Source organism: Saccoglossus kowalevskii, chromosome 10, assembly GCF_978046115.1.
Source record: "Saccoglossus kowalevskii chromosome 10, keSacKowa6.1, whole genome shotgun sequence".
Classification (NCBI taxonomy): Eukaryota; Metazoa; Hemichordata; class Enteropneusta; family Harrimaniidae; genus Saccoglossus; species Saccoglossus kowalevskii.
This window is the reverse complement of record NC_140650.1, coordinates 12,961,687-13,528,172: the sequence shown is the minus strand read 5'-3', so window position 1 is coordinate 13,528,172 and position 566,486 is coordinate 12,961,687. Positions and strand designations below refer to the sequence as shown.

The 566,486-nt window shown below is 34.9% G+C and overlaps 25 protein-coding genes, 4 long non-coding RNA genes and 1 pseudogene across 32 annotated transcripts; 14 read left to right on the top strand and 16 right to left on the bottom strand.

Moving 5' to 3' along the window:
- Positions 1 to 3,625: 3,625 nt before the first annotated feature.
- LOC102801556 (monocarboxylate transporter 13-like) lies at positions 3,626 to 11,771 on the bottom strand. The gene is made up of 4 exons (XM_078009173.2): positions 11,528 to 11,771; positions 9,280 to 9,423; positions 7,135 to 8,010; positions 3,626 to 3,846 (listed from the first exon to the last, which is right to left on the bottom strand). The coding sequence occupies exons 1-4, from the start codon at positions 11,769 to 11,771 to the stop codon at positions 3,626 to 3,628; spliced, it is 1,485 nt and encodes a 494-aa protein (XP_077865299.2).
- Positions 11,772 to 11,846: 75 nt separating this feature from the next.
- Positions 11,847 to 19,604, top strand: LOC100370014 (ryncolin-1-like). The gene is made up of 5 exons (XM_085504582.1): positions 11,847 to 11,955; positions 13,309 to 13,374; positions 15,116 to 15,237; positions 15,404 to 15,668; positions 19,345 to 19,604. Exons 1-5 carry the CDS (start codon positions 11,847 to 11,849, stop codon positions 19,596 to 19,598), a joined length of 816 nt encoding a protein of 271 aa, XP_085360708.1. The 3' UTR covers positions 19,599 to 19,604.
- Positions 19,605 to 20,648: 1,044 nt separating this feature from the next.
- Positions 20,649 to 21,915, top strand: LOC146737878 (uncharacterized). The gene is made up of 2 exons (XR_014930769.1): positions 20,649 to 20,974; positions 21,469 to 21,915. It is a non-coding gene; the product is annotated as an uncharacterized LOC146737878 (long non-coding RNA).
- A 2,800-nt stretch (positions 21,916 to 24,715) lies between these two features.
- On the top strand, positions 24,716 to 30,940 carry LOC144351917 (fibrinogen C domain-containing protein 1-B-like). The gene is made up of 4 exons (XM_078009175.1): positions 24,716 to 24,761; positions 28,317 to 28,456; positions 28,602 to 28,866; positions 30,519 to 30,940. Exons 1-4 carry the CDS (start codon positions 24,716 to 24,718, stop codon positions 30,767 to 30,769), a joined length of 702 nt encoding a protein of 233 aa, XP_077865301.1. The 3' UTR covers positions 30,770 to 30,940.
- Positions 30,941 to 58,349: 27,409 nt separating this feature from the next.
- Positions 58,350 to 67,780, bottom strand: LOC144351921 (uncharacterized). The gene is made up of 4 exons (XM_078009178.2): positions 67,515 to 67,780; positions 65,083 to 65,394; positions 62,625 to 62,675; positions 58,350 to 58,504 (listed from the first exon to the last, which is right to left on the bottom strand). Exons 1-4 carry the CDS (start codon positions 67,623 to 67,625, stop codon positions 58,478 to 58,480), a joined length of 501 nt encoding a protein of 166 aa, XP_077865304.2. The 5' UTR covers positions 67,626 to 67,780; the 3' UTR covers positions 58,350 to 58,477.
- Positions 67,781 to 68,867: 1,087 nt separating this feature from the next.
- LOC102801783 (uncharacterized) lies at positions 68,868 to 92,586 on the top strand. The gene is made up of 4 exons (XM_006816366.3): positions 68,868 to 69,047; positions 70,812 to 70,919; positions 89,786 to 89,844; positions 92,478 to 92,586. Exons 1-4 carry the CDS (start codon positions 68,976 to 68,978, stop codon positions 92,584 to 92,586), a joined length of 348 nt encoding a protein of 115 aa, XP_006816429.2. The 5' UTR covers positions 68,868 to 68,975.
- A 358-nt stretch (positions 92,587 to 92,944) lies between these two features.
- On the top strand, positions 92,945 to 95,171 carry LOC146737877 (uncharacterized; annotated as a pseudogene). Its single transcript, XR_014930768.1, has 2 exons — positions 92,945 to 94,342; positions 94,713 to 95,171. The product of XR_014930768.1 is annotated as an uncharacterized LOC146737877 (transcript).
- A 3,562-nt stretch (positions 95,172 to 98,733) lies between these two features.
- Positions 98,734 to 104,773, bottom strand: LOC100370308 (failed axon connections homolog). The gene is made up of 6 exons (XM_078009179.2): positions 104,649 to 104,773; positions 103,456 to 103,588; positions 102,577 to 102,773; positions 101,813 to 102,024; positions 100,318 to 100,434; positions 98,734 to 100,187 (listed from the first exon to the last, which is right to left on the bottom strand). The coding sequence occupies exons 1-6, from the start codon at positions 104,771 to 104,773 to the stop codon at positions 100,039 to 100,041; spliced, it is 933 nt and encodes a 310-aa protein (XP_077865305.1). The 3' UTR covers positions 98,734 to 100,038.
- A 1,729-nt stretch (positions 104,774 to 106,502) lies between these two features.
- Positions 106,503 to 114,498, bottom strand: LOC102802013 (monocarboxylate transporter 12-like). Its single transcript, XM_085504717.1, has 5 exons — positions 114,394 to 114,498; positions 110,934 to 111,220; positions 109,551 to 109,694; positions 108,181 to 109,122; positions 106,503 to 107,150 (listed from the first exon to the last, which is right to left on the bottom strand). The coding sequence occupies exons 2-5, from the start codon at positions 111,190 to 111,192 to the stop codon at positions 106,945 to 106,947; spliced, it is 1,551 nt and encodes a 516-aa protein (XP_085360843.1). The 5' UTR covers positions 111,193 to 111,220; positions 114,394 to 114,498; the 3' UTR covers positions 106,503 to 106,944.
- Positions 114,499 to 130,963: 16,465 nt separating this feature from the next.
- Positions 130,964 to 142,946, bottom strand: LOC100370458 (uncharacterized). 2 transcript variants are annotated; one of them, XM_002734642.3, is made up of 7 exons: positions 142,739 to 142,946; positions 137,821 to 137,964; positions 136,734 to 136,864; positions 135,100 to 135,201; positions 134,707 to 134,829; positions 134,390 to 134,485; positions 130,964 to 131,230 (listed from the first exon to the last, which is right to left on the bottom strand). In XM_002734642.3, the coding sequence occupies exons 1-7, from the start codon at positions 142,842 to 142,844 to the stop codon at positions 131,021 to 131,023; spliced, it is 912 nt and encodes a 303-aa protein (XP_002734688.1). In that variant the 5' UTR covers positions 142,845 to 142,946; the 3' UTR covers positions 130,964 to 131,020. The 2 variants fall into 2 exon arrangements, with proteins under 2 accessions (XP_002734688.1, XP_006816412.1); XM_006816349.3 differs by having other exon boundaries at positions 137,821 to 137,961.
- A 208-nt stretch (positions 142,947 to 143,154) lies between these two features.
- LOC100370605 (uncharacterized) lies at positions 143,155 to 208,018 on the top strand. The gene is made up of 20 exons (XM_085504268.1): positions 143,155 to 143,434; positions 144,382 to 145,595; positions 153,092 to 153,820; positions 180,512 to 180,662; positions 185,195 to 185,237; positions 189,370 to 189,483; positions 192,380 to 192,541; positions 196,529 to 196,603; positions 197,049 to 197,142; positions 197,676 to 197,771; positions 199,274 to 199,417; positions 199,749 to 199,821; positions 200,436 to 200,585; positions 201,541 to 201,621; positions 202,178 to 202,256; positions 202,902 to 203,020; positions 203,248 to 203,320; positions 203,848 to 203,976; positions 204,686 to 204,832; positions 204,992 to 208,018. Exons 1-20 carry the CDS (start codon positions 143,370 to 143,372, stop codon positions 205,097 to 205,099), a joined length of 3,846 nt encoding a protein of 1,281 aa, XP_085360394.1. The 5' UTR covers positions 143,155 to 143,369; the 3' UTR covers positions 205,100 to 208,018.
- LOC102802269 (WD repeat domain 54-like) lies at positions 208,014 to 222,665 on the bottom strand. The gene is made up of 8 exons (XM_085504269.1): positions 222,337 to 222,665; positions 221,717 to 221,779; positions 221,200 to 221,266; positions 220,033 to 220,089; positions 218,480 to 218,687; positions 217,702 to 217,864; positions 214,897 to 214,968; positions 208,014 to 208,961 (listed from the first exon to the last, which is right to left on the bottom strand). The coding sequence occupies exons 1-8, from the start codon at positions 222,559 to 222,561 to the stop codon at positions 208,827 to 208,829; spliced, it is 990 nt and encodes a 329-aa protein (XP_085360395.1). The 5' UTR covers positions 222,562 to 222,665; the 3' UTR covers positions 208,014 to 208,826.
- On the top strand, positions 209,713 to 210,521 carry LOC144351915 (uncharacterized). Its single transcript, XR_013420483.2, has 2 exons — positions 209,713 to 209,911; positions 210,393 to 210,521. It is a non-coding gene; the product is annotated as an uncharacterized LOC144351915 (long non-coding RNA).
- Positions 222,666 to 224,714: 2,049 nt separating the features above from the next.
- Positions 224,715 to 227,269, top strand: LOC100370758 (E3 ubiquitin-protein ligase TRIM71-like). The gene has a single exon (XM_002734644.3). The coding sequence runs from the start codon at positions 224,715 to 224,717 to the stop codon at positions 226,881 to 226,883; it is 2,169 nt and encodes a 722-aa protein (XP_002734690.2). The 3' UTR covers positions 226,884 to 227,269.
- A 1,941-nt stretch (positions 227,270 to 229,210) lies between these two features.
- On the bottom strand, positions 229,211 to 270,027 carry LOC100370903 (protein SFI1 homolog). The gene is made up of 29 exons (XM_085504267.1): positions 269,674 to 270,027; positions 269,221 to 269,430; positions 268,234 to 268,305; positions 267,162 to 267,272; positions 266,865 to 266,959; positions 265,891 to 266,111; positions 265,299 to 265,458; positions 264,478 to 264,639; positions 261,110 to 261,180; positions 260,904 to 260,996; positions 260,226 to 260,323; positions 259,572 to 259,638; positions 259,153 to 259,283; positions 258,338 to 258,419; positions 255,424 to 255,516; positions 254,762 to 254,847; positions 253,887 to 253,962; positions 253,609 to 253,704; positions 240,963 to 241,039; positions 240,145 to 240,247; positions 239,698 to 239,794; positions 236,580 to 236,740; positions 235,777 to 235,851; positions 235,358 to 235,609; positions 234,768 to 234,979; positions 234,540 to 234,644; positions 233,353 to 234,000; positions 232,044 to 232,161; positions 229,211 to 229,773 (listed from the first exon to the last, which is right to left on the bottom strand). Exons 1-29 carry the CDS (start codon positions 269,943 to 269,945, stop codon positions 229,669 to 229,671), a joined length of 4,149 nt encoding a protein of 1,382 aa, XP_085360393.1. The 5' UTR covers positions 269,946 to 270,027; the 3' UTR covers positions 229,211 to 229,668.
- LOC146737876 (uncharacterized) lies at positions 246,266 to 247,039 on the top strand. The gene is made up of 2 exons (XR_014930767.1): positions 246,266 to 246,515; positions 246,794 to 247,039. It is a non-coding gene; the product is annotated as an uncharacterized LOC146737876 (long non-coding RNA).
- Positions 270,028 to 270,281: 254 nt separating the features above from the next.
- Positions 270,282 to 285,223, top strand: LOC100371058 (sperm flagella and cilia-associated protein 1-like). The gene is made up of 7 exons (XM_006816350.3): positions 270,282 to 270,649; positions 272,139 to 272,250; positions 273,264 to 273,450; positions 274,574 to 274,667; positions 275,312 to 275,429; positions 282,130 to 282,247; positions 283,414 to 285,223. The coding sequence occupies exons 1-7, from the start codon at positions 270,463 to 270,465 to the stop codon at positions 283,525 to 283,527; spliced, it is 930 nt and encodes a 309-aa protein (XP_006816413.1). The 5' UTR covers positions 270,282 to 270,462; the 3' UTR covers positions 283,528 to 285,223.
- Positions 285,224 to 286,730: 1,507 nt separating this feature from the next.
- Positions 286,731 to 293,051, bottom strand: LOC100371209 (LRP2-binding protein-like). The gene is made up of 7 exons (XM_006816351.3): positions 292,907 to 293,051; positions 292,122 to 292,366; positions 290,674 to 290,787; positions 290,212 to 290,460; positions 289,492 to 289,715; positions 288,877 to 289,042; positions 286,731 to 287,974 (listed from the first exon to the last, which is right to left on the bottom strand). Exons 2-7 carry the CDS (start codon positions 292,347 to 292,349, stop codon positions 287,909 to 287,911), a joined length of 1,047 nt encoding a protein of 348 aa, XP_006816414.2. The 5' UTR covers positions 292,350 to 292,366; positions 292,907 to 293,051; the 3' UTR covers positions 286,731 to 287,908.
- Positions 293,052 to 296,063: 3,012 nt separating this feature from the next.
- On the top strand, positions 296,064 to 316,778 carry LOC100371362 (transmembrane anterior posterior transformation protein 1 homolog). Its single transcript, XM_006816353.3, has 13 exons — positions 296,064 to 296,255; positions 297,349 to 297,479; positions 299,322 to 299,443; positions 299,702 to 299,861; positions 300,838 to 300,973; positions 302,322 to 302,419; positions 302,631 to 302,700; positions 303,220 to 303,300; positions 304,163 to 304,272; positions 310,728 to 310,787; positions 311,905 to 311,973; positions 312,465 to 312,544; positions 314,297 to 316,778. Exons 1-13 carry the CDS (start codon positions 296,096 to 296,098, stop codon positions 314,661 to 314,663), a joined length of 1,644 nt encoding a protein of 547 aa, XP_006816416.3. The 5' UTR covers positions 296,064 to 296,095; the 3' UTR covers positions 314,664 to 316,778.
- Positions 316,779 to 330,508: 13,730 nt separating this feature from the next.
- LOC100328986 (fork-head box I transcription factor) lies at positions 330,509 to 332,352 on the top strand. Its single transcript, XM_002734648.3, has one exon. The coding sequence runs from the start codon at positions 330,520 to 330,522 to the stop codon at positions 331,459 to 331,461; it is 942 nt and encodes a 313-aa protein (XP_002734694.3). The 5' UTR covers positions 330,509 to 330,519; the 3' UTR covers positions 331,462 to 332,352.
- Positions 332,353 to 343,396: 11,044 nt separating this feature from the next.
- Positions 343,397 to 370,525, bottom strand: LOC100371671 (putative ATP-dependent RNA helicase DDX41). Its single transcript, XM_085504265.1, has 15 exons — positions 370,216 to 370,525; positions 365,231 to 365,317; positions 364,234 to 364,396; positions 363,249 to 363,384; positions 362,856 to 362,973; positions 362,340 to 362,431; positions 359,617 to 359,770; positions 354,091 to 354,227; positions 353,136 to 353,298; positions 347,522 to 347,725; positions 345,870 to 345,966; positions 345,328 to 345,477; positions 345,144 to 345,215; positions 344,461 to 344,571; positions 343,397 to 343,997 (listed from the first exon to the last, which is right to left on the bottom strand). The coding sequence occupies exons 1-15, from the start codon at positions 370,270 to 370,272 to the stop codon at positions 343,861 to 343,863; spliced, it is 1,878 nt and encodes a 625-aa protein (XP_085360391.1). The 5' UTR covers positions 370,273 to 370,525; the 3' UTR covers positions 343,397 to 343,860.
- LOC144351919 (uncharacterized) lies at positions 370,501 to 389,035 on the top strand. Its single transcript, XM_085504266.1, has 3 exons — positions 370,501 to 370,684; positions 372,175 to 372,598; positions 384,749 to 389,035. Exons 1-3 carry the CDS (start codon positions 370,628 to 370,630, stop codon positions 385,891 to 385,893), a joined length of 1,626 nt encoding a protein of 541 aa, XP_085360392.1. The 5' UTR covers positions 370,501 to 370,627; the 3' UTR covers positions 385,894 to 389,035.
- Positions 389,036 to 389,085: 50 nt separating this feature from the next.
- Positions 389,086 to 405,931, bottom strand: LOC102807168 (coiled-coil domain-containing protein 172-like). The gene is made up of 8 exons (XM_085504581.1): positions 405,674 to 405,931; positions 404,037 to 404,122; positions 401,822 to 401,938; positions 401,514 to 401,679; positions 399,547 to 399,654; positions 397,250 to 397,352; positions 392,421 to 392,595; positions 389,086 to 389,839 (listed from the first exon to the last, which is right to left on the bottom strand). Exons 1-8 carry the CDS (start codon positions 405,750 to 405,752, stop codon positions 389,804 to 389,806), a joined length of 870 nt encoding a protein of 289 aa, XP_085360707.1. The 5' UTR covers positions 405,753 to 405,931; the 3' UTR covers positions 389,086 to 389,803.
- A 92-nt stretch (positions 405,932 to 406,023) lies between these two features.
- On the top strand, positions 406,024 to 415,904 carry LOC102807305 (uncharacterized). 2 transcript variants are annotated; one of them, XM_085504264.1, is made up of 3 exons: positions 406,024 to 406,294; positions 412,183 to 413,499; positions 414,773 to 415,904. In XM_085504264.1, the coding sequence occupies exon 2, from the start codon at positions 412,214 to 412,216 to the stop codon at positions 413,495 to 413,497; it is 1,284 nt and encodes a 427-aa protein (XP_085360390.1). In that variant the 5' UTR covers positions 406,024 to 406,294; positions 412,183 to 412,213; the 3' UTR covers positions 413,498 to 413,499; positions 414,773 to 415,904. The 2 variants fall into 2 exon arrangements, with proteins under 2 accessions (XP_085360390.1, XP_077861917.1); XM_078005791.2 differs by having other exon boundaries at positions 412,183 to 415,904.
- Positions 415,905 to 423,321: 7,417 nt separating this feature from the next.
- LOC146737875 (uncharacterized) lies at positions 423,322 to 426,006 on the bottom strand. Its single transcript, XR_014930766.1, has 3 exons — positions 424,302 to 426,006; positions 424,009 to 424,166; positions 423,322 to 423,863 (listed from the first exon to the last, which is right to left on the bottom strand). It is a non-coding gene; the product is annotated as an uncharacterized LOC146737875 (long non-coding RNA).
- Positions 425,866 to 441,599, bottom strand: LOC100378676 (tripartite motif-containing protein 3-like). Its single transcript, XM_085504851.1, has 2 exons — positions 441,491 to 441,599; positions 425,866 to 428,114 (listed from the first exon to the last, which is right to left on the bottom strand). Exon 2 carries the CDS (start codon positions 428,098 to 428,100, stop codon positions 425,866 to 425,868), a length of 2,235 nt encoding a protein of 744 aa, XP_085360977.1. The 5' UTR covers positions 428,101 to 428,114; positions 441,491 to 441,599.
- An 8,752-nt stretch (positions 441,600 to 450,351) lies between these two features.
- On the bottom strand, positions 450,352 to 452,592 carry LOC146737874 (E3 ubiquitin-protein ligase TRIM71-like). Its single transcript, XM_085504850.1, has one exon. It carries the CDS (start codon positions 452,578 to 452,580, stop codon positions 450,352 to 450,354), a length of 2,229 nt encoding a protein of 742 aa, XP_085360976.1. The 5' UTR covers positions 452,581 to 452,592.
- Positions 452,593 to 482,751: 30,159 nt separating this feature from the next.
- On the bottom strand, positions 482,752 to 484,734 carry LOC146737873 (E3 ubiquitin-protein ligase TRIM71-like). The gene has a single exon (XM_085504849.1). It carries the CDS (start codon positions 484,732 to 484,734, stop codon positions 482,752 to 482,754), a length of 1,983 nt encoding a protein of 660 aa, XP_085360975.1.
- Positions 484,735 to 507,557: 22,823 nt separating this feature from the next.
- On the bottom strand, positions 507,558 to 509,540 carry LOC146737872 (E3 ubiquitin-protein ligase TRIM71-like). Its single transcript, XM_085504848.1, has one exon. It carries the CDS (start codon positions 509,538 to 509,540, stop codon positions 507,558 to 507,560), a length of 1,983 nt encoding a protein of 660 aa, XP_085360974.1.
- A 19,635-nt stretch (positions 509,541 to 529,175) lies between these two features.
- LOC146737871 (E3 ubiquitin-protein ligase TRIM71-like) lies at positions 529,176 to 542,615 on the bottom strand. Its single transcript, XM_085504716.1, has 2 exons — positions 542,507 to 542,615; positions 529,176 to 531,746 (listed from the first exon to the last, which is right to left on the bottom strand). Exon 2 carries the CDS (start codon positions 531,730 to 531,732, stop codon positions 529,495 to 529,497), a length of 2,238 nt encoding a protein of 745 aa, XP_085360842.1. The 5' UTR covers positions 531,733 to 531,746; positions 542,507 to 542,615; the 3' UTR covers positions 529,176 to 529,494.
- Between the last annotated feature and the right edge of the window lie 23,871 nt (positions 542,616 to 566,486).

Below are 566,486 nucleotides of genomic sequence, written 5' to 3'. Positions count from 1 at the left end.
AACGCACATTTTCAAATACAGTTAATGTATCGAATTTCTAATCTTGATCAGTGTCACGGTGCAGACAAAACAATGACATCTTCGATCAATATTCAGGGTCGGCAAGGGGTATTTTCGTAAGATGTAATCAATTGTTTTTACTTTCGTAATAATGTATTTTAAATAAATAAAAAACGTAAATTCGTAGAAATGGGCAAGGTGTAAAATGTAATCTGTTATTGTATTCGTCCATAATTTGTACAAAGTTTTTTTTTGTAAGCGTATTTTCTATTTTCCACATTAAATGTTGTAATTCGTATGTAATTTCCAATTGTTATTCTTAAACACAAACAGATCGAATAAATATCAAAAAAATGTAATTAGGAATTTGCTTTATCTGTAAAGTGAAAAGCTTTTTTTTTTTACTGTAAATGAGCTTTCATTTTAATTCCTGTAACCTGTTATCCGCCCTTGGTCCTTCCCAATATTGCTGATATCAAGCAGAACATCATAATTTACCCAGATTTCCGACTTCAAGCTTGATAACCATTTGTATAGATTTTCACTAACATCGAGTAAGTTGTTTCTTATAATAGTTATGCCAGTAATTACAGGTTAACCAGAGTTGATTTAAATCGTTAAAAATAACTGCCGACAAGAATTTAACGTACAATAACCAAACGCGCAGACGTATTTAGTATTTAGTTTGATAATAATAACAGCAAATGATTATAACGTCATTTCAACCACAGAAATATTGTTCGCCGCCTATTTTAATCGTATTGGTTGCATATTCATACATTGGAAGCTTGGTGGTTGTGTAGATTATGTCTGAGTACGAGGTTATGAGAACAAATGTGTTTCTTTTTCTATTTTGGTAGGCGTGTGTGCACCGGGTGCTTTCGACAGAAAGTTTGCCGTGAAAATAAATATCGGTGTGGTTTTATGATTGTTTCAAAATAAAGCCATCGCTGGTAGTAGCTAGGCTTTATGACACACCCGAGAAGGAGATTAAGTAAAGCTACACTCTCAAAATATTTGCCCACAACGAAAATGGTTTATATGTATTGTGCTTCAGAAAAACAAACAAATAATATTTCATAAACAGCCGAATAATTTGTAGACCTTCAATCATTGGCTGATGGCCAAATAATAATGATATTTATAGAATAAATTCCCTGGGGACCTTCATTGCGTAATGTAAACACAAGTTTTTAATTATCTTTAGTTATAGGTGAATTCACGAAGCATATTGCTTGGGAAAGTGTCACAATATTTATTTAGATGGAACAATCAGAACTACCCCATGCCCGTACAAGTATTTATGTAATAATACATTACAAAGACAGAGTCGTACCATTGGTCTATGCTCCCATGAACGCCCATCTGGTTAATAATTATTGCCACGTATTTGAAGCTCCCGAATGAATGGCGCATAATCTACCAAACATGTTCACTTTCTGACGTATCACACAACGTGACTAAAAAAAATAATCATCCGTTGCTCCATGTTAGCGATTGTGCGCATGCGTTTATGTTAAAAGTCAAACGAGCTTCGCGACGACCACCGCTGTTTGGGGAGGTGCTGAATTGTTCGAATTACGAAGACCGAGTTACGAAAATACTGAGTTACAGAAACGACCACGCCCATATTCTGCCTCAGAATTCCCAGACAGACATTTTCGTTACAAACAATGAAAAATGTTACTGTTCTATAGTGTACAATGCAGGTCACCCACGAGATCATCGTGTATACGAAGCGTAGGAAGATAACTGACTGGCTAAATTGTTGATTTCGAAATGAAAAGCCTGACAGTGAAAATAGGATTTTTATTTTCGGTGTTCATTTCAAAATCCTAGTTTCGAAAGGGCGATGTTGCCACTACAAGCATAACATTGAAAACTACAGCTAAACTTCAAATAGTTATTTCTTGCCGCCAATCCATCAATTGAAATTACACCAAAAACCAAAATGTTAGATTCCAGAAAATATTAGAAATTTACTTGGCCGTCATTAGCCAAGGACCACATTGCCGTAACTCGAACTTCGGTTAACTGTTAATTAAATTTGGAGTTACTAATTCGAAGTTTGAATAACTGTTATTTAAAGTTCGAATTACAAAATTTGAAAGTTAAACAGAACAAAAAATATATGTTGCCCGTAACTCGATGTTTGATTAACTGTTATTCAAGGTTCAACAAAAACCTGACCTGAACATCGAGTTACAATTTGGGCGCGGTTTTAAAAACATGGGCGTGGTCATTTCTGTAACTCGATGTCCATAACTCGAACAATTCAACATTTCCCGTCAAGTCATGGAAATATTTAGTGGTTGTCAAAAAATATCGCGACGAACGCGAAAACAGTGTCCTTTCGTACTACGCGTGCACCATACGTGTACGTCGTTTGATACGCGATTACGTGAACTACACCAGATTTGTGGACTCATACGTTTAAAGACACATTTGATATAGGACATATAAAACAATGTCCAACGATATTTTATTTGATATGGGACATAAAACAGTGTCCAACAATTTATTATTTGATATGGGACATATAAAACATTGTCTAACGATTTATTATTTGATATGGGACATAAAACATTGTCTAACGATTTATTATTTGATATGGGACATAAAACATTGTTCAATGATTTATTATTTGATATGGGACATATAAAACATTGTTCAACGATTTATTATTTGATATGGGACATAAAACATTGTCTAACGATTTATTATTTGATATGGGACATAAAACATTGTTCAATGATTTATTATTTGATATGGGACATAAAACATTGTCCAACGATTTATTATTTGATATGGGATATATAAAACATTGTCCAACGATTTATTATTTGATATGGGACATATAAAACATTGTCCAACGATTTATTATTTGATATGGGACATATAAAACATTGTCCAACGATTTATTATTTGATATGGGACATATAAAACATTGTCCAACGATTTATTATTTGATATGGGATATATAAAACATTGTTCAATGATTTATTATTTGATTTGGGATATATAAAACATTGTCCAACGATTTATTATTTGATTTGGGATATATAAAACATTGTCCAACGATTTATTATTTGATTTGGGATATATAAAACATTGTCCAACGATTTATTATTTGATTTGGGATATATAAAACATTGTCCAACGATTTATTATTTGATTTGGGATATATAAAACATTGTCCAACGATTTATTATTTGATTTGGGATATATAAAACATTGTCCAACGATTTATTATCTGATATGGAACACATATAAAAAAAATCAACGATTTATTATTCGATATGTGACATATGAAACATTTTCAACGATTTATTATTCGATATGTGACATATGAAACATTTTCAACGATTTATTATTTGATATGGGATATATAAGACATTGTCCAGCGATTTATTATTTGATATGGAACATATATAAAAGATTTTCAACGATTTATTATTCGATATGTGACATATGAAATACTGTCCAATGATTAATCGGTCTGCCACATGTACAATATTTTCTAAAGATTTCTTATTCAATATGAGACATATAAAAGATAATATTTCAACATGACTGTAGCACTTTGTTGATATGGTTATTTTATAGTTTTCTAACTCAGAAATGGTCAAATTCTTCTATTTCCTGGTCCTATCGCTATGTCAGTTGCATATTTGTCAGATGTTTGTGTTGTTGTTTCTACCATATGTTGTTTGCAATCAGGGATGAGCCCATGGAATCTCTGAAGATATATAGGACCGACAAGTTCCAAAACACCAGCAGCGCACAATGAGCAGCCAGCAAATAGAAACGAGTTGTAATAGTTACCAGTAATATCGTATATGGATCCTAAAATCAAGGAAAGTTCATTGTATAACAATATAATTATACGGTCATATGTGTTGGAAGTCAAAATACAACACATGTATATTATATTATATTAAAAGCACATGCAGTAATACTCCTGCGACCTTTCAAATATAGTTATTGAAAACTATTTTTCAAATAGCACAAATACAGTATGTCAAAAATTTAATAGTTAATAATTTGCAGTACATGTTTTATTTTTTCCCTATTTATTCATATGGCAACAAAAGAACATTTATGTATTTTAGGTCTAATTGCCATTATCGTAACATCATTACAGTCAAAGTCACATGGTTTACCACCAAATATACACATGGGCAGTATGGCGATCATATTGAGCTATGTTTAGTCTAATAGAAGTTTTGATACTATCAGAACAACAAACCAGTTCCCATTCAAACTGAAACAAAACTATTAATAGAATGAATTACATTGGAACTATATTAAAAGATGTCCGCTCATTGGTTGTCTGTTTGCACTTAGTGAAACAATTGATTAGCTGGTCAACTGCATTCCCACCAACATGCCCACCAGGAAATCTGGCAGGACATCAGTGCTAGAGTGGTATATTGTCTGTCATAACAGAACCCACACAGACTAACTATTTATGATTGTTTATTCATGAACTCTAACTCTTAGAACGACTGAGCATCACTTGCATCTTCTAAATAAAAATGAACATCTAGACATTGTCTTTTATACAGCCATATTACAGTCACTTCTATGCTTCTATTTGTAACTGACTTGCCAACAATAATTACACTGAGCAGTTATTCTAGATGTTGGCTATTAAAGTTTGGAACAATTAGTAATGGGGAAGAAATTTCTTCAGAAGGTCATTGTTTTCTACCACTTTGTTTAACATGACGGCCTCAAGGTGTTACTGAGAAGTGCTGCTCCTTAAACTCAAACTCACAAACGTCTGGGATCACTGGTAGGGTGAGGAGAAACTTATAACCTAACCAAAGGATGTAATAAGTACCAGTTAAGAGGTTGTACATTAAACTAATAACAGCATGCGGGACAATATTTACATGACATGCAGATGGTGTTTAAGATTTCTGTCACCACTATCAGCAAATCTGGGTCAATACTCTCCTTACGTTGTACTCCTCGAATGTACACAGACTGTAAAAGCGTAGCCACTGGACTGCCAGGCGTTTCAGTTCATTTTGTACAATGACAATAGTTGCCATGTTATCAAACTTGAGGAAACATTTGCTCAACTCCATAAGTCAAGTATCAGGTAAACCTGATAAAGAAACTTCAGGTCAGTCTGTACAGAGAGAGGGCTTCATGGTTTGAAAAGCACCTGTGGATGCTCTTAGTAATAGTGTCCATGATCTGGTTATGAGCAATTGTCTCATAGGCAATGCTGGCATTTAGGAAAACCTGATCAATTGCCAATTCACCAGCCACCACCTTCTCCTTTTTAGTCCGTTTTTATAGAAGCATTTCTTCAACATCCGGGTTACATTCCCCTTCAGTCAGTTTTGCATTTGCAAACTGAACAAAACCATCAGTAGCTTGATTCCCTGTTTAGTGATGCTTCAGTCGTATGTAAGTATTTGAGAGAGGTGTGGTAACTTGAAAAATCCAAAGTATAAGCTGAGCATTAAGCACATTCCCATACCTCATCAAAGACTCCAAGTACCCTTCTGCTTTGACGCGCACTGATGTTTTCAGGTTTTCCGTCCCTTCAGTGTTCCAGTGTTCTGAGGACATCAATGTGGACACATTGTTCTAAGCAAGGCAACATCCTTAGCCCACCAACGCTTCTCTCCTATAATGGGGAGCCGCCTACGCTGGGTGTACTGGTTTTCCAGCTCCCACACATTCATCCTTTAATAAGACTCACAAAAGAAGACAGTCATTCATCAATAAAGAGGGTTCTACTTGTTATGGACACTACAGTTGTGTCAACCGCCCCCGTGAAGTGCTCATATATAAATTAGAAATAAGTTAGAACAGCCTACATCATTTCACCGCTGTAATACATTGTGTAACTCCTGTTTGAGATTATAAATATTTAGGGTCCCAGCCTTCCAGGCGTTGCAGCCCTATTATTATCCTTCAAAACACTTTTTCGTCATACCGCTGAACAGTATAGTTTCAACTTTTCTGTAATGATCTGTCTTAATGTAAACTGATGCACGTATTTTTTTGATTAGTCAACTGGATTTGCAACCATATTGGCTTAAACTCGAAGTGATCATTTTCAATCCTATCTGAATTTAGGCATTATATATCATGAATAGCAGTAATTCCCAAAACTTGGCAAGAAAAAATCTCCAGAACTGCTGATCATATTCACATGAAATTGGATTTTTAGCATTTTTGTATGAAGGACATTTTGATGATTGGGAACATGCTTTTTTTAGCATCTATGATTTCTTCTAAACAAGTATTTTTTACTAGTGCCACACTTATCCTTTTTCTTTGAAATTTGCCATGTTGCATCTCTCTTCTGAACTAGCTTGGGTCAGTCATGTGACATGTTTCGCTGACATCTTTTTACCTGATATTTAGGCGTTCTCATGGATATTTCAACCAAGTTTATATTTCACATAACTTTTTACAAAATATAATTTAGATCAGTTATCTTGGATTGATTGCAATTTGGGCCATTAGTTTCTCATGAGTGCTTTATTCAATCTGATTCGATTTTGCATATAACATTAATCACACAGTTTTGCCGCCATCTTGGATTTCTGGCAAAAATTGCTACAATATGGGACATTTGTTTCACATTGTTTTCAGCAACAATGTTCAAACATTAGACATTCGTTTCTCATGCATACTTTAATCAAACATTTCACGAGAAAAATAAAATAATGATAATTAGTTACGTGAAAAAATACCAAGTGTATAGAGTCTACCTAAATGTAATAACTTCACTATAGTTGCATGCAGTGGTGGCTCACGAATGGAACTGTGCAACAAAACAACCTGTCACTTGACTTCAAATTTGCTAATATTCACATAAACATAATCAGGCCACACAATAAGCTGCTTCCATTTGGACCCCACTGATGCCGATTGCGGCTGTAATTGTGTTTATGACAAGTTTATATTGTACAATTATATTTAGAGAATTGGCCAAAAGCATTTCTACAGACGCCTCCATTTCACGCTGCGCCCGCTAATTTGCTGGTGGCATTGAACTGCCATTGAAAATTATAAATATTTATATAAATAAAAAAATGTCAACGTCTCTGTTATGTTGACAATATCATCATTAAAATCTTACAATAACAAATTAATACCTACCAGCAACAGGTGGTCCAATCAAAGCGGAGATACCGAGACACATATTACAAAATCCCAATGCTTTTTGAAACTTCAGTATGCCAACAAACTCTTTGACTGTGGCCACAGTAAGGGGGTGCCATACACCATTAGCAAAACCAAAGATGCTGTACAAAAATACTAAGCTTAAAAAAGTTGTTGCTGGAAAGCTGAAAATATTAACTAGTCCACAAACGATAAGCATCAGACCCGCTGCTTGCCATGCTGTAAGAATTTTACAATCTATGATCACACCATGAGTGGCTCTTCCTATTACACTTGTCACTCCCCATGCAGTCATCACAACAGTTGGCCATGGATAAGGTATTCCATAGGAAACTGCACGTGGCACTGAAAGCAGAATGGTTGGATAAAATCCGACTCCTATGAGGAAAAAGACCATCATTTGTAGAAAGAACAGTGGATCACGAAAAAGCTTAGGATTAAATATGCCAGTCATAAATTGGCAACATCTGTTGCTGTTTTTGATTGACGTATCATTTATTTTATGTTGGATTTTTTCGGTATTTCTTGCATGTTCCAGTAAGGGATCGGTCGTGTGAAGCTGAACATCACTGTCACTGTCCATCAGACTGTTCTTTGATACAGAGACTATTCTCATTGGAGGCGGGCGAAGCACACATGCACAAACACAAATATTTAACGTCACTGCAGCCAAAATCAGTATGGATCCTCTCCATCCAAATACTTGTATTCCTGTTTGATAAAGTGGTGGTAACGCAATCCATCCTATTCCTACTCCAGTAAATACAATCCCATTAGCAAGGGCATAATATCTCTTGAAATAGCTTGCGGTAATCGCCATGGTCGGTGTCAGAGCCAATCCATATCCTATGCCTGGAAAATATAAATATAAATATAAGTGATTTACTTTCATCGTCATTAATGTGAAGATACAACTACAAATTGTCAGAGCACAATACTGCTGGTAAATATAGCTCAGAGGGCTGGGTGACTCAGTTATCATGCAATAATGGGCCGCACATCAGACAATCTGGTCACATGATACCTTTCCAAAATATTTCCATATGTCAAGTAAAGACGAATTAACTGGTATACTGAATTAGTTATGCAGGACTTGACCACATTTTTACTCACCTGAAATAATTCCATATGTCAAATACAGATGAATTAACTGGTATACTGCATTAGTTATGCAGGCCCTGGCCACATTTTACTTACCTGAAATAATTCCATATGTCAAATACAGATGAATTAACTGGTATACTGTATTAGTTATGCAGGTCCTGGTCACATTTTACTTACCTGAAATAATTCCATATGTCAAATACAGATGAATTAACTGGTATACTGCATTAGTTATGCAGGCCCTGGCCACATTTTACTTACCTGAAATAATTCCATATGTCAAATACAGATGAATTAACTGGTATACTGCATTAGTTATGCAGGATCTGGCCACATTTTACTTACCTGAAATAATTCCATGTGTCAAATACAGATGAATGAACTGGTATACTGCATTAGTTATGCAGGCCCTGGCCACATTTTACTTACCTGAAATAATTCCATATGTCAAATACAGATGAATGAACTGGTATACTGCATTAGTTATGCAGGCCCTGGCCACATTTTACTTACCTGAAATAATTCCATATGTCAAATACAGATGAATTAACTGGTATACTGCATTAGTTATGCAGGATCTGGTCACATTTTACTTACCTGAAATAATTCCATATGTCAAATACAGATGAATTAACTGGTATACTGCATTAGTTATGCAGGATCTGGTCACATTTTACTTACCTGAAATAATTCCATATGTCAAATACAGATGAATTAACTGGCATACTGCATTAGTTATGCAGGACTCGGTCACATTTAACTTACCTGAAATAATTCCATATGTCAAATACAGATGAATTAACTGGTATACTGTATTAGTTATGCAGGTCCTGGTCACATTTAACTTACCTGAAATAATTCCATATGTCAAATACAGATGAATTAACTGGTATACTGCATTAGTTATGCAGGCCTCGGTCACATTTAACTTACCTGAAATAATTCCATATGTCAAATACAGATGAATTAACTGGTATACTGTATTAGTTATGCAGGTCCTGGTCACATTTAACTTACCTGAAATAATTCCATATGTCAAATACAGATGAATAGTTGTTGTTGCCAGGAAGCTGAGGATTAATCCAATAGATGCGACCAAGCCACCAATAAATACAACAAGACGACAACCTATTTTATTGTTGAGGGCACTAGCTATCGGTCCTGCAGATAAAGGTAAAATGCCATGATGTTAACATTTTGAGAACATATTTCGTATATTATATCTCAATAATTATATTCAGTGACTTCAGAAATAGAAGTCACACATTTGAGTTATCAAATCTATGCAAATTCATCGGTTGTCTGCACAGGGTCAAAGTGAATCAGACTTTTCACAATAACTAAAGGAAAATATGATTATGCTAAAATTGTTACTGTATGAGAAATGTTCATTGGGTTTAATCTCAGATAAGAATAATTTACTGTTATCTTAGGTTTAGATTTTAGCGGATTTGCAGTTGCAGGGATATTTGTAAAAGAAACAATATTGTTAAATTTGAATATGCACTAGGTTTCAATCTAGCACAATTAGCAAAGCGGAAATAAAAGTCAGCTAATAGTTCCACTCTCTCATAAAACTTGAGAGGGTGTATATCCCTGAACACAAATTACAGACGTGTCAGATTTAAAAATCTAAAAAAAATGCTTATTCAGGGTAATTTTAAACAGAAATGTGCCTTATTCGCCATAAAAACAGTGTTTTTTTTCCGTTTTGTATTACCTTATACTAAAATATATTCGGATATTTAAAGTAGTAACACATTCTCATTTCCGATCCGGGTAGACTTAAAAAAATACTTTGTTACTAAGGTACATAAAGTACGTTCAAGGTTACTTTTTTCATTGCATAAAAATGGTTTTCATCCTCGCTTATTATGACATTCTCAAAGTAATTTTCATTCCAGTCAGAGGTAAACAATGGTTTAATCTCCTACTTTACGCTACGACCCGGAACAATTTCTTAATCTTCACGTCTTTATTTGCATTTAATTACGTTTTGATAGCCGTCACTGAAATCTTGCCTATAACGTTTTGGTTTGAATTTACGTAGCTATCGCTGAAACAAGCTTTCATTGTTGTGTCAACTAACAAGCCGGAAATCAAATAGGCATAACATTGCGTTTGACGATTGTCGCCATCTTTATTTTTCCTCGACCCTTTTCCCATACCACATACAACTACAACATTTAAATCTTTGTTGGGAAATTCACTTGCATTACATTACGTTTTTAAGTCACGTTCCATGAATTGCGTTTTTACAGTTTCTCAAGGTTGTTTCAAAGACTGTAGTCACACCAGAGATAACCAGGATATTGAAACGTTCGTCGAAACGTTCTTTTTTCTTTTTTTGAGTCCCTCAAATTTGTTTATTCCCTCAACAGAGTTAATTTACGTACGAAATGTTGGTTCTCTGGGCGTCCCTAAATAAAAATATTCTATCTAACCGCTGGGACGATTGGGCGAAATTCGCGGAAGATCCTATAAACTTGTTCTAATTGGTGGTGGGAATTGCCAAGCCAGTTTATAAAATTGTGAACAGATAACACTGATCGTGAAATGCACCCATCATTGTCGCTGATGGAATATTTAATAATGCAATTTCTTAATTTTATTCTGTTATATTGTAACATATTAGTGATATAAATCAGTGCTGAGAAGTAATTATACATATGTTTCAAACTTTATTTTTTTTTATCTATATTGGAAAATTGTTTGGGGGATAGTATGTTACTAAGCAGTATGACAAGAATGCGTGATGTAAAGTCCATTCTATAAATGATCACATATTTCTCGGTCGAAGTAAAAAAAACGGGGGGCAATATCAAAGCATGGGTTTTATTTAGGAACTCCTGACAAAGCAACTGCACAAATTATAAGAACAAATTAGCAGCTCCCAGCGATAGTATTCGCAGAATAGCACCAGTCCAGTTAATGACACAATAAACATTAATTCTCAACTCTGATGAAAGGATCAATTACTGCGACAAAGCCCTTCCCCGTTTTATTGTGATTTCGTGAGTGTTTAATGATGTCAAGCCATGACCTAGTTTCAACCACAAGGAAATGTTGCAACAAAGTGCGTGACACTTGACGTGACCCCACTGACTATATGATCGTTCTGTGAGCTAGGATTTATTACCGTTATTATCATTATATTGTCACGTGATTTGTTCCACCTTATTGGTAATGTATCTTTATTGTAATTCGTCTTCTTGAATTATGCCTATTTGTTTTAGTACCCCCTCCAACAATTAAGTGTTCTTACCAATAGCATACGTGACAAATATAGCCGTTCCGCTTATACCTGCAACTGAACTAGCAGTATCGTCAAAGTAGTCTTTAAGTTTGTTGATAAAAGGTCCAAATGCCGTGACGCTTCCAAGGCTGAGTATAAGTGACACATGTGCTGCAGCAACCACAACCAATCCCCATCCGCCATCAGGAGGTACATTGATAGCTGAGAATTTTAGCTTACGTTCGTTCTCCGGTTGTGGTTTCCCAACAGCCATTTTGTTCAGTTGAGGTCACGAGTTGATACCAGATAAAAAGGCAATAAATTATTAGCCTATGCACTATAGATTAAAATGGACGTCATTGCGCTGCGACGATCACCACCGTTTAAACAGCACGCTTATGTAGTCCGTGGAGTCAAGGTCACGCACGTTGTTGCAACATGGCTGTGGTTGAAACTAGGTCATGGAGTGACACGCGAGGAAGCCATTATTTTGACAACCCGAATCATGAGCCGATTTGTGTTTATATTCCCCAAACAATAGACAAATTACAGGCCCATTTATACCTCCTCCCAATCACCAATCACCAAGATTTAAAGGGGGTAATCACCAATCACCAGGAATTCCAATTACCAGGAATTGAATATAAAAGCACACCAAGTAGTTAGACAGACATTTCTTAACTGATCTTTCTGTTGGAAACTATCTATCTCCTCCGTGTCCTCCTCAACATCTGACCCATCTGACAAATCACGTCTCTCTCTCTATGCAATTTTTCACTAATTGGTATCTCCTTCTCGTACAGATTCAGTGGCAATGTACCTGCCTTACAATTTGTGTTTTCTTGTCGGATTGATCTTTGTCTAACAACTTTCTTATTGTCAACAGCCCAATTTCTCATTTTCTCTTGGTCCTCTTTTCTCATGCGTACGACTGGTAATGGTTGGAGCTTTGGAATGTCTCAAAATGAAACTTGGTTTGTGGCTGGTGGATAAAACGATGAGGGATTGGTGAAGTAATAGACTGACCAATTACATGATCTTTTCAAATTTTCTTCAATAAAATTATTGTGTTCCAAAATGATCTGGCATACTGATACAAAATAAACAACTAAATTAAGTAAAGATGACGAAAAGATTTGTCAAATAAATATAATATCAAAGAAAGCTTAGAAAGAACTCTCGTGTTCTTAGTAATGGAGACACATTACAAATTAATGCAAATTTACTTGTACTTGAGATATTGATGGAAAAGCTTAAAACTAATTATGCAAATCAGATTATTAATATGAACAGATTTTAGTGTAAAACTAATAAGGTCTGTGAATGTAGCAGACCATCCATGTAACAAGTGTCATTTAAATGAGATTAGAACCCAAAAAATATACTATATTATGCTAATCAGGGAATTAATATCAACAGATTTTAACCTAAAACTAATCAGGTTTGTACATTGCATATATAGCCAAATAATGATTTTAACTCGTGATCTAGAAACGAATAGAAATCAGTAAATATGAGGGGAAGAGGGTTCATAAGTATGGAAATAATTTGCACAATAAAAATTGTTCTCAAAGGAATAATTCAAAATTAATTTTAACAATATACGTTACCGTAAAACAGAAGAAAAACGCTTTGACATTTTTTTCCTTATCTACTATACATTATTAAAAGTGGTGAACTCTTTAATATTCCATTTGAAAACTATGACGTAATAAGGAATCAATAAACAATAGGACAATTTAGAAGAAAACATCATTCAATAAAGCGTGTTAGCATTAAAAGACGTACATGAAACCTCAAGTGTTTCCTAGACACACCAACAAACCACAGACGCTCGGAACGTTTCTTGGATAATAAAAAAAATGACCTAAAAAAGGGTCGGAATAGTTAGTCAGTCGCCGGTACATTTGCCTACCACTCATATAATAACAAGACGACGCCAGGGAAATTCTAAAGCCAACTGTATAGTCAAAACCCAAGCAGTTAGCCAATTCGCTAGCGAATTTTCAAATTGGCTGCTCCAGTACTTCGGAGACTTGCTGTAATCATCATTATAAAACAGTAGATTTGATTGGTAAAAGATCACCATACACTTCAAAGAATTGACCAATGGGAAGAACTCTTTCATACTACAAGTACACGAGTGTATAAAAAACACTCAGGTGTACCGATTTTAAACTATTGGTGGTGGCGCAATTCATCGTACAATACAGACAACTGGAAATAAAATCAAAGACCGCATAACGCGACATTAAAAGTTACGAAAACGTATCACCGGGAATTCATTACACCCTATAACGTAGAACGAGAAATTAGCTGAGAACAAATCACCATGAATTGAAGAATCCTGAGAACGCATCACCAGGAATTAAAAACCCCTCATAACGGAAAACGAAAAAAGTATAAAGGGGCCTGAAAATAATCTTATCGTCGTTAACAATGATGATTATATCTACCATTAACGTCAACATAATGTTTGTTGCTTTAGAGGTTGGATAAGTGGTCAGCAGGAAAGGCTTATCAAACAAACGAAACGAAACGAAACGGGATAACACACATAATGAAAATTAAACTGTAATGGGTTTTATATGCACAATATTTAAAAAAATATTTGCCGAAAATAGCAATATTTAATACGTATATGGTTCGTTTCACTAATTACAGATAATTAAAACATCTATAATCAGCGAAACATGGGTCTTACACGTACAATATTCACAGCTGTCGAACAAACTTGATCAGTATATCCCCCTTTCAGTCGTATATAACGACATAAGAAATTTGCCGAAAATAACAATATTTAATCAGTTAATGGTTCGTTTCGCTAATTACAGATAATCAAACATCTATAATCAGCAAACCAAGGGTCTTACACGTACACTATTTACAACTCTCGGTCGAAACTTTACCAGTATATTCACCTTTCAGTAGTGTACATAATGATATACTCAATTATGCTCATCTAAACTTAGTAGTATGTCTATGTTGTATGATATAAGTCGAAACGTTTCTTGAGCGTGAACGTCTGTTTCAACTTAAAGACATTCCTTGTCGTATGGTACTATTCTGGCAATTTTAATATGTGTACTCAGTATAGGTCAAGTGGGTGCAATTGTACTTGTACTGGTAAATCATGTTCAACTGATTCTGACGACGTTACATTGCATAATACACTTATGAATATTTACACTCACATTTTGAACATAACAAGGCTCGAAAGCTAACCATTGACATTGAAATCGTGGTAGATCAAAGACATGCTTTAGAGTTGCGAGTTCGAGCCTAAGAATGTTGGTGTTTTCAGCATATATATAAAAGTCACAAGTCAGCCACAGTAAAATAAATGGATACAAGGTATTGTCCTGGGAATTCCCAGCACGGAGACAGTCGGTCAATAAATGCTCGTGGGAACAGAGATTTGTATTACATGTAGTGTTTTAATTAATAGCGTTTCCTTGTTTTAAGTTGATCAAATGCTAATTTGATAGTATATAGTTGGATTGTTCACCCACCAACAGGGAACGTGAGCTGGCTTAGACCGTCGTGAGACAGGTTAGTTTTACCCTACTAATTTGAAAAAGTTTAATACTGATATTCCAGTTAATGGCAACCCAAAAGACTTCTATGATATTCAGCAAAATGGTTACAGTTTAAGTGGTGTATACAGTTTGCGCCCTGACGATGATGGAGTTAGATTTAGAGTTTACTGTGATATGGATACAGATGGCGGAGGATGGACAGTAAGGCAAATGACAAGTATTTTTCATGCTGCGTGTCTGGATCGGAATAATTTATCACCTATGTGTATTTCACGATGAGTAGACTCGTGTGTAGTTACCAGTATGTGCATGGATGTGCATTTATTTGATTTAAACACAGATTCTGAAAATATTCAATTGGTTACAGGTAATTCAAAGAAGAGAGAATTGTAGACTAGATTTCTATCAAGATTGGCAAGATTATAAAGATGGCTTTGGAATTCCTGGATCGGAGCACTGGTTAGGTAATGATAAGATTTACAGACTGACAAATCAAGGACCTCAATACGAACTGAGATTTGATTTAGAAGACTTTGAAGGAGAGACTAGATACGCTAAATACGACAACTTTGCCATTAGCGACGAATTCACCAAATATAGACTGACCGTGGGAGCATACAGTGGTACTGCAGGTAAGTACAAATATAAACTTATGAAGGGAAGTCACCAAGTATATTATAATCAATACAAATGCATCGGCATACTAAATAATAGCAAACTAATTTATTAAAACGACAGATATTGTTGCCTAAGTCATCTAAGTCGTCTGTCTCTTTCATTCTCTGTATTTTAAAGATTTATAGCATCATTTTATTGATTTACAGCAAAGAATAAACATTTTTATTCATTATATTAAAATGACTAATAAATTATCATGCCTAGGTATTTCTTCTTAACATTATGTTAAGTTAAATAGCTCCCTGTTTATGTTAAGCCATTGCTCTGGATTTAAATTTCAAATCCTCGTAAATTGTACGTTTAGCAAGCTTTTAATAAATATACATATGAGTCTTACACACTACCGTTATGTAGTTTTAAAAGTGTATCATGCGATGCGATTTTCCAGATAGCGGCGTAATTTTCAAGTAGCCGACCGATTTTTGTTTCAAGTAGCAGACCGATTTTCAAGTAACCGACCGATTTCTATTGTTTAAGTAGAGGAACGATTTTCATGTAGCGGAGCGATTTTCAAGTAGCGGAGCAATTGTATATATGGGCCACAGTAGCTTAGTGTTGATTTTTTTATAAGTAATCTCACGAGAGCTGACTTAAATATTGAAGGAAAGTGAAAGGTGACATTAATCAGTGTTGTTATTATACATGGCTAGAATATATCTAAACATTCAATTAGCAAGGTAGTTGGTATGAGTTTTTCTCCAGGTGTCCCCATTTTACTGTCAAAGTGTTATATCAAGGCATAAATGGTCATAGCTGGCGTTCCACTGTTATACTTACAACCCGAGGGGAGGGGATAGCGTGGTTACCCGTTTATAATGTTTGTGGTTGGTCGTGTACAACCCCGTAAATGTCTGAGCATGCTCAGATAAGCATTGAGTTTAGTGCAATCAGTACTTGTGAAATTGTGCAACGTTCAAATGTATTATATAAAATTAGTTCTGTTCTGTTGAATACAATTTCTGATGAACTGTACAGTACGTGATTTTCTACAGATTATATACTACATTATTGCTCTTATTGTGATGTACTCTTATGCGGGAATATAAGTCACGTGTATATTTATTTTGCTCCAAGATAACACATCCCCAGCCAAGATACGGGTACTAGTTTTCTTATTATTCAGTCATTTACTAACTTCTAATTATCATTTTTTTATTTAATTTCAAAAATGTATATGTATAAAATGATGAGAAGCGATGCCCCTGTACTGTTCCGTCAATAAGAAAATACACTTAAATGTTTACGATGCATCAAAACGGTAACACACTTAAACATGTTTACAACTGTATCAATAAGAAAACCCACTTCAAAATGTTTATGAGTGCGTCACTAAGGAAATGCACTTCAACAATTTACGAGTGGTAACTATGCGTTTTTTTTATTGCAACAACAATGTATACGTACAGTATAAAGTACCAAGTTTGTCTCAACATTAATTGACGTGCCACATAACTGGACACGGTTGCTCGAATTGGACATGTTTTAAGTGTAGGTTCACAGCCAGTAATTTAAATAAAAACACAAGTTCAGTAACATATTTAGTTTGTCATGAATATTTTCTTTCTTTTAATTTATGAACTAGGATAAACACAACAAAAAGGTGGACTTGATGAGAAATAAAAAAAAACATGCGTGAGCCATTTCAATTCAAATGGCGATTACTTTCAAGACTTTTTTTAATTTGCGGCTTAAAAGATAATTCAACGCAATTTACAGCTTTTTGTCAAGCGTGGTAACAGTGTACCCCATTGGGTCAACAAACTTCAATACACATGGTCAAACATTAGCAAGCAATCACAAATTGGTCGGGATATGTAATACTTCAGTCAAATAGTTCCACGACTAGATACAAACTAGGTTGTCCACAATCCTGTACGTGACACTGAAACCTATGTATACGTGTACGTGTGCGTATTGTACGGTGAGCTGTAAGTTCGATTCGTGGTCAAGAAAAAAAGGGAAACTTGATGCAATATTGTTGTAGTTCTTATTGTCATATACTTCCTATTATTTCATTGAGTATTCACATTTCTACGTTGGCATAGGACGTTCACTACAGTTACAATACTATTCAACATAACTACACACTTAATTTAAAGATTGATGATGGTAAAATCAAAAAAATCTAATAAGACCAATCAACACGTTAGGTCTGATTAGTGTATGCTCCAATAAGTAATCCTCGCAATATTAATCCACTTTGGATGTTAAATACGGTTGCTAAGAGAAACTGTATGTTTAGGTACTATACGTAACGTTCATTTTGGTATGGCTATGAATGGTATTCATTACTTAGAATAACTGTTCAGTTGTTCGTTAACTAAAATTATCAAAGATGTTAAAATGTTAGTGACAATAGCTCACAGTACCGCAATACTTTATTATTATTTAGCTTGTGATTACAGCAGGCTCAAAAACGACGTATATGTTGATGATATTATTCGGGATAGTTATTACAAAGCTAGGTACAATGCAGTGGTACATAAAGTCGTGCACAGAATTATTTAGAAATTGAAGTTCTGAGCCACGTCATCATGTTTACATTATCTAATAGTAATATAGCGGAAACATGTTCACGTGTTCACTGTGTGCGTTGTGATTGGATTACCAATTAACTAATTTCAGCATGGTTTGTTTATATTCTAACAGTTCGTTCAAGTGGATTGAAACTAGTGAACAAAGTGAACTTATAGATGTTTGTCTAATTTCATAGCTGAACCAATTTGTTTATTTTAATTAATTTCCTTAATTAATTGTTAATAGAAAGTTCTTTGTATATTTTTTGCAAAATGTTTATTCAAACTTTTTGAACCTTTTGTACTTGACTGCTACTTTTATAGACAAATATATATGCATATTATTTATTACTTAGTTGCCTCAACTAAGTCTGTCTGAGCTACTTGCCAATAAGGCGGTGTTACTTTAATATGTAAGCCTCCTCAATCTTTAAATTCTATTCAAAATTTTAAAAGTATTTATCAAACAAAATAGTTCTTTATAAATCACGACCTGTCATCCTTTGTAGGTGGTCTCCGATATCCAATTACATATACATTTTGAAAACGAAATGTTAAATTGTAATTAATTGCCGCCAATTCAAATAAAAAGACAGAAGAAAAGGCCAATGAAATCTGACTTTAATCCCAACCCATATGATGCTTTACTAAAAAGCGATTTTATTGCTTGGTTTACTTGTTTCTAATGAGTGGAAAACCAACTATTTACATTCACGTCTCGATGACTATTGTTGTCATAGTTTTCTATGAAATCGGTGCAAATATATTTTCCCACTACTGCAGATAAAAAGATGATTTTTCGTTAGGCTACATGACTACTGAATCATTTTTTCATTTTTTACAACAAAAAAGATTATGTGTTGTTTTCTAGTATACGTGGTACTCTGTTCCCGAATTTTGAACTAAGTCACTACAAATTTTCAGGAAAAGACCTCTGACACAATTTGGCCTCTAAGATCTCGTTGATAGTTAGAATGCCACGAGATTTATTTTACTCCTCAAATACTGTTCCATTTTCTTGTCATTGTTCCAAATACCAGTATTGCATTGATCAAAGTGTGTGTGTGTGTAAGAAAAGTAATTGCATCATATTATTAATTTTGTTTACTTTTAGGTGATTCCGTCTCTGAACATGCTGGGTTATATTTCTCAACTAGAGACCGGGACAATGATGTAGCAACTGCTGGAAATTGTGCTGTGATTTACAAAGGCGCTTGGTGGTATGGAGCATGTCACAGTTCCAACCTTAATGGTCTGTATCATGGTGGACAAACTGACCAGTATGCAACAGGCGTTGTTTGGAATCCGTGGAGGGGTTATAATTATTCGCTCAAACATGTAGAGATGAAAATAAGACCAATCATTTAAATTGTGTCATTTTATCTAGTTTATGTTTGTAATATTCAGATATCGTCTACACCACCAGACAAATGTGGGTTTTTTGGCCAATAATCCTAATCTACCAGGTTATGAATTTCCGTAGGGAGTAAACTAAAAGTAGCCAGCACCTGGCAAATCTACCCAGCGAAATCAGTCTATTCTTTCTCCATAGAACGCAGCCGTGTATAATCTAATATTATACCATCTGTCACAGTGGCGGCGGCACAGGGCTCGCTGGTTCCCGGCGTTCCTTGCGAATGGCAAGTAGAACGCAGGTGACTAGTAATCGCCCTATTGTTCCACTGGGCCGGGATTACGGCCCAAAGTCACGTGAATAAGGGACGTAATTTGAAAACATTCTAATATTCGTTTTCTGTGAACAAGTCTTCATTACGCCATGCCCATACATTTCTCGCTTTTTCTGTGCAAATTTATAACAAAAGAAACAGTTTTATAGTCGCTCAACTTTCGAGAGTGAAAGGAAACCCCTGCTCTAGGGTCACGGACGTAAGCGCTGACCAAGGGAATTATAACAAGGAACGAGAAAGTAATGTACCAATCAGAATGCCGGAACCGTTACTACTTACCGGCCTCTTGTGGCTTGGTACCCCACAAGGATTCGCCATGACACTTGAGGCGGGAACCAGCCAATGTTTGGGGCATCGGCAGGATGAGACTCCTATACTACTGTATTCGCTGTTATGTTTATGTGTCTTTTATGTGTTATGTCGTTGCTGGCAAACTTTTTTTTCCTATTGCAAATTAATTAAGTACACCGAACAATTCTGACGTTGTTTACATGCTTCAGCTGTTACCACATCTTTTGTTTTCGGCACCCATTTAACTCAGTATTGCAACCCTGGCCGAGTATTGTTGCTTGGCAGTCTTCGTCTCCTGTACCATTGTAGTGCATGTCTTATCTGTTTATCCATGTGTTGGTGTCATTTGCTGCGAAGTGCTGTTTGAGTTGCAATGTCTTTACAGTACATGCACGGTGATTGTGAGTTAACATTAACCCAATCTGATTAAAATCTGATGTAGTGTACGGGCTTTAATTATTTTGGCTATAAACTTATTTTAATTTTATGTTTTATTACTTTTGTTATTAATGCCTTTTTATTTTATTATTTTACTTTGATTTTGATTTTGTGATTTTTTTAAAATTCCGCCCTACATACATCTGAGCCGATTCCTATGTAACGAGATTTCAACGAGACCCACTGTCGACGATTTTAGTCAACGAATCACAAACCTTCTTCTATAGCGCACATGATGACGTCAGGGGCAGAGTCAGGTGGCAAACACACTCAAATAAAATGGCGGATTATACCGACGTTAGCGACCGAGAAGAACACGGCTTTTCGGTAAGTTTATCTTTGTCAAATGCAACGAAAGTCATTTTTTTATGTTTATATTGTGGCTCGAATGGTTCGAGTTTAGATCGTTATTTTGCGTAGTTATTCTGGGAGTGACGATTTTGTTTCCACCGGTTCGACCGAACACCAGTGTCTTTTTCCAGTCGCTTGCCCTGGAGACGGGTGATGTTTTGTTGACGATCGGGTCAAAACCGTCTACGGTATTGAAGCCGTAGCTGTAAATATTCATCAAAATGTATCAACATTTTGTACATTATACAATAACTCTTTATTAAAGTAATTGAGCTGATTTGGACTGGAATAAAATATTTTTTTATTTGGAACACATCGCAATTGATCAGGAAATATTTTTTTGCTCCAATTTTCTGCGTCGATGCCGTGGGCCGGTTACCGTTATACAATTTAAAATTTGCATTGTTTACTATAGCTGTTTACAGTGTTCTAATCATTACGATTTACTTATTTTTTTGCTTCCATTCTAGATAATTATGCTCAGTGTTTGATGTACAATTGAAGCGATGACTGAATAAACGAACCTTGGCTGGCGAAGATGTATCAGGAAGTGTACACATTTGTTGGAAGTGAACAAAATATTCAATGTAATGACAAACATTGTAAAATGCTGTGGAATTTCTTTTGTAAATAAAAATATACTAGCAATTTTCTATTAATGGTTTATTCAAGTGGGCAAAATATAATGTACAGAAAGATTGCCCGTAGAGTATCGCTACACTGAAAAGTAAGCAACCGACAGCCTGTATAAAAGGGGGCCTGTGATTGGCTGTTACTTACGCGAGAGTTGAACGGGACTTGCGTAGGCGTCGGATCAGATGTAGGTAGGGCGGAATTAAAAAAAATCAAAATCAAAGTAAAATAATAAAATAAAAAGGCATTAATAACAAAAGTAATAAAAAATAAAATTAAAATAAGTTTATAGCCAAAATAGTTAAAGCCCGTACACTACATCAGATTTTAATCAGATTGACATTAATCTTTTATGTCTGGATGTGTATATTCTAGTATTTTACATATCTGTCATATAGAGTATCTTAGCTGAGACGTACTCTATATCAGTCATAGAGCTTATTTTAATGCTTTACTTTGTACTGTCATAACCCGGACCGAGAATCATTGCTTGGCCATCTTTGTCTCCTGTATCATTGTAGCTCATTTTGTGTGGTTTCCACTTGTTCTAAATTAACGTACTTGACAGTAGTATATTCCCACTGTGGGTGGGAAACTAAATTTAGAATCTGTTTATTCGTGTATTGGTGTCATTTGCTGTGAAATGCTGTTTGAGTTTCAATGTCGTTACAGTACATGTATGGTGATTGTTAACCTTGTAAGTTTTTCTAGCACTCTAGAATTCTCTGTAATCAGCAGCCTAGGGTTAGTTCATATGTTCACACCTCATGGGGTGAGTACTGGATCTACCTTCACATGCTCGCACATGGACAGACAATCATTTCTAAAATGGTTAGTCCAGGAATTAATATTGCAGTATAGTTATTTTTTATGCAACTACCTTCATGTATGCTCCATAACTAGACAATATCTAAATAATACAAATTAGTGGTAGTAATTGGCAAACAATGACAAAAACTAGAAGGAAAAAATGTGAAAATCACAAATGTTATTGTTATTGGCAAATATTTACACCCATCTAGCACAGGCAACTCTTAAGACCATTACCGCTGTTTGCCTCGATCCGGGAAAAGGAGCAAACTGATTACGTAAGGAAGGCCTTCCATGACCCGACAAAAATACATTACCTGGTAGACAAGGATTAGTGACACACAAACCTATATCTGCCTAGTTTAGACAATAATAATAGAAAGTAATTTGCAGCAACTAATAAATAATAACCCTTGTATTTTTAAAATTTTTCTAATTATCGTATACTTTTTATCGTTAATATTCATGAATATTTGTAACCACTGTATACTGGATGATTACATTTTAGAAGAAGCATAATAGAATGACTGTGTTGTTTATAATATTATTAGTAATATCGATTATCACGTTCGCTTCTTCATTAGCATTTTGACTTAAATGAAATACACAACAAAAAGCTGACAAATAACATTCAAGTATAAATATAAAACAAATTTAGTGAATATAATAGTTGACAATACTTTTTCTGAAACATGAAACAGTTGACTAATGTTCATATATAAATTATTGGCTCCTTTTATCCACAATTATAGAGGGCGAGCAAGTTGAATGCAAATGAGATGTCTTCAGTTCTAGCAATGTGCACACACTAGCGAATTCCAGTTGTAAAGACTGTGCCCCTCTGAATACAACTATAGATTTTGTGTATATTCAGGTGTCATGTGACGGGAGTGTAGAGTGTAGGGCAATGTGCAGCGGGCTTAGTGAACAACGTTTATTTGAATCAACCCATTGCAGTTAAAACAAAACAAAAAGTAGACAGGGCGGGGTGGAACAGAAATGTATAATAACGGGAAAATGGACATTGTAACATACATGGAGTGAGGTCAGATGTGAGCACATCCATATATAGCACCCGTCATCTTTCTGAATCATAATCAAGTGGTTACTGTTTTCAACTTGAAGTCTACATCAGACAAGTGATATTGATGCTATTTGAGATTATTGTGTTACAGTATTTGACCACAAGCTCATTATATCTGCCAACAAGCTTTCTATATTTAAGGCCAGTCATTTTCTATAAAATCGTTGGCTTAATAGTTTTGACGAATGAAGACAATGTAATTTTAAAAAGTCTTCATTATGTACTAAACGTCTTGACAAAGAAAATGCGGTGGTAAATCCTGTACTTAATCTGAGCATAAAAGTATAAATTATTCATCTGTGGTATTTAGTGTATGCAAATATATATATACGTCTTCAGATTATTATGAAAGACGTTATTGAATAGACGGAAGTGTGTTGCTATTATTCTCCATATATACCAATGACGGTCGAACACAAATGCATGTCAAATTGTCTGATTAGTCAAATGTTTTAATCATTTTTTTAGGTTATAATCAATGTACATGTCTATTAAATATATATTCCTACTGAATGGCGTTTACAATGTTTATGTGGGGACATCATATGCATACGTATTGTTATTTAGTTATTGTTCATAGTGTATCAGCAGCTAATATAAGAAAACAATAATATAACAAATCAAAACACAGTCACTAATAATATGTGTGACAGGAGTGGGCTAAAAGTTAAATTCACTCAATAATAAAATCACAACAGCCGCTCAATAAATGTGCGTGAGCGCCCTCTGAGTTGAACTGGATGAGTGAATGTATGTGAATGACAAAGGGCGCTGTTCTATCGATATTTTCATTGCTGTATCACTAATACTCGGCAATACACAATGTTAAGCAAAATTCAGTATGATTTGTATCATTGAATATTGATTTTTCTAAAACTATTTACTTGCTCACCATTATGAACCATATTATGTTCTTGGGGATGTTGCATTGATTCTGCCGACTTTGTATACTCAAGTGGACAGCTGAAAAACTTGACAATGATATGGAAAACTCTCAATAAAATGAGTTATATCAGTAACAAAACAGCGACCGTTATCCGGTTTTTATGTCGATGTTCCAAATAAGTTATTTTGAAGTTGTTAGGCTAAACAAATGTGCTAAAATATGACATAATCTCCCCTAAAGTGAGAATTCACAATTGTCTTGTTTTCTCGGTGTTTCCGGAGCACATCGATGTGAACGATCGAAAATGACGTCGTTCCGGCCATCGCCACTAAGTTGTGGTTTGGGTGCGAGTAAGGTTCATTTCCGTATTTTAATTTTGACTGAATCATGTTACACTTTTTCACTGTTGTTGCGCATAGTTCGCAAAATCGCAAAATGTTGGAAATATGAATCGTTTGAAAAATAAAACGAACAAAGGGAAACAATAGAAATACAGAATCGAATTCCATGACCACCTCTCCACGACAACGTGACTTTCGGGATCACTAGCATCATAGTGGAGCCGCCATTTTTCAATTTTATTTATGTTACAAATTGATCAGTCTTATTGATTTTGGAGGTCATGTGTCCATAAAACAAACACAGAGGTACATGCATAACTTATATGTATATGCATACATTCTGTAAGCAAAATTCTGTTTTCAGTTGATATTGTAATCTTATATATGAACAAAACAATCACTACAATTTATTTAAAGAATAGCATTGCATCACCCCCTCAGGGGAGGTATACAGTAGGAGATATTAGGTAATCGTTGTGCTTAGTAACAATGCATAATCGGTGAACGTTTTGCCTATAATCGGTCGTATCAGCTTTTACAAGATTATTGCCCTCGGAGGTGACCGAATTGAGTTACTCTTGCATGGAAGGCCTGTGAATAAAAGAGGCGATGTTCTTAAGTGGACAGATTCATCTGGTGTTGGAAAAAAACAGTCAAACCTGTCTATAAAGGACAGTCAGTGGACTGAGTCAAACTGTCAGGTAGACAGGTGTCTTTATATGGAGGTGGCCTAAATTATTCATTCAACCATGAATATTAATTCGGGCGGGGATTTTAAGGGAGATCGTAAGCTAAACAATCATGTCCATCAAACCTACACATGTATAATAAATAGAAACAATGAAGTTTATTTACATTATTACAAATTAATTTTAATACATTGTGTACTAACATGTAGGTAATTTTTAGTGAAAAAGTCACTAATTTGGATAATCACACAGCTTTACGTTTTTACAACAAATTATATCATGTCAATTTGTAGTGCCAATTGTACACTGTGAAAATGCACAGGCAAAGTCGCCTTAAAAATGGAGAAGGATTGGTGACAAATTTTACCAAACTCATAGCCACTGCTTCAACTCTCGGTGTTGAATCAGAAAGTCGAACGAACCACGATGGTACACACAGTTTTCAAGCACGACGTTTCAAAATTGTCCAAAAGAAACGACTTTTCTCGTTCTGATTATGTGGTGAATTATTGATATCACCTTTTATTTAGAAAGAGGATCAAAACAGAAAAAAATCTTTCGTTAAGAATGAAATCGAAAGAAACCTTCAGTAACAATACGTTTTACCCCTGTGCGAGCTGTGTTTGCATAATTTTGACAATCAACAACAAACAACAAGGCAGCCAAAATTGATCGGATTTCGCAATCCCTCGATAAAAACGGAATAAACGAAAAAATGTTTCATTATTTTGTTAGGATATTTCATGTCGACATGTAAATAAAACATATCTCATTCAATAAAACTGTTTATTTTTTGTTTGTTTACGAGACGACGTGAATTTGCACTTCATGTGCGCGACAGTCTGGTGAAGTTCCCAATGCCGCTGGGGATTGATATTATAGTACCGATTGTAAACAAACTAGTTTTTCACTTGAAACTTTGCATAAAACTAGTACTGTTATCTTGCTCTTAAAATGTATATGACATTTTTCCAGTGTCCGGATTGTAACATTCAGATGATATTCATCGTGACTTTTTGTAACTTCACAACGCAAGTTGCGATGGACACCCCCCCCCCCACTTAGCCCAAAAAAATTCCCACTCGGCAATCTGAACGTTACATTTGGCCACTTTCCGGCTAGCGATTCGCAAGTAGCTATTGTCTTTTTTGCAGCGACCGTCAAATTCATTGTATATTCACTTGCATATAGGCCAGTGACAATAGTTGCATATTGCATGTAAATGAGGAAATACATCCTTCCTAAAATTTTAATATATTTATTTAATATATATATTAAATCTCGACAAAATATTTTTATTTACAGACAACTACGTATCAAAACAATAGATAGACGGCCTGACTATATAGTAGAGTAAACTTATACGAATTGTATATCCAAATAGAGTTTGGTGTAAAATCACAATAGCTGAATTCGTCAATAAGTATATGTTATGGAGGGTTTGCTGGTGGTATAGATTCCAAAAATGAGTATGATAAACACAAAAACTGGATTCTTTAGGAACTTTGAATACAATATACGGTGTTACAGTACTCAAATCCGGGTCAAGACTGTTAAACTAAATAGTGTTAAGGGCGATTTGGTGACGAGTGTCGTTCATAAACCGTTTATCGGCTTTTAGTCGGCTAACCAGGCGTTCATAAAATAGTTTCTTTCTTCTAGATTTGACCTATTTTCCGTCATTCCATTTCCTCCTTGTAGAATGGGTTGTCTTATCAATGATCTACATCAAGTGTGTAAGCAGTTTTACGAGGTAATCATTGTTCACATTGACGTAAACAACGTAAGGAGTCATGTATCAAAATGTTATAAATACTCTCATAAACGCCTACCAAGCCTTACAAGTCTCGAGACTTCTCGTCAGTTGGTACAATGTCTACCTATACTGCACTCGTTTTGATTTGTTGCTTCATTGTCTGCTTTGGGAACTTGAACGAGGTAGGAAACGAAATCGAACCTCAGGCGAATTATGGTAGGTTTTATGTTATTTTTTAAATGTTGTTATTTAATAGAAACTGAGATTTTATCCCCATACAACGACCCAGTACTAAAATACCTGTAATGAGTTTTCCAGCCGCAGCGGATTGCTGTTAGCCAATTGTACGATTATTATTTCAACGTTTAATTCTGGTGAATTATTTAAATGGCGTTCTGTCATTGCTATTACTAATATATTCTCTTTTGGCGTTTTAAATTGCGGTTGCGAAAACGACAGTTTGATTTTTCGTGATTACGCTGCAATTCAAAGAGACAATATTGTTCATGAGATTAATCTCAAAGTGAATATACTGACTGGATTACTATTGTATATACAATAAAATAAATGTATACCCAAGGACGAAAAATATCGGTCAAAATAAAAATAGTAGTCGATGATACGATATTATACGATTTAGAGACTACAGAAAACATTGTAGGGTCGAGAAGTACTTCTAAACTAGCTGTCATTCACGACGCTGATTAACCATTACAACTTTCTTCTGTTGACTGTCGGTTTGTAACGACCAATAAATATCCTTTTCTCACCTCAGTTTTTTGGACGGTTTTCCATCTCATGTTTCGAATTTTTTAAAGCAGCTCATTTCAAATGTATTGTGATATTCATCATCACCTTGATCTTTCCATGACTGATTTCCATTCTGTATCTCCGTGCAGTGCTTTCTAGTCTTAAAGTTCGATTTTCTTTTATTGATCCATCAACTTAGTCAATTTCACCTGCAAAGCGCAGGTTTGTAATGTTTCGACCTCCAAAAGACACAGTTCCCTTGAATGTTTCAGACATAACTTGCCGTACTCCAAGTGAACCACTGAAAAATACTGGAATTTATCATACAATAACATAATAATTACATACATTGTGATGATAATATTACAGTGAATGGGTATCCAAAAGACTGCTATGAAATTCAGCAAAAAGGTTACAGTTTGAGTGGTATATATACTATACGCCCCAGCGATAATGGTGATCGATTCAAAGTTTACTGTGATATGGATACAGATGGCGGAGGATGGACAGTAAGACCTTTTTAAATTGTTTTATTGTTCATCATGCGGGTAATAGTGGGAATATTTCTTTAAATATGTATAAATTCATCATGGAATAAATGTGTATGCGTGCGATAGAATTGGTCTAAACATATATTTTGAACATTGGTTGTAGGTAATTCAGAGAAGAGAGAATGGTAGATTAGATTTCTACCGCGGTTGGCGAGATTATAAATATGGTTTTGGACTTCCCGGATCGGAGCACTGGTTAGGTAATGATAATATTTACAGACTGACCAATCAAGGACCTCAATACGAACTGAGATTTGATTTAGAAGACTTTGATGGAATGACTAGATACGCCAAGTACAGTAACTTTGCCATTAGTGACGAATTCACCAAATATAGACTGAGTTTGGGATCATACAGTGGTACTGCTGGTAAGTACAAACTCAAAAAAATGCTGTTTTGGGACGCTGTCATTAGAGGTCTAAGTTTATTAATGCCTAATGTGTGGTATTGCTCGAAGCAGTGTCGATATTGTTTCAAGCATATAAATTAAAACAGATCTTAAACTTATGAATATTAGGTTGAAATGTTTGTAAATTATTGTGTGAATTTGGATAAGTAGGCATTAAAACAAACAGTAACGACTGCATGGCGTCCAGAAGAAAAATATTTTAAAATCTCGGTCTCTTTCCCTTTCCTTTCGGCAACTGGATATTTGCGATGTTATAGGCGTTCCTAAGTGACATCTTTGGTAATAATAACGTATCCAGAGGCAGAAAAAAGATAACAGCCAAACGAACAAAGACATTCGATCTTGCGAAACCCAACCAGCGATATTGATGGTTGTAATTTAACGATTTGTAAGGTGGTGTCAATATTGATGCTTTGTTATACTAATAGCGAACAATGGAATTGGTTACACAGTTTTGATTGTTTTGAAAATGGAAAATAACACAATTTTATTATTATTTTATTTGGTTTGTTTGAAATTGGTTCTCAAAATGCAAGGTCACTAACTCTTACATACCCGAATTTGTACCAAACATTTTCTAATGTTTTAGAAATACATACTATTTCTACAGAAGGAAGAGTTAACGAGTTGAAATCGTCATTAGGCATCTGAAAATTAAAGTATAATGAATAATTCTAAAACTTTGCGTCTGTAATTAATTAAGTAATGTAGAACTCCTTATACGGAGGTCGGGAGTACGCCAATATAATTGTTTAATACACCCCGGAGCTGAACTGATGTACGGATATCATGGCTGTTAGCATATTAGGATTGCCTATAAAAATCATGACATCAAAAATGCCGGGCCGTTGTGCCATTGCAAGAAACAGTTTTTACTATTAAGTGCGGATAGACATAAACCATGATTTCAGCATTAAAGAAAATTATATTAAACCGGATTAATATTTCAATTATCAATATTATTTTCACCAGTGCATTGATAACGGTAGTCTTACAATTGCAGTAACTGTTTTATATCACAAGATGCCAGATTGATTTAATAACTTTTTTTTCAGAATTGAAGTTACGTTTTATTTGGGTCGATTGAGTCATTGACCGCTTGCAATGTGTACGTCATATGCTGGTAGTTAGTCTTAACTTTGGCTCCCGAATCTTAGTTTGTAGGATATGTAGTGTAAGATCGGTTGAGTGTGCGTGTAATCAAAGTTTTCGCAATTATAATAAACAATTGTCAAGTTGAGATAAATGCATATTTTAGTTTAGTTTAATTTAGTGAGCACACCCAAGTAGCTTAGACTGAGTATAAAAACATCCTGTGCCAGGCAGCATATGACCTTCAAATATAATATTATACATGATGAACACATCGCCGTAACCATGGCCTGTTTACATCACAGTGTAAGCTTCGAAGAGGAAATAAGCTCTGGTTGCGAGAAGGAATGTAAAGTAATCAAGTCTAATGGCGATCCCCAATATGTTATCCATGCACAGATAGGTCGTTATTCTCAATGTATGTTACGAACATGATATATGTTACCTGACAATATTTCTAATTCCGTACTAAAATATAAACATGCACACTCATTGAACGATTTCCTCTTGGTTTGTTAGGAGATTCTTTCTCTGTTCACGCCGGGTCATATTTCTCAACCAGAGACCGGGATAATGATGCATACGGCAGTCGTTGTGCAACTTTATACACAGGCGCATGGTGGTATGAGTCGTGTCATTCTTCCAACCTGAATGGCCAGTATCTTGGTGGACATACTAACCTGTATGCAAAAGGTGTGGTTTGGTACCATTGGAAAACACATTATTATTCACTTAAACGTACAGAAATGAAAATAAGACCAATCAATTGAATTTTGTTAGTAATAAATCATATTAACTATTTTATACAGATGGTCACAACTTGTAGTTTAAATCCTACTTATACGCTTCAAAATACAATAACATTCAAATGTCCGTGTTAAATATCTGAAAACATAATTATAAGAAATACAGTCATTTTATGACAATATGAGTAATATTATTACAAATATAAATATGGCTGATTATAAATGTTATGATTAAATAACCTTTTGCAAATAAAATAATTTTTGCTATCAATGTCTGCAATATACTTCCTAATAAGAAGATAACGCCCTGTCTAACAAATATACAGTGATTATTTGTATATTTTTCACATGCTTTTCTCAAGTTCAGAGAGCCTCAGTTGAAGAATGACAGACAATTGGCTAACGAAGTAATAGATACAACTGTGTACTGCAAATTACTTTATTTTCGCTTGGAATTATTTTTTGTTAATTTAACTGAAGGAGTGATTCAATGAAAATAAAATCCAGCGAATTTACCTTTTTTCCTATAATTTACATTCACCTCGTCAGGAATCAGTGGAAATAAATTCCATTTAAAAACACCCAACAAATTAATTCCAACAAAAATAAATTATTTTACAGTACTTTGACAGAACAGCTGGAGTCTATGAATAAAAGTGTTGTCGAATTCAAAACACTGGAGATGCAGGTGGATATGTTGCTGCCCCTACAAACAAAACTTCGATCATTATTTGAAAATTGTATATTTGATGACAATGACAGATTTCCATTTAAATAATTCACCAGAATGAAAAGTTGAAATAATAATCGTACAATTGGACGAACTGTAAATATTAATAATTATAATTATATTATTAACAGTACATGACTTTTCACAAAAAAACGTTTAAAAAACACAAGTCGTACAAACCTTCCTAGCACAAAAGAAATGGATGACTTACCTAAATATAACCATCATACAAAGCTATATTTATTGCTGGATCATGTAAAACTCAAAAGTTGACCTTTAATTTTTACGCTCTGCTGTATTATTGTCGTTACATGTTGTCCAACGATCAGCGAATTTGTTTGGCTGGAGTACCTAGCTGGAGAAGTTCTGTGCACTGGCTCTAGTGACTCTGCAAGTTATAACAAATACAACCAACATTAAATTGTTAACCAGTGTAAACATTGGTAAAATGACCTGAATTTTTGGCTTTACACCCTAAGTAGGTGGCTACCTTCTGAACATACTGCAGTTTATTTACCTTAGTGTGTTTTTTTTTTGGCTTTATGAAACACGTTTCTTTGATTGGTCACCCTTTTTCACACAGCATATCTTTTATACGATGTTGGTGTTATGCAGCCATAACCGTAAGACTCATATATAATATATGAGGCAAATGAATGTATTATCATCAATTTTTTACAGCGATATCCAACTCTCTGCTATTTGGTTATTTATTTTAATGTCTCTTGATATCAGGGCAGTGTTATTTTCCCTCTTAACATGTCACCGATATTAGCTATTAGCAACGAAGAGAAAATCCTGCATTCGATTAGCTAATCGAAAAATGCTGTACGATATTTTTTAGCTCAAATAATTATTTGATGATAAATGTAAATATTATTGAGTATTCATCATATCATACATAAGTACATGTACATGCATTTCATGATCCACTGGATAGCTAAATGGCGGCTACTTTAGTGTTACATCATCACAAAATCAAGCAATCCGCCATTCTGAAACAGGATCTCAGTTGTACATGAGCATAATAGGTTCTTAATGCACAATGACACAAAATAGCTGACTGGTGGCCCTTTTGTTTTTAACGAATGCTGTTTGGCTATGTTACTAATGTGCTGGACTGATCAGGTAAATCTTTACACATTTTTATGTAACACATTTGCACATGAATCTATTTCCGAATCTGATCACCATTTCCGTGTAGAAAAGCATTATGAATGTCGCTTGCATTTTTAAATTTTTTATTGTTTTGGTACGGTAATTGATGAAACATGAATTGAAATAAATTTCAACTTACTAAAATATAACAGATGATATTGGATGTCGTTTGTGAAACTTTGTACTTTAACTGCTCTGTATCTGGATGTATTTCAACCTAAAAACTAAAACTTAAACATCATTTATAATGAAATAATATTTTTATTGCTACAGCTTTTCTAATCCTGACAGTCTATCTCTATGACAGTTCCATCTTAAGCGTAACTTCTTGTAATGTAAACAACGCAATCTATTATATTATATTATTATACATCTGTCACCGTAACGCCATAAGTTACAGCGTGCCGTAATTTTGCGGTATTTTATGGGGTATTTTCATCCTACCATATTAGGAAATGCGAATTCCAAATATTATATTCAGTTAGACTCGCAGTGCCCTGAGGGTTCTACGGCGTGGTTACCCCTTTAGAGTATGCTTGGTAAATCGTGGAAATCCCCTTACACGTTTATTCTGAAGTTTTAGAATGGTTAAATAAATATTCAGCTACAATTCGGTGCAGATAAAACAAATTGGAAAAGGTGGTTAATTAATGCAAATTGACAACATATTGCATGAAGCACAATAAGGTGTGAAAATGCCAGGGCGGAAGCCAGCTTGGTCAATGCATGTCATAATTGACAATACCACAAATTTCAATTGTATTCATAATCATATGATATGATAAATAAAACAAATGCTAAAATACATATCTATTATATTTGAAATTAAAATAGGGCATGTTATAGTGTGTGTGCGGAAGTTGTTATAGCTGTCATGATTATTAGCGAATTGCTGTGTTATGTCTGTCATCGTTAAGCAGGCGAGGTCCTGGACGGAACTTGGCTCAGTGATTTGGAACTAATTACGAGATAACCGTCGTTATTCTGACTACGATTTCTGACAGTTGGTATCCGTAGTTATTAATGTAGTGAACGATTAATCAAAAGATATGACGTATTCAGTACTTAGTGTGATTGGCTTTATGATTTAAGGTTACGCCCTGGAGTCTTTTTACCGTTTTGTAATTGGTTAGAGTTTTGAAAATGAATAAAGTAGTTTTAGTTGGTCTTGGCGAGTACAACACGACAGACGCAGTCGAGAGTCCAGTCCTGGAGAGTCTTGGGCGAGTCTTGGGTCAGCCTTGCGATAGTCTTGGGGATCTTTCCCCAGGGCGCTGTGTCTTATAGAGTGCTCGACTGATCGACTAAGACGAGAGTTGAAAAGTATTTCGTTGTGTGTGTCTTATTTGACTGTAAAGCTTAAGTGACTTTCCCGATCCCGTACCTCAAGGGGGCGCGATAGAGAGAGAGACGAGACGAGATTCCCCCTGACAATTGTGGAGAACCCCCAGGGAGAAGAATTCCCCCCTGATATAGCTCTCACAAACGCATGCTAGACAAACCCAGTCACAAACACAAGTAAAAACGATATACAATAATTATGTTATGTTTATAGAAATGCAAAAATTCTGTTACAGTTTTGTTCGTACTTTGTATTTTATAATTGTAATTACCATTAAAATCAGGTGATGTGCTGTATCAAATCACCAAAGCAAACATTGTAATTGTAATTGTTATAATATCTCAAGAACACTTTATTTTAGGATATTCTACTGAATTCGAATCCAGGGTTCTGTTGAATAAAATTGCTCATGAATTGTGCTAAATCAAAAGCCCTTATACATGCAGGAATCAGTACGTGATTTTCTACAGATTATATTCTACATTGCGGGAATGATAACAATATTTGCTTATTCAAATCCCATACTCGCAGACTAATTACATTAGTATATGGCCATTTACATTTATTTAATTTGAAAAATGGATATTTATATACAGATAAGAAGTGATCCAAACTAGTGCATCAATAAGGAAACGCACTTAACATGCTGATGATCGTGTCAATAAGGAAACATGATTAAACACGTTTATGACTACGTCAATAAAAAAACCACTTCAAAATGTTTACAACTGCATCAATAAAAAACGCACTTCAACATATTTACGAGTGGTAACTATAGGTTTTGTTAATGCAACAACAACGGACACATACATATAAAAAGTACCAGCGTTGTCTATCCATATTGATAAAGCGGTAAAACTCAGAGTAACACTAATACAGTGCCTAGTGTATGGCGAAGTGTCACATTACTGGTCGAATTGCACAGTATTTTAATGATTTACAACCACTGAAATAAATACACACACAATGGTAAATTTAACATATTCAGTTTGTCAAAAATATTTTCTCTAATTGATGAACAAGGATGAGCATAACAAAAAGGTGGACTTGAAGGGAAGTTAAAAAAACATGTCTAAGCTACCTCATTGCAGTCAAGTCATATAGGTGTTAAATGAATACAAGTGGTAATTACTTTCAAGGCTGTTTCTCAATTTGCTTCTCGAAAGATAATTCAACGCAATGTATTGTTTATGCTTGGCAACAGTGTACAACATTAGGTCAACAAACTTGATGCTTTTTCAAGACACAAGGTCACAAATTAGCAAGCAATTACAAATCGGGGATGAGTAATACGTCAGTCAAATATTTTCTTAATTTGTTCCCACTGTTAATTCCACTTAAACCCAGCAGACTCAAAAACGACGTATGTGGGAATTGTTTACTGTTGATGGTGTTACTCGGGATAGTTATTACAATATTAGGTACAATACAGTGATACATAAAGTCATGCAAAGAATTATTTAGAAATTGAAGTTCTTAGCCACGTCATCATCTGATATTGATATAACATGCTCACATGTGCGTTGTGATTAGATTAATTCATTTCAGCATGGTGTATTTATATCCCAACAGTGGATTGAAACTAGTGAACAAAGTGAACATATAGATGTCAGTCGGATTTCATAGCTGAACCAATCTGTGTATTTTATTTAAAATATTTCGCATAATTAATTGTTATTAGCAAGTTCTTTGTATATCTTTGCAAAAAGTTTATTCAAACAGTTTGTTTACTTGGATAGACAAATATATACTGGGGGTTATACAAGTTGTCACAGTGTAAGGCCTGCTTAATGTTATTGAGAGGGGCAAACACAGAACTCACACAGGACTGCTAGAATGGGGTAGACAAGACAATGGTACTGGAAATGAAATACACATACACCAAAAAATATCAAGTAAAAATCCTGGCTGTAATACCTCTTAAAATAATTACACGAAACAAAGCACAGAAAATTACAAAGAAATAAATTCATTGAAATAGGGGATTGCCTAGGGAATCGTGCATTGGTGATACCTCATAGTTCCAGGATGTAAAGATGGATGACAGTCAATGGCTTCTGCAACACGACGACGAGGAAATACAGGAGTCTTGCTTGCAGAGGAACTCTGTTATTCTGGAGGGCATCGCTGAAAGCAGGAGATCGCAGAGCAGTTTATACAAGTCTCACAGAATGATACTTGAAGCCTGTATCACTTGTCTCACAATATCGTAACAGCAACACACGTAGTACTCAGTTGAAATGATGGATCCCAACTGTCCTCTGTCTAGCCTATTCATAGGCATAAATGATCTAAATCCAGGGACACCACCTGGGTTTCCACATGAGCAGATCAAAACGTGGTCTCACGTAGATCGTAAACATCACAACCACACCTGGTAGATTCCAATTGCCCTTCCAGAGTGGTAAACAAATATGACCTGTCAATCACCTTTATGACAGTTATCATACGGCAATGCACACCGTTTCTTCCCATTATTCCATGCACACTTCTATTTTCAGGGTTGAGGTAATGTGACAACACGTAGAATAAAGGATGCTGACATTGCCCCCTCATCAAGACTGAACATGGCACATTTTCAGTCCAATAATCAGCATCAACTACTAATAAATTTACATTTCTAAAAATTGGTAAAAAAAATATTGTTACAGTAATTCTAAGTATTCTCAATTCTACTTAACTTGCTGTTTACTTCTCGTGCCTTGTTTAAATAAATTTATGGCTGGTGATCAGTTTCCAAAATAAATTCTTTACCATATAAATATTGGTCATAAATAATTCACTGCCAAACACTCTTTTTCAATTACAGAATAAGATTTCTCTCTGGCTAGTAATTTACGACTGCTGTATGCCACTTGAAATTTTCCTTCCTCATAAGACTGTACCAGGCCCAACTTTTAACGCATCACATCTCAAAATAAAATTCTTAGTAAAATCAGGCAATCTTAAAATTGGTTGCTTACTCAATACAACTTTTAAGTGATTAAAGGCATTTTCTTGGGGATCTTCCAAGACTACCTTTTTTGCCTGACGTTTTCTGGTTAAATGAGGGGAGCTACTATTGTAGCAAAATTTGGTACACATTTGCGATAGTATCCATGCCTAAAATGATCTTACTTGCTTTACTGTTTCAGGTCTGGCTGCATGCTGTATGGTCTCTATTTTATCTGGCAATACTTGCAAAATACCGTCACCTACCTGCATGGTGACCAATAAACTCTATATTAGTGAAACCCAAGAAACACTTTAACCTCACAGTTGATCCTGCCTTCCTTAAACGAGCCAAAAACATCCTGTACAATCTGTACATGATGCTCCCATGCTTTTGAATAAATTAAAATATCACCAATTATATTCTCAACTCGACCCATCAAGACCTACCAACAAAATACACATCATACTGGAAAATGAGGCTAGTTCATCGAACACTGTAATGCGATTGAGTTTGTGAAAATCAATGCAAAACCTAACACGCCCTCTTTTCCTATTTACGAAAACAATAGGTGAGGCATAAAGTGAATTTGATGGTTGAATTACTCCTATCTCTAACATGCTCTTGACCTCTGACCTCACTTTATCTGTTATAGCAAATGGAAATGGGTATGGTTTTGACCTAATTGGTTCAGATGTTACCAGTTTAATATCATGCTCGCTAATTGTAGTCTTTCCAGAAAAATCAGTGAAATTCTCTCATAACCAATCTCTCTATGTTGGTCGACATTCAACTCATGACCGACATAGCAATCAACAATTGTTTCCTTAAACTGAATTGACACAGACTCCAATTCACCACTATCACACAGTATTGTGTCACTGTCAGCAGTATCATATTCAACAACTGCAATGCACACATCACACCCGTAAGCACTTTTTTTCATTCAGTTTGTCCTTTCCATAATATGCTTTCAGCAAGTTAGCATGATAAATTTTCACCTTGCCTTTAACATTCATTCTGTAATCCACCATACCCACTCTCTTCATAATTACATACAATTGCATCAACGGCTTATTGTCAGTGGGAAGTAACGCTACACTTTGTCACCAGGTTGGAACTTCCTATCTCTGGCCTATCATAATACTTTTTGTACCTAGCCTTTGCCTTACCTAACTCAGCTTTAGACAATTTACATGTCTATTCAAGGCTATTTCGCAAATCCAGGACATATTGGTACGTAGTTTTACCTCTGGTGTAGTGGACTCCTTTGGTTACGATTCTTTCAAAATCATCATTGGGCCCTTCACTGTTCTACCATAAATAAGATCGAAGGGTGAAAACCCTAAACTCTCCTGAGAAGCTTCACCATAGGCAAACAGTACTGGGTCAAGATACCTATCCAAATCTATGGGCCATTCTTGACACATGCGTTCCAACATACTTTTCAAGGTAGCATTAAACCGCTCAACCAAACCATTACATGCTGGAGTAGTAACTAACTTTTTAATAGACACACCCGACTCACATCCTTCAAATTATGTGTTACAAACTGTGTCCCTAAATCAGTTAAAATGTGTTTGGGTACACCAGCCCTACTAAATATACTGACTAAAACATCAGCAACCACCTCAGAAGTAATTTTTTCAACGCTACAGCTTCAGGGTACCGTACCTATGACCTCTCTCAGTTGCTGCACTGATCGGACCAATCAGATCCATAGCTATCATTTGAAATGGAATTTCAATCAAGGGCATATCGCCTAATGGTACCTTGCTAACTCGACCCTTAGGAGTGGTCCTCTGACATATATCACATTACCTGCAATACCCAATAAAATCATCCTGCTTTCCTGGCCAATAAAACTGACTTGCTATTCTATCTGTAGTCTTCTTAGCACCCAGATGACCTGCTATAACTGACTCATGAGCAAGCGCAAGTACTTGATCACGTTAACACAATAGTACAACTAATTGGGAACACACACGTTTTCTATCAACATGAAGTGACTGAAACTCCCTATACATCAGCCCCTTGTTCATTAAAAACCTCGCCCGATTGCTACGATCTGTGGTCAACCCCTCACCTGTACTCACTATCTTCCAAGCACGCTATAATGCCCAGGAACTATAAGCCTATGTAATGTATTTTTCTCAGCTAACAGCCCTCGTCTGTTCCGTCTGTACAACATCAACACTATCATCCTGACTGGAATCAATGGAAGGTTCACAACTACTAACTGAAGGCTCTCTTACCTCAACACCCAGAAAAGAACCTTCATCCATATAGGGCATACTAGCCTAACTACTAGTAGATGTTCAACCTTCATTACCTAAAAGAACACTAGTCTCCATACCTGAAGGACAACAAGCTTCACCACCAGAGGGCATACTAGTCCCATCACTCGAAGGAGTACTATGTTCACCACCTGAGGGCGAACTAACCTCGCCATGCCTTACCTCATGAGCTAAACTTAGTTTCCAATCAAAATCATGGTCTTTGGGCTCACTAGCTTCACTAATATTACAAATAATGAGATCATACACTGTCTCGACCTCACCAACATAAAAGGGTGTATTTGTATATTGTCTAGCACCTGGGGCTTCCCGACATGTACCATCCATCATCACACATGTACGACTTTCCTCAGTCAATTGACTATCTTCCATCAACTCTATACATACTACAACCGATCTACACCCACTATCACGAAGGACCTCTACCTCATTACTACCAAAAAGCCTTGACCAACAGGCATACCACTCACTATACTATTAGCTGGTGCAACACTGGCAATACTACTAATTGGCAGCTGATAGGCCACATTTCAACTCAACTCTATCTCGTTCCTGTAAACATGGATGTCTACTTGCATCTGTGATCTCATGAACTACACAAGTAGCACTGACTTCCTTTGAATCATTATTTCTATTCTGATCACATAGTAGCTGACTTAACCTGAGGCTAGGAATTTTTATAATGCTTAGGACAACTAACACCAGAGTGATTTGGATCACCACAAATATAACAGCTTGACTTTGGCTTAGACTGGCCTTTACCTTTATGACCTGTGACCCAGAACTGACTTTTCCGATTACCACTTTGAAACTGGCTAGATTTCAGATTTTTACCACCTGGCTATCTACGTGCATCTCTAAACGTATCCGCCAAGTCATCCATTTATTTAACTAACTTAGATGACCTTTCACCTATAAAAATGGAAAACTCGTTAACAAACGTAGTACTCAACAACTGATCTCTCATAGTGATAGTCCTTAGCTCCTTCAAAACTCTTACAAACTTCAGACAGCTCTACTCATCGGTCAAAATAACTACTTAATCTAGATGCAAATTGCGAAATGCTCTCTCCACCTTCTGCCCTACTAGATCGAAATCTTTTTCGAGAAACCTTCTTCATTCATATCATAATACTTAAACAAAGCTGCCTTTAAAACATTGTAATCGATGGACTCTGCTGCAGACAATACAAAGCATACAAAGCCAAACATGCACTAAGATTTACAACCCAACTGTCGTGCGGCAATTTCTGAGTTACAGCAACTCGCTCAAACCTTAAAATAAATGCATCCATCTCGTCCCTAGTTTCATGAAACAATGGTAGCTTTGGATCCTTAGAACTAACAGTGAACTGAGCCAACTGTTCAACCTCAACAAGTTCGTACTGTCTTACTTTCTCTTCTCTCTTCGTTCTCTCTCTCTCTCTTCTTGTTCTCTCTCTCCTCTCGTTGTCCCTCTCTCCCTCTATATTGTCTCACGTCCTCTGTCTTTTGCCTCACGTTCATTTTTTAAACTTTCAGCTTCACGTTTGGCTGCTCTCTCATTCCTCTTCCCATGCTCACTCTTTTCACGCTCTGTACTCATAAATTGAGTCAGAATAAAGCTTATAACATTCTGTACATATTATTCAACTATATGCATACAAATTAACCTTTTCCATACATGCTATGTAGATAAATCGGTGAATACCAGTCTATTATAGTCTACAGTTAAATTTACATACTAATTACCTGTAACTTTTATCAGGTTTTGTTCTGTATCTTATCAATACAAGAAAAAAGAGATTCATAATATCAGTTAACATCACTGAAAATTGTTTTATTGGGAGTTATAGTTCTGCTAAATTAATTTGCATAGTTACCAATTAATAAACACACAGGAACACTTTCAGTTCAGACAAATTTATGATTGGAAGGTGGCCCTGGAAAAATTCAACCTAACTGTAGTAACATTCTGATTTTCAATGCTTCAAACTATGTTTTGAAATTTTTTTCACAAACTCATGCAATTTTGCAATCCCATCTTTGATATTTCGCTAAGAAACAACTGAAAGATGTGATCGAATGTCCTAGGATCCGTTACTGAGTTTCTTTAGAATTCCATATGTCAGACCAATAAGGGTAATCTTCATTACGGGTCATCTTCTTCATGAAGACTTGTTCCAACAACTAATTTCCATCACATGCCATATACTGTTAGGTAAATCTTTTTGCGCTGCTTGTCAAGATGGTGTTAATCTAATATGTAAGCCTCCCCAATCTTTAAAATCTCTTCAAATGTAACATTTTTGTTACAAGCAAATCTATAACTTTACACAGATACTAGTATTATACATACAGTTTATGGCATGTGAACATTTAAGGAACCCAATACCAGCATTTACTACGAACTTTGTAATCAATTTTAAGAACTTTAAACTTTGTAACCAGTGTGTTTATCATTTTACTCTTTGATAGTGATATAATCTGCTAATTATAAAGGAATTTTCCAACACATTTTTCTATATTTTTAACTGGGGGGTCGATTTAATCAATATTATATATACATATTAGCAAACCACCAACTTTTCAAATGGCTTTCATATCTTCTTAGGTTGTTCTATAAACTTTAAAAAAAACTAAATAATCAGCACGACTTTCTACAATAAATGGGTTACATCACAATAATAAAAATACACACAAACATGCTTAATGTCTTTTATATGTTTGTGACGATAGCACAATAAAATTACCAGCTGGTTTGGTCAGGTAGTCTCCCATGCAAATACTAGCCGCGCTCGATTCATCTTAAATTTTGTGATGAGTCGATGACCTGACCACTGGTCTATGATGATCATTTGGTTTTTATTAGAATTGGCGGCCATTTAATGTTTGAAAATGTTTCAATATTACATTCGTTTGCACTTGGGTTTTTCGTGTGTTGATCTATGACTTCTACGTGCTTCATCACTGAGTACGATAATAAACGGCCATTCACGACATATTTATTCACTTTTTCATACTTTTATCGATGGTTCTCAATATTATAACAACATAGGTCACATTTCCATGTAAATTTGCCAACTTTACACTCACTTTTAACAACGTTGTCATCGGTTTGTTTATCATTTTACGATATCATAGTGGTATAATCTGCTAACATAGGGGGCTTGTCTAACACAGTTGCTAATTATTTCAATATTTCTAACTACAGGGTCGTTATAACACTGACTTAGGTTAAATCTATTAGCGAACCCGCCAACCTTTCCAATGCTTTTTATATCTTTTAGGCTGTTTTAGAACATATCCCGGTCAGCCCAATGGCACTCTGCTAATATACTGGACATTCCCTTTCATTTATTCACTTTTCCTACTTTGTAACTTCACGGTTAGATATGATAACAAATTAGTTCAAATATACTCGCAAATCCGCCAACTTTAATGGCTTACACCCATTATGTGCCGAACGCAAAAATGAGTTGTACATTGTAAAAGCGTGCAAATGTTAAAACATTCTATAAACCAAAAAAAAAAAATCAGCACAACTTTCTACTATCAATGGGTGACACCACAATAATAAAAATACACAAAAATTGCTTAATATCTTTTCTATGTTTGTGACAAAAGCACAAAAACAAAAATTTACCAGCTGGTTTGGTCAGGTAGTCTCCCATGCAAATACTAGCCACGCTCGATCAATCTTAAATTTTGTAATGAGTAGATCACCTGACCACTGGTCTATGAGAATCATTTGTTTTTTATTCGAATTGGCGGCTATTTAGTGTTTGAAAATGTTTCAAAATTGCATTCGTTTGCACTTGGGTTTTTCGTGAGTTGACATATGACCTCTACGTGCTTCATCACTGACTACAATAATAAACGGCCATTTAGGACATATTTATTATTCACTTTTTCATACTATTAACGATGGTTCTCGAAATATAACAACATAAATCACCTTTCCATGTAAATTTGCCAACTTTGCAATCGCTTTTAACAACTTTTTAAGCAGTTTGTTCATTATTTTATGAGTGGTATAATCTGCTAACATACTGGACACTTCCTTCCATTTTATTCACTTTTTTAAACTTTTGACGATGGTTCTCGATAATATAACAACATAAATCACATTTCCATGTACATTTGCCAACTTTGCAATCGCTCTTAACAACTTTGTAAGCAGTTAGTTTATCATTTTTCGATTTGATAGTAATATAATCTGCTAACATAGGGGGCTTTTTTAACACATTTGCTAATTATTTCGGTATAACAATGACTTAGGTCAAATCTGCTTGCAAACCCGCCTACTTTTCAAATTCTTTTCATATTTTTTAGGCTGTTTTAGAACATAAGGGGCTTTCTTTTCTAACAAATTTGCTAATTGTTTCTATACTTTCAACTGCGGGGTCGTAAATACTAGAGCATAGGTACAATAGGGTAATTATTAGTTTCTTGCCAATATTTGTGGTTAGTGTAAAATTAGCATATTATTTTCTCAAGTCTGTGTAGCTTGATATAATATGCAGACATAGTTAGATTTTAATCAGGGCATATTAAATAGCTAATTTTGCTGATAATTTTCCTATACCAGGCTTTGTATTAAACAATATTTCAAAAGAATGAACTTTGTTAATCTATGCGTAAAAATTGTTATAAAGTAAGGTAAAATTTGTCGCTGTTAGTGCTGCACGTTAATTTTGATTGCAAAATACAAATTAGTGGTAGTAATTGGCAAGCAATGACATCAACTAGAGAAACAAATAGTGTTGTTTGCAACTAGTTTCTGGCAAGTACTTATACCCATCCATCTACCCAAGAAAACTATCAAGACCATCAGCAATATTTGCCTCGATTCAGGAAAAAAAAGACCTCTCAGATTGTTCAGCGATGCTTGCCATTCCAGTAGGCTCCTATAAAAAATGATCACCCGTGGGAGTAGGATTTGTGACACATAAACCTATATATCCGGTTTAGACAATAATACAAATTAGTGTAACGATGATCTTTTGTAATAACTGTATACGGGTGATTAGTTTAGAAGAAGCACAATAGCGATAGAATGTGTTGTTCATAATGATGTTAGTTACAATCTTTACTGTGCTAGTATCTTTATTAGCATTTTAACTTCAATGCATTTGGAAAAAGGCTTACAAATAACATATTTTTGAGTGAAATGTTTCATCAGGAAAATAATGACAAAGAGCGAATATAAAGTGTGAGTACCGAAATTTAAATTTGTTTCCAATGAAACAATGTATTAGTATATGGTTTCTCCCATATCAATAAATCGTACTGTGACATCCATCCGGCGATTCATAATTCAGGAACAAGTCACTGACAAGTTCAGGTGCACAAAATGTTCAGATTATCAATAATAACTAAAATGTAATTATTAAGCACAATTTCAGTTAATTCCTATGTGAATGTGTAATTTCTTTGGTCTATTTTTTATTACCGTGTCTCCAATGTGTGGTGTAACAGGGCAGATCGAAAATTCAAAATGTCACAAACAAACAGAGCCTCAATACAATGAATACACGGAGTTCGACTGCTAGAACACATTAATAAAAACAAAATTCGTATAAAAGTCGCATGTAGTGATTTATTCGGTGGTATATCAAACATTTCCACGTACAGGACTCCCATTTCACTTTCCTGAAGCGAACTCTTTTATCAAATCTCGCCTATGGCTCGGACTGACGCAAAATCTGGCATAATTACTAATGTGTATTTAATCATTATTTATTCAATAGCTACAGTAACTGTGATATGTGGAGAATTATTTACAAGAGACTTTTTTTTCAAATGCACATTTTTAAATTGTGATCGTTGCTAACAGATGTATTTCTTTATTCATAGAAACATTTTAAAAAAATAGTTAAAAACGAAAGATAAAAAAAGTCAAATGTACTTTCTATCAACAATTAGATAATTATAATCAAATAATATATGCAACGGAAGACTACATAAACTTTTCGACTCTAAAGGCCAGTTTTCTGTCAAACTTTATAACGATGGAATTTAATATTACTATCATTAAATTTCCACACATTCATAGAAATATCTACTATGGGGTATAGATTTCCCAAATCATTCGCTATGCCCGTGTCTCTTGTACATATGCAGATTGGTTGCTTGTGTAGTTGTATATTTGTAGACGTTTCCGGGTAATGAAGACACCTTTGTTGTTTGATGCGTCTTTCGTGTGTTTGGAAGGCAGAACAGATTGTATTGTAATTTACACTGGTGAGCTGTCTCCTAGCAACGAACTCACAGCCTTTCTGATGCAAGTCACACTGACCGTCGTACCGTCAAACCATCGCTTCGTTGTCAAATGCAGACTTGTCTTGGCTCGTCAACATACAAATGTTTTCTTTTTAGCAAATATAATAAAATTGTTGGTAAATATAATAGCACATTGTTGTACAAATGATCTCAGATGACTTTAATATCACTTTCTGGTGCAGACCTCGGGTTTTTACAGACGCAGGTTCCGAAACGGTAGATCACGTAGTTTTTGATTCACAGTTTTTTGCAAGAAAAAGAAGAAGAAAACGAACAATGAGTTCCAAAGAATGAAAACAAAGGCAAATCTCTCGTTTTAATTTTAACTGTGAATTTTATAAATATATTGTGCTGAGAGTAATTAATTACTATGTATATAGTAACATCACAGTATCTGTATAATTAAATGTACAATAAACAAAATTCACTCTTACAAGTTAATACTCGTCGGAACCTAATTTTTCAGGCAAAAATATTATCATTCAGCATTCGGCCCCTCGGCACTGAACTATCTGGCAGCTACACTATTCAATCACATAAAACGGTAACCTGCAAGACTTAGTTTGGAATATGTGAACACTTAGACCATAGTTAAATTACAATACTATATATGTATACTTCAATGATACATGTTTTATAAATATAAAAGTTAAAGCTATAAAATAATTATTCGAATGTGGATTTGAGAAAATTTGCAAAAATGAGGCACCTAACCACAAGGGACACCTGGAACCAGCGATTATGCAAAGTAGACATGCCGCGTAAAAACTACCATCTAAAAATATTTTCGAATTCCTAGTATCCAATTCAATAATCAGAAAATCCCGTGCAGGTGAAATTCGTATATTTGATTGCGCCCTCATCCCTATTCTGCATTTCGACTGTTTTGGTCGCTGGTGGCGTTCTATGAGAAAAAAAAAAACTACGACTGTCCCTTCTTTTCCAACACGGTACAATGCCTGGTATGTATGTAATTAGCATAAATTACCAAAATATCAATAAAAATAGTTTTAGAAAAATGTATGTTTTTCATTGCTCCCTTATTTGGTCGAACATTTTTAGTACATACCAAAAATAAAAACACAATTGTGAGTGAATCCAAATATTACTGAGCGTGGGAGCTTCAAGAGTGGTGTGTAGCACAGCTTGTGTTCATTTTGTTGTTTATAGTGGTTCTTTTCACGTGAGATTTATGACTTTTCATCATGTTTACTAGTTACCTACGTCTTACTTGCCATTCGCAAAGGACGCCAGGAACCAGCGAATATAACACAGAATTGCGCCCTTACATACATGTGGAACAATACAGTAATAAACAGTATGTATGCAGACATTTGACGAACAAATGTCCCCTGCCAGTACACTTACAGATATCAGTTTTTTGAATAGTTAATCCGTATATAATCCGTAGTTTGTAGTTTTTATATTACTCAAACTTTTCTTTGATTCAAGTTTAAATGAATGGTTTTCGTACAGTCAAAGCTTATATAGCCGACAAAATCCAAAAAATCGTGTAAACATGATGAAAAGTCATAATGACACTTGAGGCGGGAACCAGCCAATGTGTTATAAACCATTAGTTTCCGCGCATGCGCACTTCGTTCGTTTTCCGCCATATTTGTTTACCAAAAGATTTTACCAACTTTATTGCAAGATTATATCCGCTGTAATCTGATTGTCATCTTTGCCATCCAGCCGTATTATTGTTTTGTATTAAGTTTATTTGTCATTTTATTAGTGTTTTTGAAGATGTTTTAACTTTTGTATACATTTTTGTATTTCGTGTATTGAGCAGACGACTGTATTTATGATCACAAAATTCTTTGTTCGGTATTTTGTGCGTTACTGCTTACAAAAAATTGAGTCGATTGCTCATGACACCCTGTCATAGTGATTCTGTGTGTGATATTTTCGTAACATTTTGCAAATTCTAAAAAGGTATTTTCACGTATTTCATTTTATGCACTGTTTATCTGTAAAAGTCGTATTTATCTGCACTTAAGTTTGCAATTCACTAAGATTCTTACACTACTGCTTTATCACTAAACAGGTGTTAAGATCTGATATGTTCTGATATTTTGAAGCTAGAAATTGTGAATTGAGAACAGAAATTGTCTTTGTTGCGTCCTGTCGGGGTGAGTGATATACATTTATAGTACATGAGCCTGTAAAATAGTGTTTAAATTGCCTGATTTATTATATAATACAACAAATCTTTGCAAATGTTTCTTCATACTGTAGTGTATATAAACATTTTGTTTATGCATTATTTCAGTATTTTATCTCTCTGATATGACATTGTATTGATTTTGTATATTTTGACAATAATAATGTGCAGTTTGGGTTGCTTTAGTGTATTTAACTGTTAACTCGAAATGTTTCAGTTATTAATAGAAATGTATTTTGTATCCCACGCATGATGTCATCATTTTAAGGCCAACTCATATTATTTATTTTTAACAGTGTTGTCTATACTTCTGTGTATGCAGAAATTGTCTTTGTCGCGTCCTGTCGGGGTTTCTGTAGTATATCTTTGTTATATACACACAGAATTAGGAAATAAAAAGAACCGGATATGTGATTGGACTCTATACCGTTGTCTATGTGTCATATCCCAGCGTTACATGTATAATCGAGAATAAAATCTACGTTGTGTGGCGTCTCATATTGTACTAAACTATTGCCTGAAATTCAGCCATTCAGAGTACAACCAAGAATTATTCCAATATATTCGACCGCATATGTACAACAACAAAACATGAACTCTCTGTCAAGGTTACAGTGAGCGCTTTCTGGTCACAGCAAGGGCGGTAGACAAAAGTGTAAGATAAGCCAGGATTAATGAAAATTTTTAAATGTTGACGATTTATTTAAATAATGACAATAAAATACATTTACTTTGAATAACTATGTCTAAATGTACCTTATATATGTATACAATTCTGGCTGTACCCTTCGCTTATATTATTTAATTCCGCATTCGATTTGAAACGCATTGTTTCCTTCGAGCCGTAAGTTATGAATTAGCGGTGATTAGCGGCATAAGAAGTATAGAACAGCGCCACCACCGGCCATTTTTTCGTTTTGGCAAATATGCAAAAGACCCTCGCTCACGTGCACAATTTCTCGTTTCCTTAGTTTAGGAGAAATCAGGGGGGAGTTGCATGACACGATTGGTGAAATACTCGTCTCATTTGCATAAATTAATATTCATGAGCAATGAAAAACTCGTCTTTTCAGTAAAATTGGGCCAAAATGCTTTCCGATAGCATACATGTTAGTTCTAAATTGATTGATTCTATTGTTACGAGCTGAAAAAATAATCGGAAAAATGATGTAAAGGTAATTTTTGAGACACATTTTCGATCAGACTCCAGCTAACTATTGAAAGTAAACACAGGTTTTCTCTTTACCATGATCATAGCAAGTTATGAAATTCATGGAGAATGCAGAGGCACGTTTATATTTCACTCTAGTACTATTGCTCAAAATTGCTCAAAATGTTTTCGGTGACTTTTATCAGTGACAAGTTACCTAATTAGTATGCATTTCAACGAACCACAGTGTGTGTGCATGCGCAGTTTGAAATGGAACAGATTTGAACGCAATAAAATCACGCGTAGAACTTGGGCTCCAGCAAGAAATTGCATCTTGAATTTTCAAGGTGAATGTTCCGGCGAAGCACTCCACTATCACCTTGAAGTATTTCATTAGGAATATGTGTATGTGACAATGCCCTCACAGTTTAGAATCAGTTTACCAACAGCCAATCATATTGCTTCTTTCATCAACGCGCTTGACCAAGCTATCAACATTGTCGGGGCAGAGCTAAGTCACAAGACGCTATTAAAGACGCGCACCACTCTGCCATGTATTCCTATATGGGCTCTGCGCGAGCTGCTGTGGAACGCCGGTCGAAAAGCCGTTGAAAATAGCTAAAATCGAAAAAACAGCACAAACTTAACTTTAAAGGAATCCTAAACAACCAAATTTAAATATGTTGCATGTGCAGGGTAATCTTGTTACACGGTTCAGGGGGTGTCAACAACCATCCCAAAGTACCGTTTTCTGAGAGTTGTTGGCCTTTGTTTTCACCATGATGGTTGCCAGATAGTGAAAATGCTCGCACAGTGGAAGCTGTATTGGCTTGGATGTCGAGGCAATACACTATTCGGACAAAAGCCGTTCAGGGTACTTAGTTCCGAGTCTGATGTGTTCGTTTTTAGTCGCACTGGAAATGGTAAATCATTATGTTATTATGCTTTACCAGCCTGTTGAGTATTATAGAAGAGTAGGTGTTATACCTCAAAGCTCATGGTGTCACTGCAACATATTATTGGCAGAAATGAAGCCGAAGATGAAGACATCAGAAATGCAAAGCCCCAAACGCTTTTTGGTAGTCATTGTAACAAAGCTTTCTATTGGTCGGTAAACTTTCTATCGCGCAACCACGTGACATACACGGTTATGAATAGAATTACCGCACGGTGTTGTGGAGGGAGGAATGTTCGAACGGAGCAACACCGTGCAGGCGGACGATGAGAAATTGTGGCGTCGAACTGGTTGTTGGTTGAATGGTTTTGAAATAGACATAATTTTGGAGCCTGTATTTGTCTATGAAATGTTTCTAAGTTTTGTTGAGGATTATTCTGTAAAGGAATGGCTGAAATTATTTTATCTGTTCGTAAACAGGACGTTGTTGCTTGACGATGGGCTACGGACGACTGACGTCGAAACGTTCCATTCAGATTGGATGGCGCCCTCTCGTGCCAATCCCCCCCCCCCCTTGGCAAAACTATAATATAGGATATAGAACATTTATTATGAAAAGCGAGGTGAAAGTGTCCCACATTCGAACGTTTTCAAAAAGCGCGCGGCCATGTCTTGTACGCGCTAGACGTACGTTTTCTAAAACTCAAAACATGTCACCACTGACGGTAATGCTCGTAGTACTGTTTTATCATTTCTAGAATGTTACTAATAACTTATTTTATCCAAGAAGGAAAATAATCATGCATTATCTCTAGTATTGTATTAACCCAGGCACTTTTGCCCTTTTGCTTACCGCCTTTGATCGCAGGAGGACGCGATGAATTTCACGCGCATGTATTCGTCGACTTGTTCAAAAGCCGGAACGTGCATGTTCCATGTTCTTAACGAAATTCACATTTGTTCACTATAGCAGACCAGTGTATCGGTGTGCTGTCTGCCGTGTTTTGTGAAACGAAGAACTTTACAATCTTAGACAACGGTATTATTTATGAGGTAAGAATTTAACAGAGAAAAGCGACAAACTCACTTCGACTCGGAACAATTACCGGAATGTGAACGAGTAGCCACGGAAATCTGACGACATATTCTGCAAATTACAGCTTTGGAGCATTCCCTTGAGATAAAATTACTTAGAAACCGTGCCGCTTTAGTAACTAAAGTTTTGACAATAGTGCTAAAACTACTGTTCGAAATGTCTCCAGGATGTTTCCGTCACAAATTTACATCACAAGCATTTCGATTGTTTTCCACAAAAAAAACCAAATCATAACTTTTCATCTCTGGACTAATCATAGACGAACGTTGAGTTGAAGTTCAAATACGATGAGACATTTGTCTTGGTACAAAAATGGTAATTTTAGGATAAGTGAGAAAATGACAGTAACATCGGGAGGGGACGTGAACGCATTCCCGGCTGTGTGATGCAACGTTTTTGTTTTCCCAATGAAATTTTGCTCAAATTTACTTTTTGCAGTTTCATGAAAACCTTGGATTTTTTTTAAATATTTTGCGAATGATTTTCTTGATGCTATTCATATGATACAATATAATGTATTATTTCACGCTGTCTTCATGGCTTACTTCAATATTTTGCAGTTACTCACATTTTGGGTCTAACAAAAAACGACCAAGATGCTGAACACAAAACACAATGCGATGGGATGATGTCAGCATCTCATTGATCTACAAGTAAAACTTTACCCATTCAATTAGAAAATTTTGATTTTTTGAAAGTGAAGATCTGGAATCTGGATTTTAAAAATGATAATAAAGGGCTACGGACCTTTTGAAAATACAATAGTTTAAGTAGTTTGTCCAATGCTAATTAATGTATTGGCAACATAACTTATTTCCTTGTGAAAACTCCTGCGCGCCACCTCATACCCACCTACGTTCGGGAAACTATTGATCAACTTATGACCATTGACAGTTTTAGATATTGATACTAAGGGGGCAGCAACATACTATTTGGGAGGGCCATTACTTCTATTCTCAAATAGAAGTTCTCCATCACTATGGATAAAAGGTACCTTTGCTAGATGTGTGTGGAATTGAAAGTCGTCGTATTTCCTTGAAAGCTGATACACAAGATTGAAATTAAAATGCAAAGTGTAATTTAAACTGAGTTAATTTTCTGCCACTATTTAAATTCATTGAGTTTCTGATTTCAACTTTAAATCTTAATACCACAGTCATGACTGTGAGAATTCAATGAATTGAAATGATGCCAGTTGTGCATTCGCAAACCATGTCCTACAATTGCCCAAAACCAATGTGAATAACCTTTTTAAAATGTGTTCCTATCCTTTCTGAACTCCGGAAAAGATCTGAGCACATATATACTTAGGTAGTTATTTATTTCGTTCATTAGTTAGTTTTTGTTTAATGTTTTATTTTTTTATTGTATTTTTCCTTAAAGTTCTTGAATGCATATTAACACAGTTACCGGTGGGTCCATAGGGGTTCAGGAATTAATTTCTTGAAAAACTCCACTGAGTTTATACTAAGATATTTCAATTTCAAGTTCGTTTTTCAACCATTTGAAAACAGCTTATGTAATAGACAATGGTCATAATTTGCATGGTATCATACCAAATGTCCAAATCTGCCCTGCCAAATATAATAAATATATAGTATACATATTCAGTCTTACTTATTCTTTATCTGCCTTTCTATTTAATTTACTTGGTATTCAATAATGATTTGATTGATACAGTCCCACTTTCATCTGAACACAATTACTCAATGTAATTTGACTATAATTTACTTGATAATCAATTATGATTTGATTGATATAATTCCACCTTGATTTGCTCAATATAATTTAAATAAAATTACTCAATATAATTTGATTATGATTTACTCAATATCCAATTATGATTTGATTGATACAGTTTCACTTTGATCTGAACATAATTACTCAATATGATTTGACTATGATTTACTTAATAGTTATGATTTGATTGATATAATTCTACATTGATTTGTTCTATATAATTTAAATATAATTACTCAATATGATTATGATATCCAATTATGATATAATTCCACCTTGAGTTGATGTAATTAAAATTCAATATGATTTGATTATAATTTACTAGATATTACATGATTTGATTGATATAATTCCACCAGTATTCAATTACTCAGTATGATTTGACTATGATTTACTTATTACATTTGATTGAAATTATTCCATCTTGATTCAATTACTAAATATGATTTGACTATGATTTACTTGATATAACATGATTTGATTGATATAATTTCACCTGTATTCAATTACTCAGTATGATTTGACTATGATTTACTTGATATTACATGATTTGATTGATATAATTCCACCAGTATTCAATTACTCAGTATGATTTGACTATGATTTACTTATTACATTTGATTGAAATTATTCCATCTTGATTCAATTACTAAATATGATTTGACTATGATTTACTTGATATTACATGATTTGATTGATATAATTTCACCTGTATTCAATTACTCAGTATGATTTGACTATGATTTAATTATTACATGATTTGATTGATATAATTCCACCAGTATTCAATTACTCAGTATGATTTGACTGTGATTTACTTATTACATTTGATTGAAATTATTCCATCTTGATTCAATTACTAAATATGATTTGACTATGATTTACTTGATATAACATGATTTGATTGATATAATTTCACCTGTATTCAATTACTCAGTATGATTTGACTATGATTTACTTGATATTACATGATTTGATTGATATAATTCCACCAGTATTCAATTACTCAGTATGATTTGACTATGATTTACTTATTACATTTGATTGAAATTATTCCATCTTGATTCAATTACTAAATATGATTTGACTATGATTTACTTGATATTACATGATTTGATTGATATAATTTCACCTGTATTCAATTACTCAGTATGATTTGACTATGATTTACTTGATATTACATGATTTGATTGATATAATTCCACCAGTATTCAATTACTCAGTATGATTTGACTATGATTTACTTATTACATTTGATTGAAATTATTCCATCTTGATTCAATTACTAAATATGATTTGACTATGATTTACTTGATATTACATGATTTGATTGATATAATTTCACCTGTATTCAATTACTCAGTATGATTTGACTATGATTTACTTGATATTACATGATTTGATTGATATAATTTCACCTGTATTCAATTACTCAGTATGATTTGACTATGATTCACTTATTACATGATTTGATTGATATAATTTCACCTGTACTCAATTACTCAGTATGATTTGACTATGAATTACTTATTACCTGATTTGATTGACATCATTCCATCTTGATTCAATTACTAAATATGATTTGATTAACATAATTCCACCTGTATTCAATTACTCAGTACGATTTGATTATGATTTAATTATTACATGATTTGATTGATATAATTCAACTTTGATTTATTCAATATGATTTGACTAGTGTTCACTTGATATAAACATAATAACAATTATTATTCCCTGCCGATAACTGTTAATTCTATTATAAAATGTTACTATATTTCTGTTAGTTAGTTAGTTATATTATTTACTTGCAATGTATTTACCTGATTATAAAACTGTTAATGTTTAAAAATACCAACTCTGAGCAAAGGGTGAGGTATTTGGGGGTGGGTTCTGTTAATTTATGTATCCATGCATATTATGGCCATCTCAAAGGTACCTTTATCCAAGCCCTTGTCTGGGAAAGAAAATCTTATGGTCGGCTGCCACAGCACATGGCGGGGTCGGAGCCATGTGTTGTCAATATCTTTTACAAAATTGACATTTACAAAGTCTAGATCGCTTGCTGACATAATTATTTTCCCATTTATTTTGGCTATCTGTGTTTCAGCAGATGATTTGTTAAAAAAAAAGTTGTCCATTACCCGAGATCTGTATTTATTATTCTTATTTTGATTTTTTTTCTAACAGATTGCAAAAGATACATCGTACACAGCTGAAGATTGATTTTTATTACACATCTTACCATATTATAACTTAATCCATGTGTATTCACAGTTATTTGTGATTTACATGTATAATGCATTACTCATTTATTAAATTGAATTATCAAATTACTCTGATCCTCTGTTTCTTTACTTACTGATTATGAATCATGATTTCTGATGGTTGCATGAGTGGACGTGGCAGTTCTAGCATTTTTAATAATATCGTCAGATTTTGTCAATATCATTGGTAAATTCAGTAAAAAAATATGCAACACTGCCACCATATCTATCTACATGTGAAGAGTCTTTGCTCTCTCACAATGCACATTAATTTAGCATTTATGCTATTCATAATGTGACCTACTGCCTCTGACGGAAAATCATAATTCTTGTTAATTTGCTCTGGTCACATGACACAGTTGAAGACAGGGGGGCATGGATTTTGTTCCATCTATCTGTACGTCTGTGTCAAATCATAATTCTGAAATGTATAATTTTATTTGAACAAATTGATTGGACAAATTGTTTAGTGTAATATGCAGCTGCTCAGCAAGTTTCTTAATGCACATTTAGAGGTATTTTAAGGTAGAAAAGTTAATTTTTAGTTTGTAAAAGACTAAATGGCAATGCATTCAGTCTGCACAATACGTTACACATGTTGATTGACACAATTGCACAAAGTGTTTTAAGGTTGTAATTTTTGGTCAAATAGACTAATGTGAAAAGGATGTTTTTTTAATTCAAGCTTTACATATTTCATTTATACTCAATATTATGAGACAGTTTCAATGGACGTAATTTAGTAGTTCAAGCACATCTCCGGATACCCATGTATTTTGGGCTAACAAATGGTCATTTTCAGTCACAAAAAATAGCACTGATACAATTTGTTTTCAATTTCAATGTTTATACTTTGCATTGACCAATTTCATTGACACTTAGAATATATAAAAGTATTATGAGACACATCTTCCAGGGACATAGTTTTGTGATAAAAGGAAATTTCAGGGGTATTCAGGCTAGTTGATTCAAATACTATTTTGTCTTGAATGAAGGCTATGACATGCTTCTCAATATAACAAGACAATTCGGACAAAGACGCCATGTTAAAGCATCTTTTCATAAAAAAAAATAATAGGAATCATCATTGAGATATTACCGAAGTTCCCTGGTTGCTTAGTTACCATGCATGTAAATTGTGGGTATGGGGGGGTGGGGGGGTGAATCACTGTGGATTTACGTATGGTCAGCAGATATACAGTTTTTAATAGACAGTTATTGTGAAATCTACTCCCTTTCTGTTGCAAGCTTGTTTAGGTGTACAGACCTTAATACAGCTCTATGAATGATCTAAATGCACCTTTAATGTGTGTTCTGTCTTTGTACAAACTTGTATGAAAATGCATCAATTAACCTCTTATAATTTATACCCGGTATAATTCACCATCCAGGAAGCTTGGGACAAGGTATAAAATGGTGCTTGGAAATGACTAAAAATGCATAATCTTCAACTTGACACGTATCAATCAAGTCTTCTCTTTGTCCAATATGATACATGTGTGAAGTTTGAATATGATTTGTAAAGGCATGTCATTATTTTGAATTTATTCCAAAAAATTAAATCACGTGCATCAAAGGTCCTGTTATGTTCAATGTATGTACCAAGTTTTAACAAAATCTGTCCACACACGACTAAGATCCAGTTTTGGAATGGTGTACTTGTGAATTTTAAAGCATTTTTGGCCTTAGAATGCATGTCATTCAGTTATCTTAAATCAGATCATAAAACAATTGCCTGTGTATATTTTTGATATGATGTATGTGCAAAGTATAAACATGATTGGTCCTGGTATGTCAGATATATGAATTCTGAACTGCATTCTTCGAAACAAAATGGCCATCAGTCTGATATTTTGAACTCCATTGAAAATAATTTGCTTAAAGATAACATTTTGTTCAATGTGTAACATCAAGTTTAAATCAAGTTCTGGAATGGAGAAAATGTGTGATTTTGATGCATTTTGAGACTTAAAATAACTGTCATTCCAGCAATCTTAAACTAAATCAGAAATCAAATGCATGTGCATCTCTGATATGTGCGTGAAGTTTGAACTTGACCTATCAAGGCATGTGTGAGTTATGGCTGGATACCATCGCACACTAATAAGTTCTAGTCAACCATCTTTTTGGCAATTTTTTTTTTAGGAATTGTGCATTTTTTGACTGATTTTCAATTCAAAATTGCTACAAGGATGGTGAAATCCCAAAGTCATTGTTTTCCTGGTGACAAGTTCACACAATAGCAAATGTTTACGCATTACTGGTAATAGCTGACAATTTTTAGAGTTCTGCTAGAAGCCAGTTTAGCATTTCCTCCACGCTCAGTTTAATATAGTTACAATCATTCGCAGTATTTATATTAAAAACCACATGCAACATGTAGTGCGTATGATGTCGTCACAGCCAACCAGAGAACAATAGCAGCGTAGAATAATAGAAGAGTAAAATACGCACAGTTCTGGCGACAACATTTTGTTTTTGGGCCACATTTATGTATAGGGAATAAGCAGCCAAAAAAATTCATACTAGATATAGATATAATAGCTGTTTGTTTATTTGGTTTGTGGATGACAGGAAAATATTAAATTACACAAAAATATGTATTTCATAAAATGAATAAAACTATTGAAATTTGTTATAATTTAAAATGATACAAATAGTAAAATTGACAATAACCTGAGGGCAGTTGGGTGAAGGGTAAATCAGCACTCTTTATATTGTCAGCAAAAAATGGAAAGCCCTTTCAATTTTGAGTAAAATCAAGTCCAAGAGATTCACCAGTTACACTGATCGAAACCTGGTGTACTGCATGATTTATCAACTAACATATTTATTGTCTTCACTACTATAAATGTTGTTTTGCAATACTGTTAGAATACTGATTTGATTGCACACAAAACACAACTAACCTAGGAAGTATGTAATGTATAATGTTCACTTGAATGCAGTGGTAACAAGGCTAAAATAATTGTCCTATAAATTGAAATGGTGATACATGAAACTCTCAAACTAATCTTAATGGAAAATGCTCCACACTGAATATTAATTTTGTAATATAGTCCATCCTCAATCGTCAAACACAGAATCCTGCATGTGTTTCAATGACCTGACACCCTAAGATGCTGAATATTTTAAATTCAAAGTAAAAATATTCTACGGTAACAAACATAAAAATTATAAAACACAAAATCTGGCTTTGCTAAGAGTATGATTTGTAGCACATTACAATACTTTGATAAACACAGTTACAAATGTCACCTGCCTCAAATAACAATAAAAACAGCAGAGGATATGGTTGAAATTAGATCCATGATTTGAAATAAAAATGATCAGAAATGTATTTGTTAATTTTAGAGCAAATGGGCATTGCCTACTGATATTGATCAACATTTTTGATAATATCGTATGTAAAATAATATGTAATGATCCGATTTAATTTGTGCAGGTGACAATACTTGACTATGTTCAAAGGGTTAACAAGGTGAAATCCAACATTTTAGTAAATGTACTCTTGGTTTTTCAAAAACAGCTAATGCATAGCCCATTATAACAATTGTTTTGCATAAACTATAAAACACTGAAAAAAAAATACAAAATTATATGCATAGTTATTCTTGATGCAAGAATATGTCCTCACTCACTTTACTTCATTCAATGAGATGGAAGAGTTGAAAATAATCCTATGGTAGACACATCACTGTAGTATATGAGTTATGTGACCCTGCAAAATGAATAGAGTTAAACAAGGGTAAGCTCTCTGTGTGGCGGACGATGCTAGAAGACAAAGATTATTGAAAAAAATGTATCGATGATAAAAAACCTAAACATAAATAAAGTAAAGGCAACATTTGTTCACATACATACCATGTACATACAAAGTATAAACAAGCAGTCTGTCGGCTGAGATAGCTCCGCTGTCAGCAATGCACATTAGAATTAAAGAACTGAAGATATCATTAGAAAATGAACAATATGTATATAAAGGGCAATGGGACAAATCTGAAAGAGGTCTACATGTAGTACCTATATATGTAATATAAAAGCTATCGGACTTGCGGTTTTTAACAAGAAGTCGAAAAAATCACTTTTTACCAAGAATGACAAAAATATTCACCAAAATTAGAGAATTGAAGATATCAGCACGAAATTAACAAATCTGAAAGAGGTCCACATGTAGTACCTATATATGTATTATAAAAGCAATCGGACTTGAGGTTTTTAACAAGAAGTTGAAAATATCACTTTTTACCAAAAATGACAAAAATATTCGCCAAACTTAGAGAATTGAAGATATCATCATGAAATGAACAAATCTAAGAGAGGTCTACCCAAGGTACATATACACCAAGTATCAAAGCATTCAGTAAAAAAAGTCGAAAAAGTAAACATTGACACGGACGACAACGACGGACAATCACTCATATGATAAGCTCCACTCGACAAAGTCAACAGCAGAGCTAAATCAAAGAAAGCTTAGAAAGAACTCCCTTGTGCTGAGAGTATTGGAGACACATTAAATATAATTCGAAATTACTTAGCTGAAAACTAATTATGCAAATCAGAAAATTAATATGACCAGATTTGAGTGTAAAACTAATGAGGTCTGCGCAATGTAACAGAAAATCTATGTCTCCAAGTTTAATTGAAATGTGATTAGAACCAAAAAATTATGAATTATTATGCTTATTAGGGAATTAATATAAACAGATTTTTACCCCAAACTAATTAGGTTTGTACATTGTCCTAGAGCATCTTTGTACTAAGTTTCATTGAAATGGAATAATTAGCACCGTGAAAACTCCAAAATTTCGACCCCTCTAAAAATTCGACCGGTTATTTATTTGCCGGGTTTCGGTGTTTTATTTACCTCCAAATTTTCGACTCCACTAAAAAATGCCGACTCATTCTTATTCGAAAATTGCGACCAGTTTTAGTTTTCCCCCAAACGAAAAAAAAAACGATGTGAGCGTTCAAACGGGACCTTCCTCGAAGGCATGAATCCGGGTTTCTGATTGACTGAGAGATTTTTATTTTATTGGTAACGAAAATATATTCTAAATAAACGAAGTTTCAAATAAAAACGAACACAAAAATCTCGGCATGCTGCGTTTCTGAATTGTTGATTATTACTGTACTCAGTAGTGATTATAATAATGTACACAAAATAAATTTGTTGAATGGCTATGAAATACAAATAAAAGTCAACTTAGTTTCATCGTAAGCGAACGATTCCGGTCTCGTATAAACGTTGGATATCCACCATGTTCTCTTAGGTCAAATAGGTCAAATCGCTAATTAACCAATCAAAAAGCTGGATGATGCCAACGTGTTCAAATTACCATAGCTTATTTAAATATGTTAATGTTATTGAACGCAATGCGGAAGAGATTGATGTTGTAGTACGATATTTTGGCTTGGATTTTGATGCGAAAACGGCATGATTTTTTTTAAATAAAAAAATTAGTTGTTTTTAAAAAATAAACTGGTCATCTGAAGAATAATTTAACATTGTTCACAGTGATAACAGCTCATTCTCGAAAGGAAGCTTACCCGCTCACGCTAGTCACGATAAAAATCATACACGTGTACTCTTGAATAGACAGACGTCAATGACTACGGTAAAACTTAGACTCTATTTTAGCCGGCAGGATTGATTGAAATGTCCGAAAAATGACGACAAAATACACCTTAAAAGTCCCATTTTATTTTCTTAAATCCCATTTTACTTTTTAATCCAAGGGCGAATTTACGGCAGAATTTGGTCCCTCAAATAAGGGACACGTGAGCTTTGATTCTAACACTGCACTGGGTCGGGGAGATCGTTTGCTAAACTTCCATGTATCTTTTGTCCAATGGGTACCTGTACTTCGAACATTCGCAAGTTTTCCTAGGTAGTGCGAGACAGCTTTGTCTTTTGACCTATTAGTTTTGTGCTGACCTCTTCTCCGCATCTTGATGTTTTGTTTTGCTTGTCATAATACTCACTGATTGATGACTTTGTTTAGATTTTGAGTTACAACTCGGCCACGACCTTTGCTTTTACCTTGAAACATGAGGAAGTTTACGTCAATTGACCGACATTGCATTTTTTAAAAACTAATGAAGCACACTGTCTATCATCCCCATTTTTTTTTGCTGATTTCTACTCTGAAAAATTCGACCGTCCAAAAATGCACCTTAATTTTGACTCTAAAAACACGTCACATTTCTAACACCAATTATTTAAAACCGGTCGAAATTTTGGAGTTTTTACGGTACTTTAGATATCAGTGTGAAAGCTTAAAATTGGTTAATTATGCAAATTAGGTAATTAATATGTACAGATTTTAACCCACAATTATTCAGGTCTGTCTATTGTCCTACAGCATCCATGTACATTCATTGATATGTGATGTATAGTACCTGAGATATCAGTGTGAAAGTTGGTTAATTATGCAAATTAGGTGATTAATATGCACAAATATTTACCGGAAACTATTTGGGTCTGCATAATTCTAGATTCATTGAAATGTGATGATTAGTACTTTAGATATCAGTAGAAAAGCTGAAAATTAATTATGCAAATTAGGTAATTAATATGCACAATTATTTACCCTAAAACTAATCAGGTCTCTGCATAGTCCTAAAGGATATATGTACCAAGTTTCATTGAAATGCGATGATTAGTACTTGAGATACCCGTGGAAAAGCTGAAAATTAACTAATTATGCAAATTAGGTGATTAATATGCACAAATATTTATCGAAAACAATCAATCTCTGCATAGTCCTTGAGTATGTAAGTACCAAGTTTCATTGAAATGTAATGCTAACTACTTATATCAAATGCTGAAAATTAATTAATTATGCAAATTAGGTAATTAATATGTACTGATATTACAATAAAAACTATCAGGTCTGTGCAGTGTCGTATGACATCTATGTACCAAGTTTCATTGAAATGTGATGATTAGTACTTGAGATATCAGTGGAAAAACCGAAAATTGACTAATCATTATGCAAATTAGGTAATTAGTATCCACGGATTATTACCAAAAACTAATCAAAACCTAGCATTAGTTCAGAGCATCTATGTACCAAGTTTCATCAAAATCCAATGAGTGGTTGTTTAGATATCAGTGGAACAGTCATGGAACCACTAAAAAATAGCTAATTATCATGCAAATTAGGTAATTAATATGCACGGATTTTTACCAAAAATTAATCAAATCTGCGCATATGTTCAGAGCATCTATGTACCAAGTTTCATCAAAATCCAATGAGTGGTTCTTTAGATATCAGTGGAACAGTCATAGAACAGCTAAAAATTAGCTAATTATCATGCAAATTAGGTAATTAACGAGCATGGATTTTTACCAAAACCTAATCAAATCTGCGCATTGGCCCAGAGCATCTATGCACCAAGTTTCATAAAAAACCGATGTATGGTTCTTGAGATAGCAGTGGAACAGTCGGACACACATACACACACACATACATACACACATACACACATACACACATACACACATACACACATACAGACACACTAACTGCAAAGACTCCCATTTTGTGCTTCGCACATGGGAGTCAAAAACAGATACCGGTATATTTTTTATAATTGTGTGTACTCTGATGATTTTCTGTTGGATGTATTTTTTGTTTACCTGCTTCATTAAATGTAGAACATACAAAGACAATAGGCTTTCCCTTGTATATTTATGTAAATTCATCATCAGCATCACTTGCTCACCAAAACAAAGGTAATACACCGTATGTAAATTGCTCTACTACTACTACTATTACTACCGGTACCATGTAAGGCAGGTTATTTAGACACTATGTAACTATTACTATACTTACAGGTTCACCTGCCATGCATCTGATGCACATCCTTCGTTTAACAGGAACGATCTGAAAAATAATACAAAACCATTATTTAATAATAATTTAATAGCATTAAACCTGGTTAAAAAGTTAGTGATTAGATTGTTTGGTTGGTTCCTGAAGGAGAGAATTTTCTAGCAATCAAGTGAAAATCAATGATACCACTTACAAACTGAGCACATAACTGAACCAACCAACGGTTTTGCAGTTTAGTTGAAGAATATATACAAGGCAGAATTTGATGAGTCAAACAACTGTCAACAAACAAGCTGCTCTCTGATTGGTCTAACTGTTAGGTGTTATGGTTGGGTAGCCAATCAGACACAATCTTGTAAGTCGCTTCACATTGACAGTTTTGCATCTGCCTATGAGTGAACACCATTCCCCAAACTAGAAATGCTGCTGTCCAGACAACATTGACTGACACGGAACAGAATATTTTACCTCCCAGGTGCTGGGAAGATATGTTATTTTACAAACACTAACTACACATTAAGGTAGATGCCTACTCCTGATTTCAAAAACCCAGAATTTATTCATTTTTTAATAAATTGTACTTCCGGGCAATATAAGAATATTGACTTTAAAAAATGGGGGTCACCAGGTTAACTTTTAAGTATTTTAGTGGATAGCGGCCATTTTGGCAGTATTATAGTGCTTTTACCATAGGTTCCTATGGCATATATATTATGCCATATCTCAAATTGTAGGCTGGTGACATAGTCTGAAAAAATAATATATTGTTAATGATGGGATACTTTTTGTTTTCCTGAATTTTTTCAAAAATCTGGGTTTTAAAAAGTGTTGAAAAATGCAATTTTTGCTTGACATTGCGCTCTACTAAACTGTTCTAAAAAATTGTTTTGAAAAAACATCACTGTAACACACAATAGAATGCTATTTTATGGTGCAATGGGACAATAGCTCCATGATTTTACATAATAAACCAATGAACACTGTCATGTGATTTTTGACCAAATTTCTAAAAAAAATATGAGTAGGCTTCTACCTTAAGTCACAATGTGTTTTCTTTTCTATACTTGGACCTACAGATCTACAGCTAAACAAGCAGCCTATCGGCTGAGATAGCTCCGCTGTTAGCAATGCACATTTCAATTAAAGAACTGAAGACATCATTAGAAAATGAACAATATGAATAGTATCAAAGCAATCGGACTTACAGTTTTCAACAAGAAGTCGAAAATATCACTTTTTACCAAAAATGACAAAAATATTCACCAAAATTAGAGAATTGAAGATATCATCACGAAATAAACAAATCTGAGAGAGGTCCACATGTAGTACCTATATATGTAGTATCAAAGCAATTGGACTTGCGGTTTTTAACAAGAAGTCGAAAATATCACTTTTCACCAAAAATTGACAAAAATATTCACCAAAAATAGAGAATTAAAGATATCATTACAAAATGAACAAATCTGAGAGAGGTCCACATGTAGTACCTATATATGTAATATCAAAGCATTTGCACTTGCGGTTTTTTTACAAGAAGTCGAAAATATCAGTTTTTACCAAAAATGACAAAAATATTCACCAAAATTAGAGAATTAAAGATATCATTACAAAATGAACAAATCTGAGAGAGGTCCACATGTAGTACCTATATATGTAATATCAAAGCAATTGCACTTGTGGTTTTTAACAAGAAGTCGAAAATATCAGTTTTTACCAAAAATGACAAAAATATTCACCAAAATTAGAGAATTGAAGATATCATCACGAAATGAACAAATCTGAGAGAGGTCCACATGTAGTACCTATATATGTAATATCAAAGCAATTGCACTTGCGGTTTTTAACAAGAAGTCGAAAATATCAGTTTTTACCAAAAATGACAAAAATATTCACCAAAATTAGAGAATTAAAGATATCATTACAAAATGAACAAATCTGAGAGAGGTCCACATGTAGTACCTATATATGTAATGTCAAAGCAATTGCACTTGCGGTTTTTAACAAGAAGTCGAAAATATCAGTTTTTACCAAAAATGACAAAAATATTCACCAAAATTAGAGAATTGAAGATATCATCACGAAATGAACAAATCTGAGAGAGGTCCACATGTAGTACCTATATATGTAATATCAAAGCAATTGCACTTGCGGTTTTTAACAAGAAGTCGAAAATATCAGTTTTTACCAAAAATGACAAAAATATTCACCAAAATTAGAGAATTAAAGATATCAACATGAAATGAACAAACCTAAGAGAGGTCTACCCAAGGTACATATACACCAAGTATCAAAGCATTTAGGCTTGTAGTTTTCAAGAAGAAGTCGAAAAAGTAAAACATTGACACGGACGACGACGACGACGGACAATCACTCATATGATAAGCTCCGCTCGACAAAGTCGACAGCGGAGCTAAAAAGCGTAACAGTGTAGTAATATAATACATACTGTAGTACTTACATGAGAGACAGGAGGTGTATTAGTTTCCATTTCACTGTCAGCTGATTCATCAATATTACAGTTGTTATTGAAATTAACTAGTATACCATCCGGTATGGTACACACAGGTTGTGATGTAAATTTTTCCGCGTCGACCTCACATGCAGCAGGCGAGGGTGACTGACAGTCCATATATTCCCTTAATTTCATTCCATTCTGTAATCCATGAATTCGATGTTCTGTTTCAAAACCTGAGTATGCTGTACCTAAAAAACCATTGGATTGTACAAAGTTCTTTGGCAGTGATGAAACACCATTATTGCAACTTCTTTTCTGCAAGAATAACAAATATTCAGCAATATCAGTCAATTGAACAAGTTACATTGCACCATACATGCATATAAATGCCCAATCCTCAATGCAAAGAACTGCATCATTGAAGTAGTGTTCGCACACAGTTCCTTAGTATGTGCTAAAACATGGGCCCATACTAAGAAAACATGCATGCTTAGTACAGACTAAGTAATGGCTAGGCCAAGCTAGATCTGATACATTTTTAAGACCCAGTGAGGATATTAAAACAGACTAACTAAATGTGTGTGAACTCGTAGCTCAGATTAAGCACCCTCTTGGATTATTTTCAGCAACAAAATACTAATGTTTTATACGTCCAGGTGGTCCAACTCAGCTATAAATTCTGTAAAGGCACATTGAAATAGCTACATGCCATTTTAGCAAATTTGACTCAATACATGAATTAACAAAATCTTAATTTAGCTAAAATGCCAACAATCTCATAAAAATAAAAAGGCTAGCTAAAAAGACTTGTTTTATAGTTGTTGCTCTCCAGTGAGGCCCTGTAACTCACAGCAAAATTGTGGGAACACACTGCGAAATTTCCGGATCAGATTTGATATGCATTTTTCATAATCGAGTCCATTGAAATGTGTTTCGATAATCAAAAGATCTATTCTTCTGATTTCTACGCAGGTTTGTTTTTTTGTCCCTAAATTATTTCATACTTGCACCTTTAACAGATTATTATTTTGTGACAAAGCATTTTCTTTAAAAACCCAGGGGTATATTACACCATCATTATCTTGCGAACCGTAAGTGTGCGAGTTTGAATGTTCTAGTCCGAACGCACTTGATTTGATGTCGGTCCCAATAAGCCGTACTGAATCAAAACTTAAACTCAAGAAAAACTGCAGATTTGCTGCATTATTTTAAACATACACTAAGAAAGGCCAAAATTATGGTATCCACTGATATCATAGAACTCATTAAGCGTGTCAGATAACGAATAATTTCAAGCGTGAGTGTGAACATTGAAGAATACAGTTGGCGTGTCCCGTACTGCTGGAGAGTTTGGGAGACATGGTTACCGTTGTTATGTAAACGCACAACAAGGGATAATCCTCTGACAACATTACTGTACCACTGTACACACTGATTGCTTACAAACAAGCTACCAGTAATCCTTCAAAGTATCTCTGATAATAGATCTAATAAAACTACTAGTATTAAAGAAACAAGTGCGACCATAGCTAGGCGCTATAGAAATCACAGGAAAACAGAACGTTTTTTTAGTCACTGCTTATGAATTATTGGTGAAAAAAATACAAGTTGCTGGGCAAGTATCGCTCAGTTCTCATGGATAGCAGAACAATTACCAAGTTCGTTACGCAAAATTATTATGAAGATTACTGTTTTTGACCATGCTATATCGATATTGCATTTTTTCTTCGTCATTAGCAAGTATAATTTGTTACAACTACGTTCATTCCTTTAAAATAAACAAAGCGTGTAACAGGCCAAACTTTATCTAGGCAATCAATTTGGTTTTACTAATATTATTTTGTAAAAAACAAATCGTTAACCTGTGTGAATGGATTGAAACCACTGCTGAAGATAGAAAACTAAAACAGCACTGAGTTGCAGCTTTTTCTTTGCCTTGTCTGTCATCGGCGTCTTCACTTGCTGTCTTTTCCTCATCATTGCGTTAGTAAAATGGTGCGAGAAAAATAGAATATTGACTTGGAGAATAAAACGATTTAAAAGTTACGCAAAGTTATGACCATGTTTCTCCGAGTCTTGATTGACAATAATACTGTGTATGAACATCATAAAGACGCCTATAGTTGTCTGGAGGGGCATATACAAATGAATGGAGGCCTTGGGGTGAGGGTTAGAGTTAAGAGTAGGGGTGGGGTACAAAAGGAACTCTTCTCAGAAAAAGCACACACTTTTCTTACTTGTCTCAAAAAGACAAACCGTCAGATGTAGGGTAGTGGTATTCGCCACGGTTACTAGTATTTAAAGAAAGAATGAAATGGCACTAGCTAAAGTATTGCTACAGGAAGCAATATAGCTATATCATAAGCTAACATAAGTGCCGCTTCATTCATTCTTGCGGTCACAATAATACTTCCATGGTTGTAAAATGTACTTACCGGACGCCTTGTTTGGTCACATGGACCCGGTGTGTGTTGATCAACAACAATGGCGGTTTCAAAGCAAAACTGCTCTAACATATTTTCTCGCCGCCTCTTGCCGCAGAACATGCCGTTATTAATCTCTTTTTTTTTTTTTTTTGCGAACACTCTGGTAAGTACAGCTGCATGTATGTCAAACTGTCTCACGGTGATAATAATGTCGTTAAACTAAACCTCTCGTGCCAAGCTTGTTTCGATCACTGATATTCTCCACTCAAAAATCATGCAGCATTTCAGACCCTGGGAAAGTAATATGGTATATTCGTACAGTGGTCAAATAAAATTATACAGCCATGAATCATGCAATGTTTTTTCGGCTCTGGACGGATGATCTGAACATTTACTTTTAAATAAAATATAATAGTGCATCATGATTTTTGTCACCAACCACAATATCTCTATCACCCATAGAGGGACTGTACAAAATTACAAAATGGCTGGCTGGCGGTCATCTTGTGCAAACGAATGCAGTTGCATATTCATCTGATCACGGTTATTAACCGAATCTGATTCATACACTATGCCTGGGCCAATCTTAGACTTGCTTGCAGTCTGTTGCGATTCCGATGAAAAATTCTAGAAAAATAAATATACATTACATAAGCGAGTTGTGAACGCAAAATATGCGGTTACGGGACTTTCGCGTTCACCCCTCGTTACGCAGTTTATATTTATTTTTCAAGAATTTTTCATCGGAATCGCAACAGACTGCAAGCAAGTCTAGGCCAGTCCATCGCATCTGGTCATACATGTATATTCTGGAAATTGATTTTAGTTACTCATTATTTGATTTTGTTTCCTGATTGAATATGTAATCCCCTAACTGGCCACCAAAATTGTTAATAAAATGCTGCTCAATAACAGTAATTCTGACATGTCTTTCCTGTGCACATTATTCCTGTAACACAAAGACTGGGAAAAGACTCTTTTTTACTGTTATTTTTTCTTTTTCTGTTATACTTTTATTTTTTTATGTTTTAAATATATAATTTGTGTATCATTTAATCTTTATTGTATGTTAGTCCAGATCTCAATGGAGATAGGTTGACAAAGTTATTATTGTTATTACAAACATGAACTATGTCTTCGATTTTTTTGATGATGTGTTTAGATTTCCTTAAATTTATTTATCAATGTACTAAAATTTTATATATTTTTTTTAGTTTCTAATTGTGGCTCGTGGTGCCGGTTTCTTCCTTTCCGGTAAAGTTTGTACTTCGCTTTGCTGACTATACTACATCAACCATATTAACTATACAGGCACTGTATTGGTACGCTTGCGCAGTTTGCTGGGTGGTGACCTTTCACTTCTTTGTTTGGGGTCAGATTACTGACTACATTCGCGAGGGACTGCACGGTCTTGATCGTCTCACTGTTCTCGATTGTTAGTGTTTCCGTTATTCTGGTTACTAAAACAAAATGAGTAGAATACCTACGACGCCGCAAGGTGACGACTACATCAAAAGGCATGGATTGGACGGTCTTTTTAACGTGAGTATAATACCCACGTTGCAGATTCACTCGCCATTGCTCCGTGTTTAGCAGCTAATTTTAGTGGCTATTTCGGTTGACCAAGTTATCCATAATCTACGATAGTTTAAAGAAGTTAGACTTATATGTGCTTTTCTATCCATTTCTTAACTTAATATACCGATTTAGAAACGGTTTATCGGACGAGTATTGTGCGTACCTGTGCTGCTATTTAACGATATTTAGCAGATACGACTAGCTAGACAGCTATAAATGGCGCTATTTCAACAAAAGACTGCTGCTGCTGTGATGACGTCGTAAACATCGCAAGTGGTGGGATACGACAGGGTGCGTGCACCATGTGGCGGTTTCAGTATTTACCGGTAAATGGGGCCTAGTTGGAAATTCGCTTAAAAACTTAGTTAGTCGATACAAACAAATATTACTACAAAGTTCTCCACTCTCTGAATTTTGTTCGATTTAGTAAATAATACAAAATATAGCTTTATATCAATTAATATTTAAATTTACTGTCGACACAACAAACCTATTCGGAGTATTCCAGTCATTTTTTTTAAATAAAACTTGTACAAATTTCAATAACTCTTGAATCCAACCTACCAATCATTGAGTGCAGTGTATAATGATGTCATTCAAAAATGTTCCAATGTTATTTTGTCAGCCAATAGAACCCTCTCACTTCATTTTTTTGTAAATCAAGTAAATTTGATCTATTTTTTCTGGACTGGAGTTTTAGAATATTTACCCAGTTGGCCAATGGGTAAAAAAAAATTTCTTTTCAATGAATAATTTAATATCAATATTCTTTTGTATATTTTTTTGTAATTCTCACACACCGTCTTGTATCCGGAAATATGTAGAAAAAAAATGACAAATTTTGTGAGTACTATCAATTTCAGTACTAGACATTGACGGTATATTCCACCATATTTATTTGAAATACAGCCATCTAAAACATACTATACTAGACCATACTTGTATGAAAATATATGGGTTGTTTAGTAAAATAACTCTTTTGATGAGATACCTTTACAGAGACTCATCTATCTTGACAGCTTTGCAGACACTTATTTTCTGGTCTCCGCAAAAATAATTAAAAAATATTCCTATGGATATTTTATATTCTTTCTATCAGTGTAACCATGAAGGTGGAAATAATGAGTGAATAATTACGGAAATTAATTCACAATTGTTGTCACTTTATTTTTTGCATAGTGTACTTTATATCAGTACTTACTTGATGACATAATAAAGCTGTTCATATAGGTGATCGTTTGTTGTCTGTCCGTTCGTCATCTCATCTGTCTGTCAATAATTACATGCTACCTGCTCAATTACTTTGATACTTGGTATGTAGGTACCTTGGATGATTTGTTCATTTTGTGACAATAGTTTAGCAAATACTTTTGTCATCTTTGATAAAAAGTGATATTTTTGTCTTCATCTTTAAAACAGGTCATCCAGTTGCTTTATTTTTGTCGTCTAAGGTTTGTTCAGATTGTTTGTGAGATGTGAATTGCTAACAGCAGAGCTATCTCATTCGAGGGGCTGTTTATAAGTAACCCTATGTCCTAATTAAGACACTGAATTCATTTATACATGTATTTACTAATTCAGGACATGAATGTACCGGTAGTATAATTTTTTTTTTTTTCTACTAAAAATGTTGGATTGTAGCATGATTACTGATTATTAGGATTCCTATTTCGATGACTTACATTTGTTCTTCATGCTTTTATGCTTGGTGTATTTATGATTCTGTAGGACTTGATGAATCGTTTACTGCAAGACAGACCAATGGAACCCATTTCATATCTTATTAAAACACTCACTGATATCACAGAAAAATGCAAAAATCCTATGCCTGTTGTGGTAAGTGACCATTTTTTTTGCTCTAGAATGAGAAATATTCTCTGCAGATTTGATGTTGCATGGATATCCAATACAATGTACATGTAGGTCTTAACACTGGATTATAGAAGAAGACAATACATTGTAATAACATAGGGTCAAGCAGCTATCCAATCAAAGACGTGAATTAACACATCAGGTCACTCATAGCATTTCAACATGGTGCTGACAGTGGTACTGAAGTCATTTAAGCTGTTGAAACACAAGAATCATGAAATTACCATGGAAAAATATAGCCCAAGCTGGATTGTAAAAATTAAATTATATAAAAAAGAAACTGTATATGTGATCATAAAATCCAAGTTTAAATCCAGTTTATTTAAAATGTTGTCTGAATATCATATTGCGATAACTTTTTTTTTTTGGTGCTTTTAGTTTTATTTCCTGTTTACCTGTATATCGGTCATAAATAGTGTGTGTGAAATGAGAGCATGCCATGTTCTAAGAGATGCGTTTAGTTATTGTACGGTATCTGGTAATAGCCCTTTGTGGCCACTTAGTGGGTATGGAACCCTGTTTAAAGAATTTTTGAGAATTCATTCAACATAATTAGATTCACAATTATTTAATTTACCGACTGTATCTTGTGTTTTATCAATTTAATAAATGATTATAATACAGGTATTTTATTTCAATCCTGTTCTATAAAAAGTTTAGTAAAAATCAGCAAATATAATATTAGCTTTACCTGTAGTACACTTTGGCCTCTTTGCTAAACTGCTGATTTAGCTTTTATGCTCTTCACTGTGAGCATAATGCTAGATTATTTGCAGTCTCTGGTTCATACATGTATTTTTCTGGTATTTTCAAAAATGACATGGTTAACAAGCATTGATTAATTTTTGAATAATTAATCTTGTTTATCAAAAATATTGCTTTATTTGTTAGTGTTAAAAAAATTTGTAATATATTAAGTCAAGTGTTTGCAGCAACTTTCTATCAATAATTATTATGTAGAATTTTAATTAGTATGATACATTGTGGCAAAATTGTGGTGATTAATTCATTCATGGTGATTCTACCTGGTGCTAATTTCCTGAAATCGTTACCAGTACTATAAATTGTTTAAACTTTGCTACTAGAAATTGTGTGATTCACTGTCTGTGTAAAGTTACCCAGTAATGTTTTGTGGTAAAACTCAAAAATACACAAAAAAATTGCAGGTCCTTTGTGGTTTTAGTTTAAGTCCTCTCAACCCATCTATGACAAAAATAGGAACTAAGTTTTGTCATACATGTGTGTGGAAGTATACAATTAAATGGTTTATGTGATTAGGTCTTTGCCGATTTGGACGTATTGATATTGATGTATTCTGTCATAGTTGCTTTCAACAAAACTTTTCTTGTCAAGTAATCGTCTCAAATCAATTCCAGTATTGTTATTGCTTTATCAAATAATTGTAGAACAATTTTTATTTCTTGATGATTACAGTTTACTTCTACTGTAGTGGGTTCCCATATGTTCCTAGTATGCTCTGATTTCAGCTATAGCGCCCTCTACATGTACATGTATCTGTTGCTGATGGCAAAATAACATGAATATTACAGACTTTTCATTATTTGTACATAATATTTGTTTATTTAGAGGATACCGTAAATTAAGCACAGAGAGATACAGTGAGAGTATAAACGGACGTGTAAAAGTTGATGCAACCATGTACTGTCTCATTTATTATAATGAATCTTCCTATACATCTGATCAACGTATGAAGCCCAGAACTGGGCATGTCATAAAAATTGGTGGAGCTTGCTATAAACTTTGTTTTGAAACATGCCTGCCATTTTGGAAACATTGCATTATTTTTCTGTTTTTTTTTTTTTTACGATTACAGTGATTAACCTTTTCACCACCAGACTTTCTCACCCAAGTTCATTGGCCCTTTTTTTCTAAAATTCTTCACTATTTCTGGAAATGAATCCTAATTTTGGAGCTAACAGACAAAATTTGAGTCAATTTTTAGTTTTTACTCACATTTTAGTCTAAAGTGCAGACGATAAATGGGACTGTTTTGTGAATTTGTGCTGAAAAGAGGGAACTGGTGGTGAAAAGGTTAATGTATATTATCTACAGGAAAAACTGTTTAAGTAACACACAGTAATTTCTCTCATTGATTTGCCCTTCCAACGTGAAGTAAATTGCTTTTCTATGTAAAGCCTAATACACCAAATATTTTATTTAAAAATTCCTGAACATGTTAACGCAATATTTATGCATCTTAGTACTGCTGCATCGTGTATGAAAATGTGTCTTTGTTGTACATCGTTGATGTAATTTCCATTTAATCTATGGATCAATCAATCAATGTCATCGTAATTATACATACATCGACAGTTGAATGCATGTAATTTTTGCATTAAAAACCATGGATTCAAACGATCACTTCATGTTTCAACTTGCTTGCTTTTATTTTGAGACAAAACCAATGCAGACTTAACATTAAAAATTAAATTTCAGTAAAGGTGCATAATTGTGGTGTGTCAGGTGGTGCTTTAAAACCCATTTTTGAATTCACTGTGACTTTATTTGTCATCTCTGGTACATTACAAAATGTATATGATTGCTTTGGATTATTGTGATGGATGTTTTTTTCTTTGCTAAATGTATCGGGACACATGATGTACATCCATGTGTTTTTTACTCCGTAGTCAACTCCACTATAATAAATTACAAACAACTATCCACTGAACTCTTCCCAGTCAATTTGTAAATCATATCTTACCAAAATCTTGTTTTCTAACACTGGCTAAAAAGAGTTTTACAAGTACACTGAATGCATGAAAAATAAACTTGTGAAAAAAAAGTTGTATTATGTGTACATTTTGTGTTATCTTCATATCGTGACTGTTGTGGGGGCTCTGTTGTTTTTTGGCATTGTTAGAATCAATGTTTCCTGTCAGTACCACAAATCTATCTTGGTGTGAGTACATGTATGTTGTTTCTGATTTTACATACCGATACAAGTCCCTTCCCCTTCTATTGAATGAGTACAACAAATATTTTGACTTGGTGTGATCCCAGGGTGTGAGCATGCCGATTCTGATTTTACTGAAATACATACATCACCATGATCTGCATATTCAACTACCTTTGGAACCTGTCTTTTCTACAGCACATGGCGGATTGTGCTACACCCTACAATGGAGATCAGGATTTCACATCAAATGTCAAGACTGAAGGCGTTATTGTTATTGAACCGCAACACAACAACATGGAGGAAATGCCTCGCTCTGCCGTGTCACCTGAAGTCATCCGAAATGTACTGTCTACGTACGCCACGGGTATCGGTGTTCCAATACAGTTCATCTTTTACCCGCTGTTAACTGCAGTGGCTGCAATGATGCGAAGTCATACCCAGTTGCGCCTAGCACCCCTCTGGACGGAGCCGGCAATACTGTGGACAATAGTGACTACGGGTAGGGGGGAGAAGAAGACAGCGGCTATGAAGATTATCGCTGATGCTGTGAAGGAGGTGGAGGAGCATATACGGCAGGAACAGAACAACGTACATGTTGTATACACTGACGGCAATGAGAGCCACCATCCATCGTTACACATGACCAATATGCAATTTACATACAGTAGTTTTCGTAAACAGATGGGTGAAAACTACAACCAATGCTTGCTTCTGCATGATGATATTTCAAGTCTATACGAACAACTGGAACATAAAACAGACTCCCAGCAATGTGATCGTAAAAAACTATACAGTCTGTACGGAGGTGAGCCATGGCTTACAGACGAGAATAAGCGGTCATCGACACCGAATACACATTTCAATTATACAGGTAAGACCAAATCACTATTGTATGCTTTACAACTTTATTTTTTCTGTCAAAACAAATGTCATATGACAAATTTTATTTTCGGCCAAGTTTGAATGAACGGTTTGTATCATACACATTATTTGGCAGTCAGTCTTTCGAAGTTGTCGATTATCAATAAAGAAATCACATCAGTCTCATCAGTAAATACATTTTGTACAATGACTACTGGTACATGTATATATTTTATAAGGCAATGTGCTACCCATCACAGTAGATGTTGCATATTTGATTTTAATGCATGCTTGTATGTGCTTACTCGCTTACAGAGGTATGTTTATGGTCAAAATAAGTTATATTTTGATAATTTAGTTTATTGTATACGCAACTATTTGCATACATTAGATTCTATTGAAGATGCGCTACTATTGAAGCTAATACTGTAACAGGGAATAAAATATGTCTTGCACTCATCATGGATTTTAAGCAGAGCTGGGGTTGAATTTGTTATTGGATCTCAGTTATGACTAACACAGTAAAAGTGTTACACACACAACGTAGATAATTATTAATTATTTTCTTTTTTCAGGATTTCTTCATCCAAACAAAGCCAAAAGTCTTCTCAAAATGGAGAATTCAGAGGGGTTCAGTGACTGCCACGCTGCCATCATATTCCCACAGCCAATCAAATTCTACTTCAACCACTTACAAGTCCAATCGGAGACGTTGATGACCCTGGGTCAAGTCTTGGTCAGTATCTATAATGTACATAACGAAGAGAGAGAATACTATCTCAGTGATGGGGCCAAACAAGGGTTTGCCGATTTCTATGATAGGCTAGAGGATTTGAAAGAACAGGTAAGCAAAGTATTACTATAGCTGTCTTATTATAACTGTATACGCCCATCCCTCGTGTGTGTTGGTGCCCCTCCCTATGTATTATGCTGACATCTCTACCCCAATTCAGTTTGCATTCACCTACAAGCTAGTTTTGTATTACTGGATCTGAAGTTTATATAACACGGCCTTTCTTCACAAAGTCACAGTAATATCAATTACCACTGTCCTATCACCAACATTTTTTTCCTTATCTGCTGGATTCTAAAAAAATCCCTCAAAATGTTATCACTTCTCAAGAGTTCAAATAAGTGTTTCATTTGATTAAATTTTAATCGACAATCTGTTGCTCGTAGCATGTTTGGTCATATCCAGAAAACAACGGCAGATAAAAAAAAAAACAATACTTCACTAACTGAGTGAAAAATTCAATAGCGGAATAGTCAAAAAAGCACAATATCAAAATTTACCATCAGGTAATCCCTTAAACAAACATTGGTATGGCGTATGGATTTCCGTATTTGTCTATATCTAAGCTTTCAGAAGATGTATAGGTTGTTTTACTTTTAGAGAATGTCTGAATCACGGATCAATTTGTTAACATCTTTTACGTTTGTTACTATCTTAAATTGCCACTAACATTTTGGTATTTTACAAGGAGAGAAATTCTCAAAAATCTTCTCTGTTACAATATTTCACGAGTTTCCAAGTCTTGGTGTCTTTAATGTTGTTTGCATTACCCCCCCTCCCCAAGATAGCACAGGAAATAAGATTATCGCCACTGCCAAAATAGCCATTTTAAATACAAATAGTGAACCCCAATATTGAAGTATATTATTGTGAAATATATGCATACCAAATTAAATACAAATGTGACATCAAGATCAGTCTATCATAACAATGTTTGATGTGGTGTCAATCGTAACTGTGAGAAATACTGTATTGTACTGTACACCTCCTCAAATAATATACGCTGCTTTCGAGCAGTTTATTTATTCCTCGCTATGTAAACATTGAATTTTAAAACAACTTTTTTCAGCTATGATCAAAGATATTGTCGTTTGCAGCTCAAGTATACGATGAACATTTATTTTTGTCAGACAAATCACAAAAATTTTGTTGTGTTTGAACGTTTCATTGGGATCTTTAAGTGAATTTGAGATGAATTCAAATTTTGCATTACTGAGCGTGTTACTGAGCACATGTGCAATGCATTATGGGAAAAATACTTATTTAAAACAATGGGGAAAATATCACTCTAGAAATGCAACAAGGTTAAGATTCATATCAATCCTCGGGGGCGGAGCTACGTCACAGACGTTCTATGTTGCTAAGACGCGCACCACTGTACCACGTATTTCTATGGGCTTTGTGCACGCTGCTGTGGAACGCCGATGGAGCTGGTGAAAACTCAAGAAAACAACACAAACTCAACTTTGAAGTAATCCTGAACAACCAAATTCATATATGTTACACACGTAGGGCTAATCTTGTTACACTGTTCAGGGAACTTTCAACAACCATTGCAAAGTACCGTTTTCTGCAAGTTTTTGGTCTTTGTTTTCACCGCGAGGGTTGCCAGGCAGTCGAAAATGCCCGGATGTCCGCCCCCGAGGATAACAGTATATAATTTTTTTATCTCAAAATTTTGAAACATAAAGAAAATGAAACCATGCAAATATTTTTTGTGGTATGAATGGAGTATGGAGAAAATAACTATTCTATTCGTCTCAAACTTCTTTTAGACAGCGAGTCACAGTGATTTTGTATCAGTAAACATTCATTCATTCATACATTCTCAGTAACTTTGAACCTAATTGATAATGTCAAATAATTGAACAATTTTTTCACAGTATTCTAATCATTTTCATATAACCATGACAACATGCACGTAGTTTTCTTTAAAAAACCTCATGGAATTGTATTTATTTTATTTTTTCCAGACGATCGGCAATGAAGAGTGTCAGTGTGTGCTCACGAAAGCACAAGGTCAGTTGGCCAGAGTTGCAATGGTCATTCACTGCCTTTACACATCCATAGAATCTCTCAGTATTGGCCTTGTGACATGCGATATCCCACTGCAGATCCCTGTACACACTATGCAGTATGCAGTACACATCATGGAGCATTGTCTGCATGAAAAGTTTTCGGTCATGCCACAATGCGAGCTGCTGGCATCACATTTCGAAGTGCCGATGGTGACAGAGACGACAGTGCATTACAAAGAACCATCGCCACCAGCACCTTCGCCTCCCGATGTTGATATGAGACTATCGAACATCAGTGACGATCCATACAACTACACTGATGTCATCAAGCGGTACCCGTACAATGTCAAGAGTTTGTTGGAATATGGTCGGGATGATTTAGCGCCATCATTTGTAGCCCAGCGCAAGCTCATGCCCTCAGTCAAGAAACCCTTATTACCTACTCCTCCGGGGAAAACTCACAACAGATATCCAACAGAAGCGGCTCGTCATTACTTACATAGGCTTTCAAATCTTGGCCTCGGAACCATTGACATGCCCGAGCCTGACAGGAGGCCTACACTATTCACATTCCGCAAAAGGAAATATGAAGACTTGAGTCCACGTGCAAAACGCATCCTAACTGAGTTGAAAGTTACTGAGGAAAGTTATAAAAGGCAACGTGTATGCGAAGAAGTGCGGCGTCCAAATGTGAACATTTGTACCTAACTGTCATCATCTACCGGTATTTCTCATTGTGTATTAGTCATAGTAGAAATGATTTGTAGTCATTTCCGAAGACATGATGTCAACCAGCTGATCGTCCAAACACTGCATCATATTGTATTCTCCTTAATTATTTAAAATGTATATAATTATTTGATAGCAAGGGAAACTCTATTTTAGTTACATAAGAACTAGCACTGTGTGTATACCAAACTTTCTTTTTATGGTATATTGTAGGTACAATGTCAGTCAAACATAGAAAATACTGATTCAACACCTCGCCTGCCGTTTCCTGTTGATTTTAATATTTCCGCGGTGGCTTTTAGCAGGCAATGTGATACTTGAGTATACATTACTTGAGTATACATGTAGGTCTATGGTACACATAAGAGATTTTCTATTTTGGTAAATAGTAATTTTGGTACCGGTAGTAGTGTTTGTAAGTCCCTGTTTGGACACAGTCCGAAAACAAGGACTTGTGAATTGACCTCTGTGCATTCGTCCGTCTGGACCTACTGGGTATATCTTGGACATGCCTGGACCGATTATATACAAACTTCACACATGCATCATACATAATAGTATACATATGCACATCAATTTGTTTCATGATCTGATTCAATATGGTCGAATGGCAGCCTTTTATGTACTGAAAAATCATCATAATTTATTTATAATTTATAATAATCTTCATTTCTCGGCTGTTAACAGATGCATTTTGTTCAAACTTGGTACATACATTGAACATTATGGGACCTTAATGCATTTTGTTTGTCTGATCAAATTCAAAGTGGCCAACTGGCGACCATTTTGTTTTAATGAATGTGGTTCTCATGCCATGACATGCTTTGACTATTTATGTTCAGATTTTAAATATTCATTCTATATCATCTCATTGATGTACATATATATTGGTTTGAATATTCGATTTAAAATAGCCGAATGGTGGCCATTTTTGTGCTAAAAATCATCAAAAATCATGCATTTTGGGAATTCCGGGTATTCCGGAACTGAATCGTGATCATTTATGGATGGATTTTGTTCAATCTTGATACATACATTAGACATTATGGGTCTCTGATGCACATTATTTTGTTTTTCGGATCGGATTCAAAATGGCCGACCGGTGATAATTTTGTTTTAATTAACGCTGTTCAAGAGCAATTTCTCTCAATATGGAAAAATACTTGTACTATATTGATATAAACAAAAATATATAACTTAGATTTGATAACTGACATGGACTTTTCTATGTAGGGCTTGTTTTTTTTGTGTAACTGCCATTGTAATTTTACTCTAGGCTGAACTATTATGGGTTCTGTGCAAGCGTGCATTGGTCAATACCATTATCTCAAATGTTATGGACAAATTTGGGAGTCATAAAATATGTATCTTTTGATTTTTCAGAAAAGTTATATACTGTAAAATCTGTATTAGAAACTGTGGCTTCTATTAAAATGGTAGAATGCAACAGAGGGGATGCAGCTTCTATTAGAGCATCTACACATATGAGAATCAATGACTTTTTTGGTCTCAATTGTTCAAAAAGAATGGGTGCGACTTATGTTATGGACGTGGCTTCTAATACAGATTTTACGGTATATTCTGATTTTTAGAATTCAAATCTATACTAAAATGGTTTCATGTTCTGAGAACTATATACTGTTAGTTATAATAATTCAATCAAATTAATTTAAACTCATAAAAGTTAGATGAATTTTGAAATTAGGTGAATTCAAAACAGTTGTCAAATGAATAATGGCTGCCAGTTGTAAAAAAAATAATGTATTTTGACTCCAAGAAAAAGAAGCTTTGTTTTCATTTACTAATCACGAAACAAAATGTTGTATGACAAAATGGTTAGACAACAGTTGTCGCAGTATTCATAGTTTTCAACGTATCGCTGTTTGTTGTTTTTTCAGCCAAATGAGGGCAAAATACTATGAGGGTATTACGAGGATACAGCAAAATATGCACGTAGAGAGTCGGTTATTGTATCGACTGATTCGTAGCAGAGGTTGATGCGTTACCATACTGCTTATTGCCGTCACACACTTTGACAAAAGATTGACAAAACCATATGTTTTGAGGTCATAGTTCACAACTTTTTGTGATAATAAAAAGTACCATCAGCAGGGTTATATTCAGAAAATAAAAGGTGCCTGTCTTTAAACTTTATCAAATTAAAATATAGCAGTCCCTAGTCTATAAACACAGACTTAAAATTTTGTTGATTATTTATGGATGTTTTGTAATTTACTGGTACCGGTAATTTTTATTTAAAATTGTATTGGTTTGTAGAACCTGTCAAATAAAACAGATGACAGATGGTTGGCTAAAAGCCTGATTTACAACTATGAGTTATCGCCATTACCGGTACTGCATTATTACCTGGTATGTGTGAATGTACCGTATGTATGTACTGCATACAAGTAGAGTAGAATGTGCCATTCTTTTCATGTCGACCTGAAATATTTTGTTTTTTCCTCTATTCCCATCTCAAAAAAAAAAGAGAACTAACAATTTTAAAACTGTTTACAATATTCATTGTACAATGTAAATGTCGCTTTGTTTTCTCTCATTTTTTTTTTCTGTCACTGTTACACTCATTCAATGTATAAGGAGTTATCATTTTTTTATTGTATTACAAATTCTTTTTATGTAAAGAATTTTTACCTCAAACATTCTTCTGTTTTCTTCTTTCCCTATGGGAATAAAAAATTGTGTTTAATAAAAGGTATTTTTTTTTTTAACAAACACATGTTGGGAGCCTTTTAATTTTCCCTTGTGTGTCTGCTGTCTGTTTGTCATGTTCCCTGATATCACAGAATTTTAATGTTCAATGAATGTGGTACATTTGCAGACTGGATTACTTTTTGGCGCATATTCAAGCTTATTTTCCCCATTCAAACAAAGTTCAAAACAAGGAATAAAATTCAGTTTCTGTCTGTCTGTCTTAGGTCATATTTCAGAACTATCTGGAGTGAATCTGTTCATTCATTCCCTGTGCCTATGGTAATATGCATAAAATTTAATTCTAAGCAATCTGTCATACATATAGTCGGTTAATGGATATTGACATTGATGATGGTTGCTAGGGGTGAGTCCCTATAGTAGCAACCATAAGCACACCCTCGGCAAACGTTTAAAGCATGATTTATCCTTATAACTCCACTGTTACCTGAAAATTGTTTCACTCTACATGGGGGATGACCTCATTATGCACTAATGTGATTCAAAGCAAACTGTCATTCATGTAGTTGTACATGTACTGTAAAATGAATATTGACAGATATAGGCTATCAGGGACATCGTTCCATTGATGACACATAAGCTCCAAGGGACATCGTTCCTTTGATGACACATAAGCTCCCAGGGACAATGTTCCTTTGATGACACATAGGCTCCCATGGACATCGTTCCTTTGATGACACATAAGCTCCCAGGGACAATGTTCCTTTGATGACACATAGGCTCCCATGGACATCGTTCCTTTGATGACACATAAGCTCCCAGGGACAATGTTCCTTTGATGACGCATAGGCTCCCAGGGACATTGTTCCTTTGATGACACATAGGCTCCCATGGACATCGTTCCTTTGATGACACATAGGCTCCAAGGGACATCGTTCCTTTAATGTCACATAGGCTCCCAGGAACATCGTTCCTTTGATGACACATAGGCTCCCAGGGACATCGTTCCTTTGATGACACATAGGGTCTCAGGGACGTCGTTACTTTGATGACACATAGGCTCCCAGGGACATCGTTCCTTTGATTACACATAGGCTCCCAGGGACATTGTTCCTTGGATGTCACATAGGCTCCCAGGGACATCGTTCCTTTGATGACACATAAGTTCCAAGGGACATCGTTCCTTTGATGACACATAGACTCCCAGGGACATTGTTCCTTGGATGTCACATAGGCTCATAGGGACACCGTTCCTTTGATGTCACATAGGCTCCCAGGAACATCGTTACTTTGATGACACATAGACTCCCAGGTACATCGTTCCATCGATGACATATAAGCTCCAAGGGACATCATTCCTTTGATGTCACATAGGGTCCCATGGACATCGTTCCTTTGATGTCACATAGGCTCCCATGGACATCGTTCCTTTGATGTCACATAGGCTCCCGGGACATCGTTCCTTTGATGACACATAAGATCCAAGGGACATCGTTCCTTTGATGACACATAAGATCCAAGGGACATCGTTCCTTTGATGTCACATAGTGTCCCATGGACATTGTTCCTTTGATGACACATAGGTTCCCATGGACATCGTTCCTTTGATGACACATAGGCTCCCAGGGACATTGTTCCTTTGATGTCACATAGGGTCCCATGGACATCGTTCCTTTGATGTCACATAGGCTCCCGGGACATCGTTCCTTTGATGACACATAAGATCCAAGGGACATCGTTCCTTTGATGACACATAAGATCCAAGGGACATCGTTCCTTTGATGTCACATAGTGTCCCATGGACATTGTTCCTTTGATGACACATAGGTTCCCATGGACATCGTTCCTTTGATGACACATAGGCTCCCAGGGACATCGTTCCTTTGATTACACATAGGCTCCCATGGACATCGTTCCTTTGATGTCACATAGACTCCCAGGGACATCGTTCCTTTGATGTCACATAGACTCCCAGGGACATCGTTCCTTTGATGACACATAAGCTCCCAGGGACATCGTTCCTTTGATGTCACATAGACTCCCAGGGACATCGTTCCTTTGATGACACACAGCCTCCCAGGGACATTCTTCCTTTGATGACACATAGACTCCCAGGGACATCGTTCCTTTGATGACACATAAGCTCCCAGGGACATCGTTTCTTTGATGTCACATAGACTCCCAGGGACATTGTTCCTTTGATGTCACATAGACTCCCAGGGACATCGTTCCTTTGATGTCACATAGACTCCCAGGGACATCGTTCCTTTGATGTCACATAGGCTCCCAGGAACATCGTTACTTTGATGACACATAGACTCCCAGGGACATCGTTCCATCAATGCTCAAATATAATTTAAATTATTTCTACAAACCAATCACCAACAAATTTTCAAACTTTAATCTACTCAGTATGTACAATGTACATGTCACATGCTAAATTTCATTTGTTATTAATATTAATTATAGCGCAAAACATTGGTGATGTGTACCTTACCAAAATTCATTACACAAGGTGTATATTTTTTGTCAACTTCTGAATAAATTTGTACATTTTATGTATAATTTTTTGTATACAAGAAGTACCTTATGTATTTGTATTTATCTATACTCCGGTACTTACATTTAGAATGACTATAGTATATTCATTTACATCCTACCGGTATAATGTATCTGTTTGACATATACGGTATCTCAGTCAACGATTTGCAACAAACTGATTGTGGTGATAACTGATTTATTTCATTGTATTTTGCTCAACTGAAAATGCCAAAACTAGATATATAATGGGAAATAAAATTTTAATTTAGTTAAATTGATCAAGAAAAAGTTCATGAAAATTGGTACAGTCTTCTCATAATGACTGAATTCTTTCAGTAAACTGTGGTAAAAATATAATTTTATTGCTATCCAAAAATATAGTTTAGTATTCCTGTAATTAATCTATTGAAAATGTTTTTATACTCTCTTATGAATTTAATTGAATATTAAATTCCATATTTTTGTACAGTTTATGTATACATATATTGTAATATTGGGCATAGTTAAATTTATTCAGATTCTAAGTCCAATTTTTGTACATTCTATGTATACATAAATAGTACTAATATTTGTCAAGATGTCAAGTCAATAATTTGTACAATTAATGTGTACATAAATTATACTTCATTCTGACATGATTCTAACATACCCGGTAAACTGTTTTGGTTACTCTTTGATTCTTACCAGTAGTAATGATATTGTACATTTTATGTATATGTAAATTATACAATATTTAGGCGTTGAATCCTATGCAAAAAATCTGTACATTTCTAGTATACAATATACATTAATGAATTTGTATAAAGTGTGTATACAAATAATGTACTGCTGTTTTCTTGTATGTATGAATTTTGTATACATACAATGTACACAATTTAAAAAAGATATACTTTTTGTACAGAATATGTATACAATTATTATACTATTGGGGCGTACAATTTGGTGATGTGTTATACTTTTTATTTGTGATATTGGTGAGTATATGTGAGTATATATCACTGATGCTACAACAACAAATTTTGACCACTTTCAGTTTTGCTTTAAACTAATATGGCCACCAAACCATGTTATCAATCACAATTTTGAATGTCAGGTGCAGCGTTTCATAGTATTCCATTCAGTGTTATATTCAGTGATTCTCTCATACAAGAGAAAAAAAAACAGAATAATCAGAGCACTAACAAAAGACCTCTGATAATAGCATCAAATTTTAGTTTGCTTTCAGAAATTTGACTTTCACTGTATTTGCACTTTTTTTTTTTATTTCATCATTGTGTAATTCAAGTTCAGACAAGCTCAGGATTACTAATATTGCGTTGTAATTCATGACAACGAGATGAACTTGCTCATACATTCAAGTTGTGGAGCATATGGCTTGAAGTCAATCAGTTGAACATCATCAGCACAACTGGTACATCACAGACTGAGGTTGGAGACATACACAAATTCTTGGAATCATATTTATATTGTATCTATTTCAAACTGTGTTATTGATTACGTGCCAGATTGTAAACAATGGCGACCTTGGAAGCGGAGCACAAGTTTTTGGGAGAGCTTCGATGGAAAGCCGAAAACAACAAATCAACCTATAATCCCCTTATAACTGGAGAGAAATATACAAAGTTGATACAAAGCATGAAATCAGCCACTCTACGGGAATCAAAAACAATGCATGATAGATATATATTAAGAAAGTATGATGTCATTCAACTTGGTGGGGTTGAAAGGCTTGTCAAGAGACAGTCCACTGGAGATGCAAAAAAGAAAATCTATTTACCAATTGAAGACATGTATCAAGTTATCATGGCAAGTCATATTGATGAAGGACATGGAGGAATTGATAAGGTCAGTAAGGAGCTACTGAAGAAGTTTGCAAATATTAGCAGAGAAACAATCGCCTTGTGTCTGATGCACTGTAACAAATGTGCTGGAGAAAAAACGCAGTCTAAAAATTTGACTAAATCGAAGGATGAACTTCTAAGTAATATACAACCATCTCCGAAGTCGTACCAAATTGATTTGGTAGATATGGAAGTTTCCCCTGATGCTGATTACAAGTACATTCTCTGTTGCCAGAATCTATTCAATAATGTATGCACTTTGTACCCGCTGAAAACCAAGACCCCAAGCGAAGTGGCTTTCAATTTACTGCCATTATTCAAACAGCAGCGTTATTGTTCTATACTGAGCGGGAAGGGGAATGTCTTTGTTACTAGTGTTGTTGCGGAACTGACAAAACAGAGGCATGACCTTGTAATTACATCCCATGCTCATGTTCAAGATCTAGATAATATTACTGTCGGTATTAAAGATGTTGTCTTTGCTTGGATGGTGAAAAACAAAACAACTCGCTGGTCAGAATGCCTAAGCCTGATACAAAAGAAAAGGAATCAACCAAGATCCCAGTTGCTGTGTCCCATTAGTGGTTTGAAAAATACCATTGCTCATCTGATGAATTCTGAAAAGTGCCAATCACTGAACATACCAAGAAATAACCCAGGTGCACATCTACTAGATCCGAGAATGAACCAAACACATCACTTGGTTTCTAGCGTGTCTACAAATGATTGTTATGAAAACTCAAGAAAGGCCCAATCGCAGCATATGATTACCAGTGTGTCTACAATAGATTGTTATGAAAATGTAAATACACATCTGGTAGATTCAAGACAGGACCAATCGCAGCTCTTGGTTTCCAAGATGCCTACACTAGATGGTTATGAAAATGCAAGTGTCAATCTGATAAACCCAGGAAGTGACCAATCACAGCACCTTGTGTCCAGTATGTCTGCAACTGATCATTATGTAAACACAGGTGTACATCTGATAAACCCAAAAAGTGACCAATCACAGAATTTTGTTTCCAGCATGTCGGCAAGTGATTGTTATGAAAATTCAAGTGTAGATCTGGTAAACCCAAGAAGTGACCAACCACAGCACCTTGTGTCCAGTATGTCTGCAACTGATCATTATGTAAACACAGGTGTACATCTGATAAACCCAAAAAGTGACCAATCACAGAATTTTGTTTCCAGCATGTCGGCAAGTGATTGTTATGAAAATTCAAGTGTAGATCTGGTAAACCCAAGAAGTGACCAACCACAGCACCTTGTGTCAAGCATATCTGCAACTGATTGTTATGAAAACACAAGTGTACATCTGATAAACCCAAAAAGTGACCAATCACAGAACTTTGTTTCCAGCATGTCGGCAAGTGATTGTTATGAAAATTCAAATGTACATCTGGTAAACCCAAGAAGTGACCAACCACAGCACCTTGTGTCAAGCATGTCTGCAACTGATTGTTATGAAAACACAAGTGTACATCTGGTAAACCCAAAAATTTACCAATCACAGAACTTTGTTTCCAGCATGTCGGCAAGTGATTGTTACGAAAATTCAAGTGTACATCTGGTAAACCCAAAAAGTAACCAATCACAGAACTTTGTTAACCAATCACATCAGTCTTCTTTGGACAGTGCTAAAAATGTCATTACCCATTTGCTGGAACCCAGAAACAACCAATCACAGTCTTTGACTTCCAGAAACCTGAATGTAACTTGCATGGATCAAGAAAATCATATTTTAGATGCAACACACACTGACTTGGGAAGAAGTTATCAGTTCAATTGCAGTTTATCTGAAAGAAATGATCCAAGTATACGAGTACCTCCCAGTTTATTGATGGTATGCATTACATCTTACTTTGCTGTATCTTTTCAGCCTAGTTCAGCTTGCAATAGAAAAAGATAGAAGTTTTTTTAGTACTTTAAATATACTTGTATTTGCATTCATACATGTATGTTCCAAGATACCCTACCTTGTATTCTTTTTGTGTAGGATCGTTTATTGGTATTTTAAAGAGGTAAAGTTCTAGAAGTGGTAGTCTGTGTGCTTTTCACCTTTTCATCTCGTAAGACCCTCTCTCCACAAGGGTCAAGAAATGCTGCTTAAAGGCCCAATTCAGTTGCCCTGGGCTAGTGTTTATTGGATTTGTGGCTATGCTAATGAGTCCTGTTAATCAGTTACATAGCTTATGTTTATAGAAATTCGTAGTTTATTTACAAGTTGATAGCACTAATACCCATAAGCAACAAAGTATACCGGTATATTGGGCCAGTTAGACTTGCTTCCATAGAACACAGACCTGAGCTGCATAGACTATCGACAATGATAAGCTAATATGAAACGTGTTACAAAGTGATGTGACATTGATCATTTCTTTGAATTACGTTTATTTCAACAATAGCGTTCATCTGAAATGCAGAATGGCATATCATATTCATTTGCCACTCTCATATTGTTGAACTATGATTCCACGGCGATGACCAGGATGCACGTATGTTTAGGATGCCGTCAAACTCGCTATGGTCAACAATAAAAAAATAGTCACTGCAAGGCGTTCACACTTTCACTCGCATAAATGCTGTTACTGATACGTGGCAATAGTAAAGATAATAAATTTGAGACGATGCATCACTGCGTACGAAGACCTGATGACCGACCACAGTTACTTGAAACACAAAATAAAACTGATAGATTCTGATACATTTCCTAATGTGCACGAGGCCGGTTAGACAAGGAAAGTCGGAACTTGTATTATCTAAAATAAATATTTTTAGTCATTTGTTCTCATACTGTTAGCGTGACTGTAAAGGCTAGATTCAGTAATCACGTTAAAATATTTAATTTTAGAGAAAACAAAAATTGTCACGATTCAGCTATGAGCTGGCGCATGGGCACGCAGTTACTGCATGGATTTGCCATTTTCTTAAACAACTGTAAAAAAAAGCCATGAAGAAGCCAGTAAATTAATTCGTACTGAGTCACATGTAACATTATTAGTGCGTCATCGGAAACTCTGAAGATCGTCTGGTCCGAGTGTCATTCCTGTTCTATTTACCATAATATGCTGCGCTACTTCCAGAATACGCATTCATATCATTAAAACAACTTGGGGTAATTCTGGCTCGTACTCTCTGTGGCAACTTTTTAAATTTGCGAACACGATTTTCATTGTCTTCGTTGAATCCGCTATGTGATAATGAGAAAAGCATTAGGAACTGTGTAAATGTTTTTGGAGATTGGACTCCAACCTAGGTGACATTGATTGACAGCAGTTAATTATTCAAGCTTAGTAGCATGTCTCTTTCCAGTTTGTGTTTTTGACATTTATCTGACAAAATCTGAACTCACACACTATTTATTTTCATATATATAATCACTGCCGTGATATTCATAGACACATACACCCACTTTGGCACGCCATAATTGACCTGTAAGTTTGAGAAAACACGTCTTTACCGGAGAATAACTTTCTAGGAAATGCACATGTAATCCCCATTGTTTAGAAGCATATTTATAGTATACCTGGGTCTTTAAATGGAGAATGTTTTTCTACATGTGCAATTGGTTGATCATGCTGCCAATCTGAATATGCTAATTTTTCAAACAATGGATGACAGTTTTAGATTTTCCCCACACATCAGCTGAGAAATGCCACGTCACATTCATACATGTGTGTATTCCGAATACCAGTGTCAGCATTGTTCATATTCATTTAATATTATGTCTAATATTTTATTTATAATCATTAATTTTACTTTTTAATGTTATATATATTCTCTATATCTATTCACTAATTCTTTTGTCCTGTTCAAAAATGTGACTTTCTGCGAGTGAACGATACACCTGATAAAATATTTTGAAAAGTTTTTTATCAATATGTTCTTTTGCTTGAAATTTTGCATTAGTAAAATAATAATTTGTTATTCTGTATTTGTGATGCAAACTCAGTTAAAATTATGACTTTTTCTGAAACAATTGCTTATAGTTGCACACTGATCACTTGTATCATAAAAAGACATAAAGTACAAAACTATTGAAGTGACAACATATATAAACAATGAAAACAGCGAGTGTAATCACACATTGTTGAGGTAATTCTGTGCAATTTTTAGTTTTGTTCAGGATAATTGTATTCATGTTCTTTCTCTGATTGTACTCATCATGCGTATTTGTAAAATGTAAATGTAAGTAACAATGATTATTAAATAGGATTTCAAAACAAGTTCAAGTTTGCAAGCTGTAGCTTGAGTTGGCCTTGAATATTAAGTTGATTGATGGTTTTACACTGCACAAATAAATGAAATAATTGACAGGTTCACTAAATGCTAAAGACAAATTATAATGAGTGAGTTTATAGCAAGTTTGTGCATGTATTTTTTTTTTTTTTTTTGCTTTTTTTTTTTAAATTCATTGCTCTATTCATTGACCTGTTTTATTCGTTTTTTGTTCACAGCAAGATGTCTTTAGTATGCAAGAGGGAACTAGTGGGTCCACAAAGGAGTATGATACAGGGTGAGTGTTATTATCAAGAAAATAATATAAATCACTTTAGTTAGTTTCCTGTCAAATGAATGGGATTTGTGTGCATCTCTGATAACTGGGACTTATGGGTTGACTCCTGTGAATCTGTTTGTGCATCTCTGATAACTAACTAAACTCACTAACTCGGACTTATAGGTTGACTTCCGAGGGTCCATCTGTCTGTTTGTTTGTGCATCTCTGATAACTGGGACTTATGGGTTGACTTCCGAGGGTCCATCTGTCTGTTTGTTTGTGCATCTCTGATAACTAACTAACTAACTCACTAACTAGGACTTATGGGTTGACTTCCGAGGGTCCATCTGTCTGTCTGTTTGTGCATCTCTGATAACTGAGACTTATTGGTTGACTTTCGTGGGTCCATCTGTCTGTTTGTTTGTGCATCTCTGATAACTGGGACTTATGGGTTGACTTTCGTGGGTCCATCTGTCTGTTTGTTTGTGCATCTCTGATAACTGGGACTTATGGGTTGACTTCTGTGGATCTGTCTGTTTGTGCATCTCTGATAACTGGAACTTATGGGTTGACTTTCGTGGGTCCATCTGTCTGTTTGTGCATCTATGTTAACTGGGACTTATGGGTTGACTTGTGTGAATCTGTCTGTGCATTTCTGATAAACTGGGACTTATAGGTTGACTTGTGTGAATCTGTCTGTGCATTTCTGATAAACTGGGACTTATGGGTTGACCTCCATGGATCTGTCTGTTTGTGCATTTCTGTTAACTAGGACTTATGGGTTGACCTCCATAGATCTGTCTGTTTGCATTTCGTGGCTCAAGAAATATATTTATGACTTGAAATTTCAATCGTCAATTTAGTAAGAGGGCGCCATTCAAGAGTATCAGGACCCTGTTCCCCAGTTTAGAAAAACCCCTGATGATAAAATAAACTTGAACTTTACATATATTTCATAGCAAACAAAAACAAATATTTTTTGTATTAATTCATGACTAAATAATAAGTGACATTTAGAATCTTAGAAAAGTAAATTATTATTAGTGTGTATGTATATGGTAGTGAATATTTTTATTCTTCCAGTGTCTCTGTGACGCCACCAGTGTTCGAAATTAACTGAAAATCATAAAAGGCCCGAATGACCTATGTCAAATTAAAACTGTAGGTTCTTCTAGCTAACTGTAGGCCCTGATATTTAACAAACAAAGACTAAACAGATAATACAAGCTTGCAATTGCAAAACCTTTATTTACTAATTAATCAGATATATTATCTGCAGGCTCAAAGAGGTCATCATCATTTCTTTCATCGTCACTAAACTCATCAAAATCTTCAGAAAAAACACGATCACTGGCCGACTCTGAATCTGACATGTAGCTGACCGTAGGATCCTCGACAAGGCCGGCAATACATCACCTTGTTGTTGTTATCAAAAAGTAACCAGTCTTTGAACTCCGCCTGCCAGCTAACTTGGAATGTTCGTATTCTTGCTGTTTGTCACACCTTTCTTGTGTAGTTTCCACGCGTTTAGCAGCAGGCTCCTGGCAGTTTAAATATCGCCACATACTTCGATGTAGACGTAACTCTGCAACTGTTGATACCAGCGTGTTCGATTCTGAACATAAAATGTAAGCGCGAATTCTATTGGTTTGAATCGGAGGCTTGATCGGCCTACAACCAATCAGAACGTTTGTTACAGTTCCCACGTTCGCCGCATTTCGCGATCATTCGGCGAGCTTGAATTATGACTCGTATGCCCAGGTCGATGAGTGATGCCATTTGTTGTTCAAACGTGCAAGAAAACGCAATTTTGAAACAATTCTGGAGTTACTATCGATATTTATTATATATTTGGTCTTACAATCATACTAAATAATGCAACGTTTTTTTTAAATTTATGGTCGGTCACAAGGACTGATGGTTTTTGACAGCTCTAGGCCCTTTAAACCCACTGTCGGCGTGAGGCCGACGGACCGACGTTAATTTCGAACACTAGACGCCACTCACCACAAATTCAACAGTATTTGTTTCTATTAATTAAAGGCTAAATTAAAGTTGAACTATTGGTCCAAAAAAAAAATATTAGGTTGATGAAATTTTGAAGAACTAAAAACAGCACATGCTGTGATTGTTCAAAAATTTTAGAGTAGGTATGTTTCCACGGTATTTGATGAATTTGGTTCATGATGTTTTTAAGTCACTGGCTCATGTCAAACCAAAGTTACAATTACTGTAAAACATGTCTTTTTCGCGAGCACGTCTTTTTAGCGAATTTAGCGAGAGAACTGATTCGCTAATTCAAGATGTCGCTAATGACTTTATTATAAATTCAAAATGGCCAAGGCTTGGGGATTTGTATACAGTTATCCGTAATACATAAAAATCTGGGGTGCTTCCTAATTACACTTGACAGTTTTTCTTTGTTTTTATGGAAGTGATAACTGCCCATTTGTTTTGGAACACGACAGAAAAATATAGTGAAAACAGGAAATCAACAATGACAAGAGAGATTCGCTGAATCAACATTTTGCTATTACATTTGTACGTCAGTTTACCATAATTCGCTAAAATTGCATGTCACTTTTTCAACATGTTTTACAACTATGTATCATGATTCATTTTCATAATTTAGTCAACATATCTTGTTCTAGGTCTGGTATATCCTCAAGATCAGCATCCCACCAGTCTGTTGCCATGCCAGCCAATTACTCTTTCACAAATGATGTAGGAACTAAAAGAATGAGAACTGAAACTGAGTGAGTATATTCTGGTTGATTTTATTTCAGCTACATTTTCTGATTGAAACTGTCACATTTAAGTGTCAATCTGACATGGTTTTATTCCTTTAGTAAATTTCAATTATCAGTTCAACAAATTATGCAAAAATGTATATCTGTGATAATACTAACTTGACTTGCACTAGACTTACAGGCTCAATACAAATGGTCCAAATAGATTAAGGTTTTATTTGATTATACAATGTATCTTGCTTCTCAGTTTTAACAAGAACAGAGGAAAATCCCTAACGCCTTTTGTTATGAATTTTGTTTCACAGATCGCCGTCCTTGAAAGCAACTACTTCGAAACGCATTTCTTACTATACAAAACTTGCGCAGGCATGGAACATTCAATTAGATTGGGCCCAGCTTAGAATACCAAAGTTAATGAACTTTATACAGATCTATTCCAATATGTTTGGTTGTCCAGATGAGTACTTTCTAATCCCGTTGTTGTCAATTGTCGCTTCATTGATGGGAAATAACGCTGAATGCAAAGTGACGCAGGTGTGGAAAGAGCCATGCGTCCTATGGATGGCAGTCGCTGCGAGAAAGGGTGAAGAGAGCTCATTAATTTATAGGAAGTTTCTTGAGGAATTAAAAATCACTGAACATAAAATCCAGCCACATCCGCAACAGAAGCTTTTGGACTTTCATCGTTTTGATACCAGGAAACTTTACTCGCCTATAAATTCACTGTCGCATGTATATCATCATTTGTCTACAAATCATAACCAACTGTTAGCAGTCTCGGAGGAGCTTGGTTTCCTTTATGATTTCCTCGCTGCTAAGAATCCCCAAGAGAAGAAGATGTTTACCAGTTTGTTTCACGGAGATAACAGCTGTGTGGTTGCCATGGAGAATCAGGAAACCCCTGAAAGCAAAACATCTCTGAACTTGATGGGATTCATGGAGCCGCAGGTTTTAGTGAAGCAGCTTAGTGTCAACAGTATTGATGACTTATCTGCTAGTCTTCTCATCTCCTGCCCACCGGAAAGAGATATTCTACTTGAGGACTTGAATCATGCCACGCCTGATTTATCATTTCATGAGGTTTTCTGGCTGATTCACAAGGTGCATTCCAAGGAACACATCATGTACGAGTTCAATGAGGACAGTATGACTATTGCAAGATCCTACCTTAATTCGCTAACGATTCGCAAACGAGAAGTGAACTTTGATGAGAATAGGCGGCTGATTCTCTGTAAGGCACGAAGCCAGTTTGTTCGGCTCTGTATGGTGCTACAGTGTGTAAACAATGCCGTGGGTGCCGCTTACAACATGAAGCATGTGCTGCAGTTAACGTCACTGTGCGATACAGATGATCAAAGTTGGCATTCATCAACAATAAGTTCTGATGTCGCGACAGCCGCTGCGTACCTTTCAGAGTGTTTCCTACTACAGAAGTTAGCGTTAATGCCAGAAGAAATGAAGCTCAACATTAATCTACAGCAGGTAACAGACAACACCCCACAACCTCGTGTCCCCACACTGAAACAAGATGTCACAGATGAAAATGACGTGTCCTTGTCATATTGTCGAAGCCGCTCCAATTATGCATCGCTTGATCCAGATGAGCTTGAAGAATACTACGAAAGCCAGTACCCCAAATTTCCAGAAAACTGTGAGAACAACATCCGAAGTTTTTTAGCGTTTGACGGTGAATTCGTACACTCCAGTAAAGTGATGCAAGTTCATCTGATGCCTCCATTCCATACACCAGGTCCTGGTAAGAATAGGTAAGCTAAGAAAATTTTAAAAATAAGTTGAAAACTATATTTCTTTGACAATTTATTATTCTGGCAATTGTCACCTGTATATTTTTACATATTACATTAAAATTGCACTTTCAGATGATCGCATTAGAATTGGGGTTTTGGGACTATTATGTATGATATAATTGGTACTTTCTGAGGGTACAAATTCAATAACAGAGAGAGTTTCTCAATAATTTTCCCTAAATGTGTACTGAACCATCAAAATACTAGTAGTTTCACCTTAGATGCACTGTAGACACGTGAGCACATGGGCTATATTATTAGAGCAAAAATGTAACGGTGCATGGAGTTTTTCTGATATAGTCTGGAATATTACGTTTTCTTTGTTAAGGTATGCGGCACCAGCAGCCAAGTTCTTCATGCGCAAGATGGCCAATCTTGGAGTTGGTAAACTGTTCAGAAAGGGTAACAAAGGAGGATTGATATTCATGAAGACGAAATGGGAAGATTTGGATGAGAACGCTAGAGGTCTTGTGGAACGATGCGGTGTCAGCGAGTTGGAGTATAAAGTTGGGAAACGATCTAGAGTTTCCAATGCTGGGAACGGAGACCTGATGGCAGCGTCATTGACAGTTGTTGTTGATGATGATTCTTTGCCACCAGTTAACTTGTTAGAACAACACAATGAAGGTGTTTCAATGGCAGACAACCAAGAATATAGACTTGTTCAGTAAAATAACAACTTATGTGTTTCAGTTAACTGAATGTTAGCTGATTACCGTTATGTTAACATAACAGTAAACAGCTAACATTCAGTTAACATATCAGTAAACAGCTAACATTCAGTTAACATGACAGTAATCAGCTAACATTCAGTTAACATAACATTAATCAGCTAACATTCAGTTAACATAACAGTAAACAGCTAACATTCAGTTAACATAACAGTCATCAGCTAACATTCAGTTAACATAACAGTAATCAGCTAACATTCAGTTAACATAACAGTAATCAGCTAACATTCAGTTAACATAACAGTAAACAGCTAACATTCAGTTAACATAACAGTCATCAGCTAACATTCAGTTAACATAACAGTAATCAGCTAACATTCAGTTAACATAACAGTTAACAGCTAACATTCAGTTAACATAACAGTAATCAGCTAACATTCAGTTAACATAACAGTAAACAGCTAACATTCAGTTAACATAACAGTAATCAGCTAACATTCAGTTAACATAACAGTAATCAGCTAACATTCAGTTAACATAACAGTAATCAGCTAACATTCAGTTAACATAACAGTAAACAGCTAACATTCAGTTAACATAACAGTAATCAGCTAACATTCAGTTAACATAACAGTAATCAGCTAACATTTAGTTAACATAACAGTAATCAGCTAACATTCAGTTAACATAACAGTAATCAGCTAACATTCAGTTAACATAACAGTAAACAGCTAACATTCAGTTAACATTACAGTAATCAGCTAACATTCAGTTAACATAACAGTTAACAGCTAACATTCAGTTAACATAACAGTAATCAGCTAACATTCAGTTAACATAACAGTAAACAGCTAACATTCAGTTAACATAACAGTAATCAGCTAACATTTAGTTAATATAACAGTAATCAGCTAACATTCAGTTAACATAACAGTAATCAGCTAACATTCAGTTAACATAACAGTAAACAGCTAACATTCAGTTAACATAACAGTAATCAGCTAACATTCAGTTAACATAACAGTAATCAGCTAACATTCAGTTAACATAACAGTAATCAGCTAACATTCAGTTAACATGACAGTAAACAGCTAACATTCAGTTAACATGACAGTAAACAGCTAACATTCAGTTAACATGACAGTAAACAGCTAACATTCAGTTAACATAACAGTAATCAGCTAACATTCAGTTAACATAACAGTAATCAGCTAACATTCAGTTAACATAACAGTAACATTCAGGTCAAATATCAGCAAATGGTTAACATTCAGGTCACATAGCAGCAAATAGCAAACATTTAGTTAACATAACAGTAAACAGCTAACATTCAGTTAACATAATGGTAAACAGCTAACATTCAGTTAACATAATGGTAAACAGCTAACATTCAGTTAACATAATGGTAAACAGCTAACATTCAGTTAACATAACAGTAAACAGCTAACATAACAGTAAACAGCTAACATTCAGTTAACATAACAGTAAACTGCTAACATTCAGTTAACATAACAGTAAACTGCTAACATTCAGTTAACATAACAGTAAACTGCTAACATTCAGTTAACATAACAGTAAACAGCTAACATTCAGTTAACATAACAGTAAACAGCTAACATTCAGTTAACATAACAGTAAACAGCTAACATTCAGTTAACAGTAACATTCAGGTCATATAACAGCAAATAGCTAACATTCAGGTCAATGTTTCAGGATGAATATTAATTAGTGATCTGCACCAAAATCAGGTTGGGCAGAACCCTGATATGAATAGTATCAATTTGTTAGTTCCAGAAAGTTGTACGAGATTATTGTGCAAATTCAATGATACACATGTTTTCTCCAATTTAATAACATTCTACTAAATGAATAGACACTAGCATGATGACAATACCATATTATTTGTGAATACCTTCCAGTGCATATTGGGTTTACCTGTTTGGGAATTAGGATAGATATAAAAGAAGATAATGTCATGTACCACTTGGGATGTACATGTACTGTTATATCTTAACTTGTACCATATTTACTCTATTAGTAGCACATACACTAATACATAAATGACAGTGGTGTGTATATTGCTTGTCAAAACAAGTAATATTTGTATGATCTAAGAATACAAATAATTGCTGGTTTGAATGCGTTTCTATTAGAGATGCGATCTAAATAGTGAAAATATGGTAGAGCTGTTTAACACTATACTTGTCACTGCAAATATTAGTAATACCAATGATGCTGTATCTTCAACGTGAGTTTGTTCATTCTGTTTCTTTTTTTTCTTAAACTTGCTTTTGCTAGTTTTTCTATGAAAAGAAACTCAAGTTAAATTTATTTATTATTTTCCCATTGTTTATTGCTATTCATTTATAATCATCAGTTGTATAATATTCTAATTGTGGATTTACTGTACATAATGAAGTATATTAAATTGTTTTATTAGAAACATTTGTTGTTGTTTGTTAGGCATTCAGGGAACGTCACACTTCAACATGTTGAGTTCAAGGGTCATAATGATTATTATATAATGCATCGCCTGAATTAAATACTTAAACTGGACCAACTTATTTTCAACATATATTCAATTTTTGAAATTATATCAGTTTATTCTTGTATTTCAAAAACAATTCTAACATTTTTCCTTCTTTTTGAGAATTATTGTCTTCAAGGATTTAGTTATCAATGAATTTTCCCCCTTTTAACTTAGAAATGCACAAGATTAAGATGTTTAAGGACAATATTCAAAGTTCTAAAATATATAAACAGATATATTTTCTGAAAGCTTGGATGTGTGAGAATACATCATATTTTACATCTGCTTGACAAAATTGTCTTCAGTGCCTCCATTTTGTGAATAGAATCAAGTGCCCTGACTTTAGTCGTATGTTTTATTCGCTAACTGTGTTAACCTTGACATGGCCAAGCTTTCAGAAAATATATTTTATATGTCTTATTTCCTTGACTCGGAACAATGTTTTCTATAGTTCTTTTAATAAAAATTTTGTTTTCAACAAATCATATCTCTTCCCCTATGTTTGTCATCATTGTACATTTTTACTTAGGGTAATACATTTCATGTTGGTTATGATGATACCTACCGGTACTACTAGTATGTTACCACCATACCATCATTTGGTGATATTGACTGGAGTATCTGTAGCCCATACCTTATTAGGAAATGTGACTTCCAAATAGGGAACGTTGCATAATATTTCCAAGATAGTGGGTGTGTTTCAGAATTTAGTCGATAGTTCTTCTGATTGTCGCCACCCTGCTTTGTTCTTAGCTCCACATACACCAGGAGAAGGGAAAGATATATAATAATAATAATAATAATAATACTAATAATAATAATAATAAGCTTGTTATGAACTCTAAATGCTATATGCATTAGTCATTCGTTGACTGGAAAAAGTAACAGTTATAACTGGTACACAGATGTGTTACTACTGTAAACTCTGTATTAGAAGCTGCATCCCTAATAGAAGTCGCACCCATTCTTTTTGAAAATTCTGAACCAAAAATTCATTTCTCATGTGTAGATGCTCTAATAGAAGCCGCATTCCCTCTGTTGCATTGTATCATTTCAATAGAAGTCGCGGCTTCTAATACAGATTTTACAGTACTCAATCTAAGTTGGCCAACTAGCAGTCAATTTGGTTTACTAATATAGGCAGTCAATTTCTGCACATTACTTGCATCTCAAATGCACACACTTTATTTCCAAACTTAATACACAGATAGTTATGTTGATATTGTTTGCTGTACATTTTTTATATTATGAACAATCCACTTAAAACTTGGCACATGAATATTTCACGCATAATAATGCGTTTATTTTGTGACGTAATTACACACGTTATGCTACTTTTCGTGCTTTTTATAAACAAATATAGTCCCCATCAACTTAATGTTCATTAAGATATAAAGTACGGTGAGAGCGCTGCTTGGAATTTTCGTATATCTCAATGTAAGCACATTTATTTTGTTTGTTATGTATTATTTGTGTTGCAGTATAAGTGGGTTTTAAAATGAGTATACAGACATGAGAATGAGTCACAGAAATTATTTCCACATGAATGTTTTACAAATAATAATGCATGTTAAGATGTCTTGCAATCCAAGACAAACTTTCACAGATAGATTTTGTACAAAAAGGAGTGTGACTGTAAACATCACAAAAAAGAAAACAATTCAACAACACAACTACAGTTCACTCAAACACATTTTTTTTTCTTTTAGAAAAGATGAATACCATAATAATAGACATTTTATATTAAAATATTGTTCAAAGATTCCTTTAATGGAACTTTTTTCAACTATTGAAAGTGAAAGTGTCCTTCAACATGCTTTGTATTGCTTAATAGCCTTAACAAAATGATTAGCGAAATAACACACTGACATACTGTTGTGTTGGTTACAAGTGTTAGACTATTGGGGGGGAGGGGGGGTTTATATCTGTTCAAAATTTGTGGATAAATTGTAAATACAAATTGTTACAGGAAGCTAAAAGTATTCCTTTATTTTATGATTATTTTAATTGCTCATATTTTACTACATTTCGTGAAAACTTCATCAAAGAAATCTGGAAGTGCCTCTTACTTTGCATGGAAAAAAAACAAGATAGCACCAACCACAGTCCTTCTAGCGGGACTGCACCAACAATGGAAACAGAGAGAGATGGCGCAAAACTTAAATCTGGGTAGTCATCACCTTCGCATGCGTCAGATGGCCATAGCGTGTCATTATTTACAAACAAGCGTCTACCCATGAGCCTTTGCGTTATCAGCGTGTGTTATTGTCGCCTGTGACTAAATTCCCGCGTTAAAGTTGTGTACTGATAATGATCAAATCTTTCAGCATACACAATTGCCACCCCCGTCTTACAGGCTGGTAACAAATAATATCCGCTGCAATCCTTCAAAAATGTGAGTCTTAAACGTAAAGAAACTAGTTGACTGCCAATTTGGGTCATCATCATTGTCCTTATCCTCTTAACAGTGTTGGGTCAGTCATCGGGTACGATACAAACTCAAACCAGGCAGATTTCTGATCTCCCATAATGCACTGCTCCCAATCTGGCCAGAACCTCTCTTTCATTCTGTAACAATATTCTTCTAAATTCTTGCAATCACCTAAAAATAATTAATAATGGAATAAAAGTCCATTCTAGTAAAAATGCATACTCGATTCCTTCGTTATCGTTTGTAAAGCGCAATCCCATGACAACGTTACGTGACGTCATGACACAACTTATACTTGTACCTTTAATAAATGTCTCTATATTTGTGCCCGGTAAGTTCCATGTAAACTGTGCTAATACAGCGAATATTGAACAGTCTTCTTCACTCGGCTTATTCCCAAACATGTATGCTTTATTTCCTTAAAATAAATTAATAAACACATTGAAAATCTAGAAATGTAATTATTGGAATGTTAACAATAACATCATACTACCATGGAGCTATACAATCAATGTTTAGCCTCAGGGTAGTACTTGCAGCAGACAACAGCTGATCAGGAAAACCGCCAGGTCAATCACCCTTGCAACATTACTTTATTACATTATTACAATGTACTGGAATAATAATACACTGGTATTTATTGGAGCATTGCAAGCAATGTTTGTATAGACTTCGGTAGTTTGCTTCAATAGTTCGGTAAATCCCCAACAAGCTGGGATTAATCCAAATGGGATTAATGGATTTCAATTCAAAATGAAGTCACATTTCAAGCGAAAGAATTACATTATTTTTTTTATCAGTATATTTTGGCACCAGATGTAAATGTGCTATCACGATGGTGCGACTAAACTGGCACATTCGGGATTTTGTAATTTTGTTCGCGATTACAGAGGCTTCATGATTAGCTAAAACATTGAAAATAACTCATTTTTTTCCACCAAAAAACAAACAAAAATTTTCGAATGTGCCAGTCTACGAATAAGAGTCGCATCCGTGAGCAAACCAAATTTTACACTGGGACATGTTTTCAGAGAGCTGCTAAAAATCAGATAATCATTTACGTAAATACACAACAATCATTTGGGTAAACAATGACAAGAAAAACGAATTATGTGGAACTTGATCATAGTGCAGGGTTTTTGTGATGATAAGTTGCTATAGTTACGACGGTGAACCAGGTTTGATATTTACTGTCATATTGCAATTGAATGTTTTGTGCACGATGTTACGGTTATATAAAACTAAGTTCAAAACAATTCACCACAGGTGAGACTAAATATCACCTCATGGTAGTTTTCCTCGTGTCCCGTCAATGATTAGTGTTGTTTAGGACTGTCGTACCTTTGCTGAGTGAATTGCGCCCCCTACGGTAGCTGAGAATCAACGCTGACTTCACCATTCTCCGAAAAAAAACTTTACTGAACAAATGAAGCAACTAAAAAAAATGCACAAATAAAACTGAAACAAAATAAATAATACCAGAACATCTCGTACATAAATATACAAAATAAATTTAAAAACAATAAATTCAAGATCGATGTTCAAAATTGTTTTGTGTGTAGATTTGGGTCGACAAGTTCAAAGCAGTGAACCGGAATTCGATGAGTGAAAAAGCTTATTAAAGCGCGGTGGTCGTCGCGCAGCGAATGTTCGAATTTCATGTAAATAAGCAATGTATTTTACACGCGTTGTATACGTCGTTATGAGTCCCATATCGAAGACGACGCGGCACGACGACTGCCGCCCTTTAAACTGAATTATGTCAACCAACTATAATCGCCTCAATGTGTGCTCACCTAAAAACGCCGATAAAGCTAAGAAATCTTTTTCCACTCTACTGAATACTTCTTGCCTGGTATGCCTGCCGATTCCTTGCAAATATAACGTTTTCTTCATGACGGGTTCGATTGCCTTTCTCATCAACCATATCACGACAGTACGCTGTGGATATATGGTTGTCAGAAGATTGGAAGGGGTTTTGTCCAACCATTTTATATATGCCAGTGTCCTGAAAGGTGGTCAATAAACGGTGTTTGCGTTACAAACTGATATCATGAAGTGTGTGTTATAGCACGTACGTGTGATTGTGCACGTTCTATCGTTATTCTCTCGGCTCGCTAAAAGAGTCGATGGTCACAGGGTTGTTGCTCCCACTACCTAAGCTAATGATGCCAATGGGCGTATTTTTGTCATGGCCACCACGTCCTAAGGGCAGGTGCAGTCAACGATCCACTTGAATTACCTGACCTATACGTAGTCACGATCTTGAATTCGATATATGATTGTATGTATGAATTACGTGAATTTACGTGGAAAATATGACACATTCATTCATTCATTCATTCATTCATTCATTTTGTTCGTTCATCCGTCCGTCATCTGTCCATTCATTCATTTATTTTGTTCGTTCGTTCATCCGTCCGCCCGTCCATCCATTTATCCATTCATTCATTCATTCATGCATTCATGCATTCATGCATTCATTCATTCATTCATTCATTGTATTTCTGTGCACCACTTTTTTGTCGGAATAATCGGCGCTATAATCCGACTTACTTACCAACATAAATTTTCTTCTACCATTTCCCGAAACGCTCTCGCGATCGCCTTTTCCGTTGCATCTAGATGTGAATTCAGATTCACCTTTAATCTCTCGTTTAGGAATTCAATGATGAATCCCGAATCACTGACCACTTCGCCATTGTATTCTATCCACGGTGTGCGGTGGGAACGAGATAACCTTAAACTGTGCACTGACTGTAAAGTCAAGATACGTCATATTATAGATAGAGAACTGTGACGGCTGTAACGCCTTCCATACAATATATATGGTCATTGACCTCATTGTGCTAGTTACCTTGTCACTTTTCATGTCAAAATAATCCAGTCAATTCCCGACATACAAAAAGTATCCGCCATTTAAACGAGAATGTCATTTTGAATCGCTTCCAAAAATTACATGTTGAGTATGAAATTAACATATGCATCATTTCCAGTGAGGATTGGGTAGGGGGGTGATAACCCCGTTGATAACACACGATGTTAAAATTGCATTCATACTTTAAACATCTGCAAGTAAACCATCAGTGCAAAGTGTGAATGCAACTATAAATGTGGTGAGTTAAAATAAGTGATACCAGTGAATAACTAATTAAATATTGAATTTATAGTACGTACCAGCAATGTCATCAAACGGCTTTGTACGCGACAGTTTTAGTTTGCGATAATAATGCTGTAGTGTTTGTTATGTCTATATTACATAGTAATGTATAGAGGGGATCGTACACACTGGTGAGTGTTATGGTTAAACAAATCTCCATGGCTTTAATGCGCCAATAGTCGTCAGGCAGAGAATTCGAATTCCATGTCACATATCAAGTGTGACGTGTTGGCGTCACGTGATGCTTGAGTTCAATAACATATGTCATATTATACTTACCACGTACTTTATCGAAGCCATTCGTAAGTACGTTTCTAATTTCAGTGGAAATGGTGACATACTTGGGACAAATCGGCCCCGGCCAACTTGGTGTAAAATAACGGTATCTTTAGGGTATTTCGATCGTCGGTACCTAAATAGAATATATTTAAAAAACAACAATGTGAATAACCTTAGACCCCAAGGTCTAATGAACAACTTTTTTTTTTCGAATGTATACATGTTTTTAATCTCTTGTTGACCGACCTCTTATGTCCCATTGACTTGTCCATTTATTTTGCATCAGATTAGACTAAATTGTTTATACGAATAATGTTAAAGTTTTCCACAAAATGTTCGTATTTTACATAGAGTGATCATCTGAATATATTTAAAGTATCAATATGTTTTAAATGTAAAATTCTTGTTAAAATACTGATGTCATATCCAATGAAAAAGTATTGATATTATCGCAATACATCTAACCGTTGTCAGTGTGACAGAGATGCTTATGGGTCGACCATTTAAAACCATGGGGGGGTGACTGGAAGATTTGTTGAAAAAAATATTGCAAGCTGGATATCGAGAGAAAAAACCATGCATGCCAGGTATTGCAGGAACAAATTCAACATTCGAGAAAAAATAAAAAATGTTCAGACCAGATACTGCCAAAAAATGCAATGACCACATCCTTCCAAGCCCCCTCCTATGATTTCATTTGTTTGAACCTTGAACGATGGTATGATCGTTAACTCGTGTGATAACGCACTCGAATGCTATCGCATATGCCTGCCCTCGGACGTAGCCGGTATTGGATATATAACACACTTTATCATCTTTCATTGTGATCGTAATTACTGATTATCCTCAGATTTAATTATTTGTCGGGACATTCTCTGAATATAGGTCAAAGTGTATCACGTGACAGTCGATGTCACCTGATCGCATACACAAGCTGCATCTCGTTGATATGAAAGGCACTCCCGGGACCCCAGGGCCGGGACCCCGGGAGTCTCCGCGGGGCCTCTATATCGTACTGAATATACAGTGTTAGTAAATAGGAAATATAAATAATAAAAACCATGAAGGCAGTCTCCGACTCTGATGACGGATTTACAAGTAATAATCCGAGAAATTCGGGATGATGTCTGATCTCTTCTCCAGTTCGAATTCTTCCTGCAAACACTGGCAGTGGAAGCCACAATTGTACTTACCTGTCTCTCAGATGTTTGTATACAATGACCGAGATAGTGGCAGCTGCAGCTACCCCGCCGATAGCAAGGCTGGTGTTGTGATGAGATCTGTCCCAAGTATCCCAAGCCCAGCTGACAATCGCCATCTTGGATATTACAATTAAGTGTTCCGAGCACTCATAAATAATTACACATTTTATCGAGATTATATTCCATTGGACAGGTTGTTCTCAGATGCGTAATATTTAATCGGCGGCGTAATTACACACGTTATGCCACTTTCCGCGTTTTTTATAAAAAAAAATATAATACCCATCAATTAACTGCTCATTAAGATATAATGAATATATAATTTTCGTATAAATGTTATTTCAATGTAAGTACATTTTTTGACAATATTTTCTTCTTCAATTTTATTTATTTATTTATTTATTTATTTATTTATTTATTTATTCATTTATTCATTCATTCATTCATTCATTCATTCATTCATTCATTCATATTTATTCATTTATTTATTTATTTATTTCGCGAGAGACCAATTTTTGTCAATTCCAAGAGTTGGTGGAAATAGCGAAATTTCCCCCCTTCTATATACATTTCGTACCTCTGAAACCGTCTCGTAAGAAAAAATACATCTGGCTGTGAAATGCCCACCAACACATTTCCTGTTTTGGATTTGTGTTCCACTGATAGACAGTTACTGATTTTGTTGTTGAAAATAATTACTCGTATCCGAGTTACTAAATTTGAGGTACTAGTATTTCTCGTGCTGTAGCTACGCCCACCTATCCTGAACCAGTCGACTGATTCCGACTTTCCGACTAAAGTCGAAGTAAAAGTGCGCCACTAAAAGCCAAAATATGAGAGGAAGCCATACTCTTGCGCTATACTTTTATAATACTATTAACTATATATATTTTCGGTCGGCGTTTTTTGTTGTTGAAACGTTTTATTTTTGGTGGATGCAGCAATGCGTATGGTAAGTGTTGGAATTTACTACGCGTTTCCAAAGGATCCGAATTCGTGACATCAGTCAGACGAACGACGTAAAATCAATGAGAAAAACTTGAGAAGGACATTCTCTCTATACCATCGTACCGCAGATTCGCCGAAAAATTGTCTCCATTTAAATTCGGCCGGTGGTAGAACTCATTCTCGCTCGCCAGAGTATGTTTTCCGCCCCATTCAGTTGCCGAAAGAGGGCGTGGTTTGGAGGCAACCATCAGTTGCCGAAAGAGGGCGTGGGTGCGACGATGGTAGAACTCGGCCAGCGGTCGAACTTAGCCAGGTTATACGTTAATGGGTCTGTGAATGGGCCCGGTGTTAATGGGTGAAGGTGTTGTCGATTCCAGTGACGCAGCAAGCACTTTGTCATTTTCTATCAAAGTGCAGAGCGTTGTTGATTTCTAACAAGTACTGACTCGGCTGACTGCCCCAGTCATATCATGTTGTTTTTTTTTGTAAACTTGCTTCACTGATTTCGAAAACAGTTCGATTTATTGAAATCAACAACATGTCAGGGAAGCGGTAATGTTGCTGGGCAGATAATTTCTTTTTCTGGTAAACTTGTGTCGCTGAATTCGATAACAAAACACTCCTGTTTGCAAATGAGAAGCTAATGAGGAGCCTTGTTTTAACAAAAATAAAGTTGCAGTAGACTGAGTTTTGAACCCATTCCATGCTTAGAAAACATAAAAATTAATAATAATGAAGTACCAATACTAGTATATGATTTTAGGCGAGAAAGTAGCAGGCATTTCATAGGTACTTTAATTTTATCAATCTATTTTTTGTTCTTTCCCCTCGTTTTGAGCTACTTTTTTAAAAGAAATTTTGGTTGTAATGATTGTAGTGTTTAAGTCTATAAACATGTTATTTTGAACAGTATTCTGTATTTATTTTTTCACTTTAAATAACTTTGGTTTACAATACGCAGTACTTATACAATTAATTTAATAAATACAACAAAAAACGAAGTAGTTATAATTACTCTATATACGTAATAAATACTAGTATACAAAAGATCTCAAATGAACCTTCAAGCAGTTGTTTTCTTGAAAAAAATACACTTGCAAACATCAAAGTCATCTGGGCAGATTTAGGGGATACAGGGACATTATTGCGCCCCTTGCCACTGTTACTCATACACACATGTCCCACAATTCAATGCGTCAATGACGTCATTGCAAATATACATCCGCCCGTTGTCATTATATGTGAGCGTGGTCTACCATTATATGCAGAGAATGGAATAAAGAGTCACGTGACGCGAGACCACAACCGCTATCAAAATTCCATCGTCATGGCAACTAGGTCAGACAACGGTAACAAGCTGTAATACTGGTGTGCTGTCCGAGTCCGTTGCATATTCCGGAGTCTGCTCAGTCAGTTTAATCTCACGTGCGCTCCGCCTTCGAATGAGAATTGGTCCAGAAAACAGCAATAATGCCGACAGGCATAAAATTAAACCACTGAAGCAATAACAGTAACGATAGTCTTGACTATTGTCGAATATCCATCCTGAAAACAATGTATAAATACATGTACAATAGGGTTAAGTATGACAATAAATGCAATCGAGGGAGATGTTTGACCATTTTCATTTTCATTATTCAACCAATGTGTCATTTAATCGCTGATCTACTAGTATTCACCTATGCACCCTCTATTTTAAATAAGGAACTGCCTTTTCATCGTTAGTACATGTACATGTGCAGCCCACATGCGCGAGGCATCACGTGAGTGTCAGACGACATTTGAGTGAAGTGTACTAATATTGAACTTTGGATGGGTAATAAGAATATAATGGTATTAATCATTTGATGAGGTGTGTGAACAAAAACAATCACAGTAACTCTAATCAAAGGTCAGCGTAGCACAATTGTACTGCACGTATTTATATTCCCCTACTAACACCACCAAGAGGTCATGAGGTGAAAGGTTTAATTTGGAAAGAAGTACGCTCATCTGAGCAATGTGTGATACACGTTGCGGCACTGTCAATCAACCGATATCATCCTGACCTCAATTGAACTATATGATTCTTAATAATAGATTATGACTTAATTCGTATAAGCCATTAATGTCCATACGCCACGAGCCAAGCCAGTGACGCAACAGTTGATTGGCAAATCGCTAGTAGTCGGAACAATAACACGGTCGTGCGAGTTGCAACACACTCGGTTGAATTGATCTGGATATCGAATAATGTTTCATTTTTATTATTCTGTGGACCAGGGTTGGATCGTGACTCGCGAGGGAGTGTTATTGAATTGCCGTAGGCATTTATAGTGAACTTACACAATCGCCAAAATCTGATATTTAGCCTTGCCATGTTTACAAACTGTCTGTCATGCATCTGTGAAATATGTCCATAACAGGGTTTATATAAGAACCGTTGTCTTACAATGCGCGTTCGAATTTTTATGTAAATAAATGTTTTTAAACGCGTTGCATACGTCGCATGGGACTCACGTCGAACACGACGTGGCGCGGACACGACGTGGCGCGACGAGCTTGGCGCTTCAAATAACGATGAAATAAGTCATACCTGTGATCGGCGGTCCAATAAGTGCGCCTAGTCCATGGCAAAGATTGCAGAATCCAAGAGCAGAAGGGAGCTTCGCCACGCCCACAAAGTCCTTCAACGTGACAGCTAGAAGAGGGTGATACACGCCGTTTGCAAGTCCGAATACTCCATACAGAATAGCAAGCCCGGTGTATTTTTCACAAAAATAACTTAAAATGTTGATGAATCCACAAATGAATATACTTATTGCTAGCGCCCTCGCCGATGACAGTAGACCAGAGTCAATAACAACACCATGTCCAGCACGGCCTATTAGGCTTACGGCTCCTGTGATTGTCATTAAAGTCGTTGGTAACGGATAGGGTATTCCGAACGACTCGGCACGAGGCACTAGGAACAGCACCGTCGGGTAAAACCCAACTGCAATGACGAAGTACGCTACTGCCATGAGAATAAATAAGGGGTTGCAGAATAAAGCAAAATCGATGAAATTAGATAAGAATTTGCAGCATTGTGTGTCTTTAAAATTCACACATGAACAACAGTGGACGTTTCTTATTTCTTCTACAACTATCTCAGTAGGGACGGTGACGTTATTTTGTAATTGAGCGTCAAATGCAGGATTGAGCGTCACGTTGACGTCATTCCACGTCAGCGCCGCGTCAGGACCACGCTCTTCATCGGTGTCGCTATCCAGTATATGTTCACCACCAGTTATTATTCGTTGGGGTGGCGGACGAAACAAGGCCCCGCAAATACATATATGTGCGTCCATCGCACCCACACACATTAGGGCATTTCTCCACCCGAATTGGTTGATAAGCAGCTGATAAACTTGGGGAAGCGCGATCCAACCAATGGCGAATCCAGAAAATACGATTCCATTGGCTAAGGCGTATTTTCTCTTGAAATATCGCGCGATGAATGCGACACTTGGCGTCGACACAAGGCCGTATCCAAATCCTACAAAAAAAAAAACAACAACATGTAATCAGTATTATAGAAGGAAATCGAGATATTTCTACAATTCGTTGGAATTTGTTATTATTCGCGTGATTTTTCTCGTCGTTGTCGTGTTGCTGTAAATGTATGAAATCAAATCGAAAGCAACGTTTCGTGGAATTCAGCAACTATCGACAATTAACAGTAATACTCCCGGATTGTCTCCATTTTTTTGTATCCGTGCGCGCACGCCACCACCTGGATGTAAAAAGTAAATAATAGCTGAATGCAGCTATTGTATCAGTCCGCGTATCTAGGCAATGTGGTGCCCGTCCCGGTCTTGTATATGTTTACTTTAATGAACATGCTTGTATGTAGTGACGTCACGTTATGATCATTGGTATTAAAACGAGGAAATGAATAATAAATGTGCTTATTTCGTGTATTACCTGTTACTATTCCATAAGACACGTAAAGATGAGAGACATCAATAGCGAGCGAACTTATAAATATCCCGATGGTAGATATGATACCGCCTGCCATTACAACAACACGGCAACCAAACCAGCAATTTAGTGCACTAGCAACCGGTCCTAAAATATAAAGAACATGCCGGTAACAATTTTGCGGGACGTTGAAGATCCTTATTGGTCCATCCGTGGCGGGAGGGAGAATTGTACAGACAAGAACCAAAACTTAAGTACATGAATTACGCAACAATAATGTTTCTGTACTGCATACGTAAAGCCAAAAAATGAAAGTAGCAAAGAATTGTAGTTACTGTAGAATATGGTTAACGTGGAGCACTTTTGAGTAGTCTTTTTTTCAGTAGTGCATCTTGTTAAAATCTTGGAGCTCGATTTATCATAAAATAAAACCATTCTTTTGTCAACGAACATTAGTTTAACGAAATACTAAAAGAATTTCAGAATTTTATCGAATCTATGTTTGTTTCCAAAATATCAAACTAAATTATTAACTAAATGTTGTAGAATACTCAAGTTACCCACATTGCATATTTAATTTAATTAACCAAACATTTATTGTTAATTGTACAATATAATTGTAAAGTATACAAACTTATGATAGGTTGTATAATCTTAGATCCTCCATGGTCTATGGTCTGATATATAGCGTATATGTTATTATTTATGAAACCTCATATCTTTAATGAAAAGTCACTATTGTCTATAAAGTCTATTGTATAAACTAGTCGTAGAACAATGTTGTTGTTTTTTTAAATTTTATAGCTATTCTATATATTTAGTTGTGTTTTTTGTGTGTTTTTTTTGCAATTAATTAAATGTCAATAAATAACGTTAAGCACACTCAAAATGTGAATTTGGTTAAGCGGACAATTTTACGAGAAACAAAATTATTTAAAAAAATGATATTTAATTGTTCTGTACCTCCAGCGTGATACTATTTCGACATCCCATAATGCATTGCGTTTAAACTCGATAACATGCCTCGTGGTGTACTTGAATTCGACTTGAGTCGATGAGAGATCCAATGCTATATAAAACACGACTTGGCCTTGAGCGCTATAAATAGCCTCAAAGAGATTACGCTATCTTTGGTGAATCTGAGTTCACTATGGCTGTGATCGATAAAAATAAATCGTAATACGCACGTACGCACGTGTACACTGCGTCCGTCAGGTTTTGGGCCACTACTACTAGTATATCTGGCGATCAGTTAACACATACTGAATCGGCTGGTGTCCGTGTTATATTAGGATATCCGCATTATGGTGACGGAAATCAATATTTGCCACTTGAGTACTCTAACAGCTGACGTTTTGAAATACGTTGAATGAACACATGCATTACCTGTAGCCAAGGTGACGAAAAGAGCCGTGCCGCTAACACCGGCAATCTCACTAGCACCGCAACCAAAGTGTAGCTGTAGATTTACTATGAATGGACCGAATCCGGTCAAACTGCCCTGTGATAGAAGTAGTGCAAAATGGGCTGCCATGACAACCACCCAGCCCCATCCTCCATCAGGTGGATCGTCTTCATATAATATTGTCGGTGTAGATAATGTTGTCTTGGTTACCGTCTTTTTCTTTATTCTCATAATCGTCATGTTATGTTTCTTTATTGCCACTAGACTTCTACAAAAATAGAGAACAGACTAACATGAGGTTATCAGATACCAGTATTTCACAATCAGGTTTCGAAATTAGCGGAACACGAGCTTTATTCTTGAAACATTGTTTCAGTATCCCGAGTACCAACGCATCGAATGGTCCAGCGTCTACTGAATGGTTCAAACTGTACATATTATTAATTAATATATTACGGATAAACATAATTATAGTTACATATGAGCTAAAATATAAAAAAAAAAAAAACTGCCGACCTAGACTTCTTATATATGCTCCGCGTTCAGCTAGTCACTATATGACGTGTGTGTGCATACTATACCGGTATAATACGTACACATCACGCAGGGGCCATTGCAACGTGGTACTTGGCACGTAAAAGGCAGGGCACACATCTCGCTACCCACCACTTTGACGCATTCTCCCCAAAATACCAGCATTATCATTATTTTCAAACTAATTTCATTAGAGTGGATTTTAAACTAATTTGTAATTAAGCAAAGCCTGACAGTTTAGATAAAATCCAACTTTCACGCGAAAAAAAAATGTGTTAGTTCTAGAAAAAGTTAGTTCTGAGGTCGCATAAATTTCACGTGGAAAAGTAAGAGCAAAATAAATAGAGAGGAGGATGACAACTACATTTATGTCGTCTGCGCGCTACGTGCCAACGCACGACAACTAAAATAAGACCCGTAGACCAAACTAAATTGTACGACAAAACTAAAGTAATTAACATAAATAAAACTCCATATTAAATCGTGGAACGGAGAGAATAAAGTTCGAAACATCCTTTAAATGTAAAAAAAACAATTACCTCTTTACGGTATCGAAGGCTATCGTCGTTTCGTTGTCAGCAACTTTTGTAGAATGCGCAAGAAACGACATTTCAGAAGGTGTTTAACGTACGATGTAGATTCTGCGCATGCGTTATTGCTGTCCGAAAACAAATACCGTCAATTTCAAAGTAGGTACTGCGTTCATAGTCGCGATTGTTCGCAAAAGCGGCTGAGTGCTAAAATATGTTAATGGAAACAACCAAGCCCAAATCCATAGTATTACCAAGGTAACTGATCAGTTCAATTAAAACGCACAATTAAACTGTTGCCAAATCTGTGTAAAGTTGCGCTCAATGAGGAATAGAGAGCCAAACAGTCAGACTCCCTCCCCACTCCCTCCTACCACGCCTTCACTTACTTGATACGCGTATAATCGATTTAAATCAGAACTACACGTATTCTTTGGTAATATGATGGTTCGCAGTTGAGATACCAAACCTTTGTGTAAATCGTCATCAAGATTTTTTACAATAACTTACATTATGGGAACGATGGAACTAACCAAAATTTCACAACAACTTGATTTATGTAATTCACAACAGAAAACCGGCGCTGTTTAATAGGACATTTGCTAGAGCATTCGAGCCACAAATATTGAAGCTCTAGTCGATGGTGATCGCCTCCAGACTTCTACAAAAACAAGCTTCTGAATTTATGGAACTTTATCATTATATTTCTGAAGACCTTTTTTTTCATTGAAACATTATTTGAGCGTCCATGGAATGGTTACGAAATAATTAAAAATCTGTCTATTATCAATTAGTAGATACAAATAATTATTGTGACAGATGAGCTAAAGTACAATAAACTGCCGACCTAGTTCCCAGTCGAACCTCGACACTTCCTGTTCTGCGTTCAGCTATAGTTACTATATGATATGTGGACACCGTACTAGTATAATACGTACACATCACGCAGGGGCCATTGCAACATGGTACTTGGCACGTAGAACGCAGGGTACACATTTCGCTACCTACTACCTTTATGTATTCTCTCCAAAATACCAACATTTCATTATTTTCGACTATTATATTATAGTGGAACTAATTCGCAATTAAAAAAAGCCTGGCGGCTTAGTTAAAATCAGACGCAAAAAAAATAGCATGTGCATCACGATACGGTGGAAGAAAAAGTGAGCTATGAGGTTTAATAAATTTTCACGTGGAAAAAGTAAAAGCAAGATAAATAGAGAACGGATTAAAACTACATTTATGTCGTCTGGGCGCTACGTGCCAACGCACGACAACTAAAAATGGACTCCAAACTGCAATTGTACGACAAAACTAAAGTAATTATTAATATACGTCGCGGAATAGAAAGAATGAATTCCAGAGCATCCTTCAAATGTAAAAAAAATACCTCTTTACGTCATCGAAGACTATCGTCGTTTCTTTGATACAAACGTGTGTACAATGTGCAAGAAACCTCAGTTCAAGCGGGCTTATCGACACGGCACGATGTAGGCTATGCGCATGTGTTACTGGTGTGGTGGAAACAAATACCGGCAATTTCGAAATAGACACCGTGTATAGTAATTGTTCGCGAAAGCATTCAAGCGCTAAACACGTTAATAAAAACAACCAAGCCTAATTTCATACTATCACCGAAGCAAATGATCAGTTCAACTAAAACATAAATAAAACTGTTGCCATTTTTTTTGTAAGGCTGCGATCAACTTGCGGGAATAGAGTCACCAGTCATAGCCTCCATCTCCTCCACATTCTTCCTCCTACTACATCACCACTCCTTATTTGAAACTTACATAAGTCATTGTCGATTTCATACAGACGGAAATATGGTTATGTATTCGATAGTGATACGGTGGGTTGCGATTGAGAAACACCAATCCTACGTGTGAATACGTTACTTGGTCAAGATTTTCGACATAAACACACGATATTATGGGATGGAAACGGTAGAGCTGACTCAACGGTCACAATTTGCTCTTTGGATGGTAGTAATGACGTTGAGGTTCGCAAAAAAAAAAAAAAAAACTGTGGCACTGTTATGATGTTTAGTCGAAAATCCGGGCCAAAATCACCGATAGTTGTATTATTTACCATTCAGATTGCAGTGCCAATTATATATTTTTGATCCAATTTTTAAAAATTGTTATAATACCAATAAAACTGGATTAGGCACATCACTCGCAAATAAAATATACGCGTAAATCAAAGTTACCGGCATTCACGTGTAAAATGCCGTAAGGTTATGGCCTTGGGGAACACTTGAGCCGGCACGCTAAGCCGGTACATAGACTGCGAAAAAAAATTAACTGAAAAATGATATAATTTCATTGACGAATATGAAGGAATCAACTACATATTAAAGTGTAAAGTTGCTTACTTGTGACGAGAATTTGTGGAGCTCAAAGGGCGACCATTTCAAAGTATAAAGCTGCCAAAGTAGTATATTGGCTTTGCTGTTGGTGTTCAAACACCACCTGACAATCAAGTCACGTGATTGGAAAAATTTGTCAATGACACTTGCGGGGGCAGGCTTACGTGCGAAACAGCACGACTGTACCATGGGAAGACACACGTGTGAAAACACCAACGTAAGTCAGTGCGTCATCGATTTTTTTTACTAATCTTATTGATGTTGGATTTATTGCGTCCTGGAAGTCAGTTCCGCGTCATTATAATGTCTCGGTACCGGTACCAACGTCTGGGATAAAGATTTCCTACCGAAAGTATAATTGAACTTGAATTTGATATTTTATTTCAGGGAAGATTCTTAGCGTGTCACCAGGCTTTTATAGTTCATCGTGTTTTGAAAAAAAAAAATATTTCGGTGATGATTTTAATTTGACCCTGTCGGCTTTGATTATTTTTGATTTATTTTGGGGAAAGTTTGACTCGGACTATATTATGTGGCAGCAACTGTAGTAGTACGATGGAAGCTGTGATAATACAGTGCAAGAAATATAAGCCATTGTCTATGTCACGCCCGGTATTAAATACGTATGAATCGGGCACACAGTAATATAGTGCGTTTTCTGTTATCGAGACCCATTCTTTGGAAGAATCACGGTAACCTGGATAGCGGTCCAGATAAGAGAATGTCCCACGTTTCAAGAAGTCGGAAAATGTACATACTTTCAGCAACTTATGATCGCGAAGTATGGTTCAATGTGTCGAGCACGTGAATAAAATGTGAACATGTTTTGAGGAATGTTCATGTTATATGATTCAGTCAATTTAACAATCAATAGAGTAGAGCGAGACATAACAAATATTAGTCTCAACTTCGCTGTCGACAATCTAGGTCACATGCCATGTGGATAACCTCGGCAATGCTTAAAGTTGGTTTTAAAATGTGATCTGTACTTTTTTTTTATCGCTATCGTTTTTGTAATCCCTTTGTATGGATAGAGGTGACAGTTTCATCTATCTACAGCATATCTTAACCATTCTACAGCAAAGTTGACAGTCAAAAAACATACGCTGGCAAAATATGAATATAAAATTATGTTGACACTCGGTCTCCCCTTCTACTAAACCCGTCCGTCTTTTCACCCCGTAATTGAAGGGTGCGTACTTAAAGCGCGGTGGTCGTCGCGCAGCGCGTGTTCGAATTTCATGTAAAATAAACAATGTATTTTTCACGAGTTGTATACGTCGCTATGAGTCCCATATTGAACATGACGCGGCCCGACGACTGCCGCCCTTTAAAGAGGAAACTTCCAAGCCCAGGGATTGCACCAAAGAATTATGGGACACTATTGTTTATGTTGTTTACAAAGTTAATCTATCTTTTGTTATCCATTGTAATTTTAATCCAGAAAGTAAATTTGTTGTGAAATTAGGCTTAATTGGAATTGCCGGAAACTTTCATCACCTCACACACTCCACGCACAACAATGTATCAGTATTACGTCACGTTTTAATCACGTGACACGCATTAGGTCACGAGGGGCTGGCAGGCTGGACCGAGGAGTACGTGTGACGCTACACGTCCTCCTACCAAATACTGCCGCATGTAACGCATGCTGGATAGCGTACTTTTAGTAACGAATACACCCGATGACGTCGTCAGCTGGTATTCGCCAGGCTTATACACGTGACCGATAATGATGCGACCTGAATAATCGAGAACAATCAATGTTTACTACACCGCTACATCACCATGTTGAGGGACAGTGGCAACATATATCCCACAGTCCACTTGTCATTGGAGACAAATCCGGTGACTAAATGCAGTCTATCATCGTGAGATTTTGAACAATCGTTGAATATGGTGTACTCGGAATCGCTGAATTCCAGACTAATTCATGTTCATATCTAATTAATAAAACGGTTACTAGTTTACATGAATTTAGGACTTACTAAGCGTTGATGCTGCCCACACCAAATATTCACGTCACTTTCATCATTTGATCTATTACATGCAAGATAGATGACTGGTATACATTATACATGTACTTGTACCGGCATCTCTAGCCAAATCTAGCGCATACGTATTGACCGATTTCACTGAAATATACCATATGCATATACACATACGTCTGTTATTTTGTTTTGCGTTTTGAGGCAATATGCATTTCTGCGAGTCAAGGTGTAACCAATTGTCAATGACACTGAAAAGCGAAATGTATTAAACAACGCTTGCTTTGAATTACTATAATTTACATCTGGTGCGTACTCAATGCACACCGTGGGATGACACGTCTTATATATGGTCGTATTAGCGTATATTGAAAAATGAACCGACTTTACTACACTTGTTCATTGGATCATATTTATAGAGTATATACTAACAATATGGACTAGTACATAAAAATGTTGCTGTGGGTCAAAACGTGATATTGTTTATTCAACGGAGATGTATTTAATCAAATACCCGGGATCAAATAGTAATATTGTTCTATTGTGTATGGCCAATGAGCTGTATGACCTATGGGTCGTATGACTTATGGGTCGTATGGAAAATGTACTGTAATACCAATGGGCCACATGACCAATGGGCTGTATGAAAATGGGTCGCACGACCAATGAGTTGTTTGACCAATGGGCTGTATGAAAATGGGTCGCACGACCAATGGGTTGTTTGATGGGCATTTTTAATAATTTGTGATGGAAAGTTCATTTGGGAAAGTAAGTCTTGGCGTAAAATTTTGTATTTAGAACTTTCCATCAGAAAATGTATTTCAACTTCTACAAGGTTACTATCACACTGCTTACAAATTGTGTATCATGTTTGAATGTGTATGCCTGACTCTTTTAATCATGGTTGCTGGTTCTAAGTTTGACCATACTAATGTTTTATATTACTAATATATACGTATGGTTCATAGCAGTAATCGTTTTTAAATGTTTAATTTCCGTAGTTTGCTATCATATTTTCCTTTTGTTATTTTCAGGTAGTTTTGATCAATTTAATTTTTACAGTGTTAATAATTTTTTGTGAAAATTCATGATAAATTGGTTTCTGGTTCAAGTGGAAAATTAAGATTAATATTTATTATGTTATATATCACCGAAGACTTGCACATATATATTATATATAAATGCTATATAACCTAATTGGTTTGATGTTATATACTAGGTTTTGTTGAGTGCAAATCGTCGTTGTTGCTTTCTTCTGCTAAGTCTTCTAGCTCATGGGATATTCCCTGATAACGTCATCAAGATACCTAGATATGTGTAGTTAGATACACAACTGATTGTTTGTTTGTTATATATCAATTTTTGTTGTTGATGATTTTAGTGATCTTTTGGAAAAAAATTATGGCTTTAGTTTAAAGCGGGGGAGTCGTCACCTACGCATGCGTCAGATGGCCATAGCGTGTCATTGATTACAAACAAGCGTCTACCCATAAGCCTTTGTGTTTTTACCGTGTGTTGTTATCGTCGCTTGCGCAGGTGACGACCTTCCGCTTTAAGATAAATTAATCGCCAGATTCCTCTGTATGTTGATTTCTTTCTGCAAGCCAGCTGATGTTCGTGACATTGATACTAATTTATCTTTGTATAGCAGTGATGTAATCATTCAAAGTGACTGGATCTAATGGTACCATACTATTATCAAATCTAAAAAGTTAAATAGGATACGCATCCTTGTTTAATTTTAATCTTGAATATCTCTGTTTTTATTATTAACTGTAATTGCTGCGTTGTTGACACTGTAGACGTGTTTAATTATATTATACATTTTAATATTAATTCCTGCTTTAAACATTGTATAAAACAGACCTGCTCTCTAAACGCTGTCAACAGATTTTCCAAAGTCCACGAAGCAGAAATAAAATTTATTACTTTGTTTAAGTTATATAAGAAGATAAATTTAATTTGTTGTTTCACAGTTTTTGCCCAAACTTGCCTGGTTTATATTTATCGTTTGCCTTTCTTCTAACTAGTGTTTTAATCTGTTATATGACAAATGGGTTGTATGACCAATGGGTTGCATGATTAATGGGTTGCATGACTAATGGGTTGTATGAATAATGGGTTGTATGATTAATGGGTTGTATGACCAATGGGTTGCATGATTAATGGGTTGCATGACTAATGGGTTGTATGACTAATGGGTTGTATGATTAATGGGTTGTATGACCAATGGGTTGCATGATTAATGGGTTGTATGACCAATGGGTTGCATGACCAATGAGTTGCAAGACCAATGGGTTGCATGATTAATGGGTTGTATGACTAATGGGTTGCATGACTAATGGGTTGTATGATTAATGGGTTGTATGACCAATGGGTTGCATGATTAATGGGTTGTATCACCAATGGGTTGCATGACTGATGGGTTGTATGACTAATGGGTTGTACGATTAATGGGTTGTATGACCAATGGGTTGCATGACCAATGGGTTGCATGATTAATGGGTTGCATGACTAATGGGTTGTATGGTTAATGGGTTGTATGACCAATGGGTTGCATGACTAATGGGTTGTATGACCAATGGGTTGCATGATTAATGGGTAGCATGACTAATGAGTTGCATGACCAATGGGTTGCATGATTAATGGGTTGTATGACTAATGGGTTTTATGACCAATGGGTTGCATGATTAATGGGTTGTATGACCAACGGGTTGCATGATTAATGGGTTGTATGACCAATGGGTTGCATGTTTAATGGGTTGCATAATTAATGGGTTGTATGACTAATGGGTTGTATGACTAACGGGTTGTATGACCAATGGGTTGCATGATTAATGGGTTGTATGACCAATGGGTTGCATGATCAATGGGTTGTATGAAAAATAGGTTGCATGTTTAATGGGTTGTATGGCCAATGGGTTGCATGTTTAATGGGTTGTATGGCCAATGGGTTGCATGTTTAATGGGTTGCATGACCAATATGTTGCATGATTAATGGGTTGCATGGCCAATGGTTGCATTATTAATGGGTTACATGACCAATGGGTTGTATGGCCAATGGGTTGCCTGACTAATGGGTTGTATAACCAAAAGGTTGCATGATTAATGTGTTGCATCATTGCATTGCATGACTAATGGGTTGCCTGATTAGTGGGTTGCATGGCCAATAAGTTGCATGATTAATGGGTTGTATGACCAATGGGTTGCATGACTAATGGGTTGTATGACCAATGGGTTGCATGATTAATGGGTTGCATGACCAAAAGGTTGCATGATTAATGGGTAGTATGGCCAATGGGTTGCATGGCCAATGGGTTGCATGATTAATGGGTTGTATGACCAATAGGTTGCATGATTAATGGTTGTATGACCAATGGGTTGCATGACTAATGGGTTGCATGGCCAATGGGTTGTATGATTAATGGGTTGTATGACCAATAGGCTGTATGATTAATGGGTTGTATGACCAATAGGTTGCATGACCAATGGGTTGCATGGCCAATGGATTGCATGATTAATGGGTTGTATGACCAATGGGTTGCATGATTAATGGGCTGTATGACCAATGGGTTGCATGATTAATGGGTTGTATGACCAATGGGTTGCATGACAAATGGGTTGCATGGCCAATGGGTTGTATGATTAATGGGTTGTATGACCAATATGTTGTATGATTAATGGGTTGTATGACCAATAGGTTGCATGATTAATGGGTTGTATGGCCAATGGGTTGCATGACCAATGGGTTGCATGTTTAATGGGTTGTATGACCAATATGTTGCATGATTAATGGGTTGCATGACCAATGGGTTGCACGATTTACGGGTTGCATGATTAATGGGTTGCATGTTTAATGGGTTACATCATTGCATTGCATGACTAATGGGTTGCCTTATTAGTGGGTTGCATAGCCAATAGGTTGCATAACTAATGGGTTGCATGATTAATGGGTTAAATGATTACTGGGTTGTATGACCAATGGGTTGCATGATTAATGGGTTGTATGACCAATGTGTTGCATGATTAATGGGTTGTATGACCAATGAGTTGCATGATTAATGGGTTGTATGACCAATGGGTTGCATGACTAATGGGTTGCATGGCCAATGGGTTGTATGATTAATGGGTTGTATGACCAATAGGTTGTATGATTAATGGGTTGTATGACCAATGGGTTGCATGATTAATGGGTTGTATGACCAATAGGTTGCATGATTTTTGGGTTGCATGACCAATAGGTTGCATAATTAATGGGTTGTATGACCAATGGGTTGCATGATTAATGGGTTGTATGACCAATGGGTTACATGATTAATGGGTGCATGACCGATAGGTTGCATGATTAATGGGTTGTATGACCAATGGGTTGCATGATTAATGAGTTGCATGACCAATAGGTTGCATGATTAATGGGTTGCATGTTTAATGGGTTACATGACCAATGGGTTGTATGGCCAATGGGTTGCCTGACTAATGGGTTGTATAATCAAAAGGTTGCATGATTAATGTGTTGCATCATTGCATTGCATGACGAATGGGTTGCCTGATTAGTGGGTTGCATGGCCAATAGGTTGCATAACTAATGGGTTGCATGATTAATGGGTTAAATGATTACTGGGTTGCATGGCCAATAGGTTGCATAATTGATGGGTTGCATGAACAATGGGTTGCATGATGTATGGGTTGTATGACTAATGGGTTGTATGACCAATGGGTTGCATGATTAATGGGGTGTATGACCAATGGGTTGCATGATTAATGCGTTGTATGACCAATAGCTTGCATGTTTAATGGGTTGTATGGCCAATGGGTTGCATGTTTAATGGGTTGTATGGCCAATGGGTTGCATGACCAATATCTTGCATGATTAATGGGTTGCATGGCCAATGGTTGCATTATTAATGGGTTGCATGTTTAATGGGTTACATGACCAATGGGTTGTATGGCCAATGGGTTGCCTGACTAATGGGTTGTATAACCAAAAGTTTGCATGATTAATGTGTTGCATCATTGCATTGCATGACTAATGGGTTGCCTGATTAGTGGGTTGCCTGGCCAATAGGTTGCATGATTAATGGGTTGTATGACCAATGGGTTGCATGACTAATGGGTTGTATGACCAATGGTTTGCATGATTAATGGGTTGTATGACCAATAGGTTGCATGATTAATGGGTTGTATGGCCAATGGGTTGCATGGCCAATGGGTTGCATGATTAATGGGTTGTATGACCAATATGTTGCATGATTAATGGGTTGTATGACCAATGGGTTGCATGACTAACGGGTTGCATGGCCAATGGGTTGTATGATTAATGGGTTGTATGACCAATAGGTTGTATGATTAATGGGTTGTATGACCAATAGGTTGCATGACCAATGGGTTGCATGATTAATGGGTTGCATGACCAATGGTTTACATGATTAATGGGTTGTATGACCAATGGGTTGCATGATTAATGGGTTGCATGATTAATGGGTTGTATGACCAATGGGTTGCATGATTAATGGGTTGTATGACCAATGGGTTGCATGACTAATGGGTTGTATGACCAATGGGTTGTATGACCAATGGGTTGCATGACTAATGGGTTGCATGGCCTATGGGTTGTATGACCAATAGGTTGTATGATTAATGGGTTGTATGACCAATAGGTTGCATGATTAATGGGTTGTATGGCCAATGGGTTGCATGACCAATATCTTGCATGACCAATGGGTTGCATGACCAATGGGTTGCACGATTTATGGGTTGCATGACCAATGGGTTCCATTATTAATGGGTTGCATGACCGATAGGTTGCATGATTAATGGGTTGTATGACCAATAGGTTGCATGTTTAATGGGTTGTATGACCAATATGTTGCATGGTTAATGGGTTGCATGACCAATGGGTTGCACGATTTAAGGGTTGCATGATTAATGGGTTGCATGACCGATAGGTTGCATGATTAATGGGTTGCATGACCAATGGGTTGCATGATTAATGGGTTGCATGACCAATAGGTTGCATGATTAATGGGTTGCATGTTTAATGGGTTACATGACCAATGGGTTGTATGGCCAATGGGTTGCCTGACTAATGGGTTGTATAACCAAAAGGTTGCATGATTAATGTGTTGCATCATTGCATTGCATGACTAATGGGTTGCCTGATTAGTGGGTTGCATGGCCAATAGGTTTCATAACTAATGAATGCATGATTAATGGGTTAAATGATTACTGGGTTGTATGACCAATGGGTTGCATGATTAATGGGTTGTATGACCAATGGGTTGCATTATTAATGGGTTGTATGACGAATGGGTTGCATGGCCAATGGGTTGTATGATTAATGGTTGTATGACCAATAGGTTGTATGATTAATGGGTTGTATGACCAATGGGTTGCATGATTAATGGGTTGTATGGCCAATAGGTTGCATGGTTAATGGGTTGCGTGACCAATAGGTTGCATAATTAATGGGTTGTATGACCAATGGGTTGCATGTTTAATGGGTTGTATGGCCAATGGGTTGCATGACCAATATCTTGCATGATTAATGGGTTGCATGGCCAATGGTTGCATTATTAATGGGTTGCATGTTTAATGGGTTACATGACCAATGGGTTGTATGGCCAATGGGTTGCCTGACTAATGGGTTGTATAACCAAAAGGTTGCATGATTAATGTGTTGCATCTTTGCATTGCATGACTAATGGGTTGCCTGATTAGTGGGTTGCATGGCCAATAGGTTGCATAACTAATGGGTTGCATGATTAATGGGTTAAATGATTACTGGGTTGCATGACCAATGGGTTCCATGATTAATGGGTTGCATGACCGATAGGTTGCATGATTAATGGGTTGTATGACCAATAGGTTGCATGTTTAATGGGTTGTATGACCAATATGTTGCATGGTTAATGGGTAGCATGACCAATGGGTTGCACGATTTATGGGTTGCATGATTAATGGGTTGCATGACCGATAGGTTGCATGATTAATGGGTTGCATGACCAATGGGTTGCATGATTAATGGGTTGCATGACCAATAGGTTGCATGATTAATGGGTTGCATGTTTAATGGGTTACATGACCAATGGGTTGTATGGCCAATGGGTTGCCTGACTAATGGGTTGTATAACCAAAAGGTTGCATGATTAATGTGTTGCATCATTGCATTGCATGACTAATGGGTTGCCTGATTAGTGGGTTGCATGGCCAATAGGTTTCATAACTAATGGTTGCATGATTAATGGGTTAAATGATTACTGGGTTGTATAACCAATGGGTTGCATGATTAATGGGTTGTATGACCAATGGGTTGCATGGCCAATGGGTTGTATGATTAATGGTTGTATGACCAATAGGTTGTATGATTAATGGGTTGTATGACCAATGGGTTGCATGATTAATGGGTTGTATGGCCAATAGGTTACATGGTTAATGGGTTGCGTGACCAATAGGTTGCATAATTAATGGGTTGTATGACCAATGTGTTGCATGATTAATGGGTTGTATGACCAATGGGTTGCATGATTAATGGGTTGCATGACCGATAGGTTGCATGATTAATGGGTTGTATGACCAATGGGTTGCATGATTAGTGGGTTGCATGACCAATAGGTTGCATTATTAATGGGTTGCATGTTTAATGGGTTACATGACCAATGGGTTGTATGACCAATGGGTTGCCTGACTAATGGGTTGTATAACCAAAAGGTTGCATGATTAATGTGTTGCATCATTGCATTGCATGACTAATGGGTTGCCTGATTAGTGGGTTGCATGGCCAATAGGTTGCATGATTGATGGGTTGCATGACCAATAGGTTGCATGATTAATGGGTTGTATGACCAAAAGGTTGCATGATTAATGGGTTGCATGACCAATAGGTTACATGATTAATGGGTTGCATGACCAATAGGTTACATGATTAATGGGTTGCATGACCAATAGGTTGCATGACCAATAGGTTACATGATTAATGGGTTGCATGGCCAATAGGTTGCATGATTAATGGGTTGCATGACCAATAGGTTGCATGATTAATGGGTTGCATGACCAATGGGTTGTATGGCCAATGGGTTGCATGACTAATGGATTGTATGACCAATGGGTTGCATGATTAATGGGTTGCATGACCGATAGGTTGCATGATTAATGGGTTGTATGACCAATGGGTTGCATGATTAATGGGTTGCATGACCAATAGGTTACATGATTAATGGGTTGCATGTTTAATGGGTTACATGACCAATGGGTTGCCTGACTAATGGGTTGTATAACCAAAAGGTTGCATGATTAATGTGTTGCATCATTGCATTGCATGACTAATGGGTTGCCTGATTAGTAGGTTGCATGGCCAATAGGTTGCATAACTAATGGGTTGCATGATTAATGGGTTAAATGATTACTGGGTTGCATGGCCAATAGGTTGCATGATCGATGGGTTGCATGACCAATAGGTTGCATGATTAATGGGTTGTATGACCAAAAGGTTGCATGATTAATGGGTTGCATGACCAATAGGTTACATGATTAATGGGTTGCATGACCAATAGGTTACATGATTAATGGGTTGCATGGCCAATAGGTTGCATGATTAATGGGTTGCATGACCAATAGGTTGCATGACCAGTAGGTTACATGATTAATGGGTTGCATGGCCAATAGGTTGCATGATTAATGGGTTGCATGACCAATAGGTTGCATGATTAATGGGTTGCATGACCAATGGGTTGTATGGCCAATGGGTTGCATGACTAATGGATTGTATGACCAATGGGTTGCATGATTAATGGGTTGCATGACCAATAGGTTGCATGATTAATGGGTTTCATGACCAATGGTTGCATGATTAATGGGTTACATGACCAATGGGTTGTATAGCCAATATGTTGCATGATTAATGGGTTACATGACCAATGGGTTGTATAGCCAATGGGTTGCATGACTAATGGGTTGTATGACCAAAAGGTTGCATGATTAATGGGTTGCATCATTGCATTGCATGACTAATGGGTTGCCTGATTAGTGGGTTGCATGGCCAATAGGTTGCATAACTAATGGTTGCATGAATAATGGGTTGCATGATTAATTGGTTGCATGACCAATGGTTTGTAAGACTAATATGTCTTTGACCTCGTGGGTCTCCACGGCATGGACGATCGGAGTAAAATACAGCACCGTAAAAAGCTGCAACATTACCCGATTTACCCGAACTTCGACACAATGTATGCAGATGACTTGGCACTAAGCGATTATACAGTCGATGGCTTTTTTTTTGGAAAAGTGGGAACGCAACTTTAATATCGCGACGTGACGATTGTGGCAGTGGCCACTATATCCCACGTACCTGATAAACGATTTCCTACAATTTAGTGTAATTTACTATTAAAGGTTGAAATATGTTTTTTACAAATATGTATATATGGCCTAAACGCATCTGCACTATTATATTTGCGTATAATACCGTGTTTCGTATTTTAATGAGTTTTGTCTGCGAGTTCATAGCATGTGTGACTATATCCGTACTTTTGACGCACTTTGACAGAAGCCGGCCTATCCCATATCACGTATCTATCACGTGAACAAACCTTGCCATGCATGAGGCAAACATGAAGCCGCCAATCGCTTATCACGCGCTGTATGCGTTGATACGTGTGGAGTAAATACATAAATTAGCAACATTAAAATCTTTACCTGGATACGGATACCATAATAATTACTACTACTAACCCCGGTGTGATGTATGTCCGTGATTAAAACATGATGCAACACGAACAAATAAAGCTCTGTATGCGAGGTGACGAAATTTGTAGTTTTAGACTTTGGACATTTCCGGAAAAGTTCGATGTTAATTTTGTGCTTGTGCGTGATTCTCGGTACAAACCAAGTCTCAGTTTGATTTTCAGCACCCGGATTACTACGTGCAAGTATGCTACCAAAAGCGGACGGGATAGATGGGGCAGTTGCACTCACTATACAGGAAAATGATTTGCTTACTGAAAAGTGATCATGGCATATATATTCGTATTTATTTACAAATATCAAAGCAACTATCCGCTTGCAGGAAGACAATAACTGTTACCTTACTAAAATACATACCTCAAATATTAACGCAACCGGACCGGTAGTTTCCAAGAAGAAGCCACTGACAGCGCCCCCAATATAAAGTCAAAACGAAATACACAAATAGAACAAACCCCAACTCAGAATACGGATATAAACCATTATGGTAAAATGAAGGTGTTACACAAACAATATAACGAACGCGATGCGGTGGGCAGCCGAAGAGCGTACACGCTCTGTCACAGTTTTGCCAGCCTCCGAAGTAGAACTCAAATATTGATATAAGTGGCGTTCATGATCCGGAACTCGGCACGTGCTGAGTGGAGAAGTGTCGGCTCGAAATCACGCCATCGGTGGTTAATTCAAGAGAACATATACTAGTACTGATTTATACCAGTCATGACGAAAATTTCATATTATTATTATTATTATTATTAAGTATTATTATTATTATTAAGGGAAGTGCAGGTAGATATGGTCGGATGCTGTAGTAATGAATGAAATGCATGCAGAACGTTGGCGGCGAAGCATATTTATGTGCTGTTGCAACCGGTTTCATCTTACAATGCCACATAGACGTGAACAGATGTCAGTTCTTCTTTGCCGTTCTTGTGAACAATGGCTCATAATAAATACCATAACAACAAATGAATATGATTTCACTAAAACAATTATTATTATCATCCAATGCGTATCGTCTGCCATGTTTGGTTATTGTTATTATTATTAATTATTAATATTATTATATTATTACTATTAATTTTATTCATTATTATTTATTTTAATATTTGCTTTTACAATAAATTTGGCGTATCGGGGCTTTCATAAACAAACCAATTCTTGCAGCAAAATAATTGTAACGTCAAATAATAATTTGAATAAATTATAATTACATGTATATAAAAAAATATTTAAAAAAAATAAGCCAACCAGGATCTTATTTTAATCATAATCGCTCTGCAATCACGAATAAATACAAATTTCGGCACGTACCGAGATCCCGTAACGCGAACGTAGCAATAGTGTTCCACAAAACTATTTCGGTGCATAAAGGTATGGAAAACATTCCATGGAAGCCAAACTGACAAGAACTACAGTATTCTATAAATTTTTATATTTTGATTTGTACTAACTACAGTCCCTAGTAAAGGTTAGTATTGGTTTCTTGGTTTGAGGGGAGGGAGCAGCAGCCACAGACAATATCCCGGGCAATATAGTGAACACTCTTGGTTTGAGGGGAGGGAGCAGCAGCCACAGACAATATCCCGGGCAATATAGTGAACACTGTTGGTTTGAGGGGAGGGAGCAGCAGCCACAGACAATATCCCGGGCAATATAGTGAACACTCTTGGTTTGAGGGGAGGGAGCAGCAGCCACAGACAATATCCCGGGCAATATAGTGAACACTCTTGGTTTGAGGGGAGGGAGCAGCAGTCACAGACAATATCCCGGGCAATATAGTGAACACTCTTGGTTTGAGGGGAGGGAGCAGCAGCCACAGACAATATCCCGGGCAATATAGTGAGCACTCTTGGTTTGAGGGGAGGGAGCAGCAGCCACAGACAATATCCCGGGCAATATAGTGAACACTGTTGACCGGGACGACTGACCCAGTGAGGTGTTCTTTAAACTAGGCAGACAGCCACAAGTTTGTCCTGAAACGTTGTAAATATTTTTACATTTTGTAGGGAACAGTAACAATTAATCCGGGGGGGGGGGAATACATAGAACTTGCCTAATGGGGACGTGCCCCTGAAATGGGTCTCGTTTTTTGGTTTTTAAGTATAAGTATCGGTCTTATTTCTGGTCAAAAAGGTATGAATAATGTTAATAATATACTCTTATGTAAGTGAAAGAGGTGTTTTTATGGTCAAAATACACATTTTAATAAATCAATATACAATGCAACTGTTAGCTTACATGTGCTTCTATTGGAGATGCTCTTCTGATAGAGCAAATACGTTAACTGTTTTATTTGAAATAAACAGTGATGACAGAAATGGTACTTTGGTATAAATGTTGGTATAGATTTTTCCACTACCCATGTATTAAAATGGTCACACTTTTGAGCACTCAGGGGCACCTAGCACTCTCTGTCCAGCTATATATCAACTGCGGCCCCGGCAATTAATATGTGGGAAATACTTCAAATGGAATAGTCGCCTGCGTTTATTATGATAAGTTGGATATTCGATGAACAGGTTATTGGATAATTGTTTACGACTGTAAATAATGAGTGACGTCAGAGTTACTGGTGACGTCATGGATTACGGTACAAGTCGTTTATCATTCTTTTGTGAAGAAACAAAAAACCTGCCTAAACCGGTGCTTGAATCTACATTAGATCACGCCAGGATGAGTCACCCTACGATCAAATCTGTTCACCGATTGACCTGTTGGCTCAAGAACAATGAATTGTGGACCGTTGGGTGCGGCATTTCAGTCATTTGAAAGTCAGGTGTCCAGTTAAGAGCTACCCGGTGTGAGAAGCCGGACAAGGGTGGAACGGCGTCCGAATCCACCCATTTGCCAATTTTGAACATGTTAGCTGTTTCGGGAGTTGTTTGGTAATTTTGGTAACCCGGAATTAATAAATAAGTTTTCAGCACAAAAGAATGTGTAGTAATTTCTATAAACGAGAGCACGCGCAGTCAGAGTTGACCATATTTTTTTGGCACGCCACCTATTTTTTCGAGTCAATGACCTCAAGTAACCCGACATCTGCAGTCCAGTGGTTTTTTGTGAAATACGTATGTTAGACTGGCAAAGTCGGTTTTTTTTGTTTGTTTTACAATAAAATATAATTAATTGTCAATTTAGCCTTTTTAACGTGATGGCAAAAACTAGCGTGACAGCGAAAGAATTTCTTTAGCGGTCAGCTTAGTTTTCGCGCTCACGCTAAAAAGACTAACTTTGCCAGTCTATACGTATATGTACGCGTCGCCCCTTTTCGCATCGTGTCACTTAGTCTTCTGGCCTGAAAGTGAAAGGGTGTGTTTACGAGGACCAAATTAACACTCGTGGTCTCAAATAGGGTTTATTTTCACCAATATCACTGTTTACAAATACACTCACTATGCCAGTTTTTATACACTTTTTTGACATAAACTACTTTTTTGTTAATCACTAAACGGTTAGATAACCTGACTGAACTGGTTTTTATATGGCTCACATTTATGATCGGTTTGGAAATAATACCGGTAGTTGCATTATAATTTGCCGGATATATAATTCCACAATTTGACCGTCGAACAGTCCATTTTTTCGGACGGAGTGCGTACACTTACCAGAATGTTTAGTAATTGAATTCCCTTACATTGCTGCAGTATCTTTAGTAAGTTATCGAGATAATCCAAAGGCAAAGAGAAACGAACATTTGTATATTTAAAAGTTGCGGAATGAAATGTTTTTCTCCAGTACCATATCTCGTAAAACCGGTCATGAACGTTGAAATGTTGGTTTGATGCGTGACGTGGTCATACGTCAATCCAGCATTACACTATTCCACACATGTTGTTATTTTGATTATGGTCATCTGAAGGGCAATCAAATAAGCTTTTGAAATATTATTTATGACCTCAAACGCTAGCACCTTTTCAACTCCGTAGTAAGAGTTTTGTCTGAATACATCGGAGATGCAGTTTTTGGCAACATAACTATTTCAATACCGTTCATTATTGTCAACACGTTTTCTGAATACCTTAGTCGTTACCTTCTCTAAGTTGTTGAATCAAAAAGTATTTTCGCAAAAACAAGAACAAACCGACGGAAAAAGTCGGTCTTCAACTCATGTGAATAAAACATCATAAACTCCCGTAAACAGCGCCATCCTCGGCTAAACTCATGAAAATGAAAGAGGCTGATAATAGTAAAAGAGCGGTAGTCGTCGCTCAGCGCGTGTTCGAATATAATGTAAATAAACAATGTACATGTGTATTTTACATTCGTTGTATACTATGAGTTCCATATCGAACACGGCGTGGCAAGACGACCACAGTGAATGCCTCTCAAATGCACTTTGTACACTATGATCAGGAGTTGCATAAATTGAGAGGGCTGTGTTAAACCATCACAAACGCCATTAGTAGAATTACGTGAATAGTGCAGAAACATGACTAAATTTCAGCAGAAAACAAAGATTATGCTTAGTAGAGGCCCATCAATCTGTAGTTGACTTTATATTGTGTTACACGGGCCATGAAAACTCTGAAAATTATTACAAGGATATATTGATGCCATAAATATGGATAAAAACAAAATAGATTTATCTCTGGTCAATGGCACACAAGTCAGTTTGAAAGGTACACATTTTAACTTTATTTTTGTTTTTTCCAAAATGCATTTACCAACTAACTCAGTGATAGAAATATAATGCTTTAAACTAATGATTTTCCTGATGTACTCAATCTCAGAAAGTTTCATTCAAATCTCAATGAAAAAAAGTAGGTTTATACTCTCAATGGTAGACATAACAAAACAAAACCTAATGTACATACATTCATAAAACAAAAATGGAAAAAACAAACTCATAGAGACTCAGATTTACTTTATTCACGTGTAATTTCACTATCAAAAAAAAAGACAAATTATGATGCAACCTCAATGTTTGACTGCAAATTAATCAACATATTACTATGATCTGCCAATTCACTGATTGAAACTCTGCCCCTCTGTTTGATGAACTTTGCTACTGATTGCATCTCTTCTTCTGATATATAAATAAATTTCCCCCTGTCATCCATTACACCACTCAGACTGCCGTCAGCTTGCAGATCTTGAACACGATTAATGGCCTCCTGTAAATGACATGTAATTAATTATCTTGTAAAACTGAACAAAAAGTTTTTGATCATCATATAATATTTCTACTCTTCAATATTGGTTCACAATTATTTTCCCAGGACACTTTCAATTCACACACTGAATCAACATTTTGTATAATTTTAACAACATTCAAAATGTTTTAGATTCTGATCAACATTGTTTTAGATTCTGATCAACATTGTTTGAATTCTGATCAACATTGTTTTAAATTCTGATAAACATTATTTTAGATTCTGATCAACATTATTTTAGATTCTGATCAACATTGTTTGAATTCTGATCAACATTGTTTGAATTCTGATCAACATTGTTTGAATTCTGATCAACATTGTTTTACATTCTGATAAACATTGTTTTAGATTCTGATAAGCATTGTTTTAGATTCTGATAAGCATTGTTTTAGATTCTGATCAACATTGTTTGAATTCTGATCAACATTGTTTGAATTCTGATAAACATTGTTTTAGATTCTGATAAACATTGTTTTAGATTCTGATGAACATTGTTTTAGATTCTGATGAACATTGTTTTAGATTCTGATGAACATTGTTTTAGATTCTGATGAACATTGTTTTAGATTCTGATGAACATTGTTTTAGATTCTGATGAACATTGTTTTAGATTCTGATGAACATTGTTTTAGATTCTGATGAACATTGTTTTAGATTCTGATGAACATTGTTTTAGATTCTGATGAACATTGTTTTAGATTCTGATAAACATTGTTTTAGATTCTGATAAACATTGTTTTAGATTCTGATAAACATTGTTTTAGATTCTGATAAACATTGTTTTAGATTCTGATAAACATTGTTTTAGATTCTGATCAACATTGTTTTAGATTCTGATCAACATTGTTTTAGATTCTGATCAACATTGTTTTAGATTCTGATCAGCATTGTTTTAGATTCTGATCAACATTGTTTGAATTCTGATCAACATTGTTTCAGATTCTGATCAACATTGTTTCAGATTCTGATCAACATTGTTTCAGATTCTGATCAACATTGTTTCAGATTCTGATCAACATTGTTTCAGATTCTGATCAACATTGTTTCAGATTCTGATCAACATTGTTTCAGATTCTGATCAACATTGTTTCAGATTCTGATCAACATTGTTTCAGATTCTGATCAACATTGTTTGAATTCTGATCAACATTGTTTGAATTCTGATCAACATTGTTTGAATTCTGATCAACATTGTTTTAGATTCTGATCAACATTGTTTTAGATTCTGATCAACATTGTTTTAGATTCTGATCAACATTGTTTTAGATTCTGATCAATATTGTTTTAGATTCTGATCAATATTGTTTTAGATTCTGATCCACGTTGTTTTAGATTCTGATCAACGTTGTTTGAATTCTGATCAATGTTGTTTGAATTCTGATCAACATTGTTTTAAATTCTGCTCAACATTGTTTTAGATTCTGATCAACATTGTTTTAAATTCTGCTCAACATTGTTTTAGATTCTGATCAACATTGTTTTAAATTCTGCTCAACATTGCTTTAGATTCTGATCAACATTGTTTTAGATTTTGATCAACATTGTTTTAGATTCTGATGAACCTTGTTTGAATTCTGATCAACATTGTTTTAGATTCTGATCAACATTGGTTTAGATTCTGATCAACATTGTTTTAGATTCTGATCAATATTGTTTTAGATTCTGATCAATATTGTTTTAGATTCTGATCAACATTGTTTTAGATTCTGATCAACATTGTTTTAGATTCTGATCAACATTGTTTTAGATTCTGATCAACATTGTTTGAGATTCTGATCAACATTGTTTTAGATTCTGATCAACATTGTTTTAGATTCTGATCAACATTGTTTTAGATTCTGATCAACGTTGTTTTAGATTCTGATCAACATTGTTTGAGATTTTGATCAACATTGTTTTAGATTCTGATCAACATTGTTTTAGATTCTGATTAACCTTGTTTGAATTCTGATCAACATTGTTTTAGATTCTGATCAACATTGTTTTAGATTCTAATCAACGTTGTTTTAGATTCTGATCAACATTGTTTGAATTCTGATCAACATTGTTTTAGATTCTGATCAACATTGTTTTACATTCTGATTAACCTTGTTTGAATTCTGATCAACATTGTTTTAGATTCTGATCAACATTGTTTTACATTCTGATTAACCTTGTTTGAATTCTGATCAACATTGTTTTAGATTCTGATCAATATTGTTTTAGATTCTGATCCACATTGTTTTAGATTCTGATCAACATTGTTTTAGATTCTGATTAACCTTGTTTGAATTCTGATCAACATTGTTTGAGATTCTGATCAACATTGTTTTAGATTCTGATCAACGTTGTTTTAGATTCTGATCAACATTGTTTGAATTCTGATCAACATTGTTTTAGATTCTGATCAACATTGTTTTAGATTCTGATCAACATTGTTTTAGATTCTGATCAACATTGTTTTAGATTCTGATCAACATTGTTTTAGATTCTGATCAACATTGTTTTAGATTCTGATCAACATTGTTTTAGATTCTGATTAACCTTGTTTGAATTCTGATCAACGTTGTTTTAGATTCTGATCAACATTGTTTTAGATTCTGATCCACATTGTTTTAGATGCTGATCAACATTGTTTGAATTTTATTTATGATTTTTGCTGTGAGAAGGACCATAGGCAGCTTGGCATATTTCACAGTAAACCACCTGCTTACCCAGTCCGTAATTAGCCATACAAATTCTGATTTCCACGATGCCACAATTGTTTATTTCTTTTGGTCTTATGTACATTATTAACTTCCTCCCTTCCATTGCTGGCTCAATCCCGAGAAAATGCGAAACGCAGTTGAAATTTTCTTTTCTAAGATGTCACCTGATCATGTAAACTAAAATTCTTTGCAGTCATATATATAGGTGCATAGAGACTTGAACAAAAGCATCCCCATAACGAGGCTCTGCTCTAATTTTATCGTAATGTGCTCCGAAATGTTTTTATCAATGAACGAATGTCATGTCTTCTTGACATAATTGAAGGAAGGCAAAGATACAAAAAATAATAAGGATGCAGCAATATTTGTAAGTAGTACAGTCTATATTGAGTATATATGTTACTAATAGAACAAATATTGTAAAAGTCATTACCTGTGTTCTAAGGTTAAATTGTGCACCTAGTTCTTCTAATATTACAACTTTTTTATTCTTGATGTAATCAATGAACTCTTTCAGCAGAGACTGGGACTGAAATAAAAAAAATCCCACTTAGAAAATGAAATCATTCTAAATAAAAAGCACAAAGAAGCTCTACTGGTAATAAATTCAAAGTCAAAGCTGAAATAACTTAGATCAGCAGCAAATATTGACCCGTCTGACAAGTGGCTATCCAACCACTAACATTTTAAACATGAGACTTTGAAATCAAAATGTGTGATTCCGAGAATCATTTTTTTTTTCAAAATTACCTCAGACTCTGTAAGTACGTGTTCATGTCCCTCATCTTCAACTGTAAACATCTCTTTCATTTTCAAATACTCCTCGTGTTCCCGTCTCTCTTGCTCCTCTTTTCGTAATCTCTCTTCTTCTTCCTAAAAAAATGAAACAACAAATTCAAGTATTAGAAATCAATATTCTTTTATTAAAAAATGACCCATAGTCGGCAATTTATTATTCAAATCACAGAATTATTTGACTTGTATAAACCATCATAATATATGAAAAATCTCAGATGAATTCACACAACTGACATGAATAGTATTTGGTAATGTCTGAACGAAAATTAAAAGCATAGTACAATTGGTGTGAAATCAAACAAGTGCCTTCCTTATACATAACTGAACAATTCAGAAACATCCTACCAATCTCTTTTCTTCCTGTTCTCGTTTTTCTTCTTCTCTTTTGCGTAGCTCTTCTAACATCGCTTGTCGTTCCTTTCTTTCTTCTCGTTCTTGCAATTCATGCTAAGGCAGAAGTTAAATAATTTCATAACTCATAACATAAAATAAATAAATAAATAAAAGCAAGACATATTTAATACTTGTATATTCTTAATAGATAACACATAAATACGTGTGAACAGTGTGACACTAGGTAACATCTACTTGCCCCAGTGTATTATTTTGACAATCAAATCAGTAAATTAAATAAGTTGAAAGAATATGAACTCATAATTATATTTTATTATATTATTAGTTTATTATTTCTTTTACATTTCATTAAGTACATTTGAGCCACAGCTTATCTTTAACAAATTAAATGTCATCTGTTTTCACATGGTATTACACAAAATTGAAATGCTCTGTATTAAACAATGATACTATTAAAACCGATTCCTGTTTTACTAAACTGGCATTTTTCATCTTTCAAATTTATCTCAATTTTTATATTGACTTTATGAATGGTGGCAATATACATTACTGTAGGATATGTCTTCTATTATTGAAAGAGATATAAATTCAGCCAGTGTTTGTATTTAAGACAAACACTAAACATGAAACCAAATACTGTAAAACACTTTGAAATAGCTACATGCCATTTTAGCAAATTCGACTCCATGCATGAATTAACTGAATCTTAATTTCGATACCTGAAGTGTCAACAATCTTACTGTGATAATATAACTTTATTAGCGACATCTTAATTTAGCAAAATTGCGGATTAGCTAATTTAGCTAAAATAACTTGCCAGTATATTCTAAGATTTTCTGTATTTACACAGTATCCGCTGCAGCAGGATTTTGAAATTAGAAACACACTGAACCAAGACATGGTATGCAGTTCTATATCTTCTTCTACAGCTCTCATAGTCACAGCAAAGATCACAGGGATATACACAATACCTTCATAAAAAATTTATAAAAAATCTACTACAACTTCTGATTCTCGGACTCTCAAGGTACAAGAATTATTGCATCTACTCAAAAACAGTTTGTTAATTTAGTAAAAATCAGAGTTATTGCAAGTTTAACTTGACACTATGGTTTTGTGCAATAGACAATGTAGTAAACTTGTCACATCTTTAGGTGCATGATGTTCATCAATCAGCCAGTCAGAATCTAGGAATACCAGGTATTGTATTTCTGTGGGCAGTCCTCTGGTCAACATCTCAAGATTTGTTCAGCAAGACCATGAATGAGTTGGTTATCAAGTTCTTCACATTTTCCCCGACAGCACAGCTGCTCCATGAGTTTCTTCTAAAACCATATCATTGTCAACAGTCATTCTGTTTTTCGAACATTCCAGCAATGCCAGTTTCTTCAAGTTCACATTTTTACGTTGAGCTGACATCTTGCAACATGTTATCTCGAGCAAAACTTGTGTGTGAGACGATCGCATTAATGATATTCCATTTTTTATTTAGTGCATCCGACTACACTGCTATGAACATCTGTGATATTACATTCAAAACAACACTGACAGAAACATGTTATACTAATGTAACAACATTATTGTTCAAAAGACCTTCGAAATGATGGTATATATCTGTATCTAACCTCTCTCATTTCACGCTTCTGAGCTTTTTTCTCCAACTTCTCCATTTTTTTCTTGCCTATTTTGCCACTCTGTTGATCTACAAGTTCCTGTAATATAGGATCTTCTGTCTCTTCTTCATCATAATCTTCATCTGTGTGAATTAAACCATAGCAACAATTTAAAATATTGATTCTTTTTACCAGACTAAATATTACATCAAAACTTTGGTGACATTTTTTTTTTCTTCTTGGATCCTGCAGAATTGTAATTTTCCAACTTGCTCACAGATACAAAGTATTAGTATAGGATGTTGGAAATTTGTTTCTACCTGCCGCAGACATGTGGGTTTGTTAATTTTCTGGTATTGTGCAATAAAATCTAACCCTTTGCTGCTAGCCTAATATCAGAGTATATTTTATTGGTGAGATAGACATAAGAAGTAAGAGTAAACAAATAATAAATAAACAAACATGGTAGGAGTTACTAAAGGCCTCCCCAGTACCAGGATGTGTGAAGGGGTCATGGATATGACATATTCCTTAAGATAATCCTTTAAATACTAGTGTATTTACCTATATCTAAGTCAGATGATGTATACTGTAGAATATTTTATTTTAGCTGAAATTAATTTTTGCTGAAAAGACTTTTTAGGCGTTTTTTAACAAAAAGTCTAAAATATTCATCAAAATTAGAGAATTGAAGATATCATCACGAAATGAACAAATCTAAAAGAGATCCACCTGAGGTATATATATGTTTAGTATTTAACAATCAGCTTTTAACAAAAAGTCTAAAATATTAATCAAAATTAGAGAATTGAAGATATCATCAGGAAATGAACAAATCTAAGTGTGGTCTACCCAAAATACAAATACACAACATATCAAAGCAATCAGGCTTGTAGTTTTCAAGAAGTCGAAAAAGTACCGGTAAATATTTAACATGGACAATGGATGACAAACAATCACTCGTATAAGTTCTGCTAAACAAAGTCATCAGCGGAGCTAAGAAGAATGTTTCACTACATGGTAGTATGTATCCGTATAAAAGTCTGTTCAAGGTATTTTAGGGGCATTTAGAAGAAGATCCTATTATACTATCACTTACATTCATCATCCTCACCCTCTTCTTGCATGGCTCGTCTTCTTATCCTATCCATTGCCGTTCTCCGTCTGTTTCTAGCACGCACAGGACCAGCATCCTGAACTCGTGCAGGTTTCTCTTTTGGTCTTTTCTTGGCTTTCTTTTCTGCTGCAAAAATAAGAAATACTAAAAATTACAGCAGTCATCACAGAAATGCTGAAACATTGAATTTCTCATCATAGTTTATTGTCCATAAACTGGAATTCCAATCACGATGATGCATAGTACTGATGTATTGTACCGCTTAATTTTCACCACTAGGAAATATGTACAGTAAAATACTTTTTTTTTACTTCAAAGTCATTCTTGCTGAAGGGATGACTCAGTGAAACTAAAATCCTGTAAAAATAATTTTTCCTATACTTTACATTCTACTCATCAAAAAACAGAGAAAATAAACTTCATGAGAAAAAGCTAAAAAGTCTTGTCAGCAAAAATTAATTCCAGCTAAAATGAAGTATTTTATAGTAACTGCTGTGTTTCTTGCAAAAGATAATTGTGGTAATGAAATCACCAAAAACTGTGGTCACAAGGAAGTGTATTGCCTGAACAAAGGCCTTGCTAAATTATTTCAATGCCACAACAGTTACATGTCTATCACTGTTTTTGTACACTTATTCATTAGTTTGAATTAAACGTCTTCATGAATAATCACATAACATAATACTTAGTGCTGTCATCTGACTTCATGAATAATTAATCAAATGATGTAATGCTTAATGATGTCATCTGAATCCATGAATAATAAATCACATGATGTAATGCTTAGTGATGTCATCTGACTCCATGAATAATTAATCACATGATGTAATGCTTAGTGATGTCATCTGACTTCATGAATAATTAATCAAATGATGTAATGCTTAGTGATGTCATCTGAATCCATGAATAATAAATCACATGATATAATGCTTAGTGATGTCATCTGACTTTATGAATAATTAATCAAATGATGTAATGCTTAGTGATGTCATCTGACTTTATGAATAATTAATCACATGATATAATGCTCAGTGATGTCATCTAATTTCATGAATAATTAATCACATGATGTAATGCTTAGTGATGTCATCTGACTTCATGAATAATTAATCAATTGATGTAATGCTTAGTGATGTTATCTGACTTCATGAATAATTAATCACATGATGTAATGCTTAGTGATGTTATCTGACTTCATGAATAATTAATCACATGATGTAATGCTTAGTGATGTCATATTACATTAGAAATACACATTTCTTTCATTTTATAGCAATAGGAATATTAATGAATAGTTAGTAAGAAGAATTTAAACAAGCAATGCACATTTCAATTAAAGAACTGAAGACATCATTAGAAAATGAACAATATGTATAGTATCAAAGCAATCGGAAATATCACTTTTTACCAAAAATGACAAAAATATTCACCAAAATTAGAGAATTAAAGATATCATTACAAAATGAACAAGTCTGAGAGAGATCCACATGTAGTACCCATATGTGTAATATCAAAGCAATTGCACTTGCGGTTTTTAACAAGAAGTCGAAAATATCACTTTTTACCAAAAATGACAAAAATATTCAACAAAATTAGAGAATTGAAGATATCAACATGAAATGAACAAATCTAAGAGAGGTCTACCCAAGGTACATATACACCAAGTATCAAAGCATTCAGGCTTGTAGTTTTCAAGAAGAAGTTGAAAAAGTAAAACATTGACACAGACGACGACGGACAATCACTCATATGATAAGCTCCGCTCGACAAAGTCGACAGCGGAGCTAAAAAGTAAATAAAATATAATAAGTTAAAATCAAGTGTTTGTTGTGTGTTGTTGGAATGCTATGAAGATGAATTGCATAAAGTGTTGTTATTACTTTTAATTTCTTTTTGAAGTATTATATGCGAGAACAACTGTTTTCATAATCTCATGTATTTTCTAATGTTGTTTAAAGTGCCTGTGAAATGGCTGCTATTTTCACGCCTAAAATTATCCATTCATACATAAATTTTATTAATTTTTATGTTTCTAAGCATAAATTATTTTTTTAAGTGAAAAAATGCGTTTTAAACTCAGTCTACGGCAACTTTATTTTTGTGTATTTTAAAACGAGGCTCCTCATTAGCTTCTCATTTGCATACAGAAATTCGCCTTGTGACATCAGAAGGGGAAGTTGCTGGGTAGCTTGCATTGCCGATACATATAAATAAGGCGAATTTCTTGTGCTGTTTTCTCATCTTTGATTAAATTGCCACTTATGTACTTGTTCGTCGTGGAAGAATGGACCATAATGAACACATTAGTATCAATGATATAAAGTACGGCCCAGAGGTATGGCTTCCTCTCATATTTTAGCATTTGGTGGCGCACTTTCGGCGAGAGTCATGAATACTCTTTTCTATTGAACAGCTTTCGTGATTTAAAAATCTTTAATACAGTCTTGTGTAGTGGTTGTGGTTTACAGTGGCTATCTTTTCACTGTGAATCAAGACATTTTTCAACCTTCATATTTGGTTTAAAAATGGTAATTTACCAAAAAAATTGGTCATTAAAGTGCCTGTGCAATGCCCACCCTCACGTTTCCCATTTTAGATCTGTGTCCCACTGAAATGGGCAGTTATTGATTTTTTTGCTGAAAATGATTACTCGTATCCAAGTAAATTTGGGATATTTCTCGTGTTGTAGCCACGCCCACCTATCCTGAAACGGTCGACTGTTTCCGGATTTCCGACTCTCGCCGAAAGTGCGCCACCAAATGCCAAAATGTGAGAGGAAGTCATACCCCTGAGCCGTAATAACACTGATCATTCAGTATACTTTTAAACGATATACATTTTTCGGTCGGTGTTTTTTTCTTATGTTTTGTCTATTTTTTTTTTTTTTTGAGAGAGAGTTTTTAGATGTTGTGTTATGGGCAGTTGCAGTGAAACGTATAGTCATAGTGTAAGTATTCACACGTTTCTAATCGATCCGAAAGTGCGACATCAGTGGACGAAAGCCACTTAACCACAGCTTCTTTTTTTTTGGAAAAACTGTCCTCGTCCATGAAAAAAACAACTAGGTTTAAAGAGAAACGCCGACAACATAAACCTGGCGCAACACTTTTGAAAGAAAGAGATTCCGGACCATGATCACCAAGGCGAATTTCAGAAGAGAGAGAGAGACGGCAAGTGTTTCAAATGAGTTGACTTTTTTTGCGATCTTGATTATCGTTTTATAGAGACCATTTAGTCCCTGTTATGTAAAGAGTAGCAATAATTTTGACAGTGACACGAAAACGAAGCGTCAGACAAACAGGAAATTACACAGCCCTTACACACTGCTAATTGTTTTCATTTTCGAAGGCTAAAAGTTTCTGAATTGTTTGGTGATTGGTGTTGAATGTCGAATTCACACCTGTTTTTTTTTTTACCTCCATGCATGCAGCTTGATCTGTGTAATAATTTATAAAATATTAGAATCCAGGCTTGGTCAATGTGTTTCCACTAAATAAAGTTTTAATATGATGTTATAATTATGACAATCTCGCCATGGATCACGCTAACTCGAATCCACTCTGAATTCATCTGTAAGTGTGTCGATCTCGATTATTTTTGTTATCCAATTAAACGCCGCTTTTAACGCACTTGCCCTCGTCGTAACCCGGCGCGTTCACCTATTTCAACAAAATTTCAATTTATTTCCACGAGGCTGTCATTTATTTAGTAACTGTGCTTTGTCATTTTTTTAATTATTTTATAGTGATCACTATAGTCTAATGTTTAGAATGTCAAAATATGTCCTCTTTTATTTTAATTTTGAAAGTTTTACTCAGACGATCGATGAAATAAAACAGTGTAGTGATGTGATGTGCCTAGTAACCTATTTTGTCCAGCGACAGTGTACAAACGTGCGCCGGTGACGATCACGGTGACCAGCTACACCGGAACGGACATATTTCGCATCTAACTCAACCCCATGAAAAAAAAATTGATACTATGTGTTCATTATGGTCCATTCCTCCTCGACGAACAAGTACATTAATGAAAATTTAGTCAAAGACGAGAAAACTGCACAAGAAATTTGCCTTATTTACACGTATCGGCAATGCAAGCTGCCATGCGACTTCCCCTTCTGACATCACAAGGGGAATTTCAGTATGCAAATAAGCAGCAAAAGAGGAGCCTCGTTTTAAAATACACAAAAATAAAGTTGCCGTAGATTGAGTTTAAAACACATTTTTTCACTTAAAAAAATAATTCATGCTTAGAAACATAAAAATTAATAATATTTATGTAACAATGGATAATTTTAGGCATAAAAATAGCAGCCATTTCACAGGCACTTTAAATAAATTTCTATTTGACATATTCTGGATTTCAAACACAATGTTATTGTTTTATTCCAAACACACTTCAGAAGCAAATCATAGGTGACAAAGCAAACACCATAATCAGATTAATCTGATATACAAGTTCCTCATCATTTACAAAGCAAATATGGTGAACAATGACATTAACAAAAAATGAAAGGAAGCTGTTCATCCTGATGTTTGTAGGTTCATGATGATTTCAAGGTGAGAGAAAGATTTAGTGGCGTGTAAATTTTAGAACTTGTGTTTTAGTGTGTAGCGGTGAAAATCGGTGTGTGTGTGTGTGTGTGTGTGTGTGTGTGTGTGTGTGTGTGTGTGTGATAGCAACTGACAGTGGATAATGGTACCACAGTGGATAATGGTACCACAGGTACTTAGACCGATGAACGATAGGTTACCGGGTTTTTAAAAATTCTCCGGTTATTATCAGTATGTTGATAAAAATGTTCTCAGATTTTATCTAAATGAAATTACAATATTAAAACGCATCCATACGGATCTCACTTTATTAATATTTACGGTAAGAATGAATGTACTGTACTTACTGTCGTCTTCATCTCGACTAGTAGACTGGCTCACATACACTAATATAACAGTGATGAATATCGCTGCACCAACGAGAGTCCACACCAAAATATCCACATCCGACATAGCAAACGTTGTATGTTGTTGTGTGCCGAGGGGTATGAAAAAAAACTGTCTTACGAAATGCCGACTCAAATACGAATCAGCTTCATGTTAATAACAGATTCGATTTCGAATTCTTGCATTTAGAAGATCAAACAGTTTATAAATCTTGTTCAGACTCAATCTTTTGTGTCACTACTTATCTTATCATGTCAAAATCAACCTTCCCACATATCTGTTTCATAATAGACTACCTGGAAAAGAATTGAAACACAATAAAAATAATGCATTGTGAATCCTAGTTGTGAATGTGAAATTAATTATTTTTACGAGTGTGTGTGTTTGCGTGGTCTTCCTCTACAGCTGTTCTGAAATATGTCCGTCGACCAACGAAGAATTTCGTTAAAGGATAATGAAAGCTAGCATTCAAGTTAAATTTTGTGAATTAATTGTGCCGTGATCGGTTCAACTAATCTGCCAACTCTAGGTGTATGACTCAGTCATCCTCCTTGATGAGCAGTTAAATAACCCCGGCAACTAACGCGCGTAATGGCGGCCCGGAATGACGGATGGTCGCCGATCGCGAGGACGAAGAAAGCAGTCACAACAAAAGGGTCAGTTGTTTTAATCAAGTATTTGTCTCCACAATTCATGGAAATTGTCTTTCTGATGATATGTTGAATTGATACGAAGCAGCATTTGGTGTAGCTATTTCTTGCAGCAAGATGTACAGATATATACAAAATGTAGTCAAGAGCTTATTGTAATCGACGAAACGAAACGAAACGGGATAACATACATAATGAAAATTAAACTGTAATCATGGGTTTATACGCACAATGTTTACAAAATATTTATATTCACCTTTCAGTCGTGTATAAACATAAAACATTTGCCGAAAACAACGGGATTATTTTAATTAGTAAATGGTTCGTTTTGCTAATTATAGATAACCAGTAATCTGTAATCAGCGAAACAAGGGTCTTTACACGTACAATATTTACAACTGTCGGTCGAAACTTGACCAGTATATTCACCTTTCAGTGTGATAGTTCTTCGGTTAATATCCATGCATACGAATTACCTGAATTGCATAATAATTCATAATTTTTTTGTTCTAATCACATTTCAATGAAACTTGATACGTAGATGGTCTGTGACATTGTGCAGACTTTATTAATTTTACAAATCCGTGCATATAAATTATCTGATTTGCATAATTAGGCAGTTTTCAGCTTTTTCCATAAATACCTCAAGTACAAGTAATTTTGAATTAATAATAAATGTGTCTCCAATACTCTCAGCACTCAGGAGTTCTTTCTAAACTTTCTTTGATTTTCCTTTGTGCAAACGTGTTATATACACCATTGTTTGTCCTGAAAAGACAGTAATGTCACTATATTAACAGCTTTGCTTAATACATTAATACTTATTAACTTAATGGGCAGGAATTCATATTAGTTATCATATTTCATGACAGACTGGTGGAGTCCCAGGGACTGTGAAGCTATGGTTTAAAAATAAATAAATAATGATTTGTTTTCTGTTTATATTTTTTCAGAGACCAATGTATCTCCAATTTTTTTAGGAATAATTCTCATGATGAAGAAAACCATTGTGATGAAACAGAAAGTTGGCAAAGTACCCCTCCTAAGCTACCCTATGTACATATGGAAGATAGATCTCCCAAAGGAAAATCTCCAAGGACTAAAGCGCCAGGTTATACCATGCCAAAATCACCAGGATTGGTCAGAAATATTGCTGAAGCTATAAAGGCTAGTCCCCCCAAAAAAGCCTCTCACAATACTGATAGTCCACTTGGTAGAAGGAAAAGTAGCGAGAGTCTGAAATATAAGTCTGTATGTGGAAATGATATGAAACATCTTGATGTTATTGATGGGAAGCAAACGGGAGTGGAACAAAGTGCATCATTCTCAGTGATTGACAATGCATTTTCACCTCATCTGGTTGTCTCATCGGATGTAAAGGTGAAAAAGCCAATTCCTGTTCTGATGACCAGAAAAACTTTACTTGAAAGTGATAACCTCAAAAGAGACAAGATTTTGTTGTCTCCATCAGCTTCGATCAGATTGGAAGAGACTGAACTTTATAGTAAAAATCCAGCTGAAACGCAGTCTGTGGCTGTAAATCTGAAAACCAAAGACATTCAACAACATAAAATGCCAAATGATTCTTTGATTTCTAACCAAACCACCAGCAATTCTTCAACAAGTTTAACTCCTGTTGATTTAAAGCACAAAGCTATGTCTGGAAGGAGAACTTCACTGCAATATTCGGAAGACAGAACAAAGGAGTTCCAAGGAAGCACCAGTGCTTTTCAACCTGCGTGTGTACCAAGTTCACACTCAAAACATCAGAAACATACAGACACTGCCAAAAAAACGAGGCCCTTTTACAAGAAGCAGCCAAGCTACAGCGATATTTTGGAGTTAGCGGCGCAAAATGTAGATTGCTTGCAAACTGAATCACTTATTTGCTTAATCTCTGATAATGAGGAAGTCGATGAAGGAGGCAGTGTTAAGGAGAAATTTGGCTCGTATATTATCGAGCAACCCAATTTGATGTTGCAGAAATCGGTCACAACGATCTCTGGTAAAAGCAGCCCATTACCAGTAGTTGCACTCAATAAAGTTTCTAACAAGTCTCCTGTGAGAGTGACTCCAGAATTTCTGCAACAATGTGAGAGGTCTCTTAAGAAGGCGAAGAAGATGCCTGCCAAAGATAAACAAAAAAGGCTGGCTTATAATGAAAAAGGTAAGAATTATAAAAAATTTGATTTGATTTTTTTTTCTTTCTTGAAAACGGACGTTACATTGTATCTGAACTATTTTTGGTACATGGTTTGTTTTACCCATTGAGCATCATCATTTTACTTACATTTCCACAAGAAACACAGGATGATCTCCAGAAATTTAATTTCGTGATGACTTCAAAAGATGATGTAATAATAAAAAAGATTGGCAACTATATTCATAACTCATTTCAATCAAGGAATGAAAATGCCATTTGTTATGTGACACTTGCTTTATCCCATTAACAATTACATGTAACTTTCTTTTTGTAGTAGTAGTTATCACAACTAATCTTTATTGCTATTAACTGATAGAAATATTGTATTTCTAAGGATGCAATAAAGTTATTATTATTACACATTTTGTTACAGCATTTTGCCTATTTCCAACTCCATCTTGCCCGTAATAACAATGAAATAGTATAGGTATAGTTGTTATATTGTCTGTTTGTTGTCATCTTCATCTTCATTGTTAACACTTCTTTGACCAACTTAACTAATAATAAGTAATTTTTATTCATCTTCATAAAGTTTGGAATATTATTAACTAATGTACATGAATAATCTCAGTACAGTTCATGTTTGGGATAACTGGCTCATATATTTATGGTGATATTGTATAAACCCTCTAAATATATTTTTTCCCAAAATTGCTGGAGTAATTTTACACTATGAGATCAATACTGTACATTTAATATCAGCTGAGAGGCAAGAAAATTCATTAATTTTATAAATAATTGCTTTTGAAAAATGCTGACAGATTTACACTTACATGTATACTTGTATTCATTGACAAGTCTGGCTCAATCATGTTCAAATTTCACACATACATCACACATCTTGCCACATGTATGTACATTCATTTGATGATCCAATTCAATATGATTCAATGGTGACCATTTTTAATTAATTTGGATGTTAATTAATCCGTCTATACATGCGCCCTGAGCCATTTCTCAAACATGCCTTGACTGATCACATTCAAACTTAACACACAGAACCACGTCTGATGACTACATACATGTATTCACATCAATTTTCATTACCATTTTGGTCATCAAAATTGCTAAATTCTGATACTTAAACATGTCCGAGACCATTCAGAGATAAACTGAGCAATTGTGTCATGATCATGCATATAGGTTTATATTGTTTTTTGAGATTTAAACAAAGAACAGTTTGATTTCAATCCAGCTTTATAAAATTGTTTTTTGAGATTTAAACAAAGAACAGTTTGATTTCAATCCAGCTTTATAGCATGCATTTTGGGTTGCAGCTGCATGTCATATTTGGATAGAATGAAATTTGACATTAAGGTAGCGAGACTATTATTTGTGTTGAAAATTACGATTTTCACATTTATTTATTAATTGATGAAATGCACCATAAACTTTCATATGATAAAGTCAATATAACATAGAATGTCATGTAAGTTGGTTAAAATGTAGATTTTCTGAAGGGAAGCAAGGCAGCCTCAGTAGTGTTTTCCAAAATCAACAACACAGGTTTAATCTGTGTGCCTATAAGTTTCAAAGATATACTCAAGACAAAGCAATGTTAGGATGTGTTATCAGTAGCTATCTGACACACAATTACTACGTTCACGTTACGGGATCTCGGCACGTGCCGAAATTTTTAATCAGTTGTGTTTGCAGAGGGATTACAGCAGTTGTGTTCACGTTATTCAGGACCCACTTAGGACCGACTGGGCTCGTGCCGAAATCACGCTCTCATTCGTCGATCTGTTGGCCCAAACGATACGCATATGACGATAATAATAATTGTTATAGTGAAATTATATCCATTTGTTGCAATGGTGTTTATTACGAGCCATCGTGCACATGAACGGCAAAGAAGATTCGAAACATAATTATTTTTTCACATCAATGTAAAATGTGCAAGAAAATAGAGGTTGTAGCAGCACATAAATATGCGTCGCTGATGACGGCTTGCATTCATTACTACAGCATCCGACCATCTACTAGTATATCCGAATTTCCTGTCATCGTAATTTCATGCTAGTATCAATCAACTTATGTTTTTCTTAAATTTACCACCGAGGGCGTGATTTCGGCTCATGCCGAGCGTTCAGGCAGCAAATCTCGGCATGTGCCGAGTTTGGTTCCCAAGCATCCATCGGGACCGAGATCGAGTTCTTTTCGGCACGTGCCGACTCGGTCCCGACCGTTCACACACAATTTTCGGCATGTGCCGACTCGGTCCCGAGTCTCAGCACGTGCCGAGATCTCTAACGTGAACGCCACTAATGAGTGTTTCCAAACATTTGAGTGGTTTGTCTTCGCCCCTGTTTGTTTCACAGATTAGTCATTTGCATATGAATGTGTCAGACACAAGGTCACACAGCCACTGAAAAAAATCATTGATTTTGGTGTTTTCATATGCCGATTTTATCCAATTATAGCTATCCCATTCCTTTATTTTTTTGGTTTCCAATAGCCTTACACATTTGGATGCCCCTACACATGTTAAAACAGACCTTGATGGGAAAACAAATTGATTGTGCCGATAAACAAGCTTGAAAATCTTTGCTGTTACTTCATGGACGTTTTCTAGGAGTTTATGTTTTTCAAAATACAAGGTCTTTAACAAAAAATAACGCATACTTATTGTCGTCGGATTAACACCAAATTTTCACAGCTTTAAGGTGACAATGAGAGGAACTTGAATGTGTCCAGACAAACTATTTCATCGATTATTTACCAACGAGTTGTGGTTTGAGTTGGGGGCAATGCGTCTAAAACAGTAATTGAAATTCAGGACACTATTTTTTAAAACGCGTTGCTTGAATAAAACTAACCAGACACATTCAATTTACCAGACTATTGAACAACTAGGAAAAGTGAAAAAAATACTTCTTATCACCAGCATAAATGCGTAATTTTTTTTTCACAGAAAAAGTAATTTTTCACCTTTGATTGAGTAACGCGTCGTAGAATGCAGATACGGGCATGCAAAATACACTTGTGAAAAGCTTGAAGTCTGGCGATTCTAAAAATATATACTTGCCCGGGTCTATTTGTAGTCATTTAGTCACAATTAGAAGATGAAAACAAGTATGCAAATAATAGTCCCGCTACCTTAAATATAGAACAGGAACATGTATTGTCTATGCTTGTATTTTTGAAAATTATTAACCTCCATCCTCAATTTTGTTTTGCGTTGACAGCATATTCAAGTATCATTTCCCCCTAAATCAATTCACCACAATGCATCATGTTTCAGGGTAAACTAAAGACATTACAGTTTAGTTTATAAGGGGCTATACTAAATCATAACTTGTCTACAGTGGGGTGTAATTTTAGACCTTTGGCCCACACATCTCTACTAAACTTAAAGTCCAGTAAATCCCCACACCCTGCTTCCAATATTTTTGATAAATTAACAGTTATTTATAACCATTATGACATAAATTTCATGGTCCTTCCCTTCAGGTTATGCACAGCTCCATACGTATTGAAACAGGTGGTGCTGCTGCTGCCCTGGGCATTGGTACACATCAACCCGTACTTAGTACACAGGATTTACTTCACCTAATAAATCAAGTGAAGGCCCATCCCCAACCAACACAGCGGTTGGTGTTTCTGGACACGGAGTTCGACATGGAGGCGGGCTTGGTACGGCCATAGCAGGCTTGTTGCTTAGCACTAAGTGACCTAGCCGAACGCCTAGTCAGCGTTCTCTATGTGCCCCCCCCCCCCCGAGAACTGATACGTATCATCGGAATGATGACATCGGTTCGCAGGGTAGTTTCCCAAGCCGCGTTACGCTGCTGCCCAGTATAGCGCACCTTGTTGCAGCACCGGGCTCACTTACTAGAACTAGAAAGGTGAGTAATTCTCTCGGACCAAATGAGGGATGCCTTGCCATGGTGGACGACTATTGCCAACCTCAGGCAGGGGTCCCTCTGGACCCACTCACCACGGCTATGACTCTAGTAACAGATGCCTCCCTCACAGGTTGGGGAGTGCACTTATTGGACTAACAAGCCCAAGGAATATGACCCCTGCCTAAGTTTACAAGTAAGCTAAGTATGTGCATGAATACAAATTTTTGATTCAGAAATTTCTAGATTTTTTCCAGTGGTTATTTGAGAAAAAAATAAACTAGTTTTTGAATTATGAATCTTAGTTGTGTGTCTTTTAGCCTCTATTCAAATCAAAATGGTTGCCTGAATATTGCTTATTGAATGCTATTTTGGAAATTGCCACGTCAAATAAGTTTGGGTATTTTATTTTCACATGTTTCATTTAATCATCTTCTCATCAACATATCAATAATTCTAAGATGATGACCCGGAAGTTGATGTTGCTGCTATCTCAATAACATATTATGAATTTTAATAGCCAGTGAAATGAGTAAACCAGTATTATTATTTTTAATTATCAGTATTAATTATAATTGATTGTTTAGATAAGCAAAATATGTGATGTATTCCTTTGTTTTTTTCAAATTAATCTCATCTTTGGTTTTTAAAAAAAGTGCAGTTGTTCTCCCACTTCACATGAGCTTATATTGAAACAAACTTATCCCTACTTTTGCGTCCATCTTAGATTAGAAAATTTCCTGTTCAGGTACCCATAAGTTTCTAGTATTTTTTTTTTTTTAATTTGAAACAGCCAATCATAAAAAAAAAAAGATGTAATGTTATAACATTAGGATTACATAACAATACCCAAATAAATTGTCAAGGAAAGTGTTACTATTTAAAACTTTGAATAACAAATTTGCGCTATTCTGATTGTAACAACAATGTACTTTAAATAGTTGAAATTCAATGTGGTGATTTACCCCCTCTATAGTTCACTATATCAGTAATTTCAGAATTATATTTCTACAAAATTGTGGATTACAGTACAATACTGAAGTATTGTTTTCTATTTAATATAATTCAAATGTCGTTATACTATATTATTGATCATTGTGATTCCTATTGTGACTGGCTCCTGTACAATTTTGCATACTGTTTTAGCACTGATCTTGCCTATTTCTCTTGCCACTGGTTTATTAATTAAACCGGGGTTAGATACTATGTAACTGGTGAATGTACTCAAATCATAGCAAATCATAGTTCAAAAAAAAAACAGTGGAAAAGAGAATATATGGTCACCATACACCTTACTGTGTGATCTTTGATTTAAATAGAGGTTATATTATTAATGACTCTACAAACTAACATCAGATTTAATAAACGAGCATTGTAATTTTCATGTGAGCATCTGGGCTTAAACTTCATTATTGGGCACCCATGTTAAAAATGTCCCATTGAAACTGGGTAGTGAAAATTTTAGGGCTCCAAGACAGTCAGGTATTGTAATTTCTATTGTGACCTCCATGAATTTTGAGACCTGAAATATTACATTCATGTTGATTTTATTGTGATGATAACTACAGTAGTATATTCCATGCTTACACCACCACAGTCGATGCTTTGCACTGTACCTGTGTTTGATAAAGTTCCCAAGTGATATATATACTCTTTACAAACAAATCTTGTTTGATAACTGTATATGTCTCTGTATTCCTCACATTGAGTATACTTTAAAGAGACAATAAAACGTTATAGGTTCGCTTTTCCATATGTTAAATTTGTATTATGCTAAATAATTTTTATATGATATGTAATAAAATGAGCCATGGCATCAGCAATTATGGCATCCATGTGTTATGTGTGTCAAAATCTAACAGATTTATTTTTTATCTGGACAACCTAAAATCCCAGCATTCAAAGCTGTATCAAATCCTGTTTTAAAACACACTCATCACAAATATCGAAACCTAGTATTTATAGAGTGTTCCATATTCAACATTCAGTTGGATACAATCGCAATAGATGTTTGAGTTCTCATATAATTTGTACAAGTTTGGTGGGAATTTTTCTTAATATCTTGTGAGCTAATTGTCCGAATGAGACCAAACTTGGTATAGACTTACTTGATCTGTCAATATAAGATGTGTGCTATGCAATATTGACTTTCAACTTAAATATTTAATTAATATTGAATTTTTGTCAATATCTTGTGAACTAATAGTTCATGTATTTGCTATTTAATATTGACTCAATTGAATTTCCATATTCAATTGATTGTGAATTTTTGTTAAAATTGATGCAAATTTTACCAAATTTAATAGAGATGTCCTGGCTGTTAACTTTGTGTAACATACTTTTGATTTTCAACTTAATCTTCCTACCCGATTTTATACATATAAATTTAAACTTTAGAATTCATAGCCAACTATAATCACATCTTACAAGTTGGGGCTGTGTCATCTTCAGATGACTTGTTTTCTTTCAAACTTTCAACAAAATGATGGTATAGCGTAAAGTAGTTTATTTACCATTTCCGGTGTTCATGACCCACTTCCATTGTTTTTCGCAATTTATAGTTCAACAAATTTTTACAAAATAAACAAGTCTAGTAATTATAAATAAATAACATTGTTTAATCTTTTCACCACCAGTTGTAGAAAATAGTCACACTTATAGTCTGCACTGTCCTTCAGAAGATTGGAACAAAAGTAGCCAAATTTTTTGAGTACAAACTAAAAATTGACTCAAATTTCAACTGTTGGCTACAAAATTAGGGTTGATTTTCTGAAATATTGAAGAAATTTAGAAAAAAAAGTGAAGAAAAATTTGTGTGAGACGTTCTGGTGATGAAAATGTTAACATCAATACACTTTATATACTTTAACCTTAGCAGTTTTATAATAAATTTTAGAAATATCAAATGAAATATCAATGCAAAATCACTTTAATTTTCACAGTTGTCATCCTGACTGTTCACAATTTACAGTAAACTTTATTATCCCAACTTTTGGGAGTTAGGGAGATCTCTGTGCACCGTGAGAATTTTAGTGTGGGGATGCCAAACAAGTCTGAGTTTTGACTGAAGTGTTGCACTATTATTTTTATTTATTTATTTATTTATTTATTTATTTATTTATTTATTTATTTATTTATTTATTTATTTATTTATTTATTTATTTATTTATTTATTTATTTATTTATTTATTTATTTATTTATTTATTTATTTATTTATTTATTTATTTATTTATTTATTTATTTATTTATTTATTTATTTATTTATTTATTTATTTATTTATTTATTTATTAAATAATACTCAAAGACTGATGAAAAAACTTTTGATAGACAAAAAGAAACTAAGTTACATGAACTAAAATAACAAAATATAACAACAACAAAAACATCTAAAAGTTGAAAAAATAAGAAAACTAATATATCAATGTATGAATGTTGTAACAATCAGTGCAGTTTGTTTACATACACTAGTAAACAACAGATTCAGATTGCGTAAATATCAACATATGGGACAATTTAATTGTTCGTTGTGTCTTTGTTGTAAAGCAATCTGCGAGGTCACTGTGTCATATTAGACACATTTTTAATAAATAAATGTCTTTATATTCCTCTGCAGATAGTGCTCAACATTTGGCAACAAAACGCCGCTGGGGAGATATCAGCTTGAAAATAACCTCTCACAGAAAGGACGAATTCAAAGCAAAACTACAGACATCACCTGAAGCCAGAAAGAGAATAAACAGCCGGAGAAACATGCATGCTTCTGACAAGTCAAATCAACAAGGAACAAACAAACACATCTCAGAGAGCAATTTAACGATCAGTGAGAGAAACAGGAGAAAGTTTCAAGATAATTTGCAAGGGAAAGCAGCTCGGCTAAAGATGGAGAACGAAAACATCCATTCAGAACGAAATGCCAAAAAGAGCTGTCAAGATGAACTGACACCATCAACATCAGTTTTTGGTCTTTTCCAGAAAATTGGAACTCTTGTAAATACTTCAACCAATGAGAGTTCCCCTAGCAACGACAACTTTGAAAAAACGGACAAGAAAAAAAGCAACATCTCAGCTGCACAAATAGATATAGCCAAGTTAAAAGAAATGCTGGGTCCCCGAAAAGTAGTTGATGAAGATGTAACTGTTAAAGAAGACATACTGGAGGAAAACAACAGCGATGCTGCTTTCAATGATGACTGTTATGATGATGATCCAGAAGTTGGGGATCTTTCAGAGCAAATAAATGATGCCAAATCACACCACGAATACGAGATAAACGATGAAGGATCTGATGGCAGTGGTGGTTCATTGTGCAAAACAGAAGAAGAATCTCCAGATCAAATAGAAGGTAGGTGTTCAACAATCTATCTCAGTTTGTAGCTGTCATGCCTTATTATATTTTATTAGATGACTATTTGTTCCTTTATTTTTCTGATATATTTATATTTTTTGTTTAATAAAGACATTAAATAGTAGTCCTTACACAATTCAGTGTAATAAAGCAGTGCAAACATTTTTCAATACTCCATACTGTGTAATTAACAATCCTGGCAATGTGACTGGTCAATGCGAGCAAATTGAACTTTTGACAACATGACAGGAATCACATCATACACCATTGAATATCTTGAGATATTGGTGGAATTGTTATAGAAATTATGCTTCAAATAGAGCTCTACAGTATACATAATTAAAGTACTGTAGAATACTTTTCGCTTAGAATTTATTTTCGCTATTTTCGCTGAACAAATGATTTAGTGACAATAAAATTCAGCGAATATGCCGTTGTTCCTATATTCTACATTCAACTAGTCAGAAATCAGTGAAAATAAATTCCATACAAAACACCCAATATCGGCGAAAATTAATTCCAGCTAAAATAAAGTATTTTACAGTATTAATACAGCTGTGTTGCAAGCTTCTCACGATGCCAGTGTATATCATAATGGAACATAAGGAAGAGCTTTTTTTTTTATTATTATTTGTGCATTATGGCAGGCTTGTCATTTTAATTAAAGCTGATCACAAATCCTAAAGCTGTGGTTTTTATTTGGAAAAGCAGTCAGCTTGTTTGTATTAGTGCATATTATTTGTTATGAATCTACAGACGGTTAAAGAGTTGATTGCGAGCTGGGTCTGTAATTTGAGAAAGTTGTTGGCTAAAATTAAAAAAGTTATAAATGTTTATTTTATTTTATTACATTTTACTAGTAGCTTCGCGGTGAGTGGCATTTGCAGTTAGTGGCATTCGCTGTTAGGGGTGATCTCATATTCAAACATGCGGGTCAAACCTACGAAAACCCAAACCGCCCTAAACCGCCCGAACAAAACCCAGTTTTGCGGTTTGGAAGTTTAAACAATAGACAGTGCGGTTCAGGACAACCGCACGAATTTGCATAAAAACTGCGGTTCGAACCGATCTCATTCACACCTCATTCAAGCTGTTGTTTATTTTTAGGATTGGCAAAGTTTACATTGCTAGATAGTTGTCTCTAAAATGTGTCGATTTATTGGTGTACAGTAGTCATTTTACCGTGTGCCTACCTAAAAAAACACTCTTTTATATATCGGTGAACAGCGTGCCGAATAAATTGTTTTGTTTTGATAAACTGTTATGCTCGAGTCGCAAATTGAGCAGAGGACATGAATCAGACTTTTCATTGGGCTGGACAATTGATATTTGTCTCTGACAGCTAATAAGTATCAAAAGACGAACATTTGTTGATACAAAGTTGCACTTGAGACTTACGCTATTGTTGCGCGTTCAATTTTCAAACAGTTCTTCCAGGAGTGCGGCATCGCAAAATCCGGAAAAACAAATGCAGCGTACGCCATGAAAATTTATTTCGATTTGCTGCACATCGGTTATTTGCAGTTTTTCTTATTCAATTTCCAGTGACACGAAGTATCAAAACAGAAAATTAAATTAAATGGACTCGCGCTGATTATTTACGGCTATTCAGACGAGACTGCTTATAAAAAACGAACCCTGACCTCTGAAAATACCTTATTCATAGAGTGCCTTGTACCTAAGACCGTCGCCGAAGGCGACACAGTGCACGTTGCGACATTGCAATCGATGCATGCTGGGTGACAAGGGGAAATTCTGATTGAGGTAACCAAGATGGCTGCGTTGAGTGCATGATTTTCTGCGGTGTTTAAAACAACACCTCGCTGCCTACTTTGCCCACAGTCCTTCAAGGCACTGTGCTTCGATGTATTTTCTAAAATAATCGTTTATTTTTAGTTAACCGGGGGTTCGAAATGTGTGCATTTTGTCACAGAAAAGTAAGATATCGGCAGCGGTAAATACCCGTAATTTCCACGCAATGCCGTCAGCTGACAATGTTACGGTGGTCGTAGCACCGGAGTCGTAGCATTAGCCCCGACTTTAGTTTTGACACAGTGATAGAGGGACTGTGGTTTTCAGATGTTGCCATTATCGATTTAATACTTACATCATATTTTGATAACTCGCAGTCTCACAGACTTTACAAACTTAACCAAAAAATGTGTTCTATGAATTTATGAACTGACATGGACACAAAACTGACCGTACTTATTGCGGACAAAATGTACCAGTTCGCTATGGATAAACATATTTTACTGACAATGCCAAATATATATATAACGTAAGTAATTTATCCTAAGAAGCTGCTCATTAAAATTCTAGTGCATCTTTTCCCTGTTTTGTTTCAAACATTATTTACCATATATATCTCAATAGAGAGGGTTTATGGTATCACTTGATTCACATTTAATGACAAAATATAACAAACCATCACGTCTGTAATTAATTCCAGACAAATTGAATAACAATAATAATTGTATTGACTTGTACCAAAATGTAAGTTGTGGGAAACTGATTATTATTACCAATCACAGAAATAAATGAATATAATTTTCATCACACTTATAAATAACATGATGAAAATAGATTTGTGAAACAAAGGCAAGTTTGTTTTTATTAGCATTTACATGTACAAGACTTGCAAAGAAAAAAAAAATCGCTGCTGTAATTCTTAACACTTCAAAATATAACACTCAGTATGAACATGGAGCTGCATAGTATACATCTTTTTTTTTTTTTCCTACTGAAACCAGGCTGAAACAGTATTGTAAGAAAAACCTAGGTTTCCCTAGGTCTGTCTTCTTTGTTCTCTGTTGTTTGTTTTCAGTGGGGGCGTTAATGGGCAGTTAATCCAGAGGTTAGGTTTAAACCTACTACTAATTTGCATATTGTAGGTCTAGTAGGTCTGAATAGGGCAGGTCGGGTTTACCCAGGTTAACCCAGGTTTGACCCAGGTGTTTGAATATGAGATCACCCCTTAGTAATTATATCTCAAAAGTGAATATTCGTGGTGTATTTTAAATCTAACCGGAGCGGAAGTGGGATTTTGTTACTACTCTAATATATCCAAGCATATTTTACTATAAGGTAGTAATTACTAAAGTTAGTGCAGTTAAAGGCCCAATTCACTTGCCCCGGGCAAGTGTGAATTGGAGGTGTGGCTATTCTAATGCATGGTGTTAATCACTTGCATAGCCTATGACGCATCCTGTTTCAGCGGTCCAACATCACGTGACTTTGATTGACAGTAGTAATTATTCAAGATTTGTCGCGCATCTCTTTCCCCGGTTCATGTTTTTTACTTTTATTCGCCAAAATCTCAGCTCGTACACAATTTATTGTCATAAATATTACACACAGTCACTGCTGTGATATTCATAGTCACATGCATCCACTTTGGCACGACATAATCGACGTGTAAGTTCGAGAAAACACGTTTTTACCGGAGCTTGGCTGGAGTTGTTTACTACAGCGTGACAAGCAAGGAAATAATCCCTATTGTTTAGGAGCGTATTTATAGTATACCTGGGCCTTTAACTGACTGTGAAAAGATACAGGCCCGATCTAGCTGTCATGTTAAACATTTAATCTGTTTATAACCTTTTCACCACCCTTTTTTCATCACTAATTCACAAAATAGTCACGTTTTTATAGTCTGCACTTTTCTACAGAAAATTGGGTCAAAAAGAGTCAATAAACTAAAAATTGACTCAAATTTTGTCTGTTGGCTCTAGAATTAGGGTTCATTTCCAAGGGATGAAAATTTTCCTGCGTATTTCCGAGACCCAGGGATCGATTATCTGAAACGTCTAAATCCGAAGAGAAAATTTTAGGGGTGGGAGGGGTTTAAATACAAATCTTGTTCATTCACCAAAAGTAAACATGCTGGCAGGTCTTTGATGTCGGCTGCAAGAGGCCTGTATCAGTGTATGGTCAAAGGGAGACAACTCGTGGTGTCTTCAATGCGGAATGTTCGCGACTCTTTTCATCAGTGCAATCGTAAAATCCGAAGTGGTTTTGAAGTGTTCGAAGTAATATGTAACGATTAGCATGATTGGCTGGGTTTGCTCTGACGGGCCAATCAGTGAAGAGCTTTCATTATTTTTTTTCACCAACGGCGCTATTTTATCGTTTTAATTGTTAGCTGTGCGGGATTGTTGTTTACAAGTTTCATGCAGCGATATTGGTGAAATTGGTTACAAAAGACAACAAGTCAGCTGTGCAAGAGATCGATAAAGACATTAGAAACAAATTTCGTTGGGCATGGCTTGACAAGAAAGTGACTTTGACCGTGAGAATCGGAAAGAAAGATGAAGTGGTAACTGAAAAATTTAGTGAGTTCATCGACAAGTGCGAGGTCCTGGGAAAGGCGCAGTGTCTGTATTGTAACGATTTGAGCAACTTACAGTTCTTGGACCCCGGCTACTTTACTTTCAGGTGAAAATTTAAATTCTCATTCTCATCCCTGATTTCCAGAAATATTAAAGAATACAAGAAAAAAGTGCTTAAAAAAGTTGGGCAAGAAAGTCTGGTGGTGAGACTAGGTTTCATGTGTTCACATGATGTTACAAGTTACAGAAAGTTTTTATAGCAGAGTTGGGTAATTATGGCTAAAGATGCACAACTTGGGAGTGACAAGCATTTTAGAGGGGGTGGTTATTTACCCTATTATTGACTGATTTATGATGATTATCGACTCTATTGATTATGAAGTTCTGAAGATGGCCACAGCTGTAGAAATCATTTGATATATTGATTCGAAAATAAAATAAAAGTTTCAGCTACATCTTGTAAAATCTGTACTGAAATGTACTGTTGTTTTAAAACATGGCTTTGTTTTTTACCTTGCCTTGCTAGGTATAAGTGTTACAATGCCTGTAGTTGTCATCGGCGGTGTTGTTAACAATTCTTGAGGCCACTGGTAGCATAGTGGTTGTCGCATCAAACTCATGATCGGTAGACCCAAGTTCAAATCTTACTTTAGGCTGAACATCAAAAGGGTTGACCCCTACCCTGGGTGAGTGTGCCACAGACTCAATGGGAAGGCCAATTCCACTGGCTGAGATTCATTCACTAACGAATGCAATATTGGGGGAACCTTGGTTAAGGTCCGCAGGTGCTTGTGTTCGACCGAACCTGGTTTACGCCAGGATAGCGCATTAAAATTTGATAGGGAGATGGCGGTATATAATAATAATTTATTACACTACAAATCATAAAAAATACAGTAGCTAAACTTTATGATAAAATTAAAATTAAAAGATGTTAAAAGCTTAATTGGAAAAAAAAATTTAATGATTCTCCCAATGTAGAGGTGATAGCTATCATATACCTGATTTCTGTTTTGCTTTATTTATTTTCGGTCTTTCAATTTCTAAATTATGATCACTAAGCCTAAATTTACTCACAATTCTCCGTAGGCTGAAGTTTGTTATTTCGCTTAGGTATAAAGTTTCTATTTTCTAAAACGATTTAAACAATTTATATGTTCTCATTTTATTGCCATCTTTACCATTTTTACTGTGAGGAGATTTTAAGCTTTCTTTTCATAATTTTTCATAATCTTTTGTGAGTTTTATTTTAACAACATTTGAGATTTGATCAATGTTCACTTTATGTTTTATTGACTCCCATGTGCGAAGCACAAAATGGGAGTCTTTGCAGTTAGTGTGTCTGTATGTGTGTATGTGTGTATGTGTGTATGTGTGTATGTGTGTATGTGTGTGTGTATGTGTGTATGTGTGTCCGACTGTTCCACTGCTATCTCAAGAACCATACATCGGTTTTTGATGAAACTTGGTGCATAGATGCTCTGGGCCAATGCGCAGATTTGATTAGGTTTTGGTAAAAATCCATGCTCGTTAATTACCTAATTTGCATGATAATTAGCTAATTTTTAGCTGTTCTATGACTGTTCCACTGATATCTAAAGAACCACTCATTGGATTTTGATGAAACTTGGTACATAGATGCTCTGAACATATGCGCAGATTTGATTAATTTTTGGTAAAAATCCGTGCATATTAATTACCTAATTTACATGATAATTAGCTATTTTTTAGTGGTTCCATGACTGTTCCACTGATATCTAAACAACCACTCATTGGATTTTGATGAAACTTGGTACATAGATGCTCTGAACTAATGCTAGGTTTTGATTAGTTTTTGGTAATAATCCGTGGATACTAATTACCTAATTTGCATAATGATTAGTCAATTTTCGGTTTTTCCACTGATATCTCAAGTACTAATCATCACATTTCAAATGAAACTTGGTACATAGATGTCATACGACACTGCACAGACCTGATAGTTTTTATGGTAATATCAGTACATATTAATTACCTAATTTGCATAATTAATTAATTTTCAGCATTTGATATAAGTAGTTAGCATTACATTTCAATGAAACTTGGTACTTACATACTCAAGGACTATGCAGAGATTGATTGTTTTCGATAAATATTTGTGCATATTAATCACCTAATTTGCTTAATTAGTTAATTTTCAGCTTTTCCATGGGTATCTCAAGTACTAATCATCGCATTTCAATGAAACTTGGTACATAGATCCTTTAGGACTATGCAGAGACCTGATTAGTTTTAGGGTAAATAATTGTGCATATTAATTACCTAATTTGCATAATTAATTTTCAGCTTTTCTACTGATATCTAAAGTACTAATCATTTACATTTCAATGAATCTAGAATTATGCAGACCCAATTAGTTTCCGGTAAATATTTGTGCATATTAATCACCTAATTTGCATAATTAACCAACTTTCACACTGATATCTCAGGTACTATACATCACATATCAATGAATGTACATGGATGCTGTAGGACAATAGACAGACCTGAATAATTGTGGGTTATTAATTAACCAATTTTAAGCTTTCACACTGATATCTAAAGTACCGTAAAAACTCCAAAATTTCGACCGGTTTTAAATAATTGGCGTTAGAAATGTGACATGTTTTTAGAGTCGTGGCCGAGTTGTAACTCAAAATCTAAACAAAGTCATCAATCAGTGAGTATTATGACAAGCAAAACAAAACATCAAGACGCGCAGAAGAGGTCAGCACAAAACTAATAGGTCAAAAGACAAAGCTGTCTCGCACTACCTAGGAAAACTTGCGAATGTTCGAAGTACAGGTACCCAAGTACAGGTACCCATTGGACAAAAGATACATGGAAGTTTAGCAAACTATCTCCCCGACCCAGTGCAATGTATCCGGTTAGAATCAAAGCTCACGTGTCCCTTATTTGAGGGACCAAATTCTGCCGTAAATTCGCCCTTGGATTAAAAAATAAAATGGGATTTAAGAAAATAAAATGGGACTTTTAAGGTGTATTTTGGCGTCATTTTTCGGACATTTCAATCAATCCTGCCGGCTAAAATAGAGTCTAAGTTTTACCGTAGTCATTGACGTCTGTCTATTCAAGAGTACACGTGTATGATTTTTATCGTGACTAGCGTGAGCGGGTAAGCTTCCTTTCGAGAATGAGCTGTTATCACTGTGAACAATGTTAAATTATTCTTCAGATGACCAGTTTATTTTTTAAAAACAACTAATTTTTTTATTTAAAAAAAAATCATGCCGTTTTCGCATCAAAATCCAAGCCAAAATATCGTACTACAACATCAATCTCTTCGCATTGCGTTCAATAACATTAACATATTTAAATAAGCTATGGTAATTTGAACACGTTGGCATCATCCAGCTTTTTGATTGGTTAATTAGCGATTTGACCTATTTGACCTAAGAGAACATGGCGGATATCCTACAGCATCAAACGTTTATACGAGACCGGAATCATTCGCTTACGATGAAACTTAGTTGACTTTTATTTGTATTTCATAACCATTCAACAAATTTATTTTGTGTACATTATTATAATCACTACTGAGTACAGTAATAATCAACAATTCAGAAACGCAGCATGCCGAGATTTTTGTGTTCGTATTTATTTGAAACTTCGTTTATTTAGAATATATTTTCGTTACCAATAAAATAAAAATCTCTCAGTCAATCAGAAACCCGGATTCATGCCTTTGAGGAAGGTCCCGTTTGAACGCTCACATCGTTTTTTTTTTTCGTTTGGGGGAAAACTAAAACTGGTCGCAATTTTCGAATAAGAATGAGTCGGCAATTTTTAGTGGAGTCGAAAATTTGGAGGTAAATAAAACACCGAAACCCGGCAAATAAATAGCCAATCGAATTTTTAGAGGGGTCGAAATTTTGGAGTTTTCACGGTACTAATTATTCCATTTCAATGAAACTTAGTACAAAGATGCTCTAGGACAATGTACAAACCTAATTAGTTTGGGGTAAAAATCTGTTCATATTAATTCCCTAATAAGCATAATAATTCATAATTTTTTGGTTCTAATCACATTTCAATTAAACTTGGAGACATAGATTTTCTGTTACATTGCGCAGACCTCATTAGTTTTACACTCAAATCTGGTCATATTAATTTTCTGATTTGCATAATTAGTTTTCAGCTAAGTAATTTCGAATTATATTTAATGTGTCTCCAATACTCTCAGCACATGGGAGTTCTTTCTAAGCTTTCTTTGATTTTATTGTTTCAAAGTCATTGTGGCCCATTATATTTTCTATATGTTTTATCCAGCTAGAATTATTCTTAACTGCATCTCCGAGAGCACATTTAAGGTAGAGATGCAGTTTATTTGTGAATTTCAATCAAAAATAGTTTTTTTCGTTTTTTATATAGATTTTTATATATAGATTCTGTGAAAATTTGACCAATGAATTCTTATTGGAACACCGTTAAAATTGCTGTTTATTTTCTGGTTAAAAATAAAAAAACACTCACACGTGGCAATGTTTATGTCCAATTGCCTAATTTGCATGAGTAACCAAATAACCGGACCTTTGATTAACAATATGCAAATCGAGATTGTACGGGTCATAGTTCATTCAATTCACGCGCATGTGCAATTATTCTCAAATCAGTTCTCGCTCGCTAGCAAAACAAACATTATATTTCCTCAGCGTTTTTTCCTAATTTTTATCATTACATTATGCGTGGTGTGAAAAGAAAGATAGGTAGAAAGAAGATTCAGATGATTTCTATGTCGGAAGAGGCAAAAGCTACACTGAAGGCATCAGCCCACCGAACGAAAAACAAAATCGATGTGAGCGTCCAAAAATGACTTTGCGAGTTTCTGATTGACTGAGAGATTTTATTTTTAAAAAATTGTTCTCAAAAAATAAACTGAGCATGTGAAGAATAATTTAACATTGTTTACAGTGATAACAGCTCATTGTCGAAACGAAGCTTACCCATTCACGCTAGTCACAATAAACATCATACTCTTGAATAAGCGTCAATGACTACGGTAAAACTTAGACTCTATTTTAGGCATCTGGAATGATTGAAATGTCCGAAAATGATGCCAAAATACACCTTAAAAGTCCCATTTTAAGGCATAATCTGGTCCCTCAAATAAGGGACACGTGAGCTTTGATTCTAACCGGATATATTGCACTGGGTCGGGGAGATACAAACTTTTGTGTATCTTTTGTCCAATGGGTACCTGTACTTCGATCATTCGCAAGTTTTGCTAGGTGGTGCGAGACAGCTTTGTTTGCAACCGGACGAACTCCGTTTAATTCAATGAAGCAAACAACTGACAATGCTAAAATAAATTGCAGAGGTACGCTAAAATTAATTGAAAACAACCAAATAATTTCAATGAAAAATAAATCACAGAGAGAGGTAACTTGATACATTACGGTAACAACTCTTTTGATGCGCTGACCGCTTCTTCGCGTCTGATGTTTTGTTTTCCTTGTCATAATACTTACTGATTGATGATTTTGTTATGATTTTTGAGTTTTTTAGCCTGCAACTCGGCTACAACCTTTGCTTTTTCCGTGAAAAATGCGGAAGTTTACGTCAATTTGACGGACATTACATTTTTTTTAAACTAACGAAGCACACTGTTTAGCACTCCTATTTTTTTCATTTGCCGATTTCTATTCAGAAAATTCGACCGCTCGAAATGCACTTTAATTTTGCACTCTTAAAACATGTCAGATTTCCAACACTAATTATTTAAAACCGGTTAAAACCGGTTAAAACTTTTACGTTAGGAGCTGGAGCTCTCTTCTTGCAGGCGACCGTCGCCGGTAGTACAACACCATGTTTTGTACGTACATGCGTGCGCTGATTGTCTGTGACTGTCTTAGAAAATCCCTGATAAGGCGTTGCCAAAATCGGAAAAAATAAGAAAATGCCTCCTTAAAAAACGAACAGAATTCAAATATTTCTTTTAACAAATATGTTGCAGTGGGAAAAATGGGATTGGAAACGATGAACAAAACTTCTGTGCCTCGCGTTTTGATTCTAGGATTACGCGATTATTCATTATTGTGGGTTCGCTTCCTGGAGTTGGTTCTCAATACTACATAAAAATCATCAAGGATAAATAATTTAATATCCCACTTTGTACTCTTCACGGTAAACCATAGGCTCTGAAATACTCGTAGATTTTTTATTGAAAATACACCGAAGAGAAGCCATGATGCTTTGATCGTGATAAAAGGTCACCTTCCTAGGACCGCCCCCTGTTTAATAATTCATGAGATGACGTCATATTTACTGGGCATTGCCACGTGTTTTTACCGACCCCATCAAAACACTGGTATGAATGACGTGTTTCTGATTTATATATTCAAGAGCAGTTGTTCTGGTCCAACGATTTTACATAAAATGTCTATGTCTATACGTTAACTTTCAATTTCAATAGTCTAGAAAGTATGACAAAGCAGTAATTCCTGGTTTAACGCGCAAATATGCAAATTAGCCTTTTTCTCGTCTTCTATTTTTGGTGAATTCTTGGGTTTTAAATTAAAATAGCTGATAGACGCTTTGACCATTTGCCTCGAAATTTTCACACATTATTGACAAGGTGTTCCCCCTTCAAAATGCGTCCGGACAGTTTATTACGGCGAGTGGAACAAAAATAACAAGTCCGCAATTAACATGGATATATAAATTATGCAAAAATAGAAAAGAGTGAACTTTGAGGTCATGCTGTGCGACTTTGAAAGCTGTTAGAGAGATGAGTGGACGCATTTGAATTAGTAGTATACCAAGGTATCCAGTGATGTAATTTTACCCACAAACGGACTTGAAGTTTTTAAGCTAATTTTTTTTATACCACTTTTGTCCAAAAAAGCATATTTTTGACCCAAAATCAAAAACCCATTCTGGATATTTAAAATAAAGACAAGTTTTACAAAGTTTGTATAATAAGCTTTCAGAAAATATATAACATGTTGGATATATAATACCATCTTCATTGTCTAATTACTCAATTAAAAAGCAAGCCAGGGTATCAGGCAGGGTATTTAGCCTGAACCAATATTTAGTTGCCAATGTTGATGCCTATATTCTTATTGGCGTTCTGCCAAGTTCTCCTTTAATACCGATTACAGATGTAGTTTTACTTACACCAAGTATGAAACGATAAAATTGATTACAAGTTTGTTCAAGGTTAATGTCATCTTTTACTAAATCACAAACCCAGATTTCTGCCTCATACATTAAAATTGGTGAAATTAGTTGGTCAAATAACTTTAAACACAGTGAAGGGGACACCATTTTGTGATTTAATATGGTTTGTCGTATAGATATAAAAGCTTTCATTGCTTTGTTTTTTACATATAAATGTACCAAAATGAGCCAAGTACGGGTAGGGAGTACATTTAGACAAAAGTGTTACAGCAAGTCTCAGAAGTATTGGGGCAGCCAATTTGCAAACTCATGAGCGAATTGGTTAACTGCTTGGTTTTTGGCTAAACAGATGGCTTTCGAATCTCGCTGGCGGCGTCTTGTGATCACGCCAACTTACGGCGAATCTATATAACAGTAGGGAACGATCGTCATACTTGAGGAGCTAATCAGCGACGATTTTACAGTTGGGTGTCGATTTCGCTTTCAAATATACTAGGGAAAGTGTTCTACTTCTTTCGTATCCACGTAAAAATGACGAATGACTTTTTTAGCAGTCGGCTTAATTTTACCTCAACAAATCTTTTGTATTGTGAAAGTTTGTTATTTTCTCCCTGATTTGTAGGAAAATATTTCTCAACTTAACTATTTACATTTTGTTGTTTCAAGCAGTGTTCAAGATGGCTATCCCCATATAATATCGGTGAAATAATCGCATTTATCATATTATCACTTGTACGCCAGCTGACTGTGGTTATTTTCAGGCTCACCGACTCAAATTACTCATAGGGGAATCCAGACATGTACCAGGCTGCGTAAAAAGCATTCTATGTCGCCTACTGCAATATAGACTCACCCAGAGTGGACGCGATCACAAGTCGACGCCAGCGAGATTCGAAAGCCAACTGTTTAGTCAAAACCCAAGCAGTTAGCCAATTCGCGAGCATGTTTGCAAATTGGCTGCCCCAATACTTCTGAGACTTGCTGTATTACGAACACTGTTGAGTCACTCTCGTCAGGCCAAGGGGAATTATTGTAGTTCAATGATTAGACTTGTCTGGTCAGTTACGGGGCACTTTTGTTTACGAGGCGTCCATTTTGCTACGTTATAGGGGTCAAACTGCATTAATATATAATTAATTAAACATGGCTCCTTCACGTCCACATTTAGTTTTTGTAAGATGGAACTAGTTTTAATTCGTTAGATTTTAATAACTAGTTCCAGTTCGTACCTCTGATATTTTCTTTCTCAATGAAGTGTTTTGCTGCACCCGTAATTGTTGTAAAAATCCCGTACATTTTACTCCGCAATACCCTCACCCTGTACTCGCGATATTTTACCACCCCCCATACTCGCTACATTTTATCACTCGTACTTGCTAAATTACCTCCATGTACTCGCTAAATTACCACCCGTACTCACTATAAATATCACCCGTACTCGCTACAAATATCACCCATACTTGCTACAAATATCACATGTACTCGCTATTTTCTGAAAAGTACTTTTCACTCGTACTTGGCTCATTTTGGTACATTTATATATATATATATATGGGAGATGGCCACACAGCCCTGTCATGTAGTCCCAAACAGGAAATGACTTCTGTGGCAAAATGCACTAGGTGTCAGCACTAGCACTTGCAATTTGCACTTACAAAAAAGAAAAAAAGCCAGGAGAGATAACAGTGACATTCAATGTCTCAAGAATCGTATGTTGGTTTTTAATGAAACTTGGTGTATAGATGCTCTGGGCTAATGCGCAGTTTGATTAGATTTTGGTTGAAACCCATACATATTAATTACCTGATTTGCATGATAATTAGCTAATTTTAGCTGTGCCTAGACTGTTCCACTGATATCTAAAGAGCCATTCATTAGATGTTGATGAAACTTGGTACATAGATGCTCTGGACTAATGCACAATTGTGATTAGTTTTGGGTAAAAATCCATGCATATAATCAACCTAATTTGCATAATGATTAGTCAATTATCGGCTTTTCCACTGATATCACATTTCAATGATACATAGGATGATAACCTAATTACCTAATTTGCATAATTAATCAATTTCAGCTTTTGCTATTTCAAGTACTATTCATTACTTTTCAATGATACTTGGTACATAGATGCTCTGATTAATTTTAAGTAAAAATGTGTGCATACTAATCAACTAATTTGCATAATTAGTTAACTTTTGACTTTTACTGCAAATACTAATTATCCCATTTTAATAAATCTTGGTACATAGATGTTCTAGGACAATGTACAGACCTGATTAGTTTTGGGTTAAAATCAGTGCATATTAATTGCCTAATTTCCATAATTAGCCAATTTTCAGCTTTTACACTGATATCACATGTACTAATTATTCCATTTCAATGAAATTTGGTACATTGATGCTCCAGAACAATGCACTCAGTTTTGGGTTAAAATCAGTTCATATTAATTACCTAATTTGCATAATAAATCATAAGTTTTACCTATAATCACATTTCAATGAAACTTCATACATAGATGGTTTGTGGCAGTAACTATCTTAATTCAATGAATTTTGGTGCATATATACTCTAACACAATGTGATGATCAAATTAGTTTTAGGTTTATATACATCTATAATAATTACCTAATTTGCATAATAATTTACTTTTCAGCTTTCCACTAATAATTATATTTTTACCTCTTACAAATCAACTATTGTAATGTATAATTTGGGGTGTTTTTTTTTTTTTATTAATACTCAACTTCTTTTGAAGTTGCATAGAAGAATACTTCGATATTAAAATGTGGATGTGAATGTATTGTCAACATAATGCATAGTAGCACGTGTTTTCACAATGCATTAAATGTCATTTTTGTGTTGACTGACAGATGATGGGTCTTACTGACAAGCAAACAGTGTCCTAATACATTTCTATGCAGTGTATGAATCTAAATATTTTACTGTAATTTAACTGATGGTTAACTTTTGTTATTATTCTCATTAAATATCATAAACATGTCAAAACACTTGTCAAAATTTGACAGCAATTGAGTTTGTGCATGTTGAAAAAAAATAATTGATTGCTGAATATTTGTGGTAGCTTTATTATTTACAGTTTAATTACAAAGGCATCTCCAGGATGAAAAAAACTATTAGGCAAACTGGTCATCAAAAAAAAGCAAGTTATTACCGGTATATTTAGCTTCGCTATTGACTTTTTGAGTGGAGCTTATCATATGAGTGATTTTAATACTTCTTGAAAATTACAAGCCTGATTGCTTTAATACCTGGTGTCTATGTACCTTGGGTTGACCTCTCTTAGATTTCCAGATAATATCTTTAATTTTCTAATTTATGTGAACATTTTTGATAAAAGGGAATATTTTTGACTTCTTGTTGAAAACAGCAAATCCCATTGCTTTGATACTGTACATTTAGGCACCTCAAGTAGACCTCTCTCAGATTTGTTCATTTTGTGATGATATCTTCAATTCTCTAATTTTGATGATTATTTTTGTCATTTTTTGTAGAAAGTGATATTTTCTACTTCATGTTAAAAACCACAAGTCCGATTGCTTTGATATTACATATATAGGTACTACATGTGGACTTCTCTCAGATTTGTTTATTTCATGATGATATCTTCAATTTTCTAATTTTGATGAATATTTTAGTGAAAAGTGATATTTTCGACTTCTTGTTAAAAACAGCAAGTCCGATTGCTTTGATACTATACATATTGTTCATTTTCTAATGATATCTTCAGTTCTTAATTGAAATGTGCATTGTTCACGTCCATACTGATTCCTTGCTAAATATATTGCCTGATTCAGTTGAAAGTTTGCACATATACCTATAAGTAATATTGTAGGCTGTGTTATTTTGTGATTCAATCAAATTTGTCAAATTAATGGCCATTTTGATTAAAATCTATAAATGTGTCCGAAACTTTTTTTTTGTAGATGAACAGGGCAATTTCATCCATCTTTCTATCAGGATCATGCATATTCAAAGTCCAGTTATTCCCCAGCTCCTGAGAGCAATGGTTCTTTGTAGTTATGTTGGTGATCATCTCTGTGTCTGTGGAATTGCATGATGGGAGTGATAAGTTTTTAATATAATTTTAGAAAAGTAAAAACTAGAGTGACTGTGATATGAAGACTGTTTTTAAATATTTAATATCATGAAATCTGGAGGAAATAATGAAAGGAAATTGAACTGGTATGGAAGGGCAGTAAATGTCATGGCGGCTGCAAAGTGCCAACAACTATGGATGTGGTTATAGCCTTGATTTGCAGTTTGCGTGAATGGCTGTGGGAAAAAAATACATGCAAAATTCTGTGCTTCAGTACCAGTATTTGCTGCTTTTTTGTGTTTGAAGGGTTTTATCATAATAATTAAAAAGAGAACTTTCAGATAAAACTCTATGGTATTATGGTATCCCAGAATAAATCATCAAAAATTCAATACAGTGATACATCTTCATCATCCCAATTCTACATGCATTTAATCATAGATCAGATAAAAATAAATTTCACAAAATATTGAAATAATCTATTTTCTGCAGCAATAAATACTTCTATTGATAAATGTAGACAAATGATTTACTTCTACTTGCATCCTGCTGGTAGTTGTACAAGCTATCTGGGACCAAGTAAATGTTTTATGCTTCACGTGTTTATTTGCCTTCAATTACGTTTTGGTGGGCATCACTGTCGTCCCTGGGATATTGCCGATAACATTTTAGGCCCACTTTACGTAGCTATCGCCAAGAAAATTTCAAGCATAACAATGTTTTGTCCTTTGTCGCCATTTTTAATTGTCCTTGACTCTTCCCACTTCAGAGTGAATTACATCATCTAGAATTGTTCCCTGGGAGTCTGTCTAAAAATGAATTCATATCCTTCATAATAATTCACAACGGTTTGTGTCGTTTTGGTCCTGGTCACCACGTTTCCCAAAATCTTGCCAATATCGGTTGGGTTGCAATTACCGTAGCTATCGCCGAGGTAAATAATCTCTCATTACACAGGCACTGTGGTTATTATCACTGACTTTTTGTCGCCGGAGTGATTTACATCCAAAATTTTGGTTCTCCAGGCGCCTCGAATAAATACCCTATCCCGGCCAAAGGGATAAGACTCAAATTGCCAAGCCAGTTTATAAAATTGTGAACAAATATTTTCGTAAATAACATCAACTGCGAAATATGCCCCCGAGAAGTGTCACTGATAGAACATTTTATATTATAATTTCTTTCAATTTTAATTTAATAGTTGGATTGCAATACATTAGTAATAATTAAAATAAATCTACATTTCTTTATTCCATTGCTGAGAATGAGTTATACATTTGTTTCGTACTATAATTTCTTATCTATATTAAAAAACTGTTCTGGGGATCATTAATGTCAATAAACAATATTTCGACTGTCCTTCTGCAACACCAATAAGATCAATACTTACAGTATGTCATGAAGCAGTATAAAAAGAATACATGATGTAAAGCATCATGCAGTTACTGCGACAAAGCCCTACTCCCCGTCGAAAACTACCCGCCAAGAAATCCCCTTACCATGAAAGCCACTCATCGTGAAGCTACTAGAAAAATGAATAAAATAAAATGTTTGCAGTAGATTTAAAAAAAGAAACACGGAACACAAATATACTCATGTTGCAAGATCAACAAAAAATGACAGCTGTTCTAGGAGTCAACATATGCTGAGGTTGAAATTTCTAAGGCTAATTCCTATAAACTGTCCCAAAATCTGTTGTGCATACAATTTAATACCAAGAAACTGTTGTTAGTTTCCAGTTTTAATCATGTAAGTGGCATCATAGAATTTAAATGTGTGTCCCTCATGCATCCATCCTCATTTGTTACTCAGACATGCCTGACCATTTATGTTCAGACTTGACACCATGTGACATCATATGATACATACATATATTGGGTATGTGTATTCACATGCTTTTGTCTTGTGATTAGATACAATATCGCCGACTGGCAGCCATTTCAATGCTAGTAATTGATCAAAAATATACATTTCATTACCAGATCTAGGTCATATATTGATTTTGGTATGTACTGTAGAACACTTTATTTTCGCTTGGAATTTATTTTCGCTATTTTCGCTGAAAGGATGATTCCGTGAAAATAAAATCCAGCGAATATACTTTTTTTCCTATATTTCACATTAAACTCATCAAAAAACAGTGAAAACAAATTCCATACAAACTGCCCAAAAAGCCTTTTCAGCGAAAATTAATTCCAGCGAAAATTAAGTATTCCACAGTATATTACATGTATATCGATTTGGTATGTATATTCGACATTATGGGACTGTCACAGGGTTCGTCAGAAAATCTATCACAATTGGTCTGTTCTGTTTATCTATACATGTCCAGCCTCTAGACAGTGTGTTTAATACAGCCAGGTAGGAAGATTTTTGTGCATACGTACACTTTGCGGTCAGGACGTCACGATGCCACCTAGTCATGCTCCTGGCAGAACATTGTAGTTTATAGACGCGTGTTTATGGAAAACAGCGTATTTGCAAAAACGTGAGAATTACTAGAACAGTATCACTGACTTGGCTGAAGGACATTGTGAATCATGGCCAAATTGTATAGGAAACTAACTTGACTGAATTACTGCCAGATTGGAGACATGAGGTCACTGACCTGACTCTTGGAACAAATAGATAGAAATAACCTTTGTCCCCACTCCTGCACTTCTCCTGGAGAAACCCCAGTGGAATTGGAAGCACATGTAGAAGCAGTCTTCCCTTGGTGACAGCAGGTTGTGGTCATGGTCTCTCCCTGCAAGTTGTGAAGAGATTCGGGCCATGCTGTATGAAGACTGACCAAAGAGCTCTACTAGGCCGATAATGGAAGCCACTAATAGTGATGAGAACATACCAAGCCACTGAATATCATGCTGACTGAAGACAAGGGAATCATAGATTTGATACCACCACGGATTGACTACAAAGACCATGGCATTTGTTACCGGTAACCCATACACACACACAGGCTGTAGTATTGATTGTTATTATTATTATTATTATTGATTGTATTGTTTGGAGACAATTATTTATTGTACGTGCTATTGCATAAGTGTATTAAATCTATTAATTTTACCAATATTGTGTTTTCATTACATAAGAGTGACGTTATACCCTGCATTTACTATCTTACGATTCCAATCTGGTTATTTATCGAGAGGTCCCATGTGGCCCTGTTTGTTATGGGTAAAATAAAAGAACCCACAATCATGGGTGTTGGGTGGTATCCTTCACGGACAGGATTGTTTGTGCCGAATATCATTCAACCTTGTGACAGGGACCTTGACGCACTTTAATCATAAATGGCCAACTGGTGTCCACTAGCTTTAATGAATGCTCTTGTGCAGCCATATTTTTACATTTCTGGACAGATTATGTTCAAACTTAACACACCCATACATCATGTCACATTTATATACTATAAAATACTTTATTTTAGCTGGAATTTTGCTGAAAAGACTTTTTGGGTGTTTTGTATGGAATTTATTTCCACTGAAAGTTGAATGAAAAATATAGAAAAAAAGACATATTTGCTGGTGTTTAATTTTTGAATCGTTCCTTCAACAAAAAAAGTGACAATTAATTCCAAGTGGAAATAAAGTATTTTACATGCAGTACATGATTTTGTTTTGTTTATGTTTTGTTTATGATGACTAAATTATGTCATTATCAGTCAGGTTCTGAATCATAATCACTGAATGGTTTCTTGTTTGTCAAATTGAGATAACTATGTGATAGTAATTGGTTGAAGAAATCACCAAAAGAAAAACTATTTCACCCTTTATAGTGAATGTCCAGAACAAAACTTGTAGCTGCCTACTTTGAATAAAATACCAACTTTTTAGCTCCGCTGTCGACTTTGTTGAGCGGAGCTTATCATATGAGTGATTGTCAGTCGTCGTTCGTGTCGATGTTTTACTTTTTCGACTTCTTCTTGAAAACTACAAAGCCTGAATGCTTTGATACTTGGGTAGACCTCTCTCAGATTTGTTCATTTCATGATCATATCTTCAATTCTCTAATTTTGGTGAATATTTTTGTCATTTTTGGTAAAAACTGATATTTTCGACTTCTTGTTAAAAACCGCAAGTCCAATTGCTTTGATATTACATATATAGGTACTACAGGTGGACCTTTCTCAGATTTGTTCATTTTGTGATGATATCTTCAATTCTCTAATTTTGGTGAATATTTTTGTCATTTTTGGTAAAAAATGATATTTTCGACTTCTTGTTAAAAACCACAATCATTTATGGTGAAAAATGATATTTTCGACTTCTTGTTAAAAACCACAATCATTTATGGTGAAAAATGATATTTTTGAATTCTTGTTGAAAACAGCAAGTCCCATAGCATTGATACTATGCATATTTTTCATTTTCTGATGATATCTTCTGTTCTTTAATTGGAATGTGCATTGCTAACAGCGGAGCTATCTCAGCCGAGAGGCTGCTTGTTTTTAATTAAAATTAATTTTCAAGGAGGGAGAGGTTTCAGTTTTGTTAGGGCACCTCTTACTTTAAAACAAATCTATATCACTGAAAGCCCTGGGTTGCCATCTTGTTTTTTGATGATGTATTAAAAAAAAATTTAATTTCACAAGAGTCAAACATTCACTAGTAAATATCAGTCATGTTTCTTCAATATAAGGCCTTTGCAAAGTTTCATTCTTGATTGATAAAAATTCATGGCGACAAAATTTAATTGGTAGAAATCATGCACATACACTATAATATCCTGTCTATGTGGGACATTTCAACAAAATGGCTGTTAATTTCATTTTCAAATTTATTACTTTAAAAGAGCCTTTTAATTAAATGTGACTGATCTCGTGTATTATTGAATTATTCATGTATTGCGTCAGCTCAGTGTGGGTGACATGAGAGATAGTTTAAATCATAAGAACAAATCAAATGGGGTTCTATCATGTATTGCGTCAGCTCAGTGTGGGTGACATGAGAGATAGTTTAAATCATAAGAACAAATCAAATGGGTTCTATCATGTATTGCATCAGCTTAGTGTGGGTGACATGAGAGATGGTTTCAATCATAAGAACAAACCAAATGGGGTTCTATCATGTATTGCATCAGCTTAGTGTGGGTGACATGAGAGATGGTTTCAATCATAAGAACAAACCAAATGGGTTCTATCATGTATTGCATCAGCTTAGTGTGGGTGACATGAGAGATGGTTTCAATCATAAGAACAAACCAAATGGGTTCTATCATGTATTGCATCAGCTTAGTGTGGGTGACATGAGAGATGGTTTCAATCATAAGAACAAATCAAATGGGTTCTATCATGTATTGCATCAGCTTAGTGTGGGTGACATGAGAGATGGTTTCAATCATAAGAACAAACCAAATGGGTTCTATCATGTATTGCATCAGCTTAGTGTGGGTGACATGAGAGATGGTTTCAATCATAAGAACAAATCAAATGGGTTCTATCATGTATTGCATCAGCTTAGTGTGGGTGACATGAGAGATGGTTTCAATCATAAGAACAAACCAAATGGGTTCTATCATGTATTGCGTCAGCTTAGTGTGGGTGACATGAGAGATGGTTTCAATCATAAGAACAAACCAAATGGGTTCTATCATGTATTGCATCAGCTTAGTGTGGGTGACATGAGAGATGGTTTCAATCATAAGAACAAATCAAATGGGTTCTATCATGTATTGCATCAGCTTAGTGTGGGTGACATGAGAGATGGTTTCAATCATAAGAACAAACCAAATGGGTTCTATCATGTATTGCATCAGCTTAGTGTGGGTGACATGAGAGATGGTTTCAATCATAAGAACAAACCAAATGGGGTTCTATCATGTATTGCATCAGCTTAGTGTGGGTGACATGAGAGATGGTTTCAATCATAAGAACAAACCAAATGGGTTCTATCATGTATTGCATCAGCTTAGTGTGGGTGACATGAGAGATGGTTTCAATCATAAGAACAAACCAAATGGGGTTCTATCATGTATTGCATCAGCTTAGTGTGGGTGACATGAGAGATGGTTTCAATCATAAGAACAAACCAAATGGGTTCTATCATGTATTGCATCAGCTTAGTGTGGGTGACATGAGAGATGGTTTCAATCATAAGAACAAACCAAATGGGTTCTATCATGTATTGCATCAGCTTAGTGTGGGTGACATGAGAGATGGTTTCAATCATAAGAACAAACCAAATGGGTTCTATCATGTATTGCATCAGCTTAGTGTGGGTGACATGAGAGATGGTTTCAATCATAAGAACAAATCAAATGGGTTCTATCATGTATTGCATCAGCTTAGTGTGGGTGACATGAGAGATGGTTTCAATCATAAGAACAAACCAAATGGGTTCTATCATGTATTGCATCAGCTTAGTGTGGGTGACATGAGAGATGGTTTCAATCATAAGAACAAATCAAATGGGTTCTATCATGTATTGCATCAGCTTAGTGTGGGTGACATGAGAGATAGTTTCAATCATAAGAACAAACCAAATGGGTTCTATCATGTATTGCATCAGCTTAGTGTGGGTGACATGAGAGATGGTTTCAATCATAAGAACAAACCAAATGGGTTCTATCATGTATTGCATCAGCTTAGTGTGGGTGACATGAGAGACAGTTTCAATCATAAGAACAAACCAAATGGGTTCTATCATGTATTGCATCAGCTTAGTGTGGGTGACATGAGAGATGGTTTCAATCATAAGAACAAACCAAATGGGTTCTATCATGTATTGCATCAGCTTAGTGTGGGTGACATGAGAGACAGTTTCAATCATAAGAACAAACCAAATGGGTTCTATCATGTATTGCATCAGCTTAGTGTGGGTGACATGAGAGATGGTTTCAATCATAAGAACAAACCAAATGGGGTTCTATCATGTATTGCATCAGCTTAGTGTGGGTGACATGAGAGATGGTTTCAATCATAAGAACAAATCAAATGGGTTCTATCATGTATTGCATCAGCTTAGTGTGGGTGACATGAGAGATGGTTTCAATCATAAGAACAAACCAAATGGGTTCTATCATGTATTGCATCAGCTTAGTGTGGGTGACATGAGAGATGGTTTCAATCATAAGAACAAACCAAATGGGTTCTATCATGTATTGCATCAGCTTAGTGTGGGTGACATGAGAGATGGTTTCAATCATAAGAACAAATTAAATTGGAATGCTTGGGAATTGAATTTGAATTGAATTGAAAATAATTGATCATAATGAAGGAGATAATGCAAAAAAATTGCTATAATATATATATTATAATTTATTATATGGTTCCTTTGAAATCTTTCAACCTGCTTTTATATCCACCTAGTATCATCGGTTTTATTAACATTTAAAAAAAAAGTAAAATGATTCAATTTTCTGTTAAAAATGCATGATACGTATGTTTACCAGACTTCTAATATCAAATTTCACAAATATCAATTAAAAACAACAGGTGTCAAAAAGTATATAAAAAGATGAAACATTCACAACTGGCCTGCAGTTCAACTTATCGGGTATTATTATAACCTCAGGTCTCCTAAAAAACCTGTTCATCAATTATCTACCATGTTGTGTCACATCGTTGGCCAGGGAACCAGCATATATAAATGTTTTGAATTAACATAATCATTAAAGGCCATGTAACCAGCATAGGTAAAATGTAGTATTAACTAGCAGTGTCAGCAGAAAATAATCTATTTAGTAGAAAATTGAATGTTTCAGTGTGTGCTCAGCAGTTTTACTCGAGGCTTCAGTCGCAAACAGGTATTTTTATGATTTTAAATTCAAACCTGAAAATGGAATTTATTTTCTCGTGTAATGATCGTCATAGGTTTTATTACTGAATCGAGTTTGAAGCAGTAATAAATATTGACCTATATATACAGTGTATATACGATGCGTATGTACCATATTGTATCAATTTTATTTTTTACATTCTAACCATGCTTTGGAGCTATCAGAAATATTTTTTTACCGCTGTTGATAGCATTCAATATTCAATGTCTCACTGTTTGTCCAGTTTATTTATTATACTATTACTTTTTCTGCAGTAAATAGCTTCAATTGTACCCAGAAAAATTCTAAAATATTATTTTTAAATAATATTCTACGACATATTTTAAGAAATCAGCAGTATTCAGATGATTTATTTTTACATATTTCAAAACCAAATATTTTAGTGGAAGCTTTAACTTTACTATTTATGAAAATTGATATAATTGGTATATTAATTTAGGACCCAATATATATCAGGGAATATAAATCAACTTGAATATTGGTGATTTTTTTAATATTTTAGAATAACCAAGGAGAGGTAATGATGGTTAGAACATGATTGTATCGTCATGGATGTGTAATTTTAGCATTATTATAATCTAATCAATGTGTTGAAAAATCAAACAGATGCTGTATTTTCATTTGCAAAACTTAAGATTAAAAAAATTTAAATTTCATTCACACATGATGTAATGTGTGACTTTGTCTGTTAAATCACATGCTAGCACTTAATCGTATTTTCTACCTTTTTCATTCAATGTCAGTATTCTGTGAAATCAGTAAGGAAAACCAAGAAGACTGTTTCTTACCAGCCTCTGATAAATCGTATCACTTTCAAATAATAGATTACCATATGTACGATAGCAAGCGCAATCTTCTGCACTGAATCGTTTACTGAGAACATAATAGTAAAATGAGAGTTGTAGCATTTCAATCGAACCATCTAGTCAAATTGAAGAGGTTCAACTTATCTGTGTCAGCTTTCAAGTGTTTTTATTTCTCTCATATGCAGTCCTTTTTTCAACTGATATCAAAAATTAAACGAATCGTTCATTGATTTTGTTGTTGTATCGTATTCCGAAATCATCTGTGTCGGTCAGTCACACATGTTTATTCATTCGGCCTTTACATACCTTCAATGAATCATTTTTAGCTCCGCTGTCGACTTTGTCGAGCGGAGCTTATCATATGAGTGATTGTCCGTCGTCGTCGTCCGTCGTCGTCGTCCGTGTCAATGTTTTACTTTTTCGACTTCTTCTTGAAAACTACAAGCCTAAATGCTTTGATACTTGGTGTATATGTACCTTGGGTAGACCTCTCTTAGGTTTGTTCATTTCATGTTGATATCTTCAATTCTCTAATTTTGGTGAATATTTTTGTCATTTTTGGTAAAAACTGATATTTTCGACTTCTTGTTAAAAACCGCAAGTGCAATTGCTTTGATATTACATTTATAGGTACTACATGTGGACCTCTCTCAGATTTGTTAATTTTGTAATGATATCTTTAATTCTTTAATTTTGGTGAATATTTTTGTCATTTTTGGTAAAAACTGATATTTTCGACTTCTTGTTAAAAACTGCAAGTCCAATTGCTTTGATACTACATATATAGGTACTACATGTGGACCTCTCTCAGATTTGTTCATTTCGTGATGATATCTTCAATTCTCTAATTTTGGTGAATATTTTTGTCATTTTTGGTAAAAACTGATATTTTCGACTTCTTGTTAAAAACCGCAAGTGCAATTGCTTTGATATTACATATATAGGTACTACATGTGGACCTCTCTCAGATTTGTTCATTTCGTGATGATATCTTCAATTCTCTAATTTTGGTGAATATTTTTGTCATTTTTGGTAAAAACTGATATTTTCGACTTCTTGTTAAAAACCGCAAGTGCAATTGCTTTGATATTACATATATAGGTACTACATGTGGACCTCTCTCAGTTTTGTTCATTTTGTAATGATATCTTTAATTCTCTAATTTTGGTGAATATTTTTGTCATTTTTGGTAAAAACTGATATTTTCGACTTCTTGTTAAAAACCGCAAGTGCAATTGCTTTGATATTACATATATAGGTACTACATGTGGACCTCTCTCAGATTTGTTCATTTTGTAATGATATCTTTAATTCTCTAATTTTGGTGAATATTTTTGTCATTTTTGGTAAAAACTGATATTTTCGACTTCTTGTTAAAAACCGCAAGTGCAAATGCTTTGATATTACATATATAGGTACTACATGTGGACCTCTCTCAGATTTGTTCAGTTTGTGATGATATCTTCAATTCTCTAATTTTGGTGAATATTTTTGTCATTTTTGGTAAAAAGTGATATTTTCGACTTCTTGTTGAAAACTGTAAGTCCGATTGCTTTGATATTACATATATAGGTACTACATGTGGACCTCTCTCAGATTTGTTCGTTTTGTGATGATATCTTCAATTCTCTAATTAATTTATTTTGGTGAATATTTTTGTAATTTTTGGTAAAAAGTGATATTTTCGACTTCTTGTTAAAAACTGTAAGTCCGATTGCTTTGATACTATTCATATTGTTCATTTTCTAATGATGTCTTCAGTTCTTTAATTGAAATGTGCATTGCTAACAGCGGAGCTATCTCAGCCGATAGGTTGCTTGTTTGTCTCATCTGATTTAAATTTAGCATCAACAAAGTTTACCGGTAGTACAGTCCATATGGACTTAATTTTGTTTTTCCTATCTCAAAGATGATCTGACAGGCCATTATGTTTATAAAAATGAATTATTGTATCTAATGGCATTCGCTGGCCTTTGTGAAAAATTGCACATAGATGAGACATTATAGAGTACGGATACTGTATATATATTACATAATTTTGTCACTTTTCTTACCTTGCACACAAAAAATCTACATAGTTTTTTTAGTTCCTGTTCGGACAAAGCCCAGAAAGATGTCATGTACTTTGAATGGATTTGTTAGAATTCGGTAATACTTTAAGTATTGTGGGACCTTGACGCCCATCATTTTTCAGATCAGATTCAAAATGGTCAAATGGAAAGCATTTTATTTTAATGATTGTTGTGCCGGAAACATTTCTTTGACATGCTATGTTGTTTAAATTTCTGTTGAAAACATGGAGATATGGATGATAATTATATCGCTTAATTTAGTATGACTCGGTACATATCTAAGTGTTGAGACAGTAATAATTGTCAATGTCAATATTTTCCACTACAAGTAGTGGTAGATTTGCATATTAATTTATATTTTGATCAAAATGAATAAGATCACACATCCACCATGTTTGCACTTTTTTTGTGTGTGTTTTATTGTGTCCAAAACAGGAAAGCAGTATATCACAGTCCTGCTAACTTCTGGTGTTGTTTTCTAGATGAGAGTGAAATAAGATTTGATCATGACACCACATTGGATGAACTGAACTTCAGCTTGGATTCTGGTTCAGAGAATAGTGATGATGATAGATTTGATGAGATGCTCATGTGTGCACCCACTGCTTTACAAGAAAATCTACAAGAATTAAGGTGAGTGTATATTTTTATTTTTGTATGAAGTAATCCGTTTTTGAGTGAAAACAAGAATTTACACAGTAGTTTTATACTCCCCCCTGAGTTCATAATAGTCAACCCTCATGCAATGTAATGTATGCCCAGTATTTGCGAGTTATTGAAGAAGCCTCTAAACCATAACAAATACTTGGGGAACAAAGGCGGAATGGAAAGCAAATATTTGCAGAGGAAATAAATCATGCTGAACAAATTGCACGGATCATCAACAAAAAATAAATATATATACCGGTATAAATCTAAAAAAAAAAATATGTAAAATAAAATATTTTCAGTTTTTCTGCCAGTGTAGTTTCTAATTGTCTACTCCTATATCAATGACATTGAGCTAAACTTACATTCACTACTCCTTTAAGTTTGCATATGTATTTTCTCTTGAAAATCATGTCATTACCTGTTGTGCAAATACAAATAAATATCAAAATACAATAGTTGATTACTATTACCTGCCTTAGATTTGTTCATTTTGTGATGATGATATCTTTAGTTCTCTAATTTTGATGAATATTTTTTGGTAAAAAGTGATATTTTCATTACTCGTTGTACTAATACAAACAAGTATCAAAATACAATAGTTGATTACTATTACCTCCATCAGATTTGTTCATTTGTTCAAGAAATTGTGATTTTTTTGGTTCTCAATTGTTCCAAAAAAAATGGGATGCGGCTTATTATACAGATTTTACAGTACTACAGGTGAACCTCTCTCAGATTTCTTCAATTCTTTAATAATTGAATTGTGCATTGCTAAGAGCGGAGCTATCTCAGCCAAGAGGCTGCTTGTTTAAAATTTAATCATAATATTATAATAAAACTTGGTACTTAGGAGCCCAGGGCAATGCACAGAGAGTTTAAGGTTGAAATGCATGCAAATTTGCATACTAATTAACCAATTTTTCACTTATATCTCAAAAACCAATTATTGCAATTCAATAAGACTTTATAGTGCCTGATCAAAATGCTAAAGACCTGATTTTTTGGGGTTTAAAATTTGAGCATACTGACGGATACATGGATAGATGCTCCGGGGTAATCCGTGATTAGTTTCATGTTGAAAACTTTGCATATTGATTAACTATTTTTTATTAGACAATTTAAATTGAACTTGTGGTATAGGTGCTCTGGAATAAACCAGATATACAATCATATTTATTCTCTGTATTATAAACTACTGTATATCACATTATTTTCAGGTTGTCGTCTCAAATAAATAGCAGACTAATATTAGTCGCCAAACTTCTTGTTTGAAAGGATAATTTTGAATTAGTTTTATATATGCCTCCAATACTTTCTCAGCTTACTTTGATTGGCTTGCATGATTTTGTTGAAACTCGATGATTCAACGTACTGGATTTTGGTTGCACATGACATTTTTCATTCAACCAAATATGCTCGGCCTATTACAATACATTGCCAGCAACAACAAATTCCTTTACAGTGCTATTTAGGCCAATGTATACCCACACTCGATCCTGGATCACTTCTAGTGACGAAATTCACACAGAAGGGGGGACTGAACAATTGTCAGTGCTTGTTTTGAGTGCTTTGCTTGCTGTTTTATGTGACTTTTTCTGCTGTTACATATCTATGATATGTGTCACTTTACTCTTATTTGTTTAATGTTTTAAATTGCTTAGTGGGAAGTCAGTGAATGAGCATGAGAATAAGCAGTGATTGAGGGCTCAGAAATGAACGAATAATACAGTATTTGTTTGTTCATCATGCTGGATAAAATTACAGTCCTGTGTATGATGTTATTTTAGTCAAAGTGCACAACATGTATAAATAAAAGAATATCACATCTGTTGCAATTGTAAGCTTAATATAACATGTTCAGTTGGGATGGAGTGGTGAAGATTTCTGTGTCGGGGATGTTCTAACTATATGTATAGTCTTTTTAGTAAAGGTCAATTTTCACAACCCTAAATCTGATTGATTTGGTATTATACATATAAGTACTACATGTGGACCTCAGAGATTTGTTCATTTCATGATGATATCTTAAATTGAATTTCAGCAATTGTTGCCATACCAACTAATTTTTGATTGGGATACATTAATCAGGCATTCAAAGAAATAGGAATGAAATTTTTTTTTTCAAAAATGTCTAATAATTTATGATTAGTGCATGTCAAGACACTAAATATATTTTTGGGAAAAAAACAAGGGCAATTTTTCAAACAACTTTCATAGGGATCCATGTTAATTTTATAAAGTTTAATTTTATAAAAATAAAAAGTATTCATCGAAATTTTCTAACAGTTCTTAACAATAATTAGTACTTCTCTTGGTGTATATGTATCTGGGTGGACCTCTCTTAGTTTTGTTCATTTTGTGCTAATATCTTTAATAATTTAGATAAATATTTTTGGTAAAAAGTGATATTGACTTCTTGTTGAAAACCACAAATCTGATTGATTTGATATTATACAACGGTACATGTGGACCTCTCTCAGATTTGTTCATTTTGTGATGATATTTTTAATTGAATTTCAGAATTGTTGCCATACCAACTGATTTTTGATTGGGATACATTAACCATAGGTGTTCTACAAACCCAAAAGATTGTTCGCAGACATTCAAAGAAGTAGGAATGAAAACTTGAAAGTACAAAAAATGTTAAAGCTTTATTTTATAAAAAAATAAATAATACCGTAAAATCTGCATTAGAAGCCGCATCCCTCATAGAAGTCTCTTTTTGAATAATTGAGATAATTGATGTGTGTAGATGCTCTAATAGAAGCCGCATCCCCTCTGTTGCATTGTACCATTTTAATAGAAGTCGCTGATTCTAACACATTTTACAGTTATTAGTATTCATCAGAATTTTCTAACAGTTGCTAACAACGCTTAGTACTTCTTGTCAACTCTAGACGTTGCACCTTTACTAAAGCTGGTCAGTCCTAGCCGACGAAGTCCGAAAACGGGGACTTATAATTCGGTCTGCGTCCGTTCGGAGTCATATCTCAGATTCCCTTGGACCGATTCTGTTCATTCTTTGCAAGTGCCTAGTACTTTATGTGGGACATATGCACATGCAGTGGTTTAGCGATTCGATTCAAAATGGCCGACTGGCAGCCATCTTGTTTTTTGAAAATGTAGTATTCTGGACATGCTTTGTCAGTTTTCATTCAAATTTAGTACATAGATCATACATGTTAGGATACATGTCCCCGACCGTCCGTGAGTTCCTGAGTCTGTCCGTTCGTCCGTCCGTCCGTCCGTTCGTGTGTCCATCCATCCGTGTTTCCGTCCGTCCGTGTGTCAGTCTGTCCAGAGTCATATTTCAGAATCCTGTGGACCGATTCCGTTCATTCTTTGCATGTGCCTAGTACCTTATGTGGGACATATGCACATGCAGTGGTTTAGCGATTCAATTCAAAATGGCCGACTTGCAGCCATCTTGTTCTTTGAAAATTTTGTATTTTGGACATGCTTTGTCAGTTTTCATTCAAACTTGGTACATAGATTATACATGTTAGGATACATGTCCATGACGATTTATTTCGCAATTGGATCAAAGATGGTCGACTGGCAGGCATCTTGTTTTTTATTTTTTATGTGGTATCTTGGATGTGCTGTCAGTTTTCATTCAAATTTGGCACATACATGTACTTTATACATGTTAGGATGCATGTCCATGACAATTTGTTTCAAAATCTGGTCAAGGATGGCCGATTGACAGCCATCTGACTTTTTGGCCTTACTACTATATTTCCACAATTAATGTACCATTTTCATTTGTATTTGACACATACATCATACATATCAGTGTGTTTCATAATCAGATCAAAGATGGCCGAATAATGGCTGTTCTTATTTTTGGTCATATTACTACTACACGGAACATGTGTTTTGATGTAAATAAACAATCTGTTGAATACGCCACTTGGAACTCAAGTTTCAAGGACACGCTTGCGACAACCCCTCCGCTTTAATATGACGAGCACAAAGAGAACTTTCAAAAATTTAACGGGGACTGTGTCATTTTCAATGACTTGTTACAAATGTATATTTCCTGCATATGAATAGCTTTACTTGGGACAAGACTGTTGTATTTTCGCTATGTTATTAATTATTGTACCCAACATCTGTTAACCCGTATTAAAAACTGTACTGTGGCCGTAGTTGTTCTTACTATAATATTGTGCACAGGGGATTATTATAACCCTAAATTATGCAGATGCAGCAAGTAGGAAGCTGTATGATTTACTTTTGTTTATTTGTCAGATTTATAATTAAAAAAAATCAATTTCTCAGCCCCCGAATTTTCTTTAGAATAAATCTCTAAACAGTGCAAGTCTGCTAAATAATAATCAATTTTACAATGGTTTTGGTTTATTGTAATCTGTTAATCTGTGAACAGAAGGGGTGGATTAAGATTAGATTTTCAGGCTTGGTACAAGTGGAATGGTTTATTTGTTGTGGATGTTGTCACTATCATACTACGCCTTTTTCTATAATCAAACGTACATGTTTTTTTTTTTCAGTTCTCGCAAGCCACCAGGTACACCAACATTACCAGAAGAAGAGGTATGTGTGATTATACTGCTCCCATTGTTATCAGTGCATATAAATTTCCTGCAGTTTTTTCAATATATGAAACATCACATCTAATAACAGTATAGTATTTGTCAGAAGTACATCTCCTATAGATGTCTCTATAAACCAAAAAAATGTTGTAAAATGAATCATTAAATATGTGACTTATTTTAACCATAGAAACACCTCTGTAAGTACATTTGAATAGATTGAATACGACTGGCATTGAAAGCCCAGTAGGTTTGGTATCTGAGAGTTGGGTCAGTTTTTTGGTGTGTGTGTGTGTGTGTGTGTGTGTGTGTGCGCGCGTTGGTGAGAACAGGTTTTGGATATTTTATTTCTGGGTATATTAAAAAAAATATTCTGTTCATGGTTGGTTGGTTTCACCATGGAAATACTAGTTCCATTGTTTCACTCATATTTTATTGGTGTACACACTTGCTGCTGTTTTAGTGTTTTTTAACGAACTGTCATTATATCGTTGGATTTAAAGCCACAAATTGAGCTAATTGACAATTTCTAGTCTTTTTTTCCCCTGAAATATGATCTGTACAGAAAGTGTAGACATGTAAACTAGGGATTACAATAATATTTTGGTTGCCTGGCACATAATCTCATTTCTATTAATGTATTGCGTTTCAAAATTTACATTTGGTTTTAGTGCTGTAATTTTTCAGTGAAAACATGTGTACACTAAATGCTGCCAAAATAAGTGCAGCTGACATGACCTGCTTAGTGCGGACCTCTACAGATCATTCTGGTACCACATGTCAACCCACCAATGATTTCCTAGTACATGTACTTTTCAGTGCGAATCATGTGGTATTTTGCTTTTCAAATCTATTTTAATATCATACCTCAGCAAGAACATCAGTTGCTATAACTTGTGTAAACAAAAGAGATGTCTCTGTGATCAAAATTTGATGATCAAGTATACTGTGATTGTAATATTATTGTTTTTTTGACTCCCATGTGCGAAGCACAAAATGGGAGTCTTTGCAGTTAGTGTGTCTGTATGTGTGTATGTGTGTGTATGTGTATGTGTGTGTGTGTGTGTGTGTGTGTGTGTGTATGTGTGTCCGACTGTTCCACTGCTATCTCAAGAACCATACATCGGTTTTCGATGAAACTTCGTGCATAGATGCTCTGGGCCAATGCGCAGATTTGATTAGGTTTTGGTAAAAATCCATGCTCGTTAATTACCTAATTTGCATGATAATTAGCTAATTTTTAGCTGTTCTATGACTGTTCCACTGATATCTAAAGAACCACTCATTGGATTTTGATGAAACTTGGTACATAGATGCTCTGAACATATGCGCAGATTTGATTAATTTTTGGTAAAAATCCGTGCATATTAATTACCTAATCTGCATGATAATTAGCTATTTTTTAGTGGTTCCATGACTGTTCCACTGATATCTAAACAACCACTCATTGGATTTTGATGAAACTTGGTACATAGATGCTCTGAACTAATGCTAGGTTTTGATTAGTTTTTGGTAATAATCCGTGGATACTAATTACCTAATTTGCATAATGATTAGTCAATTTTCGGTTTTTCCACTGATATCTCAAGTACTAATCATCACATTTCAATGAAACTTGGTACATAGATGTCATAGGACACTGCACAGACCTGATAGTTTTTATGGTAATATCAGTACATATTAATTACCTAATTTGCATAATTAATTAATTTTCAGCATTTGATATAAGTAGTTAGCATTACATTTCAATGAAACTTGGTACTTACATACTCAAGGACTATGCAGAGATTGATTGTTTTCGATAAATATTTGTGCTTATTAATCACCTAATTTGCATAATTAGTTAATTTCCAGCTTTTCCACGGGTATCTCAAGTACTAATCATCGCATTTCAATGAAACTTGGTACATAGATCCTTTAGGACTATGCAGAGACCTGATTAGTTTCAGGGTAAATAATTGTGCATATTAATTACCTAATTTGCATAATTAATTTTCAGCTTTTCTACTGATATCTAAAGTACTAATCATCACATTTCAATGAATCTAGAATTATGCAGACCCAATTAGTTTCCGGTAAATATTTGTGCATATTAATCACCTAATTTGCATAATTAACCAACTTTCACACTGATATCTCAGGTACTATACATCACATATCAATGAATGTACATGGATGCTGTAGGACACTAGACAGACCTGAATAATTGTGGGTTAAAATCTGTACATATTAATTACCTAATTTGCATAATTAACCAATTTTAAGCTTTCACACTGATATCTAAAGTACCGTAAAAACTCCAAAATTTCGACCAGTTTTGAATAATTGGTGTTAGAAATTTGACGTGTTTTTAGAGTCAAAATTAAGGTGCATTTTCGGACGGTCGAATTTTTCAGAATAGAAATCAGCAAAAAAAAATGGGGATGATAGACAGTGTGCTTCATTAGTTTTTAAAAAATGCAATGTCCGTCAATTGACGTAAACTTCCTCATGTTTCACGGTAAAAGCAAAGGTCGTGGCCGAGTTGTAACTCAAAATCTAAACAAAGTCATCAATCAGTGAGTATTATGACAAGCAAAACAAAACATCAAGACGCGGAGAAGAGGTCAGCACAAAACTAATAGGTCAAAAGACAAAGCTGTCTCGCACTACCTAGAAAAACTTGCGAATGTTCGAAGTACAGGTACCCATTGGACAAAAGATACATGGAAGTTTAGCAAACGATCTCCCCGACCCAGTGCAATGTATCCGGTTAGAATCAAAGCTCACGTGTCCCTTATTTGAGGGACCAAATTCTGCCGTAAATTCGCCCTTGGATTAAAAAATAAAATGGGATTTAAGAAAATAAAATGGGACTTTTAAGGTGTATTTTGGCGTCATTTTTCGAACATTTCAATCAATCCTGCCGGCTAAAATAGAGTCTAAGTTTTACCGTAGTCATTGACATCTGTCTATTCAAGAGTACACGTGTATGATTTTTATCGTGACTAGCGTGAGCGGGTAAGCTTCCTTTCGAGAATGAGCTGTTATCACTGTGAACAATGTTAAATTATTCTTCAGATGACCAGTTTATTTTTTAAAAACAACTAATTTTTTTATTTAAAAAAAATCATGCCGTTTTCGCATCAAAATCCAAGCCAAAATATCGTACTACAACATCAATCTCTTCCGCATTGCGTTCAATAACATTAACAGCTTTTTGATTGGTCAATTAGCGATTTGACCTATTTGACCTAAGAGAACATCGCGGATATCCTACAGCATCAAACGTTTATACGAGACCGGAATCATTCGCTTACGATGAAACTAAGTTGACTTTTATTTGTATTTCATAACCATTCAACAAATTTATTTTGTGTACATTATTATAATCACTACTGAGTACAGTAATAATCAACAATTCAGAAACGCAGCATGCCGAGATTTTTGTGTTCGTTTTTATTTGAAACTTCGTTTATTTAGAATATATTTTCGTTACCAATAAAATAAAAATCTCTCAGTCAATCAGAAACCCGGATTCATGCCTTTGAGGAAGGTCCCGTTTGAACGCTCACATCGGTTTTTTTTTCGTTTGGGGGAAAACTAAAACTGGTCGCAATTTTCAAATAAGAATGAGTCGGCAATTTTTAGTGGAGTCGAAAATTTGGAGGTAAATAAAACACCGAAACCCGGCAAATAAATAGGCGGCCGAATTTTTAGAGGGTCGAAATTTTGGAGTTTTCACGGTACTAATTATTCCATTTCAATGAAACTTAGTACAAAGATGCTCTAGGACAATGTACAAACCTAATTAGTTTGGGATAAAAATCTGTTCATATTAATTCCCTAATAAGCATAATAATTCATAATTTTTTGGTTCTAATCACATTTCAATTAAACTTGGAGACATAGATTTTCTGTTACATTGCGCAGACCTCATTAGTTTTACACTCAAATCTGGTCATATTAATTTTCTGATTTGCATAATTAGTTTTCAGCTAAGTAATTTCGAATTATATTTAATGTGTCTCCAATACTCTCAGCACATGGGAGTTCTTTCTAAGCTTTCTTTGATTTTATTATTGTTTGTCAGAAAGATGCACTTCTGTTAGAGCAAATACATACATGTGTATGATACAGTTTTTCTTTTCAAGGAGGAGGTGACAGACCATTGCACTCAACCAAGTACATCTGACTTTGTATCAGCTGGTGAGAGATTTGAATTCAAACACACACTGGACACTATTCTTGCTGAGAAACATATCAGAGTAAGTAAACACAATCCCACTTTGAGATCGTTATACCTTGATGAACATTGCTGTGATCAGAGGGTATTTACATGTATATCTGATTTTCAGTTTGGGGTTAAAATTTTAATTACCTATTTTGCATAATAATTGATATATTTTCATCTATCTCAAATGCAAATCATATTTAAATGAATCTTGGTACTTAGATGGTCTGTGACATTGAGCAGACCTGATCAGTTTTTACCTTGCCCGTACCATCAAAGATGGAAGGGAAAGGTATATTAAGGGACAAATTTTGTCCGGCATTGTTGTCGTTGTCGTTGTCGTTGTCGTTGTCGTCGTCGTCGTCGTCGTCGTCATCGTTAATAATTGTTATTGTGTGCATAATAACTTTACTAATTCTATTCCAAACTTCATCAAACTTGGTCACCTTATTCATCAGTATAAAGTCTTCCCTGAGTTTGAACAACAGATGTCCTGTATAAAAATATCATGCAAAAATTGAGAAAATCTGATAAAATATTTTGACTGTTTCTACTTGACTGATCACTGGTGATACACATCAAAGGTCACTGATGTCAGTGGAAATATGCATTGTTGTATGTGTTCAATGTTCAATGAAGCAAATCTCAGAATCCCATACTGGGTTTCAAAACCAACTCATACACATTTGCAAACCTACCAATAAAATCTTTACAGAAAACAAGATGTCAGAAAATCAATATAAGCACTCCACTCCTATGAACTGGATGCCAAACTTTGATCAAGATCTGAAGCTAATAGAAAATCTGTTTAGTTCAAAGTTATCAAATCAAAAACAATACATAAAAAATACATAAAAAGCAAAACATTTCATCCACATTTTAAAAAGAAAATTGTTCTAAAATATGTATTCTGTATTTGACAAACAGTTCATTCGACAAATGAAAACTCACAGGAATATGTTTCAGCTATTGGAACAGAATGATAGTTTTTATAATACTGGTTTAAAAACGCACTTCAAAGATTGCAGTGTTTGAAGATGTAGATTGTCAGGAGGCAACAGTACTGTTGACTTCTCCCTCCACTGGACACCAACTAACTATTTAAGTTGATTTGCATACAAAGCAGAGCTTGCAACATGATAGCTATTCATAAAGGGTGTTTTTTTTTTACTTTCATATAATACAGTAGTCACACAATGAGGCAGTTCATATTTGTCTCAGTAAAGCATTAATTTTTGACAGACACCTGTACAAAATATTTGGACAAAAGCCACTTAAGATTTTCTGTTATCTTGCATGTTTTGTGAATCTATTCACGTCTAAATGCAGCACTTTTTTTTTGCGATGAGGCATTTGTTTTCATACTAAAATATCTGAATTACTTTGAATAAAGCTGGAAATCATGTCCCTTAAAATAATTAAACAAATAAGGCACCAATGTTTTGTAAAATATTTACATCTTTAAATGACATTCGGTAGACTGATTCCCCACTGTTGGTTGGTTCATTATGACAATGCATATTTATATTGAAACAAACTATGATAAAGGGAATTATATTATATAACAAAGGGCAAGGTCACCAGAGTTCAACTGTTTAAAATTTGTACATATTAATTATGTGGTTTGCATATATTAATAATTGGTCATTTTCCACCTTTCCCATAAATATCTCAAGTACTAATCATTTTATTTCAATTAATCTTGATACATAAATACAACCTAATTAGTTTTTGGTTTAAATACATAATAATTACCTAATTTGCATAATAAATAACAAATTTTCTACCTAAATCTCAAAAACCAACTACATGTATTACATTTCAATGAAACTTGATATAAGAGCCTGGGGACAATGCTAAAGATCTGATTAGTTTTAGATTGAAATTTGAGTATACTAATTGTCTAATTTGCATAATATGCATAATCATCACATTTTATTGAAATTTGGTTCCTAGATGCTTAGGGGTAATCTACAGATGTGATTATCTAAATATTATTAGCCAGTTTAGATATCTCAAAAAATCAGGTGATCTGGAATAAATCAGACTGCAAACCACAGATGTACAACAATTTATTTTGAGTAAGTATATAAAATTTGATAATGTGGATCACATTTATTATGTTGTGCATAGCAACAAGAAAAATAGCAAGCTTCTTGTTGCTTCATGAAAGGCTAATCTTAAATTTTGAATTAATTTTTAATATGCCTCCAATAGTGTTTCAGCGCATGGGAATGCTTTCTAAGCTTTCTTTGATCTAAAGAATGATGCTTCCAAACATTTTAGTTCTATTGCAGGCTTTATTAAGTGTATATGAATGTAGATATATAAATTATTTCATTTTTAGCTCCGTTGTCGACTTTGTCGAGCGGAGCTTATCATATAAGTGATTGTCCGTCGTTCGTGTCAATGTTTTACTTTTTCGACTTCTTCTTGAAAACTACAAGCCCGAATGCTTTGATACTTGGTGTATATGTACCTTGGGTAGACCTCTCTCAGATTTGTTCATTTCATGATCATATCTTCAATTCTCTTCAATATTTTTGTCATTTTTGGTAAAATGTGATATTTTCGACTTCTTGTTAAAAACTGCAAGTCCAATTGCTTTGATATTACATATATAGGTACTACAGGTAGACCTCTCTCAGATTTGTTCATTTTGTAATGATATCTTTAATTCTCTAATTTTGCTGAATATTTTTGTCATTTTTGGTAAAAAGTGATATTTTTGACTTCTTGTTGAAAAGTGCAAGTGTGATTGCTTTGATATTATACATATTGTTTATTTTCTAATGTAATCTTCTGTTCTACAATTGAAATGTGCATTGCTAACAGTAGAGAATTCTCAGCCGACAGGCTGCTTGTATGAAAAACTAAGACAAACAGTTTTACATGACTTGATGATAGGTCATATCACTGTTTCTTTCTAGGAGCAAACAGACTGTGAACTGGAAGCAATGCAGGCCTCATTGAAGCAAAGAATAAATGAGGGTGGTTTCGCTAAATTAGTTGACAGTGATGGAGAAAATGAAGAAGACAGAAATGATGTTAATAAAGATCTCTTACCAGAACATAAAGAAAATCTTGAAAAGGTAATTTCTTTCATTACTTAATTCATCCCCTACTTACTCCCATAACGCACTTTGATACTCCCATTACTCAAACAACAACCACCCACCTACCCACCCACCCACTCACTCACCTCACCTCCATTACCCTCTTACTCCCATTACCCACCCTCTCACTCCCACCAACTTATTTTCATTACCCACTCTCATCTTGAGATCCCACTCACTCCTGTCTCCCATTCACTCCTATTACCAACTTCCATCACTCACTCGCTTCCGTTATCTACTTACTCTCATTACTTCTGTTATCCACTCACTCCCGTTAACCACTCATCCCATTACCCACTTACTCTGATCACCCATTCCTCACCCACTCTATTCAATTCCATTACCCGCTTACCGTTAAAGTCCTATTATAAACCGCGGTTTATATTACAATGTATCAATTTAAAAATTGGGATCAAAAGCTCAAGTTCGGGGTGCGGTTTCTATTACGTACATACTGCAATCACTAAATGGGCATGGTCATTTTTTGTCCACAACACATGCACAAAACAAACAATACACCATACAATCTCTTGAATAGGCGTCGGGGAAGAGTGAAAGGCCTTATTTTGGTTCTAAAATAGGCGTTACGAAATGTTGAAAAATTAGTCAATCAAAAAAAAAATTTACATGATACAAAAAATACTCAGTATTTTTAATGTAATATGCATTTATTTTTTTAATTTTCTTGGTAACGAAAAGTATATTCTAACAGAAGTTTTAAATAAAAACACGAATGCACTGCTTAGTAGCAAATGATCACATAACGGTAGCTCGATCCGGCCATGCTGCTGGTCACAAGTGAATAACTTACTTGTTTTCGAAGTGTTGATATTGGTGATTATTATTTAGTAGTGATTACAATAACGCACGAAAAATAAATTCGTTGAATTGTTATAAAATGCAAGTAAAATTCAACTTAGTTTCCCCGTAAGCGAATGATTTCAGTCACATGTAAACAGCCGATACGATATCCGCCATGCTTTTGAATGCTCACGTGACGTATTATTGACCAGATAGGTCAAGTCGCTAATTAACCAATCAAAATGCTGGATGGTGCCCACGTGTCTAAATTACATAGCTCATTTAAATATGTTAATGACAGTTCAGCGACCTCATGGTGAACGTAACACGGAAGAGATTTACCGATAATGTAGTGCGATCTTTTGCCTTTGATTTCCATGGGAAAACGGCATGATTTTTTTTTTTATAAATCAAGAAATTATTTGTTTTCGAAAGATAAATTATTCTTCAATGCTCAGTTTAACACTTTTACGGTGATAAAAGCTCATTGTCTAAAACTCACGAAACACAGACGTATTCAGAAAGAGTATTGACAGAGGTCGCCGCCAGAACAAAAGCAGTTTCATTGCCTGTCTGACATCTTATCACCGCTGAACAATAAATAGGTGTGAATATTTTTAGGCATGTTGTCGAAACAAATGAATAGGATTAGGAACAATGCCGTTTTGGAACAGCTGGTTGAAACAATGAAGTCAGTCACGGTCTTGTTGAATTGGGGGTGCGGTTAGTAATAGGTACTTTTCAAGTTTTCAATTTTTGTTAAGAACTCTTTAACCCCGAAGCTGGAATTGGGGGTGCGGTTACTATTATGTATGCGGTTTATATTAGGACTTTAACGGTACTCCCATCACCCATTCTTCACCCACTCTATTCAATTCCATTACCCACATACTCTGATCACCCATTCCTCACCCACTCTATTCAATTCCATTACCCACTTACTCTGATCACCCATTCCTCACCCACTCTATTCAATTTCATTCCATTACCCACTTACTCTGATCACCCATTCCTCACCCACTCTATTCAATTCCATTACCCACTTACTCTGATCACCCATTCCTCACCCACTCTATTCAATTCCATAACCCGCTTACTCCCATCACCCATTCCTCACCCACTCTATTCAATTCCATTACCCACTTACTCTGATCACCCATTCCTCACCCACTCTATTCAATTCCATTACCCACTTACTCCCATCACCCATTCCTCACCCACTCTATTCAATTCCATTACCCACTTACTCTGATCACCCATTCCTCACCCACTCTATTCAATTCCATAACCTGCTTACTCCCATCACCCATTCCTCACCCACTCTATTCAATTCCATTACCCACTTACTCTGATCACCCATTCCTCACCCACTCTATTCAATTCCATTACCGGCTTACTCCCATCACCCATTCCTCACCCACTCTATTCAATTCCATTACCCACTTTGATCACCCATTCCTCACCCACTCTATTCAATTCCATTACCCACTTACTCTGATCACCCATTCCTCACCCACTCTATTCAATTCCATTACCGGCTTACTCCCATCACCCATTCCTCACCCACTCTATTCAATTCCATTACCCACTTTGATCACCCATTCCTCACCCACTCTATTCAATTCCATTACCCACTTACTCTGATCACCCATTCCTCACCCACTCTATTCAATTCCATTACCCACTTACTCTGATCACCCATTCCTCACCCACTCTATTCAATTCCATTACCCACTTACTCCCATCACCCATTCCTCACCCACTCTATTCAATTCCATTACCCACATACTCTGATCACCCATTCCTCACCCACTCTATTCAATTCCATTACCGGCTTACTCCCATCACCCATTCCTCACCCACTCTATTCAATTCCATTACCCGCTTACTCCCATCACCCATTCCTCACCCACTCTATTCAATTCCATTACCCACTTTGATCACCCATTCCTCACCCACTCTATTCAATTCCATTACCCACTTACTCTGATCACCCATTCCTCACCCACTCTATTCAATTCCATAACCTGCTTACTCCCATCACCCATTCCTCACCCACTCTATTCAATTCCATTACCCACTTACTCTGATCACCCATTCCTCACCCACTCTATTCAATTCCATTACCCACTTACTCCCATCACCCATTCCTCACCCACTCTATTCAATTCCATTACCCACATACTCTGATCACCCATTCCTCACCCACTCTATTCAATTCCATTACCCGCTTACTCCCATCACCCATTCCTCACCCACTCTATTCAATTCCATTACCCACTTTGATCACCCATTCCTCACCCACTCTATTCAATTCCATTACCCACTTTGATCACCCATTCCTCACCCACTCTATTCAATTCCATTACCCACTTACTCTGATCACCCATTCCTCACCCACTCTATTCAATTCCATTACCCTCTTACTCTGATCACCCATTCCTCACCCACTCTACCCACTTACTCTGATCACCCATTTCTCACCCACTCTATTCAATTCCATTACCCACATACTCTGATCACCCATTCCTCACCCACTCTATTCAATTCTATTACCCTCTTACTCTGATCACCCATTCCTCACCCACTCTATTCAATTCCATTACCCACTTACTCTGATCACCTATTTCTCACCCACTCTATTTAATTCCGTTACCCACTTACACTGATCACCCATTCCTAACCCACTCTATTCAATTCTGTTACCCTCTTATTCTCATTACTCATTTACTCCTATTACCCACTTTCTGTCATGGCTCCCCATCAGTCTCATCAATTTACATCCACAACCAGCTTTTCTCACTTCTACTACAGTGTCACCACACAGTTGGTTCATCTTAACTCCCACTTACACCTATTCCCACCTGTGGGACCCACATACATATATTTTCATAATCTACCTGCTTCCTTTACTAATCCACCCACCCACTCACTCTATTAAATCTATATGTAACAAAACTCTACAACAAAAGTTCTGTTGTAAAACAGTAAAATTGTCAAATAGTGTAAAAAGATGTTCTTACACACAAAAATCAATTGATATTTTGCTTAAAGTTTGTTGCCCTCTGTATTTACTGACTCACATATGCACAAACCTGATTGGCTGTCATGGATATGAGATATAATCATATCAATACTCACTTTGTTCTTGTCTTCCTTTAGTTTTCTCTGCACAGAGATCCTATTGCAGATGTGCACCCGGGAGAAACTGTGTTTGAAAATCAACTAATTGGACAGGTAATTTATGTACTGTGTATGGTACCTACATTCAATATTTCCATTGTTGGAATTTAGATTAGCGTTTATAGGTGGTTTTTTAATTTAGACTGCATCCTGACTTATACCTTTGGGTTTATGAGTGTGAGCGAACAGAATAGAGTGCAAAGCCTAGTGTTTGCAGAATGATGTCTTTTGGTGAGAATAGTGTTAGATATCATCTGGCTTGTGTGATCAATGTACATCTGTAAATTTGATGTGTTTTTATTTAAAACTGAATTCAATCAATTTACATTTTAATGTCTGTCATGTTACAAAACGTAACGGTATTTGCATATAATTTGCATAATTATTTGTACCTTGTAACTCATAATTACATAAACCTATGATATCAGAAATTGGTTCAGGGGTATTGTGTTTGCCATTTACTGCAATTAATTAATTTACTGTTTTTTGTTTTTCCTAGATTTTTAGTTTTCCTGATAACCTGACCTTACAAGATTGTGGTTTCACCGTCAGTCAGAATACTCTAGAAAAACTTCTGTCCTCTGCATCACCTGGTGGGTGTAGTTTTTTTGTATTCACTTCTCATATCTGTATTTCCCTTGTACATGTACACCATACTCTGTTCATTAGAGGGCAGTGGATAATCTCTTCATGTAACATTTAAACTTTGTTCCTACCTACCCTCACTTTGCTAGTGTTAAAACTGGGACTAACATTAAAAACCAAAGTGATTATTATGCTCAGTGATTAAGATCAGCCCCCAAACTACCCCTTAACAAAGAGATTTGTTATACGTACATATTTTTTAATTACCTAATGTCGTTATTGACTGTCAACCAAACTGATATTGTGTTGCATTATGGAAATAATTAATTTCTGGTGAAATTCATACCATTTTAGTATTTTCTGGTGAAATTTATACTACATGTATTTTGGTACTTTCTGATCTAACTACTGCACAGGTAGAAGTTGGCATGTACCTGGATCCATCCCTGTTTACTGCCATTTACTACCATGTACAGCTGTTGTACAATTTGTTACTCTTTCTGACATTATAACATGATTTATTTTCTATTTATTTTTATAGGTGATCAGCTTGAGATAGTCCTTGGGGGCACTCTAGAGGCTGTGTACTGTTATAAACCTTGTCCTGATTCCATATTACTCTGGTTATTTGATCTTAGTAAGTTATCATCATTACATCTAATATGTATACCGCAGTGTTCTCCACAAGGGGTTTTAGGCCCATCAAGTTTTACGGCCGCCTAGTAACTCTCAACACCCACCCACCAACGTACATCCAGCTGAAATTATTTGTAAAAAGCTTGCATTGTTCTTCCCAAGCCTAAACAAAAGAGTAGTTGCCCAACCCTTTATTTTGCTATTGTTTCAAGAGTCCAGACATAAACAATGACCACTGGAAGTCTGCAAGCAGTTATCAAGTGTATTCATGGCAATGTGTCAATCGCCTGAATTCATTGTCGCCTGACATTGTTGCCACTTATTGCTCACAAGAATACGCAACTACAGTGGTTTCAATTTACAGCTGTATTTTTAATAATTGTCTTCCGATCACGAAAGAAAGAAGTAAATACGAACGAAATGTATATGCACAGAAAATAAACGAATATATTAGCATATTGCATGTAAACTCGAACAAAAATTAAAATTCTAGCCGTATTTACAACGTTCGCTCGATTTTCATCGTGAAAACAGCATGGAGAAGGCAAACTGGTGACCTTTTGGCCTACCCCATTCAACGACCGTCGGCCACCCACAGCTGTTGGCGCTGTAACGATTTAGTATCTACCGTAAGTTGCATAGGGGAACAGCGCATTTTGGGTGTTCGTGTACTGAATTCGGAAAGCAGTAATAAACATCAAACATGGCTGCCGGATTAGCTTACCGCGAGTATTTGTAATTGATTAATATTTTAGTTATCTTTTCCACGTACTTTTTTCAATTTATCCATTTTTTATGTCTAATCTTTTGAGAACATAGCAGATTCTTTTATTTTGCCGATTGCTAGCATTTTTTCTTGAATTCCAAAACAACGTGTGAAAACGCAACGCAACGTATCGTGACCGTACATGCGTAAATGCATCTTACCGTCCGTCGGCACGGGTGAGTACTGATGCCACAAATAAAAATGTTATGGGTTTTGTTTTGACAAATCGTCCGTTTTGGCTTTGGGGACATTTTTTACATTATAACTCAATTATGTTTTGTACTTGCTCTTTGTTACTCTAATTGCATTTCATGAACGCAGAATAATTTGCGAACGTATAAATCACCGATTTCAAACTTTTTGCATTTCATAAATATTGATATTGACCAATCTGTTTGTATTTCAAAAAATTGTAACATGTTTCAATTAAATTAAAAAGAGAATAGTAAATAACTTAGTGTGTATTGCAGGTTCATGACATAAATGCTAGAATGCTGTATGTAAATGATATGCAAATTAATATTCAAATTTATGCTAATTAGGCCGCCCACCAGCTAATTTGGATTGTGGAGAACACTGATACCGGTACTCCCGTTTTTTAGTAATTTAGTAACAGGTTTCAGTACAACTTTAAACTGCGATTCTATTAACACACTGGAGACAACACAAACTCCATACTTTATGGGCAAACATTATATTCACATACTAATTTGCATATACTTTTCTTTATTATACAGTGTCTATTCATCCATCTCAACAAATATCCGATCGCATTTTTCAAATCATGTGGTCATTGTACATCAATATGTCAAATAGACTCAATATCACCCAATTGTGGATTCCAAAAATGAAGGATATTCTGAGGGTAATGTGTAACTATGGTAGGTACAGTTTGTTTGTTTATTTATTTGTTTGTTTGTTTGTTTCAATTCCAAGAGTTGGTGAAAATAGCGAAATCTTGTAGCACTGCTAAGTGAACAAATTTCTTTGGGATTTTAAGACATGTTTTGTTTCGGAAATTTTTTCTTCACCAATGCTGTAAAATCCTGAAAACAGGAAACTTTGTAGCAGTGAAAATTACTGTATAAGGTTTCAGTATCAAGTGTTCTCATGTTGTAATATTTCTAACTTTTAAAATGTCAACACAGCTCAGGTAACACTGCCCTCTGGTGATACGCATAGGTTTCTCATTTGTTTTCCCATCCATTTCAGGAACTTCTGTGAATACCTTGTTTTCTGCTCAGTTTGTGCAAGCCTGTGTTAAAATAACTGATGATGATATAAGGTAGGCAAGATGTTTATTGTGTGGTGAAAGCAAAAGTACTTGTGTTTGGAGTAATTTTGCATTTCAGAATTTTATATGTATTTAGTATGTATTTCTGGTTTATTTTTTTCTGATGTTAGTTGTGCCCTTTTAGTAAAAAATGTGTACTGTGCAATTATGACTGTCACCAGTCACCATCGTTTTTCATTTGATTAAACCCTAACTTGATGTAATCGGAAATCATCATTATCATGTGTAAAGATGACTGTAAAGATGACTGTAAAGATGACTGAATTCCTAAATAGACGAGTGATTAGACTAATACATAATTTCTATGCTTCTGTGTGTTTTCGGGAAGTGTCTGGAAAAGACAAATCATAATGCAATTTCCAATTTACGTGAGACTCTCTTTGAATTTAATTCTGGTACATTGCCTCTATTACATTTGATCAGATGGTTATCCAGAATATGTCAACCAATTATAGTGTGCCTTATAAGAAAGCTGCTGATGCAATGGAGCCGTAACCTTAGGTGATTTCTATAACAGCTGTATGGACAGTCTGAGTGGGATTGTTTGGTAATTGTGAATATCTCACATCACAGAGCTTTCATCTCAAACCATGTTCTGTTTCTAGGTTCAGTAATGACAAAGAGAATGAAAATAGTCAGAGCCAGGAGAGACAATCACCCCACATTTGTAAAATGAGTTTATTTCCATCACGGAACCTCATCAATGTCATAAAAATGTTAACGCATGCAGTTGCTACTAAAATGCTGAAGAGAAAGTAAGTTGGTTTCTTTGTATTTGCTTTTACAGGATTTCAATCTGGATATTTATCACATAGCAACATAAATACATGTGCTGTTGATGGAGAAAATACAGAATATACAGGCTACTACAACCATCGCTAACTCCTAAAATATATCACCACAGTAAGATTTAATTTTGCAAATCATAAACAACAACTTATTTCATTCAATCATGTTTGCAAATCAATGAAATTAGTGTTTACCACACAAACACTCAAGTTAGAGTTTAAAATATTTTATTGGCATAAGGGACGCTCACCGTGTCCCACCTAAGCTGCACTACACTAGAAAAAGAAAAAATCAAACATAACAATAGGCGATACACACTGCATGGTGACACGGTGAGCACCCAGACATGAAAACAGTAGAATAAACACAAAGAGAAATAAATAACTGAAATAAAAGCATGTAAAACGACATAGTTCAAAAAACTATACTAGCCCTCAAATGATATTGTTAGAATTAGTAAATGTAGGTAGAAGCAGTGTGACTGCAGCTACAAAGAAATCAGTTAGCTATGAGGTAGAAACAGCGAGCACTGTAACTACAATGATATGAACAATGAGATATGAACCAGTATTGAGGATTACTATGTTTATCTTGGGGGGAAATTGTCCACCTAAAAGCAAAGCCCTCAAATTAGTGTTTACGAGGGTCCTTATGATATGAAGTCACAGTGACTTTTATGAAATTTCGTCTGCTGGAATGCCCAATTATAAGTCATCATGATATAAAATATTGTAGTGGCAAAAATGTACTGTTTTACAGCATATCTTTCTTATGCAGTAAAATTGTCTTCAATCTTCTGTTGTATATTGCTCTGGGAAACGTACCATCTGTGACTTGTACCATGATATTTTCTGAATTATGGTTGTCATAAATGATATCGTTTTATCAGATATAAATTTTAATTTTATGTTTTATTTGTAGACTGCCAGGTTACACTGATCAAGAGATTGTCACATTAGTGTGTTTGATCTCTAAAGTTGCCTTGGAAACACAACTAAGATAGTAAGTATCTCACATATAACACAGTTGTTGATTGGTCAATTCTTGATCACATGATTGTCAATAAATGCAATATTTTTATTAATTTTGGACCAAATGAATTTAATTTCCTTATTGGCTTCAGGCTTTGATCCACATTTTTGAATAAAGGTACAAATCCAGGCCCAGAAAAAGAGAAAAACAAAACGTTTTGTATCTGGGCTTTGCACACACAATTTTTTTTTTTTTTTTTTTTAGCTTTTTTGAAAAAATAAAAGAAATATTCAATATTTCATTAAATATCAAATTTAAAGCACAATTTTAATGACAGAAGTTTTTTTTAGAAGCATAATAATCTTTAGCATTGGTGTACCATGTTGTAGTCATTTTCTGATGACATTCTACTTCTATGGGTATTGTAACAACAATAAAAACAACAATTGTCATCTCCAGAAGACAATTGTCATATGTCCTTATTAGTGGAAATAAACTTGTCAATCCGGGACAGTAATTTGTAGTATTAACCTCAGCTGAGGCCAGTATAAAGTTGACTTTATTTTAACCATATTGTTTATTTCAGTTTGGCTGTACAAGTAGATTTTCAGATGTGTATAGCAGTGTTACTGGAATGTTTTAGACCTGAAGATTGGACAGATAAGGTCAGTGGTGACAGTTTAAATAGGCATTTTACAGTTAGGCAGGTTATTTCACCTGACAGGCATTTTACAGTTAGGCAGGTTATTTCACCTGACAGGTATTTTACAGTTAGGCAAATTATTTCACATGGCATTTTACAGTTAGGCAAGTTATTTCACCTGACCGACATTTTACAGTTAGGCAAGTTATTTCACCTGACAGGCATTTTACAGTTAGGCAGGTTATTTCACCTGACAGGCATTTTACAATTAGGCAAGTTATTTCACCTGGCATTTTACAGTTAGGCAGGTTATTTCACCTGACAGGCATTTTACAGTTAGGCAGGTTATTTCACCTGACAGGCATTGCAAAGTTAGGCAGGTTATTTCACCTGATAGGCATTTCACAGTTAGGTAAGGCATTTCACAGTTACGCAGGTTATTTTATCTACAGAGCATGGAGTTCATCAGGTAGTTAGACATTTATCTTGTATTACTTTTCGTAGTTAGGTATGTTATAATACCTCAAAGTTAGGCATATTGTACAACTTTACAGTTAGTGTCTCATTTAGGCATGTTATCACACCTCACAGTTGCGTTTATCATTGCATCTCGCACAGAATTGATCATTTATTTTCACTAATGTTTGCTGCTTGTTTCCTGACTCAGACATTTGAAATCTGTCAGTGTTTGCCACTGATAACTAATCACCATCATAATATGGTGTATATAGTACAAATACTACCAACGAATACACAGCGGGGGAGGTACCTCAAACGACGGTTAAGGTGAGTTTTGTGACCCCATATACTTATGGTTCCCATCATGCATTTCTTGAAATGATTCTCATAATGCTAAAAAAGCACCTCCATCTAAGCCTAACGAGTAAAAATCGCAATGAAAAACAAAAGACAGATTATTTGTTAGTATAAATAATGTTTTATGATTCAAGTTCAAAACATATCTTGCATTTGAGTAATGTTATTTTTTTCTTATAATGCATTATTTTTTACAGTTATTCTATGTTGAGTAAATTACTGTCAAGTAATAATAACATAAACCAAATTTCTGTCAAAACCAGTCTGAAGGTAAGATTTGTTTTATATGTACCCTTTATCACTTACACATACACGTCTTACCGTCATTGTAACGACACACTTTGGATTAACTTTTAATATAGTTGCGGTATGAACTCGATTACAACGTGTTCCTATATAAAGTTGCGTTTAATTGGTGTTTTAATCAAATTCTATTACAATGCAATACAACAAAGAATTGCGTTTTAAATAAAAGTTGAATATCCTGTGACTGAAAATAGAAATGTTTGCGAAGGGGGAAGGTTTTAATGTTTTACAGATTTGCCAGTAAAACACACCATTTATTTTTCCTATAAATTTATTTAATAAACAAGTTCATTGGGATTTCACACATTCAAAGTTGCAGAATAAACAACTTAATTCATTCAATTTGGAAGTTTGTTTTCACTCTGGTGGTTAGCATACATGTACATGCTTTTCATCTGTCCAATGCATGTCTTATTGTTTTATGTGTCATATACTTGCATCACATTCATCATTGTGTTCTAATCAGTTTTTCTACTATGCATATTTTACAGGTGAATGACCTGTTACAGATTTTACAGATATGTAAACCCACCAATGATGCCGACTACTATGAGCTTAATAGTATTGTAATGTTGGTTGATATGTGTATTGGCAATGAGCCGCTTAGATCCACGGAAAAGGTAAACTGCGGGTAGATACTGTAAAATATTTTATTTTCGTTCAGAATTAATTTTCACTATTTTTGCTTCAGGAATGGTTCAGTGAGAATAAAATCCAGCGAATATACCTTTTTTTCTATATTTTACATTCAATTTGTCAAAAATAAGTGAAAATAAATTCCATACAAAACACCTAAAAAGTCTTTTCAGTGAAAATTATTTCCAGCTAAAATAAAGTATTCTACAGTATATGCTAATTCATAGTGAGAAATAAAATAGAAATATGAGAACTTTGTCCCATCATCAGTTGATTTATACCATTTTCTCCCAAACATATTTGGTATCACCAGCCTTGTTTGCATACAGGTCTAGCTATTATTATATGCAACCATTTAACAAAATTAGTGCTGTTTTAAATAACACAATTGGGTTACAAATCTTTCATTTCCTGATCTAAAATGCAGTTGCTAGAATCTGTAAATCTAAACTCTGTTAGATTCAGGAAATTTTTGTTGTGATTTTGTGAATTGGTCCATCCCTCGTTGTTTTCTCTCCCATTACTTACATTCCAGCTCAGTACATACTTCCTGTAATTCACCCAAATTCAGATCGTCATCAATACTTCACATGATTGTCACAAGATCCTTAGGAATTAATGCAATTTTAATAACCAACAATGACACATGATGAATCTCCTGCTAATAAATTTATTATTATTATTATATTGCAGGAGGATTTGGAAAGGGTGGCCCAGAAATTGCGTTCCTTATCTGGTGATATCAGAGAAACTGTCAGGTGTCTGTATCGAAGTAAAGTCAAAGATTTACTTGTGAGAACAGCGAGTAAACTCACATTCATGTATCAGGGCATGACACAGGTAAAATGAAATTCTCAAGTCTCCAGTCATTATTCTGAATATCACTGCAATGGTGGTTGTCACCCGTCATTCTACTTACTTTAAACATGCTTGTTATTGTCCAAGACGATGTATTTACACTAAAAAAGTTTTAAAATTTAAATTTCTTTCTTTTCACAGCGTACCTTGTTTAGCTTCATGAATAAAGATGTTGATTTGCCAGGAGATGGTCCATCCAGCAGTCACCATGACAACCAAGAGGAAAGAAATGAAAAACAAACAGAATAGTCAACGCATGGGGATTTGACATTTTCTATAGCTTTACTTCCATGACATATAATCCAAATTGAAACATACACACAGCAAATGTATTCTCCTCAATTAACATTCCACTGCCCTTTCTCCCTTCCCCTTTTATAAACGAAAATTTGCAATGAGAATATATGGAAACAAGATTTTATTTAAACTTTGGTACATTTTATAGACACATACATGTCTACATCCTATGTGGATATGAATGCGTTGTGGTAATTTTTAAATTTTTCAAAATAAGCAGTTCTATAATGTGTAATTTGGTGAATTACTGCACACAGTATTTGAAATCTGTTGATGCCCACCTCTAACCTTACAAAAGAATTAATACGATTATGGTGCTTGTTCCACTGTGGTGCTTGGCATTGCTTCAACTTACACATGTATTTACCGGGTAATAGTATTCACCATATAACATATTTTACTCAATGTTTTTTTTCTTTTGTCTTGGTTCACAGTATTTGTGTTGATTTTTGCAGATGATTTTTCAGTTATATTTTTTTGTGTACAAATTGTGCCAATTTTGAAGAAGAGAAGAGAAAAGTTCCCAACACACTGCCAATTTGTTTTATGAAATTAACTGCTGTATATTTTGAGGTGAGCACCACTGCCTAATATGTTGACTTCCAGATAGCACACATGAAACTTTGCTAATTATTCCTCGTCATTGGCCATTTGGCAGTTCAAAGAAAAACCTTGCAATAGTAATTATGGAATTATGAACCTCAATTTTATGTACAATATATGCTGATGGATTTTTAATTCAAAATGATCATCAGAGTAGGGCTTGACGCTATGGGGGGGGGGCAGTCATTGTGTCCATGGAAACAAGATTGGGTACATCTACTTTTTTTTTTGCTCTTTGTTATTTATTTATTACTCTGCAAAATTTCAACAATTTGTAGTACTTTTAGATTTACCATATTTTAATCTGCATACATCTTTAAGATTCTCCTTATTGGCAGTTTTCAGCTTGCCTAATGCTACAACAAAATGTGTATATTACATACAGAGAGTGTGAAAAAAAAAAAAAGTTATTGTTTTGACTCAAGTTTTACAAGATATACATGTAGCTAGAGTGCAGTGAAAAACACTCTGATTCTAACAGATTTAGATTTAAAATGAAGTCAGATTTTGTGCGAAAAAATTGTAATTAATTAACTTAAAAATTTCACTTTATATTTGAGCATTTCTGTGAAACATACTTGATCTTAAGTATGACTATTCTGAAAGATGAAGATGGTGGTTTTCCCGATCAGTTTATTGATCGAGCTGGCTCGGTATCTTTTACATGTAGCTTTAAATTATATTTACACTTCACAATCTGAAAACAATTTCTGAAACCTAATTGTATATTATACGTTTTGGACGTTTCAGTCTCCCTGTTGCATTCCTTCTGTGTAATATCACCACCAAGTAAAGACTGCAGTGTACCGTTAAAGTCCTATTATAAACCGCGGTTTATATTACAATGTATCAATTTAAAAATTGGGATCAAAAGCTCAAGTTCGGGGTGCGGTTTCTATTACGTACATACTGCAATCACTAAATGGGCGTGGTCATTTTTTGTCCACAACACATGCACAAAACAAACAATACACCGTACAATCTCTTGAATAGGCGTCGGGGAAGAGTGAAAGGCCTTATTTTGGTTCTAAAATAGGCGTTACGAAATGTTGAAAAATTACAGTCAATCAAAAAAAAATTCTACATGATACAAAAAATACTCAGTATTTTTAATGTAATATGCATTTATTTTTTTTATTTTCTTGGTAACGAAAAGTATATTCTAACAGAAGTTTCAAATAAAAACACGAATGCACTGCTTAGTAGCAAATGATCACATAACGGTAGCTCGATCCGGCCATGCTGCTGGTCACAAGTGAATAACTTACTTGTTTTCGAAGTGTTGATATTGGTGATTATTATTTAGTAGTGATTACAATAACGCACGAAAAATAAATTCGTTGAATTGTTATAAAATGCAAGTAAAATTCAACTTAGTTTCCCCGTAAGCGAATGATTTCAGTCACATGTAAACAGCCGATACGATATCCGCCATGCTTTTGAATGCTCACGTGACGTATTATTGACCGAATAGGTCAAGTCGCTAATTAACCAATCAAAATGCTGGATGGTGCCCACGTGTCTAAATTACATAGCTCATTTAAATATGTTAATGACAGTTCAGCGACCTCATGGTGAACGCAACACGGAAGAGATTTACCGATAATGTAGTGCGATCTTTTGCCTTTGATTTCCATGGGAAAACGGCATGATTTTTTTTTTAAATCAAGAAATTATTTGTTTTCGAAAGATAAATTATTCTTCAATGCTCAGTTTAACACTTTTACGGTGATAAAAGCTCATTGTTTAAAACTTACGAAACACAGACGTATTCAGAAAGAGTATTGACAGAGGTCGCCGCCAGAACAAAAGCAGTTTCATTGCCTGTCTGACATCTTATCACCGCTGAACAATAAATAGGTGTGAATATTTTTAGGCATGTTGTCGAAACAAATGAATAGGATTAGGAACAATGCCGTTTTGGAACAGCTGGTTGAAACAATGAAGTCAGTCACGGTCTTGTTGAATTGGGGGTGCGGTTAGTAATAGGTACTTTTCAAGTTTTCAATTTTTGTTAAGAACTCTTTAACCCCGAAGCCGGAATTGGGGGTGCGGTTACTATTACGTATGCGGTTTATATTAGGACTTTAACGGTAGCCTAAATAATTGATGATTTAACCCTCGTTTCGAATTTAAGCGGGCCACAGTTATTCAGACCAGAAGCAAATTTCTATGAATCCATTGGATCATGAGTGTTCAAATTTTAATGTTTCATATATTCTTCAAATGTATATTTATGTAAATAAAAAGCTGCATTCTTGAATTGTATTTGATATCACTTTACTTTATTTTGGTATTTGACCATATCCATCAAATGCCACAAAACATGATACTGAGAACAAGTAAATAAATAATCTCCCAAAAGTCAGAATTAAGGTTCACACTTTTGGACTGTGTGAAGTACATGGTTGACTTTTCAGAAACAATGGTACAAACCCACCAGGGATTGACTGGATTCAAAACTATTGGCAATATTTGCATTGCACTTTATAATTGACAAAAATTGCAGCTGAAACACTACATGTATAAATGTACAGAATACCCTCTTATAAAACGGTCAGTCCCTATGAAACCTTAACACAAGCTTAAAGTTGTCCAACGGAGAAAAGGAGAGACAGTATTGAACAATTCTCTAGACACACTATTTTGTCCTTGGTTGTATTAAAAAACAGCATTGTAGACTGAACAAACAAAATAGGGTAACTACTCGGTTGGTACCACTGGTAGTAAAGTTTAGCAGTATTAACAAATACTTCTGTCATTTCATAAAAACTCTAACATTGAAGTGTAGCAATGTTGAGGGAAATTGCACATAAAAAGCATTGAGTAAAATTACTTTAACGGTTCACATATACAAATTGATGGTCACAAGTGTTATTTTATAGGGACTTCATTTATGAGTGGTCATTTGCTAAACATACAATGTGGTTCAAGCAGTCTGATCATTAATACTATCCAGTACAGCTTGAGCCTACATGTATGGAGACATTGTGACAATGAAGAAATACAAATTTACGCCACTAGAGAAATGCACATAGGTGGTCCCCGTTCAAGGTTCTTGTAGTCGTGAGTGTAGTCAAGCCTTTTGAGAGTAGCAAACAACTTCATTGTGGTCGTAGCCCGTAAGCCCAAATGATCTACCATTCTTGTTGGTGAACTTGGCACCGCAGAGCTGAACGTCTGTTATACAGTCTGAGAATTTCATTTCCACCTGGAACAAAACATTGTCCATTGGGAATCCAGATGAATTATCAAATGGATGGATGAATGGATACGCATGGCTCAGTCCCCGTTAGTTATCAAATTTAAGATATATAGTAATATAGCTGGAATATAACCATGTCAGGAATATGATTTTTTTAACATTAAAATGATTGACATTTGTATCTGATCGTCGAACAAGTACTTGTCCATATTGAGATATTGCTCTATATATATATGTAACATGATGTATAACGAATATGTAAAATTTGAATATAATCAGTCAAAGCATTTAAGAGATATGGCTCTCGAAGCCCAATCATTAAAACAAAATGGCCGCCAGTCAGCCATTTTGAATCCAATCTGAAAAATAAAATGACGTGCATCAGGAACCTGTAATGTCTAATGTACGTTATAAGTTTGAACAAAATCCATCCATAAATGCAAGAAATGCTTGATATTTGAGAATTTTTTTAGCACAAAAATAGCCACCATTTGGCCACTTTGAAAAGGATCGTCAAACCAATATATCTGTCTATCTATGACATGATGTATAATGAATATTAAAAATTTGAACATAATCAGTAAAAACAAGTAAGACATATGGGTCTGCAATCTGATTAAAATCTGATGTAGTGTACAGGCTTTAATTATTTTGGCTATAAACTTATTTTATCTTTATTTTTTATTACTTTTGTTATTAATGCCTTTTAATTTTATTATTTTACTTTGATTTTGATTTTGTGATTTTTTTTAAATTCCGCCCTACCTACATCTGACCCGATGCCTATGTAACGAGATTTCAATGAGACCCACTATCGACGATTTTAGTCAACGAATCACAGACCTCCTTCTATAGCGCACATGATGACGTCACTGGGCAGAGTGAGGTGGCAAACACACTCAAATAAAATGGCGGATTATACCGACGTTAGCGACCGAGAAAAACACTGCTTTTCGGTAAGTTTATCATTGTCAAATGCAACGAAAGTCATTTTTATGTTTATATTGTGGCTCGAATGGTTCGAGTTTAGATCGTTATTTTGCGTAGTTATTCTGGGAGTGACGATTCGATCGATCATCGGTGTCTTTTTCCAGTCGCTTGCCCTGGAGACGGGTGATGTTTTTTTGACGATCGGGCCAAAATCATTTACGGTATTGAAGCCGTAGTTGTAAATATTCATCAAAATGTATCAACATTTTGTACATTATACAATAACTCTTTATTAAAGTAATTGAGCTGATTTGGACTGGAATAAAATATTTTTTATTTGGAACACATCGTAATTGATCAGAAAATATTTTTTTGCTCCAATTTTCTGCGTCGATGCCGTGGGCCGGTGACCGTTATACAATTTAAAATCAGTTTGCATTGTTTACTATAGCTGTTTACAGTGTTCTAATCATTACGATTTACTTATTTTTTTTGCTTCCATTCTAGATAATTATGCTCAGTGTTTGATGTAAAATTGAAGCGATGACAGAATAAACGAACCTTGGCTGGCGAAAATGTATCTGGAAGAGTACACATTTGTTGGAAGTGAAAAAATATTCAATGTAATGACAAAAATTGTAAAATGCTTTAGAACTTCTTTTGTAAATAAAAATATACTAGCAATTTTTGACTCCCATGTGCGAAGCACAAAATGGGAGTCTTTGCAGTTAGTGTGTCTGTATGTGTGTATTTGTGTATGTGTGTATGTGTGTCCGACTGTTCCACTGCTATCTCAAGAACCATACATCGGTTTTTGATGAAACTTGGTGCATAGATGCTCTGGGCCAATGATGCGCAGATTTGATTAGGTTTTGGGAAAAATCCCATGCTCGTTAATTACCTAATTTGCATGATAATTAGCTAATGTTTAGCTGTTCTATGACTGTTCCACTGATATCTAAAGAACCACTCATTGGATTTTGATGAAACTTGGTACATAGATGCTCTGAACATATGCGCAGATTTGATTAATTTTTGGTAAAAATCCGTGCATATTAATTACCTAATTTGCATGATAATTAGCTATTTTTTAGTGGTTCATGACTGTTCCACTGATATCTAAACAACCACTCATTGGATTTTGATGAAACTTGGTACATAGATGCTCTGAACTAATGCTAGGTTTTGATTAGTTTTTGGTAATAATCCGTGGATACTAATTACCTAATTTGCATAATGATTAGTCAATTTTCGGTTTTTCCACTTGATATCTCAAGTACTAATCATCACATTTCAATGAAACTTGGTACATAGATGTCATACGACACTGCACAGACCTGATAGTTTTTATGGTAATATCAGTACATATTAATTACCTAATTTGCGTAATTAATTAATTTTCAGCATTTGATATAAGTAGTTAGCATTACATTTCAATGAAACTTGGTACTTACATACTCAAGGACTATGCAAAGATTGATTGTTTTAGGGTAAATAATTGTGCATATTAATTACCTAATTTGCATAATTAATTTTCAGCTTTTCTACTGATATCTAAAGTACTAATCATCACATTTTAATGAATCTAGAATTATGCAGACCCAATTAGTTTCCGGTAAACATTTGTGCATATTAATCACCTAATTTTCATAATTAACCAACTTTCACACTGATATCTCAGGTACTATACATCACATATCAATGAATGTACATGGATGCTGTAGGACAATAGACAGACCTGAATAATTGTGGGTTAAAATCTGTACATATTACCTAATTTGCATAATTAACCAATTTTAAGCTTTCACACTGATATCTAAAGTACCGTAAAAACTCCAAAATTTCGACCGGTTTTAAATAATTGGTGTTAGAAATGTGACGAGTTTTTAGAGTCAAAATTAAGGTGCATTTTCGGACGGTCGAATTTTTCAGAATAGAAATCAGCAAATGAAAAAATGGGGATGATAGACAGTGTGCTTCATTAGTTTTTAAAAAATGCAATGTCCGTCAATTGACGTAAACTTCCTCATGTTTCACGGTAAAAGCAAAGGTCGTGGCCGAGTTGTAACTCAAAATCTAAACAAAGTCATCAATCAGTATTATGACAAGCAAAACAAAACATCAAGACGTGGAGAAGAGGTCAGCACAAAACTAATAGGTCAAAAGACAAAGCTGTCTCGCACTACCTAGGAAAACTTGCGAATGTTCGAAGTACAGGTACCCATTGGACAAAAGATACATGGAAGTTTAGCAAACTATCTCCCCGACCCAGTGCAATGTATCCAGTTAGAATCAAAGCTCACGTGTCCCTTATTTGAGGGACCAAATTCTGCCGTAAATTCGCCCTTGGATAAATAAAATGGGATTTAAGAAAATAAAATGGGACTTTTAAGGTGTATTTTGGCGTCATTTTTCGGACATTTCAATCAATCCTGCCGGCTAAAATAGAGTCTAAGTTTTACCGTAGTCATTGACGTCTGTCTATTTAAGAGTACACGTGTATGATTTTTATCGTGACTAGCGTGAGCGGGTAAGCTTCCTTTCGAGAATGAGCTGTTATCACTGTGAACAATGTTAAATTATTCTTCAGATGACCAGTTTATTTTTTAAAAACAACTAATTTTTTTATTTAAAAAAAATCATGCCGTTTTCGCATCAAAATCCAGCCAAAATATCGTACTACAACATCAATCTCTTCTGCATTGCGTTCAATAACATTAACATATTTAAATAAGCTATGGTAATTTGAACACGTTGGCATCATCCAGCTTTTTGATTGGTTAATTAGCGATTTGACCTATTTGACCTAAGAGAACATGGCGGATATCCTACAGCATCAAACGTTTATACGAGACCGGAATCATTCGCTTACGATGAAACTAAGTTGACTTTTATTTGTATTTCATAACCATTCAACAAATTTATTTTGTGTACATTATTATAATCACTACTGAGTACAGTAATAATCAACAATTCAGAAACGCAGCATACCGAGATTTTTGTGTTCGTTTTTATTTGAAACTTCGTTTATTTAGAATATATTTTCGTTACCAATAAAATAAAAATCTCTCAGTCATTCAAAAACCCGGATTCATGCCTTCGAGGAAGGTCCCGTTTGAACGCTCACATCGTTTTTTTTTTCGTTCGGGGGAAAACTAAAACTGGTCGAAATTTTCGAATAAGAATGAGTCGGCAATTTTTAGTGGAGTCGAAAATTTGGAGGTAAATAAAACACCGAAACCCGGCAAATAAATAGGCGGTCGAATTTTTAGAGGGGTCGAAATTTTGGAGTTTTCACGGTACTAATTATTCCATTTCAATGAAACTTAGTACAAAGATGCTCTAGGACAATGTACAAACCTAATTAGTTTGGGGTAAAAATCTGTTCATATTAATTCCCTAATAAGCATAATAATTCATAATTTTTTGGTTCTAATCACATTTCAATTAAACTTGGAGACATAGATTTTCTGTTACATTGCGCAGACCTCATTAGTTTTACACTCAAATCTGGTCATATTAATTTTCTGATTTGCATAATTAGTTTTCAGCTAAGTAATTTCGAATTATATTTAATGTGTCTCCAATACTCTCAGCACATGGGAGTTCTTTCTAAGCTTTCTTTGATTTATTTATGGTTTATTCAAGTGGGCAAAATATAATGTACAGAAAGATTGCCCGTATACACTGAAAAGTAAACAACCAACAGCCTGTATTAATGGGGGGCTGTGATTGGCTGTTACTTACGCGAGATTTGAACGGGACTTGCATAGGTGTCGGATCAGATGTATGTAGGACGGAATTAAAAAAAAATCACAAAATAAAAATCAAAGTAAAATAATAAAATAAAAACGCATTAATAACAAAAGTAATCAAAAATAAAATTAAAATAAGTTCATAGCCAAAATAATTAAAGCCTGTATACTACATCAGATTTTAATCAGATTGATGGGTCTAGAAACCCATTCATTAAAACAAAATGGCCGCCAGACAGCCATTTTGAATATGATCTGAAAAATATAATGATGTGAATCAGGAACCAGTAATGTCTAATATATGTACCAAGTTTGAACGAAATCCATCCATAAATGTCAGAAACGCTTGATATTTGATGATTTTTTAGCACAAAAATGACCCCCATTCGGCCATTTTGAATAGGATCGTCAAACCAATATATCTGTCTATCTATGACATGATGTATAATGAATATTTAAAATTTGAACATAGTTAGTGAAAGCAAGTCAGACATAAAGATTGAATCTAATCTGAAAAACAAAATTATTTCCATCAAGGTCCCGTAATGTCTAATGTATATACCAAGTTTGAACAAAATCCATCTATAAACAGCCGAGAAATGCCTGATTTTTATGATTTTTTAGCACAAAATAATAGAATCGTCAAACCAATATATTTGTATATCTATGACATGATCTACAGGTATAATGAATATTTAAAATTTGAACATAATCAGTCAAAGCAAGTCAGAGATATGGCACAAGAACCATATTTATTAAAACAAAATGGCCGCCAGTCGGCTATTTTGAATCTTATCTGAAAAACAAATTGTTGTGCATCAAGGTCCTATAATGTCTAACGTATATACCAATTTTGAACAAAAGTCCATCTGTAAACAGCTGAAAAATGCTTGATTTTGATGATTTTTAGAACGAAATGGCCGCCATTCTGCCATCTTGAATCAGATCGTGAAACAAATTGACGTGCATATGTATAATATCATGTATGATGTATGTGTGAAGTTTGATTGGGATAGGTCCAGGCATTTCTAAAATACAGGTCCGCACGCATACACGCACAGAGATCAAAACATAAGTCCCCGTTTTCGGACTGTGTCCGAACGGGGACTAACAATGCAATAATATATCTGAATATATTGTCGAAAAATACTGGCTGAAAAGTAAAAAATGGACAAGAACAATGAAGTGTTGATGTCAAACTAATAATGTTTTTTAAAGGGGTGAAAAAAGACAACATGCTCAAAGAGACTGCATACCTTTGGATAAGATTCAGAGTCTTTCTTCACCTCCCAAACCCTGACAAAAGAATCTTCACTCGCAGACACCAGCTATTGGAGTAAAAATGTCAATAAATGAAGAAATGTGCAACAAGCCAATTGGCTTCAATGTAATTTCAGTCGTCAATCTGAGGCACAGTTCTTCATATTTACAGGTATCATATTTAAAGTTACACTCGTTAGCAATAGACTCAAACTCACAATTTTTAAAAATATGTCATTCAACATGAAAGAAAGAAATGATATAAAAATACATCAGAACAGTGTTTTTTTTAATCACAATCCTGAGCTTGCACATGGATATCTTTTCTATAAATTGTGGTAAGTGTCGATAATAGATATTATACACTTACCAAGCCTGTAGCGGGTGCTACATCCATTGTATTTATAAATTGTGGTAAGTGTCTATAATAGATAGTATACACTTACCAAGCCTGTAGCGGGTGCTACATCCATTGTATTTATAAATTGTGGTAAGTGTCTATAATAGATATTATACACTTACCAAGACTGTAGCGGGTGCTACATCCATTGTATTTATAAATTGTGGTAAGTGTCTATAATAGATATTATACACTTACCAACCCTGTAGTGGGTGCTACATCCATTGCATTTATAAATTGTGGTAAGTGTCTATAATAGATATTATACACTTACCAAGCCTGTAGCGGGTGCTACATTCATTGCATTTATAAATTGTGGTAAGTGTCTATAATAGATATTATACACTTACCAAGCCTGTAGCGGGTGCTACATCCATTGTATTTATAAATTGTGGTAAGTGTCTATAATAGATATTATACACTTACCAAGCCTGTAGCGGGTGCTACATTCATTGCATTTATAAATTGTGGTAAGTGTCTATAATAGATATTATACACTTACCAACCCTGTAGCGGGTGCTACATCCATTGCATTTATAAATTATGGTAAGTGTCAATAATAGATATTATACACTTATCAAGCCTGTAGCGGGTGCTACATCCATTCTATTTATAAATTGTGGTAAGTGTCTATAATGAATATTATACACTTACCAAGCCTGTAGCGGGTGCTACATCCATTGTATTTATAAATTGTGGTAAGTGTCTATAATAGATATTATACACTTATCAAGCCTGTAGTGGGTGCTACATCCATTGTATTTATAAATTGTGGTAAGTGTCTATAATAGATACTATATACTTACCAAGCCTGTAGCGGGTGCTACATCCATTGCATTTATACATTGTGGTAAGTGTCTATAATAGATATTATACACTTACCAAGCCTGTAGCGGGTGCTACATTCATTGCATTTATAAATTGTGGTAAGTGTCTATAATAGATATTATACACTTACCAACCCTGTAGCGGGTGCTACATCCATTGCATTTATAAATTGTGGTAAGTGTCAATAATAGATATTATACACTTATCAAGCCTGTAGTGGGTGCTACATCCATTGTATTTATAAATTGTGGTAAGTGTCTATAATAGATACTATACACTTACCAAGCCTGTAGCGGGTGCTACATCCATTGCATTTATACATTGTGGTAAGTGTCTATAATAGATATTATACACTTATCAAGCCTGTAGCGGGTGCTACATTCATTGCATTTATAAATTGTGGTAAGTGTCTATAATAGATATTATACACTTACCAACCCTGTAGCGGGTGCTACATCCATTGCATTTATAAATTGTGGTAAGTGTCAATAATAGATATTATACACTTATCAAGCCTGTAGCGGATGCTACATCCATTGTATTTATAAATTGTGGTAAGTGTCTATAATAGATACTATACACTTACCAAGCCTGTAGCGGGTGCTACATCCATTGCATTTATACATTGTGGTAAGTGTATAAAATAATATTATACACTTACCAAGCCTGTAGCGGGTGCTACATCCATTGCATTTATAAATTGTGGTAAGTGTCTATAATAGATATTATACACTTACCAAGCATGTAGCGGGTGCTACATCCATTGCATTTATAAATTGTGTTAAGTGTCTATAATAGATATTATACACTTACCAAGCCTGTAGCAGGTGCTACATCCATTGTATTTATAAATTGTGGTAAGTGTCTATAATAGATATTATACACTTACCAAGCCTGTAGCGGGTGCTACATCCATTGCATTTATAAATTGTGGTAAGTGTCTATAATAGATTTAATACACTTACCAAGCCTGTAGCGGGTGCTACATCCATTGCATTTATAAATTGTGGTAAGTGTCTATAATAAATATTATACACTTACCAAGCCTGTAGCGGGTGCTACATCCATTGCATTTATAAATTGTGCTAAGTGTCTATAATGAATATTATACACTTACCAAGCCTGTAGCGGGTGCTACATCCATTGCAATTATAAATTGTGGTAAGTGTTTATAATAGATATTATACACTTACCAAGCCTGTAGCGGGTGGTACATCCATTGCATTTATAAATTGTGGTAAGTGTCTATAATATATATTATACACTTACCAAGCCTGTAGCGGGTGCTACATCCATTGCATTTATAAATTGTGGTAAGTGTCTATAATGAATATTATACACTTACCAAGCCTGTAGCGGGTGCTACATCCATTGCATTTATAAATTGTGCTAAGTGTCTATAATGAATATTATACACTTACCAAGCCTGTAGCGGGTGCTACATCCATTGCAATTATAAATTGTGGTAAGTGTTTATAATAGATATTATACACTTACCAAGCCTGTAGCGGGTGCTACATCCATTGCATTTATAAATTGTGGTAAGTGTCTATAATGAATATTATACACTTACCAAGCCTGTAGCGGGTGCTACATCCATTGCATTTATAAATTTGGCATGGGCACATATCTCAACTAGCAGACTCCCTCTACTGGAATCAAAGATTCTAATATGTCCAGAGCCGTACGCTGCCGCTACAAAACCACTAAATAGACACACGGATGTACAGCTGGACCTGAAATACAAAATTCAATGGATTGCTCAAACACATGAACCTACCAGGCTGGTATCTATATCAAATGTTATTGTATACATCCAGCTACTTGTGTGTTCTGGACATATTTTAAGTGAACATAACATACTTATTTTGGTCTTTCATGCTATACATTTAACAGCATCTCTTCTTCAAAACCCACTATTAAATGATGTTAATCTGTTAAAGCAACAGTAGCTGTACAACTATCGATCTTTTTTCCTTTCTTTTTATTTTTAATAAAACATTTCCTGTGTCAATTTGTAATAACCATCGCCAAAATGTGGACACTGAAAGCAGTGCGAATATACGCTTTATACCGACTTTGTACATTGAATCAAGTGAAAAAAGATGGCCGCTGGTCTGTATCCAGGTCTCCTGAGGGCGCCATTTATGGAAATCTAGTTTTGTCAAGCAAACCTAAGATATTACCGGGGGCCTTGGGCGACATCATGTCAAATATGTCGTCATCTTGAGAGGCTAAGCCTCTTTTCGATGGCTTCTAACTGATGATTTTATGTGCCATTTCCAATAATAGCATGACATGCGTCATAATTTCCTACAGTCCCAATCCCAATCACTGAAATTACTACTAACCCGGATCCAGCTATTTTTGATAGTCGACTGAACGGATTACCAGCTTTCCACACTATAATACAACCACTGTCATCAGCACTAGCCATTATGTTATCTTGGTTCTGCAAATCAGTCACAGCATAGGAATGTCCAGTCAAAGTCTCAGACATTGTAATGTTTGGTCCTTTAGGTGGGATGTTAAATATAAGTAATGTCCCCTTGGCTGTGCCTGCAAAATGAGTTGTCTGGTTAAAAAATTAATTTGTTGATCAGATTACTCTTGCATGCAACCTTGATTAAATATATATAGCAAGACTAGGTAGTTCTAAGATGTCCTCTGGATTATATCAAATCCAATCTAAAAGTACAATTACATTTTTCAAAAAAAATAAGAATAAATTAATATATATACTACCATTCTCATGGCAGAATATGGAACTATGAACTTGAGTATGAAAGTGATTTATGGCATAAATTGTGAAATCAACAAAAGCTTATTAAGAACTCTCATGTGCTGAGGATATTGGAAGCATGAAACACATATAAGGAATACTGTATTTAATATATTAGATGCACATCTTGAATAAAACTGCAACCAGAGATGATGGTGGTTACAAGTGTCATGTGGGCGATCTTTTGATGCCGCAAAAACAAATAAAAGATACAAATCAGCATTGGCAGTTTTAGGGAGAATTTCACACACAACTACAGTGTTGGTCGTGGGAGCTTTGTAGAAAGTATGCAATTCTTCTAAAAAATAACGATGGACATTCAAAACACTAGATACTCTTGTTTTCTCCAAAAAAATATATCATACAAGTTCGTCTAGACTAGTGTAGACCAATCAAAAACTCAAAATTATATAACAGAAAGCTTTACTGATCTGAGAGCTTGTACACATGATCAAGCAACTATCCAAGCAAAGATGTGAATTAATGATACATTTCACTCATAGTTTTAACTTTCAACATAGTGTCGAAGTGATTGAATCCGTCACAGCAATTCTTTCTAATTCTATCTGTGTTGTCTGAAGATATGTTCTGAATTAAGTGCATTGCTTTTAAAGCATTTTTTTTTGCCACATTACTGTAGTTATATTTATTTTTGTGAGTAAAACAAGATTGCTGTTACAATGTGATCTCTGGTATGTAGGGATAAGTAAGGTGACGCATACATCCAGGATGTCACATTTTACAACATGTTGTTTTTTCTTAAATCGTTTGACAATAATGATTTCTGTGCTATGTTTTGCATAAAAAGTACAAATTAAAAGGATAGAAATTAAAATCTTTTTTGAACATAGCGAACAGAATATTTCTTTTAGAAATTTAATCAGATGCAGAATTAATCAGGGAATTTTGGAGTTCAAACTTCTGTATGAGAAAGCTAATCTGCGTTGAGAAAATGTTGAGAAAAATTCACTATAGCATTGGTCACTATCTGCAGCAGTGCTTAGTACCTATAAATTATTTTAGGACAAAAAAAGCACTAATCCATACTATACAATAGTTGGAGCCCGTATAGCTCCCTAAAGTATTCCTGCATGCAATACTGCACCCAAAGTTATTACTTACCAACAGCCATATGACTATCACCGCAACTTGTGACACCACGGGCAAATATTTCACCAGCTGAAAAAGAAACAAACGTCAGAAACATATATGTGATGCTAATCTACAACAATTTAGATGGACTTCAAAGTTAATTTGAGACAAAAGTGAAATCTGACAATGAACTGATGTATTGATTTGGATTTGGATTTGAATTTGGATCAAACCAGAAAGTTAGAAAGTCTACTTGTCAACTCTGTCAAATGCAACACAAGATTTAAAAAGATGAATGGATTATTTCGCACAAATTTACATTTCCAGATATTTGCACTTTATTTAAATCCAAATGAAAAGCTTTCATTTCTATGGAATATATTTGGTAATGCCCACTAGCCAATTGACCATTTTCTGTTCACTGCGAGAATCACGCGTTGTGTGTGAAATAGAACGTAAAAACATGACAAACAAAGGTCATATCGTCGTAGTGGCGTCAAACATCACGTGGGATTCGACAAACGCGAAAATATTTTGGGGGCATTTCCATGCTTAATTATGTGCTGTACACATTTGATGATAGACAATTTTGATTAAGTAAGGGTATTCGGAAGCAATATTCCTCTGTCGAAGACCGGCCGGTCGATGTGAGCTACGAAATAAAGAAATTCAAGTTCAAAATCCATTGCTATGGAATATATTTGGTAACGCCCACTAGCCAATTAAATTCAGTGTCTTGCAAGCAAAGCTGATTTATTACTATATTCTAAGTGTAAGATAGATCCATTGCTATGGAATATATTTGGTAACGCCCACTAGCCAATTAAATTCAGTGTCTTGCAAGCAGAGCTGATTTATTACTATATTCTATGTGTAAGATATATCTATTGCTATGGAATATATTTGGTAACGCCCACTAGCTAATTAAATTCAGTGTCTTGCAAGCAGAGCTGATTTATTACTATATTCTATGTGTAAGATATATCCATTGCTATGGAATATATTTGGTAATGCCCACTAGCCAATTAAATTCAGTGTCTTGCAAGCAGAGCTGATTTATTACTATATTCTATGTGTAAGATATATCTATTGCTATGGAATATATTTGGTAACGCCCACTAGCCAATTAAATTCAGTGTCTTGCAAGCAAAGCTGATGATAGACAAATCTTTTTCAAAATAATGAAAGACATATTACCTAATCCACAGTCAGCACTCCCAAATGCATGCCAGAATAGCATAACAGAACCATCAGGTTCAAAAATCTGGTTGGAAACAATGAAAAAATACATTTAATGAAATTGTTATAGATTATACTAATTTTAATTTAACTTTAACTAATTTAAATTTAAAAGTTCATTTAATTTTTTTTGGTATGGTTTTAAGACTATTTTATCTGATATTCTGGAATTAGATGTGTATGTAGATGTGTACATGTATACCAATGTCATGTGTAATTGATCCAATTCTTCATGAAAAAAAAATCTGTAGATATCCAAAGAATGAGCTAAACAAATGTACCTGGGGTGACCTATTGATTCAGTATTTTGAGAAAATTTAACAATGATACAGGTTAAATATTCCAAGATAGTTCAGTGACAATACATTCACCATTTCAGTGAACATGCTAAAGTCTGTGCACTCAGTTCTACCTTGTGATATTGATCACATAATTCCAATACTACCATCTTCTATTCCACTACAATTATACTTGCCTGTATACCTCGCTGTGATAATATGACTAACATACTTCTTGACGGGAACTCGCAAAATTTGGCCTGAAATGAATATTAATTTCATACATAAATTACTGCAAAGCATATACTGTAAATGCACTCATTTCAGAATATGGTTAATGGATTAATAAATTTAAAAAAAATTTAGAAACTCAAAATGAAAACTGTTTGACAAATGTTACATAATTGGAGTGGATGAACAAAATTTAAAAATGACCTGTGTTTTTTTCCAATCAGCAACCAGTTTCATTCATACATCAATAAACATCAGTACATACAAGCCAAACCAGCCATCATTGCCTTATCACAGTTTTTTCAAATATAAGCCTCTGGTCACATACAAGTATATTCAATATGACAGTACTAAGATTGGTTTATTACTTTTTTAATTCATTTTATTTCTGATTTAACAAAATAGTGAAACTGGTGGTGATAGGAATGATGACGAGACTGGGGCCGACGTTGCCCATAGCAACGAATTCCTCATTATAATAATAATGCAGACAACTAACTGTCTGTACGCTCATCATTTCTCAAATAACGTTTGTTTTTTTCCCATATATTTTTTTAAATTGCTGGCGTTTAGGGTCAATACATACCTGTAAAATCATTGAGTTACCGGACGGTGTACCCATTTCCTTACAGCTTACTTGCCGATGCTGTATATTCATGGCATCGCCGCTGCAATTTGCGATATTAACAACTGTCTTGTGCACCGTCGCATAACACGTAACGTTCTTGTCAGGCATGGACAGAATACTGAGATTGTTGTACAGACACGACGCACTTCCCTTGATTTGCACTGATTTGTCCCTGTTATACATGGTTTGTGTATGAGTTCAAGCACTGACCGTAGAATGATCGCTTTCTTTCAGAAAAGCCGCTCTCTTTTTTTCTGTCAGGTATGTCCCCGGTTCTCTAAACCGGAAGTTTAGATGATCGACAATGCGCATGCTCACGGCGAAGATTTTTTTTCAAACGAGCAGTAGTCGTATCAGTTTGTTTTTATATGTTAAAATTAATCGGAAATTTATAAGCGAAAATATTTTAAATCAAATATCAGTGCAAGAAGTTTGTTTTATTTCAATAAGTCAAAGCCAGTAGCCCGTGGTTGAACATGAAAAGAACAAAACCTCAGAATAAATCTGCAAACTAAAACTACAGTACATGTGCTGTAAAAAAGAAATAACTTGATTTTCTTTAATAATAAAAGTATTTAGATTGGTAAATGTTGCTGTTTAATTACATGCTCATTATTTTAATACTGAGAAAAAAGGGGTATGACATATTTTTTCATGTACTTGTTTCCTGTCTTGAATGAATATTTGTTTTCATTTATTGAAAACACGAATTATCTCATCAGCAGTTATTGTCCACCAAACTAAATATCAACACTGGAATAACAGTATACGTATAGTTGCTCTCGTATGTCAGTGATCTATAAAACATATACTAGAATAATAGAATTATTTTAAAAAACGGGTATATCTAAACCCAATGAGACATTATAAATAATAATATTATAAATGGCAAGAGGCAAGTTATGATAAAAATCTCATCGTCGTTACCACGCCCGCTTGTGGCGGCTTCCAACTGCGTCGTCCTCTTGGTTCACGGAAAAAAATATACTCTGGCTCACGAGAATTGAAAATATAACAAATAAAAAATCAGTCGTGGTTTCTGGTAATAAGAGTTTGAGAGTTAGGATGCAGCATGGATAATGGCCCACTGATCTTTGTTATTTTGTCGATTTCTAAGGGGAACATGCATAAACAAAACTGGTATTCTCAATGTATTCTCAAAGTGCAACCATAAACCCTGGTCAACTGGAGGGTCTATGGTGCAACCTCTAGTTTTTAAATTATCGAGCCTTTGTTGTAAAATAAGTACAGAAAATAAATAAGTATGGAAAATAGTGAAATATTTAAAAAATACATTTAGATCAGGTACAATCTAATCAAACACTAACGCCCATATACCAGTGAAGTGATCATCTACCTGCACCAGATTGCACCCGGCTACTATAGTTGATTGAATGTTTACTAATTGCCAGATAAAATAAACACTGATACAAGAATACCTAATACCGACCTTGAGTAAGTATCTTAAAATCGGAGGATGCAACATTTCGGCGTATACTAAATGTATTACCACACACTATTATATCGCAAGCATCAAAATAATAAATACAAAAATTACTAATATACTTAATTTGTAATAGTAATAATATTATTATCTGTATTGCAATCGAATCCACTTTGTGATATTGATGCGAATGAACAACTTATAAAGTTTAAAAACATGGAAATAACAAGAAACAAAATAAAAACATGTGATGTATATATTTAAAAAAATATATGCTAGCCGCTGGTGATAATTTATAATCCATATTTTAATATACTGTCATTATGAGACGTTAAAATAATAGCTAATAATCAGCATTTCATTTTTGTTGAGTTCCGTATCAAAGAAATAGGTGGGGGTTATCGATGGTCATCGCTTAACAAAATGTGCCGGTTGACTTCATACACTACACTACCCACAGCTGCCCATTCAACCAAAATGTTAATGCTTCTATGCTATCGATAAAGAGCCATTGCTCGAAACGTCTAGCTATTTTTAATAGTTATTTAGGACTACGATTACCAAATATTATCTTCAATATATCAACCAAAATGTTGCCTGGATCAGATGTAAATTCTAAATTTCCTTAAGTACCGACGCTTTGAAATAAATTGGAGTAGGTTGAGGATTCAGCTGCTACATCGCAGTTATATTTCTAATGTAAAAAGTCAGATCTGTATTATGGAAATACATATAACACTATGATTGAACAGAAGAAGGTGTAAGCATTACGTTCTGAACACATATGTACGGGAAACCCCACCCCACAAGCACCACCACCAAAGGACCTATTGTGAATCTTCACTTCCTTAGGGAGCTCACAGAATACTGTATTATTTCAAACTTCCGCAAGATGGCTGCATCCAAGAAGTCCCTCGCAGAAGAAATTAGTGAGGATTTCCTCAGTTGTGCCATCTGTTTGGAGAACTACAAAAATCCTACTCTTCTACCGTGTCTTCATACATTCTGTCAGCAATGTTTGGTAACTTTTAAGGCTAAATCTGGGGGTGTTTTGAAGTGTGCAACATGTAGAATACAATGCGACACTCCCATCCAGGAACTAAAGTCGAATTTCTTTTTAACAAGCCTACTGGACGCATTCCAGAGACAGAGGCAGCCTAAAACTGACCATCCACCAATGTGCGAGTTATGCCAGGAGAAGACCGCAACACACAGATGTGTAGACTGTCCTCAGTTTTGCTGTGATGCATGTGCTACTATCCATGAACGCATTCTGGCTACGCGTTCTCATGAAGTGCTTACAATCGACAAGTACAGAGAGATACAATCTAGGGGTCATCTTGAGGTACAGTCCAAAGTTCTCTGCAGTGATCATAAAGACAGCCAGCTGAAATTCTACTGTGACACATGTCAGGTGCCTGTATGTGTTGAATGCACCATAGTTAAACACAGAGTTCCTGAACACGTACATAGAGACTTACAAGAGGTAGCAGATGAGTATAAAACACAAGTGAGGGAAATGTTAGAACAGTTGAAAGTGAAAGAGAATCAAGTGAAGGACGAAAAGGTGGCAGCTGAAACTACAAGAGAAAAAATCCAAAACCAGTGTGAGGTAGAGAAAATGAAAGTTAAGAAAAGAGCAAAGGAATTAATAAAGAGGGTAAAGAGAGAAGAGAAGATGCTGATAGATGCCTTGGATAAAAGTGCCACGATGGGATTAAAAGATGCAGCAATGAACATTGATGAGATAGAATTCCAACATGGCAACATTGCCAGCACACATCATTATCTGGAAAAACTAGTGCATCATGGGAATGCTGTTCACCTACTATCCACCAGGCTTGAAACAATGAAGCCTATAAAAGAGATGGTTGCTAGGGAAACAAAGCCACAACTCAGTTATGATTTTATTGAATTCCAGCCAAAAAGTGACCTTTCACATACACTGATAGGAGTCGTGAAATCTGATGTTTGTCCATCTAAATGCACAGTTGAAAACATCCCAGAACAACTTGTGAAAGGTGAATCAGTCAACCTGCTCATCACAGCCAGAGATTCTAGAGATAAACAAATCATTCCCCGTCAAGATGTCAAGGTGAAGATGAGGAATCCTGATGCATCATGGGAAGACATTGACATGTCAGACAATAACGATGGGACTTATCATGTTATATTGACAGGAAAGATAGAAGGAAAACAGCAAGTTGCCATAACAACTGGTAAAGTACATATACCAGGATCACCATTCCATATTCCTGTTACCGGAGGATTGGTACAGACAGTAGGAAACACAGGACAAGGACAGCTCAGCTTTCCTTGGGGACTAAGCATCAACAAACATGGTGACTTTGTCACAGCTGATAGGGGGAATAACAGAGTGACCATACATGACAGAGATGGAAATTACAAACAATCATTTGAATTTACTGATCAGTTTGCAAAGCCATTCAAACCATGTGATGTAGCAATATCAGATGATAATGAATACTTTATGTTAGATTGTAATAACAAACAAGTTGTTGTGAGTGATGAAAAACGAAAGGTAATTAGAAAGTTTGGATGCTCTGATAAAACAATTGGAATAGCAATTAATCCTGTTACAAAGAATGTATATGTGAGTGACTATATTACACATTGTATCACTAAGTATACGCAGGGAGGTGTCTATATTAATTCATTTGGGAGAAAGGGAGATGAACAAGAAGAGTTCAATGTACCTGGTTTTCTAGCTATTAACAGTGAAGGAATGGTGTATGTGCCAGATAGCAACAACCACCTTATCCAGGTATTTAATTCTGATGACCAGTTTATGTTTGAATTCTCTTCCACTGGTGACAGTACAATGAGTTATCCCAAGGGAGTGGCCATAGATAAGAATAATTATGTCTATGTGAATAGTGAGAATAAAGTCACTAAGTATGACAGCGATGGTCAGTTTATTTGTAGGATTGATAGGGATAAAGATGGACTGAGTAGACCACATGGTGTAGCAGTGTGTAATGATGGTAAAATAGCTGTATCTGATAATAATAATAACTGTATCAAAGTGTTTGTAGAGTAAAACTAACAAGTTACTGACAGTAACTTGGAATCGCTATCACACACAAAGAAGATTCATACAAAATTTATTCTTGAATATCAAGGGTAGATAAATCTAAGGGCAGGTAACATTCCTGGAAATCACATTAAAATTATGTTTGATGTGATATGTTATGAGAATCACCTTCTTAATAATCAAATTAGCAAACATTAAGTTAAATGGTATAATTTGTAATCTTACATTGGAATATTGTATCAGGATTGGGAGACAGAGCCTAAAAAATAATTCAATCAAATTTGCTAATTGTATGTATCCTCTGTAACTATAAACAGTGATCTCTAAGAAAGCTTAGTTTTAAAACTGATGTATTGTCTGTAATAAAAGATTATTCATACTTTCACAACAAACTTGTGTACTTCTATTTGCATGATGGAAAATGAGCTGAAAAGCAATATTTAGTTTCTAATTCACACAGAAGAGAAATGTTGGTGTCAATTAATAAAACACATTGCCAATAATAATATCAAAATATATTTTCTTATTGACATTAAATAAGTATAAATTATCAGAAAGTGAATTTTCCCCTTGTTCTGGTTCTCTTCAAAACATTTCTAAAAGGCATTTTGTCAATTATTTCCATTGCTTGACATGAACTGAATCAGGTGATTTATTAGTGATAAATCAGCAAGGAGTCGACCGTTTTTGTTAACATATCTAAAACCTGTAACCCAATATGCATAATTCTCATATAAAATTTGAATGTACTTCTCATCTTCAAGACACTTAAGTATCAGAATTTAGCAAATTTGAATACTGAAATGAACTACAAATGTTCATGAAACTGGTCAAGGCATGCCCCAGAAACTGTTAATGACATGTGCAAATGTTGATTTTTGGGACAATTAATGGCTGTCAGTTAAAGCTCAACAAAATAAAACAAAGCGATATTGACATGTATCTTGACTTGTACCAACTTTAAAACAAAACATTGAACCCATTAACTTGCCTTTGTACAAAACTTGACCCAAATCTGTACAATCATTCTGTAAAATGAGCAGGACACTCGTAAAAAAACAAAATGGCCACTCGTCCTACATTTTGAATTGAATCACGAAAAAAAATTACGTGCATCAATATTTTGTATGAAATCGGTGAAGGCATGTCCATTTTGTTTCTTAAGAAATGGCCGCCATAAGGCTAAATTTCGATAAAAACGAAAAATAACTGAAAACAACATTTAACCAATTATAACTTGCCTTTGTACAAAATTTAACCCAAATCTGTACAATCATCTCTGTAAAATGAGCAGAACACTCGTAATGAACAAAATGGCCACCAGTTCGCCATTTTTGAATCGAATCACGAAAAAAATGACGTACATCAGTAACCCACCATTACTGATGTCAATGCCAAGTTTGAATAAAATCGATCAAGGCATGTCGACATGTCCAAAGGTTGATTTTTTTTTTTTTTTGCAACAAAAATGGTCAATCAAAAGTCAACCAAATCAAAATTAAATCAATGTGCACATGTCTGCCATATTGACTCGTCTTTGAAGAAAATCTGTCTATGTGTCCCTGAGAAATGAAGACTGACAAACACACAGGCGGATGGACACAAAACATAAGTCCCCGTTTCTCACTACGTCCGACGGGGAATACTTGTAACAAATGAAACAAACTTGAGGTTTTCTAAAAAAAAGAAATTTAAGAAATTGGGATAGCCATTTTAATAAGAAGTCGAAAATATCACTCTTTACCAAAAATATTCATTAAAATTAGAGAATTGAAGATATCTGCACGAAATGAACAAATCTGAGAGAAATCCACCGAAAGTACACATTATACCAAGTTTCAATTCAATTGGACTTGCACTTTTCATTAAGAAGTTGACATGGACTAGCCACGCTTGACGAAGTAAAACAGTGGGGTTAAAAAATTGACATGGAGCACAACTAATTTATTTGTATAAAAGGCTACATACTGGTACTTACTATTTAGATAATTGCCAAATTAGTACCATGCCAGGCTAATGAAATGGTGGTGACCATTGTGCAGTGCATATTTCAATTTCATGTAAACAAACTTTTTCCACACTTTGTGTATATGTTGCTATGAGACCTATATCAAACATGAGCCAAAGTGACAAGCATCATTTTTTAAAGTAACTGGTCCTGCAATTGGGTTGTGCTTGGTCTTGCTCACTTCAATATATCATAGCTGATATAACCATGGCAACAGTAATGATACAAAGAAAACAAGAACATCCAACTTTGTCAGATTTTACTCATACAGCTGTAGTCTCTGCCATGGAGCATTGACAATAATAAAAACATTCAAAAATGATCATTTATTTGTAATGTGTTTAATATTTATGACAAATCCAAAGATATCAACAAAAAAACAAGCAAAGAATCATACTTTCCCCAAGATTAATGGCCATGATTAAGATTCAATTCAACAAATATTTTCTTGTTTCCATTTCAGATAAACAAAGTAATAGGATAATTCAACACTAGAGGGCAATATATACATTTTTTTTTTAATTCAACAGAACATCACCTACTATATATATTATATGTGGCACATGATGTCCTTCCACTTGATATGTACATACATGTATCATGTGAAATTTTTATTGTACATAAATATTTCTAACAAACATTTATGTTTTGTTAAGTACCGGGGTATCAATGTACAACACATAATTTATTGGTTATATTCATGTATAATGGTAAAATATTAATTATTACAATTTGTTTCCATTCTTCTTCATTTATTTATTTATTTATTATACTTTCAATACTTCACTGCAATTGAGCCACCAAAGAATTTGCTTTGTCGGCAAGTGACCTCACGTTGTCTTTATTTTCCGCAATCTTACGAGATAATTCATTGATCTCCAGCTGCATCTGAATAATAATAATAATAATTTTTAAGTGCAGATTTAAACTAGCTATCCCATAATGCATTGTTACCGTTAAGGTCTCATGCGACTAATCAACCAATCAATCAATTTAAATGCCTTGTAAGAACCAATGACATTTTTGGCAATCCGCTCCGCTAGGATTGCCCTTATAATCACTTTTGTCGTTTTGTGTGTGTGTCTGTGTGTGTACATTTCCAGTGTTTTCACGTATGATTTCTTCTGTGATTTTTTTGGCTTGGCCGATTTCGTTCAAACTTGGTAGGTAGGTCACACCTTCACCCTAGTTATTAGGAAAAATCAGCAAAAAATTTTGGCCCACCGTTGCCATAGCAACAGCAAAAAAACTGATTTTTGGATAGCTTCGCGCCAAATGTATCTCCTCCTACAAATTTGGGATAAAACACTTCAGACATAGCTCATTCTACTCAGCTTGAGTGTGGGCACAAAGTTACCATTTGAATTTTTGATATCTGTTTTCATTACCGAGAAATTTGACCCTAAAGTTGGGGTAACTTTTCACCAGCAACGGCTTTTAACTCCTCTGTGATTGTTTCGGCTCGGCCGGTTTTGTTCATACTTCACAGGTAGGTCGTGCCGTCACTAATTGGAAAACAATCCTGGCCCACCATTGCCATTGCAACATCCAAAAACTGATTTTTGAATACTTTCGCCCCAAATGTATTACCTCCTACCAGTTTTATCGGTGTCGCTGGGTGTATATGATAAAGGGAAGTTGTGCAACCAAATTTGCCGAGTTCGAAGTTTTTCGAAAATAAAAAAAAAACTAAGGCAACAACTCACGGTTTTTCAGCATTTTTGTAATAAAGACATTATTCTCCATCAATAATCCGCCCAAAACAGGAACATTTCTACTAATTCTTGTGTTTTTTCGACGTTTTTCGAAAAACCTGCAATTAGGCTGTGAAAGTAGAACATTCCGGAGTAAAAATAGAACGCGTATTTTGACTTCTATGCGGTCGTCGCCAAAGAGCCCCGCGTCCATCGTCCATCGTCCAGTTGCGTTTTTTTGGCTAAAATTTGGGCAGTACTGTCAGTCACGAAAATTGATGAATAAATTAATACACATAAAATATGAATCACGGGCTAATTCAATGGTCACCGAACACTCCACTGTGGCAAGATAGTAGCGTACTGTATATTTGACCCAGATTTGACAAGCGTGGTACAGTTTTTTGCGCGTGTCCGTAATAACGCGCACAAAGGATTGTGGGACAGAGTCCTTTATTTGCTGGCATTCTTGACTTTTGACTGCAGTTCTTTTTTATATTTTAGAGTAAATGCTTTTGATATGCTCTTAGGTTTCTTAATATCTGTCTGAAATTCTGGACTGTGGTCATATTTTTCGATTAGGAGTCGTATATTTAAATAACTCACCGTGACTAATGTTTTGCATTATGAAGTATATTTTTATGAAGGTCAACACACTGTACTTTAGGTAAATATTTACCATCTCGTTATTTCATTATTTCGCTTTCCAGCATTTACAGGAAACGCTTCATTCTAGAAAATGCTATCGCAAAACTGTTGGAAATAATAAATGTAACAGCAGAATACGTCCTAGCACAGTCACTCGACTAGGAGAGTGATTGTGGTCCTAGTAATAAACTAAGTAACTTCCAAAAACTGAATGGTGTTTGCGAACTTCGTATTAGTTATAAACTGACGTTAGCTTCACGTTTATGTCACACCATGGAAACAGCCAAAAACATGGTGCTTGTTTTTGAGTGGAGCGGATCGCCAACCAGCCTACCGGCTTGTTTACATATTTTTTCTCTCAGGTGCTCCCTGTTTGAGGGCGTAATCACCTGGGTCAAAGGTGAGACCAACATGTGGTCTTTTGTTTACTACTTAGCGGCTGTGTACCTGTGGGTTTATTCTGTGTGTATTTGGATGTTCTAATCTTGGTGTTTTTCCAGTGATTTCTCTAGGTGCAATCCAAATACAGTAGGTGTGTCTTGTTTACCTGAGATTTGTAAGAGTTTGAGCTGGCCAACATGTTAGTTTTTTTCATATGGTTGATTACTGGCATGTTAATTTCCCATTTTTGAGCCATGTTTTCAACTTTCTTCATCATTTTCATATACATGTACTAGTAGCAATCTCGTCATATGTTAACATTGTCGTCTATGGAAATTCAATTAGTGCTATGAGCCCTGATGTTATGCCTCTTTCACCTTGGATATGTCAGTATGCAGATTCAATTTAGCTATTCCACATAACACTGCAACCTACCATGTTGACTTCCTCTTTCACTTGGGATACATCAGTTTGCAAATTTAAACTCATATTAACACCGGACAGTTGATCTTCCAGCCAATCAGAGAGCTGCTTCTTCTGTTTCTGCAAATCTCTGAACAAAAAATAAGCAAACAAAAAGTCATATTTAGAAAATAATTCTTTGAATACAGATATCCAATAAGAAATATTTTGTAACTTTTTAGTTTTTCTCTCCAAACACTATTAAAGTCTAAACCAAACACCAGTACAGTGAAACCTGTTTAAGCCGAACACCAGAACAGTGAAACCTGTTTAAGCCGAACACCAGAACAGTGAAACCTGTTTAAGCCGAACACCAGAACCGTGAAACCTGTTTAAGCTGAACACCAGTACAGTGAAACCTGTTTAAGCCAAACACCAGAACAGTGAAACCTGTTTAAGCCAAACACCAGTACAGTGAAACCTGTTTAAGCCGAACACCAGAACAGTGAAACCTGTTTAAGCCAAACACCAGAACCGTGAAACCTGTTTAAGCTGAACACCAGTACAGTGAAACCTGTTTAAGCCAAACACCAGAACAGTGAGACCTGTTTAAGCCAAACACCAGAACGGTGAAACCTGTTTAAGCCTAACACCAGAACAGTGAAATCTGTTTAAGCCGAACACCAGAACCGTGAAACCTGTTTAAGCTGAACACCAGTACAGTGAAATCTGTTTAAGCTGAACACCAGTACAGTGAAACCTGTTTAAGCCGAACACCAGAACAGTGAAACCTGTTTAAGCCAAACAGGAGTACAGTGAAACCTGTTTAAGCCAAACATGAGTACAGTGAAACCTGTTTAAGCCAAACACCAGAACAGTGAAACCTGTTTAAGCTGAACACCAGAACAGTGAAACCTGTTTAAGCTGAACACGAGTACAGTGAAACCTGTTTAAGCCAAACACCAGAACAGTGAAACCTGTTTAAGCTGAACACCAGAACAGTGAAACCTGTTTAAGCCAAACACCAGAACAGTGAAACCTGTTTAAGCTGAACACCAGAACAGTGAAACCTGTTTAAGCTGAACACGAGTACAGTGAAACCTGTTTAAGCTGAACACGAGTACAGTGAAACCTGTTTAAGCCAAACACCAGAACAGTGAAACCTGTTTAAGCTGAATACCAGAACAGTGAAACCTGTTTAAGCCGAACACGAGTACAGTGAAACCTGTTTAAGCCAAACACGAGTACAGTGAAACCTGTTTAAGCTGAACATTAGCACATAAAAACCTCTCTAAGGCAAATGCCAATCTATCAAAACTCTGAATTAAAATGGTTTATTTACTTTATTTTTTCAGTGTTGTTCTTGTGTTCCTCTAACTGTACTTTGATGTCCATTATCTCTTTTAGAATGCTCTCTCTGCTTCTAATCATCTCCTTTGAAATTTCCGGAACTTGTCTGAGTGGCTGATGGATGTCTGTATCATGTTGTAAAGGGATAGTGAAAGCTGATGGTGGAAGCAAAATGGGCTTCTCCTTTGGACTAGCGGACATCTTCTTGTTTGCATCAGTCACTCTTTTTGGTGGTGTTATATTGATAGCAGTGATTGGAATTATGGGATATTGTGTTTCCATGGCACCTGTACTCGGCGTTTCTGTTAATACTGCAGGCTGAATTTTATCATGTACATTCACAATAACCTGTGGTTCTTCAGATGGAATTGTTTCTACATCATCTCTGAAGCTGTCAACCTTTGGAGGAATCTCCAATCTTTGTGGTGACGATGCATCATTTATCGTTGAAACGTCATTCTCCATCGCATCCGACGTCTCACTGCCCGATACTGAGCTGATATCATGATACAATTTTCCCATGGTGCTAGTAAATGGTTTTGGTTCAAATCTAGGATGGCTTTCATCGCTAAACTTTGGTTGTCTGTGATCAATTTTAATTTCCCCAGTTTGTAAATCCACATGGGCACCAGCATTACCACTGCAAAAAAAATAATGAAATAATTAAATTACCATAGTGATAGATTTGAATTTAATATGCTATAACCATCAATACCAGGTCTATCCTATAAGGTCCATTCAATTAGCAATAGCAATTGTCAGCTTCATCATAGTCTTATTAAAATCCAATGTATGAATCCGAATCCGAATCCGAATGTAAAGGCTCCAGTTGTGTTCATATCTTTCAAAATCAGCAACCAATCAGAATTCATGTTACAGACTACTTGCTAGTAAGGGACTCAGTGGAAGGCTGTCTGAATGAATGCAATTTGCATATAATCTGTTCTTATTCTGGTTGAAAAGGAATAAAATCTTCACCCACAGAGATGATTACCAACATTGTCTACACTGTATGTAAACATACTCCAACATGGGCTAAGAAAGCAATGGCTGAATGAAAAAACTTTGGTTGGCAATCTTACCAATCAGACTGCTACATTACTTCTACACTCGTTATTAATATGAAAAATGAATGTAATTTAATCCAGCAACACAACTGTGAATGTGAACGTTACTCACTCATCAAAACTGATATCCCCAACAAGCCCTTCTTTTTGTAAAGACTCCAAAAGAAAGTCTGGTTTTCTTGGTTTAGGTCTACTTTTAAGATTTGTAGTCATAACCCTGTAACAGAATAAAAATAGACTAAAATTAGGACAATTTGGGTCATTTTTAAGTAAATGAGTGAATGCAGAGAAAAACGAGTGCAACTATAATCAATGATGTAAATATCATTAGTTGACATACTTCTGAGCAATATGCACGGCAGGTGGCGGTTGCCGAACTGAAGATCTGATTGGTGATTCTGACGTCATGATTGTTGGTATATAATCAGCCACCTTTCTCCGTGGTAACAGTATTCCTTTGCGTTCTCCACCTCTTTGTTGCTGTCTTTGCTTTGTCCATTCTTTCCAGTGATTTGCGCAACGATACACGACTTGCATTGTACTGTACGCAATCTATCAATAAGGGACAAGAACATATGAAACATGTTGCGAAACAAAACCATACAAACAATATACAAGAGAAACAGATTTTAAGTTTGGTGACAATAAGCTTGCTTCATTAAACATCTTTCAAAAAGCGTAAAATGTTCCAATGACTAAATTATTAACATTAAATTTGTTTAATTAATGCTTTGTATGAGAACGCAGCGATGAGAACGCAGCGATGAAAATACAAGAATGATCATCAGTAGATGTTAATTTTGCTATTATTAATCGCAACCATACCGGCCATTCAACCTTTTTTGAAATGTATAAACGCAGGTCTGGGTTACCAAAAATAATAAATTAACAGAAAAAATGGAAAAAGTAAAATGAGAATGCTAAACTTACCTTGGCTTGTTCTGATGCGGCATACGTTGCTCTATTTGCCGATATATCAGTGGCTACCTTTAACCACTGTGACACACCCTTTCTCAGGAATCTCTGCCTTCGTTGATCCATTGCTTGGGCAATACGCTCCGCTTTATGCTTCTTTTCCAATGTATACGAAAACCATGCTAGTAGACATCTACGTTCTACAGAATACGCCCATTGCCAGAGTGCCATGGTGTTCTTTGTGTTGGTTTCTTGGGCTTCATGATACTATCAACAAAAATATACCCATGAACACAAATGAAAATCACTGTTCTGCCAGTGAGGACAGTGCAATAATGCAACCACATGAAAATTAGATTAAGAATCAGGAAAAAAGAATTTACAAATTTGTGATGTAACAGAGAAATGCCGTTTATGATTTCTTGAATAGTTACCTGCTGTCGCCACTTTATGAAAAAAGTCGCAGTAATCCTAGTGTTATGTAACCACATACACTGTTTACGCAGCAACTGGAATGATATCAAGAAAATCAAAAGGATGTTATATTCCAAAAATGTGAAATATGGAAGCATTTTAAAGCTGATATTGGATCGCATTGCAAAAATGAGCAATATAGCGAAAATGTGTAAATGTACAACTGTTCAGAAGTTTGAAGCAAAAATATAAAATGTGGAAATAAAAAAGGACAATAAACTGAAGTGTCTAAAAGTCAAAAATATAACAAGCCATGCATGGCACAGTCCCCGTTAGTTATCAAATTTAAGATATATAGTTTTGTTTATAGTAATATAGCATGGAGTATAACCATGTCAGGAATATGAATATTGTGATTGTTTAACATTAAAACGATTGACATTTATATCTGATCGTCTAACCGGGTACCGGGTACTTGTCCACATTGAGAGATATTGCTCTGGAACAGCATTAATTAAAACAAAATTAGCCATTTTGAATACATATATATATATGTATAACATGATGTATAATGAATATATAAAATTTGAACATAAACTCGAAATATCTAATATATGTTATAAGTTTGAAATGCCAGAAATGCCAGAAATGCTTGATATTTGATAATTTTTTTAGCACAAAAATGAACACCATTCGGCAAATTACGATTGTCAAAGCAATATATCTGTATATAAACTTCTTTTATCAATAATTATTATCAGTATACGAAAAATATACTGCTAAAAATTAAGCCTTGAAATTAAATTGAGAGTTATTCACATACATGTTTCCTGATAGCATATTTCCTATACAACATCCATGCTGTGAAGGACTTCTGACAGAGTTTATTATCCCAGTGTCTGTCAGCTCTCTCTTGTAATTCCCTGTTCCTTATAGAAGTCTTGTGAGTGTTTATCCAGGCATAGAACACTCTCTTGACTTTCACTGCAAGCATGAAATGTACATTATTGGTTGTTAGGGGTTGACCATTAGAATTTCTGGGAGGGGGATGCTAGACAAAAATTGTATAGAATAAAATTTACCATCACTTACATTTTTTTTAACTACACAGATTGTATTACAGTATGACGATGCTTAAACATTTTTGTTTTGTGTTTTTTTTTTTAAATTGATCCTTCTAGTTTTAAGGGCCCACCTCTTAAAGGGGAGCAGAGGTCTGGCTTTCGACACTCTGTACATGAAATTTGAGATCTATGAATAAATTCTGTCGATAAAAACAACTTGCATGTGCTGCGAAATGCTCTAAATATCGGGTATAAAACGGGCTGTGAAGCAGACGACAAACGTTCGCTTTGCCTGGCGTAATTTCGCCTCTAGAGGGCCAGTTCAATGATGTCATCAGTGAACACTGATAATTGAACCCATTCATTCTAGTACGTCAATCTCATAGAAATGCTACTATAGAAGACCTTGTTAACTGACAATTTAAAAGTTGAAACATTGTGAGGTGTTGTGCGTATGAATGCCATAACGATTCATGTTAAAATCGAAATCAAAATGAAAAATCGCGTTGTTGGTGTCGAGAAATCAGCAAGAAGAATTAACCTGAAAGTGAAGACACGTACAGCGTTCTAGCTATAGTGAACAGTGAGGGAATTAATATTGTACGTGTTAAAACTCAATTAGAAATATGCTAACGACACTTGAACTACAGTACTCATTTCCCCCAGCTTCCCACTATTTAATCGATCGCATAATTCCCGACCGCACGGTTTTTTCCGACCGGAAAACGACCACATTTGTATCGTTCGCGAACGCAACTTCATCTGCGTCAAAAATATTAGAGCTGGTACATCATTGTAAACAAATGCCAAATACATTTAGTTTTTAACTATCTATAATTATATGCACTCAATTTGACCCTTTGACCTAGATTTGATTGGGATGGAATAATTTCTTTTAAACAATATTCTGAGGTTACTTACTGTCCCCAAAATGTTTCAACGCAATTGCGGTATGCTTGTCCGATTTACAAAGTACATCGGCGTAATTTCTGGGCTCCCTTTTCTAATTGTTGATTCTTCACGATGTGTTTGTTTAATTATGTTTGTAGTCTCGGTCTTACGATAATAATTTTGATTGTTTGGAATGCATATCGACTGTTTCCCGGTAATAATTTGTTTGGAATGTTGATCGTAGCTTGTTTCTCCATGCTGAGTTTAGAATGCGTCATTGCCGACGTCTGTCATTCAAGCCGAGATAGAACAAACATTGACCATAATTCATGGGGCTCATGTTCAGTAATTTGACAGCTGAAAACCCAAATAATTAAACAAATACTATTACTATTCATTATATATATTAGTTATTTTTTATCGCCAAACTATAAAAGAACTAGAGGTGTCCCGGTAAACAGTCAATTCCAACTATCCAGTTTTTACCTTGAAATGAAAAAAAAATAAAAATTCGAAGAGCATCGAGTAATATATTAATAACCATTCTCACCAATCGCTAGCTTATGGGGAGAGTAGGAAATCAAACGGCCACAGGTCGCCCGCCTTTTATGCATAGATTTCATGACGCCGTCTGACCGCGGTCGTGTATGGTTAGGCTCGCACATCAATTCACACTTATTGTCAAGACCATGAATGAACAGAAAGGACTGAGAAATTAAAAGGATTATATTGCCACAAAGTTCAAAAACAAATATATAAATTTGGCTGCACCAAAAGCTTGGAAACTAGTGTATATAAATAGTTGACAGAAGACTGAGTGAACAACGACATAATTTTGGGGCGCAATTGAACTTCAAGTACTTCTTTGCGTAACTTACTGCGCTGCTTTTCTAATTACGCAAATGTGTTTATAATATTGTACCGGCTCTAAAAATTTCAACATTGTAATATATCGCTTTCATAATAATTACGCAAACTCAGTTATTTAATATTGGACACAGAACGTTACAAAGTGGTATAAATTTGAAGAGTAGTTCGGAATTTAAAAATAGTTAGTACTCGTTGTATCCCCAAACTGTACCACTCCTGTGCCAGTGACCATTGTTTGAGTGACCGGTCAGTGTTTTCAATGAGCCAGTGAGAGGAACGATAACGATAAAAATGCGGTCGTTTTCGTCAGGAAATACTGTGCGGTCGGAAATTAAACGATAAGCGGTCGATTGAAAAGTGGGAAGTTGGGGAAATGAGTAGTGTAGTTCAAGTGACGTTAGCGTATTTCTAATTCAGTTTTAACTTGTACAATGTTTATTCACTCACTGTTCACTATAGCTAGAACGCTGTCCGTGTCTTCATTTTCAGGTTAGTTTTTCTGCCGATTTTTCAAAACCAACGTGATTTTTTATTTGGGATTTCGAGAAACTTAACATGAATTGATATGGTATTCATACGCACAACAGCTCACAATGTTTCAACTTTTAAATTGTCAGTTTTATACCCGATATTGAGGTCATTTCGCAGCACGTGCAAGTTGTTTTTATCGACAGAATTTATTCATAGATCTCAAATTTCATGTACAGAGTGTCAAAGGCCAGACCTCTGCTCCCCCTTTAATGAAATAATTGAGGTTTAATGTTAAGATTACATATCTTATACAGACATAAACAGAAACAATAAAATATACAATGTACAAACTGACTTGTTGACGCTGACAATATGCCTTTGTATATGTATAATCTCTAATAAACATGCTAATACTGTTAACAGTGATTTGAAAAACAGCTCAGTTTTTGCGATAGTCATATGCTGATTTTTTGCTGTTTAATTTCAGAATAGCTATACTTTTGTAGAAACTTAATAAATGTACTTTTATTTACATGACAAACAAGTATTATAAAGAGTGTCAACACAATTTACAAGGAATCTGACTTGACTATTTCTCTCAGTTTTAGAAATGGCAGGAAAAAAACAGTCAAACTAAATTTTTACCTTTGTCTAGAGTTTCCCTTGCCTCTGTAACTTCTTGCTGTTTAGAGTGTTTGTTACAGATATGTGACATGGTGTAATTACGCCATGCAGAGAATATCTAGAAGAACATAACATTTATAGGTTACCACTTCATATCTAACATTTTTCTAAACCATAGGAAAGTTGTAATTCATCATTCTGTTCAATTTGGCGCTGTTTGTGTGACTTTTGAACTTCTGGAGGTTGACAGATTTGAGTTCTTGAATGTGAAATGTGTTTTGTTTTGCAAGAATGGATTGGAAAAATGAAGGGAAAAAAATAATCAGTTGCAATACAAGCAGGTTTATATTCTTAACCCTATGAAATATGGCAGAAATTACATTTTTAATGTATAAACCACACAGTTTGCTTTAAACATGAGAACATATTGAATTAGAAAACTAGAAAATAAATCGTTGTATGCCTAACCTTTGCTTTGTGGGAGATCTGCCAGTGATTGATTGCTTTGTTTTCGGAGGCTTTATCTTCTATCTGAACTTTGACATTTTCGTACCACTGCCACAATGCCCACCTGAAATCAACATGATTGTACAGTGAAACTAACAACAAATATTACAAGTGGTGATGAACTTTCAACCTTTCAACAACATGGCAACAACATCATTCAAGCTAAGAAAAGGATTTATTCTATAATTCTAATTGCTGTGTCTGAGGAAACGTTACTATAATAACACTATAATTGTTCTTGACACATGCCTGTAGTTACGTTTAAGTTCAAGTTTTGTCGAAATCATTACTGATATGATGTACTTGGAAAACAACAGTGAACCTAATTTAATGAATATGACACCTACATCAAGAGGTGTTAAGTTGCAAGACATTTTTTTCAAATAAATTGATATTATTGATTTGCATGCTTTGTTATGCACAAAAAGTTAGCTTGAACTATGAGCATACATTTAATGATTACTTTTTTTAAAAATGAACTGGAATAAATAAAGACCATACATTTTTACAGTAGATTGTGTAGATTGATGCAAAAACTGTTGCCTTGCTGGAATGGTCAGAGATTTGGGACTAGATCAATTTATAAAGATTTGTGTAAGATATGTACGGATGACACTAAAGTGGATATCATTCTAAATGTCTACACACGACTTGACCATTGCTTACATCAATAAAGCCAAGCATAATAATATAACGAACATATATGATTGTCATACATGTATGCTTGTATCTGAGTCTTGCATAATGAGAGAGTTCAGATAGGTAGCAGTAAATCTTACCTTGACAGTTGCATATTATAGTTTTCTAGTTTCTGTTCTACAACCTGTTTAGTATTTGTAGACTGTTTTGTATAAACCTGCAAATACAAGAAAAGAGTTGAACAAATACGTATATGATATTATAGTTATACATTACAACAGATTTATCAGTTCTTTAGACTTATATTCAAGCACTGCAGAGTATTTCCAAGTCACAATGTTATGAGTTGGGGTTTAAATGATAATTCAAAGGTGATGAAGTAATTAACAATTTCTCCAAATTACAAAAATGGCTTATTGCGTAAACCACATTTGTGACATCACAACTACATGTATTGTCCCTAGTGGTGTTTAGTTGATATAATTACTTCTGCTGCAGTGGTGGTTCTGCAAGAAGCACCAGGTGGTTCTGCAAGAAGCACCAGGTGATTCTGCAAAAAGCACCAGGTGATTGTGCAAAAAGCACCAGGCAATTCTGCGATAACCACCAGGCAATTCTGTGAGAAGTACCAGGCAATTCTGCGAGAACCACTAGGCAATTCTGTGAGAAGCACCAGACAATTCTGTGAGAAGCACTAAGGCCATTCTGTGAGAAGCACCAGGCAATCCTGCGAGAACCACTAGGCAATTCTGTGAGAAGCACCAGACAATTCTGCAAGAACCACTAGGCAATTCTGTGAGAAGCACCAGACAATTCTGTGAGAAGCACTAAGGCCATTCTGTGAGAAGCACCAGGCAATCCTGCGAGAACCACTAGGCAATTCTGTGAGAAGCACCAGACAATTCTGCAAGAACCACTAGGCAATTCTGTGAGAAGCACCAGACAATTCTGTGAGAAGCACTAAGGCCATTCTGTGAGAAGCACCAGACAATTCTGTGACAAGCGCCAGACAATTCTGTGAGAAGTGCCAGGCAATTCTGCAAGAACCACCAGGCAATTCTGTGAGAAGCACCAGACAATTCTGTGATAAGCACTAAGGCCATTCTGTGAGAAGCACTAAGGCCATTCTGTGAGAAGCACCAGACAATTCTGTGAGAAACACCAGACAATTCTGTGAGTAGCACCAGACAATTCTGTGAGAAGCACCAGACAATTCTGTGAGTAGCACCAGACAATTCTGTGAGAAGCACCAGACAATTATGTGAGAAGCACCAGACAATTCTGTGAGAAACACCAGAAATTTCTGTGAGAAGCACCAGACATTTCTGTGAGAAGCACTGAGGCCATTCTGTTAGAAGCACCAGACAATTCTGTGAGAAGCACCAGACAATTCTGTGAGAAGCACTAAAGCCATTCTGTAAGAAGCACCAGACAATTCTGTGAGAAGCACTAAGGCCATTCTGTGAGAAGCACCAGACAATTCTGTGAGAAGCACCAGACAATTCTGTGAGAAGCACCAGACAATTCTGTGAGAAGCACCAGACAATTCTGTGAGAACCACTTAGGTCATTCTGATAGAACTTCAAACAGCGTCCGGATTACTTTCGGAAATTCCGTCGCGTTTCGGAAAGTTTTAATTTTCAAAACTTTTGAATATTTATTTGTGCTTTTAGGTTAGTGAGAAGGTTATAATAATTCTTCATTTCACTTTAACACTGTTTTTACACCCCTCAGACCCCTTTAAAAAGTCACTTCTGGCCATTATAATGGCCACTATTTTCTTAATGGCCAGAGTATTGACCAGAATTTTTTAAGTGGCCAAAATATTTACCAGTGTTTTTAAAATGGTGGTTTTAATGACCCATGTTTTTTATACTGGTCAGAATAATTACAATTGCTTTTTGAATGATGGAGTTGATGAACATTTTTTTTTTATGGGCAGTATAATGGTCATTTTATTTTTCATTACATACATAAAATGACCAGTATTTTTGTTCATGTCTCTAAATATAATGGCCCAGAAAACAGCCTGCTACCTCGTGTGAGCTCAATATACGTGTGGGAATTTATTTTTCCCAAGTTTCACTGGCGCTTCCAAGTACACTTAAATGAAATTTCGCGAATATTGCCTCGATCCCCAGTGAAATTTCATAGTAACGCTGATGCCAGTGACTGCTGGTAGACTACATAACCTGCAGAGTATTTAGATGGTGTTGAATCATAGGACGATTGCAGTACTGCAACTGGCACATCCATCAAGGTATGAATTTGTAATTATTTTACCATTTTACAATGACTTCAATACAATATTAGATACTTTTGTTGTTGTTTATGTAGCAGGATAGTCTTTTGGGGCTTTCGTTTTTGTTCAGTCATGGCACACTGTGTAAGTAATGCTTCATTATTATTCATAATTGTCAAACAACAAGCTCAAGTAGGTGTTAATGAGGATTAGCTCCTATGTTTGTTAATACAAGAAAAGTATAAACAAAGGTTATTTCCAACTCCTGAAATCTGCAAAAAAACATCAACGTAAATTTGTTTCCATTCATGGCAATGTTTTCAAATTATTTTAATAAAATAATTTAATTGACTGCAAAGTGTTTGTTTTTTTAAATTTTCGAAGACTGTATATTGTTTTTTTTTTTCTCTTCAGACAATACCAGCAATAGTGTACTGTACACTGGGAAATCTAATTTAGTAATCATGTATTAACTATACATGTATATATTATGCCCATAACATCAAATACCATACAGAATCCCTTTTTCCTGTAAACTAGTATAGATGATATATGCCTACAGTGTGCAACAGTTCATTTTTCTTTGCGCACAAAAGAAAAAAGTAAAACTCATACTCAAAATAACTTTTAATTTAACATGGATTTAAACTAAATTTCAATTGAATCTAATATTCTTTGCTCATCTTTGAGCCCAATTTGATTTGAATGAGTTGTAGAGATCAATATAAAGGGGAAGTGAACCTTAATGTATGCGCCTAAGGTAGGAATAAACAGAAGACACTTATTCGTAGCATTCACGTAGAGCTCTTTAGCAAAGGCTAAGAGGTCCAATACGTTACCCTGTGCTAAAAAAATGTGCATGAATACAGGCTAAGAAATACTAGGTACAGAGTAAAATCTGGTCAGTCCAAAGCCTTAGCACAGGCAAAACAAAACATGCATGAACGCTTAGCTCAGCTAAAAAAAAACATTGTATTTAATGTTCATTTAGGAGATTTACTACTATATTCATAACTTTTTATTTTGGTGTGCCATTTCCTGCATGACAATCAACGCTAACACATATAGAGAGATTGACTCAAGAAAAAATGTACTGATGATGAGACTCTGTGCTACTTCCTGTTATTCTGCAATTTGCACTTTCTGAATTTGCTTTGGTATTGTTTTATAACTGTAGAACTAACCTTCCTAGTTACTCTTACCATGGAACTATAAACCCCAGGAAGAACAACGAAACTAAGAGGATTAAAAAAACCTTTGTCTTAGTTTATCTTACAGTGCTTTCGCTTTTGTTTCCACGACATTAGTCATACTCCATGTTAGTTGCCGCCGATATGCCCGTTTCAACCGCTTTGCTGGAAACGGAAAACTTGAAAAAAAAATTTCATATCTGCGCAGTAAAATATTTCGTTCACTACGCATGCGCAAACAAGTCGGTCTGCAGGGTGACCTTCAGTGTACCGGAAATCATGCAACGGGTCGGAGTTTTAGCGAGTTTTCATAATTTTTAATGTCGTTTTTAGATTACTTCTTGTTTTTTTCAACCCTCGAAAAAATAAGGTTGCGAAACATGGGGTTTGGTGAGCTGTTTGTTGTTGAGATATCCCGACTAATTCCGTGTTTCCCTTCGATCGCCAGAAGTGGCAATGTGTTTTTTTTTCCCGTTGAATGTCGATCATTTATCAGTGTTTTTGTCTTGGCGCCATTGTTTTTTTATGCTATAACCGGAACAACTCGGTCACGTGATCTCCCGGAGTCGTCCGATTGACTCCGAAAATGACCGATAGTCGGAGATAAACGTTCATTTGCGTAAATCGGCTTATTTTTTAATGCGACAAAATAAACAGTCAAAATAAACATTCGACATCGCGGCAACTATCATAGTTCAAAGGAAACGAAGTGGTTGTTCTTCCTGGGGTTTATAGTTCCATGCTCTTACTGAGCACTCATAGTTAAAATTCCTGCAGCTTTTGCCTATTCTTAATAAGTTTGGGCGTTCCTTACCCCATGCTAACCATCGTTTCCTTCTGTGCATGAACTCAAACATATGAGATTAGCTTAAATCTTAGCCCGTAATTTGTGTAGCGTGAACAGTAATAACTACTATTGAAGATACAGGGGGCAAATGGGCAAGACATAAACAAAATATAATGAAAGTGTAATATGCAGTCAGTAAATGTCCTGGGCGTTTCTAGGTCAGCCAAATTGACCATGGGTACTCTGGCTCAACTTGGACAAAAAAATATTTAATCTATACATGTATAACATTACTTAAATCATAGACCTTAGAGAACAGGTACATGCGACTGTGGCTACCCCTTTCATGTAACCTTAGTTATAATCCTCTACCCAAATTAACACCTTAGAGAAACTGATAATAAATCTATGTCAACACCACTGTTACATCTTTTTCTATTTCATAAGCCAAACATGGCTGCCAGGGTGTAGCTACACAAAATGAGACAATTTTGTGGTTGGAATATAATCAGAAAAAACTTGAATAGCCAAGTCCATTCTATTGATGCGAGTGAAACTAAAAATTAACAATTTGTATTCAACTATGAAATCAGGAAAGGGAAACAAAAATGGTACGTTTTCTCTGCAAGGAAACAAAACTGCCTAAAAGTAAACAATGACCTGTCAAAATTTGTGTCATTATAACAAGTGGATTTTTCATCATATTTAGAACAGATATAGCATAGTGCACTTGTTATACACTGACTAATGGGAATACTAGTAAAAACTGTTTCAGATGTATAAATCTTCTAGGTACATGTATATGTATTAATGAGATTATACAGGAGATTATAACCCACATTGCACATAGGAAACTGGATTTCTTTTGTCTCAGACAGAAGTTGCATGACCCTGTTTTCTAAGGTCATGCTTAAATCATAACCATCTGAATACCATTATTTCACTTTTCAAACTAAACTGTTTTTATATTTTTAATATCATTTTTTTGATTTTGAAAAAAAATATAGGAACAATATTACACTTAACATAATTACTCTATTAGCAGCACATGCGCTTAGGTAAATTACAGGGATCTTCAATGGTCGAAATAAGTAATATTTTCATGATTTAGTATCCACAAATGTAATTTTAGAGCAAATATGGTATTGTATTGGATCATAATTATAATACAATTATTTATTTTGTGAAAGTACCTGGGGATCGATGAAGTTGTACATGCATGGTGGCATTCCCATTGTGGAGGGACTCTATAATTTTGTATGTACACAACTTCCTATTTTGAAAGATAAAATCATGCAGCTGCATTGTTACATAACATTCTTTTGTCTCTTGTAGGAAGTTAAATCCCCCTATTGTTCTCAGAAATTAGGTTCCCAAGTACAGCAATGTACTGTCCACAGAGGGACTGTGTACTGTCCTAGTCTCTCAAGAGATGAACTGTGTGTATATATGGCACAACCCCTTAATATATTCGGTTAGGAAACAATTTGATGTTATTCTGTTTTATTCAATATTTATATTTTTTCAATCAGAATGTACCGGGTATCATCTTTTTGGAAGTATATCTGAGTTGCATAGGGGAAAAATTGACATATCACAAGATGTCATTTTATCCACATTGTTATTTGTGAGGACAGAAATATGCCAGAATACACAGACACCACAAATTTTTGTTTCCAAAATTGATTACAAAGTGTCTTAATTAAAAACTGGTCATTGTAAGCTAATAGCAATCTGAATTATTTTTTGCAGATAATGACAATTTAAAAAAAGGAAATACTATATAAATGGAACGTAAGAAGTTGAAGAACCAGAATTTATGGACGTTAAGGGGACAAAAAAGTTTAACCAGTATTGATGGATGCAATGGTTTAGCATTTGCATGTTTATCAGTTTTACATTTGCACACAGATTTTGCAAGTTCCAAGTGTGTAGAGTTACTGTACATTCCTTTTTTTATGTTTTCCCTGAAATAAAAGTGACATCTTTCAACTGGTATTTCATGATTTTCAGCTATCTTATATAGTTCTTCTTGCTGACCCTTTTGTACACACCCACACTCACTCCACAATCTTTCATCTTCTTAATAATAATTAACAGGAAAATATTATTGAAAAAATCCTGTAGAGATCAAAAACATGAACAAATTTGACACACCTACATCTTTTGAGAAAAAATATTTTACACTAGAAAAAGAATAGCACAAAAACAAAGAGGAGAAAAAACATTTTGCACAGCCCCCTCCTTAAGCTAATCGCCTCTCAAGAAAACTTGATGAATATCTGGAGGAGTATGACATTGCAACCTAAAATATTATTATCCACTAAAACAGTCTGTATGGCTGTGCACTACATCATGATTTTTCAAAAACAAAACATGGCATACTTTTAATATTGCTTACATATTCTTGTTTTGTCTAATGTTTTCATTAATTATCCAATTTCTGTACTTTATGTGTTTGTACACTGAGCTGAATAATTAAGATGATGTTTTGAAGCACAGTGATAGAGGGACTGTGTTTGAAGCAATGTTTTAACCCCCCTCCCCCCATATGACTTTTTTACTTAGCAAAGCTGTACCTCCCAGATCTTTAGTTGTTTATGCATAGATGGTCTTTGGTTATAAATTATTTACTTTCCAGTCATTTTTGAAGGGTAAACTTTTGTCATACTTTCTGCTGTGTTGACTTCCTGTCACTATGCTTTTGTTTCCCTTTGGTTAGCTAAACATATGAACGCTTGTTGAAAATCACACTTGGAAGTAAGAGTTTCTAATGGAATAGCAAGCAATCTAATCTATTCCTGAAAGTGTTAAATTATATATAGTGTTATTTGGAAATGTCAAAATAAACTTCTAGGAATCTGTTATTCAGTTCAAAAAATAAACTGGTTGCATGCAGAATCTCAGAGAAACAATTGCATGTACATGCAAGAATGGACGGATGTTGCAGCAGCAGAAGTTTGGGCCTGGACATTTCAGTCTCATTTTTAAAATGATTTTAAATAGTTGTGTTCACGTTACACGAAGTACGGGCTAAGATTTAAGCTGATTTAGGCTTATCTAGCATATTTGCATTTCGGCTAGACCCAATTGCGTCCACGCACAGGGAGGGCCAGTCGTTAGCACGGGCTAAGGGGTGCCATTAGTCGGTGACCTTTGGTAAGCCGCTATTTACGAACGAAAAATGGATGACACGCGCAAGGTTCTATTTCTGCTGCTGGCATGTTTCGTTCTAATTTTGAAGCGACGTGCACAGGAACGCGAGAGAAGACGGACCACTTATTTGGATGCACATAAACAGCATACAACGGGCGTAACAGAATACAGAGTTTTATTAATGCATGTCGTAGACAGCGAACCAAATTTATTTTGTCTACGATTGGAGCTGCTGTACGCTCTACTACAGTGACCCGATTAGTGTGGAAGTGAGCGCGGAGTAATGACTGGTGGAATAGTGTCGTTATACGAACATGGGACAATTTCCACACCCAAAGGTCGCCGCAGAGGGCGCTTAGCCCTGGGCTAAGCGTTCGCGCATACTTCGTTAGCCCGTGCTAAGGTCTAGACCGCGTCTTAAATTCGGATCAGATTTAACCCGTACTTAGCATTCCTTAGCCCGTGCTAAGCGTTCACGCACGTTTTCTTAGCACGGGCTAAGGAATTTGACCTCTTAGCCCGTGCTAAGGAGCTGTGCGTGAACGCAACTAATAATGTACGTATTCTTAACAAACTGTTACATGAGCATGAAATAATATTTTAGTTTTGGAAACTATGCAAAGATGTGTGTTCAGTAATTCAATACCTTTGATGAGCCATTATTAAATTAGCACACTAAGGGTTAGATTTGAATAGATTCCTAGTAAGATTGGTGCATTCTTAATTCAAAAAAACTTAAAAAGTTTTAATACTACTAAATTATACATATGTTTGATATAATTTATTGTAAAACATTAATGTTGTTGTGAAAATAGTTTCATACAAAACGGTGAAAATTTGCCAAAATCCTTATATGTGTTGCCAGTGATATGCTAGTTTCCATTGTTATTTAAATGTACTCATCAGTGAGGTAATCCATTACAAAACATCACTAATCCACAGTAGTCTGGTTTCAGGCTACACCAAGTTACAGTCCTTAGTCTCACAGTCCTTAGAGGGACTTTGACCAAGTGCAGGCTAAGATTTAAGCTAATCCCAAATGTTTGCATATCAGCTAAACTCAATTGTGTTCACTCACAGGAGGGCCCAACAGTTATAGCACAGGCCACAGTGTTGAGGGTCTCTGCACTGGCTAAGAACACCCAAACTTGTTTCCCAAGGGAAGCAGCAATTATGAACAAACAATTAAACAGCAATGATACAGTGCCATAACTACACTGTTAACCGAAATAAACCAACCACAAATTATTGAAACAACCACCATATATTTTTCTCCCTTAATATTTTTTTTTTCATTCCTTTTCCATGTTTTATTGATTTATAATGCTTATTTTGTTTTATTAATATCATCACCAGTTTTTTCAATTGTTTTTTTTAAACCATTGTGGTGCTTCCGACACTAGTTTGCTGATAGTTGTTAGAAGGGAATTTTTGTGATGCTGATTGGTACACTCAAAAGCAATATCACATGTGCAATTTACGTTACACCCCAAAACGGCATGCGTGCGCATGCGAAACACCATATCTTCGACTTCTGGGGAAGTCGTCTACTAGTATCCCACCAGTCATTAATTACTCCGTACACGCTTCCACACTGATTGGGTCGCTGTAGTAGAGCATACAACAACGCCAATTTGGTTCGCTGTCTACGACATGCACTAATAAAACTCTGCATTCTGTAACGCCGTTATATACTGTTCCTGTGCATTAAAATAAGTCGGTCCGTCTTCGCTTGCGTTCCAGTGCACTTCGCTTCATAAATTAGAATGAAACATGTCAGCAGCAGAAATTTTGCGTTCGTAAACAGCGCCCCTTAGCCCGTGCTAAGGACTGGCCCTCCCAATGCGTGGATGCAATTGGGTCTAGTCAAAATGCAAACATCAGCTAAAATCTTAGCCAGTACTTCATGTAGCATGAACACTATTATTGTCCAGCATTATAATACCGTGAACAAACAAACATGCCATTCACTGCTAAGTCAGCTAGCTACACATAAAACAAAAGAGGGTTTAACTGAGAGCTTTAAATCAACAGTTGGAGTCAGACAAGGGTGCAATCTTAGCCCTACTCTTTTTAACATTTTCTTAAATGATCTACCTGACTGTTTCAACTCTGAAAACTGTGACTCCTCGGTTCTTGATAATTTAAAAGTAAGTTGTCTCCTATATGCAGATGATGTTGTCATTTTATCTAAATCTGCTAGGGGGCTACAAAACTGTAGACAACTTAAAAATATATACGTCAAAATGGCGCCTGGCTGTTAATACAGAGAAAACAAAGGTTATTGTATTCAATAAATCAAACAGAGCCCTGAGCAATAATATATTCTTCTTCGCTGAAAAAGAAATTGCCATAGTTAAGCAAATTAATTACCTGGGTATAACTATAAGTGCTAATGGCAAACATAAAGAGGGTATCAATAATTTAAAAAATAAAGGGATGAAAGCTCTTTTTGCTTTGAAATGCAAACTCCGTTATGACAACTCACTAAACATACCCCTCCAACTATCTTTATTTGACAAACTGATAAGACCAATTATTGTATATGGTAGTGATGTTTGGGGTGATGAAAGCACAACTAAGTCTGCAATTGAGGATGTCCATCTTTCATTTTGTCGGTTCATTCTTGGTCTCTCAAAATTCACACCAAAAATGGCTGTTTATGGTGAGCTAGGAAGGTACCCCATTGACTGTTTTATCAAGAAACAACAACTTAAATATTTCAAACGGGTAACAAACTCTGATAACACATTACTAAGAGAAGCCTACTTAGTAAATAAGAATGTAAAAAGTAAATGGTTTACAAGTGTAGAAACCCTCATGCAAGATTTAGATGTTGTCACCATTGTAAACTCAAGTGAAAAAATAATTAAGAAAAACTTAGACTTTATTCATAAAAAAATAAACAAATCATTTGAGAACCAATGGATCTTAGACATGCATAATGATAATAGAAAACAAACCTTGGCTAAAAACAAACTAAGAACATACAGACTTTTCAAACAAGATTTAAAAATTGAAAATTACCTAATTAATATGCAGAACCATGGTCTTAGAAGGTTAATTGCAAAATTCAGGACAAGCAACCATGACCTTAAAATTGAGAAAGGCAGACATAATAATGTGCCGCTGGATAAAAGATTATGTGATATGTGCAGCCAAAATATAGTTGAGGATGAGCAACATTTTGTAATGAAATGTCCAGCTTACAGTCACCATAGGGACAAATTATTCCTGACTGCACAAAATAAAATTCCAAATTTTGATAAAGAAAATAGTCAGAATAAATTCATTTTGATTATGGCAAACCATACTCTAGCACCAGCCTTAGCTGTCTTCTTAAAAAACAGCTATGGAACAAAACAGCAACAACTATCAGTGTATTAGGCCACATTCTGTGTTCATTCTATATTCTGTATTCACCATTGGCTGCAAATTGTCTTTTTTTGTTTTTGACTTGTTTTATTTTTTTTTTAGAAAAGTTTTTATTTTTTGTTTTCTTTTTTAGATTGTAGTTTTTTTTTTTTAATTTCTTTCTGTAAGACCCTTTTTATCCTTTCCTAAGGATTTTATGCGTCTAATAAAAAAAATAAAAAAAAAAATACTGAACCACCCAACACTGTTTCGTACACATGCAGTAGTTGTGGAATATTTTCACAGATAATTTTCATATCACATTAAACCATTCATAATAGAGAAAATAGCAAAATATAAAAATAAAGCAGAGCATCATGGGTATTTTTTAGTTGACTGTGTCGTAGCCACTTTAAAATCACCTTCCATCAACCCTTCAACATAAACTTCTACAGTTTATAACACATGTTATGAAAAAATACTGGTTAAGTATTCCAATGTAAAATGTTATAGTTTGGGTGTATTTGAAGACTAAACTTTAGTTTTTTGTCAATATTAAAATGGGAATTTTGTTTATGTTTGAGCTTAACCCCACTCATAAAGACAGGCTCTTTTTTCGGATTAATAACTCGCTGTTTATGTGACTTTTTGGAGTAACTCCCTGTGACTTTTTGAAGTAACCAGCTGTTTATATGACTTTTTTTGGTGGAAAGTCAGTTGCTGAGTATTTTTGGGGTTGCACACTTTTCAAAGGTTCAGTAGTGAATGTCTTGTTTGTTTGTTCAAGGTATTAAAATGCTGGATATTGCCTTTATAAGAACAGGATGTAGTACAGAGTCTCATTGTCAGTCCATTTTTATCTCAAGAATAATGTCACAGAATGTGCTTGTATTGATTGTCAAGTTTAGTATAGTTATGAATAAGAATAGTTATGAATATAATAGTTAAATTTTCAAATGGACATCAAGTACAATGATATTTTGGGTGATTAGCCTGGGCTCAATGTTTGCACACACTTCGTTAGCGCCCGTGATAAGGGTCTAGGCCGAATTTTGAAAACTGGTCATCTTCTATGTTCAATAACCTATTGCATTATACTATATATTATTAAGTCAACAGTATCAAGTGCATGATTTTTTGTGATTTTAAAAACAAATTAACCCAAAACGTCATATTTTTTCAAGATATATAATTCCATATTTTTCAAAATCTTGTATTTTACGTTTACCTACAATTGTACTGGCTTAAAATTGAAGCAAACTGAAGCGAGTGAGGAAAAAGAGGAGAGCTGTCAATCCCCATGTGCCATTACCGGGTATATCTGTGACATGAAAAAAAAATGACCATTTTATTTATGTAATGAAAAATAAAATGATCATTATAATACCCATTAACAAAATAGATTGTCACCCACTCCATCATTAAATAAAAAATTACTATTATTCTGACCAGTGTAAAAATAGTGGTCATTATAACTACCAGTTTGAAAATACTGGCCAATATTTTGACCATTAAAAAATTTCTGGTTGGTATTCTGGCCATTAAAAAAATAGTGGCCATTACAATGGCCAGAAGTGACTTTTCAAAGGGGTCTGAGGGGTGAAAAAAACAGAGTTAAAGTGAAATGAAAAATTATTATAACCTCCTCACTAGCCTAAAAGTATAAATAAATATTCAAAAAATGTGAAAATTAAATCTTTCCGAAACGCGACGGAATTTCCGAAAGTTATCCGGACGCTGTTTTCATTTAAACAATCATTATTTATCCATGGAGGTTCTAGAAAATATGCACACTATCATTGTTCAACAGATGCTTCTATAATGAATGTTAGAGTGCATCTTCCTACTCAATTTTAAGACTTCTAGTTACAAGACCTGCAAGACAAACCCTGATTCTTGGATACGCCAAGTCTTGGAGTCGTCACTCTACAGATATAGATAAGCAGGTGATTTGTTAGGGTATGCAACATGGAGTTGGCGATTACCTACCACTTATACTGGTTGGTGACACATGTCAAACTCTAATTTTACACATATTACAAATAATAACTGCTTACCTTCCATGCTGTAAGAACCCTCATCAACAGTTTCTGGTTATTGTGATTATTAGCAGTCAGTACTTTCAAGTATTTCTGTTTACGATACGCCACATACTGTTCAATAAACATAGATCAAGTTAGACAGTGATCAACAAATACAAATATATAAATACATTGTTTACTTTCAAAACCAAATTTCAAAAACTCCTTGATCATAAACGGACATGTTTTAATAATAGAAATCTAGTTTAAAATTGAAAACGAAATATATGAATTTTAATATATTCCAAACATACCTGTTGCCATGCCAACCAGCATCTCGACACCTTCTTAACATAGTCATGTTTGACGGCACACTTCTCATGATCGTAGCTATTATATTGATACAATAATATAAGTATTACTGACATGGAAGTAATGCTAGAAGGGTTTCAACTTTAGTTGGATTGCACTGTCGTTAGTCATTCAGAATATAGAAAGATTTGTGAATGACAGACAAGTACACAGCCAAACAACAATTATGCTATGAAACTGTCTTCCTGTACCAATCTAAGTAAGAGCAGTGATTTAACACTAGTATAAGGACATAGACTTTCTTTGTAAATATAAAGCTCTTTCAGGATACTGTAAAATACTTTATTTTCGCTTGGAATTAATTTTCACTATTTTCGCTGAAGGAATGATTCAGTGAAAATAAAATCCAGCGAATATAACTTTTTCCCTATATTTTACATTCAACTTGTCAAAAATCAGTGAAAATAAATTCCATACAAAACAACCAAAATGTCTTTTCAGCGATAATTAATTCTAGCTAAAATAAAGTATTTTACAGTATATGTTATTGGCAGCATGTTACAGAAAAGTTCGCAGGGTTTTATTTTATGTTGATTTTGTCAAGTGATGTACAAGCTGATTCCAAACCTTATGATTTATGAAATCATGAGAAGCATAGAAGTTATTGCTATAGTAACAAAACTACCTGAATAATATGTACGAATAGAGAAATTTGAATTTGGTAAAGATCATAAGAATAAATAAGACACCCCATTAGAGCAGCTTAAGAAATAAATGATGATGTAAAGTTGGTGTGTCAGGTTAGAACACAACTTTAATTTGAGATGCATATCTAAGTAATTGAGCAATGTAATATTATTCAGGATGAGGATTCTACCTTTTCTTGAGTTCTTTATTATACAGAATCCAGTCTTTTAATGATTTCATACAAAGATGTTTTTGATAATGATGTTGTGCAATTTCCTGAAACATCAAAATATCATTATTATTATTATTATATTACTTGTGAGATGTTTCAAATAAAAACAGTCTGACATGGAGACATTAGATCTCCAGTTTCCTCTCCAATCTCACGTAATGTTACTGGAGGTTTAGTAAGAGTAATTTATTAATAAAGATGAGTTGGATTTACAATTTGGTCTTGAGACGATTTGAAATTCTGTCTTGTGACAAGTTACAATTCGGCCTTGCAACGATTCAAGATTATCTCTAAAACAGAGTAGTTTACCTGGGGTATAATTGTAAAACACACAAAAACTGACAAAAAATTCAAAATTTTAAGTAAAACAACTTGTCTCACTCACTATGGGTAAAATGTTTCATAAGAGCGATTTTCAAATTCAAATGGAATACAATCATAGCAGTTTATTTTCTCAATATTGATTAGGTCTTTGTCTAACATTCAATGTGAACAGGTCACATAAGGAGTGGTATAACTGCTATATGACGAATCCAGATTCGATCTAAACACTGGGGGCGTATCGAAGTAATACAATTATTATACATGTAGTTTTCATAATACTGATGAGCAAAACACACCTCTTGTTTCATTTCATGAAGCTTTTCATTTGTTCTTTCTTTCCACTTCATAAACTTTCTCTTCAGTAATTCACTGTCATAGTGCAAGATAGCCTGGAAAGAAGTTAGATAAATTTGTTGAAACTATAATTGATGTTATCTTCACAGCGAGCGCAAGATATTTACATACACCTAACTCCCGCACCCGGTAGGTAATTACCAAGGGACTTTGCAACATCGCCAGACACTTCCCTAGACACTCCAATGACCGTTGTGGACGCAATGAAGTTAGATATCCACTCACTTGACAGTTAATCAAAACACCGGACGCAGAATGCCTTTGATCATGTGATGTTTGGCCACGAGGAACGAGAGGTAGTTGGACTATTCCATTGCTTTGTACAAACAAAAATCATTGCTGTGTAACACTTGAGAGAAATATAATACGAACATAAAACTGGGAATGAATATTAACAAGAAATGATAAATATAAATTCTTTTGATTTGTAGTTTGTTGAGATGTTGTCAATGGATTTATAGTAATAATATTAGCGTTGTGAGTGTCCCTTTCAATTTCTCGCATAATGGCTGGTCCCATTGCCAGTTTACCAGAACACTCATCGCCCAGTCAATCTTTCCCTGGAATCTTCTACTTTGTTTCACCTACACACCGTCACCATATACCAGTTTCAAATATCCTTCAGATCGCAGACAAAATTCGATAAACTTAACAATTTCTTATGTAACATTCAGTCAACGACCGCCGCTCACTGACTCCTTTCAAAACTTATCCAACCACCGTCCCTCAACACCGGTGTTGAGGGACGGTGATCCAATCGATGCGACAGAAATGCGGTACAATCCTTTGAACCGTTGCCGTCGCTAGTCCAACTTCCTTCGCCGTCGTTCATTCGCGAGAGGCGAATAATCTCCATCTCAGTGTCTTTGTCTAAACGTTTTGACATAATCAAAATCAGAAACTGTATTCAAAACTAAACTTTATTCAAAACAAGGAAAATTTAGGTAATTTCATTATATGTTAGGGGCGTTTTTAAATATTTGTATCAACTAGGTTTATTATATTCGTGAAACGTTCAAAATAGAATGTATTAAATGAACGAGCATATGTATGTATGAAATAATAAAGTGTCTGATATCAACAATGAGTAGAACATGATTGTTTGATGAATGTTTGTTGACCATCTGAAGCCCTGGTCCGTTGTTATGATAAATTGTCACGTAGGCGTGTATGTAAATTTATTGCGTCTACAACGGTCGTTGGAGCGTTTAGCAAAGTGTCTGGAGATGTTGCAAAGTCCCTCGGTAATTACCTGCCGGGTGCGAGAGTTAGGTGTATGCAAATATCTTGCGCTCGCTGTAACAGTGTTGGCATTAGTAGTTTGCTCTATTGGTACATCTGTGGTTATGTATTTAAATGGCAGAGGTACGTCTCTGGTCAAAATACTTGACAAGCCAGCACACAATAAATGTAGTTAATTGCATTTATGATATAGACACGTGATTTTTGAAGAGTTAAATGTAAAATACAGAGAAAAAGGTATATTAGCTGGATTTTATTTTCACTGAACTTCCCTTCAGCGAAAATTAATTCCCAGCAAATTGTACAGTAACGTATTATGGTATCACCAGCTATGAAATTATTCTACTGAACAATACACTAATGAGGTATTTCAGCTGAAACACATATCAGTATTATATTAGTTGCCAAAATTATTTCAAAAATGGTTACATGAATTGTAGATAATGTTATGTGAACTCGCTGTATAACTTGTACCAGGGTATCATTCTCTAATCCTAACTAGTGTGGTACCGGATTCTGCCGTAAATTCGCCCAGGGCCGTTAAACGGCAGTTTGGGTTTAAAATAAAATAAAATTGGACCAAGAAACTGCCCATGGCGATTGGTGTTATTTTAATCTTTTCTGAGACCTAAAAGTTTCGTGTAGTCATTGACGCATATTCAAGAGTATTGATGTTTATGGCGACTAGCGTGAATGGGTTAGCTTCGTTTCTACAATGAGCTGTTATCGCTATAAATAATGTTAAATTATTCTTCAAATGCTCAGTTTATCTTTTGAAAACAACTAATTTTTTTATTTAAAAACAAATTATGCCGCTTTCCCATCAAAATTCAAGCCAAAAGACCAGACAACAACATCAGCAAATCTCTTCCGTACTGAGTTCAATAACATTAACATATTTAAATGTGCTATGGTAATTTGAACACGTTGGCATTATCCATCAATTTTATTGGTTAATTATCGATTTGACCTGACAGGTCAAAGAACACAGTCTCAGGTCAAACATGGTGGATAGTCATTTCTACATCAAGTGCTGAGAATGCGATCGGAATCATTCGCTTACAACGAAATAATTTGAAATTTATTTGCATTTTATAACAATTCAACGAATTTATTTTTTGCATGTTATTATAATCATTACTAGGTAATAATCAACAATTGTAAAACGCAGCATGACCGGATTGCGCTACCACGATCATTTGCTACTAAGCAATGCAGTTGTGTTCGTTGTTATTTGAAACTTCTTTTAGAATATACTTTCGTTAGTAATAAAATGAAACAAAATAATTGTATTTGGCGCACAAGATTTGTTAATATTATTTTTTGGGAGAAAGATGCACGGTCTACTTTTTAATCCAGCAAGAATAAAATTTAATAAATTCAACTTGAATAGCGTCTTTCGTTTTGGGTGGTCCAAATGCCACGTTCACAATCGGCGTAGGTGGATTTTTCAATGAAAATATAGCCCCATGAAAATATTTTATGACAATTTTTTTGAAAATTTGAACCCCAAATAAGGGCCCACCATCCGTGAAACTGCCCAGGGCGATTTTACGGATGGGCGAATTTACGGCAGAATGTGGTAGTTACCCAACCAACCATAGAAATACTCACCATTCTTTCTATCATTCTGTAATCCTGACTAGTGTGGTAGTTACCCAACCAACCATAGAAATACTTTGCATGAAGAATGGACCTATAAGACAAAGCAAAGAAAAGGTAGCTTAGGTGCACTCTTACAAGGATACAGTAGATCATATTATAAGGTTATATCAAGAATACTGAAAAGTATGTACAAAGGATATACAACAAGTGTATACTATGTGGCATTTTCATGGTATCTTTATTATTACCGTATTTGATCACCAACTGTTACACATCGCTAATGGAGACAAACATAAACTAAAAATTGAATTTACTGTACACTGTATCATAAAAATATGATTTATTTTAACTTTAGACATACGTCTTATGTAAGTACATGTGTTACTACCAGTAATAGAGCAAATAAATATCAAAATCCAGAAAAAAACATTTCATGAGATTCATGCCTCTGCGATCGTTTTCGTTCAGTGACGGTAATCTATTTCAATCATGTACTACATTGTGACGACATCTGTTGTAAACTCAGAAAATGTGACACACATTTTTCAAACAAGACATCTGTAATGTGAAATTTTCAAAGATGGCTTAATTCTATTATTTTCACTCTGGATTATGGTTGATACCGTAAAATCTGTATTAGAAGTCACATTCGTAATAAAAGTCGCACCCATTTTTATTGAACAATTGTATACCAAAAATTCATCATTTCTCATATGTGTAGATGCTCTAATAGAAGCCGCATGTCCTGTTGCATTGTACCATTTCTAAAACAGATTTTACAGTAGTTTGAATGTTTAGATGGGTTGTACTTGTAAGATTGATACCTTCTATACTTGATGGCTTTCTCATCTTGTTCGTGTTCTTCTTTCATTAGCTGAACATACACTCTCCAGTTGAAGATACACCTTGGTAAGGTTTTACCAATGTAATGAGAATCGGCAATGCTGTACTGTGTCTGAAAATAAATAGCATATTCATGTATCACATGTAATAATAAGAATAATAATCTTTATTGCATAATCGTATTCTTATTTAGATATTGACTCAGAAAAAGAAAATTACAATAAAGATGAAAAACTGAGGAAGTAACAAAATGTATATGTACAATGAAAAACACAAAACATGCATATATCTCAGTTTAAATGGTGATGGATTACACTGATTGTGAGCTGAGCATAGAGAATGGTTCACCATATTATTTGTATGTATTGATAGAATGTTTACAATAAAACCAATTCCATACCTGTCTATGTCTTCTCCATCGCACATATTGCCACCATTGTTGTATGCAACCTTGCAGAATTTTGGACCTGAAGATGAATTGTGCATATTGATTAAGAGATACTCATGATTGCAAATTTGAGTACTGTAAAATACTTCATTTTCGCTGCAGGAATGATTCAGTCAGAAATCAGAGAAAATAAATTCCATACAAAACACCCAAAAATTATTTTCAGCGAAAATTAATTCCAGCTAAAATAAAGTATTTCACAGTATATATTAAAGTGAGGTCAAAAACCATTTACTTATAATGTATCAAATTATATCATTCAATTGCAATACGTAAACAAATGGTCACCAATATCTCGTTGAGAGTGAAAGAGCCACAATACTTGTTTACGCCCTTGAAATAGTGTTTGATTCTAATCATTCTGTCTACTGATCCAATTACCATGATTACATAGATCAGGAGAACAGTGGGCGTGATGACGACATAAGGATGAAACACTATTTAAGGAGAAAAATCAGTCACATGACTCCCTCGCTCTAAACAAGATCTCTGCATTGGATTGCGTTCAAGATCTCTGCACTGTGTAATCAATGTATTTTATGCCCATGTTGAACAAGACATGTTGCGATGACTGTGACACTTATCATAAACTCATATGTTTGTCACCTGTAGTAATTCCTGGCTTTCCGAGACTGTGGTACTAATCTTAATTCCTCGTTATGTTCACATCTGCTCAGCCAAACATTCCACGCTCTTCTTTGTTGCTAGAAAAAATCATGCATTGAGAAATATAATTTAAAAAAATGAACACGCTTGGAATGACCTGAAAAAAATACCATATTAAGGGCAGTTGCATGCTGAAAGTGGGTTAAATTAAACTATATATTCTGTCACAACAATTTTTCTATTAGAAATTCATGTGCAAATATGAAAACACTAAACTCAAATTTGGTACATTTCTAACGCAAGAATTATTTCACTTACATGCACAACTTTGATGATTAGGTAAAATAATGACTAGAAAGGTAGACTAAAGTTTTCCAAATAGTAAAGGTGTCAGTAATATATTTCTACATATCTCTTTGCATTATAACATAAAGGCCATTGCTTAGATACCATGATTGAATGATTTAACGCCATTCAGTTGGATATTTTTTTCACAGTGTCAATCAGGCTCTTGCATTTTAAGAAGTTTAGGTCTTGAAATTGTGTGTCCTCAGAAAACCCATGTTCGAAACCTGGGTTTTCATAAATTGCTGAAATCTATTGTTAACACTGCCAGATTTAAAATAATGGATCAGATATTCTTAGTTATTGATGCTCAGTAAATAGTAAGGTACATACCAGTTTGTGATTCAACTGCAGTGAAATAGCTTTCCTCATTGCTTTCAACTTTCTCTGAATCTTGAAAAGCTGGATTGCTGTGAAACACATTTTCTGAAAATACAAAAATATGCGCAATAAAATACACTTCAAAGCCAAATATCAGACCATTTAGAAATGGTCAGTAACACAACACACCTTTCTCAGCTAAATGAAATGTTTCTTACCAATAAACGTTTTCTGCAATGATTGTCAGCCATTTCATGTTTTTCTTTTTTTTCTTTGCATAATTGAACATCTTACTCAGGTTAAGAATTTTCACATGATACAGTACGAAAATAAATTCTAAATGTTTCCGTGGAAACCACAGACACTAACCATTAGGTATTTCTATGATGACTAACGTAAACAATTTTTACCAATCACGAGTTACAAGTTGATGCCTAGAATCAACTAACTAATCTCACTTAGAAGCTACCAATTTATACCAGCCACAATCAATACCAACATATCACTGATTCCAAAGACAATGTACCAACCTAAGTTAATTTAAGCAAACATAGCATTGATAACAACTATACTCTACCAATCTAAGCCAACAAATCATTGGTACCAACTACAATCTTACCAATTGAAGCTACACTGCAACAAACAATTAAGGTGGCTCATTACAGTTTCACAAAAGTCTGTTGATTGTTTTTTTATATTTTGCACATAGATTGCTTATTGCCATACAACGTGAATACAAAATTAGAATATGGACCTATTATTTTTCTCATAAAAATGATTTTACTGTATGTGAATTTCAGAATTAATATGCTGGGATACTTTGAAGAAAAAGGAAAACATGATCCATTCAATTAGAGGAAAAAAAAGCTATTTGTGAAGATACAGCATTTTGAGAAATTTGCCCTATGCTAACACATGGGTGATAGAACATACATTTGTATTTTCATGAGAAAGTACCTTCACATGCACTTCAAACCACGTTTGGAAAACTGTATTGAACAACCTAACCTGCTGATTAATACCAACATATAAGATAACATTTCTATGGCGATCAGTTACCATATTTAAGCATCACAGTACATTTACTTTGATTTGAGCTTTATTTTCTGTGTCAACAACTACTATGAGTTTACAATTATTCCTCTATACCAGCACAACTTTAGAACCAATCACTAGCTACTAATCTATAGCAGCACAACTTTAGTACCAATCACTAGCTACTAATCTATACCAGCACAACTTTAGAACCAATCACTAGCTACTAATTTATAGCAGCACAACTTTAGTACCAATCACTAGCTACTAATCTATACCAGCACAACTTTAGAACCAATCACTAGCTACTAATCTATACCAGCACAACTTTAGAACCAATCACTAGCTACTAATCTATACCAGCACAACTTTAGAACCAATCACTAGCTACTAATCTATAGCAGCACAAATTTAGTACCAATCACTAGCTACTAATCTATAGCAGCACAACTTTAGAACCAATCACTAGCTACTAATCTATACCAGCACAACTTTAGAACCAATCACTAGCTACTAATCTATAGCAGCACAAATTTAGTACCAATCACTAGCTACTAATCTATAGCAGCACAACTTTAGAACCAATCACTAGCTACTAATCTATACCAGCACAACTTTAGAACCAATCACTAGCTACTAATCTATAGCAGCACAAATTTAGTACCAATCGCTAGCTACTAATCTATACCAGCACAACTTTAGAACCAATCACTAGCTACTAATCTATACCAGCACAACTTTAGAACCAATCACTAGCTACTAATTTATAGCAGCACAACTTTAGAACCAATCACTAGCTACTAATCTATAGCAGCACAAATTTAGTACCAATCACTAGCTACTAATCTATAGCAGCACAACTTTAGAACCAATCACTAGCTACTAATCTATACCAGCACAACTTTAGAACCAATCACTAGCTACTAATCTATAGCAGCACAAATTTAGTACCAATCACTAGCTACTAATCTATAGCAGCACAACTTTAGAACCAATCACTAGCTACTAATCTATACCAGCACAACTTTAGAACCAATCACTAGCTACTAATCTATAGCAGCACAAATTTAGTACCAATCACTAGCTACTAATCTATAGCAGCACAACTTTAGAACCAATCACTAGCTACTAATCTATACCAGCACAACTTTAGAACCAATCACTAGCTACTAATCTATAGCAGCACAAATTTAGTACCAATCGCTAGCTACTAATCTATACCAGCACAACTTTAGAACCAATCACTAGCTACTAATCTATACCAGCACAACTTTAGAACCAATCACTAGCTACTAATTTATAGCAGCACAAATTTAGTACCAACCACTAGCTACTAATCTATACCAGCACAGCTTTAGAACCAATCACTAGCTACTAATCTATAGCAGCACAACTTTAATACAAATCACTAGCTACTAATCTATAACAGCACAACTTTAGTACCAATCACTAACTACTAATCTATACCAGCACAACTTTAGTACCAATCACTAGCTACTAATCTATACAAGCACAACTTTAGTACCAATCACTAGCTACTAATCTATACCAGCACAACTTTAATACAAATCACTAGCTACTAATCTATACTAGCACAACTTTAATACAAATCACTAGCTACTAATCTATAACAGCACAACTTTAGTATCAATCACTAGCTACTAATCTATACCAGCACAACTTTAGTACCAATCACTAGCTACTAATCTATACCAGCACAACTTTAGTACCAATCACTAGCTACTAATCTATACCAGCACAACTTTAGTATCAATCACTAGCTACTAATCTATACCAGCACAACTTTAATACAAATCACTAGCTATTAATCTATAACAGCACAACTTTAGTATCAATCACTAGCTACTAATCTATACCAGCACAACTTTAGTACCAATCACTAGCTACTAATCTATACCAGCACAACTTTAGTATCAATCACTAGCTACTAATCTATACCAGCACAACTTTAATACAAATCACTAGCTACTAATCTATACTAGCACAACTTTAATACAAATCACTAGCTACTAATCTATAACAGCACAACTTTAGTATCAATCACTAGCTACTAATCTATACCAGCACAACTTTAGTACCAATCACTAGCTACTAATCTATACCAGCACAACTTTAGTACCAATCACTAGCTACTAATCTATACCAGCACAACTTTAGTATCAATCACTAGCTACTAATCTATACCAGCACAACTTTAATACAAATCACTAGCTATTAATCTATAACAGCACAACTTTAGTATCAATCACTAGCTACTAATCTATACCAGCACAACTTTAGTACCAATCACTAGCTACTAATCTATACCAGCACAACTTTAGTATCAATCACTAGCTACTAATCTATACCAGCACAACTTTAGTACCAATCACTAGCTACTAATCTATAACAGCATATCATTAGTACTGAATGTTAGTTACTAATTACTAACAAATCATTGGTACTAATCACAAGCTATAAAATTAAAATCATTTATTTGTTTTCACTGTTTTTAGAGAAAGCAAGAATGTGTTATATAATTTAAGGATACATTGAATCCATCTGATCCACATCTTTCTTGCTAGTATTTTCTTGGCAACTTCTTCAATCATTTCACCTCTTTCAGTTAGCAGTTTTTGTCTGTACCATCGATTGAACCAGTGACTAAGACAGTGGGCCAGTAACTTATCATGGTAGAACTTATCAGCAAATGCTGTGAAAAGATAGTAAGCAAGTGTAAGTAAACAAAATATATAATAATAATTATCTTTATTGCGTTTGTATTCCTATTAGGATTTTGAATAAAATGCAATACAGATGTGAATAAAGACAAAACAATTAAAGTGAGAATCAAAATACACACAAGAAAATAAAAAAAAAAAATGACAAGCAAACAAAAGTAGAGAAAAAAATAATTGCAAAGAAATTAGATTGTTTTCCATTTTTGTGTTGATGAATGTAGCTGACTATATTGTTTTCAGTTGTTCCTCTCTTGTTCTCTATGTATATTGCTACCGGTATATATATATGTACCGGTACATGTCATAAAGACTATCCAGCGCATGTTACCAGTCATCATACCTCTCCCCAATCTGATTAAAATTTGATCTAATTGGCCTATATTATTTTTTATTTATTTTAAATATTGTTTTTTGTCTCACAAACAAGATCTTCTATAGAAGTTGTTCAGAAAATTTGGCTTTTGCAATTAGAAATTCAAAAAAACAATAATTCAAAAAATTAATAAATAGAAATATGACAAAAAAAAAAATAGTAAAAAAAAGTTTATATCTAGCCACACTAGTTCAGAAGCCCATCTAGTGAAATAATATACATTTGTCAAAAACTCTGCTGACAGTTCAATAAACTCACCTCTTTCATTGTGTTCAATTCTTCTCTGTACAATGTATTCAATCCAACCTTTATAAAAACATCTTGACACCAATGACCCATTATAAAACTCAACTGCCTTTATCTCTTTCTGTTTATCTTTGTATCGAAGATTAAATTTCTCTCTCCATATTTTCCAGGACTAAAAACAGACACACAAACAGAATTGATTTGGAATTTTTTGATTTATGTGTAACATTTTAATATATTTTGAAAATGATCAGATTATTTTCTTTAAAATTGATATACTGTATTTCTAGCAGTAGCGCATACGCTTGCATAAATTAAAGGTGTTTCTATAGTAAATAATTCAGTATACCCGGTACAGCCAATGCAATTTTTGGATTATATGTTCTTCTATTGAGAGGCGTTTCTTTGAATCGCATGCTCATACATTGCTATGTGTAGTATGGGACCCACATTGAATGCATAACAACCACTGCTCTCAACCAATCATCACAAGCCAGTGAAATATTTTTAGATCCAGTTTTCTCACCACTTCCTTACTTCCTGTCACTGTATATATTTTAGAATAAAACTAGAGGTGTACCAACTGTCAAACTAAATCCCTCACCTTGAGTACCATGGCAGTAGCCCAGTGTTGTAATGCATAGTTATCCACATCATACTGCATGTATTTCTTATTCAACTGATACCTCCACTCTAGCCAAGTAGATTTTGTCAATGCGTTGGATGCTTTGTTTCGAGCAATGGCGTACAAATCATTCTTCTTTCGTCTTGTGAAGACGTAAGTCCTCCAACTTTCAATTACTCTACCAAGAACCTTCTTATCAGCTGTGGGAAAAAAAACAACAGCTGCATTAATATTAAATGTAAATAAACAAATAAAAGCATATAAAATTATAAGATATATATGCTACGTTTACACGACAGCGTTTTATCACCCAGCGGCTCAAGCCAGCAAAAATTGATGTGTATATATGTTCAGCTCAAGTGGGCTCAAGCCAAGTTCAGCTCTAATAAACCCAATAGACATGGCTCTGATCGTGTATATGCATCAGGCCGAACAATCAGAGCCGAAATCATGCCCTCAATCATCTACTTCAAGTAGCTTCTCATTTTAATTATGGTGGAGACAACGGTGTTTGTAATTTCACGTAATTTCAGGTTTGACGAAGAGGTACACGCCCTAATATCTATTGAGCAGAGTAAAGAAATTCTATTCTAGCTGCCATGTATCCTGTTTATTCAAGATACGTAAATCATAACACCAGTAAATTGTCTCAGACTCATGACTTTCTTTTTTTCTCCAGGCTCAACAGCATCTTGACATGTGAAGAAACAACAACATAAGCATGACACAAAAGTATTTATACTAAGTATTTGAGGGCACTATTCCTTTTAGCGCTGATTAACTGAATTGAACTCGACTCTCATTTGGCCCCCGACCGTGTAAACGCTTTGGAGATAATCGGTGTTAATCGGTGGGAGAAGCAGTAGTTCGGCTCCAATAGAACGCTGCAGTGTAGCAATAGTGAATTTTTAATCCATGGCCATAACTGTATATTTCAGAATCAAAGATCTCACCGTGCTGGGTTGCAATGTCCTTTTTAGCATTTTTAATCCTCTGGATAATGACAAAGTGTTTCCATGCCAACCAAACTTTTCTCCATGTTGAATACCTGAATGGATTGTAATAAAATAAAGTAGTTCATTCAATTCAAAATAATTGTGTGTTATGTAATTCAATTATTGTATCTAAACGACCAACACTAGTATTTATAACTGTATGCAAGATAATGGCATCATCCCAAACTTAAAGTACACCAGCTGGGCATACTGGATAAGAAAAGCTAATCATATGATGTGACATATTAATAGTACCTGTCATGATATTCTGCTCGAACCATTAGTCTCCATTCTTTTCTTTCAGTCCAATACACACTATACCAACCATGGAATGTCTTCTGTAGTAAGGCACGACTGTAATGATTCCTGCCAGCAGAAATATGGGAACTGTTGTGTAATGTTGACCAAAAATGGAAAGTAAAAATGTCCTACTAAATACCCACAGGGACCTTGATGACCCCGTGCCAAATCCAATAAGAATGCTTGGACAAGACCCTATGATTTTCGATATGGGTCAAATGACATGATGTGCATGTCACATGCGAAAAAAAACACATTGATTTTTTGACAGTTGATTAATGCTCATAGTTCTTTCAACTCTAATAAATATGGGCCCTCATAGTTTGTTTTTTCTCAACAGCATGACATCATAATTTCTGACAGGATTTCTCTGTATTGATTATATGTTAACAATATTGTAATAAATTGTGCATATCCTTTTGTAATCATTTGTTTTTTATTGTGTCGTGAATGAAAATTACACCCAACTTGCTTTGTGAAATAATTTTGTATTGCCCCTCCTATTTCAAGACAAGAAATATGCCCCCAAACATGTCACATACATGTAGTGAGCAAAAATTGACATTTAGACCATTTTTGAGGGTGTGCTCAAGCGCCCACCCCTAAAGAAATCATGATTTTTTAATTGAAAACACAAACACGGCAAGTGAGGTAATTCAAACGACACTGCATGACTGTTGTACACAACTGTTATTAAGGGGAATGTGGAACCAAAACAAGACCAGGCTTAACGTATTGTCTGCTAAAGCTGATTTTTCCCTTCATTTTGTTTATCTATGGAGGCTTTCAGCACAGCAAGCAATGTGTTCAATTTCTTTCTCACCTTTATTTCACCATTTTTTATAGGTAAGAGACATCACCCTTATCAAGTGCACAAAACTCAGAGAGACCATGATGAATAATTCCTTGTTGCTTCATCTGAATGCCTTGATGCCCTTAAACACAGGCAGATATTTCCATCACAAATTCATTCTTAAAAGTTTTTGCCTTGAAAATTGGTTGCCTTTAGTGAAATGATGTTGCTTACCTCACGACTGAAGGTCTAACTCTACCATATGCATTTCTCATCCAAATGTAGAAATATTTTCTGGCAAGGTTCCTGTGAAAATAATGTCAATACAATAGAATCACACAATACATGCAAGCAATGTGGAAGTCTCCATAATTTTGATCAACAGCTGAGAGGAATATAAAATAAAATTTTGAAATGCACTTTGTAGACTATCATCAAAAAAGAAAATGCTCAGTTATCACTTTTGGTTTTATTTGTAATCAAATAATAGTTAAACACTTGAATTCAAACGAATACCTGATAAACTCATGAAAGCATGACAATTTTATGGAAATTCATAAAATATTTATAAAACATTTGGTTTAATCATTTGCTGATTTTGTGCAATGCTCACAGCAGATGTTCTACACAGGCAGTATGCTTCTGCTAAAGTGCTGTAATTGATTAAGCTGTTTTTGAACGTCTTTTGAAATTTATAAACCATTTATATATAATTTATATTAAAAAATATTCATGCCTTCATCACACTGAAGGGCATAAAGCCGGGATTGTTATAAATGTTTTTATAAATATACGTTTTAAAAAAATTAAAATGGATCTTAGAATTCAAATTGACTAATTCAAAAATGCCATTGTGACGTCATCATTAGTTCTAATTAATATTAATGAGTTAGTTTAAAATTGTTCAATTGGCAAGCACTTCATTTTGATGGCATAATGGCTGTAGACAATATTGAGCTCTTAGCCAATCACTATTAAATATTTGAATTTGAATGAAACCTTTTGATCGGAATTTAAAATTTTTTAAAATTATGTTATTTATTAGCTTTCCTTTACTGTTCCAATTATCCAGCGAATATACCTTTCTATTATTCACTGCGTCAATTTCTCATCTCATTTGCAATTTCACCTATTATTTTACCAGTAAAACAAAACTTCTCAAAAACACCAGAATTGTTTTATCATAGGTCTGTTACCTATACATCATAGCAACACACTTACCTAATTCTTAGTTCTTTCAGCCTCCCACCTCTATTCCATTCATAGCCTGGGCGATATGTTGCAGGGCGCTGTTGGCGTCTCCGCTCCCTTGCCAAATGTTTAACACCGGTTGGTTTGGATTGGGGTACATGTGCTGGCTGTTTGAGGCGAAGAACTGGTATTCTTGAGGGTGGGGAGGTGATAGTAATCACCCTGTCTGACCTCATCTCACTTTCTGGGCTGAAAATATTAATTAATTAACTAGTGTTGTTAATTGGTAATAACAACATATTTTCACAGCAATTCCGGATCACAAAGGAAGTGTGTGTCGACTTCTAACAATGACACGTGTTTGAACAGGTTCGATAATGTATAGGTTATTCACATGTATCATGATAACAAAGTTCGAAAAAGTTTACAAGTTAGTTTATGATAAATTAACACAATTCTCACCCTGAGGAAGAAATTAAAAACCGATGATCACTCAGACCTACGCCCCCTGTTTGGCCGTCATCGTGCACCACACCTTCATCCAAACCAGTCTTTGTTTTCAATTTGATTTTTTCGGCCTTCACACGTAATTGCTCATTTAGTTCCTGTAGTATCGCCTGTTTGGTCTTTGCCCGAAGTTCCCGGTCATCTTTCGCGGCAAATTTATCCGCTTTTGCAGTGGCCTCAACTGCAGATGTATATGGAAGACCGGACTTGAAAATGTTTCTACTCATCGCATTGTCCACAACGTTCATGGGTGATAATTAACGAAATGGGTGACGAAAATATCTTAAGAAACCTGGTGAAACTTGTTCAAAACAAGTTCAGACTGCCGCCATTTTGTTTATTTTGGCACCTTCTATCTTCGTAAAATATCTTAGGATGGCTGCTTTTACAGTACACTTCCAATAATTCAGCACTGATTTTTCAAGTGAATAAATTTAAAAATGTATTTTAAACTGTGATAGTTTTTCTTAACAAGTGAAGATTTGTTTGTTTCTGTTATATTTTTGCGAAAAAATAACGCAAGTATTTTATTACATGACGTCATTAGTAATTGGTAGCCCTTACGTTGTTGTCACAACAACAATAAAAATGGCCGATCGTCAGTGAAGACTGTTGATGAAGCGAGCTCAACAGATTAGGCACGTGTTGGTGTATCTTGGTGAACTTGTCTTTTCAATATATCTCTGGGTAAAAATAGAATAACCAGTCCCCGTACCAGTAGGTCACTTGGATTTAGTTAGCGCTGTATATAAGCGAAACGTCTCCATGAAGCCAGGGGTCACAACGCAGAACGCCGAACCCGAGTCTGTCGCACCTGGTACCAATGCAACCGGAGAGGATGAAAATATGACTGAATTGGACGAAGAATCACTGCAGGAACTTTATGCGTGGATCGACGAAATACCGCTTTCGAGGCCGAAACGAAACATTACACGCGATTTCGCCGATGGAGGTCAGTTTTCTTGTTGTTATACGTGTTGGAAATTTTGTTACAACGATCCGTTCTTGGATTATTGATTTTTTTTATTACAATAGATTGATGAAGCTAACAGGATTAAATAGGTTTATTATTAATAAATCACACTGGGGTGTTAGGACGTTCACGCCTATGGTAGTTGTAAAAATATTATTTTTAATAACTGTGTTTACATGGTGTAATAATAATAATCATCTTTATTGTTATCGTATCCTCTATGGGACTTTGATTGAAGAATACAATAAAGGTATAGCAATGAAAAAAAAAAAAATTAAATGAGATTAATAGAGTATAAAACAAAGGTATTAATAAAATATAATAAATGAAAGTAAATGTTTTTTTATTCATTTTGAGGCAGCTGGTAGTACTTTTTTCAGGTTGTACTCCCTGATTTTAAAACAATCATCTATGTACTTAGCAATTTGAGGAGCTAATTTTTTACTACCATTGTTTAGTATTGCAACTATTTTTTCTTTGTCAGGAAGTTTTGGAGGTAGCATCAAATTTTTGAGAAGCTCATTTCTTTCTTTTTTAAAGAGACCGAATTTAAGAAGGAAGTGCTCTTCATTTTCTATTTCGTTTAATTGACAAAACTGACATTTTCTTTTTGAAATGTCAATGTTTTTATGTTTTTATGGTGTAATAATATACATTTTATTGCAATCCAATCCACTTTGGCATATTGACTTGAAAGAACAGTAAAGTAATAAATATATACAAAATACAAATGTAAAATGTGTGTAGTACTCCTGTAAAATAAATCATTTTGTAGCACCGTGGTTAAATGTAAAACAATATTTAATACTATGTTCCAAATATTTATTTTATCTAGTCAAGTCTAGTCTACTAGTCAACTCATTCTATCATGTTTATTTGGTGCCTTTCTTTTACAACAGGAGTTCACTATCATCCCAATTTAAAGTTGCACTCTGAGAGCATTTAGGACTATTATGTTAAATATGTGATGGGCTGAGTTTGCACAAATTGGTAGAAATGATAATATCACTTTTCATTGTGTTCAAATGCTGACAATTGTCTTGTCTTAATTGTGTGTTTAAATTTCTGAGTTAACACTATTGAATAGTGTTACAACGCACATGGTTTCACAAAAATTTGTTTCTGATCTGATCAACCGCTGGCCACAGTAATTTGTATCCTGTTGAATCTTTGTTTGTTTTTCTAGAATCCGCTCAAATTTAGACTATCAAACATGTCACATAATAGCTGTGGGCTCATACTAGTAGCTGGTTTAGTCTTTGTGATGATATATTTAGTTATTTCTGGTACATTTGGTGTCTTTGAAGTTTTATTTTCAGATATTAGTATTTACTGACATAGAAGGGCTATGGTCCACAACTAACATATTATCGGTCATGATAGTTTTGATGGTGAGAGAAAATAGTGATCTTTTATTGATTTTTAGTTTATGAATCTTTTACACTGATGTTATTTTTTTTGCTCATAGTGATGGCAGCAGAAATAGTTAAACATTTCATTCCGAAGATCGTAGAGATCCACAATTACACACCTGCTAATTCTATGCAGCAGAAGATAAGTAATTGGGGAACTCTCAACAGGTAAGTTTAAAATGTCATCACTCATCAACCTCTGAAGTGATATATATAAATTTTTTGGTAAAATTATATTTTAGGCTAGGAGGCAATTAATTTGAGTACACACTTTACCAAACTAGGTTTCTAATGTCTCCAACAGACTCAAAAGTGATAGATGTATTTTTTTTTTTAATTTGTCACTTTGTTTAGTGAAATTCATACAAGGTGGTGATAAAGTTAATACACTTTATCTAACTTTGCTTTGAATGTCACACCGAAGTAGGCTATTTAATGTGACAGTTCGTTTCACAGGCTCATCTCACCTTTGTATGTGTCCACAAGAAGTTTTATATTCTGGTTTTCATTCCATTGTCACTTTCACATCAAATAACCTCTTTTGATGAATTGGTTGCACTTGGTAATAAAAGGCTATGAATGTATGAGTTATGTATGTACTTTACCTTGGTGCTACCATACCTTTGTCTGTTGTCATACAATGCATGTAATTTGACAAGTCAGTAGGGTCATTCAAATATTGACACTTCTTTAGTAGGGACGCATCGCTATTGTATTCATTTTTAGTGGTCTTTGTATAGATTTCTATTCTATTCTACTTAGAGCATAGCCTGAAAAGTTGACGTAGGTGGCGCCCTGGACTGCTGCGATCCCCACCCACGGGATCGTAGCAATCCAGGGTGTCACCTATGCCAACTTGTCAAGCTACTGAGAGCATTGTACGGTTGACAGGGATGTTGAACTGAATTTAAAAAAAACAAACAGATTTACATACAAGCATACATGTTACATTGCTGGTTGCCATGTTTGGTGTTAATTTCAAGAAATTATGAGTGTCTTGTGGTGTCAATAGTGCGTGTAAATTCATTGTTTCTTTGTTTGTTTACATAAAATTCAACTATCTCAAATTATCAGTTTTATATTACATGTATAACCATTTCTTATTCAAACATTGTTTATTCGTATGATTTTTTAATCCAGTGACATGACTGATTATTGATTTTCTATTCTTTCATCCACAGGAAAGTTTTTTCCAAACTTTCGTACAATATACCTGAACAGGTAGTGCGTGGCATTTCAGCTTGTAAACCGGGAGTTGTTGAAGTGGTTTTAGATCAACTCCGAAAGAAGGTTGATATGTATTTATTAACAAAAAAGAAACCAATTGCTGGTGGTCATCATTTTGGAGTATCCAGACCACTGCCTCAGGTATGAAATTGTTCTATTCAACTATAGTTCATACACTGTTGAAATGTAACTTTTCTATTCTTTAGTTTAGATTCCACAGCAGGATTATAGATGTGCATCCCCTTTGCCATCACTTTATACATGCAGATATTCTCGGATCAACTCTCGGATTGGTATATACATAACAAACAGTGTTTTTAATTAGGAAATAAATGATGATGAACTGTCTATAATTGCGTGTTATAAATCACCACTATCAGAATTAGAAGTTTTATGACATCATGGCTTTACTTTATCATATGATAATGTAAACATCTATATTCGCTAGTGAATATAAAAAGACTTTAAATTGAACTAAATTTGTTTTATTTCGTGTCTCACCCATTATTGTGCACATCCCCATCCCCATCCCCATCCCCATGTTATTTAAACATTAATGAATCCCTAACATCGTCATATTGGATTCAGAGAAAATTTTAGACGTGATAGTGTGCTCGGCTTTGTCTCACACAATACTTTGACATATACCCTTCTTCTTATCCAATATGGCACGGTGGGGGACTCATTATGTTTAAATAACATGGGGATGTTCACAATAATGGGTGCGACACAGTTGATCAAGCTTATTATTTCAGCGAACATCCTTCATTTGAGCTCAGTTATCAAGCAATATGGGCAGTCTACTATTTCATTTATAAATTCCATGGACCAATATAAAAATTAATATACTTGCAGTGGTTTATTGATAATAAAGAAATCAACTTTTAGGTTTTACATGTTGTAGAGATTTCTGTGTTAGTTATGCAGTTAGTTAGTTATTTAATTTTCCAGATAAAAATGACCAGGATGTGAAATATGAAATGGCTTGTTGTTTACCCAATTCATACATTTTTCCATTCATGTGGTGCATAACTCCTCATTTCTGTATTTTCTAAACAACTGCTTATACTTTTCAATTCGTAATGTGCGAAATCTATGGTAATGTTGTATTATTTTGTAACAGCGCCATCTATAGCTACACCTCTGAAGTTAAATTTGCTGTACTGTCTATAGTGATTATGACTTCATAATTTTGTTGGAGTTCCAGGAATTTCTTCATGGAGACAAAACGTGAATTAGAATATTTATACTCTTATATTTCTAGATTTCACCCGATGGTTACATGAATGGTCAAGAGGTCGGTAGTTACAGACCAGGAAATGACACGGATAGGTCAGATAGATCAGACAGATTTAAAGGTAACTCTTCCACTTATTTCATTTGTAATGAATATTTATTTGCATATTGCATCAACTTTTCTGAAATGTCTTTGTTGGTAACTAAATCAACGTAGTCATCACACATCGAGTTTTCTGTAAACAAACATGTATTGTACATGCTTTGTATACATTGTATGGGACTCATTAAAAAACAAATAATGCGATACAATGTATCATGGGTCTTTAATATCAACTTAGATCACGTTTGTATCATATGTCAATTAATCTCTGGAAGTATATTTTCCATTTTAACCCTTTGTCACCTTTCATTAAATCTGATCTAATTTCCATCTCCACTGTCGACTTTGTTGACAGAGCGGAGCTGTTTATATTACTGATTGACCACCAATGTTCGTCGTCACAACTTTACATTTTTGACTTATTCTTGAGAACGTCAAGTTTGCCTGTTTTGATACTAGGTTTATATCTATCTCCCATGGGTGGACAATGTCTATATTGAATGAGTACGGTACTACTCAACTTGTCGGGGTGTGACTATCAACGTACATTCCGTTTTACTGGCATTTGTATACATTTGATTAGCATTAACCCAGTTGAAAATATACATAACTGTAGCCAGTGCCGGATATCTGATATTTCAATTATGGTGTCATTGTTTGTAGGTGCAGGTAGACCGCCCAGACACCATGGTGGTGGTGGTGGTGGTGGTAATACAAGCCACAGGGGTGTGCCAGTGAACCCTTCTTACAGCAATGCTGACAATACAGGATACAATACTGGGTAAGTCAGTGTACGATCGAAGCGCTGCAGTAATATTGAATTCTATTTGACAATTGTATTCTTGCAATATATGTCAATTTTTTTTTCAAACTTTAAATATTTCGCTACTGTTGAAGTCCAATGATTGGGAATTGCATGTTTTTGTGTGTATATGTGGTTTATTTTTTTCAATTTCATGTTTTATGCTTCACTTTCTACAGAGCAAGGACTTATGCAAGGTAATAATAGAGCAACACAGTGTAAATGTTATTAACTCATCCTGTATAAGGCATGCATGGTTTTGGGTATTAATCTTAAACATTGATAACATTAGATTTAATACTGCTCTTTGTTTAAAGTAAACATTGAAATCGTTAGGCTGACGTGGTGCTCCAAACCCAACACGCACCTGACAGAACGAGTAGTTTTTCACTTCTACGACGATTGTCGATACCAATCAAATTGCAGGAACGTCAGATAGTGACAGCCATCAAAGAGTAACCATTCACGGCAGAGTTTATTTGTTTGTTCGTGCGATAAGGTGCTGGCAAATTTCTGCCCAATGTTTATCATCTTATTGAAAACAGTCTGTGAATTTAAACCTACCGCTGTGTCTGGCAGCAAAGCAGATATACAGGAGAAAATCGCACATTGATTACTTGGTTTGGCGAGGTGTACTTCACAAACAGTACATGATCTCTGATTGATCGAGAGTTCCAATGTTGTTTTCATGGGGGTAGTTTTGCTGCTCACGGACTGCAAAAACGGCATGTTTATCAGCACAGTGACTCTTTCTCGTTGCTGTCACGTGTCGTCCACATCTGTAAACACACATTGTTTACTTTCGATATCTAATCCGCTCTCAAGATTTAAATGGTATTTACTTATCAAGTACCCTAATTTCGTGATTGACAGTGTTACCATGACCACCAAAATGAATATTCATTGAAACTCATTGCAAGAAGGCGTGAACTTTGCGAATTCTCAGTATAGATCTTGCCAACGAGACATACATTATTCTGTCAGGTGTTAGTAGGGTCTGATGCTGTTCGACCAACGAGGGCGCCACTCACACCTACATGTCAGTCTATAAAATCATCGGGAAACAACCAGTCATGGAGTCCACTGTGTACTGAGTGACCGCAGTGGATAACTGTCTAATCTTATCACATATGTAAACGTGTGAACTATCTTAAAATGTCATTAGTAGTGTTCATGCTATAAGAAGTATGGGCTAAGATTTAAGCTAATCTCATATGTTTGCATTTTAAGCTAATCTCATATGTTTGCATATCGGCTTGAGACAATTACGTTCACACACTGAAAGAAAACAACAGTTAGTACAGGTTGAGGAACACCGAAACCTGTTAAGAATACATAAATCTTCCGTCCTTTTAACTATGATTACTCAGTACAATAGCTAGGAAGGTATACATGTTAGTTCTACAGTTATTAAAAAATACCAAAGCAAACTCAGAAAGTGCAGATTGCAGAAAAACAGAAAGAGTGTCACCGTCAGTTCATTTTTTATCAAGAACAATGTTCCTAAATGTACTCACGTTGATTGTCATGTTGTAAATTGATAGTTATGAATATAATAGTAAATCTTCAAAATGGACATTGAATATAATGTCATTTTGAGTGCTTAGCCCAGGCACGATTACTAGAAAATGGTTAGGAAACTAGATATGCTAATTATCCATTGACTTCACTTTGATGTGTTTCTAACCACTATAATGTCATCCCTTATATTCATGTGTGTAAGCCGAAAAATTGACATAGAAGCATCACCAACTTCTCTGCGAATGTTGTCAAGGTTTCGTTGTTCTCGAAAAAATGTAAATACAGATAGTTTGTTTTGTTGACAGATTTGCCATCTGAGAAATTGACCATGGCATTTTGTACCCCAAAAACTCTACGAATGATCTAAAATGATAGTATTCTTTACTACGTTAATGTTTGGGTATTTTAATGTGGAACTGCAATTATCATAACTAATTTCAATCGTAACTTTAGAAAATAACACTTTTTTTTGTTGAGGTTAGTGACGTCAGCCATTTTGTCTGCATTTGTCATAATAATCTGAAGGAATTATATGTTAGTACAATGCATTGTTAAATTAGGATTTATAGTTTACATCGTTTTTTGTAAGTTATTATAGAAAATTTTCATCGTTTCAGTAGGGCGATCATAAGTCTGCGTCTGCTGATGTACAACATGGCGACAAGATTTTGTACCCTGAAAATGCATCTCGGAATGTGATAACAATGCTGTAGAAATCAGGAAACTTTTTTAGGAAAAAAAACGGAAAACCCAAATCTATAGAATCATCTTTGACAAATACGTAATTTTATGCAAATTATGATTGTTGCAACGTCGGCAATATGTTAATTCTCTTTGTTTTAAATGTTTACCGAGACACGCATTCTAACAAAAGAACCGAGAGAGTTTCTTAACCTAGTAACTGTGGCAGTAACTCAGACAACCAACCCAAGAGACTGGCAATGCAGCGTTTTCTATTGAAATCATATTTAGTAAACGTTGCGGAGTAATGAGATTATCATTAAATCTCAGAACATAACGCGAAATCTATTCATATTCCAACCAACTATCGCGAGATATCGTGAGACATAAACACGGCAAGTGACACACACGACACTAGTGGTCAGTGAACCACAGCAAACTTTGTTATAGGAAAATGCTATTTATGGAAGAATTTGGCGAATCTGAGGATGATAGTTATGACTGGAAAGCTATTTTAGGAGAACATTTTGACGAAGAAAATGTTGCGTACTATGTTTACCGCTAACCAGATTACCCTGGTACGCTGAGAAATATCATGTATATGACACCAGCTATTCCATGTTTCAGTACCCCTGAACACAAAAATAAAACTGACCGAAATGCAGCTATATGCCCTTCTCAAAACAATATTGGAAACTTTCCGCAACAGTGAGAAATATCATTTCAAAGTTGCTCGTTATATATTCAAAATTTGTTTGAGGTATGTACTAAGACATTCAGTTACTTGTAACTCACCTAAATGTTGGTCAATTCTTAAAATTCGTACACAGCTGCAAGAGTCAAAATGTCTTGAACGCATCTCCCGTTGTTTTAAAAATGCCTGGATCTGTTTTACAAAGAAATACTCAATTTCTGAAGAAGCACGAATTTTGCAGAATATCCAGTATTTGGTAAACTTCAATGTTGTCTCTGCCAATACAACTGAGCGAGGCACACATGAGTACTGTTCGTACGATACAGATTTAAGCTGATTTAGGCTTATCTCACATGCAATTTGACTATAGACCCAATTACGTCCACTCATTGGGAGGGCCAGTCCTTAGCACGGGCTAAGGGGCGCCATCAGTCGGTGTTCTTTGTTAAGCCGCTGTTTACGAATGCCAAATTTCTGCTGCTGACATGTTTCGTTCTAATTTTGAAGCGACGTGCACAGGAACGCGAGAGAAGATGGATCCAATATATTTGGATGCACATAAACAGTATACAACAGTGTAACAGGATGCAGAGTTTTTAGCTCCGCTGTCGACTTTGTCGAGCGGAGCTTATCATATGAGTGATTGTTCGTCGTCCGTCGTCGTCGTCGTCGTCCGACATATATAGGTACTACATGTGGACCTCTCTCAGATTTGTTCATTTTGTAATGATATCTTTAATTCTCTAATTTTGGTGAATATTTTTGTCATTTTTGGTAAAAAGTGATATTTTCGACTTCTTGTTAAAAACCGCAAGTCCAATTGCTTTGATACTACATATATAGGTACTACATGTGGACCTCTCTCAGATTTGTTCATTTCGTGATGATATCTTCAATTCTCTAATTTTGGTGAATATTTTTGTCATTTTTGGTAAAAAGTGATATTTTCGACTTCTTGTTAAAAACCGCAAGTCCGATTGCTTTGATATTACATACTAGTATATAGGTACTACATGTTGACCTCTCTCAGATTTGTTTATTTTGTGATGATATCTTCAATTCTCTAATTTTGGTGAATATTTTTGTAATTTTTGGTAAAAAGTGATATTTTCGACTTCTTGTTAAAAACCAATAGTTCAATTGCTTTGATATTACATATATAGATACTACATATAGACCTTTCTCAGATTTGTTCATTTTGTGATGATATCTTCAGTTCTCTAATTTTGGTGAATATTTTTGTCATTTTTGGTAAAAAGTGATATTTTCGACTTCTTGTTGAAAACTGTAAGTCCGATTGCTTTGATATTACATATATAGGTACTACATGTGGACCTCTCAGATTTGTTCGTTTTGTGATGATATCTTCAATTCTCTAATTAATTTATTTTGGTGAATATTTTTGTAATTTTTTGGTAAAAAGTGATATTTTCGACTTCTTGTTAAAAACTGTAAGTCCGATTGCTTTGATACTATTCATATTGTTCATTTTCTAATGATGTCTTCAGTTCTTTAATTGAAATGTGCATTGCTAACAGCGGAGCTATCTCAGCCGATAGGCTGCTTGTTTTAATGTGTGTCATAGACAGCAAACCAAATTTGTCTAAGATTGAGCTGCTGTACGCTCTACTACAGCGATCCAATCAGTGTGAAAGCGTGTGCGAAGTAATGACTGGTGGGATAGACGAATTTCTTGAAAATCAAAGATGCGCGCATGTCGTTTTGGTGTGTAACATAAATTTGCACGCGTGATATTGTACTTCTGAGTGTGCCAATCAACGTCACAAAAATAAAATTCCCTTCTATCGACTATCAGCCCGACAAAGCAGTATTTTTGTACCCCAGTCTTTCTACTTCCGGGAAAGTTGTCTATAGAGTCGTTATACGAACATGGGACAAAGCAACATTCCTCTTAAACTTCAGATTAGATTAACTAATTAACTTTTCGTCTCTTAGATTTGAACATTTTTTTTCTCCAAATCATGCGTCTTCTAGGTTGTTACGTCTGAGCTGGGTTGCCATTTGGAAATGAGAAAGTTGCATATATTTGATCTCGTGCATAATATTCACACTCAAAGGTCGCCACACTTTGTTAGCTCGTGCTAAGGGTCTGGTCTGCGTCTTAAAATCCGATCAGATTTTACCCATACTTAGCATTCCTTAGCCCATTGTAAGGAACTGTGCTAGACTGTCGACAGTCCCTCTGGCCTTACGTGTGTGTGTTTTTTTTATTAATATTAATATTAATCAAACGCCGTAGGCGTTTGCGAAATGCCGAAGGCATTTCAAGCGAGGGCCGTAAGGCCCGAGAGACTGTTATAGCCTGCTGCGCCACCACTCGCCACTGTAGAGAAATTCTCCTGTAGCGTACCATCATGATTGACAGGCAGAGTGATGTCATAAAAATGCTAACCAATCACAAGTCACGCAGTCCCAGGTCAACAGGAAGTAAAAAAAATTGAGCCACCAGACGACGCAATAGTTTATAAACTTCGTTAATACTTGGCAGATAACGAACTATACTCGGCGAGACGATCAAAGTCATGCGTGACATAAAAAAAACCCGCGATTTGACCTTTGCATAACAGTTTAACTCCGCCCATATGCAAATTATTACTACGTCATCGAGATGCATGCATAATTAATAGCAAGGCCAGTCCTGCAGGCTATAACAGTCTCTCGGGCCTTACGGCCCTCGCTTGAAATGCCTTCGGCATTTCGCAAACACCTACGGCGTTTGATTAATATTAATAATAAAAAAAAAACACACACACACGTAAGGCCAGAGGGACTGTCGACAGTCTAGGACTGTGCATGACTATAGCATATAGAATTAAACCGATTAACACTGCAATCTGTTTGGGTTTGTTTGTCCATAGAAGGTATTAACGTTAGTACCTTCCATGGTTTGTCTGAGCTGAAATCAACCAGTCATGGAAGTGAACACAGTGGATATTAAACTTTCTAATCTTATCACATATGGAACCATGTAATATTAATATGTCAAATTTGTGTAGCTAATTTTGCCTGTTATTATAACAATTAAATCTAAACATGCTTGCTCAAACTTGTTAACATTAATTCTTAAATAATTACCTAATTTTACAGCCAGCTTCAACCAGCAAAAATGACAACATAAACTGATTCATCTTGATCCTAGTTTGGCTCCAATAAACCATGGAGGTCTAAACCCCCCAATAAAGGGTGCTGTTCCAGCTCAGCTCTAACAATAACAATAACTTTCATTTGTAATGCTACTTAAATACAAAGGTGTCGGAATGAATGTAAAATGTTTTAATAAACCTTATTGGTATTTTCAAATAACTAGGAAAAGAGACTTGCATGTCAGATTCAATTGGTAAGAACCTTGAAAACAAATTTCTTGGAATTCTCTCTACTGGTATCGGTACTATCGGTGCTTTATCCAGAAAAAAAATGGCCAGGCTAAAAAAAGTTCTTGTTATGCATTTTAAAGCCTCATGGTTTTGATTATTGTGTGTGCTTATATGATCTTTCACATGAGAAACAAGAATTTAGTCATGGTCAGATTGGCAATGGTTATTGGGTTCTGTATCTTAATGGTGATCTTTTATCTGGGAGTAATTAGGTTGTGGTGAGAACTGGATGATAACTCAACTCATCTGTCATAGTCTGCATGGTGTACTAATCGCAGTGTGATTACAGCTGTGTTACCGCTCTTGTGTCTCAACCATGGTGCCATGCTTGATAAATTTTCAAACATTCAACTATCTCAGTTTTGGCATATATTTGTGTATATTTCAGGCAAATACCAAGGACAAGGTCACTTCCACATGTCAACGAATCACAATTAAGTCCTGAAATAAGACTTCTATTAGAAGAAAAAGAACAAGCATTATTAGCCTCACAGGAAACAGTACAGGTAGGAGCTGACTTTAAATGTTTATTGTTTTGTCAGTATATTATAGTGTGCACTGTTATGTGGTCATGTGGGGTTGTCTTGTCTTTTGAACAACCAATCACTGACTAGTTTTGAACAACAAATTACTGACTAGTTTTGAACAACCAATTACTGACTAGTTTTGAAAAACCAATCACTGACTAGTTTTGAACAACCAATCACTGACTAGTTTTGAGCAAACAACCAATCAATGACATGTGATGAACAACCAATCATTTTAGAGAGGAACTTATCTATTTGATTTCAGATTCTGTTGGATAAGATTTCTCATGAAGGGGTCAATGAGAGGTTTTTCTACAGATGATACAAAATGGGAATTCAACTTTAATTTGTATTCAATTTGTTGCATATTCGTAATTGTCGGTACTTTGATTTCATATACTATGCGCAATCTTCCAAGCAGAATTCTATTTTTACGAATATCTCTCTTCCATCACACGATCTAATGCTCACCACTGATTGGTTGATGCATCACCCTGCAGGTGATTTTCAAACCCGGCGAAAGTACATGCATTGTTTGTAGATTCTGGCTGTTTTGAAAGAGAGAAGCTCATTTTTTACTTTCCGTAACGGTGTAGCAGTAGAACGATTTAGTCATCAATACTACTAAGTGCTTTCGTTTGTTTATATTTCTTTGTCTGGCAATCAATAGGACCGTAAGCTTAATGAACCTAGTAACACTTTAGTAACCATTATTCCACAATGAAATTATTTTCTTTTGTAAATTATAACTATTTCAACATTTTCAGTGCGTTTAATAAAAAATTATTATCAGCTATCAATAACATACTTTAAAACTTGTTTACTAGTAAAAAGAAATCAACACTAAACCCCGATAATAACAAAAACATGTCAAGAATACGCGTAGTATTAAAAGTCTTGTGGCGTTTCACCACAAAATGGCGGTGTATGGTGGCAGAGATAATTTTGGTGTTCTGGCCACAAAGATCTCTGTGAAGGAGAATAATATCATGCCATAATTAAATCATGGCATATAACCATGGACATTCTCGATTGCCCATTGACCAATTCAAGACAGCCATGGTTACAAATCTGAATAAAAATAACACATATTTGGCGGCATAATCAATATTAAATAATTTTGAATACATTGTTTTGCCTTGTAGATTCTCCAGGCAAAGGTTAGAAGACTTGAACATTTGCTGCATTTAAAAGACATTAGAATAGAAGATATATCTAAGAAACTATATCAACGAGATGGGCACGGATATGTCTCGTAATTAGGAGACAAAGGATCAAATTCAACCTGCCCACCCTATAAACAAGAAACAATGGTATCATCTGATATAAAGTAGTACAAGTTAGGACAAGACCATGTAAAAATGTAGGGGTGGATGGATTGAAATTGTCATCAATGACAATATATTTATTGTTGAATAAGAAAGCATTACCTGAATATGTATTTCTGGATTTTTTTTGTATTTTTTTCTTCTAAAAAGCTCTTTCACTGCTGCATAGCGCTCTCTGAAATTTATTATATTTATGTAAATCTTTCACAAGTTTATTCCACTTGGACCTTACATCATGTATTTGATGAGGCAGAAAATAACTGAAAACTGTTGTCATTTCGTGAACAATAAATTATTCTCACAAATTTCATGAATCAAAAATTTTTGAATATTGTACATTTCACTGTGGTCCTCGCTTACAACTTTGAATCATCAAAATCAAGGAAATGTTCAGCATGAAAATGTACACGATCTGCAGACATTAACCCCCTGAATGCCATAATTTTTTCCCGCCAAAATTTGGGTGCCACATTTTTCTGTATTTTTATTTGATTTTTGTTTATTTTAGACCACATAGGCAGAATTTTTCTTTGCCTACTGATAATGGACAAACTTTAAAAAAAAAATATAGAAAAATTAATGCAAATTTATTTTGTGTTGGTGGTATTGAAATGGATGTTTCAAATCATCAAAGGTCAAAGATCTCTACAAACTTTTCAAATCTCATCGCTTGCTTTGCTGATATAATCTGTTGATTTCAAATTTGGTGTTGTATAATGGACTCTCTTTGCAATCATTTTCTAAAATACAGCAACTAAAACATTTGATTTCACAAGTACGGTTGTTTTGTTTCTGAGTTATGCATATAGGGAAATTTATATATATATATATATCTGAGTTTGTTTTGTTTGGGAAGGAGATATTATGGAATATATTTTCACAAAATTTATATACAATACAAAGTGTATTCTCATATTTTCATGTGTGCTAATTTTGTTGTTATCTTCTTTGGACTATATATTCAGAAATTTTAATACATACAATTGACATTTTATTTTCAATAATTGTACATGACATTTGCATTTGTAAATTATTTGCTGTAAATATCAATACTCACAGTGGTCTTGAACCAAGGAGATTAAAAATTAGTATTACCCTTCTGCTGAAAGTGTTAGGGCGCCCTCATAGGGTTATAAATGTAAATACCTTTGTTTCTTAGAATATCGTTACTCATCAGTAGTAACTATTCCTCGGTGGATGGGACACCATGACAGAATCAGGGACTCCTAAAGTAATTTTAACTTTTGACAATATTTGACCCATGACTTCCTTCCCTATAGCATAAATGATACATGACACAAAATAGTCACCAGTGCAGTATGTAAATATTCAAGGTCATTATTTGCTGTAATTCAACCCACTGCTTCTCAACCTTTGGTGTAATTATATCCTTCATAGGTGGACCAACATATAATCTTGCCAAGTGCATGGCTCAGTTCCCTCCATGATAAGTGTCACTTGCAATCCAATTAACCTATGGGAAATGTACACACTAAAAAAAAGTTACAAACTTAAAGAAGGTGATTAATGTTACAATTGACCTTTAACCCTAATGGTGACCTTTGTTTATATTTACCATTCCGTCCTAGTTTGCTGTATGATTGTGAAATAAACACATTTATTAAAATATATTAATGTTTTATTTGTATTTTGTTTTTATAATGGAATACTATTCTCACTTTGATATATTTTCACAGCACAAAAAAAACAGGGAAAACAGTCAATGCACCATGACTTACAATACTGTTCCTGATTGGCTACCCAACCTTAATACTCAACAGTTAAACCAATCAGAGAGCAGCTTGTTTGTTGACAGTATTTTTTCATCATAGCAAATTCTGCCCTGCTTCGACTAACTAAGAAAACCCCAGCACATCAAGAACAATACCCGTGAATTGGCATACAATTCCTAGACCACCAAATTGAGATTTTCAAATCTCAACTTTGCTGTACTGCAGTGTTCGAGATTGATGCAATTTGTGTATATACTTATGTTTATAGAATTACGTTCATACAGGTTACCGGGTATATATCAATTCTCGACACGGACACCCATGCATTTTCACCTCTTGGCAATCGTCACGGTGAAAACAAAGGCCGAAAACTATCAGAAAATGGTACTTTGGAATAGTTGTTGAGATTCCTCTGAACAGTATAACAAGATTCCCCCTGCGTGTGTAACATATATAAATTTGGTTGTTCAGGATTACTTCTAGGCTCTTCCACAGCAGCTCGCACAGAGCCCATAGAAATACATGGTACAGTGGAGCATGTCTTAACATGAACAACTTGTGACGTAGCTCCGCCCGAGGATATATGCTCAAGTCGGCCATCATAGATTATATAATCTGCAGTATCAATCAAGCGCATATTGTATAACTCAGCTGCCTCTGTCTGTTTCTACCATGGCAGCTGCATGGGGTAGTTGTTTTTATGATATAATTATTTGATTTAGCTTGTTTATACATATGTTCTAGATGACCAATTAATATGATTGCTTGATTCATCTGTCCACATGTTTTGGGGGGATCGATATGATGGATGCTTTTATATAAGTGACTGAACACGTACTGCTAAGATAGAACATAAACCTAGATTATACATTGTGTATAATCCAGTATTTTGTAAGCATTATCTCATTCATTAGTTGCTAGGCAACCAGACTCATTCCCAACAAGTCACCCCACAATGGCATTAGTGATTTCAGTAACCAATTGTACCTACATATTCAACAATTCAAGAAACTTTGTGATCGGTAATAAATAATTATTTGCTTCGACTAAATAAATAATCAGTAGGAATAATGGCTTGAATAATGCAGATGTTTAATTATAAGGATAGTATAGTGTATTTGGTGATCGGGAAATCATGGTTGCTATGACAACACTTTTTTCAATAACTTATGAGATATGGCCACAATTATTTCAATATTTGGTGGAACATGTGCATGTTTATACTATCTATGCAGTATAAGACTAGTCAGAATGTACAGTGAACATGATAAAATAGGCGCTTGGCATGTTGTTGCCTTGTTATTGTAGGTCTCATTGGAACTTCACTCAAACCACTGAACTGTCTAGGTTCTGGTTACTTCATAACCAGACTGAAAACAAAACTCATAAATCACACTTGGCTGTAGATATGTAATCAATGTATCAATCATTTATAAAAAAAAAAAAAATACAATCATTTCTGTCAGAGTTCTCCAAACACTTATAAAACACCTGCATCCTCAATAAAATTGCATTATTAATCAGTCTCCATATGCTGAACTGCTCCATTTTTATTAGGGGGGGGGTCAAATCTTTACTCAACCACAAAAACACTATGTATATAACTACACTGTAAAATAACAGCTATAAAAGTTTTCCTTGGGGTATTATAGAGTAGAGGTCCCTAATTTTAGCTAAACAATAATACCAAGTTATCAGAATACAACATAGGTAATTATCATCTTATATTGTTGTTCAAATTAAGAAATTACTCTATGGTATCAGCTGGGGACAACGCTGGCTTTAACCGTGTGTCAAATAGAAATCAATCACATGAGCTTTTATGCAACGATCAAAAGATTGTGGGTATGCAAAGATGCCCACAGACATATTTACTATCACCATGGATTTTATTTAGCACCCAAAGGCTATAAATGTTTTATTGCTTCCAGACAGAGTACTACTGCTGCTCTAATGTGAGAAAAAGGAGATAAAAGTTTGTTGGAGTAAAAATTTTTTAATGTGAATGTCCTCTACTATGAGAAGTTTCTGATAGTATTATTAATATTGATATAATAATGAAAAAAACTGTTATTGTTTACAAGTAACAACAATCAACCTTGTTTTAAAGTAACAGATTATAAAGTTTAGTATTCACTACAGAGAGTTAGTTTGCAGAATAGTTACAAAGATTTTTGATATCTGATGAAATGATGATGAGAATAAATGACACCTGGTAGCAGTCCTTTACTAGTAACAGCAATGACACTAACTACTGACTAGAATTGTAATGGTTTTATAGAAATAACAACAAACTGAAGACATGTATAAAAGTTTGTTTTCTCTGAAACTACAAATTATATACAAATAATACATGTTCACTTCATGTGTTGTCAGAAAACGAGTAAAATCATACTTTTTACATTAAATAATTTCATTTTGTAAAATCTATTCATATTACCCCTAACAGCTAAAAACTCAATCAAATCTTCACTTTTGATACAGATAATATGTCATGGATAATTACAGTAATTCATGTAAAAGTATGTCACAGTCTTTGGTTTTGTTTATATTTTCCACTGCTATGTCCAATATACAGTCTATATTTTACCAAGTGTCACTAAGTTCTGTAACCACTGAGTTGTAGCTGGGTCAAATTCATACGCCTGGAAAGTAAAACAGAATTGTACAGTAGTATTAAAAATATATGTTTGTGAAACAAATTGCCCACAGATCTAAACTTGACTCATAATTTTAAAACTCTATTACGGGGACAATGAATGAGTGAATGACCTGAACAAACAAATTTATAAGAAAGTGCATATTCACTATGTGCATAGAGTTTATAGCACCAGTCGTGAGGGTCCCCATGAGAAATTTACAAAATAATAGTACCAGTAAAACACATTTATTTCTTCAATTTTAAATGTGTGCTAATAATGCAACAACAAGGTTAATTATATGAACAGTGCAGTATGCACTAGAAACCACACCCATTCAACTTCTTCTGCCACCACATTCTTTTCCAACCAAAATGTTGGTAAAGATGTACATTAAATACTAGTATAACATTAATTTGGGACCAAACGAATATAACTTGATACATGTATAGCTTTTTAGGTTCTAATCACAAGTTAGGATTTTGGTTCAAAAACATCTTTGCCAGCTCAGGTTCGTAGAGCTGGCTGATGTTGCTATCGTGCTTTTAGATCAATGATTGATGCTAGGAAGCAAACCATTATGAATTAACTTTACAACCCAGAGATTACACCAATAATTAAACTGTTAAAACTCAATCATATCAAATACAAAAAACAACACAATATAATGGCCGTGATCAAACAAATTTGACTCCTACACCAAAAACTCAACTTGTATTAACATTTTAGTGTCTGTAACAGATATGGGGTATCCGTAATGAGTGTGTGAACACCAGCAAACTATTCATAACATTACCTGTTATTTCCACAACAAAATTAACACTGGCTTCCCAGTACCGTAACATACTAGTACTGTAACTAGAAAACTTAAAACTTTCATATACCAGTATATAAATTCCTGTACTCACTTTGGAATAGAACTTTTGAGCTTCCACTTTGTTTTTGACAACACCTAAACCTTGATGTAGACATCTAGCATAAAAAAAACATCCCAATGCAATTCCCTTGGCAATAAATATCGGTAGACAATCAGTTTCTTTAGCTACCTTTGCAACATCATTCAGTAAGGACACTCTGTTCGTGAAAATTAGAAAACAAACATGGGGTTCAGTATAATTTCATCACCATGCTTTTTACAGTCCAGTCCTATAGTGGTCGCACTAATGTCAATGGTGTGTTCTCAGAAAGTGGCCTTAATTAAATTCAGAAGAGAGTATAATTTGAAAACTCAAGCTGTGATAAATACAATACAGGCTTTTCAATGCACTGAGTGATCCCCCCCCCCATTCTTGCTGGTGTCAGTTTCTTTTAACATTGAGTAATTGAAAACGAAGCAGAATAATTACTTGTTCTGGTAATACTAGTCAAGACATGTTTTTTTTAGTTAGAATATATCTTATGTAATATACCATGTGTATGTGTGAATATATTGTAACAATACTGTAAGTTACACTGCGTTAACAAGTAGAACTCAATTTGAAATCAGATACCATTATTACTAGTATTTATACTCAAAATATTACCTGGCTGCTGTCTCTGCTGCTTTAGTATACAGTTTCCTTCTATAATAATGCGACACCAGGTTACCCATGGCATAGACGTTACCTCGCTCTGAGGCTTCTTTCAAGCACTGAAAAGCAGAGTCTGAGTCCTGTATACATCCCTGTCCTGTTTCATACATGACCCCTAGTGCTCCTTGTGATTCCAAGCTGCCATTGCCTGTCGCTTCAGAGTGCCAGAAAAATGCCTGTACATTGATACAAACAGTTTATGGTTAGGCGTTGACAGTCCAATATAGCCATTGAGAAACATAAATGTATTCTATCTTCAAGTACACACAGAAAATCGTTGCAGGTTTTACTGCGGCACTAGTTCAAAGAAAAATAGAATAGAATAGAATAGAATAGAATAGAATAGAATAGAATAGAATAGAATAGAATAGAATAGAATAGAATAGAATGCACCGCTAATACAATATTTCAAACAAAGAACAGAAATAGTGAATGTTGTGCTTATCTAAGTTAATTAATTTTTTTTGCTGCATCTTTGTAAACCCCTATTTGAAAGTCATGTTAAATTGAACAGATACCATAATAGAGATATTGAATGCTTTTTTTGCTGATGCTTCAAATACACAAAATTAATCCTTGTAAACATGTAAAATCACAGTAATAGTGAAATTAAATATACCAGTAAAAATTAATGCTTTTACAGTATATTTTTTTGATAAATTTGTTACTTACTTTTTTTAAATCTTTAGTTTCATCTCTGGAATAGAACATGCCAAGCGAAGTTTGTGCTTTGAGACTGGCCTGTGGATTGCCGTCATCAGCTGCTAACAACCACCATTTCTCTGCTTCCTCGTATGACTGTTTAACACCGAATCCTTCCATACATGCCCTGCCAACATTGTACTGGGCCGCATGCCGTAGATGTTTGGCTCGTTTGCTCTGAGAAGTAGCAATGTTTTTCATATACTCAACTCCAAGTTTCTGAAACAGTAATAACCAATTATAAGCAAGAGTTCAGTTTCAGATTCAAGTTTTGAAAAGAAAGTTAAAACGATCAATCAAAATTTAAAACCAATGATTTGTGCTATATTATAGATGAATTATTTTTTTTACACAATATATGTGTAAACCAAATTGAAATGAATCCAAAATAATTTTATCCTTTATTTTCTTACCACCTTGTTGATGACTTACATAGTTTTCTGTTGTTCCTAGTCCATCATAGTACATAACACCAAGCTGGTACAAGGCCTGGAAATCTTCATCTTTAATTCTATCAAACTGTTTTAAAGAAGCACTGTAATTCTCCTAATAAGAAATACAAGAATATTAAATTGCTTGAATTAAGCAGAAGCATGAATTTTGTCATATACTGTAAAATACTTTATTTTCCCTTGGAATTAATTTTCGTTATTTTCGCTGAAGGAATGAGTGAAAATAAAATCCAGCGAATACACTTTTTTTCCTATATTTTACATTCAACTTGTCAAAAATCAGTGAAAATAAAATCCATACAAAACACCCAAAAAGTCTTTTCAGCGAAAATTAATTCCAGCTAAAATAAAGTATTTCACAGTACCATTTCCTCATCATTGTCAACTACTAGTATTGTAGCCATCCACAAAATAGTTACATGTCCTGTCTGTGCATAATAATTAGGTACTTTGCATATCATAATCCCATTCACTGCCATTGTCAACTTTCATTTTCAACAAAGTAGTTCTGTTCTGTATGTTCAGAATAGACAATTTGCAAATCTTAACCCTTCAACCATGATTGTAAATAGTCCTATTCCTTTCAGTTTTACATAAAAATGTTGACCAAATTTTTAAGCAATATCATTCCAAAAATACTGAGAGATATTACTTCTGACCTATTTCCATAAATAGGATTTTACTTACATCACATGAATAATTAATGAAACATGTCTGGCTGATCAGATGTCATGAAGTTCTTACTAATGTGTGACTAATTGGTAGCAAGAAATGAATAAACCACTCAACAGAAATTTATAATAGATACATAACCCAGGTATATAAATTTGTGTGTATTAATTCATAAAATACATATCCAAGTCTGTGTTGTGATTACACAGTACAGAATCTTAGAAACAAATATAACATGAGATAACAATGCTGTCAACTCTGCAATCAATGTCTGTGAACCAGTCTTAAATTTCTCAACTTCCAATGGTAAGTGGAGAACTCTGGAAACATAAGGATATGGTAACTATGCTGTTGACTCTGAAAACTGTCTACCCCATCTGTTTTGTCACAGTCTAAACTGTAAGGTTTGCAAATAGCCTGCAGCTGGTGTGTCAAGCAATGACAGGAACTATGCTAAGGGTCCATGACAATAACAGTACCAATGTAACGAGCCAATGAGGCAGGTTAATGGCTAGACAAAGTTCACTAACAACTGCAGTGAAAACCTTAGTAGCAATATATTGCTCTCTCCCTTAATCTAAAACCACTTTTAGGCTAGTTCAATATGCGCACATTTTCAAACCTGCAAAATTGATAATACATGTATGAATAAAAATTGAAATTCATAATAATAGAGATTCATACCAATATACAAAACTTGTAAGCATTTATTTAGCAAATGCATGTCTACACACATATAAGGTTATTGCATTTTACCTGCTCAAAAAAATATTGTCCCAACTGAAAAATAGCTAGTTTGTCACCTCCCCGAATCCTCTCAAGCAGAAGAGTCTCAATTTTCTCATTGAATTCTTCAGTTGTGTAACCTTCTTCGTTGTCTATATGCAAACTATTCTCATGGCTTATTAGACTCGTGACACTGGCAGTGACCGACGGTAGAGGCTCTGAAGTAAGCTTAGGTCTTTCTTGTAATTTGTGTTCCATTGTTAGATTGTTACGGCCTGCAATGAGATATAGATATAAATTGAAATAAAACAAATAAAATGAACAAATAAAACTCAATAAAAAATGAATGCCACTGTCACTATTCTCAACGCAAGTGCATGTCCTTTTTGTAAAAATAAAAAAATAATAAATTCAAAATCTCTTCAACTTTAGTATCTTTCACTCATTTGAATTCAGGAGTGTGTGGCTAATTTAAAACAAGGCTAGGCCGGTCTTTGCAGCCTGTTACTGCGTGTACACACTGAACAGCAGAGCTCGCAGCAGAGTCAAGTTCGTAACGCAGTTCACATGGTCCAAACAGAGCAATTGAAACGGTCAATGGGCGTGTGCCGAGATAACAACTGAAGCTTGGTGTGAATAGATCGATGTTTGTAAATCCTTTATAATAATTGATATAATTGTATTGCGGACATTGACGTGTTAGTGATTGTTGTTTTGATTCTCGAGCACGGTTTGAGTTCGAGCTATTGAATTACTGAGCTGATCCGAAATGCAGACACTTCAAAAAGATAAGGATAAACGTAATAAACACTTACACTTTCTTCGTCGCACGAAACACTAGTAACACATTTTGGTGACAACTGAAACTATAGAGGTAAAATATCAGTAATTTCAGCATGGAAACAGCATAGTGACTGTAGCGACTGAATGAAGCAAATGTTCATAGACACACTCTGTACGCATGCGTAAGGCAAGCGAAAGAGTCGCCATGGTGAGTGTAACTCCCTAAGCTTGCGAATACATTCCCAGGATGAAGAACTGTTTATTTACTGCTTTCAGACAGTGGGCGGGGTAGGTCATCTGGATTACATGTAATATGAGTGACTGTGGGTACAGTTGATACCAGACGCATGTTTTTTCGAGTAAACGTGTTTCTACGAGGAAGGACGACACTGGGAAAAAAAGTTGCTACAAAAAATACGTACATGGACCAAAAGAATCTTGCCAAAACTCAAAAAATAACAAGCAAACGTAGGCAATCAAAATCGGGGGGCCACTGCTTCAGAAACAGCTAGTGAATAGTTATGTAAATTCCATTTAACTTTTTTTTGTCCTTTGACAAAAATATATAAAATATTTACTATCAAGATATATTTTTCTACTCGAGGTTGTATGTAATTGTTTAGTATGATCAGAAAATAATCTGCGGAATAGGAAATAGGATTAATAGTAATAGTGATAGTGATAGTAATAGTAATAGTACTTTCCGTCCCCAAGTGCAATATTCACGCTGATATTTTCGTAACTAATTAAAAAGTATAAATTTGTCATTCATCGAAAGGGTCTTGAAATTGGTAAAATTTTGTCATGCAAATTTCATATAGTGATTACAGTCGTGGTTTTGAAAACGTCCCACCCAGTGGAATCTTTAGTGCACCGACAGTTACTGCGCCCTCATCGACAGACCCAGTGGCTAAAAGAGATCTGCCATTGAGCTAAAATACTATTTTCAGCTCTATGGCCAGACTAACTATTACGTTGAATAGGTGCGATAAGTGGTGAGCAATATTTGGTAATCAAAATTTGGGACAGCAAAAGTTTGTGAGTCACGGAAAATATTATCTACGTTTTGCAGACATGTAGATGATTTACTGATTATTATCTGTGAAATCGAATTTTACGAAACACAGCTTGAAATTGTTGAAAAACATTACCATGAAAGGGGCAAGAGGGGTAGCTGGTACAGGTTATAGGATATAAAACAAGGCATTTTACGTTTTTACAGGAAATAAAATGAAAGTTATATTTACAGTAAAAATAGTTTTTTACACTTTACAAATAAAGCAAATTCCTAATTACATTTTACATTTTTATAATATATTTGATAATTTGTGTTTATGAATCAAAATACTTTATACGCTTACAAAAAATAAGATGTTTTTACAAATTACGGACGTATAAAATAGCTGATCACATGCTTATTTATTTAAATTACATTATTACGAAAATAAAAACATTTGTTTACAGCTTACGAAAATACCCCTTGCCGACCCTCTAGGAAGAACTGATTCAACAGTTGTATCTGAAATATGTATCTGAAATAATAGGCGAGCAATAGGCACTATAATATTTTTAATATTTACTTAGGACAACGATTACCAAATATTATCTACTATGTATCATACTATACCATGTAATTCTATGGGTTCTGTGCAAGCTGCTGTGAAATGCTGGTCGAACAGCCAGTGAAAACAGCTAACGTTGCAGAAACAGCACAAACTCAATTTTGATTTAATCCCGGGCAACTAAATTTATGTATGCTGCACAACCACTATTCCAAAATACAGTTTTCTGAGAGTTTTCAGCCTTTTTTTCAAGTTCACCGTCATGGTTGCCAGGCGGTGAAAATTCCAGGATGTCTGCTCAAGCATGCAGACACAAACGGCAGAAAAATGAACTTGCCAAATGTGATGTCATTGAGAATGAGATACATATCACAACTAAGTGTCAACTATACATGAATGAACGGAATCAATTATACTCGATATTCTTACATGATAGTGAATTCCAGACGATCATTGATACTGGCAAATTCAGGTGCATCATGGGTAGTAATAATAAACAACTAATAAGTACACATATAGGGCGTATTCAAAATAAAAGATGAACATTATCCAGAGTAATTCAATACACACTGGGACTTCTTATTATTTCCTTATTGTTTTTCATTTATAATTAGTATTCTTGTGGACCTCTCTGTTTTGAAGCGAAATTGTGCTTATCACCTGGTGAGCACCGACGGATTTTGCTGACTTGCATAATTTTGTTAAAGGGCGGGTGTCGTCGCGCCACGCATGCGCGAGATATGGGTCTCATACTAGTATAAAGAAAGATGGTGGCTTTGACTGTTGCGCAACAAATATAAACTTAGAGGTTTCCAAGCTTTAATCAGTTCATTTTGTTATGTGATTTGAAGGTATCGAATTAGTCATCGGCGATAATTAGTGCAAGTCGCGCCCAGGTCAAAACTCGTACTCATGAATTCATTGGAAGAGCGCATTGGATTGTGGGAAAATCAATGTTTATCAACACAAATGTCGCACATGCTCACAAAAGGTTTCTAACCGTGAATACTATATATATACAGGTACACAATCCTGTTTTAGCAGTAAACATTTCAGCCATGTTTTGTTACCGTTTTAGTTCTTAGTTCTTAAGACAATCGTTACTATTGCTATTTCTATTTCTATTACTATTTCTATTACTATTTCTATTACTATTTATATTACTATTACTATTTATATTACTATTTATATTACTATTACTATTTATATTACTATTTATATTACTATTTATATTACTATTTATATTACTATTACTATTTATATTACTATTTATATTACTATTTCTTTTATTATTTCACTGGTGTTAGTCAACAATGAAAAATATATATCGTTATGAATTTATACGCCGTAAGTATTTAAAGATACCAACATCAATTACAGAATAATAAACGCAAAAATAAATTCAAATCCTACCAATAAATAAGTAGTGACGTTAATGATAAGTAGTGTTATGTAGTAGACACTTATCATTTGAAAAACTAACAATTATGCAAAACTTCGCTATTTTGAGGACAGTTTTCATAAAACATAATCAGGGCGTTATTATCCTGCAAACAAGCCAAACAACACGGATCTTTGTCACAGTAAAGTTTGACCTCAAGTGACCGCAAAACCAGCTGTACTATGGTGACCCCCTAACTTGGTGTTTATTTTAACATCATGGCGGATGACGTGTTTGAAGGAAATAAATGTGTTCATCGAAAACAAACAACAAATTTCCAGATGGAGCAGCTGCAGGCGAATATTCCGAGTGCAGACGGGCCAGAGGAAGTACCCGAGCCTGGAAAGACGGAAGAGAGCTCAAACAAAAATAATCCAAGTGAGTAAACTTTGTTCGCGGCGGACCACTTCACAGCACAGCATTGCACAAGCACATATACACATGTACACACCCCATGAAGAAGGTCTGTATACATAATGTGTATGTTTGCATACAGTTATTTAAGTGGTGAAAAGCTAACTAAGTCGACTTGTACTAATCATTATTAATTTTAGAAATAACGATAACAAATTTGTAAAAATTAATAATAAATAATACCATTTATTTGGGTTTCCAGTCAGCACGTGACAGCGATAACAATATTAGTACCGATATGCACGTTATTGCAGACAGATGGATTCATAATCCCCCGTCCAGGAAATCTAAAAACATGGCCAGGTGTTCGAATATGGATTCAACCATGGAACTACAAACGGTTGGTAGTTCCATGATCCAACACAGAATTGTCAGACTGGGTGGTACATTTGTATTGTAATACATTTGGTTGTCGGCTGCTCACTCAAACACCACCATAAATCCTGCTATAGTAAAATAGGATGGACGTCTAAAAAAGAATTCACTCAATACATATGCATACATCAGCAATAACCTATTTTTCATACCCCATGCATGAGAATTTAATTTAAATTAAGTTTTAACAGGTATAATTAAAGTTTCTGGTCATTTTTAATTTGTATCTGGTTCATCTGTTTGGTCCAAAGCAGTGTTATCTCTTTTGCTGCGGATCCACCTGATTTTACTGTACAGGATCCAAGGCAATGTTTGAGTGCACAGTCGACAATCACTCGCTCTGACATGGATGCATGACTAAAGGCCAAATGCACTGTCTCAAATTCATACACTAACAGATGCAACTTTGGGCATACCATACAGAAGTTTTGCATTTGCATTGCTGGTTTTTGTGGCAAATTGCACTTAACGTCATACTCAACAGACAATAGTGACATTTGATGTCTAGAGTTGTCTCCTGTCAAATACATTTTTTTTAAATAATAAACAGTTACTGGTAATGCCATCATGATTAATGCAAAGATTGCTTACTTTGGCTTTTATATGTTTTCCTTGAAAAATGTTGGGTAGCCATTATTTTATCTGTTGTATACTTCACTGCATATTATTGTACATCTTTCAGGTCTACCACTTTTCAAGTATATATCAGCTGAACTGACCAGAGGTTACTTTCTTGAACATGACGAAGCAAAGTATGCCCAAAAACGAGAAAGACTTTATGCATTTTTAAACATCCCCAAGGAAATGGAAAAGGTTTGTAATCATCAAACGACATGGTGTTAGATATTTGTCGATATCATATTACATAAACCATATTTAAGCATGTGCATACCTAAATTTCAAAGGAGTTCTATAGTTAAAATAAATAATATTTTAATTATTAAATGCTTTTGTGGTGTCAACGTTGTGACAATATTCATTTAACTTTACACCTACCAAATGATGACCCTCACTTATTTCATAATTTATATTAATATTTAAATGTCAAGTTTGCGAAGCTTAGGTTTAGTAGAGGGGGAAGGTATGGTATACAAGTCACAGGATATTCAACTTTTATTTAATTAAACTTGAATTAAAATGCAATTGTATTTTGAATTGCATTGTAATTGAGTTTAATTAATTAAACTCCAATTAAACGCAACCCTATATAGTGCTGTGTTTTAATCCAAACATAATGCATAATTATATTAAATGTTAATCTAATGTGTGTCATTACAACGATGGTAAGATGTGTATGCATGTGTTCCACTGATATTTCAAGAACCATATGTTGGTTTTTAATAAAACTTCGTGCATAAATGCTGTGGGACAATGTGCAGACCTGATTAGTTTGCATGATCATTTTTAGCTGCTCCATGACTGTTCCACTGATATCTGAAGAACCACTCATTGGATTTTGATGAAACTTGGTACATAGATGTTCTGGGACAATATTTCATAATTTTTCGGTCTTTTCATTGATATCACAAGTTTTAATCACATTTCAATGAAACTTGGTACATATATGGTCTGTGGCATTGCACAGACCTTATTAGTTTTACATTAATATATGTGCATATTAACTACCTGATTTGCATAATAATAAGTCTGTTTTCAGCTTTCCGTATTTCAATGAATCTCAGTACATAAATACTCTAAGACGATGCAATGATCTAATTAGTTTTGGGTTTGAATACATCCTCAATAATAACCAAATTTGCATAATAATTTACTTTTCGGATTTCGTGCTTTATTTTAGGAATTAATCACATTATAATGAAACTTGGTACATATGTGCCTTAGAACAATACACAGACCTAATTAGTCTTGGGTTATAATGTATGCACAATATTTTTTTAATTTGCATAATAATTACCCAATTTTCTATCTAAATCACAAAAGCTAATTATTGCATTTACATAAGACTATACAAGTGCCTGGGAACAATACTAAAGACCTGAATACTGTAAAATGACTAATTTTCACTGGGTTTAAATTTCACTGATTTACCATTTCAGGCATATTCAGTGGGTTTTAAATTCACGGTTTCGTCATTTAGATAATGTGTTTTATGCTAAATTTTACATATTCACTGTGTTTTAATTTAGCGCATTTTTCCAGTCAGCGAAATAAGCTAAATTAAAACCCAGTGAATAATTACCCCTTTTACAGTAGTTTTGGATTGAAATTTGAGCATATTAATTTTTATAATCTGCATTGTGCATCTCAAGTAGCAGACAAAAATTAGTTGCCAAGTTTCTTGTTTGAAATGAGAATCTTAAATTTTGAATTCATATTTTATAGGCCTCCTCACAAAGAAGTTCATTCTAAGCTATCTTTGATTCGTTTGGTTTTGCTCAACTTCAATTTTGCACTTATCATTATTATGAAAACATACGAAAATACACAGCATGAACATTTTAGTGAAATATACTTTGGTTAAATTCAACAATGTAGCAAAAGCTACAAGGTCTCGCATCAAATATGTGAAACACGACTGAGAGTGATCACACACACGTAAAAATCACAAAAAACCATTTGCATAATTTTGTTTGGGGGAGGAAGACCATTCCTAATTTACTTGTAGTATTAGACAATGCATCTCTTTTCTTTCAGTTGATGATATATGGATTCTTTCTTTGTATGGATGCCTTTCTTTTTGTATTTACATTCTTGCCACTGAGGGTGCTGTTAGCTTTGTTCGGTTTACTTACAAGACCATGTCAAGCTCGAAGCGGGTAAGACGTTTTAATAAACCACACCACGTGGCTATATACGTCAATGTCTGGATATAATATTTTGTGTATTTCTTTTAAAAATAATTATTGTAAGACTTTAAAAACAATGTTAAATTTGTTAATTAATTAATTTAATTTTTTTATTTTAGGATAGGATATAAAATTGATTCTGATACTTTGGTTTTGTCACATTTCATAAATCGTTTTTATAATATTAAATTGTACAAGTGTGATTTCTTTTCTGTCTTTCAACACTAGAGGGCGTATATTAGAACCTTCCCAGATCTGTGACATATTAAAGATGTTTATAATGGTAGTATGTAGTTATCTAATGTGTTTATTAGATTTTTCTATGTTATATCATATCGTGAGAGGACAAGCAGTTATCAAATTATATATCATATACAATATGCTAGAGGTGAGTATCGTGGATTACAATATATTTTTTAACTTTTTCTCACCCAAATTTCTCTGCGCTTTTTTTACATTCAAAAATATTTCTGGAAATGAACCCTAATTATGCAGCTAGCAGACAACATTTGAGTCAATTTTCAGTTTTCACTGAACACATTTGGCTATTTTTGTCCCAATTTTCTTTAGGAAAGTGTTGACTGTAAACGGGACTATTTCGTGAAATTGTGATGAAAAGAAAGAACTGGTGGTGAAAAGGGTAAATGGCGGTTGTTGTTGCTGCTCTGCATTATGATTTCTATGGGACCCATAGCAATGTATACAACGTGTGTGAATTTGAACATTCACTGTGGGACCACCACTGCCTCTTTAAGCTTGAAATTATTTTTGCTAATTTACCCCTTAAGTGAGAATAAACTTCAGGTGAAAATAAAGGTGACAATACCATGTATGTTATAAATTATTTATAATGTAAATCTCAGTATTGGAACTCAAACGGCAATTACACATTGTAAGAAACGCATATTTAATTGATGCGTGAGTACACATCAGCAGAATGGAGGGAGAAGCCTACCTCGACAATCCAGTGTCTTATTTGGATTTGAATGAAACTTCATTTATTAAAGGTATATAAAACCCCATGTAATATAACAAGGTTTTGTTGAATTATTTTGTTATTTTATTATCACACAGATACAGGTATGGTACATCCTAGGTTAACGATTTGAGCACAATAGTAAACCCTTGTCAATACTTGTAAAATAATATCAAAAATTTTTTTCATAATTTTGATTAAGATCTTTAGCCAATAGGAAATTATGTCCATTTGGCCCAAAATACACATTTTTGCTGTAGGAACATAGTGTTCAAAAGGTTAGCAAAGAGTAATTTTTATGAAAGTCGCTGTAACTCCCTTTTTCACGTACCGTACTTCAGTAAACTTATGACCTCCTGACTCATAGAGTTAATTTTTATTTCTTCAGGTTGCGGATAGATTATTTTCTTCATTTGGTCAAGATATTTTAGATTCCTTATTTTGGACTGCCACAGAGCCAAGACATAAAAAAAGACATCATTTTGGTCTTGTTCCACATCTTCTGCTCGCCATCATTTATGTATGTATCCTTTTTAACTTTCTCACAGCGATCGACATGCCTTGGTAACGACTGGCGACCATTTTGTATCTCTAACATGATTTTACTGATTACATTCAACTGACCATGTAAATTATACATGTACACAACCTAATTCAAGATGGCCGACTGAGAGCCATTGTTGTGTTTAAATGATCTTGGGCCTCCATGGACAGATTTTATTCAAACCTTGTACATTACCAAAGATTTGTCTGAGATTGAACTGCCTCATTTTTTTAATAAGTCCGAAAACGGGGACTTATAATTCGGTCTCCGTCCGGCGGTCTGTGCGTCCATCCGGAGTCATATCTCAGAATCCCTTGGACCGATTCCGTTCATTCTTTGCATGTGCCTAGTACTTTATGTGAAACATATGCACATACAGTGGTTTAGTGATTCGATTCAAAATGGCTGACTGGCAGCCATCTTGTTTTTTGAAACATGCTTTGTCAGTATTCATTCAAACTTGGTACATATATTATACTTGTTATGATACATGACCATTTCTTTCTCAATTGGATCAAAGATGGCCGACTTGCAGGCATCTTGTTTTGTTTTTTATATGCGGTATCTTGGACGTGCTCTGTCAGTTTTCATTCAAATTTGGCACATACTTTATACATGTTAGGATACATGACAATTTGTTTCAAAATCTGATAAATGGCCGATTGACAGCCATCTGACTTTTTGGCCTTACTACTATATTTCCACAATTTATGTACCATTTTCATTCGTATTTGGCACATACATCATACATGTCAGTTTGTTTCATAATCAGATCAAAGATGGCAGAATAACGGCTGTTTTTATTTTTGACCATATTACTACTACACGGAACACGTGTTTTGATGTAAATAAACAATTTGTTATATACGCCACCTGGGACTCAGATTTCATGGATACACTTGCGACAACCCCTCCGCTTTAATATGACGAGCACAAAGAGAACTTTAAAAAATTTAACTGGGACTGTATCATTTTCAATATTTTAATGTTTTAAATATTTTTGTGCCAGGTGACATTTCCGAATTTTGAATTCAAAGCTGTCTCTCCTGAGTTTCTTGTCTTAGATTCTATTTGCAAGTGCATGTGGGAACCAGTCACAGGAACCTAATACTGTACTCAGATTTATACTACTGTGTGAACAGTTGATTTCCTTGTGCATTGTGGGCATGCTAGCCAATGTACCATTTCATTTACTTCTTAGTAAATATCTATCATAAGACGTATGTGTGCTTTCACTCCAAGATAACCTTACAATAAAAATGTATGGGGACTGCATAATATCATGACTTGTTTTCTATACTTGGTTATATTCTTAACTATATTTTCAGTTTTTCATGCCATTCTAGTTTTATTTCAAGCTACTACGCTAAATGTAGCATTTAATTCTCACAATAAAGCTCTATTAACCATCATGATGTCAAACAATGTAAGTAGAATTTATATTTTTAATTCTTACCGTAATCTCTTTTAGCAAACCCATTTAGGACGCCCTCTAGTGACATTACAAAGAGATTATTGTGCACTTTTATGATTATGACGATTATGAATAATAATAACTAAATATTTATTCATTTATAAATATTAGCTACCATTTTACTGATTCAAATAAAGAGTTACTTTTTCTTCTGGTTTTCTAGTTTGTTGAATTAAAAGGTAGTGTTTTTAAAAAGTTTGGAAAGAATAATTTGTACCAGATGTCTTGCAGCGGTAAGTATGTCATGACGATAAGATAGTCTTGTGTTTTGATACAATGTATATGTGTATTTTCACAAAATTTTGAAGTTATACCTTGCTCTATATGTAGATGAAGGGAAAGACGGCTTACCTGCTGGAAAATGATCGTAATTGTATCCATTATACGCTTTTATGTGGGTTTAGCTCAACTTTTGTTCATTTTCCCTCATGTAGAAGTTGACCCCTAAAAAGTTGCACATCCTGGTACTTTCTAGGAGTACAAATTATAAATCACAAATGGCAATTTTGTCATTAAATTCAAATAATGCAAGCAGTTGTCGATGAAATGTACCTTTTTATCTATTTTCAATGCATGAACCCCCATGCACATTTCACAAGGCCCCTCATGATCCCTGATAAGTTTTTAGTTGGATCCTGACTTTGCGGGGGACCACTGTATTAAATTCAGTGAACCTTTCACATTTAAAAATGTTATTGTGTTATTTTTTGTAACCAAATTTAATTTGTAATTTTTTAAAAAATTGTTTGTAGATGTGAGAGAAAGATACCATTACTGTGTGCTATTATTTATTGTTACATTAAGAAATATGACTGAATTCAATTGGAATTTTGGTGAGTCTTCAGTATTTCTCTGTATTTTCAAAAAATATGTATCTATTAAACACATTGTCACCTTGTTATATATCAGACTTAATTCACTTTAGATCTTCACATCGCGAACTTCGTCCAACAAATAAGTAACTCTTACATGAACCAAGATATAAATCAGAATCATTCGGCAAACGTTCTTTCTCACTTGAACTACGCAAGTCACCAACATTGAACAGTTTCAAGACTCAACTTAAGACGCAACTTTTTAGGAAAGCCTTTAACAACTACCGGTAGTCATCTATGTACAGCTATTGAACATCACCTTGTTTTAGATACTGGCGCTTTATAAATTACGTATTATTATTTTTATTGTCTTCATGGATGAGGACACAGACTACCCTTGATTGATCATTCTTAATTTTCACACATTGAATTATGAACACGAGATCAATTTTACAATCGGAGTGAGCAATTTAGTTTCATGTGGTTGTGATTTTTACAGTGTTTCAAATAACTTCTCATCGTCGCGTGTCTCAAATGGAAAACAGCACCTCACACATTTTTTTGGAAATTCTGTGTATCGATAAAGTGTGCCACATTTGGTTGAATGGGAGAAATATTTTTTGTTTTGTTTCATAGGATGTTTTGTATGTGCATAAAGCAATATTTAAGATATGTTAAATGTTGTCATGTATTAAATACTAATTTAAACCACTGCATCATTTTAAAATTTTTCTTGGAAAGAAGAAAGGAAACAACATTTTTTTGGCTAATTGGCTCAGGAGCAATATTTTTCATTTAAATGCTTAATGATATTTTGAGTCATACATTACCTGGCTAAACTCATGAGGGTGGTGCAATCCAATTACATGTTTGATTGTAGATCATTTATGGGAACTGATGCCTGATGTCCTGACTGTACTAGTGGCTGAAGTCTGTGTAGATTGGGTGAAACATGCATTCATCACAAAGTTTAATGAAATACCTGCTGATGTAAGTTAACATTTTTATTACATAGGTTTTTTGTTTACATAAGTATATTTTGTTGCACCTGTTACATTGGCATTTCCATTGTTGATATGCAAATCGGCTAAAATACATAATATTTTAGGATTTTAAAATTGCATCACAGAACTATGGGAAATGCAACAAAATGGTTTTAGTCGCGAGTTTGTTATTGATGACACGGCCAAATGACACAACAAAATGTTTAGGTTATTGATGAGAAGATTCTTGGAACTTGAGTGTTATGACACCTGATTTAATTTGTTTTATACTTATTTTCATTTCATCAAATTATATATTCCATAAGATGTTTTTGATAAAATGTGCTTTTAAAATATAATTTCAAGGTGAATTCACTGAATCTACAAATAACTAGATTTTTAAGATGTATGCTAACAGCATGGTCAGGTTTTGTTTATGTGGAGCTATAGAGATGGTCACAAAATTAAATGTAATGTGGTACATGAAAGGGGGTTCCACAGTCTTCTTTGTTAAAATGGTTTGGGCTAATGAGTGTTATACCAGAGAACGGGATGGGTCTAGAGTACGATGCAGAACAGACGGAAAGTTTTCTTACTTTTGGTAAGGAAGAAGTCAGACTGGAAGATTGTATGACTAGAAATTTAACTCAAAAAATAATTGAAAACCAGTTTATCAACCCTTGATTTGAAATTTACTTTATGCACCAATTTAATATCGACATAGACTGTTGGGAATCTTTTTACAGACTACCACTGATAGCAACTATAGATACAAAGCTAAGAGAATTTCAGTTTAAGATCCGACATAACGTTATAACCACAATGTAAAATTATTCAAAATGAAACCATCAGGAGTGGAGAGTGCACAATGTACATTCTGTGAATCAGAAGAGGAACCAATGATATACCTGTTTTACAAATGTCACGTGTAGAGATGTTTTGGGGAAGTCTTTTAATGCTGTGGGGAGGGAAAATAGATTTACTGCACAGACTCAAAGACTGGCAGATTATATTTGGAGATGAATCACTCTCATGTCTCACAATTTTCTTGTACTGCTAGGAAAATGACATATACCGGTATTATATCTCGGTGTGAAAAAATCAAACCAGATTTTCATGTTTTTAAAACAGTATGTGAAAACAATACAAAAAACAGAATTGTACATGCTAAGAGAAAAAACAAAACCAGATCCCCCAACAAAAAATGAAGAAAATATGTAGATAACTTTCAAGATACAATTTAATGGACATGAACACTAACTTATAGGAACATTTAAATGAAAATACACTTGTTGGAATTCAAACGAAAAGAAAAACCCAGGTTAACAAACATAGAGACAAGAATCTATCTGTAATTATACTTTTTTTAGAAGAAATTGTTATGTAAGTTAAGCATCCAAGAAATGCAACTTTTAAAAGAAAACTCCAATTAAAAGTGATAAAAGATGTTTTTGAAATTCTCTGTTTACAAGTTGTACAATTTTTTATTGGGTCACCAGGGAATGAGCATAACTAGGTACATTACTGAAAATCTTTGCATCCGTGATGCGTCATATCAAGATACAAAGGTTACGCTAGATGTGACCCAGATATCTCGCATCCAGTATACATCACATGTAGTATAGAAGATCATACTTTGTCAAGTCAGTCTTGGGTAGTCAATCTACAAATGTAAAAACAAAAACTATCTTTGTATGGAATATTAAAAAATTTTTATTTAACAGTTTTTGAATATTTATACTGAAAATATTTAACACGGAATACTTGTAATCCTATGTCACTTACGTGTTCCACTATTTTTTCAATTGCATATTGAGAACAAGTATAAAGTTTGGATGGTGTTTGTTTTCTAGTGATTGTTGCTTTCATAAATTTATTGCATACTTTCCACTGGCATGGTATCTCTCCTGTTAACGTCTTTGTGTGTTCTTTTAAACTGCTTTGGTAGTGAAAACTCATGTTACATATCTTGCATTGATACACGTTAATATTGTCACCAGAATTCAGATGTTTTTTCATCATGTGATATTTTAGGTTGGATTTGCGAGTGAAACTTTTCTCACATTTATTGCATTTGTGTTGCTCATTTGAATGAGCTCTGGTGTGCATGGACAGCGTGCTCTGCTGTGCGAAACATTTACCACATATGTTACATTGATATGGCCTTTCACCAGTGTGTATTCTCTTGTGCTGGGACAGGCCGCTTGTTGCTGTGAAACGCATACTGCATATTTTGCATTCATACGGTTTCTCGCCTGTGTGTATTCTTACGTGTTCTCGTAAAAAGCATCTTCTGGAAAAATATTCACTGCATACCTCACACTGATATAGTTTCTCTCCACTGTGCGTGTTCTCGTGTCTGTTCAGGTCATATAGGGCGTTAAATGTTTTATCACAGACTGGACAAGTGTATGAACTCTGGCGACAATGTATTCTCGCATGCTGTGTTAGATAGTGTTTGGCAGTAAAACATTTATCACATTTATTGCATTTGAGACCGTCTTCTTTCACTTGAATTTTCGGAGTTGCTGAATTCAATCCACTCAGAGCAGAGTAGTTCTCTATTGTGTGGACTCTCATGTGTTCTTTTAGGTTTTTTGAAAAAGGAAAACGCAGATCACATATTTTACATTGGTGTTGTTTCTTGTTTTCATGCGTTTCCATATGTTGATCCAGGGTTGCAGTCTCGGTGAAACACTTGCCGCATATGTCACACATATAGTAGTCAGTATCCATGTTGTAGTCGGTGTAAATTACTCTGCCACTTCCGAGTCCTATTCTCACTGTTTTCGTCGTGTTTACCTACGTGAATCTCCTCCAGTCTTTACATTCTGGCATCTCATTGACTCACTACTATGCTATACTTTGGCAGTGACAGTGAGGTTGTACAGTTCAAGGTTGTTGTGAGTTAATATCGTCAGAATTTCCTCATATTGTACTAACCTTCAGATTAGTTCTATGCACTTACAGTAGCCATTTTGTTTAGTGCCCCCTAGCTTGCTCGCAAAAGAAACCGCTGACTGTATAGTGCCATTCAGTTATATCATGGAGGTAATTTCTACCTCCATGGTTATATATATTTTATTTTATATATTTATTTTATTGTTTTTTATGTTTTTGTTACGTACTTGTGATTCGGTATTTTTTTAACTATCGCCACATACTTCTGAACCAATGCCTATGTAACGAGATTTCAACGAGACCTTCTCTGGCTAGCTAACTGATGACGTCACCGGTCAGAGTCAGGTCATAAACACATTCAAATAAAATGGCGGATTATACCGATGCTGGCGATGAACGATCGGGAAAACACGGCTTTTCGGTAAGTTTATCCATGGTTTATTATTGTCAAATGCAGCGAAAATCATATATGAGTTTTATGATTATATTGTGGCTTAAATCATAATGGTTCCAATTTAGGTCGTTATTTTGCATGGTCTTTCCGGAAGTGACAATTTGTTTTTATATCGGTTCGGTTAATATATCCATGGAACTATAAACCCTAGTTCCATGATATATCCAACTTTTTCCGGTCGCTTGCCATGGAGACGGGTGATGTTTTGTTGACAATCGGACCAAAAGCGTCCACGGTATTAAAGCCGTAGCTGTAAATATTAATCAAAATATATCAACATAATGTACAATAACTCTTTATTGAAGTAATTGAGCTGAAATAAAATATTTCTTTATATTTGGAACACATCACAGTTGATCAGGAGATATTTTTTTTGCTCCAATGTTCAGCTCCAATTTAAAATCAGTTTGGGATCTAATTGTTGTATTGTTTACTGTAGCTGTTTTAATACATTGTTCTAATCTACTTCTTTTTTGTTTCCATTTTAGTTAATTTTGCTCAGTGTTTGGTGTAAAGTTGAAGCGATGACTGAATAAACGAACCTTGGCTGGTGATGATGCAGCAGGAAGTGTGTACATTTGTTGGAAATGAAAAAAAACATTCATTATATATATATATAATTCAATATATGTATTTATATATTCAATATTATATATTTTTACTTACTTTTTCAACTTGATTGATGTCCATAATATTTTCTTTACGGTATCAATAACGTAGTATTCTATTCTATTCAATGTAATGACAAGAATTGTAAAATGCTGTGGAATCTTTTTTGTGAATAATAAATATACTACTAATTTTCTATTAATTTATAGTTGTACATGATTTGGTGGGCAAAATATAATGTACAGGAAAATTGCTCATAGAGTATTGCTACACTAAAAAGTATGAATTGCAAAAAAATTTATACTAGAGCGAGAAACTGACACTTTCTCGCAGCTCATCTACACTTGATATCCTCTCCAATAACTGATATTTTTTGACGTGGTGGTGAATAAAAACTGTTTAATGGCGAGAATCCAAGTTCCAACTGATAAGTGGTGAAAATTATCAAAGGCCAACAAAAATTTGCGACAAAATGTATCTACCTACATGGCAGAACAAATTATCACCAATACCGCTGAGAACTGCCAAACTGCGAAAAGTGTGTGCTTCTCACACTTTACCAATTTGAGGTGCGAGTGACAGTAATAATAATGCAGTCACACTAAATGTTACTGCAAATAAAGTACACAATAGGTCCATTCAAATACATTTGTAAATTCTTTATGTCAAAGAAATTTAAAATATGCAGTTGTATTTTTCTGTACTATTGACAAAAAATGTGTCAATCGTAATAGCCAAATAATTCCTGCTGGATAGGGCTTCGGCAATCAACCACACATTTAGATCACCAGAACAATGACAATCTAGATGTTACATGTCCATGGCCATGTTTTGTGCAACTCTCAATAAAATATGTTTAAGATTCTAACAACATTTTCCCTGGCCAACTTTTGATTGAGATGATTGTCTTCAAAATGAAACTCATGCCATGCAACACGATCTTTTTCTTGTTAATTATTTCCTCCAATGAGAACGCTTTTGGCCAATATAAAAAAAACTAGCTGTGATTTGAACGGGATTTATATGGGCATGTAACGGTTTTCCCCAAAATGACAAGAATATTCACTAAAATTAAAAAATATAACTTATCGTCACAAAATGAACAAATCTGTCAAGGTTTCTACATATAAAATATCAAAGCTAGTAGGGTAGCCATTTTCAAGAAGTCAAAAATAGCATTTTTCAAAAATTCGATAAAATTCGAAAATTGAAGGTATTGTCAAAAATGAACAAATTTTACTAAGGTTCTTTGAAAATGAACAATATTGACTAAGGTCTACATGTTAAATATTAAAGCAATTGTTTACAAGAAAATATGGTACTATTTATGAAAAAATTACAAAAATATTCATGAAAATTAGAGTTTTGAAAATATTATCACAAAATGAACAAATCTGAGAAATCCATCTGCCAGGGGTAATTCTGTTTTTTGAGAAAAACTCAAATATTATGCTTAGAATAGCAATTTTTTTAAAAGTGGTTGCCATACTAGACCACAATAAAAACGTATTTCATCATTAAAAACCCACTAAAATTAATGTCATTTTTACCATGGCTGTATCATCATAGATGAAGGTTGATGTATACCAATATGAGGATAATATATTAACCAGTTATTTTTTGTACGCGTTTTATTTATATTTTTTACAATATTGGTTAAATTTTACCTAAAATTGTCTTCTTTTGTAGTTACAATAACACAAACAATTTTAATCTGATCATCTTCAAATTTGGAAATCTTATTATTCACTAAAAAATTTCAACCAAGTTCAATTTTGGTGTAACTAGCAAGTGCAATATCATGGGGTGAAATTTGACTGAAATAAGACAAAAATTAGACATAGAAATAAGTGGAGAGAATAAAGACATTTGTACTGCCGATAATGAGAACCAGATGTAATATTCTCTCCAAGATCCGTTAATTAGATAAAGGTAAATCAATTTTTGTTAGTATAAATCAAAAAAGTGAAAAGTTTCAGTGTTTTCCCACCTTTTTGAAAACTGGTGAGTATTTTTTTGGCTTTATATATATTGGGTACTGCACTATTATTTGAGAACCTTTATACAATTATTTTACAAGGAACGTTGAGATTAATACAACACCGAACATGCTAAGAATCTTTTGATGCGCTCACAAAGTTTATTATTCCGATGTATTTATGATGACAAAAAAGCTGTGAAACAACTACATGAGATAAATAGGGTCTTGAAGTTGTGACTGTGTGATATCAGATTCTTTAAATGAGTCGATTCATATGTTTTTCGTCAAAGACTTGGAACATTATTAAAATCACTAAACTTTAATAAATCTGATATCACATGGTCACTCATGAAATATCCACTAATTATTCAGCATATGGTGAATGCAATTTTGGTTGACGTACACTTTCTATTGGAGATTGTGTGAAATATTATTTAATCATTTAAACAGAATTATTTTTATAAAATGTTTGCCTGCAATTGATATCTTCTTATTTACTTTTTTGAACTCACTTTAGGTTTATCAGGAATATCGAGTGAGTCTCGCACGGGATATGATCAGTAGTCGGCAGATAAATGTGAGTATATGGTAACATTAGATTAATAAAATAGTATTTTGTTCTTATTAGATTTTACCATAAACAACCATACTGTATGAGTTTTTATTAGTCCCCGTTCGGACGTAGTCCGAAAACGGGGACTTATGTTTTGCCCTGTGTGCGTCCGTGCGTCCGTCCGTCCGTGATCACCTGTATCTCGAACATGCATGGACCGATTAAGTTCAAACTTCACTCATACATCGCACATTATATGGGACATATGCACATGCATTTTCTTCATGATCCGATTAACGATAGCCGAATAGCGGCCATTTTAAGGCCGAAAATGCATCAAAATCGCACATTTTCACCATTCCGGACCCGGATCTCAGTTATGCATGGACGGATTTTGTTCAAATTTGGTGCATACATTAAACATAATAGGACCTTGATGCACGTCATTTTTTTTTTTTGGATCGGGTTCGAAATGGCCGACTGGCGGCCATTTTGTTTTAAAGAATTCAGTTCTGGATCCGTATCTGAGACATGCTTGGATTGATCGAGTTCAAACTTCACACACACAAGGTACATCATGTCACAAATATGTATGTGCATTTGTTTCATGATCTGCTTAACAATAGTGGAATGATGGCCATTTTAAGGCCGAAAATGCATCAAAATCACGTATTTTCACAATTCCAGAACCGGATCTCAGTCATGCATGGATGGATTTTGTTCAGATTTAGCACAATGTGTTGTACATATGCAGGTGCATTTCGGTCATGATCTGCTTTGAATGTATATGTCACTCAAATATGAACGGAACGGGGACGTGTCATTGACAATGACTTGTTTCACTAGATTTTAGTTTTGCTTATTACACTGATGGCCACCAATGATTCTGTTAAATTAAAACCCAGTGAATATTTGTATTTAATAATAGTTTGTATTTGAATTTAAAATGCAGCAAATATCCCTGTAATATCAAATCCACTGAAATTTAACCCAGTGAATATTTCGCTCTTGTACAGTATGTGTAAAATGTGATGTTTACTGTAATATGCAAATAATATGCTTTTTTTTAAAATGAACTACATTTCAAATCATATTTGATAGCATAATGTATTTTTTTAAATGTTATTTCTTGTTTTTTCAGGCGTTTTCAGATCATTCAGATCTTGTAGCTCGACGTATGGGATTTATTCCACTTCCACTTGGTTGTCTAGTACGTTAATTTAATATATTCTTTACACCAGTTACCATAGATGAAAACAATCATAAAATTTAACCTGCATCATTTTAGCGAATAGTAGACCTCTGACTTTATATTTGGTAATAAAATCACTTATTCGAAATATAAAAAAACGCTGCAAAATGTTACACAAAAATGTTGCTGTGAAAATTATGGCATCTGATGGTTTAAGCATTGGACATCATGCATTTGAATCAGCAGCGGATCCAGGGATTGAAACTGAGTACTGCCCAGGACTGAAATATTTGTTATGGCATTCAATTTCTGCAGAATTCTTGCTGTTTTTCGTATTTTCTGGTGAATCTACCAGACTACCACACGGACATGAGTGGCCGTATGCCTGAATCCGTCCCTCTGAATATTATGTTAACAAACAATGTATGATATCTTACGATAGGTAGTGTGTACCCATACAAAAAACAGATAAACAGATGCAGTATGATGACTGATTTTTTTTACAACAGGTATATCGTACTGTGAGTCAATCAATGAAGCTACCACCAAATATACTTGGTGTTGTGATTTTGGTGTTGTCCTATTTATGGTGAGTTTTTACTCAAACTTTTAATGTTTCAAATGACATCACTAAGCATTACATCATGTGGTTAATTATTCATGAAGTCAGATGACATCACTAAGCATTACATCATGTGATTAATTATTCATGAAGTCAGATGACATCACTAAGCATTACATCATGTGATTAATTATTCATGAAGTCTGATGACCTCACTAAGCATTACATCATGTGATTAATTATTCATGAAGTCAGATGACATGACTAAGCATTACATCATGTGATTAATTATTCATGAAGTCAGATGACATCACTAAGCATTACATCATGTGATTAATTATTCATGAAATTAGATGACATCACTGAGCATTATATCATGTGATTAATTATTCATAAAGTCAGATGACATCACTAAGCATTACATCATTTGATTAATTATTCATGAAGTCAGATGACATTACTAAGCATTACATCATGTGATTAATTATTCATAAAGTCAGATGACATTACTAAGCATTATATGTGATTAATTATTCATGAAATTAGATGACATCACTAAGCATTACATCATGTGATTAATTATTCATGAAATTAGATGACATCACTGAGCATTATATGTGATTAATTATTCATGAAATTAGATGACATCACTAAGCATTACATCATGTGATTAATTATTCATGAAATTAGATGACATCACTGAGCATTATATCATGTGATTAATTATTCATAAAGTCAGATGACATCACTAAGCATTACATCATAAGATTAATTATTCATGGAGTCAGATGACATCACTAAGCATTACATCATGTGATTAATTATTCATGAAGTCAGATGACATCACTAAGCATTACATCATGTGATTAATTATTCATGAAGTCAGATGACATCACTAAGCATTACATCATGTGATTAATTATTCATGAAGTCTGATGACCTCACTAAGCATTACATCATGTGATTAATTATTCATGAAGTCAGATGACATCACTAAGCATTACACCATGTGATTAATTATTCATGAAGTCAGATGACATCACTAAGCATTACATCATGTGATTAATTATTCATGAAGTCAGATGACATCACTAAGCATTACACCATGTGATTATTCATGAAGTCAGATGACCTCACTAAGCATTACATCATGTGATTAATTATTCATGAAGTCAGATGACATCACTAAGCATTACATCATGTGATTAATTATTCAAAAAGATGTTTGAGGCAGGCAAACAAATGAGTGAACAATAACTAAAATAGCAGCAGATGCGTTAACAACTGTTGTGGATTTGAGGCAATCAAGTTTCTCTCTGGGATTCCCAACAAAAAGTTGTTGAGTAACGCATTTGGGGATGTGATCAGTTTCAGACACTTGCCAAGTTTATGACAAATGTTGTTTTGTGAGATACAAATTTTACCTCATTTAACAACTCAGTGATTATTGTAGCAGGTTCTTTAAACACTTTGAACAAGTTTTTTTTATAATTATTTTTCGTTGATTTCTGACCAAATTAACACCATTTTTCATTGCGAACTGTTTTGATCAAAATTGATAGAAATTAATGAAAAGTTAACATTTCTGGTGATGAAAATACAATTTATGTTCAGTATTACAATTAATAGTCAACTAATATAGAGATAATTGTTTTGACCATTAATCTATTGCACAGCTTTTCATAAAAAATGCTTTTTTTTACTGGTCTTTCGATCAAAAATTTTGTTTTTGCAGAAATTGATATGATAAAAATAATATATTGTTGTTAATTTTTACAGTCTGACGACTTTCAAAGTAATGAACAGTATTGTACTGTTTGGTAAAGCATGTGACTATGTTGATGAAGTAAAAAGATCTGAACCTGAACCCGAGAAAAAGAAACCTGAACACGGACGAAGTAAAAGTTTTAGCGGCACTCCCACGCAGCAGTCTTTGTCGACAGAGATACGTGCGGTAGAGTCACTATACTGCAAAGAATCAATGCAGTCCAATAGTTCAATTAGCTTACAGAGTTTTGGACGAGAAGAATTACCGTCGATACCATCTCTCAATACGTTACCAGAGCAACAGAAAGACGAGGACAAAACAAAAGATTCACTATCTGATATAGACAGGTACACTTTGTGCAGCAATCGAATTGTCTGAACTTAATAATTTAGAAAAGTATTTATTTTATTTGGGGTCAAACAGATCAACAGACTTTTTCTAAGCTAGCAACAGACCGACGTTTTTCAAGTGAATATTTTGAAAAATAAGAACAACTATGTTACTATGATAATACTTCTCTGTATTTGGGGAATATAGCAACACAAGTTGCCATACCCATTCAATTCACCAGCAAGCTTTCCACTATTATACTGGTACATGCAGTCAGTATTGCAGCTGTTGTACAACTAAGAATGTCTTCAACATGTAACCCTTCATAAAAATTTTTGTCAACAAATTATATTTTTTTCCAATCACTTTAACCTGTTGAACACTTTAATTTCTCTTTCTTTTCCTCTATATAATATCTGTGAATTCTTTGTTAATTTTTGACCAAATGTTTTGTTTGAAACTTTTGAAAAATGTGTAAAGTGCTTAAAGAGAACTTTCTCAGTTCCTTTACTGTTCAGGTTTTACTATATTATTCTTGTTTCAATTATGTTTCCCTTTTGAGTGCCAGATATTTTTCCTGCCGAAAATTCAATGGAAATATTTTCACATTTTGCCAAAATTTTCACTAACTTTTTTCACCAATTTGGACCACACAGACTGTTTCAGATATTTCAGTTTTTGACCAAAAGGTTTGTCAATTTTTATCAACATTTCATGAACAGAGGAGCAGACTATAAAATCATTCTGTTGATGGTGGGATAACCATTATAGGCCATACAGACTGTTTCAGATATTGCTTTTAGTTTTTGATCAAAAGGTTTGTCAAAAACAGACTGTATAAAGTAATTTTTAGATGATGGCAATGGTGCGCAAAGGCTTAATGTCCCACAATAATACAGGTAGTTAAGTGTGAGGGATTAATCGTAGATGGTTATACTTTTTATTGAGAGTATGTATGCCAGTATTACTTTACTGTTGGAGCAAATTAAAAACTTTCAGAATTTATGTGTATATATTTTTCGTTCTGTATTTTCAATCACACCAATTGAATAATATATTAGAATTGTAATTGTTTTTGTCTGCTTTATTTATTATATTACTTGGTAGAAAAACAGATTTTTAGATGAGTTATGAATGACTGGTTTATATAGTCATTTGAAAATTGTCAATATGGTGAAAATTTCACGAAATTGTGTCAAAAAATGTGCAGTATTATAAAAATAATAATTACAAATATTTATATTTGCAGATATGTTTGTGTTGATACATTTTTATTTTCGCACTTGAACGACTTTGTTTCATTATAATTACAAAATCTATTGTTTGACCCATTAAATATCTAAGTAAACTTTTGCCAACTTTACCAGAATAAATTTGCATAATTTTTTAAAAATTTGATACAGACCTGCAAGTTTTAGAACATTATCTGAATTTGGTCAAAAATTAACTACACATAAGCAATGCCGAGCCAAATTTTTGTGTTCGAAGTATTATTCGTTGGCAGTGTTCTTGTGATATTCTTGTTGTATGTCTTGTAGATAAAGTGTCTTACTGTACATGTATGAAATGCGACTTATTCTCATTTCTGCCGCTGAGGGTGTAAACAGTCCAAACTAATTGGTCAACTCACATTTTCGAATAGCACACATAAAACATAGGATCTGGTATTATACACAAACGTACTTAACATTAACGGTAGCTGCAGGTGTACAAAATATTGAAAAAGTTGTTACCGTATCTGTGTGTGATATATGAAAGCAATTAGGTTGTTCAAACAAAGTACCAACAAAATAACTTAAAAGATTCACCAGTTTGCTTACATTCATCTGCACCTGTATTTCTGACATGACTGTATCAAACATGTTAATGCTTTACATTTATACGTCTTGGAATATACATTTATTTTACCTCAAGATGCATGAATGGCGGCCATTTTTAGTGCTAAAAATACACCACAATTTATCACTCAACCTTATGTACTTTTACATTGACTTCACCAAACAAGGAGAAATCTATTATGAGTTTATGTTTTACTATTACACAATGGGAACTGTGTCAATTACCTGTTAATTATTCTAATTAGTTGTCATGCTCAGAGCGAATATTTCAAAACATGTTTTGTAGGAGTTAGTCTCGCTATTAAATTAATGATGTTGTGGTCGATATCTTAATGTTGTATGTGATGAACCGGTAAATGCGGTTTTAATGCAACTTCTACACAACTCTCAATATCTATGCATGGAGATGTGCGATCTCATTCCTCAAAGGCCACAACAACTGGACATATTTGACCAATGGAAATTGATTTACAGAACAGAATGGGCTCTTGGAAAACTCTGAACTTGGTATGCTACAAAGTGAAGTAGACAACTCTGTGACATACATGGTGTTACAGTATTTACTGTAATAATCTCTAAAGTTTGTTTAATGCAGTGTTTAGTAACAATGTGGCACATCCTTTGATGCAAATGAGATAGTATACGTTTAACATAAACTAAGTTCAAAATTGTTTTTTCGATAATAAAATAAGGAAATCTTTATTGTACGTGGATGTATGTGTGTGGTGACACTGTTGTGTATGGAAGTAAGAATACAAGTAATGAATGCCTGATGACGTAGTGTTTTGAATAACAGAAATATTGTTGTTCAAAGCATTGCCATGTGACAAGGTTTCATTTGTCACCAAAAACAAACATTGCGTTTGTGTAATAAATTTCCAGTGTCTTGAGCCAGCCATTTTCATGGTTTCGAAGAAACGAATCATGTTCATTTTATGCTATTTTTTTTTTTATTCTTGGTCAGATTATTTAGACTGCAAAATATCTAACACGGTATTCTTGTAATCCTGTGTATCTTGTGTATTCTGTTCTCTTTTCAAATGCATAGCATGAGAAAGTACAAGGTGTTTCATTTGTGCGTATTTGTTGTTTTTTAGCATTTGTATGTTTCAAAAATTTATTGCATACTTCCCACTGGCAGGGTATCTCTCCAGTTAGCGCCTCTGTGTGTTTTCTGAAACTGCTTAGGAAGTGAAAACTCATATTACAGATTGTACATCGATATATATTGTCATCAGAATTCAGATGTTTTTGTGTCGCATGATATAGTAGGTTAGATTTGAGACTAAAAGTTTTCTTGCATTTATTACGTTGTGCAGTGTGTTATTTGAGTGAATTTGTCTTGTGTGCCTCAACATGGCACAGTGCGCCCTGAAACATCTACCACATGTATGACATTCATATGGCTTTTCATCAGTGTGTATTCTCTTGTGTTCAGACAGGAGATAATTTTTTGAAAAACGTTTGCCGCAGATTTGGCACTTGTGTGGTTTCTCCCCGGTGTGAATCGTAGCATGTCTCTGTAGATGGGATAATTGTGGAAAATATTTGTTGCAAACATCGCACTGATATTTCTCCGCGGCGGCACGGTGTATTCTTGCGTGTTTTATCAAGTAGCGTTCTGCAGTAAAGCACTTATCACATTCATTACACTGAAAAACGTTTTTTCTTGCTCTCGTATCCTTTTCTGAATTCAGTCGACTCGGAGGGGAATATATTTCCATTGCGTGGACTTTTATGTGCTCTTTCAAGTAGCTTGGAAAGGGAAAACACATATTTGGCATTGGTGCGTCATCTTGGTTTCATGCGTTCCCGTATCTTGGTTTTATGCGTTCCCGTATCTTGGTCGAAGGAAGCTTTTTACTGCATAAACAACATTGTCGATGGTCGCTGCATTCAATAATTTCATTTCATTATGTCTGTGACAAATATGCCAATTTCCACCAGTGACAACACTGTAACCGTGGTTACAGTGATCGGTCTCGTCCAATAGATCTTACAGCAGTGTTACAGACAGTAAAGCTTAATAAATCATAACATTCTTGCATCTCACTAACTCGATACAATATCATAATATTTGGCGGTGACAGTCAGATTGTATAGTTCAAGGCTGCTGTGACGTCATCATGCAGTGCCCTCACTCCTATAGAAGTTTCACACACTTTCGGTAGCCATTTTGTTTAGTGTCCCCTAACCTGCTGGCGAAATACTCTTACCAGTAGATACTTTTTCCGAAATATATTACAGGGTGAAATGTGATAAAAAAGCAAGCAATGTTGCAATAAAGCTAATTGTTTTCAAACAAAATAGAAATATCGACACCAGCGGTTTGTAATGATAGATTGTGTATACTCGCTTGCGAAAAAAGTGCACCCGTATCCAACTAGCATTAGAATCCCGATAAAACCAAGTCACAAAATGGTGTGTTTTCACGAACGTTGATGCTACATTCGGGCCCGTTTTCTGGTAACACCAATTTATAATATTGCTGTAGTTTATGATACACATTTAAGACTTTAACCAACCATGTTTACACCGAGGGAAACAGTCAATTAATGAGGTGGGCATACAGCATACTAGGAACATGCTACTGAAAACAGTATTAAAAATATTCGGCAAGAAAAAGACTATTCTCAGACTTATTTCATAATACTCCCGCATATATTGTAACTTCAAAAGTAGTTTTAGTTAAATCATGTCTGTTGTAGGCAGCTAACGAGTCATTTTCTTTACCATCGAACTTTCTTATTTTTTTATTTCTGCAGCAACTATAACAATGTCAGGTTCGCGTGTTTATAGGCTGTTTGCGCCAACAACAATGAGAAAGTCTTGGTATATAAGAAAACGACTCGTTTGCGTTGTAAAATATGTGTGATTCAACTCGAATATATTTTAATACTTACGCCCTCTTCATCGAATGTGTGAAGAATATCTTACGGACGTGTATGAAGCAATAAAACAATGTCTGAAAGCACAAGTCATTCATTTATGTATTTTGGTTGGTTGGTTTATTTCCAAAAATGTTTATTGATGAAAATGAGAAAATCTAAGGGTGAAGTGAAGAGGCCAGACTTTTATCATGTTCTACCCCGCCTCCTCTTTGTGGAATTGAAGAAAACGATGACATATGAATCAACTAACTCCTGTGTTTTAGGTGTGCTATTTGAAAATGTGAGTTGACCGATTGGACTGTTTACACCCTCAGCGGCAGAAATGAAAATAAGTCGCATTTCATATATGTACGCAAAGACACTTTACCAACGTGGCTAATTAAACATGCAAAGGTATGGACGAGCCATGTAGCCTAAAGGGGAACCTTTCAGGCCCAGTGATTGCACCAAAGAATCGTGGGACACTATTGTTTATGTGGTTTACAATGTTAATTTATCTTTTAATTTTGTTATCCATTGTAATTTTAATCCAGAAAGTAAATTTGTTGTGAGATTAGGCTTAACTGGAAGTGCCTCTTTAAGCATTTCAAAGTATTCTCGACAAATATTAATAGATCAAATAACTATATATTACTCACACCAAAAGGCAAAAAACACAAATTGTCAAGTTTTTACGAGAGCTGAGTTTGTTGCTGAACTGGGTTGAGAGACGGACTGAAAGAAGAGATTTACAACGAATCGCTACTCTTTGATGAGTACACTGTGTATTGAACGCAGGGACAGCACACATCTCAGATTAAATGGGATTATTTTGCAAATAAAGTTTGTTTCTTACTAGTATTTACTTATTTTTATTTCTAGATTTTATTTTAATTTTACTATGTCTTTCATTATTTTGAAATTAGTTGTTGCATCAGAAATTGTTAGTTAGCTTGTTAGGTAAAGTTGAAATTAGTATTTGGTATATCCATAATTCTATATGTGTTAAATATGACTGAGCATAATATTGATGTTTTGAAGAAAATGAACATTTTTTGTGTGGGTTGGTCCTGATAGGTTTGCCAGGACAGCAATCGGTGGTATTAAAAAAGAGGTTTAAATGTCTTAATGAGAGAGAGAGAGTACATGCCTGGGAAACTATCTACAAATTACTATACAAAATAACAATAGACACTTTAATAATGACAAATGTAAAACTAAATACAATTTTGCTTAGATGTTCTTGTCTAAAATGTGTACCGTTTCTGTAAAGGGGGAACGGAAACTACTAAGCACCTTATGCTAGGCTGTCCTTTTGTTCAGTAGTTTTGGTAGAACATTTCTGAGTGATGGGGAAAACATATAGGGTTGAGAAATACTCTATCTGATGAAACAATTCTGTCTGGAGATCCACATAAGCCATTGTCATTATTAGTAGCTAAGCGTTTTATTTTTATCTGAAAATGTATCGGAACAATTCCATGTTTCTAACGTCTTGAACCTTTTGTTTTATAATATTCTCACAGAAGAATGAATATGTAATTTCCAACAAGAAATGGAAATTGAATGCACCTACAAAGACAGAGGGTCAATGTCTGACTATTTTGACTATGTAAAAATATTTCATATGATTGTTCAAGTAAAACTGAAATGTATGTTTTAAGAGACTCAATAATAAAAAAAATATTTAAATATAAAAGAGAGACACATGAAACAAATTAAATTCTCGACGAAGCAATATGCTGGAGATGGACATATAGATAAATTGAAACCTTAAGCCAAGTTATATAGGACATTCTGGATAATCTCCGCAAGTCGAAATGTGATTGACTCAGAGGAAATCTATAAAAGTAGTCAGAAACCTCACAAACAAAAATTGAGAAACATGAAACAGTCTTTGTTTGGCTACGTCACATGCAATATTTGTTGGCAACCACAGCCATTGGCCAATTATAGTTTCTTTAACAATATCAACACGGAATTCTACCTCCATAATTGCTTCCAGTGTTATTTTTCCAAACATTTTGTCCAAGATCTGTAGTCAACGGGGAACTATGTCCATTTAGTCCCAAAATAACGAATAAATTTGATAAAAATACACAAAACTATTACTAGGCAAAACGCCGACCATTTCACAATTATTATTAGATTGTGGTAATTGTACATAAAAACAAACATGTCAATTAATTACCACCGCGCTAACCCCAGCGTGTTGCCAACAAATGTAACTTCAGATATTATTTGTATAAGTAGATGTGTGCACGCTAGACCGCATTATCGTTTTCATGTTACGTAATGTCGACTGGTCATTACCGATATACTTTCACAAACAATTGTGGCGTTATGAACGTGTACCTATATACTCGGCATAACTAGTATGGAAACTCGGTACTTTCACGATAGTACGTAGTATGCAGTAGCCGAAATTGGATTATCAACATTCCAACAGCGGCTAAACAGTTTACAATAATTAGCAACCTAGGTGGTGTAATGACTGTTTAACAAAGTAATTATATATACAATTTGATACGATCTACGCGGTTGGGTTGAAATCGAGTATAGATGCCCAGATTGGTGGAGCCGAGAGTGGAGTGTCGGCACAGTGGGTTGTGTCTGAAATGTCACCTTCTATCCGTGTCGAAATACGCATCTCCCCGATATGAAACCGCTGCGTGGCAAATTACTCCTCAATTATATGCAAAGATTTGTTTTATTCATTTTCGAGCATAGACCATTTTCGACTTTTAAGTCATTTGTCGAAGCGTGTGAATAGCCGCTAAACTACACCCACAAAATCAAGATGTCATCATGGAAATGTTTTTTACCCTGGTCGATAACATACAGATTCCCTGAACTTTTTGGACACATTGTTAATATTAAAGCGGAGTGGTCGTCGCGCTACGCATGTGCGACATTTGGGTTGATTAACATTGATTTTTCCACAATCCAATGCGCTCTTCAAATAGAAATCACAAGTATGAGGTTTGACTGGCCTGGGCGCAACTTGCACTGAATACCGCCAGTGACTCTTTCGATACCTGCCAATCACCTAAAAATTACCTAATTAAAGCTTGGAAACGTCTCAGTTTGTACTCGTTGTCTGCATAACAGTCAAAGTCCGAGTCACCATCTTTGTTTATATGAGACCCATATATCTCGCGCATGCGTAGCGCGACGAGTACCGCACTTTAAGCAAAAGTGTTATCATTTTGTCACCAATTATATATTTAATATTTAATTCAATCTGATACACTAATACACAGGTCCGGAAATCTTTAATGCAAAGTAAATATTCCCTGGATTTAATTTTAACAGCCCGGCGACTCGATGTTGCATAGATAATTAATTCGGTTTGAAATATGCTGGTTTGTGAAAGAAACAATTCTATTCTATTGAATATTCACTCAGGGTTTAAAACTAACATCCATCTTTATAATTATAACTCTAGGGGGTGTGCGCTTATACATCCGGGGTCTTAATGAAAATGTGAGTATCCAAGACAGATTTCAACATTTGAACACACGTCGACGTATTTCTCTGGAAGATGTCGTCATCGAAACAGGCGCTCTCAGATGTGGTCAAAATTTGGAATGATACGCGATGTATACCAGTTAGTAATGTCAAAATATTCGTCTGGCACATTTATTTCAAGTTAAAACTCCTAGCCAAAGAATCAGGTGTCAACTTGCAGACTATTGCAGTGGTTGCACGTGCACTGGTACATTTGTTTTGAAGCACGCATACATATATACGACTGGCGAAAAAGTGGTCAATATTGAATATACGATGGGGAATACAGCCAGGACAGCAGCACACAAACCGTGACACAGGAGCGAAAGCCACAGCGTGAAAATAGGGTTTACATTTTATCAATTTAATCGACGCGATGAACGTCGATACCAAATTCCGTATGTTACACAATTGCATATGATCACGTGATTATTGCGAGATTAAGCGTTAACTTGTGAACCCAAGCAATTAAACTTTAAACTTTGGGGGAAATACTTTACATATTACTAATAAAACCCAGTGTCAATAACAGACGATTACGACATCGTTATTCAAAATAAGTTTATTACTGAACTATTATAAATCGCGAATTTCGCTCGGTAAGTTTGATATATTTAGATACACCGCGTCATTTTTAATGATATTATGATTAAGCATGGTCACACACCCCGTGAAATAAACCGTTCTGATTTTGATTTAAACTTGAGAATTATATACTTTAGCATCACACATTTTTGGGGGAAATGTTGTTTGAGGCAGTCCCTTAAGTGTATCCCCAAAACAAAACTTATAAATAAATAATGTTAGATACACTGTTATCGCTCCGTAATATTTAGTAAACAGACATATTATAATATCGATGTCAGAATTCCGCTCACGGTGATTAAAATTGAAACACTCCTTCACTCGAGACGTTTTTCCTACCGATTACACGGATACACTGTGTATCGGGTTTCAAAAGAAAGGTTTCCCAGTTATCGAACACGCCGAGTGCAGTCAGACCGTCTTCAACTACGGCGCGCCTACCGTCTTGTTGTCTGCACATTAACATTTTAATTGATGGAATATCTGACATGATCTGGGTGCTCTTATCACGATGGGTCATCAATAATCGACTTGGTTTACCCAATTAATTGCATTATCGAAAGAAATAACTTCAAATCCACTTTTTGAGTATTGACAAATACACCACTAAAGAGAATCACCCCAGAAAAAATAAATCTAAGACACTCGTATTGTAAGTCAATGTCATTTTTGTTATATTAGTTAGTGTAGATATTATTGTGTTTATTTATTTGTTTTTTTATCGGTAGATAAGTGACTTTCTGATTTATAAACACGTTGCGAGAAGTGTACACAAACTTCACAACATTGCGTATTTAAAATATACGAGCATCGGCAAAAAATCGTATACTAGTAATTCAAGTGCAATGTTAACAAATACAAACATTTATGTTGAACTTGGAAGAAAATGTGCATTTCAATGATTGGCATATTTGAACGAACCCTGAGGTTATGTAGTCTGGAAATGTTCTCGATCTACAAGCATTAAGGAGACAGCCGATTGCGCATGCCCCTGCGGGCATCTCCTTGTTGTTCAAAACTGTGCGGGTTGTCTGATTATTTTGAAAGATATCAGAAATTGGGGTTTCCTCGCACTAATCAATTTACTAAATAGAGCAATTTGTTTTGTCAGTTTGAATGTATTTTGGTTTGGATAAGATCAGTTTGTGTGGGTATGTGTAGTTATCTCAGATGTAATGTGCTAGCTACAAGTCCACTGCCTGTCGACTCCAGTCCAGCGGAACCGGATGGGTGTGTTGGCAGCGAGAGCGGTTAACCGAGTGGTGGGCGAATATGGGTTTGGGACATGGAGATGATTTAATCGACCATTAAAAGCTTTGATAATATTTTTGGCCTGAGTAACTAAGACGGAACAGGTAATCGTTAATGATAATGTTAACAAAAACTTGTTAATGATGATCGGCCGGACTTACTGTCATGGAGGTCCATCGCTACTGTACTCTATCAGTACAAAGCATTCATATCCCACACATCATTTGCATTTAGCGCTTCCAAAATCAGTTATGATAGTACTAATAACAAATAAATAATCATAGCAACACATTGATAATTGATACAGATGGTATAGTTTATTGCCGCATACATTGATCACGGAAACGGGCCGGGGAATATACGTATACACACATATATTATATATATTATTTCTTTTTTATTGAACTAGGATGTTTTTAACGTGTGTTGGATAGATACCAGAGCCGCTGTTGATGTGTCTTTGCCTGTGTATGTTATGGTGAAATAGCCTTCCTAACTATATTAGAAATATTTTCAATCGCAATACTTCCAGGCAAACATTGAAAGCACATATAGCCAACTCACATAGTTAGTTTGCTATTTACATACCTGTGGTGAAAAACAACTACCATCAAAAAATGTATTGTCAACCGAGTTTATTGCATTTATATTGATTGTTATTTCTATTAGATTGTATAAATGTAATTGTATTTCTTAACAAAACGGCCCGCCAAAATGATTATTTAGCTTCGGGAGCAGACTAAGCTATTTTCTGCTGCCCAACCATTACTGCTCATCTTATATAATTATATACTTTAATTTAATGTGGATTTCCTCATGATTTAATGTGAATTAGTCTTGATTTTATTAGCTATGTATCCTCTAGCATAAGGGTGAATAAAAGCGATATAAAAACTTGAAATGTTGTTAAAATCAAAACCTCAACTGACGTTGTATCCTTTTCGAAATGTTTTATCCTGGGTATGACGTCACTACATATGTGTGGACCGTTTTCGTGACACAACTATACTTGATACGATTGTTACGAAAACACTTTTATACTAGTACGATCCGAAAATTTCACCCATCTTCGTATTTTGGAGGGTATAATTTCATTAACAATGAGAGTTTTTAATTAACCTTTTCAGAAAAAAATTAACATTATGATAGGAAATATTAGGGTTTAATATTTTAAATCACTGCTGTTATAGGCCAATAATATCTCCGTTAAGTGCCAGGATGTGTGACCTTTAGGGGTCATGCACTTATACGACATATTGGATCCATTTTGATAACCCTGTCGGTCCAATTTTCTTAGTCTATATCCTGATAACTGTTGTAAATCGTATTAAAACTACATTTATATGGTTATTGTGAATCGTAATTAATCTCATATACATAATAATTGCAATTGTATAATTAAAACAAAACTTGACGAACTATGTATATTTACTGACAGACAGTTGTACCTAATCGTTCGTATAGCGTTTAGACATAATGAGACGCGTAAATACAGCACATGTCAAACTAATACACGCTATAAACAGAAATAACACCGAATACGTTGTGTTAGCAACAGCTATGTATTCACGATACGTATTTTTTTTTCGAAATACAAACTGTGAGTTCAGTGGAATAAAACGCAACCTTAAACTATATCAACGACACTACAGTAAATGTGATCCCCGGTTTCACCCCATTTTGATTACTATTTTGACATCAACATTTACTGAACAATGAATTATTTATTTTTGGACACCGCAAAGGTTCGCAATATTGTGGTACAACTCATCAAAGGAAATGCCGAATTTAAATATATAATGCAAAAAACAGGCATTTGGCACCTTCTTAAACTACCCGACAGTCAAAAAATACGAGAACACTTTTAAATCCGGGACAACAACAGCAAGAGTTGAATCGGGAAGAAACTGTTTTTTTTTTTAGTTTTCGGAAGTTGTTTACACCTTTAATCTCACAGTTGTCATGGCAACAAGAAACTGGAGATGGTTTGGGGAGTGATTGTATGCATGGAAGTAATTTAACCCAGTCACCAAGGTAGTGTTTTTTAAATAAGGGCTCACCTGATGTCTGCAATGGAGAAACGGAGAATTCCACGGCTGACTAGTCAGCGGTCACCACTCTCAAGTAAAGATGGCGATAAACAGCGTTACTATATGTCAACACAACTCGTACAGAGTATGGATCTATTGAATTTGTCGCTTATGGACGAGACGCATTACAAGACTGGTCGGGGTAATAGAAAAACTGTCAGTACTTTTCCCCCGTTCCGGTTCGATTCTAGCGATGCCAATATGGAGTTTGGAACAAACCTGCCGAGTATACGGGTGTTCCCGGCACCGACGTGCAACAGACCCGGAAAAAGAGACCCAAACTCGAAGCGAGAACTCATCACAACTCACGTGGACCCTAAAGATGCTAAAGAAATGCTCGGGAGAGCATCGGCTCATGCACCGCTTTCAGCCAGTCATGGTGATCGGTTGAACGCTACCTGGATACCAGAAACTCCAACTGACTTGAAATATGCCGACAAATTGGACAGAGAATTTCACAACAAGAGCCTTCTCGCCAGAAAAGTGAGAGTGGCCCCGTTAACGGAGACGTACTTAAAAACCCAGCGCGACGAAGACACTCCGGCCAATCGGACACAAAGAATTGTACATTGGTTAAAAAACGTCACACCAATGCGCCGACCAAGGGAACCCCATATTAGACACAGCTCCGATAAAAATACCAAAGACGATGTCGACAGACTACCGACAATTTCATTTTAAAAATAGAATTTGTTATCAAATTTTACATTTATTATGATAAACGAGTCACAATTGTGATGAGTTGGGGATTACAATATCAGTTACATTCACGACAGGACGGTCTTGTTGACGGAAACATCGTTTTGCGACCTTTGAGGACATAAGTGAAACTTCATCCGTTCCCATGGGTTCATGCCTCTCTCAAGCTACAAGGGCGTGTAACTGTCGATGACCAAAGAAATTGAAAATATTTTAATTTAATTTAAATTATATTATTGTAATAGAAATGTAAACGTTACTGAATGTTTTAGCACAAGAGTACCGTGCATGTAAAGTCACCGCTCATTGAAAAATGCAAAGCGGGAATTCGGCATATATGGTAGGAAGACGACATATTCCTATTGATAAGCTATTATAGCGGTTGTTAAGCTTCCAGTTATTGATTCAGTAAATGACAAAACAAAACAAAATGTTTCACGCTACTCATGTTGAAGTGCTGAGCTGAATCGATTTCCGCTGTTTTATACCAAACAAAAAAAAATTTTAAAACATTTTAAAGTTTGAAGTTTGTGAGTTGTTTTATTAAATGTTTTGCACCCTCCTGCTAAATTCATTATTATTGAAAATAATGATCTCCGTCCACGGCAATTTTTGCGATATTACACTTATCAAACGTCTTAACATATCTTTTACATATAATTTCAAATAACTGCTTGAGTGGTCATTTGCTATTTGTCAATGAATGGTAATTATCTAATTGATATTACACTGTCGATGCGTATACGGTTTACCGGAGTGTTTCTCACGCACATCCACCGACTGTATTTATTGTGTGATCAGGAGAAAGAAACTTTTTTTAAGTTTAATAACATAGATATGTATTTTTGTTTCATGTTGTTGATTTCATAGCTTTGTAAATACAGATTATATTTTTAAAAAAACTGGAGCGTTGTTTATATTTTAAATGTGACTAGTTTCGACAAGTGTATATAAAGTTTGGCCTATTTAGTGCGAGCACGAGTGAATACAAGCACAGTATTGTATACAGAGAGATGGAGTTGTTCCACTTCACCAAACCATTGTTTCGGTCTTTGTTTGTAGTCGCTGTGGCGAGAGAAACATAATCAGGTGCGATTGTGATCGCCTATTGGTTTCGTTGTCAAAACATTCTTAAGTTACCCCTATATTGAGATTATTGCGATTCTGTTGGAGTTCATTGTGGAAAATCTACTAGAATGTCTATCCGATATAGTCAACCGAGATTGTTGCCATACCAAATGGTAAGAGAAGCCGATGTGAAGTTTCCTTTCCGAGGATTGGTTTTCCTGCCTGCCAAACTTACAATGCATAAAACGAGGTCGTCTTTGTTCGCTCTCGCTACATCTCACTAATCACAGGTGAAGCCGTGCCGTGTGATATTGATCCAATCGTTTTCATGATACGTACCCCGCAAAGCTGTCAAACTGTGATTTCCAGTGGTCACGAAACGCCGTGATTTGACCATACCCACCTATCCCCGGCTGTCACAACAACAACAGGAAGAAATGATTCAAATCATACGTAATGATCTGACTGTTAGTGATAATAATATGATACGGTATTTTATTTGTTTGTCCCCCCGTTTACTGTATACTTTATATGTACAGAGTAGTTCTTTCGTAGCTGATACCTGTTACCCATGTCACGGTTCGCTGCTTCCGGCTCGGCCGCTCTTCGGTAATCGGGGCGATCTCGATAAAGCGGCTTCAAAGATCTACTGCCACACATTTTATACGTTTGAATAAAATATGCCTATTGTGGTAATTGTTTTATGTAATTTTGCGATTGTGCATCCGTATTTACGGAAGAAGTGTAGAACCCACGCTAACCATTGGCGAGGTATATACTAGTATACGACTTGACCCATGATAATCACAACACATTGGACATCCGCTCATGGACTGAATAACAATCAAAGTTGATTCCCCAAAAAACAACAACCTAATGTAAATCGTAAATACGATAGCTGATTTGAGCCAAAATACGTTAAAGTGTTTACCATCGTACTTCTTTGTTTTTGTTTTTATGAGCGGGAATTATGAGAAAGTTGAAGGACTAACCAAAAGTCGCGGACAGTATTTCTAACGCTAGTCGCTGAAATAGCACACATATTATTACTGGTTGTTATACAAGAAATCCGTTATTAGCTCACCCACGCATGACCGATGCATCAATTTATGTTCATTGGGCGAGAAACAATAAGTTCTAACATGCATACGTAAATATTAATTTTAAAATTGGTGAAAGCTTCTAGAATCGATAAATAAAATATATAGATATTGGTGGTTTCGGACGAAATATCTTTTCGCAATGATAGATTTGAATGATGATAAATATCCCCGAAACGTTTGGTTAGGGGTATATTGAATAATGACCAAAGATTACGATTACGTACATAAATATACGTTTGCTGATTGGTAAACACACCGGCTTTATTTTTATAATACTATCTAGCGTGGATGTTGTGGATACACCTATACACATGGCCTTGAACGATCGACTTATCAAGTACCAATTAACATATCTCTCCCAAATGAAATATAACTATGTCGCTGCGCGTGAACGATTCTTTATTATCCTGGTACGAAAATGTCGTAGCGTAACGGAGCTAGCAACATATATTCCCCGGCTTATCTCAATGATATACTATTACAAGCAGAAATAGGGATATGCAAGACAGTACGAGCGCGCCAGATATTCTACACTCAGTCCAAAGCCAATTGAAGTACGCCGACTTGTTTGCAAACTCCCGTTGAAACGCGTTCCGCAACTCGAATGCGAATCTAACACGGCGTGGATGTGGAACGGAAATTATCCGGTAAGTGGAAACAAGGGAACTGCTTCGCGATGTAACATGCAATTGCTAATTTAATAGACTTGAAACACGACTCTTGTGTCAATTTGCGACTTCTAGACGCGAAAATTTGACGAGTTAAGGGGCCTTGATATTACGAGGGCGTTTATGAATGAGCCACAATGCGTGTGCCGTGATTGGCCAACGGAGATGACGTCGTTGAAAGTTAACTTATATCAACGAAGTTAGCCGTGAATGGTAGTACATATGTTCACTTCTATGAATGATCCGTGGAAAAGACCGATTGCCAACATGTATCACCAACATAGCGTACAGAGATCGCCTCCAAGCTATCTAAGTAATCCGGCGTTGGATTATACAACTAATCCGGCTTATCCGGCATCAATGTGGTTTAATGCGTCCGCTATGAGTGCCGCTAATCCTTTTAATACTGGGTACGTTCCACCGAGTTATTCAACGCCGCCGCCACCACCAATGCTAACACCGAACCATCAAAGACAATACTTCCCGTGTTCGGCGAGTCTCAGCGCCACTGATTTCGGCTGGCTGTCGATACCGACGCAACAAGAACTCTTTAAGCTTGTACGTCCACCGTATTCGTACTCCGCGCTGATTGCGATGGCTATTCAGTCCGCCGGGGAGAAGAAAATAACACTGAGCGGTATCTACAAGTATGTCTCAGACAACTTCCCATTCTACAAGAAGAGTAAAGCTGGCTGGCAGAATTCCATCCGCCACAATCTCTCACTAAACGACTGTTTCAAGAAGGTGCCTAGGAGTGAGGACGACCCAGGGAAGGGTAATTACTGGATGCTGGACCCTAACTGCGAAAAAATGTTCGATAACGGCAACTTCCGAAGGAAACGTAAACGACGCGGTGATAGCAGTACCACCGCAGCGAACAGCGGTGTCCAAGGCAGCAGTCTGAATTCCTCATCGTCCACTGCCAGCACGACCAGAGAAACAGCTAAGTCTCAAACAAGTCACGCAGATACAGTCAAATCCACGAACAATGATACGACAATACTGACGGCGGCGACAACACCATCGCAAACACCAATCACGGACGCTCTGCTGAGCGGTGCTTACCATCAATCGATGGCATCACATGTGACTCCAAGCACAAACCAGTGTAACTTCAGCGTGAGTAGTCTCTTACAAAATCACTGTAGTTCTGGTCATATTTAGTAAAGCATTGCGTATTGTGCGGACATATCTATACGCCTACTAAAGAGACAACCCATGACAAGAAAAAACATTTATTTCCATTACCTTCGTCGAGTATTTTCCGATTTACGAAAGTATGGAAAGATGGTATATATTATAAAAGTTGTGTATATATTCTTTAAAACTTCAGAAATACATGATAGATTATATTAATTTGTTCGACAGACACACATCATCGCGTAGTTGTTAGCAAATCGTCTGACGAATATGCCGTTAGATTTAACCCATTCATGTTGATGTGTCGTGTGTATGGCCAATTACGAATATGCCAGCCACCATATATTTTAAAGCTACAAATCGACAAATCGGATTTTGTGAAACTTTCTATCTTCATTTAATCGAGTAAGATCATGAGATTATTTTATTATTGTTTGAGAATTTGAAATATGTCTTGACATTATGTGATTACTTTAGAACCTCGATCTTAATACAAGTAATATTCCGAGTCCAAAAAACGAATCTTTTAGTTGCATCTTCTTTAGGCGGATAACGCCGAGTGAATGGCAGTTATGGCCTGACATTATTGTAATAAGACTTCTTTGCGTCAGTTTCATAGTTGTTAATTTTGAATGACGATCGATTGGGGTGAATACTCGGAATTAATATTATCAATTACAATAATTCTATTCAATCGATTGAGGTATTAGAAATTATGAATAATAGCAAGACGACCATTGGCTTGATCACCGGACATGGGAAATTGCCGCGACATTTAACGTTAGTAATATACATATACTGTTTTTGTTTATTGTAAATATATTATATTTTGTGAAAATGTTATTAGAATTGACAGTATATATCAGTAAAACAATTCTCCATGATGAATAAAATAGTTGGCTGTTTCTGCATTTATTCCGTATTCTAGTAATTTGTCAGATAGAATAGTTTATCGAAAGATGTTCGGAAAATGGGAAAAGTAAATCTTAAAATAATAATAACTATTATTTGTTATTAGTTATAAGAAAATGCACAGCATGTTTAAACAGATGAAAAATCAAACGATACACACAACCCATGTGATTGGTGTGATCACACTACAAATGTGGTTTATCGACTGTTTGAATGAATGTTTGTTTTTTGGGGGGCATGTACGTAAATCGAACGAAAAGTCCACCCTGAAAATACATCTCGTATATAATTTATATTTTGTAGCTTCTGCCTTAGTTATTGTAAAATGGTGTGCATCCTTAATTCATATATGCAGAATAACTCTACTTGTAATCTTGCACTATGGGTCGTACGTGGTGGGGTGTACGCAACCATCACGGCAACACACGATCCTTCAAGTTTATATGGGAGAAGGTAGAATACATGGCTGTGGAGCCACAACACCGATCACGGCCAAACCATTCATTCATAGTAAATCTCGCCCAGTTACGGATGATGTTTACATGGTCAATAATGTACAAGTATTTGTTGACAAGATCAACTAAACTATCTGATGGAATGCCCGTTACTACGCAGAAATGAACAACGACGAAGTGTTACATTGTCCTGTATACAACGGCAAACGCCCAGCTAACACTTTTACGATGGGGGAAGAGGCGAGGCGGCGGGGAAACTATCAACAGCAAAGGTTGCGGGGGAAGGCAGGGGACCCGGAAGGAAAAAAATATAAAATTGTCGACACTAAAGCGATTTTAATAACTGTTTGTACGTTTGTTTAGTCCAGTGAGTACCATATACAAATCGATTATTAAAATCCCACACACAAATAGGTATTCCACTCTTAATAAAAATGTCGGCACTACTTTGAATTTCAAGAACCGGCTTGCGAACAACCAAGAAACCAATTGGGGATGTTGATTCGGCGGTGTCCCGGCCTTCATTATTCCAATTTATGTTGTAGGCAATTTAGATCATTTAAAGACAGGAACAGGCTGGCATAATCTAGACAATTGATTGTTCAACGTGTTTTCGCAATACAATAACTTTATATGTCCGATTTAATTCCATGTGAGTACCTTTAAATGATTGGACCTCGACATTAAACGAACAATACGGTTCTTCATGGTGCTTTACCGTAAATTTGGCACGACACATCACAGGTCCTCAAGTGGACTATTTTACGACTATCGATAGGTATTTAAAAGTTATCCCTAATACATTTTAAAGAAATCAGCAACAACTATTTAACGTCTCTCTTCTCTCACTCTGTGTCGGCACTTTCAAACACCCTCAGTGAAACGGGTCGCATGCACGTGCCATTTCCCGACAGTTGAAATATGGGACGTTGTTATATTAAAGTAACCACATTTAAAATTGTATTTATTGACGTACTATTGTTTTTTATTTTCTATAAACGGATTGCTCGTGTAAGCAGCGCATTCGTACATCGCGAAATACATCTCGTATAAGTGGGCCGTATAAAGCCACAGTATGTATCGGGCTGTACGGTAAATTATGTGCGTTCATTGTCGGAACAAACGTCTTGATTATTTTATCATAAAACCGTACGCTTAGCTGTGTATAATATTTGTACTTCCGGTCCACTTTCAGTGTTGACCGCTCCTGATGTTTTATGATACACGGAAAGCATTGAGATGGCGACTAAGTAGATTTCGTGTCACGGGGGGGGGGGGGGGTTGTTGGTTACACAATACTGAAATCACAACATCTTTACAAGTCGTTGTCTCTGTTGTGGAAGAATTTCCCATAACACACGTGTGTAAAACGTTCACTGCCGTAATGATTTCCTCCACAGCGACTCACAACAGATGTATTGCGAACGGACCGCCACTGTGACAATAAACGCTTTGTAACTTCACGTCAGTCGTAAAACTTTAAATAGGGCTTCGCGGTCTCGTGCCAACCAGACATGAAACGGAAAAATGTGTACATAAAATAGAGACCCCATGAAATCACATAATTTCAACAAACGTGAATAAACACCGTGAAATGGACCGAGCACTCCCCGCGAAGTCATCAAATTATTGAGTACTATAGTTGTGTGTTTTTCCAAGTCGATTCTTATCGACTTCTGCTGTAATTCCCATGCAGGGTTCGGTGTCTTTGCAAGCGGGTTCATAAATTGCGATGTGACGTTAACGAGTTGCGTACTCACAGAGCGTCATTACGAGTCAGTCTTAGCTTTTCTGACTAGGTAATATGAATACTGGAGCTCAATATTTTCTTTTATATTTTCAATATTTTAAAATAATTTGAACGAAATGCAGCCTCCTATCGAACTGGTACTTACATAGGAAAGGTGTATGTATATGAGTGGGAGCCGGCAAATGAGATCCATTTTTGAGTCACGGAGAAGGATTTACTTTTTTTCTGTCTTCAGTCAAAACAAAAATGGTTTAAATTCAGCACCTGCCGGTGAAAATAGTTCATAAATGTGAGAAAATATCCAGGCAGCGTAGCTTTACAACTTGTTTGTGTTATTTATATATGGTGGTCAACCACAGGCTGAAGACACCGTGAATTTCCTACAACCTTTCAAAAATTACCAACTATGAAAATGAAATATTTCGCCGAAATGTCGCAGTTAATCACGAGCAATACAACTAACAGTAACTTTACAAACTTATAACAGTAAGGAACTCTCGTTCTCTTCAATTCTTTTCAATTCAATGTTATAAACTACGAGTGACCATGGTCATGACCTGATTTTCAGGAAGGACTAGAAACATGACAACGAACAACTGATATATACAATTCATAATTCTTGTTTCCAGCTGAACAACATATTGTTTATTGCATTTGTTTCAAAACAGAGATTTGATCTTTGTTTGGAGTCCGAGTTTTTCATTTTTTGCTCTAAGTGGTGACTTTTTTATTCAGATGATTGCAGCAATATCGCAATCAACTATAATAATTCCTATTAGTGGAATTTATGTGTGGATACAATTTTCAAAAGAATCACCTAGGCAAACCGGGACATGATTTGAAAATGTGTCTACCGAAGAAAAGCGGGTTTAACTATGACAATCATTTAACCATTACAAATTTCAAAAAGTCTGTTTTTCAATAGAAACATTAAAAACAAACAAACAAACATTAGCGGATTCACTGTCTGTTTAGATTAGTTGATTTAGATTTGGGATTAACGCCTAAGAAAACACCAATATGTTTCGGAGAGTCATATTGAGGCGGTGTTACTTCGTGAGATCGGTACGAACAGTAAGGTCAGGAAGTTTAACGTTGTTGATTTTTTTCCACAAATGTCAGAAAGGTTTCTTCATTTGTTCAATTCCAGCAAAAAATGGTTAACAACAAATTCATACAAGTCTCATTACGTAATCTACAAATAATTAATTAAATTGTGGTTTTTCAATCTTTTGTTTTTCGGATGTAGCGTAAATTGCCGTACATAATCTCACTACGAAAAAAAATCGACGAACTGGAAGAAAAATTACCGGAATAAAACATGCAGCCTTTTCATAAATTGGAAATTGCGAAACAATAAACAAGCACAGTTCATATGGTTCTAATAGTTTTAAAATTGGCAAGAAAACGTCAGATAAATAAATAAAACAATATTTAAAGATTTATACTATCCGAATTTCACCAAGCTGCTATATTCAAATTAAGATATCCTAATCGATAATCAAGTTCAGCGATTGATAACATATTTCCCCCGAAGCAAGTAATCAATTTTTCCATCCAAACTGTTCACGGAATTAAAGAAAGATGCAAGCATCACGAAATCCCGTGGGCCAAGCAGAGTTTCCTCCCCTTCAAATTAAAGAGGACGTAAAACGACTGACGGCGGGACTGCGCTGGGCTTCAATGAAAATACTCAGTTTACACACAGAGTGGGAAGGTGAATTGTTTATGTATGCGACTGTATGTAAATGACACGGTATTGCTCCGATACACAGAGCGGCATGCTATGGGCCATTGCACTAAATTGCCAACTGCAGAGCTTTTGCCTACCAATTAGAACCCGAGTCCGGGGTCTTATAGCCGCAACAATGAGATCAAATCACACACCCTGCTTACAATAAACACGGCACAATAAGTCATAATTGTGGTTTGATTACCGCGCCGCGGACGGCTTGCAGATAAGTTTCTATCTAAACAGTCCCGCGATGGCCGCAGCACGCCCCGTGTCGGTGTCACAAGAGTTTGAGAAGGCCGGTGGAAAAACATACATTAATTTACGATGTAGCATAAAGCACCATGTCCGTTCCATGTCGACAATCGACCTCGGAGCATTGTTCAACTGCGAGGTCTAGTATTACAGGAGTCCATTTTTGTTGAGAAATACCGAGCCGATTTGCATTTACTATGTATGGGAGCCAGAACCGCATAGTACCCCCGACGTTTGAGCCAATGGTGGTAGAACACATTGGACATTATTGAATCTCTCTTAAATTTGTAATGAATTCCATTTTAGCTGGGATGATGTAATAATAAGAATAAGAAAGTTGAAACATTTTATTTTTAGCAGAGTTTCTAGCTGACTGGATATAATTAAAAAAATATTGTCTAAATATTAAACATAGACTTCATAATACCTGGTATTGGTATTGTTTAATTCAATTGTATTACTTTGAAATGATTACACACCTCGTATTGTTTTGTTGCAAAATTCAAGATATTTCCTTGGTTAAGGAATGCTTTAGTTTTTTCTTCAGATTGATCGATCATTTATCCCATACCCAGACAAAAGTAACTTCCAACCATCACTGAAACAAATCCGACACTCCTAAAATCGTGGTTTCATAGAATTGTGAAAATGTGTTTAAACTGTAAAATTAAACTATGTCCTATCATAATCTTATTGTAAAGGCTAACAAAAAAAATATAAAATAAATAAATAAATAACACAATACAGGTGCTCAACAAGCGCAACACAGTGAAAAATCGAACCATGGTTATTATACTCGAAAATATTGTTTGTTTCAAATCATCCGTTCTGTGTCATATACTACTAGTAGGTAGAAAAAGTGTAATACATGTATTCAACTTTCACCTAATAAATGAGTCTAACGCTGTCCGCAAATAAATGTGAAACTACCAATACACTGTGTTATATTATATCTAAATATGAACAACGTTATAAACACCGAGTTGTCGACGATATAGTTTTACCGTTTTTTCTGAATTCATTCATGTGACCAGCCTGAGAAATAAAGGTCATTCCTCTCAAAAAGCTAGCTCGTGGCCCCTCACAGAGTTATGAATGTATCCAGTCGCGATATATCTATTTTATTACCCAATCTACAAAGCCATACTAGTATTTATGCATATACATCTCGTAGATTACTCCTAGATGTCGATTTACTCTATACGCAAAAATATTTCTAGGGAATTGTGCATGGAAAGGTCCATCTATAAATATGTTGTTGTCTTGGGTTTAGTAAAATACAATGTGACTCAGGAAATACTGTTTCTGCTTTATACTTTTGGCACCTGTAGCTAAAAACACACATTTAAAATCAACAAAAAACTTTATCTTAGCTATTTATGATTGGAAAATCAACTAAGATCGATAAGTTTTTTTGTGGGGAAGCGGATTGTAACGTACACATAATAAAAGAGTTTGTGAAGGATTCACTAGAGAGTATACATTTTTCGCATAATTTTGTGAAAAATGGTATCCGTTTTAACTGCGACCATCGAACTGGAGGTACTGGTGGCGTATCTGTTCCAACCACCGCCGCAGTAACCAGTCGGGCTCCGTGACGACGAACTTTTCAGTGACGTCTACATTAATCTGTAACCATTTAACATCATATCAATGTGTTATGCAGTCAACAAATGTCGCCATTTATCTTATCTGCTCACTAATTCTGTCATACTATTGGCATCCTTGACGAACCGTTGTAGTGAATATATTTGACTTGTAAACATATTCTGACGGACGCGAACAAGGAACCCATTTGCAAATATAGCCATTATCATCGCGGCCCGTTATAAATATTTGCCCTTTCGGATTGCTCCATGGGTTTGTAAACAATAATGTTGATACAGACAATGCAAACAAAAATGCCCCAAGCTGTAAAACTGTTAACGCGATGCAATAAATAAGAGTATTTGTCGTACAACAGAACGCTGATACACCCACCCATCCATCCACGCGTGCGTACAACGTTCGGATGTTTGCAGAGAAGACGAGTCGAGCGAGGGGGAACGTGTCAACAATGGTGACACCGTAACGACACATCCACAAACTTACCAGTTTACATTTAGTTTAGAAAACACGAGCGTTTCAGATGACACGGACGTCGTGAAACACACTTCTAAAAATGGAAACCGGAATAGCGCTAAATTCGTCGATAACGGTATCACAATTTCTTGTGTAATGAAATAAATCATTCCTGATAAATATTGGTTTAGTAACCTGCCATTTTTTTAAGGAGCGACAGTCGTCGTGCCGCGTCCTGCAGTGTTCGATATGAGACTCATAGCGACGTATACAACGCGTGTAAAATACATTGTTTATTTACCTGAAATTCGAACACGCGCTGCGCGACTACCACCGCGCTTTAATTTTTTATAATTCAAAATACCCATCAAATACAGACAATGTAGAGAAAAACAATGTTTACACATTCCCCGCATGTTCAACTATAGGCAGCACAATTTATGTCAGAAACCCATCAGTCGTCACATGGAGGACAGAACGAACAATAAATTATATGGGACACTCGATGCGTTTGGAATGAAACAGGCATTTCGACAGCCCACCTTGGTTGCAGAATCCTAAAATACAATAAAGCCATGCAAGGCGAGATGGCTAGCATACCGTGGGCAGTAGTGGATAACGTAGGATGTAGGATAGAGTTGCTTCATCGAATCTTTGGTATGACTAAATTTGCATATGTTTTGGGTGGTATTTTCATTAAAAAAACTAAATTGTATCGACCAGATTATCATATTCTCTGCACAAGAAACCCATTTCGATCTTTATAAATATTAAAAATTAAAACTGAAACAAAAGGTTTTTATTGGCTGATGGAATAACATCGGAACATTTTCAGCATGACGTCAATGCGCAGTGCGCTTGTTGATTCGCTGGTTGGATTCAGCTGTTATTGAAATATTTATAAAAATGAAGGAAATGAGTTTGTTGTGCTGAGAGAACATCTGCAAGAAAGGCGGAATGATGGCAAGTGGCATAAAACACAACGTCTCGGTCGTAAAACGGAAATCTGCCCTGCCATTGGTATAATTGGTTTCTCTAAGTGTGATTTAAAGTAATATTTATAAGGTGAAGAAGCAATATAGACGAAAACATATTTTGTTAATATTGTTTTTAGATACTACATATTGTAGACCAAGTCGGATTTTGATTCACCGTACACATTTACCATGTTGCGTCTGTACGACACACGTCAGTATACGGTAAACGGAAAAACAAACAGAAACAACACACCAATACGCATGTGCAGTATTTGTGTATTAAGCATGTGTATTAGATAATTGCATTGTTTCATGGAACGAATACTTATGTGTGTGCTACAAGAACAACCTGTTCAGTTCCTGATAAATCATAGTCCAATGTATTTACCAATATGCAGTATGAAAAAATACAAACAAAAACAATTATTATTTTCACATCCATATTGAATCTTTAATCAAAGAAAACTGATCAAGGGAACTCATGCGTCAAAGAGATTAACATTATGAATAAGATTAGCATATTTAAAAAATAAATTAGTTTTTGCTGTCGTCTGCACAAGTATTATAAATGAACACATTATGTTAATTGAAATTTACTCCTGCATGTTTTTTTCAACATATACCTTATTAGTTCTATTACGTGTGTATCTCCAAGAAGCGCATGTAATCATTAATTGTATACATATTCGTTTGGCCATTGACGCACTGCTTCAATTTGCTCAAGAAAATTACCAAACATGGTATGCCATTTTCATAGAACAAAACTTACAACGGTTCTTTGAGATACAACTGCAACAAAAAATGTCTATAATGTCCCTGTAATTATGCAGATTAACCATATCCCACAAAAACACCACCTTGACGTTGCCACAAGTATAAAAAGTGATTTAAAATGTATTCCAGATATTGGTGGGAAAAAAATAGAAATGGCCAAAATATTATACAAATTGGGAAATTAATATGCACAGATTTCAACAAATAAAATAATCAGGACAAAAATAATTTCAATGAGTAGTTCTTGAAAATATTAATTAGAACAATCTCAACAAGTTGAACAGATGGCAAATTATCATGCAAACGAGATAGTTAATATGCACAAACTTCAACAAAAAACTAATATAATTTACAACCAACTCATTTACAGGAATTGGGGTGCGCTACTTATTGCAACAGTGATATGACTTTGTATGTGCACCGAGGACAGGAACATCATACTAGTCTGGTGGATCCATGAGATTTCATTTGGGAATTTCAATTTTTTTTGCGGGCTGAGGGGGGGGGGGGGGGGCTAAACCCGTGTGTGGCTGTACATGCCATCTAATAGGATGCAATTTTCAAAACATCCAATGCTTTGAGCCTGGCAATTTGTGTGTGTGTGTAGTATGGGAATGAAGAACACAAACACATCATGAGAGTCGGCAAGAGGTATTTTCGTAAGCTGTCATCAATTGTTTTTAAATAATTTAAGTAATTTAAATAAAAAAGAAAATATAAATTCGTAGACATGGGCAAGGTGTAAATTGTAATCAGATATTTTATTCGTCCGTAATTTGTACAAAGATCTTATTTTTTGTAAGCGTATAAAGCATTTTCCACATTAAATGTCGTAATTCGTATGCAATTTCCAATTTTGATTCTTAAGCACAAATTATCAAATGTAAAATGGAATTCGTGATTTTCTTTATATTTAAAGTGTAAAAAACCTATGGAACTTTTATTTCATTTCCTGTAAAACGTAAAATACCGTTTTTATTTCCTGTAACCTGTACCAGCTAAACCCCCCCCCCCCCCATCATGGATCAAGTCACAATGGTTTGGTTTCATAGAACAGGAAGTTAGAGTAAAAACAGCCTCCTTGTCAAGAACTAAGTGAAACTTTGCATCTCACCTCTAATCACCCGGACATACAAACTAAAAAAATTGCAACGCTTACTTACCCTTTACTTTCAAGTAGTTGTCATTAATGGCCTCTTGATGGCGCTATACAGGAGCATAGGCCTATCAACTGCCCTCACAGGCAATCTTCACTGAACATGTTTTATTAAAATATGATAATCACCACCACCACTCGCTGGATTTCATTTGTCAAAACATGCGTTTAATGTTAAAAGTTTGGTCATAGAAACAGCTGGAGTATCGACCATCACGCAGCAGAGGTCGATGCGCAGCGTACTGTCTGAGTGCATACTATGAGGTATTCTCGTAATAGCCTTATTATTTATTATACATCTTTTCCTTCTAAGGATACATCATGGAAATGCTGAAATCAAAAAAAGTTTAGAACAGAATCAGCGAACTTCTTTGTGTAGAGTCCGGTCCAACCCTGATGGCAGCCATTGCTTGTTTTTTATTATTAAAAGACCCTTACGCGCATAATCATTCCATATTTGGAATTCACATTTCCTTATATGGTAGGATGAAAATACCCTGTAAAATACTGCAAAATTACGGCACGCTGTAACTTATGGCGTTACAGTGACAGATGTATAATAACAGTTTTTATGATTTAGTATTATATGCTACAAACTGCATCTGGCATTCTTTGATATCCGGTAGTGGTCAATAAGTTATGTAACGACAGTAATTTTTAATGCATACCTCAGCCGAACCCCAATCAAGCACAAAGTACAGACATGATATACTGCGTATATCCATAAATGATATGTCACACCTTTGACGCCTGTGTGCGAAACACACAATGTGAGTCTTTTCAGTTAGTGCGCCTGTGTGTCAGTTATTATCAGATTTTAATGAAACTTGGTAAATTGATGCTCTGGGATAATGCTCAGACCCGATTAGTTTTTTTGTTGGAATCTGTGCATATTATTTAGCTAATTTTACGCATTTTCACTTGTTCCTCATGTGCTATTCAACAGATTTCAATGAAACTTGGTGCACAGATGCCCTGGGATATGGTGCAGACCTGATTAATTTTTGGTCGAAATCATGTGCATATTAATGACCTTATTTGCATATTAATTAGCTCATTTTAAGTCTTTCCACTTTTTTTCTCAAGTACCATTTAACAGATTTTAATGAAACTTGGTACACAGAAGCCCTGGGATAGTGTGCAGTTTTGGGTTGAAATTATGCATATTAATGAACTAATTTGCATATTATTCAGCCAATATTTAGTTTTTCTCAACCACTCATAATATTCAATGAAACTTGGTATGCAGATACATGTTCAGTTCAGAGTTAAATTGTTTGCTTCCTGATTACCTAATTTGCATAAATCAACCAATTTATAGGGGCTCCATAGATACCAATCATCAAATTGTCATGAAACTGGGTACATAGTTGAAGTAAATATTAATTACCAACTTTAATCGTATAAATAGTTTCATTTTTCCTTCTTAATATGCACAACTGTAATGTACTTAGCACTGCTGTAGACATGTAACAAGTGATATAAGGCATCTGACAATTTTTCAGATGACTATATCTGGTCATGTGACCTCAATAATATGCGTAACTGTAATATCTGTTGCAGATAGGGACATGCAGCTGGTGCTATAATTTTGTTCTCTGGCAAGATAAATCATAGCTACTTGGAACTACACTGATCGCTTATATATTTTAAAATGCTGTATTTTCTCTATTAGAAGCATGTGTGCTAACTGTAAATATATGTGATATATTTTAATGAATTTTTGCTTTGTGTTTTGAAGATGTGCTTCTAATATAGTAAATACAGTATTCCTTATTTGTACTTCATGCATGCCTCTAATACCAAAAGCACACAGGAGTTCTTTCAAAGCTTTCTTTGATTTTTGTCAATACAGTGTCTATTCAGGAATTCAAGAACACAAGCATATAAAAAATCTGGTTTATTTAAAAGAGAAGCTTGTAAAGGAATCTTGTACAGTAATCTGTCAATCACATATTTTTAACATCACAACAGCGCCCTCAATGCCCATGTTTTGGTCTATGTCCATTTCCAACTTAACAGCGCTCTCAAGGTCCATGATTTGGTCTATGTCCACTTTCAAGATTATAACAGTGCCTTCAAGGTCCATAATTTGGTCTATGTCCATATAAATTTCACAGATATAGTCACGCGACACAGTATCAGCTATCGGGAATCGCTTTAAGTTAGAGTGACCAGTGATGAAAAACACAATAGTAAAAGTGAAATGTCCCCTTGCTGTAGCGTTCTGTATTATCAGTCTTATCGATTGCTACCAATCATCGCAGGACTGCTAGCGAGTGCAGCATCACATATTATCAACTACAGAAGCTTGTTACCACACTACTAGTATGTAGATATCATATCAGTTGTTACCAATCAGCAGCACTGTTGGCGAGGTAATCTTTTCGTCCAATATTACTTGCTTGTTTACTCTGCATTGCTTCCAATCGTGGACATTCAGTGATACGATGACCAAGACCACCACAAAATGAACAGCCTCTTTCCTCTGCACAGAGATAACAAATTATCAATTATGGTACTCAATAGTAAATACTGTAAAATACTTTAATTTCGCTTGGAATTAATTTTCACTATTTTCGCTGAAGGAATGATTCAGAGAAAATAAAATACTTTTTTTTCCCTATATTTTACATTCAACTTGTTAAAAATCAGTGAAAATAAATATCAAACAAAACACACAAAAACTCTTTTCAGAGAAAATTTATTCCAGCTAAAATAATGTATTTTACTGTAATTCAAATGATATGTGGTTTCATGGCCAGGCAAAAAAGTTCAATTTTCAAGTATAAAAAAACATCTTGTGAATAAAAATGAATTGATGCACATATGATCATGACATTTTATTTGTAATTGTTACTGATAACACTTGATGACCTGTGGCCATGATATGAAAAGACCCCCTAACAATGTTATTATAAAATTTATATTCATGACCAATTGACTCTTACCTCCCATATTAAGATAGTCTTCGTTATCTCTCTGTAACACCATTAACACATTGGGTACATTCTGTTTGGCTTCTAACAATAAATGCTTCAAGTCTAGTAACACAGACTCATCTACAGGAACAATACATATAAAATCAATATACTACTTTTCCAACTATTAGAATGCCATCAGTACAAAATACAGGAAATAAAATAAAATAAAATAAAATAAAATAATGTTACAGTAAACAGTAAATGTAATTTTTGGTTCATTTAAGCTTCTACATCTATTACAACAAATATAGTATTTCTCCAAAACTTATTTAACCTAATCTTAGGTGTAAATTCTTATTTTGTATCAATTATTGTAAAGCAAATTACAATTGCCATCACCATGGTGATAAACCAAGTCAATTAATGTAAAGCAAATTACAATTGTCATCACCATGGTGATAAACCAAGTCAATTAATGCAAAACAAATTACAATTGTCATCACCATGGTGATAAACCAAGTCAATTAATGCAAAACAAATTACAATTGTCATCACCATGGTGATGTGAAAATTCATATTCTGTTGTTGAGGAAGTAATGGGCATGAAGGAATGGACAGGTGTATCAACATTCTCATTTCTGCACTGTAATCTTTCAATGGTTGAGTTGTTGACATATTTACACACCAAATACTGTAATTTATATACTGACCACATGCTTTGTTGATGAACGTTGTAGCAATACCTGTTTTACCACATCGACCAGTACGTCCAATTCGATGAACTGCAAAACACAGATCACTGGTTAGATAAATATTTAAAAATACCAAATTCTTGAGATCATTAACATCCTGTGAAAAAATGTAAACAAATTGGGTGAATTGAATATAACTTACCGTAATTTTCTATGTCCTCGGGCATGTCGTAATTTATGACATGTTGAATATCTGGGAAATCTAAACCTTTTGATGCAACATCAGTAGCTACTAAGACATCTTTTATAGCTTTCCTGAACTGATCTATCGCTCTTGTACGTTCTTCTTGATCTGCAAGTATTGGATGGATACAAAGTTACACAACTATAGTAGAATAGAATAGAATAGAATAGAATAGAATAGAATAGAATAGAATAGAATAGAATAGAATAGAATAGAATAGAATAGAATAGGAGAGGATAGAATAGAATTACCATGGTTACGTTGGAATAGTATCGGTAATCGGTGACGATGAAAGAGAATGTAACATTGTATGAAGGTTAAAAACAAATCTTATGGCTTTCTCTCACAAAATCACTGTGGGTTGATAAACAAAACTTTTCACTGTTACAAAATTTTGACATACTCAAATGCATGAAAATGAATTCTTCGCAAAAAGCATTTTACACTGGTTAATTAGAGGGTAGCCCCTCCCCCTTCCTTAATCCATAGCACGTGTATACCTTTGCCTCCATGTATTGCGACAGCTTCCACTCCTTTTAACAACAAATACTCATGAATGTCATCAACATCAGATTTCTTTTCTGCAAATATCAGCACCTGAAATCCAATCAAATTTGAAGTTATTACAACATATTTTAAAAAATGCAGAAATTATAAAATAATTAATATATTTGCAGGTTTACACAGGATAATATTGACCTCAGAGATGGAATTGTGACAAGCTCAAATTTTGGACCACCAAAATCATTGATGTCATGCGATTATTAGAAAAACCTCATTAAAAGAAGCCATTTTCTAATCATTTTAAATCTTATTAAAACATTCTCAAGTTGTTGAATTTCAACCCATACCAAGACGTTATTAAATTATTTCAATTTGTTACTGTTACTTTTAATATCGTCATAACACCACAACTCGCATAATAATAAAATAGGATGGAGGGTGAGATATATGAGAAAAATAGATGTTTATTTCTTCTTCAGTCGATAATGTGAGAATCTTGTGCCAGTTATTCCAAAGACTATTCAAATAGTTGAATACAAAGTCATAACACAAATACCACAAAGTATGCACAAAGGCTATCAACAGTTTTATGACTTTTTATTGGATAATCTTATACACACAGTAACAATGTTTACATTCCAGAGTTTTATAAGAGTTACTTTTCTATATATTTGTTTTCAATTTGCTTTTCTCCAAATTATCTTATAAATGGTATTGGTGGGTTTCATTTTTTTTAGGTTTTGTTGTTTGTTTTGGCAATAAAGCTTTCACATTGGTATACTCTCTTTACATATGGTAGTAAACACTTAAAGTTGGGTTTCATGTCATTCATTTTATAATGATAAATATGTTTTCGTGTTAGTAGACCAATAAAATTTACTATCAGTGATTCATCTGAATCTGGGAGTATCATACATATTCTACTTGGTGGATTTATCAATTTAAACAACAGATCTCTTCAGAGGGCAACTGTATATTCACATTTATAGAAAAGATGTTCAATGCTTTCAGGGTTTTCATGACAAGAGTAGCAAGTTTGATATGAATATGAACTTCTTATTTGAATATTCCACCTTCTAAAAAAAGGTAGAATACAAATACCCCAATACAGGGCACATTACTGTAAAAATATTGCATACTGACAGTTACTGCATCAGTGTTCTAATGTATTTTTGAGCACAAGAAATTATTATGCTAATGAAGCTATTGTTTAAAATTAGTCTATTATTATGTAAATTAGACATACTGTCATACAAATGATAGCTATGTGAAAATAGCCAGTGAAAATACTTTTTTTCATATATTGTGAAATACTTTATTTTAGCTGGAATTTATTTTCGCTGAAAAGACTTATTGGGTGTTTTGTATGGAATTTATTTGTACTTATGCCTAACGAGTTGAACGTAAAAAGGGTAAATTCGCTGGATTGCATTTTCACTGAATCATTCCTTCAGCGAAAATAGGGAAAATTAATTTCAAGCGAAAATAAAGTATTTCACAGTGTTTTACTTTCAACTCATCTCAAATCAGTGAAAATAAACTTCATTCAAAAAACAGCCAAAATACCTTTTCAGCAAAAATTTATTCCAGCTAAAATAAAGTATTTCACAATACCTACGAAGAACACCGAAAATATGTAATAACTTACAGGTGGTTGAGTTTTCTGTAAACATTCCAAGAGATAAACCATCTTGGCTTCTTGCTTTACATACTCCACTTCTTGCAGTACGTCCAAACTAGCAGCACCTGCCCGTCCAACGTTCACTGTGATGGGCTTGACTAAGGCACTCCTTGCAAAGTTCTGTATCTTCTTAGGCATAGTAGCACTGAATAATAGAGTTTGACGCTGACCCTAGAAATTAGAATAGTTAAAATATTCTTATTGTGAACACATGTGCCACCCATTTTTTAATTGCAGATATAACAGAATGTAGTAAAAAGATGGAGAAAATGAATGAATATTGGATGGCAAACAGTGAGAAGGAACAAGCTAATGAAATTAAGGAAATGAAAGAATACATGGAATATAACGAAATTAACCATACTAAACAGATTAAAGAAATGATAGATGCTAACTCTCTACTGATGAAAGAGAACATTGACTTGACAGCAAACAATAAAATGCTGGCTAGTCAAGTTAAGAAATTAGAGGAGAAGTATGATAACTTGGAAACAATAGTACAAGGAATGGATACTGGCTTTCAACCTGTTAAGAAGACTTCTACAGCAAGTCAATGTGATCCACATAAGCCAAGTGTAAAGAATCAAGTTGGTGAAAAACATAATACACATACTACAGAATCAGCTACCAGAGATTTGGACACCAAAGGAAGAAGAAATGTTAAAAATGACATACAAATAAAGCCAAGTAACAGTGGTAAAAAAGATGAATCTGCTAAACAGTCCAATAAAATAGTACTGATTGGCGACTCATTATTAAAACATATTAATGAAGAACAATTATCTAGAAATCGAGTAGAGAAAGTACGCTCATCAACCTTAGCTGATGCAACTAACCACATCAATGCAATGTCATTAAAAGATGTTGATAAAATAATACTCCATGTTGGTAGCAATGACATTGCTAACAATAGAAAAAGTGAGGATGTTGCTGAAGATATTATGAACTTGGCTCAACAAACTAAGTCTAACATGAAACCAGCCAATAAAGTCATCATATCAGGTATACTACCTAGAGGTAATACTGACATGAATAAGAAGATAAAAGAAGTTAACCTCAAAGTTAAGTCATATGTAGACAACCAAGATGGTATAGTGTTTGTTGACCACAAGAAACTATATGGTGCTAAGAAATATTACCATGTGGACAATGTACACCTCAATGATATTGGCACTAAAGTACTTGCATCTAATATAATAAATGCAATGAGAAATAAACCAAGAGCAGAAAACAGACTCTCAAGTGATAGACAACAAAGATATAATACAAAGAGACAAATAACTCAAAACTGTAGTACCGGTAGTACTAGCCACCATAACAACAACAAAAGACAAACAACCAGAAATACATCTGATAACAGCAATAAGGACAATAAAGAAATGGAAATTACCACTACCAGTCCTAATACAAACAGCAACATAGCTGAAAACCATGAGTACACTCCAATGTACCACATGCCTACACCTGACTGGTATCAACATGGGATTCACTTGTCATCGCAACAACCACCACTACCTATGCCTATGATACCAAAGTATTTTCCTTCTGCACCATACTCGTATCCTCCTTGGGGATATAGTGGATAAGTAATGAACAGATTCAAGCAACAACTGAAAGTTGCTTCTTGGAATGTACACGGTTTGAAATCTTGTATTAATGATAATCTTTTTATTGATTTTGTTAGAAACCATGATATTATATGTTTATTAGAAACATGGTTAGACAGTAGTGTTAAGATTAGCGTACCAGATAATTATTTGTATTTTAGATTAGACAGGCAGAAGAATAAAAATGCTAGGAAATCCTCTGGAGGTATAGTAATTCTATTTAAATCTACATTTAAGGAAGGTTTAAGTAAAATTACAAGCAAATGTAAGGAGTCCCTTTGGATTAAATTGCATAAAGAATTCTTTGGTTTAGATAAAGATTTATACTTATGTAGTGTATATATCCCACCATTGGGATCATCATATTATCTCAACAAAAATATTTCTGGTGAAGATATATTCGATATCATCACGGATGAAACTTTGCAGTTTTCAAATTATGGAAATGTGTGCATTCTGGGCGACTTGAATTCCAGAACAGCAGGACAAAAAGATACTATGCAAGAAGAAAAAGATGCAGCTATACCATACATAGAACTCAATAATGACATTAGACAAACTATGGACAAGGTGAATAATAAATATGGCCAGTATTTATGTAGTCACTGTATAACAACAGATATGATAATTGGCAATGGTAGAATAGTAGGAGATTTATCTGGTAAAGTTACATGTTACCAGTACAATGGTGTAAGCCAGGTAGACTATTTTATTGTTCAAAAGATCTTCTTATCACAGATTAGATATTTTAGAGTTAACCAGTTAAACCACCTATCAGATCATTGTTCAATAACAGTTTCAATTAATGCCAATTATGTTACTAACAAGGACATTGACATCTCATTGTTTCCTTACAAAAAATATATCTGGAACAATTCTTCAAAATCAAGCTTCATTTCGCAACTAAATTCCCAAGAAACTACTAGTAAAATTAAACATTTTCTGGGAACTAACTTTGAACACAAAGACAGTGATAGCTTGGTATTAGAGTTCAATGACATAATTCATTCTGCTGCAGACAAATCTATGAAATTTGTCAAAATTAAGAATTCTAATAAAAATACAAAAAGAAATACTAAGCATAAATGGTTTGACAGTGACTTGGAAACTATCCGAAAGAACCTGAAAAACATTTCAAAGAAAGTTGACAAATTCCCATTTGATGTAACACTGAGAATGGAAAGACAAAAACTGAACAAGCTTTATAGAAAGCAAATCAAATTCAAAAAATGTAAATTCAAACAAAAACTGTTGAACAATTTATTAAGTATGGAGAAATATAATCCGGCACATTTTTGGCAAACCATTAAACAAATTAAAGAATTTAACAACTGTGATGGTAAACAAAGTTCACCTTCAGTTTCTGCAGCAGAATGGATTAATCATTTCTCTTCCCTCTATAACGTAAAGTCTGGAACTTCTGACAAAGCTACTGAGTTAGAAGTACAGACAGCACTAGAGGAGAGCATCACTAAACTAAGTGGTAACCCTGATCTTGATAAAAAGATTACCATTAAAGAGATTAATGGTGCTATTCACAAACTAAAAACTGGAAAGTCATCTGGTCCTGATGCTATAACCAACGAGATGTTCAAATACTCCACGCCATCACTTATACTTTGTATTAACAAACTTTTCAATCAAATCTTATCAAGTGGAAGATTTCCAACTGAGTGGAACACTAGTTATCTAGTACCACTGCATAAAGCTGGGGATATTACAGATGTTAACAACTATAGAGGAATTGCCTTATCAAATTCCATTTCAAAACTTTTTAATATTATTCTTAACAATAGGCTACAATTGTATTTGGACAACCAAAACTATATTCAAAATGAGCAATTCGGTTTTCGAAAGAACCATCGTACAACTGACAGTATTTTCATATTAAAATCACTCATTAATAAATATATCAATAAGGGGAATAAAGCCTATCTATATGCTTGTTTTGTTGACCTGCGAAAGGCTTTTGACAGTGTTTGGCGGGAAGGCATGTTGTTTAAATTACTGAAAGCAGGAGTCGGGGGTAAATTTTTCCACTTGATAAGATCAATGTACTCTACCACAAAATATGCAATCAAAACAACACATGGTTGCACTGATAGATTTCTATCATCAACTGGTGTAAAACAGGGGTGCAATCTAAGCCCACTCCTGTTTAACATTTTTATTAATGATCTTTCTAAAAATATTTATTCAAATCCTGTGAATCTGGAAGGTGTATCAATCAATTCATTACTCTTTGCTGATGATGTTGTGATACTCTCAGATACAAGTGCAGGAATGCAAAATAGTCTTGATAAACTTGAACAGTACTGCAAAAAGTGGAAACTTCAAGTCAATATCAATAAGACAAAAATTATTGTATTTAATAAATTAGGTAGGCTAATTGAAATGGATTTCTACCTAAATGATAACAAAATCCAAGTAGTTACATCATATAACTATCTTGGAATCATTTTTCAAAGTAATGGTAATTTTAAACTTGCCATTGAAAATCTGGTGATGAAAGCACAACGTGCATTAGGTATTCTTAGGCAAACTATCACTTTACATAACCAAACTCTTTCTATTAGTAATGCTTTACAGCTTTTTAAAAGTACAGTCTTACCGATCCTAATGTATGGCTCAGAAATTTGGGGGGCTTTTACCTTCAAGATTTACAAATCTAAACAGGATGATCAAATTGATACAAAAAGATTTGTTAATAATCTCTTTAATGACAGATCACAATTTGAGCAACTTCACATTAAGTTCTGTAAGAGTGTATTAGGAGTGCACAGGCGTTCAAGTAATATTGCTTCTAGAGCTGAACTTGGAAGTTATCCTGTTATTACTGAAATATGTGCACAATTATTTAAATACAAGAAAAGAATTGAAAACAACACCAGCAATTGCAGTCACTTAGTACATTGTGCTTACATCTCAGAAACCAAAATCAAAGGTAATACATGGGCAACATTTGTAAATAAATTACAGGAGATAACTAAAACTGGTGATGCTGATGACAATACTCTGCTTAAGTCAAAATTAAAAGAAATCTATGTTGAAAAAGTTTGGCTACCAACAGTCCAGACAACCCAAAACAATAAATTACGTACATACACTCAGTTCAAACCTACATATAAATTTGAACCATATTTGAATCAAGTAAAAAATGCACAACATAGAACCAGCTTCACCAAATTTAGGATATCTGCACATACCCTACCAATTGAAAAACTTAGATATCAAGGGATACCTCCAGAGGAAAGAAAGTGCCAACTTTGTAACAATGGGGCTATTGGCAATGAAATCCATGCACTTTTAGACTGCAACCATACTGGAATAACAAATGCTCGTACTCAATTTCTGAATGTAGTTAGCATTTATAATGAAAGTATCCTTAAACTATCAAAACAACAAATGTTTACAAAAATTTTAAGTTCGAGAGATGGGTTCATTGCCAATAGTGCTAGCAAATTTATTGACAGCATACTATTTTACTAGAAGTAATTTTACTTAGACTTTAGTTATTTATGTATTTTCTTTGTCTCGTGTGTGTACTTGTGTTTTATTATATTTAATGTCTTTTGACCACAGATAATGTAACAAAATATATTATTTAGTGTCAAATAAAATATACTATACTATACTATACTATACTATACTATACTATACTATAACATTTTCTTGTGTGAAAAGGCAAGCATAATTTATTGTTAAAATCGTTGACTGTGATAAATTTGTTATTCTATTTATTAGGTTTTATGCCTGTGAATAACATGAAGGTAAGATATAGATGGAACAGCAATACACTAATATGTAAATTATATTGAATAGCAATGTGTTCGCAACTCTGATTGCTTGAGCAGAGATGCATGATACATGTATGTAAATCAGATGCTAATAATTCAGTTTTCCATGACTATGATTGGCAAAACAGCATCACATGACATGTAAACAGAACCTCATTGGACAATTCATATATTAACCTTAAAGTAAGTGAGAATAGTCCTAATGTCTTCTTCAAAGCCCATATCAATCATTCTATCTGCTTCATCTAGGCACATGAAGCGACAAACATCTAACGAAAAACATTTTTTATTCAACATATCCATTAATCTTCCCGGCGTAGCAACAACGATATGAACTCCCCTGAAATAAACAAATATTAAAATTGCTTTTAAAATTTTGCAACATAATGTGACAACCTTGTTTCATACACTTTCTATGAGCGAGTTTGGTTTTAGAATTAAAAGATCATGAAATCTAATTCACATATAGAAAATGTGTTGAGTGCTCGAACATGTCAGAGTTTCTAGATATTCAAATGTTACTTTTTCTGGCCGATCTATACACTTCCTGCTTTCAAACTTGGCTGATTATTTTATGTTATAAAAGTTGTGATTTATTGTTTTACAATATGTCCTGCACCGTCAGATATGTCCGTTTGCTGTCTCAAGCTCCATCCCCAGGAATGTTTCATGTTATTTCTGTCATGTTAAAATAGGGATTGTGGATAAATAAATGTGTGCAACAAATGTAATCTTTTTGTTTAGAGGAGGGAGACAAAGGTGATTTCATAGACTTTGTGCAAAGGTCCACACAGAGTTGTTTTTAATGTTTGTTCCCAGTTTTTTGCAACTTTCTTGTATAGAGAGGTGAGAATGAGGCTATATTATAAAGATTATATTTGCTGGATGTACCGGATTCGGCTGATACCCTGCCCATGGGCGGTGTTTCAAATAATCTGGTACAATTCAATTAGCAATGGCTCCTTAGAACAGCTAGCCAGACATTGTCACACATTTGTAGTTAATTGAATTCCTTTGACTAGGTGTTCCTTGAGATGTTATCTGAAAACCCAGTCATGTACGTACAAATTCACAAGAACTAACTATGCATTGAGTTGAGTTAGTGGCAAAGCTGATACATTAAGTTGATTACCTTTTCATGCATTCCACTTGTTCTTTGACAGACACCCCGCCTATACATAACATAGTTCTTAACTCAGGCTGACCCTCAGCTTGTACGCATCTTGAAAAATGTAGGATTACTTCATGTGTTTGTCGCGCCAACTCTCTCTGTAAAATCAACAACAATATGTGTTTCTGGGTTACTTTCGGTATTCCAAATAGAACTTTCCAATGTACTCTCACTTCTAATCTTAACTTCAACCTCAGACTAGTCTGAGCTTCAACTCAATCCCTATGCTCTATTGCCCACTCAAATTAATTGTATATGCCCCACTTGAGGACAACTACTGTTATCTAGGGGCATATGCAACTGAATTTCCCCACAGATAAGTGCAACTTCAAGTTGACCTAATACAACATGAGGTTGTGGTAAGGTGACCTAATACAACACGAGGTTGTGGCAAGGTGACCTAATACAACACGAGGTTGTGGCAAGGTGACCTAATACAACACAAGGCTGTGGTAAGGTGACCTAATACAACATGAGGTTGTGGCAAGGTGACCTAATACAACACAAGGATGTGGCAAGGTGACCTAATACAACACGAGGTTGTGGCAAGGTGACCTAATACAACACCAGGTTGTGGCAAGGTGACCTAATACAACACGAGGTTGTGGCAAGGTGACCTAATACAACACAAGGTTGTGGCAAGGTGACCTAATACAACACAGGGTTGTGGTAAGGTGACCTAATACAACATGAGGTTGTGGCAAGGTGACCTAATACAACATGAGGTTGTGGCAAGGTGACCTAATACAACACGAGGTTGTGGCAAGGTGACCTAATACAACACGAGGTTGTGGCAAGGTGACCTAATACAACACGAGGTTGTGGTAAGGTGACCTAATACAACACGAGGTTGTGGTAAGGTGACCTAATACAACACAAGGTTGTGGTAAGGTGACCTAATACAACACGAGGTTGTGGCAAGGTGACCTAATACAACACGAGGTTGTGGCAAGGTGACCTAATACAACACGAGGTTGTGGCAAGGTGACCTAATACAACACAAGGTTGTGGCAAGGTGACCTAATACAACACGAGGTTGTGGCAAGGTGACCTAATACAACACGAGGTTGTGGCAAGGTGACCTAATACAACACGAGGTTGTGGTAAGGTGACCTAATACAACACGAGGTTGTGGTAAGGTGACCTAATACAACACAAGGTTGTGGTAAGGTGACCTAATACAACACAAGGTTGTGGTAAGGTGATCTAATACAACACAGGGTTGTGGTAAGGTAACCTAATACAACATGGGGTTGTGGTAAGGTGACCTAATACAACATGGGGTTGTGGTAAGGTGACCTAATACAATACGGGGTTGTGGTAAGGTGACGTAATACAACATGGGGTTGTGGTAATCTGTGGTAAGGTGACGTAATACAACACTGGGTTGTGGTAAGGTGACCTAATACAACATGGGGTTGTGGTAAGGTGACCTAATACAACATGGTGTTGTGGTAAGGTGACCTAATACAACATGGGGTTGTGGTAAGGAGACCTAATACAACACAGGGTTGTGGTAAGGTGACCTAATACAACACAGGGTTGTGGTAAGGTGACCTAATACAACACAGGGTTGTGGTAAGGTGCCCTAATACAACATTGGTGTTGTGGTAAGGTGACCTAATACAACACGGGGTTGGGGTAAGGTGATCTAATACAACACGGGGTTGAGGTAAGGAGACCTAATACAAAATGCGGTTGTGGTAAGGTGACGTAATACAACATGGGGTTGTGGTAAGGTGACCTAATACAACACGAGGTTGTGGCAAGGTGACCTAATACAACACGAGGTTGTGGCAAGGTGATCTAATACAACACGAGGTTGTGGTAAGGTGACCTAATACAACACGAGGTTGTGGTAAGGTGACCTAATACAACACGAGGTTGTGGTAAGGTGACCTAATACAACACGAGGTTGTGGTAAGGTGACCTAATACAACACGAGGTTGTGGTAAGGTGACCTAATACAACACGAGGTTGTGGCAAGGTGACCTAATACAACACGAGGTTGTGGTAAGGTGACCTAATACAACACGAGGTTGTGGTAAGGTGACCTAATACAACACAAGGTTGTGGTAAGGTGACCTAATACAACATGAGGTTGTGGTAAGGTGACCTAATACAACACGAGGTTGTGGTAAGGTGACCTAATACAACGTGGGGTTGTGGTAATCTGTTGAAGGTGACCTAATACAACATGGGGTTGTGGCAAGGTGACCTAATACAACACGAGGTTGTGGCAAGGTGACCTAATACAACACGAGGTTGTGGCAAGGTGACCTAATACAACACGAGGTTGTGGCAAGGTGACCTAATACAACACGAGGTTGTGGCAAGGTGACCTAATACAACACGAGGTTGTGGCAAGGTGACCTAATACAACACGAGGTTGTGGTAAGGTGACCTAATACAACACGAGGTTGTGGTAAGGTGACCTAATACAACACGAGGTTGTGGTAAGGTGACCTAATACAACACGGGGTTGTGGTAAGGTGACCTAATACAACACGGGGTTGTGGTAAGGTGACCTAATACAACATGGGGTTGTGGTAAGGTGACCAAATACAACACAGGGTTGTGGTAAGGTGACCAAATACAACACAGGGTTGTGGTAAGGTGACCAAATACAACACAGGGTTGTGGTAAGGAGACCAAATACAACATGGGGTTGCGGTAAGGTGACCTAATACAACATGGTGTTGTGGTAAAGAGACCAAATACAACATGGGGTTGTGGTAAGGTGACCTAATACAACACAGGGTTGTGGTAAGGTGACCTAATACAACACGGGGTTGAGGTAAGGTGACCTAATACAACACAATGTTGTGGTAAGGTGACCTAATACAACATGGGGTTGTGGTAAGGTGACCTAATACAACATGGGGTTGTGGTAAGGTGACCTAATACAACACAGGGTTGTGGTAAGGTGACCAAATACAACACAGGCTTGTGGTAAGGTGACCTAATACAACATGGGGTTGTGGTAAGGTGACCAAATACAACACAGGGTTGGGGTAAGGTGACCTAATACAACACAGGGTTGAGGTAAGGAGACCTAATACAACATGCGGTTGTGGTAAGGTGACCTAATACAACATGGGGTTGTGGTAAGGAGACGTAAAACAACATATGGTTGTGGTAAGGTGACCTAATACAACATGGGGTTGTGGTAAGGTGACCTAATACAACATGGGGTTGTGGTAAGGTGACCTAATACAACACAGGGTTGTGGTAAGGTGACCTAATACAACATGGGGTTGTGGTAAGGAGACCTAATACAACACAGGGTTGTGGTAAGGTGGTCTAATACAACATGGGGTTGTGGTAAGGTGACCTAATACAACATGGGATTGTGGTAAGGTGACCTAATACAACACAGGGTTGTGGTAAGGTGACCTAATACAACATGGGGTTGTGGTAAGGAGACCTAATACAACACAGGGTTGTGGTAAGGTGACCTAATACAACATGGGGTTGTGGTAAGGAGACCTAATACAACACAGGGTTGTGGTAAGGTGACCTAATACAACATGGGGTTGTGGTAAGGTGCCCTAATACAACATGGGGTTGTGGTAAGGTGACCTAATACAACACGGGGTTGGGGTAAGGTGACCTAATACAACACAGGGTTGAGGTAAGGAGACCTAATACAAAATGCGGTTGTGGTAAGGTGACGTAATACAACACGAGGTTGTGGCAAGGTGACCTAATACAACACGAGGTTGTGGCAAGGTGACCTAATACAACACGAGGTTGTGGTAAGGTGACCTAATACAACACGAGGTTGTGGTAAGGTGACCTAATACAACACGAGGTTGTGGTAAGGTGACCTAATACAACACGAGGTTGTGGTAAGGTGACCTAATACAACACGAGGTTGTGGTAAGGTGACCTAATACAACACGAGGTTGTGGTAAGGTGACCTAATACAACGTGGGGTTGTGGTAAGGTGACCTAATACAACACAGGGTTGTGGTAAGGTGACCAAATACAACACAGGGTTGTGGTAAGGAGACCAAATACAACACGGGGTTGTGGTAAGGTGACCTAATACAACACGAGGTTGTGGTAAGGTGACCTAATACAACATGGGGTTGTGGTAAGGTGACCTAATACAACACAGGGTTGTGGTAAGGTGACCAAATACAACACAGGGTTGTGGTAAGGTGACCAAATACAACACAGGGTTGTGGTAAGGAGACCAAATACAACATGGGGTTGCGGTAAGGTGACCTAATACAACATGGTGTTGTGGTAAAGAGACCAAATACAACATGGGGTTGTGGTAAGGTGACCTAATACAACACAGGGTTGTGGTAAGGTGACCTAATACAACACGGGGTTGAGGTAAGGTGACCTAATACAACACAATGTTGTGGTAAGGTGACCTAATACAACATGGGGTTGTGGTAAGGTGACCTAATACAACACAGGGTTGTGGTAAGGTGACCAAATACAACACAGGGTTGTGGTAAGGTGACCTAATACAACACAGGGTTGTGGTAAGGTGACCAAATACAACAGGGTTGTGGTAAGGTGACCTAATACAACATGGGGTTGTGGTAAGGTGACCAAATACAACACAGGGTTGGGGTAAGGTGACCTAATACAACACAGGGTTGAGGTAAGGAGACCTAATACAACATGCGGTTGTGGTAAGGTGACCTAATACAACATGGGGTTGTGGTAAGGAGACGTAAAACAACATATGGTTGTGGTAAGGTGACCTAATACAACATGGGGTTGTGGTAAGGTGACCTAATACAACATGGGGTTGTGGTAAGGTGACCTAATACAACACAGGGTTGTGGTAAGGTGACCTAATACAACATGGGGTTGTGGTAAGGAGACCTAATACAACACAGGGTTGTGGTAAGGTGGTCTAATACAACATGGGGTTGTGGTAAGGTGACCTAATACAACATGGGATTGTGGTAAGGTGACCTAATACAACACAGGGTTGTGGTAAGGTGACCTAATACAACATGGGGTTGTGGTAAGGAGACCTAATACAACACAGGGTTGTGGTAAGGTGACCTAATACAACATGGGGTTGTGGTAAGGTGCCCTAATACAACATGGGGTTGTGGTAAGGTGACCTAATACAACACGGGGTTGGGGTAAGGTGACCTAATACAACACAGGGTTGAGGTAAGGAGACCTAATACAAAATGCGGTTGTGGTAAGGTGACGTAATACAACATGGGGTTGTGGTAAGGTGACCTAATACAACACAAGGTTGTGGTAAGGTGACCAAATACAACACAGGGTTGTGGTAAGGTGACCTAATACAACACGGCGTTGTGGTAAGGTGACCTAATACAACATAATAGCATGATAGTACTTTGTTAAATATGACCCACACTGTCCTCAGATGACATAATAGAGTTAAGATGAGTTGCATTAATAGTATTGATTAACATTAATTTTGAATTTTTAAAATCAACAACAACAACAACAACAACAACAAAAATGTATATAACTTACTGATGGTCCAATTATCAATCCATATGGGCCTTCATTTTTAATAAATGGCATTCTTTTTTCTTGTTCCATACAAAACATAATTAACGGCAGTACAAATACCATGGTTTTACCAGATCCAGTAAATGCTATACCAATCATATCACGGCCAGTAAGACTAAGTAAGAGAAGAAGTTACTAAATAAACTTGTAGATTGCAAACTTCTGTTACAACATTTTTCAACATTCAAAGAGTTGACCCAGAAAAAGTTTGAATATTAGTGATACATCTCTTAAACCTTTCATACCATGAAATATAGGATTTCATTTGAGTGTAACAATTTTGTAGCAAAGTATTTCAAATTTAATTTCAATATTAATCAAATTTAGAAAGAGATCAGCTTTTTTGATTTTTGGTTAAAAAACTATATCACAGATATATTTAAGCATATTTTTTCTTTTTTCAGCTGGTGATATTCTATTCATACTCGCTCTGTAACTCTTTACCCTTTTATATCCTAACCTCACCCAATTGCTAGATAGGGTAGAGAATCACATTGAGGCCCAGGGTTCTCCCCAAGGCTTTTTAGCGCCGAGGTCCGCGGCGCTATACCTGTGAATCTCGGCGCTTCACTTGTGACCTCGGCGCTATGTGTTCCCACCTCGGCGCTTGATTTCATATTTGACATGCCAATATCAGATGTGAAAAAGCTTTGTTCGCCACGCCGGTCGGCCCCGACCGTCACTCAAAATTAGTGACCACCACGGAAATGCTTCCGACGAGGACTATTGTCTGATTGTTGGTATAATTACGTACCGACCGACACGCATCCTGCCAGTCGTGGATTATAATTTATAAACAATAGACCTAGTCGCACGATACGTAGCGGCTAGTCAAATTTGTGGAATTAGCACCTCTTTGTTTGTAAGTAAATACTTTCTGCGATAGACACAGTCTTTAGATTGAAAGCTAAAATTATTTCAAAATCAATTCCACCTCGATATAACATGGTCAAATCAGAGTTCACGATCAGTTCACGCTACTCAAGAAAAAAACAACGTGTTTATTGCGTGATTTGGTAAAATACATTTGAACTGTTATCATTGCGAATCATGTAAAAACTCTTCTTTCAAGACCTAATTTACCTTTTAAAAATTGCAAATCACCTCTTTCGAAAGCTGTCATGCAGTTCTCAATTGAAATGGATGCCAATACATCGTGCTACGACATCGCTTTACTTCCGCAATGTAATTTTTATGATCACTACCATTCGGAAAACTTCGGGTTCTACCGGCATTACCATGCGGCATTTTGATTGGTTAATGGAATTCTTGACCCATCGGGTCAAAGGACACATGCTAATGTTTCACAAACATCATGGCGGGTCTGTTTTTTTTTTACCGAAGCGATCAAGTGATCAAAAATAATCGCTCCCGAAAAAATAAGTCGGATTTTACTTACATTTCATATCAAAAAAAAAAAAAGAAGTAAAATTTGTTGAGGAATTATTGCTATAACTGGTGTATAACATGGCCAAGTAAGTTATGTCACGTCGTAACTTTGATGATCGTTTTGAAGCTTTATTTGTTCGCTCATTACTGTAATTGTAAACGTTTTAGAAGTTGATGGTACGAATAATAAATTACAACAATACGTCAATTAATTACGTGATCTATTTTTTGAAGGAGAATGTTTTTGGAGTGAATAAAATTATGAGATTCGTGAACATAAATCTGGCTTAACGTTTTGAATGTGTTTCCTTCAACGTTTTACTAAACAATTAAATTGCAACAATAATGTATTTGTGTTTGTTTTTAGTCTGTAGCATTTGTATTTCGAGAATGTTTCAAACTCTTCTAAATTGTGAAACATAATGTGTTGATTCCATTAAAAAAAATATTTGCCCTGTGACTGAGCTCACTAATATTCATAATTGTAAATAAGTTCTGTTAATCAATGAAGGAAAGATATGTAAATGATATGCAAATTATTATGCAAATTAGCCCCGGCGCTATGCATTTTTTCTGGGGAGAACCCTGATTATTGAGGCTGTCAGGAATTCAGGAATTAAGGAATGATTTACAATGACTTGCTACCTAGGACTATCATAAACTAACTTTTAGAAATAAAATTTATATGTGATAGATTATCTTGAGGATATACCTTGCAATTTAGTATATTATGGGCTATGGCATTTGATTGGTAAATAAACACTGCATTATAATAATCTGAATTTTTTTGAAAAGTCCGTAATACCATCTTAAATCGATACGTATAACACAATCATTTTAAATAATGAATACATACAATGAATCATAATTATGTAAACATGAAATGTTAACATTATGCTTGACATATAACTCATCACACATTCATGACACATGCTAGGAGTGGATCAATCATTTTCATGATAGATTACTGTAAAATTCTTTATTTTAGCTAGAATTAATTTTTGCTGAAAAGACATTTTGGGCGTTTTGTATGGAATTTATTTTCACTGATTTTTGATGAGTTGAATGTAAAATATAGGAAGAAAGGTATATTCACTGGAATTTATTTTCACTGAATCATTCCTTCAGCAAAAATAGTGAAAATTAATTCCAAGTGAAAATAAAGTATTTTACAGTACGATAATTAAATGATACAGTAATTGAAATTGGACGATAGTTCCTATTTCAGCAAACTGATTACCATTATAGGGGGAAGTAGATTAAAATAATTATTGAATGTACACATCGTTACTCACACAGCAGGGATGCCCTGGATTTGTATGGGTGTCGGGTGTGTGATACCTTTTTTTTTCAAACCACTCAAAACACCTCGAGGAAATTTCATTTCCTGAAAAAAAAAACATACTATTAAGTTAAAAGTTAGTATCTACTGTAGCTGATAGTACTATGGGAGAGGAAATCAAGTTTTGCATCTACTGAACATGTTGCTGCCTATATGCAATGCATTATGGGAGAGGAAATCAAGTTTTGCATCTACTGAACATGTTGCTGCCTATATGCAATGCATTATGGGAGAGGAAATCAAGTTTTGCATCTACTGAACATGTTGCTGCATCTTATGCAATGGGATATGGAAGAGCAAATCAAGTTTTGCATCTACTGAACACATTGCTACTTATATGCAATGCATTGTGGGAACAGAATACTGAGCTTATACGCAATGCATTATGGGAGAGGACATCAAGTTTTGTATGGACTAATCATGGTATCTGCAACTTTGCAGATGGTTTCAATGTAAATTTCTGACTCACTTTAAAAGTTTTGATTGGAGGTGGTGGATTATCACCTTCCGTCATGATATGCCATCTTTTACGAACCCTTTCATGGCGTGCTTCAGACATTTCACAAATGTATCTCGGTGGTTTCCATCTGAAAGTAAAAATTCTCTGATGAATACAAAATTGTAATACTGTATAATGTTGTCACTATGAAACTTAATATCCTTGCCATGAAATTTTACTTTTTTTAAAGAAAGTTAGGGAGTATTTCTACCTAAATAATAATGCAAAATTCTTTTAGTGTTTTTTTCGAAGGTTCATTTTATATCAAATCAATAAAGTTTCCCTCTTATACGTCTTGCCTGAAATTATGCAGATATTGTTTTAAGGAAGTGAATATTGATGTTGAAATTAATGTCTGCTTACCCGGTTACCAAGGCTTCAGTGTAAGTTATACCTTTAGCTAATTCTTTTACTGTCATTAAAGCTTTTTGTTCTTGTATACTTTGTAAAATCTTCTCTTCTTCTTCCAGTTGTTTATCTAACTTAGTTTCTTTGCTGACTACAATGCAAGGAGACAAAAGGTAGAAGAGTACAGCAAACCGCACACTGTTGCCATAGTGTTTGTTATGATTTGAAGATATTACTAAAAATAGACCCAATGTAATCATAGAACGTTGTACAGTGTGTGAAAAAGATCAAATGAGAACAATGTGTGCAGACAATAATATTCTTAGTCAAGTGACAACTTTATATAAATACTACCTGCCAATAGTGATCACCTCCTGGCTAGTGCAATGTAATTTACATGTAAAGTTACCTGTATATAACAACCACCTGTCGATTGTGACCCTATTTGGCAATGGTTTGGTGAAATGAACCTGTATACAAAGGCCAAAATGAAGGCAGATAATTGCATGTTTAGGGTTTCACACTTTCAAATTTTTTCTTTAAATCAAAACAAACAAGTACATTTTTATTTTATTCTCCCATTTTCAAGTTTCTGTTGACAAATTGTCCCTTGAACTGAGAAATGATTGAATGCGACATATTCTTATTCACAGATTAATTAATCAACCACCATGTAAAAATTATCGGGTGATCAGTACTGGTCAATAATGGAGAGCCTTAGTACTAGACCAGAATCCTTGTACAACAATACTGGAATGGAAGGCTGTGGGTGAGCTTTAAGTGCACGTCAGTCTGTGCATGCGAGTTCACATGGTAATGTTGTGAAGTCTTGGAGGCAGCCAATCAGTGGTGACACAGAATTCTGTACCATCTACGTATTTACATATCCATTCACCAGACTATTCTTGAGTGCTCTGGGAAGGGCACTCGGAATGGCTAGATTCCAGGCTAGGACCTAAGTGACACGTTTGATATTATATACATGTAAATCTTATTATACCTTCTGCTTTCTTTTTCAACTCAGAATGTTGATCTAATAGACTGACGTTAGCAAGTGGTCCTGTGTAGACTTCATCTTCAACATCTTCCTCCTCTCGCTCACTGTCTTTATTTTCCTTCTGCTGTAATAGTTTCCTTTTTAGTACCTTCTGTGCTTTTTCATACTGTGCAATATAGCCAAATGTAGACCACAATTTTTTTATTTAAAATTTATTTATGCCTGATTCACAATTATATTTTAAAATTCTAATTCGCTTATGTAACACTGTCAAATAATGTATCATTTAAGGGAAATCAAAATCGTAGATGGTTGGCTCTAATGTTGTTCTTGGAATATACTGTAAAACATGTCTTTTTATCTAGCATGTTATTTTAGCTAATTTAGCTAATCTTTAATTTTGATAATTCAAGATGCAGCTAATTTAACAGAAAGTATATTTTCACAGGGAGATAGTCGACACTTTAGCTAAATTAAGATTCTGTTAATTCATGCCTATTTCAACGTATTCTACAGTATATAGTAATACACCGAATCAGTCTCTGTCACCAAAGAATTTAAATATATGAACATTCTTGTATCTTAAAGTGTGCATTCATTTGATCATCTCTAGTGGTATTCAAAAAAACAGAAGAAAGACAAAAACATCATTATGACATGCCTCAAACAGACCTTATTTTGCTCTTTATTTTTTGCACTTGATAAGTTCAACAGAAAGTCTTTGCTAATCACATTCACGCATTTCATACACTGAACGTTCAAAAGAAAGAACTGGGATGGTTTCTTCACTTGCAATCATGCTCAGAAGTGGACCTTACTTTTGGCAACATTTCTGGGGATATCTATCAAATTAGCTAAATTTTTACTTCATATCACATTTTTATATAAATAAATGAAATACAAAACTACGACTTATATACATGTAGTGTAATTGAAAAATGCATAATCCCATGAATTGAGGTGTAAAATGTTGCCTGTAACAGAGACTGATTTTACAAACCTTTTCTTTCTTCCTTTCTTTCAATGGTACATATGGAACATATTCCTCCTCAGAATCACTTGATTCATCCTCATTATGTCTAGTATACTAAACAATAACAAAAAGATGAAAATTATACTTAAAAAACAGTTGGTTGGGTCAGAAGGTAGAGTGAAATTTTAAAGCTCTCTAAATAGAAATAACTCTTAAAGATGCAATATGTGAAAATTGTTCTTTGATACCTAGTACCTCATACTGTTAGAGCAAATGTGATTTTGATTTATAATAAACTGAAAATGATGCTTTTGCAGGACACAAAACAGTATTTCAAACGCACTAAGATGCATGTGCGTAAGTACAAAAGCAAAAATTACAAGATCTCGTCCATATTGCATCTTAAAACAGTAGAACATGTATCTGAATACATGAATAACTCATAGGGTCAGGTTAGTGTTGTCACTTGTCTATTAAATTTGTCTATGGTGTACATGATTGGCTAATGCATTGCATAGACTGATTTCTTTAGACGACTGTGCAGTCATACCCGACTCATCCATGTTCCCAATGAGGTAGGAGTCGGCAGAAAAGCCTGTAGGAATTCACCCTATAAATTTAAAATCATGTTCGGGGATGTCATCAAGTCATTGCATGAAAAAGTCAAAAGGTGGTGGGATAAAAAGTGTTGGGGATGTCTAGGGAACAGAGTCACAAACTGGGTAGTCATCAGAAACTTGGGGGACCAAACCTTATACAAGTGGCAACAATATGCTGTTATTTGTAATCAGGAAAGTCAGGATTGCTAACGCAAAACAATGTTGATTTAGAGATTCCAGATCACTTCTGGCCAAAAACTTGCAGACGCCGAAAGTCACACTATTGTCTGAAATCCCCATAACTCCTACCACCGTTGAACCCATATAAAGATGCCATGATCTTCATAGGCACACTTCCTAGAATCACAATAGTTTTCAATGAAGTTAACTGGTAGCGAGTCCAGACTGTACCCTTTATTTAATTTGTCTCAGATTGTTGAATAGTCTTTTCCCCCGTATACATTAAATATTACAATTGTAATGAAATTAAATTAATTATACATTCCTATTTGAGTATTACATGTATTACTATTACATCTGAAAGCACTTCTCAATAACAAAAAGTCTGAAACTGTCCAAGCAATTGCCAAGTTTATCAGCAACTGTTTCACTAAAAGAGAGAACTTCATGAAAAGCAATTTACCAGCTGCCTCAAAATAACACCAAATTATTTATATAATATTTTATTGTTATTGTTAACAGTAACTTAGGTTATATATATCAAAAGACTAAGTATAGAGGTGCAAGTTCGCACAAACTGGACAGACATTGTTTACATAATTACCACGTGACATCAAAAATGGCGAACCTTGTAAAAATGACTAAGTACGCGATTGCGAGAGCACACTGCGGAATTTCCTGGTGAAATTTAAGTTATGCATTGTCCGTAATCAAGTCCATTGAAATGCGTCTCCGATAATCAAAAGACCTATTATTCCGATTTCTATGCAGGTTTGTTTTTTTGTCCCCAAATTATTTCATACTTGACACCTTTAACAGACTATTATTCTGTGACAAAGCATTTTCTTTAAAAACCCAGACATATTTCGCACCATCATTATCTTTTGAACGATAACTGCAAGTTTGAATGTCCTAGTCCGAACGCACTTGATTTGACGGCGGTCCCAATGAGTCGTTCTCGATCAAAACTTCAACTCGAGAAAAACGCGAAAAACAGTTTTGGTTAATAAAACACTGTAGATTTGCTGCATTATTATAAATATAAACTAAAAATGGCCAAACATATTAACCACTGATATCATAGAACTCATAAAGAGTGTCAGATAATGAATAATTTCAAGCTCGAGCGCGAAAAATGAAGAAAACTGCTGGCATTTGAGTCCGTACTCCAGGAACGTTCGGGTTTTCCATTGTTATGCAAACGAACAACGAGGGATAATCCTCTGACAAACATTACTGTCCTGTACACACTGACAGTTTACAAACAAGCTAATCCTTCAAGTGTATCAGATAAGACATCTAATAAAACGGTTTTCATGGTGAAACAAAATGGCCGATGTTTGAAAAAAAATTGCTGTGTCAGAGTGCGACACTGAGTGGCAGATTTTTCTTTGCCTCGTCTGTCAACGCTTTCTTTCTTTTCTTCGCCATTGCGTTAGAAAAAAATGTATTAGTAAAATAGAATATTGACTTGGAAAATAAAACGATTTAAAAGAAAGTTGTGCAAAGTTACAGTACTCCTTTCGCACAACCTCCCGCCCGCTTCCGCTTTCCAATCACCTTTTTCTCTCGCTTTTGCGACCGCTTGTTGAATTCAACCGGACAATTTCCGCTTTATTTTCGACCGCGCAAACCCCGAAATATCACCGCCCATCTGCTCGCTCGCGCGCATTTAAAATTCGGACTAACAGAATAATTTCCGAGGTTCACATTGTCTTATAATTGTCTTTCTGGTTTTTATAGATGTTGAACAGCTGACAAAAGTTCAAATACTTTTTGTTTTAACTATATACAATTACATGCACGCAACCTGACCCTTTGACCTCGATTTGGCTTGGACTGAATATTTTATTTTAAACAATATTCTGATGTGAAATACAAAATGTATTTTAACACAAGTACGACAGGGTTGTCTGGGGTTTCTTTCCTGATTGTTGAGTCTTCGCAATGTGTTTTGTATAATTATTGTTGTTTTCCCCCGATGCTGAAGGACCGTAAAGCTAAATGGCAGTTACATGCATGGGCTGAGTGAAAGAAAATATTTCTAAGCCTAAAATAAAACCTAATATTACACCTCTTTGTGTATTTGTTAATTTTACATATGTTTGTCATGACAGTATGTTTGTAAATATCTAGAAAAATCTCGTCTTTCGTTGATAATTTCGATTGTTTGTTTGGAATGTCGATCCCCGTTGGTTTCTCCATACTGAGTTTAGGAAGGGCGTCGATCAACACCGTGACTATCAGCCGAGAGAAGACAAACATTGACCGTAATTCATGGAGATCATGTCCGTAATTTGTGGGCTGAAACCCCAAATATATAATCAAGTATTATTATTTTAATATATATTTTATTTTACATCGCAAAATTAAACCATGCCCAAAACAGAGCTAGAGTTGTTCGCGGTGAAACAACCGCATTGAAGACGATGCAACTTCAGCTAGCCATTTCTTACCTTGAAATAAAAAAAATAAAAATTCGAAGAGCATCGGGGAAAATATTAATAATCATCCTTATCAATTGCTTGCTTTATTTCATTTGAATCCATGAAATTCACGATTTTTTTTACATTTGTTGGCAACTTCCGCGCTAAAAATGATTGAAAATGTAGGTGTGGTTAATTTGCAAAGTCCTGTTGATAATACGGACAAATATGGTTCTGTGACCCAGTTCGTGCTCCGATCAGGTGACTCTCAGCCAATCAATGATGTTGTAACAAAGCATATTTGACGCTAATTGAAGGGTCGTCGTACAATCCAATCACCTGCGTCGATTCACATAGTTGTTTGTGCTGTGACAGGCTTCAAAATTATTCGCTGAAAAACATATATTTTGACAAACTGATGGAATTTGACCTTAGTTCAAAAAGAAAATACTAGGCTAAGATACATTAGAGCTCACGCGAATCAGTTTTCTCTGCAAGTTGTGAAATAAAGTAAACCAGAGTAGCGTCGATGATTTTCAACCCTGAAGGACTTTGAATTGTTCATCGAATGGCCACCAAATAGTTATGGCTATAACTAAATTTGACACGTTTTTCATTTAAGCCCAATAAATTATTCATACATGTCAAGCTCTGTTCGATTTTTTCAGGGCATGTGGCCGTTTTTAGTCGAAAATATTTTTTGTGGGAAAACTTTTGCGGTACGTATACGGTATAGACCGAGCTCATTCAATGATCGTGACTTAATTTTAAAAATTGAATGTCAAATTTTACCAGACGTGGACCGATGTGGATTCGATATCGTTATTTTTGGAATTAATCACTAACATTTCCTCGTTTCTCTGCTCTGTCAAAAGGAGTTGCCTAGGCTTTTTTTCACGTAACTGTCTCATTAAAATAAAAATATTACATCTAGAACAAGCACCCAAAACACGTAACAAGAAGTCCCAGTTCAGTTGCTTTCACGATACAAGTGTAATACAGCTATTAGATTTGAAGTGTCATTCAGAATGTAATAATAGTTAATACTAGATGTATGTTCACACTTTACTATCAAAACCACCATTTCGACCACCCATGTGCCAGTTTTCAGTGTTTAGGCGAGCGGTCAATGTTTTCAATGAGCGAGCGAGCGAAAAAAAAACGCGATTAAAATGCGGTCGGTTTCCGGTCGGACAAGACCGCGTGGTCGGAAATTAATAAGCGATAAGCTGTCGATGTAAAAGCGGAAGGTTGGGCGAAATGAGTACTGTATGACCATGTTTCTCCGACGAAGTCTCGACTGACTATAATGCTGACAATGGACGTTAGATAAACACGCATTGTTTGCAACTGGAAGCTTATCACCCGTTATATCAGAATCGTCAACAACAGAGTATACAGATAAGATGTTATCATTTAATTCCTTCCAAAGATAAACACTATGCAAATATCCACGAAACGGCAGTTGTAGTCTTTTCTGCTAGTGTTTTAAAACACTAATTTGAGCAACGTTATTTCGCAATTTCGATCTTTTGTAAACCTGGGGTGATGTATCAAGGTCTAAAGTAACCGTTTTATCAATTTTTGAAAAATCAAGAAAAAAGTGGAAATTTCCCTTCTCGCTACCTTAATATATCTTTATTGTATTCTAATCTAGATCCCAGAGGGGATACAATATCAATAAAGGTTGTTATTATTATTACATGTATAGGAAGTTGCAACAAAAGCGTTCTATTTTATTTCTAACACGATAAATTATTTGAGTTTCATTTGAAAATAAACATTTCCAATTAAATTTGGCACTTACCTTTGAAGGCTTGTCACGTCCGGATTCTACGGATCGTTTTTTAGAATCATAGCTCATGACAAAAACAGTACAGCCCGCCAATCGTCTGTGCAACTGAGATTCAGCTGTTGTGAACAGTGAAGTGAACACTAAAATCAACCTGATATCGACTGATTCTACAATCTAGAATAATAAATTGATCACATAAGCCAAATATCATTACTTCGCTTTCTTCGTAAACACAACGTTTTGCCGACGGTGACCTCCGGTCGTGTGTCGAAGTTCAAGCAAGTCTCGCAGCCAGTCCAATCATCGCGAGAGTGTGACGCGACTCAAACTTTGAACACGGAAGTAGAAGTAACAAATTAAGTTTGCGGAACGGATGGTTGTTGCCGACTCCGATGTTAGGCACAAACAAATCTGCTAAATTGCCATGGCTGACGAAGTTTTGCAATCTGGTTATCTCCACAAATTTCAGCAGAAGATCATGGTAAGCTACATATTAGTATTGAGTTCTATGTAACATATCCTATAACTTCCTCATAAAGGCCTATTTTAGTACTTATCGCAAAAATACTTCCGGGTGTGCGTATTGGACCATTGAGACAGCTTCTAGAATGGTTATAATCAAGGACATAGTACAGTATTGTACGGGGAGGGGCGGCGCTAGTTTTTCAGTTTTCAAAACTAGTCTATGAAAGTGAATATAAATTTAAAAATCAAAAATCAGTTTTGAGTTAACACAGTCTGCGCATATTAGAAGAAAGTATTACCCTGGTAGTCCCGTATAACTATAAATAACCATAGTGCAAAGGAAACAGACGGAAGGAACTTTGAGCTTGTAAACCAACTATGGGCTAGGTTATGTTCTACAATTCATGCTAATATGTGTATGAAAGTGTCTAAAGAAAACCTCCCTATACTAGATCTAGTAAATAAACCAAAATAAATCGTTTCAGATTACCAGTGGATGGTTTATGAGTAATTAATACATTTTCCACAAAATATTTAACTCAAAAAGACAGTTAAGAACCTTCTTTATCAATCATAATGACTGTATATTTATTGACATTAGTCAAAAGACAATATAACATCAAATGTTAATTACATAACCAATGAAACAAGTACATACAGAATGTAGAATAAATGGACAGATAAAACTTAAGTTTTGTAAAACATAAAGATATTATTCACTGACTTAATAGCTAGGCTATTTATAATGTAGCTATCACTTGAAAGTTTTCTTATTTTCAAATGTTTGTACCTTTATTGCATTCTTAGAAATAACATTTGTTTTAGTAATCTCAGAATTCATATAGTGTCATATAGTGAAATTATGCGATAGAACATAGAACATGTATCTGACATGCCTTGATGGTTATATTCTAGTAATACATGTACTTCATTAGCACCAATATTACAATTATACGCCTGGTATCTGGAGGTATTCCTACTTGTTTTTCAATCAGTATAATATGTTCTAGCTGATATCTTGAACTTTGTGATACTGATTCATATTCTTGACATGTGTGTGGCTCAATTCTCCAGTTGTGTTTCAGGAAAGTATGTCATAATTGATATCTGCTGTCATTAAACGACCAAATTATATGTGATTTTGGTTTGTGTAAAAACATTTGTTTGAATAAAATAGCCAGCTTAGTGAAAATTTTTTCACATTAGGGCAATACCATATTTGTTCTATTAGTAGTGCATAAACTTATGTAATGACTTATGTGTGTCTATGGTCATAATGATCCATATACAAAGTATATTTGCTCTTTTAGTAGTGCATAGATGTAACAGTAAATGACAGAGTTGTGTTTTATGGTCATAATAAGTTGTATTTGAATGATCCAGTATAGTATAATAAAAGCTATTGTTTGTTTACATGTGCTTTTATTAGTGATGCACTTCCCCATTCAATTAGAGCAAATTTTGTAGTTATTTTATTGAAGTGACCTTTCCATTTACTACGTACAGAGATCTTGGCAAAAAAAATGGTGTGTATTGTCGCTCTCCCAGCAAGACGATGGTAAACCAGCATTTCATATTTATGACAGCAAAGAACAAGTTGGTAAAGAAAACACAAAAAGGAAGACCGTATATCTGGATCGTAGCACGTGTGTCGGAATAGTCAAGAACAAACATAAAGAGTACTATTTCGAGATCATCACCAATGATGCCAGTACACAAGGGTTCGCTGCAGATAGCCGAGAAGATCTGGATAAATGGGTGCTTGCAATGAATAATGCTGCAAGTGGCGTCACGGGCACTGCAAGGAATATAGTGATACTTAGTAAAGAGTCGACATCAGTGAGTGATGCTCCTGTTAGTGCTGCTGAATCGTCCCCATCCCCATCAGTGTATATAAGTGAAGAAAATATGGCATACTCGTCAATAGAAAGTAAGTATTCAGTTTGAATTTATTAGATTATTTCTTCAAAGATAATGGGATCTAAGTTTAACCCTATGAATTTTCCTATAATGTTAATTTTGAATCAAATCATGGACATATTTGACTTAGTCGTTCTAAAGGTTAAATTTTGCGAACCCATTGCGAATGGCTGAATTATCACGATTGGATGGTATTTCTGTAAACAAAATTTTGCAAAAGTCGCTAAAACCCTGCATTGTTTGATCTCAGAAAGTTTTTCACTGCTACAAAATTTTACAATTTTCGCTTACTTGATGAAAATTTGTTTCCTCACTAAATTAAAGATGTTTACAGTACATTTCGATAATTTCGGAATCAATATATAATGAAAAAAAATACTTAAATATAATTGTTTTTTTAACAATATGGTGTGATCTGATGAAATAATGCCATGGCATTTAAGACGAAGTTTTTTGAAAGTCATTTCATTTTTGATGTTATTGATGATGACACTTTTTCTCTAATGAAATTTGTCTCACGTGAAGTAATTTTTTTTGTTAAAACCCTAATTTTGTCTTTTGTCACTTAGAATAGAATTTTATTCCAGACATAATTGCTTGCCATGGTCAAATGTGTGAAAAAGTACATAACAATAATTTGAAAAAAAATGTTAAAACCAAGCTTAACTCATTGGCTGAGTAAGGTACTGTAAAATACTTTATTTTAGCCGGAATTAATAATTTATTACTTTTTGGGTGTCTTGTATGGAATTTTTTTTCACTGATTTTTGATAAGTTGAATGAGAAATATAGGCAAAAAGGTATATTCAATGCATTTTATTTTCACTGAATTATGCCTTAAGCGAAAATTAATTCCAAGCGAAAATAAAGTATTTTACAGTAGTTGTTAATGAACTTGTCATTGCTAGTCGTAACATCATATTTTAAAAAACTAGCCAAAGCAGATTTATTTTTCTGAACTAGTAAATTATCACTACATGTATGCATTGAAGCTATAATACATTGAGTTATAGGTATAGTTTTAAGTACCAGTTGCGATTTGAGTGGTTCCCTCATACATTAGGTATGGTGTTCCATATACAGAGTTAAAACTGGAAGTGTTGTGGTCATCACTGTGACAGGCTCCACCAAGACAAATCCTACTTAAAGTTGAACAAAAAAAAAAGTACCTATACCTACCCTGCTTTAATGAACAGGCCACAGATGGAGATATAAAAACTATTGGTCGTTATTTTTCATCCACTAACATGTGTCTTTGGGTGAACATTGTTGTGGCAGTTCAAGCCAAATTTTGAACTACTGAGTAATAATAATAATAATAATAACTTTATTGCCTCCGTGTAAAAAGATTTACATAGGATTTACAGCAAAAAATAGTTTTAAAATAATAACAAGATATATGTAAAAATATTGTAAAAAAACAAAACAAAAGAACATACTAGTATTTAAATGTTAAATGAATCTTTGTGTTGTGTAAATATAATTGGCAAGTTCTATAATTATGCCAGGATCTTTGCTTGAGCGTATATATGTGAACTGTATATTTTTATTTTTGGATGAAAGTAGTGTCATAATATTTTGGATGAACTTTTCCCTGTGTGTGTTATATTTTGGGCAATTCAATAGAAAATGTTCTTCATCTTCAATTGAATTTGTGTCACAATGCGTGTGGCTACATATATATATACAATGCATTATGGAAAAGAATTTCTCATTGTATATACGGTAATAGAAAATTATACTATTATAAAATTCCATGTCAAAATTGTATTAGGATTTGTATGAATAAAAATATATGACTTTTTCATCGTTGACCACTTAGTAAAATTTTGAGATATGAAGAAATAATGTCACCACAGAAACCAGTGTACAATTTTGGTCAGTGTCCAGTGACCCTGATTTTTGTTGTTGTCATTTTCAATATTTTCTGCATAAACCTACTATAATAATGAAAGTAGGATGAACATGATATAGTAGCCTTTGACTCAAACATCATTCATGTTTAATTGAAACTGGTTGATGTTGAGATAGTACATACTGTAGACTACTTTCTTTTTTAGCTGGAATTAATTTTTGCTGGAAAGACTTTTTGAGTGTTTTCTATGGAGTTAATTTTCACAAGTTGAATGTAAAATATAGGAAAAATACATATTCACTGGATTTTATTTTCACTGAAAATTTCCTTCTGCGAAAATAGAGAAAATTAATTTCAAGTGCAAAATAAATTATTTCACAGTAGTTGTCATTGTGATAGAAAATTGGTCACTAATCCCTGTTATGTATGTAGTCCCAAAACACTGAATATGTTTTTTGTGTTAAAATGGACTGCATCTGACTGACTTCATCTGTCTCCGTAAATAGATCTGCATAATTTTTGTGATATTTAAAAAATTGGATCAAGACCTGGACATAATGGAAAATAATATGATTATAATTATAAAAAATACATAAAAAAATGCATTTTGGTGGAAAAAATTATGTGATTAAAAGGGGAAACTATGTCTTTGAGAATTGTATTCATTTTCTAAAAAAAAACTTAGATGTAGCTAATTTAATAAAAATGGTTAGGACAAAGGTCTATATTTTGAAACTGTCTTTTGTTTACCGTAGCTATAATAATAAGCGTATGTATGTGATATGAAAACAGTAGTACATGTTTCTATTTGGCATCGAGGCACACGTTCGTACAAAATTAAATGTTTCTTCCTCATTGATGATCCAACTTATTTTCTGTGACAAACAAATAAACCAGATTAATTAAAAGTGAGATGTGCAATTTTTTATCACTGAAATAAAACTACAATGTATCATAAGATCTGTACATTCTACTATTCTATTGTTCTCTGATGAGTCTGACATTATACACTACGGTATACACGGCTCTAATTAAAAATATTGTGGAATCATAACTATCTCATACTTTATTATCACAAAAATTCTTTAATCCTCTGAACGCCACATCTTTTTCCCACTCAAAATGGGGATAAATTTGTTCTCAATATTTTCGGTAATTTTCACTGAATTTAAACCTAATTTTTGACTAAACAGACAAAATATGGCACTCCTTCTAGTTTTTGATGAAAATGAAAAGAAATTTTCATCAATATTTTCTGTGAAAAAGAAATTATTTTGTGGATAGTGCCCAAAATTTGACTTTGGCACTCAACATGTTAGTACTGATGTTCAGTACATGACATAAATAAACATAGTATTTTAGCAGAACTCTAAAACTGTCAGCTATCATTATGTAAACAGTTGTTGTCATGTTAGCCCTCTATATGTACAGACATTTCTGCTTTATAGCATTCCTTATATTTGTTTTGTTCTTGTTACATATTATTATTATTATTAATCCTTTATTTCAGGCCAAAAAGTCCCATATTAAATACATAACAAACACGAACACTAATAAATACAACGTCTAAGATTAGTCCAAAATTTGGATAAGAAAAAACTGTCAGAGTTGACACAAGTACGAATTAAAGCATTATCACTCATAAGTAGGTGCTGACTGAAGTTATATAATGCCTTGCGCTGAAGAGATTCAAAGTTGAAAATATTTCTATTCGTTATATTACATACTGAAACATCTACAAGTGATAACACTTGGATGTCTGTCATGAATAAATTTGTATTAATATGGTATATTGAAAAAAAAAATGCATATTATGTCAACAAACTATTGCTTAAAACAATGCTGCATGAAGAGAAATAAGTCATGGTAAATGAGACTTTGTTTCATCCACTGTTAATTTGTTTCTATGACATAATTTGGAACAAATACTATTTTTGAGTCTTTGCGCTTATATTGGTATAGTTAATTTGAAATTTTTTATCTTTGAATAGACTCAGCCAATGTGAGTGATATGTGAGGGTCACTTTAATCTATACTTCCTCCTTAGGGGTTGCACGTTACATTGTGATTTATTCAAGTTTAGACATGTACTGTGTATATATGGTGTCATCAATAATGCCATTATTTTTCTTCTGACATTTTGATGAAACATACTTGCAAGTTTTAATGTATTTTGTATAATTTCATTTCAGTCTTGGAGCAAATATACATCAATTTTTATTGTCTTTTTGACTTCAAAAACAAATTTTGAATAGTCTGGAAAGTTTATACAAGTTTATTTTGAAAGAGCTGACAAAAGTTGATATTGGTGTTAAGTATTTGTGACTTATTTAATAATAATTTTTATTCAACCGTTGTATCAGCACCATGAAAACAGTAATACATATCTTTAAATTATTTTTATATATTGCCATAACAATAAACAGGATAAATCAGTCAGGCTTCAACAATCTGAATGATAAACAATGAATCCATATCTTTTATTGAATAGACTTTTTGAGTGTTTTGTATGGAATTTATTTTTACTGATTTTTGACAAGTGGAATGTAAAATATATTCACTGGATTTTATTTTATTTTACTGAATCTTTCCTTCAGCAAAATTAGTGAAAATTAATTCCAAGCGAAAATAAAGTATTCTACATTGCTTCAAGATCAATTTATTCTACAAACAACCAAACAACTTACTGAACTAAACAACAGCATGTTATATGTTCAACAATATTTTACATTGAAAAAATATATGCAATACAGTATTCAAAAAGTAAAAAAAAATATAATGTTTTTCTCATCATTGTGTGTGTGAGTTTGAAACCTGCACCTCATTCATTTTTAGCTCTGTTGCGACTTTGATGAACACAGCTAATCATATTACTGATTGTCTGTCTGTCCGCTGTCATCCACTCAACTTTCTACTTTTTTCAACTGATTGATTTGATGATTGGTGCATATGAAACTTGGGGTTATGAGGCCTGGGATATTTTTTCAGAGACATCAAAATCGCTGAGACTGACCGCGTCGCTCGTTTTTTCGCGTACCGAGACGTCGAGTAGGTGGCGGTGGTTTACCCGATTTTACTGGCTACAGCGAGGCTGTGCCCCTGGAGGTCTTTCCTCCTATGTGGCCCGTTGCGGGTCCCTTTGTAGATCCTTCCTCACACGGCGCCGGGTTTGCCTCCGAGATGAGGGCTTTGGTCGGGGCAAACTGCGTCCCTGGCAGGCCAGGTAGATCAGACGCAGTTGGAGCGAGCAGTCTCCACTGCAGCCCCTCGGTGGGCAAGCAGGAAGAAACACGAAAGCATCGCTTGCATTCAAACACGTCTCTTCTGGGGAACCCCCCATTCCCAGCCACGGCTCCCCTGCTGATTTGGGTGAGGCCGAGGCTCAGGCTAGTTGCACCGGGTCTCCTCTGGGGCCTCGGGCACCGAATGCCAATGGGGATGCTGGCAGCCAAGCCTCCGATTTCGGGGCACGGCTTTCGGGTCAGGGCACACGTTGAACCTCCCCCCTGCTTTCAGCCAGCCAGGGTTCGTCGCACGGTAATGGTACAATGGTAACGATTTTACCTTTGTGTCCGGTCTCCGCTGTGGGTTTTGACTCCCTTCTTTTCGACCCACGAGACACACATGAGACGCACAGTCGAACATGCTCTCTTTCACATATTTAACTTGAAGGGAGACAGTTCGCTCGCGTCGGATACAGCCAGTATCTCGGGCGGTCCCTCAGAGTCCTTCATTCGTAACGACTCTGTGAGCACACCAGTAGGGTGGATGCGGAGTATCATCGATCCTAGTGATACGATGTAAATACCCCCACCCTTGATCCTAAGGCGACCACTTACGGTTACTTCAACGTGCATCGGGATCCAAAGCAACCCCGTCGGCACGCCTCTCCCTGTCCGGCTGAGTGTGGAGTGGGACGTAGAGCGTGCAAACGGTGTTGATGGGCGGACGTTGGTCAGCCGCGGAGGAGGTAATGCTTAAGGCCCCTGAGGGGGGTTAAAATCTTACGCAACACTTTCCGCTGGACCGCACACCACCTTCCAGGGGTGAGGAACAGTCTGGCAGATGCCCTTTCAGGGCGGCTCCTTCTCCAGAACACAGAGTGGCTGATACCCCAGTGGGTAGCTGTGGGACGGTTCAAAGATAGACTGGTTGGCCACACCCTGGAACGCCAAGCTCCCGACATACATAACACTCCTGCCGACTCCAGGAGCCTGGACCAACCAGGGTCGCTTTGCTAACCCCGTGGACCCACCTAGTTGTGTACGTCTTTCCTCCCCATCCCACTAGTTCACCGGGCACCGGAGAAAACTTTGACAGGTGCACACCTGCATATTGCCATTGGTCGCACCCAGTGGGCCAACCAAGGCCTAGTTTCCACTTCTGTTGGAAATGCTAGTCGAAACACCAGTAGTGCTTCCGGACTTACCGGACCGGCTGTCCCAACCGGACGGCACACTACCAACTGTAGCAGCGGGTTCCACTTACACGCATAGAGGCTCTCAGTAGACCCGCCCATATGAAAGCTTTATCTGATCGTTGGCTACAGGTCGGCCTTGTCCCCCAACGTTGAGAACGTTTCGGGAACAAGACTAGCCGATTGTCCTATTATTAGGAGACTATTTACTGCTGTCCAGACGCTGAGACCCCGTACAAGGGAACCGCCCAACTGGGATTTGTCGGTTGTGTTATCCGCTAAGCAGACTGCCCTTTGAGCCTCTCCGATCAGCACCACTCAAATTTTTGACGTGAAAAATACTGGCCCTCGCCTGAGGTAGATGCCGGCCAGAGCTGGGGGCACTGTCCCCCTCGGACGATGTACCGCCGTTATGGACAATCAAGTTGTGCTAAAGACATGAATCGGGTTTCTCGCCAAAGAACCAAATCCCAGGACACGATCCTCACCCGATCGTCATCCCCCGGCTGTCAAATTTTGTCGCCCAGGAAGGTCAGGAGGAATTGCTTCTCTGCCTGGTTCGAGCACGGAGTTGCTACCAAAACCGTACCTTAAGGATTCAGGGCGGGGTGCCAGGCACATGTCTTCATGTTACGGCCCAGGCAGGCAGGATAGGCTGGCCTCCCCGCTTCCATCACCAGGTGTACTGTATTACTGTATTGTATTAGAGGTCTATAATACTTTAACTTCCTGGACACAGAGCTTGCAGAGACACCAAGTATGAGCGCATGTGGTCTGTGCGATTGCTAACTCACTTGTGCTAGCGTCAGGCGCCCCCTCCTCGAGCACACACTGTGGGCAGGCTTCTGGAGAACGCAGAACGTCTTTATCAACTACTACCTACTACCTAAGAGACACCAAATCCATTTAGGTTGGGTCCCGTCGTAGTGGGTCAGAATTGGTTTGCTGACCCAGCCCGAACGACCACATAGGTCCCTGCGCATAGACGGTAAGTCAGTCTCGGCATTTTTGTGGACAGATTTCTCTACCATCAGCACTCCCTGGAAGCTCCCAGGTCCCGCATTTCGGCCTATGCAGAACTGTTTCAGTCTTTACTTCGAAAGCTCCGGTATTGGGTTGGCATCTAGCTTTCTCGGGCACACCGAACCCTGTCACTGTAGCAGCGGGTTCCACTTACACGCGTAGAGGCTCTCAGTAGACCCGCCCATACGAAAGCTTTATCTGATCGTTGGCTACAGGTCGGCCTTGTCCCCCAACATTGAGAACGTTTCGGGAACAAGACTAGCCGATTGTCCTATTATTAGGAGACTATTTACTGCTGTCCAGACGCTGAGACCCCGTACAAGGGAACCGCCCAACTGGGATTTGTCGGTTGTGTTGTCCGCTAAGCAGACTGCCCTTTGAGCCTCTCCGATCAGCACCACTCAAATTTTTGACGTGAAAAATACTGGCCCTCGCCTGAGGTAGATGCCGGCCAGAGCTGGGGGCACTGTCCCCCTCGGACGATGTACCGCCGTTATGGACAATCAAGTTGTGCTAAAGACATGAATCGGGTTTCTCGCCAAAGAACCAAATCCCAGGACACGATCCTCACCCGATCGTCATCCCCCGGCTGTCAAATTTTGTCGGCCAGGAAGGTCAGGAGGAATTGCTTTTCTGCCTGGTTCGAGCACGGAGTTGCTACCAAAACCGTACCTTAAGGATTCATGGCGTGGTGCCAGGCACATGTCTTCATGTTACGGCCCAGGCAGGCAGGATAGGCCGGCCTCCCCGCTTCCATCACCAGGTGTACTGTATTACTGTATTGTATTAGAGGTCTATAATACTTTAACTTCCTTGACACAGAGCTTGCAGAGACACCAAGTATGAGCGCATGTGGTCTGTGCGATTGCTAACTCACTTGTGCTAGCGTCAGGCGCCCCCTCCTCGAGCACACACTGTGGGCAGGCTTCTGGAGAACGCAGAACGTCTTTATCAACTACTACCTACTACCTAAGAGACACCGAATCCATTTAGGTTGGGTCCCGTCGTAGTGGGTCAGAATTGGTTTGCTGACCCAGCCCGAACGACCACAAGGGTCCCTGCGCATAGACGGTAAGTCAGTCTCGGCATTTTTGTGGACAGATTTCTCTACCATCAGCACTCCCTGGAAGCTCCCAGGTCCCGCATTTCGGCCTATGCAGAACTGTTTCAGTCTTTACTTCGAAAGCTCCGGTATTGGGTTGGCATCTAGCTTTCTCAGGCACACCGAACCCTGTCACTGTAGCAGCATTTTTAGCTTCTTGCTCCGGGGAAAGCACAGGCAAGGTAAGACACCACCCTTTTTGGGTCTTAGCTAAGGTGTTGAATGATTATTGTAAAGTGTTCCATCCCGGACTGGGAAAAGACTTTCATCATGTTTCTGTTTGCTCGGAAAACCCGCCACCTTTTGGCGTCTGACTCTGCCTACAGTTCAAAATAGTCATTTTGACTAACTGGAGTCTATGGTGGGTAATTGAACATAGTGAATTTAGGCAGAGGGTTCTCCGAAAATGCCTATTCACATACCCACCATAGACTCCGCCCCCCCAACCACCCCACTCTTTCCGTAGCATTGGTCTAAGTCCTCGATGCAGAGAGAGAAACAACCAGAGTGAGTATCCAGCCTTAATGGCGCCGCCATATGGGCTCGGTCAATTGGTTCGTGACGTAAGGGATTCTATCTCTCTGTCATTGGCAGAGTGGCTGATTAATGCCGACAGTTCAAAATAGTCATTTTGACTGACCGGAGTCTATGGTGGATATGAACTATGTGAATAGGCGGGTTCAAAGAACCCTCTGCCTAATTTCGTGTTGAAATCTTCAATTCTCCAATTTTGATGAATATTTTTGTAATTTTTGGTAAAATTGATATTTTCGACATCTTGTTAAAAACCGCAAGTCTGATTGCTTTGATATTACATATATAGGTTCTACATGTAGACCTCTCTCAGATTTGTTCATTTTGTGATTATATCTTTAATTCTCTTATTTCGATGAATATTTTTGTCATTTTTGGTAAATTTTGAAATGTACATTGAAACGTGCAGATTTGTTTATTTTGTGATATCTTCAATTCTCTAATTTTGGCGAATATTTTTGTAATTTTTGGTAAAATGGGAAACGTGCATTGCTAACAGCGAAGCTATCTCAGTCGAGAGACTGCTTGTTTGCTCTTTCCGCTGATATTTCATGTTACGGTACTGATCATTACATTTCAATGAAACTTGGTACATAGACGTCAAAGGACAATTAATTAATATTTGTGCATATTACCGGTAATTACCTAATTTGTATAATTAGTAAATTTTCAGATTTTCTGTTTCAAGTACTAGTCTTAACATTCCAACTTGGTACATAGATATGTTCCATGACTATTCACAGACCTGATTATTAGTTTTGGGTTAAAAATCTATGCATATTAATAACCTAATTTGCATATCGATTAGCACATTTTAGGCATTTTCATTTGTTTCTCAAGTACCATACAGGAGTTCTTTCTAAGCTTTCTTTGATTTCATCTTAAGTATGTATGTAAATATTCAGTCAATGAATTTTACATGTTTTTTATCTTTTTTTTTTTTACAAATTTACATGTATATATCTTGAAAAACAATTCACTACATGACATAGCCCCTGTTCAAGACAAAGTAGTGTGTGAATCAACTGGAGTAATTTACCCTGAACAATACCCCTGAAATGTGCTTGAACTACAATACTATGTCCCTTGAAGTATAAATCAGGTTTTTGAAACAAAGATACTCTTATAATACACTTTGTGAAATTGTTTCTAGCAATATATGTTATATGTTGTGTAACCGGCCTTTAACACCGGGCCCAGGTACGCTATACCAAATGATGGTCACCACACTTATTATCATTCACAACAACTTATTTAATGATTACTAACACGAAATTATAAACTCTAAAGTCAGTCACGCCCATGCCGAGTGTACGTCACCTAAGGAGAATGTACCAACTAATTGTAACAAAACGAGGTCCACCTTGTCGGTAACCCGCAGGTTAGATTCGAGTGGCCAAATCCAATCAACCCAATTTTCCACCGAATACTTCAGGTACACTCTCACCTGTGTAACGTGTACACGATAATGGAACAACCAATAATGGCAATAGACTATTATACAACAATATGCAACACAGTGGCACCTGACTTGCGGTAATATGCACACAGGCACACCCCGGTAGGAATAGATTAAGTGCTGATCACACTAGTTAGGCAGGACATGTTCGCAGATACATTTAACAATAATATAAAATTCAATTAACAAATCACTACAGTTCACTATAATCTCTTCATATATCGGCAATAATTGCGACAGCAAGGTAGTTATCCAGCACGGCTATTTGTAGCTAACTCCGGGATCCTGGTTATACGTGTTCCGAGTCTATCGATTTCTCCCACGTGGCACGTCCCCTTACGGCGCAAAAATATAGCCCGACAACTCTGCAACTGAATTTAAATTACAGTCTTAGTGCAAGCTTTAAGGACCGACTTTTCCCACGTTTCAAATTTGGAACGACACATGGTGGAAATAGCGATATAAATATACAGTTCAATAAATATAAATTATATCCATTCCGCTACAAAACCGAGTAACGATATCATTATATGTTGTTAGATAAGACACAAAGTATGGCATAGAAATACGGTACGCATATTTTCAAGCTCCGACGTGCTGGTAGCCAGGTGTTCAAATTGCACACGATAAATACTAAAATAAATGTACGAATTACAAATATATACAACCTTTGGTAAAAGTAATGGTTTACTAAATACCTGAATTTAAATTACAGTCTTAGTGCAAGCTTTAAGGACCGACTGCTGGCAAGACAATTCCGTGGCTCACAAAAAGCGACAGGCAACCACTCCACATGGTGACCGACCGACCAACAAGTCAAAAGGGATTCGGAGAGCGCAATGCATCATGGGGTAAAACAACCCAACATTTGCATATACACATCTGTACTCGATTAGGAATCGGGTTACAGTTGTATGCATTACGTACATGTAAAGTTTGAATGAAATTTGTCAATGCATCACAGAAAACAGACAAATACATCGTTTTCACTTATTTGTTTTTTACTCAAAATGACATATTTTCACCCACAGACATTGATTGTCATTGTGTCTATCAATATATGTAATATTTTGAGCATTATCTACATATGAAGTTTGTATGAAATTCAAGATTTTTTGTTGTTATGGTTTTCCCCCTCTTTATTGTCATGTATCAAAATCCACTACAAGTTTAATAATTAAGATTATTATCACTTATTTTTCCTTTTTAGTGATTATTTTTTCCATTTTAGATTGAAAACAAGATGCAGGACATATGTGATGCGTTTGGAATGTTTCAATTGGATTCCCTGTGTCTGCATGGACATCTTTTTAAAAAGCAAATTTGCTGCTGCTTGTTTGTAGGGCTTTGTTTTTTGGCTATAGCTGTAAATACTTTATAATAATCCTTATTTCAATTTATACATTGGATGCAATGTTAACAATGTTACAGTGTCTTCTTCATTAGTGTCACATTATTACATGCCTTTACTTTCTTGCAAATGTAATACATATAGGAAAATATGTCTCCATGTACGGACTGTGTTGGAGAACATCTTAAGATGGCGACACAGTCATAGGATTGTTTTGGAGACTGTTATTCATGTAAACTATCTGAGATCCATATAATAAAAATATTACTGGTACAGCCCACATATAGCTGGAGAACATTTGCCAAATTTAAGGAGAGCATATATATCCACTAGTATATATCCACTAATTTTTCAAGCACTGATGGAGTGATATTTATTAGATAAATAATAGTGACATATTTATTTTTTCCCCCCAACAGAGATCAGCTTCATCGTCACATGTCGACCAACTGAAAAATCCAAAGAACTAGAATTGAGTGGAGAATATGAGCTGATACTAGATTGTGTCAAGATATCCTTGGCTAATGTAGGTGCTGATCATGTCCTGTATGCCTGGCCTTATCGGTATTTGAGACGGTATGGCAGAGATCGTACATTGTTCTCATTTGAAGCTGGCAGAAAGTGTAAAAATGTTCAAGGATTGTTTGAGTTCAACACAACAGAAGGAAATGATATATTTTATAAAATAGAGGACTATGTTAGCAGAATGAAGCCGATGCATGATACAACTTCCACGGTAACTGCACCACAACATGCTAAGAATTCTCCCACACTTGGACAACCAATAAACCGCAGTCTTCCACCAGTACCCACACCTGTACTCCCACCTGTACCTCCGAATGACAGTGAAGCTAAAGATAATACAATTTTGCGACCTCGAAGCACAGCAGAGTATGCTAATCAAAGTCCAAAGGTACGTAGACAGACTGACCCTTTGATGAAGAAACCTGGTCAAAATCAATCACCGAAAGACAGGAAGTCTATGAATCCTAAGCCTGGACCTCCAATCCCACCAAAACCAAAGCTTGAGAAAGTAAACAGTGTACCAATGTGCCGTGTTGTGGAGCAGAATGAATACTCTGTTGCTGTCGAACAACAAGATAGATGGCAGAAATGTGGTCGTAACATCAACATTCATCAAGAACAACTATTTGATCCCAAGCATGAAGACTATGACATACCAAAAGCTGGTGAAAACTTTCCCCACCCTCCCCATAGTAGTGAGATATATGGAGATGCCAGCACAGAAGAGCAACAATCGGAAACTTATGATCATCTTCAGCTTAACCCTATGAAAAAGAAACAATCTGCGGCAGTTGGCAGGCAAACACTAACGTATGATACATTAGAACAACTGTCTAATCAGTCATCTATTAAAGTGTTGACTGAAGATGTAGAGTATGACAGAGTTGGTGGTATTGATATGGAAGACCAACCTGTGGAGCTAGAGATGGATGGCGAAGGTTATTTTACTAGTCAGAAATGTAACACTCCTCCTGTGGCCAGCGTCAGCGAACCAAACCAAGACATTGATGATGACGTATATGCAACTATAGTTGAATAGAACTGAGAAGATTAAAATTAGCCTGCTATTCTGTGCAACATACACAATGTATAGTAAAGAGTGGCAGTAAATAGGATAACAGTTCACTGTAGTATAAATTCAAATTATGTTATTTTATGCGATGATCTAAGATACACTTTACTCTTGCGCAAGATGTCTCAAGAATATATTGCTTTGACACATAACAGTAATAGTTAATACAAGAAAAAAAATGGGACAAAGAGTTAAAGTTGTTCAGTGAGTTGACCACAAAATTGATATATCTTGCATGGAACTTAATTGCTTGCTCCTTTGCTGCCCTTGATAATTGTTTAGTTTTTTTTTGGCCAAACAACAATATTTCCTGAACAATCTTAATTTTCAAAACTTTCTGGAAGCATGGTATTTATTATATAAAAAAAAGTAATTATCTTCATTGTATTCAAAGGAGTCGATTGAAGAGGTACAGGAACATGGAGTAAAGATCTCACAGACATCACAGTTGAACTTAAAGGATTTTATAGCCTTCTTACCACCAGACTTTCTCACCCATTTTTCTGCACTTTTTTATTGTATATTCTTCAATATTGCTGGAAACAAACCCTAATTTTGGAGGTGGCAGATAAAATTTGAATCGACTTTCAGTTTTTACTCAAGAAATGTTGCTATTCTTTCTCCAATTTGTTGAAAGAAACTGCAGACTATAGTCCTTACTCTTTTGTGAATTTGTAATGAAAAAGAGAGAAATGGTGATGAAAACGAGCAATAATGAAGCATTAGTTAGGTAGACAAGCAGCAAAATGAATGGTATTTTGTATTTGTATGACAGAGATATTGGAATTGAAAACTGCTTCTTTATAAATATTTGAATCATGAATGTGCTGGTCGCAAATCATTTATTTCTTAACAGTATTAAGTAGTAACATTTTGTGCAGCAGTTCTATTATATATCAGTTGTCAAATTTACTACTGTTTTTTTTCTAAATTATAGAATCTAGTTCCAAGAGCTTTGCTAAAAGAAAAATTGTTTTTGGAAGAAAACACAGTTTATAGAAATGTGGAAAAATGTGGAAATGATAAACATGGTTACCGGTAGTCTTAATCTAGCCATGTGATTGGCTGAAGCAGGTTCTTATATCTGGCACTAGAAGACATGTGATCCTGCCCTGGAACTGAATAACCTGGGTTAAATATCTAATTGAATTGATATGTGAGCACTATTCATAGTGTTTGCGGGTGTATGATCAACTGATCAAAACAGGGAAACTTGGTACAAGTACAAGTACTAATACGAATTTTTGCCAAAAATGGTAATATATTGAACATACATATTTTTGCATACATAGTTTTCAAATCAAACATGTGACATTGACACCATGTATTTTTTTTCACCTCTCAAAATAATTCAAATACCAGTTTACAAAAGTCATAGTGAAAACCAGAGTATTATGTTTTCAGAATTATTATACTATTAGGTGTACTAGTAGTATACTCCAAGAAAAGACGAGAATTGCAAATTTACACATAGCAACAGGATATATGGTAAACATGATTTTGTTGCATATTTTTTGTACAAGCATGTTATAATGAGATTATAAACAGTACACTCAGGTATTTGGTAGCGAATATAAGACCTATCTGGGTAAATTTAGCATACCGGTATTTTGGGAGCAGATAATATCCCCATTTATTTTCTCCCACTATATATGCTAATTTTACCCAGGGAGGTCTTATATTGGCTAGTAAATACTCCTGCTTGCCGTTTATAACTGTTAAATAGACAAGATATTTTTTGATTTTTATACCAATTACCAATTGACTCTGAAGCTCCCAGAAATTTAAAAATTCAAGATTATTATCACAAATGTACTACAAATTTTCAAATGAAGAAGGTATCATTCCAAATTTTGATGTTTTATATTTATGCAGATATTTCAAGTTGTTCATATCAACGATTAAAAGATTTTAAATCAAGACTATTAATGCTATTTCCTTCCAGTGAAATTTTACTACCTTGGCTACTTACTTTTTTATACAACAAATAATTAACCTATCCATGCAGTTTCACAGAAGTCATTTGATTTGCATTCTTGCCAATAGAATATGCAAATAGAATATTCAGGCAGAAAATTTACTTTAAATACATTTTTTTGTTTTGATTAAATATACTGTGGGAAAGAATCTTTTGTTATTTTTTATCTTTCAAATTTAAATAAAACAGAAAAGCTAGCAATGTTATTCTAACGCTTGATTAACACACATTTTTTTGAAAACATAAATGAAAGAAAAAATATTTTTATGTTGATAAGAACACTATATATTTTATAATCTCAATGTTGAAACACAATGATTATAGTCCTGTATATGAATATGGGCTCTGAAATTTAGCTCATTGAAAAAACTTCCATACATGTCCAGGTGACATTATGGCAGTCCGTCATATGACATAATAATCAAGATATGATCAAAATATCCACAAACATTTTAAATTCTCATTAACAACATTAAAAATATTTGATGCAAAAAACACATTTATATATATGATATATATTTCTAGAAATTAGATGTGCTCTCATTTGTTGGTTTATATATTTTACTGTTGAACAAATACTATGTATGTATATATAACATAAATGTTAACAAAACTGAATTTTCAGGACAAACAAATATATGTCCAAAAAATATAGTATGAGGTTATCGTAGAGCTTGTTTATACAAATAACATCGTGAGATATCCTGATTTTCGTACTCTTGATAAAGAGTCACACAATTTTGTTTCCCGTGCACTGTTTGAGTACACATGGATTGATGATGTTTAGCATGCATATTGCTACATTTAGAGTGAATTGTTACATTGATATTCCACATAAAACATATACACCATGGTAATGTGATGATAACTTTACTTAGTACTTTTAAACTTATTATTTTTTGCAGACATGAAATCATTTTTATTTTGCTGGTCAAATCAATTGTAAAGCCAATTTTTTTTTTTTTAATTTAAAGTAATTTGATGGTTATTTACTAGATTTAGTAGATTTCTTGCAGTATTGTATACATACGTGTCCATATGTATGAATAGTAAAATCGTCTGATTTTTAAATTGTGAGAATGTTAACTGAAAATGTAATCATAATACTAATAAACCATGAATAAATTATAATACCCTGTGCTGTTTATTTTGAAAAGTTCACATAAATGAAATGCAAGTCCTTTGACACTCTAACAACAAATGGTCAATTTATTTCTTCGAAAGCTTGCTATACCACTACAACATACATGAATAATCATTTTTTTGGCATTTTCGGGTATTATAGTTGGAATAAAGGACGTTATTATGTGATAAGGCTCAAACAAGGATGTTCACATGAATAATGTGCTCGACTGCATTTTCTCAAGTACTGCATACATTTCCGTTCTTGCTCTGTTACATTACTATGATAGACAGTGCATCCTTTATTTACTATAACATAAATAGAAATAAATTGACAGTGTATTGTGTATAATGCATTAAAGTATATGCATAATATGTCTATATTCTTACTTGATTTGTAAGATCTTTTCTCCTACTGACATGTATAAATATTCTGCTTCCCATTCCACTTGGGTTTTCTTCAAGTAATGTAAATAAATGAAGGTCAACAGATACATGTATGCATGGTTCAACGATTGTTTACATATTTGTTATTATATTTCCGTGACAGATTTTTCTTCATAATTTCTCTGACAAAATCACATACATTACTCATGGCATAATAAATCCTCTGTGAAGCCTAGCTATGCTCTGTACCAAAATACAATTGGAATATACACTTACAACTTCTAACTGATAATAAAATATTAATCAGAGAAAGCGTCAAATTATGGATAATCGTAATAATATAAGTTCATTCCAATTCATTGAATACATACTGAATATAGGACTTGACATTTAAAACGTATCTGTGGATCTTCCACGAACTTTTCCCTACAATTAAACAAAATTAAATCAGATTAATTTAATGATATTACCAGTTTCAGAAAAAAATACCATGCTTCAAACTGACCCTATGTACAGGATTTTTGTAAATATTTCATTCATGTGCCAAAATACACACTGCATAATAATTATATTACTTGCTGCATGGTTTTGAGTACCAGTGTTTCAGAGCAAAACTGAAAAAGTACCTACAATCCAAAATGGCCACTATATTGAACTGTCAATCCAAAATGGCCACTATATACTATTGAATTGCCAATCCAAAATGGCCACTATATACTATTGAATTGCCAATCCAAAATGGCCACTATATACTATTGAATTGCCAATCCAAAATGGCCACTATATACTATTGAATTGCCAATCCAAAATGGCCACTATATACTATTGAATTGCCAATCCAATATGATCACTATATTGAAATTACTAATCTCAAGTGATCACTAAACTGGCAACCAATTCATTGAAATTACCAATCAACTGAGAATAACACAGCCCTCTGTTACGTATGACAAATGAAATGTCAACATTATAGATTAAAATGGGGGTCCTAATGTGTATACTGGCAAAAGGTTAAAACAAATGGTTTCCCTGTCAGACATCTTGAATTAGATCAAGGCATTGATCAACTTTGATGTCTTTGAACCAAGTTTGGATCTAATTGGAAAGTGGCAATTTCAGATAAGGTAGAAATGTGTGAGACAGACAAAAAAATGTTCGTCAAAGTAAGTGGCTGCCAGGTGACATTCTTTGTAACATACTGGAATTCCATTTTCATTTATGTGCTAGAACACAACTGTCTGTCAACAAAGCCTGGACGTAATTGGAAATTATGCATGAAATTGAGATATATGAGCAGAATTAGGCAAAATGGCTCATGGTCAGCCATAATTGCATATATAGTCTTGACAAAACTTGTATTTTCATAAAATAATATACTGCCACTGTGCCAAATCTCAATAAACTTAGTATTCACAAGTTATAAGCAAAAATAGACAAAAATAGGTATTTTGAAGTACTAAATGTGCAGTCAATCTGAAAAAATGAAGAATGTGAGTCAGTACGTCAAAAGGTATTACCGTACCTACATTTCAACAGAATCAGCCAGTACAACTTGAAGATAATGTTCTACACATATAAAATGTAGGTTATTTTTGTGTCAAATATTGCCAGCAGTTGGCCATTTTGAATCTGAACAGAAAAAGAAATTTGGGATGTCTGGATATCATCACATATCAACTATGTAAAGTTTGAGAAAAATCGGTCTATGAACTTTCGCAATTATGAGACAGGTGGATAAATGAAGAGACGGATATAATCAAACCCGTAAGCCCCTGGACTGCACTCAGCTGGGGGCTTAAATACTATATTGAAGTTACCAATCTAAAGCAGCTGCTATATTGAGGTTGAAAATTTAAAGTTGCTCCTATATTGAATTCCAAATGACCACTATATTGAAATCACTACATAAAAGTTGCCCCTATATTGAATTCCAAATTCCAAATGACCATAAGAAAGTGGCCACTATATTGAAGTTACCAATATAAAGTAGTCACTACATTAAAGTACTAATTCAATGCAGCTTCTATGACAAAGAAACAATGACCTTTCTTAAATTGATATGAGTGTTATAATTACCGGTAGTGGTGAATATATATAGGGGCAACCAGTCCAGAGTGATCAGTATAAAGAGGTAACCAGGTTGTAATGATCACTATAGAGACAAGAAGCCAGAATGACTACTGTTTAGAGGTCACAAAGTAAATAGTAATAAAATGCTATAATGTAACTACAAGGCTAGAGATGAATTACTATATGTAGAGGCAACCAAACTTGAATGTCACTATACAAAAACAACTAAGCCAAAATCCCACTGTCATGCAGAGGCAACCAAGCCAGAGTGATCACAGTACAGAAACAAATAAGCTAGTGTGGTCACTATGTAGAGGGAATCAAACTTGAATGTCACTATACAAAAACAACTAAGCCAAAGTGCCCACTGTCATGCAGAGGCAACCAAGCCAGAGTGATCACAGTACAGAAACAAATAAGCTAGTGTGGTCACTATGTAGAGGCAACCAAACTTGAATGTCACTATACAAAAACAACTAAGCCAAAGTGCCCACTGTCATGCAGAGGCAACCAAGCCAGAGTGATCACAGTACAGAAACAAATAAGCTAGTGTGGTCACTATGTAGAGGCAACCAAACTTGAAAGTCACTATACAAAAACAACTAAGCCAAAGTGCCCACTGTCATGCAGAGGCAACCAAGCCAGAGTGATCACAGTACAGAAACAAATAAGCTAGTGTGGTCACTATGTAGAGGCAACCAAACATGAATGTCACTATACAAAAACAACTAAGCCATAGTGCCCACTATGCAGAGGCAACCAAGCCAGAGTGATCACAGTACAGAAACAAATAAGCTAGTGTGGTCACTATGTAGAGGCAACCAAACCAGAAAGGTACATTGTACATGTACATGTATATAGAGGCAACCAACCAACCAACCAAGCATGGTCACTACATAAAGTAAAAAAAAAAAGAAAATACATGACTACTTCTTACCTGTGATCTCTTTAAAAGTCTATGATTTTGATATGAGTGTTCATTTCTAATTTTTGAATTCTGTTGCAGTTGTTGTTGCCAATTTTTCTGTTGTAGTTGCTGTAATTCCAATTTAAGCATTTCACACATCCCTTCCATTGACTGTGTTTTACAATGATCTAACTCAGCCTGTAACCTAATACACAAAAATAGTGATTGCAGTCATTTACAAGACATACCAGATAGAATATAAAATTAAAATAAATTGATTGAAACAGCATGTCCACCAATTCCCAACCAGATTTTTGCTGGGACAGGTACATGTAAATGTAGAAATTGTACAGGTGAATAAAATTATCAAATTTGTACTACCCAGAACTGATCAAATGAAGAAGTCAACAAGCAGCCTGTTGGCTGAGATAGCTCCACTGTTAGCAATGCACCTTTCAATTAAAGAACTGAAGATGTCATTAGAAAATGAACAATATGTATAGTATCAAAGCAATCACACTTGTGGTTTTTAACAAGAAGTCAAAAATATCACTTTTTACCAAAAATGACAACAATATTCCTCAAAATTAGAGAATGGAAGATATCATCACAAAGTGAACAAATCTGAGAGAGGTCCACATGTAGTACCTATATTTGTAATATCAAAGCAATTGGACTTGCGGCTTTAACAAGAAGTCGAAAATATCACTTTTTACCAAAAATGACAAAAATATTCCTCAAAATTAGAGAATTGAAGATATCATCACAAAATGAACAAATCTGATAAAGGTCCACATGTAGTACCTATATATGTAATATCAAAGCAATCAGACTTGCGGTTTTTAACAAGAAGTCGAAAATATCACTTTTTACCAAAAATGGCAAAAATATTCCTCAAAATTAGAGAATTGAAGATATCATCACAAAATGAACAAATCTGGGAAAGGTCCACATGTAGTACCTATATATGTAATATCAAAGCAATCAGACTTGCGGCTTTTAGCAAGAAGTCGAAAATATCACTTTTTACCAAAAATGACAAAAATATTCCTCAAAATTAGAGAATTGAAGATATCATCACAAAATGAACAAATCTGAGAAAGATCCACATGTAGTACCTATATATGTAATATCAAAGCAATCAGACTTGCGTTTTTTAACAAGAAGTCGAAAATATCACTTTTTACCAAAAATGTCAAAAATATTCACCAAAATTAGAGAATTAAAGATATCATCACAAAATGAACAAATCTGATACAGGTCCACATGTAGTACCTATATATGTAATATCAAAGCAATCGAACTTATCAAAAATATCAATTTTTACCAAAAATGACAAAAATATTCATCAAAAATAGAGAATTTGAGATTTTGACATGAAATGAACAAATCTGAGAAAGAACCATCCAGGGTACTTGCATATCAAATTTTAAAACATTCTGACTTGCAGTTTCAAAGAAGAAGTTAAAATTGTAAAGTTGACGACGACGACGGACAATCAGTAATATGAACAGCCTAGCTGTGTCGACTTTTTACCAAAAGCTACATTCATAGTTTTTAAAACCAGTCAATACCCATGAAATAAATATGATGAACAAACATTTTGATTTCAAAATCTAGCTAGGGACAGGTACATTATCACCTGGGACAGGCTTTTTTATTTCAAAATCTAGCTAGGGACAGGTACATTATCACCTGGGACAGGCATTTTTACTTCAAAATCTAGCTAGGGACAGGTACATTATCACCTGGGACAGGCATTTTTATTTCAAAATCTAGCTAGGAACAGGTACATTATCACCTGGGACAGGCATTTTTATTTCAAAATCTAGCTAGGGACAGGTACATTATCACCTGGGACAGGCATTTTTATTTCAAAATCTAGCTAGGGACATGTACATTATCACCTGGGACAGGCATTTTTATTTCAAAATCTAGCTGGGGACAGGTATATTATCATCTGGGACAGGCATTTTTATTTCAAAATCTAGCTGGGGACAGGTATATTATCACCTGGGACAGGCATTTTTATTTCAAAATCTAGCTAGGGACATGTACATTATCACCTGGGACAGGTATTTTTATTTCAAAATCTAGCTGGGGACAGGTACATTATCACCTGGGACAGGCATTTTTATTTCAAAATCTAGCTAGGGACAGGTACATTATCACCTGGGACAGGCATTTTTATTTCAAAATCTAGCTGGGGACAGGTACATTATCACCTGGGACAGGCATTTTTATTTCAAAATCTAGCTAGGGACAGGTACATTATCACCTGGGACAGGTATTTTTATTTCAAAATCTAGCTGGGGACAGGTACATTATCACCTGGGACAGGCATTTTTATTTCAAAATCTAGCTAGGGACAGGTACATTATCACCTGGGACAGGCATTTTTATTTCAAAATCTAGCTAGGGACAGGTACATTATCACCTGGGACAGGCATTTTTATTTCAAAATCTAGCTGGGGACAGGTACATTATCACCTGGGACAGGTATTTTTATTTCAAAATCTAGCTGGGGACAGGTACATTATCACCTGGGACAGGCATTTTTATTTCAAAATCTAGCTGGGGACAGGTACATTATCACCTGGGACAGGCATTTTTATTTCAAAATCTAGCTAGGGACAGGTACATTATCACCTGGGACAGGCATTTTTATTTCAAAATCTAGCTAGGGACAGGTACATTATCACCTGGGACAGGCATTTTTATTTCAAAATCTAGCTAGGGACAGGTACATTATCACCTGGGACAGGCATTTTTATTTCAAAATCTAGCTCGGGACAGGTACATTATCACCTGGGACAGGCATTTTTATTTCAAAATCTAGCTAGGGACAGGTACATTATCACCTGGGACAGGCATTTTTATTTCAAAATCTAGCTAGGGACAGGTACATTATCACCTGGGACAGGCATTTTTATTTCAAAATCTAGCTTGGGACAGGTACATTATCACCTGGGACAGGCATTTTTATTTCAAAATCTAGCTGGGGACAGGTACATTATCACCTGGGACAGGCATTTTTATTTCAAAATCTAGCTAGGGACAGGTACATTATCACCTGGGACAGGCATTTTTATTTCAAAATCTAGCTAGGGACAGGTACATTATCACCTGGGACAGGCATTTTTATTTCAAAATCTAGCTAGGGACAGGTACATTATCACCTGGGACAGGCATTTTTATTTCAAAATCTAGCTAGCGACAGGTACATTATCACCTGGGACAGGCATTTTTATTTCAAAATCTAGCTTGGGACAGGTACATTATCACCTGGGACAGGCATTTTTATTTCAAAATCTAGCTAGGGACAGGTACATTATCACCTGGGACAGGCATTTTTATTTCAAAATCTAGCTAGGGACAGGTACATTATCACCTGGGACAGGCATTTTTATTTCAAAATCTGTACAATGGCCAAATAACTTTTAAACATTTAAAATTTTTAAACATCCTAATGATTTTGATAGATCAAGAATTACGATTGTTTTTAAAAAAAAGGAGGCGATTGGCATTTCGAAACACATATAAAACCTGAACCAAAACTTGGATTGTTCCTGTTTCTATGAGAATCATAGAAGTAAATGAAAAATAAACAATATTATAACCCCCTCCCCCCTTTGATGATTTTTTCCATAGCATGAAATACAGGTTCCTGTATTTGAACAAAACTATATTACAATTACTGATGGAGAGATTTATGAAGCAAATAATACATTTCATGCAATGTTTTATTGTAGATATCTATCATACTCGACCACATTAGCACCCAGTGTACTCTACTCAGAAAATCATGATTTTTAGGGGTGGGCTCTTACCCGAGCACCCTCCCTCGGAAAAGAGAGCAAATGACAATTTTAGTTCACAATGTGACAAGTTGAGAGGGATATTACGACTTTGGGGGGAAATAAAATTATGAAATTAGTTGTGTCATCATTTACTTTTACAATGAAGGAACAGAAATAAATGGTCACAAAAAATACGCACATTTTATTACAATATTCAAATTTACTCAAATTTACAAGTTAAAAATTTTAGAGCCTGTTGGAACACAGTCAAAGTCATATCTTCACCATTATCTTCATTGTCGAATGTATTGGATCGTACACAAACTCCTAATGAAAAGCACTTTTCGCCATGTTTTCTCGCATGATTTGACTTGCAACAACGTCCTTTGACCTCTGTTATTAACCAATCAGAATGCTGTGTTGTACGAATACAATTCTTCAGAAATTCCTGAAGACTTTCTGGTAACGCAATGCGGAAGTGAATTATTGATGTTGCAGTACGATCTGTAGCAATTGATTTCGGCAAATAAATGCCATGAATTTTTTTTTCAAAAAACAGTAACTAGCAATTTTTGATAGGTAAACTGAATATGGCATGAAATATTTTATAATATTGCATTTCACTTTCATTAACAGGTCATTGTCGTGACTTTTACCGACCATTATCATGGTCTACATATTCACAACATTTTGACAGCGATCGATATCCACACTGTATCATTTAAAAACAATGACCAGTATTCAGAAAAGTGTTAAACAATGATCAAAGACCAAGTTTTATGATTATACAGTCAAATTAGGAGCATTTGAAGGGAATTGGCGCTCAGCCGAACGTGAAACCGAAAATAGAAATGTCCCAAAAGTGGGGGATGGGCGCTAACCCGAGCATGGGCTCTCAGCTGTGATTTGGCTCGGAGTATAGCCACTGTATACTATGAGTCAGAACAATTAACGAAGTCGGAAAGTATGGTATATACTGGCCCATAGTGTTGCAAATTACTGCAAGCTCATTCAATGTCATAAAGTGTCAGAAGAAGGAGAATAACTATATAGATATACTTTTTAAATCCTTGGTCAGTCTGTGGATGCCTTGCCACCTGTAGTTTTTCTTGTTCTAAACCTTTGAGTATATTCTGTTGTTTGGAGATGCTGATATCCAAATCTACAAATTAAATAAAATAGTAAAACATAGTTAATCTCTGGTGACCTTTGTTACATAACATTATTTCCTTTATCATACTGGTAGTTTGTTTCAATATGAATATGAATTATCATAGTTTTGAAAACCAACACGTTTTAGGATTGAAACAGCAGTGGGGAATCAGTCTACCAAAAGTTGAATGATGTAAATATCTTACAAAAACATTGGTGCCTGATTTGTTTATTAATTATTTCCGGTTTTATTCAAAGTGATTCAGATATTTTAGTATAAAAACAAAAGCCTCATTTCAGAAAAAAAAAGGAATTGTGAAACATACAAGATAACAGAAAATCTTAGCTGGTTTTTGCTCAAGTATTTTGTACAGGTATCTCTGTCATAAATTAATGATTTTATACTGCCGCAAATTATATATTTATTGTGCCATGACTGTATTATTTGAAAAGTAAAAAGCACCCTCTAGGGATAACTATTACGTTGCAAGCTCTGCTTTGTATGAAAATTAACTAACATGTTTCTAAAAAATAGTTAATATGTGTTCAGTGGAGAAGAAACTCAACAGTACTGTTTGCCTCCTGAGAATCTACATCTTCAAACTCTGTCTTTGAAGTGTGTTTTTAAATTATTATAAAAGTTTGATAATTGTGTTCTAACAACTGAGACAAATTTTGATTTTCAAAATTGATATACTTTCGACAAAGAAATTTTCTGTCAAATGAACTGTATGTCAAATACAAAATTTTGAGTACCATTTCCCTTTCAAAACGTTTTGCCTGTTATGTATTTTTGCAGTATATTTGTTTTAATAACTTTGGACTAAACAGACATAATTTTTTATTGGCTTCAGATCTTGATCAAAAGTTTGCCATCCAAAGGGTTATTCATATGAGTGCTTATATCTATTATCTGACATATTGTTTTCTGTTAAGATTTTGAATACGATTTTCTCAATTTTTGCACGATATTTCCACACAGGATATCTGCCGATTGCACTAAGGTAAGATTTTATACTGATGAATTAGGTGACCAAGTTTGACACAGTTCTGAATAGAATTAGTAATGTTATTGTGCACACATTAACAATTATTGACAACAGACATTTTTTTTCCTTAATAGACCTCTTTCTTTCCCGTTCCGTTTACATTTTTTGATATGGGCAAGGTAATAAAAAAGTAAATATTGAATCTCTGGTCTCACCTGCAAACATTTAGACAGAAAACAAGTCACTGTCTTTTTGTATTTTGCTGAATTATCAGTTCAGTGCACAAAATGGAGATATAAAATGATCTACATACAGTTTGAAAATGTTATTGTTGGGGTATTTCCTTCCACTGATTCATAAATATGATTAATTGGTGGAAACATTTACACCACAAGTCCTGTTCAGGCTAAGATTTGAGCTAATCTTATATATTTGTATATCACAGGCTAAGAAAAGCCCAAACTTGCTAAGAATACGTAAATCTTCAGTCCTATTAACTATGATTACTCAGTACAGTAACCAAAAAGATTACATGTTAGTTTTATGGTTATAAAACAATACCAAACCAAATTCATAACATGCAAATTCAATAACAGGAAGCACAAAGTTTCATCGTTAGTTCAATTTTTTCTCAAAACAATGTTCCTAGATGTGCTCGCATTGATTGTCATGTCAGAAATAATTAACATACTGAAATGAATTGTTATGAATAGTAAATATTCAAAATGAACACTCAACACAATGGGCGCTTAGCTAATGATCTGGATCAGGTCTTAAAAACAGATCTGATTTCATCTATACTTATGGATTCTTAGCCTGTGCTGAGATTTTGTGCACATTTTCTTAGCACAGACTAGCATTTTTGACCTCTTTGCCAGTGCTACGAGGCTTCGCGCGAACACAACTTTAGCCACAAATATCTTGGCAGTATTAAAATCAGGATGAAATTTGCACAGTTGTTACATAAAACTAGGTCTGTCATGAATTATTGTTTTTTTGTTTTTTGTTATCCCCATGCAAATTTTGTTGATGAAATTGTTGTTAAACTTGCAGTATTTATTATCAAATCCTGCTTTAGCAACTGCATTGCTGTTTAAATTGTGCTGGCAACTTTTAAAATGTGAGAGCAATTGTTGTACATTTATCTACAAGTTTGATAACAAACACTACAAGTGTTACATCAACAAAACTGTTCATTGACATTATCAGACCAACCTCTTAGTCTGCCATCAATGTGTGATTTTGCTAATTTTTTTTGCAGTCGCTCTTTCTCATTCTGCAGCTGTCGATATACTTCCTCATGCTTTTTGAAAATGGCAAGTTCTATAAAAAACAAAATAATTAGTCCATCAACTGCCTTCAGTTGATTAATATACAGTATTTAAAGTGTTGTTATCTGCAACTATCATACATTTTTTTCTAATGTTGTTGAAGTGTTGAATGACTTGATGCCCTACAAAATAGTCTTATAACATCCTTCACAACTGCTCTTTTTAAAAAAAAGTCATGCTCTTATCCCAGTAATACCATTCAAGCCCTCTATATTAAAATGTTAATGCAAATTTTATAAGCACTGTGGATACAGTTCCAGTGAAGAATGCATGATAACTGTATTATGTGGTGGTTGCAAAAAATAAATATTAGTTATTTTAATATGATTCTGTAACAAAATAACTGGCTACAGTGCAATACTACATCTGGGGCCATAATATAATTTGAACACTGGGTGGCGCTATACCCATAATCACTGATTTTAGTGAAAATAACATAAAATATGCAATTGTAGTGTTGCTGTGTGCACAATGGTTTCAATTGAATGTCCTTAGCTATCTACAGGTGATATATTAATTATCAGTGATATCGTTCCTCATAAAACTGTGTAATTAATTTGAATGAATCAGTTGGTTCTGGGAATTAAATACAGGTCAAACTTAGAGGGCGTCATAGGGCAACAACCATACCACAATAAATACACAACACACATTGATATGCAAATGTGTTACATTATATGCTGGCTGAGCTTGGGAGGGCACTGGGAAACTACAACTACAAAATGACTATGAAACAAAAGTCCCCCTGGAAAGAAAGGCTAAAAGAAACACAATGCAGAAATACATTACACAAAGCAAAGCAAAATGATAAAATATAAAAGACAAAATTCAAAGGCAAATAAAAGCTTAGAAAACATAAAAAAATAAAAAAAAATAGCAATCAAAAGTCACATTTCAGACAGCAGAAATAAAATTGCATCCACTCACTTTGCAAATGTATGGGTCGGGTGGGTGAACGGGCTGCTAGCAAAGTTAAAAGGTGGTGCTGGCTCAGGCTGTGAGGCAAAGATGCAACTAATTAGAAATAGGAATTATACAATGAATAGTTTTCTTTCGGGGGGGAGGTGAATTATAGGTTCAATTTCCTTTTTGGTGATACACTATGGAACATAAATGAAATTGTTGGAAATACCTCATCCGCTTTAATTCGGAAATATGTAACTGATTTATGGCAATATAGAAAAGAAATGATGAATGTAATTTAAAGATATGTATTACTGTTTTCATGGTGCTGATACAAAGGTTGAATAAACATTATTATTATTATATAGCAGTCAAAAGTCACATTTCAGACAGCAGAATTAAAAGTGCACCCACTCACTTTGCAAAAGGGTGGGTCGGGTGGGTGAACGGGCTGCTTGCAAAGTTAAAAGGTGGTGCTGGCTCAGGCTGCGAGGCAAAGATGCAACTAATTAGAAATAGGAATTATACACCACAGATTGACTGTTTATTTATATTAAATCAGCAATAAGCTGGCTTGTTATTGGCTGAGGATGCCAAGCCCACTTCAGCCTCGAACATGATTGGCTCTGGTGGGAATGCCCACAACTGACCTTTCAGGGAGGCAGGCAGCGGATTAATTTAATGCATTTAAAACATGTTCATAATTAACATAGTCATTACTTTACTATTGGCAAAAAAAGCTTAATGTGTTTATCAAAACACAATAATGACACAGAAAGGAACAGCAGTATATGGTCTCAAGAACTAAAACTAAGGTATACAAAATAATGATAAAACTACAAAAACTGAATTTTAACTACAATGCATTTTACCTTCCTAGTAAAAATTGATAGAAATTGGTTAACTATATAGTGTATGGGCAAAGACCAGACAATAATTTAAACTTGCCTTTTTCAAGTTCCTTTTCTTCTTTCCTTAGGTGTTCAAGTTTCTCCTGAGAATCATTTTCTCTTGACTGTTTCCCCTTTCCAATTAAATCATATTTTTTATTGAAATGCTGAACTTCAAATACAAAACTATCTTTTTCTTTACTATATTTTTTCTCTAAATTTTCCTGTGTAAATAATAATAATAAATAATAAATAAATAATATAGGCAACATGTAACTGAGACAAAAATTGATAAATAGTACTACTAAAAATTAAGCTCTATACCATCTGACAATTAAATAAATAATATTGAGAAAAAAGTCCTACCAGGTCTGCCAAACTCTTCATATGTTGCTGCTGTAATTCTTGAAGTTGTTCTTTAAGAATAGTTTCTTTATTACTGTTCAATTTTAGATTTAGTTCTTCTTCTGCTAGAAGTTGGAACTGAAAATTTAAAATAACACCTTCAATTCAATTGTTAATATCACTATTTTATAACTGTGAAAAGTAGCACCTGTACCTAATTATGTAAGTTTGATTACCGGTACACGTAAGTTTGTGAAAGTAAACAAGAAAAAAAAGTAATTGCATTACATAGTCCTGTGAGTTCTCAAGTTTAAGAAATATATAAAGTTTAAACAGAAACAGTCTGAGAAAGTCAGAGACATTTTTGGTTTCCAAACTGCTTTCAAACTAAAACAAAATTGGCATCAGTAGACCACTTTAAGTCCAATCTGATAAACAAAGTTTGATGAATTTTTAACATTAAAATGGTTGCCATTCATCCATCTTGAATCTGATCATCAAACAATTATACATGCATATGTGGGGCATGATGTATGACATATACACGGTTTGAATATGATTGGTCATGGCATGTCAGAAATATGGCTCAAGATTGAAAAGCATTAGTTAAAACATAATTGCCACTGGTCGGCCATTTTGAATCCATTCTGAAAAACTAAATTACATGCATCAAGGTCTTATAATGCCTAATGTATGTAACAAGTTTGAATGAATGAATGAAATGAATGAAATCCACCTATATGCAACCAAGGTCTGGTTGAAAAAGAAAGGTTGAACATATGTCGCCCAAAAATTTGAATGTGATTCGACAACACATATCTGAGATACACATGGATACTGCACGAAGGTCAAAACTTAAGTTTTCAAAGAACTAAAAACAAACAACTTTATAACAATCCACAGGGACAACACAATCAACACAAGTACACTACATTATACGTTTACATCAGTGAGAATGATATGGACATTAAAAAGCGATGCCAAGTATGTGATTAACATAATTAGTTATTGCACCCCAGAGAAAATAGATATACTGTAGAACTGGAAATTATTTGCATATTGCAGTTTTATTTTTGTGTAATTTGTGGAAAAAACAATAAGCATGAAATTAAAAATGTATGAATAGTTTGTGTGGCTGGAATTATTTTTTTAAGACTTTGATCCTTATGTACGCATCTTATTAAACTGAATGAATATTCTATAGCTTGTCTGCCATTATTATATTTTACCATGTAGTCTATGATTGTACTAGTATTTTATACAATTATAATGTTCAAACCATGTAAATAATGTTCATTCCCATTATTTACAATGACACCTGGGGTGAGAAAAACAAATCTACAGGAAAAAATACCATATTGACACACACAAAAAAACAAAACAAATTTAAGTTGTTTACTGCAACATCATCCTGAAATAAAAAAGAAAAAAATCTCCCTTCCTAGTATTTCTAATGATCAATGGCACAATGGTTGAAATTAAAAGTACATCGCCTGTCCATCGGTCTGGTTGAAGAATAAAATTATCTGTTCCAATTGATGATGTACCTGTTCCTAGGAAGATAAATTACAACATACTGTTTGAAATAAAAATTCAGTCTTCATTTGGTCAGTATGGTAAGTAAAAACCTGATATCTTTTTTCACCTGTTCATAGTGATAGGCAGTTTGTACATTTATCTGTCCCATATAGGCTTCAAACAAACTTCAGCCTTTGGAGAATTGTGAGTAAATTTAGGCTTAGTGATCACAATTTAGAAATTGAAAGAGGTAGACAACAACGACCAAAAATTCCTGCGGAAGAGCGATTTTGTAAAAAATGTCATACAAATTCAGTTGAGGACTAACAACATTTTATCTTAGATTGTGAATTTCTCGATAAAGAAAGAGGTGAGCTGTTTCAAGAAATAGAAATTAAAAATAAAACTAAATAAAACAGACAATTTCATTAAAATAATGACGAGCTTCATACCCCTGGCAAAGTTTCTAAATAAGGCAAACAGAAATCAGGTATATGATAGCTATCATCTCTACATTGGAAGAATTCTGTAACTATCATTAATTTTTTTTTTCCTATTAAGCTTTTAACATCTTTTAATTTTAATTTTATCTTATAGTTTAGCTACTGTATTTTTTTTATGATTTATATTTTATTTACCATACTGCGCCCTCTGATGGCATAGTAGTGTAATAAAGTTATTATTATTTAATTTTGACCTCTCCTTTATAAGCCATTACCTTAACAGATAACTGCCCTTGAAGCACGATTATTTCATCTTCAGTGTTCTTTATCTCTTCTTTTGTTTGATTTGTTTCTGTTCTTACTGTGGGGAAATTTAAATATATAAATGCATGGTGGGTAGGGTTAAAGCTACTGACTTATACCTTGGGTGGCTGCACATCACATTGACTGGAACACTGAATATCAATACCATCTCATAAAAATCAGACCCTCTTTTGTGTTTGAATATTTTTGTGTTTGAATATTACATTATCAATGGTCATAGAAGCAACAGGTGAACATAATTTTTTCTTCTGACTTGTAAAAATTGTGAAAAAATGTATATCGTGAAAAAAAAAAAATTCATGGTAGTAAAATAATTATGTATATATATAATAATTATATTTTTCTTGTGCGCAAACTAGTAGATTAATTTTTGATCAATTCAATAAATAAAGATTTGTTTCGTCTTCAGATTAAAATAAACAAAGACAGACATAACATTTTCCATTTTATGATCTACCATTTGATTAGTTGGTTTAGCAAGAATTTCACACACACAATGAGTCTCATTTGATGGAGCTTTGTAGAATGTATGTAAATCTGTCAAACAAATAATGTTGTGACGTCCAAGTTAAGACTAAAATAGATATTCAATAAACTAGGGGTACACTTGTTTTCCCCAGAAAATATATAAATGCAAGTTCATTGCTGAATTAATTGAGAAGGGAAGGGAAATTCAAAACTACGCAACTGAGAGCTTCGTCAACCTGTCAGGCTTGACACAGGGTCAAGCATTTATGCCATCAAAGACATGAATTCATACATCAGGGGCATCCATATACATGTATGTTAGCGTCAAACTTTCAACAACACGGTGCCGAAGTTATTCAAACTTTAATTCTGCATCAATTGACTAAGGAAATGTTACTATCTACCGGTATATGCACTGTTTTAAAGAATATTTTTCTTGCCACAGGCCTGTAGTTACATTTATGTCAGTACAAAAATTTGAAGTTCACGTTTTGTTAAAAAGCAATCACAATGTGTTGTGACTTCTCCATAGATGTACTTAGCAATTAATTATTAAATGTGATGCAAGACATTTTTTTTCAAAGTTGCTTGACATATCGGTAATGATATTCTTGCTATGTTTTGCCAATTTGTTCATTATCTAATTTCCATATTTATTATTCATTTTCAAAAATGTTGATTGTATAACTAATTAATTGATTGTATCAACTGACGCATGGTGGAAGTTGATGCATTCAGAATTTGATAACCTTATTAATAAATACATATTTTTCCTGCTTGTTTTTTGTAATAAGTTAATGAGAAATAATAACCTGAAATGTCAATAAGAAACATTTTGTGCTGCACAAGATTCTATTTCTATCATACACTATAGCATTCTGTGTCATCCCCCCAGTAGTTTTGTTCAATTTTTTGTTTACACTATTTTCTTTCTGGGATTTAAGTGTGCAGATTGTTTTTTCTGCTATTGATTATCACTGCAGGATTTTTGTTCAGGATTTTTTCCTTAACAATTTTTTCCATGCCCTTTCTCCAAAGTGGTCAATCCCTAAAGCCGGCAAACAAGTTGCTTACAGTATACTTCTTGGAAGATTGAACGACAGTAGGCGTTTACACTTACACTCTGCTAAAAGGTTCCACCTATCTTGTGCCTTTTGCTCTGATTGCAGTATCTGCATGAAAAGCTCGTCTAGACTCATAATCTACACCAATTGGCAAGCTTCTTCGTTCAAACAATATCAGTAAAATTTACCATCAAAATCGTCTGCTACTGCAAAATATCACGTGGTGTCACTTCCACGGTCCGTCTCAAGAGGGCTCCCCTCCATCACCTTCGCAGGTGATTGGTCAATCCTAATAGAGGGAGACAAGATTGTGACCTCTGACCCCTTAACGGCGAAAAGAAAAAGCGGAGCGTTTAATGTCGATGAGGCCGGGAATACTATCTTTAACTTCGGCCATTTTTCGTGTCCGCGCTTCAGAAATACGGTATCTGGGAGCAGTAGACGATAGCAGCGACGCTGGGCCTACTATTGTGTGGTTAACCCGTTCTCTGCGACATGAACAAAGGGTGCAATGCCAATGTAGTCGAAAGCACTTATTTCTATTTACACACCATAGTTTTGTGGCGGGCATCGTCCTACTAAGCGAGAATAACGCCGTAATCAGCAACTTAACAACGTGAAGAGCATTCTGAGATGGCGTTGTACAGACTTGACGCATATGATAAGGTCACAGCATGGTGAGACGTCATTTCAATATTCTAGTTAGCTCGATATGTGACATAAAATTGAAAACAAAGTGTCTATTGCCTTGTTGTTCAGTACTTGACCTCAACGCAATTATATAGGCATTTGTCTTTTCGCAATAGTGCACCATTTCGATCATCTCAGCCTAGCATGTAATATTCGTTGCTATCTACTGTGTTTAATGTAAATGCTGGTTGCCTCGGAGTGTTGGTATAAAAACTAAATGGGATACAATGAATTATGAATGGGATAAATTATGTTGTATTCGATTAATGTATTCACATTCATACAGACAAAATATGCGAGTTTCTTCCGGTTTTTCAGTCATCAGTTTTTTTGTTTTTTTTATCTTATCTTGCATTTGACAAATTTAAAGTGACTTCCCTCCCTAGTCCACATTTAGGAAAACAGATTTTTTTGTTTGTTTTTTGTTTCTGGTTCTTGAAAAACTCCTGGAAAGCAAAATCAATTGTGATCTATACTACCAACAATTTATGCAACTGAGATATCTATGTACTATGGTATCATGTGATAAAGATCTCGTGGTCTTTGGAGTTTCATGCATACGTCAATCAATTTGTATTTAGGCTGTAGTGAATGGTTGGAAAGTTGCTCATGCATAAATTATCGTAGTATTCAAAAATGCAAAAACACATGCTATGCAAATGAGCAAGGACACAGCAAAAATGATCAAGACTAATACTCATTTGCAGAGTTTCTTCAGTATTTTGCAATTTTCTGACTTCATATTGAGGAAATCATTTCCATTGTTTATGTTTGGAATCTGATTTTAGCTCTTGATTGAAATCAACTTTCCAAATATGGATTTTTTTTGTATTTAATCTACAACCCAAGATATAATAGTGTGTCTATTACATATATATAAACTGCCCTGTCTGGAGACACACAACGTATTAATACTATTTGTCTTTTTGTTATTTAAGTTGTATCTTCTCATAACACTATGCATATGTAATCAGGGTTTTTTCTAGAAAAAAATTGCAAGAGGGAGCACTGCAATTCAGTGCCGCCACCAAGTGGGGGAGATGGGGTTCTCCCTACCAGGGTATGAAGTTTTTGATAATTCTAAGTTAAAATGGAGCATTCTATGGCTTCCTTGGGGCAAAAATTATTATCAGACAGGTCACAGTTGAAGACTGTGGCCACATGTGATCTCTGGTCATTCAGAATTTTATGGTTGCCAGAGGATCTGCTTCCCAGGGTAAGGGGGCACATGGCCATGGCATGAGGGCGCTGTGCCCCTGTTTAAAAGAATCCCTGTGTAATTGTGCAATAGATGTTTTGGTTTCCAGTCTTTCAACATCCATCTCAAAGATCCATGTTACAATTTAAGTGATACTTCCAATGACAGAAGCCCTGCAAAATGTCATGTCAAAGGTCAAGAGCTACGCCAACTCCACTTTCATCTTGGCGAGCCCAGTTTAATTTTCAAACTGTGGAGAGCCATGCTTCCTTTCTCACCTTGATGGCACAAATAAAATAAAGTGAACTAGTTAAAAATAGTTATTAATATAATATGCTCTGAATTTTTTTTTCATTTCAAGGTAAGATATAGGTAGTTGGAATTGACTGTTTCACTGGGACAACTCTGGTTCTTTTATAGTTTGGTGATGAAAAATAACAAAATATATAAAATAAATAGTATTTGTTTAATTATTTGGGTTTTCAGCCCTCAAATTACGAACATAATCTCCATGAATTACGATCAATGTTTGTCCTGTCTCAACTTGAAAGACATTCGTCAGAACAGACACTGTCCTAAACTCGGCATGGAAAAACCAACGACGATCGACATTCCAAACAAATTATTACCAGGACACGGTTGATGTGCATTTTAAACAATTGTTATTATTATCGAAAGATGAGATATTTATAATTATATTATAACATTATCAATACCAGTGGATTTTATGACGTCATTGCAGCAGATTATTCACGATAATGTATCCCATTATTGAGCATCAAGGCCCTGTGTCATGGATATGAATACAATGTTTCGAAAACGAATAAAGGAGAAACTATTGAAAAAGAAGAGAAATTGTTAGATAACAAGTATTTAATACTAAAATTGGCATCAAATAAAACTGTCCATTACCAATAACAGCCGATTTCAATATCGAAATCAGACAATTTTGTGAGGGCATCATTGCCTGCTCTGTACGCTAAAGCGTGTTCAGTCAAAGCGTTCCATCTAGTACGCCTGCTTCTAGCTTCCGTGACTGGTGCTGGTGGCCTCTCAATTAGTTCGCCCTATCAAGTTGATGAAGTGAGATCAACCAAGGGTGATTTATTCGAGCAAACATACAATGTATGTCTACAAGTACAGAGAGATGATTTTGTTCTGTTCTGTTTCTGTAGAGAGTTATGCCACATAATTTGCGAAACGAGATCCACGATGACCGACGTGACTTGTATTTCCTAAGCGTCGGCTCCCGGTAATTGTCACAGTCCGGGCACAGTTTGCATAAGCAAAATAAAATATCCATGTTTTAAGGCGAGTATATTTTAGCTCCGCTGTCGACTTTGTCGAGTGGAGCTTATCATACGAGTGATTGTCCATCGTCGTCCGTGTCAATATTTTACTTTTTCGACTTCTTCTTGAAAACTACAAGCCTGAATGCTTTGATACTTGGTGAATATGCACCTTGGGTAGACCTCTCTCAGATTTGTTCAGTTCATATTTTTGTCATTTTTGGTAAAAAGTAATATTTTCGACATCTTGCTAAAAACCGCAAGTCCAATTGCTTTGATATTACATATATAGGTACTACATGTGGACCTCTCTCAGATTTGTTCATTTTGTAATGATATCTTTAATTCTCTAATTTTGGTGAATATTTTTGTCATTTTTGGTAAAAAGTGATATTTTTGACTTCTTGTTGAAAACCGCAAGTCTGATTGCTTTTATATTACATATATAGGTACTACATGTGGACCTCTTGCAGTTTTGTTAATTTTGTGGTGATATCTTCAATTATCTAATTTTGATGATTATTTTTGGTGAAAAGTGATATTTTTGAATTCTTGTTGAAAACAGCAAGTCCTGTTCCTTTGATACTACCGGTATACATATTGTTCATTTTCTAATGATATCTTCTGTTCTTTAATTGCAATGTGCATTGCTAACAGCGGAGCTATCTCAGCCGATAGGCTGCTTGTTTTAATTATGCAGTCAGATTAAAATCACTGTTGGTTCTCCTTCTAGGATGGCTAACACCCATGAGCTTTCCAGCCATGCTCGTTCGCTCGCTTCGCCTGTAAGTTTGGTTTCAAAGTATTCGTCAAATCATTGCCCTCCCATGGAATTTAAAATAACTATTACACAGACAGGACAGCTGCCAATAACATCTACCTTGATGGTTTGTAAACACTATTGGGATGGGGTAACGATACGACTACGTACATGTACCCTGGGTACGCACCCCTACGCATAGTCAATTCAGCTGGACCACAGCGGCGATCTAGCGTAGCGTAGCGTAAGGCCGCGGTGGATACCAATACGGCGTCCCAGTCACGGTGTGCCATTCGCTTGGGCGATGACTGCAATGCTACTCGACACCACACATCAGTCACCCATTCACGCAATGTAAATGAGTTCAATACAATAATATTTGATGGATTAAAACTAGTTTCATTCTTAGTTTCCATATGAGATTGTGGAAACAATTTCCAGAAAGACATTTTTAAATATTCATATTCATGGGCCAGTGACTGTGAAACTATTCCATTCACCGTGAATTTTTCTCCAAATTTCCACTTTTTGGAGGCAGCAAATCTACTCGTATTGACATCGTTCCAAAATAATAACAATGAACTCCCTGACAACCCATAATCGACTCAGCACACTTTGTGCTCCATATATGTCGCACAAAGTGAGCTTTTGCCCATTATGGGTTGGCGGGTCGTTCATTATTGTTGAAATATACTGTAATACCAAACATACGCAAAATTAACAAATACACAAAGAAGTGTAAGGTTATGTTTTATGCTAGGCTTATTTATATTTTCTTTCACTCAGTCCATGCATGGAGCTCTTGTGTTCTCCTCGGGGAAAACAACAATAATTATAACACATCGTGAAGAGTCAACAATCTAGAAAGGAAATCCAGAAATTACACCGATGTACTTTGCAAATCAGACAGTCATACCATACTTGTGTTGATACATTTTTGTGGCAGTACGTCACATCAGAATATTGTTTAATATAAAATATTTCATCCCAGTCAAATCTAGGTCACAGGGTCAGATTGCGTGCATATAATTATAGATAGTTTAAAACTAAAAAAAATTTGACTTTTAGGCGGCTATTCAATGTCTATAGAAACTAGAACAGAATAGGTACGCATATACAATAGCGATATACGCATATACAATAGAGATATGGCTGAGACATGTTCATTAGTGACATCATCAACCAACGCCCTCTAGAGGTGAGATGACTTTTGTCGTCTACTTCACAGCACATTTTATACCCGATATTTTGGACATTTTGCAGCACACACAAGTTGATTTTATTGCTAGAATTCATTCATAGATCTCAAATTTCATGTACGGAGTGACAAAAGCCAGATCTCTGCTTCCCTTTAAGAGTTGCATTGTCTGTCATGTTATGTTTCCAGCAATAAATTTGATTGTGTCTTGGAAACAAAATTTAAAGCTATCAAAGCTATAAACAGATCTGAGAGAAAAATAAAATGTATACTTTGGAACATTTTTCCAAATTACCAGTTCCATAAAATTTTTAACTTTTCTCATTTCATTTAAAAATGTTTACCTTTAAGATTACTAAAAGAGATAGTTTCACAATTCATGAAGACATAATTTCACAAAAATCATAATCTTTCTGTAATAACTCCATGGAAAGCTTTGTGGCTACAATATTTTATGAAAACTATAATTAAACAACATACATAAATATTTTTCCATTTTGTTGCAGGCAGGCATTCCACAAATTTGATGCGCTTAGATGGTTCCAACAATATAATATATAATATGTAAAAATAAAATTAAAGACAGAAATGTTTTTTTTAGTAGAAAAGTGTTTGTTTTTAGGTAAAGTAAATGAAATGCAATAGTTACAGCCTTCTCAAGATTCCACTTCATGTTGAAAACCATTTTAGTGCCCATCGAACATTGCCTGAACAAGATCATTAAACCAGCATATGCCTGCATCGATTGTACAAAACAAATCACAATAGGAGACATACATGTACCGATATGCTTGTTGATTTGTTTTTTGTTGACATTTGACTGACTGGTGACCACTAACTCCACCCTACTCCTTAAAATCTGTATTAGAAGCCGCATTCCTAATAGAAGTCGCACCCATTCTTTTTGAATCATTGAGAACCTAAAATTCATAATTTCTCATATGTGTAGATACTCTAATAGAAGCCGCATCCCCTCTGTTGCTTTGTACCATTTTAATAGAAGCCGCGGTTTATAATACAGATTTTACAGTAGTCCTTAAAACACCAAACATCAACAACTTAACATGTCGTCAATTATTTTAAGATTTGCCTTGGCGGATTTGATTTGATCTGATGAATTAGCTATCAAAGATTATGCTATTTTTTTTTTAGTCTGTGTTACAAGCTGCTATATCTTTTGATACTTTTAATGGATATAGCCACTACTGTTGAATCTGTATTAAAATCTGCAACCTTTGTTCACATGATACAATGCAACAGAGGGGATGCGTCTTCTATTAGAGCATCTACACATGAATTTCAGTTCTCAATTGTTCTCAAAATGGTGGTGTAGTTTTTTATTGGGGATATGGACTTTATGGTACTCAATTTATTATCATCAAATTATTTATAGAATTTGACCAATACCTTTGTCTGATTTAATTAAACAGGTAAATACTAGCCACTATCTGAGCACAAAGAATGGATGGTGCTATTCAACAGATGGAATTTATGTTAAATAGAAAAGACATGGCAGAGACGGTAAAGAGAGATTCTGTAAAAGAAGAGGAAGAAATGTGTGATGAAGAAGAAGAATTATCTGCTGAAGAAGCGTCTGATGATTTGGAGGATAAACAACATGGTGAGGATGTTTCACCTTATTTGAATACCGCCCACGGAGGATTCACATGTACTTTGTGCCATTACACGACTGCAAGTTATCAAATGTATCAAGAGCACATGAAAGTTCATTCCGGAATCAAACCGTACTGCTGTCAGTATTGTCCATTCAGTAGTGAATTTCGCAGCAGTCTGTTAAGACATATTAAACGGCATACGCATGCGAATGAGAAACCATATCGATGTGGTCGATGTTCATATCAGAGCCGTTATAAATGGAACGTGACTGTTCATATGCGGAAATGCCATGACAAGGACAATAATTACAGACACATGTTGCAAGCTCAGTCCCCTAATGATCTGCAAGGATTGCCGCGGATATCAAATGTATTTTCTGGGAACCCTTCATCTGAGTTGTCTTCATCAGAAATCAGTTCATCTCCTGAGTCAATGCCCACATCGGTTAACATTACTTGTGCGAGTGCATCTAATTCAATAGTTGTTGATAAGGGGGTAGAAAATCAAAACAAACAAACGGCCAGTATAGATGACCGTAATGACAGAGACTTTCGCCCTGGTAGTATCTTAGAAGCAGCCGCACAGAGAAAATTGATGGAATTCACTCACATCCAGTCAGTGTACACAAGTACGCCCATCTCACACACAGTGCAGCGTAAAAGTATAGATAACGCTAGTTTCACCCAACCAGACTCTGTGTCCATTAGCAGTGCTTCTCAGCCTGGATTTGACACTCCCATCTATTCATTGTCAATGCCAATGGCATCTATCAATGCACGTCCCAAACAAGCTGCCAGTTTAGTTCAGCATGTGGACAAAAACCACTCTCCTCCAATCGTTCCCGTTTCTCTTCGAGTCACGCCACAACTGCTGGAAAAAAATCCTGCCAAAGACCGATTAGTTTCAGAAAGCTGCCAAACTGAACAGGTTGAGAACCCAGACTGCAGCTGTTCTAATATGAAGTCCTGCAATCACTGTGGGACATTCTTCACCGATAATGTTATATATACGCTTCATATGAGTTGCCATGGAAACAGGAATCCATTCCAGTGTGGTATTTGTGGTTATGAGTGCCGGGACAAGATTGAATTCACATGTCATATCACACGGAGTCAGCATAAAAAATAATTGTGAGTGGGGCAGAGAAGATAAAAAATTTGTTGTATTTTAAAACTTGTTATTTTGTACTTGTGATTGACTTATTATTTGGAGCTAAAAATAACCATTGACGAAGTCCTCTGACAAAAAATTGGAAACGTACTCTTGTATCAGACCCCACTAACTCCTGACAGAATAGTGTATGTTTCGTTGGCAATATCAATACTGCAAATTCGCAAATTTCACACCTTCTTGCAAATGAGTTTCATTTTGGTGGTCATGGTAACACCGTCAATCAAAGCCGTGTTTGCATTGTCAGCAAACCTGTTTTCAACAAGATGATAAATATTGGGCGGAAATTTGCCAGAACCTTATCGCACATACTCTGCTGTGTATGGTTACTTTTTGGTGGATGTCACTATCTGACGTTCCTGCAATTTGATTGGTACTGACAAAAAATTGTCGGGGAAGTGAAAAACTACAATGTTCTGTCAGGCATGTGTTGGGTTTGAAGCACCGTTGAGGGCGCAACTCGTGCAACCTTGTCAGATTAGTGGTCACCTCTCCGTTAAGATCTTTCAAGAAAAGATCAAAGCCATCTCAAGATCACATGTCACTATGTCATATTGTCTAACTTTGTCATCCTCAATTCAGGCACATGTACAGAAACCAAATAATGCAAAAATATACTCTGGTAATAGTGACAACTTCATATTTCAGCTTAAATTGTCTGTACACCCACATCGTCAATTATACATATCCATGCATTACATACACAAATACGTTTCCCTTTACGGGCTTCATTTTAAACCCACCAATTGTTCACATAGAGAGATAAACAATGGTTTTTCACATTTCTTATAAAATTAGACTTGTCAAAAAGAACTTTAGCGACATTTTTACTGCTGTACATTTCAAAATGTTGAAATATGGATTTGCTCCATTATTTATATTCGTTATAAATAAGTATCTATGTATATCCCCTTACACAACAAATTTGAAAGAATTCCATGCAGAAAGAATTAATTATGTAATTCATGAGTCAAAATGTAAACTATTTTACTAATGTATATCGGTACTTAAATAGAATATAACCGTAACCAGGATTAGTTTTATTGTTCTTAACACCATGGTATTGTGGTTGTAATAATAATGGAAGCGCCTATGGTAATCACTACATTACCGGTATCTTCAATGTGGATCCCATGCGTCAAGTACAATTTGTGTAAAATGCATTGAATGTGTGATGAGTGTGTAACTTTTAGTTGACACTATTAAAATAGCTCAAAGTATTTTCACTTGCAGATGCTGATTGAAAACATGGACTTAAGGATTGACCTCTGTGTGCGTGCTGGCATCAGTCCATCCAGACCTGTAATCTTGTACATTTCTCGGCTGATCACATTAAAATTTTAAACACACATATTTTTGCATATGAACGATCTTGATATAGTGTATGGGTGGATTTCATTCAGGCTTGGTTGGTACATGCACATTATTAGGACCTTTATGCACACTGTTTTGTTTTTCAGATTTATTCAAAATGGCCGACTGGTGACCATTCAGTTTTAATGAATGTGGTTTATTAGCTGTATTGCCAACATTGCATGTTCAAATTTCATATTTTTTGTTGCATTTGTGCATTTGGCCATATTAATGTTAAAAATTCATCAAAATCTGCCATTTTGGAACCTGATCTTGATTGTGTATAGATGAATTTTGTGCGAACTTGGTACATTCATTGGAAATTATAAGACCTTGATGTACGTCATTTTATTATTCAGATCGATTTTAAAACTGCCAACTGGCAGCCATTTTGTTCGCATGAACACAGTCCCAGCGCCACTCAGGAACCAGATTTAGGTTATACATGGACAGCCATTCATTGTGCATACATTGGTACATTGAACATGTATATAATGGAACCATATTGTATTTTTCAGATCAGATTAAAAATGGTGCAATGCTTCATGAATATATGAAATATATGAAAGAACTATGAAATTTCTGAATATCAAAATTCAAATTCAAGAAAATGAGTGAATTATAATTTGTCTGTGCACATGAACTGATGTACGGGTTTCTGCATATTAATCAGCTAATTTGCATGCCAGGTAAAAATATTTTCGAAAACGTACATTTCAAATGCAATGGAATCAATGTCCACCAAAATATTATGAAAGGCTGTAGATGCCTAATAAATTTTTAATTATATAATTTGTCATTCATGTGTCAAAAAGTAAAATGTACTTCTATTGAATAGAATAGCTGCAACTACATTGTAGTTTCAATCACTTTTGTCAGTATAATCTTTGTACTGTTGTCATTTGTATGGACTTACCTGTACTTGTTGTTCAATGTGTATACAAATATTTTGTTTTTAATGAAATTGTTTTAATTTCTTGCTTTTAAATAAAATCATATTTTTTAAAAATAATGTCTCATTGATGAGTTTGAATGGTGGCACAGATGTGGTAATGTGACTGTCACAAGTCTCCATGTATATTCTTATATAGAATGTTTTGTATGGCATGTAGGCTGTTTGTGTTGCTGTATTCTTTAAGTTAGTTGATAGGTTGTATCTTAAAGCAGGAGGGTCATCACCTGTGCACACGTGGAAATCGAATCCCAAATGATAACATGCGCTAAGACTCGTGGGTAGATGCTTGTTTGTAAACAATGACACGATATGGCCATCTGATGCATGCGTAGGTGCTGACTTCCCCACTTTAAAATATTCTCAATTGTCAAATATCCTGATTGACCTTATTTGTTTGCAAGAATAAGTGTTTATGTCTCGTTTTTAAGCCCATTTGTTTACACTGGTGGCTAAGAGAATAACATCTCATTTGCAAATGCTGATGTTGGGAGAATTAGAAATTCCTAAATCTCAGTTGCTTCATTTGTACACATGGGTTTGTGGAGAATTAGAAGTCGTGAATCTCAGTCATCTCATTTGCAAACACTGGTGTTGGGAAAATTGAAAACAGATCTTATTTGCATATTCTGATGTTGGGAGAATTAGAAATTCCTAAATCTTGGTTGTCTCGTTTGCATACATTAGTTTGAGGAGAATTAGAAATAACTAATCTCAGTCATCTCATTTGCAAACACTGGTGTGGGGGATTATTAAAATCAGATCTCATTTGCATATACTGATGTTGGGAGAATTAGAAATTCCAAAATCCTAGTCGTCACATTTGCATACATGGGTAGATATCATGAATCCCAGTCCATCTCATTTGCAAACTTTGATTCATTTGAATATACTGATGTTAAGAGAAATGAAGTTAAGTCACCAATCACGAGTCTGGTCTGACAGTAGAAATGTCTAAGGTGGAAAAATGGTGCAAAACGCGAATCTAAGGTGCAAAGTAGTGGAAAAATGGTGCAAAATGCGAATCGAAGATGCAAAGTAGTGGAAAAGTGGTGCAAAACGCGAATCTAAGGTGCAAAGTAGTGGGAAAGTGGTGCAAACTCGAATCTAAGGTGCAAAGTAGTGGAAAAGTGGAGCAAAATGCGAATCGAAGATGCAAAGTAGTGGAAAAGTGGAGCAAAATGCGAATCTAAGGTGCAAAGTAGTGGAAAGTGGTGCAAAACGCGAATCTAAGGTGCAAAGTAGTGGGAAAGTGGTGCAAACTCGAATCTAAGGTGCAAAGTAGTGGAGAAGTGGAGCAAAATGCGAATCGAAGATGCAAAGTAGTGGAAAAGTGGAGCAAAATGCGAATCTAAGGTGCAAAGTAGTGGAAAGTGGTGCAAAACGCGAAACTATGTGCAAAGTAGTGGAAAAGTGGTGCAAAAGGCGAATCTGAGGTGCAAAGTAGTGGAGTACAATTTATCAATGGAATGAGTGTGGCATGTTATTGGATTTCAAATTATGTCTGGGATATGGTAAGTACAATTTATCAGTGGAATGAGTCTGGCATGTTATTGGATTTCAAATTATGTCTGGGATATGGTAAGTACAATTTATCAGTGGAATGAGTCTGGCATGTTATTGGATTTCAAATTATGTCGGGGATATGGTAAGTACAATTTATCAGTGGAATGAGTCTGGCATGTTATTGAATTTCAAATTATGTCTGGGATATGGTAAGTACAATTTATCAGTGGAATGAGTATGGCATGTTATTGGATTTCAAATTATGTCTGGGATATGGTAAGTACAATTTATCAGTGGAATGAGTCTGGCATGTTATTGGAATTCAAATTATGTCTGGAATATGGTAAGTACAATTTATCAATGGAATGAGTGTGGCATGTTATTGGATTTCAAATTATGTCTGGGATATGGTAAGTACAATTTATCAATGGGATGAGTCCGGCGTGTTATTGGATTTCAAATTATGTCTGGGATATGGTAAGTACTATTTATCAGTGGAATGAGTCCGGCGTGTTATTGGATTTCAAATTATGTCTGGGATATGGTAAGTACAATTTATCAATGGAATGAGTCCGGCATGTTATTGGATTTCAAATTATGTCTGGGATATGGTAAGTACAATTTATCAGTGGAATGAGTCCGGCATGTTATTGGAATTCAAATTATGTCTGGAATATGGTAAGTACAATTTATCAATGGAATGAGTGTGGCATGTTATTGGATTTCAAATTATGTCTGGGATATGGTAAGTACAATTTATCAATGGGATGAGTCCGGCATGTTATTGGATTTCAAATTATGTCTGGGATATGGTATAAAGTAAAAATTATCAGTGGAATGAGTCTGGCATGTTATTGGATTTCAAATTATGTCTGGGATATGGTATAAAGTACAATTTATCAATGAAATGAGTCTGCCATGTTATTGGATTTCAAATTATGTCTGGGATATGGTAAGTACAATTTATCAGTGGAATGAGTCTGGCAGTTATTGGATTTCAAATTATGTCTGGGATATGGTAAGTACAATTTATCAGTAGAATGAATCTGGCGTGTTATTGGATTTCAAATTATGTCTGGGATATGGTAAGTACAATTTATCAGTAGAATGAATCTGGCATGTTATTGGATTTCAAATTATGTCAGGGATATGGTACCTAAGTACAATTTATCAATGGAATGAGTCTGGCAGTTATTGGATTTCAAATTGTGCCTGGGATATGGTAAGTACAATTTATCCGTGGAATGAGTCTGGCATGTTATTGGATTTCAAATTGTGCCTGGGATATGGTAAGTACAATTTATCCGTGGAATGAGTATGGCATGTTATTGGATTTCAAATTATGTCTGGGATATGGTAAGTACAATTTATCCATGGAATGAGTATGGCATGTTATTGGATTTCAAATTATCACTTGGTTATGCACACTATTTCTATCAAAATTACTATCTGTTATAGTGCACTGTTATAGCTGTAAATACCTGCTGATGTACAGTATTGCATATAAATATACACCTATCCATGTACATTATTAAAATAATAACCTGGTGATCATGCCTTTTAATGACAATACTGAATAAATATCAACCACTTTCACTGTGAATATTCACAGTATAAAGATGCAAATTTATTATTCTAGGAAAAGCTATGTTTACAAAATAGCAACTGAAAATTTGGAAGAAGATGTAGAAAGAGAAGAAAGTAGAATTTTGAGAGGAGACTCAGATGTTGTACTCAAACTAGAGAACCTAACTAAAGTATTACCACATTACATGGGAAATGTACTTTACTAGTTTCGACATGTTTATTACTTCGTGGTGGTGTTCCAGGATTATTCAGTATGTCAGTGTGATGAACAGTTACTACATTCATATAGCCACATATTCTTTTGTTTACACCTAAGTTTTATTTACACCTACGTGATACTGGAAATTTGAATTAATGCCTGAAGCATTCTGGGAAATGTGAATATTCCTCCCCTTGAAGCCTCTCTCTCAGTTTGAACAAATAGTGCACCCTCAACATTATTATTTGTGCATACTATCACTGATAATAATCTGTGAATATGCACACATGTTGAATATTCTATTCATAACTTTTTACTGAATATAACAATGTACATTTATTGTTTCTCTGATTATTGTAGGTTTATAAAAAGAAATCGTCAAACTCGGTTGCTGTTGATAGATTAATTTTGTCTTTTAGAGTTCTCCAAGGACATGTTTGTGGCAATTATTGAATTGAAATCAGTTTTCTGTGTAAATTTTGTTTCTTCTCAGTCTTCATCAACATACATAAACCTGTTTTCAGAGATTATATTTTGAACACTTGAAATCAGGTTGAAAAAAACAATCAATATTCATATACCGGTATGGAAGCTATCAGCAAAATGAAAATGTTGCTGTTTTTGTTTGCGAAACCACAGACCCTCTAAAGTCTATAGAGGGACTGTGACGAAAGATGATGGCAGTGACATACAAAGCATTTTTATATTTGTCACTGATATGAATTTCCTAGTTTGTAGGTGCAATGGTTAACACATTACAACTTTTCATTATATATATGTATTCTGTAATTGTAGTGACATCATTTTGTCGATGCACTTTTAGTAATCCACTTCATTTCTTATGTTTTCACTAAATTTCTATTCTATATGATTATGACACTGTAATGATTTATTAGAAGAACTTGTCATAAATATCCGCATTACAATCCTATTGTTTTCTGTTTACAACACATATTGTTTCCATTTTATCCAGTGTTTTAGATTACTTGTTATGAATGGTGCTGGTAAAACAACTACCTTTGGAATTTTGACTGGTGATCTACCAATCACATCGGGTGATGCTTATCTCTATGGATACAGGTAAGCAGACCACTATTTTGTTTAGTACCTGTTCAGATACAGGTTGACATCTGTGCTGTGCATTCCCACCTGTCCAATCACATTCAAACTGTACAAATACATATTTCAGACAATTTCAAGATGGCTGAATGGTGACATTTCAATGTTAAAAATTCATCAAAATCAAGCATTTTCATCATTCTGGAACCGATTCTTAGTATATGGACGGATTTTGCTCAAACTTATTATGGGAACTGGATGAAAGTTATTTTTTTTTCAGATCAGAATTTAAATGGTTGACTTGTGGCCATTTTATTTTAGTGAATGCAGTTTTGGAGCCATTTCTATGACTGTTCATGTCCAAACTTTATGTATTTCCTAAACTTGGGAATTCATTGGGACTATCTAATGCAAAATTACTTGTTTTAGACCTGTCTGTTATTAATACAGACAGCATGCAATATATTTTCATTCTGATCAGATTACCGGTATATTATATTTTTTTATATAAAAGATTCATGCTGACAGGAACTAAGTCTGAATTGATTGTCACTGTGCGACACTATTTAAATTAACATAATAGTAGTTTAGAGAGAACAGTTCAGGCGGTGTTGATAACCGCCATAAATGTCTTCTCCCATAACTCATTAACGCAACCAATTAACCATTTGCTCCACTCTGATACTTTCTTGCAATAATGTTGCTAAGACCATTACCAATTTGCATACTTGTAATCCCTTTACCCAAAACGTCATTGTACATTACAGTCGAGATAGTTTAAAGCTCTACAGTCGTTGCACTATACAGTGTTTGATATGAAACCCATAGCAACATATACAACACATATAAAATACATTCGAACACGCACTGTGCGGCGACTCAAGAGGTAAGAATAATTAATATTGTTTTTATGTGTATTTTTAATCAAAACATCACTTTCTTGTGTATTACTTTTCTCTATTCATGCTGTAAAAACATTTTTTTTTAAATTCACATCAACCACATTCCTCCATATATGTTGACTTAGCAATGCTTTTCTTTTGCAAATGTAACTGTGTTCTCTTTCCAACCAGGGTAGCAATGAAACGTACAGGTGTACAATACTATTGAAAGCATCTATGGGCATGGGCGATAGTATCTGGGTATCTTCAGTCACACACACACACAGACACAGACAACACATATGCGAAAGCAATAATCAATTCGTAGAATGCAGCAAAATATTTAATTCAGTATAATAAAACCATACGTATCGCAACAATCGGTCAAATAGTTTAACAAAGTACACTCTATGCATTAACAGTAAGATATGGGGTCGATATAGCCAACAATGTGCTATTAATGCAAACCTTTACCAAATTGTACGCCCCAATAGTATATTAATTGTATACATATTCTGTACAAAAAGTATACTTTTTTGAAATTGTGTTCATTGTGTGTATACAAAATTCATACATACAAGAAAACAGCAGTACATTATTTGTATACACACTTTATACAAATTCATTAATGTATATTTGTTGTATACTAGAAATGTACAGACTTTTTGCATACGATTCAATGCCTAAATATTGTATAATTTACATATACAAAAATGTACAATATCATGACTAAGAAATAAGGAGTAATCAAAAAAATTTATGTTAGAATCATGTAAGAATGAAGTATAATGTATGTATACATTAATTGTACAAATTATTGACTTGGCATCTTGACAAATATTAGTACTATTTATGTATACATAGAATGTACAAAAATTGGACTTAGAATCTGAATAAACTTAACTAGGCCCAATAATATGATATATGTATACATAAACTGTACAAAAATATGGAATTTAATATTCAATTAAATTCATATGAGAGTATAAAAAAATTTTTAATAGATTAATTACAGGAAAACTAAACTATATTTTTGGATATCAGTAAAATTATATTTTTACTACAGTTTACTGAAATAAGTCTATCATTATAAGAAAAGTGTATAACATATTTCCCAAGAGAGTTGTTTAGAGTTTGCCTAATTTGCATATATTAAAAATTATCCTGTTTTGGATCCTAACATGACTTATTGCCAATTTTTATGAACTTTTTCTTGATCAATTTAACTAAATTAAAATTTAATTTCCCATTATATATCCAGTTTTGTCATTTTCAGTTGAGCAAAACACCACAACTAGTTTGTTGTACATCCTTGGCTGACATATATGTCAAACAGATACAACATAGGATGTAAATGAATGTACTTTAGTCAGTCGGGTAAACATAAACAATTGATAAATTGAATTCTAAATGTAAGTATAGATAAATACATGCTGTTGTGTAACAAGACAATACACTTGGGCAAATGAAGCACACAATAAAATTGAATTTCATTTTGTTAAATAAATGCCCTTTTTATGAATTGAGCTTTGTACAATTTTTGTATACAAAAGCGTTCCAAATATGGGATATTTCTTGTATACAAAAGTACATTTTCTGTACACTATTTGCATAGTATTTACATACTTGTTGTATACAAATCTGTTCCAAATATAGGGTACTTCTTGTATACGAAAAATTATACAAAATATGTATTATAATCAACAATATTAAATCAGACGATCCCCAGTAGCTAGTATTGCGGGTTGATAATATGCAAATAACACAAGGATTGTCACGACAATACACTTGGTCAGTTCTGTGATGTTTATTCCAACGTTTCGCCCTAGAAATAGGGCTTCTTCAAGAAAACTCTGTTGGGATACCGTGAGACGTAAATTGCCAATTTACATCTCACAGTATCCCAACAGTGTTTTCTTGAAGAAGCCCTATTTCTAGGGCGAAACGTTGGAATAAACATCACAGAACTGACCAGGTGTATTGTCGTGACAATCCTTGTGTTATTTACAAAATATGTACAGATTTATTCGGAATTTGTATACTTTTTGCACACAAAAAGTATACATTATGTTTAATGAATTTTGGTAAGGTAATTGGCGTACAGGGGGAACTAGACTTTGAATAGTCACACATGTGACTCGCTCGTCCAAAACTCGCTGTCAAATTTAAAGCATGGTCTACGAACAGTTGGTGTATCACAACCCAATCTATCAACAACTTAACTATATCAGGGCTATAGAAGGTGTTATTTTTCTCAAACAAAGATCATGAACAAATCTGTTGACCGCTAATGACACACTCACAATAATACAATTTAAGTACTCAGGGTACGACAATCCAAACATATGGTGTCAAACTACAACAAGGTTGTTAAAACACTTCCAAAAATATGGAATTTCTAATTTGCTAGATGCAATCATAAAAAAACATAGGATTAATTATTCCAAAATCAGGCAGATCGCAGTATGTAATCAGTGCACATGCAACATTAGCTTCAATTATATGGAATGCTTGTCTTGGCAACCAAAAATTGTCATTCTGTGCAACAAGATATAAAAGTTCACTCATCATACAACTACATTAATTGAATAAAGCTCAAAATGATTTAAGTGTAAGCATGCAATCACTCAGCATTAAATGATTAAATTTGTCATTAATCAGTGCTCACACCAAAGCCTAAGGAACTGTGTATTGTCCGACAATTCTGTAAATGGAGCTGGAAAGTCGTAGATGCGTAGAATCTCGACGTACGCTGTTAATACACAATACCGGATACAGTTCAATTCCCTGTGAAGGATACCTTTGTCAGAATAAATTGTTCAAACCTTCAAACAAATCTTGCTTAATGCGCAAGCCAGTACTCAATCAAATTGCGAAGTGCTTCAATCATACTCCATCGATTCCATCGATCAATTATTGTTAGTATACTCACATTTCAGAATTAGTTCACTTCCGCTTGATTCGGAAAATTCTTGTTGGTGTACATCCGTAGTATGGGCGCCACCATATTGAATCTCATGGGATCTGATGACATCTCGCAGAACACAGCAGTTCCATGTGGTTTCAAAATTTAATAGTGAACATTCACCTCTGAGAAATATATATATTCAAATATGATTCATTTGTGGTCAAACGTTATCACAGTCGCTGTAGTGTTCATTGAGTCCATATGTTACCGATTTTTTGGTCCGTTTGTCGATTTTTTACGAAAAGACGGTTTTGTACCTCTTGACTTGCTTATGGTCATCATACTTCCTGCACTTGAGTTGGCCTTCACACGTTTTAGTGACTGGACACATGGTTCGGTTCCCATCAAATAGTCCGATTGGCATCCTCGTTTCTTATGCCGATCTTCTCACTGATCAATGTCCTTACTCAATAAAATTACAAATGCTATAATAATTAACTAAATAATACTTCAAAAAACCAAAACTATGGTTATATAGGAAACAACAAAAACTATCACTTATCGCCGCTAGATGGCGCAATGACTAAAAGACGTCTTCATTACACAAAATGTAAACTTTTTCTAGTCTTGAATACATAAGAAATAATCAAAAATTATGCCTTACTACAGAGAATTCTAATTATATAAAAGCTTTATACCTTTTTACTAGCTAAGCTTTTATGAAAATATTGATGTGAAAGGATGTAAACATAAACATTATCTCAAAATAACTTGACAAATTCAGTACAAATTATGGATTTAAAATCTTTATAGTTTTCTAATAAAAATATGGTATAAATGGCTGACTGGAGGCCACTAAAGCAATTATTATATACTTGATGTTTTAAATCTTTGATCAAACCAGACTACATAATATGTCCTATTGGCAGCCATTTGTTTATAAATTTAATGACTCCTATTATTATGAGGTTATATGGTTAAGACAGTATAGTGAGAAAATTACCCATGCAGCACAGGGTGATACGACTATGTACAGTCCCAGTACTGTATCTGTGGTGTTATTATATATCTTTCTGATCCAATCGCATGGTGTAGGAATGCCCCTAACCAATGGAAATTATTAGAACTTACCTTGACAATACCACATAAACGTTTCATAGAGACCCTACACAACACCACACAATCCAAGACTAGATACGGAGTGCCACTAAGCTTTTAAAAGTGTTAGCATTTTTGTACATTTTTATATTGAAAAAAATCATACAATTTTTGCAACCCATTATTATATCAAATAAATATCGCCATCTATTTTACTGTGGCTTGATTAAAACAATATTTACGCAGGATTTAAATTCTTGTATATAAATCCATATTTATTCAAAACAGTTATCCCGGACAGATACAATCTGCCAGATATATTTATACCACGAATTGATACCTATTTGGACAGTAAATAAGACCCATTTACCCCCAATTGGTAATTTCTATATAGTGCCCCTTCTCTTAAAACTTGATGACAGATATTTTGTATAATAAATGAGCATATTTTCCATTTCTCAGATCTCAGAATAATATCATTCAAACTCATTCTAAATAATAACCTAAAAACAAAATGCTCTAATTTGCTGTGAAGTTGGTACATTTTATATAATATAGCATTTCATATAATTTCCAGTGTGAATTTCACTAAATAAAAACTATTTACATTACACTGATTTGTAATTAATACATCTGTTCAAATGCTCGAGAACAATTGAAAAGATCTGTATAATAAAATGTCCTTCACTTTCAATGCTGTCCATTTAACACACTTCAACCAATTTAGCAAAGTATCAATTGCAACTTTTATCACTCTGTAGTGATCAAAATCTAATACTGTAATTACTGTGCAAAGATTTTAACACAATGGTTATTACGGTCGACTACAACCACTCTACATGGTACATCATCAGTTACTGCTACATCTGATGGTGAATTCAGTCCATCAGTGTCCTTATCAATGCGACAGATGAAACGACCACTTCTATCAAACTTTTGTACCTTATTATTATAATTAACCACATATACATATCCCTCCTTATCAATAGCTATGCCACGTGGCCCGTATATCTGACCTTCATCTTGACCTGGACAATTGAATGAATACATGTACTCATCATCTGTATTGTAGACTTGTATGCGGTTATTGTTATAGTCACCTACAAATAGTAATCCATGATTGTCTACAGCCATGAAAGATGGTCCCTTAAATTGTCTTGCTTCACTTCCATAACCTCCAAATGATTTGATATAATCTCCATCTTTTGTGTATTTTCTTATCAAGTGACCATCTTTATTTGTCTTATCACCAATCTTCAAATCCCAGTCAGATACATACACCATGCCATCAGCAGGTCGAACAACAATGCGTATGGGATGCTTCATATTTTCACTAAATCTTTTGATCACATGACCATTCATATCACTGATAACAACTTGTGCATTATCCAAATCTGTCATGTAGTATTTGCCATTGAATATGCACAAACCAGATGGAATACATTTTTCAATTTTTATAATATTTTTATAATTTCCATCCTTGTCTGTAATTTGTAGTCTTTTATTACCCCTCTCAGCTGTAACAATGTCACCATTCTTATCCACTGTAACACCAACTGGCAGATTATATTCCCCTTTTCCACTGCCATTTTTACCAATGGTCTTCACCAATCCTTTAATGACATTGAACTGTGCAGGTGTTCCTGGTATTGGCTGATTGTCTATTGTCACTGACACTTTATATTTTCCATCTATTTCTCCATGTACCATCATTGTGTGTGTTCCATCATTGTTATCCTGTACTTTGATATCATCACTTGATCCATCAGGTTTTGTTACTCTAGCCTCAACCACCTGGCGTGGAATGACTTGTTTTCCTTGTTTATCTCTGGTTGTTACCATTAAAGTTGCAGTGTCACCTTTGATCAGTTGTTTTGGGACATTATCAAGACTACAGTTTTGTTGACATGCGTTTGTTGCCAGCATTCTTACATCATCTCTCCCTGGATGAGGTCTGAACTCTATTACATCAGGAATAAGTTGTGGTTTAGTTTCCATGGCAATCAACCCATCAATTCGTTGTTGGTAAACTTGTTTGGCACTCAATATCTGTCCAGGATTCCCATGTTGCACCAGTGTCTCTAGGTAGCTGCAAGTACTGACTATGTTTCCATGTTTCATCTCCAGTTCATCAACTTTGATTTCCATATTCTTTACTCTAGCTGTATATTCTGTCTTCAACTCATCCACCAATCTTTCCTTCTTCTGCTTAACTACCTCTATTTGTCTTCTCAGATCTTCCAAGATTTCATCTGTTTTCTTGTTTATCTTTGCTTCTTCTTCTTTACAGCAGGTTTTTAGTTTATCACAGGCTGCCTTGGCTGACATTTTACTTGTCTCAGCTTCATCTGCTTTCACTTTTAACTTCCTGACCTTCCCCTTTAATTCGTCAGAATACTCATCTGCCACCTCTTTAATATATCTGTGTTTGTGTTCAGGAACTCTATGATCTATGATTGTACACTCCATACATATAGGTGTCTGACAGGTATCACAGTAGTACTTCAACTGGTTACCTGTGTGGACATTGCAGTATTGTATCGACTGTACAGCAAATGGCTTCTTGTTCTTTGTCTCTTGATATTCGTCAACCGATAGAACCTGATGAGATTTTGTTGTCTTGGTTTTTTTATGTACTCTAGTACAAGGTGTACAGGAATACTGTTGGCATTCAACACAGATGGAGGTGACTTCATTTTCTTCACAAAATTCACACACTTTAGGGGTACCAGCTACCAGTTTCTCGGGTATCTTGTCTAGAAGTGAGCTCATGAAGAAATTAGACTGCAGATCATTGATAGGTACCTTTACTGACCTGTTACAAGTTGGACACATCAGTGTATCAGCTACTCCTTTCTCAGCTAGTTGTACTAGACACTTCTTACAAAATGTATGTTGACATGGTAGTATCTTTGGGTCTGAATACCGCTCTAGACATATAGCACAACACAGGAAGTCTTCATTAATCTCCGCCAAGACAGCACCAGCATCTACTACATCCGAGGCAGCTGCAGCCATGGTTAGACAATAGTCTGTAATATATAATGTTAAAATAACACAAGTCTAATATTATAAAATCTGAAGTGAAATCATATATCCCATATATTAACTCACTTTTAGTTTGTGTGTCTCTGGTGAAAGCAGGTTATATACTAGTCTTGCAGATTATACACTAGTCTTGTATTTGTGTTCATTGATCAATGAATTTTAAATGCACACATTCCATTTTCATAAAGTTTGGAAATCATAAAATGATGAAAAATGTTTTTTCTGGAATTATATAATGGTCTATATAGATTAGATCCATGGGCATTTAACGATCAAGCCTTAAATTATGCTGGAATGGATAAAATAAATAAAATAATATTTTGTATATCATTTAGTGTTACACCTGGGGTAATGGGGTTGATCAGCTTGTGGGGGGAATACTTGGAAGCAAGTTGAGAATTTGACCAAAATAGTAAAACTGAGTTCCTAAATCCAGAATCGTTTATATGGTGCACAGATACATATACCATCCCCTACTGAGTTTAACTTTAGCATATTTTCACTAGCAATTATGCAATATGTTATAGATAACACATTTTATAAGTGCTTTTTATAAATACTGAGTAGTATTTATAATTAACATTCTAAGGGTATGTTTGTAAATGAAATAATAGATTCTCCAGTTAACTTGTATGACTGGCATAAAATCTAGTACTTGTATGAAATTTACACGCACCAGTAACTAAAATATAAACAGATATGTGACTTTGGATGATTTCACTCATTGTGCCATGGGAATAGGTTGACATAGGATATATTTGCATAAAGCAATTGAAGAACTGATTGACATTAAACTAAGCGTGTAATCAAAGAAAGCTTGGAAATCATTGAAGTATATTTTATTTTGGCAACAGACTTGCCTTTGTCTGTACCAAGTTTCATTGAAATTTGATAAATAGTACTATATCTGTGGAACACCTATGAATTGGTTAATTTATGCAGATAAGATAATTGTTAAGCACATAATCTAACCCTGAACATGTATAAGGCATATGAGTGGATGATATATTTGTGGAAAAGCTAAAAATTGGCTAATTAGGTCATTAATATGCATGTATTTTAATCAAAAACATCAGGTTTATCCAAAAACATATATGTACCAAATTTCATTGTAATATGTTGGTACTTCTTCTTAAAATTGGCTAATTAATATGCAAATTAGGTAATTGATATGCAATAATTTCAATAAAAAAATAATCAAGTCTGAATATTCCAAAGCATCTATGCACATCTATTTCATTAAATTTGATAATCTATTCTGTAGATATCAGTGGAACAGACACACACACACTTCCCCTTGCAGTGTCTGACCTGACCTAGGAAGCTACAGAGAGACGCAACTAGACTCTGCCACAGGTGACATTTTACACCAAAATTGTTGGTATTTCGTGTTTTTTTAAATTTATTTATTTCTTATATCCCAAGCTTCTGTTGAAAAAAATGTGATATTTAAAATAAATATATCAAATATTTTTACATTCAGCGCTAAAACCTTAAAATGTTAAAATAATGAAAAAGTAGATGTGAATTGTTTATTTAATATGAAGTGCATTTGTATTGTTGCCTTGGGGTGATGTGGACGCATCGCCCCAGCCAAGTTTTTAGTTGACTGCTATGTGACGTCACAATTAAGTGACTCAGGGAAGTTTTTACCACCCATGCTTGCAGAGCCAGGGATGTTTGGAAAAAAGATAGCGAACGACAAAATCAAAAAATCAAAAGGTGTTTAGGTAATTTTCGCAAACATAAAATGCAACTGGGCGTGATTTAAAAATAAATTTCATACATTTTAAACGAGATTGCTCACATATGGACCGATACATCTACTTCCTCTGAGAACACTTTCGTTGCCACAGGTCACTAATGCCACATCGCTTGGCGCACCCCCAGGGAGCAACATGAACACACTAATGGCAAAGCAAAATGTAGATCCAGTCATTAATAGTGGGGTTTAAAAAGGCATATACTTTTTATTATTTTGATGACCATAGTTTTATTAAGGAATATAATAGTAAGGCTACCACTGTGTACTTTACTTATTTTACTAGTACCTGGAATAAAGTGTATGGTAAGAAAAAGTGATGGTGTGTTTAGCCTTTAGTGCCTCGCTAATGTTAACATACTGATAAACTATGTTTGAAGATTTGCTATTTTCCTATTGGACCTCGAGCAGAGGTGAGAGAAGGGTATTCAGTAAGTCTGATTTGTGCACTATAGCTATAGCAAGTTTGATAACTGTGGGACCCTGCACAAGGTAATGGGGCAGTGTTGAAGATGCCCCCCCCCCCCCAGCGTACACACAGTAGTAAATTTTTTGTCAAATTTTCTAAGCATACCCTACATGTATTTTCACCCTCAACCTTCAACTTAATTTTTGTTGTCAAATTTCCCAGCCACCCTACAGAACTTACATACAATTTTCACCTTAATTTTCAACTATTTTTTTTCCAGCCCGCGTACCCAACATTTACATACATGCGTTTCATATGGGGGAATGTGAATGTTTGCATTGTGGGATTGGTTGTAAATCTTTGAAAGGTCTCATGCCACTAATCAACCAATGGCTGCTCGTAGCCATTTAAATGCCTTGCAAGAACCAATGACATTTTTTAAATATTTTTTTCCTTAGGTGCTCCCTGTTTGAGGGCGTGATTACCTGGGTCAAATGTGAGACCAACATGTCGTCTTTTGTTTACTACTTAGCAGCTGTGTACCTGATGGGTTTATTCTGTGTGTAATTGGATTTTCTAATCTTGGTGTTTTTCCAGTGATTTTTCTAGGTGCAATCCAAATACAGTAGGTGTCTTGTTTACCTGAGATTCGTAAGAGTTTGAGATGGCCAACATGTTAGTTGTTTCATGTGGTTGATTACTGTCATGTTGATTTCCCATTTTTGAGCCATGTTTTCAACTTTGTTCATTATTTTCATATAGCAATCTCGTCATATGAGATTGTTGTTTTGACCATAATTATGGCTCTATTCACTGGAATTTATACATTTTTGGCAGATCTCATCTTACATAACCAAAGTTTACTTTGACCTAATTATTATAAGTTTTGACCTCTTTTGACCTTGCATAGATGTGATAATTATGAGGTTGTGTGTTTAAGCATACATTTCATGAGATCAGCTCCATTTGGCAGGTGTAGTGCAAAGTAATTGGAAATCTTTTTTATTTTTATTTTACCACTTTTCTTGCTTTGTATTCAACTATTTAGACACAATGGAGTAATTTTTTATCCAGAAATGTTATATTTTGCTATGCGTTTCACCCATTTCTGTCAATCTCTTATATCTTGGTTGAAGATTTTGAAAATTTGTAATTCGGTATATTTTTTGCCCTAATCTTATTAATTTGATTTAGGCTGGGCTGTAGTCTGTAAATATAAATGTTTTTATTAAACTGGTCTAAAAATTGTATTCATTCATCAATGAATTATTCATGTCACTACTAAATTCAATGGCCTTAGGAATTCTGAGAAAAATGCGTAACCCCCATTTTATGGTTTTTTTGTGTTATTTTCACATTATGGCAGACAATCTTAACAATTTGTAGTGCAGTCATTACTAATGTACCCTATTCAAAATTTAATGAGGTCAAACTCCCAAATATTCAAATAAATTCTCAAAATTGTGTTGTGTATCTTGTCACTGACAAGTTATTTGCATACTGTCAGTATATTAGCCAAGTATTACAACTCTTTCAATTTCACAATTATTGCTCTTTTCTCAGAATTTGTGTTAATAGTTTGCTAATTAATCCCATCTTGAGTTTATTACCAAACGCTTCAGCGTGGTATTAAGATTTTGTTTTCAGGCTTGGGTGGTACCAAGGTGGAAAATGGTTGCACATATGGGGGGTAATTCCTGGAATTGCAATAGAGAGGGTTCAGGCCGAAATACATATATATAGTGTTTCCATGTTTCGTCTGATATTTCTGTGATATTCTGCTGCTGTAAATAATGCAAGATTTGTTCCGAAATTCAGTGTGTTGTGTGCACTCCAGGGTTATTCGTTTTATGCTCAAAACACCCCTATTTTTTAATGGCAGAGTCGAATAGTTTCACTCCCACTGGGAAATCTGCATTGTTACTTGAATGAGAGCTAACTAAACACATTTTCCAGACCGGCGAAAGTGTATGCAACAGCCAATTTTAACAGCCTGTCACGTGATTTTAGTCTGAATGTCAACATCAAAAGAGGCTAATCCATTTATGCAGGTATAACTGGGAATAGAATATGTGAGGGATTGTATCAACAGAGATGTGTATAATGAAAAGTAACATCTATCCTTCTTTTGCATCGCTGAGCATTTCTGTTTTAGTATACTGGTTTGAAAATGTTGAATTTGCATGATTTGCAATGTGTTTTTTTTACTGAAACTCCCCTATTGATCGAATCCCGGGTTTGAAAGAGAACGGCACACCACGTGATTCATTTGAATACAATGGTGAAGGCACGCAAGCATGACTTACGTTGTCAGCAGTAGTCGCTGAGCTTCACGCTACAACTTCACTTGTGATGTTGCTTGTTAGCCGTGGATTGAATTAATCTTGATTACCGGTTAAAATGTTGCTTATTTGGCGTTGGTGATCTTTATTTGGAACTGGGTAACGTCGCCAGCAGAAACCTCCCGGGATTTTGATGTTGATGGTTGCGCCATGGCAATCGCTAATTTTACTGCGGGTTGATCTTCCAAGAGCCCTTCCGGGTTTATAAAACTCATTCAACATACATAAAGTTCTCTCAATCGTAGTAGTCCATGTGATGTACACCTAATATGCCAAACATGTTGCTGAACGATTTTGCCAATGAAAACCAGCCGGTTGGCGATCCACTCCACTAAAAAAAAAACTAGCAATATGTTTTCGGCTGTTGCCATGGTAGGACATGAACGTGAAGCTAACGTCGGTTTATAACTAAAACCGAGCACCGTATACAAAGTTCGCAAAAAAACATTCAGTCCTTAAAAGTCATTTTATTTTATTGCTAGGACGTATGCTGTTGTTAGGGATTGGTCAGTTACTTCGGCCTGGGGGTGGATCAGTAGGGGGGTTTACCCTGTTTTTGATTTTGCGAATGGGGGGGTCACCTTGTTTTCCACAATTCACACACGCGCTTATGCATATATTTTTTTAAATTTTATTTCAGAACAATAGATTAAAAAGTTAATCGTACAAATGTGTTCTTAATAATAACTATTACCCATAATGCCTATAAATTTGTTGATGCCAAAAATGTTATAGGCTAAATATTTTGGGGTTGAAGTTGACAAATAACTAACAGATTATGCAATGCGGCAGAGCCCCATGCAATTATACAGTTAAGTTTTGAACACATCCCAAGTCCATGTGATATCAGATTATTTTATTTAAAGTCTGAAGTCACCATTGTATAAGATATTTACTGGATTTATCCAATTGTAGCTGGAGACGGAAAAACACAGCAATTAGTACAAAGAGCAGTGACAGTTTTTGTTCAGCAAATCAAAAAAGTTAAATGGATTCATGTATATAAATATATAGTTTTTTTGTTTTTTTAACTTTTAAATATGCATATTTTGCTCTGTAAAATACCAAAATCCAACACAAATTTATACAAAAATCAAAGTGTCCTTTGTTTTCATAAGCACAGACTGTGCTTCAGGTGTAAAGCTTTCCTGGTCTATAAGATATGAAAGATATATTAAATCCAAATTAGTTTTCAAACCGCCTAGATTCAAATCCTCTTTTCCTATCTTATAAGGGCGTTTATCAAGTGAGTACTCCACAGCTTTGTTTTTATTTACTATCTTTAGCAGCATAGATTTCCCTACTTCCTGCAGCCTTTTCTGTAGTCGTTTTTGGCTTTATGCTTCCCCTCCCCTCCTAAGGTGACTGGTCTATTAAATGCAAACACTAAAAATTACGGCAAACCATGATATTTTCAATGCACATCATACATTTTGTAATCATGTCAGAGCCAAAACTGTTAATGTTTCTTTGTTTTTCTGGGGGGGGGGGGGTCAGCATGTTTTAAAATATAATGTTAGGGGGTCGCCCACTTTTTGTTGTTGATAGGGGTGGGTCAACTGAGATTTACAGCTGACAAAATGGAATCTGCCGCCCCCCACCCCAGGCCAGAGTAACTGAACAATCCCTTAAATTTATTAATTCCAACCGATAGTATTTTCTAGATTGCAGGCAGCATTTACAGTTCATTCAAAGTTCAAAGTTGCGTCGGGATTACGTTGATACACAGTGTAACAATGTCGGCATCGGTGATCTCTTACCGGTATGCAACGTAGCCAAAATAAAAGGCATGAATACAAGACTAGTGGGAGGTAATAAATTTGGGGTCGAAAGTATTCAAAAAACAGTTTTGGGCTGTTGCCATGGTAGCTGTGGACCAGGATTGTTTTGCCAATTAGTGACGGTACGACCTGCCTGTCAATTATAAACAAAATTAGCCAAGCCAAAAAAAATCTCAGTAAATTGTTGCCCACACTCAAGCGGATTAGAATGAGCTACGTCCATGCTTTTTAATCATAAAAATGTAGGGTGTGATACATTTGGCGTGAAGGTATTAAAAAATTCAGTTGTTGGCTGTTTCCATGGAAACGGTGGTCAGAATTTGTTTTCAGATTTTACCAATAGTAACTTTGTGCCCACACTCAAGCTGAGCAAAATGAGCTATGTCTGAGGTGTTGTATCCAAAATTTGTAGGAGATACATTTCCTGATAACTAGGGTGAAGGTGTGACCTACCTGCTAAGTTTGAGCGAAATCGGCCAAGCCAAACAAATCACAGAAGAATTAATACGTGAAAACACTAGAAATCACACACACACACAGATACACAAAATTAAAGTGATTTTAAGGGCAATCCAAGTGGAGCGAATCGCCAATACCATGTTCATTTGCATATTGACCGTGAAAATACCAAAAACATCATTGCATGGGTGATATGCAAATTAGTTTTAGTCAAAATACGTTACTGCTTAGAAGTACCATTACTGTTGTTCAAATTTCATTTCACTTGGCAAATATATTCATGTACCCAAACGTAAAGTATCGTACTTCTAAATATTGTTTATTTCTGCTATGTTTCGAAAAACGCTACTCTTGAACGGACTACTTTATTCGCTCTCAGACCTCATTTGCATATGGGGTGTGGAAGTACCGATTTTGATTTCAGGGACGAATCAAAATAAACTGCAGTATATATGTAATAATGTGGAATACTTCCTTTCACTGTGAACATTTTTCCGCTAAAATAAATTCCAGTGAAAATGCCATTTCCCTCATACTCTATTGAGACTTGACACAGCACAGTGAAAATTTGATTCACACCGTATGCTTGAAAACTTTTCATCGAAAATAAATTAAGTGAAATTCTGTGTGATTTCATGAGAGTTGAAAATGAAAAAATTATATGACGCCCAACCCTACCACTCCATACACAATGTAACCACACCTCAAAAACATCCTTTCACCAGTGTATTCTATTTGAATTCAGGAGAAATTTAAATAAACAAATTATATGACAACGAACTTAATTATAATTTCTACCTCTAGTTCAGCACTGATTAAATAAACTACCTCGTCTTTATGCCAACTTGAATTGAAGTTATTCAATGCCTACACCAGTGACTTCAAAATCTATGTTTCAATTCCAGGAATTTCACTTGCTATTAATTGTATGGGAGTGCCAGTCTTTTATTTTCTATTGTAATGTCAATTTCTTGTGATTACTCGGAAAATGAAGCTGTAACCACAGACCACAGTGCTGCAACTAAATCCTGGTATAAGCACCGGTTAGGCAGTCTTGAACTATGCATGTGAAGCCAGCTGAGAGGTATATCCAATCTTATAGATTTCTCATTGTTTGGTAACTATTTGCTGCAAATGCAACAAAAATCAATATAAAAATATTACCCACACAGCATTCTACAGGTTACTTGTTATTGTACAGTGCTTGTAGCCCCCCCCCCCCCCCCAATTAATCAGAAATGCTGTTGATTTGAATTTAATTTGATCAGGGATGTGTAATATGAGTATTTTATATCTAGACCCTTTTCTGGTTTGTATATTTTTATATTTATTTTTAAATCATAAAATTGTTTCCTTCAACTACTTTTTTTCACATAAGATTTGACTAAGCTTTTTATGTAGAGCAAATTCTATGTGTGGCCATGGTAAATCAAACCACTGTTGTGTTTTGGTATATCCAAGGTTGCCCGTCACAGGTCTCCAGCCTAAATGCAGATACCGTGGAATTGTTTTTTTTGTTTTTAATTAATTGGAGAAATAATGAGCTGATGAATTGAGACGTTTGATTCAGTAGAATATTTTTTTATAATTATGTGATAAACTACCTTCAATTGTCATAATTCTATGTATCATTTTTAGAAATTCATTAAAATTACTAATCATGGAAAATGTTGATCTGTACTTTTATGTGGTGAATGAGAACATTATACTTTATAGTACTACATCTAATAATCAGGCTTATATTCATTGCCTACCATCTAATTTAGTGTTATGCTGAGTGTGTATGTTGCCAATTTCTACAACTAATTGTCTAGGTATAGGGCGCCACCAAGTGGTAGATGTTGATAAATAAATTTTGGGGATTTATTTTGCATGGGAAATTACTGGTCTAATGATATTCCATCATATACAAGATCAACAAGAACTTTATTAAATGAAGCATGTACGTAGCCAGTGTGACTGAAGAGCACTGTGGTTCAGAATAGAGTCATCCTCCCCACGTGTTCTTACCATAATGGTCTTTCTGATTTGTTTGAGCCACATATGATGTATTTGAAAATCTGATTTTATGGATTTATAAAAAGCATCTAGGCTGTAGAAATCTGAGACAAATTCACTGTTATATTTTTTGTAATACATGTATGTATAATGTTTCTCACACAGGTTTACTCGATCAGGGATGTCTGTGACAGCAAGTTTAGATAATAAACTGAATACAGACAAGAATACAGTTTTGTTTTTAATATTTGACTCTTTAGTATTTTCTGTTTTGTTTTTTTTACAAACAAAGCATTCACAATTGTTTTCTATTTGCTTCAGGCATGTGGAACAAATACAGGCACAATCAGAGATATTAAGGGACTGGCCATTTTTCTCCGGCAGGGAGGATGCCAGGGAAAAACAGGGAGACCAAGCTATTTAAAAAAATGGATGGGGGGGGGGGTATGCCTTCACCGCATTGCCTGGGGGGGGGTATCAATTTTATTATGTGCAGAAAGAAAATACATAGTTTAAACAGACACAACATTTACATTAATGATTTTTGGAAATTTTTTATTGCACAAAAATATTCAATTTCATGAACTTTCTTTTAACACTTTCCAAATTCAAACTTTTATGTTTGTAATATAAAGTTTAATGTATTTTTTAATTGTTAATAAACAACCAATGCATGCACTCAAATAGTTTTCTTATTTGAATGACTCATCAGAATACCAAAGAAAAAAATTAGTATGATATATTTGAATATATTTATCAATTTATCATTAATAAAATGATATGAATATATGAACTATTTGTAACTGTTAAATGTCAATATCAACTTACATGACATTCTATGTTATATTGACTTTATCCTATGAAAGTTTATGGTGCATTTCATCAATTAATTAATAAATAAATGTGAAAATCGTAATTTTCAACACAAATAATAGTCTCGCTACCTTAAATGTCAATATCAGAAGTGTTTTTTTAATGATTACTATGATTTGAAACAGTTTCGTGTGCTTCACATGTTCATTTGCCTTAAATAGCATTGTGTGGTTCATCACTGCCGTCCATGGAATCTTACCAATATAAATTTAGTCGCTTGTGGTAAAATTGATTAGCAAAAAAATGTTTATCACCTTTGTCATCATTTTTAATTATCCTTGCTATTTTCAACACAAGAGTGAATAAAACTGACAGCAAAATACGCCCATTGAGAATATATTGCAATATATTTCTATTTATTCTCTGGTATTACAATACATTAGTATAGTAATAATTAATATATATTACATGTACATTCTTTTTATTATTTTATTACTGAGAATGAGTTATATATTTGTTTTGTACTATAATTTCATATCTATATTAAAAAAATTATGTGGGTTATTAATTTCCATAAACAATATTCAAATATCTTTCTGGAACATCAACACTTACAGTCATTGGAACAGTATATCAAGGATGCATGATGCAAAGCCCATTCCATAAAATTTTAAATGTTCCTTGGTCGAAGTAAGAAACTAGGTGATAATATCAGAGCATGGGTCAGTTTTATTTAGGAACTCCTGTCAGAGCAACTGCACAAAACATAAGGACAAATTAACAGGTTCTAAGGATGGTATTTTCAGATTAACACTAGTTGTTATTTCTCAACTCTGATGAAAGGACCAGTTACTGTGACAAAGCCTTACTCACTATGAAAACTACTCACTACTCACTCAAGCTACATGTAAAATAAATGTAAATCAAAAGTTCTTTTGGGGGGGGGGGGTGTCACCTTATTTTCAGATAATGTGAAGGGGTACATCCTGTTTTGTTTTTTTGTTTGAGGTGGGTGGCAAAGTCTTTTTATACTTTGCGAAATAAGATTCCCTGGCACTCCCGGGCCAACGAAAATGACTAGTCCCTAAGAGCAGATACCATCCATGTTTTAAAGTTAGCACTTATGTTATGATACTATTTACTTGTTGATGCTACACTACACTTAAAGCGGAGGTGTCGTTGTGTTTTTAGCGTGTGTTGTTATCGTCGCTCGGGACTCAATTCCTGTGCGTGCACAGGTGACGATCCTCTCGCTTTAATGTATGGACCTGCATGTATTTTTATCAGGATGGACAATTCTGGAAATAAGTGGTTTTACTCCACCATGAATAGGGTAAGGTCTTTTTTGGTAAACTGGTTTTCCATTGAAATCAGTCTGTAATTTAAATTGCTTGGCTACACTATTCTTCAAGTGAATTTCAGTAAGACAAGTTAGGATAGTTGAATGTTACCATCAAAACATAGTTACATTGATTTTTCTTTTCAATTTTCCTCTGATTCGGTCACTCAATATAGATAATTTTGTTTATATTAACAAGAATGGCTTGTTTAACACTTCCAGACTTTGACTGGAAATACTGATACCAACATTTCCTGGTCATAATTTTTTGCTGTATGGATCTTGTACAATCAATCTTTACATATTTGCCCTCTATCCTCAGATAATTGTGAATAGATGTAAATTTTTTCCACAAAGACAAATGAGAATGTTTATAGCATTGGCTGACAAATATTTTCTGGACTGTCTAATAGCTTTTGACTATTGTATTAATACAAAAGAGACATGTCTTTTTTAACCATACATTTTAAAAGCATTGATGTGCTTCAATTACCTGTCTTCGAGTCTGGCTACCAGGTATAATTTTCTTGAAAACATTCTGCAGACAAACAACTCTTTTTTTCTACAACATTCTTGATAACCATTAATTCCCTACAAACATCAGAACCTTTTTTTTCTGCAGACTTGTAAAGTTTGTCTATTACTGACAGACAATGTCTGCTATTTGACGGCAAAGACAAAGAACCCTTGATGAACATCATGAATACCAGATACAAACCGAAACAGATATTTATTTAGTGATGATCAAAACAAAGAGAACCGAACAAACTAGACAAAGAAATAACCAACTCCGACACAACCAAAACAAGACCTGAACCAAACAGATCTGTCCTTAAGTTCTCTTGCCTAGTAATCTGAAATAAGACAAAAACATTTTTAATGTCATGTATAAGAAAAAATAATTTTCTAGAATTTAATATGTTAATAACCAGGTTAAACAGTACATGTATTTGAAATTCTGTTCCACTATGTATATAGTACAGAATTAGAAACAGGCCAGTTGATAAACTAAAATTGAAGGTCAATATTCATGTATGTACATGTATTGTAACTGAATATGGTGCAGCTGACCATCAGCATCATGTCAAATTAAATAGTTGATAATAGTTTTGGAGTGTGGACATGATAATCTAAAATAATTTTTCACCATACACTGAACAACTAAAAATGTAGAATATGATAATAACCCTGACCTTCCAAGTGCAACATGTAAGTTCTTGGTTGTTGTCACCAGCCGCCATATTATTGGAAAATTACTGATTTATAGTGACTTTCAAAAACCATCGAAACGCAACTTGGTTTGTTCAGTGAAAATACACCAGAAAATACATCAGTGAAAATACACCAGAAATGCAATCTGTAAGTCACACCTCGATCACAAAAAATATCAATTATAATAAAATAAACCACAAGATGATAATAGATAACCTGAAAAACACACCTATTCGTCGATGCCTTACAAAATTGGCAAAATTCTTCACTGTACAGCCACACTCATACACATGAGGGCGCTATTCATTTGAAATGAAACAGCTTATTTTTATGCAAATTAGTTAGGCAGGCTCAAAACTGTAACCGCAATAGCCATTGTGTGCTTTGCACACAGGAATCAAATTTGTCTGAAATATGCTCACTCACTAAAAAACATGATTATTGTACCCTGTGGTACCCAAGGCACTAAGTCAAACAAGTATGTTAATTAATTAAATAGTAATTACCAGTAATGAGTATTCTTGTGTTGACCTGTCTTTAGAAAATGTATACTATAACAAGGGGGTGGTAAAAATTTCATCAAGAAAATTAATATACCTGTGGTATCCCACATGAAAATTATACAAAATGTCAATGTCTGTTTTATTTATTACAAACTGTCACTACAGGTAATGTTGTTAAAATGGGTTTTGTCTGGATAAAAGTTTTTTATTCTTGGATTATGTTATCAGAAGTGTTAAATATAATATAACATCTTGTTTGAAATGCTGTTACACGACTATTAAGAAAACATAGTACAAGACAACTTTTTGTAGAGAAATAAGCCACAAACACGGTGCTAAAGTTTCACAGGTCACAAACTTGTGAACTTACTTTCAAGATGGCTGCTTTTGTTATGTAAAGTATTTCCTTGTATGTGCAGACAATTCTTAGCAATCTTGAATACAATTCTCGCAATCAATGCATATTTTATATTTGTGTTATTATAAATTAGAGATAAGATATATGTTTGTTTCATGTGAGATGCAGACATTGAAACTATCTTTACAATGTAAGAATGCCCCGTCGTAATTGTTACACAATTCAGTCTGTTCACACAGTATAAGATTTATATAGTTTTCCACACCCACTCACTTTGTACTAATTTCTGCTGAAAAATAGTTAAATATAAAAAGCATCTTACTTATTGTACTCACTGTCTACAGCTTTATAAAATTGTATTAGGTCTCTGTTTTTGTTACCTACCTGTGTTTTAGATTCAATAGCTTACAAGCGTATATATAAGGTTCCTGTTTCCGTCTCGACAGACAATGTCCTACTTGTATGACGTATGTAGATGTACTGGTAAAAGACTGGGCTTTGTGTGTCAGGTGGTCAGGTGACCTTTCACCTGTTACTAATCATCACATTTCAATGAAACTTGGTACATCAATGTCTGAGGACAATGCACAGACCTGATAGGTTTCAGATTATTATAAATTTGCATAATTAATTAATAACAAGTTTTGATATTTCAAGTACTAGTAATCACATTTCAATGAAACTACTACGTATATGATCTAGGACAATAGACAGACCTGGTTAGTTTTGGGTTAAAATCTGTTCATATTTATTACTTGATTTGCATAATTAGTTTTCAAGTTTTCCAAAATCTCAAGTACAAGTAATTTTGAATTATCTTTTAATGTGGCCAATACTCTCAGCACACAGTTCTTTCTTTAATTTTAGTTATTTATTAGAGAGCAACAGGTTTTATCAGAAAGTATTGTTAGGGTAATACTCAACTAACAATACAATGTATTTGATCGGGGCGGGAAATGTGAATGCAGGGCGCTTGTTGACCGATGCAGGGCGCACGACTACCTATGCAGGGAGCACGACTTCCTATGCAGGGCGCTACGCCCTGCCAAAACCCCTCGTGGAGAACACTGCCAATCTAAGATGCAAAGTAGTAGAAAAGTGGAGCAAAATGCGAATCTAAGATGCAAAGTAGTGGAAAAGTGGTGCAAAATGCGAATCTAAGATGCAAAGTAGTGGAAAAGTGATGCAAAATGCGAATCTAAGATGCAAAGTAGTGGAAAAGTGATGCAAAATGCGAATCTAAGGTGCAAAGTAGTGGAAAAGTGATGCAAAATGCGAATCTAAGGTGCAAAGTAGTTGAAATGTGCTGCAAAATGCGAATCTAAGGGGCAAAGTAGTGGAAAAGTGGTGCAAAACGTGGAACTAGGACGTGACACTATCTTGGAACATATTAATGGGCAATGGGGTTCCCCGACCTAAACTCCATCCCGGTTTGTTGCACGTTCTTTCTTTAATATGAAATAATCAAATATGAAACATATGTAATAATAACAGAACCCCACACCCTCCCCGAGGCTTTCGTTGCGTATGAAAGTTACTTTCAAATGAGATGCGGTGTATTCTGCTGTATTGAGAAATACTATGTCAGCTACAAAAGATTTTTTAAATTGTGCTCTTACTTCTTTATGTAATATAGTTCGGATAAATTGAGTGTAACCCCAATAAGAGGATCGGCAAGGGGTATTTACTGTCGGACGAAACTTGACCAGTATATTCACCTTTCAGTAGTGTATATAACTACATAAAAACATTTGCCGAAACTAACAATATTTAATCAGTAAATTGTTCGTTTCGCTAATTACAGATAGTCTAAAACATGAGTCTGGCATGTTATTGGATTTCAAAATATGTCTGGGATAAGGTAAGTACATTTTATCAATGAAATGAGTCCGGCGTGTTATGGGATTTTAAATTATGTTTGGGATATGGTAAGTACAATTTATCAGTGGAATGAGTCTGGCATGTTAATAGATTTCAAATTATGTCTGGGATATGGTAAGTACAATTTATCAATGGAATGAGTGTGGCATGTTATTGGATTTCAAATTATGTCTGGGATATAGTAAGTACAATTTATTAGTGGAGTGAGTCTGGCATGTTATTGGATTTCAAATTATGTCTGGATATGGTAAGTACAATTTATCAGTGGAATGAGTCTGGCATGTTATTGGATTTCAAACTATGTCTGGGATATGGTAAGTACAATTTATCAATGGAATGAGTATGGCATGTTATTGGATTTCAAATTGTGTCTGGGATATGGTAAGTACAATTTATCAATGGAATGAGTGTGGCATGTTATTGGATTTCAAATTATGTCTGGGATATGGTAAGTACAATTTATCAATGGAATGAGTGTGGCATGTTATTGGATTTCAAATTTTGTCTGGGATATGGTAAGTACAATTTATCAATGGAATGAGTGTGGCATGTTATTGGATTTCAAATTATGTCTGGGATATGGTAAGTACAATTTATCACTAAAATAATCAAAAACAACCTATTGATTTGTTGCTATAATTTTAACTTCTCTCCCTAGGAAATTATTTTCACTGAGAACAATGAGATTCTTCAGCAACATGAATTTAATATTCAACTCTAATATTTAATAATTCTATTTTCAGATATCCCACTTAGTGACTTGAGGCTGTAGCATTATTATTTTGATTTTATTTGCTGTACCAACGTATTCATCTCCTACAAATCTATCAGCAATGTTTGTTTTCTTTTTCTTTTACGGGTAAGTAATTTATCATCTACACTTACCATATATATAATATAATTTGCATATATAATCAATATTCATGTCTTCTTGCAGTTGTATGTGTAACTTTTTGTCCTATCATTGTAATCATTGATACTTTGTTCGATAAGTCATTAATTATTCATGTTTGCTGACGAAATATGGGACATAATTTGCATATTGCATGAATATTCATGTTTTGTTATCATTAAGGCTTCATACCATACACCATGTTGTGGCAACTTTAATTTTCTATACTATAATTTTCATCTGTGACAACAGAAATTCACTTGTATCTGATTTATTTTATTAAATGCTTACAGTGAGGTAAGCTTTGTCTGTTACGGACAGTGCATTTCGTTATAAATCATTAAGTCGATCAATATGTGACAGTACAGATTTGTTGATTTATTAAAGATTTATTGCAGTAAATATTATCATATATACAAGCAATTTGATGTTACTGTCACAACTTTAGAAATGAAAATTAAATTATTTATATGATGTATTCCTAGTATATGAATGATAATCTGCTGATTTGCATACTGTACTCATAACTATGCGCACATCCCATTTTTGGGGTATTTCTGTTTCTGGGGTTACAATTGACTAAGCAGCCATGTCTTCTGAAATGTCGCAAATTATACCGTTAATTAAAGTCATGAAACCCGGTCATTTATATCATTTTACTTTTCCGCTTAAAACAGTATGTGTTATAATACATTTAGACTATCGTGAATGTGCTGTGAACAAATAAACGACAATTCAATGTGACCTGTTCGCAGATGTAAAAGGTGTTAAAATACTTCTTCAACAAATTGCAAATCACCAGTTTTAAAAATCATATCATTTGCTTCTGCATTGCATTGTCAAGAATTTCATCATTATTATTTGGAAATTGGTAAAACACAGCATTCTAATAACAGACTTGACCTGTTAGAGGGCGCTGTTGCAGATTAAATCTTGCATGTGCGTATTTTTTGTGACCCTTTCTTTTTCGTAATTGTAAAAGTGTTGTGGAAATCATTAACAATGTAACTCATTTCGCAATTTTATTCTCCCCCTAAAAGACATTACATTCCCCCTAATAATTGTCTATTGTCCAATGTTTCAAGAGGAGAGTTCAACTAAGTGCCCACTCCCTACATTTTTAGAGCTGAGTACCCTGGACGTGAAGATGCATGTTAATTTATTTCTAGTATTCGAATAGTAACCAGCTCATTTCCATACGTCCACTATCAGGCATATGCACAATAATATAATAATAATTTTATTCAACACGAAAAACTAATACAGAGTAATTTTATGGTTGTAAAACAAAAACAGAAATAATACTTCACGCAACTAATAACACAAATAGCACATTAAATACATATAATTATAGAACGAGGAAAAAACATGAGCTAATGTTATTGTTTAGGACAAAGTAAAACTCAAGTACAGTTCACTTCACCAAAATCACAAAGACATTGAATAAATGTAACTAAGAATGGAAGAAAAAAAATACATGAAAATTAGTATAACAATAAAACTACTAAGCTACTAAATATGCCATTGCATTAAAACTACCTGCAGACTAATTTGATGGAGTTGCTATGTTTCATCTCTTAAGTTCATACTTGTATGTATGAATTGTGCAGTTTCTATTCCTGCAAAGCTTGTCATAATTAATCAAAATTTTTCTCCTTCATTCATTTTCAAGAATTAATATATTTAAATAATTTATTACAGGGTACGTCATATTTATTGCATCCTATTAAGAAATTCTCGTCTTCAATTTTATCATCTGTGCAGAGTTTACATATTCTTTCGTTTCTAGGAATTTTCTTTTGTCTGCCAGTCTCAATGAGTAGTTTATGGTCAGAAATTCTAAATTTGCAAAATAATCGCCTTAATTTAAATTTTTTTATATCATTTAAATAATTCTCCATATTGAAGGTAGTTTTAAATTTTCTGTATGAAGGTAGTTTTTTTGTTGCTCCATTTATTTTGCTGTCATTAAAAAATCCCCTACTCCATGTTTTTACATAATTTTCTCTGAGTACCTCTCCTATCTTCTTTTCATGTTGTTTGGATAATTCTGAAAGATTGTTGTTTTTAGTTATCTGTTCTATTCTTTCTACCCATCCTGTTTTCCAAGTTTTTATTACCATAAAGGCAGTTGCTACAATGTTGGGAATTTCTGGGGATTTTAGTCTCAACCAATATTTTATCATCTGTGTTTTAATTTTGACGTTCAATGGATATCTCTGCAGCTCTCCAAAAATAGAAGTTTTTGTTACATTTTTACTGACACCTAAAAGAAATCTACAGAATGCAAACTGTACACTTTCTATAATGTTACTATGTTTTGCTAACAGACCAATCAAGTTTAAACTTTACGAATACATCACACATTAAGGCATATATATCTTGCATCTAAATTACAAACAGGAATTATGTCATTTACAATAAAATTAACCACCTGTTGATATTAGTTGTAAAAATAACCACCTCTAATTGTGCTATATTAGGGCCATATGGATATGTGCAGTATTATCTATAAAAATTAACAACCTGTGAATTTTCCTATATAAATAATCACTTGGTTATGCACACTATTGTCTATCAAAATTACTATCTGTTATAGTGCACTGTTATAGCTGTAAATACCTGCTGATGTACAGTATTGCACATAAATATACACCTATCCATGTACATTATTAAAATAATAACCTGGTGATCATGCCTTTTAATGACAATACTGGATAAATATCAACCACTTTCACTGTGAATATTCACAGTATAAAAATGCAATTTTATTATTCTAGGAAAAGCTATGTTTACAAAATAGCAACTGAAAATTTGGAAGAAGATGTAGAAAAAGAAGAAAGTAGAATTTTGAGAGGAGACTCGGATGATGTCCTCAAACTAAAGAACCTAACTAAGGTATTACCACATTACATAGGAAATGTACTTTACTAGTTTCGGCAAGTTTATTACTTCGTGGTGGTGTTCCATGATTATCCAGTATGTCTGTGTGATGGACAGTTACTACATTCATATAGCAACATATTCTTTTATTTACACTTATGTGATGCTGGAAATTTGAATTAATGCCTGATGCATTCTGGGAAATGTGAATATTCGTCCCTTTGAAGCCTCTCTCTGAGTTTGAACTAATAGTGCGCCCTCAACATGATTATTTGTGCATATTATCACTGAAAATAATCTGTGAATACACATGTTGAATATTCTATTCATAACTTTTCACTGAATATAATAACATATATTTATTATTTCTCTGATTATTGTAGGTTTATAAAAAGGGATCGTCAAACTTGGTTGCTGTTGATAGATTGTCTTTTGGAGTTCTCCAAGGACAGGTTTTCGGCAATTATTGAATTGAAATCAGTTTTCTGTGTTAATTTTCTTGATGATGGCAGTGACATACAAAGCATTCTTTATATTTGTCACTGATATGAATTTCCTAGTTTGTAGGTACAATGTTTAACACAATACAACTTTTCATTATATGTATGTATTCTGTAATTGTAGTGACATCATTTTGTCGATGCACTTTTAGTAATCCACTTCATTTCTTATGTTTTCACTAAATTTCTATCCTATATGATTATGACACTGTAATGATCTACTAGAAGAACTTCTTGTCATAAATATCCGCATTACAATCCTATTAACTGGATGAAAGTTATTTTTTTTTCTGATCAGAATTAAAATGGCTGACTGGTGGCCATTTTGTTTTAGTAAATGCAGTTTTGGAGCCATATCTATGACTGTTCATGTCCAAACTTTATATATTTCCTAAACTTAGGAATTCATTGAGACTATCTAATGCAACAATTACTTGTTTTAGATCTGTCTGTTATTAATACAGACAGCATATACAATATATTTTCGTTCTGATCAGATTACCGGTATATTATATTTTTTTATATAAAATATTCATGCTGACAGAAACTAAGTCTGATCTGATTGTCACTGTGCGGCACTATTTAAATTAACATAATAATAGTTTAGAGAGAACAGTTCAGGCCATATTGATAACCGCCGTAAATGTCTTCTCCCATAACTCATTAACGCAACCAATTAACCATTTGCTCCACTCTGATACTTTCTTGCAAAAATGTTGCTAGGACCACTACTAATTTGCATACTTGTAATCCCTTTACCCAAAACGTCATTATACATTACGGTCAAGATAGTTTAACGCTCTAAGGTCTAAACCCATAGCAACTTATACAGCACATATAAAATACATTCAAACATGCACTGTGCGGCGACTGAAGAGGCAAAGATAATTAATTTTGTTTTTATGTGTATTTTTAATCAAAACATCACTTTTTTGTGTATTATTTTCCATTATTCATGCTGTAAAATGCATTTTTTAAATTCACATCAACCACAGTCCTTCATATATGTTGACTTAATATGCTGATTAACAGTTTTCTTTTGCAAATGTAACTGTGTCCTCTTTCCAACCAGGGTAGCAATGAAGGGTACAGGTGCACAATACTATTGAAAGCATCTATGGGCATTGGCGATAGTATCTGGGTAGCTTCAGTCACACACACACAGACAACACACATGCGAAAGCAATAATTAATTTGTAGAACACAGTAAAATATTTAATTCAGTATAATAAAACCATACGTATCGCAACAATTGGTCAAATAGTTCAACAAAGTACACTCTATGCATTAACAGTAAGATATGGGGTCAATACAGCCAACAATGTGCAAATTGGCCTATAGGGGGCACTAGACTTTGAATAGTCACATGTGACTCGCTAGTCCAAAAATCTCTGCCAAATTTAAAGCACAAGGGTCTACGAACAGTTGGTGTATCACAACCCAATCTATCAACAACTTAACTATATCAGGGCTATAGAAGGTGCTATTTGTCTTAAATAAGGATCTGTTGACCATTAATGACACGCCCACAATAATTCTATTTAAGTACTCAGGGTATGGTGATCCAAACACGAATGGTGTGTCAAACTACAACAAGGTTGTTAAAATACTTTCAAACATATGGCAAAGTTTAATCATGTGTCCCTCATCTCTAGCAACACAAAGGAATTTCTAATTTGCTAGACTATCATTAAAAACATAGGATTAATTATTCCAAAATCTGAGGCCGATCGCTTTAATATACACAGTATGTAATCAGTGCAAATGCAACATTAGCTTCAGTTATGCACAAATATAATGCACTCGAATGATCGTCATGCCAACCAAAAATTTTCATTCTGTTCATCAAGATATAAAAGTTCACTCAGTACAGATATACTACATTAATTGAATAAAGTTCAAAATGATTCGAGTGTAAGGATACAATCATTCAACATTTAATGATTGTATTTGTCATTAATCAGTGCTCACATCAAAGCCTAGGAGATAGAAAGTCTTGAATCTCAACGTACGCTGTTGATATACAATACCGGATACAGTTCAATTTGCTGAGAAGGATACCTTTGCTCAAAATTGCTCAAACCTTCAAACAAATCTTGCTTAATTCGCAACCCAGTACACAATCAAATTGCGAAATGCTTCCATCATACTTCAATTTTATCGATCAGTTGTTGTCAGTAATCACAATTTAGGATGAGTTCTCTTCCACTTGATTCGGAAAAATGTAGTATGGGCGCCGGCATATCGAAACTCACGGGATCTGATATCATCTCGCAGAATACGGCAGTTCCACGTGGTTTCAAAATTTAATAGTGAACGTTCACCTCTGAACAACACATATTTCAGTCACTTTTCGATGTCAAATATGATTCATTTGTGGTCAAACGTTATCACAGTCGCTGCAGTGTTCATTGCGTGCATATGTTACAGATTTGCTGGTCCGTTTGTTGATATTTCACGAAGAGACTTTTTTGTACGTCTTGACTTGCTTATTTGGTCATCATTTACTGTGGCTGGGGCTTGATTAAAACAGTTCAAAGATATGTATACAGGATTTAAATTCTTGTATATTGATCAATATTTATTCAAAATAGCTACCCCAGACAGATACAATCTGCCAGATATTTATACCCTGAATTTATACCTATTTTGACAGTAATTAAGACCCATATATATACTTAAAGAATATTGAAAACCAGGACCTATTTCAGTGACACGTCCCCGATTGGTAATTTCTATATAGTACCCCCCTTCTCTCGAAACTTGATGACAGATATTTTATATAATAATTGAGCATATTAGCAATTTCAGATCACAGTTAATTTCACTCAAACTCATTTTAAATGATAACCTAAAATGTTCTAATTTGCAGTGGAGTAGGTACATTTCACTGAATAAAGACTATTTACATAACATTGATTTGTAATTCCTGAATACATCTGATCAAATGCTCAAGAACAATTGGACGAATCTGTATAATATAATGTCCTTCACTTTCAGTGCTGTGCAATTAACACATTTTAACCAATTTAGCAAAGTATCAATTGCAACTTTTATCAGTCTGTAGTGATCTAAATCTAATACTGTAATTACTGTGCAAATATTTTAACACAATGGTTCCCACAGTCGACTACAACCACTCTACATGGTACATCATCAGTTATTGCTACACCTCCTGGTAAATTCAGTCCATCATTGTCCTTATCAATACGGCAGATGAAGTGACCACTTCTATCAAACTTTTGTAGCTTATTATTACTACTAGCCACATATACATATCCCTCATTATCAATAGCTATACCACATGGCCCGTATATCTGACCATCTCCTTGACCTGGACAATTAAATGAATACATGTACTCATCATCTGTATTGAAGACTTGTATGCAGTCATTGTAAACATCACCTACAAATAGCAACCCTTGATTGTCCACAGTCATGTAATATGGCCCTTTAAATTGTCCTGGATTACTTCCAAAACCTCCAAATGATTTGATGTAACCCCCATCTGCTGTGTATTTTCTTATCCAGTGGCCATCTTTATTTGTTTTTTCAATAACTAACGCATCCCAGTCAGATACATACACCATACCATCTGCAGGCCTAACAGCAATGCGTTGGGGATGCTTTATGTTTTCACTGAATTGTTTGATCACATGACCATTCATATCACTGATAACAACTTGTGCATTATCCAAATCTGTCATGTAGTATTTGCCATTGAATATGCACACATCAAGTGGAACGCATTTTTCAATTTTTATAATACTTTTATAATTTCCATTCTTGTCTGTAATTTGTAGTCTTTTATTACCACACTCAGCTGTAAATATGTCACTATTCTTATCCACTGTGACACCAATTGGCACAATATATTCCCCTTTTCCACTGCCATTTTTACCAATGGTCTTCACCAATCCTTTAATGACATTGAACTGTGCAGGTGTTCCTGGTATTGGCTGATTGTCTATTGTCAATGACACTTTATATTTTCCATCTATTTCTCCATGTACCATCACTGTGTGTGTTCCATCATTGTTATCCTGTACTTTGATATCTTCACTTGATCCATCAGGTTTTGTTACTCTAGCCTTAACCACCTGGCGTGGAATGACTTGTTTTCCTTGTTTATCTCTGGTTGTTACCATTAAAGTTGCAGTGTCACCTTTGATCAGTTGTTTTGGGACATTATCAAGACTACAGTTTTGTTGACATGCGTTTGTTGCCAGCATTCCTACATCATCTCTCCCTGGATGAGGTCTGAACTCTATTACATCAGGAATAAGTTGTGGTTTAGTTTCCATGGCAATCAACCCATCAATTCGTTGTTGGTAAACTTGTTTGGCACTCAATATCTGTCCAGGATTCCCATGTTGCACCAGTGTCTCTAGGTAGCTGCAAGTACTGACTATGTTTCCATGTTTCATCTCCAGTTCATCAACTTTGATTTCCATATTCTTTACTCTAGCTGTATATTCTGTCTTCAACTCATCCACCAATCTTTCCTTCTTCTGCTTAACTACCTCTATTTGTCTTCTCAGATCTTCCAAGATTTCATCTGTTTTCTTGTTTATCTTTGCTTCTTCTTCTTTACAGCAGGTTTTTAGTTTATCACAGGCTGCCTTGGCTGACATTTTACTTGCCTCAGCTTCATCTGCTTTCACTTTTAACTTCCTGACCTTCCCCTTTAATTCGTCAGAATACTCATCCGCCACCTGTTTAATATATCTGTGTTGATGTACTTTATGATATATGATTGTACACTCCATACATATAGGTGTCTGACAGGTATCACAGTAGTACTTTAACTGGTTATCTGTGTGGACTTCGCAGTATTGTATCGGCTGTACAGCAAATGGCTTCTTGTTCTTTGTCTCTTGATATTCGTCAAGCGATAGAAGCCGATGAGATTTTGTTGTCTTGTTTTTTTTATGTACTCTAGTACAATGTGTACAGGAATACTGTTGGCATTCATCACAGATAGAGGTGACTTCATTTTCTTCACAAAATTCACACACTTTAGGGGTACCAGCTACCAGTTTCTCGGGTATCTTGTCTAGAAGTGAGCTCATGAAGAAATTAGACTGCAGATCATTGATAGGTACCTTTACTGACCTGTTACAAGTTGGACACATCAGTGTATCAGCTACTCCTTTCTCAGCTAGTTGTACTAGACACTTCTTACAAAATGTATGTTGACATGGTAGTATCTTTGGGTCTGAATACCGCTCTAGACATATAGCACAACACAGGAAGTCTTCATTAATCTCCGCCAAGACAGCACCAGCATCTACTACATCCGAGGCAGCTGCAGCCATGGTTAGACAATAGTCTGTAATATATAATGTTAAAATAACACAAGTCTAATATTATAAAATCTGAGGTGAAATCATATATCCCATATATTAACTCACTTTTAGTTTGTGTGTCTCTGGTGAAAGCAGGTTATATACTAGTCTTGCAGATTATACACTAGTCTTGTATTTGTGTTCGTTGATCAATGAATTTTAAATGCACACATTCCATTTTCATAAAGTTGGGAAATCATAAAATGATGAAAAATGTTTTTTCTGGAATTAGATAATGGTCTATATAGATTAGATCCATGGGCATTTAACGATCAAGCCTTAAATTATGCTGGAATGGATAAAATAAATAAAATAATATTTTGTATATCATTTAGTGTTACACCTGGGGTAATGGGGTTGATCAGCTTGTGGGGGGAATACTTGGAAGCAAGTTGAGAATTTGACCAAAATAGTAAAACTGAGTTCCTAAATCCAGAATCGTTTATATGGTGCACAGAAACATATACCATCCCCTACTGAGTTTAACTTTAGCATATTTTCACTAGCAATTATGCAATATGTTATAGATAACACATTTTATAAGTGCTTTTTATAAATACTGAGTAGTATTTATAATTAACATTCTAAGGGTATGTTTGTAAATGAAATAATAGATGCTCCAGTTAACTTGTATGACTGGCATAAAATCTAGTACTTGTATGAAATTTACACACACCAGTAACTAAAATATAAACAGATATGTGACTTTGGATGATTTCACTCATTGTGCCATGGGAATAGGTTGACATAGGATATATTTGCATAAAGCAATTGAAGAACTGATTGACATTAAACTAAGCGTGTAATCAAAGAAAGCTTGGAAATCATTGAAGTATATTTTATTTTGACAACAGACTTGCCTTTGTCTGTACCAAGTTTCATTGAAATTTGATAAATAGTACTATATCTGTGGAACACCTATGAATTGGTTAATTTATGCAGATAAGATAATTGTTAAGCACATAATCTAACCCTGAACATGTATAAGGCATATGAGTGGATGATATATTTGTGGAAAAGCTAAAAATTGGCTAATTAGGTCATTAATATGCATGTATTTTAATCAAAAACATCAGATTTATCCAAAAACATATATGTACCAAATTTCATTGTAATATGTTGGTACTTCTTCTTAAAATTGGCTAATTAATATGCAAATTAGGTAATTGATATGCAATAATTTCAATAAAAAAATAATCAAGTCTGAATATTTCAAAGCATCTATGTACATCTATTTCATTAAATTTGATAATCTATTCTGTAGATATCAGTGGAACAGACACACACACACTTCCCCTTGCAGTGTCTGACCTGACCTAGGGAGCTACAGAGAGACGCAACTAGACTCTGCCACAGGTGACATTTTACACCAAAATTTTTGGTATTTCGCGTTTTTTTAAATTTATTTATTTCTTATATCCCAAGCTTCTGTTGAAAAAAATGTGATATTTAAAATAAATATATCAAATATTTTTACATTCAGCGCTAAAACCTTAAAATGTTAAAATAATGAAAAAGTAGATGTGAATTGTTTATTTAATATGAAGTGCGTTTGTATTGTTGCCTTGGGGTGATGTGGACGCATCGCCCCAGCCAAGTTTTTAGTTGACTGCTATGTGACGTCACAATTAAGTGACTCAGGGAAGTTTTTACCACCCATACTTGCAGAGCCAGGGATGTTTGGAAAAAAGATAGCGAACGACAAAATCAAAAGATCAAAAGGTGTTTAGGTAATTTTCGCAAACATAAAATGCAACTGGGCGTGATTTAAAAATAAATTTCATACATTTTAAACGAGATTGCTCACATATGGACCGATACATCTACTTCCTCTGAGAACACTTTCGTTGCCACAGGTCACTAATGCCACATCGCTTGGCGCACCCCCAGGGAGCAACATGAACACACTAATGGCAAATCAAAATGTAGATCCAGTCATTAATAGTGGGGTTTAAAAAGGCATATACTTTTTATTATTTTGATGACCATAGTTTTATTAAGGAATATAATAGTAAGGCTACCACTGTGTACTTTACTTATTTTACTAGTACCTGGAATAAAGTGTATGGTAAGAAAAAGTGATGGTGTGTTTAGCCTTTAGTGCCTCGCTAATGTTAACATACTGATAAACTATGTTTGAAGATTTGCTATTTTCCTATTGGACCTTGAGCAGAGGTGAGAGAAGGGTATTCAGTAAGTCTGATTTGTGCACTATAGCTATAGCAAGTTTGATAACTGTGGGACCCTGCACAAGGTAATGGGGCAGTGTTGAAGATGACCCCCCCCCAGCGTACACACAGTAGTAAATTTTTTGTCAAATTTTCTAAGCATACCCTACATGTATTTTCACCCTCAACCTTCAACTTAATTTTTGTTGTCAAATTTCCCAGCCACCCTACAGAACTTACATACAATTTTCACCTTAATTTTCAACTATTTTTTTTCCAGCCCACGTACCCAACATTTACATACATGCGTTTCATATGGGGGAATGTGAATGTTTGCATTGTGGGATTGGTTGTAAATCTTTGAAAGGTCTCATGCCACTAATCAACCAATGGCTGCTCGTAGCCATTTAAATGCCTTGCAAGAACCAATGACATTTTTTAAATATTTTTTTCCTTAGGTGCTCCCTGTTTGAGGGCGTGATTACCTGGGTCAAATGTGAGACCAACATGTCGTCTTTTGTTTACTACTTAGCAGCTGTGTACCTGATGGGTTTATTCTGTGTGTAATTGGATTTTCTAATCTTGGTGTTTTTCCAGTGATTTTTCTAGGTGCAATCCAAATACAGTAGGTGTGTCTTGTTTACCTGAGATTCGTAAGAGTTTGAGATGGCCAACATGTTAGTTGTTTCATGTGGTTGATTACTGTCATGTTGATTTCCCATTTTTGAGCCATGTTTTCAACTTTGTTCATTATTTTCATATAGCAATCTCGTCATATGAGATTGTTGTTTTGACATAATTATGGCTCTATTCACTGGAATTTATACATTTTTGGCAGATCTCATCTTACATAACCAAAGTTTACTTTGACCTAATTATTATAAGTTTTGACCTCTTTTGACCTTGCATAGATGTGATAATTATGAGGTTGTGTGTTTAAGCATACATTTCATGAGATCAGCTCCATTTGGCAGGTGTAGTGCAAAGTAATTGGAAATCTTTTTTATTTTTATTTTACCACTTTTCTTGCTTTGTATTCAACTATTTAGACACAATGGAGTAATTTTTTATCCAGAAATGTTATATTTTGCTATGCGTTTCACCCATTTCTGTCAATCTCTTATATCTTGGTTGAAGATTTTGAAAATTTGTAATTCGGTATATTTTTTGCCCTAATCTTATTAATTTGATTTAGGCTGGGCTGTGGTCTGTAAATATAAATGTTTTTATTAAACTGGTCTAAAAATTGTATTCATTCATCAATGAATTATTCATGTCACTACTAAATTCAATGGCCTTAGGAATTCTGAGAAAAATGCGTAACCCCCATTTTATGGTTTTTTTGTGTTATTTTCACATTATGGCAGACAATCTTAACAATTTGTAGTGCAGTCATTACTAATGTACCCTATTCAAAATTTAATGAGGTCAAACTCCCAAATATTCAAATAAATTCTCAAAATTGTGTTGTGTATCTTGTCACTGACAAGTTATTTGCATACTGTCAGTATATTAGCCAAGTATTACAACTCTTTCAATTTCACAATTATTGCTCTTTTCTCAGAATTTGTGTTAATAGTTTGCTAATTAATCCCATCTTGAGTTTATTATTGTACAGTGCTTGTAGCCCCCCCCAATTAATCAGACATGCTGTTGATTTGAATTTAATTTGATCAGGGATGTGTAATATGAGTATTTTATATCTAGACCCTTTTCTGGTTTGTATATTTTTATATTTATTTTTAAATCATAAAATTGTTTCCTTCAACTACTTTTTTTCACATAAGATTTGACTAAGCTTTTTATGTAGAGCAAATTCTATGTGTGGCCATGGTAAATCAAACCACTGTTGTGTTTTGGTATATCCAAGGTTGCCCGTCACAGGTCTCCAGCCTAAATGCAGATACCGTGGAATTGTTTTTTTGTTTTTAATTAATTGGAGAAATAATGAGCTGATGAATTGAGACGTTTGATTCAGTAGAATTTTTTTTTATAATTATGTGATAAACTACCTTCAATTGTCATAATTCTATGTATCATTTTTAGAAATTCATTAAAATTACTAATCATGGAAAATGTTGATCTGTACTTTTATGTGGTGAATGAGAACATTATACTTTATAGTACTACATCTAATAATCAGGCTTATATTCATTGCCTACCATCTAATTTAGTGTTATGCTGAGTGTGTATGTTGCCAATTTCTACAACTAATTGTCTAGGTATAGGGCGCCACCAAGTGGTAGATGTTGATAAATAAATTTTGGGGATTTATTTTGCATGGGAAATTACTGGTCTAATGATATTCCATCATATACAAGATCAACAAGAACTTTATTAAATGAAGCATGTACGTAGCCAGTGTGACTGAAGAGCACTGTGGTTCAGAATAGAGTCATCCTCCCCACGTGTTCTTACCATAATGGTCTTTCTGATTTGTTTGAGCCACATATGATGTATTTGAAAATCTGATTTTATGGATTTATAAAAAGCATCTAGGCTGTAGAAATCTGAGACAAATTCACTGTTATATTTTTTGTAATACATGTATGCATAATGTTCCTCACACAGGTTTACTCGATCAGGGATGTCTGTGACAGCAAGTTTAGATAATAAACTGAATACAGACAAGAATACAGTTTTGTTTTTAATATTTGACTCTTTAGCATTTTCTGTTTTGTTTTTTTTTTACAAACAAAGCATTCACAATTGTTTTCTATTTGCTTCAGACATGTGGAACAAATACAGGCACAATCAGAGATATTAAGGGACTGGCCATTTTTCTCCGGCAGGGAGGATGCCAGGGAAAAACAGGGAGACCAAGCTATTTAAAAAAATGGATGGGGGGGGGGGGTATGCCTTCACCGCATTGCCTGGGGGGGGGGTATAAATTTTGTTATGTGCAGAAAGAAAATACATAGTTTAAACAGACACAACATTTACATTAATGATTTTTGGAAATTTTTTATTGCACAAAAATATTCAATTTCATGAACTTTCTTTTAACACTTTCCAAATTCAAACTTTTATGTTTGTAATATAAAGTTTAATGTATTTTTTAATTGTTAATAAACAACCAATGCATGCACTCAAATAGTTTTCTTATTTGAATGACTCATCAGAATACCAAAGAAAAAAATTAGTATGATATATTTGAATATATTTATCAATTTATCATTAATAAAATGATATGAATATATGAACTATTTGTAACTGTTAAATGTCAATATCAGAAGTGTTTTTGTAATGATTACTATGATTTGAAACAGTTTCGTGTGCTTCACATGTTCATTTGCCTTAAATAGCATTGTGTGGTTCATCACTGCCGTCCATGGAATCTTACCAATATCAATTTAGTCGCTTGTGGTAAAATTGATTAGCAAAAAAATGTTTATCACCTTTGTCATCATTTTTAATTATCCTTGCTATTTTCAACACAAGAGTGAATAAAACTGACTGCAAAATACGCCCATCGAGAATATATTGCAATATATTTCAATTTTAATATTCTCTGGTATTACAATACATTAGTATAGTAATAATTAATATATATTACATGTACATTCTTTTTATTATTTTATTACTGAGAATGAGTTATATATTTGTTTTGTACTATAATTTCATATCTATATTAAAAAAATTATGTGGGTTATTAATTTCTATAAACAATATTCAAATATCCTTCTGGAACATCAACACTTACAGTCATTGGAACAGTATATCAAGGATGCATGATGCAAAGCCCATTCCATAAAATTTTAAATGTTCCTTGGTCGAAGTAAGAAACTAGGTGATAATATCAGAGCATGGGTCAGTTTTATTTAGGAACTCCTGTCAGAGCAACTGCACAAAACATAAGGACAAATTAACAGGTTCTAAGGATGGTATTTTCAGATTAACACTAGTTGTTAATTCTCAACTCTGATGAAAGGACCAGTTACTGTGACAAAGCCTTACTCACTATGAAAACTACTCACTACTCACTCAAGCTACATGTAAAATAAATGTAAATCAAAAGTTCTTTGGGGGGTGTCACCTTATTTTCAGATAATGTGAAGGGGTACACCCTGTTTTGTTTTTTTGTTTGAGGTGGGTGGCAAAGTCTTTTTATACTTTGCGAAATAAGATTCCCTGGCACTCCCAGGCCAAAGAAAATGACTAGTCCCTAAGAGCAGATACCATCCACGTTTTAAAGTTAGCACTTATGTTATGATACTATTTATTTGTTGATGCTACACCACACTTAAAGCGGAGGTGTCGTTGTGTTTTTAGCGTGTGTTGTTATCGTCGCTCGGGACTCAATTCCCGCGCGTGCGCAGGTGACGATCCTCTCGATTTAATTTATGGACCTGCATGTATTTTTATCAGGATGGACAATTCTGGAAATAAGTGGTTTTACTCCACCATGAATAGGGTAAGGTCTTTTTTGGTAAACTGGTTTTCCATTGAAATCAGTCTGTAATTTAAATTGCTTGGCTACACTATTCTTCAAGTGAATTTCAGTAAGACAAGTTAGGATAGTTTGAATGTTACCATCAAAACATAGTTACATTGATTTTTCTTTTCAATTTTCCTCTGATTCGGTCACTCAATATAGATAATTTTGTTTATATTAACAAGAATGGCTTGTTTAACACTTCAGACTTTGACTGGAAATACTGATACCAACATTTCCTGGTCATAATTTTTTGCTGTATGGATCTTGTACAATAAATCTTTACATATTTGCCCTCTATCCTCAGATAGTTGTGAATAGATGTAAATTTTTTCCCAAAGACAAATGAGAATGTTTATAGCATTGGCTGACAAATATTTTCTGGACTGTCTTATAGCTTTTGACTGTTGTATTAATACAAAAGAGACATGTCTTTTTTAAACATACATTTTAAAAGCATTGATGTGCTTCAATTACCTGTTTCTGAGTCTGGCTACCAGGTATAATTTTCTTGAAAACATTCTGCAGACAGAAAACTATTTTTTCTACAACATTCTTGATAACCATTAATTCCCTACAAACATCAGAACCTTTTTTTTCTGCAGACTTGTAAAGTTTGTCTATTACTGACAGACAATGTCTGCTATTTGACGGCAAAGACAAAGAACCCTTGATGAACATCATGAATACCAGATATAAACAGAAACAGATATTTATTTAGTGATGATCAATACAGTGAACAAAAAGAACCCAACAAACTAGACAACGAAATAACCAACTCCGACACAACCAAACAATCTAGTAATCTGAAATAAGACAAAAACATTTTTAATGTCATGTATAAGAAAAAATAATTTTCTAGAATTTAATATGTTAATAACCAGGTTAAACAGTACATGTATTTGGAATTTCTGTGCCACTATGTATATAGTACAGAATGAGAAACAGGTCAGTTGATAAACTGAGATTGAAGGTCAATATACATGTATGTACATGTATTGTAACTGAATATGGTGCAGCTGACCATCAGCATCATGTCAAATTGAATAATAGAATAATAGTTTTGGAGTGTGGTCATGATAATCTAAAATAATTTTTCACCATACACTGAACAACTAAAAATGTTGAATATGATAATAACCCTGACCTTCCAAGTGCAACATGTAACTTCTTGGTTGTCACCAGCCGCCATATTATTGGAAAATTACTGATTTACAGTGACTTGCAAAAACCAACGAAACACAACTTGGTTTGTTTGAGCAGAGAGATCAGTGAAAATACACCAGAAATGCAATCTGAAAGTCACACCTCGATCACAAAAAATATCAATTACAATAAAATAAACCACAAGATGATAACAGATAACCTGAAAAACACACCTATTCTTCGATGCCTTACAAAATTGGCAAAATTCTATACAGTTTATTTTCACAAAGTAGTCAAAATTCTTCACTGTACAGCCACACTCATACACATGAGGGCGCTATTCATTTGAAATGAAACAGCTTATTTTTATGCAAATTAGTTAGGCAGGCTCAAGACTGTAACCGCAATAGCCATTGTGTGCTTTGCACACAGGAATCAAATTTGTCTGAAATATGCTCACTCACTAAAAAACATGATTATTGTACCCTGTGGTACCCTAGGCACTAATTCAAACAAGTATGTTAATTAATTAAATAGTAATTACCAGTAATGAGTATTCTTGTGTTGACCTGTCTTTAGAAAATGTATACATAACAAGGGGGTGGGGTAACAACTTCATCAAAAAAAATTAATATACCTTTATTTATTACAAACTGTCACTACAGGTAATGTTGTTAAAATGGGTTTTGTCTGGATAACATTTTTTTATTCTTGGATTATGTTATCAGAAGTGTTAAATATAACATCTTGTTTGAAATGCTGTTACACGACTATTAAGAAAACATAGTACAAGACAACTTTTTGTAGAGAAATAAACCACAAACACAGTGCTAAAGTTTCACAGGTCACAAATAGTGCCTCTGTTTTTGTTACCTACCTGTGTTTTACATTCAATAGCTTACGAACGTATATAGGTTCCTGTTTCCGTCACGACAGACAATGTCCTACTTGTATGACGTATGTGGGTATACTGGTAAAAGACTGGGCTTTATGTGTCAGGTGGTCAGGTGACCTTTCACCTGTTACCAAGGAGTCGACCATTATAAACTACGGGAGGGAAATCTAGATGATAGAATAAACAGCAAATTTTTTTTAGATACAATAGTTTTGATTTAAAACAGAATTTTTATTGCTTTCCTCTGTCAAATGTTTGTTATCATCTGTGTATAATTATATGACCTAATGTCTTAATGACTTAGCTGCCTGTACCAATTACATTCAAAACACACACATACATCATACATAATATTATACATATGCACATCAATTTGTTTCATGATCTTATTCAAGATGGCCTAATGGCAGCCATTTTTGTACTGAAATATCATCAAAATCATGCCATTTTGTTTTAATGATTGTGGTTCTATCTCTGACCTGCTTTTACTGATTATGCTCAAATTTCAAATATTCATTATATATCATATTATAAATATATACATGCATTCAAAATTGATGATTTTCTTTAAACTAGTGCTGTACCAGAGCAATGTCAATCATTTTAAGTTTAATGTTTAATTTAAATGTTTATAATCTAGCTATATTACTATAAACAAAACTATATATCTTAAATTTGATATCTGACTGTGCCATGCATGGCTTGTTAAATTAGATTTAGTCATTATCTGACAAAATGGCACAGAACAAGGCTGATTAAACTTGGTGTATTGACAGCACACATTCATTTTTTCAGGATTTGGTAACTTGCATCCATATTGCACATCAATAATTCCTATTGTTGAACATTTTTATTTATTTATAACTTGATAATTGACTACTTCATCCAATTGTGGTACATATGCAAATTGTTTTTGTTGTTGTCATAATTAATTCATAATAGCCATTTCAGTCAACAGAAATCATAAAATTTGACCTTTTTGCACAATTATGCTTTGTATCTCAATATACATGGTATAATTATGTCTAAAATTAGTACAATGTATTGTGCATACTAACATTAATAAAGATGGCTGACTGAAAGCCATTTTGATTACTGGAAATCTGTTTTTTCAACTTCATACTCTCCAATATGTCTATTTGACACCTTGTGCTGTGAATATTGCTTGTTGTACATGTATTATGACTCATATGACATACTTTAGTGAAAACTAAATATACATATATATGTAACATGCACTACATAGATTTAATTCAGATTATTGTAGTTGTCAAAGACACAATCAGAGAAATGAAGTTGACCTTGCCAAATATTTGCCTTCGTTTTTAATTACACATATTTCTTGGTATACCACCAATAAGGTAAAAACAAAACGATTTATAAATACCATAGATACCCTTCTATCCGGCTTTTATCAAGGTGTTTTATACACAGTTTTCTACAGTGAGGCAACACATTACATGTCTTTTCACCCAGCATGTTATTTTAGAAAATGTTGATAATCCGCATTTCACTGATTCAAAATGTCGCTAATTCAATATAAAGTATATTATTGCGATAAAATCGTTGTCAATTTGACTGAATTAAGATTCTGTCAATTTAAGCATCAAGTCAAATTCACTAAACTAAACTGTTTTCATGTTTCCTTATTATCACTACTGTGTCGTTCTTGAATGATTTCCACGCTAACAACATGAATGCTGTAATGTTCTTAGTTGTAAGAGCTGATAAGATTAAGATTTACTGCATATTTTTAATTCATGAATACACGTTGTGTTATTCGTATCATCTTTGTTACATCCTCTCAGATTACACCATTGCATTAACTACCAGTAATACGTTAGTAGTGACGCCAAAACACGTGACGTTTTTCCTACAAAAATATCAGCTGTACACTGTTCAGCACCGAGAAAGCAGCTTTTATACGGCTGTTTAATGCACTGACCAATCACAATCATATGTTAGGAATCACTTCATATGGCGTGTCTGAAACTATGATAGAGGAAATCTTCCTAAAATTTAACAATAATGAAATATATATTAAGCAGACATTGTGTAAACATTGACCTGTGCTACATGATACAAGCTAATTATTGTTCTTCTTTCTTATTATAACCAGTGATATATATATTGTAAAAAATATTTGTATATAATAAAATTACTATTTTGAAAAATAAAACAAAATAGAATCTTAATTGACTGCAAATGAAACTCATATTTGCTGAAAAGATGCTTCTTTATCGCCTGTTAAATGTGACATTATTATAATAATAAATCAACACAGTACAAACTCTGGTCTTTCTATATGTGGAATTAACATACATACATTTTTTATTGACAGATTCTGACCAATGTGTGTCATCTGATCCTGACTGTCCCACTCTTCGTTCATTTCAAGTAATTACCAGCGAGAATGTACAAAACATAACTAGTAGAAATGTATCAAATTATTATTTAGAAACTTTCCTAAAATATAAAACAGGAGGTGAGTACATTGAAACGGTAGAAATCAGAATTTTATTTTCTATGATTACAGTAATTTTTGCACCTTCAACTCTTTTACTATAATTGTCATTTTTTTTATTTAAAAACAATATTATCTAATGTGTCCTGTAATCTGAATATGTCTGTAGTTTAAGGTTTAGCTTTAAGAAATAGCAAATGTAAGTATATTGTATTTTTTGTCAAAATCAGTGTTTTTATTCATAATTCATATTATTAGATTTTCTATTATTTGACATTGTTCTTGTGCATATCTAGCAAACAATGGGCTTATATAATATGTTTATTTCTACAGGCACATATTGATTTAAAGAAGATTCATGGCATCACAGCGTACCTCAACGTTTCGAACAATGCCAAACTACGCGCCAATCTGAATCCTGCTATCCATGGCAACCCATCGCAGTATGGTATCACCGTAATTAATCATCCATTAAAGAAAACTGAACTCAGAAGTCATGTAAGTAAAATTGTTTATTACCATTATTTTAATAAAAATACTTGCCAGTAACATATTTTAACTGTTTTTACCAGTAACATATTTTGACTGTTTTGTAAAATTATTTTAAAATATATAATGTTCACACTGTGTGAACATATGCATTCCACGAGGGAATTTACATATTGTGAGCGCATTTGGATCTGAAGTAAACAAATGGAAATGTTCGAATGTGACATAAACGTGATGCCTATAATGACCAAATAAAGAAAACATTCTAACGAGTTCAAAACACTTTCGAACCTCTACATATGGCAATTTATGGATGGGTAAATTTTATTGTTTTCGATGTCAGATGTATAATAATTAAAGTTATCTACGGATGCAATCTCTTTCTTAATTAAGTTAAACTTGACTTTACATCTCATACTAACGATTAAAAGTTATTTTTCTCATGATACAATATAGAAATGTTAAAACCCCAAAAGAGTAATAAAAGTACCTTGGTGAAATAAATAAAAGCACTAAACGTCAGTACACAACTTTAACAAATCCTTGAATGCCGGGGAAATCGCTAGATACATGCATGGTGCGGTGACTGCGGTTAGACTGCCGATTTAATTGTGTTGTTTGATAATTATCTCCTAGTTACAAGTATTCACATGAAACATAACTCGGCCCACTTAGATAATACAACATACCTTAACGAGTCAGAAATGTTCTAGTTGTTCGATCTGTTCCTCAATGGTGAATCACCATTTTCTTGATCGATCGTAATTTCTGCACAATTGCAAAAGCCAAATATTACGTATTTGGCCATTGAGAAGTCAGTACTCAAATATAATGACCTCCATACGTGTCAATCTTATTGGCTGTTAGGACTGGGGTATAATATTAAATTTATTTTTATTGCATCGTTCTGCAGGGATATTTAGGTATAGATGCAGGTTCGTGAGCATTTGCGAGTGTTTTTTTGCTTTTTATTATTCAAACAGTCTTGGCTATAGACTGGTAAAATTTCATAGGATTGTGAATAGTGGAACCTACTCAAAAGACCATTTAAAATATAGAAAACAGGTACAAACATTCTCTCTTTTGAATGCTTAGCAAGATTGAGCAAGGCTGTACATAAATAATCAGAAATAAGCATGGTGACAAAAAGTAATGACGTGATCTCCATATTATGCAAATTATTAGTGGAATGAGTCTGGCATGTTATTGGATTTCACATTATGTCTGGGATATGGTAAGTACAATTTATCAGTGGAATGAGTCCGGCATGTTATTGAATTTCAAATTATGTCTGGGATATGGTAGGTACAATTTATCAATGGGATGAGTCCGGCATATTATTGGATTTCAAATTATGTCTGGGATATGGTAAGTACAATTTATCAATGGAATGAGTGTGGCATGTTATTGGATTTCAAATTATGTCTGGGATATGGTAAGTACAATTTATCAGTGGAATGAGTTCAGCATGTTATTGGATTTTAAATTATGTCTGGGATATGGTAAGTACAATTTATCAATGGAATGAGTCCGGCATATTATTGGATTTCAAATTATGTCAGGGATATGGTAAGTACAATTTATCAATGGAATGAGTGTGGCATGTTATTGGATTTCAAATTATGTCTGGGATATGGTAAGTACAATTTATCAGTGGAATGAGTTCAGCATGTTATTGGATTTTAAATTATGTCTGGGATATGGTAAGTAAAATTTATCAATGGAATGAGTCCGGCATATTATTGGATTTCAAATTATGTCAGGGATATGGTAAGTACAATTTATCAATGGAATGAGTGTGGCATGTTATTGGATTTCAAATTATGTCTGGGATATGGTAAGTACATTTTATCAATGGAATGAGTCCGTCATGTTATTGGATTTCAAATTATGTCTGGGATATGGTAAGTACAATTTATCAATGGAATGAGTCCGGCATGTTATTGGTATTCAAATTATGTCTGGGATATGGTAAGTAGAATTTATCAACGGAATGAGTCTGGCATGTTATTGGATTTCAAATTATGTCTGGGATATGGTAAGTACAATTTATCAATGGAATGAGTCCGGCATGTTATTGGATTTCAAATTATGTCTGGGATATGGTAAGTACAATTTATCAACGGAATGAGTCTGGCATGTTATTAGATATCAAATTATGTCTGGGATATGGGAAGTACAATTTATCAATGGAATGAGTCCGGTATATTATTGGATTTCAAATTATGTCTGGGATATGGTAAGTACAATTTATCAGTGGAATGAGTCCGGCATATTATTGGATTTCAAATTATGTCTGGGATATGGTAAGTACAATTTATCAGTGGAATGAGTCAGGCATGTTATTGGATTTCAAATTATGTCTGGGATATGGTAGGTACAATTTATCTATGGAATGAGTCCGGCATATTATTGGATTTCAAATTATGTCTGGGATATGGTAAGTACAATTTATCAATGGAATGAGTGTGGCATGTTATTGAATTTCAAATTATGTCTGGGATATGGTAAGTACAATTTATCAATGGAATGAGTCCGGCATATTATTGGATTTCAAATTATGTCTGGGATATGGTAAGTACAATTTATCAATGGAATGAGTGTGGCATGTTATTGGATTTCAAATTATGTCTGGGATATGGTAAGTACAATTTATCAATGGAATGAGTCCGGCATGTTATTGGATTTCAAATTATGTCTGGAATATGGTAAGTACAATTTATCAATGGAATGAGTCCGGCATGTTATTGGATTTCAAATTATGTCTGGGATATGGTAAGTACAATTTATTAATGGAATGAGTCTGGCGTGTTATTGGATTTCAAATTATGCCTGGGATATGATAAGTACAATTTATCAATGGAATGAGTCCGGCATGTTATTGGATTTCAAATTATGTCTGGGATATGGTAAGTACAATTTATTAATGGAATGAGTCCAGCGTGTTATTGGATTTCAACTGATGTCTGGGATATGGTAAGTACAATTTATCAATGGAATGAGTCTGGCATGTTATTGGATTTCAAATTATGTCTGGGATATGGTAAGTACAATTTATTAATGGAATGAGTCCAGCGTGTTATTGGATTTCAACTTATGTCTGGGATATGGTAAGTACAATTTATCAATGGAATGAGTCTGGCATGTTATTGGAATTCAAATTATGTCTGGGATATGGTAAGTACAATTTATTAGTGGAATGAGTGTGGCGTGTTATTGGATTTCAAATTATGTCTGGGATATGGTAAGTACAATTTATCAATCGAATGAGTCCGGCGTGTTATTGGAATTCAACTTTTGTCTGCGATATGGTAAGTACAATTTATCAATGGAATGAGTCTGGCATGTTATTGGAATTCAAATTATGTCTGGGATATGGTAAGTACAATTTATTAGTGGAATGAGTGTGGCGTGTTATTGGATTTCAAATTATGTCTGGGATATGGTAAGTACAATTTATCAATCGAATGAGTCCGGCATGTTATTGAATTTCAAATTATGTCTGGGATATGGTAGGTACAATTTATCAATGGGATGAGTCCGGCATATTATTGGATTTCAAATTATGTCTGGGATATGGTAAGTACAATTTATCAATGGAATGAGTGTGGCATGTTATTGGATTTCAAATTATGTCTGGGATATGGTAAGTACAATTTATCAGTGGAATGAGTTCAGCATGTTATTGGATTTTAAATTATGTCTGGGATATGGTAAGTACAATTTATCAATGGAATGAGTCCGGCATATTATTGGATTTCAAATTATGTCAGGGATATGGTAAGTACAATTTATCAATGGAATGAGTGTGGCATGTTATTGGATTTCAAATTATGTCTGGGATATGGTAAGTACAATTTATCAGTGGAATGAGTTCAGCATGTTATTGGATTTTAAATTATGTCTGGGATATGGTAAGTAAAATTTATCAATGGAATGAGTCCGGCATATTATTGGATTTCAAATTATGTCAGGGATATGGTAAGTACAATTTATCAATGGAATGAGTGTGGCATGTTATTGGATTTCAAATTATGTCTGGGATATGGTAAGTACATTTTATCAATGGAATGAGTCCGGCATGTTATTGGTATTCAAATTATGTCTGGGATATGGTAAGTAGAATTTATCAACGGAATGAGTCTGGCATGTTATTGGATTTCAAATTATGTCTGGGATATGGTAAGTACAATTTATCAATGGAATGAGTCCGGCATGTTATTGGATTTCAAATTATGTCTGGGATATGGTAAGTACAATTTATCAACGGAATGAGTCTGGCATGTTATTAGATATCAAATTATGTCTGGGATATGGGAAGTACAATTTATCAATGGAATGAGTCCGGTATATTATTGGATTTCAAATTATGTCTGGGATATGGTAAGTACAATTTATCAGTGGAATGAGTCCGGCATATTATTGGATTTCAAATTATGTCTGGGATATGGTAAGTACAATTTATCAGTGGAATGAGTCAGGCATGTTATTGGATTTCAAATTATGTCTGGGATATGGTAGGTACAATTTATCTATGGAATGAGTCCGGCATATTATTGGATTTCAAATTATGTCTGGGATATGGTAAGTACAATTTATCAATGGAATGAGTGTGGCATGTTATTGAATTTCAAATTATGTCTGGGATATGGTAAGTACAATTTATCAATGGAATGAGTCCGGCATATTATTGTATTTCAAATTATGTCTGGGATATGGTAAGTACAATTTATCAATGGAATGAGTGTGGCATGTTATTGGATTTCAAATTATGTCTGGGATATGGTAAGTACAATTTATCAATGGAATGAGTCCGGCATGTTATTGGATTTCAAATTATGTCTGGAATATGGTAAGTACAATTTATCAATGGAATGAGTCCGGCATGTTATTGGATTTCAAATTATGTCTGGGATATGGTAAGTACAATTTATTAATGGAATGAGTCTGGCGTGTTATTGGATTTCAAATTATGCCTGGGATATGATAAGTACAATTTATCAATGGAATGAGTCCGGCATGTTATTGGATTTCAAATTATGTCTGGGATATGGTAAGTACAATTTATTAATGGAATGAGTCCAGCGTGTTATTGGATTTCAACTTATGTCTGGGATATGGTAAGTACACTTTATCAATGGAATGAGTCTGGCATGTTATTGGATTTCAAATTATGTCTGGGATATGGTAAGTACAATTTATTAATGGAATGAGTCCAGCGTGTTATTGGATTTCAACTTATGTCTGGGATATGGTAAGTACAATTTATCAATGGAATGAGTCTGGCATGTTATTGGAATTCAAATTATGTCTGGGATATGGTAAGTACAATTTATTAGTGGAATGAGTGTGGCGTGTTATTGGATTTCAAATTATGTCTGGGATATGGTAAGTACAATTTATCAATCGAATGAGTCCGGCGTGTTATTGGAATTCAACTTTTGTCTGCGATATGGTAAGTACAATTTATCAATGGAATGAGTCTGGCATGTTATTGGAATTCAAATTATGTCTGGGATATGGTAAGTACAATTTATTAGCGGAATGAGTGTGGCGTGTTATTGGATTTCAAATTATGTCTGGGATATGGTAAGTACAATTTATCAATCGAATGAGTCCGGCGTGTTATTGGAAGTCAAATTATTTCTGGGATATGGTAAGTACAATTTATCAATGGAATGTGTCTGGCATGTTATTGGATTTCAAATTATGTCTGGGATATGGTAAGTACAATTTATTAGTGGAATGAGTGTGGCGTGTTATTGGATTTCAAATTATGTCTGGGATATGGTAAGTACAATTTATTAGTGGAATGAGTGTGGCGTACTATTGGATTTCAAATTATGTCTGGGATATGGTAAGTACAATTTATCAATCGATTGAGTCCGGCGTGTTATTGGATTTCAACTTATGTCTGGGATATGATAAGTACAATTTATCAATGGAATGAGTCTGGCATGTTATTGGAATTCAAATTATGTCTGGGATATGGTAAGTACAATTTATTAGTGGAATGAGTGTGGCGTGTTATTGGATTTCAAATTATGTCTGGGATATGGTAAGTACAATTTATCAATCGAATGAGTCCGGCATGTTATTGGATTTCAAATTATGTCTGGGATATGGTAAGTACAATTTATTAATGGAATGAGTCCAGCGTGTTATTGGATTTCAACTGATGTCTGGGATATGGTAAGTACAATTTATCAATGGAATGAGTCTGGCATGTTATTGGATTTCAAATTATGTCTGGGATATGGTAAGTACAATTTATTAATGGAATGAGTCCAGCGTGTTATTGGATTTCAACTTATGTCTGGGATATGGTAAGTACAATTTATCAATGGAATGAGTCTGGCATGTTATTGGAATTCAAATTATGTCTGGGATATGGTAAGTACAATTTATTAGTGGAATGAGTGTGGCGTGTTATTGGATTTCAAATTATGTCTGGGATATGGTAAGTACAATTTATCAATCGAATGAGTCCGGCGTGTTATTGGAATTCAACTTTTGTCTGCGATATGGTAAGTACAATTTATCAATGGAATGAGTCTGGCATGTTATTGGAATTCAAATTATGTCTGGGATATGGTAAGTACAATTTATTAGTGGAATGAGTGTGGCGTGTTATTGGATTTCAAATTATGTCTGGGATATGGTAAGTACAATTTATCAATCGAATGAGTCCGGCATGTTATTGAATTTCAAATTATGTCTGGGATATGGTAGGTACAATTTATCAATGGGATGAGTCCGGCATATTATTGGATTTCAAATTATGTCTGGGATATGGTAAGTACAATTTATCAATGGAATGAGTGTGGCATGTTATTGGATTTCAAATTATGTCTGGGATATGGTAAGTACAATTTATCAGTGGAATGAGTTCAGCATGTTATTGGATTTTAAATTATGTCTGGGATATGGTAAGTACAATTTATCAATGGAATGAGTCCGGCATATTATTGGATTTCAAATTATGTCAGGGATATGGTAAGTACAATTTATCAATGGAATGAGTGTGGCATGTTATTGGATTTCAAATTATGTCTGGGATATGGTAAGTACAATTTATCAGTGGAATGAGTTCAGCATGTTATTGGATTTTAAATTATGTCTGGGATATGGTAAGTAAAATTTATCAATGGAATGAGTCCGGCATATTATTGGATTTCAAATTATGTCAGGGATATGGTAAGTACAATTTATCAATGGAATGAGTGTGGCATGTTATTGGATTTCAAATTATGTCTGGGATATGGTAAGTACATTTTATCAATGGAATGAGTCCGGCATGTTATTGGTATTCAAATTATGTCTGGGATATGGTAAGTAGAATTTATCAACGGAATGAGTCTGGCATGTTATTGGATTTCAAATTATGTCTGGGATATGGTAAGTACAATTTATCAATGGAATGAGTCCGGCATGTTATTGGATTTCAAATTATGTCTGGGATATGGTAAGTACAATTTATCAACGGAATGAGTCTGGCATGTTATTAGATATCAAATTATGTCTGGGATATGGGAAGTACAATTTATCAATGGAATGAGTCCGGTATATTATTGGATTTCAAATTATGTCTGGGATATGGTAAGTACAATTTATCAGTGGAATGAGTCCGGCATATTATTGGATTTCAAATTATGTCTGGGATATGGTAAGTACAATTTATCAGTGGAATGAGTCAGGCATGTTATTGGATTTCAAATTATGTCTGGGATATGGTAGGTACAATTTATCTATGGAATGAGTCCGGCATATTATTGGATTTCAAATTATGTCTGGGATATGGTAAGTACAATTTATCAATGGAATGAGTGTGGCATGTTATTGAATTTCAAATTATGTCTGGGATATGGTAAGTACAATTTATCAATGGAATGAGTCCGGCATATTATTGTATTTCAAATTATGTCTGGGATATGGTAAGTACAATTTATCAATGGAATGAGTGTGGCATGTTATTGGATTTCAAATTATGTCTGGGATATGGTAAGTACAATTTATCAATGGAATGAGTCCGGCATGTTATTGGATTTCAAATTATGTCTGGAATATGGTAAGTACAATTTATCAATGGAATGAGTCCGGCATGTTATTGGATTTCAAATTATGTCTGGGATATGGTAAGTACAATTTATTAATGGAATGAGTCTGGCGTGTTATTGGATTTCAAATTATGCCTGGGATATGATAAGTACAATTTATCAATGGAATGAGTCCGGCATGTTATTGGATTTCAAATTATGTCTGGGATATGGTAAGTACAATTTATTAATGGAATGAGTCCAGCGTGTTATTGGATTTCAACTTATGTCTGGGATATGGTAAGTACAATTTATCAATGGAATGAGTCTGGCATGTTATTGGATTTCAAATTATGTCTGGGATATGGTAAGTACAATTTATTAATGGAATGAGTCCAGCGTGTTATTGGATTTCAACTTATGTCTGGGATATGGTAAGTACAATTTATCAATGGAATGAGTCTGGCATGTTATTGGAATTCAAATTATGTCTGGGATATGGTAAGTACAATTTATTAGTGGAATGAGTGTGGCGTGTTATTGGATTTCAAATTATGTCTGGGATATGGTAAGTACAATTTATCAATCGAATGAGTCCGGCGTGTTATTGGAATTCAACTTTTGTCTGCGATATGGTAAGTACAATTTATCAATGGAATGAGTCTGGCATGTTATTGGAATTCAAATTATGTCTGGGATATGGTAAGTACAATTTATTAGTGGAATGAGTGTGGCGTGTTATTGGATTTCAAATTATGTCTGGGATATGGTAAGTACAATTTATCAATCGAATGAGTCCGGCGTGTTATTGGAAGTCAAATTATTTCTGGGATATGGTAAGTACAATTTATCAATGGAATGTGTCTGGCATGTTATTGGATTTCAAATTATGTCTGGGATATGGTAAGTACAATTTATTAGTGGAATGAGTGTGGCGTGTTATTGGATTTCAAATTATGTCTGGGATATGGTAAGTACAATTTATTAGTGGAATGAGTGTGGCGTACTATTGGATTTCAAATTATGTCTGGGATATGGTAAGTACAATTTATCAATCGATTGAGTCCGGCGTGTTATTGGATTTCAACTTATGTCTGGGATATGATAAGTACAATTTATCAATGGAATGAGTCTGGCATGTTATTGGAATTCAAATTATGTCTGGGATATGGTAAGTACAATTTATTAGTGGAATGAGTGTGGCGTGTTATTGGATTTCAAATTATGTCTGGGATATGGTAAGTACAATTTATCAATCGAATGAGTCCGGCGTGTTATTGGAATTCAAATTTTGTCTGCGATATGGTAAGTACAATTTATCAATGGAATGAGTCTGGCATGTTATTGGAATTCAAATTATGTCTGGGATATGGTAAGTACAATTTATTAGTGGAATGAGGGTGGCGTGTTATTGGATTTCAAATTATATCTGGGATATGGTAAGTACAATTTATCAATCGAATGAGTCCGGCGTGTTATTGGAATTCAACTTATGTCTGGGATATGGTAAGTACAATTTATCAATGGAATGAGTCTGGCATGTTATTGGAATTCAAATTATGTCTGGGATATAGTAAGTACAATTTATCAATGGAATGAGTCCGGCATGTTTTTGGAATTCAAATTATTTCTGGGATATGGTAAGTACAATTTATCAATGGAATGTGTCTGGCATGTTATTGGATTTCAAATTATGTCTGGGATATGGTAAGTACAATTTATCAATCGAATGAGTCTGGCGTGTTATTGGAATTCAAATTATTTCTGGGATATGGTAAGTACAATTTATCAATGGAATGTGTCTGGCATGTTATTGGATTTCAAATTATGTCTGGGATATGGTAAGTACAATTTATTAGTGGAATGAGTGTGGCGTGTTATTGGATTTCAAATTATGTCTGGGATATGGTAAGTACAATTTATCAATCGAATGAGTCCGGCGTGTTATTGGAATTCAACTTATGTCTGGGATATGGTAAGTACAATTTATCAATGGAATGAGTCTGGCATGTTATTGGAATTCAAATTATGTCTGGGATATGGTAAGTACAATTTATCAATGGAATGAGTCCGGCATGTTATTGGAATTCAAATTATTTCTTGGATATGGTAAGTACAATTTATCAATGGAATGTGTCTGGCATGTTATTGGATTTCAAATTATGTCTGGGATATGGTAAGTACAATTTATCAATGGAATGAGTGTGGCAAGTTATTGGATTTCAAATTATGTCTGGGATATGGTAAGTACAATTTATCAATGGAATGAGTGTGGCAAGTTATTGGAATTCAAATTATGTCTGGGATATGGTAAGTACAAATTATCAGTGGAATGAGTGTGGCATGTTATTGGATTTCAAATTATGTCTGGGATATGGTAAGTACAATTTATCAATGGAATGAGTGTGGCAAGTTATTGGAATTCAAATTATGTCTGGGATATGGTAAGTACAAATTATCAGTGGAATGAGTGTGGCATGTTATTGGATTTCAAATTATGTCTGGGATATGGAAGTACAATTTATCAATGGAATGAGTGTGGCAAGTTATTGGAATTCAAATTATGTCTGGGATATGGTAAGTACAATTTATCAATGGAATGAGTCCGGCATGTTATTGGATTTCAAATTATGTCTGGGATATGGTAAGTACAAATTATCAGTGGAATGAGTGTGGCATGTTATTGGATTTTAAATTATGTCTGGGATATGGTAAGTACAATTTATCAATGGAATGAGTGTGGCATGTTATTGGATTTCAAATTATGTCTGGGATATGGTAAGTACAAATTATCAGTGGAATGAGTGTGGCATGTTATTGGATTTCAAATTATGTCTGGGATATGGTAAGTACAATTTATCAATGGAATGAGTGTGGCATGTTATTGGATTTCAAATTATGTCTGGGATATGGTAAGTACAATTTATCAATGGAATGAGTGTGGCATGTTATTGGATTTCAAATTATGTCTGGGATATGGTAAGTACTTACATGACTTTAATCTTAAACAACCTGTTGATCTGTTGCTATAATTTTAACTTCTCTACCTATAAAATTATTTTCACTGAGAACACTGAGATTCTCCAGCAACATGAATTTAATATTCAACTCTGATATTTAATAATTCTATTTCCAGATATCTTACTTAGATCCTTGTGGCTGTAGCATTATTATTTTGATTTTATTTGCTGTACCAACATATTCATCTCCGACAAATCTACCAGCAATTTTTGTTTTATTTTAATTTTACGGGTAAGTAATTATTCATCTACACATACCTAATATAGAATCTAATTTGTATATATAATGAATATTCATGCTTTTCTTGTAGTTGTATGTGTAACTTTTTGTCCTATCATTTTAATCTTTGATATTTAGTTTTATGAGTTATTAATTATTGATGTTTGCTGACGAAATATGGGACATAATTTGCATAATGCATGAATATTCATGTTTTGTTATCATTAAGGCTTCATACCATACACCATGTTGTGGTAACTTTTCTATACTATCATTTTCATCTGTGACAACATAAATTCACTTGTATCTGATTTATTTTATTTTATTTTATTGTAATTATTCGTATGTTCATACCTTATAAGGAAACTTATTTGTATTTGTTGCGAATATTTATGATGTGTTAATCATTGAAAACATTGATAAGACAAATTTAAAAAAATAAGATAAAAATGTAATACAATTATTTTGTCATGTTGAATTATTTGGTTTTATTTTTAGTTGGTCTTCGATTGCTGTGATATATCTGTTATCATATTTATTCAGCACACTGAGTAGAGTGTATGCTGTTATACTGGTGGTTAATCTGTTTATTGGTACCACTACAACTTATTCATTCTTAGTTGTACAGAAATTAAATGCTTACAGTGAGGTAAGGTTTGTCTGTTGTGGACAGTGCATTTCGTTATAAATCATTAAGTCGATCAATATGTGACAGTACAGATTTGTTGATTTATTAAAGATTTATTGCAGTAAATATTATCATATATACAAGCAATTTGATGTTACTGTCACAACTTTAGAAATGGAAATTAAATTATTTATATAATGTATTCCTAGTATATGAATGATAATCAGCTGATTTGCATACTGTACTCATGACTGCGCACCCATCCCACTTTTAGGGTATTTCTGTTTTTGGGGTTACAATTGACTAAGCAGCCATGTCTTCTGAAATGTCCCAAATTAAACCGTTAATTAAAGTCACGAAACCCGGTCATTGAATATCATTTTACTTTCCGATTAAAACAGTATGTGTTATAATACATTTAGACTATCGTGAATGTGCTGTGAGCAAATAAACGACAATTCAATGTGACCTGTTCGCAGATGTAAAAGGTGTTAAAATACTTCTTCAACAAATTGCAAATCACCAGTTTTAAAAATCATATCATTTTAGAAATCATATAAACATTGATAATTTGCTTCTGTTCTGCATTGTCAAGAATTTCATCATTATTATTTGGAAATTGGTAAAACACAGCATTCTGATAACAGACTTGACCTGTTAGAGGGCGCTGTTGCAGGTTAAATCTTGCATGTGCGTATTTTTTGTGACCATTTCTTTTTCGTAATTGTAAAAGTGTTGTGGAAATCATTAAAAATGCAACTCATTTCGCAATTTTATTCTCCCCCTAAAAGACATTACATTCCCCCTAATAATTGTCTATTGTCCAATGTTTCAAGTGGAGAGTTCAACTAGGCGCCCACTCCCTACATTTTTAGAGCTGAGTACTCTGGACGTGAAGATGCATGTTAATTTATTTCTAGTATTCGAATAGTAACCAGCTCATTTCCATACGTCCACTATCAGGCATATGCACAATAATATAATAATAATTTTATTCAACACGAAAAACTAATACAGAGTAATTTTATTGTTGTAAAACAAAAACAGAAATAATACTTCACGCAACTAATAACACAAATAGCACATTAAATACATATAATTATAGAACGAGGAAAAAACATGAGCTAATGTTGTTGTTTAGGACAAAGCAAAACTGAAGTACAGTTCACTCCACCAAAATCACGAAGACATTGAATAAATGTAACTAAGAATGGAAGAAAAAAATACATGAAAATTAGTATAACAATAAAACTACTAAGCTACTAAATATGCCATTGCATTAAAACTACCTGCAGACTAATTTGATGGAGTTGCTATGTTCCATCTCTTAAGTTCATACTTGTATGTATGAATTGTGCAGTTTATATTCCTGCAAAGCTTGTCATAATTAACCGAAATTTTTCTCCTTCATTCATTTTCAAGAAGTCATATATTTAAATAATTTATTACAGGGTACGTCATATTTATTGCATCCTATTAAGAAATGGTATTCGTCTTCAATTTTATCATCTGTGCAGAGTTTACATATTCTTTCGTTTCTAGGAATTTTCTTTTTTCTGCCAGTCTCAATGAGTAGTTTATGGTCAGAAATTCTAAATTTGCAAAATAATCGCCTTAATTTTAAATTTTTTATATCATTTAAATAATTCTCCATATTGAAGGTAGTTTTAAATTTTCTGTATGAAGGTAGTTTGTTTGTTGCTTCATTCATTCTGCTGTCATTAAAAAAAACCCTACTCCATGTTTTTATATAATTTTCTCTGAGTACCTCCCCTGTCTTCTTTTCATGTTGTTTTGATAATTCTGAAAGATTGTTGTTTTTAGTTATCTCTCTATTCTTTCTGCCCATCCTGTTTTCCAAGTTTTTATTTCCATAAAGGCAGTTACAATGTTGGAAATTTCTGGAGATTTTAGTCTCAACCAATATTTTATCATCTGTGTTTTAATTTTGACGTTCAATGGATATCTACACAGCTCCCCAAGAATAGCAGTTTTTATTACATTTTTACTGACACCTAAAAAGAAATCTACAGAATCTACAGAATGCAAACTTTCTATAATGTTACTTTGTTTTGCCAACAGACCAATCAAGTTTAAACTTTACGAATACATCACACATTAAGGCATATATATATATATATACCTTGCATCTAACTTACAAACAGGAATTATGTCATTTACAATAAAATTAATCACCTGTTGATTATTGGCTAAGACATAACTACATATTAGCTGTAAAAATAACCATCTCTAAATGTGCTATATTAGGGCCATATGGATATGTGCAGTATTATCTATAAAAATAACAACCTGTGAAATTTGCTATATAAATAATCACTTGGTTATGCACACTATTGTCTATCAAAATTACTATCTGTTATAGCGCACTGTTATAGCTGTAAATACCTGCTGTATTGCACATAAATATACACCTATCCATGTACATTATTATAATAATAACCTGGTGATCATGCCTTTTAATGACAATACTGGATTACCAGTAATATCAACCACTTTCAATGTGAATATTCACAGTATAAAGATGCAATTTTATTATTCTAGGAAAAGCTATGTTTACAAAATAGCAACTGAAAATTTTGAAGAAGATGTAGAAAGAAAAAAAAGAAGAATTTTGAGAGGAGACTCGGATGATGTCCTCAAACTAGAGAACCTAACTAAGGTATTACCACATTACATGGGAAATGTACTTTACCAGTTTCGACAAGTTTATTACTTCGTGGTGGTGTTCCATGATTATCCAGTATTGTCTGTGTGATGGACAGTTACTACATTCATATAGCAACATATTCTTTTATTTACACTTATGTGATGCTGGAAATTTGAATTAATGCCTGATGCATTCTGGGAAATTTGAATATTCGTCCCTTTGAAGCCTCTCTCTGAGTTTGAACTAATAGTGCGCCCTCAACATGATTATTTGTGCATATTATCACTGAAAATAATCTGTGAATACACATGTTGAATATTCTATTCATAACTTTTCACTGAATATAATAACATATATTTATTATTTCTCTGATTATTGTAGGTTTATAAAAAGGGATCGTCAAACTTGGTTGCTGTTGATAGATTGTCTTTTGGAGTTCTCCAAGGACAGGTTTTCGGCAATTATTGAATTGAAATCAGTTTTCTGTGTTAATTTTCTTGATGATGGCAGTGACATACAAAGCATTCTTTATATTTGTCACTGATATGAATTTCCTAGTTTGTAGGTGCAATGATTAACACATTACAACTTTTCATTATATGTATGTATTCTGTAATTGTAGTGACATCATTTTGTCAATGCACTTTTAGTAATCCACTTTCATTTCTTATGTTTTCACTAAATTTCTATCCTATATGATTATGACACTGTAATGATCTACTAGAAGAACTCCTTGTCATAAATATCCGCATTACAATCCTATTGTTTTCTGTTTACAACACATATCCATTTTATCCAGTGTTTTAGATTACTTGGTATGAATGGTGCTGGTAAAACAACTACCTTTGGAATTTTGACTGGTGATCTACCAATCACATCGGGTGATGCTTATCTCTATGGATGCAGGTAAGCAAACCACTATTTTGTTTAGTACCTGTTCAGATACAGTTTGAAATCTGTGCTGTGCATTCCCACCTGTACCTTGCATATGTCTGGTCCAATCACATTCAAACTTCACAAATAAATATCTTAGACCATTTCAAGATGGCTGAATGGTGACATTTCAATGTTAAAAATTCATCAAAATCAAGCATTCTCGTCATTCTGGAACCGATTCTTAGTATATGGACGGATTTTGCTCAAACTTATTATAGGAACTGGATGAAAGTTATTTTTTTTTCTGATCAGAATTAAAATGGCTGACTGGTGGCCATTTTGTTTTAGTAAATGCAGTTTTGGAGCCATATCTATGACTGTTCATGTCCAAACTTTATATATTTCCTAAACTTAGGAATTCATTGAGACTATCCAATGCAACAATTACTTGTTTTAGATCTGTCTGTTATTAATACAGACAGCATATACAATATATTTTCGTTCTGATCAGATTACCGGTATATTATATTTTTTTATATAAAAGATTCATGCTGACAGAAACTAAGTCTGATCTGATTGTCACTGTGCGGCACTATTTAAATTAACATAATAATAGTTTAGAGAGAACAGTTCAGGCCATATTGATAACCGCCGTAAATGTCTTCTCCCATAACTCATTAACGCAACCAATTAACCATTTGCTCCACTCTGATACTTTCTTGCAAAAATGTTGCTAGGACCACTACTAATTTGCATACTTGTAATCCCTTTACCCAAAACGTCATTATACATTACGGTCAAGATAGTTTAACGCTCTAAGGTCTAAACCCATAGCAACTTATACAGCACATATAAAATACATTCAAACATGCACTGTGCGGCGACTGAAGAGGCAAAGATAATTAATTTTGTTTTTATGTGTATTTTTAATCAAAACATCACTTTCTTGTGTATTACTTTTCTCTATTCATGCTGTAAAAAACATTTTTTTTAAATTCACATCAACCACATTCCTCCATATATGTTGACTTAGCAATGCTTTTCTTTTGCAAATGTAACTGTGTTCTCTTTCCAACCAGGGTACCAATGAAGGGTACAGGTGCACAATACTATTGAAAGCATCTATGGGCATTGGCGATAGTATCTGGGTAGCTTCAGTCACACACACACAGACAACACACATGCGAAAGCAATAATTAATTTGTAGAACACAGTAAAATATTTAATTCAGTATAATAAAACCATACGTATCGCAACAATTGGTCAAATAGTTCAACAAAGTACACTCTATGCATTAACAGTAAGATATGGGGTCAATACAGCCAACAATGTGCAAATTGGCCTATAGGGGGCACTAGACTTTGAATAGTCACATGTGACTCGCTAGTCCAAAAATCTCTGCCAAATTTAAAGCACAAGGGTCTACGAACAGTTGGTGTATCACAACCCAATCTATCAACAACTTAACTATATCAGGGCTATAGAAGGTGTTATTTGTCTTAAATAAGGATCTGTTGACCATTAATGACACGCCCACAATAATTCTATTTAAGTACTCAGGGTATGGTGATCCAAACACGAATGGTGTGTCAAACTACAACAAGGTTGTTAAAATACTTTCAAACATATGGCAAAGTTTAATCATGTGTCCCTCATCTCTAGCAACACAAAGGAATTTCTAATTTGCTAGACTGTCATTAAAAACATAGGATTAATTATTCCAAAATCTGAGGCCGATCGCTTTAATATACACAGTATGTAATCAGTGCACATGCAACATTAGCTTCAGTTATGCACAAATATAATGCACTCGAATGATCGTCATGCCAACCAAAAATTTTCATTCTGTTCAACAAGATATAAAAGTTCACTCAGTACAGATATACTACATTAATTGAATAAAGTTCAAAATGATTCGAGTGTAAGGATACAATCATTCAACATTTAATGATTGTATTTGTCATTAATCAGTGCTCACATCAAAGCCTAGGAGATAGAAAGTCTTGAATCTCAACGTACGCTGTTGATATACAATACCGGATACAGTTCAATTTGCTGCGAAGGATACCTTTGCTCAAAATTGCTCAAACCTTCAAACAAATCTTGCTTAATTCGCAACCCAGTACACAATCAAATTGCGAAATGCTTCCATCATACTTCAATTTTATCGATCAGTTGTTGTCAGTAGTCACAATTTAGGATGAGTTCTCTTCCACTTGATTCGGAAAAATGTAGTATGGGCGCCGGCATATCGAAACTCACGGGATCTGATATCATCTCGCAGAATACGGCAGTTCCACGTGGTTTCAAAATTTAATAGTGAACGTTCACCTCTGAACAACACATATTTCAGTCACTTTTCGATGTCAAATATGATTCATTTGTGGTCAAACGTTATCACAGTCGCTGCAGTGTTCATTGCGTGCATATGTTACAGATTTGCTGGTCCGTTTGTTGATATTTCACGAAGAGACTTTTTTGTACGTCTTGACTTGCTTATTTGGTCATCATTTACTGTGGCTGGGGCTTGATTAAAACAGTTCAAAGATATGTATACAGGATTTAAATTCTTGTATATTGATCAATATTTATTCAAAATAGCTACCCCAGACAGATACAATCTGCCAGATATTTATACCCTGAATTTATACCTATTTTGACAGTAATTAAGACCCATATATATACTTAAAGAATATTGAAAACCAGGACCTATTTCAGTGACACGTCCCCGATTGGTAATTTCTATATAGTACCCCCCTTCTCTCGAAACTTGATGACAGATATTTTATATAATAATTGAGCATATTAGCAATTTCAGATCACAGTTAATTTCACTCAAACTCATTTTAAATGATAACCTAAAATGTTCTAATTTGCAGTGGAGTAGGTACATTTCACTGAATAAAGACTATTTACATAACATTGATTTGTAATTCCTGAATACATCTGATCAAATGCTCAAGAACAATTGGACGAATCTGTATAATATAATGTCCTTCACTTTCAGTGCTGTGCAATTAACACATTTTAACCAATTTAGCAAAGTATCAATTGCAACTTTTATCAGTCTGTAGTGATCTAAATCTAATACTGTAATTACTGTGCAAATATTTTAACACAATGGTTATCACTGTCGACTAAAACCACTCTACATGGTACATCATCAGTTATTGCTACACCACGTGGTAAATTAAGTTTATCAGTGTCCTTATCAATACGACAGATGAAACGACCACTTCTATCAAACTTTTGTACCTTATTATTACAATTAGCCACATATACATATCCCTCATTATCAATAGCTATACCACATGGCCCGTATATCTGACCTTCATCTTGACCTGGACAATTGAATGAATACATGTACTCATCATCTGTATTGAAGACTTGTATGCGGTTATTGTTATAGTCACCTACAAATAGCAACCCTTGATTGTCAAAAGCCATGTAGAATGGACCTTTAAATTGTCCTGGGGTACTTCCAAAACCCCCAAATGATTTGATGTATTCTCCATCTGTTGTGTATTTTCTTATCCAGTGACCATCTTTTTTTGTTTCCTCACCAACGTTCCCATCCCAGTCAGATACATACATCATACCATCAGCAGGCCTAACAGCAATGCGTTGGGGATGCTTTATGTTTTCACTGAATTGTTTGATCACATGACCATTCATATCACTGATAACAACTTGTGCATTATCCAAATCTGTCATGTAGTATTTGCCATTGAATATGCACACATCAATTGGAATACATTTTTCAATTTTTATAATATTTTTATAATTTCCATCCTTGTCTGTAATTTGTAGTCTTTTATTACCCCACTCAGCTGTAACTATGTCACCATTCTTATCCACTGTAACACCAACTGGCAGATTATATTCCCCTTTTCCACTGCCATGTTTACCAATGGTCTTCACCAATCCTTTAATGACATTGACCTGTGCAGGTGTTCCTGGTATTGGCTGATTGTCTATTGTCAATGACACTTTATATTTCCCATCTATCTCTCCATGTACCATCACTGTGTGTGTTCCATCATTGTTATCCTGTACTTTGATATCGTCACTTGATCCATCAGGTTTTGTTACTCTAGCCTTAACCACCTGGCGTGGAATGACTTGTTTTCCTTGTTTATCTCTGGTTGTTACCATTAAAGTTGCAGTGTCACCTTTGATCAGTTGTTTTGGGACATTATCAAGACTACAGTTTTGTTGACATGCGTTTGTTGCCAGCATTCCTACATCATCTCTCCCTGGATGAGGTTTGAACTCTATTACATCAGGAATAAGTTGTAGCTTAGTTTCCATGGCAATCAACCCATCAATTTGTTGTTGGTAAACTTGTTTGGCACTCAATATCTGTCCAGGATTCCCATGTTGCACCAGTGTCTCTAGGTAGCTGCAAGTACTGACTATGTTTCCATGTTTCATCTCCAGTTCATCAACTTTGATTTCCATATTCTTTACTCTAGCTGTATATTCTGTCTTCAACTCATCCACCAATCTTTCCTTCTTCTGCTTAACTACCTCTATTTGTCTTCTCAGATCTTCCAAGATTTCATCTGTTTTCTTGTTTATCTTTGCTTCTTCTTCTTTACAGCAGGTTTTTAGTTTATCACAGGCTGCCTTGGCTGACATTTTACTTGTCTCAGCTTCATCTGCTTTCACTTTTAACTTCCTGACCTTCCCCTTTAATTCGTCAGAATACTCATCCGCCACCTGTTTAATATATCTGTGTTGATGTACTTTATGATCTATGATTGTACACTCCATACATATAGGTGTCTGACAGGTATCACAGTAGTACTTCAACTGGTTATCTGTGTGAACTTCGCAGTATTGTATCCGCTGTACAGCAAATGGCTTCTTGTTCTTTGTCTCTTGATATTCGTCAAGCGATAGAAGCTGATGAGATTTGGTTGCCTTGTTTTTTTTATGTACTCTAGTACAATGTGTACAGGAATACTGTTGGCATTCAACACAGATAGAGGTGACTTCATTTTCTTCACAAAATTCACACACTTTAGGGGTACCAGCTACCAGTTTCTCGGGTATCTTGTCTAGAAGTGAGCTCATGAAGAAATTAGACTGCAGATCATTGATAGGTACCTTTACCTGTTACAAGTTGGACACATCAGTGTATCAGCTACTCCTTTCTCAGCTAGTTGTACTAGACACTTCTTACAAAATGTATGTTGACATGGTAGTATTTTTGGGTCTGAATACCGCTCTAGACATATAGCACAACACAGGAAGTCTTCATTAATCTCCGCCAAGACAGCACCAGCATCTACTACATCCGAGGCAGCTGCAGCCATGGTTAGACAATAGTCTGTAATATATAATGTTAAAATAACACAAGTCTAATATTATAAAATCTGAAGTGAAATCATATATCCCATATATTAACTCACTTTTAGTTTGTATGTCTCTGGTGAAAGCAGGTTGTATACTAGTCTTGCAGATTATACACTAGTCTTGTATTTGTGTTCATTGATCAATGAATTTTAAATGCACACATTCCATTTTCATAAAGTTTGGAAATCATAAAATGATGAAAAATGTTTTTTCTGGAATTATATAATGGTCTATATAGATTAGATCCATGGGCATTTAACGATCAAGCCTTAAATTATGCTGGAATGGATAAAATAAATAAAATAATATTTTGTATATCATTTAGTGTTACACCTGGGGTAATGGGGTTGATCAGCTTGTGGGGTGAATACTTGGAAGCAAGTTGAGAATTTGACCAAAATAGTAAAACTGAGTTCCTAAATCCAGAATCGTTTATATGGTGCACAGATACATATACCATCCCCTACTGAGTTTAACTTTAGCATATTTTCACTAGCAATTATGCAATATGTTATAGATAACACATTTTATAAGTGCTTTTTATAAATACTGAGTAGTATTTATAATTAACATTCTAAGGGTATGTTTGTAAATGAAATAATAGATGCTCCAGTTAACTTGTATGACTGGCATAAAATCTAGTACTTGTATGAAATTTACACACACCAGTAACTAAAATATAAACAGATATGTGACTTTGGATGATTTCACTCATTGTGCCATGGGAATAGGTTGACATAGGATATATTTGCATAAAGCAATTGAAGAACTGATTGACATTAAACTAAGCGTGTAATCAAAGAAAGCTTGGAAATCATTAAAGTATATTTTATTTTGACAACAGACTTGCCTTTGTCTGTACCAAGTTTCATTGAAATTTGATAAATAGTACTATATCTGTGGAACACCTATGAATTGGTTAATTTATGCAGATAAGATAATTGTTAAGCACATAATCTAACCCTGAACATGTATAAGGCATATGAGTGGATGATATATTTGTGGAAAAGCTAAAAATTGGCTAATTAGGTCATTAATATGCATGTATTTTAATCAAAAACATCAGGTTTATCCAAAAACATATATGTACCAAATTTCATTGTAATATGTTGGTACTTCTTCTTAAAATTGGCTAATTAATATGCAAATTAGGTGATTGATATGCAATAATTTCAATAAAAAAATAATCAAGTCTGAATATTCCAAAGCATCTATGTACATCTATTTCATTAAATTTGATAATCTATTCTGTAGATATCAGTGGAACAGACACACACACACTTCCCCTTGCAGTGTCTGACCTGACCTAGGGAGCTACAGAGAGACGCAACTAGACTCTGCCACAGGTGACATTTTACACCAAAATTGTTGGTATTTCGCGTTTTTTTAAATTTATTTATTTCTTATATCCCAAGCTTCTGTTGAAAAAAATGTGATATTTAAAATAAATATATCAAATATTTTTACATTCAGCGCTAAAACCTTAAAATGTTAAAATAATGAAAAAGTAGATGTGAATTGTTTATTTAATATGAAGTGCGTTTGTATTGTTGCCTTGGGGTGATGTGGACGCATCGCCCCAGCCAAGTTTTTAGTTGACTGCTATGTGACGTCACAATTAAGTGACTCAGGGAAGTTTTTACCACCCATGCTTGCAGAGCCAGGGATGTTTGGAAAAAAGATAGCGAACGACAAAATCAAAAGATCAAAAGGTGTTTAGGTAATTTTCGCAAACATAAAATGCAACTGGGCGTGATTTAAAAATAAATTTCATACATTTTAAACGAGATTGCTCACATATGGACCGATACATCTACTTCCTCTGAGAACACTTTCGTTGCCACAGGTCACTAATGCCACATCGCTTGGCGCACCCCCAGGGAGCAACATGAACACACTAATGGCAAAGCAAAATGTAGATCCAGTCATTAATAGTGGGGTTTAAAAAGGCATATACTTTTTATTATTTTGATGACCATAGTTTTATTAAGGAATATAATAGTAAGGCTACCACTGTGTACTTTACTTATTTTACTAGTACCTGGAATAAAGTGTATGGTAAGAAAAAGTGATGGTGTGTTTAGCCTTTAGTGCCTCGCTAATGTTAACATACTGATAAACTATGTTTGAAGATTTGCTATTTTCCTATTGGACCTTGAGCAGAGGTGAGAGAAGGGTATTCAGTAAGTCTGATTTGTGCACTATAGCTATAGCAAGTTTGATAACTGTGGGACCCTGCACAAGGTAATGGGGCAGTGTTGAAGATGACCCCCCCCCAGCGTACACACAGTAGTAAATTTTTTGTCAAATTTTCTAAGCATACCCTACATGTATTTTCACCCTCAACCTTCAACTTAATTTTTGTTGTCAAATTTCCCAGCCACCCACAACTTACATACAATTTTCACCTTAATTTTCAACTATTTTTTTTCCAGCCCGCGTACCCAACATTTACATACATGCGTTTCATATGGGGGAATGTGAATGTTTGCATTGTGGGATTGGTTGTAAATCTTTGAAAGGTCTCATGCCACTAATCAACCAATGGCTGCTCGTAGCCATTTAAATGCCTTGCAAGAACCAATGACATTTTTTAAATATTTTTTTCCTTAGGTGCTCCCTGTTTGAGGGCGTGATTACCTGGGTCAAATGTGAGACCAACATGTCGTCTTTTGTTTACTACTTAGCAGCTGTGTACCTGATGGGTTTATTCTGTGTGTAATTGGATTTTCTAATCTTGGTGTTTTTCCAGTGATTTTTCTAGGTGCAATCCAAATACAGTAGGTGTGTCTTGTTTACCTGAGATTCGTAAGAGTTTGAGATGGCCAACATGTTAGTTGTTTCATGTGGTTGATTACTGTCATGTTGATTTCCCACTTTTGAGCCATGTTTTCAACTTTGTTCATTATTTTCATATAGCAATCTCGTCATATGAGATTGTTGTTTTGACCATAATTATGGCTCTATTCACTGGAATTTATACATTTTTGGCAGATCTCATCTTACATAACCAAAGTTTACTTTGACCTAATTATTATAAGTTTTGACCTCTTTTGACCTTGCATAGATGTGATAATTATGAGGTTGTGTGTTTAAGCATACATTTCATGAGATCAGCTCCATTTGGCAGGTGTAGTGCAAAGTAATTGGAAATCTTTTTTATTTTTATTTTACCACTTTTCTTGCTTTGTATTCAACTATTTAGACACAATGGAGTAATTTTTTATCCAGAAATGTTATATTTTGCTATGCGTTTCACCCATTTCTGTCAATCTCTTATATCTTGGTTGAAGATTTTGAAAATTTGTAATTCGGTATATTTTTTGCCCTAATCTTATTAATTTGATTTAGGCTGGGCTGTGGTCTGTAAATATAAATGTTTTTATTAAACTGGTCTAAAAATTGTATTCATTCATCAATGAATTATTCATGTCACTACTAAATTCAGTGGCCTTAGAAATTCTGAGAAAAATGCGTAACCCCCATTTTATGGTTTTTTTGTGTTATTTTCACATTATGGCAGACAATCTTAACAATTTGTAGTGCAGTCATTACTAATGTACCCTATTCAAAATTTAATGAGGTCAAACTCCCAAATATTCAAATAAATTCTCAAAATTGTGTTGTGTATCTTGTCACTGACAAGTTATTTGCATACTGTCAGTATATTAGCCAAGTATTACAACTCTTTCAATTTCACAATTATTGTTCTTTTCTCAGAATTTGTGTTAATAGTTTGCTAATTAATCCCATCTTGAGTTTATTATTGTACAGTGCTTGTAGCCCCCCCCAATTAATCAGAAATGCTGTTGATTTGAATTTAATTTGATCAGGGATGTGTAATATGAGTATTTTATATCTAGACCCTTTTCTGGTTTGTATATTTTTATATTTATTTTTAAATCATAAAATTGTTTCCTTCAACTACTTTTTTTCACATAAGATTTGACTAAGCTTTTTATGTAGAGCAAATTCTATGTGTGGCCATGGTAAATCAAACCACTGTTGTGTTTTGGTATATCCAAGGTTGCCCGTCACAGGTCTCCAGCCTAAATGCAGATACCGTGGAATTGTTTTTCATTTCATATATTCATTGCCTACCATCTAATTTAGTGTTATGCTGAGTGTGTATGTTGCCAATTTCTACAACTAATTGTCTAGGTATAGGGCGCCACCAAGTGGTAGATGTTGATAAATAAATTTTGGGGATTTATTTTGCATGGGAAATTACTGGTCTAATGATATTCCATCATATACAAGATCAACAAGAACTTTATTAAATGAAGCATGTACGTAGCCAGTGTGACTGAAGAGCACTGTGGTTCAGAATAGAGTCATCCTCCCCACGTGTTCTTACCATAATGGTCTTTCTGATTTGTTTGAGCCACATATGATGTATTTGAAAATCTGATTTTATGGATTTATAAAAAGCATCTAGGCTGTAGAAATCTGAGACAAATTCACTGTTATATTTTTTGTAATACATGTATGCATAATGTTCCTCACACAGGTTTACTCGATCAGGGATGTCTGTGACAGCAAGTTTAGATAATAAACTGAATACAGACAAGAATACAGTTTTGTTTTTAATATTTGACTCTTTAGTATTTTCTGTTTTGTTTTTTTTACAAACAAAGCATTCACAATTGTTTTCTATTTGCTTCAGGCATGTGGAACAAATACAGGCACAATCAGAGATATTAAGGGACTGGCCATTTTTCTCCGGCAGGGAGGATGCCAGGGAAAAACAGGGAGACCAAGCTATTTAAAAAAATGGATGGGGGGGGGGGTATGCCTTCACCGCATTGCCTGGGGGGGGTATCAATTTTGTTATGTGCAGAAAGAAAATACATAGTTTAAACAGACACAACATTTACATTAATGATTTTTGGAAATTTTTTATTGCACAAAAATATTCAATTTCATGAACTTTCTTTTAACACTGTCCAAATTCAAACTTTTATGTTTGTAATATAAAGTTTAATGTATTTTTTAATTGTTAATAAACAACCAATGCATGCACTCAAATAGTTTTCTTATTTGAATGACTCATCAGAATACCAAAGAAAAAAATTAGTATGATATATTTGAATATATTTATCAATTTATCATTAATAAAATGATATGAATATATGAACTATTTGTAACTGTTAAATGTCAATATCAGAAGTGTTTTTTTAATGATTACTATGATTTGAAACAGTTTCGTGTGCTTCACATGTTCATTTGCCTTAAATAGCATTGTGTGGTTCATCACTGCCGTCCATGGAATCTTACCAATATCAATTTAGTCGCTTGTGGTAAAATTGATTAGCAAAAAAATGTTTATCACCTTTGTCATCATTTTTAATTATCCTTGCTATTTTCAACACAAGAGTAAATAAAACTGACTGCAAAATACACCCATCGAGAATATATTGCAATATATTTCAATTTATTCTCTGGTATTACAATACATTAGTATAGTAATAATTAATATATATTACATGTACATTCTTTTTATTATTTTATTACTGAGAATGAGTTATATATTTGTTTTGTACTATAATTTCATATCTATATTAAAAAAATTATGTGGGTTATTAATTTCCATAAACAATATTCAAATATCCTTCTGGAACATCAACACTTACAGTCATTGGAACAGTATATCAAGGATCCATGATGCAAAGCCCATTCCATAAAATTTTAAATGTTCCTTGGTCGAAGTAAGAAACTAGGTGATAATATCAGAGCATGGGTCAGTTTTATTTAGGAACTCCTGTCAGAGCAACTGCACAAAACATAAGGACAAATTAACAGGTTCTAAGGATGGTATTTTCAGATTAACACTAGTTGTTAATTCTCAACTCTGATGAAAGGACCAGTTACTGTGACAAAGCCTTACTCACTATGAAAACTACTCACTACTCACTCAAGCTACATGTAAAATAAATGTAAATCAAAAGTTCTTTTTGGGGGTGGGGGGGGGGGTGTCACCTTATTTTCAGATAATGTGAAGGGGTACACCCTGTTTTGTTTTTTTGTTTGAGGTGGGTGGCAAAGTCTTTTTATACTTTGCGAAATCAGATTCCCCGGCACTCCCGGGCCAACGAAAATGACTAGTCCCTAAGAGCAGATACCATCCATGTTTTAAAGTTAGCACTTATGTTATGATACTATTTATTTGTTGATGCTACACCACACTTAAAGCGGAGGTGTCGTTGTGTTTTTAGCGTGTGTTGTTATCGTCGCTCGGGACTCAATTCCCGCGCGTGCGCAGGTGACGATCCTCTCGCTTTAATTTATGGACCTGCATGTATTTTTATCGAGATGGACAATTCTGGAAATAAGTGGTTTTACTCCACCATGAATAGGGTAAGGTCTTTTTTGGTAAACTGGTTTTCCATAAAATTATTTGAAATCAGTCTGTAATTTAAAATGCTTGGCTACACTATTCTTCAAGTGAATTTCAGTAAGACAAGTTAGGATAGTTTGAATGTTACCATCAAAACATAATTACATAATTACCCAATACCTTGAAACAAATAACATAATTTACAATAATCAAGCAGGGTTCCGTAAAGGTCACGGCAAAACAGACCACATTTTTGTACTGAAAACAATTGTTAAAAAATATCTCCAGCTAAATGGAAAATTATATGCATGCTTTATAGACTTCCAAAAAGCCTTCGATAGTGTCTGGCGTAATGGGTTGTTTTATAAATTACTCAAAAATGAAATAAATGGCAAAATCTATAATATTATTAAAAATATGTATTGTAATACAAAAGCATGCATTCGTTTAGAAAACAAAATCACGGATATATTTGAGACAACAAAAGGTGTGAGACAAGGCTCTGTTATAAGCCCCACACTATTTAATTTATATGTTAATGATATGAGTAAATACTTGGAAGACAGATCCCTTGATCAGGTCACACTACATAACACAAAAATTAACTCGCTACTTTACGCCGATGATCTGGTGCTAATTTCAATAACAGAAAAAGACCTACATAGTGCATTAAATAAACTGCAAGATTATTGCCAAAAATGGAAAATCAAAGTAAATCTTGCGAAAACTAAAATTCTTGTATTCAGAAGGGGAACACTACAGAGAAATGAACAATTCTATTATCAAAATGAATAACTTTGCTCATATAATTATCTTGGAATAATCTTTCAGTCAAATGGAAAATTTACAGAAGCTAGAGACAACCTAGCAGATAAAGCAATCAAAGCCATGTATGCACTAAAGCAGTCTTTACCAAAAGAAACAGACTGTAAAACATACATCCATCTGTTTAATATATGTATCAAACCAATTTTACTGTATGGATCTGAAATTTGGGGAATGGAAAATATGAGTAACAATAACTGGGACAAAACTAAAACAGAAAAAGTGCACCTAAAATTCATTAAACAACTACTTGGGCTTAATAAATACACAGAGAATAGTGCATGTCGGGGTGAAATTGGAGCATTTCCATTGATAACTGAAGTGAAAATCAATATGATTAAGTTCTGGTCCCGTGTCACAGACAAGTGACAAAATAATTATACAAAGATAGCGTTAAGCGATCAGACTTTGTCAAAAGCACAATGGGAAACATCAGTCAAAAATAGCTTGACAGATGTAGTCCTCTCTAAAACATCACAGCTATCACATCAAAATATTAAGGAAATTAGCAGCACTATTAAACAACAATACATAACATACTGGAGAGAGAATATGACAAATGAAAAAACAAAACTGAGAACATACATTAAATTTAAAATTAATTACAATCTGGAAAATTACATTAATGTTTTGGAAATAATCAAAGAATATCAATGGCTAGATTCAGGACAAGTAGTCACAATCTAGCCATTGAAAAAGGCAGACATACCAATCCAAAAACCCCATTAGAAAATAGAATTTGTAAACAATGCCCATTACAGGAAGTTGAAGACGAATTACACTTTCTTTTAGTTTGCCCACGATAACAAACAGATAGAAATGATTTTATTTCCAATATTTTATTCCCCAAAGAAATCATTACCAACCTGCAAAAATTCACATATTTAATGAAAAGTAATGACAGAAATATAATAAAACTTTTAGGGGAATTTTTACATAAATCATTTATTTTAAGAAATGAGCTTTTTTTGGATATAATACCTTGACCCTTTTTTTCTATTTTTTTTACGTTATCATACTTTGATATTATTTTAATCACTTATATATTTATTGCTGTAAACCAATAGAACATTTGTTATTCTAAGGATGCAATAAAGTTGTTATTATTATTATTATTATTATTATTAGTTACATTGATTTTTATTTTCAATTTTCCTCTGATTCGGTCACTCAATATAGATAATTTTGTTTATATTACCAAGAATGGCTTGTTTAACACTTCCAGACTTTGACTGGAAATACTGATACCAACATTTCCTGGTCATAATTTCTTGCTGTATGAATTTTGTACAATCAATCTTTACATATTTGCCCTCTATCCTCAGATAGTTGTGAATAGATGTAAATTTTGTCCACAAAGACAAATGAGAATGTTTATAGCATCGGCTGACAAATATTTTCTGGACTGTCTTATAGCTTTTGACTGTTGTATTAATACAAAAGAGACATGTCATTTTTAAACATACATTTTAAAAGCATTGATGTGCTTCAATTACCTGTCTCTGAGTCTGGCTACCAGGTATAATTTTCTTGAAAACATTCTGCAGACAAACAACTCTTTTTTTCTACAACATTCTTGATAACCATTAATTCCCTACAAACATCAGAACCTTTTTTTTCTGCAGACTTGTAAAGTTTGTCTATTACTGACAGACAATGTCTGCTATTTGACAACAAAGACAAAGAACCCTTGATGAACATCATGAATACCAGATACAAACCGAAACAGATATTTATTTAGTGATGATCAATACAGTGAACAAAGAGAACCGAACAAACTAGACAAAGAAATAACCAACTCCGACACAACCAAAACAAGACCTGAACCAAACAGATCTGTCCTTAAGTTCTCTTGCCTAGTAATCTGAAATAAGACAAAAACATTTTTAATGTCATGTATAAGAAAAAATAATTTTCTAGAATTTAATATGTTAATAACCAGGTTAAACAGTACATGTATTTGAAATTCTGTGCCACTATGTATGTAGTACAGAATTAGAAACAGGTCAGTTGATAAACTAAAATTGAAGGTCAATATTCATGTATGTACATGTATTGTAACTGAATATGGTGCAGCTGACCATCAGCATCATGTCAAATTAAATAGTTGATAATAGTTTTGGAGTGTGGACATGATAATCTAAAATAATTTTTCACCATACACTGAACAACTAAAAATGTAGAATATGATAATAACCCTGACCTTCCAAGTGCAACATGTAAGTTCTTGGTTGTTGTCACCAGCCGCCATATTATTGGAAAATTACTGATTTATAGTGACTTTCAAAAACCATCGAAACGCAACTTGGTTTGTTCAGTGAAAATACACCAGAAAATACATCAGTGAAAATACACCAGAAATGCAATCTGTAAGTCACACCTCGATCACAAAAAATATCAATTATAATAAAATAAACCACAAGATGATAACAGATAACCTGAAAAACACACCTATTCGTCGATGCCGTACAAAATTGGCAAACTTCTTCACTGTACAGCCACACTCATACACATGAGGGCGCTATTCATTTGAAATGAAACAGCTTATTTTTATGCAAATTAGTTAGGCAGGCTCAAAACTGTAACCGCAATAGCCATTGTGTGCTTTGCACACAGGAATCAAATTTGTCTGAAATATGCTCACTCACTAAAAAACATGATTATTGTACCCTGTGGTACCCAAGGCACTAAGTCAAACAAGTATGTTAATTAATTAAATAGTAATTACCAGTAATGAGTATTCTTGTGTTGACCTGTCTTTAGAAAATGTATACTATAACAAGGGGGTGGTAAAAATTTCATCAAGAAAATTAATATACCTGTGGTATCCCACATGAAAACTATACAAAATGTCAATGTCTGTTTTATTTATTACAAACTGTCACTACAGGTAATGTTGTTAAAATGGGTTTTGTCTGGATAAAAGTTTTTTATTCTTGGATTATGTTATCAGAAGTGTTAAATATAATATAACATCTTGTTTGAAATGCTGTTACACGACTATTAAGAAAACATAGTACAAGACAACTTTTTGTAGAGAAATAAGCCACAAACACGGTGCTAAAGTTTCACAGGTCACAAACTTGTGAACTTACTTTCAAGATGGCTGCTTTTGTTATGTAAAGTATTTCCTTGTATGTGCAGACAATTCTTGGCAATCTTGAATACAATTCTCGCAATCAATGCATATTTTATATTTGTGTTATTATAAATTAGAGATAAGATATATGTTTGTTTCATGTGAGATGCAGACATTGAAACTATCTTTACAATGTAAAAATGCCCCGTCGTAATTGTTACACAATTCAGTCTGTTCACACAGTATAAGATTTATATAGTTTTCCACACCCACTCACTTTGTACTAATTTCTGCTGAAAAATAGTTAAATATAAAAAGCATCTTACTTATTGTACTCACTGTCTACAGCTTTATAAAATTGTATTAGGTCTCTGTTTTTGTTACCTACCTGTGTTTTAGATTCAATAGCTTACAAGCGTATATATAAGGTTCCTGTTTCCGTCTCGACAGACAATGTCCTACTTGTATGACGTATGTAGATGTACTGGTAAAAGACTGGGCTTTGTGTGTCAGGTGGTCAGGTGACCTTTCACCTGTTACTAATCATCACATTTCAATGAAACTTGGTACATCAATGTCTGAGGACAATGCACAGACCTGATAGGTTTCAGATTATTATAAATTTGCATAATTAATTAATAACAAGTTTTGATATTTCAAGTACTAGTAATCACATTTCAATGAAACTACTACGTATATGATCTAGGACAATAGACAGACCTGGTTAGTTTTGGGTTAAAATCTGTTCATATTTATTACCTGATTTGCATAATTAGTTTTCAAGTTTTCCAAAATCTCAAGTACAAGTAATTTTGAATTATCTTTTAATGTGGCCAATACTCTCAGCACACAGTTCTTTCTTTAATTTTAGTTATTTATTAGAGAGCAACAGGTTTTATCAGAAAGTATTGTTAGGGTAATACTCAACTAACAATACAATGTATTTGATCGGGGTGGGAAATGTGAATGCAAGGCGCTTGTTGACCGATGCAGGGCGCACGACTACCTATGCAGGGTGCACGACTTCCTATGCAGGGCGCTACGCCCTGCCAAAACCCCTCGTGGAGAACACTGCCAATCTAAGATGCAAAGTAGTAGAAAAGTGGAGCAAAATGCGAATCTAAGATGCAAAGTAGTGGAAAAGTGATGCAAAATGCGAATCTAAGGTGCAAAGTAGTGGAAAAGTGGTGCAAAATGCGAATCTAAGGTGCAAAGTAGTTGAAATGTGCTGCAAAATGCGAATCTAAGGGGCAAAGTAGTGGAAAAGTGGTGCAAAACGTGGAACTAGGACGTGACACTATCTTGGAACATATTAATGGGCAATGGGGTTCCCCGACCTAAACTCCATCCCGGTTTGTTGCACGTTCTTTCTTTAATATGAAATAATCAAATATGAAACATATGTAATAATAACAGAACCCCACACCCTCCCCGAGGCTTTCGTTGCGTATGAAAGTTACTTTCAAATGAGATGCGGTGTATTCTGCTGTATTGAGAAATACTATGTCAGCTACAAAAGATTTTTTAAATTGTGCTCTTACTTCTTTATGTAATATAGTTCGGATAAATTGAGTGTAACCCCAATAAGAGGATCGGCAAGGGGTATTTACTGTCGGACGAAACTTGACCAGTATATTCACCTTTCAGTAGTGTATATAACTACATAAAAACATTTGCCGAAACTAACAATATTTAATCAGTAAATTGTTCGTTTCGCTAATTACAGATAGTCTAAAACATGAGTCTGGCATGTTATTGGATTTCAAAATATGTCTGGGATAAGGTAAGTACATTTTATCAATGAAATGAGTCCGGCGTGTTATGGGATTTTAAATTATGTTTGGGATATGGTAAGTACAATTTATCAGTGGAATGAGTCTGGCATGTTAATAGATTTCAAATTATGTCTGGGATATGGTAAGTACAATTTATCAATGGAATGAGTGTGGCATGTTATTGGATTTCAAATTATGTCTGGGATATAGTAAGTACAATTTATTAGTGGAGTGAGTCTGGCATGTTATTGGATTTCAAATTATGTCTGGATATGGTAAGTACAATTTATCAGTGGAATGAGTCTGGCATTTTATTGGATTTCAAACTATGTCTGGGATATGGTAAGTACAATTTATCAATGGAATGAGTATGGCATGTTATTGGATTTCAAATTGTGTCTGGGATATGGTAAGTACAATTTATCAATGGAATGAGTGTGGCATGTTATTGGATTTCAAATTATGTCTGGGATATGGTAAGTACAATTTATCAATGGAATGAGTGTGGCATGTTATTGGATTTCAAATTATGTCTGGGATATGGTAAGTACAATTTATCAATGGAATGAGTGTGGCATGTTATTGGATTTCAAATTATGTCTGGGATATGGTAAGTACAATTTATCACTAAAATAATCAAAAACAACCTATTGATTTGTTGCTATAATTTTAACTTCTCTCCCTAGGAAATTATTTTCACTGAGAACAATGAGATTCTTCAGCAACATGAATTTAATATTCAACTCTAATATTTAATAATTCTATTTTCAGATATCCCACTTAGTGACTTGAGGCTGTAGCATTATTATTTTGATTTTATTTGCTGTACCAACGTATTCATCTCCTACAAATCTATCAGCAATGTTTGTTTTCTTTTTCTTTTACGGGTAAGTAATTTATCATCTACACTTACCATATATATAATATAATTTGCATATATAATCAATATTCATGTCTTCTTGCAGTTGTATGTGTAACTTTTTGTCCTATCATTGTAATCATTGATACTTTGTTCGATAAGTCATTAATTATTCATGTTTGCTGACGAAATATGGGACATAATTTGCATATTGCATGAATATTCATGTTTTGTTATCATTAAGGCTTCATACCATACACCATGTTGTGGCAACTTTAATTTTCTATACTATAATTTTCATCTGTGACAACAGAAATTCACTTGTATCTGATTTATTTTATTAAATGCTTACAGTGAGGTAAGCTTTGTCTGTTACGGACAGTGCATTTCGTTATAAATAATTAAGTCGATCAATATGTGACAGTACAGATTTGTTGATTTATTAACGATTTATTGCAGTAAATATTATCATATATACAAGCAATTTGATGTTACTGTCACAACTTTAGAAATGAAAATTAAATTATTTATATGATGTATTCCTAGTATATGAATGATAATCTGCTGATTTGCATACTGTACTCATAACTATGCGCACATCCCATTTTTGGGGTATTTCTGTTTCTGGGGTTACAATTGACTAAGCAGCCATGTCTTCTGAAATGTCGCAAATTATACCGTTAATTAAAGTCATGAAACCCGGTCATTTATATCATTTTACTTTTCCGCTTAAAACAGTATGTGTTATAATACATTTAGACTATCGTGAATGTGCTGTGAACAAATAAACGACAATTCAATGTGACCTGTTCGCAGATGTAAAAGGTGTTAAAATACTTCTTCAACAAATTGCAAATCACCAGTTTTAAAAATCATATCATTTGCTTCTGCATTGCATTGTCAAGAATTTCATCATTATTATTTGGAAATTGGTAAAACACAGCATTCTAATAACAGACTTGACCTGTTAGAGGGCGCTGTTGCAGATTAAATCTTGCATGTGCGTATTTTTTGTGACCCTTTCTTTTTCGTAATTGTAAAAGTGTTGTGGAAATCATTAACAATGTAACTCATTTCACAATTTTATTCTCCCCCTAAAAGACATTACATTCCCCCTAATAATTGTCTATTGTCCAATGTTTCAAGTGGAGAGTTCAACTAAGCGCCCACTCCCTACATTTTTAGAGCTGAGTACCCTGGACGTGAAGATGCATGTTAATTTATTTCTAGTATTCGAATAGTAACCAGCTCATTTCCATACGTCCACTATCAGGCATATGCACAATAATATAATAATAATTTTATTCAACACGAAAAACTAATACAGAGTAATTTTATGGTTGTAAAACAAAAACAGAAATAATACTTCACGCAACTAATAACACAAATAGCACATTAAATACATATAATTATAGAACGAGGAAAAACATGAGCTAATGTTATTGTTTAGGACAAAGTAAAACTGAAGTACAGTTCACTTCACCAAAATCACAAAGACATTGAATAAATGTAACTAAGAATGGAAGAAAAAAATACATGAAAATTAGTATAACAATAAAACTACTAAGCTACTAAATATGCCATTGCATTAAAACTACCTGCAGACTAATTTGATGGAGTTGCTATGTTTCATCTCTTAAGTTCATACTTGTATGTATGAATTGTGCAGTTTATATTCTTGCAAAGCTTGTCATAATTAATCAAAATTTTTCTCCTTCATTCATTTTCAAGAATTAATATATTTAAATAATTTATTACAGGGTACGTCATATTTATTGCATCCTATTAAGAAATGATACTCGTCTTCAATTTTATCATCTGTGCAGAGTTTACATATTCTTTCGTTTCTAGGAATTTTCTTTTGTCTGCCAGTCTCAATGAGTAGTTTATGGTCAGAAATTCTAAATTTGCAAAATAATCGCCTTAATTTAAATTTTTTTATATCATTTAAATAATTCTCCATATTGAAGGTAGTTTTAAATTTTCTGTATGAAGGTAGTTTTTTTGTTGCTCCATTTATTTTGCTGTCATTAAAAAATCCCCTACTCCATGTTTTTACATAATTTTCTCTGAGTACCTCTCCTATCTTCTTTTCATGTTGTTTGGATAATTCTGAAAGATTGTTGTTTTTAGTTATCTGTTCTATTCTTTCTACCCATCCTGTTTTCCAAGTTTTTATTACCATAAAGGCAGTTGCTACAATGTTGGGAATTTCTGGGGATTTTAGTCTCAACCAATATTTTATCATCTGTGTTTTAATTTTGACGTTCAATGGATATCTCTGCAGCTCTCCAAAAATAGAAGTTTTTGTTACATTTTTACTGACACCTAAAAGAAATCTACAGAATGCAAACTGTACACTTTCTATAATGTTACTATGTTTTGCTAACAGACCAATCAAGTTTAAACTTTACGAATACATCACACATTAAGGCATATATATCTTGCATCTAAATTACAAACAGGAATTATGTCATTTACAATAAAATTAACCACCTGTTGATATTAGTTGTAAAAATAACCACCTCTAATTGTGCTATATTAGGGCCATATGGATATGTGCAGTATTATCTATAAAAATTAACAACCTGTGAATTTTCCTATATAAATAATCACTTGGTTATGCACACTATTGTCTATCAAAATTACTATCTGTTATAGTGCACTGTTATAGCTGTAAATACCTGCTGATGTACAGTATTGCACATAAATATACACCTATCCATGTACATTATTAAAATAATAACCTGGTGATCATGCCTTTTAATGACAATACTGGATAAATATCAACCACTTTCACTGTGAATATTCACAGTATAAAAATGCAATTTTATTATTCTAGGAAAAGCTATGTTTACAAAATAGCAACTGAAAATTTGGAAGAAGATGTAGAAAGAGAAGAAAGTAGAATTTTGAGAGGAGACTCGGATGATGTCCTCAAACTAAAGAACCTAACTAAGGTATTACCACATTACATAGGAAATGTACTTTACTAGTTTCGGCAAGTTTATTACTTCGTGGTGGTGTTCCAGGATTATCCAGTATGTCTGTGTGATGGACAGTTACTACATTCATATAGCCACATATTCTTTTGTTTACACCTAAGTTTTATTTACACCTACGTGATACTGGAAATTTGAATTAATGCCTGAAGCATTCTGGGAAATGTGAATATTCCTCCCCTTGAAGCCTCTCTCTCAGTTTGAACAAATAATGCACCCTCAACATTATTATTTGTGCATACTATCACTGATAATAATCTGTGAATATGCACACATGTTGAATATTCTATTCATAACTTTTTACTGAATATAACAATGTACATTTATTGTTTCTCTGATTATTGTAGGTTTATAAAAAGAAATCGTCAAACTCGGTTGCTGTTGATAGATTAATTTTGTCTTTTAGAGTTCTCCAAGGACATGTTTTTTGGCAATTATTGAATTGAAATCAGTTTTCTGTGTAAATTTTGTTTCTTCTGTCTTCATCAACATACATAAACCTGTTTTCAGAGATTATATTTTGAACACTTGAAATCAGGTTCAAAAAAAACAATCAATATTCATATACCGGTATGGAAGCTATCAGCAAAATGAAAATGTTGCTGTTTTTGTTTGCGAAACCACAGACCCTCTAAAGTCTATAAAGGGACTGTGACGAAAGATGATGGCAGTGACATACAAAGCATTTTAATATTTGTCACTGATATGAATTTCCTAGTTTGTAGGTACAATGATTAACACATTACAACTTTTCATTATGGATGTATTCTGTAATTGTAGTGACATCATTTTGTCGATGCACTTTTAGTAATCCACTTCATTTCTTATGTTTTCACTAAATTTCTATTCTATATGATTATGACACTGTAATGATCTACTAGAAGAACTCCTTGTCATAAATATCCGCATTACAATCCTATTGTTTTCTGTTTACAACACATATCCATTTTATCCAGTGTTTTAGATTACTTGTTATGAATGGTGCTGGTAAAACAACTACCTTTGGAATTTTGACTGGTGATCTACCAATCACATCGGGTGATGCTTATCTCTATGGATACAGGTAAGCAAACCACTATTTTGTTTAGTACCTGTTCAGATACAGGTTGACATCTGTGCTGTGCATTCCCACCTGTCCAATCACATTCAAACTTTACAAATACATATTTCAGACCATTTCAAGATGGCTGAATGGTGACATTTCAATGTTAAAAATTCATCAAAATCAAGCATTTTCATCATTCTGGAACTGATTCTTAGTATATGGACGGATTTTGCTCAAACTTATTATGGGAACTGGATGAAAGTTATTTTTTTTTTCAGATCAGAATTAAAATGGTTGACTTGTGGCCATTTTATTTTAGTGAATGCAGTTTTGGAGCCATTTCTATGACTGTTCATGTCCAAACTTTATGTATTTCCTAAACTTGGGAATTCATTGGGACTATCTAATGCAAAATTACTTGTTTTAGACCTGTCTGTTATTAATACAGACAGCATGCAATATATTTTCATTCTGATCAGATTACCGGTATATTATATTTTTTTATATAAAAGATTCATGCTGACAGGAACTAAGTCTGAATTGATTGTCACTGTGCGACACTATTTAAATTAACATAATAGTAGTTTAGAGAGAACGGTTCAGGCGGTGTTGATAACCGCCATAAATGTCTTCTCCCATAACTCATTAACGCAACCAATTAACCATTTGCTCCACTCTGATACTTTCTTGCAATAATGTTGCTAAGACCATTACCAATTTGCATACTTGTAATCCCTTTACCCAAAACGTCATTGTACATTACGGTCGAGATAGTTTAAAGCTCTACAGTCGTTGCACTATACAGTGTTTGATATGAAACCCATAGCAACATATACAACACATATAAAATACATTCGAACACGCACTGTGCGGCGACTCAAGAGGTAAGAATAATTAATATTGTTTTTATGTGTATTTTTAATCAAAACATCACTTTCTTGTGTATTACTTTTCTCTATTCATGCTGTAAAAAACATTTTTTTTTAAATTCACATCAACCACATTTCTCCACATATGTTGACTTAGCATTGCTTATAATTTTAACATGAACAATTTTCTTTTGCAAATGTAACTCTGTCCTCTCTCCAACCAGGGTACCAATGAAGGGTACAGGTGCACAAGATTATGGGCGATAGTATCTAGCCACACACACACAGACAGACAACACACATGCGAACGCAATAATCAATTTGTAGAATGCAGCAAAATATTTAATTCAGTATAATAAAACCATATGTATCGCAACAATCGGTCAAATAGTTTAACAAAGTACACTCTATGCATTAACAGTAAGATATGGGGTCGATATAGCCAACAATGTGCTATTAATGCAAACCTTTACCAAATTGTACGCCCCAATAGTATATTAATTGTATACATATTCTGTACAAAAAGTATACTTTTTTGAAATTGTGTACATTGTGTGTATACAAAATTCATACATACAAGAAAACAGCAGTACATTATTTGTATACACACTTTATACAAATTCATTAATGTATATTTGTTGTATACTAGAAATGTACAGAATTTTTGCATACAAATCAATGCCTAAATATTGTATAACTTACATATACAAAAAATGTACAATATCATGACTAAGAAATAAGGAGTAATCAAAAAAAAATATGTTAGAATCATGTCAGAATGAAGTATAATGTATGTATACATTAATTGTACAAATTATTGACTTGGCATCTTGACAAATATTAGTACTATTTATGTATACATAGAATGTACAAAAATTGGACTTAGAATCTGAATAAACTTAACTAGGCCCAATAATATGATATATGTATACATAAACTGTACAAAAATATGGAATTTAATATTCAATTAAATTCATATGAGAGTATAAAAAAATTTTTAATAGATTAATTACAGGAAAACTAAATTATATTTTTGGATATCAGTAAAATTATATTTTTAATACAGTTTACTGAAATAAGTCAGTCATTATAAGAAAAGTGTATAACATATTTCCCAAGAGAGTTGTTTAGAGTTTGCCTAATTTGCATATATTAAAAATTATCCTGTTTTGAATCCTAACATGACTTATTGCCAATTTTTATGAACTTTTTTGTGATCAATTTAACTAAATTAAAATTTAATTTCCCATTATATATCCAGTTTTGTCATTTTCAGTTGAGCAAAACACCACAACTAGTTTGTTGTACATCCTTGGCTGACATTTATGTCAAACAGATACAACATAGGATGTAAATGAATGTACTTTAGTCAGTCGGGTAAACATAAACAATTGATAAATTGAATTCTAAATGTAAGTATAGATAAATACATGCTGTTGTGTAATAAGACAATACACTTGGGCAAATGAAACACACAATAAAATTGAATTTCATTTTGTTAAATAAATGCCCTTTTTATGAATTGAGCCTTGTACAATTTTTGTATACAAAAGTGTTCCAAATATGGGATATTTCTTGTATACAAAAGTACATTTTCTGTACGCTATTTGCATAGTATTTACATACTTGTTGTATACAAATCTGTTCCAAATATAGGGTACTTCTTGTATACGAAAAATTATACAAAATATGTATTATAATCAACAATATTAAATCAGACGATCCCCAGTAGCTAGTATTGCGGGTTGATAATATGCAAATAACACAAAGATTGTCACGACAATACACTTGGCCAATTTACATCTCACGGTATCCCAACAGAGTTTTCTTGAAGAAGCCCTATTTCTAGGGCGAAACGTTGGAAAATACATTACAGAACTGACCAGGTGTATTGTCGTGACAATCCTTGTGTTATTTACAAAATATGTACAAATTTATTCGGAATTTGTATACTTTTTGCACACAAAAAGTATACATTATGTTTAATGAATTTTGGTAAGGTAATTGGCGTACAGGGGGAACTAGACTTTGAATAGTCACACATGTGACTCGCTAGTCCAAAACTCGCTGCCAAATTTAAAGCATGGTCTACGAACAGTTGGTGTATCACAACCCAATCTATCAACAACTTAACTATATCAGGGCTATAGAAGGTGTTATTTTTCTCAAACAAAGATCATGAACAAATCTGTTGACCGCTAATGACACACTCACAATAATACAATTTAAGTACTCAGGGTACGACAATCCAAACATATGGTGTCAAACTACAACAAGGTTGTTAAAACACTTCCAAAAATATGGAATTTCTAATTTGCTAGATGCAATCATAAAAAAACATAGGATTAATTATTCCAAAATCAGGCAGATCGCAGTATGTAATCAGTGCACATGCAACATTAGCTTCAGTTATCTGAACAAATATAATGCACTGGAATGCTTGTCTTGGCAACCAAAAATTTTCATTCTGTGCAACAAGATATAAAAGTTCACTCATCATACAACTACATTAATTGAATAAAGCTCAAAATGATTTAAATGTAAGCATGCAATCACTCAGCATTAAATGATTAAATTTGTCATTAATCAGTGCTCACACCAAAGCCTAAGGAACTGTGTATTGTCCGACAATTCTGTAAATGGAGCTGGAAAGTCGTAGATGCGTAGAATCTCGACGTACGCTGTTAATACACAATACTGGATACAGTTCAATTCCCTGTGAAGGATACCTTTGTCAGAATAAATTGTTCAAACCTTCAAACAAATCTTGCTTAATGCGCAAGCCAGTACTCAATCAAATTGCGAAGTGCTTCAATAATACTCCATCGATTCCATCGATCAATTATTGTTAGTATACTCACATTTCAGAATTAGTTCACTTCCGCTTGATTCGGAAAATTCTTGTTGGTGTACATCCGTAGTATGGGCGCCACCATATTGAATCTCATGGGATCTGATGACATCTCGCAGAACACAGCAGTTCCATGTGGTTTCAAAATTTAATAGTGAACATTCACCTCTGAGAAATATATATATTCAAATATGATTCATTTGTGGTCAAACGTTATCACAGTCGCTGTAGTGTTCATTGAGTCCATATGTTACAGATTTTTTGGTCCGTTTGTCGATTTTTTACGAAAAGACGGTTTTGTACCTCTTGACTTGCTTATGGTCATCATACTTCCTGCACTTGAGTTGGCCTTCACACGTTTTAGTGACTGGACACATGGTTCGGTTCCCATCAAATAGTCCGATTGGCATCCTCGTTTCTTATGCCGATCTTCTCACTGATCAATGTCCTTACTCAATAAAATTACAAATGCTATAATAATTAACTAAATAATACTTCAAAAAACCAAAACTATGGTTATATAGGAAACAACAAAAACTATCACTTATCGCCGCTAGATGGCGCAATGACTAAAAGACGTCTTCATTACACAAAATGTAAACTTTTTCTAGTCTTGAATACATAAGAAATAATCAAAAATTATGCCTTACTACAGAGAATTCTAATTATATAAAAGCTTTATACCTTTTTACTAGCTAAGCTTTTATGAAAATATTGATGTGAAAGGATGTAAACATAAACATTATCTCAAAATAACTTGACAAATTCAGTACAAATTATGGATTTAAAATCTTTATAGTTTTCTAATAAAAATATGGTATAAATGGCTGACTGGAGGCCACTAAAGCAATTATTATATACTTGATGTTTTAAATCTTTGATCAAACCAGACTACATAATATGTCCTATTGGCAGCCATTTGTTTATAAATTTAATGACTCCTATTATTATGAGGTTATATGGTTAAGACAGTATAGTGAGAAAATTACCCATGCAGCACAGGGTGATACGACTATGTACAGTCCCAGTACTGTATCTGTGGTGTTATTATATATCTTTCTGATCCAATCGCATGGTGTAGGAATGCCCCTAACCAATGGAAATTATTAGAACTTACCTTGACAATACCACATAAACGTTTCATATTTTTAATTTTTGTAATAATTAATCTAGAGACCCTACACAACACCACACAATCCAAGACTAGATACGGAGTGCCACTAAGCTTTTAAAAGTGTTAGCATTTTTGTACATTTTTATATTGAAAAAAATCATACAATTTTTGCAACCCATTATTATATCAAATAAATATCGCCATCTATTTTACTGTGGCTTGATTAAAACAATATTTACGCAGGATTTAAATTCTTGTATATAAATCCATATTTATTCAAAACAGTTATCCCGGACAGATACAATCTGCCAGATATATTTATACCACGAATTGATACCTATTTGGACAGTAAATAAGACCCATTTACCCCCAATTGGTAATTTCTATATAGTGCCCTTCTCTTAAAACTTGATGACAGATATTTTGTATAATAAATGAGCATATTTTCCATTTCTCAGATCTCAGAATAATATCATTCAAACTCATTCTAAATAATAACCTAAAAACAAAATGCTCTAATTTGCTGTGAAGTTGGTACATTTTATATAATATAACATTTCATATAATTTCCAGTGTGAATTTCACTAAATAAAAACTATTTACATTACACTGATTTGTAATTACATGTAATACATCTGTTCAAATGCTCGAGAACAATTGAAAAGATCTGTATAATATAATGTCCTTCACTTTCAATGCTGTCCATTTAACACACTTCAACCAATTTAGCAAAGTATCAATTGCAACTTTTATCACTCTGTAGTGATCAAAATCTAATACTGTAATTACTGTGCAAATATTTTAACACAATGGTTCCCACAGTCGACTACAACCACTCTACATGGTACATCATCAGTTATTGCTACACCTCCTGGTAAATTAAGTTTATCAGTGTCCTTATCAATACGACAGATGAAACGACCACTTCTATCAAACTTTTGTACCTTATTATTATAATTAGCCACATATACATATCCCTCATTATCAATAGCTATACCACTCGGCCTGTATATCTGACCATCATCTTGACCTGAACACTTGAATGAATACATGTACTCATCATCTGTATTGAAGACTTGTATGCGGTGATTGTTAACATCACCTACAAATAGCAACCCTTGATTGTCAAAAGCCATGTAATATGGCCCTTTAAATTGTCCTGGATTACTTCCAAAACCTCCAAATGTTTTGATGTAACCCCCATCTGCTGTGTATTTTCTTATCCAGTGGCCATCTTTATTTGTTTTTTCAATAACTAACGCATCCCAGTCAGATACATACACCATACCATCAGCAGGTCTAACAGCAATACGTAGAGGATGCTTCATGTTTTCACTGAATTGTTTGATCACATGACCATTCATATCACTGATAACAACTTGTTTATTAGTAAAATCTGTCATGTAGTACTTGTCATTAAATATGCACACATCATGTGGAAAGCATTTTTCAAATTTTATAATATTTTTATAATTTCCATCCTTGTCTGTAATTTGTAGTCTTTTATTACCCCACTCAGCTGTAACTATGTCACCATTCTTATCCACTGTAACACCAATTGGCAGATTATATTCCCCTTTTCCACTGCCATTTTTACCAATGGTCTTCACCAATCCTTTAATGACATTGAACTGTGCAGGTGTTCCTGGTATTGGCTGATTGTCTATTGTCAATGACACTTTATATTTCCCATCTATTTCTCCATGTACCATCACTGTGTGTGTTCCATCATTGTTATCCTGTACTTTGATATCGTCACTTGATCCATCAGGTTTTGTTACTCTAGCCTTAACCACCTGGCGTGGAATGACTTGTTTTCCTTGTTTATCTCTGGTTGTTACCATTAAAGTTGCAGTGTCACCTTTGATCAGTTGTTTTGGGACATTATCAAGACTACAGTTTTGTTGACATGCGTTTGTTGCCAGCATTCCTACATCATCTCTCCCTGGATGAGGTTTGAACTCTATTACATCAGGAATAAGTTGTAGCTTAGTTTCCATGGCAATCAACCCATCAATTTGTTGTTGGTAAACTTGTTTGGCACTCAATATCTGTCCAGGATTCCCATGTTGCACCAGTGTCTCTAGGTAGCTGCAAGTACTGACTATGTTTCCATGTTTCATCTCCAGTTCATCAACTTTGATTTCCATATTCTTTACTCTAGCTGTATATTCTGTCTTCAACTCATCCACCAATCTTTCCTTCTTCTGCTTAACTACCTCTATTTGTCTTCTCAGATCTTCCAAGATTTCATCTGTTTTCTTGTTTATCTTTGCTTCTTCTTCTTTACAGCAGGTTTTTAGTTTATCACAGGCTGCCTTGGCTGACATTTTACTTGTCTCAGCTTCATCTGCTTTCACTTTTAACTTCCTGACCTTCCCCTTTAATTCGTCAGAATACTCATCCGCCACCTGTTTAATATATCTGTGTTGATGTACTTTATGATCTATGATTGTACACTCCATACATATAGGTGTCTGACAGGTATCACAGTAGTACTTCAACTGGTTATCTGTGTGAACTTCGCAGTATTGTATCCGCTGTACAGCAAATGGCTTCTTGTTCTTTGTCTCTTGATATTCGTCAAGCGATAGAAGCTGATGAGATTTGGTTGCCTTGTTTTTTTTATGTACTCTAGTACAATGTGTACAGGAATACTGTTGGCATTCAACACAGATAGAGGTGACTTCATTTTCTTCACAAAATTCACACACTTTAGGGGTACCAGCTACCAGTTTCTCGGGTATCTTGTCTAGAAGTGAGCTCATGAAGAAATTAGACTGCAGATCATTGATAGGTACCTTTACTGACCTGTTACAAGTTGGACACATCAGTGTATCAGCTACTCCTTTCTCAGCTAGTTGTACTAGACACTTCTTACAAAATGTATGTTGACATGGTAGTATCTTTGGGTCTGAATACCACTCTAGACATATAGCACAACACAGGAAGTCTTCATTAATCTCCGCCAAGACAGCACCAGCATCTACTACATCCGAGGCAGCTGCAGCCATGGTTAGACAATAGTCTGTAATATATAATGTTAAAATAACACAAGTCTAATATTATAAAATCTGAAGTGAAATCATATATCCCATATATTAACTCACTTTTAGTTTGTATGTCTCTGGTGAAAGCAGGTTATATACTAGTCTTGCAGATTATACACTAGTCTTGTATTTGTGTTCATTGATCAATGAATTTTAAATGCACACATTCCATTTTCATAAAGTTTGGAAATCATAAAATGATGAAAAATGTTTTTTCTGGAATTATATAATGGTCTATATAGATTAGATCCATGGGCATTTAACGATCAAGCCTTAAATTATGCTGGAATGGATAAAATAAATAAAATAATATTTTGTATATCATTTAGTGTTACACCTGGGGTAATGGGGTTGATCAGCTTGTGGGGGGAATACTTGGAAGCAAGTTGAGAATTTGACCAAAATAGTAAAACTGAGTTCCTAAATCCAGAATCGTTTATATGGTGCACAGATACATATACCATCCCCTACTGAGTTTAACTTTAGCATATTTTCACTAGCAATTATGCAATATGTTATAGATAACACATTTTATAAGTGCTTTTTATAAATACTGAGTAGTATTTATAATTAACATTCTAAGGGTATGTTTGTAAATGAAATAATAGATGCTCCAGTTAACTTGTATGACTGGCATAAAATCTAGTACTTGTATGAAATTTACACACACCAGTAACTAAAATATAAACAGATATGTGACTTTGGATGATTTCACTCATTGTGCCATGGGAATAGGTTGACATAGGATATATTTGCATAAAGCAATTGAAGAACTGATTGACATTAAACTAAGCGTGTAATCAAAGAAAGCTTGGAAATCATTAAAGTATATTTTATTTTGACAACAGACTTGCCTTTGTCTGTACCAAGTTTCATTGAAATTTGATAAATAGTACTATATCTGTGGAACACCTATGAATTGGTTAATTTATGCAGATAAGATAATTGTTAAGCACATAATCTAACCCTGAACATGTATAAGGCATATGAGTGGATGATATATTTGTGGAAAAGCTAAAAATTGGCTAATTAGGTCATTAATATGCATGTATTTTAATCAAAAACATCAGGTTTATCCAAAAACATATATGTACCAAATTTCATTGTAATATGTTGGTACTTCTTCTTAAAATTGGCTAATTAATATGCAAATTAGGTAATTGATATGCAATAATTTCAATAAAAAAATAATCAAGTCTGAATATTCCAAAGCATCTATTTCATTAAATTTGATAATCTATTCTGTAGATATCAGTGGAACAGACACACACACACTTCCCCTTGCAGTGTCTGACCTGACCTAGGGAGCTACAGAGAGACGCAACTAGACTCTGCCACAGGTGACATTTTACACCAAAATTGTTGGTATTTCGCGTTTTTTTAAATTTATTTATTTCTTATATCCCAAGCTTCTGTTGAAAAAAATGTGATATTTAAAATAAATATATCAAATATTTTTACATTCAGCGCTAAAACCTTAAAATGTTAAAATAATGAAAAAGTAGATGTGAATTGTTTATTTAATATGAAGTGCGTTTGTATTGTTGCCTTGGGGTGATGTGGACGCATCGCCCCAGCCAAGTTTTTAGTTGACTGCTATGTGACGTCACAATTAAGTGACTCAGGGAAGTTTTTACCACCCATGCTTGCAGAGCCAGGGATGTTTGGAAAAAAGATAGCGAACGACAAAATCAAAAGATCAAAAGGTGTTTAGGTAATTTTCGCAAACATAAAATGCAACTGGGCGTGATTTAAAAATAAATTTCATACATTTTAAACGAGATTGCTCACATATGGACCGATACATCTACTTCCTCTGAGAACACTTTCGTTGCCACAGGTCACTAATGCCACATCGCTTGGCGCACCCCCAGGGAGCAACATGAACACACTAATGGCAAAGCAAAATGTAGATCCAGTCATTAATAGTGGGGTTTAAAAAGGCATATACTTTTTATTATTTTGATGACCATAGTTTTATTAAGGAATATAATAGTAAGGCTACCACTGTGTACTTTACTTATTTTACTAGTACCTGGAATAAAGTGTATGGTAAGAAAAAGTGATGGTGTGTTTAGCCTTTAGTGCCTCGCTAATGTTAACATACTGATAAACTATGTTTGAAGATTTGCTATTTCCCTATTGGACCTTGAGCAGAGGTGAGAGAAGGGTATTCAGTAAGTCTGATTTGTGCACTATAGCTATAGCAAGTTTGATAACTGTGGGACCCTGCACAAGGTAATGGGGCAGTGTTGAAGATGACCCCCCCCCCAGCGTACACACAGTAGTAAATTTTTTGTCAAATTTTCTAAGCATACCCTACATGTATTTTCACCCTCAACCTTCAACTTAATTTTTGTTGTCAAATTTCCCAGCCACCCTACAGAACTTACATACAATTTTCACCTTAATTTTCAACTATTTTTTTTCCAGCCCGCGTACCCAACATTTACATACATGCGTTTCATATGGGGGAATGTGAATGTTTGCATTGTGGGATTGGTTGTAAATCTTTGAAAGGTCTCATGCCACTAATCAACCAATGGCTGCTCGTAGCCATTTAAATGCCTTGCAAGAACCAATGACATTTTTTAAATATTTTTTTCCTTAGGTGCTCCCTGTTTGAGGGCGTGATTACCTGGGTCAAATGTGAGACCAACATGTCGTCTTTTGTTTACTACTTAGCAGCTGTGTACCTGATGGGTTTATTCTGTGTGTAATTGGATTTTCTAATCTTGGTGTTTTTCCAGTGATTTTTCTAGGTGCAATCCAAATACAGTAGGTGTGTCTTGTTTACCTGAGATTCGTAAGAGTTTGAGATGGCCAACATGTTAGTTGTTTCATGTGGTTGATTACTGTCATGTTGATTTCCCATTTTTGAGCCATGTTTTCAACTTTGTTCATTATTTTCATATAGCAATCTCGTCATATGAGATTGTTGTTTTGACCATAATTATGGCTCTATTCACTGGAATTTATACATTTTTGGCAGATCTCATCTTACATAACCAAAGTTTACTTTGACCTAATTATTATAAGTTTTGACCTCTTTTGACCTTGCATAGATGTGATAATTATGAGGTTGTGTGTTTAAGCATACATTTCATGAGATCAGCTCCATTTGGCAGGTGTAGTGCAAAGTAATTGGAAATCTTTTTTATTTTTATTTTACCACTTTTCTTGCTTTGTATTCAACTATTTAGACACAATGGAGTAATTTTTTATCCAGAAATGTTATATTTTGCTATGCGTTTCACCCATTTCTGTCAATCTCTTATATCTTGGTTGAAGATTTTGAAAATTTGTAATTCGGTATATTTTTTGCCCTAATCTTATTAATTTGATTTAGGCTGGGCTGTGGTCTGTAAATATAAATGTTTTTATTAAACTGGTCTAAAAATTGTATTCATTCATCAATGAATTATTCATGTCACTACTAAATTCAGTGGCCTTAGAAATTCTGAGAAAAATGCGTAACCCCCATTTTATGGGTTTTTTGTGTTATTTTCACATTATGGCAGACAATCTTAACAATTTGTAGTGCAGTCATTACTAATGTACCCTATTCAAAATTTAATGAGGTAAAACTCCCAAATATTCAAATAAATTCTCAAAATTGTGTTGTGTATCTTGTCACTGACAAGTTATTTGCATACTGTCAGTATATTAGCCAAGTATTACAACTCTTTCAATTTCACAATTATTGTTCTTTTCTCAGAATTTGTGTTAATAGTTTGCTAATTAATCCCATCTTGAGTTTATTATTGTACAGTGCTTGTAGCCCCCCCCCAATTAATCAGAAATGCTGTTGATTTGAATTTAATTTGATCAGGGATGTGTAATATGAGTATTTTATATCTAGACCCTTTTCTGGTTTGTATATTTTTATATTTATTTTTAAATCATAAAATTGTTTCCTTCAACTACTTTTTTTCACATAAGATTTGACTAAGCTTTTTATGTAGAGCAAATTCTATGTGTGGCCATGGTAAATCAAACCACTGTTGTGTTTTGGTATATCCAAGGTTGCCCGTCACAGGTCTCCAGCCTAAATGCAGATACCGTGGAATTGTTTTTCATTTCATATATTCATTGCCTACCATCTAATTTAGTGTTATGCTGAGTGTGTATGTTGCCAATTTCTACAACTAATTGTCTAGGTATAGGGCGCCACCAAGTGGTAGATGTTGATAAATAAATTTTGGGGATTTATTTTGCATGGGAAATTACTGGTCTAATGATATTCCATCATATACAAGATCAACAAGAACTTTATTAAATGAAGCATGTACGTAGCCAGTGTGACTGAAGAGCACTGTGGTTCAGAATAGAGTCATCCTCCCCACGTGTTCTTACCATAATGGTCTTTCTGATTTGTTTGAGCCACATATGATGTATTTGAAAATCTGATTTTATGGATTTATAAAAAGCATCTAGGCTGTAGAAATCTGAGACAAATTCACTGTTATATTTTTTGTAATACATGTATGCATAATGTTCCTCACACAGGTTTACTCGATCAGGGATGTCTGTGACAGCAAGTTTAGATAATAAACTGAATACAGACAAGAATACAGTTTTGTTTTTAATATTTGACTCTTTAGTATTTTCTGTTTTTTTTTTTTTTTTACAAACAAAGCATTCACAATTGTTTTCTATTTGCTTCAGGCATGTGGAACAAATACAGGCACAATCAGAGATATTAAGGGACTGGCCATTTTTCTCCGGCAGGGAGGATGCCAGGGAAAAACAGGGAGACCAAGCTATTTAAAAAAATGGATGGGGGGGGGGGGTATGCCTTCACCGCATTGCCTGGGGGGGGTATCAATTTTATTATGTGCAGAAAGAAAATACATAGTTTAAACAGACACAACATTTACATTAATGATTTTTGGAAATTTTTTATTGCACAAAAATATTCAATTTCATGAACTTTCTTTTAACACTTTCCAAATTCAAACTTTTATGTTTGTAATATAAAGTTTAATGTATTTTTTAATTGTTAATAAACAACCAATGCATGCACTCAAATAGTTTTCTTATTTGAATGACTCATCAGAATACCAAAGAAAAAAATTAGTATGATATATTTGAATATATTTATCAATTTATCATTAATAAAATGATATGAATATATGAACTATTTGTAACTGTTAAATGTCAATATCAACTTACATGACATTCTATGTTATATTGACTTTATCCTATGAAAGTTTGTGGTGCATTTCATCAATTAATTAATAAATAAATGTGAAAATCGTAATTTTCAACACAAATAATAGTCTCGCTACCTTAAATGTCAATATCAGAAGTGTTTTTTTAATGATTACTATGATTTGAAACAGTTTCGTGTGCTTCACATGTTCATTTGCCTTAAATAGCATTGTGTGGTTCATCACTGCCGTCCATGGAATCTTACCAATATAAATTTAGTCGCTTGTGGTAAAATTGATTAGCAAAAAAATGTTTATCACCTTTGTCATCATTTTTAATTATCCTTGCTATTTTCAACACAAGAGTGAATAAAACTGACAGCAAAATACGCCCATTGAGAATATATTGCAATATATTTCAATTTATTCTCTGGTATTACAATACATTAGTATAGTAATAATTAATATATATTACATGTACATTCTTTTTATTATTTTATTACTGAGAATGAGTCATATATTTGTTTTGTACTATAATTTCATATCTATATTAAAAAAATTATGTGGGTTATTAATTTCCATAAACAATATTCAAATATCTTTCTGGAACATCAACACTTACAGTCATTGGAACAGTATATCAAGGATGCATGATGCAAAGCCCATTCCATAAAATTTTAAATGTTCCTTGGTCGAAGTAAGAAACTAGGTGATAATATCAGAGCTTGGGTCAGTTTTATTTAGGAACTCCTGTCAGAGCAACTGCACAAAACATAAGGACAAATTAACAGGTTCTAAGGATGGTATTTTCAGATTAACACTAGTTGTTATTTCTCAACTCTGATGAAAGGACCAGTTACTGTGACAAAGCCTTACTCACTATGAAAACTACTCACTACTCACTCAAGCTACATGTAAAATAAATGTAAATCAAAAGTTCTTTGGGGGGGGGGGTGTCACCTTATTTTCAGATAATGTGAAGGGGTACATCCTGTTTTGTTTTTTTGTTTGAGGTGGGTGGCAAAGTCTTTTTATACTTTGCGAAATAAGATTCCCTGGCACTCCCGGGCCAACGAAAATGACTAGTCCCTAAGAGCAGATACCATCCATGTTTTAAAGTTAGCACTTATGTTATGATACTATTTACTTGTTGATGCTACACTACACTTAAAGCGGAGGTGTCGTTGTGTTTTTAGCGTGTGTTGTTATCGTCGCTCGGGACTCAATTCCTGTGCGTGCACAGGTGACGATCCTCTCGCTTTAATGTATGGACCTGCATGTATTTTTATCAGGATGGACAATTCTGGAAATAAGTGGTTTTATTCCACCATGAATAGGGTAAGGTCTTTTTTGGTAAACTGGTTTTCCATTGAAATCAGTCTGTAATTTAAATTGCTTGGCTACACTATTCTTCAAGTGAATTTCAGTAAGACAAGTTAGGATAGTTGAATGTTACCATCAAAACATAGTTACATTGATTTTTCTTTTCAATTTTCTTCTCATTCGGTCACTCAATATAGATAATTTTGTTTATATTAACAAGAATGGCTTGTTTAACACTTCCAGACTTTGACTGGAAATACTGATACCAACATTTCCTGGTCATAATTTTTTGCTGTATGGATCTTGTACAATCAATCTTTACATATTTGCCCTCTATCCTCAGATAATTGTGAATAGATGTAAATTTTTTCCACAAAGACAAATGAGAATGTTTATAGCATTGGCTGACAAATATTTTCTGGACTGTCTAATAGCTTTTGACTATTGTATTAATACAAAAGAGACATGTCTTTTTTAACCATACATTTTAAAAGCATTGATGTGCTTCAATTACCTGTCTTCGAGTCTGGCTACCAGGTATAATTTTCTTGAAAACATTCTGCAGACAAACAACTCTTTTTTTCTACAACATTCTTGATAACCATTAATTCCCTACAAACATCAGAACCTTTTTTTTCTGCAGACTTGTAAAGTTTGTCTATTACTGACAGACAATGTCTGCTATTTGACAACAAAGACAAAGAACCCTTGATGAACATCATGAATACCAGATATAAACAGAAACAGATATTTATTTAGTGATGATCAAAACAAAGAGAACCGAACAAACTAGACAAAGAAATAACCAACTCCGACACAACCAAAACAAGACCTGAACCAAACAGATCTGTCCTTAAGTTCTCTTGCCTAGTAATCTGAAATAAGACAAAAACATTTTTAATGTCATGTATAAGAAAAAATAATTTTCTAGAATTTAATATGTTAATAACCAGGTTAAACAGTACATGTATTTGAAATTCTGTTCCACTATGTATATAGTACAGAATTAGAAACAGGCCAGTTGATAAACTAAAATTGAAGGTCAATATTCATGTATGTACATGTATTGTAACTGAATATGGTGCAGCTGACCATCAGCATCATGTCAAATTAAATAGTTGATAATAGTTTTGGAGTGTGGACATGATAATCTAAAATAATTTTTCACCATACACTGAACAACTAAAAATGTAGAATATGATAATAACCCTGACCTTCCAAGTGCAACATGTAAGTTCTTGGTTGTTGTCACCAGCCGCCATATTATTGGAAAATTACTGATTTATAGTGACTTTCAAAAACCATCGAAACGCAACTTGGTTTGTTCAGTGAAAATACACCAGAAAATACATCAGTGAAAATACACCAGAAATGCAATCTGTAAGTCACACCTCGATCACAAAAAATATCAATTATAATAAAATAAACCACAAGATGATAACAGATAACCTGAAAAACACACCTATTCGTCGATGCCTTACAAAATTGGCAAAATTCTTCACTGTACAGCCACACTCATACACATGAGGGCGCTATTCATTTGAAATGAAACAGCTTATTTTTATGCAAATTAGTTAGGCAGGCTCAAAACTGTAACCGCAATAGCCATTGTGTGCTTTGCACACAGGAATCAAATTTGTCTGAAATATGCTCACTCACTAAAAAACATGATTATTGTACCCTGTGGTACCCAAGGCACTAAGTCAAACAAGTATGTTAATTAATTAAATAGTAATTACCAGTAATGAGTATTCTTGTGTTGACCTGTCTTTAGAAAATGTATACTATAACAAGGGGGTGGTAAAAATTTCATCAAGAAAATTAATATACCTGTGGTATCCCACATGAAAACTATACAAAATGTCAATGTCTGTTTTATTTATTACAAACTGTCACTACAGGTAATGTTGTTAAAATGGGTTTTGTCTGGATAAAAGTTTTTTATTCTTGGATTATGTTATCAGAAGTGTTAAATATAATATAACATCTTGTTTGAAATGCTGTTACACGACTATTAAGAAAACATAGTACAAGACAACTTTTTGTAGAGAAATAAGCCACAAACACGGTGCTAAAGTTTCACAGGTCACAAACTTGTGAACTTACTTTCAAGATGGCTGCTTTTGTTATGTAAAGTATTTCCTTGTATGTGCAGACAATTCTTAGCAATCTTGAATACAATTCTCGCAATCAATGCATATTTTATATTTGTGTTATTATAAATTAGAGATAAGATATATGTTTGTTTCATGTGAGATGCAGACATTGAAACTATCTTTACAATGTAAGAATGCCCCGTCGTAATTGTTACACAATTCAGTCTGTTCACACAGTATAAGATTTATATAGTTTTCCACACCCACTCACTTTGTACTAATTTCTACTGAAAAATAGTTAAATATAAAAAGCATCTTACTTATTGTACTCACTGTCTACAGCTTTATAAAATTGTATTAGGTCTCTGTTTTTGTTACCTACCTGTGTTTTAGATTCAATAGCTTACAAGCGTATATATAAGGTTCCTGTTTCCGTCTCGACAGACAATGTCCTACTTGTATGACGTATGTAGATGTACTGGTAAAAGACTGGGCTTTGTGTGTCAGGTGGTCAGGTGACCTTTCACCTGTTACTAATCATCACATTTCAATGAAACTTGGTACATCAATGTCTGAGGACAATGCACAGACCTGATAGGTTTCAGATTATTATAAATTTGCATAATTAATTAATAACAAGTTTTGATATTTCAAGTACTAGTAATCACATTTCAATGAAACTACTACGTATATGATCTAGGACAATAGACAGACCTGGTTAGTTTTGGGTTAAAATCTGTTCATATTTATTACTTGATTTGCATAATTAGTTTTCAAGTTTTCCAAAATCTCAAGTACAAGTAATTTTGAATTATCTTTTAATGTGGCCAATACTCTCAGCACACAGTTCTTTCTTTAATTTTAGTTATTTATTAGAGAGCAACAGGTTTTATCAGAAAGTATTGTTAGGGTAATACTCAACTAACAATACAATGTATTTGATCGGGGCGGGAAATGTGAATGCAGGGCGCTTGTTGACCGATGCAGGGCGCACGACTACCTATGCAGGGAGCACGACTTCCTATACAGGGCGCTACGCCCTGCCAAAACCCCTCGTGGAGAACACTGCCAATCTAAGATGCAAAGTAGTAGAAAAGTGGAGCAAAATGCGAATCTAAGATGCAAAGTAGTGGAAAAGTGATGCAAAATGCGAATCTAAGGTGCAAAGTAGTGGAAAAGTGGAGCAAAATGCGAATCTAAGATGCAAAGTAGTGGAAAAGTGATGCAAAATGCGAATCTAAGGTGCAAAGTAGTGGAAAAGTGGTGCAAAATGCGAATCTAAGGTGCAAAGTAGTTGAAATGTGCTGCAAAATGCGAATCTAAGGGGCAAAGTAGTGGAAAAGTGGTGCAAAACGTGGAACTAGGACGTGACACTATCTTGGAACATATTAATGGGCAATGGGGTTCCCCGACCTAAACTCCATCCCGGTTTGTTGCACGTTCTTTCTTTAATATGAAATAATCAAATATGAAACATATGTAATAATAACAGAACCCCACACCCTCCCCGAGGCTTTCGTTGCGTATGAAAGTTACTTTCAAATGAGATGCGGTGTATTCTGCTGTATTGAGAAATACTATGTCAGCTACAAAAGATTTTTTAAATTGTGCTCTTACTTCTTTATGTAATATAGTTCGGATAAATTGAGTGTAACCCCAATAAGAGGATCGGCAAGGGGTATTTACTGTCGGACGAAACTTGACCAGTATATTCACCTTTCAGTAGTGTATATAACTACATAAAAACATTTGCCGAAACTAACAATATTTAATCAGTAAATTGTTCGTTTCGCTAATTACAGATAGTCTAAAACATGAGTCTGGCATGTTATTGGATTTCAAAATATGTCTGGGATAAGGTAAGTACATTTTATCAATGAAATGAGTCCGGCGTGTTATGGGATTTTAAATTATGTTTGGGATATGGTAAGTACAATTTATCAGTGGAATGAGTCCGGCATGTTATTAGATTTCAAATTATGTCTGGGATATGGTAAGTACAATTTATCAATGGAATGAGTCTGGCATGTTAATAGATTTCAAATTATGTCTGGGATATGGTAAGTACAATTTATCAATGGAATGAGTGTGGCATGTTATTGGATTTCAAATTATGTCTGGGATATAGTAAGTACAATTTATTAGTGGAGTGAGTCTGGCATGTTATTGGATTTCAAATTATGTCTGGATATGGTAAGTACAATTTATCAGTGGAATGAGTCTGGCATGTTATTGGATTTCAAACTATGTCTGGGATATGGTAAGTACAATTTATCAATGGAATGAGTATGGCATGTTATTGGATTTCAAATCGTGTCTGGGATATGGTAAGTACAATTTATCAATGGAATGAGTGTGGCATGTTATTGGATTTCAAATTATGTCTGGGATATGGTAAGTACAATTTATCAATGGAATGAGTGTGGCATGTTATTGGATTTCAAATTATGTCTGGGATATGGTAAGTACAATTTATCAATGGAATGAGTGTGGCATGTTATTGGATTTCAAATTATGTCTGGGATATGGTAAGTACAATTTATCAATGGAATGAGTGTGGCATGTTATTGGATTTCAAATTATGTCTGGGATATGGTAAGTACAATTTATCACTAAAATAATCAAAAACAACCTATTGATTTGTTGCTATAATTTTAACTTCTCTCCCTAGGAAATTATTTTCACTGAGAACAATGAGATTCTTCAGCAACATGAATTTAATATTCAACTCTAATATTTAATAATTCTATTTTCAGATATCCCACTTAGTGACTTGAGGCTGTAGCATTATTATTTTGATTTTATTTGCTGTACCAACGTATTCATCTCCTACAAATCTATCAGCAATGTTTGTTTTCTTTTTCTTTTACGGGTAAGTAATTTATCATCTACACTTACCATATATATAATATAATTTGCATATATAATCAATATTCATGTCTTCTTGCAGTTGTATGTGTAACTTTTTGTCCTATCATTGTAATCATTGATACTTTGTTCGATAAGTCATTAATTATTCATGTTTGCTGACGAAATATGGGACATAATTTGCATATTGCATGAATATTCATGTTTTGTTATCATTAAGGCTTCATACCATACACCATGTTGTGGCAACTTTAATTTTCTATACTATAATTTTCATCTGTGACAACAGAAATTCACTTGTATCTGATTTATTTTATTAAATGCTTACAGTGAGGTAAGCTTTGTCTGTTACGGACAGTGCATTTCGTTATAAATCATTAAGTCGATCAATATGTGACAGTACAGATTTGTTGATTTATTAAAGATTTATTGCAGTAAATATTATCATATATACAAGCAATTTGATGTTACTGTCACAACTTTAGAAATGAAAATTAAATTATTTATATGATGTATTCCTAGTATATGAATGATAATCTGCTGATTTGCATACTGTACTCATAACTATGCGCACATCCCATTTTTGGGGTATTTCTGTTTCTGGGGTTACAATTGACTAAGCAGCCATGTCTTCTGAAATGTCGCAAATTATACCGTTAATTAAAGTCATGAAACCCGGTCATTTATATCATTTTACTTTTCCGCTTAAAACAGTATGTGTTATAATACATTTAGACTATCGTGAATGTGCTGTGAACAAATAAACGACAATTCAATGTGACCTGTTCGCAGATGTAAAAGGTGTTAAAATACTTCTTCAAGAAATTGCAAATCACCAGTTTTAAAAATCATATCATTTGCTTCTGCATTGCATTGTCAAGAATTTCATCATTATTATTTGGAAATTGGTAAAACACAGCATTCTAATAACAGACTTGACCTGTTAGAGGGCGCTGTTGCAGATTAAATCTTGCATGTGCGTATTTTTTGTGACCCTTTCTTTTTCGTAATTGTAAAAGTGTTGTGGAAATCATTAACAATGTAACTCATTTCGCAATTTTATTCTCCCCCTAAAAGACATTACATTCCCCCTAATAATTGTCTATTGTCCAATGTTTCAAGTGGAGAGTTCAACTAAGCGCCCACTCCCTACATTTTTAGAGCTGAGTACCCTGGACGTGAAGATGCATGTTAATTTATTTCTAGTATTCGAATAGTAACCAGCTCATTTCCATACGTCCACTATCAGGCATATGCACAATAATATAATAATAATTTTATTCAACACGAAAAACTAATACAGAGTAATTTTATGGTTGTAAAACAAAAACAGAAATAATACTTCACGCAACTAATAACACAAATAGCACATTAAATACATATAATTATAGAACGAGGAAAAAACATGAGCTAATGTTATTGTTTAGGACAAAGTAAAACTGAAGTACAGTTCACTTCACCAAAATCACAAAGACATTGAATAAATGTAACTAAGAATGGAAGAAAAAAAATACATGAAAATTAGTATAACAATAAAACTACTAAGCTACTAAATATGCCATTGCATTAAAACTACCTGCAGACTAATTTGATGGAGTTGCTATGTTTCATCTCTTAAGTTCATACTTGTATGTATGAATTGTGCAGTTTATATTCCTGCAAAGCTTGTCATAATTAATCAAAATTTTTCTCCTTCATTCATTTTCAAGAATTAATATATTTAAATAATTTATTACAGGGTACGTCATATTTATTGCATCCTATTAAGAAATGATACTCGTCTTCAATTTTATCATCTGTGCAGAGTTTACATATTCTTTCGTTTCTAGGAATTTTCTTTTGTCTGCCAGTCTCAATGAGTAGTTTATGGTCAGAAATTCTAAATTTGCAAAATAATCGCCTTAATTTAAATTTTTTTATATCATTTAAATAATTCTCCATATTGAAGGTAGTTTTAAATTTTCTGTATGAAGGTAGTTTTTTTGTTGCTCCATTTATTTTGCTGTCATTAAAAAATCCCCTACTCCATGTTTTTACATAATTTTCTCTGAGTACCTCTCCTATCTTCTTTTCATGTTGTTTGGATAATTCTGAAAGATTGTTGTTTTTAGTTATCTGTTCTATTCTTTCTACCCATCCTGTTTTCCAAGTTTTTATTACCATAAAGGCAGTTGCTACAATGTTGGGAATTTCTGGGGATTTTAGTCTCAACCAATATTTTATCATCTGTGTTTTAATTTTGACGTTCAATGGATATCTCTGCAGCTCTCCAAAAATAGAAGTTTTTGTTACATTTTTACTGACACCTAAAAGAAATCTACAGAATGCAAACTGTACACTTTCTATAATGTTACTATGTTTTGCTAACAGACCAATCAAGTTTAAACTTTACGAATACATCACACATTAAGGCATATATATCTTGCATCTAAATTACAAACAGGAATTATGTCATTTACAATAAAATTAACCACCTGTTGATATTAGTTGTAAAAATAACCACCTCTAATTGTGCTATATTAGGGCCATATGGATATGTGCAGTATTATCTATAAAAATTAACAACCTGTGAATTTTCCTATATAAATAATCACTTGGTTATGCACACTATTGTCTATCAAAATTACTATCTGTTATAGTGCACTGTTATAGCTGTAAATACCTGCTGATGTACAGTATTGCACATAAATATACACCTATCCATGTACATTATTAAAATAATAACCTGGTGATCATGCCTTTTAATGACAATACTGGATAAATATCAACCACTTTCACTGTGAATATTCACAGTATAAAAATGCAATTTTATTATTCTAGGAAAAGCTATGTTTACAAAATAGCAACTGAAAATTTGGAAGAAGATGTAGAAAGAGAAGAAAGTAGAATTTTGAGAGGAGACTCGGATGATGTCCTCAAACTAAAGAACCTAACTAAGGTATTACCACATTACATAGGAAATGTACTTTACTAGTTTCGGCAAGTTTATTACTTCGTGGTGGTGTTCCAGGATTATCCAGTATGTCTGTGTGATGGACAGTTACTACATTCATATAGCAACATATTCTTTTATTTACACTTATGTGATGCTGGAAATTTAAATTAATGCCTGAAGCATTCTGGGAAATGTGAATATTCCTCCCCTTGAAGCCTCTTTCTGAGCTTGAACTAATAGTGCGCCCTCAACATGATTATTTGTGCATATTATCACTGAAAATAATCTGTGAATACACATGTTGCATATTCTATTCATAACTTTTCACTGAATATAACAACATATATTTATTATTTCTCTGAATATTTCAGGTTTATAAAAAGAAATCGTCAAACTTGGTTGCTGTTGATAGATTGTCTTTTAGAGTTCCCCAAGGACAGGTTTTTGGCAATTATTGAATTGAAATCAGTTTTCTGTGTAAATTTTCTTTCTTCTCAGTCTTCATCAACATACCTGTTTTGAGAGATTATATTTTGAACACTTGAAATCAGGTTGAAAAAAAAAATCAATATTCATATACCGGTATAGAAGCTATCAGCAAAATGAAAATGTTGCTGTTTTTGTTTGCAAAACCACAGACCCTCTAAAGTCTATAAAGGGACTGTGACGATAGATGATGGCAGTGACATACAAAGCATTTTTATATTTGTCACTGATATGAATTTCCTAGTTTGTAGGTGCAATGGTTAACACATTACAACTTTTCATTATATATATGTATTCTGTAATTGTAGTGACATCATTTTGTCGATGCACTTTTAGTAATCCACTTTCATTTCTTATGTTTTCACTAAATTTCTATTCTATATGATTATGACACTGTAATGATTTATTAGAAGAACTTGTCATAAATATCCGCATTACAATCCTATTGTTTTCTGTTTACAACACATATCCATTTCATCCAGTGTTTTAGATTACTCGGTATGAATGGTGCCTTTGGAATTTTGACTGGTGATCTACCGATCACATCGGGTGATGCTTATCTCTATGGATACAGGTAAGCAGACCATTATTTTGCTTAGTACCTGTTCAGATACAGTTTGACATCTGTGCTGTGTATTTTTAATCGAAACATCACTTTCTTGTGTATTATTTTTCTCTATTCATGCTGTAAAATACATTTTTTTTAAATTCACACAGACAACACATATGCGAAAGCAATAATAAATTTGTAGAACACAGCAACATATTTAATTCAGTATAAAAAAACCATACGTATTGCAACAATCGGTCAAATAGTTTAAAAAAGTACACTCTATGCATTAACAGTAAGATATGGGGTCGATATAGCCAACAATGTGCTATTAATGCAAACCCTTACCAAATTGTATGCCCCAATAGTATATTAATTGTATACATATTCTGTACAAAAAGTATACTTTTTTGAAATTGTGTACATTATGTGTATACAAAATTCATACATACAAGAAAACAGCAGTACATTATTTGTATACAAAATTCATACATACAAGAAAACAGCAGTACATTATTTGTATACAAAATTCGTACATACAAGAAAACAGCAGTACATTATTTTTATACACGCTTTATACAAATTCATTAATGTATATTTGTTGTATACTAGAAAAGTACAGACTTTTTGCATAGGATTCAATGCCTAAATATTGTATAATTTACATATACAAAAAATGTACAATATCATGACTAAGAAATAAAGAGTAACCAAAAAAATTTATGTTAGAATCATGTCAGAATGAAGTATAATTTATGTATATATTAATTGTACAAATTATTGACTTGGATCTTGACAAATATTAGTACTATTTATGTATACATAGAATGTACAAAAATTGGACTTAGAATCTGAATAAACTTAACTTGGCCCAATAATACAATATATGCATACATAAACTGTACAAAAATATGGAATTTAATATTCAATTAAATTCATATGAGAGTATAAAAACATTTTTAATAGATTAATTACAGGAAAACTAAACTATATTTTTGGATATCAGTAAAATTATATTTTTACTACAGTTTACTGAAATAATTCAGTCATTATAAGAAGAGTGTATAACATATTTCCCAAGAGAGTTGTTTAGAGTTTGCCTAATTTGCATATATTAAAAATTATCCTGTTTTGGATCCTAACATGACTTATTGCCAATTTTTATGAACTTTTTCTTGATCAATTTAACTAAATTAAAATTTAATTTCCCATTATATATCCAGTTTTGGCATTTTCAGTTGAGCAAAACACCACAACTAGTTTGTTGTACATCCTTGGCTGACATATATGTCAAACAGATACAACATAGGATGTAAATGAATGTACTTTAGTCAGTCGGGTAAGCATAGACAATTGATAAATTGAATTCTAAATGTAAGTATAGATAAATACATGCTGTTGTGTAATAAGACAATACACTTGGGCAAATGAAACACACAATAAAATTGAATTTCATTTTGTTAAATAAATGCCCTTTTTATGAATTGAGCTTTGTACAATTTTTGTATACAAAAGTGTTCCAAATATGGGATATTTCTTGTATACAAAAGTACATTTTCTGTACACTATTTGCATAGTATTTACATACTTGTTGTATACAAATCTGTTCCAAATATAAGGTACTTCTTGTATACGAAAAATTATACAAAATATGTACAGATTTATTCGGAATTTGTATACTTTTTGCACACAAAAAGTATACATTTTGTTTAATGAATTTTGGTAAGGGAATTGGCGTACAGGGGGGAACTAGACTTTGAATAGTAACACATGTGACTCACTAGTCCAAAACTCGCTGTCAAATTTAAAGCATGGTCTACGAACAGTTGGTGTATCACAACCCAATCTATCAACAACTTAACTATATCAGAGCTATAGAAGGTGTTATTTTTCTCAAACAAAGATCATGAACAAATCTGTTGACCGTTAAATGACACACACAATAATACAATTTAAGTACTCGGGGTACGACAATCCAAACATAAATGGTGTGTCAAACTACAACAAGGTTGTTAAAACACTTTCAAAAATATGGGCAAAGTTTGATCATGTGTCTCTAGCAACACAAAGGAATTTCTAATTTGCTAGATGCAATCATTAAAAACATAGGATTAATTATTCCAAAATCAGGCAAATCGCTTTAATAAAAACACAGTATGTAATCAGTGCACATGCAACATTAGCTTCAATTATATGGAATGGTTGTCTTGGCAACCAAAAATTGTCATTCTGTGCAACAAGATATAAAAGTTCACTCATCATACAACTACATTAATTGAATAAAGCTCAAAATGATTTAAGTGTAAGCATGCAATCACTCAGCATTAAATGATTAAATTTGTCATTAATCAGTGCTCACACCAAAGCCTAAGGGACTGTGTATTGTCCAACAATTCTGTAAACGGAGATAGAAAGTCTTGACGATGCATAGAATCTCGACGTACGCTGTTAATACACAATACTGGATACAGTTCAATTTGCTGTGAAGGATACCTTTATCAGAATATATTGTTCAAACCTTCAAACAAATCTTGCTTAATGCGCAACCCAGTACTCAATCAAATTGCGAAATGCTTCAATCATACTCCATCGATTCCATCGATCAATTGTTGTTAGTATACTCACATTTCAGAATTAGTTCACTTCCGCTTGATTCGGAAAATTCTTGTTGGTGTACATCCGTAGTATGGCCGCCACCATATTGAATCTAATGGGATCTGATGACATCTCGCAGAACACGGCAGTTCCATGTGGTTTCAAAATTTAATAGTGAACATTCACCTCTGAGAAATATATATATATTGAAATATGATTTTTTCGTGGACAAACACAGTCGCTGTAGTGTTCATTGAGTCCATTTGTTACAGATTTTTTGATCCGTTTGTTGATTTTTTACGAAAAGACGGTTTTGTACCTCTTGACTTGCTCATGGTCATCATACTTCCTGCACTTGAGTTGGCCTTCATGCGTTTTAGTGACTGGACACATGGTTTGGTTCCCATCAAATAGTCCGATTGGCATCCTCGTTTCTTATGCCGATCTTCTCACTGATCAATGTTCTCACTCAATAAAATTACAAATGCTATAATAATTAACTAAATAATACTTCAAAAACAAATCAAAACTATGGTTATACAGGAAACAACAAAAACTATCACTTATCGCCGCTAGATGGAACAATGACTAAAAGACGTCTTCATTACAAAAACACAATGTAAACTTTTTCTAGTCTTGATTAGATAAGAAATAATACAAAAAAATATGCCTGACTACAGAGAATTCTAATTATATAAGTGCTTTATAACTTTTTAGTAGCTGAGCTTTTATGAAAATATTGGTGTGAAAGAATGTAAACATAAACATTATTTAAAAAAACTTTCAGTACAAACTATGGATTTAAAATCTTTATAGCTTTCTAATAAAGATATGTTATAAATGGCTGACTGGTGGCCACTAAAGCAATTATTATATACGAGATGTTGTAAATCTACTATCAAACCCGACTACATAATATGTCCTATTGGCAGCCATAAGATTGATGAATCCTATTATTATGAGGTTATATGGTTAAGACAGTATAGCGAGAATATTGCCAATATAGCACAGGGTGATAGGACTATGTACAGTTCTAGTACTGTATCTGTAGTGTTATTATTATATATCTTTCTGATCCAATTACATGGTGTAGGGATGCCCATAACCAATGGAAATTATCAGAACTTTGCGAAAAATATCTTGACAATACCACATATAGATCCATATTTATTCAAAACAGCTACCCCAGACAGATACAATCTGCCAGATATTTATACCCTGAATTTATAGCTATTTTGACAGTAAATAAGACCCATATATATATACTTAAAGAATTTTGAAAATCAGGACCTATTTCAGTGACACGTCCCTGATTGGTAATTTCTATATAGTACCCCCTTCTCTCGAAACTTGATGACAGATATTTTATATAATAATTGAGCATATTAGCAATTTCAGATCACAGTTAGTTTCATTCAAACTCATTTTAAATGATAACCTAAAATGTTCTAATTTGCAGTGGAGTAGGTACATTCCACTAAATAAAGACTATTTACATAACATTGATTTGTAATTCCTGAATACATCTGTTCAAATGCTCAAGAACAATTGGACGAATCTGTATAATATAATGTCCTTCACTTCCAGTGCTGTGCAATTAACACATTTTAACCAATATCAATTGCAATTGTTATCACTCTGTCGTGATCTAAATCTAAAACTGTAATTACTGTGCAAAGATTTTAACACAATGGTTCTCCCAGTCGACTACAACCACTCTACATGGTACATCATCAGTTACTGCTACATCTGATGGTAAATTCAGTCCATCAGTGTTCTTATCAATACGACAGATGAAACGACCACTTCTATCAAACTTTTGTACCTTATTATTCGAATTAGCCACATATACATATCCATCATTATCAATAGCAATGCCACGTGGTCTGTATATCTGACCATCTCCTTTACCTGAACACTTGAATGAATACATGTACTCATCATCTGTATTGAAGACTTGTATGCAGTCATTGTCATAATCACCTACAAATAGTAATCCATGATTGTCTACAGCCATGTGGTGTGGTCCCTTAAATTGTCTTGCTTCACTTCCATAACCTCCTCCAAATGATTTGATATAATCTCCATCTTTTGTGTATTTTCTTATCAAGTGACCATCTTTATTTGTCTCATCACCAACCTTCCCATCCCAGTCAGATACATACACCATACCATCAGCAGGCCTAACAGCAATGCGTTGAGGATGCTTTATGTTCTCACTGAATTGTTTGATCACATGACCATTCATATCACTGATAACAACTTGTTTATTATCAAAATCTGTCATGTAGTATTTGCTATTGAATATGCACACATCAAGTGGAACGCATTTTTCAATTTTTATAATATTTTTATAATTTCCATCCTTGTCTGTAATTTGTAGTCTTTTATTACCCCTCTCAGCTGTAACAATGTCACCATTCTTATCTATTGTGACACCAATTGGCTTATTATATTCCCCTTTTCCACTGCCATTTTTACCAATGGTCTTCACCAATCCTTTAATGACATTGAACTGTGCAGGTGTTCCTGGTATTGGCTGATTGTCTATTGTCAATGACACTTTATATTTTCCATCTATTTCTCCATGTACCATCACTGTGTGTGTTCCATCATTGTTATCCTGTACTTTGATATCGTCACTTGATCCATCAGGTTTTGTTACTCTAGCCTTAACCACCTGGCGTGGAATGACTTGTTTTCCTTGTTTATCTCTGGTTGTTACCATTAAAGTTGCAGTGTCACCTTTGATCAGTTGTTTTGGGACATTATCAAGACTACAGTTTTGTTGACATGCGTTTGTTGCCAGTATTCCTACATCATCTCTCCCTGGATGAGGTTTGAACTCTATTACATCAGGAATAAGTTGTAGCTTAGTTTCCATGGCAATCAACCCATCAATTTGTTGTTGGTAAACTTGTTTGGCACTCAATATCTGTCCAGGATTCCCATGTTGCACCAGTGTCTCTAGGTAGCTGCAAGTACTGACTATGTTTCCATGTTTCATCTCCAGTTCATCAACTTTGATTTCCATATTCTTTACTCTAGCTGTATATTCTGTCTTCAACTCATCCACCAATCTTTCCTTCTTCTGCTTAACTACCTCTATTTGTCTTCTCAGATCTTCCAAGATTTCATCTGTTTTCTTGTTTATCTTTGCTTCTTCTTCTTTACAGCAGGTTTTTAGTTTATCACAGGCTGCCTTGGCTGACATTTTACTTGTCTCAGCTTCATCTGCTTTCACTTTTAACTTCCTGACCTTCCCCTTTAATTCGTCAGAATACTCATCTGCCACCTCTTTAATATATCTGTGTTTGTGTTCAGGAACTCTATGATCTATGATTGTACACTCCATACATATAGGTGTCTGACAGGTATCACAGTAGTACTTCAACTGGTTACCTGTGTGGACATTGCAGTATTGTATCGACTGTACAGCAAATGGCTTCTTGTTCTTTGTCTCTTGATATTCGTCAACCGATAGAACCTGATGAGATTTTGTTGTCTTGGTTTTTTTATGTACTCTAGTACAAGGTGTACAGGAATACTGTTGGCATTCAACACAGATGGAGGTGACTTCATTTTCTTCACAAAATTCACACACTTTAGGGGTACCAGCTACCAGTTTCTCGGGTATCTTGTCTAGAAGTGAGCTCATGAAGAAATTAGACTGCAGATCATTGATAGGTACCTTTACTGACCTGTTACAAGTTGGACACATCAGTGTATCAGCTACTCCTTTCTCAGCTAGTTGTACTAGACACTTCTTACAAAATGTATGTTGACATGGTAGTATCTTTGGGTCTGAATACCGCTCTAGACATATAGCACAACACAGGAAGTCTTCATTAATCTCCGCCAAGACAGCACCAGCATCTACTACATCCGAGGCAGCTGCAGCCATGGTTAGACAATAGTCTGTAATATATAATGTTAAAATAACACAAGTCTAATATTATAAAATCTGAAGTGAAATCATATCTCCCATATATTAACTCACTTTTAGTTTGTGTGTCTCTGGTGAAAGCAGGTTATATACTAGTCTTGCAGATTATACACTAGTCTTGTATTTGTGTTCATTGATCAATGAATTTTAAATGCACACATTCCATTTTCATAAAGTTTGGAAATCATAAAATGATGAAAAATGTTTTTTCTGGAATTATATAATGGTCTATATAGATTAGATCCATGGGCATTTAACGATCTAGCCTTAAATTATGCTGGAATGGATAAAATAAATAAAATAATATTTTGTATATCATTTAGTGTTACACCTGGGGTAATGGGGTTGATCAGCTTGTGGGGGGAATACTTGGAAGCAAGTTGAGAATTTGACCAAAATAGTAAAACTGAGTTCCTAAATCCAGAATCGTTTATATGGTGCACAGATACATATACCATCCCCTACTGAGTTTAACTTTAGCATATTTTCACTAGCAATTATGCAATATGTTATAGATAACACATTTTATAAGTGCTTTTTATAAATACTGAGTAGTATTTATAATTAACATTCTAAGGGTATGTTTGTAAATGAAATAATAGATTCTCCAGTTAACTTGTATGACTGGCATAAAATCTAGTACTTGTATGAAATTTACACGCACCAGTAACTAAAATATAAACAGATATGTGACTTTGGATGATTTCACTCATTGTGCCATGGGAATAGGTTGACATAGGATATATTTGCATAAAGCAATTGAAGAACTGATTGACATTAAACTAAGCGTGTAATCAAAGAAAGCTTGGAAATCATTGAAGTATATTTTATTTTGGCAACAGACTTGCCTTTGTCTGTACCAAGTTTCATTGAAATTTGATAAATAGTACTATATCTGTGGAACACCTATGAATTGGTTAATTTATGCAGATAAGATAATTGTTAAGCACATAATCTAACCCTGAACATGTATAAGGCATATGAGTGGATGATATATTTGTGGAAAAGCTAAAAATTGGCTAATTAGGTCATTAATATGCATGTATTTTAATCAAAAACATCAGGTTTATCCAAAAATATATATGTACCAAATTTCATTGTAATATGTTGGTACTTCTTCTTAAAATTGGCTAATTAATATGCAAATTAGGTAATTGATATGCAATAATTTCAATAAAAAAATAATCAAGTCTGAATATTCCAAAGCATCTATGCACATCTATTTCATTAAATTTGATAATCTATTCTGTAGATATCAGTGGAACAGACACACACACACTTCCCCGTGCAGTGTCTGACCTGACCTAGGAAGCTACAGAGAGACGCAACTAGACTCTGCCACAGGTGACATTTTACACCAAAATTGTTGGTATTTCGTGTTTTTTTAAATTTATTTATTTCTTATATCCCAAGCTTCTGTTGAAAAAAATGTGATATTTAAAATAAATATATCAAATATTTTTACATTCAGCGCTAAAACCTTAAAATGTTAAAATAATGAAAAAGTAGATGTGAATTGTTTATTTAATATGAAGTGCATTTGTATTGTTGCCTTGGGGTGATGTGGACGCATCGCCCCAGCCAAGTTTTTAGTTGACTGCTATGTGACGTCACAATTAAGTGACTCAGGGAAGTTTTTACCACCCATGCTTGCAGAGCCAGGGATGTTTGGAAAAAAGATAGCGAACGACAAAATCAAAAGATCAAAAGGTGTTTAGGTAATTTTCGCAAACATAAAATGCAACTGGGCGTGATTTAAAAATAAATTTCATACATTTTAAACAAGATTGCTCACATATGGACCGATACATCTACTTCCTCTGAGAACACTTTCGTTGCCACAGGTCACTAATGCCACATCGCTTGGCGCACCCCCAGGGAGCAACATGAACACACTAATGGCAAAGCAAAATGTAGATCCAGTCATTAATAGTGGGGTTTAAAAAGGCATATACTTTTTATTATTTTGATGACCATAGTTTTATTAAGGAATATAATAGTAAGGCTACCACTGTGTACTTTACTTATTTTACTAGTACCTGGAATAAAGTGTATGGTAAGAAAAAGTGATGGTGTGTTTAGCCTTTAGTGCCTCGCTAATGTTAACATACTGATAAACTATGTTTGAAGATTTGCTATTTTCCTATTGGACCTTGAGCAGAGGTGAGAGAAGGGTATTCAGTAAGTCTGATTTGTGCACTATAGCTATAGCAAGTTTGATAACTGTGGGACCCTGCACAAGGTAATGGGGCAGTGTTGAAGATGACCCCCCCCAGCGTACACACAGTAGTAAATTTTTTGTCAAATTTTCTAAGCATACCCTACATGTATTTTCACCCTCAACCTTCAACTTAATTTTTGTTGTCAAATTTCCCAGCCACCCTACAGAACTTACATACAATTTTCACCTTAATTTTCAACTATTTTTTTTCCAGTCCACGTACCCAACATTTACATACATGCGTTTCATATAGGGGAATGTGAATGTTTGCATTGTGGGATTGGTTGTAAATCTTTGAAAGGTCTCATGCCACTAATCAACCAATGGCTGCTCGTAGCCATTTAAATGCCTTGCAAGAACCAATGACATTTTTTAAATATTTTTTTCCTTAGGTGCTCCCTGTTTGAGGGCGTGATTACCTGGGTCAAATGTGAGACCAACATGTCGTCTTTTGTTTACTACTTAGCAGCTGTGTACCTGATGGGTTTATTCTGTGTGTAATTGGATTTTCTAATCTTGGTGTTTTTCCAGTGATTTTTCTAGGTGCAATCCAAATACAGTAGGTGTGTCTTGTTTACCTGAGATTCGTAAGAGTTTGAGATGGCCAACATGTTAGTTGTTTCATGTGGTTGATTAATGTCATGTTGATTTCCCATTTTTGAGCCATGTTTTCAACTTTGTTCATTATTTTCATATAGCAATCTCGTCATATGAGATTGTTGTTTTGACCATAATTATGGCTCTATTCACTGGAATTTATACATTTTTGGCAGATCTCATCTTACATAACCAAAGTTTACTTTGACCTAATTATTATAAGTTTTGACCTCTTTTGACCTTGCATAGATGTGATAATTATGAGGTTGTGTGTTTAAGCATACATTTCATGAGATCAGCTCCATTTGGCAGGTGTAGTGCAAAGTAATTGGAAATCTTTTTTATTTTTATTTTACCACTTTTCTTGCTTTGTATTCAACTATTTAGACACAATGGAGTAATTTTTTATCCAGAAATGTTATATTTTGCTATGCGTTTCACCCATTTCTGTCAATCTCTTATATCTTGGTTGAAGATTTTGAAAATTTGTAATTCGGTATATTTTTTGCCCTAATCTTATTAATTTGATTTAGGCTGGGCTGTAGTCTGTAAATATAAATGTTTCTATTAAACTGGTCTAAAAATTGTATTCATTCATCAATGAATTATTCATGTCACTACTAAATTCAGTGGCCTTAGGAATTCTGAGAAAAATGCGTAACCCCCATTTTATGGTTTTTTTGTGTTATTTTCACATTATGGCAGACAATCTTAACAATTTGTAGTGCAGTCATTACTAATGTACCCTATTCAAAATTTAATGAGGTCAAACTCCCAAATATTCAAATAAATTCTCAAAATTGTGTTGTGTATCTTGTCACTGACAAGTTATTTGCATACTGTCAGTATATTAGCCAAGTATTACAACTCTTTCAATTTCACAATTATTGCTCTTTTCTCAGAATTTGTGTTAATAGTTTGCTAATTAATCCCATCTTGAGTTTATTATTGTACAGTGCTTGTAGCCCCCCCCCCCAATTAATCAGAAATGCTGTTGATTTGAATTTAATTTGATCAGGGATGTGTAATATGAGTATTTTATATCTAGACCCTTTTCTGGTTTGTATATTTTTATATTTATTTTTAAATCATAAAATTGTTTCCTTCAACTACTTTTTTTCACATAAGATTTGACTAAGCTTTTTATGTAGAGCAAATTCTATGTGTGGCCATGGTAAATCAAACCACTGTTGTGTTTTGGTATATCCAAGGTTGCCCGTCAAGGTCTCCAGCCTAAATGCAGATACCGTGGAATTGTTTTTTTGTTTTTAATTAATTGGAGAAATAATGAGCTGATGAATTGAGACGTTTGATTCAGCAGAATTTTTTTTTATAATTATGTGATAAACTACCTTCAATTGTCATAATTCTATGTATCATTTTTAGAAATTCATTAAAATTACTAATCATGGAAAATGTTGATCTGTACTTTTATGTGGTGAAGGAGAACATTATACTTTATAGTACTACATCTAATAATCAGGCTTATATTCATTGCCTACCATCTAATTTAGTGTTATGCTGAGTGTGTATGTTGCCAATTTCTACAACTAATTGTCTAGGTATAGGGCGCCACCAAGTGGTAGATGTTGATAAATAAATTTTGGGGATTTATTTTGCATGGGAAATTACTGGTCTAATGATATTCCATCATATACAAGATCAACAAGAACTTTATTAAATGAAGCATGTACGTAGCCAGTGTGACTGAAGAGCACTGTGGTTCAGAATAGAGTCATCCTCCCCACGTGTTCTTACCATAATGGTCTTTCTGATTTGTTTGAGCCACATATGATGTATTTGAAAATCTGATTTTATGGATTTATAAAAAGCATCTAGGCTGTAGAAATCTGAGACAAATTCACTGTTATAGTTTTTGTAATACATGTATGCATAATGTTCCTCACACAGGTTTACTCGATCAGGGATGTCTGTGACAGCAAGTTTAGATAATAAACTGAATACAGACAAGAATACAGTTTTGTTTTTAATATTTGACTCTTTAGTATTTTCTGTTTTGTTTTTTTTACAAACAAAGCATTTACAATTGTTTTCTATTTGCTTCAGGCATGTGGAACAAATACAGGCACAATCAGAGATATTAAGGGACTGGCCATTTTTCTCCGGCAGGGAGGATGCCAGGGAAAAACAGGGAGACCAAGCTATTTAAAAAAATGGATGGGGGGGGTATGCCTTCACCGCATTGCCTGGCGGGGGGTATCAATTTTATTATGTGCAGAAAGAAAATACATAGTTTAAACAGACACAACATTTACATTAATGATTTTTGGAAATTTTTTATTGCACAAAAATATTCAATTTCATGAACTTTCTTTTAACACTTTCCAAATTCAAACTTTTATGTTTGTAATATAAAGTTTAATGTATTTTTTAATTGTTAATAAACAACCAATGCATGCACTCAAATAGTTTTCTTATTTGAATGACTCATCAGAATACCAAAGAAAAAAATTAGTATGATATATTTGAATATATTTATCAATTTATCATTAATAAAATGATATGAATATATGAACTATTTGTAACTGTTAAATGTCAATATCAGAAGTGTTTTTTTAATGATTACTATGATTTGAAACAGTTTCGTGTGCTTCACATGTTCATTTGCCTTAAATAGCATTGTGTGGTTCATCACTGCCGTCCATGGAATCTTACCAATATCAATTTAGTCGCTTGTGGTAAAATTGATTAGCAAAAAAATGTTTATCACCTTTGTCATCATTTTTAATTATCCTTGCTATTTTCAACACAAGAGTGAATAAAACTGACTGCAAAATACGCCCATCGAGAATATATTGCAATATATTTCAATTTATTCTCTGGTATTACAATACATTAGTATAGTAATAATTAATATATATTACATGTACATTCTTTTTATTATTTTATTACTGAGAATGAGTTATATATTTGTTTTGTACTATAATTTCATATCTATATTAAAAAAATTATGTGGGTTATTAATTTCCATAAACAATATTCAAATATCCTTCTGGAACATCAACACTTACAGTCATTGGAACAGTATATCAAGGATCCATGATGCAAAGCCCATTCCATAAAATTTTAAATGTTCCTTGGTCGAAGTAAGAAACTAGGTGATAATATCAGAGCATGGGTCAGTTTTATTTAGGAACTCCTGTCAGAGCAACTGCACAAAACATAAGGACAAATTAACAGGTTCTAAGGATGGTATTTTCAGATTAACACTAGTTGTCACCTTATTTTCAGATAATGTGAAGGGGTACACCCTGTTTTGTTTTTTTGTTTGAGGTGGGTGGCAAAGTCTTTTTATACTTTGCGAAATCAGATTCCCCGGCACTCCCGGGCCAACGAAAATGACTAGTCCCTAAGAGCAGATACCATCCATGTTTTAAAGTTAGCACTTATGTTATGATACTATTTATTTGTTGATGCTACACCACACTTAAAGCGGAGGTGTCGTTGTGTTTTTAGCGTGTGTTGTTATTGTCGCTCGGGACTCAATTCCCGCGCGTGCGCAGGTGACGATCCTCTCGCTTTAATTTATGGACCTGCATGTATTTTTATCAGGATGGACAATTCTGGAAATAAGTGGTTTTACTCCACCATGAATAGGGTAAGGTCTTTTTTGGTAAACTGGTTTTCCATAAAATTATTTGAAATCAGTCTGTAATTTAAAATGCTTGGCTACACTATTCTTCAAGTGAATTTCAGTAAGACAAGTTAGGATAGTTTGAATGTTACCATCAAAACATAATTACATAATTACCCAATACCTTGAAACAAATAACATAATTTACAATAATCAAGCAGGGTTCCGTAAAGGTCACCACACAACAGACCACATTTTTGTACTGAAAACAATTGTTAAAAAATATCTCCAGCTAAATGGAAAATTATATGCATGCTTTATAGACTTCCAAAAAGCCTTCGATAGTGTCTGGCGTAATGGGTTGTTTTATAAATTACTCAAAAATGAAATAAATGGCAAAATCTATAATATTATTAAAAATATGTATTGTAATACAAAAGCATGCATTCGTTTAGAAAACAAAATCGCGGATATATTTGAGACAACAAAAGGTGTGAGACAAGGCTCTGTTATAAGCCCCACACTATTTAATTTATATGTTAATGATATGAGTAAATACTTGGAAGACAGATCCCTTGATCAGGTCACACTACATAACACAAAAATTAACTCGCTACTTTACGCCGATGATCTGGTGCTAATTTCAATAACAGAAAAAGGCCTACATAGTGCATTAAATAAACTGCAAGATTATTGCCAAAAATGGAAAATCAAAGTAAATCTTGCGAAAACTAAAATTCTTGTATTCAGAAGGGGAACACTACAGAGAAATGAACAATTCTATTATCAAAATGAATAACTTTGCTCATATAATTATCTTGGAATAATCTTTCAGTCAAATGGAAAATTTACAGAAGCTAGAGACAACCTAGCAGATAAAGCAATCAAAGCCATGTATGCACTAAAGCAGTCTTTACCAAAAGAAACAGACTGTAAAACGTACATCCATCTGTTTAATATATGTATCAAACCAATTTTACAGTATGGATCTGAAATTTGGGGAATGGAAAATATGAGTAACAATAACTGGGACAAAACTAAAACAGAAAAAGTGCACCTAAAATTCATTAAACAACTACTTGGGCTTAATAAATACACAGAGAATAGTGCATGTCGGGGTGAAATTGGAGCATTTCCATTGATAACTGAAGTGAAAATCAATATGATTAAGTTCTGGTCCCGTGTCACAGACAAGTCACAAAATAATTATACAAAGATAGCGTTAAGCGATCAGACTTTGTCAAAAGCACAATGGGAAACATCAGTCAAAAATAGCTTGACAGATGTAGTCCTCTCTAAAACATCACAGCTATCACATCAAAATATTAAGGAAATTAGCAGCACTATTAAACAACAATACATAACATACTGGAGAGAGAATATGACAAATGAAAAAACAAAACTGAGAACATACATTAAATTTAAAATTAATTACAATCTGGAAAATTACATTAATGTTTTGGAAATAATCAAAGAATATCAATGGCTAGATTCAGGACAAGTAGTCACAATCTAGCCATTGAAAAAGGCAGACATACCAATCCAAAAACCCCATTAGAAAATAGAATTTGTAAACAATGCCCATTACAGGAAGTTGAAGACGAATTACACTTTCTTTTAGTTTGCCCACGATAACAAACAGATAGAAATGATTTTATTTCCAATATTTTATTCCCCGAAGAAATCATTACCAACCTGCAAAAATTCACATATTTAATGAAAAGTAATGACAGAAATATAATAAAACTTTTAGGGGAATTTTTACATAAATCATTCATTTTAAGAAATGAGCTTTCTTTGTATATAATACCTTGACCCTTTTTTTCTATTTTTTTTTACGTTATCATACTTTGATATTATTTTAATCTCTTATATATTTATTGCTGTAAACCAATAGAACATTTGTAATTCTAAGGATGCAATAAAGTTATTATTATTATTATTAGTTACATTGATTTTTATTTTCAATTTTCCTCTGATTCGGTCACTCAATATAGATAATTTTGTTTATATTACCAAGAATGGCTTGTTTAACACTTCCAGACTTTGACTGGAAATACTGATACCAACATTTCCTGGTCATAATTTCTTGCTGTATGAATTTTGTACAATCAATCTTTACATATTTGCCCTCTATCCTCAGATAGTTGTGAATAGATGTAAATTTTTTCCACAAAGACAAATGAGAATGTTTATAGCATTGGCTACCCCAGACCATTCGTCCCGGTGTTATCGCTATCGCCTAGCGATAACACCGGGACGAATGGTCTGGGGTAAGCATTGGCTGACAAATATTTTCTGGACTGTCTTATGGCTTTTGACTGTTGTATTAATACACAAGAGACATGTCTTTTTTAAACATACATTTTAAAAGCATTGATGTGCTTCAATTACCTGTCTCTGAGTCTGGCTACCAGGTATAATTTTCTTGAAAACATTCTGTAGACAGAAAACTATTTTTTCTACAACATTCTTGATAACCATTAATTCCCTACAAACATCAGAACCTTTTTTTTCTGCAGACTTGTAAAGTTTGTCTATTACTGACAGACAATGTCTGCTATTTGACGGCAAAGACAAAGAACCCTTGATGAACATCATGAATACCAGATACAAACCGAAACAGATATTTATTTAGTGATGATCAAAACAAAGAGAACCGAACAAACTAGACAAAGAAATAACCAACTCCGACACAACCAAACAATCTAGTAATCTGAAATAAGACAAAAACATTTTTAATGTCATATATAAGAAAAAATAATTTTCTAGAATTTAATATGTTAATAACCAGGTTAAACAGTACATGTATTTGAAATTCTGTGCCACTATGTATATAGTACAGAATTAGAAACAGGCCAGTTGATAAACTAAAATTGAAGGTCAATATTCATGTATGTACATGTATTGTAACTGAATATGGTGCAGCTGACCATCAGCATCATGTCAAATTAAATAGTTGATAATAGTTTTGGAGTGTGGACATGATAATCTAAAATAATTTTTCACCATACACTGAACAACTAAAAATGTAGAATATGATAATAACCCTGACCTTCCAAGTGCAACATGTAAGTTCTTGGTTGTTGTCACCAGCCGCCATATTATTGGAAAATTACTGATTTATAGTGACTTTCAAAAACCATCGAAACGCAACTTGGTTTGTTCAGTGAAAATACACCAGAAAATACATCAGTGAAAATACACCAGAAATGCAATCTGTAAGTCACACCTCGATCACAAAAAATATCAATTATAATAAAATAAACCACAAGATGATAACAGATAACCTGAAAAACACACCTATTCGTCGATGCCTTACAAAATTGGCAAAATTCTTCACTGTACAGCCACACTCATACACATGAGGGCGCTATTCATTTGAAATGAAACAGCTTATTTTTATGCAAATTAGTTAGGCAGGCTCAAAACTGTAACCGCAATAGCCATTGTGTGCTTTGCACACAGGAATCAAATTTGTCTGAAATATGCTCACTCACTAAAAAACATGATTATTGTACCCTGTGGTACCCAAGGCACTAAGTCAAACAAGTATGTTAATTAATTAAATAGTAATTACCAGTAATGAGTATTCTTGTGTTGACCTGTCTTTAGAAAATGTATACTATAACAAGGGGGTGGTAAAAATTTCATCAAGAAAATTAATATACCTGTGGTATCCCACATGAAAATTATACAAAATGTCAATGTCTGTTTTATTTATTACAAACTGTCACTACAGGTAATGTTGTTAAAATGGGTTTTGTCTGGATAAAAGTTTTTTATTCTTGGATTATGTTATCAGAAGTGTTAAATATAATATAACATCTTGTTTGAAATGCTGTTACACGACTATTAAGAAAACATAGTACAAGACAACTTTTTGTAGAGAAATAAGCCACAAACACGGTGCTAAAGTTTCACAGGTCACAAACTTGTGAACTTACTTTCAAGATGGCTGCTTTTGTTATGTAAAGTATTTCCTTGTATGTGCAGACAATTCTTAGCAATCTTGAATACAATTCTCGCAATCAATGCATATTTTATATTTGTGTTATTATAAATTAGAGATAAGATATATGTTTGTTTCATGTGAGATGCAGACATTGAAACTATCTTTACAATGTAAGAATGCCCCGTCGTAATTGTTACACAATTCAGTCTGTTCACACAGTATAAGATTTATATAGTTTTCCACACCCACTCACTTTGTACTAATTTCTGCTGAAAAATAGTTAAATATAAAAAGCATCTTACTTATTGTACTCACTGTCTACAGCTTTATAAAATTGTATTAGGTCTCTGTTTTTGTTACCTACCTGTGTTTTAGATTCAATAGCTTACAAGCGTATATATAAGGTTCCTGTTTCCGTCTCGACAGACAATGTCCTACTTGTATGACGTATGTAGATGTACTGGTAAAAGACTGGGCTTTGTGTGTCAGGTGGTCAGGTGACCTTTCACCTGTTACTAATCATCACATTTCAATGAAACTTGGTACATCAATGTCTGAGGACAATGCACAGACCTGATAGGTTTCAGATTATTATAAATTTGCATAATTAATTAATAACAAGTTTTGATATTTCAAGTACTAGTAATCACATTTCAATGAAACTACTACGTATATGATCTAGGACAATAGACAGACCTGGTTAGTTTTGGGTTAAAATCTGTTCATATTTATTACCTGATTTGCATAATTAGTTTTCAAGTTTTCCAAAATCTCAAGTACAAGTAATTTTGAATTATCTTTTAATGTGGCCAATACTCTCAGCACACAGTTCTTTCTTTAATTTTAGTTATTTATTAGAGAGCAACAGGTTTTATCAGAATGTATTGTTAGGGTAATACTCAACTAACAATACAATGTATTTGATCGGGGCGGGAAATGTGAATGCAGGGCGCTTGTTGACCGATGCAGGGCGCACGACTACCTATGCAGGGAGCACGACTTCCTATGCAGGGCGCTACGCCCTGCCAAAACCCCTCGTGGAGAACACTGCCAATCTAAGATGCAAAGTAGTAGAAAAGTGGAGCAAAATGCGAATCTAAGATGCAAAGTAGTGGAAAAGTGATGCAAAATGCGAATCTAAGGTGCAAAGTAGTGGAAAAGTGGTGCAAAATGCGAATCTAAGGTGCAAAGTAGTTGAAATGTGCTGCAAAATGTGAATCTAAGGGGCAAAGTAGTGGAAAAGTGGTGCAAAACGTGGAACTAGGACGTGACACTATCTTGGAACATATTAATGGGCAATGGGGTTCCCCGACCTAAACTCCATCCCGGTTTGTTGCACGTTCTTTCTTTAATATGAAATAATCAAATATGAAACATATGTAATAATAACAGAACCCCACACCCTCCCCGAGGCTTTCGTTGCGTATGAAAGTTACTTTCAAATGAGATGCAGTGTATTCTGCTGTATTGAGAAATACTATGTCAGCTACAAAAGATTTTTTAAATTGTGCTCTTACTTCTTTATGTAATATAGTTCGGATAAATTGAGTGTAACCCCAATAAGAGGATCGGCAAGGGGTATTTACTGTCGGACGAAACTTGACCAGTATATTCACCTTTCAGTAGTGTATATAACTACATAAAAACATTTGCCGAAACTAACAATATTTAATCAGTAAATTGTTCGTTTCGCTAATTACAGATAGTCTAAAACATGAGTCTGGCATGTTATTGGATTTCAAAATATGTCTGGGATAAGGTAAGTACATTTTATCAATGAAATGAGTCCGGCGTGTTATGGGATTTTAAATTATGTTTGGGATATGGTAAGTACAATTTATCAGTGGAATGAGTCCGGCATGTTATTAGATTTCAAATTATGTCTGGGATATGGTAAGTACAATTTATCAATGGAATGAGTCTGGCATGTTAATAGATTTCAAATTATGTCTGGGATATGGTAAGTACAATTTATCAATGGAATGAGTGTGGCATGTTATTGGATTTCAAATTATGTCTGGGATATAGTAAGTACAATTTATTAGTGGAGTGAGTCTGGCATGTTATTGGATTTCAAATTATGTCTGGATATGGTAAGTACAATTTATCAGTGGAATGAGTCTGGCATGTTATTGGATTTCAAACTATGTCTGGGATATGGTAAGTACAATTTATTAATGGAATGAGTATGGCATGTTATTGGATTTCAAATTGTGTCTGGGATATGGTAAGTACAATTTATCAATGGAATGAGTGTGGCATGTTATTGGATTTCAAATTATGTCTGGGATATGGTAAGTACAATTTATCAATGGAATGAGTGTGGCATGTTATTGGATTTCAAATTATGTCTGGGATATGGTAAGTACAATTTATCAATGGAATGAGTGTGGCATGTTATTGGATTTCAAATTATGTCTGGGATATGGTAAGTACAATTTATCACTAAAATAATCAAAAACAACCTATTGATTTGTTGCTATAATTTTAACTTCTCTCCCTAGGAAATTATTTTCACTGAGAACAATGAGATTCTTCAGCAACATGAATTTAATATTCAACTCTAATATTTAATAATTCTATTTTCAGATATCCCACTTAGTGACTTGAGGCTGTAGCATTATTATTTTGATTTTATTTGCTGTACCAACGTATTCATCTCCTACAAATCTATCAGCAATGTTTGTTTTCTTTTTCTTTTACGGGTAAGTAATTATTCATCTACACTTACCATATATATAATATAATTTGTAAATGCACACCACAACAAAAGTAGAGTAAAAAACACATATTTTTATTGCAAACAGAAAACTGAATAAAATTGCACTAACTACAAAATACAAAACTATAAAAATACAAGACTGTAAAAAGGCTGGGCAGGGGGCCCCTTCGGTCGGTGGGTACCAAGGTCACGCAGGACCAGGGTCACACAAGGTCAAGGATTTCCTGCAAGAGCCGAAAATTTGGGGGGTGGCCATGAAAATGGCCGCCGCGCCCTTTAATGGGGGGCAGGATGGAATCCTTAGCCCAGCCACTCGACAAAAGGAGCCACACAGGTAGGATGAAGGGGTAGGTGGTGGGATAGCGAAATAGAGCCAGCGAAGCGTAGCAAACTATGAATGAATGGGGAACAAAGAAAATCTAAGAAAAGAAGTGACGCTACGTGTCGAGTGCAAAATAAAGACTGATTGGCTGAACAATGTTGACCAAAGGAACAACTCCCTGGTGGACAAAGGTCAAAGGTGACTGAAATCGAGGGGCATGTTGCTTAGTGCATTTACAAAAATAGATTTGACACTTACAAATCTCCACTTTGTAAATGCACACCACAACAAAAGTAGAGTAAAAAACACATATTTTTATTGCAAACAGAAAACTGAATAAAATTGCACTAACTACAAAATACAAAACTATAAAAATACAAGACTGTAAAAAGGCTGGGCAGGGGGCCCCTTCGGTCGGTGGGTACCAAGGTCACGCAGGACCAGGGTCACACAAGGTCAAGGATTTCCTGCAAGAGCCGAAAATTTGGGGGGTGGCCATGAAAATGGCCGCCGCGCCCTTTAATGGGGGGCAGGATGGAATCCTTAGCCCAAGCGAAGGGCATGAAGAATGAGAGTGACCGAAGAGACCCCCATGAAGTAAGTATTAGTAGGTAGGAAGGAACACTCGGCCCAGGGGACATGCAAATGGCGACCTGGGGGAGTTGGGGTCCTGAGTGCCAGGCAGCTGTGCAACCCAGGTGGATGATGGGAATGGACTGCGGTCCAGTTAAGAGCATGAACATGGTGACAGGGGAATGTTTGTAGGGAGGAATACACTGTGCTCTCGACCTACGCTGTCAATGTATGTGGGAAAGGAGGAAGGAACACTCGGCCCAGGGGACATGTAAATGGCGACCTGGGGGAGTTGGGGTCCTGGGTGCCAGGCAGCTGTGCAGACCAGGTGGAAAATGGGAATGGATTGCGGTCCAGTTAAGAGCATGGTGAAGGGAATGTTTGTAGGGAGGAATACGCTGTACTCTCGACCTACGCTGTAAATGTAAGTGGGAAAGGAGGAACACTCGGCCCAGGGGACATCTAAATGACGACCTGGGGGAGTTGGGGTCCTGGGTGCCAGGCAGCTGTGCAGCCCAGGTGGATGATGAGAATGGACTGCGGTCCAATGCAGAACAGGCACAAGGTGAATAAACACAAGAATACACAACGCAAGTTATGAAAACAATGTACTGAATCATATCGTGATTGTTAATGTTTTTTAAAAGCGAGCCACAAAAGCCAAACAGGTGTTTGGCCGAAAATAGATGAGTTACACGATTGACAATGCTTGGAATGCCTGTCTCAAAAGCTGTTCAGGTGTTTGAATGTAAACACGGTAGCAATTACTAGACCATCTACCAAGCGTTTGAATGAGGTGGTCGGGCAGATGGACACTTGCTGCAGTCGTAGCTGCTCCGATGCGAAATGAATGGCCGGCAAAAAGCTGGGGTTGCAGGCCCAGTCTGGCGAGGAGAGTGCGCAATGAAGTCGTAAACACATCACGGTTAAGCGGAGTTCTTTCAGGCAGCAAGAACAATGGGTCATTAGGTGTAGCATTCATACTTTTGCGAACAGAGAAGAATTGATGAAGTGTAGATGCTGGACATGATTGGTTGTGTGTAGGGAACAAACGAAGTTCGAACCCTCGTCGAAACTGGTCGGTCTTTGAAGTTTTTATACGAACTGATGCACAATCAACCTGTCCTGCAACCATGATAAAAAGTTGATTGCTTCAACATCATCAATGTTGGTGTAGAACACCACAAGTTGGTTGCTTCAACATCATCATTGTGGGTGTAGAGCACCACAAGTTGGTTGCTTCAATATCATCACTGTTGGTGTAGAACACCACAAGTTGGTTGCTTCAACATCATCAATGTTGGTGTAGAACACCACAAGTTGGTTGCTTCAACATCATCAATGTTGATGTAGAACACCACAAGTTGGTTGCTTCAATATCATCACTGTTGGTGTAGAACACCACAAGTTGGTTGCTTCAACATCATCAATGTTGGCGTAAAAACCCAAGTTGGTTGCTTCAACATCATCAATGTTGGCGTAAAAACCCAAGTTGGTTGCTTCAACATCATCAATGTTGGTGTAGAACACCACAAGTTGGTTGCTTCAAAATCATCAATGTTGGTGTAGAGCACCAAATGTTGGTTGCTTCAACATCATCAATGTTGGTGTGGAACCCCACAAGTTGGTTGCTTCAACATCATCAATGTTGGTGTAGAACACCACAAGTTGGCTGCTTCAATATCATCAATGTTGGTGTAGAACACCACAAGTTGGTTGCTTCAACATCATCAATGTTGGCGTAAAAACCCAAGTTGGTTGCCTCAACATCATCAATGTTGGCGTAAAAACCCAAGTTGGTTGCTTCAACATCATCAATGTTGGTGTAGAACACCACAAGTTGGTTGCTTCAAAATCATCAATGTTGGTGTAGAACACCACAAGTTGGTTGCTTCAATATCATCACTGTTGGTGTAGAGCACTACAAGTTGGTTGCTTCAACATCATCAATGTTGGTGTAGAACACCACAAGTTGGTTGCTTCAACATCATCAATGTTGGTGTAGAGCACCAAAAGTTGGTTGCTTCGACATCATCAATGTTGATGTAGAACACCACAAGTTGGTTGCTTCAACATCATCAATGTTGGTGTAGAACACCACAAGTTGGTTGCTTCAACATCATCAATGTTGGTGTAGAGCACCAAAAGTTGGTTGCTTCGACATCATCAATGTTGATGTAGAACACCACAAGTTGGTTGCTTCAACATCATCAATGTTGGTGTAGAAAACCCAAGTTGGTTGCTTCAATATCATCACTGTTGGTGTAGAGCACTACAAGTTGGTTGCTTCAACATCATCAATGTTGGTGTAGAACACCACAAGTTGGTTGCTTCAACATCATCAATGTTGGTGTAAAGCACCAAAAGTTGGTTGCTTCGACATCATCAATGTTGATGTAGAACACCACAAGTTGGTTGCTTCAACATCATCAATGTTGGTGTAGAAAACCCAAGTTGGTTGCTTCAATATCATCACTGTTGGTGTAGAACACCACAAGTTGGTTGCTTCAACATCATCAATGTGGGTGTAGAACAGCACGAGTTGGTTGCTTCAATATCATCAATGTCGGTGTTGAGCACCACAAGTTGATTGCTTCAACATCATCAATGTTGGTGTTGAACACCGCAAGTTGGTTGCTTCAACATCATCAATGTTGGTGTGGAATACAACAAGTTGGTTGCTTCAACATCATCAATGTTGGTGTAGAAAACCCAACTTGGTTGCTTCAACATCATCAATGTTGGTGTAGAGCACCACAAGTTGGTTGCTTCAACATCATCAATGTTGGTGTAGAACACCACAAGTTGGTAACTTCAACATCATCAATGTGGGTGTAGAACACCACAAGTTGGTTGCTTCAACATCATTAATGTTGTTAAGAACACAACAAGTTGGTTGCTTCAACATCACCAATGTTGGTGTAGAACACCACAAGTTGGTTGCTTCAACATCATTAATGTTGTTAAGAACACAACAAGTTGGTTGCTTCAACATCATCAATGTTGGTATAGAGCACTACAAGTTGGTTGCTTCAACATCATCAATGTGGGTGTGGAGCACCACAAGTTGGTTGCTTCAACATCATCAATGTTGGTGTAGAACACCACAAATTGGTTGCTTCAACATCATCAATGTGGGTGTCGAACAGCACGAGTTGGTTGCTTCAACATCATCAATGTTGGTGTAGAGCACCAAAAGTTGGTTGCTTCGACATCATCAATGTTGATGTAGAACACCACAAGTTGGTTGCTTCAACATCATCAATGTTGGTGTAAAAACCCAAGTTGGTTGCTTCAACATTATCAATGTTGGTGTAGAACACCACAAGTTGGCTGCTTCAATATCATCAATGTTGGTGTAGAACACCACATGTTGGTTGCTTCAACATCATCAATGTTGGTGTGGAACCCCACAAGTTGGTTGCTGCAACATCATCAATGTTGGTGTAGAACACCACAAGTTGGTTGCTTCAACATCATCAATGTTGGTGTAGAACACCACAAGTTGGTTTCTTCAACATCATTAATGTTGGTGTAGAACACCACAAGTTGGTTGCTTCAACATCATCAATGTTGGCGTAAAAGCCCAAGTTGGTTGCCTCAACATTATCAATGTTGGCGTAAAAACCCAAGTTGGTTGCTTCAACATCATCAATGTTGGTGTAGAACACCACAAGTTGGTTGCTTCAACATCATCAATGTTGGTGTAGAGCACCAAAAGTTGGTTGCTTCGACATCATCAATGTTGATGTAGAACACCACAAGTTGGTTGCTTCAACATCATCAATGTTGGTGTAGAAAACCCAAGTTGGTTGCTTCAATATCGTTACTGTTGGTGTAGAGCACTACAAGTTGGTTGCTTCAACATCATCAATGTTGGTGTAGAACACCACAAGTTGGTTGCTTCAACATCATCGATGTTGGTGTAGAGCACCAAAAGTTGGTTGCTTCGACATCATCAATGTTGGTGTAGAAAACCCAAGTTGGTTGCTTCAATATCATCACTGTTGGTGTAGAGCACTACAAGTTGGTTGCTTCAACATCATAATGTTGGTGTAGAACACCACAAGTTGGTTGCTTCAACATCACCAATGTTGGTGTAAAAACCCAAGTTGGTTGCTTCAACATCATCAATGTTGGTGTAGAACACCACAAGTTGGCTGCTTCAATATCATCAATGTTGGTGTAGAACACAACAAGTTGGTTGCTTCAACATCATCAATGTGGGTGTAGAGCACCACAAGTTGGTTGCTTCAACATCATCAATGTTGGTGTAGAACACCACAATTTGGTTGCTTCAACATCATCAATGTTGGTATAGAACACAAAAAGTTGGTTGCTTCAACATCATCAATGTTGGTGTAGAACACCACAAGTTGGCTGCTTCAATATCATCAATGTTGGTGAGAACACCACAAGTTGGTTGCTTCAACATCATCATTGTGCGTGTAGAGCACCACAAGTTGGTTGCTTCAATATCATCACTGTTGGTGTAGAATACCACAAGTTGGTTGCTTCAACATCATCAATGTTGGCGTAAAAGCCCAAGTTGGTTGCCTCAACATCATCAATGTTGGCGTAAAAACCCAAGTTGGTTGCTTCAACATCATCAATGTTGGTGTAGAACACCACAAGTTGGTTGCTTCAAAATCATCAATGTTGGTGTAGAGCACCAAAAGTTGGTTGCTTCAACATCATCAATGTTGGTGTGGAACCCCACAAGTTGGTTGCTTCAGCATCATCAATGTTGGTGAAGAACACCACACGTTGGTTGCTTCTACATCATTAATGTTGTTAAGAACACCAAAAGTTGGTTCCTTCAACATCATCAATGTTGGTGTAGAACACCACAAGTTGGCTGCTTCAATATCATCAATGTTGGCGTAAAAACCCAAGTTGGTTGCTTCAATATCATCAATGTTGGTGTAGAACACCACAAGTTGGTTGCTTCAAAATCATCAATGTTGGTGTAGAGCACCAAAAGTTGGTTGCTTCAACATCATCAATGTTGGTGTGGAACCCCACAAGTTGGTTGCTTCAGCATCATCAATGTTGGTGAAGAACACCACACGTTGGTTGCTTCTACATCATTAATGTTGTTAAGAACACCAAAAGTTGGTTCCTTCAACATCATCAATGTTGGTGTAGAACACCACAAGTTGGCTGCTTCAATATCATCAATGTTGGTGTAGAACACCACAAGTTGGTTGCTTCAACATCATCAATGTTGGTGTAGAGCACCACAAGTTGGTTGCTTCAATATCATCACTGTTGGTGTAGAATACCACAAGTTGGTTGCTTCAACATCATCAATGTTGGCGTAAAAGCCCAAGTTGGTTGCCTCAACATTATCAATGTTGGCGTAAAAACCCAAGTTGGTTGCTTCAACATCATCAATGTTGGTGTAGAACACAAAAAGTTGGTTGCTTCAACATCATCAATGTTGATGTAGAACACCACAAGTTGGTTGCTTCAACATCATCAATGTTGGTGTAGAAAACCCAAGTTGGTTGCTTCAATATCGTTACTGTTGGTGTAGAGCACTACAAGTTGGTTGCTTCAACATCATCAATGTTGGTGTAGAACACCACAAGTTGGTTGCTTCAACATCATCGATGTTGGTGTAGAGCACCAAAAGTTGGTTGCTTCGACATCATCAATGTTGATGTAGAACACCACAAGTTGGTTGCTTCAACATCATCAATGTTGGTGTAGAAAACCCAAGTTGGTTGCTTCAATATCATCACTGTTGGTGTAGAGCACTACAAGTTGGTTGCTTCAACAGCATCAATGTTGGTGTAGAACACCACAAGTTGGTTGCTTCAACATCATCAATGTTGGTGTAGAGCACCAAAAGTTGGTTGCTTCGACATCATCAATGTTGATGTAGAACACCACAAGTTGGTTGCTTCAACATCATCAATGTTGGTGTAGAAAACCCAAGTTGGTTGCTTCAATATCATCACTGTTGGTGTAGAACACCACAAGTTGGTTGCTTCAACATCATCAATGTGGGTGTAGAACAGCACGAGTTGGTTGCTTCAATATCATCAATGTCGGTGTTGAGCACCACAAGTTGATTGCTTCAACATCATCAATGTTGGTGTTGAACACCGCAAGTTGGTTGCTTCAACATCATCAATGTTGGTGTAGAAAACCCAAGTTGGTTGCTTCAACATCATCAATGTTGGTGTGGAATACAACAAGTTGGTTGCTTCAACATCATCAATGTTGGTGTAGAAAACCCAACTTGGTTGCTTCAACATCATCAATGTGGGTGTGGAGCACCACAAGTTGGTTGCTTCAACATCATCAATGTTGGTGTAGAACACCACAAGTTGGTAACTTCAACATCATCAATGTGGGTGTAGAACAGCACGAGTTGGTTGCTTCAACATCACCAATGTTGGTGTAGAACACCACAAGTTGGTTGCTTCAACATCATTAATGTGGGTGTAGAGCACCACAAGTTGGTTGCTTCAACATCACCAATGTTGGTGTAGAACACCACAAGTTGGTTGCTTCAACATCATTAATGTTGTTAAGAACACAACAAGTTGGTTGCTTCAACATCATCAATGTTGGTATAGAGCACTACAAGTTGGTTGCTTCAACATCATCAATGTGGGTGTGGAGCACCACAAGTTGGTTGCTTCAACATCATCAATGTTGGTGTAGAACACCACAAGTTGGTTGCTTCAACATCATCAATGTGGGTGTCGAACAGCACGAGTTGGTTGCTTCAACATCATCAATGTTGGTGTAGAGCACCAAAAGTTGGTTGCTTCGACATCATCAATGTTGATGTAGAACACCACAAGTTGGTTGCTTCAACATCATCAATGTTGGTGTAAAAACCCAAGTTGGTTGCTTCAACATTATCAATGTTGGTGTAGAACACCACAAGTTGGCTGCTTCAATATCATCAATGTTGGTGTAGAACACCACATGTTGGTTGCTTCAACATCATCAATGTTGGTGTGGAACCCCACAAGTTGGTTGCTGCAACATCATCAATGTTGGTGTAGAACACCACAAGTTGGTTGCTTCAACATCATCAATGTTGGTGTAGAACACCACAAGTTGGTTTCTTCAACATCATTAATGTTGGTGTAGAACACCACAAGTTGGTTGCTTCAACATCATCAATGTTGGCGTAAAAGCCCAAGTTGGTTGCCTCAACATTATCAATGTTGGCGTAAAAACCCAAGTTGGTTGCTTCAACATCATCAATGTTGGTGTAGAACACCACAAGTTGGTTGCTTCAACATCATCAATGTTGGTGTAGAGCACCAAAAGTTGGTTGCTTCGACATCATCAATGTTGATGTAGAACACCACAAGTTGGTTGCTTCAACATCATCAATGTTGGTGTAGAAAACCCAAGTTGGTTGCTTCAATATCGTTACTGTTGGTGTAGAGCACTACAAGTTGGTTGCTTCAACATCATCAATGTTGGTGTAGAACACCACAAGTTGGTTGCTTCAACATCATCGATGTTGGTGTAGAGCACCAAAAGTTGGTTGCTTCGACATCATCAATGTTGATGTAGAACACCACAAGTTGGTTGCTTCAATATCATCACTGTTGGTGTAGAATACCACAAGTTGGTTGCTTCAACATCATCAATGTTGGCGTAAAAGCCCAAGTTGGTTGCCTCAACATCATCAATGTTGGCGTAAAAACCCAAGTTGGTTGCTTCAACATCATCAATGTTGGTGTAGAACACCACAAGTTGGTTGCTTCAAAATCATCAATGTTGGTGTAGAGCACCAAAAGTTGGTTGCTTCAACATCATCAATGTTGGTGTGGAACCCCACAAGTTGGTTGCTTCAGCATCATCAATGTTGGTGAAGAACACCACACGTTGGTTGCTTCTACATCATTAATGTTGTTAAGAACACCAAAAGTTGGTTCCTTCAACATCATCAATGTTGGTGTAGAACACCACAAGTTGGCTGCTTCAATATCATCAATGTTGGTGTAGAACACCACAAGTTGGTTGCTTCAACATCATCATTGTGGGTGTAGAGCACCACAAGTTGGTTGCTTCAATATCATCACTGTTGGTGTAGAATACCACAAGTTGGTTGCTTCAACATCATCAATGTTGGCGTAAAAGCCCAAGTTGGTTGCCTCAACATTATCAATGTTGGCGTAAAAACCCAAGTTGGTTGCTTCAACATCATCAATGTTGGTGTAGAACACAAAAAGTTGGTTGCTTCAACATCATCAATGTTGATGTAGAACACCACAAGTTGGTTGCTTCAACATCATCAATGTTGGTGTAGAAAACCCAAGTTGGTTGCTTCAATATCGTTACTGTTGGTGTAGAGCACTACAAGTTGGTTGCTTCAACATCATCAATGTTGGTGTAGAACACCACAAGTTGGTTGCTTCAACATCATCGATGTTGGTGTAGAGCACCAAAAGTTGGTTGCTTCGACATCATCAATGTTGATGTAGAACACCACAAGTTGGTTGCTTCAACATCATCAATGTTGGTGTAGAAAACCCAAGTTGGTTGCTTCAATATCATCACTGTTGGTGTAGAGCACTACAAGTTGGTTGCTTCAACAGCATCAATGTTGGTGTAGAACACCACAAGTTGGTTGCTTCAACATCATCAATGTTGGTGTAGAGCACCAAAAGTTGGTTGCTTCGACATCATCAATGTTGATGTAGAACACCACAAGTTGGTTGCTTCAACATCATCAATGTTGGTGTAGAAAACCCAAGTTGGTTGCTTCAATATCATCACTGTTGGTGTAGAACACCACAAGTTGGTTGCTTCAACATCATCAATGTGGGTGTAGAACAGCACGAGTTGGTTGCTTCAATATCATCAATGTCGGTGTTGAGCACCACAAGTTGATTGCTTCAACATCATCAATGTTGGTGTTGAACACCGCAAGTTGGTTGCTTCAACATCATCAATGTTGGTGTAGAAAACCCAAGTTGGTTGCTTCAACATCATCAATGTTGGTGTGGAATACAACAAGTTGGTTGCTTCAACATCATCAATGTTGGTGTAGAAAACCCAACTTGGTTGCTTCAACATCATCAATGTGGGTGTGGAGCACCACAAGTTGGTTGCTTCAACATCATCAATGTTGGTGTAGAACACCACAAGTTGGTAACTTCAACATCATCAATGTGGGTGTAGAACAGCACGAGTTGGTTGCTTCAACATCATTAATGTGGGTGTAGAGCACCACAAGTTGGTTGCTTCAACATCACCAATGTTGGTGTAGAACACCACAAGTTGGTTGCTTCAACATCATTAATGTTGTTAAGAACACAACAAGTTGGTTGCTTCAACATCATCAATGTTGGTATAGAGCACTACAAGTTGGTTGCTTCAACATCATCAATGTGGGTGTGGAGCACCAAAAGTTGGTTGCTTCAACATCATCAATGTTGGTGTAGAACACCACAAGTTGGTTGCTTCAACATCATCAATGTGGGTGTCGAACAGCACGAGTTGGTTGCTTCAACATCATCAATGTTGGTGTAGAGCACCAAAAGTTGGTTGCTTCGACATCATCAATGTTGATGTAGAACACCACAAGTTGGTTGCTTCAACATCATCAATGTTGGTGTAAAAACCCAAGTTGGTTGCTTCAACATTATCAATGTTGGTGTAGAACACCACAAGTTGGCTGCTTCAATATCATCAATGTTGGTGTAGAACACCACATGTTGGTTGCTTCAACATCATCAATGTTGGTGTGGAACCCCACAAGTTGGTTGCTGCAACATCATCAATGTTGGTGTAGAACACCACAAGTTGGTTGCTTCAACATCATCAATGTTGGTGTAGAACACCACAAGTTGGTTTCTTCAACATCATTAATGTTGGTGTAGAACACCACAAGTTGGTTGCTTCAACATCATCAATGTTGGCGTAAAAGCCCAAGTTGGTTGCCTCAACATTATCAATGTTGGCGTAAAAACCCAAGTTGGTTGCTTCAACATCATCAATGTTGGTGTAGAACACCACAAGTTGGTTGCTTCAACATCATCAATGTTGGTGTAGAGCACCAAAAGTTGGTTGCTTCGACATCATCAATGTTGATGTAGAACACCACAAGTTGGTTGCTTCAACATCATCAATGTTGGTGTAGAAAACCCAAGTTGGTTGCTTCAATATCGTTACTGTTGGTGTAGAGCACTACAAGTTGGTTGCTTCAACATCATCAATGTTGGTGTAGAACACCACAAGTTGGTTGCTTCAACATCATCGATGTTGGTGTAGAGCACCAAAAGTTGGTTGCTTCGACATCATCAATGTTGATGTAGAACACCACAAGTTGGTTGCTTCAACATCATCAATGTTGGTGTAGAAAACCCAAGTTGGTTGCTTCAATATCATCACTGTTGGTGTAGAGCACTACAAGTTGGTTGCTTCAACATCATCAATGTGGGTGTAGAACAGCACGAGTTGGTTGCTTCAATATCATCAATGTCGGTGTTGAGCACCACAAGTTGATTGCTTCAACATCATCAATGTTGGTGTTGAACACCGCAAGTTGGTTGCTTCAACATCATCAATGTTGGTGTAGAAAACCCAAGTTGGTTGCTTCAACATCATCAATGTTGGTGTGGAATACAACAAGTTGGTTGCTTCAACATCATCAATGTTGGTGTAGAAAACCCAACTTGGTTGCTTCAACATCATCAATGTGGGTGTGGAGCACCACAAGTTGGTTGCTTCAACATCATCAATGTTGGTGTAGAACACCACAAGTTGGTAACTTCAACATCATCAATGTGGGTGTAGAACAGCACGAGTTGGTTGCTTCAACATCATTAATGTGGGTGTAGAGCACCACAAGTTGGTTGCTTCAACATCACCAATGTTGGTGTAGAACACCACAAGTTGGTTGCTTCAACATCATTAATGTTGTTAAGAACACAACAAGTTGGTTGCTTCAACATCATCAATGTTGGTATAGAGCACTACAAGTTGGTTGCTTCAACATCATCAATGTGGGTGTGGAGCACCACAAGTTGGTTGCTTCAACATCATCAATGTTGGTGTAGAACACCACAAGTTGGTTGCTTCAACATCATCAATGTGGGTGTCGAACAGCACGAGTTGGTTGCTTCAACATCATCAATGTTGGTGTAGAGCACCAAAAGTTGGTTGCTTCGACATCATCAATGTTGATGTAGAACACCACAAGTTGGTTGCTTCAACATCATCAATGTTGGTGTAAAAACCCAAGTTGGTTGCTTCAACATTATCAATGTTGGTGTAGAACACCACAAGTTGGCTGCTTCAATATCATCAATGTTGGTGTAGAACACCACATGTTGGTTGCTTCAACATCATCAATGTTGGTGTGGAACCCCACAAGTTGGTTGCTGCAACATCATCAATGTTGGTGTAGAACACCACAAGTTGGTTGCTTCAACATCATCAATGTTGGTGTAGAACACCACAAGTTGGTTTCTTCAACATCATTAATGTTGGTGTAGAACACCACAAGTTGGTTGCTTCAACATCATCAATGTTGGCGTAAAAGCCCAAGTTGGTTGCCTCAACATTATCAATGTTGGCGTAAAAACCCAAGTTGGTTGCTTCAACATCATCAATGTTGGTGTAGAACACCACAAGTTGGTTGCTTCAACATCATCAATGTTGGTGTAGAGCACCAAAAGTTGGTTGCTTCGACATCATCAATGTTGATGTAGAACACCACAAGTTGGTTGCTTCAACATCATCAATGTTGGTGTAGAAAATCCAAGTTGGTTGCTTCAATATCGTTACTGTTGGTGTAGAGCACTACAAGTTGGTTGCTTCAACATCATCAATGTTGGTGTAGAACACCACAAGTTGGTTGCTTCAACATCATCGATGTTGGTGTAGAGCACCAAAAGTTGGTTGCTTCGACATCATCAATGTTGATGTAGAACACCACAAGTTGGTTGCTTCAACATCATCAATGTTGGTGTAGAAAACCCAAGTTGGTTGCTTCAATATCATCACTGTTGGTGTAGAGCACTACAAGTTGGTTGCTTCAACATCATAATGTTGGTGTAGAACACCACAAGTTGGTTGCTTCAACATCACCAATGTTGGTGTAAAAACCCAAGTTGGTTGCTTCAACATCATCAATGTTGGTATAGAACACAAAAAGTTGGTTGCTTCAACATCATCAATGTTGGTGTAGAACACCACAAGTTGGCTGCTTCAATATCATCAATGTTGGTGAGAACACCACAAGTTGGTTGCTTCAACATCATCATTGTGCGTGTAGAGCACCACAAGTTGGTTGCTTCAATATCATCACTGTTGGTGTAGAATACCACAAGTTGGTTGCTTCAACATCATCAATGTTGGCGTAAAAGCCCAAGTTGGTTGCCTCAACATCATCAATGTTGGCGTAAAAACCCAAGTTGGTTGCTTCAACATCATCAATGTTGATGTAGAACACCACAAGTTGGTTGCTTCAACATCATCAATGTTGGTGTAGAAAACCCAAGTTGGTTGCTTCAATATCATCACTGTTGGTGTAGAGCACCAAAAGTTGGTTGCTTCGACATCATCAATGTTGATGTAGAACACCACAAGTTGGTTGCTTCAACATCATCAATGTTGGTGTAGAAAACCCAAGTTGGTTGCTTCAATATCATCACTGTTGGTGTAGAGCACTACAAGTTGGTTGCTTCAACATCATAATGTTGGTGTAGAACACCACAAGTTGGTTGCTTCAACATCACCAATGTTGGTGTAAAAACCCAAGTTGGTTGCTTCAACATCATCAATGTTGGTGTAGAACACCACAAGTTGGCTGCTTCAATATCATCAATGTTGGTGTAGAACACAACAAGTTGGTTGCTTCAACATCATCAATGTGGGTGTAGAGCACCACAAGTTGGTTGCTTCAACATCATCAATGTTGGTGTAGAACACCACAATTTGGTTGCTTCAACATCATCAATGTTGGTATAGAACACAAAAAGTTGGTTGCTTCAACATCATCAATGTTGGTGTAGAACACCACAAGTTGGTTGCTTCAACATCATCATTGTGCGTGTAGAGCACCACAAGTTGGTTGCTTCAATATCATCACTGTTGGTGTAGAATACCACAAGTTGGTTGCTTCAACATCATCAATGTTGGCGTAAAAGCCCAAGTTGGTTGCCTCAACATCATCAATGTTGGCGTAAAAACCCAAGTTGGTTGCTTCAACATCATCAATGTTGGTGTAGAACACCACAAGTTGGTTGCTTCAAAATCATCAATGTTGGTGTAGAGCACCAAAAGTTGGTTGCTTCAACATCATCAATGTTGGTGTGGAACCCCACAAGTTGGTTGCTTCAGCATCATCAATGTTGGTGAAGAACACCACACGTTGGTTGCTTCTACATCATTAATGTTGTTAAGAACACCAAAAGTTGGTTCCTTCAACATCATCAATGTTGGTGTAGAACACCACAAGTTGGCTGCTTCAATATCATCAATGTTGGTGTAGAACACCACAAGTTGGTTGCTTCAACATCATCATTGTGGGTGTAGAGCACCACAAGTTGGTTGCTTCAATATCATCACTGTTGGTGTAGAATACCACAAGTTGGTTGCTTCAACATCATCAATGTTGGCGTAAAAGCCCAAGTTGGTTGCCTCAACATTATCAATGTTGGCGTAAAAACCCAAGTTGGTTGCTTCAACATCATCAATGTTGGTGTAGAACACAAAAAGTTGGTTGCTTCAACATCATCAATGTTGGTGTAAAAACCCAAGTTGGTTGCTTCAACATTATCAATGTTGGTGTAGAACACCACAAGTTGGCTGCTTCAATATCATCAATGTTGGTGTAGAACACCACATGTTGGTTGCTTCAACATCATCAATGTTGGTGTGGAACCCCACAAGTTGGTTGCTGCAACATCATCAATGTTGGTGTAGAACACCACAAGTTGGTTGCTTCAAAATCATCAATGTTGGTGTAGAGCACCAAAAGTTGGTTGCTTCAACATCATCAATGTTGGTGTGGAACCCCACAAGTTGGTTGCTGCAACATCATCAATGTTGGTGTAGAACACCACAAGTTGGTTTCTTCAACATCATTAATGTTGGTGTAGAACACCACATGTTGGTTGCTTCAACATCATCAATGTTGGTGTGGAACCCCACAAGTTGGTTGCTGCAACATCATCAATGTTGGTGTAGAACACCACAAGTTGGTTGCTTCAAAATCATCAATGTTGGTGTAGAGCACCAAAAGTTGGTTGCTTCAACATCATCAATGTTGGTGTGGAACCCCACAAGTTGGTTGCTGCAACATCATCAATGTTGGTGTAGAACACCACAAGTTGGTTGCTTCAACATCATCAATGTTGGCGTAAAAGCCCAAGTTGGTTGCCTCAACATTATCAATGTTGGCGTAAAAACCCAAGTTGGTTGCTTCAACATCATCAATGTTGGTGTAGAACACCACAAGTTGGTTGCTTCAACATCATCAATGTTGGTGTAGAGCACCAAAAGTTGGTTGCTTCGACATCATCAATGTTGATGTAGAACACCACAAGTTGGTTGCTTCAACATCATCAATGTTGGTGTAGAAAACCCAAGTTGGTTGCTTCAATATCGTCACTGTTGGTGTAGAGCACTACAAGTTGGTTGCTTCAACATCATCAATGTTGGTGTAGAACACCACAAGTTGGTTGCTTCAACATCATCGATGTTGGTGTAGAGCACCAAAAGTTGGTTGCTTCGACATCATCAATGTTGATGTAGAACACCACAAGTTGGTTGCTTCAACATCATCAATGTTGGTGTAGAAAACCCAAGTTGGTTGCTTCAATATCATCACTGTTGGTGTAGAGCACTACAAGTTGGTTGCTTCAACATCATAATGTTGGTGTAGAACACCACAAGTTGGTTGCTTCAACATCACCAATGTTGGTGTAAAAACCCAAGTTGGTTGCTTCAACATCATCAATGTTGGTGTAGAACACCACAAGTTGGCTGCTTCAATATCATCAATGTTGGTGTAGAACACAACAAGTTGGTTGCTTCAACATCATCAATGTGGGTGTAGAGCACCACAAGTTGGTTGCTTCAACATCATCAATGTTGGTGTAGAACACCACAATTTGGTTGCTTCAACATCATCAATGTTGGTATAGAACACAAAAAGTTGGTTGCTTCAACATCATCAATGTTGGTGTAGAACACCACAAGTTGGCTGCTTCAATATCATCAATGTTGGTGTAGAACACCACAAGTTGGTTGCTTCAACATCATCAATGTTGGCGTAAAAGCCCAAGTTGGTTGCCTCAACATCATCAATGTTGGCGTAAAAACCCAAGTTGGTTGCTTCAACATCATCAATGTTGGTGTAGAACACCACAAATTGGTTGCTTCAAAATCATCAATGTTGGTGTAGAGCACCAAAAGTTGGTTGCTTCAACATCATCAATGTTGGTGTAGAACACCACAAATTGGTTGCTTCAAAATCATCAATGTTGGTGTAGAGCACCAAAAGTTGGTTGCTTCAACATCATCAATGTTGGTGTGGAACCCCACAAGTTGGTTGCTTCAACATCATCAATGTTGGTGTAGAACACCACAAGTTGGTTGCTTCAACATCATCAATGTGGGTGTAGAGCACCACAAGTTGGTTGCTTCAACATCATCAATGTTGGCGTAAAAGCCCAAGTTGGTTGCCTCAACATCATCAATGTTGGCGTAAAAACCCAAGTTGGTTGCTTCAACATCATCAATGTTGGTGTAGAACACCACAAGTTGGTTGCTTCAAAATCATCAATGTTGGTGTAGAGCACCAAAAGTTGGTTGCTTCAACATCATCAATGTTGGTGTGGAACCCCACAAGTTGGTTGCTTCAACATCATCAATGTTGGTGTAGAACACCACACGTTGGTTGCTTCAACATCATTAATATTGTTAAGAACACCAAAAGTTGGTTGCTTCAACATCATCAATGTTGGTGTAGAACACAACAAGTTGGTTGCTTCAACATCATCAATGTTGGTGTGGAATACCACAAGTTGGTTGCTTCAACATCATCAATGTTGGTATTGAACACCACAAGTTGGTTGCTTCAACATCATCAATGTTGGTGTAGAAAACGAAGTTGGTTGCCTCAACATCATCAATGTTGGTGTAAAAATCCAAATTGGTTGCTTCAATATCATCAATGTTGGTGTAGAACACCACAAGTTGGTTGTTTCAACATCATCAATGTTGGTGTAGGACACCACAAGTTGGTTGCTTCAACATCATCAATGTTGGTGTAGAAAACCCAAGTTGGTTGCTTCAACATCATCAATGTTGGTGTAGAACACAAAAAGTTGGTTGCTCCAACATCATCAATGTTGGTGTAGAGCACTACAAGTTTGTTGCTTCAACATCATCAATCTTGGTGTAGAACACAACAAGTTGGTTTCTTCAACATCATTAATGTTGGTGTAGAACACCTCAAGTTGGCTGCTTCAACATCATCAATGTTGTTTAGAACACTAGAAGTTGGTTGCTTCAACATCATCACTGTTGGTATAGAGCACTACAAGTTGGTTGCTTCAGCATCATCAATGTTGGTGAAGAACACCACACGTTGGTTGCTTCAACATCATTAATGTTGTTAAGAACACCAAAAGTTGGTTGCTTCAACATCATCAATGTTGGTGTAGAACACAACAAGTTGGTTGCTTCAACATCATCAATGTTGGTGTAGAGCACTACAAGTTGGTTGCTTCAACATCATCAATCTGGGTGTGGAGCACCACAAGTTGGTTGCTTCAACATCATCAATGTTGGTGTAGAACACCACAAGTTGGTTGCTTCAACATCATCAATGTTGGTGTAGAACACAACAAGTTGGTTGCTTCAACATCATCAATGTTGGTGTAGAGCACTACAAGTTGGTTGCTTCAACATCATCAATCTGGGTGTGGAGCACCACAAGTTGGTTGCTTCAACATCATCAATGTTGGTGTAGAACACCATAAGTTGGTTGCTTCAACATCATCAATGTGGGTGTAGAGCACCAAAAGTTGGTTGCTTCAACATCGTCAATGTTGGTGGAGAACACCACAAGTTGGTTGCTTCAATATCATCAATGTCGGTGTTGAACACCGCAAGTTGGTTGCTTCAACATCATCAATGTTGGTGTAGAAAACCCAAGTTGGTTGCTTCAACATCATCAATGTTGGTGTGGAATACCACAAGTTGGTTGCTTCAAAATCATCAATGTTGGTGTAGAGCACCAAAAGTTGGTTGCTTCAACATCATCAATGTTGGTGTGGAACCCCACAAGTTGGTTGCTTCAACATCATCAATGTTGGTGTAGAACACCACAAGTTGGTTGCTTCAACATCATCAATGTGGGTGTAGAGCACCACAAGTTGGTTGCTTCAATATCATCACTGTTGGTATAGAGCACTACAAGTTGGTTGCTTCAACATCATCAATGTTGGTGTAGAACACCACACGTTGGTTGCTTCAACATCATTAATGTTGTTAAGAACACCAAAAGTTGGTTGCTTCAACATCATCAATGTTGGTGTAGAACACAACAAGTTGGTTGCTTCAACATCATCAATGTTGGTGTAGAGCACAAGTTGGTTGCTTCAACATCATCAATCTGGGTGTGGAGCACCACAAGTTGGTTGCTTCAACATCATCAATGTTGGTGTAGAACACCATAAGTTGGTTGCTTCAACATCATCAATGTTGGTGTAGAACACCATAAGTTGGTTGCTTCAACATCATCAATGTGGGTGTAGAGCACCAAAAGTTGGTTGCTTCAACATCATCAATGTTGGTGTAGAACAACACAAGTTGGTTGCTTCAATATCATCAATGTCGGTGTTGAACACCGCAAGTTGGTTGCTTCAATATCATCAATGTTGGTGTTGAACACCGCAAGTTGTTTGCTTCAACATCATCAATGTTGGTGTAGAAAACCCAAGTTGGTTGCTTCAACATCATCAATGTTGGTGTGGAATACCACAAGTTGGTTGCTTCAACATCATCAATGTTGGTGTAGAACACCATAAGGTGGTTGCTTCAACATCATCAATGTGGGTGTAGAGCACCACAAGTTGGTTGCTTCAACATCATCAATGTTGGTGTAAAAACCCAAGTTGGTTGCTTCAACATCATCAATGTTGGTGTAGAACACCACAAGTTGGTTGCTTCAACATCATCAATGTTGGTGTAGAACACCACAAGTTGGTTGCTTCAACATCATCAATGTGGGTGTAGAGCACCACAAGTTGGTTGCTTCAACATCATCAATGTTGGTGTAGAACACCACAAGTTGGTTGCTTCAACATCATCAATGTTGGTATAGAACACAAAAAGTTGGTTGCTTCAACATCATCAATGTTGGTGTAGAACACCACAAGTTGGCTGCTTCAATATCATCAATGTTGGTGTAGAACACCACAAGTTGGTTGCTTCAACATCATCAATGTTGGCGTAAAAGCCCAAGTTGGTTGCCTCAACATCATCAATGTTGGCGTAAAAACCCAAGTTGGTTGCTTCAACATCATCAATGTTGGTGTAGAACACCACAAGTTGGTTGCTTCAAAATCATCAATGTTGGTGTAGAGCACCAAAAGTTGGTTGCTTCAACATCACCAATGTTGGTGTGGAACCCCACAAGTTGGTTGCTTCAACATCATCAATGTTGGTGTAGAACACCACAAGTTGGTTGCTTCAACATCATCAATGTGGGTGTAGAGCACCACAAGTTGGTTGCTTCAATATCATCACTGTTGGTATAGAGCACTACAAGTTGGTTGCTTCAACATCATCAATGTTGGTGTAGAACACCAAAAGTTGGTTGCTTCAACATCATCAATGTTGGTGTAGAACACAACAAGTTGGTTGCTTCAACATCATCAATGTTGGTGTAGAGCACTACAAGTTGGTTGCTTCAACATCATCAATCTGGGTGTGGAGCACCACAAGTTGGTTGCTTCAACATCATCAATGTTGGTGTAGAACACCACAAGTTGGTTGCTTCAACATCATCAATGTTGGTGTAGAACACAACAAGTTGGTTGCTTCAACATCATCAATGTTGGTGTAGAGCACTACAAGTTGGTTGCTTCAACATCATCAATCTGGGTGTGGAGCACCACAAGTTGGTTGCTTCAACATCATCAATGTTGGTGTAGAACACCATAAGTTGGTTGCTTCAACATCATCAATGTGGGTGTAGAGCACCAAAAGTTGGTTGCTTCAACATCGTCAATGTTGGTGTAGAACACCACAAGTTGGTTGCTTCAATATCATGAATGTCGGTGTTGAACACCGCAAGTTGGGTGCTTCAACATCATCAATGTTGGTGTTGAACACCGCAAGTTGGTTGCTTCAACATCATCAATGTTGGTGTAGAAAACCCAAGTTGGTTGCTTCAACATCATCAATGTTGGTGTGGAATACCACAAGTTGGTTGCTTCAAAATCATCAATGTTGGTGTAGAGCACCAAAAGTTGGTTGCTTCAACATCATCAATGTTGGTGTGGAACCCCACAAGTTGGTTGCTTCAACATCATCAATGTTGGTGTAGAACACCACAAGTTGGTTGCTTCAACATCATCAATGTGGGTGTAGAGCACCACAAGTTGGTTGCTTCAATATCATCACTGTTGGTATAGAGCACTACAAGTTGGTTGCTTCAACATCATCAATGTTGGTGTAGAACACCACACGTTGGTTGCTTCAACATCATTAATGTTGTTAAGAACACCAAAAGTCGGTTGCTTCAACATCATCAATGTTGGTGTAGAACACAACAAGTTGGTTGCTTCAACATCATCAATGTTGGTGTAGAGCACTACAAGTTGGTTGCTTCAACATCATCAATCTGGGTGTGGAGCACCACAAGTTGGTTGCTTCAACATCATCAATGTTGGTGTAGAACACCATAAGTTGGTTGCTTCAACATCATCAATGTGGGTGTAGAGCACCAAAAGTTGGTTGCTTCAACATCATCAATGTTGGTGTAGAACACCACAAGTTGGTTGCTTCAATATCATCAATGTCGGTGTTGAACACCGCAAGTTGGTTGCTTCAACATCATCAATGTTGGTGTTGAACACCGCAAGTTGGTTGCTTCAACATCATCAATGTTGGTGTAGAAAACCCAAGTTGGTTGCTTCATCATCATCAATGTTGGTGTGGAATACCACAAGTTGGTTGCTTCAACATCATCAATGTTGGTGTAGAACACCATAAGGTGGTTGCTTCAACATCATCAATGTGGGTGTAGAGCACCACAAGTTGGTTGCTTCAACATCATCAATGTTGGTGTAAAAACCCAAGTTGGTTGCTTCAACATCATCAATGTGGGTGTAGAGCACCACAAGTTGGTTGCTTCAACATCATCAATGTTGGTGTAGAACACCACAAGTTGGTTGCTTCAACATCATCAATGTTGGTATAGAACACCACAAGTTGGCTGCTTCAATATCATCAATGTTGGTGTAGAACACCACAAGTTGGTTGCTTCAACATCATCAATGTTGGTGTAGAGCACCAATAGTTGGTTGCTTCAACATCATCAATGTTGGTGTAGAACACCACAAGTTGGTTGCTTCAACATCATCAATGTGGGTGTAGAACACCACAAGTTGGTTGCTTCAACATCATCAATGTTGGTATAGAACACAAAAAGTTGGTTGCTTCAACATCATCAATGTTGGTGTAGAACACCACAAGTTGGCTGCTTCAATATCATCA

What these genes read in the sequence shown, in the direction of transcription:
- LOC102801556 (XM_078009173.2), bottom strand. Translation starts at nt 11,771, where the DNA reads ATGGCTGTTGGGAAACCACAACCGGAGAACGAACGTAAGCTAAAATTC. An exon ending in ATTTGTCACGTATGCTATTG is followed by an intron (nt 9,424 to 11,527) that starts GTAAGAACACTT and finishes CTTTATCTGCAG; the next exon opens with GACCGATAGCTAGTGCCCTC. An exon ending in GATTGGACCACCTGTTGCTG is followed by an intron (nt 3,847 to 7,134) that starts GTAGGTATTAAT and finishes CCTTGATTTTAG; the next exon opens with GATCCATATACGATATTACT.
- LOC100370014 (XM_085504582.1), top strand. Translation starts at nt 11,847, where the DNA reads ATGGACGTCATTGCGCTGCGACGATCACCACCGTTTAAACAGCACGCT. An exon ending in ATGGCTGTGGTTGAAACTAG is followed by an intron (nt 11,956 to 13,308) that starts GTCATGGAGTGA and finishes AGTGTTTCCTAG; the next exon opens with ACACACCAACAAACCACAGA. An exon ending in AGCATACAGTGGTACTGCAG is followed by an intron (nt 15,669 to 19,344) that starts GTAAGTACAAAT and finishes GTTTACTTTTAG; the next exon opens with GTGATTCCGTCTCTGAACAT.
- LOC144351917 (XM_078009175.1), top strand. Translation starts at nt 24,716, where the DNA reads ATGACGTCGTTCCGGCCATCGCCACTAAGTTGTGGTTTGGGTGCGA. An exon ending in AAGTTGTGGTTTGGGTGCGA is followed by an intron (nt 24,762 to 28,316) that starts GTAAGGTTCATT and finishes ATAATATTACAG; the next exon opens with TGAATGGGTATCCAAAAGAC. An exon ending in ATCATACAGTGGTACTGCTG is followed by an intron (nt 28,867 to 30,518) that starts GTAAGTACAAAC and finishes TTGGTTTGTTAG; the next exon opens with GAGATTCTTTCTCTGTTCAC.
- LOC144351921 (XM_078009178.2), bottom strand. Translation starts at nt 67,625, where the DNA reads ATGTTCTGCGGCAAGAGGCGGCGAGAAAATATGTTAGAGCAGTTTTGC. An exon ending in GTGACCAAACAAGGCGTCCG is followed by an intron (nt 65,395 to 67,514) that starts GTAAGTACATTT and finishes TTATTCTTGCAG; the next exon opens with AAAAGAAGTTGCAATAATGG. An exon ending in GATGCATGGCAGGTGAACCT is followed by an intron (nt 58,505 to 62,624) that starts GTAAGTATAGTA and finishes TTCATTTTGCAG; the next exon opens with GGTCACATAACTCATATACT.
- LOC102801783 (XM_006816366.3), top strand. Translation starts at nt 68,976, where the DNA reads ATGAGTAGAATACCTACGACGCCGCAAGGTGACGACTACATCAAAAGG. An exon ending in AAAATCCTATGCCTGTTGTG is followed by an intron (nt 70,920 to 89,785) that starts GTAAGTGACCAT and finishes TTTTGTTCACAG; the next exon opens with CAAGATGTCTTTAGTATGCA. An exon ending in ACAAAGGAGTATGATACAGG is followed by an intron (nt 89,845 to 92,477) that starts GTGAGTGTTATT and finishes ATCTTGTTCTAG; the next exon opens with GTCTGGTATATCCTCAAGAT.
- LOC100370308 (XM_078009179.2), bottom strand. Translation starts at nt 104,773, where the DNA reads ATGGCGATTGTCAGCTGGGCTTGGGATACTTGGGACAGATCTCATCAC. An exon ending in TGGCTTCGATAAAGTACGTG is followed by an intron (nt 102,774 to 103,455) that starts GTAAGTATAATA and finishes TTGACTTTACAG; the next exon opens with TCAGTGCACAGTTTAAGGTT. An exon ending in TATAGAGACATTTATTAAAG is followed by an intron (nt 100,188 to 100,317) that starts GTACAAGTATAA and finishes AATTATTTTTAG; the next exon opens with GTGATTGCAAGAATTTAGAA.
- LOC102802013 (XM_085504717.1), bottom strand. Translation starts at nt 111,192, where the DNA reads ATGACGATTATGAGAATAAAGAAAAAGACGGTAACCAAGACAACATTA. An exon ending in TTTCGTCACCTTGGCTACAG is followed by an intron (nt 109,695 to 110,933) that starts GTAATGCATGTG and finishes TTTATATTTTAG; the next exon opens with GACCGGTTGCTAGTGCACTA. An exon ending in TATTGGACCGCCGATCACAG is followed by an intron (nt 107,151 to 108,180) that starts GTATGACTTATT and finishes CATTGTTTTCAG; the next exon opens with GATGGATATTCGACAATAGT.
- LOC100370458 (XM_002734642.3), bottom strand. Translation starts at nt 142,844, where the DNA reads ATGTCGGATGTGGATATTTTGGTGTGGACTCTCGTTGGTGCAGCGATA. An exon ending in TAGTCGAGATGAAGACGACA is followed by an intron (nt 137,965 to 142,738) that starts GTAAGTACAGTA and finishes TTATTTTTGCAG; the next exon opens with CAGAAAAGAAAGCCAAGAAA. An exon ending in AACAGGAAGAAAAGAGATTG is followed by an intron (nt 134,830 to 135,099) that starts GTAGGATGTTTC and finishes TCATTTTTTTAG; the next exon opens with GAAGAAGAAGAGAGATTACG.
- LOC100370605 (XM_085504268.1), top strand. Translation starts at nt 143,370, where the DNA reads ATGGCGGCCCGGAATGACGGATGGTCGCCGATCGCGAGGACGAAGAAA. An exon ending in TTGCTGAGAAACATATCAGA is followed by an intron (nt 189,484 to 192,379) that starts GTAAGTAAACAC and finishes GTTTCTTTCTAG; the next exon opens with GAGCAAACAGACTGTGAACT. An exon ending in ACTCTGGTTATTTGATCTTA is followed by an intron (nt 197,772 to 199,273) that starts GTAAGTTATCAT and finishes TTTATTATACAG; the next exon opens with TGTCTATTCATCCATCTCAA.
- LOC102802269 (XM_085504269.1), bottom strand. Translation starts at nt 222,561, where the DNA reads ATGTATAACAGGGACAAATCAGTGCAAATCAAGGGAAGTGCGTCGTGT. An exon ending in GTAACTCAATGATTTTACAG is followed by an intron (nt 221,780 to 222,336) that starts GTATGTATTGAC and finishes TATTCATTTCAG; the next exon opens with GCCAAATTTTGCGAGTTCCC. An exon ending in TCAAAAATAGCTGGATCCGG is followed by an intron (nt 217,865 to 218,479) that starts GTTAGTAGTAAT and finishes TTTGTATTTCAG; the next exon opens with GTCCAGCTGTACATCCGTGT.
- LOC100370758 (XM_002734644.3), top strand. Translation starts at nt 224,715, where the DNA reads ATGGCTGCATCCAAGAAGTCCCTCGCAGAAGAAATTAGTGAGGATTTC.
- LOC100370903 (XM_085504267.1), bottom strand. Translation starts at nt 269,945, where the DNA reads ATGAACGTTGTGGACAATGCGATGAGTAGAAACATTTTCAAGTCCGGT. An exon ending in CTGAAAGAACTAAGAATTAG is followed by an intron (nt 268,306 to 269,220) that starts GTAAGTGTGTTG and finishes TTATTTTCACAG; the next exon opens with GAACCTTGCCAGAAAATATT. An exon ending in ATTGCAGAAAACGTTTATTG is followed by an intron (nt 260,997 to 261,109) that starts GTAAGAAACATT and finishes TTGTATTTTCAG; the next exon opens with AAAATGTGTTTCACAGCAAT.
- LOC100371058 (XM_006816350.3), top strand. Translation starts at nt 270,463, where the DNA reads ATGAAGCCAGGGGTCACAACGCAGAACGCCGAACCCGAGTCTGTCGCA. An exon ending in AATACAGGATACAATACTGG is followed by an intron (nt 275,430 to 282,129) that starts GTAAGTCAGTGT and finishes TGTATATTTCAG; the next exon opens with GCAAATACCAAGGACAAGGT. An exon ending in CCTCACAGGAAACAGTACAG is followed by an intron (nt 282,248 to 283,413) that starts GTAGGAGCTGAC and finishes TTTGCCTTGTAG; the next exon opens with ATTCTCCAGGCAAAGGTTAG.
- LOC100371209 (XM_006816351.3), bottom strand. Translation starts at nt 292,349, where the DNA reads ATGGAACACAAATTACAAGAAAGACCTAAGCTTACTTCAGAGCCTCTA. An exon ending in GACAATATTTTTTTGAGCAG is followed by an intron (nt 290,788 to 292,121) that starts GTAAAATGCAAT and finishes ATTTCTTATTAG; the next exon opens with GAGAATTACAGTGCTTCTTT. An exon ending in AAACTAAAGATTTAAAAAAA is followed by an intron (nt 289,716 to 290,211) that starts GTAAGTAACAAA and finishes ATCAATGTACAG; the next exon opens with GCATTTTTCTGGCACTCTGA.
- LOC100371362 (XM_006816353.3), top strand. Translation starts at nt 296,096, where the DNA reads ATGGCGGATGACGTGTTTGAAGGAAATAAATGTGTTCATCGAAAACAA. An exon ending in TCCCCAAGGAAATGGAAAAG is followed by an intron (nt 297,480 to 299,321) that starts GTTTGTAATCAT and finishes CTTTTCTTTCAG; the next exon opens with TTGATGATATATGGATTCTT. An exon ending in CCATGTCAAGCTCGAAGCGG is followed by an intron (nt 299,444 to 299,701) that starts GTAAGACGTTTT and finishes TTTCAACACTAG; the next exon opens with AGGGCGTATATTAGAACCTT.
- LOC100328986 (XM_002734648.3), top strand. Translation starts at nt 330,520, where the DNA reads ATGTTCACTTCTATGAATGATCCGTGGAAAAGACCGATTGCCAACATG.
- LOC100371671 (XM_085504265.1), bottom strand. Translation starts at nt 370,272, where the DNA reads ATGAGCTATGATTCTAAAAAACGATCCGTAGAATCCGGACGTGACAAG. An exon ending in GATTGATAATTGGACCATCA is followed by an intron (nt 354,228 to 359,616) that starts GTAAGTTATATA and finishes TTGATTTTACAG; the next exon opens with AGAGAGTTGGCGCGACAAAC. An exon ending in CGAGGACATAGAAAATTACG is followed by an intron (nt 345,216 to 345,327) that starts GTAAGTTATATT and finishes TGTGTTTTGCAG; the next exon opens with TTCATCGAATTGGACGTACT.
- LOC144351919 (XM_085504266.1), top strand. Translation starts at nt 370,628, where the DNA reads ATGGCTGACGAAGTTTTGCAATCTGGTTATCTCCACAAATTTCAGCAG. An exon ending in AATTTCAGCAGAAGATCATG is followed by an intron (nt 370,685 to 372,174) that starts GTAAGCTACATA and finishes TACTACGTACAG; the next exon opens with AGATCTTGGCAAAAAAAATG. An exon ending in GGCATACTCGTCAATAGAAA is followed by an intron (nt 372,599 to 384,748) that starts GTAAGTATTCAG and finishes TCCCCCCAACAG; the next exon opens with AGATCAGCTTCATCGTCACA.
- LOC102807168 (XM_085504581.1), bottom strand. Translation starts at nt 405,752, where the DNA reads ATGAGTCTAGACGAGCTTTTCATGCAGATACTGCAATCAGAGCAAAAG. An exon ending in TGAAGAGTTTGGCAGACCTG is followed by an intron (nt 401,680 to 401,821) that starts GTAGGACTTTTT and finishes TTATTTACACAG; the next exon opens with GAAAATTTAGAGAAAAAATA. An exon ending in GACTTTTAAAGAGATCACAG is followed by an intron (nt 389,840 to 392,420) that starts GTAAGAAGTAGT and finishes GTTTAATTGTAG; the next exon opens with GGAAAAGTTCGTGGAAGATC.
- LOC102807305 (XM_085504264.1), top strand. Translation starts at nt 412,214, where the DNA reads ATGGATGGTGCTATTCAACAGATGGAATTTATGTTAAATAGAAAAGAC.
- LOC100378676 (XM_085504851.1), bottom strand. Translation starts at nt 428,100, where the DNA reads ATGGCTGCAGCTGCCTCGGATGTAGTAGATGCTGGTGCTGTCTTGGCG.
- LOC146737874 (XM_085504850.1), bottom strand. Translation starts at nt 452,580, where the DNA reads ATGGCTGCAGCTGCCTCGGATGTAGTAGATGCTGGTGCTGTCTTGGCG.
- LOC146737873 (XM_085504849.1), bottom strand. Translation starts at nt 484,734, where the DNA reads ATGAGCTCACTTCTAGACAAGATACCCGAGAAACTGGTAGCTGGTACC.
- LOC146737872 (XM_085504848.1), bottom strand. Translation starts at nt 509,540, where the DNA reads ATGAGCTCACTTCTAGACAAGATACCCGAGAAACTGGTAGCTGGTACC.
- LOC146737871 (XM_085504716.1), bottom strand. Translation starts at nt 531,732, where the DNA reads ATGGCTGCAGCTGCCTCGGATGTAGTAGATGCTGGTGCTGTCTTGGCG.